The sequence below is a fragment of the Carettochelys insculpta genome, chromosome 6 (genome assembly GCF_033958435.1).
Source record: "Carettochelys insculpta isolate YL-2023 chromosome 6, ASM3395843v1, whole genome shotgun sequence".
Lineage (NCBI taxonomy): Eukaryota > Metazoa > Chordata > Testudines > Carettochelyidae > Carettochelys > Carettochelys insculpta.
In genome coordinates this window covers 120,819,015-121,384,803 of record NC_134142.1, presented here as the reverse complement: position 1 = coordinate 121,384,803, position 565,789 = coordinate 120,819,015, and the positions used below count along the sequence as shown (strand labels likewise).

The window sequence follows — 565,789 nt, the reverse complement described above, 5'->3', positions numbered from 1 at the left end:
GTTGAGGTGGGGGGGCCCCTGAGTGGACTGGGGTTTGGGTGTGGGGGCTGGGCAGCCAGAGGTCTGAGTTTGGGGGGGGCTGGGCAGATGTGGGTTCTGGATGGAGGGGGGGTGTTGAGGCAGGGAGGCTGCTAGGCAGATGGGAGTCTATATGTGGAGGGGTGGGTGAGACAGTGAGCGCTGGGCACACAAGAGCCTGGGTGGGGGGAAGGTGAGATGGGGGGTGCTGAGCGGCAGGGAGGGGTCCAGGTGGAGGAGTGACATGGGGGGGTGCTGGACAGAAGGGGGTCTGAGTGTTGGGTGAGACAGGGGACACTGGGTGGCTGGGGTATGGGGGGGGACACTGGGGGGCGCTGGGTGGCCAGGGAGGGGTCTGGGAGTGGGGGGTGTGACATGGGGAGGCGCTGGGTGTTCGGGGAGGGGTCCAGGTGTGGGGGGGTGACATGGGGGCACTGGGTGGCTGGGAAGGGGTCTGGGAGTGGGGAAGTGACACGGTGGGGTGCTGGGTGGCAGGGGAGGGGTCCAGGTGTGGGGGGTTGACACGGGGGGGGGGCGCTGGGTGGCCGGGAAGGGGTCCGGGAGTGGGGTGGTGATGGGGGGGCGCTGGGTGGCTGGGGAGGGGTCCGGGAGTGGGGGTGTGACACGGGGGGGGGGCGCTGGGCGGCCGGGGAGGGGTCCGGGAGTGGGGGTGTGACACGGGGGGGCGCTGGGCGGCCGGGGAGGGGTCCGGGAGTGGGGGTGTGACACGGGGGGGGGCGCTGGGCGGCCGGGGAGGGGTCCGGGAGTGGGGGTGTGACGCGGAGGGAGCAGCTCCCCACGCTGTGCCCCTCCCGGCGTGGGGGGAGGTCCCGGGCGGGCGGCCCGGCAGCGGCGCCAGGGGAAGAGGAAGTCCCGGGCTCCGCCAGTCCCCGCCCTGCTGCCGCCGCCGCCGCCGCTGCCCGCAGGTAGGAGCCGGGCCGGGCCGGGCGCTGCCGCCCCACGTGCCGCTGCCGCTTCCGGGGCTCCCCTCGTCGGAGCTCCCCGCGGAGCAGCTGGGCCGGAGCCCGGGCCCCGCTTCCCGCCCGCCTGCGGCAGCCCAGGCCACGGCTGTGGCCCACGTGGGGCATCGGGGGCTGCGGGGTCAGGGCCGCGTTGTCCCCTCCTCTCCCCTCCCCTCGCTTGGGCCGCGGGGACCTGCACAGCGCCAGCCCCAGTCGCCTCCTTGCTCTGGACCGCCCCCCCCCCGCCACAGCGAGCCCGGCCAATGGGAGCTGCCGAGTCGGTTCTCGGGGCGGGGCGTGGAGCCCACCCGTGAGCTGGATAGGCTGGGCGGGTCGGGAGCCTGCCTTAGCCCCCCTGTGCCGCCCACCCAACTCCTCGCAGCCTGTTGTAAGCTGCGGGACTGGATCCGGTCGCTGGAGCCTGACCCAGGGCAGGGGGCAGCCCACGTGTTGTGCCCCTGCTTTGGAACAGTCCCTAGGCAGCATGCCTCAGTTTCCCCCAAGGGGTCCCGGTCTGGCTGCCTCCTACCACTGAACCTCTGGGGCTCCAGCTCCCCGGTTCCTGCCCAGCGAGGCTGGCTCCGGTGAGAGAGAGCCTGGGCCGTGCTTCAGGAGCTAATGCGGCTCGGCCAGCGTTGCAGGGCCAGACGCAGCGTTGGTGAGCTAGGCGGGTTTATTAGTCTCCCGTTACCAGCAGACTGAAGTGAAGGTGAAAGCGTTGGTCGGCCAGAGCCCAGCCCAGGGGAGCAAAGGCGGGACCCGCGCACAGCAAGGTGGATGCAAGACGGCCTGTTTTAGAGGGAAGGCCATCTCTCAGCCTGGCCTGAGAGCAAAAAGTCCCATCCTGGCCCCGGGGGTGGCAATGTGAAATATAGGGGAAACTGAGGCACGCGCGGGCTTCATAAAAATACGGCAGCAAATTCCCACTTTGTGGCATACCCTGCTGATGGAGGGGTGGTTCCTAGCTCAGGTCAGAGGACCCTACGCTCCGGCACATGCCTACCAATGGATTACGTCTCCAGCTGCAGAGTAGACATGTCCCCTCGGGGCCAGCACCAGGCTCCTTGACTCCAGCTGGAGCTGGCGCTAGAGAAGCCCGCCCTTGGCTGGGATGCACTAACAACTCCCTTTGTTACCTCTGGGCTAGCAGTGTGTGGCGGCTGGCGCCCCTAGAGGTGGGGGAGATGAGAGACCCCCTGAGTGGGACCCGAGGAAGCCAACGCTGCGGCCAAGTCCCACCTGGGGAACCAGCCTTCCCAAATGCCTCCAACTGGGCGTGGCCCCATTGCAGAGAGATGGGCCCAGTCTGGGGCCTGGCTCACCTCCCTCTGCCCCACAAGCTGCCCAGCAATGGGGTGCGGAGGGCACTTGGGATCCCCGAGCAGCCCCGTTTCTCCCCAGATCGCTGGCCTGGCAGCGGGGACGTCCGGTGCCTCCTCTCTGGGCCACGGGGTCGGCTGTGTGTGCCCCGAGCCTGGGGGCCAGCCTGACTCAGGCGCGGCTGGGGCTGAGCTGGCTGGGGGGAGGAGGGGACGGTTCTACTGGAAACTATTTTGCAATCTCCGAGGTCAGAAAAGCCCCCGGGTGACTCAGCTGAGCGGCTGCCGGGCGTCTCGTGGGCAGAGCTGCGGATCCTTGTCCCCAGGCGGGTCCCTGTCGCTGTGCATCCACAGCAGCCGTGAGGCCGTCTCTGAGGTGAGCCTCTGGCAAGCACGGCACCTGAGGGGCCAGCCAGGCAGCTGGAGTCCGGGGGGAGCTGCCTGGTTATTTGGGGGCGGTTGAGTCTGGGGGTGCAGTCCAGGCTGTGCGGGGGCTGCCTGGGAGTCCAGGGCTGGGGGAATCAGATGGCTGGGGCCTTGTGGGGCTTTCGGGACATCTGGGGCTGGGGGAGGGGGGGAGCCCTCAGGGACCTGGGAGGAGCTGTTGGGCATTAACCAGGCAGGGCCCAATGGGGCACAGGTTGTGGGGGAGCCGTGTAACCCAGAGCCTGAGCCACAATCGCCCCCTCCCGACTGGCGTGAGGGCTCCCGGCCCTGCCCAGAGCTGCTGGCAGTGCGGTTACAAGGGCAGCCCCCCTTCCTTTCCCTGCCACCTGCTCCAGCGCCTGCCCACGGCACAGCTGCTTCTTCTCCTCCCGGGCTGATGAGGTACCCGTCCCCACGCCCCTCAACCTGGTTCCAGGGGCGGCAGGGGGTAAGCTGGGTCTCTGCGCCCCTCTGCCACTCCAGGACTGACTCTCCCACCCCCCCGCAGCGCCATGGGGTCCATGTTCCGCAGCGAGGAGGTGTGCCTGGCCCAGCTCTTCCTGCAGTCGGCCTCGGCCTACGCCTGTGTCAGCGAGCTGGGCGAGCGGGGACTCGTGGAGTTCAGAGACGTACGTGTGCGGAGGTGGCTGTCGGGGTGTCTTGGCTGCTAGAGTGGAGGCCTCTGGGGTCTTGATCGGGGCTGTTGGGGGGCTCGGGGCAGCTGGTTTTCCTGGAGCGTGGGGCGTTGTGGGGAGGGTTGGGGTGGCTGGTCTCTGTGGGGAGGGGCAGGAGGTGTTGGGGTCCTGGGCTGGGGAGAAGTTGGTGGCTGGTCCCCATAGGTGTAGGAATCGGGGTCCCGGGCTGAGGGTCTGAGAGGGTTGCTGGTCCCTGGCTGAAGGAGTTGGGGTCCCTCACTGGGGAGGTGTCCTAGCATCAGGTCTCATTGGGGGCAGGAGTCAGGGTCACTGACCCAGAGGCCGGGGCTGTCGGGGTGGCAGGTCCCCCTGGAGTCAGGGCCCCCGCAGGGTAGGCAGCAGCAGGGCTGTGATGTGCCGTCTTTGCCTCCCCAGCTCAACCCCAACGTCAACGCCTTCCAGCGGCGCTTCGTGGGTGAGGTGCGGCGCTGCGAGGACATGGAGAAGACCTTCAGTGAGTGCTCCGGGGGCAGGGGCTTTCTGTGACGCTGGGGAGCCCATGGGGTGAGGGGAGGGAGGAGAGGCTCTGGGGCGGCTGGGAGCCTGTGGGGTGGTGAGGAAAGGGTGGTGAGGCGGAGGGTCTGTGTGTGGCTGCAGACACCCGGTCAGGCAGGGACGCCTCTCCGGGTAGGAGGCTGGCTCCCTCCTTGAGTGTCAACAAACGCATGGGCAAGGGTGACCCCATGGACATAATGTACCTGGACTTCCAGAGAGGCTCTGACAAGGCTCTTAAACCAACCAACCCGTCCTGTGCTTAAAGGGCTGGCCTTCTCCTGGGTCAAGAGCTGGTTAAAATACAGGAAACAAAGGGTAGGAACAAATGATCAGTTTTCACACAGGACAGAGGTAACTAGTGGTGTCCCCCAGGGGTCTGTACTGAGCCCAGGGCTAGTCAACATACAGGATTCTTAAACGTAAACCGGGAGGCGGCAGAATTTGCAGCAGATGCAAAATTTCTGAGGATAGTTAAATTCAGAGCCGAGCTGCAAAACTATCTCCCCAGACTGTGAGGCTGGGCAACAAAATGGCAGATGAGACTCAGCGTGGAAAAATGCAAAGCAGGGAACACACAGCGCCAACCACGTAGGCAGGGTTATGGGTGGTGAATGAGCCGATACCACACGAGAAAGAGATCTTGGAGTCCTTGGAGAGAGTTCTCTGCAAACAGCTGTTCAATGTGCAGCGGCCATCAACATTAGGGGCCCCAGAGGAAAGGGGTAGATAGGAAGGCAGAAGATACCTCAATGCTACTGCATAAACCTCTGATACACCCACCCCTTGAGTATCGCACCCAGTTCTCCTCACCTCATCTCTAGAAAGAGACGTTAGAAATGAAGAAGGTACAGAGACAGGCCACAATGTGAATAGGGTGTGTAACAGCTTCCAGGTGAGGAGAAATTAAAAGGACTGGGACTGTTCAGCTTAGAAAAGAGATGACAGGCGAGGGGGGGATGGGAGAGGGGCCTGTAAAATGGTGGTGGATGTGGAGAAGGTAAATAAGATAATGTTATTCACTCCTTACCATAACACAGGAAACCGAGTGCCCCCAGTGTCATGAGCCGGCGGCAGGTTTAAAACAAAGGACATATTTTTTCACACAACGCACTGTCAACCAGTGGAACTCTTTGCTGCAGGGATGTAGGGAAGGCCCCAAGTATATGTGGTTCAGAGAAGCCTTGGGGGGCGGGGGTAATCCTGTTATTCTGTAACTTCAGAAACAACGAGAAGTCCTGTGGCACCTTAGAGGCTAACAAATTTATTAAGTCAGGAGCTTTCTTGCCCCAAACCCACTTCGTTAGATCGGGGGGGATGTTGGAAACAAAGTCTGGAGAGGGGGTGTGAAGCAAGCAGGGGGGTTTATTGTGCACAGCTGGCAGAGTGATGAAAAGGAATTATGAAGAGGGATCTTAACAAAAGCCATAATATGCATTGGAAAATTTTACTCTACAGGGGAAATAACAGAATCCAGGGTATATGTAGCAGAAAAAAAAAAGTTCAGAAAACAACAAAAAAAGGAAGAAGAAGGAAGTTAATGACTTATCGTTAGACACTTCTATGCCAGCTTAATTTGCTTCGTTGACTGGTTCTGCTTGGTCCTACTAACGACTTGGTCCTTCCTTTTCCTTCTGTAATGTACAGGAGGTTTGCTGGGTACTGCTAAGAGAACCAAACCTGGGCAAATTGCTTGAAATCAGGCCACTTACAGCCCACACTGGAGTTCCCTCCTATATGAGGCAAACCAAACCAGCCAGAAGTGCACCTCTGCTACCTCTCTGGCCAGCGAGAAGTTACACAAGCAAATCCCACAGGCTGTCCAGCAGCTTCTACGATCCAACCAGTATCCCTCCTTACTTAGATAAGAGGTTGTGAAAATGTCTCACCAAATCCACACAGGTTCTTCCAGTCCCCAAAGGGACCAGCCACATCCCCAGGGTGATATATACTTACATCTTACCCAAAACACCACGTTGGGCTGATCCTTTAGAATAGAAAATCTAAAGGTTTATTAAGAAAGAAAGAAAGAACAGGGTGAGAGAGAGAGAACTTGTCAAAGAGGTTAAATTTCATACATCAATCCAATCTTTTGATGCAGGCTATAGCAGGTGGTAGGGTGCTGTCTTAAAAGTCTCTGGAAATACATCCTTTGAACGATGGTCCCTGGTCCATTGAGGCTTAGTTCATAGCAGAGACGTTCTTGTAAACTGCTCACAAGATGGAGGCTGGAAGCTGAGGCTAAAACGGCCACTTGCCTACATCCTCTGTTTAGACTTGCCATGTGGAGGGAAGTTTCCTGCTCCTGGGCACGTACTCAGTGGTGGATGGCTGGTCACCCTGTCGTTCTCTTTTGGGGGCATTCTGCCATTAGCTGACTCCCCGATAACATATCTGAGCCAAATTCCTGAGATGTGCATTGGAGGCCGTCGGGGCTGTTCCCTTGTTCAGCCTGGCTGGGAGGTGACTGGACCTACATTGTGAAATCCAGCACGAAAACATTTCTAAGACAGGTAAAGAACCAGTATTTGTACCTGATACAGACACATAAGCAGCATAAACAATTTTGGTGAATCACCAGCTTTCATTGGACACCGCATTTGGTCCGTCTGGTACAAGGTTTGGCGCACACTTAATGCAGTGGTTGCAGAAACGGTCCTTGCATTTGTTTTAAAAATTCAGTGATGTCACACGTTCCTTTTCTTTTTTTCTTTCCTGCTACAAATACCGTGGATTCTGCTTTTCCACACCTCTGATGCAGGTTTTGTCCCTGAAGGCTCATGCCATTTGCTTGTCCCTGAGTTGCCCCAAGATGGCTTGTTGTTTTGGGGTCTGAAGAAGAACAAGCTAAGTTCTTGACGGAGGGTAGGTCCAACAATGTGTATGGGCCAGGGTGGTCAAGGGCTCAGCTTCAGGCTCTGGGTGGAGTCATAGAATCATAGAATGTGAGGGCTGGAAGGGACCTCAGGAGGTCATCTAGTCCAGCCCCCTGCTTCAAGCAGGATCAACACCCACTAAGTCATCCCAGCCTGGACCAGCCAGTTCTCTGTAAATAGCTGTTCAATGTGCAGCAGCAATCAACTTTAGGGGCCCATGAGGAAGGGGGTAGATAAGGAGGCAGAAAATCTCACAACGCGACAATACAAATCTCTGATCCACCCACTCCTTGAATATGGCCTCCAGCAGTGGGATCGGGTACCAGGTGATGGATCACTCAGTAGTCACCCGGGTCTGTTTGTTCCCTATGAAGCATCTGCCGTCGACCGCTGTTAGAAGAGGGGACGCTGGGTGAGACGGACCATTGGTCTGACCCAGCGTGTTCTCACGGGGGGGAGGCTGCAGCTTCTGTCCCAGTGTGGGGAGGATGTGCGCAGGCAATGCTGATGAGGCCCCACCTTCTGCCGCGCAGCGTTCCTGCACCAGGAGCTGCGGAAGGCGGGGCTGGTGCTGGGGCCCTGCCCCGAGAGCCCCCAGGCCCCGCTGCCCCGCGATGCCCTGCACATCCAGGAGCAGTCCGAGCAGCTGGCCCAGGAGCTGCAGGAGGTGAGCCGCAACCGGCAGTCGCTGGGCGGGCGCCTGCGGGAGCTGCAGGAGTACGTGCACGTCCTTCGCGAGGGGCAGCGCTTCACCGGCCAGCTGGTGAGTACTGCTGGGGCAAGGCAGGGGCCTGGGGGTGAAGGAAAGGCTTCGGGGGGCTGAGAGGGTGTGACGGGATCCAAGAGGGGGCAGCGGAGCCCTCGGTCCCGCCTGTAACGGGGTGCAGGGGTCCCCACGCTCTGCACCCCGTCCGCTGGCAGGAGCGGCTCACTCAGCAGGAGAAGGGCGGGTTTATTAGCCGACAGGGCGTCGTACAGAGGGGCAGCACAGCAGGCAGAGACAACCAGTCCGAGCCATGCTGGGGAGAGGCCCCTGGAGCTGGGGCCTGGCCCCCTCCTTTGTCTCTCTCTCTCTCTCCCACACTAACTGCTTCCCAACTCCCACTTCCAATTCAAACCCCTCGGGCTCCACCTCCTCCTTTGTCGGCTGTCCAGAGGTGTCACCTGGTGGCCTAGGTTACCTCTGCAGGAGCCCCACCCCCTCTGTGAGCCCCGCACCTATCCCCCACTACCTCACACTGCCAGCCTAGGTTACCTCTCACGCCGTGATGCTGGTACAAAGCTTGCGTGGCTCCAGCACTCACCGGGCTGTGCCCTGGCAGAGACGCACCCAGCTGAGTTACACAAACGCGCCCCCAGCCGCTCCTGAGCCAGCGGTTAATTTATAGCACCCCAGAAACGTTGGGCTGGAAGGGACCTTGGCAGGTCATCTAGTCCAGTCCCCTGCGCTGGGGCAGGAATCAGTCCTAACCGGACTGTTTGTGATGGGCGTTGGTCTAACCTCTTCTTAAAAACACCTCCAGTGATGGCGATTCCACACCCTCCCCAGGCATTGAGTTGGCACCCCCGGCACGGGCGCCAGGAGTGGCACACGAGCCGATATTCTTTGGCATGCAGGCGGGATCTCAGCCCTGCCCCTCCTCCCCCCATGCAGCTCCCCACAGCGGCTCCCAGCCTGGTGCAGGCTTCCGCTCTGCGCCCCTGGCTGTTGGGAATCCCTGCCTGGGGCCGGTGGTGGCTGCCTGCCTAGGGCCAGCGGCAGCTCTGTGCCCCTGGCCTCCGGGGCTCCCCACCCGGGGCCTGCAGGGCTCTCTGCCCAGCCACCGGGTCTGCCTGCCAGACCAACCAAGCCCCCAGCTACCTCTGGCTGGGGTTCCTAGTGTAGCAACAATCATTGTCCCATCCAATCCCGGATGTTGCCGGACCACCAGAGAATCCGGGAGAAGAGAGGCTCAACCTGTGTGAAAATCCCGGACATTTTTAGGTACTTAGAGAGCCCGGCTGGCTGGAGATTGAAAGACCGAGACGATAAAACTCTGCATCTGCATTTATTTGTGAATGAAGCTGTTTTAATTAGGACGATTGGTGACTTTAAAGAGCGTTGCCGACACACAAACCGTACCTGGCACGCTTCGGCGCTCCGCCTCGGAAAGGTTGCTGACCCTTGTGCTAGTGCTCATGTAAGCGGGCGAATGGCCCTGCTATTGAGGGGAGCTTCCCTAGATGCTGCACTATAGTGAAAGGATCTGAGTCCCCACCGCCATGTCCTTTACCCCGAGGCCTCCCTGGCCCTGAGTGCGTGTGACCCCCAACAAGGCTGGGCCCAGAATTCCTGGGGGCACTAACTCCAGCCTTGTGGTCACCTGGGGAAGGGGCTAGGGTGTCCCCCGTTCTGAGATGTTTCCCTCACCCACTGGTGATGACAAACAGTTCAAAGCAAGTTAGGGATGTCAAAACCTGTTTATTCATGAGGCTTCAGCCAGTTAGTCCCTCCATGGGGACAGGATGTGCCCAAGCCTTCGCAAACCAAGCTGCGATTTCCCACTCCCTTCTACCAGAGCACACGGTTTTAGGTCCAACAGAAACCAGCTTCAGTGGCTACAGAAAGGCTCGATTTTAAGTGAGTCTGAGCGGCAGGCGTAGAGCTTGGAAGTTGGTGACTTTGGAGATAAACATAAAAGAAACGCACAGTCACAGTCCTAATGACTAAACGGGATTTTAATCAAGCAGGGTCTCTCCTTGGCAGATGACACAAGCCGGTTGCAGCCCCCCAATACACAGGCTGGCCTCCCTTTCCCAGCCTGGGACCATCCTCCTCAGTTTAAAGTCTTTGTCCTCCAGAGGTTTCTTCCAGGGGTTGAGTTGGGAATAGGGGGACGCTAAGTTAGGGTGTCCCTTCTCCTCTTCAGTAGTGTCTTCCAACTCGGTGCAAAGTCCTTGGGATTGGGCAGTCCCCATTGGTCAAATGGTCCCAACTGCGTATGCGTTCTCTCCGAAAAGTGTCTGCAATGGCCCTTGGGGGGATGGGTCCCCTTTGATGGACCATCACCGCTCTGGCTGGTCCTTGGTTGTTGCAGCTGTAGGATTGGCTGGGGGCATCTCTTGACCTCCCAGTGCATCACAGACTTGCTTCATAACGTCACATGCAGCAGCAGCATGTACGGTCCTTCTGGGGAGTCGCGTTCAATGAAGCAGGCCTGCTGAGCTGGCCCCATGCAAGACACACGATGCGCGAAAGGGGCCCTCCTTGGCAGGCTTGAAGGCGGAAGGGAAGGGAAGCTGGGAGGCGCATGGGTGGAGAGGGGGTGTCCCAGTGGTTGGTGGGCAGGGTGGAGAGGAGCAGAGCCCCCCCCCCCAGGGCTGGGCACTGATGGATGTGGGGACCAAAGGTAGATTCCTGATGGAGGAGGGAGAGGTTTCTGGGGAGGCGGGGGCATCGTGGTACTGGCTGCCTGGGGAACGGAGGAGGAGGTTGAGGGGCTGGTTGCCGGGTAAGTGGGGGCACCACACTGCCAGTTGCCTGGCGGAGGGAGGAGGAGAAGGCCCTTTGAGGCCGGGCGGTTCCCCTGACGGTCTCTTTCCCACAGCAGGCGTCTCTGGGTTCCCCCACCCGGCCCCGCGCCCTCTCAGACCAGGAGCCCCTGCTCAACCCAGCCATGGCGCAGCGCCTTGATGTCAAAATCAAGTGAGTCAGCTCCGGAGCGGGCAGGATGACTCGCAGCCAGGGCAGCTGCTGTGGGGCAGGCATAGGGGTGGGGGGCGGTGCCAGCCCTGCTGTGGTACTTGGGGGGAGGGGGGCTGTTGCACCCTGGGGTGCCAGCCCCCTCTCTTGGGTCTCTCCTCTCCCCCCTCCCCCAGCTTTGTGGCGGGCGTGATACACCCCTGGCGGGTGAGTGCCTTCGAGCGGCTGCTGTGGCGTGCCTGCCGCGGGTACCTCATCGCCAACTTCGTGGAGATGGCCGAGCCCATGGAGGACCCAGCCACGGTGAGGAGCAGGGCCCCGGGGGGCCGTGAGTGGGGTGGGGAGTTTATCTGGGGCGGGGAAGTGGGGGAGGAGGTTGCAGTTGCCCCAGTGGTGTGCTGAGGCTCAGGGGTGACATGCCACCCCCCCCCCACACACAGGGTGAGAGCATCACCTGGGTTATCTTCCTCATCTCCTACTGGGGGGAGCAGATTGGACAGAAGATCCGCAAGATCTCCGACTGGTGAGTGCTGCCAGCCCCATCCCCCTCGCCGCCCGTCCGCCCCTGCCCCAAGCTCCGGCGCTGCGTACCCCCGCTGCTGTGTGAGGGGCCCCGCTGCCATGGCACAGCAGCTCTCGGGGAGCTGGGCTCAGAGAGGAACCCCCCCGGGGGGTTGTGGGGAGCCCCTCACCTCCCCTGCGCCCTGGGGGAAATGGGATCCCTCTCTGGCTGGCTGGCTCCGCCCTCCCCCTTCTGCCCCCCACCCCGGCTGTCTATACTCAGCTCCCCCTCATTCAGCCTTCCCCCCGCTCACCCCCCTCGTCTCTCCCAGCTTCCACTGCCACACGTACCCCTACGCTGACAGGGAGGCCGAACGGATGGAGACACTGAGTGGGCTGCTCACCCAGATAAACGACCTCACCGCGGTGAGATGGGGGGGAGTTACGGGGGGGGTTCCTGGGGATGCCCCCCAATAAACGACCTCACTGCGGTGAAATGGGGAGAGTTATTGGGGGTTCTTGGAATGTCCCCCAATGAACAACCTGACTGCAGTGAGATGGGGGCCTGCAGGGGGTCCTGGGGTTTGCCCCCTGATAAATGACCTCACTGTGGTGAGGGGCCATGGGGGGCTGGGGATGCCCCTGGATCAATGACCTCACTGTGGTGAGATAGGTAGAGTTATGGGGGGGGTTCCTGGGGATGCTCCCCAATAAACGACCTCACCGCGGTGAGATGTGGGGCTGCAAGAGGTCCTGGGGATGCCCCCGATGAACGACTTCACCATAGTGAGCTGGGGGGTCATGGGGGGGGCCTGGGGATGCCCCTGGATAAATGACCTCACTGCGGTGAGACGGGGGGCTGCAAGGGGTCCTTGGGAATGCTCCCCAATAAACGACCTTGTCTCAGTGGGATTGGGGGCTGTGGGGGGTGTGTCCCAGGCACTCTCCCTGATCAATGACCTCCAGCCTTAGGGGTCCCCGGCTGTAAGGGGGCGGATGACACTGGCAGATAGGGAAGGAATACTGGGGTGGGGGCCTTGGGGTGCCAGCTGGGTGGGGCGTTGGGGATTGGTGGCTGCCCCGTGACCCCCCTCGCCTGGCAGGTGCTGGGGGAGACGGAGCAGTACCTGTCCCAGGTGCTGCAGAAGGTGGTGCTGATGCTGCCAGCCTGGCGCGTGAAGGTGCAGAAGATGAAGGCCATCTACCTCATCCTCAACCAGTGCAGCTTCAACGTCATTGAGAAGTGCCTCATCGCCGAGGTCTGGTGCCCCATGCGTGACCTGCCGCAGGTGCAGGAGGCCCTGCGCCAAGGATCGGTAAGTGCTGGCACCCCCCCCACCTGCCCTGGATTGGTACATCCTGTCACCCCCTCCCCTCCCTGTGTTGGTATGTGCTGCCACCCCCCCACCTGCCCTGGATTGGTACATCCTGTCACCCCCTCCCCTCCCTGTGTTGGTATGTGCCGCCACCCCCCCATCACTACATTTCCCCCCCTCATTGGTCCATGCCACAGATCAGTATGTGCCACCCCCACCCCCCGGCTTCCTGCAGTGATATGTGCCACCTCGCCCCCCCGTGCCCTAGCTTGGTACATGCCACCACCACAGTGCCCCTCTCTGTATTGGTACATGCTACCATCCCCTTCTCCGAATACTGCATTTCCCACACCCCCAGATTGGTACATGCCACTGCCCCCCACATCGCATAGATCAGTATGTGCTGCCACCCCCCTCTCCTCCCTGGATTGGTACGTGCCTTTGCCCCCCCTCCATCAGTACATGCCATTGCCTGCCCCCTCTATACCACGGATTGATAAGTGCCCCCCCGCAGACTGGTACGTGCTGCTGTGCCACAATTTGGTACGTGCCTCCCCCCCGGTGGGTCAGTATGTGGCGCCTCCCACCAGGCATGTGTGGAATAAGTTTTGTTCTGTGCACTGAGGCATGGTCTGATGTGCACCACCTATAGACACAGGCTGCTGGCCATGGGCCCTCTGCTCACCAGCTGCGGGCACGTGGCTCTCTCCTGGGAGGCCCTCCCACCCGTTCCTGGCCATAGATCCTGTCCCCTCCGCCTCCGATCAGTATGTGCCTCTGCCCAAGCCCTGCCTCTTGGCTGCATACATGTCCTCCCCGCATGGAGTAGGCTGCATCTCTCCTGCCCTTCCTCCTGTGCTGTGCCTCAGCAGGTGTCTCCTGCTGGTTTAACCCCCCCAGCCTGTACCCTCTCTTCCATGCCACGTGCCTCTGTCCTCCCCCTTGCCAGTGCCCCCCTCCCTCCATGGATCTGCAAAGCTCTCCCCTGCCCACCCCCACACGACAGATTGGTACGTCTCTCCCCTTGTGTCCTTCGCCTCCCCCAACCCCTCCGGCCATGCCTGCCCCCGCCCTGCCATCCTCAGGCTGCATCCCCGGCCCAGCCAGCTCCCCACGGGGCTGGGGGCAATGTATGTGCCAGGGAGAGGGGGACGGGTGTCTCCTTCTGCCTCCCTGGTCCCAGGCCCCCTTTCCTCGCAGCACAAGAGCGGCTCGGGGGTGGAGTCGTTCGTCCACCAGATCCCAAGCTCCGAGAGCCCCCCCACCCTCATCCGCACCAACAAGTTCACCGCCGGCTTCCAGAACATTGTCGATGCCTATGGGGTGGCCAGCTACCAGGAGGTGAACCCAGGTAAGGGACTCCTGGGCCCATGCCCCCCAGCCAGCCAATCCCGGCCCTGGGGGATGGATCGGCCCCTGCAGGGGAAAAACCCCATGTCCCATTCCCCCCGCCCCCGATCCAGCCAGTCCCCCACACGGGATCAGAGCTGGTGCCTCCCCCACATCAGGGCTGTGCCAGGGTGGGTCAGGCCTGCAAGGGGCTGGGAGGGCCCATGTGGGGCAGGAGGGGCTCTGTCTGACTTGCTCCCCACCTCCACAGCACCGTACACCATCATCACCTTCCCCTTCCTGTTTGCCGTCATGTTTGGGGACGTGGGCCATGGGCTTCTGATGTTCCTCTTTGCCCTCTGGATGGTGCTGGCAGAGAACAGCCCCCGACTGAGGGAGCTGCGCAACGAGGTGAGTGGCGGGGGTCCCTGCTGGGGGTGGGGGGCACTGGGGCTGGTACAGAGCCAGGCCTGCATCAGTCTGCCTGTCCCCAGATCTGGGTGACCTTCTTTGAGGGGCGCTACCTGATCCTGCTCATGGGGGCCTTCTCCATCTACACCGGCTTCATCTACAACGAGTGCTTCAGCAAGGCCACCACCATCTTCCCCTCCGCCTGGAGTGTGGCCACCATGGCCAACCGCTCCCACTGGAGGTGGGTACGGCGGGGCCCCTGCCTGCTCCCCTGCTGGGGACCCTGCCCCCATTGCCACGTACCCCCTGCCCGCTCCCCTGCCTGGGACCCTGCCCCCATTGCCACGTACCCCCTGCCTGGGACCCTGCCCCCATTGCCATGTAGCCCTGCCTGCTCTCCCACCTGGCACCCTGCTCCCCTGCCACGTGTCCCCTGCCTGCCTCCCCTACCATGGGACCCTGTCTGGTCTCCTGCTCCCCACAGGGACCCATGCCCAGTACTCTGCCCTCCCTGCAGGAACCCTGTTGGCTTGTCTGCAGGCTACTCCCTGCCCCACGGTGTCCTGCTCCTCACAGCCCAGCCCATCCCCTGTCCCTGGGACCCCCGTCCGGTACCTTGCTCACTACCCTCCATGGGACTGCTGCCTGCTCACCCCACAGGACGCTGCACCCCCACCTGCTGCCCCCCACCAGCTCCCTCTTCTCCTGCCCCCACCTCGTCCCCTGCCCCCTAACCTGCCTGTGGGACTTGTTCCATCCCTGTGATCTCCCTACCTTTTGTCCCAGTCCTGGCTCCTGTCCCCCATGTGCCCTCTTCTTGCCACCTGCTCTGTGTCAGCACTGCCTCCCCACCTACTGCCCGGCCTGGGCCCCCCTCTGCCCAGCCCCCTGTGCGCCCTCGGCACTGACACCCTATTTCCCTCAGCCCGGAATACCTGGCCAGCCACAGCTTCCTCACTCTGGACCCCAACGTCACTGGTGTCTTCAAGGGACCCTACCCCTTTGGGATCGACCCGGTGAGTAGGGAGAGACAGGAGGGCATTTTGGGTGATGCCCCCCCCACCGTAGCCCTGCGCCCCTCCGCCAGGGGCCACGCAGCCAGGCCGGCTCTGACGCCCTGTCTCTCCTGGCCGCAGATCTGGAGCATGGCTAACAACCACCTGAACTTCCTCAACTCCTTCAAGATGAAGATGTCAGTGATTCTGGGCATCGTCCACATGAGCTTCGGGGTCCTGCTCGGTGTCTTTAACCACCTGTGAGCCTGTCCCCCCCGCTTGGGCCTGTCAGTTGTGTCTCAGCCCTGCCACTCCTACAGGAGTGGACCCCAGAGCCTGGCGCACACCCTCCTTTCCCTGGGCCCCGGGATCTGTGTCTGTGGGAGGCCCTGAGAGGAAGCTGTTGGCCAAGGACCAGAGCCTGAGCACGGGGCCTTCACCCCTCCCATCTAACCAGCTGGGCAGCACCTGAATCTCCTGGGCAGCTGATTGCAGGGAACGCTGGTGCAGGGCCCTGGGCACGCAGGGCCAGGGCTGACCCCCATCTTGCTGTACACAGGCACTTCAAGGAGCGGTACAAGGTGGTGTTGGTCTTCCTGCCTGAGGCCGTCTTCCTGCTGGCGCTTTTTGGCTACCTCGTCTTCATGATCTTTTACAAGTGGGTCATGTTCAGCGCCATCAATTCCCTGCTGGCGCCCAGCATCCTCATCCACTTCATCGACATGTTCCTGTTCACCGAGAACCCTGACAACCACCCGCTGTACCCGGGACAGGTAACCCCCGACAACCACCTGCTGTACCTGGTACAGGTAACCCCTGACAACCACCCGCTGTACCCGGGACAGGTAACCCCAACAACCACCATGTATACCTAGGACAGGTAATCCCCAACAACCGTCCACTGCACTCAGGATGGGTAACCCCCGACAACCACTCACTGTACCCGGGACAGGTAATCCCCAACAACTACTGGGATGGATAACTGCCCCATAATTGCTCGCTGTAACTGGGATGTGTAACCACCCCCAACCACATGCTGTAGCCAGAACTGGCAATCCCTGACAACCACCATGCTGTCCCCGGGACAGGTAACTCCTGACAACCACTCAGTGTACCCAGGACAGTGAACCCCGCCCCCACCATCTCTTGCTGTAACCAGGATGTGTAACCCTTGACAACCACCCTGCTGTCCCCCGGGACAGGTAACCCCTGACAACCACCCTGGTGCCCCCTGGGACAGGTAACCCTGACAACTCCCCGTTGTAATGGGGACAGGTAGCCCCTGACAACCATCTGCTGCAACCAGGATCAGGAACCTCCTCCGAGTGCCCACTGCTCCCCAGACGGGCAACACCCACCAGGCTCCCATCTGCTGTCCCTTTGCGCTGCCCACACCCAGGCTGGTTCCCCGCTGCACCCTCCGGTTCAGCCAATGCCCCATCACAACCTGACCCAGCCCGCTCATGGCCAGCCCCCACGCTGGTGTGGTGGGAAGGACCCGATCTCCAGCTCCCAGGTGCTGCTCACCCACTGGGGCTGCGCCGGCCCCCTGGGGAGGGCGCCACATTCCAGCAGAGGGATTGCAACCCAGAGGGGAGCCCCTGGAACAACGGGTTCGGTGCTAGGTGCAGCCATATCCCCAGCCAGTGACAGGACCCAGCCAGCCTCCTGCCAGTCCAGCATCTTCCCCTTGGTGCCAGCAACAGCCCCCTCACCTGGCACCCCCCTCCTCATTGGTGCGGCTCGTGGCGGGGTGGCCTCCCACAACTCCCTGCTCTTGCCCCACTGCAGGTGAAGGTGCAGAATGTGCTGGTCATCCTGGCTCTGGCATCGGTGCCCATCCTGCTCCTGGGCATGCCCGTATACCTGTGGTGCCAGCACCGCCGCCGGGAGCGCCCTCGTGTTGGGGTAAGGGGCTGGGCGGGTGGCCTTGCTCTGCAGGGCCTCGCAGCAGGGGAGCGGCAGATCCCCAGGGATGGCCCGGTGCTGTGAGGGGTGTGGGCTGGGTCTCCCCCGCCCCACGCCACGTCTGACATGTGGGTCTGGGCTGTGCACAGCTGGACTCGCCTGGGAATGCCGGAGATCGCCAGCCGCTGCTGAGCTCGCAGGAGCAAGGGAACTCGGTGAACGTGACGGAGGGCGACGTGGAGCGTGGCGGGCACAGCCCCAAGCCTGAGGTGAGGCCCCCGTGGCCCTGAGAGGGCAGGGGACTGATTTAACACCGGCTGGGGCCAGTGCCGTGGCTGGTCCTGCAGCACTGGGGAGCCCCACAGCAAGGCAGGCCCCAGCCGTGGTGCAGTGGCCCTGGCGTGGAAGGACCCGCTCTCGGCATGTGGACCACGGAGCGTGGCATCTGGGGGAGGGCATGGGGGCAGGAAGGGGCTTGGCTGGGCCACTGCAGAACTAGACCCGTCCAGTGGCAAACCTGGGCTCTGGTGAGCTCCACGGGCCACGTGTCTGCACAGGCCACGGGCAGCGAGAGCTGGTGGGTGGGCCACAGCTCAGCTCAGCGGGCTAAAGCTGGAGGGGAGCAGGTGGGCACCGCGCCCAGTTTCCAATGGGTAGTGCTGCCCCACGGCTGGGCACGGTGCCCTCCTGCTCACATGTGGTGCTGCCCTCTGCCCCGTGACTGGACAGGGCACCCTGCTCCCCACGGCCAAGCGTTGCCCCCGGGTCCCCACGGCCGAGCGCTGCCATTCACCCCGCCTGCCTGCCGCTGTGTCTCCAGCAGTTTGAGTTCTCGGAAGTCTTCATGCACCAGGCCATCCACACCATCGAGTACTGCCTGGGCTGCATCTCCAACACCGCCTCCTACCTGCGCCTGTGGGCGCTCAGCCTGGCCCACGCGCGTGAGTGTGGGGCCTGGCAGTTGCGGGGAGGGGGAAACCTGGGGCAGCCGGCCAGGCAGCGGGGAGGGAGTCGGGGGGGGGGCCAGGCTGGGCAGGGGGAAGGAGGCTGGGGGGGGGCAGCTGGCAGGGGGCCAGGCCAGGTGGGGGAGGGAGGCTGGGGGGGGGGCAGCTGGTGGGGGGACCAGGCCAGGTGGGGGAGGGAGGCTGGGGGGGGGGCAGCTGGTGGGGGGACCAGGCCAGGTGGGGGGAGGGAGGCTGTGGGGGGAAGGGCGGCTGGCGCGGGGGCCAGGCAGAGGGAGGCTGTGGGGGGGGCGGCTGGCAGGGGGGCCAGGCTGGGCGGGGGGGGCCAGGCCAGGCAGGAGGAGGGAGGCTGTGGGGGGGGCGGCTGGCGAGGGGGCCAGGCCGGGCAGGAGGAGGGAGGCTGTGGGGGGGTGGCTGGCAGGGGGACCAGGCTGGGCATGGGGAGGGAGGCTGTGGCGGGGGGGAGGGCGGCTGGCAGGGAGGGCCAGGCCAGGCAGGAGGAGGGAGGCTGTCGGGGGGGTGGCTGGCGGGGGGGCCAGGCCAGGTAGGGGGAGGGAGGCTGTGGGGGGGGGCAGGCTGGGTGGGGGGGCGGCTGGCGGAGGGGGCCAGGCTGGGCGGAGGGTGGGTGCCGAGGCAGGGGGAGGCGGGGGAAGGGCAGCGTGCCCGGCTCTGACCCCGGGCGCCCCGCAGAGCTCTCGGAGGTGCTGTGGACCATGGTGATGCGGAACGGCTTCCTGCTGCGCACCTACGTGGGCGGGGTGCTGCTGGTGCCCGTCTTCGCCTTCTTCGCCGTGCTGACCGTGGCCATCCTGCTGGTGATGGAGGGGCTGTCGGCCTTCCTGCACGCCCTGCGTCTGCACTGGTGCGTCCCCGCCCCCCGTCCCTCCAGCAGCCCCGGTCTGCCTGGCCTTGGAGCCCAGCACCCCCTGGGGGGCTTGTGGGGGGCGGCCGGGCATGCGCTGACCACCCCGTCCCGTGTCGTTTGCAGGGTGGAGTTCCAGAACAAGTTCTACGTGGGTGCCGGGTACAAGCTGACGCCGTTCGCCTTCTCCCCCGACAGCTGGGAGTAGGGCCGCCCCCTCTAATGGCTGCTGCCCTCTCCTGTGCTGGGGCAGGGGCTCCCTTGGGCTTGCACCTTCAACACTGGCCTCCCGCTGCCCCCCTGCACCCAGAGCCCGGTGCTGCCCCCCCCATGCCCCACAGATCTACCTCTCTCCCGTCTTTTGTACGATTAAAGGCTGAAACAGCTCTGGGCCCGGTCGGTGCGGGAGGGGAACCCGCTGGCTCCTGGGTGGCACTCGCGGGGGGGGGTGGGGCATGCCTGGGGGAGCTCCCCACTGCTGCAGCGTGACACTGCCCTGCCCTCTGGCTGAACCTGTCATGGAAGGGGCGCCTCGCGCGGCTGGCGGGGCGCTGCACTTATCCCACCTGGCACCAGGGGTTCTGTCTTCCCCTTGCAAAGCGGGTTCAGCGCCCCGGGCGAGGACCGTGTGCCAGCCAGCTGGGGCCTGGGGTCTGGTGGTGCACCCTGGTCAGCACTGGCTGGGCTAGCGGGTATGCGGAAGGCAGCTCCTGCCGGGGTGGGAGGGGGGCAGCCTCAGCCCAGCTGTGTGCATGGAGCCCTGGGCACCGGCCTACCCTGGGCAGGGGCTGCAGCTGCCGCTCCTCAGAGAGTCTCATGCAACTTTTGGGGGGCTGGGCTCCTCCAGGCTGAGCCACCGGGGAAACGTGTGGCTGGCCAGCCCCCTCCCTGCTCAGCCTGCCTGTGCGTACTGCAGACTGGGGAGTACTGGGCAGGGGGTGTCCTAGGCACCTACCCCTGAAGCTGCTGGGAGCAGGGCCTGGCTGCCTGTCACTGCTGCCCGTAGTTCAGCACCGGGGGGCTGGCGGCGTAGATGTCCAATGGGTGGAGGCTGGCGGGCAGCGGGTACGGTGCTACCCGTGGCTTGGCCCCCACGTACACGCCGTGGTAGGAGAGGGGCTTGTACAGGGGGGCCCCCAGCTCGGCGGGGAGAGGGCGCTGCACAGCCAAGCTGTCCTGGAAGCTGCGGGCTCCTGCCTGGGGCACGAGCAGGGGGTGTTGGAGCTGGATGGCTTCCTGCAGGAGGGTGGGGGGCAGCTCCCTCCGGAGGCGGCGCCGGCCCGGCAGCCCTGGGGAGAGAGCGCAGAGCAAGGGCCCTTAATAGCCACAGAAGGACTACTGTGCCCACGTCCGAGCCCCACCCTCTGCCTCAGCTCCTCCCCTTCCACTGCCAGAGCCCCACCCCCTGCTTCAGCTCCTCCCCTTCCACTGCCAGAGCCCCACCCTCTGCCTCAGCTCCACCCCTTCCACTGCCAGAGCCCCACCCTCTGCCTCAGCTCCTCCCCTTCCACTGCCAGAGCCCCACCCCCTGCTTCAGCTCCTCCCCTTCGACTGCCAGAGCCCCACCCCCTGCTTCAGCTCCTCCCCTTCCTTGCCAGAGCCCCACCCTCTGCCTCAGCTCCTCCCCTTCCACTGCCAGAGCCCCACCCCCTGCTTCAGCTCCTCCCCTTCGACTGCCAGAGCCCCACCCCCTGCTTCAGCTCCTCCCCTTCCTTGCCAGAGCCCCACCCCCTGCCTCAGCTCCTCCCCTTCCACTGCCAGAGCCCCACCCTCTGCCTCAGCTCCTCCCCTTCCTTTGCCAGAGCCCCACCCTCTGCCTCAGCTCCGCCCCTTCCACTGCCAGAGCCCCACCCTCTGCCTCAGCTCCTCCCCTTTCACTGCCAGAGCGCCGCCCCATGCCTCAACTCTGCCCCTTCGACTGCCAGAGCCCCACCCCCTGCTTCAGTTCCTCCCCTTCCACTGCCAGAGCCCCACCCCGTGCCTCAGCTCCGCCCCTTCCACTGCCAGAGCTCCACCCCCTGTCTCAGCCCCGCCCCTTCCGCTGCTAGAGCCCCACACACTCCCACAGCCCCACCCCTGCTCCTGGTAGAGCCCTGGGGGTGGGAGTTACCTTTCTCCTGTGTGTTCTTTAGTTGGGAGGAGGGGCCCGTCCCCCGGACGTGGGCCAAGGTGTCCAGGAGGGGCCCCGATGCCCCAGGCCTGCACGAGAGAAGGGGAAAAGCGGGAGGGGGGCCCAGCTGGGGCGAGACTTTTGCAGGGACAGGCGCATGGGCAGAGGTGTAGTGACAGCTCCCACGTGCAAAGCGTCCTGCATGGTTTGAGTCGGGGGCTGGCTGCGGAGGCTGGGGGGGAGCAGATGCTGGGGTGCATGGCAGGGGGAGGGGAGTCACTGGAGCGCCCAGTGGTTACCAGTTGTCTGGCTCGCAGTCCCGGAAGCCTTTGGCGAAGGGGTTGCTGGCGATTTTCAGCTGTGTGATCTGTGGAGAGGCGGGTGTGTGAGGGAAGCAGCCGTCCCAAACCAGCGCCGGAGCCCCCCTTCCCTGGGGCTGACAGGAGCTCAGAGACCCCCGTCCAGATCAGCCGCTGGCCGAGCACAGCAGAGCAGGAATCTTCAACCCCCCCACATGACATCAGCAAAGGCCAGTCAGCCCTCACCCAGCAGGGGGCGCACCCTACATTGCCTAGCCCCCACCCTCCCGAGCAGGGGGTGCTGTGCCACGGGGGGGCGGACCCTTCACTGCCTAGCCCCACCCTCCCCAGCAGGAGGTGCTGTGACACCACTGAGGGGGCGGAGCCTGCTTTGGCCAGCCTCGCCCTCTCCAGCAGGGGGTGCTGTGGCACCAGTGAGGGGGCGGAGCCTGCTTTGCCCGGCCCCGCACCGCCCCGCCCTCCCCAGCAGGAGGCGCTACGACACCAGTAAGAGGGCGGAGCCTGCACTACTCAGCCCCGCCCTCTCCAGCAGGGGGTGCTGTGGCACCGGTGAGGGGGAGGAGCCTTCACTGCCCACCCCTGCTCCCCCGCACTAGGCTGATGTGTGGGGCGAGACCCGCCGGGCGTAGGGACAGGCTGGAGCAGTGCCCTGGGGGTGGGCAGGCCCCGGGCTGCGTGCGCACCCGGTGGTTCTGGTAGGCCGTCACCGCCATGAACTGGGTCTCGGCGAAGGTGAAGGATTTGAAGTTCTCGTGGGCGAAGCGCTCGCTGTCCCGCCGTGGGTCCACGTAGACCACGTGGAAGCGGGGCTGGTACCGGTGCATGGAGTTCAGGATGATCTGCGGGGCGGGGGAAGAGCCAGGCTGAGCTGGGCCCTGGGCTGGCCATTGCCCATGGCGACAACTCCCCCCCCGGCAAAGTATCTCGTGGCTCTGCACCCCCCGGCCCTCACCAGCCCACAGGGTCCCAGCCTCCTCCCTATAATGGCCACGTCCCACGCGTGGTAGCTCAGCTGCCTGCCGCCCCTGCCCAACGGTGCCACATCCCAGCCCTCCTGAGCCAGGCTGTCCCCTGTCCCACTCTGGAGCTTGAACTGGGTGGCCCTGCGCCCCCTTCCCCACCCTGTGAGCTGAGCTGGGCACTCAGGGCCCCCAGGGCCGGCCCCGGGACGGCCCCCCGCCCAGCTGCACCGGTGCGGCCCGGCAGCTCACGTGGCCGTTGTCGTCCAGCAGGTTGTTGGTGAGTTTGAGCTTGTCGAAGGAGACGATCTGCCTCATCCACTGGTCCCCCTTGGCGGGCGAGTCGGGGTGGAAGTGGATGCGGCCGGGCGCCGCCGGGTCTGCTTTGCCGGCCACCAGCCACGAGGAGCTGTGGAAGGCGTATCTGCGGGGAGGGGCTGGCCCTCAGCACCGGGGTAGTGGGGAGACCAGGTCCTAGGGGCCTTCTCCCTGTGGGGAGGCCTCCTAGTGTTGACTAGGGCTGTCTGGGCCCCAGAGGTCCCTCCCACCCAGCCCCCAGGGCGGGGGGCAGCCATTCCTGTGCTGGGCTCGAGGACATTTCCATGGGGGCTGGGATCCTGCCCAGGGGGAGGGGGCGATGGGGATGGAGGGGTGATGGAGTGGGGTGGTGCAGGAGAGGAGCAGGGGGTCATGGCGGGGGTCCAGGAGGCAGGTGGGTGGGGCGCAGCTGTCAGTTACGGGCACCCCCTCCCCCGCAGGGTGCTCAGCTCAAGGTTCTGATGGGGGGGGCTGGGCGGGAGCTGCCCCCCGTCCCGTGTCCCCCTAACCTGTATCGCTTGTCATCCAGGGGCACGAAGTCCATGAGCAGCACGTAGTCGGCCAGTGGGTCCAGCCCCAAGAGCTTCACCTGGAAGGTGGGGAACATCCTCCTGCGGGAGAGCCGGGGGGGCGTGGGCTGCTGGGGTGCCCCAGAGCATGGGGACAGGGGGGTGGGGCCTGCATGGGGCAGGGGGCGCCGGGGTGACACAGGGAAAGGCTGCTGGACTTTGCCCTATTACATGAGGATGGTGTACTGGCAAACCCCATTGCATGGGGAGGAGGGGCTGGGGGTCTCCCTATCGCACGAGGAAGGAGGCTGGGGAGCCCCACTGCACGAGGAGGAGGGGCTGGGGGTCACCCTATCACACAAGGAAGTGGGCTGGGGAGCCCCATTGCACAGGGAGGAGGGGCTGGGGGTTGCCCTATCACACGAGGACAGGGGCCTGGTAGCCCCATTGCACGGGGAGGAGGGGCTGGGGGTCGCCCTATCGCACGAGGAAGGGGACTGGGGAGCCCCATTGCATGGGGAGGAGGGGCTGGGGGTCGCCCTATCACGCGAGGAAGGGGACTGGGGAGCGCCATTGCATGGGGAGGAGGGGCTGGGGGTCGCCCTATCGCGCGAGGAAGGGGACTGGGGAGCCCCATTGCATGGGGAGGAGGGGCTGGGGGTCGCCCTATCACGCGAGGAAGGGGACTGGGGAGCGCCATTGCATGGGGAGGAGGGGCTGGGGGTCGCCCTATCGCGCGAGGAAGGGGCCTGGGAGTCCCATTGCATGGGGCGGAGGGGCTGGGGGTCGCCCTATCGCACGAGGACAGGGGCCTGGGAGCCCCATTGCACAGGGAGGAGGGGCTGGGGGTTGCCCTATCGCACGAGGACAGGGGCCTGGGAGCCCCATTGCACAGGGAGGAGGGGCTGGGGGTCGCCCTATCACGCGAGGAAGGGGACTGGGGAGCGCCATTGCATGGGGAGGAGGGGCTGGGGGTCGCCCTATCGCGCGAGGAAGGGGCCTGGGAGCCCCATTGCATGGGGCGGAGGGGCTGGGGGTTGCCCTATCGCACGAGGACAGGGGCCTGGGAGCCCCATTGCACAGGGAGGAGGGGCTGGGGGTCGCCCTATCGCGCGAGGAAGGGGCCTGGGAGTCCCATTGCATGGGGCGGAGGGGCTGGGGGTTGCCCTATCGCACGAGGACAGGGGCCTGGGAGCCCCATTGCACAGGGAGGAGGGGCTGGGGGTCGCCCTATCGCACGAGGAAGGGGGCTGGGGAGCCCCATTGCACGGGGAGGAGGGGCTGGGGGTCGCCCTATCGCGCGAGGAAGGGGGCTGGGGAGCCCCATTGCACGGGGAGGAGGCACTAGGGTCCTTGGTCGCACGCAGGGCTGGGGGTTGATCTGTTGCACGAGGGGGTCTGGGGTGGCCTGTCATGGGGGAGGGCTGGAAGGGGTCAGTCACATGGGGCACTGCGTTGCCTGGGCTCGTCTCTGCCCCCTTCCCGTTCAAGGGCCGCACGTGGTGCAGGGTAGGGGGGCAGGACAGGTCCCCATGGCTGGGGGGGGGCTGGTGTTAAGCATCTGGACAGCGCAGATGTGAGTGTGGGGAACATGAGCACAGTGAGGCAGGGCCAGGGGGCAGGGCTGAGCTGGGGGTTGGGGCGAGCCAGTGGCAGGGGTGTGAGTCAGGTTTGGGGGCTAGTTGGGGGGGCACAGGGGTGAGCCGGGGGTAGGGGTGAGCTGGTGGCGGGGGGGGGGGCGAGCTGGTGGCAGGGGCTAGCGGGCGGGTGGGAAGTGGGGGTAGAGTTGCTCCCCCAAACATCACACTGCAGCACTGGCTCGTGAGCCTGTAATGGGGCAGCTGCAGGGTCAGGGAGGAGTGGGGGAAGGGAGCACGCCCCCCCCCACCCCCCACAGCCCCGCTCAATAGGCCCAGCCCACACTGGCACCCGCCTGCCCCCTGGTGCCCAGCACTGAGCCCTGCCCCAGGGCTCGTCCCACCCACGCCCTCCCTACCGCCACGGGTGGCAGGGCCGGCCCCTGCAGGGGGGTCCGGGGCAGCCCTGATGTGGCAGGCGCTCGGTGCAGGGTGAGGGGCTTCTCTGCCCCAGCCTGGGCCAGCTCAGACCCCTGGAGGGCGGGAGCCATCCGGGGATCCCTGGCGTGGAACCGCCCGGGGGACACCAGGCTGGGCCATGGGGCGCAGCCCCTGCCCGGCAGAGCCCACCTACCTCCCGGCCTTGGTGACGATCATCTCGGTGCCCAGGCTGTGGAACTCCTCCCAGAGCCCCCGTGTCTCCAGCTGCACCGCCACGTCCGACACCCGCTGGTTCTTCCTGGCCGGGGGGCCGCCGGCCCCTCGCCCCTCGCTGGCAGGGGCCCCGAACCTACCGCAGGCCGCGGGGGGCCCCAGCAGGCAGGGAGCTGCCCTGGGGCCACCCCACTCAGGGCCAGAGGGAAAGGGGCCCCCGGCCGCCGGCCGGATGCTCAGGCTGGCTGTGAGGAAGGCTGGCAAAGGAGGGGAGAGGATCGGGCCCAGTGCCGGGGGGGGCGGGGGCAGGGACACTGGAAGCACCCCAGCTCCAAGGCGCCTGCGAGCTGGGGAAGGGGCCGTGCCCCGTGACCCCCACTGCCCTTCACGCTTGGCCACCGTCTTCTGCCAGCCCTGGGCTCAGAGCCACAGCCCCCTGCTCCCCCAGCCCAGCCCACAGCCCCCTGCTCCCCCAGCCCCGACCCACAGCCCCCTGCTCCCCCAGCCCAGCCCCGACCCACAGCCCAGCCCACAGCCCCCTGCTCCCCCAGCCCAGCCCGCAGCCCCCTGATCCCCCAGCCCAGCCCACAGCCCCCTGCTCCCCCAGCCCCGACCCACAGCCCCCTGCTCCCCCAGCCCAGCCCGCAGCCCCCTGATCCCCCAGCCCCGACCCACAGCCCCCTGGTCCCCCAGCCCAGCCCGCAGCCCCCTGATCCCCCAGCCCAGCCCCCAGCCCCCTGCTCCCCCAGCCCAGCCCGCAGCCCCCTGGTCCCCAAGCCCAGCCCGCAGCCCCCTGCTCCCCCAGCCCCGACCCACAGCCCCCTGATCCCCCAGCCCCTGCTCCCCCAGCCCCGACCCACAGCCCCCTGCTCCCCCAGCCCCCTGCTCCCCCAGCCCCGACCCACAGCCCCCTGCTCCCCCAGCCCAGCCCGCAGCCCCCTGATCCCCACAGCTCCTGACCCACAGCCCCCTGCTCCCCCAGCCCCGACCCGCAGCCCCCTGCTCCCCCAGCCCAGCCCGCAGCCCCCTGATCCCCAGCCCCGACCCACAGCCCCCTGATCCCCCAGCCCAGCCCGCAGCCCCCTGCTCCCCACAGCCCCTGACCCACAGCCCCCTGCTCCCCCAGCCCAGCCCAGCCCACAGCCCCCTGATCCCCCAGCCCCTGATCCCCCAGCCCAGCCCGCAGCCCCCTGATCCCCCAGCCCCCTGTTCCCCCAGCCCCGACCCACAGCCCCCTGATCCCCCAGCCCAGCCCACAGCCCCCTGATCCCACAGCCCCCTGCTCCCCCAGCCCAGCCCGCAGCCCCCTGATCCCCACAGCTCCTGACCCACAGCCCCCTGCTCCCCCAGCCCAGCCCGCAGCCCCCTGATCCCCACAGCTCCTGACCCACAGCCCCTGACCCACAGCCCCCTGCTCCCCCAGCCCAGCCCGCAGCCCCCTGCTCCCCCAGACCCGACCCACAGCCCCCTGATCCCCCAGCCCAGCCCGCAGCCCCCTGATCCCCACAGCCCCTGATCCCCACAGCCCAGCCCGCAGCCCCCTGATCCCACAGTCCCTGCTCCCCCAGCCCCTGACCCACAGCCCCCTGCTCCCCACAGCCCCGACCCACATCCCCACAGCTCCTGACCCACAGCCCCCTGATCCCCCAGCCTGGCCCGCAGCCCCCTGCTCCCCCAGCGCCTGACCCACAGCCCCCTGCTCCCCCCAGCTCTGACCCACAGCCCCCTGCTCGCCCAGCCCTGGGCTCCCTGCAGTTGTCCGCTGACCCCCACCCCCAGCTCTCTCACATCAAGCCCTTTTCTGTAGCAAAATCCCCGTTTCTGGGACCACTTGCGCCTGCCTGAGACCCCGGCCCGGTCTGTGCCCACCGCGGCGCTCCTGCTCTGCCGCTGTTTGGCCTGGGGCAGCCGGGAGAGGCACTGGCAGGGCTGCTCCCCACAGGGGCTTGGGGCCTCTAGCCCACCCTGGCACCTGGGCCTCCTGCTCCCATCCAGCTGGTACCTGAGCCACCCTTCCACACCTCTCCACCACCCCACTGCTCAGCCAGGCCCGAGGCTGCCAGCTCCCTAAGCAGCTTGGCACCTTCGCGAGGGAAATAGACCCAGGAGTCCTGGCTCCTAGACACCCCCCAACCACTAGACCCTACTGCCACCCCACAATTAGGGCTAGAACCCAGGGGTCCAGGCACCTAGCCCCTCCCCACACTCTAACCACTACTCCTCGCTCCCTTCCTACAGCCAGGGCTAGAACATCTGACCCCCCACCACAGTCTAACCACTAGACATTACTGCCTTCCCACAGAGCCAGGGCGAGCAGCCAGGAGTCCTGGCTCCTAGCCCCTCTCCTCTAACCACTAGACTTTACTGCCTTCCCACAGAGCCAGGGCGAGCAGCCAGGAGTCCTGGCTCCGATCCCCCTCCTGCCCCAACTCACCAGATCCCCCTGGGCAGTGGGGGGCCATGAGGGTAGCCAGGAAGGGTTGGTGCTGGGGCGAGAAACGGGCCTCTGGGCGCTGCCAGTGTGGGGTCCAAAGCCGGGGAGCCCTGGCCCAGCCTTACCTGCCATGGCCACAGCAGGTGTCGCTCCTGGCCAAAGCCCGTCTCCCCACCTGGCGTGGCTGCACCTCGCTTTCTGAAGCCCCCAGCTTGGACCCAGCAATTTTATTCTGCTCCAGGGGGCGGAGATTCACCCGGCGCGGAGCTGAGCAGCTCCTGGGGGCGGGGGCGATAAGCCGAGACCCCCCCGCCCAATCCTCTGGGCCTGGCAGCGGTTCTGCCATCAGCTATTGATCAGCGTGTTGTGAGCAGGGCACTGGGGGCAGCTGCCCTGGAGCGCTAGTTGGGCTGGGCCGAGCTCCCCCGAGCCGGAGGGGCGCTGACCTCCCTGCTGGGGGTGGTGGGGGGATACAGCTTTGCCCCCTCAGGCGCTAATAGATTCTTCCTTCGCGCAGCCCTGGTGCTTGGACACAAACTCAGCCATAAGGGGACCGGCCGGCCGCGGTGGGGGGTGTATAGAGGAGCTGCTTGCTCCCCCCCATGCAGTCAGGGCCCAGGGCAGTACCTGAGCCGGCTTCACTGGGAGAAGCCCTCATCCCGCCCCAGGGCCCCCTGCTAGCCTAGGCCTGGCCTCTGGCTTCCCCAGCTATTCCTGTTCTGCCTCGGTGGGCCGCTGACCCCCCACCCCACCTCTCAGCAGCCCAAGAATGAATTAACCCCCCCCTGGGATATTTGCCCCTTGTTTGTGGAGATTTCCCGAAAAGCCACTTTGCGATCAGCCGTGCTTTGCCCAGGGGGGTAGTTCAGCCGTGTGCCTGGCTGCTGGCAGCCGGCGGGTGGCCTGTTCTGCTGCCCCAGATGGCACCCGGGCAGAGCTCAGGGCCTGAAGCCAATGAAATAACAGGCATAACACTGCCCTGCGGGGCAGCGGCAGTACTGATCGCTGCGACAGGAGAGTCCTGTGTGTTACACCGCAACAAAAGTCCAGGGCAAACACGCCTGTGTGTAACAAAGCAGGAGAGTCCGTTACACCCACAGCCAGGGGCCCCTCTGACTTGTTCTGCCTGGGGCGGAATAAATTTTGTTATGTGCACGAGGCTTGAGCAGTGTGCACCACCCATAGACACGCTGCCAGCTGCGGGTGCTCTGCCAATCAGCTGGGTGGCAGCTGACTCTCTCCTGGAGGGCTGCCCGAGCTCAGTGTTCCCTGTAGCACTGGTCGTGGTCAGTCCCAACCATTAAAATCCCAGGCTGGCCCCCTGGGGGTCACGCACTGTCACTAAGCCTCAGCTGGCCCTGCAGCACCGGTCACCCCCAGAAGCCAAAACCCAGCCCAAGTAACCTGGGGCTGTGAGAGGGCTGTGGCCTAGCGGCCGGAGAACTAGGCAGGGCCCCGTTCCCAGCCGTAGTTGCTTTCCCCATTCTGTGACTCAGTTTCCCCACCTGTAGCAGGAGAAGGATTCTCCCGTCTGCTGCGTCTGCCGTTGCTAGCAGCGGTCGCTCACGGTGAAGCTCAGACTTCTCTGGTGTCACCTACGTACTTGCCCCTGCTTATGCTGAATGCCAATTTAGCCTCCAACGTCACTGCATCAACCCTGACACATGGAGTCCCTCCAGCCCTGGGCTTTGCGTGGTGCTGGAGTATTTAAACCAGGAACTGAGGTCCCCGCTTGGGGCGTGCAACCCCCACCCCCAGCCACGTGAGCCCTGACCGGCGTGCCTTGTCAGCTGAGCGCGGGGGCAGCCACCCAGGAGAGGTACAGGTGCTGCTCGGCAGAACTGCAAAACACCCCCAGCCGGCAGCCTGTGTGTGTGTGTGTTGGTGGTTCACGCTGGTTCCGGCAGGGGTGCTCATGCTGTCGCGCAGACCTGGCCCTAGATGGTAATGAACCCTCCTGAGCTGGGTGCAGCGTGGGTGCGTCCCTAGCAGTGGGGTGGGGAGGGATAGCTCAGCGGTTTGACCGTGGTCCTGCTAACTCCAGGGTTGGGAAGTTAGTCCCTGAAAGGGGCCGGTTAGGGATCGGGGCAAATACATTTAAAAGCAAAAATGGGGGAATGTGCTTGGTCCTGCCAAGAGGGCCTGGGTGACCTCCCCAGGGCCCTTCCCGCTCTGTGAGGTGTGTATCTCCAGGGATCAGCGTAACCAGCGGCCCTCTCGACTTCACCTTCCGGGAAACACGCAGCTGGAGAAGGAACCGGGAAGTAAAACCTGGACGCTGTAAGACCGTCCGGTTCCCGCCTTCTGTTTAGCCCTGTGGCCCAGACCCCCAGGTCTGGTGTGCCGGCGCAGTCGCTCTGTCACTGGGGTGAGCCACTCAGCTCTGCTGCCCCCTGGGACCGAGCCTCCAGCACCACGCCGGGTGCGCCCGCAGCCAAGCCACTGGAGCTGGGCACCCGAGGGAGGTTTGTGCCTCCCCTCGGCTCGGCGGGGGCCGGCGCGCGGCTAGCTGGGTGCAAGCCCCTGGGACCGGCGGGAGAGGCCTTGGTTAGCCCAGGGAAAGCGACGTTACAGCTGGGTCCGGTCTGGCCGGCCAGCGCCCCAGCCACGCGGCGCCTCCCCTCGTCTGAAGTCCCCACTGCTCCTTCCCTTGTTCCCCGGCTGCTCAGCCCCGATTGGCTGCCTCCAGCGCGGTGGGGCCAGCCACGTGCCGTCCTCACTCCGTACCAAATGCTGGGGTGACTGGCTTGGCTATTGCCCTCATGGGTTCTCCAGCGACACGGCCCCCCACCTCCAGCGAGGGGGGGTGTCCGCCACGCCTTTGTCGTCGCTTGTCCGAGAGGCAGCAGCCCCATCTCCACTCACTCCGTGCCAGTGCGGCATGGGGGAAACTGAGGCACATGGCGGTCCTAGAGCATTGGCACCCAACCTTTTCGCGGCAGCAACCCATTTGGACACTTCGCTAAGACGTTGTGACCCAAGGCAATTCAAGAGCCCGGGGGCGGGCGTTCTCCCCGGGAAAAAATCTTTATAAATCTTGATCCCTCCACCCCCACCCCTCAGGCTTAAATCTCTCTCAGAGCCCCAAAAGGCCCCCATACCTACCTCGCGTGAGCACTGCTGCTACCCCACACTGCTCCTTCCCCGGGCCACCACCTCTTCCAGGCAGCTCCCCCCGGCCCTCCTGTTCCCTTCTCCCCCCCCCCGCAGCGCAGGCCATTCCCTGCCCTGCCACACTGAAATGGGACTCAGTTTAATTGGTTTCACAGCCGGATCCCTCCTGCTGGCCATGAAATCAATTAAACTGAGTTTCATTTCAGTGCGGCAGGGCAGGGACTGGGAGCCAGTGGAGTGAGCGATGGATGGAGCTGCAAATGGCTCCTTAAAGAGCCACCTGTGGCTCGGAGCTGCCCAGCTGGTGACCCTTAGAAAATCCAACGGTGACCCGTGTTTGGGTCCTGACCCGTAGGTTGGCAATCCCTGGCCCATAGAATATTTCTAGCTAATTCCCACTCGTCCAGCGCGTGTGGGGCTTGAGCATCCATTGGCTCGATCCTTCAGCAGGGCACTTGGAATGGGGGGGTCAGTTTGGTGCGTTGGAGTCCGAACCTGTTTGCTTTAGGGTAAAACAAGACAAACGCCTCCGCCAGGGAGAGAAACTGGCAAGGAGAGTGAGCAGCAGCAGCCGTCTCTGGCCCCACAGAGCAGCACAGCTGAGCGGCTGCTCCAGACTCTGGCTACATTATACCACCGTGCAGGCATTAGGCTGTTGTTTTTGCTGCCTCTGTGGTCATAGAGTCGGAGCCCTGGTGCAAAAGGAGGCAGTGGCTTGGCTGGAGGCGCCAGAGGTTCACAGGACAGGGCCCAAAGGAGAGCGAGGCCGTCCCCTGCGCGGGGAAGGAAAAGGGGGAGGTGGTAGCAGGACCCCCAGCTCCCATCCTGCGGCTGGTTAGGGTATATCTGGAACCAGCGGAGGTGGCACTGTCCTGTCTGGCCTGGGCTGGGTCTGGTGCCCGACCTTGCAGGAGACGCTGGCTGCTTTCCAGCTGTGCCGCCCAGTACTGAGTGACCCCCAGCCATACCTGGGCGGGTTCTCACCCCACGAACCAGGGCCCAGTGATTGCTGCACAACCAATCCCCCATTGCCAGGCTGCCAGCTCGTTGTCATGACAACCCACGACTGTACCGGCAGGCTGGCAAAGACTGCCGCATGCCACGAGCATCTGGCCCAACTTCCCCCGGCTGCCGGGAGCTCTTGCCCCACAGCGAGGGTCTGCAGCAGCGTCAGGAGGCCTTGCTGGGAGCAGAGCAAGGTGGAGTCTGAGCTGGGGGGGCCGGATGCTGCACGTGATGGGCTGGAGGCAGCGGTACCTGGTCATTACCCAGCTGGGGCGCAGTGTTGAATGCCGAGGGAGCTGCCAGTGAGCTAGCCCGCCCTCCAAGCTGGACAAGCCCCCCCCGGCTGGGCTTAGGGGGAACCTGCCCCACACAGGCCTGGCTGGCACCCACCCAAGCCCCACACCAGCCGTGGGGCCGGGACAGGTCCAAGGCCTGCTGGAGGCTCCCTGGTGCTCCCGTCCCAGCTGAGCCATGGTGGGGCGAGGGGTGTAGCTGCTGCTGCTACAGCCCCATGCCCTGGCAGTAGGACCCCACCTAGTTCCTTGTGCTGTCCCCAAGCTGCCCTGGCCCCCCCCAGGGGTCTGGGCTGCACAGGCTGGGGGATGAGCTGGTAGGTAGCACCAAGAGGTGGCCTGGGGGCACAGTCCATGTGCTGGAGGGGCCCAGGTCCCACTACAGCTCTCCCTTTACCCCTGGCGCCCCATGGGCCAGGCAGCCACCCCTGCCATTTTACACACAGTGCAATGCAGGCGGGGGCCTGGGCACACAGCCGGCCCAGCCGTTGTACACACAGTGCAATGCAGGCGGAGACCTGGGCACACAGCCGGCCCAGCCGTTGTACACACAGTGCAATGCAGGCGGAGACCTGGGCACACAGCCGGCCCAGCCGTTGTACACACAGTGCAATGCAGGCGGGGGCCTGGGCACACAGCCGGCCCAGCCGTTGTACACACAGTGCAATGCAGGCGGGGGCCTGGGCACACAGCCGGCCCAGCCGTTGTACACACAGTGCAATGCAGGCGGAGACCTGGGCACACAGCCGGCCCAGCCGTTGTACACACAGTGCAGTGCAGGCGGGGGCCTGGGCACACAGCCAGCCCAGCCGTTGTACACACAGTGCAATGCAGGCGGAGACCTGGGCACACAGCCGGCCCAGCCGTTGTACACACAGTGCAATGCAGGCGGAGACCTGGGCACACAGCCGGCCCAGCCGTTGTACACACAGTGCAGTGCAGGCGGGGGCCTGGGCACACAGCCAGCCCAGCCGTTGTACACACAGTGCAATGCAGGCGGAGACCTGGGCACACAGCCGGCCCAGCCGTTGTACACACAGTGCAATGCAGGCGGAGACCTGGGCACACAGCCGGCCCAGCCGTTGTACACACAGTGCAGTGCAGGCGGGGGCCTGGGCACACAGCCAGCCCAGCCGTTGTACACACAGTGCAATGCAGGCGGAGACCTGGGCACACAGCCGGCCCAGCCGTTGTACACACAGTGCAATGCAGGCGGAGACCTGGGCACACAGCCGGCCCAGCCGTTGTACACACAGTGCAATGCAGGCGGAGACCTGGGCACACAGCCCCGCCCCCCCAGCTCCATCACTAAGCAGCACCAACAGCCATAATATTCCCCCCACCCCGCCACCTCCGCCAGGCTCAGCCCTCATCCATCTTCCCCTGCCAAGTGGCTGTCAGCGCCATGGCAGCTCCTCTCACACCTGCTCATCTCAGCGCTCGATCGGCGCCAGTGCTGCCGGGCACTGATTGCAGCTGATGACAGAGGGAGATAAATGGGCAGAGGTGGCCGGCGCTGCAGGGGATGGGGGTGGGGGGGGGCGGCTGGCCAGAGAAGCAGGTCAGGCTGGGCTGGGGTGATACCGACCGAGCCCTGTCCCTGGGCAGGAAGCAGCCGGGCAGGGAGCAGGGGAGCTGGGGGTCTCCTGCCTGGCTGGCCTGGTGCACCCTGTGCAGCGCTGCCGAGCAGGGGCTGTGGGCCGTCTCTGAGCCCAGAGAGCTGCTGGGGAAGGGGGATGCAGCTGTGGCACCAGGCTGGGAGGTTTTGGGGTGCACAGCCAGGAGACGTGGCTGTGTCTCAGTGCCACAGGTCTTGGGGGGGGTCCCCTAGAGCAGGGGATGGCTCTGGCTCTGGCCAGTCGAGAACGGGGACTGCAGGGGAGCAGGACAGGTGCAGTCACAGCACAGACGCAGCCAAAGACTGGAGGCCTCCTCTCTAAGGCACCAAGCCAGCCACAAAGCACACTGCTCTGCGAGCAAGGACACGCACAAGCAGTTCCCTTTGACACGCCGGTTCTCTGGTGCCACCACCGGTGCCCCTCCTTGTACGGCTAGTAAGAGAGAGAAAGCCGTGCTAGTCGATATACTACCAGAACCAGCCAGCAGTCCAGGAGCACTTTAAAGACTAACAAAATAATTTAGTAGGCGATGAGCTTGCATGGGACAGACCCACTTCTTCAGCTCATAGAACAGACTCAGTAGTTAAGGCACGGAGACCAAAAACAGTAATCAAGGAGGACAAATCAGAAAAATTATTATCAACCTACATGTTTCTCGCTTCCATCCTGCACGCACAGCTAGATCCATTGTTTACAGTCAAGCCCTGAGGTGCAAGCACATTTGCTCTGATCCTACTGACAGAGACCGAAAACTACAAGATCTTTACCAAATATTCATAAATCTGAATTACCCACCGGGAGAAATAAAAAAACAAATCGACGGGGTCAGACAAATACCCAGAGACCAGCTACTCCAAGATCGGCCCAAAAAAGCCAAGAACAGAACACCGCTGGTCATCACCTACAGCCCCCAACTCAGACCACTGCAATGAATTATTAAAGACCTACAACCTATCCTTAATCAGGAAGCCACACTCCAGAAGGCCCTGGGTGACAGGCCTGTTCTCTCCTACAGACAACCTCCCAACCTCATGAGGATCCTCACCAACAGCCACAGTCTATACCCCAGGAATACCAGTCCTGGAACCTTTCCCTGCAACAAAGCCTGCTGCCAGCTTTGTCCACATATCTATTTTGGCAATACCATCACTGGACCTAACCAGGTTAGTCACAGAATCACGGGCACTTTCTCATGCTCCTCAGCTGACATCACATATGCCATCACGTGCCAGCAATGCCCAGATGCTTTGTACATTGGCCAGACTTCAAACTGTCTTAGACAAAGAGTTAATGGGCGTAAAACAGACATAAAAACACTCCTGACTTGCAAACTGGTCGGTCAGCACTTTAATGGAGTGGGCCATTCTGTTAATGACCTGAAAGTTTGCGTCTTACTGAAGAGGAGTTTTCACACCACTTTGGAAAGAGAGGCGGCTGAACTCTCTTTTATATTCAAATTTGACACATTAACACATGGTTTGAACTGGGATGACAATTTTCTAGCTCATTATAGGGGCTCTTTTACATACTTTTCTTTATCGAATTCTTGACTTCCCCTACTATTTTTCTGCCCTTCTGCTCTCTGCTTTGCTCACCTTGATAACAATTTTTCTGATTTGTCAACCTTGATTACTATGTTTGGTTCTCTGTGCCTTCAATACTGAGTCTGTTCTGGTCTGGCTATGGTCTGAAGAAGAGGGTCTGTCCCACGAAAGCTCATCACCTTAGAAATTATTTTGTTAGTCTTTAAAGTGCTGCTGGACTGCTTTTTCCTTGTAAGGAGGAGAGGTTACGAAACCAATCACACCAAGGCTACGTGTCCACTACAGAGATCTTTCGAAAGAGCTTCTTTTGGAAGAGTGCGTCCACATCCATAAAAGCAGATCAAAAGAGCTATCTGCTCTTTCAAAAGAACAGCCCAGAGATTGAAAATGCGGACTGCGCTTTTGAAAGTTGGGCCCTGTGCAGCGTCTACACACATTTTCTTTCAAAACAAACTTTTGAAAGGGAGTGTTCTTCCTGAAACAGGAAAGAAAGAGTGAATTTGAAAGAAGCACCAAGTTCTTTTGATTTACTTTCAAAGGAACGCTTTTTGTGTGTAGACGCTCCCCATGCTCTTTGGAAAGAGCCTCCTTCTTGCTCGTGTAGATGCAGCCCAGTTGAAAAAGTTCCTCCGTTCCCAAAGAGGCCAGCCACATTCCCAGGTCCATTTATAACTCACACCTTACCCCAAAAGCTCGTTGTTAGCCAGTCCTTTAGAATCTAAAAGTTTATTGAAAGAAAGAAAGAAAGAAAAAGAGCAGACAGACAGACAAGAAAGAAAGAAAGGAAAAGAAAGAAAGCAGACAGACGGACAGAAAGGAAGAAAGAAAGAAGTTAAAGGAATCAAATACATACAAGAATTGCAAAGTTCATGGTGCAGGCCTGTAACAGAGGTGGAATAAAGCATCGGAGGGGTAGCGTGTTAGTCTGGATCTGTGTGATGGAGTGGGGGATACCTGTGTGTGTGTGTGTGGCTCACAGAGGGTGTGGGGCTCCTGCTGAGGGTAACCTTGATGACCAGGTAACACCTTTGTACTGCAGACAAAGGAGGAGGTGGAGCCTGAGGGGTTTGAATTGGAACTGGGAGTTGGAAGCAGTTAGTCTGGGCTGGGAGAGAGAGACAAAGGAGGGGGCCAGGCCCCAGCTCTGGGGGCCCCGTGGGGCCTCCTCTCCCCAACATGGATTGGACTGGCTGTCTCTGCCTGCTGTACTGACTCCTCTGAACGATGCTGTGTCCTGTCGGCTAATAAACCCGCTGTTTTCCTGCTGAGTGAGAGACTCTCCTGCCTGCAGACAGGGTGCAGAGCATTGGGGACCCCAGAACCCCATCACACTGGTGTCAGGAGTGGGATGTTCTGCACCCCGAGGATGGAGCATCCAGCAGTAAGTGACTGGGGCCCCAGAAGAAGTGGGGCCTGCGAGACCCAGGTGTGCTGAAGGGCAGTGAGGTGCAGTCCCCAAGGCGGAGGGGCCTGCGGCCGAACCCAAGCAACTGCGGTTGTTGTCCTCGAGAGGGGGTGTCACACCCGAGGAGGGGTTACTCCTGGGAATCTGTTGGAGTCGGTCCCAGAAGGTGGAGGGGCCGAGAGCCCAACCCCCAGAAACAAGTGACCCACAAGGAAGCTGACGCTGAATGAGTCCTTCCCAAGACAGGGTGCTCATGGTCCTTGAGAGTGGGTGTCACACTGAAGAAGGGGTTCCACTGGGAGTCTGTTGGATTCGGTCCCAGAGGGCGGAGGGGCCTACGGCCTAACCCTGGGCAGCTTGTGACCCGCAAGGAGCCTGGCACACTGAAGGGATTCTTCCAGGAGTCGTGGGGTGCAGAGGGCATCAGCCTGAGAGCCTGCAACCACGCTGAGCAACTCCACTGTGAAGTGGCAGCACCTGGAAACTGAAATCGAGATTAAAGGAGCTGGACAAAGCAGCGTGGATGTGCAGTGGCGGAGCTAAGGGTTAAGGAAAATCCTGCAGAGGTGAGCCCGGATCGGGGCAGGGAACCCTGGACTGCCTGGAGCTCTGAACCGAGTGGCCTGCCACAGCTCAAGGAGGGAAGGAGCGATTCCAACCCATCATCTACTAGTGGCCAAGACAGACCTGCGAAGAGTTTTCCAGGCCTGGGCCGAGGAAGGCGCCTGTGTGTCTGTGCAGGAAAGCAGCTGATCCACTGGGAATGGCAAGTTGTCTGTGAGAGAAGCTGCTTCACCTTCTGTGTGTGTGTGGAGACCAGCCGGGGGGGCTGGGACAAAGGAGAAAGTGTCTCCCATTGTCTGTCTGTGTTAAACAGCAGCAGCCGCAGCCTGGGGAGAGAGCAGAGCCTGCGTTTGGAAAAGGTGCCAATGAGGAAACTAGCCCATTGTCTGAGGAAGATTCCCCAGCCTGGGGTGGCTGGAGAAGGATCCACCAGAAAAGAGCATTCCAGGTGTGTCTCTGAATCCAGCCATGGGGGCTGGAGCAGAGGAAATGGCTTCGGGATGGGCAGTGGTGTCCCTGATAAGGACACTGGTCCTTGGTGCAAGAAAAGTGCTTCTGCTTCTGGGGAAGTGAATCCTTTGCCTGAGCCTGTGGGGGCTCCAGATGGAGCCAAGATCCCAGAGCTGGATCTGAGAGCAGCTGAAGCCCAGATGGGAAGTGGGCCTACCTCTGTGTCTCTCAGGGGGGATGATGCTTTAACTCGGTCTGATCCAGTTAGTATCATCAGGGAACCCCAGAGACCAGATGATTCTGGTACTTGTTCTTTGCCTGATGCTGAGGTGTTACTGGGAGGGGTTGAGAGGACTCTGTCCTACCAGAGTCATCCTCTCGCCAGGACACAAGAACAGACGGGCAATGGAGTTACGCTGACTGATGAAATAAAGGAGCTGGTAGCAGAGGGGAGGAAAGGGATCCTAACCTTCTGTCCGGTGGTACTGGCTGTCTGCCTGGAGGGGGATTACGTGGGAATCTGCCTGATGGGTCAGAAGTGATCCTGGGTGTAGGTGAAACCCAGGAGCTGGTTGTGGCTCAAGGGAGCAGTGCCCCCGTGGAGGCAGACAGGGGTGAGTTATTGTTTGGGGAAGCTCTTAAGGAAGAGAATTTCCCTGAAACTTTTCCTGACCCGTCTGTGGGGACTGCAGAAAATGGGAGTGAGGTGAAGGTGAGTGAACAGGAAAGGTGCTTGTCTGTAAGAGCCAGAGCAGCCCTTTGCCTGGGGAGAAGTTGTTTCAGCTCCTGATGGCCAGGACCTGCCTGAGTGTGAAACCACTGGCTGTGCTCTGGAAGGGTCCAAAGCAGGCAGTGTAAAAGTTTCTCAGGAATTGGAAGTTGGTGCAAGTAAAGTGAAAACTATCAGGGAATGTGAGCAGCCCTGTGAGAACCAAATAAAACAGCTGCACAGTCAGTCTCTGTAGGATGCAGGAGAGCGTCAGCAATTCCCCATCTCCAGATGGTGGAAACACGTATATTCTTATACTGGACTCCACTTCTGATTCCATGGGGAGGCAGTAGTTGGAGGTGGAAGGACAAAGGAGCTTTGGGCCTGGTGGGTCAGTAAGGGATAAACAGGGATTCCTTCATGTGGATTCTGTGTCTGGGACTCACAAAACAACTCTCAGAAAGCAGTTTGGTTTGCAAATTTCCAGGCTGGCTGGGAGGGGGCCGTCTCCCTGAGATCATCAATGGCCCAGCTCTTGTTAGAAGGGAGGGCACACCCAAAGAGATCAGATTTCCACCCCAGGGGGCAAGGGAGAAGATTAGAACTTGATGGTGCTAAGAAAGGCCTCAGCCATTTATCCCCAAAATACCAGATTCTCAAGGGGGTTACACAAAAGTTGTGGTCTACCAAAGAGCAACGTAAATGTACAGTTGCAATGGGTTTGTTCTGTTATTCACGCTGACTGCTGTAACCAAGGGGTGCTGCTACCAAAAGCTGTAGAATTGTACCATGCACTGAATGTTTGAAAAGAGCCATGTGACATGAGGACATTGATGTAGAAGCATGAATTGTATGTTGAAGGAGTCTGTAACTCTGAAATGTCACCATTGTTCCCTGTAACTAGTCTTGCAACCTCTGACATGAAAAGGAACATTCCAAACCTATTGTGTGGCATGGAAGGGGAAACTGAGGCACACAGCCATTTGGGTGGTCTGGCTAAATGCCAAGGGTGGAAGCATTTGTACCTTCCGTTACTGGACTGTAACTGAATTCCAGACATTGGCTGGAGCAGCTGTATGGACTGGTGGTCAGATGGGGCAGGACCCAGACCACAAAAGACCTGTTTGATCTGTTGGTGCTGCAGCATCACTATGGGCTCTGCCCGCCCGACTTGAGAACGTGGCTGACGGACCGGGGCCGAAGCAGCGAGACCAACCAACCCAAGGGAACTAAAGGGACTTGCCCGGCTGCATCACATGAAAAGGGCCAATACCAAGCTCCTGAGTTGGAGCCTCCCCCAGCAGGACTATGATGTGGAGGTGGTGCACATCAAGGGGAGCACTGAGGGTACAGCCGATGCCCTGTCACGAGGGGACAGCCCCGAACTTCCCCAGGTCACCAGTTGAGTGACCCTGCTCAGTTCGGTCTGGAAGGGGGGAGAGATGTGATGGAGTGGGGGATACCTGTGTGTGTGTGTGTGGCTCACAGAGGGTGTGGGGCTCCTACTGAGGGTAACCTTGATGACCAGGTAACACCTTTGTACTGCAGACAAAGGAGGAGGTGGAGCCTGAGGGGTTTGAATTGGAACTGGGAGTTGGAAGCAGTTAGTCTGGGCTGGGAGAGAGAGACAAAGGAGGGGGCCAGGCCCCAGCTCTGGGGGCCCCGTGGGGCCTCCTCTCCCCAACATGGATTGGACTGGCTGTCTCTGCCTGCTGTACTGACTCCTCTGAACGATGCTGTGTCCTGTCGGCTAATAAACCCGCTGTTTTCCTGCTGAGTGAGAGACTCTCCTGCCTGCAGACAGGGTGCAGAGCATTGGGGACCCCAGAACCCCATCACAATCTGTAACAGCAACGAAGGGTCCTGTGGCACCTTATAGACTAACAGGAAAGTTTTGAGCATGAGCTTTCGTGAGCACAGACTCGCTTCATCAGACGCTGGTCTTGGAAATCCCAAGATTTCCAAGACCAGCATCTGATGAAGTGAGTCTGTGCTCACGAAAGCTCATGCTCAAAACTTTCCTGTTAGTCTATAAGGTGCCACAGGACCCTTCGTTGCTGTTAGAGGTGGAATAAGTTGCTGGTTTAAACCAGATCTCTGGAATACATCGGCTGTTTGGATGCATCATCTTCAACCCTTTGTTCCAAGCTTCAGTTCATAGCAAGGATGCTCCAGAGGTGAGAAGCCAGAGAGATGACAAAAATGGCAGCTCCTCCGGGGCCATTTACATGTCCTCGGCCATGTGGAGGGAATCCCGTTGCTCTCACAGGTAAGTACAGGAAACCCTCCATTTAACTGACCCCGACGTAACGGACTGACTGTGGAAACAATGGACACTGTCTGCCAGCGACTTCCGCCCCACCCTGCCTGCAGCGCGAATAAACAATAGAGGCTCACCAGAGCCACCACCGGTGCTGGAGGAGCTGCCAGAGCAGCTGGGGCTGGAGGGGCCAGGGCGGGGGGCTCCAGCAGGGCACAGGAGCTCTCTTCCCCCAGCCCCATGGCTGTGGAGCAGGTTGGCGCTGGGCCGCTGCTGCCTGCCATGGGGCTGAGCATCAGCCATGGTGTCGGAGGCCGCTGCCCGCTGGCAGGCTGGGGATGGCCTCGTTCTACCTTCGCGCAGGTGGCTCGGAGCTGGGGCTGGAGGACCCGAAGCGCTGACAGCTGCAGGAGCTGGAAGGAGCCAGGCCGGCATTTGGCTCCTCTCTGGGTAATTGGGAGGGGGAGATGGAGGTGTGGGGGGAAGGAAGGGGCAGGAGGGGGGAAGTGGGGGGCAGAGGACAGGAGCGAATGACGGGCTGGACGGTCAATGCGTCGTCGCACGGTGCAACCATTCGGCTAGAGCGAGCTTTGGGCACGAATGGACACCCCTTCCCCCGAGGCCGGTCCATCGGGGCTTCCCTGTCTATCCCAAGATGGAGTTTGTCACAGGAGCAAGTCACCGGACCAGGCCTGGCTCCGTTCTCCACGGGGAGGCGCCGCTGCTCCCACGCTGGCCTGAAGGTTCCCAGAAAACCTCCTCAGATGTGGATCGGCACCTCCAAAGGCCCATGGTCCCTCACCTACCGTACCCTCGGCCAGGAGGCCTTTCGCCACAGGCCGGCCGCGTCTCCTGTTGACGCCTCCCGGAGGCAAACATTTGAATTGCAAACGCAGAGCCGAGCTTCATATTTTCACACACAAAAATGATACCGGCTCGCAGCCAGTAACACCCTAACCAGTGAACCGTGAGCATCTCGCCAGGCCCCCTGGGGCCGGGATTTGTTGCAAGCATTTGACAGTGGCTGCAACGTTGTGCTGTGACAGGACGGACTGCAATCCAGTAACGTCACAAGGAGGTAAGTGATCAAAACCAGAAGCCCCCGCAGCCCTCTGCAAGAGGGCGGACGCTGCATCCCACACCACAGAAACTTCCACCCTCCAGAGCTGGGGAATTGAAGTCTCAAGAATTTAAGGCTTAAAAAACATTCGCAATGACCTGTCACACCCCACACAGGCCACTCACTTGCTTCAGCAGGTTTGTGTGGTAACTTAGCGACCGCTTTGCAACTTCGAGGTTAAAAACTAAAAAGCGATAATAATAATGTAGAAACTATTGCAAACCCGGTGGCACAAGGGGTCCACCGTTTGGATTTAGACACCATTTGTCTGCTATTATTTAAACAGTCCTTGCCAAAATGATAATTCTATTACCACACATTGATTCGAAGGCTGATTCTGATGCAGCGACTTTATTGGGGAATTAATTGGCTGGGAAACGCCTCCTTTGCAGACCCTCGTGGTGTAGCTTGAGCAGCATTATGTGTCGGTGATGAGACCTGTTATTGCTCAACTCGTGCTCTGCGCAGCCATATGGGACCGGGAGAAAACTGAAACCCTCTGGGAGCGTAACCTCTCACAGGCAGACTCAGACCTGGGACCTCTGTGCAGGTGCCTCAGCTAGGGTTGGAAAGGAGACGTTTGCTCGCTGTATAAGTGGTTTACACCCCACTTTGTAGGACGGTGACCCACACCTAGCTGGGCCGCGGTGGGGGGAGCGTAGTAGAACTTAGAATTGGTCTTTATACCCCACAGCACCAGCGAAACATCAAAATATCTGCAGCCAAATCAGAGCAACGGCAGCTGTTCCAAAGCTGACCTGTGGCAGGAGCTGGGCCAGAATGTCTCAGGGCTCAGCGGGGTGGAGGGAGCCCATGCACAGACGCCTTGCAGAGAGCAGGGCTCAAATCTGAGCCTCCAGCAGATAGGGTTTGACATGCTCTAAAGGGCAGGAGAGAACTGGCAGCTGGAGCAGGAGGGACCCTCTTGGGTGGGTGGGTGCGAGCGAAGAGGCTGAGAGGCTGCAGTCTCTGACACCCCTGAGCTTCGTTTCAGGCGGCTCAACTGAGACGTACGTCTGCCAGTGTTTGTAAGATGCACAGTAACAAAACCTCTGTGCCCTCAGCCCCTGCTGCGCCCTTCACCTCAGCCCTGACTCCCCTCCTTGCCCTACTCCCCGAACCTCCCCTGTGTGCCCTGCACCCCTACTTCCCTGTGCCCCCCACCCCTCTGGTGCCCTTTCTGCACCCCCTTCGCCCTTAACCCCCACACTCCACAGTCCCTCCTGTGCAGCCCATTTCCCTCAGCCCTGAATTCTCCACCTGAACCCTCAACCCCTCCTGCACCCCCAAACCTTCCCGTGTCCCTGCTCCCCAACCCCTCCTGCATTCACCAACTGCTCAGCTACTCAGCCTGCAGGAAGCCGGCTGCACCAGACCCCTGTACCAGCCGCGGGGCAGAGAGGGGACCCAGGACCCAAATAAACAGCAGGCCTTGGACTCGCCTAGGACTCCAGGGTGCAGTACTGGCAGTGGCCACCTGGTGGCAGCCCAGGCCAGGGGTCCCAAGAGCATTGGTTATTTGCAGCCCTGAAGGCACCTTGCAGAACAGGTCAGTGTGATTCTGTTTGTGCCATACGGGGGGAAACTGAGGCACAAAGCGGTGAAGGGATGTGCCCCAAGTGAGGAAGCCAGTGGCAAAGAATCAGGGCTCTCCCACCTAGTGCCCAATCACTAGGCAACACTGCCCCTTGTATTTCACAGGGAAAGAGCCTCAGCAAATGGAGCTGGTGGAGAAGAACGGGTTGCTGTAACTGTCTCGCCCAGTGATAGGAAATAAGCCCTGAATGCTGCAGCACTGGCCTCTCAGCTCTGGCCCTGGGGCTGGGATCCAGACACAGCTGCAACCAAGTCAAAAGCCACAAGAAAACCCTCTTAGGAAAGGTCCCAGCACTGTCTAAGCCACTCGGGATGCTATCCTAAGGCCTAGATCTTCAGAGGTCGTTAGGCACCTAACTCCCATTCAAAACAATGGGAGCTGGGCACCAACATCCCTTTGAAGCAGTACCTTGCTCTTTCGTTGCTAGGAGCAACTTTGAGCCTTGGAGGTAATTCCCAGCGTGTTTTTTTGCATGTACAAGGCACCCATCAATGTTTCCATGCTGGGTGGGGAAGCTGCAGCACCTGTATTGTGCATAGGCTGGGACAGAGGGAGAGAGGAAACAGGGAACAGCAGTAGGAACCACAACTTGGTTTTGCAATAACTGTCCAGAAAGGAGCGCACTGGCTAAGCTCACCTCACCTAACCCAACTGCAGCTTTGTCCCTAGGGCTCAGGAAGTGCAAGACCACTGCAGGGAAATGGATCCGTCATTGGTAGCGCAAAGCAAGATTAGGTTAAATTTGGGCACTTTCTAGCAGTGGTTGTGATCCATGGCCATCTAACCCTTCTTCGAAAGAAAGCAGGTCTCAGCCAGTGCTGCTTCCACCTGGCTTGAATTCCAGCTTTGTTACCTTTGTTTACCAGTTCCCACACCCTGTTTGGAACTCTCTAAAGTGCACAGAGACATCTAGTGTCTGAATGAAATACTGCAGGTACATCATTAATGGTCTGAAGAAGTGGGTCTGTCCCACGAAAGCTCATCACCTAATAAACTATTTCGCTAGTCTTTAAAGTGCTACTTGACTGCTTTTTGTTTTTATAGTGTATAGACTAGCACGGCTTCCTCTTTGTTACCATTAATGAGTAGGGTCTACTTAAATCAGCGATCAGTGCTGTTAGACGCAAGAGTGTATTGTGGAGCTGATATTGGATCAGATCATCATCTTCTGATGGCATCGCTTCACCTTCACTTAAAAAGAAAAAGAGAAAGACAACCACTCCGGTCCTTCGCAGTTGAAAAGCTGAGAGCTCAGGCCATGGCTGAACAGTACAAGGTCGAACTCAAGAATCCGTTCCAACAAATGCATCGTGAAAATGAACTCGAAGACCAGTGGACGAGGTTCAAACAAGCAGTGACTAAGAGTGCGGAAGAGACGATTGGCCGGAGAAGAGGCACGCAAAGAGAACGCTGGGTACAAGACAGAACCTGGAAACTGATAGATGAGCGTAAATCGTGACACAGCACAGAGACCAGGCAAAATCGCTAAACGAGATAGCAGAGGCTACTGTAAAGTACCAATTGCTGGATCGTCAAGTTAAGAAAAGCTGTTCGGCTGACAAAAGGCAATGGTTGGAACGTAAGGGTGCTGAAGCAGAAGAAGCAGCTATGAAATGTGCCACCAAGACGCTGTATCGTATTGTCCGAGAATTAACAGGTGCAAGATGCAATTCCAACATTCCTATCGAGGATGAGAACGGGAAGATCTTACTTAGTAAAGAAAAGCAAGATGAAGGCTGGGTAGAGCACTTCAAAGAGATATTAAACCAGCCAGCTCCACTCACAACCTACGATTTTAGTAATTCCAATCCTGACGAACTAGAAGTAGACCTAGGCGTGGTCTGAAGAAGTGGGTCTGTCCCACGAAAGCTCATCACCTCATAAACTATTTTGCTAGTCTTTAAAGTGCTACTTGACTGCTTTTTGTTTGGATAGTGTTTTGACTAGCACGGCACCCTCTCTGTTACTATCACATGTTGGCTACGTCTACACGTGCCCCAAACTTCGAAATGGCCATGCAAATGACCATTTCGAAGTTTACTAATGAAGCGCTGAAATGCATATTCAGCGCTTCATTAGCATGCGGGCGGCAGCGGCGCTTCGAAATTGATGCGCCTTGCCACCGCGTGGCGCGTCCAGACGGGGCTCCTTTTCGAAAGGACGCCACCTACTTCGAAGTCCCCTTATTCCCGTGAGCTCATGGGAATAAGGGGACTTCGAAGTAGGTGGGGGTCCTTTCGAAAAGGAGCCCCGTTGGGATGAGCCGCGCGGCCGCGAGGCGCGTCAATTTTGAAGTGCCGCGGCCGCCCGCATGCAAATGAAGCGCTGAATATGTATTTCAGTGCTTCATTGGTAAACTTCGAAATGGCCATTTGCGTGGCCATTTCGAAGTTTGGGGCTAGTGTAGACATAGCCTTTGTGTTGCAGGAAAGAATTTTGCAGGTTTTTAACAGAATGGTCCACTCCACTGACGTGCATCCCCTCCTATCCTATTTGATCTGTCAGTTTTTATTGCAATTTTTTTTGCTTTTTGGTCCTCTATTTATAAATATCAGTCTGTGTTGGAAATGAGATTGAGCTGAAGAAGTGGGTCTGTCCCACAAAAGCTCATCCCCAAATCCATCGTTTTGTTAAAGTGCTACATTTCTGCTGCTTTGTTTTGGTGGAGTACAGGCTAACACGACCACCTCTCTGTTAGGCTGTGTCTACGCTTGCATTCTTCTTTCGAAAGAGGTGTGTAAATGAGGGAAACCAAAAATGCAAATATGGTGCAGATTTGCATATTTGGCACCTCATTTGCATATTATTATTTCAAAATAGGTTCTTGTGAAAGAAGAAAACCAGTGTAGACACTGCTCTTTCGAAAGTAAACCCCATCTTCGGAAGAATACTTCTTCCCTTTTATTATGGGAAGGACTCTTTCAAAGATGGGGTTTACTTTCGAAAGAGCAGTGTCTACACTGGTTTACTTCCTTTGAAAGATGCTATTTTGAAATAAGAATATGCAGAGAGGTGCCAAATATGCAAATCTGCACCATATTTGCATTTTCGATGTCCCTAATTTGCATACCTCTTTCAAAAGAGGAATGCAAGTGTAGACGCAGCCTTACAGTACAGTGCGGTGTTTACACACATGCAAGGATTGCATTGGACGACTGTTATATTTGTACGTTGCCCTCGCTAAGGGGCGTGAGCTACAGTTGAGTGTTTCAAGAACCCCAATACCACGACCTCCTTTCGTCTCTGCTGCTGCTGGCTGTGGTGCTGGCTTTGGAGCAGACACCTGGCCCGCAGCTGCCGCCCTCAGACCACCCAGCACTGAAGGAAGGGCGGTAATATCGCAGCCTGTCTTGCAATAGCCAGATTCCATGGAAGAGACCAGCTTTCGCAGACCCTCATGCGTTTTGCGTGGCTGCAGATTTGGTAGGGCCCAAGTTATAAGGTTATGTCTCGGCGGTGCAGCAACATAATTATTACTGAACCGTGGCAGGAAGAGGCTAAGGGTGGGGTGTAAATAGAGCCTCCTGCTCACGCTGGGGAGGAGCTGGAGGCTGCTACCTGCCTGCCCTTGTTTGCAGCTTGCTCATCTTCACTGCCTCTGCCTGCAGCCCCCCCCAGGCTCCACTGTGCCCTCTGCCACTCAGCCCTTGTGGTCCCCCTTCCAGGGGTTAGGACTGCAGCCTGCCAGTCCAGCTGCTTCTTCACCCTCATCTCAGGGCTGCACCGTGCCAGCTGGGAGCTCCCTTTCATTCCCTGGTCCTTGCCTGCAACTTCTCCATCCACAGAGCCACAGGACTCTGCCCACTAGGGACACACACACAATCCAGACCCTCCCAGCTCCTCCTGCCTCTGCCCCTTCCCCCTCCTTTATGTGAGCCTTCTGCATCCTGATTGGTCCCTCTCCGCAGCCTGACCCTGATTGGCTGCGCCCGACGCGGCCTCTCTAGGCCGCCTGGAGGACTGCTCTCCAATGCTCACGTGCAGGATTTAACCCCCAGTATGTTTTTGGGGGGTAGCCTCCCATCACACACCCTCCCCCTCAAGCCTGCAGTCCATGGGGGTGTGGGCGTTTCCTGCCCTGCAGCTGCCTCAGCTGCATCTGGAAGTCATCCGGTTCTTTCCCTGCCTCCCTCAACGGGAGATGCGCTCTTGGGTCTTGAGCTGCCTGTGAAGGGTTTAATCATAGAAGACACAGAAGGGACCTTGAGAGGTCATCAAGGCCAGTCCCCTGTCCTCATGGCAGGACCAAGCACCGTCCAGATCATCCCTGAGAGGTGTCCATCTAACCTGCTCTTCCTTATCTCCAGCGATGGAGGTTCCACGAAGTCCCCAGGCAATTTATTCCAGTGTTGAACCACCCTGGGTATGTTTACACTAGCCCAAAACTTCGAAATGGAAGATTACTAACGAAGCACCAAAATACATATTCAGCGCCTCATTAGCATGCGGATGGCTGCGGCACTGCGAAATTGACACGGCTCGCCGCCACGCGGCTTGTCCAGACGGGGATCCTTTTCGAAAGGACCCCAGCAACTTCGAAATCCCCTTATTCCTATAGCAGAAAAGGAGCCCTGTCTGGACAAGCCATGCGGCAGTGAGCCGTGGCAATTTCAAAGTGCCGTGGCCACCTGCATGCTAATGAGGCGCTGAATATGTATTTCAGTGCTTCATTAGTAATCTTTTGCGCTAGCATAGACGTAGTCCCTGAGAGTTAGGAAGTTTTTCTTATGTCCAACCTAAATCTGCCTTGCTGCAGTTTAAGCCCATTGCTCCTTATTCTATCCGCAGAGGCCCAGGAGAGCAACTTTTCTCCTTCCTTCTTGTAACTCTCTTTTAGGGCTTGAAAGCTGCAATCCCGTCCCCTTGCCACCTTCTCTTCTCCAAACTAAAACCCACTTCCCTCCGTTTTCCCTCCTAGGACGTGTTCTCTAGACCTTTCAGCCCTTAATTGAGCCCCTGCACGAAGTGGTTACAGACTTCATTCCTTTACTCTCCCTCTTCCCTAGTCCTTCTGGTGAGAAGTAGCAATCCCCGAAGTCGAGACACATACCATTTAAAATTTATGGGCTTTAGCTTCCAGCAAGTGTGAACCTGGTTTTCTTTCCTCCTTGCTGGTCCCCAGCGTATGCGGTAATAGTCTCAGCTGCACCGTAAGCAATCATCTTGAGGGAGTTTATCTAACCAGGCCTAACTCCGCTGTATCTAAACCCTGTTTTATCTAACTCCCTGTGATACCATTATCTAACCAACCACATCCCACGACCTGCAGTGGCTTACAGCCAGCACAATTCCTTATGCAGCGACAGAGACCCCGGCAGATAAACCTTAGAGAAGTGGGGCCATAAAGCGCAAAGCAGAAAGACAGGAGGGTCCCACAACCCCGGCTACGGGGAAGAGGGGCCTACCCAGACAGAAAGCTCTCAGCCTCGGTTTCTGAGGCCCTTCACACGTTGATTGCCTTCCTAACTGACCAAAATCGCCTTGTTTTGGTGTGACTGGCTTGGCATGTGGCCATGTTTCCCAGCTCAGCGCTGTCCCTGCTGCATAGCCAAAAGCCACCGGGGCTGTCCTAGGGGTCCCGGGTCTCCCCCGCAATGCAGTGGGTGGGAGGGCCAAGGGATCAGAGTCTCTGGGAGGCTCAGGGCTTTACTATGGGGGGTGGGTGTGGTGCCAACAACAGGGGTCACCCCTCCCCACTCACCAGCTGGGCTCCCTGGCTGCTGGCAGGTCAGCTGGGGGAGGGGCAGCACTGTCCCCTACCAGTGCCAATGAATGAGGACGGTGCACCCCTGTTCTGCGGGCCAGACCCCGGCTGATCCCCTGAGCCACAGAGCACCAGACGGGGTCAGGGGCGTGGTGAGAAGAAGCCAGGTGGGGTGGAGATAGAGGGTGCGCTATGGATGCCCCTGCCCTCCTCCGGGTTGTATGGGGCTGGAACCATGTGGGGTGGGGAATGGGGACGGTCCCATGGCCAGTGGGCTTCCCCCTGCTGTGCCCTTCTTCACTATTTGCCTCTGCCGCAGGCCCTAGCTCAGGGACGGGCAAGAATTCTTTTGTTGGGTCACTCCAAGGTTTTGGTAAGTGGTCAAGGAGGAGGGGGGCCTGGGATCTGCCTGGACCTGTCTGTGAGGCTCAGAAACCAGCCAATGGGAGCTGGGCAATTATGCTCAACTGCCCAGCCCCTAGCACAATCTCTCAGCTCCCATTGGCCAGTTTCTTGCCTCCCTCCCCCTGCCCATCAAAATCTTCCAACTCCTATTGGCTGTCTGGTTTTAAACCTGTTTTTTTGGTTTGTCCTATGATGATTCATTGACTTTGGCGGCTGGGAATTCCCAGCAGGCCCCCAACCCCGTTCTTCGCCCAGTTCTGCCCAGGATGCAAACGCTGGGTGAAGGAGAGAGCAGAAAATCATCCCACAAGTGAGGCAACAGCGTGAAAAGCTGGCGCACCCTCCGCTGGCAGTTACAGGCTGCGTCTTCCATCATGTCCCGTTCTCAGGCACGCCTGTGGATGCAGCAGGAAATGCTGCCCATGCAAAAGAGGAGGAGAAATGGTTGTGGGTCGCGGGGCTCAGAGGTGGATGGGAGATTCCACCCCCCTCAGGGGGACTTGCTCTGACCTGGTTCTGGGGGCACAGAATGGGGCAGGGGACCTTCCCACTTTAACTGGTGTGAGGTGGAGCATGGATGGCTCAGGGGAAGGGATGTAGGGGGTGCCTGTGCCAGCCTGCCCCCAGATCTGGCTGACTTAGGAGGTCAGTGAATGGGCCTTTCCCAGCCAAGATTCCCATTGCAAGGTGGCCGGTTTTGGGAACCACAAGGACACCTGTGGAAAGGCCATTTAGTGGCTGCTGCCTGAGTGAGGGGCTCTCCGCCTGGGGACAGGGTGCCCATCTTGTAGGAGTTACCCACCCATGGGCCAAGGATCCCTGGAGTCTGAGCTCCCTTGAGATGCCTCTTGCCGGGTAGGAAGTGTGGGAGGTGGGGCACGGCCCTCCCTGTACATGGAGCTGAGACCTCCAGCCACCACTGTCTGAGGAAATGCCCCCACACCCAAGGAGGAGCAAGGCTGGAGTGTACCTGTCCCACAGGCTGTACTTGCAAATGAACGGGAAGGACCAATGCAAGGTGCAGTCGTTCCAGGTGATGAGGCCTGCAAGAGACACGGCCGGGAGCAATCAACCCAGGAGCTAGCCAGCCAGGGGCAGGAAGGAGCCCTGGAACCCCATCAGCGTGGGCGAGCTCAGGTAAGCCTGGGCCAGTATCTCCCTGGTCACAACTAGGGAGGTGAAAGACAGACAGACAGACAGCAGGTGTGTGTGTATGAGGATAGACAGACAGACAGCAGGTGTGTGTGTGGGTGGGGGGAGAGACAGACAGACAGACAGACAGCAGGTGTGTGTGTATGGGGATAGACAGACAGCAGGTGTGTGTGTGTGGGTGTGTGTGTGTGGGGATAGATATAATGCTTTTCTTGTAAAGGAAGAGGAGTCGGTCCCGAGCTGCAAGTCAGAGTTCCCTCTCCCAGCCGCCATGCTGCTGTGGGGCCAGCCAGGGCTTTGGCAGCCCCTTGGCTAGTAGCCGGCTGGGGTGCTGAGCCCCACTGGCAGCCCCAGTCGCAGGACCCCTGGCGAGGAGGTGCCCGTATAAAGTACCGGCGCATACAGCTGCAAAAAAAAGGCCTGGATAGTCAGATAGATGAGGGCTATGGGGAGAGACAGATGTCTGCCCTGCCCCAAGCACAAAGCTCTCACCATTTTGCAGGATCCAGGAACCCAGGTAGTTTTCTCCTGGGAGGCCATCGGGCTGGTCTGGAGGAAACATGTGGAAATCGTATTCGGAACCATTGGTTCACATGAAAGACCCCTCCTTGGGAACGGGAGGTCATTAGGGACCCTGCGCCAGCTGGGAATCAAGCAGCCTCAGGATTGGTCAACTCCCCCTCACAGGGGCTTTGCCAAGCAGAGGACGGGGAAACTGACCACCCTGTTCCAGCTGGGACTCAGGCAACCTTGCATCTAAGTGTGCCCTGAAACGTCATCCCTTCCCCGCGCTGCCCCGCCCGTGGCTCTGCAAAGAGCTGGGGGAGGGAAAATGTATGAAATGCCCATGGCCCACTTTGACAGTCGGTTTGAAAAAAAAAAACCGCGGCTCTGCTCCACAAGAGGAGACGGCCCTCTCCACCCCGCCAGAGATCACCCTGGCGCGCCGCCAGCCACACCTGCCCTCCCGCCAGTTGCTCTGAAGTGGTAATCTGGGTCGCGCCCGACCGGGCGGGGTGGAGGCGGGAGCTACCTTGAAAGTGTCATGGCCGCCGATCCAATAGGCTTTCCCCTCGAGGCGATCCAGCAGCTTGCCCGTCAGATGGAAGACAGAGTCATTTTCCTCTGCCCTGTGGATGGAGGCCAGGTGGGAATTCTGGCGGGTGCGTTGATGGGCCAGCTGAAAAGGCACCGCCAGGAGAGGAAAAAAAAAACCTCACCTGGCTGGGTCAGTGCGCCAGACCCAAAGTGCTTAGAAATTGACGGAAAAACGCCTGCCAGGGATCTAGAGAAGGGGGCGGCCTTGTGGTTGGAGCACGGGGCTGGTGCTGAAGAAAGAAGCAGCAGCACCCAGACTACTAAAGCCAGGATGAAATCGCCCCAGGATAAACCTTAGGGGAGCAGTCTCGGGTGGTGGGGGAGGGTAGCTGTGTCAGTCTGTTTGTTGGACAAAGGATGAACGGACCTAAATCTGACATGAGGGACTGAAACACACGTAAACCCCTAGGGCACTGTTTCGAGTGTGGCTTACGCTACATAATCCCGGGATTCTATTTTCCCACGCCATTCATCCGAGGAAGGGGCTTTCACCCGCAACAGCTCGTGAGTAATGTGTTAATCTCTAAGGTGCCACAAGACTGCTTGTTATTAGGGGCGCAGCTGTGCCTAACTGGCAGTGTAGCGGCAGGCTGCAGAGAGCTATGGGCGTAATGAGCTCATTTGCCCAGAAAATAGATGAGGCCCAGGAGGGAAATGCTGAGAGCAGACGGCCCAGCAAAGATCTGCAGCATGGCCCCCAGCTGGCCCAGGCTGGGCTCAGGCTGTAGGGCTGTGAATTGAAGAGCAAATGCTTGGGTTCCCCAAGGGTGTGTGTGTGGGGAGGGAGATGGTTTCAGAGCCCATCTTTTTCAGTGCACGCGGTAAGATAGGAGCAGAGGCCGAAGGCTGTTATGAAATCCGGAAGGAAGGCTGTGTCTTTATGCCCATTTCACAGATGCCAAAACTGAGGCACAGAACATGGAGGAGGACTTGCCCTACATCTCCCAGCAGTGTTGGCAATAGAATCAGCTCTCCTAAGTCCCATGCTCTTTCCAATAGCCCCTGCGCTCCAACTCGCCTCAGCTTCAGGCCAGGTTGTTGGTTGCATCACAGACTTATAGCAAGCATCTTGATACTGCACCCAGCCTTCATCACAAAAGCCACGGGCACAGAGGCAGTTCTCCTGGGTGCAGGCACCTAGTGGCAAGAGAAGGAGCCAGAGGTGAAATGAGTGTGCAAGAGACTAAAACATCAGGTTTCACGCAATGACCCAAAGGCAGGTAAGTATGGCACCAGGTGCTTGTTGCAGGAGAAATCAGTGCCACAGAATCTAAGTAGTTTCTTAGTGCACTTTGTTTATTTACATTTCTATACCAGTCATGGAACAGAGGTGGTCACAAACAGCACACTTCCGAGCCCCTCTATCTGGGAGCTCAGGCCACAGACCTGTGCCTGGTTTCCAGGGAGCAACAAAACCTGCTGCCACCTGCAACCGTTCCCAACATCCCCCCACCCCCGCCCCGGAAAAAAAAATCACAGTACGAAACTAACACGCACATCTGCTCAGATTGAACAGTGGCTCACATGCCAAGCCTGTGAAGAGATAAGGGAGCTACCGGCTGCCATAATGGTTAATGATTGTCACAGATTGCTTTATGTACGCCACATGGCTGTGCAGGGCCAGGCAAAGCCCTGCCCTTCGCCCCACCCCTTGTGGGGACACTGAGTCAGGCCCCCCTCCTATTTTGCCCTGCAGCCCAGTGGGGAAGGGGCTCAGGTAACGCACCCCCTGTCTGTTGCAGCCGGGCTGCCAGCCCTCCCCTGAGCGGCAATTTAGGCTTTTTGGGGCCGGAGTCCAGCCTCTGCTCCTGAAGCTACTCACTCCCCTGCTGTCTCCAGCTTAGTTACAACTCTGCGTGTGCGTGTGCGTGTGCGTGTGCGTGTGCGTGTGCGTGTGCGTGTGCCAGCTTCTTTCTCCCCTCCTCGCCCTTCTCCCGAAAGGGGAGGACTTTAAAAGGTTTCAGGCTGCCCTGAAGTGGAATCAGCTGATCCTAACTGGGCCAAGGTAGCTTTGTCTCAGATGATCCTAATCTGCCTGGAACAACTCCGCTCCCTCTGACCCTGAGTCAGCTGCAGTGAGCTCCTGCCCTGGTTGCCAGGGAAGTGGGCCGGTTCCCCTTCCAGGATTGCGTTTCCCCATCGGTGGCAGCCCCCTGGCTGGGCTCTGTCGCATCGGGTCGGCTGGGGGAGCTCGGTGCAGGCAGAGGAGCCTGGCCGAGGGCACAGACGGGATGGGGCGATGCAGGAAGCGGCCAGGAGGACGAGGCGAGGGCAGAGAGCTGCCCCACTCTCCCCCCCCCACCATGCTCTGCCTCACCTCCCACCTCTCAGGAGGGCTGGGGCGAGGGGAGCGGTCAGCCGCTTGGACCTTGGGAGCAGCGGGTGCCGAGCTGCCGTGGGAGCATGCGGGGGAGACCTCTTCCGGGACCAGCACCCGCTGCTGATGGCACAAGGCCCTCTCCATCGGGCCGTGGTACCTACAGCCCAGGGAGGGGCTGGGGGCGGTTGGGAAGCCCAAGACCACTCACCCTGGGTGATGAAGAGGAGGGCCAGGCAGAGGGGTATCTTGGGACCTATCTTTGGTGAGGACGGGGCTCCACTAGCAAACCCCAGCAGCCCTGCAGGCCTGTGGTGTCTCTCCCTGGCTTTGCTCCTGGCAGAACCACCAGCAGAAGCAGATGGAGCAGCTCCGGGAAAGGTGCTTGGCACGGCCATGACTGAATCCGGCCAGCCCTCTCCCGGCTTCGCCTCGTGATTCGGTCCCAGCCCGGCTGGTGCCAGCAGCCCCGCTCAACCCTTCCGCTGCGTGAGGGCAGAAGCCTGGCAGCTGTGCCTTGCTGGGGCTTAGGCAAATAAAGGCGTTAGGCTTTGGCCGCTTTAATCTGGCTGCCCTGGGAACCAGGAGAGGCCAGGTTAAGGGGTCTTCCCGCCCATGCAGGGAAAGAGGGGGTGTGGGGGGGGAATGGTGTGGGGGGCGGCAAGTGTCTGGCGCCTGCTTCTGGCGGGGGGGGGGGGGGGGGGGGCGTCCCCAGCTTCTCCCAGGCCCCGGCCTGTGTCGCCCTGGGAGCAGGCAGCGAAAAGCCTGAGGAAAAGCACATCCCTGAACTGCCGTTCCTCCAGCTGGGGGAGAGGGACCTGGCAGCGTTAGAGCAGCTTTCTCCTCCCCTGCCTGCGCCCTGCTGCTGGGGTTTCCGTGCAGAGACGCCCAGGGGATAGAGCAGCGGTGGCCAAAAGGGATGTAACAATTGCCACTGCTTGCTGAGCCAGCTGCCCCCACAAGCCTGCCGCACCCCTCCCCCCGAGCCAGCTGCACCCCCCCAAATCCAGGCATCTCCTGAGCCAGGCACCCCCCAAATCCCCCCTGAGCCAGCTGCACCCCCCAATCCACGCACCCCCCCCCAGCCAGCTGCACCCCCCCAAATCCAGGCACCTCCTGAGCCAGGCACCCCCCAAATCCCCCCTGAGCCAGCTGCACCCCCTCCAATCCATGCACCCCACCCCCCGAGCCAGCTGCACCCCCCCCAAATCCAGGCATCCCCCTGAGACAGCCACACAACCCCCAAATCTACTCACCCCCCTGAGCTAGCTGCACCCCCCAAATCCAGGCACCCCCCCACGAGCCAGCTGCATCCCCCCCAATCCAGGCACCTCCTGAACCAGCTGTACCCTCCAAATCCAGGCACCTCCTGAGCCAGGCACCCCCCAAATCCCCCCCCAAGCCAGCTACACTCCCCCAAATCCAGGCACCTCCTGAGCCAGACACCCCCCAAATCCCCCCTGAGCCAGCTGCACCTCCCCCCAAATCCAGGCATCCCCCTGAGACAGCCACACAACCCCCAAATCTACTCACCCCCCTGAGCCAGCTGCACCCTCCCCCCAAATCCAGGCATCCCCCTGAGACAGCCACACAACCCCCAAATCTACTCACCCCCCCGAGCTAGCTGCACCCCCCAAATCCAGGCACCTCCTGAGCCAGCCGACCCCCAAAATCCAGGGACGCACTGAGCCAGGCACCCCCCCAGAGCCAGCCAGACCCCCACCGAGCCAGTCCTGCTGCTGGAGCGCACCCTGCCCCCCACTGCCGGAGGCCCCACAGCCACTGATGGAGACCACACCACTGCACCAGCCGCCCGCCACCACCAGAGGGCCCCTTGCCACGGGAGCTGTCCCACTGCCGGAACCCCCCACCACCGGAGCCACCCCACCGCCAGAGCCGCTGCTCTGCGAGCTGCCCCACAGCTGGTGTTGCCATTGCACCTGGGGCTATGCCTGCGTCTGCCCCGCAGGAGGCACTGCCTCGCCTGCTGCCTCCACCTGCTCGTCCCGCCCACTGGAGGGGCGTGAGCGCAGAGCGGGAGCTGGGGCTCCATGTTGTAGTCGGTGGCCAGGTGCAGCCCGGTGGCCAGGGCTCCACGTTGTAGTCGGTGGCCAGGTGCAGCCCGGTGGCCAGGGCTCCACGTTGTAGGCGGTGGCCAGGTGCAGCCCGGTGGCCAGGGCTCCACGTTGTAGGCGGGCATATCACTTAGTGATACACATACCCGCATCCTGCTCAGTAACATTGACGCCCTCAATGTAACTAGATCTACCCATGAGCTTGGGGGATAGTGGCGGTACCATCCAAACAACACCATCCATCGTGATGTCATTACAACCCAGTCCTGACCTTGGGCGGGAGTGGACCTGGCGCTCAGCTGTTATCTATGGGGAGTGCCTGGTACCAAGCAGGATGTGTTTGTGTGTACCACTAAGTGCCTGGCACTGGGCGCTTGTAGGTGGTTTTATGAGCTTTTAGGCCCTGTGACTTTTCAGCCCTGTCTCTTGCAGTCCTGTGGGCAGAATCCACCTAGACGTTTTTGCTTTTACCTACTGCTGTCCGGCCTGGAGGCCTTTAGCTTTGCTGTATGGTAACAGAGCATCGCCTGTTGTCCTCGGCCTTTAGCCTTACACCAAGTATCTCACTGCTACACACGTGTGCGGCTCTAACGAGCCCCTTCCCACACGGACCTGCCCCAGCAACCAGGAAACCCTCGATTTAATGGAGCCTGATATAACGCGCTGCCAGCCCCCAGTACATGCTGGAGACTCACCCAAGCTGCTGCCATGGCCAGAGGAGCAGGAGTGGGGCTGCCGTGGGGCACAGGAGCTCTCCTCCCCCAGCCCTGTGTGCAAGGAGCAAGTCAGTGCCGGGCTGCTGCTGCCTGCCATGGGGCTGAGCATCAGCCATGGTGCTGGCAGGCTGGGGGAGGCCACGTTCTACCTTCGCACAGGCAGCTCAGAGCTGGGCCTGGAGGACCCAAAGTGCTGACAGCTGCAGGAGGTGGAAGGAGCCAGGCCGGCATTTGGCTCCTCTCCAGGTAATTGGGAGGGGGAGATGGAGGTGTCGGGGGAAGACAGGGGGAGAATTGGGGGGGGCGGAGGACAGGAGTGAGCAATGAGCTGGACAGTCAGGCTACGTCTACACGTGCAGCCAACATCGAAATAGTCTATTTCGATGAATAACGTCTACACGTCCTCCAGGGCCGGCAACGTCGATGTTAAACTTCAACGTTGCTCAGCCCAACATCGAAATAGGCGCAGCGAGGGAACGTCTACACGTCAAAGTAGCACACATCGAAATAGGGATGTCAGGCACAGCTGCAGACAGGGTCACAGGGCGGACTCAACAGCAAGCCGCTCCCTTAAAGGGCCCCTCCCAGACACAGTTGCACTAAACAACACAAGATACACAGAGCTGACAACTGGTTGCAGACCCTGTGCCTGCAGCATAGATCCCCAGCTGCCGCAGAAGCAGCCAGAAGCCCTGGGCTAAGGGCTGCTGCCCACGGTGACCATAGAGCCCCGCAGGGGCTGGAGAGAGAGCATCTCTCAACCCCCCAGCTGATGGCCGCCATGGAGGACCCAGCAATTTCGACGTTGCGGGACGCGGATCGTCTACACGGTCCCTACTTCGACGTTGAACGTCGAAGTAGGGCGCTATTCCTATCTCCTCATGAGGTTAGCGACTTCTACGTCTCGCCACCTAACGTCGAAGTTAACTTCGAAATAGCGCCCGACGCGTGTAGACGCAACGGGCGCTATTTCGAAGTTGGTGCCGCTACTTCGAAGTAGCGTGCACGTGTAGACACAGCTTACATGCGTCATTGTATGGTGCAACCATTCGGCTAGAACGGGCTTTGGGCATTAACGGACACCCCTTCGCCCGAGGCCGGTCAATCGAGGGTTTACTGCACTGGGCACTGCAGGTTCTGAGGGTCACGTGTCGTCGTCATCAAGCAGGGACTTGGTCGGAAGGCCTAAGCAAATCTCCTCGGACCTGAGCGCAGCCGACGCAGGCCCTGCGGTTCCTTCCGTTGCCCCGTGCGGCGGGCAGAGGGGCGGCACAGGTGGAAGGAAGCGAAAGCGGAAACCCGGCAATGGAACGGTCAGGTCTTCCAGGGAACCGTGCCAAAGAACCTTCCTGCCCGCTGGGACGAGGGCGAGCCGTGCGCAGCGGGAGGACGGCAGCTGAGTAAGACAAGCCACCGCCGCGGCTTCAGGGAGCGCGGGTTACGGTGGAAGCCCTCTGCGTCCTTTGTGGAGAGACGATCGGCCGATGGCGAATCCCTGGATGCTCCAGCCAGGCTGGGGGGGCGGTGGCGAAGGGGTGAGGTTTTGGAAGAGAAGCTCTGACCTTTGCCAACCTGCTGCCCCCGCCCCCTTCCCCCCAGGCAGGTTAAGGAACCGTGTGAAGGGCCAAAAAAGGCCATTTCGGCTGTAAGCACACGCGGCTGCCCAGGGAATACAGGAATCATCATCGTCATCATCTTCATCATCAATAACCGTGGGCTCAGCACCCGTTGGTGTCTGATGCCTCTCTCACTATTTCCTTCCGTCTTTCACTGTCCAGTGCGGAGTGGTTTAGTTTCTGTAGACGAGCTCCGCACCAATCTACTACATCATCTACCCTTTCTCAGTGGGGTCTGCCTCTCCTATTCAAACCGTCCATTATGCCGAATACCAGGGTCTTCATTTTTTGTTCGTCGTTCGTTCTGCAAATATGTCCAATTAGCTGTAGCTTCCGTTGTATAACCTTCTGCAGCAGGTTCTCTTTCGGCTGCATCTTCCTATAGAATTCCTCCTTGGTGACCTTCTGCATCCAGCCTATTCTCAGAATCTCTCCAGACCAACTCCTCTCGGACGCCAATATCCTCCTCTTCGAATCTTTCATTATCACCCGCGTCTCACATCTGTACAACACTCTGCTGAATACACACGTTTTCAAGACGCTCAGCTTCGTTCTTAACCTGTGCAGAAATCCCACACTACAAAAACGACCAAGGGTGGGACTGTGGCCAGAGCCACAGGAAAAGGTGGGGGCGGGTGTCCCAGGCCCCCACGGCAGCTGCCCTACCTGTCCTGAAGACAGGAGGGATGGGGCTTACCTGGGCCAAGGGTCTGGTGCTGCAGCGGGGGGGGGGGTCACCTCCCCTTTTACCACCTGGGCGGCAGGGGCTTGGCAGCCTGCCCTGCTCCATGCCGGCCTCCCAGCCTCCCACTGCAGAGAACAGGGACACAGCAACGGGCCAGGAGGTAGGTGAGGTGGGGCCCTGTAATCCCTTGGGCAGCCAGGCTCAGGGCCAAGGGGGAGTAGGAGCAAAGCAGGGGCGGGGCTGGGAAGGGGATCCCCCCTAGGGGCACTGGGGGGGTGTTGACTCAGGCCCCATCCCCCCTTGGGGTTGGCCGTGTCTGCAGCTTTCACTCCCACTGGTGAGTCGCAGAGAAGGCAAGAGAATGCCTGTGTTGCCACATCCCCTTTCTGTGCCTGTGACCCTGAGGCTGCCCGACCAGCTCAGAGGAGAAGTGGCACATGGGCACATTTAAGGATGTCACCGAAGTTAACTCCCGCCCCGCCATATGCAGCGCTCCAAATCCCAGCCTCGGCTTTGCTTCCCTTGTCCTTCCACCCTGTAGCTTGTGGAGAGTGGGATGGAGTTCGGGAGTCCCCAAGCTCTGCCCCCCGTCCGCAGGCAGGAGTGACTCTCACTCGGCAGCTGGAATGGGGAGTTTATTAGTTGTCAGAGGCACAGCTCAGCACAGAGGTGTCGGTACAGCCGGCAGAGACAGTCGTTCCAACCCATCCTGGGGAGAGCAGCCCGAGGGGTGCCCTATCTGGGGTGTAGCTTCCCCCCTAGCCAGGCTGGCTGCCTTCCAGCTCCCTCTCCCACCCAGCTTCTAACTGCCACCTCCAATTCAAACCTAGCTCGGCTCCTCCCTGCTCTTTGGTCAGGTCAGAGGTGTTACCTGCCGGCCTAGGTTACAGCCCCAGCGGGTCACCCCCAGCTGCTGTGAGCTGCTCTGCCTGACATACACACATCCAGCCTGAGTCTCACATGCACCCCCACCCCCCACTCCATCACAGAGAACCGGGGAAGACCCAGCCTCTGAGTTCTACAAGGGGCTTCTGCAACTGAAAAGCAGAGCGTATGAATAGTCCGTCCAATTGGCCAGGGGCCGGGAGCGCAAGAAACTACCAATAGCTGCTGATGCACCTCAACCGGGGGGGGCTGTGACCCCCGGCACAGGTGCGAAGAGCAGCACATGGGCTGATTTTCATTGGCCCATGAGGCAGGAGTTCACCCCCACCCCGTTCCCGCGTGCAGCTGGGAGCTTGCTCAAAGCCAGGCCGCCTGTGGCTTACCAAGAGACCAGCGAATGCTCCCCCTGACCCCCTACACAGTCTTCACTGCTTCATCAACAAAGCTGTTGCAAGTGGGACTATTAGCGACTTTAAAAAGTACCACCAGCACTCAGATGGCACAGAGAGGTTGAATTTTGGCACGCTGCCTCGGAAAGGTTGCTGACCCTGGCCTAAACTATCAGAGTGATTAGAGGACCATCTACTGTTCTATGGAATCCTTTTTAGTTGTGTCTAACTTCGGGCAGTTTTCACCAAAAGACAAGCCGTTCTGCAGCACCTTAAAGACAAACCATTGGATTTATCAGGGCACGAGCGTTGGTGGGTAAGACCCACTTCCTCGGATGCTGCAGCAAAAATAAGAATCGTGGATTTATATTGTGGGGGAGGGGTGGGACGAAGAAGGGGGAAAAAGAGGGGGGCAGGGAACACGTCCCGTCTCATTCTTCTCTTTTCCAGACTAAACAAACCCATTTCTTTCTTTCGGTCTTCCCTCCCAGGACATGTTTTCTAGCTCTTTAAACTTTTTAATTGCTCTTTGCTGGACTTTTGCCAAGAAGTACCTCCAGCTCGACTAGCATGACTGCATCCTAGACCCTTAAAAAGCCTGGTCTTGAATGAAAACAATTACAAACAGGTGGGCTTTTTTTCCACCCTCACCAGAGCGTGAGCAAATAATGGAGTCTGATCCAGACCATCTGGCAGAATGGGTTGAAGGAGTCGCTCACGAAAGTAGCCGCTGCCGCAGCTGGAAACATTCAGTGGTGATCTCTCCCCGGGATTAAGTTGTAAAACAAAATACATTTCTCTGAATGGGGTTCCCTGAAACGCTGACTGGAAACCTTTTAAACCGGGCTGCAGGCCTGTGCTGTCACAAGGGTTTGGTTGGAAAGAAGCGGGTTAAAAAAAGCTGAAAAAGGCTGAGAATTTGTAACTGGGAAACAGCTGCAAATCCCAGTGATTTCTGAGCTTAGAAACAAAAGAAGCAATTTCAGCCGGGCGTGTGGCTTTTTCCGTTGCTCTGCAGACACTCGGGCAGCCTAGGCCTCTGTGGGACAGCCACAGAAATGACAAGCCTGGAATCAGAGAAGTCCTTTTGGGACAAAGCCTTTGGCCGTGTTTAATGGACTCAGAGACTAGAAAGTAACTAAATGTACAGACCCGTATGCAGGTGCCTTTTTGGTAAATGCGCATGGCAATTTTTTAAATAAGGAGTTCCAAAATCGTCGTGCAACGAGCGTGCACGAAAGAGGTTTAGGAGAAATTTGAGTGGAAACTGTGATCGTTAAAATGGTTTTGTTATAACACACTAAAAATTGTACAGTAATAAAGGTCTTATAGAAATGAGTATTCGGCATAATGGACGGTTTGAATAGGAGAGGCAGACCCCCCCAGAGAATAGGTAGATGATATAGCAGACAGGTGCGGAGCTGGTCTCCAGAAACTAAGCCACTCCGCACTGGACAGGGAAAGATGGAAGGAAATAGTGAGAGAGGCATCGGACACCAACGGGCGCTGAGCCCACGGTTATTGATGATGACGACTGTGGAAACCATCTTGTATAAGAAGCCATTTCACATCCCTTACTTCTGCACGCACACAAGAGCCTCTACCTTCCTTGCCCTGTTTGGGAATGGCAGGGAGGATGAGCTCTATGGAATGCGTTTATGGGCTGTTTGGAGTTAAGTCTCCAGCTCCCCGGTACCTGTTTCTCTTTGCTGATAACGGTTTCTCTTTGAGACGTGATTTACGATTCTCTAACTAATTGCCTCTGACACTGGGCTTTGTTTGTGGAAGGGTATAAAATACCAGAGTTAGCTGCATCAAGCAGCCTTGCTGGACCCGGTTTTACTAGTGTCCAGTTTGGCTCATCTGTTGCCTTATTGAATTCAATAAAGCTGAACGTTAGCCGCCTAAACGCAGAGAAGACTTGGGCTGTAACAATCTGGAGGTTTCACTGAGATCCCAATGCACCACTTGCCCCAACGGAGGGGCCGGCGCCCCACTTCCAAGCCCCACAAGAGCGCTCAGTAGAAGGTAAGGGGGATACCTGTTACAAAATCTCCCAGCAGGGGTGTGATGGGGTTCAGGGGTCCCCCTGCACTGCACCCCGTCCGCTGGCAGGAGTGACTCTCACCCAGCAGGTACAACAGAAGCTTTATTAGGCAACAGATGCCCAGTTTCTCACAGAAGCGACAGTACAGCAGCCAGAGACAGTCCTTCCAACCCGTCCTGGGGAGAAGACCCCGAGGGTGCCCTTATGGGGTGTAGCTTCCCCCTCCTCAGGCTGGTTGCCTTCCAGCTCTCCCTTTTCCTAGCCTCTAACCCCCGCCCCCGATTCAAAACCCAGCTCAGCTCCTCCCTGCTCTTTGTTCAGGCAGAGGTGTCACCTGCCAGTTGTAGCCCCAGGGTCATCCTTAGCCACTGGGAGCTGCTGCTTGCCTCAGACATCCAGCCTGACTCACACAGGCACTCCCCCCACTCCATTACAAGGGGCTTGGGACTGGAGTGCCGGCTGGCCGGCAGGGTAAGGGGGAGCTACGGGTTCCATCTTTGTGGAGCGGCTAAAATTCTGTGTCTGTCTGTCTTTGTCTATTAGGCCTGTCTTGTGTGTCACAGTTCCCAAAGGGCACACCGGTGTCTCTAGTGAGGCAGCCATGCGCCGGACCCTCTGTGTTCAGACGGTAAAAGCTGGTGTGGTACCACTTCTCTCTCTCGGCACACGGAACTATGGGAAGCTTTGTTGCCTCCCTCTGTTTCTGTTCTGAAGTAAGATTAACCTTTAAAGATATCCCTAAGCCCGGGCAGACTTAACTCCCGCCAGGCCGGCTCCAGGCGCCAGGACGCAGGCACCCTGCCGGGCTGGAGCAGGTGCCAGGAACCCCCTTGCGAGCCAGGTGAACTGTAGTTCAATGCCTTGCACCCTATGACCCAGGCAAACTGCAGTTCGATGCCTCACGGGGAGAAAATAAATTATGGGGACAGGTCAGTCTACAGAATTCCAGCACTCTCTAAATGCAGTCCAGCTTTTTTTATGTACAATCATCATGGAGAAAATACTTGCATGTTTAGATAAATGGAATTGGTATACTGGAAATGATCCTTCAAAGCAATTTCCTTGAGAGGGTACATTTTGACTTAAAAAAATTATTTCTCTCTGGAGGACATTAGAATCAAAAGGTAGCAAAAAATTTCTGAAAGACAAGTAAGGAATATCGGAGCAGTTGCATCTGGGCTGTGAGAAACAGCTGTTTGGACAAAAGCCCAGACTATAAGACCTTGAAGAAACTGCCCAACTCTGAAAGCTGTTAATTCAAGTTCTTTTCTTTCAGCTCCTTAACTCTTTGTGGTACAGAGTGTAGTCATGCAAGCATTTATGTTGCGGTATATGTGTATCTGTCATGGAGTTTTGTTTAAATTAATTGTCTTGCTAATATGTGCTTGGGTCAGAATCTGATAACTTGCCCTTGCAGCAACAAAGAACAGTTTTGGTTTTGTACTGCCAAGTTTCTGGCAATTAGAATCTGTATTAATCTGCACTCCTCATCCATTTGTGTTTGGAGCTTCTTTGCTTTTGACCGGTCTGGGTTAGTTTTGTCAGTCTGTTTGTTTGTCTGTCTTGCTGGTGTATCCATAAGGAGGGGACACCTTCCGATGTGGACACCTTGCAATACCAGAGAACAAAAGTTGTGTAAAACCTAAATAAGCTCACAGAGTTAAAACTTTCTCTTCTGTTGTAAAGTTAAGTAAGTTAGAGAGGTAACATAAATATATAGAAATAATGGGTATTTGAAATCTCCTGCTAAGGGTTATGCCCAGCAGGACCACAGGGATCTTCAGGGTCTGGTAAATCAAATATGCAAGTTAGAAGAAGGGTTTAATACCAATCTGCCAATCGCTCTCAGCTTTATAAATCCAAGATTTACTAAAGGAAGGGGTACTCATGAAGACCCAGAGCCCCTGCAGTAGCTCAAATTTGGCCAGTTCTAAAAGAAAAAAGATCAAATTTAAATCTCCATAATTCAGTAAAACTTGCTAAAAGAAGATAAAGGGTTTCTATTGGGATTTAACTGCCCCAAATGTATAAAAGGGAATGTAAACTGTGTACAGCACTGTAAAATCAGTTAGAGGAGTGAAACGGGTGTTTAAAAAAAAAAAGCATGCACTTAACTTGAGTGACCCTGTAATAAAATGCAATGTATATAATTGTCTTTTAATAAAGGGGAGTAATAGAAGTCAAAGGGAAAGTCAGATCCCTGTAATAACACCTTCAAATGGTGAAATCTGAACTACTAAAGTTTTCATTTTTAAGGGAGCAAGCGTGTGATTAAAGGGAGAGAGTAAACCACTAACTCTGAAGAGTCTGAAAAAAAAATTCAAAGTAGCTTGCAGAGGTTAAAAGGAACTAAGCATATTTGTAAATGGAGTATTTTAAGATGTAATCTGTATTTTAAGATGTAATCTGCCACTCCCAAATGGGGCTAGAAAATTGTTCTTTTGTCTTTCAGAAACACAGAAAAACTGGTAGTAACTGAAGAACAACCTAAAACATCGTGAATCTCCTTTCAAAATGAAAAGTGTGGTTTTGTATTTTGTTTGTGCTTGTCTTATTAACAGCATTGTTAAGTTGTCTATACTGGTAAGTAAACAAAAATACACATGGGATCCCAAATTGAAAAAAAAATGGTCCTTATGTTGCTGCCTTATTAAACGCCTTGCAGTTACCATGTGCTGTTGCAGTTACTGAGTGTGCTGCTCATCAGGCTGCTGGTGATGAAGTTACATGTGGAAATGCCTTGGCTAACTCAGCAGCTAAGGCTACAGCCCTTTCCCCTCTCGGCCCACTTCACTATTTCCTATTTTTACAGACTCCCAGTCTCTTCTTGCAACTCTTATGGATACTGCTCTACTCCAAGATCAGGCCCTAAATTTGGAAAAGGCCACCTGCAGACTGGATGGATGCCTTTTGCATCCTGACCACCTTTGGCGCTCCGCGCACGGCCGCCTGGTCGCGCCCAAGGTCCTTCTCCCTTATCTTGCTTGCGTGCACCACAGCATGGCTCACATAAGCAAACGAGGGGGATGATTACTGCTGTTAAAACAAAATTGGTTTGCTCCCAAATTCTCCCAAGTAGCCCAAGGCTACTGTCTGGCTTGCGCTGTCTGCCAAGCCCACAATGTGGGCAAACCTGTCAAGGCAGTTCTGGCAACCTGACCCTGCCTTTAGGAACAATCCTAAATTTGCAGCTGGATTTCATTGAATTGCCTAAATGTAAATGCTTTGAGTATGTGCTGGTTATTGTTTGTTTGTTCTCGGGATGGGTAGAAGCCTATCCATGCAGGAAAGCTGATGCGATCACAGTGGCTAAAAAACTTCTAAGTCACTTTATCCCATCCTGGGGTATTGCCCTTGTGGTCTCCAGTGATAGAGGTACTCACTTCACTGGATAAATCGTTCAGAACATGGCAAAGTACTATTCCATCCGACAGGCGCTGCACTGTCTGCGACACCCTGAGAGCGCGGGAGCAGTGGAAAGACAAAATGGGATTTTAAAGAATAAACTCGCCAAGATATGTGAGGACTCTCGGTTAACTTGGGTAGAAGCTCTCCCGATTGCCCTGAGTATGGGAGCCACTCCTAACCGAAAAACTGGACTCAGTCCTTACGAAATTGTGTGTGGTCGGCCTATGAGGCAGCTGAGCAGCCCGGAGATTGACCAGGCTGACATCACACTTGTCAAAGGAAGCATAGTTAAGCACCGTCAGGAGCTTACGAGGTGTGTGCAGTCCTGTCATTCACAGGTCACGGATGCTTTCCTGGAGGCCCCAGCTGAGCCGTGCCATAAGCTGCAACCAGGAGATTGGGTCGGTGTGAAGATCCACCAGCGAAAGACTGCCTGGAACCAAGGTGGAAGGGGCCCTACCAAGTCGTTTTGACCACCCATACCGCTGTGAAGTGCAAGGGCCTGCCCACTTCGATCCACGCCTCCCACTGCAAACCAGTTCCAGCCCCTATAGAGGTGGGTCCTGAAGAGGAGCACCACAGACCTGGTACCGGCAACCCAGGTCCAGAAGTAGATGAACCTGAGGGACCAAGACTAAGGTACCAACTACGGCCCAGGAAACCTGCCAGCGATAGGTGAAGAAAGCTACGAAGTCCTGAAGAACAGCTAAATGGGGCTGGCCAAACAAACCCTACTGAACTTTTTTTTTTTTGTTTTGTTTTTAATACCTAGTAGCTATAGCCTATATGGCTCAAATACATTTATGCTCTTAATGAACCCAGTTTCCCTAGAATTTAATACTTCAGATTGTTGGATATCAAAACAAAAAGCAGTCAAGTAGCACTTTAAAGACTAGCAAAATAGTTTATTAGGTGAGCTTTCGTGGGACAGACCCACTTCTTCAGACCATAGGTGGCCATAGGGACTGGGATGGGCTTTATGCTTATAAGTGGTTTCAGGGGGTTTATAAAGGTGTAGGAGATGTCGTAAGCCTTCTACACACCTGAGTAGCATGGTGTGGTAAGGTCAGTCTTACTCACTGGTCACAGACCCTGGCTGAGTTCACAATCTCGCAGATAAGCTGGGTCCCACTTGCTTTGAGGTTTGGCTTTCTGGCGTGGCTAGAAGGACGGCGGGGGGGGGGGGGGGTGGTCAGTGCCCCGTGGGCTTTGGGAAGGGGGTGGGGAAGGAAGAGAAGAGACGGTTTAAGTCCAAATGACGTTTTGCTTTGAGATTTTTGGTAACTTCAGACTGAAAACTGCTGACGGGGAAACCAAATGTTGGGACTGACCTAGAACAAAGTGGTTTTTGGTTTTGGAAAAGCCGGGGCTCGGTATAAGCCACTAGTTGATTCTGCTTGAATCAGAGAATCACAGGGCTGGATGGGACCTCAGGAACGGGGATTGGACTCAATGACCTCTTGAGGTCCATTCGGGCCCTACGATTCTACGATGGGCAACGACTTAAGTCCTCAAGCAGCTCAGCGCCCTCCCCCTCTGTTCTCTTTTCATTTAGTCTGAGGGCAGGGGACAAAATATTCCTGCTTATCTCTCCCACCCCCACCCCCGTCTCCCCCAAGCTAGCACCGGCTCTGGCCAAAGGAGCTGAGGTGGCAACTTTCACCCCCGCTGGGGACAGGAAACTTTTTTCACACCTCAAAAATATTCATGGCCCGAGGTCGTCGTGTCCCCCGAGCACCACTAATGATGCTTCGGTCCGCTCCCGGCCGGGGCCAGGAGAACTCACTGACCATCCGCTGAGTTCTCCAGGCCCCTTCGCAGCCAGAGCTTTGACTTCCCTGTTAGGAGGGTTTGTATTCTGAGCTCACCTTCCTGCCCGCCTCCAAAAGCCATCGTGTGACAGACCCCCCCCACCCCTGCCTGGCGGGAGGAGGACTTGACACCTGTTAGTGGGGCGGGGAGCGGGGCAGTGGTAGGAGTTTCTTTGCAACCCCTCTGCCCAGTTTCTATTCCCCCCTCGTAACCCACAAGCGAAAGGAGAAGGGGGCCAGGGTGTGGGATCTGCTTCTCCATTCAAGGGGGCTGTTCCCTTGTTTGCGGAAGGGAACAGGAGCAGCAGAAATTCTCACCGCCCCCCGGCTTCTCCTTACCCCCTGCCCATGGATAAGTCAGTGGCAAGGTGGGCGGGGAGGTGAGCTGGCAGCTCAGGCTGCCAGGGCCCCCATTCAAGCTGCATTCGCTCCACCTGCTGGGACAGCCGCCGAGCGTTGCCCTCCAGGCAGGTCCCTGCTATGTGTGCCTGGGGGTTAAAGCAGATTGAAATGTCCAGGAGCTGGTGAGGCCATTAGCACAGGAGGTGGAGCAGTGGGGGAGCAGGGAAATCCCCCCCACCATTTATTTAAGCCTTGCATTTGCCCTGGCAGATGCCTGCATCTCCCACGCCCCTCGGGGAACCCAGAGATGCTTTCCATGTGAACAGCCTCCAGCACCAGCAGAGCAAGCCAGAGACTTGCCTGGGCCCAGCCTGGGGTGCCCAGGAAAGGAAGAAGCAGCCAGCTGCTCCCATGACGCCCAAGGGGGGCAGGCAGCTGTTTGATAGGAAACAGGCCAGGGCAGCTTCTACCCCCCGCCCCCCGTGCCAGCTCTCGGAAGCTGCAGCCTCTCACCCCCATTAATACCCTCCCTCCCCAGTGCCCTGAGCCCACCCAGCAAGCCCCTTCCCTTCCCCTGTTCCTCTGGTGCCACGGCCCTTCCAGGCTCCCTGTCACCGCAGACACTCTGCATCCTGGCTCTGCTCCAGTCACGCCTTCCCCACCCGCTCGTCCCAGGGCTGAGGGAAGCTGATGGCTCCGGTGCCCACCACAAATAGCAGGGGCTGTGGAGACCGGGGAGGGCGAAGGCGGCAGGGCCTGGTCTAAAGGCAGGGAGGCCGTGTGGTCTACTGCCTTGAAAAGACGCCAACTCCCTCCGAGGATGGCTGGCCGACCAGCATGGGCAAGCTCTCCAGGGACAGAGCCCAGTGGCCATTGCGTACCCTGCCCATGGCGTTGTCCTAGCCGAGCTGGGGGGCTGGCAAATCAAGCCCAAACGAGCACAGGGGGAGCCCCTTGCCTGGCCAGTTTGGCACTTTTAAGTTGACGTGTCTCTGTTTTCTGCCCTCCTCAGCGTAGTGCCTCCTGTTCTGGCCACCCCACCCTGCCAGAGCCGCCCCACCCAGCCCAGTGCTCTGCCCAGCCACAGGAAACAGGTGCTGCTTGGAGAAACCAGCTGCTAACTGCTTTCGCTCATTGTAAAGCAGGCTTCCCTGCAGGGCTCCTGCTAATTTTTTCCATCTAGGCGCAGAATAAATTTTGTCCTTTGCAACGAGGCAGGTGCAGCTGTGCACCACCTATAGAAGCACAGGCTGCCGGCTGGGGGTGCTCTGCTAACCAGCTAGGGGCACCTGAATATTTCCTGGGCGTCCAGCCAGGCTTACAGGGAACACTGCGTCTCCAGGCCCCGTCCAGCCTCAACGGGGGCTGTATCCATCCGGCTTTCCTGGGAGCTTTCCTGCCTTCTTCATGAATCTTTGTGACTGAGCCCTGCAGGGCAGCAGCCCTTGATCACCCTAAAATCAACCCCTTGCCTTTGCTTTTGCTCCCCACCATAGCCAGGATTGAACCTGGCTCAGCAGAGCTAAAAAGAAGGGGCACATCTCCCAAACTGGTGCTGCAAAACTATCAGGCTCTGTGGATTACTCACAGGGCTGGGGCGATTAAAGCATTAATGGAGTGTAGCTTCACAGCTCTCCTGGGAAACCCCTCGCACAGACACCCCAGCTAGAGTTGCATCTTAGCCTGGCTTGCGCGGGCAGCCTGGGGCTGAAATGATTCAAAGCTAGATTCTGGAGTGTCCCCATCCTGGGCACACCCAGGAGCCCAGTGTTCTAGGCTGCTTCTTTCCACGGCGGTCGCTGTGCCTAGAAAGTCAGCTGAGGCCTGGTGGCTTTGCGCAGATTAATTGATCCAGTAAACACCGTCATAGCCGGCAGCCCCGGGACCAGGAGGGTGTTGGATGTGCAAATACGCTGGTTAATAGAGAGCAGCTGGGGGAGGCACAGGCAGTGGTCAGTGCCCTCCCCAATAACAAAGTTCAGCTCCTCCCGCTCCCCAGCACCGGCTCCTGCTCCTGCTCAACCACTGCTCCGTTACCTTGCACGTGGCCACGTGGTGCAGGGAACCGCTCTGGGCGGTGGACACTGGGCAGGAGAACCGGGGAGGCTGGCAGCTGTGCTCACATAAGACGGGGGGATGCAGGATGGGAACTGAGCAGGCCGGCGTGTGGGGGGTGGGGCATTGCTTGTGTGCTCGGTTCTGCTCTCTGAAGTGGGGAGGTGGCGTCATGGCTTAGGATTTCTGCCGGTTATTTGAGCGTTGTGGTTGAGCCAATACCGGGTAAAAACAGAGAATACTGTAGATCCAAACCCACACAGTATGGATACAGAAACACACAGACACACAGCCGACATAGATTGGTAAAGATATAGACACATGCACACATGGTAAAGCTCAAGCTATAGCTGCACACAAACACTGTCTAGATTAGGGCCAGGGCTCCCGAAATGTTCTCCATCCAGGAGCAGAATAAATTTTGTTACATGCACCAAGGCATGTGCGGATGTGTGCCACCAATAGAAACACGCCCCCAGCTGTGGTTGCTCTGCTAATCAGCTGGGTAACATCTGAATCTTTCCTGGGCAGCCACCCACAGGCACAGTTTACAGGGAACTTAAGTCTGTTGATTAATCGCGGTTAACTCACAAAAATTAACCGCAGTTTACTCACAAAAATTAACCACGATTCCTGGCACTGGTAAATAGACTATCAATTGAAACTGCTTACATCGTTTTGAATATTTTCCTGCATTTTCATAGGATTTCCATTACGCCAGAATACAAAGTGTACAGAGCTCACTTTCTATCATTTTTGCTACAAATATCTGCACTGTAAAAACCACAAAAGCCACACAACAACTGTAGCACATTCTCTTTATGTGCAACTTACAAATGAACGTTTGGTTTTGTTACCTAGCTGTCCTCAAAAACAAACAAAACTATGTAAAAAAACTTTAGTGCCTCCAAGTCCATTCAGTCCTATGTCTCGTTCAGCCAATCGCTCAAACAAGTTCGTTTACATTTATGGGACATAATGCTGCCTGCTTCTTATTTATGTCACCTGAAAGCGAGAAGAGGTGTTCGCATGGCCGGCCTTGCAAAGTAGCTTCGTGCGCTAAACATTCTTATGCCCTTTCACGCTTCGGCCATTGCTCGAGAGGACATACTTCAATGCTGATGATGCTCATTGAAAAAAATGCAATAATTAAATTTGTGACTGAAGTCATGCGGGAAGAACTGTTCGTGTTAGAGCCACCTTGGATGATGACCCTGCACGTGTTCATTTTAAGAACGCTTTCATGGCAAAAACGCACAGAAGATACCAAAGGGAGGTTTCTAAAGGTAGCTACAGCACTCAACCCAAAGGTTGAGAATCTGACGGGCCTTCCAAAGTCTTCGAGGGAGGAGTCATGAAGCATGCTCTCAGAAACCTTAAAAGAGCAACACTCCAAAGTGGAAAGTGGGGTTATGGTGGATGAAAGGCTGGATATGAGTCAACAGCGCTCTGGTAGCCAAGAAGGCTAACGGCATATTAGGGTGCATTAGGAGGAGCATTTCCAGCAGGTCCTGAGAAGTGGTTATTCCCCTCTACTCAGCATTGGTGAGACCACATCTGGAGTATTGCATCCAGTTCTGGGCCCCCCCAGGATAGAAAGGATATGGATGCCTTGGAGTGGGTTCAGTGGAAGGCAACAAAAATGATTAAGGGGCTGGAGCACATGACCTAAGAGAAGAGGCTGAGTGATTTGAGCTTATTTAGTTTGCAGAAGAGAAGTCTGAAAGGCGATTTGATAGCAGCCTTCACATTCCTCAAAGTGAGCTCTAAAGAGGATGGAGAGAGGCTGTTCTTAGTGATGACAGATGGCAGGACAAGGAGCAATGGTCTGAAGTTACAGTGCAGGTTGGATATTAGGAAAAACTACTTCACCAGGAGGGTGGTGAAGCACTGGAATGTGTTGGCTAGAGAGTTGGTGGATTCTCCATCCCTAGAGGTTTTTAAGTCCCAGCTTGATAAGGTCCTGGCTGGGATGACTCAGTTGGGGTTGATCCTGCTTGAAGCAGGGGGCTGGACTCGATGACCTTCTGAGGTCCCTTCCAGCCCTGGGATTCTATGAAACTACAGAACCACCTGAAAAGCAGCTTTCTGCTGGTGGCATCTGACTCGGATGGTGAAAATGAACGTGCATTGGTCCACACCACTATGGATTCCAGTATCAGAGGGGGAGCCGTGCTAGTCTGTATCTTCGAGAACAACAAGAAGTCCTGTAGCATCTTATAGACTAACAGATATTTTGGAGCATAACCTTTCGTGGGCAAAGACCCATTTCAACAAATGCATGAGTGGGGTGGGGGGAGTGGTTTCAGAGGGGTATTAACAAACAGAACCCACCATCAGCATGGATGAATGGCGACTGAAGCATGAAGGGATATTTGAATCCTTAGTGCATCTGGCATGTAAATATCTCCAGCAAATGTAAACAGACTTGTTTCACTAAGTGATCAGTTGAACTAGAAGTAGGACAGAGTGGCCTTGTAGCATGTAAAGCTTTACATTGCATTCAAAAATAAAACAAGGGTTTTTTAACATAATCCCACATTTGTGAGTACAACGGTCACGATATATTGCCCCACAGATTGTGCTATTGTAGCGGGGTGGTTGAAAATACACTATTTCTTTCCTGTTTTAACAGTGCAAATATTTGTAATCAAAAATAAATAGAAAGTGTACATAATACACTGTGGCTACCGCCACACTGGCCCAGATCTTTGAAATGGCCATGCAAATAGCCATTTCGAAGATGACTGACGAGGCACTGAAATACATATTCGGCGCCTCATTAGCATGCCGGCGGCCGCAGCACTTCCAAATTGCCACAGTTCGCTGCCGTGCGGCTCGTCCAGACGGGGCTCCTTTTCGAAAGGACCCCTGGCCACTTCAAAATCCCCTTATTCCTATCAGCAGATGGGATTTCGAAGTGGCCAGGGTCCTTTCGAAAAGGAGCCCTGTCTGGACGAGCCGCACGGCAGCGAAGCGCAGCAATTGCGAAGTGCCGTGGCTGCCGGCATGCTAATGAGGCGCTGAATAGGTATTTCAGCAACTCGTTAGTAATCTTCGACATGGCCATTTGCATGGCCACGTCGAAGATTTAGGCTAGTGCAGACAGGGCCTTTGCATTCTGTATTATAATTTAAATCGGTACATTCAAAAATGAAGAACATCCAAACATATGTAAACAAACAGTATTCTATAAGGCTACATCTACGCTACAAGCGTCTGTCTACAGAAGCGACCGTTGGAAGAGATTTTCTGAGAAAACATCTGTCGAGACAGCACATCGGCACATAAAAGCGGGTCGATCTTTCGCTCCGCTCCCTCGCCAAAAGGACTCCCTGGAGCGTCTACGTGGCTGTTATGTCGACAAAACCCATCTGGCGTGTAGCTACCCCGCGAGTCTGGGCGACAAAACCCGCTAATGTAGCTGTAGCCTTATTGTTTAGCGGTACAATTTAGCGCGACTGCCTTCGCGTAGCTCTCGTTGCACGCTCGTGCGATATATAGCCACACACAAACACACACTAGGTGTAGAGACAGCCCCACACACGCTCACGCAGAGCACAGAGCGATGCGGACGCACAGCCCATTGAAATGGGTTATTAACAACAGCTCAGCCCACAGCAAAAAGTTGCTAGTAGCTGCAAGTAGCCGCTGAATGAAAGGCCTGCGCTGAAGGTGGGAGTGAGGGGGCGAGGGGGGCCCACGGCCAGGAGGGAACCTACCACACACATAGGAGCTCTGATGTGGTGCAGTGGGAGGCGGGAAAGGGGTGGCAGGCAGAATATCCAGGACCTCTCCTTGTGCCCTGCCCTGACACTGGGGCTTGTCCATCCCAGGCTGTCCCCAACAAAACTGCCTGTGGCCAGGGCTGTCCAGGGCAGCTGGGCTATGCCAGGCCCGGACCCCTGCTGCCCACAGGGCACAGCACGTAGAGGCCAGGGACCATGCAGCCCCCTGTCTCTGGGTTCAGCATGTCCCAGCCCTGCAGCCTGCCTATGGCCAGGGCTGCGCAGGGAAGCTGGGCTGGGGGTGGAGGGCGGGTTGCTACCTCGCACCCTCTACTGCACATCCATCCCCTTTAGAAACACAACCCTGGGCTCCTCTTCTGCTGAAACTGGCCGGCGAGAGGAAGCGATGAGCTCGGAAAAAGGAAGTAACTCAGCAGATGGGGGGTGTTGTGGCCGGGGATTTATTCCCCTTTGATGCTCTGGAGCAGCGAGATTGAGTGTTAACCTGGGGGCCGGATGCAGGGGGCGTGCGCTGCTCTGCGGGCCGAGGGCCTCCTGGCCAACACTCGTGCCCTGGCTGGGCTCTTCAGAGCCCCCCGCCCAGCGCCTCTGCTGCCCGTCACCCCGGTGAGGCAGGCCAGTGCCCTTCTCCCCGCGGGGAATCGAGAGAGCAGGGACCTGCCGAGGGGTGTGGGGACCGAACCGGGGGTCACGGGGCTGTCACCTTCGGTTACACCTGGGGGCTGGCTAACCCCAGCTGTTATTAGGCTTGTGCATGTCCGCCGGGCTCGCGCCATCTGCTCCCTGGTTGCAGCGCTGATCTCAGCCCTGTGCAGAGGAAAGGCCCTGGGTGTGGTGGGCTCTGCCCTGCTCCCATGGGATGGGCCTGGCGCCTCGCTCCAGGCATGGCAACCTGGTGCATGGGGCCGCTGGGCTGTGGGGAGGGGAGTCAGCCCAGCTGGCCCTCTGCCAGAGTGGCAGGGCGCACGGGCACAGCTGAGCCAGCGGTGTTGAGACACAGCACACAGGATCACAGCACTCCCCGGTCCCGTGAGCTGTGTTGCAATACCCGGAGCCAGGCACCAGGCCCAGCCTGTGGGACCGGAGCAACAGCCGTCAGCGGAGCGGGGCCCATCGCCCACCCAGCATGAAAACCTGCGTCGTGCCCCTACGGCCATCCAGGGCGTGAGAAAGCGCCGCCCCTGCACCAAACAGCCACCCACGGGCTCCCCCGCTGCTCTGCGCGCCGGCCAGCAGGTTCCCGCGGTCTACGTCGGACCGACTGCGAATTCAGCGCCTGGTTCATTGCTCCACAGTCTGTCCCAGCCACCGGCCCTGAGCACCACGGCACCATTCTTAGCTGGGCCTGCTTGGCTGCGTGTCCAGGCCTGCTGCTTCCCTCGGAGGCCATAGCATTTGCTCAGTATCTCTTGGAGGAGAGGGGAGGGGAGATTCCCAAGGGTTGGGGGGCAGCTGGCTTTGGAAGGTACTTGAAGGCAGAGGTCACCACCTCTGTCACGGAGAGAACACAGCCTCTCTTTCCTGCCGTGCTCCCCGGCTCTCCACTGAAGCGAAATTGCAACACAGGCGTTGACTCGCTGGAAGAGAAAACCTGCGTGAGCAAGCTAGAAGTCAGGCTTCTGCTCTGTGCTGATGAGGATCTGCTGGAGGACGGCATCCAGGCCAGGGCGCCGCATTGCAGAAAAGAGTTGGAGAAATTGGAGACGGGCCAGAGAAGAGCAGCAAGAATGATTAAGAGTCTAGAGAACAACAAGAAGTCCTGTGGCACCTTATAGGCTCACAGATATTTAAGGGTCTAGAGAACATGAGTGAGGAGGGAGGACAGAAAAAATTAGATTTGATTCGTTTGGGAAAAGAGAAGGCGGCGAGGGGATGGGATTGCAGCTGTCAAGTACCTAAAACAGGGTGACAAGGAGGAGGGAGAAAAATTATTATCTGGGCCTCTGAGGCCAGGGCAAGGCACAATGGGCTTAAACTGCAGCAAGGGAGGTTTAGGTTAAACATTAGAAAAAATTTCCAGGCAGGGTGGTTAAACACTGGAATAAATTACCTGGGGGGCGGGGGTGGAATCACCATCTCTGGAGATATTTAAGAGCAGGTTAGGTAAATATCTAACAGGGATGGTCTAGACAGTACTTGGTCCTGCCATGAGCGCAGGGAGCTGGACTTGATGGCCTTTCGAGGTCCCTTCCAGTCCTATTGTACTAGGGTTGGATGAACTTTGCAGCCGATTCCTGCACCGACTTGCTGACCATAACCTGCAGGGAGCAGCAGAGATACCGTGGGGCTCAGGAGTCGAATGCGATGGCGGGGCTAGGCCTGGACTCTGGCCAGGAGGTGCTAGGAAGGCGGAGCTGTGGAGAGGGCCGAGGCCATTAAGCGTGGAACAGCGGGGAGTGCGGATGGCAAATCAGGGTTGTGGGCAAAGGCAGAGCTGGGTGTGGGGCGCCCGGGGCTGGGAGGGGAGGGGGGCTGCAGGTCAGGATGGAGCAGCACCCGCCCGGGGGGCTGGGACGGGGATAGAAGCAGCTGCTGCAGCTCAGCAGAGAGGACCGCTGGCTGCGCTGCACTCACGAGCAGCTGGCACTGCAAAAGGCACAGCTCCCGGCTCAGCACCCCGCAGAGCAAGGCTAGGCCTGGTGTGATGGCACAGCGGTGGGAGCAAACGTCCCCCCGAGGGCTCTGTCCCACCCTCACTCCCCCTCCGAGCACTTCTGATCCTCTAGTTCTCCCCCTCTGCCACCCCCATGGCTTGGTCACGTGCCTTCCTCCAGGCAAAGCGCTTCTCCACTGCATTACTTCTGCCAAAACACCTCTCGCCTCGCGCTCCAGTGCCCATCACATCGACATCCTGCAGGCAGCGAAATGCCACCCAGTACAGCACTGCAGAGGTGGGACAAGGACCTTGTCCCTTTGCCCTGAGACACCCGGCAACCCCAGAACGCCCCAGCAGGTGGCCCCGGCCGGGCTGCGTGAGCAAGTTTTTAGGGTCAGGAGACAGGCAGGGGTGTGGAGGTTTAGGGACACCATGCTCTTGACGCAGGGACCTAGGGAAGCAGCGGATCTTGCTGGGTGGGGGGGGCTCCCATTGGGTTCAATTGCTGAGGGGACATTCTCCCAGGGACCCTGGCACTGGGGAGGGCTTCCTGGGAGAAAGGGTTGCTCTATACAGCGTTTATGAAACCCCCCCCACAACCTCCAAGCCTGGGGCTTATGAGTACATAAAACAAGCGACACTCACAGCCGTAGAGTCTGGCTTGCGAGGGCCTCAGCAACTGGGCGTCCCTGGTGTCGGGCTGGTGGGGCTGTTCCGCCCAGGCATGCTTGGGCCACCGGAATGGGCTTTGCTGTATCGCTGGCTGTCCACCTGTGTTCCCTGTCAGCTGAGCCCTTGGGTGGCTGCCCAGGAGCGATTCAGGCACCGCCCAGCCAATGAGCAAACCTTCCCCAGAGGCGGCTGCATCTTGGCCCTGGGGGACGCGCCCACAGCCGACATGTTTCTGTAGGGGTGGTGCACACCTGCACAGGTTTCACTGCACATAAAATTTATCCTGCACACGGGTGGGAAAAAATGAGAGGGGACATTGCCCAGCCCCACCCGCACCATCTGGGTCACCCTGGGATTCACTATCACTTCCCTCTTCCTACACATCAACTGGAGCACAGAAAAGGGGAACTCTCAGACAGCTGGGTTCGGAGCTGCGACGCCACCAGCACATACACACAGCTCCCGTCTCTTTGCTCACAGCTGCTTCTCCCCAGCCATGAGCAAGCTGCTGGGAGCTCTCTTGTCCTGGGGCCTGGTGGTCTGGGTGATGGGCGCAGAGAAACCTCCAGGACCACCAGCGCCTGCGAGGTTTCAGGAGTGTAAGAAAGCCCTGAAGCTCCCGGCGCTGGAGGTGCTGCCTGGCGGGGGCTGGGACAACCTCCGGAACCTGGATATGGGGCGCGTGATCGGCCTAGGCTACACCCAGTGCAAAACCACAGAGGACGGGTCCTACATCATCCCAGACGAGATCTTCACCATCCCCCGCAAGCAGAGCAACCTAGAGATGAACTCGGAGATCATAGAGTCTTGGATGGACTACCAGAGCGCCACCGCTGCCTCGGTCAACGGCGAGGTCTCCCTCTACTCCTCTCTCAACGGCAAGTTCTCCAGCGACTTCCACAAGGTGAAAACCCACCAGGTGAAGGACAAGGCTGTGACCACCCGGGTCCAGGTCCGGAACCTGGTTTACACGGCCAAGTTTGACCCTGCAGCAGCCCTGGCCAAGGGCTTCCGCCAGCAGCTGGTGGCCATTGCTGGGCACCTGGAGAACAACCAGAGCCGGATGGCCGACTACATGGCGGAGATGCTGGTGCTGAACTACGGCACCCACGTCATTACCTCGGTAGACGCTGGGGCCAGCCTGGTGCAAGAGGATCACATCAAATCCACCTTTGTTCAGGACAACGTGTCCACACGGAGCGCCATCACCGCCTCGGCCGGGGTCACCTTCCACGCCATCATCGACTCCACCATCAGTGGGTCCCTGAGCACTCAGAACACCTTCACCAGGCAGTACCTGGACAACCGCACCAACTCCAGGGTGGAGAGCATCGGTGGCGTGTCCTTTTACCCAGGGATCACCCTCAAGGCCTGGCAAGAGGGCACCACCAACCAGCTGGTGGCGATTGACCGCTCCGGCTTGCCGCTGCATTTCTTCATCACCCCCAGCAGCCTGTCGGAGCTACCCAGCCCCACGGTGAAGAAGCTTGCTAGGCGGGTGGAGCTGGCCGCCCGCCGCTACTACGCCTTCAACACCTACCCCGGCTGCACCGACGCCGCCTCGCCCAACTTCAACTTCCACGCCAACACCGACGATGGCTCCTGCAAAGGGGCCGAGACCAACTTCACCTTCGGGGGGGCCTATCAGGAGTGCACCCCCCTGATGGGGCCGGATGCGCCTATCCTCTGCCAGGGGCTGGAGCAGAGGAACCCGCTCACCAAGGCCTTCTCCTGCCCTGCCGGCTACATCCCGGTGCGGCTGAGCACCCAGGAGCGCGAGGAAGGCTACAGCCACCTGGAATGCCGTCACGACTGCGTGCTGGGGATCTTCTGCCGCAGGGTGTGTAAGGACGTGTTCTGGCTGTCCAGGGTCCAATTCAGTGCCTACTGGTGCACGGCGGGAGGCCAGGTCCCGGAGAACTCGGGGTATCTCTTCGGGGGCCTTTTCAGCTCTCGGAGCATCAACCCCATGACCAACGCCCAGTCTTGCCCCTCCGGATTCTTCCAGCTGAGGCTGTTCGACCAGCTGCAGCTCTGCGTCAGCCGGGACTACGAGGTGGGGCTGAGGTACTCTGTGCCCTTTGGGGGGCTCTTCAGCTGCCAGTCTGGGAACCCCCTGGTGGGGGGCCACCGGGGCACCCTGGATGACCCCTACCCAAAGCGCTGCCCCGTGGGATTCAGCCAGCACCTGGCTCTGATCAGCGACAGCTGCCAGGTGGAATATTGCGTCCAGTCCGGGATCTTCTCAGGTGGGGCCCTGCCTCAGGCCCGGCTCCCTCCCTACACCCGCCCCCCTGCCCTGCCCTCGGCGGCCACCGACACCATCCTGGTGACCAGCGCTGATGGAGCACGCTCCTGGGTCAAGGATGCCCAGACCCAGCTGTGGCGGCTCGGGGAGCCGGCAGAGACACGCCGGGCCGCCGGGCTGGTGGGAGGAGGCCTGTCAGGCAAGGAGACGGCCGGCGTCACCGCGGGCATCACCACCGGCCTGGCCCTCCTCATCGCCGCGGCCATCTATGGCTCGCGGCGGTACAAGGCCAGGGGGTACCGCAGGGTGGGGGAGGGGCAGAGCCTGGTCCCGGAGACAGCCCCGTACGGCGCTGCTGCTGAGCTGGGGGAGAGAAGCCCAGCAGACCCAGAGAGCCAGACAGAATAAGCCCCCTCCCACCCACCTCCCACGGCTGGGGAAAGCCCCTTGCACCCGGGCACCTCAACCAGCTTCCTGCTGCACAGATCTGTGAGCTACCCCCCCCAACCCCCTACTGCAGCCCTGCCTGATTCCCTCCCCCCCCGCATGGGTCCCCCCAACCCCTCCCCCCCCGCTGGCCAGAGACACCCACCTGCAGCCCTGCCCACTGCCCTCCCCTGTGCATGGGAACCCCCCAAGCCCCTCCTCCCTGCTGGCCAGAGACACCCCCCCCCGCAGCCCTGCCCGATCCCCTCCCCCTTGCATGGGACCCCCCCCAACCCCACCCCCACCCCCGCTGGCCAGAGACACCCCCCCTGCAGCCCTGCCCACTGCCCTCCCCCCTGCATGGGATCACCCAAGCCCCGCCCCCCCCGCCACAGACACCTCCCCCCCCCCCGCAGCCCTGCCCGCTCCCCTCCCCCCCGCATGGGACCCCCCCAAGCCCCTCCCCCCTGCTGGCCAGACACCAGCTGCCTCGCACCCCCCCATTGCGTTATGAGCTCGAGCTGCTGCACCCCGCTCTGCCCCCTGGAGCCCCACTGCAGGCACGTGGGGTGGAGGGGGGTAACCCTCCATTCCACCTCAGGGAGATGCTGAGGTGGAGGGAGCCAGGGCCTGGCTGTGCTCTGACCCTGGTGATTGGCTGCAGAGGGGCCAAGTCCCTGACCTCCCCCCAGGCCCCTGTGTGGGGGTGGGATTAACTCAGCGGGGTGGCAGGGAAGGAGTCACCAGTGGAGAGGGGGGCGGGTCAGGGCTCCCAGACAGCGCAAGGAGAGGAGGGTGGGACCCAGGTGCGCCACAGTGCTGGGATCTCACTAAACACCCCCCCCCCCAAAACCGGGACCCGCTTAGAGCCGCTCTGCCCCTTCCTGCCCAGGAATCCCCTTCTGCCAGCTCACCCCCAGGAGATCAGCCTGGCAGCCAGCTCCCTTGGGGTGTCACTGGGGACTCCAATCACGAGCCCCTTCCCAGCGCCCAGGCGGTGAGGGGAGAGGGGAACCACGCAGGGCCTCTCTCTACGGCCATCGCCGGCTGGGCCGGGATTCGGCCTACACAGGTGTCTGTCCCAGGGCTGTCCGGGATCTCCAGAGTGGGACCAGCCAGCTCAGCGCCATCTCAGCCAGCAGCCACAACAACACCCCCCTTGTGTGCAGCAAGGCCAGGGACCCTGCACCAAGGGCTGGGTATATACACCCAGTCTGTGTTCCCAAGCTTCCCTCCCTACCCCTTGGGTGCAGCCCCTTTCTCTAATCCCCGGCACACGCTGCTTCACACCCCTCACTTCACCTGTGCCCACAGTGGGTGCAGCATCCGGCCAGTCTTTAGGGTCACCTTTCCACCCGGGGGAACACCAGCCTCTCTGGAAGCTGAGCACTGGGGGCGGCTGCCCAGGAGACATACAGGTATTGCCCAGCTGATTAGCAGAGCGCCCCCCAGCCAGCAGCGTTTCTATGGGTGGTGCACATTGGAACAGGCCTTTGTGCATGTAACAAAATTTATTCCACCCATGGATGGAAAAAATTAGAGGGCGCCCTCGCCTCCCCTTGCCTCACATGCTACAAGCCGCAGCAGCCTCCTCTGCATGGAGCTGGCCGCCACACCATCTGTGTGGACTACAGCAGCAGCCAAGAGGAGGGGAGAAGCTGAAAGCAGGTGGCAGCAGACAGACAGCCTCATTAAAACCCTGGCGGGCAGCACAAACCCCCCACAAAAGCCAAGGAGCGGGGGCAAGAGGAACATAACTTTTCTGCCAGGCCCTGGCCTACTGCACTGTGGGGCCCTGCCAGCTCCTTAAATAGCTCCTTGCTGGCTTGTACCACATCCGCTGCTGATCATCTTCACTTGTGCAACAAACCTAAAACAAGAGTGAGCGGTTCTGTCCATCCCCCCCTCGAGCTCCTGGGGTCATCCAGAAAAACAAGACCAGAACTGCTGGTAGGCTGTATTCTCTCAAAAATACACACTCTCTCTCTCTCTCACATTACCCTCGTCCGGGTGCTTATGGCTGGTTTATACCCCACAAAGGAGGCACAGCCTCCCAGGACTGGGATATGGAAAAGTGACCTGGTATTCTGAGCCCACCACCACCTTCTCCCTGTGAACTCCGGCGGGTTACCAGAATAGAACAGAGAAAGATGCTGCTTCTCTCTTTTATTTCAGCCAGCAGTTAATGGCACAGGCAGCGATGCATTAAAAAAAAAAATTAAAAAAAAGATATCCCTGTATACGGTTGTTGTAGTCTATGAAATGCAGCATGTGTTGGGAAGGGCGAGTGGACAGATTCCTAGGTCAAAAGGATTTTGCATAGAGGGAACCTGCTTTTCTCTAGGGCAACAGCCCCAGGGTTGGATGCTCTCTACAGGTTGAACCTCTCTCGTCCAGCAACCTCCGTAATGTGGGACGATTTGAGTTAGCCAGACAACCGTGTATCGCCGGCGTGCCCAAGTTTCCTGCAATCCCATAAAATTTGTTGCCAGCCACCAGGCCTGGCTCTCAGTGTTCTAGGCTGTTATTTCACAGAATCATAGAAACATAGAATAGAGCTGGAAGAGACCTAAAGAGCCATCAAGTCCAGCCCCCTGCCCAAGGCAGGACCCTTATTTATTATTTAGCTGTAATCATTTCATGTAATTTACCCTGAAATGTCTTCTAACAGCCCAGTAAGCGTTGGTAATGTGCTAGACAATATTATCTCCCGTAAGCTGGCAAATGATATTGTCCGGCACTGGTCAGGTCCCAAGGGTGCTGGATGAGAGAGGTTCAACCTATGCTAGTATTTGCTGGGCCCTGCACGTAAATAGCCAGGAGGATGCACAAAATGGGCTTGGAGGCAGATGGGGCGGGGAGGCACGACGGATTCCTTGAGGTAGAGGGAATTCATCACCCATTTCATGAGGGATCACGACCTGGGAAAGGGGAGGACGGGAGGGCCCGTTCGGACAGACCAACACACAGCACAGTTTCAACTCAACTCACGGGTACGCACGGCTGGTTAGCAGCGTTGTTGATGATCAGCCACACCAGGCGGACGAGGGAATCGCTTACTTCTGCGGCCGAGCGAGCGTCTCTGGAGCTTAGCTAGCTCCGGGGTGGAACCAGACTCCATAACTCCCCCTCAGCCCTGGGTTACCCTCCCGGGGAAGAAGAGGCGCCAGTGCTCCCACAAACAGCTAACAAAAGACACACGGACAGGCCCGGGAGACGCAGATAGCAAATGCCCCTCCAGCCTGGCAGGAGAGCGCTCCATTTATTAAACTGGCACATACAACCCCCCCCCCCAGGCGGACAGTGGCAACACACCAGAGACAGGCACAGCGCACCGTTCACAAACAGAACACGATAAACAGCAAGACTGCCCCTCCCTGGGCTGCCGCCACACCCCGCACCCCACGAGGACACACAAGGACAGGGTCCGCCCTTCCCACGGTCTGGCCGCCGCACCCCACTGGGGTCCTTCCAGAGAAAGTGTCAACTCCTTAGGAATTAAGACTAAAGCAACTTGGAGGGGCAGGGAAAAGACAGGGATTAGTATCCTGCCCCTCCCTGAGAGGAACAGTCAGGGGGCCCATAGGGGACCCCTTCCAACCCTCTGCCTCTAGCCTGGAAGCCACGTTGGACTGGAGGCTGCTCAGTGCTGGCACAGCGGTGGTCAAACGGCGTGAGTGGGACAGTGATTCTAGAGCGCATGTGGCAAGAGATTTCCCTAGGAGCCACACGCCTGAGCTGTGATGACAAAACTTAGGCTGACACCTGAAAGCCACCAAAACTCGCCGGAGGGTGACTTCCTGATAAGGAAGCATGTCCACACTGGCAGCACCATTGATGGTGTGAGCAATGCATGGTGGGTGCGTATCCCATCAGGCAGCGAGGCAGGAGCAGAGCTGCTCCCTGCGCATCTCAGGCTTCCCCTAGAGCTCCCTCCCAACCATCTCAGCTGCTAGGAGCTGCATGGGGAATCTCCATGCTGAGGCACCTCAAAGTGGCGCGGCAGCCCGTCTCCTGTCTGCCTGCTGCTGCGTTCCTAGGGCAGGGCAGAACCGGAGCAGCCCAAGCATTCTTGTGTTCCCCAAAGTCAGCAGGCAGGTACTTCCCCAGCTTTGAAAGGGGAGGGGTGCAGGCCTGGAGCCAGCCATCAGGACAGGCATTGTGGGATACTGGGGGAGCCACAGACAGAGTCTACACCGGCTGGTTGACAATACAGGGAGGAAAAACAGGACAGGTGGTTGTGGGGGTGGAGGGTTGGTTTTGTCACCGGAACCAGATGTTTTTCCCAATCAAACTTTTCGGCAACAGAACTCGGCGGTGTAGACAGGCCCCTACCGGCTTGGAGGAGGAATATGGACCTGGAAGAATAGACTGGACACTGACATACACCAAGAGGAGATGGAATAATGGACTGGAGATGAACTCGGGATGTAAGAGATGGGAGTGCGGGGAACACGGATTCTTTCAGAGTGCGGGAACTCAACAGCAGGGGAAGGGACAGCTCAGTGGTTGAGTATTCCCCTACTAATCCCAGAGTTACGAGACCAGTCCTTGAGGGGGCCATTTAGGGATCATGGGGAAGGGAAAAAAAAAATGGTGCTTAGTCCTGCTAAGAGACCCAGGGAGTGGATCGAATGAGATCCCTTCCAGCTCTATGAGTGGTGTATCTCCACAGACAGATGCGTGTGATTAAACGTGGGTTTCAGGTTGCTTGAGGTTGGGAAAAAAATTAGAAAGCCAAGAATTTGGCAAATCAAGTTTTGAACATAAAAAAAAAATTGCAAAGTGATTAGGAAGCAAAAAAGCCGTTGTTTCACTGGGGGAAAAGGAAACATTTCCTCTTTTTTCTGTTGCCTGAAACCAGCCAGCACAGTGGACAGAAAATGTTTCCGCTGCTGCATTTTGCACTGGAAAATGGTGTGGTTAAAAGTTTCCCCCTGTTCTAAGGTGGAGGGAAGATAACTCCTCCCCCACCCTTGGAATAAGCTTGGGGAACTCAAAGGAGGGGAGCACGAGGCACTTGCACCCCAGGGGGATGAAAGGGGAGGACAATCTCAGCTGCTGGCGGAGGGAGGGGTTGCTGTAGCAATGAAGGGGGTTTCCAGGCTGTCTGGGATTGGAATGGCTCCTCACACAGGGCTGCGAGGGGGCCACTGCGAACGCTCTGGGGCAGCCCGGGCAGGCCTTGCCAAGTCTCTGGGTCTTTCCTCATTCTCCTCTGCCGATTGCACCGGCCACCGCTCCGGCAATCCCCACCCGCAGCCAATTGTAACTCCTACCCCTGCATTCTCACCGCACCTGCCGCCACCTGGGCCCATCGCCTGCCTTCCCCTCCTCTGCCTCCCGCCACAGGGACTTCACAAAGCCTGCGAGGACCAGGAAAGCCCAAGGATCTACAAACCTGAGCCTCAAGCCAGGAGAGGGGCCAGGATCCAGCAGGGAGCCACCTCACACCCCTTCCCCGTCTCCCAACCAGGGCGGGAGCTGGCGCATAGCCCATGGGACCCACCTCCCTCGCTGCAAAGAGGCCACGAGGTGGCAGGACCACAGGGGCTGAGCTGGCTCACGGAGATAAGATTTTACTGGGCCACCATGTTGCCAAGGCCCTCCTGTTGCCGCCGGACCTTGGTAGGGGAGGAAAGAGGAACACGGGCCCCTGGGCACAACACAGGGTTGCCTGATGGGTGTGTGTTTGTGCCCACCGCGTTGCATGTGTGTGTGCGTGTGTGTGTGCGGCAGTCATTTTGAAACACGGCCAACCCTGACTGGGCTCCTCCTTTTCAAACTGGCTGCCTGGCTCGCCTGGCCCCCGGGGAGGGCAAACTCCAGCCAACGTGTCCTCCAGCTCTAACTTCAGTACCGCTTCCTTTTAAGGGTCCGAGCGCCGGCGTCACCTCCCAATGCGAGGAGACAGATACACGTACGGATCTACAACAACCCCACCCCCTGCTCAAACAGGAGGTATATAAATTTAGATCCACGCTGGGGGGACTGCCCTGTACAAACAGTTCCAAGAACCTATTTTGGGGGAGAGGGTGAAATGGGACCTGGCTTTCCCTTGCAGCCTAACACACCTCCCCTGCATGGGGTCGGACCAGACACAGCCTGTACTGGGGCCCGGTTCCTTCACAGGTACAAGGAGATCAGCGCATCCAGGTGTGGCCGAAGGACCACAAGTGACACAGACTTGGGTCTGAGCCTGTACAGAAGGGAGCAGGGATCCCCAGCCGCTGCACTCGCCATGTTCAGATACGGGTCGGGCTGAATCATTAAGGAACTTGTTCTGCTCCAGACTGGTGGCAGCCTGGCCCCGTCTGCAATGCATCCAGCAGCTGGGACATCCATTCCCCCCGGGCTCAGGTCGGGGCAGACGGTAGGCTCGGCTCTGACCAGACATGGAGATGGGACAAGGTGGGAGGGGAGGAAGGGGTCCCAGACCTGCAAACGACACATTTCTAATTCACACCGAGCCCACAACATGAAAGCAGCAGCGACATGACGACACACAACCAGCCTCCTACCCGGGCGAGACAACTGGGACTGGTTTGAATCCTTGGCATTTCCATGGGCCTCGGCAGCAGCTCCCACAAGGCCGTTCAGCTTCACAGGGTTTAGCGGTTCGACCCCCACCCCGACCGTCCCAGCCAAGTGCAACGAGATGAATGCAACCGTGGGTGAGGGGGCAGCCCCACGGATACGCCCGATGGCGAGGCACCAGGGGCCTCCTGCACCACGCCACGCGTCCCAGGGGTGCCACTGGTGCCAAAAAGCTGCACCGCAATGGGAGAAGGTGGGGGAGGGTGCAGGCATCGGGGCAGAAGGGAGGCGGCGAGCGTGGGGCGCCGCCCTATGGCAGAGCTCCTCCTGCCACAGTGGAAGGCCGTCTCCTCCCCACGCCCTCGGCGCTCAGTCCTTCTCCTGGGCCACGCTCTCCTCGGTGATGCCTTGGGCCGCCAGCTCAGCCAGCACATTGTCCAGGTAGTTGGCGTCGGGGTAGCCGTGGCCCGTGAGGTTGGAGCCGAACTCCGTCTTGTGGTGGATTTCGTTCCAGATCACCGTGTCCGACTCGCCGGTGGTGCTGGAGGTACCGATGGCAAAGATCAGGCGCCGGTCCCAGGCCACTAGCAGCAGCTTCAACACCTGGAGGCGTGCAGGAGAGAAAGGGTCAATACCCCTGGAGCGGCACATACAGCCCGATGCAGCGTTAACTCTGAAACCTAATGGTGGCGGAGGAAACGATAACCCCAGAAACTACTTCATGGCTGATCACTCAGCTGATGTGCTTATTCCCAGCACGACCAACCTGGCTCCCCATCCCTAACCTCAAGCTGCCTCTCACGACCGCTCCTGCAAGCCAGTGAGTTTTCCAGACAAAATGCTGCAACACAGTATGACCAGCCGATTCAGAGAGAGCAGGAAAGAAACATCAGTTCATTTTCATGTCAAAACTCAATAAAATCTCTGTGGGGCTTTAACTGGGGGATTAAAAGTTGTCTGGAGCCAACACTGTATTGGCTTCTTGTGCCCAGAGTGCTGCTCAATTGGGTCTCACTTGCTGTGGAGCACAGGGGTTTTACCTGCTCTGATTTCCCATTAGAGCCACCAAGAAGGTGGGCTCTTGCCCCCTTAGGGCTTTTGCCAGTGCATGGAACTGGCACATCCCTAGGCTAAAGCTTGACCCCTAAAAGGAGGCTGAACCAGGCTCAGATCTCACATGAATCCCCATCATCATCCATCGAATCAGACTCCGAGGGCTGGAAGGGAGCTCAGGAGGTCAGCAAGTCCAGCCCCCTGTTTCAAGCAGGATCAACCCCCACTAAGTCATCCCAGCCATGGCTTTGTCAAGCCGGGACTTACAACCCTTTAGGGATGGAGATTCCACCACCTCTCTAGGCAACGCATTCCAGTGCTTCCGCACCCACCCGCGATAGTTTTTCCTAGTATCCAACCTACTCCTCTCCCTCTGTAACTTCAGCCCATCGCTCCTTGTTCTGCCACTGTCACCCCTGAGAACAGCCTCTCTCCATCCTCTGTAGAGCCCCCCGCAGGAAGTTGAAGCCGTCTATCAAATCATCTCTCGCTCTTCTTTCGGCAAACTAAATAAGCCCAGATCCCTTAGCCTCTTCTCGCAGGTCATGTGCAGACTCCTAGGCTCGTCCTCCAGCCATACCCTCTCTGCCCGATTTCCCCCTCTCGTAGGCTCCTTCAGTGGGGAGGTTCTACCAAAGCGCTGTCTCCCAGCCCCACTCTGCCGGGATGCTCTCTCCCCTGTCTGGGGCTGGAGAACACTTCCCATCTGGGGGCTTAGGGTGGCATGGCTCGTCCTCTGGCTGTCGTCCCTCTCTGGAGCAAAGCTCGCTTCCCCCGATGCTGCCCTAAGGAACCAGCGACAGGAGGGAGGGCTGGGTGGTTTGGCCGAGTGTCCTCACCTTTCGGCCCTTCTCGCTGTCCGGGAGGTAACAGTGTCGAGGGAAGCCGCGGGCCGTGAAGCTTTTCCCAGGGCTGGGGTGCTCTGGTCCCTGTGCAGAGGGCAAGAGAGAAATGGTATTCCTGGGCTGTGGAGCGGACGCATAAGCTCCGCGAGTCACTGCAGCTCTCCTGGCCGAAGGGCTACCCAGCCGCAGTATCCTTCCAGCGCCTCCCACTGCCCACTGCTGGATCTACCACGTGCAGAGTGAGGGGGGACCGGAGCCCTGCAGAGACACGCTGCCCCCTCCAACTCCCCACACAGCTGCCCAGTTCTAGGGCTCTAATCGACAGTCCTGCTCATATTTTCCATCTGTGTCGTACCCAGCAGTTCTGAGAGCTCATCTGGGGTGAGTGAAGTCTCTGCTCTACAGCCTCCACTCAAAGCCAGCTGGCCTTTAGCTCATGTGGCAGAGCGCAGGACTTTAAACCCTGTGATTGCAGGTTCTATTCCCAGTGCCGGCAACTCGGGTCTGTCAGTGTCACGTGTGTATGGAGTGAGTTTTTTTATGGGCACCACCAGCAGAAACAGGCTGCTGGCCTTGGTTAATTAGCCAGGCAGCACCTGATTCTCTCCTGGGCGGCCGCCCCAGCACTCAGCGTCCAGGGACCATGGTTCTAACGCATGCGCCCTCACGTGCACAAGAGGGATTGTGCCTTCGGGTACTGGCTCACAACCGCCGACTGCCCTTGGGGTGTGGAGCTATCGCAGGGCTCTCTCGGTGGCCGCACCAGGACAGCTACATGGATCAATGCAGACACCCTCCACACCCACGTGCTGGGCTCCTGGGATCTCAAGAGGCCAATGGCAGAGGGCACAGGGGTGCCCAGGGCTTTATAAGCTTCCCCGCAGTCAGTATCTGGCTAATAATTCACCAAAGGGAGGCACAGGGGGTCGCTACCCAGCGCCTGGAGCCCACCGCTCACCACGATCCCTCTGAATCGCACATACCGACAGGAGGAGCTGGGCCCATACGCTGGGAATTATGTTCTCAGGGTGGGTGAGCAAAGGCAGGTAAACAGGAGGGGACTGCCTCAGACCACTACCTTCCAGGCCAAGCTGAACCTCTCTGCCCAGGCGTGGCCTGTTGGCTTTTCACAATACAGATCTAGGATAGCCAACACACTAACCCCAGCGAGGAAATACACAGGAAGAAACGAAACAGCAGGAAGGGATCCTGTTGACAAGTACCGAAGTCAGACTGACGGGGTAGAGCTGGGTGTGCGGCAGCACCCCGAGGACAACGGCGTGACCTACATCAGAGAAAAAGGCTCCCAGCCAGAATTGGCTGAAAAACCCTGCAAGGGCCTTGCTGGGGGCTTCAGTTGAGTCAGCCTGGCTTTCAGAACCCAGCTTAGGATTGTTACTTTATCAGCACCCTTTGGCTTCCCAAATTTCTCCTTGCTATCAACTGAACCTCTGCGCCTGGACCGGAGCCGGGAAAGGTACAGAAAGAGACAAGAAAGCCACTGAGGGAGATGGAACAGCTTCCGTACAAGGAGAGAGCGCTGTGGCAGGGTGGGGCCAGGAGACGCAAAGACAGGAGTAAAACCAGAGCGGAGAGGGAGCTGACAATGGAAGTGGGAGCGGACGAGGAGCAGGTGGTGCTAACTCAGTTAGGACCAGCTGATCCCACTCGGGACTCCCTTTCTAAGCCCTTCTCCATGCAGGGCAAGGGGAGGGGGATTCAGGAGAGTTTGGGAGGTGAGTGAGGAGAGGGCAGGAGACATAGAGGAACACCAGAGACCACAAAGAGGAGAGAAGCCTCAGTGACCCGGGGGGGCTGGACTGCCCCAATCCAGGGGGGCCCGGAGCTCCACCAGCGACTGTGAGGAACTGCTCAGCCGGAGGAGCCAAACAAGGAGGGGACTTGCTGCCACTAGCAGAAGGAGGTACCGGGGGAATAGTCTGGGGAAGTGGCCCGGGGAGAGGAGCTGCAGGGCGAAGGGAGTCAGCCCTCGCTGGGAGCGGCCATCCAGGGTCCCTGGGCCGGAGTGGGTGGGGGCTGGGTTCCCCCCAGACCGGCTCCTGCCCCAAGCAAGGGTACCGGGGGTCCCATGGTGGGGCCAGAGGACTGAAAGGAGGACCTGGGGCCCAGGAATGAGACTGACCCTGCCACAATACAGTAAACTCCTTCACAGCTGGCAGCCCCGGGTCCAGGAGGTTGACGGATGTTCCCATATGCCTGGGGCGGGGCAAGGAACAGGGATCCGCTCTGGGCAGCTGGTGCCCGGCTGCACCGCGAGTAGCTCTGACAGGGCACTGTGCCATGTGGGGAGCTGCTCTGGGCACCTCACATGTGGCCGTGCCTCGGGCCTTTCTGGGCAGGTGCCGTGCCGCGAAGCGCTCTGGGTGGGAGAGGGGAAAAGCCGCCGGCCGCTCACAGATGCCAGTTAACTGAGAAGTCTGGTTATCTGAACACCGGTTAGAACAGAGTTTACTGTGGGAAGAGAGGACTTTTCACCTTGGTAAAGAGAAGACCGAGAGGACAGAGATCTATAAAATCATGATGGTCATGGGAGAAAGTTATTAAAAACGTTATTTATCCCTTCACGTAACCCAAGAACGAGGGCTCACCAAATGAAACGGATAGGCAGAAGGTTTAAAACAAACAAAATGAAGTATTTCTTCACACAATACGCAGTTAACCTGCGGAACTCCTCGCCAGAGGATGACGTGATGGCCAGAACTTTAACAGGGTTCAACAGAGAGCTAGGTAAGTTCACGAAGGACCCGTCCATCAATGGCTACTGGGCAGGGATGGTGCCCCTAGCCTCCGCTCAGCAGGGCTGGGAATGGGCAACTGGGGTCGAATCAGCTGACGATGCCCTGTTGGGTTCTCTCTCTCTGGGGCACCTGGCATTAGCCTCCGTTGGAAGACAGGACAGGGGGCTAGATGGACCTTTGGTGTGGCCCAATATGGCCGTTTCTACGCCTTGTTACATAAGCCCTGGCCTGTGCTCACACCACTCTTGTCTCAGTGCTGTGAGTTACGCCGAGCCGTGACTGGAGATGACACCGGTGAGCTGGGCCACAGCAGCCAAACTGAATTAAGTGGGTCCTGCCGAGTGGAGGCTGAACGTCCAGGGAGACAGATGCTCAGAGGGCGGGAGTGCGCCTCTCGCTATACCGCTGAGAGACGGGGGAGCAGGGCCTGGAGAGGATTGTGCGCACTACCGGGGCAGGCACAAGCAACGTTCCCTCACACGCAACGCCGGTGGTTGCGAGGTGTCTCCCAACCCCAGGTAACTCCAGGAAGCACCACACACACCCTGGCCTCCTGTAGCACCAGGTTCTCACCTGGACCCCTGGCGGGATGTTGTAGATGATCCGAATGGTTTTACAGTCGGGGTGCCCAGGCAGCGAGTGGGGGATGAGGTGATATTCCATCTTCCCAGGGGGCTGGGTCCCTGTCTTCACCCCATAGATGGTTTTGCAGGTTGGGCACTGCAAGCTGCCGTCCTGAGAGCCAGGAAGGGAAAAAGGAGAGAGAGAGAAACCACGTCAGATCAGGAGAGCTTCACCCTTCGCCTCCACTGTCGTCAGACTGACATTCCTCCAACCCCGCAACGTCACGCGACGGACACTCCCGCACACCGTTACTGGGAAATAATTTGGAAGATTTTTTTTTAAGGGGGGTGGGATTTTTGATTGAGACTGAAACCGTCTTGGTTTCTTTCAAAAACCTTCACAGAATTTGCTCTGTTCTTCTTTTGACAAAACAACCTCTGCCCCTCCTCCTTGCCAGCATTTAAATAAAAACCAAAAGTTTCATTCTGAGTTTCACGCTTCTCCTCCTCGTGCCTTTCCCTCACTTTCTAATCAGTGGAAACAAACCCCAAAAGATCAATACCAAAAGTTGGATTCTTCAGAAAATTTCAGATCAAACTACTGTGCGTGGGGTTGGAAGAGCTACGCTTTTGATGTCCCTCTAGCTCGAATGCATCTTCTTCCAAAACACGCACGGACCAGCAATCAGCTGCGTGAACTGCTTTCAGAAACACAGACCTGCCCCAGCGCCCATTCCTCAGGGCTGGCGTTTCCTCTAATTTCCTCCAGCCAGGGTGGAACAAATTTTGTGACGTGCACCGAGACATGTGCGGATGTGCACCACCCACAGAAACGCAGGCTGCCGGCTGTGGGCACTCAGCTGGGCGGCACTTGACCTGCTCCTGGGCAGCCGCCTCAGCGTTCAGCTGACAGGGTGCCCTGCAGAAGACTGTCCTTACTAAGGTAAGTGCCCCAATGTCTAATCCCTTCACATCAGGTGAGTGTGGGGGTGGTAACGAATTCATGTCTCCCATCTGTATCTCCTTCCCCAGCCATTTGGTGACTCCAGACTGGTGGTGCTCAAATTTCCCTCACTACCCCGTCTCCTTTCAGGAATCTGATTGGTCTTGTGTATCCTCCACCCCCGCCCGAGTGTCCCTTCTCTTAAGAACCACTTGCTTACAAAGTCAGACCTAAGAATACAAAAGTGTCATCGCACGTTAGTCCTTAACTATCGCTGATTTCCTCATTTTTATCATCTTTAGCCGCGTCTACACGTGCCGGCTACTTCGAAGTGGCGGCGCCAACTTCGAAATAGCGCCCGCCACGTCTACAAGCGGCGGGCGCTATTTCGAAGTTGAAATCGACATAAGGCGGCGAGACGTCGAAGTCGCTATCCTCATGAGGGGATGGGAATAGCGCCCTGCTTTGACGCTGAACATCGAAGTAGGGCATGTGTAGCTGATCCGCGTCCCGCAACATCGAAATAGTGGGGTCCGCCATGGCGGCCATCAGCTGAGGGGTTGAGAGATGCTCTCTCCAGCCCCTGCGGGGCTCTATGGTCACCGTGTGCAGCAGCCCTTAGCCCAGGGCTTCTGGCTGCTGCTGCTGCAGCTGGGGATCCATGCTGCATGCACAGGGTCTGCAACCAGTTGTCGGCTCTGTGAATCTTGTGCTGTTTAGTGCAAGTGTGTCTGGGAGGGGCCCTTTAAGGGAGCGGCCTGCTGTTGAGTCCGCCCTGTGACCCTGTCTGCAACTGTTCCTGGCACCCTTATTTCGATGTGGGCCGCTTTGGTGTGTAGACGCTCCCCTGCAGCACCTACTTCGATGTAGTGCTGCCCAATGTCAACGTTGAACGTCGACGTTGCCAGCCCTGGAGGACGTGTAGACGCTATTCATCGAAATAGCTTATTTCGATGTAGTGACATCGAAATAAGCTATTTCGATGTAGCATTCACGTGTAGACGTAGCTTGTGTGTGTCTGTCTGTCGGTCCGTGAGCTAGCTTGTTCCAAAACTCCTCCTAAAAGGTAAGAGCAAGGGCCACCCAATTTGGCACCAGCTTCAAGCCAGGTGAGGGTTTGGTTGTGCCAGGACAATGGGATGTGCCTGGAATCTGACTGTTTCTCATAAAATGGAAAGGGAGGGGCCTGGCAAGAGGGGCAGTACCACTGCAGAATGACCACAAGGGGGCAGCAAGGGGACAAAGACTGGCACATGGACAGTTACAACCCACCCAGCCTGCAATGGGGCAGGGGTGGAGAAAGGGATAACTATCTGCTACACATTCCACAGAGTTTGTTTGTGTGTCTGTCTGTCCTTCAGCTGGAGGGACATGCACCCTGCTGTGCCCACTGCAGTGGTCAGGGACAAGCATGTCTCACCTGGTTCTCAGTGGCTGCATGAGAGAGGACTGGGGTTGTCCTCTTTCCCTTGGACAGCCTGCAAACTGAACCCCTTGTCCCCTGCCCCACCCCAGAGCAACGATGCAAACAGAAAAAAGATAAAACAAAAATAAAAAAAACACTTGGTCTACTGCAGAGAAGACTGAGCGGCCATTTGATAGCAGCTTTCAACTTCCTGAAGGGGAGCTCTAAAAAGGATGGAGAGAAACTGTTCTCAGTGGTGACACATGACAGCACAAGGGGCAATGGTCTGAAGTTACAGAAGGAGAGGAGTAGGTTGGATATTATGAACCCCTACTGCACCAAGAGGGTGGCGAAGCACTGGAATGCATTGCGTGGAGAAGTGGAGCGTTCTCCATCCCTGGAGCTTTTTAAGTCCCAGCTTAACAAGTTCCTGTCTGGGATGACTTAGTTGGGGTTGATCCTGCTTGAAGCAGGGGGCTGGACTCAATGACTTCCTGAGGTCCCTTCCAGCCCTGGGATTCTATTTGAGGTAAGTACCTGAGCAATGCCAGGTAAATCTTCTAGTAGAATTACAAAATAAATCAACTAGAATTGAAAATACTGTACCTGTACATCAATGTCTAACATAAACAAGTCATTGTACGACATTCTAATTTGCGCTGGCTTTGTTAGTGATTTTAATGTTGCCTGTTCATTTTAATTAATGTTTTATTTCTTATTAATTAAATTTAAAAATAACTGATTTGCCCAGGGGCTGATATCTAGATGAGGTGATGTACCCCTGGAAAAATCACCAAGTATTCCCATGCATACGTACCTGCTGGTTGAGAACCAACGCTCCAGACCAGAAACAGAACTTAGGCATTGCCAAAACATTTCATTTGACCCAAACAGAACTTCAGTGAGGCACATTTTTTTTCTGAATTTTCAAATTTGGCTCGACTCAGACAATGGGTTTTTACAGAACCCATCACCAAAGAGACACAAACGTCCATCTCTCATCCAGCTCTACTCACAGCTATGTCCTTTTGTACACAGGGGAACCTGAGGCACACAGCAGGGATGTGACTTGCTAAGGCTTGCAAAAAACACCAGGAAGCCTGGCTCAAAGTTTTCCATCAAAACTAGACGTTCAGTTGTATAAAAGCAAAATATCTGAATTCTGAACTGCTGCTATGGTGCCTGTCTGCAGTTACAGTTCAGCAATTTCGTGCTCCTCACCAGACTGTCTCCCATTAGGCATGGGGCGCATCCACCAGTACAGACAACTGCCTCTGAACCAAGCCAAGGAGACCCCAAAGCACTAAGGGAGTCGTAGTCCAGCCATGGAGCCCGACCTTACAAAGCACTCGCAGAGTAACTCCCACAAGGCACTGCAGTGTACTTTCCAAATGGAAATGTTTTGACTTGTGGTCAAGATATTGCACGTGTATATATATATATATATTTTATAGCTTTGTACTGAAAACTCAAAAGCTCTCCAGCGGAGGAGGTAGGGGAATTTTCCAACCATATCTGCAAAATCAGCACCAATTTTGTGATTCTCCTTCTGTATCTCTAAGTCTTGTCTCCAGCCCAGCACATGACAGGCTGATTATCTTTGCAACACAGAAGAGTGCCTTAATGAAACAGGGTAAAAGCATTAGAGAGCTCTGTAAAAAATCCACTGATGCTTTCTGGGAAGAGACTGGAAGAGGCCTTTTGGGGGCAGAGAAAGGGCCATTCTGAGAATGGTTTCAACTTGACTCGCTGATGTTTACAGAGACCATGCAAAGCCCTCTGACCGGTGTTCCCTGTAAGCCGAGTGCTGGGGTGGCCGCCCAGGAGAGATTCAAATGCAGCCCAGCTGGTCAGTACACGGCCCATAGCGAGTTTGTGTTTTTCCGGGTGGTGCACATCTACCTCTGACTCAGTACACAGAACAAAAAACTCATTGCGCACAGGGATGGAAAAAGAAAAAAAAACATAAGCAGGAACATTGCGCTTGTCCCACATGGCCAATGAGAGACACCGAGGAACTGGAAGTCAGAACACTGGGATCTTACAAGCCTATCAGGAAGGAGGATTTGGTCCCAGGCAAGGAGTCTGATTGGCTGAGCGTCCAACCCCAGGGAACGTTCTGTGCTCGCCAGGGCCCCCTGGTGGCAGCTGGTGGAGCGGCACGCCGCCGGTCCCGGGGCCCCCCACACGGTACCTTGTTGCCGTTGTTGTACATGGCGACCAGGCAGTGGAGGTGGTAGATGTGGCCGCACTTGGACAACTTCCCCACTAGGTCGGGCTTGACGGCGGGCTGGGGCCCCTTGTAGCCTGACGGGGTGGAGAGGCGCTCCATGCAGATGGTGCAGTCCTGCGGAGAGGCGCGAGAGGAGACAATCGAGTCCGATGGAGGGTCCTGGGCCGAAGCCGGGCAGGGACTGAGCAGGCTGGCCAATGTGCACGAGCCATGCTGGGGGAGAGATGAACTGCAGAGGCCTCAGCCCTGGGCTCACCGGGCAGGACCAGCTGCTGTCAGGGACAGATTCAGTGGGGAACGGGAGGTGAGGAGTCCAAGCCCGGTCACCAGGGTAGGGCCAGGGCCCGCCGGCAGTGGGGAAAGAGAAGACGTGAGCTCCAGCGGCATCAGCCTAACGCTACGATCCGCCCCCCCGAAGAGGCGCCGGCAGAGAGCAGAGGCAACGCCCCAAATGCCTCCCCACCACAGGCAAACCCCTCCTCACAGCACGAGCAACCTGTCCCCACTCGTGCCCCAAGAGGGGGGGTTTGCAGGACAAGGTCCCCCAGCTGGCAGCTGCAGCTGGCTGTGCGATCCGATTTCACTGGCAGAGGTCGGCCAGGGGTGGGAAGGGAGCAGGGAGAGAGCGCTGCCTTCGGCCGCCTGCACAGCTCCCCCGGGCGCCTCGCACAGCCTGAGCGCTACGGCAATGCAGACATACGGGTTTTGGGGGGCCGAGCCCAAGCTGGACAGACGGACGCACCCTGCCTCACTCACCTCGTCTGGAGGGTGACGCACCTTCTGCAAGTACTTCTTCAGAACCTCCTCCGGGGTTTTACCTGGGGCAGGGAGCGAGAGTTACGCTGCCCGGAAGGCGGCTGGAGAGACATGAAGCACCGTGGGGAAGGGGGAGGGAGTCCTGGACGGAGGGGAAACTAAGCAGCAAGGTGGGGGTGAATGGCACCACACGGGACAGGGGTCTCCCTGGAGAGTGACAGGGGCTCTCCCCATTGGTGGGTGGGGGGGACACCATGCTCGGAGCCATGGGGTAAGAAGCAGTGTCCCCTGTAAGCCGAGCGCTGGGGTGGCTCCCCACGAGAGTCAGACACCGTCCAGCTGATTAGCAGAGCACTCCCAGCCAGCAGCCTGGGTGTATGTGGGTGGTGCACATCCGCACATACCTGGGCGTGCACAAAATTTATTCCACCCATGGAGGGGGAGAAAAAACTGGCGGGAACCCCGGTCCAGGCTCGCGCTCACCTTTCTTGGCCTGCTTCTTGGTGGTCTTGCGGCAGGTGTTGGCCACGCCCGGGACGGACTTGATCTCGCTCTTGCTGACGGGCGGTGGGTGCAAAACGAGCTTGGGGGGGCGGGTGAGGCAGACTGGCAGCCCTGCCGCGCTCATGAGGATCCCAGTGATCCCTGGAGGAGAGATATGGGGAAAGGCCCTGAAAAGTCAGCTCCAGGGAAACCCCGACAGCCCCCAGTCCGTTCTGGCCAGTGGCCCAAAGCCCCCCGCCCTTCGACAAGGCCCATGGCTGCCCCTTGAACCTCCCTCGCCCCAGCCACTGGTGCCCCCACTAAAACCCAAAGGTGCCACCAGCCCACCACCCTTAGAGCCAACACCCTGACCTCATCCACCCCTACACCACAGCCCACAACTGCCCTCTTGTGCTGCATGGGCCCATCCCGCCCTCGGAGGGTAACCTCCAACCCCCCCAACACCAACAGGGACCCCCACCCCTTACAACAGGGCCACACTCGCTCCGTCCCCATTCCTCTGGGGGACAGACTCCTCCAGACCGGAACGGCCCCCCCGCCCAATCCCCTACTCCCAGCCCACTCCTGACACCCACACCAGACGTCTGCCCCCCACTTCCCCACAGCATCGCTTGCTCAGTCACGCTAGGCTCCCCCCTACCCTGCCTTCCTGGTCAGCTCCCTCACCTGCTAGGGCGGGGTTGACGGGGCTGGAGCCGTTGAGGTTCTTGACGGGGACGGTGGGAACTCTGAGGGGAAGGGGAGGAGGAAGGTCAGAAGTCAGGGTGGGGTCAGCCCCTGCCCCGCTGATTGACCCACCAGTCTCCAGAGGCCCCCCGCCCCATCTGAGGCCACCCGCCCCTGTCCCCAGAGCCCTGGCTGGAGAGCGGGGGGAGAGTGAGGAACCCCCCAAACAGGGAGGGTGCAGGAAGGTGGGTGGACCCCCCCAAGCTGAGGAAGGTTCAGCAGCACATTCACAAGAGACCAACCCACCGCACAGCCGGAGAAAGGGGCTGACTCAGCCAAGGCACATGGGTGACATGTTCCTCCTCTTCCCAGGATGACTTGTGCCCAGCCCTGAGTCGCTGGGCGGCCCAGAGCCACCCCAAGCTGCACCTTGCAGAAGCCGTCATGGTTGAGGGGACCCAACCAGACCAGCAGGTTTTGCAGGCGGCTAACATCCTGCCGTTCCCACGCCACGTGGGACAACCCGGTCCAGGAGGGGCCAGCGTGCAGCCAGGCTGGGCAGGAACACAGGGGAGTCACTCGATCTGGAAATACAACCCCCAGGGACGGCCATAGGCTGAGGGGAGCGAGGGCGAGATGCTGGAACCAATCTCTGGGCCCCACAAGGTCTGGTCCCGAAGAGTTCACGGTCTGGAGGACAAATGCGCTAACCCTCTGTGCCTGGTCTAAAACACCCCTCAGGCTACGGCTCCGCCTACTTCACACGCCTCTGTGGCAGCCCGTCAGCAGCACACAGCTCCAGTTCCGCCCAGAGAGTGCACAGGAAGGTTCCCTCGAAAACGGTCGTTTGCGAGTGGAATAAATTTTGTTTCGTGCACGGAGGGCTGTGCAGATGCGCACCACCCACAGAAACTGTGGGTGCTCTGCGCATCACCTGGGCGGCATTTTAATCTCTCCCAGGTAGCCGCCCCAGCGCTCAGCTTCCTGGGGAATGAAGCTGCACAGCCCTGCTAGCTGTCCTGCAGAAAGCCACGGTGGTGGCAGCTGAGCAAGGCCAGGTGCCGCTGCAGCACGACAGCAAGCGAGGTGACGGGATTTTGATACACACATCACCGAGGCGCCATCCAAGAGCTCGCTGCTAGGGCTGCCCCCACTTCCCCACAGAGGGCAGCGCTGCTCTGGCCCGGATCCCGGCGCTGGGACTCAACCGTGCACGATCTCGGGCTGAACCCAACGACCGCACCGCCCGAGACGGCACTGCAGAGAGGCAGAGGCTGCACCCAGCTGTGGGGAAACGCCCAGGCGGCAAAAACAGCGAGAAGTCCTGTGACGCCTTATAGACGAACAGATACTTTGGAGCATCAGCTTTCGTGGGCAAAGACCCGCTTCGTCCGACTTCTCGTTTTTTTTGCGGACAGGGACCAACCCAGCGACCCCTCCGATACTTGTCACCACGGAAAACCCAGGGGAAGAGCCCTGCTCTACAGCCAACCACGCTGCGCCTGGGAAACGGCAGACCTAGGAGTCAGGGGAGGCTGCGGGCTGGGTGTGTGTTGCCCTCTCACAACGCCCCCATTTCTTACTGGTGTCCGTCTTATTCATTCACACTTTGCCCTCCTTCTCCACCAATATTTGCACCTCTGAGGGCAAAGCGGAGGATGCTGATAGCGAAACAACACCCCCGTATTTTGCACCGGGGGAGGATCCGGCGTCCCATTCAGCAGCCCGGGAAGTGCCAAGCGGCCGGGGAATAGGAGACAGCTCCCGGGTGAGACAAAAGGGGCCAGGGGGCACAACGCCAGGGCCCAGTGTGCCCGGCCAAGCCAGAACGTGCCATTTCCTGGCAGGGCTGGGGTACGGGTGTTGGGGGATGCCGGGAGGATCCATTTCATTCCTGGGGGCAGCACCCCGGCAACAGAGGAGGGCGAGCCAGAACCGGGCACCTTCTGAGCTGGCCAACGGTTGCTGTAGCGACAGACCGAGGCCTAGCTCGCAAATCCTCCCGTCTAGAGACGTGCCCCCTCCCACTCCTTTTCTCTCGGTCTTTAGAAACCCGGCCAGAGTCTGCCAACTATTCACAGTCCCCTTTGTTCCCGTGGCCCTCCCCTCCCCTGCTCCTCCATGGGAAAGTTCCCCCGTGGGGTCACAGGCCCGGGGCGAACGGCGACAGAAGGCCGACGGCGACGCCAGACAAAGGCGAGAACCACGCTAATTAAAGGGCCAAGAAAGGGGATTTCTGGGGAGGGGGCGAGAGGTTTTCCTCCTCGGACAGGAGGGTGAAAAACTTTCTATGGGCCCTTTGATGCAGGCCCCCCTCCCACCGCTGGGCTGGGTGAAAGAATGTCCCAGAGCCTCATTCAGATTCAAAAGGGGGTCGGGGGGCCTCCCCGATTTTACGGTTAAAGAGGTCTCTGGTATTTGTTGAGGGGGGCAGAGAGGGGCCGTAGCGGGGGCTCCAGTCACAAGCGGCTTTATTTCTTCCTGAGGCGCTTTCCTCCCCCCAGAGGTTTGTTCCCTCCAAATCTGTACGGCACAAAACAGCCACCATGAAGATTCTGGGTCCGATCCTCAGCGGGCGTAAGTCAGAAGGTGAAGTCAATGGAGCGAAGGCTGGGGATCCGGCTCAGTGACTCCCCAGGAGCATCAGGCGAGTTACGCCGGTGGGGATCAGGGCCTTGGTGTTTCCTCCATTGTCTGTAGCTAAAACCCCCTGGCCGGTCATGAGTGAAACGCCCAGGTCGTAAGGGCTGGAAGGGTGTGGCTGGCTGCTGGGGTCCGGACCACCCTTAGCTGGTGTAAACGCACCCTGCACCCCTTGGCTGGGACTGACTCACAGGGGAACTGCTAGTTCCACCCAGCTCCGTCTCCTACTTCTGACAGTGGTTGGCATTAGCTGCTGCAAAAGATTCTATGAGCCCCCCCAGGAGCAGGTGAGGAATAATCTCCCCCCCACAAGGCTCCAATCCCTACTAGAGACCGGCTTTATCCCTGCAGCAGAAGGCTTAATATCACCGTTACAACTCTGGCTATTCTTAAGAGCAAGGGAAACGTCCAGTCCCTTTTTGAGCCTTGCTAGGTCGTTGGTCTCAACAACATCCTGCGGCAGTGAGTTCCCCGGAGAATGAAAAAGCGTACGGAAAAGCATTTCCTTCCATCGTTTCTGAACTTCCCCCTCCCACCACCTCACCGACTCTGCCTTGCTCTTAAGTTACGATTCAGGGAGAGGAGCTGATCTCCTGTCTCTAGGCTACCTGGGATTTTACAGAGTCCCCTCATGAACCCTCTCACCCATCTCCTCTCTAAGGCAGCAATCCCGATCTTTTTCAATCTCACCACCCTTCCCCAAAGCCCTCTAATCCTATCACACCCTTCCACAGACCGGGACAACAGGCCCTGCCGGTGGCATCCAGGCGAGGCCACCCCACTGACTGAGGCGCTGTTATTTGACTTCCCTTTCCTCTCCCTCCTAGCGCAGCTGCACAGCGAGCAGAGTCACCAGGGAGCTACCGACCATGACAACCTATTCCTGAGCCGAGGCAGTCACAGCCGCGGCGCCCGAGCAGTTTACGTTTCCGCCGCAATAAAGGCGACGGAATGCGCGTTGAACTTCAGCGATCACGTTGCCCGTTCCCCTGGCTTGTCCAGGTCTCCCTGAAGTTCCTCGGAGCCCTCTCTGGTCCTAACTCACCGTAGTATCTTTACAAACAAAACACACCCGCAAGCAGCCCGGTAGCACCTTCAAGACTCAACTTTGTTTATTAGGGAACGAGCTTTCATGGGAAAGGATCTTCCTCAGTCTTGAAGGTGCTCCGGGACTGCTCAGTTTTCTTTGTGAAGCTACAGACCAACCCGGCTACCCTCCAAAACATCTTTGCGTCTGAGGCACATTGTGCTGTCCACGCCCCTTCCCAGATCCCGGATAAACACATGCAGCCGAGTACAGAAACTCCACCCTTCCATTCGCCTTCTCCCGGGCTGAGGACTGACCACGGGACTCTACTATTTGCTTTGCCTCCGCTGTTTGCTTTCCCCCACCACGCTGCCTCCCATCCCACGGCTGGGTTTGCCAAAGGCCTGCCTTCGAAACAGCAGCAAAGCCAGAAGGAAAGCCAAGGCCCCGGGTGAAATCGACGCAGCGGACGCACGGTTCCAGACAGGCAGCTGCCAGGGACCAACCTGTCCTACTGTGGCAGAAGTACGCCCAGAGACCAGGCCAAGGGCGCAGGGCACCAGAAGCAAACGGCAGGGCCCCTGGGGGAGGCTCCTGTTTCCTGAACACAGCTAAAGGACCAGCTGGGCGGAGCGAGTACTGGAGAGGTCACCCCAGGGCGAGCTTCCCCGTTCAGTGCTGCCAACGGGGCATTTGGCCTCTTAGCCAAGGATCAGTGACATGGGTAATGGAGCCAGTTGGGACAGCAATGGGAGGCGGCGTTTCCTGTCAGCTGAGAGCTGGGGTGGCTGCCCAGGAGACAGTCAGCCCTGCCCAGCTGACTGGCAGAGCGCCTGCAGCCGGCAGCGTGTGTTTATAGGGTGGTACGCATCCGCACACGGCTGGAGCACAAAATTCATTCCGCTGGCGGACGGAAAACATTAGCGGCAGTGCTGACTGGAGGGCTGGCCTCTGGGGACGTGGGCACCCAGGACCTGGAACGACCCCTGCCCCCTTCCCAAACCGATTCGTTAAGAACTCCCCCGGGGGAGCTGATGCAGCCGCTCACTCACCCAGAGGCGATCAGCACACGGGACTGGGCGATGGCCAGGCGCTGCAGGTGGGCGCGGTTCAGGGTGCCGAGGCTGGCGCACGTGGCTTTCCCATTGGCGGCGGGCGGGCTGGCAGCCAAGCTCAGGGCTGGCGTGCTGGCCGCCTGCCTCTGGCTCACCTGGGTGGCCAAGGTCTTCTGCGAGCCACGTGCGGTGGCTGGGGCGTCCAGGGCCTTGAGGCCAGGGGCTGGGACTGGGGGCTTGGAGCTGCTGGGCAGGGAGGGGGCTTTACGCTGCTGCTGCTGCTGCTGCTGGGGGGCCACAGCGCCGGTCCCGCCGGAGGCCCCAGCTGTGACAGCTGCCTTGACGCTCATGACCAGAAGGCACTGGGGGCAGGTGCAAGGAGGAACCTGGGGGGAGCTGGCCAACCCTGGGCTGGCCGGCCACGACTGGGACTTGGGCAGGGTGCCGGTGACCAGTGGGTAGACCAGGTCGAGGCGGCGGCGGATGCGGCGCTTGCGCTGGGTCTGCCGGTTGATCTGGCCCATGGTGCTGAAGTCGATGACGTAGCAGAAGCCAATGGAGGTGAGGTCGATCCAGGGGTGCTGCTTCTCGTAGGCGTGCTGGATGGTGATGCCTACCTCCATGTCGTAGGGCGTCCAGGAGCCGCTGTCGTTCTCCCACTCCCACACCACGCCCTTGCCCGGCGCCGAGGAGGGGTCATAGTAACTGCGCCGCACTGGGCGGATGGTGCCTGTATAGAGCAGGGAGGAACAGAGGTGATCAGAGCCTGTGGGGACCAGGCTGTGCGTATGCCTCCCTCTGCACAGAAGGGGTACAAGGCAAGGGACCCACACTGATATGCCTTCTCATCTTTTCTATCCATGTGCAGAATAAATATTGTTATGTGAGCCCAGGCAGGCACAAATGTGCACCACCCATAGAAACACCAGCTCAGCTATGGGGGCTCTACTAAACATCCGGGCGGCACCGGACTCTCTCCTGAGCGATCGCACAGGTGCACAGCTTACAGGGAACACCGACTCATACCCTCCACGGCACAGGTGGGGGTAGAAGCCGGGAGATGCAAACAACACCAACTCAAAGCAAGATGCCAGAGACTTAGACTGCAGTTGAAACTGATGAGCGTTTAGGAGCATGCGCCAGTGTTCCCTGTAAGCTGTGTGCCTGTGCGGCCGCTCAGGAGAAATTCCAATGCCGCTCCAGGTAGGCTGCGCATTCCTACGGGTGGTGCACATTTAACGCTGCCTTGGTGCACATAAAATCTATTCCGCACGTCAATGGAAATGATGAAGAGAGAACGCGGGCAGAGACCGTTTCTTGCATTATGGAAAACGTCACATCCGCTTAAGGGAAAGGGCTGTTCTTGTATCACTTTACCCATTGGCACACCCGCACCTGTGGCCTCTCATCCATCAGGCCTCATCTACACTAGAGTCCTAGAGTCCAAGGCCCGACAGGTCTGCTGGGAGCTTCTTGTCTGACCTCCCGTCTAACGCCACTCGCCCAGAAACAATTCCCGGAGCAGAGCTTTTGATAAACACATGATGATTTTGAAGATTGGTGCCGCTGGAGAATCCCCCTGCGAGCCTTGCTCAGTGGTTCACTACCCTCCCTGTCAGAAAGGGAAGGGTTCGCTAGTTGAGTTCATACGCACTCATGAACAAAGCAGGTCAAACCAGCCAAAGGACTGGGTTTTGTTTCTTTACCAGTGTAATCTCATCTACTCCGGGGCTTTTACCAGCACAGCTATGCTGCTGAGAGGTGCATGGAGCCAGCCTTAATCCAGCTGGTAGCAGTGTGTCCTTCCATCCACAGATTTGCAAATAAAGTCCACGCCCATGTTGCACTCATACAACTAAACCAATTTAAGTCACACCAACGGGACTTAGAAGTGCGGCCGAGGGGCTCAGGTGGAATGGAGACCTTTGTTGGCTACCAACACTAATTCTGTTAAAACTCTGTAAAAGGCAGAAAATTTACATTCAAGAGTTCCACAAATAGCCTCCACTCTGGCCCCACCTCCTTGGTATCTGCTAGGGCTGCTGATGTGGAGATTATAGATACAGATATCGTGTAGTCAACAGGGTAGAAAACGTAGCCTGATCTTTCTTTCTCCAAACATCACCGTTTCCAAATGATGTTGGCAGCAATGGTATCGGTTGAATCAGACTTGACCGCAGCTTGGCACTGTCTGTACCACCCCGCACCAGGCCAGCTAAGTGAGTCCCAGAAGTAGCTACCTTTTATAGAAGTTAAGCCACAGGTATGCTGAGCATCACTATTTCTGGGCTGTAGGCGGAGGGGTAAAGGGAGGGATGCATGTCTGGTGTTTTGTTTTTTTAAAGAAACATTTCGTACCACTCACACAAAAAATTAGGCTGTCCATTAAGTGTAACTAACTCAACATGAAACATTTTTTACAATTGTGATTAATTTTTGAGTTAATCGCAATTAAATGCGTCTTTAATCACACCGCTAAAATTAAGACTGACTACTGAAATACATTTCAATATTTTTGGATGTTCTACCACATTGTCAAATAAATTGATTTCATTTAATCATTTAAAATGTTCGCCGAGTTTAACAATTTTTAATTACGAATGTTTCATTACTAAACCAAGTAACCTCAACAGCACTGACGACGTTACTTCGTTTAGTAACAGAACGTTTGTAACTAAACATTGTTAAGCTCGGCGAACATTTAAAATGATTAAATGGAACTTCCCGAGCTACCTGTTTTTACTTTTATTTTAAAATTGATTTCAATTACAATATAGTACAAGTTGCACAAAGGGCTCACTTTATATTACAGCTTGAACCTCTCTCCAGTGTGGCACTCTTGGGACCTGACCGGTGCTCAACCAGAGAATTTGCCGAACCACAACAGGTCAATATTGTCTAGCAGCATTACCAACACTTCCACTGAGTATTGGACTCTTAGAAGATATTTAGGGGTAAATTAGAGCTGAATAACGGCACAAAACACAGAGAGCCACGAATGCTACGGGACCATGGGAAATTTGGCCACACCCTAGATAACTGGTTGTCTGGCTAACTAAAATCATGCTGGACCATGGATATGCCAGATTAGACAGGTGCAACCTGTCTTTTTTATTACAAATATTTGCACTGGAAAAATTACAAGCCAACAATGGTATTTTTCCCAGTTCCCCTCAAACACGTACAGTAGTGTAATCTTTATTGTGAAAGCATAACTTGCACGTGTAGATTTCTTTGTTTATTACATAACTACCCCCAAAAACACAACATGAGAATGGCCATTATTGGGTCAGACCAAAGGTCCATCAAGCCCAGCGTCCCGTCTGCTGACAGTGGCCAGTGCCAGGTGCCCCAGAGAGGGGTGGACCAAAGAAAATGATCAAGTGACTTGTCTCCTGCCATCCATCTCCAGCCTCTGACAAACAGAGGCCAGGGACACCATTGCTACCCCCTGGCTAATAGCCTTTTATGGACCTAACCTCCATGAATTTACCTAGCTCTTCTTTGAGCTCTCTTTATAGTCCGAGCCTTCACAGCCTCCTCTGGCGAGGAGTTCCACAGGTTGACTGTGTGCCGTGTGAAAAAGAACTTTCTTTTATCAGTTTTAAGCCTGCTGCCCATTAGTTTCACTTGGTGTCCTCTAGTTCTTATACTATGGGAACAAGTAAATAACTTCTCTTTATTCACCCTCCTCATGATTTTACATACCTCTACCACATCCCACCTTAGTCTCTTTTCTAAAAAGTCCCAGTCTCTTCAACCTCTCCTCATATGTGACCCATTCCAAACCCCTCGTCATTTTAGTCGCCCTTTTCTGAACCTTTTCTAATGCCAAAATATCTTTTTTAACGTGAGGAGATCACATCTGTATGCAGTAGCCAAGATGTGGGCGTACCGTAGTTTTATAAAGCAGCAGTAAAATAGTCTTATTTTCTATCCCTTTTTTAATAATTCCTAACATCTTGTTTGCTTTTCTGAGTGCCGCTGCACGCTGCAGGGATGTTTTTAGAGAACGATCCGTGATAACCCCAGGATCTCTTTGCTGATTAGTCATAGCTAAATTAGCTACAATGCAGGAGCCTATAAATCCACTCAGTCCTACTTCTTGTTCAGATAATCTCCGGGGGAAACAAGAGTTATGGGCGATAGTGCTGTCCTTTGATGGTTTACGACAATGATTAATTGCACAATTAATTGTTTTAATTGCTTGACAGACCTAAAAAAAATTGTTACAGGCAACACAAGCTAGACAGCATGGCTCTGACTACAGACCTTGCAAAGAATCCATTCTAGACAATGGATTATAAAATGACACGGTTCTGATCCAGTATCCTATGGGGGACGTCTGGACATTATTCCTTCCAGTGCTGCCCAGTTCCGTAGTCTATGCAGACTGAAGGATGCCTACTACTACTGCTGCCCAGTTTGTGGGTCTCGCCAGCTCCAACACTACTGTGGTTTAAAACCCTGCTTGGCTTATTCTGAGAGCATGAGATCTCAGGGAGAGACACATCCATGGCACATAATGTCTCCACTGCGTCTCCCCTCTGCCCCCAGTGCTGCTGCTTCTGAAGTCAGCAGCACAAACCATGGACTTTGACACTGCAGGATCGAACCTCTTGCGGAAAAGAAAAAATAACTGTTGTAGCCCTACATGCCAGGCTGCATCCAGTCACTCTTGCACCAAACAAACGGGGAGCTGCCAGATCCAGCTCTGCGTGAGATCTGGGAACCCCCCAAATAAGCTTCTAGAGGCTTAAGAAAAACCCCAGCCATAAACTTCACCAATCAGTTCTAATGACAGATGCTTATTAGAAATCCCATTGCAGCAGGAGAGCCCAGTGGTTAGGGCTCCAGTGTGGGATTTAGGATGCCTTCCCTGCTCCGGCACCGACTTCCTGCATGTTCTTGGGCACGTCCATTATTTCTTTGGGCCTCAACACCGCATCAGTAAATTGGAGAGACACACACGGGTGGGATAAATATGAGAGCCTGTGTGACACCCAGACACTGCAAAAGGGGAAGCAAAATAGAAAACCCTCAATTTTGCAGCTCATCACGTGAGCAAAGAAAGGCTAAACCTGACAACTGGAGATTAATTACCCATCAACCTTCGTAATAATGCAGGTAAGCATGCTGCAAAGCAGGGTGCCCAGAATGGGGGCAGGTCCCCTCGGGGCGGGGCGGGAAATTTCTTAAGGGGGCATGACTGACTATCGGGGTCCCAGACTCACCCACCTCATTACAAATGTTAGACTGTGTTACTGTTTTTATGTCTGTGTATTCCCATTTATGCACCAATTAATAAAGTTTTTACATCTCACAAAACGTATTCTTACACACACCGAAAGGGGGCTTTTTCATAGGAACATAACTGACGTTTCGGTCGGTTCGGTTTACATCAGGTAGAGTGGGGGACCCTGCTAATTTCAGGGACAAAAACCGGGACCCGACATGAAGTCAGAGCTGGTCTGCTTAGCAGTTTGGTTCTGCTGCTATTATTCTGGTGCGATTCCACCCACACACTTAGATCACTACAACCCCTCGCACGGGTTACACATATTGCTACAGCTTTTACCTCTCCTCAAAGAGGAACCGTTACTCCCATATAAAGTGCCATGATTTTGGGGTACAGCCCCCCCCAAATTTTGCCAGCTCCAGCACTTTATTACTCTCCTTGGGAGGTCATGCTAGATTATTAAAGCACCGGAATGTGTTACCAACAGAGCTGGTGGAATCTCCATCCCTGGAGGTTTTTAAGTACCGGTTTGACAATGTCCTGGCTGGGATGATTTAGTTGGGGTTGATCCTGCTTTAGGCAGGGGGCTGGACTGGATGACCTACTCAGGTTCCTTCCAGCTCTCGGATTCTAGGATTCTATTAATGATGCACATTAGCGAGGCAGGACACAGGAGGTTAACTGCTCCCATCAGGACAGAATTCACCAGTCAATTACTCATTTGAGTCTTCAGTATAAAAAAAATAAAGATCAACTGCCCCTCCTGGAGAAAGGCCACACAATGAGCTGGGTGGGGGACAAAAGGGGGGTTTGCTGAGGGAGCTCAGTGTAGGGTGGGGCGAGAAATCAGGCTCCAAACAGTAGAAAGTGGGTTACAAATCCCCAGCTCTGTAATTTATTCTAATCCCCGATGAGCCGGGGAAGGAGCCAGCATTGGCATTCAGCATCTGGCAGGGCCAGCGCCAGAAAGCCCCCATCCTGCCCACCCCCAGCCAGAGCCGGGCGGCTGGCTTTCCCATTCAAGAGGGACAATAGCTATTCAAGACCCAGCTGGGGTCGTGACCCCCCCCACATCAGAGCGCCTTAATGACCCAAAATAACAACATTCAGAGCAAGCCAGCCAGAGGCAGAACAATTCCCCATTCAGCTCTGTGGCCTGGGGGGGGGAAGGAAGGGGGGGCAGCTAGCTGCCCCACCCCTCTCCCAACATCAGAGCCCCTATCTCACCAACACACCCTGCCTGCCCCTCAGACAGAACAGGAAAGAGGGGGTCCCCACTGGGAGCTCCCACCCCCTCCTTTGGAGACCGACTCCCCATCCCTCCAAACTGGGGGTTGGGGAGGCTCTCTGCAGCTCAGGCCTGTACAAAATGATGCTTTCCCGCCCCACCATCACACCAGGGGAGATCTCAGGGCTGGGAGCGGGGTGGGTGTAACTCTGTGCCAGGAGCACCCGCCCCAGTGGCCTCCCTTGCCACTAGGGAAAGGGAGCCACAGATGGGTGCAGTCACCTCCAGGGGCCCCAACCACTGGTGTGTGTGAGAGAGTGAGAGAGACAACCACTGGCACCTGTAGCTTCTCAGTGTGTGTGCGTGTGTGCGTCCCCGTCCGTCCGTCCGTCCAGAAGGGCTGCCCACCCCCTGGGTCACCCGACCCCCAGGTATCCCAGGCACCCCACTTAGGGTCATCCCACCCTCTCCCCCCATCCCCAGCTCACCCTGGCACCCGTCTGGGCAGTGGGCAATGGATCTCTGGCCATTGCACCTGGGGGGAGTGTATTATGGACAGTCCCCACGAGGGTACCTGGCCCAATGAACCTGGACTGACAACGTGGCTGTCTCTACGGCGACCAGCTCACTGAGTGGGTGCATTTCAGAAGACCCCAGCCCAAGCAAGTCCAGCGGGAGGGGTCGGGGAGGGCTGAGCCGCATGCTGCCGGGGGAGAGGTGCCTGCAGCGGGAACAGCCCCAGGCTCTCCTGGGAGCAGCCGGGGAGAGGGGCGTCATGTCCCACCACACACACCCACTGCTACCGATGTCTCTGGCGCTGCCCCACAGCCAGCATCACCCCTTGCGTCGATGGGTCACCAAGCCCAGGGGCTGGCCAAGGAGCCCTCCTGGCCCCACGGCGGCCCCAGCCCCAGTTGTCTGCCCTTCCCCCCACCCACAGCACAGCTTCACCCAAGAGGCAGCCCTTCCCCACTTCATTACAAAGCAGGGAGCTCCAGAGTCTGCCCAGCCCAGCCCAGCCCAGCCCAGCTGGGGTCCTCGCCAGCCCCAACTTGTCCTCCCGCCTAACCCCGTCCTTGTGCCCCTGACACACCCCACGCTGCCACCTCTCCGCCCTCCGGTCCCAGCCCCCTCCGACTCTGGCTCCACCACGCCCTCCCAGGTGCACAGAGAGGTGCCAGGTTGGGCACGGTCGGCCCTCCCCACCTGGCACCCTGGGGGAGCTGCCCCACCTGCAGCCTCTTCCCCGCTCCTCTAGGGATGAGCCGGGGAATCCCCAGCCCGGTGTGAGCTCACAGGCGCCCAGGGATTTCCAGGCAAGCCAGGGTCTGGGCGGTTTTCCTGGGTATTTTCCTGTTCTCGGAAACACCCACGCACCCCGTCCTTCCCATTGCCAGATGTGGGGAGCTCAGGCGCAGCTGGGCTGGGCACACCAGCCTCTCAGTCTACGCCTGAAAGCAACACGGTCACCAGCCTGACACATGTGGGGAACCAGCCCCCCGGCTCTGCCTGTAGCCCTCAATCCCAACCCCCTGCCACCCCAGCCCTACCCATGTCCCCACTCCTCTATCCCAGCCCTGGGTTCCCTCAGCTCTGCATGTGTCCCTCAATCCCAACCCCCAGGCGCTGCTTGCCCAGCCCTCCCAGTGCCTCTCAATCCAGTCGATACAGCGTGATATGGAGCAGGGCCCTACAGGGCAGCAAGAAGACAGAACAACCCGAGACAGGGCAATCCGGGACGGGCTCCCTAGCCCCGGAGCGATCCGATCCAGGCCAGGCTAGGCCAGGCCGGTCCCTTCCCCCTCGCCCCACTCACCGGTGTCCTGGCGGAACTGGTGCATGGAGTGCAGGTCCAGCAGGTAGGGCGCCAGCCGCCGGTCCGCCTGGCCCAGCACCACGCTGCCCGCCCGCGGCCCGGCCCGGATCACCGCCTCGATGTGGTGGCTCACGGCCGGGCTGTAAGGTCTCCAGCGGCCGTGCTCGTTCAGCCATTCCCACACCACCACGGCCGAGGCCAGCAGCATGGCTCCGCCGGCCGGGCTCAGCGCCGCATCGGTCCGCGACCTTTGCAACAAATCGGCGGGGATCTCGGGGCTGCTTTTTTTTGGGGGGGGGGGGGGCGGGGGGAGCTGCTCGCTTTCACTTCCCCCTCCCTGCAACGTGCCCCCCCGGCGTCCCCTTGCAGCACCCGCTCATTGCACACACGGGGCGCTGCTCTGCAATGGGCGCCCGAGACGGGGATTAGCTCGCTCCGGAGGGAAGCTAATGGGGGTTGGGGGGGGCTTAGTTACACCAGTTGCAGCTCCTCCGTCTCCCGCTGCTGCGTCTCTCTGCAACACGCCCTTCTGGAAATTTCATGCTCTAGTTTTTTTTTCCCCTTTTCCCTCCCCCTTTCTCCCCCCTTTGCACGGGATGAGCAGCGGCTCCACCTCCCTGTTGCTCTCCTGTCTCCTTTTAAAGGACTGCGGGTTTCCCCGGACGCAGGCAGGGAAATGCAAGCGGTCACCCAGCGCGACGTCCCCTTTGCAGAGCCTGCGAGCGATGTCCCATTGCACGGCCCGGCTGCTTCCTCCCCTCCTGCCTATTGCACCGTCCCCAGACAACGTCCCTGCGTCGCTCCAGGCTGCAGCCGGGGAGTGCGAGCCGCAGCCGTGCGAGCTCTCGGGAGCGCAGCGTCTCGAGCGCCCTCGCGCCAGCTGCCCCCCTCCCCTCTCTCCCCACATTACCTCATGCCCGGCCCCGGCCCCGCCCCCCGCGCGCCGCGGCGCCACCTACCGGCCACGAGCCGGAACTTGGCAGCAGCTGCACGATTGGAGCGAGCCATCTTACCCCCAAACGGGGAATTTCACCTGGGGGTTAAACCATTGGGGTGGGGGGGGGAGATTCCTACCATACATCTCTCCCCCGCATAGCTGGCATAATACCCTTTCCCTTCCACAGCCCTCTGCACCCCCAGTCCCAACCTTCTGCCCCCGGTATCCCAGCCTTGTACCCCAGCTCTGTCGCACAACCCCAATATCCCTGGCCTGCACACCTCACTCTGTCTTGCAACTCCAACCTCCAGCCCCCCAATCTTCCAGCCCTGCACCCCCACCTCTGCCCCTTGGAGTGTGCTGGTGCCCCTCAATCCCAACCCACAGCCCCCCAACTGTGCTCCACAACCCCAAACTGCAGCCCCCCATGTCCCAGCCATGCACCTCAACTCTGTTCCACAAGCCCAACCTGCAGCCCCTCAGTATCCCAGCCCTGCACCCCCACCTCTGCCCCTTGGAGCCTGCTGGTGCCTCTCACTCCCGACCTGCAGCCCCCCAACTCTGCTCCACAACCCCAAACTGCAGCCCCAAATATTAAAGCCCTGCACCCCCAGCTCTGCCCCCTTGAGCCTGCAGGGGCCCCTCAACCCGTACTGCAGCCCCACAATATCCTAGAGCTTTGCATGCTCATCGCTGCCCTGCAATGTCAACTTGGAGTCCCCTGTAATCTTTAACCCAGCCCCCTGGAGTCTGCTTCTGCCCCTCGGTCCCACCGGCAGCCCCTCCAGTATCCTAGCCCTGCATCCCAGCTGTGCCTCGCAACTCCAGCCTGCTGCTGCCCCCTAATCCCTGCCCCCTGGAGCCAGCTGCTGCCCCCAGTCCCAACCTGCAGCCCCCCCAATAACCCAGCCCTGCACCACCGCTTTACTGGTGCCCCTTGACCCTCACTCGCAGGTCCCAACCCCCGCTATCCCAGCGCAGGCCATCCCTACGTGGCTGTGCCCAGCCCCTTCTGAAGTCAGACCCGGGGCTTTTGCGGCCTTGCCAGATCCTTTCAGAATCTCCCCTGAGGAGCTCTGCAGGCTGGTTGGCCACCTGGCAGCTAGCGCTCCCCTTCCTAATCATCTGGAGGTTTTGTCAACACAATCTGCCTGGTGTTTGCAGACAGAGCGCTGCTGCTATGCAGAACCGGTTTGAACAGCTGCAAACCCCCAGACACAGGCAACTCCTAGCCAGATGTCTGGGGTTTTATGACCCACGCATGGCTGTGGTGCAGAGCCATGCAAAGGAACAGGCTCCCCACAGACAGAGCCCTTTGGATGGGCTTTTACTGAGGCATGACTGGTGTATCAGCCCTGCATGTTATTGAGTCATCCCCTAGGGGCCAGCTTCCAGAAGCTTGGACGCAGGCCCAAAAGGAACAGTCACCATTGCTCACCACTAGCAGTCACCCATTTCTCTCCCCTTTGCCCGTCACGCCCTGTAAGAGCCACACCGCCAGCAAATCTGCTCTGCTCCATGCACTGCAAGGGCAGCCCGGTACTCCTCTGCAGGGACTGAACCCACAGCCCTGTCACCATGAAAGGGATGTGTGTTGGGGGGTGTTATTGTGGTGCTAGTGATAAGCCCCCAAAAGTAGGTGACAGCCGGCTGAGATCTCAGCTTCACCCTTGCTTCACGGTATCAGTGAGCTTGTGAGCCGCACACATTTCTTATTCCTTCCACACTCAGGGACATACACACCTTTTGGCCAATCCGTAGGGCTCAAGGTGTGACCTTGTTAATTTAAACTCCACCCTTACCCAACTCCTAGGGCTCAGGGTGTAATTCCCTGCAGGTCTGCAGGATCTGTGCCACTGAAAAAGCCTTACACAGTAATATTCTTATTCTCTACAGTAATCCACCAACATATGTGAGGGTTGTGTTCCATGCAACCCTCACGTACCCTGAAACTCATGTAAGCCAGGGGCTTGGGCAGTGGGTTGGGGTGTGGGAGGGGGGTGTAGGGGGATTAAACCTGGGGTGGGTTAGGGCTGCAGGAAGGGATGGGGGGGTCGGTTTGAGGGAGTTGGAGCCGGGTCCGCAGGGGTTGGGGCCGTGGCGTGTGGTAGTGGCTGGAGCCAGGGCGTATGGCTGAGGCTGGAGTCAGGACTGCGGCGGAGCCTGGAGCTGGGGCCCCCAGCAGTGGCTGGAGCCCCCCCACTCTACCCTCTGCCGATGGCACTCGGGAAGAGCTGGCCAGCCAGCTCGGTTTCCCTTTGAGAGGGGGATCTCCTCCCCACCCCGCACCTGGGCATATCTGGAGGGTTTACTGTATAAAGTATGAACTGGGGGGTCAGCCGCGTAAGAGCGGGGTCGCGTACTCTGGATTCACGTACTCTGAGACCTTTCTGTATTAATTTACAAGTATCAGGAAAGCAGAATACATGTGAAGCACACAGGGTCATGCTCACCAGTCCTGAGAAGGCAGGCAGACTTCCCACTGGGCCAAAGTCACTCTCTGGATGCTGGTTGCTGCACCTCAGGGTCTTGGGAGTTGAGTCCTTCCTATCCTGCTTGACGTTCTTTCCTTTGCTTTCCTGCTTGATCATCTTTCCTTCCTTCTTTTTCCTTCTTGCACTCAAGTTCAAGTAGTGAAACTTGAGTCCTGCTTAGCTATACCTTGACCAATTATTTTAATATAATTTTACTAACCAATTATAACCTAGTGTAACAGAATTACCTAACCAGTCATAACCCACCACCTTGACTGATTTACACCAAGCAAAATTAACTATACAACAGACAGGAGCAATTACAAAACAGACAGCGATTATACAGAGGAAATCATCATAGAATGGTGATTCCACAACCTCGGCTATTGAGCAGTCACAGCTTGCCAGAGGAAGTGCTCTTAACTAAGTTTTCTTTACCCATCTTGGGATAAAAGACTAACAAAATAATTTATTCGGTGATGAGCTTTTGTGGGACAGACCCACTTCTTCAGATGAAGTGGGTCCCTCCCACGAAAGCTCATCACCGAAAAAATTGTTTTGTTAGTCTTAAAAGTGCTACATTTCTGCTGCTTGGTTTTGTTGGAATACAGACTAACACGGCCATCTCTCCGTTACTATTCATCTTGAGATATCAAAACAAAAAAGCAGTCACGTAGCACTTTAAAGACTAACGAAATAATTTATTAGGCGATAATCGATCAGGTTTATTTTGTTAGTCTTTAAAGTGCTACGTGACTGTTTGTTTGTTTTGATAGAATGCAGACTAACACAGCTACCTCTCTGTCACTGTTCATCTTGAGATATGTTTCTTTATCTGGTAACAGTGGATGGCATTAGGATGTGGTCTACTGCTTAACAGCCTGATCTGACATTATTGTACTGAAATATAGATGGAATGTGAGTATGTGACCTGTAGCATCACAGTTTATGGTGGCTGCTGTTCTTTATTCTGGCTACAGAAGAGCTGTAGGCCTCTCAATATGGCGAGAGAAACCATATCAGTTATACTGTTATGAGTTCAGGCCCCCAAACATGACAAAGCTGTAGTGCTGAGGCATAACAATGGACCTTTTCCATGGGCTTGGGTGGCTCAAGCCAGGATTCATGGATTTGAGGAGTCAGGAAACAGCCCTGGACAGATCCAGGGGACTCCTCGCTGATTAGCAGAACACCCACAGCCGGCAGGTTTTGTGTCTATGGGTGGTGCACATCCACACATGTCTCTGTGCACAGAACAAAATTTGTTCCACCCACAGATGGAAAAAGTTAAGGGAGACACTGGACCTGGGTAGGCAGCTAAATAGTTCTGAAGAGCTGGGCCATAGCAGACTGCAGTGCTGCCACTAGCAGGTCAGGCTCCTGTACCGGATATGAACTGCATCACAGAAAGCATCACTAGAGATGTGTTCCCACTCAGGTGCATTAATACACTGCCCGGTATGGCTGTAATACACTGCAGGAAGGGATAACAAACAGTCTGGTAGCACCTTAAAGACTAACAAATGTATTTATTAGGTATTTATTAGCTTCTGGGAGTAAGATCCACATCCTCAGATTTAGTAGACGATTAGAATCCAGGGTTTATATAGCAGGGAGTGGGGGGAAGGAGGAAGGAAAAAGAGATTTACCTGTCACTAATAAGACCAGAAGATAAAACAAATTAAGTGGGGTGTGTACCATTCCTGCAGTGATCAAAGGTGGGGAAATTGCCCTCGTAATGCATAAGATTATTGAGCTCTCTGTTAAGGCTTCATTTAAAAGGGTCAAATTTGCAGATGAGTTCCAAGTCAGATGTTTCCCTTTGTAATCTTGCAGTAAAATCCAGCGTCCCCTAGAGGCTGAACGTTAGCCCGCGTTTTGCATTCCACTGTACACTTTGTCTACACTACAGCTGTCACCGCTGCCTCCAGCTTCCACGGTGGCGGTACGGGGGTGCATGAGATCGCTCATGCATCCCCTCACATATTGCTCCTGCCCCTGTGCCTGGGGCAGCCAGCAGAGAGGAAAGCAAGGGCAATCGGTGTGAATAAGCAGCGATCCCAGGGTTGTTATGTTTAGTCAAACCCATGAGCTTCCAATGAACACAATCCCATCTCTGTTTGTTCCAGCTGGGCCAGGGGCCAGCAAAGAGTTTCCTACAGAGATAGCAAGGGTACCACTGTGTTCTTCCAGTAAATGAGCCATCAGGAAGGCTGTGCTTAGCCAGCGGCTGCTAGGTCTTTCCAGGCCCAGGCGAAAGGTAACTAAAGGACAGGCCTAAAAAAATCCCACAGTTCCTGCTCTGTTCCTGATTTAAAAATAACTGGGGAGGGGGACAAATGGAGAGTGACTGGCAGAGCTCAGCAAGGCAGGGGCCGCTGGGATGTGGTTTGGAGAGGGTGGAATGAAGTTGCAAAGCTCTGAGAACTCATCACAGATAAGAAGCTGGGCAGCGGTGCCTGGCCCATCACTTTGGACTGACCACAGTGACACGTAGTGCAGCCATGTGCGAGGAAGCCATGGGGCACCCAACAGGCTGTGGCAGAGGCAGAGCAGGGAGCCAGGACAGAGCAGGGAGAGAGTCTGGCTGACCTCAGATTCAGGAGGAGCAACGATTTGGTGTCATGGTTGCACCCGCTGGGCTTAAAACTCAGCGCAAAGATCTTCCATTCCCTGAATGACTCAGGCTCATATAACCCGCAGGCCAGGCCCGCTTCCCCCAGGGCCAAGATGCAGCCACCTCTGGGGAAGAGCATGGCAAACACATGGTACGTAGCAGTGCTTTTTTTCTAGAAAGAAAGGAGCCAGAACTCAAGCCCTACACTGCCCAGAGGCTTAATTCCCCCACAGCCCCAAACCACCTTCCCGCCCTGCAGCTTAACCCCCCCCCACACCCCAAACTGTCCCCAGGCTTAAAACCCGCGCAGCCCCAACACATCCCACCTCCTGCTCCTAGGCAGCTTAACCCCCTGCAGCCCCAGACTGCCCCCCCCAACACAGGATACCCCTGCCCCCCCCAACTCAATGCCCTCCCTCTGCCCTCCTCAGAGCCAGGTGCCCCCAGCCCTCCCCGGTGCCCCCAAGTGAATGCCGGTGACTTACTGACCTGCCGCCGCAGGAGCCACACCAACTGCATCCGGGCTGTCAGAGCCGCACAAGCGCCCCACTGGGCCTCCAGGGCCACGCCAGGGCAGCAGGAGCCGCACGCCTCCCTGGTGGAACTGCCAGAGCCACGTTTCCAGAAGCCACACCAGGATGGAAGGAGAGGCTCCCAGATGGAGCTGCACATGGACGGAGAGGAGGGTGGGGAGCTCACATGCTGCCAGCGCTGGGCCCTCTGCTAATCAGCTGGGCAGCACCTGAATCTCTCCTGGGTGGCCACCTGGCGCTCAGCTTACAGGGAACATTGTCCATCAAGGGTCCTGGCCATTGTGCCAGGGAGCTCCTGGCACCGACCATCATAGCAACACCCAGCATAGCTCTGTGTGTGATCACCAATCACCAGCTGTGAGATCTCCAGCCAGCAAGGAACAGGGAAAATCCAGGGCTGCTGATTGAGTTTTCACTGGCAAAGCCTTTGCATCCAGAGCTCTCCGGGTCTATGACCCCAGCCGGGGGACAGGGGATACCAGGTTAGCAAGACATACGTGCTGTGGAGCATGGCTGTTATACAGCTCCCTCCAGCCGTGTTGCTTGCAAGGCTGACTGAGGATGGAGGGGGTAAGAGCACCATCTACTGAGCTGGCTTAGGCTTCGTCTGCACCAGGCTAAGCCACTCCATGCAGCTACACAATTGTAGCTACGGCAATTGCGTAACTAAAATTGACGTGTCTGTGCTGGGCTAACTTGGCTGTCTATACAGGGGAAGGTCGATGGGAGAGCTTCTGCTGTCAACCTCCCTTACTCCTTGCATCTCATGAGTACAGGGCTCGACTGCGACCCCTGAGAAGTTGCTTTTGTGCGTGTCTACTAGACACGTGAAATCAAACCCCGGAAGATGGAGCCTGAGCGGGTTGATCTTACAGGGGAGCGTAGACCTGCCCTTAAGTACTGCTGGCTGTGTTAGAGCTGAGATATTCAGAGCACAAGGTGAGCCCCCCTGGAGGGTTTTGGGCACTGCAGCTTCTGAGAACCCGCTGCACTTTAGTCCTGTACTGTGATGGGATTTCTGGGCACAGCTTAAAATATATATGTATCAATCCAGAGTATCTTTGCTTAAATCCAGGCCACTTAGAATCCAGGCTGTGATTTCCTTCTCACTAAGGCAATTCAAACCAGCCACAAAAGTACCTCTGCCAGCCCCACTGGCCAGCCAGAGGCAACACAAGCAAACCTATGGATTTTCCAGCTGCTCTTAACACCCAGACCAAGGGTCAGCAACCTGTGGCTCCAGAGCTGCATGCAGCTCTTTAAAGGAGCCACTTGTGGCTCTGGGCACTGCCACCGCCTCTTAGCTGCCATGCTGAAATAATAGAACAAAATTGAATTGGTTTAATGGTCGGTGTTACACCAATTCAATTTAGGTTCCATTATTTCAGCAGGGAACAGTGCAGGGAGTTGCCTGCACTGCAAATGGGGAAAGAGAGCAGGGAGAGGGGTGGTGGAGTCTGCCCCAGCTGGAGCTGCCCAGCTGTGCTAAGGAGGAAGAGGCTGGGGGGAGGCCTCTTGCAACTGCAGCTGCCCTCCCCACAGGGCCAGTGGCTCCTCCTGTGCAGTGCAGAACCTCCCAGCTCCTCCTCACTCCACAGCAGTGGCCAGAGCTGCGTTCACTGGCGCAAAGTCAGCTTCCCCAGGCCCCAGCCCAGCTCCCTGCCCGGCTCTGATGACTCCAGCGCTGGCGCCACTGGGTGGGGAGACGCTGTGAAAGTTGCAGGCACTTTCTGGCCTGAGAAGCTGGGGAGGATGGGGAGACCCAGAGTGCGTGGGGAGGAGAGCACTGGGTGGGCAAGTTAGGGCAGGGTGGCTAAGGAAGGTTAAACCTGGGGATGGGGCGTAGTTTGGTGCTGATAGGGGTTAAGCGTGGGGATGGGGACTGGATTTGGGGGCTGAGGCAGGTAAAACCTGGAGATGAGGGTAACAACTTTCTACCTGGTACAAATCGTTGTGTGTGCACTGTTCTTAAAATAGGGGTTACACAAAGCACAGTTTGACATTATTTGTTAAGAACCGTCTTGTATTCATGTGCATTGTGGCTCTTGAAGTATTTTGTAACTGATTTTGAAAGAAATGGCTCTTTTCACTATAGTGTTTGCAGACCCCTGACCCAGACCGACAGCCCCCTATTCTCAGGTGGCAGTCTATTAAGCCTGTTTCGCCAATTCAACACAGATTCTTCTGGGCCCCCAAAGGTCCAGCCGCAGTCCCAGGTCAATATATACTTGGATCATACCCAAAACAACACGCTGTTGAATCTCAAATCTAAAGGTTTATTAACAAAGAAAGAAAGAATAGGGTAAGAGGAAATGTGTTACAGTGATACATTGCATACATCAGTTACAGTTATTAATGCAGGCCAGTGATGTTACATGCTGATATCTTGAAAGTCTCTGGAAACACCCCCCATGGGTTGGGGGTGATCCCAGGTTACAGTGGCTTAATTAATGGAGACCAGAGAACTGAAGACTGGAACGCTGGCACACTGAAAACAAGATGGGCACTCCAAACAAAGGTCATCTTATAGTTTTTTCCATGTGGAGGGAAAAAGTTCTTTCCTTTTTCCCATAGGCCCTTGAGGGTCAGGATCACCTGATCCAGGTGAGCCGTTGTGGCAAACTGCCATTGGTGGCTGGTTTTGCCAGCATGTCCCAGTCTATTTACATGGCAGGTGGAATGGATGTGTGGGCAGCTGATTTCAATTGCATTGCTCAGCCCAGGTCACCCGATCAGTTGGGCTGGTGTGGATGAAAAGTCCCAAATTCCTGAGATGTGTATTTGACCTCTGAGCCCTTCGTTTAGTCCATCATTGTGGCTGGGGGAGGTGATCACACCTCCTATTGTAACAGAGAGATAGCTGTGCTAGTCTATATAGTATCAAAACAAAAATCCAGTCCAGTAGCACAGAGTCTGTTCTGGTCTGGCTATGGTCTGAAGAAGTGGGTCTGTCCCACAGAAGCTCATCACCTCATAAATTATTTCGTTAGACTTTAAAGTGCTGCTGGACTGCTCTTTTGTTTTGACCTCCTGTTGTGAATCTTTGCTAATACAGCTATAGAGCCAAAATCTATAACTTCACGTATCAACAGGGCACAGACATACAAGTAGCACCAACAGATTCAGTTCATTACCAGCTTTCATTAGACATCTCACTTGGCCCACCTGGTACAAGAACTGGTGCCACTATCTACAATGGTAACATAAATGGCTTCCATGTTCAGTTTAAAAATCCAGTAACATCGCAACTCCTGACTGTGCGTCTCCTCCCCATACACATACAAAATGGGAGAAGTTTCTCCTTGGCTTCATAAAAAAAAAATCAGTGCATCAATGACAGATTTCTTAAAAACATGTCTAAAGATGGACAGGTTGCCCACAGCTATTTGATACATAAGGCATCAACAGGACAGATACGTGGCTAAATGCTGCACATTATCCTCAATACATGTATCAACACGTATACTCCCGATTAAGAACTTTTGAGACAGTCAGATTCAACAGCCTTTTTTTTTTCCTTTATCTGGTGACTAATTTCACCTTAAGGCATTTAAACAAACAAATCACTCATCTAATTTACCTATGACCTTGATGTACTCTCTCTGCTGATCTCAACTTACTCAATGAAGCCAATGAGCCAATTGTGCTTTGAGGTTCCTCCGCAGTAAGGTAAAGCTGCAACCAGGGCTGCGAAAGGGGGAGCAAAGGGGGCAGCTGTCCCAGGGCCTGGCAATTTTAAAGGGCCCAGGGCTACTTGATGGAGCTGCTGCTTCTGCATAGCTCAGTGGTTTGAGCATTGGCCTACTAAACCCAGGGTTGTGAATTCAGTCCTTGAGGGGGCCATTTAGCAATCTGGGATGGTAAAAAAAAAAAAAAAAAAAAGGAGGGGGGGGGAATGATGCTTGGTCCTGCCAAGAGGGCAGGGGAGTGGACTTGATGATCTCCCAAAGTCCCTTCCAGCTCTATGAGATGTGTGTGTAGCAGCAGAGTCCACAGTCCTTGGCCCTTTAAATTGCCATCAGAGCCCTGCTGCACGCAGCCTGGGAGGTGCTACTGGGCTGGTTGGGGAAGGCTAGTCCTCCTGCCCTGTCCCTTCCATCTGAGCCCCCCTCCCACGCACACATTGTCTAGGGTTCTGGCAACTCTGTTGGCCACCGTAGCTGCAAGCTCTGAGTTGCCTGCAGCATAGGGCACCATTTACAGCAAGAACAAAAAGAGTAGGAAACTCCCCCCTTCTCCCACTATCCCTCAGGACTGAGATAGAAAGGAATCTTTTGGGTTAGCCTGAAGAAGGATGTATCATTCTTTGGCCTAGTTTAAGGACAATGTTCCAGTTACAAGTTTGCTTGTTGCTCCCTGTAGATGTTGCATAAGATTTGAACTGGTGCAGAAACTCCCTGTCTACAGACCAGAAGAATCTCTTCCTCAGCCACATGCACAAGAGCCAGATCATTAACATATCAAATTAACTTCAGCTAAGGTAGAACATCAGAGTTACAGAAACCAGAGTTAGGAATTGACCCATCAACCACACACCTCATTTGTTACCTGTAGTATACAATCATGCAGCAGCAGAGAACAAAGGGGCGTCAGAGCAAATGCAGTACAGTACTGTGTTAAACACAAAATACAGGTTGAACATCTCTAGTCAGGTACCCTCAGGACCTGACCGGTGCCAGGTAAGTGAATTTGCTGAACCTCAAGAGGGCAATATAATCCAGAGGCATTACTGACATTTCCACTGCTTACTGGACTCTTTGAAGACATTTAGGGGTAAATGACAGCACAGAACACTGACAGCCAGGACCATTGGCTGTAAATGAACTTTATAGGAACATGGGAAACTCGAGCACATCCATAAATGGTCATTTGGCATCAGGCCAAATTACAGATATTACCAAACGAGAGTTCTGGATTAGAGAGGTTCAACCTGTATTAAAAATGGCAAAACAGCATTTTCAATTCTGCACCCTAACGTTGCAAAGCAGTATTAAGTCAACGGTGTGGTAAAGTTTTGAAAGAACTGTAATATTTTGATCAGAGTTGTGAACATTTCAGAGTTATGACCAATTTCCATTCCAATGGTGTATGTAAGTCTGAGGTTCTACTACACAAGCCATGATCACTTGGGGTTTTGAAGAAAGAACAAACAGCAACAAGGAACAGATTTCCTATAAAACCTGAGTACAGTGGTTGAGCTGGTTCAGAATCCCAGTCCAGCTCAGTTGTGGTTGGATGCTTAAGCAGAGGGCAAAAGGCTCCCATAGTGCACCTGGCCAATGGCATACTGTAACACAAAATTCCTTCTCAAGACCTTGCTACGGGTGATCATTTCATGCCTTGAAGCACAAGAATTGGGACACCTGGATTTTATACATTGTCAGTGAGTGGCCCCATAGCTTGTATTGTCAGGGATAAATTACTAATTACACCGATGATAAAGCAGTGCTAGTGTGGAAACGACATTGATGAAATCTGGGTTATGCCTTTGAGCCAGTGTTCCCTCTTTTTTTTTTTCCATCCAGGACAGAATAAATTTTGTCATGGGCACTGCACTATGTGCAGATGTGCATCCCCAATAGAAACACAGGCTGGTGGCTGTGGGTGTTCCACTAATTAGCTGAGTGGCATCTGAATCTCTCTTGGGCAGCTGCTCACTCAGTTTAGAGAACACTACTCTGAGCATACAGATGAAGTAAAGGATTCCAGATTCCTGTGTAGACACGGAGTCAGGTAAGCACTGGTGCTATTAATAAAAAGTGGGGTGACTCAGCTCTCTGAGTGCTTATTTCCAGTTGAGTTGGAAAATTAAAAGCCATCAGCCAAACGATAGACAAGAGAAAGCAACCTGGAAATCCTCCCTCTTGTCCTTGAGATCCATTCAGTGAGCAACCCAGGCAGAAGGTGAAAGGGTTAAAATACCAGTTATAAAGACTTTAGTTACATGCTTCTTTCATCCCAAAGGATTCCAAACAGCTTCATATAGTGTATAGAGAGGGATCACTTGCCTGTACGAGGAAATGTAATTTAACAGGGACAATACACAGCACAATGTACAGGAACAGATGAGAAGAACTTTGATTGCAATTACAAAGTTTTTACCTTCCCATTTGCTAAGATCAATGATCAAGGACGGATTTTAGTTCAAATAGCAAGGCTAATATTCTTGGTTTTGTTCCCCAAAAAGTGCAGTAAAAATGCAGACAGCTTAATGCTTTGGGTTTTCTCTTACACCTATTTAAATTCAATGGAAGATTGACCTTTCGGATAAAGGAAAATTCAACATTTCTTTTAGCTGAGGACTGTGTTCCTTGTAAGCTGAGCGCTTGGTTGACCTTCCAGGAGATTCAGCTAATTAGCAGAGCACCCACAGCCATCCATAGCTGGCAGCATGTGTTTCTATTGGTGGTGCACATCCACCAAGGCTTGGTGCACATAACATTTATTCCACCCTTCAATGAAAAAAATAATAGAGGGAACACTGTTTGAGGAGTGAGAGCTCACAATGGAACATACCTGAGGGTAGGTCTACACAGAACAGTTATTTCAAAACAACTACACTAGCATCTACATGACACAACTGCTATTTCAAAATAAAATCAAAATAGCATTCATCTCATTTCAAAATTGGTAACCCTCATTCTACAAGGAAGAGTGCCTATTTCCAAATAGCTATTTTGCAATAGGCACTGTTAACACAGGGAATAGGGCTATTTCAAAATAAGCCATAGTGCGCCCAATGGCTCTATTTCAAAATAGCCTCCGTGTGTGTAGAGGCTTTATTTCAAAACAGCGAAGTGTTATTTTGAAATGCAGTTCTGTGTGGAGCAGTGTTATTTCAAAATAAGCTGTTTCGGAATAGCTCTTCCAGAACAGCTTATTTTAGAATAAGGCTGCTGCGTAGACATAACCTGAGACACAGCAGAGATCAAGATGTTCATACAAAAGCCAGAGCTTTCAAGCCATTTTGCCTCTTGGAGACAGTAAACAGCAAAAGCACAATTTTAAAGGTATTTTGCAGCTCATTTTTCAATCTTGGCAGGCCAGATTACATTAACATCATCAGGTAAAGTTCTGATGCTGCTGGACAAGAGTGGTCTCATTCTAATCAAGAAAAACAAAAGCTTCCTCTCTCCCCAAAGCTTCTACTCTGCATGAAACTTATTTGCCACCTGGAACAGTTCTATAAAGACTGATCTGGTTTTGAGGCCTTGTCTATACGAGAAAGTTGCATCAGTCTAAATGAAGATAAGAAATTAAAGTGGGTTGGTTTACTAGTGTGTACTACTCAGTTTGCTTTCACACCTTTAAACTACTACAACTTTTTCATGTAGGCAAAAATAAAACAAAAACTCCGCAGTACAATTCAAACCTTCTCTGATAGGCTATAAAATGGGAGTAAGTCTTCAAAAAGTTTATTTTACAGCATTTAGTTTAAAAATATAGTCATAAAATACGTGGCTAAAATGTAAGAAATCCTACAGTTTTGGATTAAATATCTGGTTTAAAAATGTTCCTCATTAGAAACACTGACCCTGCTGCATCATAGAGAGGCCTCAGAATGAGGTTCTTACTGTTGGAGACAGAATACAGCATTTTAAAAGCTTGCTTAATTTTTACAGCCTGCTAATTACTGGCCCCTCTTGGCAGTGAAGATGCACGTTACACAGCCAAATGATGGAACAGGCTGAATGAGGGTATGGGTCTCTTTTTCCCACCATCACTGCCCAGGGCATAGATGATCACTTATATGGATTAACTAAAGCCAAGTCAGCTGAGTGGTGATTTCTTGGGTGAGTAAGTCCGCCGTTCAATTTTGATGGGAATTGCCAAGCCCAAATAAGTTGAGTGCTAAAGCTTTCAGAACTCAGAGATAAAATTGGAGCAAAAAAACAGGTCACTGGGAGGTGGCATAGGAAAAGCCTTGCAAGGATTCAGGCAGCAGGTCGTGGAAACGGAATTGAATCCCCCACATAGTCATTATTTTCCACATCGCTGTCACTTTCCATTGTCACGTCACTGATCTCTGCACAGGTGGCTCCTTTGCAGTTATCATAGGGAGCCTCTGCAGTGTCCTCAGGGCCACCAGAAGGAGCCTCGGTACCCTCCACACGGTGACCCAGCACAGATTCATACAACCCTGGATTCTTCTTTTTGATATCAGACAAAATGGCCTCCATGGAGTGGCCCCACTCAATAATGCTGTGCTCCTGATTACCACGTCTGTACAAGTAACCAGCCGTGTGCATGGCAATCAGATGACCTGACGCATCAAACACAGGGGAGCCTGAGGAGCCACAGAAGAAGCTGGTGTCATAGGTGACTTTGTGGGGATCGTCAATCACTCCCTCGAAGCTCCGTTGTGTGAACATGTGGATGCAACGGCTGTTTCTGCTCTCAGAGAAGACACCACAACTGGTGCTATTGTGGCTTTCCACCTGCCCTCTTTGGAGGCGTTCAGTGCACGCCCACCCACGCTCCAGAGGGGTTACTATCGAGCAGCCATCTGTGGACTTCTCCTTTCCATCTGGGCGGCCGATGATATAAATCAGGCCTCTACATGGTGGCGAAGCTATATATTTAGCCAACCCATCTGGGAATCCGGTGCTCCTTTCCTTCAGTTCCAAGACTGCGTAATCAAGAGGCTGGTCTAAGACTACCAAACGTGGCTCTATGTAAAACCAATCATCTTCTTTAGGATGTGTGCTTTCATAAGAAAAGGCAACCCTGACAGACTGACTAACTTCTGCCCAGCACTGTACTCCTTTTCCACTGCGCAGTACCTCAACTCCTAATCCTGCTACATCACTCACCACATGACCACAGGTAAGGATGTACCCCTCACATAAAACAAAGCAAGTGGCACAGCCCTCGTTTCCATTGTAGTTCCACTCCACATACCCTATGGCGTTGCTGAGTTTAGCAAGGAGTTTATGCACCCGAACTGGAGTGGAATTCTTCGCCTCCTTACTAAATTTTTTTCTATGCAATTCCAGCACAGCTTTCATGTGCGTGCGTGACTTTTTAACTTCTTGCTCAAAGAATTCTTTGATCAATTCGCTTTGCTCCCGTAATTCAGGATACTGGGCAAGAACAGCTAGTTTAAACCGACAGAATGCGTCTTCCTGCTCTGTCCGAATAGCCCCACCTTGCTGGTCATTCTTTGCTTTAGCAGCATTCTCAGTTTGGATCTCCACTTCAAACGATTGACTGGCTAAGTTATCAACAGAATAGTGAGTATACTGTAATGATTCACTGTTCTCCACTAGATGCCACTCCTTTTCTTTCAAGAGGGGCAGAAACCGCCCATCCTTGCACAGAGCTTCCTTGATGGTTTCTCCTTTTGGAGCAAAGACACATATCTTGCAGCGTTGTTTTGTAAGCTCCTGGCACCACATTATTTTTTGACCCTGTGCCCCACCAGGGCCTTTCTTTCCATTGGGTGCTACATAAAATACAACAAATTCAGTCCCTGTGCTGTCAAGTTGGCGATATCCTTGCTCACCTCCTTCCTGGTCTCTCTTCACTTTATAAAACTTCATTTCAAAGTGGGACTTCTTAGGCAGGCACTTGAGTGGCATTCCCACGTTCACAAAGGCCTTAATTTCTCTCTTCCCCTGAAGATACAGCTCCTTGCCCTTCTGCTTCTTGATGTGCATCTGGATATTTTTTAGAGCCATCAGAGCAGCATAAATGGTGTCCCTACCTTTGCCTTTCACAACGTATTCCCCTCCTGTTTTACCTAAGGAAACAGTGAATTCTCTTTCCTCATTGTCATCCGCTTGAGGGTCTTGGATTTCAGGCTTCTCAGCAGACACTGGGGTATTACCAATATCCTTCACAGCACTGGCTCCAGTACTGGTTCTTCTCCTTTTTGCTGTGGAGGGGTTTGAACCTGACCCATTTTTTTTCTGAACAAGAACAAAAAACACAATGTGACTAAATAACAGTTGCTGTTTCTCTTTTGTAGCTCTGTGTTATGTTAAATGAAGACTCAGTACTGAATTCTTTCATGTCCGGCATTCTATCATCCAGAACTCTCAAATAACCAGCATTTTCACCATGAATAAAGTTTAGTTACATTATCCATAAGTACATATAGTGAAAGCAAATACAAATAAATAGAGCAAATACAGTATAAGTTTACAGTGTACAGTACTACTGTTGTTGTATATAAAGTACTCTGCATACATTTTTGTTTGTTTCTTAATATCTAATCTTGTTTTCTTTAGTGCTCTGCATTGCCAGGTATACCCCTCTATTATCCAGAACATTTGAATATCCAGCAACCTCTTGGTCCCGGGACTGCTGGGTATGAAAAGTGTTTCCTGTGGATCAAGGCAGGCTTCCTTGGTCACATCTGCACCATGTGCATGTTCACCCACCATGCCCATGTTTTGCAAAGTAAGAAAATGTAAAATCTAGCATCGTTCCAGTTAGGAACACCACTGTGATTATCCCAGAATATTGCACTTTTTATTCTTGACACTAACTCAGTTCTCTTTCTAAAAAAAACCAACATTTGAACAGTAATATATTAAGAAAAAAGATGAGCAAACAGCCTTGACCACTCCTTCCAACCATATTGTGGCTGGTAAAATGATCTCTGGTGCTTGCTCATACACAGAATCCCATTAGTTCTTCACATAGGATCATGGGATTGCCTGGGAAGAATGACTAATAAAGCTATGCTGCAAACCCAGTAAATCTGTGTTGCAGCCATTAACTAAACCAGAGATGGGGAACCTACAGCCTGCAGGCTGGCTTGCCTTGATCCAGCCTGTGAGGCTCAGGGTTCCTGCCCCCACAGTGGGGAGCCTAAGCTGGTGCTCCAGCCCCACAGCCCTCCTGGGTGGCTGGAGCATGAGCTTCTTGCTGAGGGTGTTGAGGAAGGAGAGCCCCAGGCCTTGTAGTTCAAATCAAGGCAAGCTAGGGCCAGATCTGGCCAGGGAGATCTGCCTGGGCAGAGGGAGGAAGTGGCTCTGTGCACTGCCATGTCCCCTCCTACATCTGGGGAGAACAGCAGCCTAAGGAAGCACTGGCATGTCCTCCCATTGGCCAGGAATTGTGGCCATCTGGAGTAGTGGAGGTGCAGAGGCACATATGCCCCTGTGGGAGCTGTACAGGTAAGTGCCTCACCCCCATCCCTCTCATGCCCAGCACCCTCAGCCTGCTCCTGCACCCTGCTTGTCACCCAGACCCTATGCTCTCAACCCATCTGCTCCTGCACCCTACCTCTGGCTGAGATCTTGTACCTGCAGCCCACTCTGGCACACTGAACCCCTTCTTTTTAGGGACATCCCAGAGCAGAGAGAGGGGTCCCACAAAATCTACTGACCCTGGGCCCCCAAAAGAGTTAATCCACTCCTGGCTCGTAGCTCTAAGCCTTGGTGTCCCACCCACCCTCTGACCATGGGGCTGGAACAGGAGGGGTTTTTTTTTCCTTTCCTCCCTGCTTCTCAGATTCTCCTGGGTTGGCTGCCCAAGCACTCAGTTTACATGGAACACAGCTCATTGGATTGCCACCCTGATTCGTCCCCACTCTCCCGCCCCCCCTCACTGCAAAAAAAGCAGTTGTGAAGGGAAGGACAAGTCCTACCCAGTGTTCCCTATAAGCTCTGCTCTTGTGTGGCCATTCAGGAGAGATTCTAGTGCTGCCCCACTGATTAGCAGAGCGCTCACAGCTTGGTTTGTGCTTCTCCCAGTGGTGCATATTCACTCATGCCTCAGTGCATATAACAAACTTTATTCCAAACATGGATGGAAAAAATGCACACACAGGTGAAGAAGATTAGAGGGAACATTGGTCCTATCCCTTCACAGCCCAGCTAGAGCTAGGAGCCCCCGACACTTCAGGCACTTGTTGCAGCAAGGAAAGATCAGACCCACCTCCACCAACCTCCTTCACTTGCAGGAACCTCTGGGGCTACTGCCCAGTCCCAGCACATTCTGCAGCAGGGGGAGGCACCCAGAGACGGGTCAGAGCTCCCTCAGGACAAGTTGTGCAGGGGATAAACAAATCATAATGTTCCTCCCTAACTCAGGCCTAGGATCCCCTTGACTGGGGCACTCCTAGCAGCAGGCAAAGGTCAGGTTTCACAAGGTATGGCTTATTTCATTCTCTTAGACCAGTGGTTCCCAACTTTTTCCAGACGGGGACCCATTTTGACAATTCAGGAAGACTTAGTGACCCAAGGCAACTCAAAAATGGGGGTGTGAGGGGGCAGTGCTGTAACTAGCTAATTTTGCAGCTGAGGCAAGAATATAAACTTGTGCCCCCTTGTGTTTATATATTCATAATAGTTATTTCATAGAAAAGGGGAAATACATTAATAAAATAACACTACATTTATTATGGTCAATCAGAGTTGTGGTGGCAGAAAGACACCCATCCCCAAACTGCTCTCCCCAGCTTAAACCATACAATCAGGGGCTAGGGAAGTCAAACCTAGGGGCTAGAGGGGACTAGGGCGAGGCATAGAGACCCCAACCCCCACAGCTGGAAGCCAGCTGGGGTGCAGAGCTCTGGGCTGGCAGCACCAGCTGCAGGAATCCTGGCTGGGTGCGAGGGGGTAACCCAGACTCCTGTGGTCGGAAGCCGGCCAGGGCACGGAGCCCTGGGCTGGCAGCAGCACCAGCTACAAGAACCCCGTCTAGGGGCAGGGAGGACCCCTGACCCCCACAGATGGAAGCCAGCTAGGGCACGGAGCCCTGGGCAGCAACACTAGCCTCAGGAACCCCCGACGACTGCTAGGGAGACCCTCAACCTGTGGAGCCCAGGGCTGGCAGTGCCAGCCAGGGTGCCCCAGCTGGGTGCGGGAGGGATGCCTGGCTGGAAGCCGGTGGGAGCATGGAGTCCTGACTGGCTCTCAGCCCTCAGTCCAAGGCTTAAGCCTGCTAAGCCCCAACCCGGCCTTCCCCTCACCTACTTCACCTAAGTTTGGTGCTGCTCCTTTGGCTCCCTAGTTCTCTGCCCTATACCTTTTTCACATGCAGGTGGGCAGCTCCCTTCCCTGCATGGCTGAAATGGTATTTAATTTAACTGATTGGTTTAACTGCCTGACAGCTGTTAAGCCAATTAAGAAGTTGAGTACCATTTCAAAGTGAGTGGCTTCTTAAGAACTACCTGGGGAGCCGCTCAGCCCAGCTGTGGACCGTTTTCAAATGTAATCCTGACCCATGTGTTGGGAAACCCTCATCATCATCATCATCAACTGTGGGCTCAGCGCCCGTTGGCATCTGATGCCTCTCTCACTATTTCCTTCCATCTTTCCCTGTCCAGTGCGGAGTGGTTTAGTTTCTGTAGACGAGCTCTGCAACAATCTATTATATCATCTATCCATTCTCTGTGGAGTCTGCCTCTCCTATTCGAACCGTCCATTATGCCGAACACTAGGGTCTTGATTTTTCATTCGTCATTCATTCTGCAAATATGTCCAAATGGCTGTAGTTTCCATTTTAGAACCTTCTGCAGCAGGTTCTCTTTCGGCTGTATCTTCCTATAGAATTCCTCATTGGTGACCTTCTGCATCCATCCTATTCTCAGAATCTTTCTGGAACAACCCCTTTCAAATGCCAATATTCTTCTTTTCAAATCTTTCATTATCACCCATGTCTCACATCTGTACAACATGCTGCTGAATACATGTTTTCACGACGCCCATCTTCATTCCTAAGCTAACTGCTTTGCTTTTCCAGATCTTATCCATTGCCTTCAAATTCGTGCTTGCTTTTGCTATTCTAGTCGCTATTTCCTTCTTACAGTCTAGATCATATGTCATGTTGCTCCCCAGATATGTGAACTTCTCTACGTTTTCTAGTTCAATACCATCCACACTGATCTTCCTTCCTATTTCCTTTTCTCCAGATACCATTGTTTTATCGATGTTCATAATCAGTCCGTACCGCTTCCCTTCTTCGTTTAACACCCGCACTGGTTTCACTAGCTTCTCATCTTCCTCAATGATAACTATATCATCCACAAACTTCAAGTTGTTAATTCTTTTCCCATGCACAGATATCCCTCCTACCTCTTCCTTGATCTTGTCCATCGCTCCCTCCAGACGTGCGATGAAGATACTTGGCGATATTGGATCTCCTTGTCTCATATCTCTACTTGTTCTAAACCAACTTCCCAACTCCCCGCATGTTCTCACCGCTGCCTCCGCATTATCATTGATATCCTTCAAACAATCACATCAGTCTGCTATCTACTCCGTACGACTCCAACATTGCCCACGTCACTTTCTGATCTATACTGTCAAATGCCTTTTGAAAAATCGATGAAGCAAGTGTATACGTTCTCATTCTTTCGTCGAGCTTTCTCCGCTATCAGTCTTAGTGCCAATATCTGCTGTATGGTACTTCTATCTTTTCTGAACCCTGCTTGCTTGTCTGCTATATTTTCTTCTACCTGTGATTTTAATCTCTCAGTCAATATCATCATCAGCACCTTACCAAGATGACTCGTTAGGGCAATCGTTCTGTAGTTCTTGCACTCCAATGTACTTCCTTTCTTGGGTATTGTCACTAGCACAGATCTTGTCCATTCCTTAGGCACCTTCCCTTCTTTCCATGCTATATTATGTAGTCGATGTATTTCCTGAATCATGCTTTCTCCGCCGTATTTGATCATCTCTCCTGTGATCTTATCATTTCCACGCTCCTGTTGTTCTTTAGTTGTTTCACTGCTTTTTCTACTTCCTCCTTCAAAATATCAGTCTCAGTCTCGATGCTCGGGGGAGACATCTCTTTCAATTCTTCAATCAGTCTCTCTGAGACACTCACGTCCAACTGTGCTTTGTATAGATCTACGCAATATGTTCTCCATCGCTGCACAGTCTTCTCCCTGCTCATGAGCACTTCTTCATTCTCATCTTTGATCGCCGTCTGCTTCAGTTGCCATTTCCTATTAATATTCCTAATTGTCTTATACACCTCCCTGGTCTCACATTCGCTATAGTACCTGTCAATATCTTCACATTGCTCCTCTAACCATTTTTCCTTATCCTTTCTGTCTGCTTTCCTTACCTCATTGCATTTAATCCTATAATGCTGTTCTGCCATCTCAGAAACATCTCTTCTGATCTTCAATGCTCTCTTCTCTTGAACCAACTTCAGTATCTCCTGGGTAATCCACTTTTCTTCTTCTCGAACAGTCTCCTCAATTGCCTCTTCTATAGCGATGGCTATCCCTGCGACTTTCTTATCTAGGTCTTTCTCTGTGGCAATATTCTTAATCTTCTCTTTGAGTGCTGTTCTGTATGCATTCTCTGTTTCTTCCTCACATAAGCTCAACACATCTCTTCTTTTCTTAAACTGTGTCTTACATTTTCTTTTGAGTTTTATCTTGATGTTTGCAATCACTAGACTGTGATCTGAGTCTGTATCTGCTCCTTGGAAAGTTTGGCACTGCTGTACTGATGTTATCCATCTTCTTATTAAAAATCATATCTATCATGTTCTTGGACTTCCCGTCATTCGATCGCCATGTCCACTTCCTACAGTCCTCCTGTTGGAATCTCATATTGCAGATCACCATCTCATGCTCTCTAGCAAACTCTTAACAGTTTCTCACCTCGTTCGTTTCTTTCTTCATATCCAAACCTTCCCATGACTCTCTCCCAACTTTCTTTATCTGTTCCAACCTTCGAATTCCAATCTCCTCCAAAGATCAACATGTCTTTCTTCAGTATCTCCACCACCGTCTTTGGCAAGTCTTGATAGAATAGCTCAATTTCTTCCTCCGTACTGTCCGACGTGGGTGCGTACACCTGAATGACCGAGATGTTGAATGGTTTTGCTTTGAATCGCGTGACCATCATTCTTGCACTCACCAGTTTGTATCTTAATAATGCTCTTCTAGCTGTTTTGCTAAGAAGGAATCCAAGTCCTGCTTCATGCTTCATTTCGTTTCATGACCAAATGACTTTGCAACCGCATATCTCTCCTGATCCTGTCCAACGCATCTCTGCCAGTCCAAGTATATCACATTGGTATCTCTCCATCTCCTTCCGAAGCAGCTCTAATTTTCCAGTTGCCCACAGTGTTTGGACATTCCATGTTCCAATGGATAGCATATGTGTTAGGTGTAATTTTCTTTCGGTAGTCAACTTATCAACCCAACCCCGATCACTCGATTGGTATTGAGGACCTTGTTTATCCAGGCAACATCCAGGCCAGCATCTTTTAACATTTAGTTGTACTGGCATCAGATTTAATTCATATTGTTGTTTGACAGTCAGTGCATCAACACACATCTGACCAACCCTCCTTCTTCATCCAGGCTTGGGACTGGCATGGAGCCCTCAGTGGCTTCATGGCAGACTTTAGGAAACCCTGTCTTAGACAAATTTGTCATGGCTGTGAAATTGGTAGGGACCTATTTCTCTCTCTTTTTGAGCCTTGTCCACACTATAGATAGATTGTGTTTTGAACAGTAGTCCCCAAACTGTGGGCTGCACCCCATAGGTGGTGCCCAGGAACATTCAGATGAAATGGCAGTACCTGGTCCAGCCCCCACAGGGAGTAGAGAGAGTGCTGCACAACCTTGCCTTGGCCCTATTCCTTCTCAACCCTGACCCCTAGTTCTGCCTTCAGCCTAAGATCCTTTGCGGAGCCAGCTGTGCAGACATGGAAGGTGGCTATAGACAGACTCCATCACTGGTAAGAGAAGAACAACTGGAAAAAAGTAGGCATCACTGGTTTTGAGTCTAAGCCAACCCCACTGCATTCAAGGAGTACTCAAACCTGGCTGGTGGGGCAATAATTTTTGATGGGGAGGTGGGGACTAAGATTTTGGTAAGTGGTCAAGGGCTGCAATTTTCTATAGAGAGCAGGGCAGGGAATGGGATGGAGGTTGGGTGCAGAAGGGAGTTCAGGGCAGGGGGCTGGGATGCAGGAAAATGAGCAGTCTGAGAGAATCTGGCAGAAAGAGGTTGTGACTTGGGGCAGGAGCTTGGGAGGCAGGGTCTGAGCAGCAGTATAGGTGCAGGATTGGATTCTGGCTTGTGAGAGGTATGTTAGAGGAGTTGCAGGGTCTAAGAGGAAGTTTTGAGGTAAGGGAAGGGGGATGCAGAGGGTTTGGTTGGGGACCTAGGTCAAGGAGGGGCTGGGGTGCTAAAGGCAGGCTCTGACCAGAAGGCACTTACCTATGCAGCTCCTGGACAGCATCTCTCTGAAGCAGGCTTCTTGCCTGTGGCAGCCCCAGATCAGTTAAAACTGCTGCCTGCTCCATGTGGCTCTTTGCTGCAGACAGTCAGGGCAGGGGGAGGCTTCGAGCGCTGCTCCTGCCCCCTCCCAACAAAATCTGAGCTCCTGCTGGCTGGAAACCACAAACCCATCAATGGGAGATGAGAGATTTTTGCTGGAGGACAGGAGTAGCATGCGAAGCCTCCCACTCCCTGCAGGGTCCAGAAGAGAGAGCTACATGCACTCAGAAGCTGCTTAAAGTGGCATGGGGTAGCTCCACACTGCTTTAAGAGGCTTCTTGCTCTGTGCCTGAGGGTCCCACCAGGGCAATTTGTGGGTTGGGTACGACAGTTTGGCACGCTGTATCTTGCTCACTCCTGCTGTAGATTCTTGTTTGAGAAGTATTGTTGTGTGAAATATAGAGTCGGGAACCACAGAATCTGCTGAGGCAGGAAAATGGACAAAACAAATAACCACGAAATGGAGCAACATCCACAACTGTTTAAAGAGCTAGTGTTGAATGCAGAAAGGCTCCAGCATTCAATTGCTCATTTCCTGTGTTGCTGGGATTGTCTCACTGCAGTGGAAAATAAATCCATCCCAGTATTTTAGGAACTCATTTTTAACAATGCTCTGCAGAGGCAGTATAGTAAAATTGACTTTTGATTTGCTTCTTTAGGATTCACAAGCCAGCCTGATTAGAAAAATCAACAATGTAAAGTTCAGTCTTTCCTGAAAAAATTACTGAGAATCTTATAGAACCCTCTTCTTTTGTAGTTTCTAGAGATTGGGATTGGATAACTGCTCAAAATAATCCAACATTAATATACCGTAACATAATTCAGGATATTTCCATCGTTGCCGGATTTCCTGCCTTGGGAGAGCTTCTTCCCATCAGATTGCTTCTTGGGTCCCATGTTGACACACAGCAGATGCAACTGAGAACACGGAAAAGGCAGTTTTCAGTGTCTGGGGACAGCCAAGTGACAAGAGGGAGAACACAGATCACATTACCTGTTCTGTATCTCCCCAAGCTCATCTTTTCAAAGCAACAAGTTTTCTCATGTTTTGGCACCTCACACTATTACCATTACTCTTGATATTTGGTGTTGAAAGCATGAAAATATGACCTTTCTGGATTCACAACCCTCAGAAGGAAATAAAAAAGAGGGATTTTATAATGTCTTTATTTCCAAACTAATCTAAATATCTGGGGACCCTATAACTGCTTTCACAATTTTTGGGGATGGCAATATTGCTTAACAAACCAGTTTGTTTTTAAAGTTGACCTGAACGGCTAGATCAGGGTCAGCAGTCTTTCTGAGGTAAAGTGCTGAAATTTGACCTTTTGACCTCTATGTACAGCCTGAGTGCCAGTGATACTTTTTACAGCCACCAATAGTCCTACTTATAACAGCTTTATTAATAAAATAAGATGCAAAGCTTTACAGTTTTGGTGGTGATTGGTAGCATTAGCTGGCCTTTTGTTAATGTACAGGTGGCAAGTCTTTCAGCAAACTCCTGGCTGCATGGGACAGGAGGAAGAGGGATGAGCTCCTGCCTCGTTTGCTGATGAAAATCATCTCGTGTGCCACTCTTGACACCCGTGCTAGGGATTTCTGATCCCCGGGCTACATGATAGGCAAAGAAAAGGCAGGAATGCTGAGGAGGCTTGCACTTGTCATTTATGTATGATTTGAAGAGCTGTGGTTAAGTACAGAAGCTTGTCTCTTTCACTAAGAGCAGCTGGATCCATAAAATATATTATCTCACCCACCTTGCCTATTAAAAACAAAACAAAACAAAAAAACTACACATTCCTCTTATTTCCCTCCTGCACCCGGAGCTGTGAAGGAATTTTCCTTCCAGCTGGGTCTCCTCAGCACTGGGCAGGGGTGGGGGGTCACTCCTGTTACACAGTTGCAGTGCAGAGCCTCCGCCCCAAACCATATGACCAAATGCATGTACCCTCTCTGCACCTCCCAGATGCAGGTAACATGGCCAGGCTCCAGAGTGCAAGTGGGGATTGGCAAAGGCTCCATGAAATCTGCAGTCCCTCTCCACACAGGCTATTTGGCATCATTTTCCTCCCCCCTGCCACACAGGCAATGCTGTTGGCATGAGAAACTGTCAGACGATATAGACCAGGCATGTCCAACCCGCGGCCCGCGGGCTGCATGCGGCCCTGGACAGCTAGTAATGCGGCCCCACAAGATCATAAACTTTTAACATTATTATGTGATTTACATACATTAACTATATCATATATTTTATATGCGTCCCAAGACAATTCTTCTTCACTCAATGCGGCCCAGGCAAGCCAACAGGTTGGACACCCATGATACAGACATTCCCTCATCTTCCCTCTCCCCCTTCAACCCCACAGCTCCTCCCCTCCCCAACCCACTGCTCCCCCCTCCCCCTCCCCCTTCCCCATAACCCCACAGCTCCTCCCCTCCCCAACCCACTGCTCCCCCTCAACTCCTCCCCCTCCCCCTCAACCCCAAAGCTCCTCCCCTCCCCCAACACACAGCTCCTCCCCTCCCCAACCCACTGCTCCCCCTCAACTCCTCCCCCTCCCCCTTCCCCTCAACCCCACAGCTCCTCCCCTCCCCAACCCACTGCTCCCCCCCTTCCCCCTTCCCCTCAACCCCACAGCTCCTCCCCTCCCCAACCCACTGCTCCCCCCTCCCCCTCAACCCCACAGCTCCTCCCCTCCCCAACCCACCGCTCCCCCCTCCCCCTCAACCCCACAGCTCCTCCCCTCCCCAACCCACCGCTCCCCCTTCCCCCTCCCCCTTCCCCTCAACCCCACAGCTCCTCCCCTCCCCAACCCACCGCTCCCCCTCAACTCCTCCCCCTCCCCCTCAACCCCAAAGCTCCTCCCCTCCCCCAACACACAGCTCCTCCCCTCCCAACCCACTGCTCCCCCTCCCCCTCCCCCTCAACTCCACAGCTCCTCCCCTCCCCCAACCCACTGCTCCTCCCCCTCCAGTCCTACTGCTCCTCCCTCTCCCCCTTCAACCCCACAGCTCCTCCTCCTCCTCCCCCCTCCCAATCCAACCCCCAATGGCTCCTTCTCTCTCCCCGCGGCCCGCTCGCCTCGCACTGACGGGGATCGCTCGCTCCGGCTGCCCACCGTCACACTTCCCGCGCTTTCCGCCGCCACGCCCCTTGGTCCCCGACCCGCCAATGGGGGAGCGGGAAGGGGACAGCCGATCCGGTGGGCTCGGGAGCCCCGCTCGCTGCCCGCTGATTGGCTGGTGCCCGGGCGGCGGACGTTCCTGTCGGCGGTGTAGGGGAAGCCGGACGGGAAGAGAGCAAAGGGCGGAGCCAGGAGTGCGTCACGGGAGGGGCGGGGCATAGGCAGGAGGGTAGCGCCTGGGGGTGCTTCGCGGCGGTGCTGGAGTGGACCGTGCAGCGCTGCCCCTGCCCAGCTCTACCCCGCTCAGCTGCGTGCTCCCGCCCACGCCGCCAGCTCCTTGCCGCCCTCACAGCTCTGCCAACGCCCCCGCCCGCTGGGTCCCCCAGAACTGCCACCCCCACCCAGCTGTGTCCCTCCGCCAACCTCTGTGTCCCCACGGCTCTGCCCCCAGCCCCGCTCCGTGACCCCCAGCCCCCCAGCTGTGTCTCCCACACTTCTCCCCGCCAGCCCAGCTGTCTCACAGCTCTGCCAACACCCCCGCCCGCTGGGTCCCCGAAAACTGCCACCCCCCACCCAGCTGTGTCCCTCCGCCAACCTCTGTGTCCCCACGGCTCTGCCCCCAGACCCACTCTGTGACCCCCAGCCCCCCAGCTGTGTCTCCCACACTTCTCCCCGCCAGCCCAGCTGTCTCACAGCTCTGCCAACACCCCCGCCCGCTGGGTCCCCGAAAACTGCCACTCCCCACCCAGCTCTGTCCCTCCGCCAACCTCTGTGTCCCCACGGCTCTGCTCCCTCCCGCCCAGCTCTGTGCACCCCCAGCCCACCAGCTGTGTCTCCCACACCTCTACCCCCCCAGTCCAGCTGTCCCCCAGCTCACAGCTCTGCCAACACCCCTGCCCACTGGGTCCTCCAAAACTGCCACCACCCACCCAGCTCTGTCCCTCTGCCAACCTCTGTGTCCCCACGGCTCTGCCCCCAGACCTGCTCTGTGCACCCCCAGCCCACCAGCTGTGTCTCCCACACCTCTCCCCCCAGCCCAACTGTCCCCCAGCTCACAGCTCTGCCAACCCCCCCACTAGCCTAGCGCTGTGCTCCCCCTCACAGCTCTGCCAGTTCCCCTCAATACTTGCCTTGCAGCCTCCCCCTGCTATCCCAGTTCTGGGCTCTCCACTCCCAACCTCTGCTAGCTCAGACTTAGCTCACAGCCTTTGTTATCCCATCCCAGGGCTCCCAAGATGCTAGTGCCTCTCTCTCAAACCCACAACTTGGGGTTTCCCCCCTCACAGAGCTGCTGGTGCCCCTTGGACCTGACCCACAGCCACTGGTACCCACCCTCTTGCCAGAAACAGGGCCCAGCCCAGACCTCTCCACCCCTGCTCAGTCCTGACCCAGTCCTTGATGTCTCTGCCCTGGGCTCACCTCACATACACTGCTCTGCCAATACCCCTGAAATCCCTCCCTGCACTTCCGCCTCCCTGAAACCATGTAACTAAGCTGGTTTTCCCCGAGGGTGTTTCCTTGTCCTTGTGGCAGATGGATCCTGGCAGAAAGTCGATCACGTGACTTTTTTTCTGATCAGTGCACATAAAATCTCGTCTGATTGCACACCTTAAAGTTATTCTGGGGTAGGGTTGAGTGTTTACGTAAAGCAGAATAACTCTATCTCTAGGGAACAATAAGCCAGGGGTTTCTGTCACCACCATTCCGTCCAGAACAGGCCTATAACGTCCATCACTGTTTTATTTAAGGGTTGCTGGGATCAAAGTCCTCTCCAGAGGAATGGAAACAGCTGTCTGCAGTGCAGTTGCTACTTGTCGTATGCAGATGATGACTAAATCAATGCCAACCATCATAATTTCAATAAAGCAAGAATGCAATGAAGTTCTGCATGCTGATGTCACCCTGTGTGAGAACTCCGATAGCTTGTGAGACTGGGGAAATGAAACTTGTGAAAGCTCCATGCTTCTCTTTAACTATTACACAAAATTGATTAAAGTCATGGAAAAACTCAGCCTAACAGGATGCACTAAAATTTAAAACAATTTGAGAAAGATTCCCTTTTTAAAAACAGTGTTTTCTGCTGTTTTAATTTCTTATTTGTGTATATAGTACACACTTTTCTATGCCAGTCTGGAATATATTCACTTATTTTTGCCATTTTACTATCTTAAGTCAGTGCACACATCTTATTCATGTGATAATTCTTTAGTATGTCTAGATTTTCTGTAGTTTAGTTGAGATGTTCTTCCTGTCTCAAAAAAAGCTGTGCCAAACTACTGTCTTTTTTTTTTGTTTGTTTGGAAACTTTTAACTAAATGAAATGAGTTACATTTGTAAGCATTATTTAAAACTGCCTAAGTGCACCAATAAAATGTTTACAATATTCCTTAAAAACAAATGATAGCAGAAAGGTTCTATCGCTAGAGCTAGCAGTACATAGCACATGTACTTCACCACCTGGCTTCTCCAGCAAAACTAAAGGGAATTTGCACGTCGTCTGCAGAATTTGCCGAACTTTGTCATTTCAGCAGAGAAAAAAGCCAGGGGGTTATATTTGACAAAAGCAAATTCTTTGGAAGCATGAAAATACAAACACACTGATTAATAAATGGGTTGTCCCTTTCAAGAGCAGTCTAAAATTAATCAAATAAATGACCTTTCAAGCTGAGCTTTGTTTTATTTTTTTCACATCTTTTCCACCCTTCTGAGCTCTTTAATTCCTCCATGGGGATTTTTTTCCCATAAAGGTCTTAACATGGACACCAGATGTTCTCCAGTTCCTGATGATATCTTCCAGCTTCTTCTTGTCACTATCTCCCAGTAAAAGCTTTATATGGTATTCTCATTAACTGGGGAGAGCGAGTGATCAAGGAAGGTGTGTGTATGTGTTACTACAAGCTGAACCTCTCTCATCCAGCTCCCTCCTGATCTGACCGGTGCTGAACAAGAGAATTTGTCAGCCCACAGGAGGTCAATATTATTTAGCAGCGTTACCAACACTTCCACGGCTTACTGAGCTCTGAGAAGACATTTAAGGGTAAATTACAGCTACATAGCAGCACAGAACACTGAAAGCCAGGACTGGTGGCTGGAAACAAACTTTATGGGACCGTGGGACACTTGGCCAGACCCATGATAAGTGATCATCCAGCTAACTGAAATCAGGCCCATTATGGATGTTGCCAGACGAGAAAATTACAGAACAGAGAGGTTCCACTGTAGCATCCTCTACTGTTGGGAATCAGGGGCACTCTATTTGTTACATGCCCTGTACTGTTAATAACGAATGGAGATTCTCTCAACACAAGCTGAGCTTCTTTGTCCTCGCTCCATGTGGGGAGGACAGTTTCATCACAGTGAGACTTGGAAGGATTACATTTTTCATCACTAACTGTCAGTAAACATGGACTTCCCCATACTCACAAACCAATGAAAAAGTGTCCATGAGTACTAGCTGAAATTTACAGCTCGGCCAAGCAAGAAAAACGCTGATTCAGCCCTTATTAGAGGCTCTCATGAAACTATGAGGGTGGGAGGGCTCAGTGGTTTGAGCATTGGCCTGCTGAACCTCAGGTTGTGAGCTCAATCCTTGAGAGGGCCAATTAGGGAGTGGGGCAAATAGATATCAGGGATGGTGCTCTCTCCTGCTTAGAGAGCAGGGGGACTGGATTAGATGATTTCCTGGAGTCCCTTGCAGCTCTAGGAGATGTGTATCTCCATATGTGTGTATATGGTCTTGACACCAGCACAATTGCCTCAAAAATAAAAAGTGCTTAAAATAAGCATCAATGTTATCCACCGATAATAGAAAATCATTTCAGACCAGCCTAATTGCAACATATGATATGTTAACAATGACCCCCCTGCCTTTCCAATCTGGACCTGTAGGTGGCACTTGTAGTCATTGCATTCTGGATCACCCATTATTGAAGGTCAGGTCTTTAGACTCTGCCATGTGGATGGGCTCAGGAGCTTCACCAGCTGCAGAGGACTCAGACATCTTGTGCTGCAGCCACTGCCATGCAGACTGAGCGCCATGAATCGGTCAGTTGGGGTTGGACCCAGTTTACTCACCCCCTCCCTTCAACTTCTTTCTGCTGCATCCAACATGGGTGGCTCTTCTAGGGTGAGGATGCCCCACCAGGACTGGGCTGGGTGGGAGGTTTGCAGGGTGTGATCTTGTCTGCTCTGGTCCCAGGTCGCTGTGGAAAAGACAGTTTCCTGAGCAGAGGCTTCACTGAAAGCAGCTGGTTGCAAGGCAGCATGGGTTGCTTTAGGGCTCGCTCCTTGGGCTGCGGAAGAGAGCAGGTTGGCTGCGGAAGGATGGAGGAACACCAGCAGAGGCTGGGCTAGCAGGACTGTGGGTAGGGAGCCCACGGCTGCACTAGTGGGGGTCTGAGGGCCTGGATTAGTGGATACCAGCAAAGCAGGAGGTGGGAGTTCAGGGCTGGTGTAGCAAAGGGCTGGAGGTTGGAATTAGGGGTTATCAGCAGAGCGGTAGGGAAAGCCCAGAAGTGGCGTGGCTGAAAGTAGAGGAGGGACCGGCTGAGCTGGGGGCGTGGGCATCTCAGGACTGGCAGAGCCAGAAAGAGCCCAATCCTGGATCCTAAGAGCAGGGTGAGCTCTGCAGCCCCATGGATGATTGGAAGTGACTCAGTTACCTCTTACTGGTGAATCAAGGTCTCTGCCACTAGCCATCTGCTCCTGTGGAGCATAGGAGAGGCTGTTAGCCACAGCGTTCAGACCCCAAAGCAGCGGTAACTTTCCTCTTTCTCTCCCGGAGGTGTCAGGAATAAATTAACGGGGGCAGGGGGTGCACAGCTTTTCTGTCTGATGAACCATCGGCACAAGGACTTCTCTCACTTCAACCGATGTAACACACACACACAAGCTGAGGCAATAGGTTTAGAGTGTTTTAACCACTTCACATTGTTTTCAAAGCCTCAAACGGGCTTGAAGACTCAGTTGCCGGGAGTCTAGGGGCTCCCTCCTGCTGTGGGGTGGCTGGGATCGGGGGAACAGCAAGGAAACGTGAGATGATTCTGTTTCAGACCGAGCACACAACTCGGGATTGCCCTTCAGAGCCTACCAACTGCCCCAGCAACAGCCAATAGCTCTTTCTTCTGATCAGCCAAGCGGTTTTAGTCATCACAATAAGAAAACTCACGTGTCAGAAGCACTTCAAAGTCGAGCGGCCGAACTTTCCCCCCCTACCGCCTCCCGGTTTTATGGACCTGTCCCAACTTCCCACTCTGAGAGCAAACCTGCCCATGGGTGGCTCCGGGGCCTGCCTCTGGGGGTTGGAAATGTTCCCAGCTGGGCGATGTTTGCTTTTCAGGCGGCAGTGGCTGTCTGCACACCAGGGCTGGCTGCAGCACCGTCAGATTCTGGGGCACAGGCAGAAATGTCAAGTTCAGGACTAGCACCACGAGCACCAGCTCATGCCGCTTGCGCCCACCGCCCCAGCGACCCTCTGCATTGCTTTCTCTCCTCCTGGCCCAGGCCCTCTCGCCCACAGCCCTGTGCAAGGCACCAGGGCACAGCCCAGGGCCTCAGGTCCAGGCTTTGATCCTCTGCCAGCTGCTGGAGAGGAGGAAGGGCGCATGGACAGGGGCATGGGGCTCCCTCTGGACAGCCAGGGGAGACATGACCGAGCAGGGGGGCTGCTCCCCAGTCTGGCCTCTGTGAGCCCTGCTCAGTGCAGGAGCAGCATTTCGCTCACCAGGCCCCAGCCGGGCCCCCCTGTGGGGTAACCCCATCCCAGGCAGCCCCCAGGATGCACTGGGCACCAGGCGGGAGCCAGGGGCACTGGCCTGGAGGCAGCTCAGAGCCAGGTGCCGCCTGCTGGTCTCTCAGGGAATTGGCTCTTCTGCAGCGCCCTCTTCTGGCCGGTGTCTCACTCGTGGTTACCAGTCCTCTACCGCTTCACTCAGTGCCTGCGCCCGCCCCCAGACCACGGCGCCCTCCCCTCAGCATCCTGCCCAGCCGCAGGGCCCCATGCTCCAGGCTCCTCCCCTCCCCAGGAACCCCGAGCCCCTACAGCCACCTCAGTGACCCCCTGCCAGTTATCAGCCAGCCCCTTGCCTCAGGGGTAAAGTACAGTCTGGCAAGGGGGCAGACCTGCTGCCCTGGCACCCGCAAGCCTTGGCTCAGGCCCTGCAGCCTGGGTCTTGCCTGGCCAGAGATCCCCAGCCCTGTGTTAAGATGCCCCTGTGGCTGTTCCCCTGGCAGCCAGGCCCCTCCTGCACCCCAGCTAGAATATTCTCCCTCCTCCTCTCCAGGCACCCACTTTTATACAGCCTCACTGGGCCCCAATTTGCTGTTATATGCCGCAGCTGCTTCCTCTTCAGCCCCAGCCCTCCCTGGGGCCAGTGCCCGGAAGACACTCCCTCACACAGCCCCACAGGGGCTTCTGTCTCCTCCTCCGCAGTTCCAGGGCTTCCCTTGCCCTGGCTGCTCACCCTGGGCCACCTTTTCCACTTTGCTCAGCACCGAGCCTCTTCAGCCTAGGGAAATTCCTCAGCTGCAAGAGCCCAGGCAGGCTGAGGTTGCAGCCGGGGAGGGAGCGGGGTGTTGCTCAGCCTGAGAGGGCGGCTGGAAATTCCCCAGGCTGGCTCCAGTTTGCATTGGCACTCCAGGGGGTGGTTCCCCGGGGAACTCCCCGAAAGCATCTGTGGTGGGGCTCGTGAGGGGGACCGTGCGTGGGTGTGCTGGGGGTGCAGCTGTAATTGTATTTTGTCTGGGGAAATTTTCCCCAGCCTGTTTCTCTTCCTCTTTTTGTGGGGAGGGTGAGGCAGATGATAAGGTTGGTGACTGAGCTTAGAGCACTCCCAGGAAGGCCATTGGCCGATCTAAGATTTCCTCTTTGTGTGTGTGTGATTTATCTGCACATTTAAAAATCAGAGTCTTCCTGCAAAAGGAACCTCGCTGGGGGACAAGTCACGCCAGCATTTGGGAGAGAGAGGAGCTGGGAGCGGAGACAGGAGCAGCGTCCCGCTGATGGGAGCTCAGGTCCCGGACAGCACAGCCATGGCGCCTTGGCTCTGGGCTCTGCTGCTGGCCGCCGGAGCGGGCGCTTTTGAACCTGGCTTCCAGGCATGCAAGAGGGCCCTGAACGTGAGTGTGCTGGAGGTGCTGCCGGGCGGGGGCTGGGACAACCTGCGCAATGTGGAGGTGGGGCGCGTCCTGAGCCTCAACTACTCGCAGTGCCGCACCACTGAGGATGGCGAGTACCTGCTGCCAGATGAGGTGGAGGTGGTGCCGTTGCGGCAGAGCCAGGTGGAGGTGCACGCTGAACTGATTGAGGACTGGCTGTCTTACACCGACGCCTTCGCCCGCTCCATCAACGCCGAGGTCTCCTTCCTGAGCGTCCTCAATGGGAAGTTCTCATCTGGAAGCCAGGAGACCAAGACTCACAACATCTATGACCAGACAGTCACCACCCGGGTACAAGTGCGGCACCACATCTACTCGGTCAAGGCCCAGCCAGCCTTCACCCTCCACCCCAGCTTCCGGCACCAGCTCCTGGCCATCGGCAACCAGCTGGAGAACAACCAGAGCCGGGCAGCCACGTACCTAGCTGAGCTGCTGGTGCTGAACTATGGCACCCACGTCCTGACCAGTCTGGAGGCTGGAGCCAGCCTCATCCAGGAGGACCAGGTCAAGCGGACCTTCCTGCTGGACAAGGTGGCCGAGAAGGCAGGCATCACCGCCTCGGCCTCCGCCACCTTCTTTGGCAAAGTCAACTTAGGGCTCGGCACCACAGCGCAGGCGCAGGATGAACTGACCAAGAGCTACGTGGAGAACACGGTGTCCTCACGCATCGAGAGCCGGGGCAGCGTTCCCTTCTACCCGGGCATCACGCTCCAGAAGTGGCAGGAAGGGATCCCCAACCACCTGGTGGCCATTGGCAAAGCCGGTCTGCCCTTGCCCTTCTTCATCAGCCCGGAGGCCCTGCCAGAGCTGCCGGCGCCCACAGTCAAGCGGGTGGCTGCCCTGGTGGACAAGGCCATCCACCTTTACTATGCCATCAACACCCACCCGGGCTGCGTCAAGGCCGACGCCAGCAACTTTAACTTCCAGGCCAACGTGGACGACGGCTCGTGCCTGGGGGCCAACACCAACTTCACCTTCGGGGGCGTCTTCCAGGAGTGCCACACTGTGTCGGGCACAGACGGGGAGGAGATGTGCCAGCCCTACCGCACCCAGAACCCACTGACGGGCGACTTCTCCTGCCCGGCTGGCTTCGCGCCCGTCGCGCTGCATGGTGAGGAGCGGACGGCCAGCAAGCCCCTTGTCGAGTGCCACAGGCGGTGCCATTCCTGCTGGGTCGTCTTCTCCTGCTGCCGTAAGGAGTGCGGCGTCCAGTACTATCCCACCACGGTGCACTTCACGGCCTACTGGTGTGCTGCCGCCGGCCCTGTGCCCCAGGGCACCGGCTTCCTCTTTGGGGGGCTCTACAGTGCCGGGGAGGAGAACCCCCTCACCGGGGCCAGCGCCTGCCCGGCCTACTTCTACCCCCTCTCGCTCTTCGAGGGGCTGAAGGTGTGCGTGAGTGACGACTATGAGATGGGCGCCCGCTTCGGCCTGCCCTTCGGCGGCTTCTTCAGCTGCCAGGCCGGCAACCCCTTGGCTGGGCCCCTGAAGGGACAGAGCCCCGGGTTGCTCCTGGATTTCTTCTACCGGGATTCGGCCACCGACTACCCCATGAAGTGCCCCCAGGGCTACAGCCAGCACAAGGCCTATCTGAGTGATGGCTGCCAGGTCCTCTACTGCCTGCAGGCAGGGACCCTCTTTGCCCAGCAGCTGGCTCCCCTCAAGCTCCCGCCATTCCTCCGCCAGCCGGCCGCCAACGCCAGCGTGCCCGAAACCGTCCTGGTACAGGAGGAGGGCAGCTGGGCCTGGGTGAAGGTGCAGGGCGATGGGCACTGGCGGCTAGCCAACATCACGGACGAGAGAGAGATGGCCTGGCTCTTCCAGGCTCGGCCCAGTGGGGGGCCCACAGGGGGTGCTGTGGCCGGCATCTCCGTGGCCATGACGCTGGTCCTGGCGGCGGCTATCGCGGGGGTTGTCTATGGCACCCGGCGGTACAAGAGCCGGGGGTATCAGGAGGTGCAGCCCAGCTGTCTAGTGCAGCAGCAAGGGAGCTACGGAGCTACCACAGCATCTCCTGGGACTGGCTCAGCCTGACGGCCCGTGAACGATGCCACGGCCCCTGCACCCCGGGGGTGAGCGGGACAGAGCGTGGCCAGGCTGGGGGAACCGGCAGCTTTAATCGGTTCATGCCTGGGTGTTGCAGGCTGCACTCAGGCATTGCTCTGATCCACCCGGGGAAGGCAGCAGCACCCCAAGAGGAGCCCCATGTGGCTGGACAGCCGTGGAACCCCCTGGGCCTTGGAAGGGAGTTCCGAGGGTTGGCCACCGGGGGGCACTGTTCCATCCCCGGACGGGGACAAAGGGATGCAGCTGTCTGGGGCGGGAATAAGCTGCTAGCTCGTAAAGGGCAGGGGCCCATGCATATGTGTGACCCCACGGCTGCCACACCCTGGGTTCAAAAATTGTGAGATTGATTCAAATATATGATTTAAGGGCTCAGTGTTTGTTTTATCATCCCGGGTGTGGCGGGGTCACGGCTCTGTGTATCCCCCCAGCCCCCAGGACTGGCAGCTTTCGGAACCTGAGGCTCTCGGGGACTGTCATAACTTCGTGAGCTAGGACTGGACGGTACCAAACAGCGCAATTAAACCAGGCAGCATCGGTCACACTGGGATCCTGTGTCCCCACCCCGATGCCCTGAGCAGCCTCTAGGGGATTCTGAGCCTGGCCAGAGACCTTCACCCAACGTGAAACATCCCTGTCTCTCTTGGGGCTGCCCTTCTGCCCCACTGCCCCGCACAAGCCGCTGCTGGGGGGCAGAGCTGAGCCATCAGCGCTGTTACTGACCTTCCCGGGGGCGGGGGGGGGAAACGGGTTGGATCAGGGGGACTGTGCTGCAGGTGGGGTAGGGACCAGGGTTACTTCCCCCTTTGCAGGAGGGGCTAAGCAGTAGGGGCAGGCAGAGGGGGCAGGGGCTGTGTTGGAGGTTGGTTTTAGTGGGTGGCAGTGAATGAGGTAGTGGGAGGTCCGTGGATTTCAGTGGCTTGCTGATACACCAGAAAGTGGGGTGGGGGCAGGTCACAGAGAAGCCATCTCTTAAGGGTAGTGGTGGGGAAATGGAAGTGGCAGGGGCAAAGACAGGCTGATGGGGGGCCTGGCCCTGGGGTGGGCAGGGTTAGCCCAGGCTGCAGCGCTGTAAGGGTTACCATGCGAGGCACACCCCGCCCAGATGCTTCAGGGCTTTGGCTTCAGTTCCTGTGCGTGGGTGGTTGGGACAAACCCCAGGTAAGCTGGGGCGGGGTGGAGGACGATCAGCTCAAAGCCAACTACCTCACTCTACAGCTGCCCTTATACCTCTGCCCTAACAGAGCAGAGCCGGGGCATGTCTGTCTCAAACCCATGCTGGGGTCTGGCCCACTTGGGCTTTTGCTAACCTCAGACAGGGCCTGCACTGGTGGGTCTGTCCCTCTAAATGCCTTCTCCCCAGCCACTAAGGAAGAGTCTGACTGAGGCACCCCTCCCAAGCAGGCAGCACAGGTCCTAGACTCTGACCTTGGCAGCTGAGCGCTAGGGTGGCTGCCCAGGAGAAATGCAGGTGCCGCCCAGCTGGTGAGCAGAGCGCCCCCAGCCAGCAGCAGGTGGTTTGGGGAGTGGTGCACATCCACCCATGCCTTGTGCACAGAACAAAATTTATTCCACCCTGGATGGGAAAAAATGAGGGGCAACATTGGTCCTAGGCCCCTGCCACACCCTATCCGGGAGGCAGCCCAGGGTACCGGTTAGTATTGAGAGCTGGGAAGCTGAAGTCTGCTGCTGGGCCCAGCTCCGACTTTCTCAGCAGCTTCGATGCCCAACGTCCATGCCTCAGTTTCCCCTATTATCCTGGGATGATATTCAGACAGGGCTAGGATGGAGATTCACTCCCTGGCTTAGTGAAGCATTGGGACAGATTGCGCTGCAGAAATACTGACTCTCTTCTCTTGCACCCACTGGGGAGCAATCGTTGAGGGCAACCCCTGGGAACACAGTGGTCCTTTGCCCTCCTTGTCCCTGGTCTACCCAGGGGCACACAGGCATGGTAATGAGACCCTGCTCACCTTCCTGTGCCCAAAGCCCCAAAGTTTTGTTCGCTACAGTCCACGTTTATTTGCTTAGTATCAAAGAGCCGAAAGCCCTGAGCTCCCCGACCGACCCAACATTTCAACTCCCACTGCATCCAAAATATCGTGTATCCAGCCCCACCAAACCAAAAAAGTCCCTAATGAAAGCCAATAAAGCAATTGTTTGGGGCGGGGGGAGGAGGTGAAAAAAGGTTAAATTTCTGTCTGAAGCTGTTAGGTGGAAAAAAACTAAGAAAACCTTCCATGGGCCCAAGGAAATGACCCAAAGGCCTCGTCTGCGCCAGGCATCAAAGTTGATCCCAGATATGCAATTCTAGCCATCCTATTAGCACAGCTTGAATCGACGTGCAAGAATAGACTGTTCCCTAGTGTATAAGTGGGGGTCTTCGGGCTTGCGCCAACATCACTTGCTCCACGTGGCAGCCTGGACTACCAGGCTCGATGGCTGAGCCCAGAAAGATTGATCGTGGCACATCAACCCTTCCCCTTCGTAAGTACAGAGATACCCTCAATCCCCTCTGTGAGGAGCAGAGAGGGTGAAATAAGTTTGTCAAACCTCAAGTTTCTGTGGTCACTATTAAAATAAGTCCAGTTGTTTGCCCGGTGACACAGTGATTAAATTACGCACCTTCCATTTTTTCAAAAGCAAAAAGCCCCAAACCAGTCTGGGCCCAACCATTCCACCTGTGTCAAAATACACGATAGAACAGTTGAACCACATAGTGTAAAACCAGCCCTGGTAGAGGGATGGTCTTTAAAGGTGAGAAGAGACAGAGAGAGAACATGTGTTTGCATGCGGTCTGTTGTGCTTCTTTATAAACCACAATGGAGGGAGCAACCATTTAGGCCCCAAAGGGCTATTTTTGCCATATAAAGAAACCAAAAGTTTATTTTTCTGCTTGAGATTTACTCTCAACATATCGAATTCAAAGTTGTGGGACAGGTTCTGCAGCACAGCTAAGCTGCGTCTACACGTGCACGCTACTTCGAAGTAGCGGCAGTAACTTCGAAATAGCGCCCGTCGCGGCTACACGTGTTGGGCGCTATTTCGAAGTTGAAATCGACGTTAGGCGGCGAGACGTCGAAGTCGCTAACCCCATGAGGGGATGGGAATAGCGCCCTACTTCGACGTTCAACATCGAAGTAGGGACGTGTAGACGATCCGCGTCCCGCAACATCGAAATAGCGGGGTCCTCCATGGCGGCCATCAGCCGGGGGGTTGAGAGATACTCTCTCTCCAGCCCTTGCAGGGCTCTGTGGTCACCGTGTGCAGCAGCCCTTAGCCCAGGGCTTCTGGCTGCTGCTGCTGCAGCTGGGGGTCCGTGCTGCATATACAGGGTCTGCAACTAGTTGTTGGCTCTGGGTATCTTGCACTGTTTAATGAAAGTGTGTCTGGGAGGGGCCCTTTAAGGGAGCGACTTGCTGTTGAGTCCGCCCCGTGACCCTGTCTGCAGCTGTGCCTGGCTCCCTTATTTCGATGTGTGCTACTTTGGCGTGTAGACGTTCCCTCGCTGCGCCTATTTCGATGTTGGGCTGAGCAACGTCGAAGTTGAACATCGACGTTGCCGGCCCTGGAGGACGTGTAGACGTTATTCATCGAAATAGGCTATTTCGATGTCGCTACTTCGAAATTAGCTATTTCGATGTAGCGTGCACGTGTAGACGTAGCCCTAGACAGAAGGCCCAGGTTTGGACTCCCAGCTCAATTTATTTTTTCTTCCCCTCCCCTTTGCAAAGTGCTGAAGTTAAAGGCATGCTTCAAAGACACAGAACAAAAAGCCCCTCACTCTCCCTTCCTTTCCTGCCTAATCTGGGTGTCTCACACCAGATCAGAGCCCTATTCTGCAGCTGTTCAAGGAAGCAACCAGGACAACCAGTGCGACCAAAACAGAACACGCTTCTCCAGCCTGGGGGATGCTGCTCTCACCAGGCCTCTGGGGCAGCTGCAGGAAGAGGGGTACCTGTGTGGGGGAGGGGCGGGGGGAATGCTGGGGCATTAGAGGTTGAGAATACTTCCTGGGACCATCAATAGAATTCACCGAGGGCAGCCCAGAACAGACACTGCAGGGCTAAGCAGGCAGTACTCCTCCCTGTTCAGAGTTACTGGTAGGAGCATCTGACCCACAGGTCAGTTCTATGGTGGGGGCAAGGCTGAGGTGTCTGTGCCCAGTGCCCTGCCTGTCTTACCACCCGGACAATGGGGGAGGAAGGTCTGGGAAGGGCTTAGGGTCCCAGGCAAAAGGTTCTCCAGGCCCAGCAAGCCAGCTCCTCCAGCCACCCGCCCTGCACTGTCTCACCTTTCCCCGCTTCCCTCAGCCCCCAGCCCTCTGCAGAGCCAAAGTAGAGGAGAGGTGGGAGGAGACGGCACCTCAGGGATTTGACCACTCTGCCATCCAGGCCATAGCAACCCATTAGCCCTTAGGCGTTGGCCAGGAACCAGTGGTGCATACCCCTCTCCCACAAGAGCCAGTGTGGGGGGCTAGGAACAGGGTCCTACTCTAGGCCTGCTGGGGGCCACGGCTGAGGCTCTCCCATGACCCAGCCTAGACCAGTAGGGTCCAGTACGCGTGATGAGGGGCATGCACGGAGCTAAGGAACCACATTTGGCCACACTGCCACACCCCCTGGAATGGACGACGAGCACATGACACCGCGGGCCTAGCCCTTGGGTAGCAGAGCACCCTCCTGCCTCACTCCTGTGTTTCCTAATGGTGGGGAGGCCTTGGCTGCGCTGGGGGCAGACAGACTCAGTCCATTGGGGCCCGGGGCCCATGGGTGGCGCCTGAGCCCGGGCTGTGCCCAGCAACCTGGTGCAGATCTCGCACAGAGCGCACCGTCCAGTGAGCCAGCTCCTGCAGCACCTTCAGCCCCCGCAGTTTCATCTCCAACAAGCTGCGAGAGCCCCTGGGCTCAGGGCCAGCCACCTCCTGGACCAGTCCGCCATGCCCCAGCAGCGCCAGCAGCTCCTCCAGCTGGTAGGCTAGGGCCTCCACCTGCCGCAGGACGGAGAGGATGGAGGCATGGAAGTCTGTGTCCGGGGGGGTCAGGTGAGCTGTCTGTGCCTCCAGGACTTCACACAACAGCACCCGGAAGGCCCGGTAGGCCTGCAAGTTGGCGCCCAACTGCTCTGCTGCTGTCAGCTCGTCCCCTTGCTCCACAGCCGCTCTCGGCACACCGTCCACAGACTCGAGGCTGATGGTCTCGTCCAGCCCCTGCCTCTCCACCTGATGGGGGAGGTTTATTTACAGGAAGATCAGCCCAACCCGCTCCCCTGCCTCCACCCCCACTGCCTCCCCTGTTATAATAATAATAAAGAGCAGGTTAGATAAACATCTGTTAAGTATGGTCTAGGTCGTGCTTGGTCCTGCCATTAAGTCCAGAAGCCTGCACAATCTCCTGAAGTCCCTTCCAGTTCTAGTATTCTATATCTCCTCCCCCTCGGTCCCCCTTCTTTCACCCCATCACGCCCATGCCCTGCACTCCACTCTACTAGATAAGCATATCGCTTCCCCTCCCACCTGCTCGCTCCCCTCCTGATAACTAGTATCCATGTCAGGGTCAAGGGAAATCCCAGTCACTGACCTACTGTACTCCATGGTTTTCATAAGACTCTGGTCAATTTTGTACATGCCTTGGGAGGTAGTGCTGGAAAACTCAGCCTGCTGAACATTAGTGTCTGGGTAAAGTGAGGCCACGTTTCAGGTGAAGTTAGAAGATTCACTGAGGTTCCTGAGTTAGAAAGGCAGGGCAGGGCCAACCCTGTTTCTCCAGTGACAAAGACGTACTGGTGTCCGGGGCAGGTGTCAGTACAAATCAATTGGATCATCATCTGGTTAAATCATCATTCTGTGGCAGGAAGAAGCATGAGAGAGAGAACTTTTTGTACAACAGGACAGACAGGAGCTGCCATGTAAACAGAATGCATCTTGCCTGAGGAGAGGCAGAGGCAATCCTTGAAGAAGGGAGAGGGGAATAAAACAGGGAAAGACCAATTATTGGGTGTCCCCTGCCCTCTCTGCTCATGTCAGCTGTAGAGCTTGAAAGAGAAAGGAAACCTCTTTGAACTGAGGGATGGGTTCCGGCTGGAGGGTTTTCAGCTCTAAGCTTAGAGGGAGAAGCATCTGAAATTCACTTGGCTTTTTAAATAAGGTATGAGCTCATATTGTCTGTTTTCTTTGTAACCAGTTCTGAATTTTGTGCCTCATTACTCATAATCACCAAAAATCAGCCACTGCAGCTAATAAACTTGATATATGGAAGCCAGTGTTTGAGAACCACCACTTGAGAGAACAAGGTCTGTGCCTGTCATTTTCCATTGATGAAACAATTTCCAGGAGCTTGTATCATGCAGTGGGTGCTCGGCAGTCCAAGACATCCATTTATGAGAAATGTTGGGGACCAACAATTTGATGGCGCTGTTCTGTATGACGTTCATGAGTGACAGCCTAGAGAACTCGTGTTATATAGCTGGAGGTGATTTTGCACACTAGAGGACGGGTGTGAATAGACTCAGAGCAACAGGTCTCAACACAGCAGTGTAAAAACACCCCCATGTGGCACATTGAAGGGACATCTGTCCAGCAGGTCAGGGCATGTCACCCATCTTTCATGCAGAGTCAGACCATGCTAGGGCCAAGGAAAGAAGGGGGAAGTTTTTTCTTTTTGTATGAACTAGATAGAACCTGGCTGCTACTGTCACAGCCCTGGGCATTGGCTGCTCCGCATTGGAGAATTGAGACAAGAACAGAGAAATGCGTAAGACGACGACAAGTGTTTGCTAAAGTATTGCTGGCTCAGGTCTGGGACGAGACAGGGTAGCTTGACCCTTGCTTCTGCTCTCTTGAGTTAGCTTCATTGCTGCGTCCCCCGGTCTCTGAGCCACAGAGAATATAGGTCTCCTATAGTTTCCACCTACAGAGGTTGGTTCTTTAGCTCGAGATGTAGCAGGTTATGCTTTTAACGCTCAAAGTCCCTCATTAAAGCCCTGGTCTGCCAAAATAGTAGCCAACCTCTTGGTGCTGTCCATTGTTCTACTGGCCGTACATACAGGACCAGGTCCTCTGAAAAACATTTTGGAGTGGTGCTGAATATGACCTAAGGCTGATGCTGTGTCCAGAAGAGGTAATGGTCATTGGAGGATACCCAAATGGGAATCTGAGAGGTTATTTTCTCTCTTTTTGACACTGGTAGAATCACTGCTGGGACACGGGGTCTGGAAACCTCAACTCCAGAAGGATGCTGATAAATTGGAGAAGGAGTCAGAGAAGAGCCACAAGAATGATTAAGGGATTGGAAAATCTGCCTTGGGGTGACAGGCTTCAGGAGCAGAATCTATTTAGCATAGGATAAGGGCTGACTTGATTTTGAATCACAAGCACCTGGATGGGGAGCAGCTACTAATTAATGGATTCGATGCTAGCAGCAAAAAGGTCTAATCCCTTACAACAGCTGGAAATAAGGTATACATTTCTACCCGTGCATGTTGAATAGTAAGAGAGAAAGCCATGCTAGTCTATATACTATCAAAACAAAAAAGCAGTCAAGTAGCACTTTAAAGACTAACAAAATAATTTATTAGGTGAGCTTTTGTGGGACGGACCCACTTCTTCAGATAATAGCCATCCTAGCCATGGTATGCTGGTATGGCTATGGTCTGAAGAAGTGGGTCCGTCCCAGGAAAGCTCACCTAATAAATTATTTTGTTAGTCTTTAAAGTGCTACTTGACTGCTTTTTTGTTTTGATTTCTACCCCTGAAAGCATTTCAGCATTGGAATCAGGGGTGTGATGGATTCTCTGGCCTTGCAGATGGTTTTTCCTCAAAGCTCTGCTCTAGGAATGGTTTCGGGCATAGGTCTCTGGCCTGTGTTTTGCAGGAGTCAGAACAGAGGATCACAGTGGTTCCTTCCAGAGTTGGAAACTATGAACTGAAGGGTGACTCCTCACTTAAGCAAGCATCAAACCAATGCAAAAGCAAAATAGCAAAGACCCTGCAAGAGTTGCCTTCTAGAGCTGACTAGAAAAATCCCTCCTGGAAAATTTCTGATGAAGAGTCAGGAGCATTCACTGAAGGTGTGAAGATTGGGGAAAATTTACATCAGGGCTTTTCCAGAGTTCAGCACCCAGTTCTCCCTGGGCTCCAGTGTCAGCACCAGTCCACATCACCAATGCAGTCATGGGAAGTGACTGAGTCCATGAACCATCAGCAATGTTTCTCTCTAGCAGAATACACAAGGTGGCACCATACAGGAGGCACCTGGAATATTAACACAGCTTCCCAACCAAGCTCTGTTGAGACAAAGCTCAGGTCCTTCCCAGCTCCCCCCAGAAACTTTAACCCATGCCCTGCCTGAACTTCCGCAAAGTCAACACCAGCCCGTGGACGTAGGTTCACTCCCAGCATGGCTCAGTTGGAGACAGATTCAAATGCAGATCAAGGGGAGCCTGTCACATGTCCACTCTGTCTCTGACTCTCAGATTATAAGGGTGGAGGTGAGAGCAGAGCAATCTTTAGCCAAGTTCAGTCCCTTGAAGGGTGCTCTTGACACATGCTCTTAAGCAGCAGTCCTGTTCTACCTTAGAGGCAGCTGCATTTCTGCTTCAAGTTGATAGACTGCAACCTGCACTAATGAAGTAGGATGAAGGAGAAGAACTCGAATCATGTGAAATAGGTGGAGGAGAAAAGCACAAGAAGAATTCAGCCTACACCCTACCTCCCAGAGGCTGCACGAGGACCCTTTTACTCACCCCCCCGTTGCATCCACTGGCTGAGCCCACTGGCCAAATTCCCCCCACACCCCTGGCTCATTGTGTATTTGTACCCAGCATGCATCCATGTCCAGAATGGGAGGATGCACCCAAAGCCCAGGTAGGGAAGTGAACCTAGAGCCACCCCTTCGCTTTAAAAGGGAACACTGCTGCCAGAGCAAGATGCCACCTTGCTTGCCTGCCAGGTAAAATGTTACAGCTGAAAGATTGGCACAAGAAGGTGAGACTCACATAGGACTCCAGGAGTCTAGCCACATCTGAGTGGATCTTCCTGGCCAGGAGGATGGTGCGGCTGCAGAGGCGGTAGCGTTGGGTGGTCCCAGGGTGTTGCTCGGCTGAAGCCATAATGTCGGCCAGCTGTCCTGGATGCGGAGGGCAGCTGAGCTGGAGGGATCACATTGGGCGGTTTGCGGCACGGTCAAACCAGAAAAATCCCTTGTTCAGCTTTCACATTCCAGCTCTCCAGAGCTTTAAGCACTCACATGCTTCTCTCTCCACCCTCTCCTGCCCCCACAGCCCAGGAAGAGACTGAACATGTCTGCCTTGGAGATCAACAAAGACACATTTCTCTCCTCTTAGCACATCCCTCCCCCATATTCCGTCAAGGTGCCTGGCCCAGAATCAGTGCCCCACTCATTCCACCCTTCCTCCCACACAGCTCTAGTCCACACCTCTGCATCTGTGTGTGTACTGCCCAACTCATTTACCAGGAGAGTGTCAGCTTTTGCCAAGGTCCAAAATTCTTGGTCAAGTTACAGTCAAGGTCCAGACTCCAGAGAAGACAAAAATAATAGTAAGTAAATAAGATTTTGAGAGGTGTTCAACAGTATCTGACAGTCTGGATTCAGCCTGTTGTCCGTCCATTCACTAACTCTCTAGTATATTGTTGCCAAAAGGATTTTCTGCTAATCCTACACTGATTAGACACAAAGCCCATTATCCCCGTCCTGCCTGCAAAGTTCTCGCTCTTCCCCGTTATGCTGATTCATATACGGCACCCAGAACCCTCTCCCCAGACCTGGAGATATTTCTAGCTAATGTTAATCAAAGACTAGTCACAGCCAGGTAAGTGAATGTAAGAAAATAAGAATGCATTCCCCACTTGATATTCTTGTCAGCAAAAAACGGTTTGATCAACAACCAGACTGCAAACCTTTAACACAGAGGCCAAGGCTTTCAAAAACAGGTATCTAAAAATAAGGGACTTATTTTCCAAAATGCCGAGAACTCTGGAGCTCCCCTACTGTGGTCCACACGACATAGTAGCTGCTCACAGGTTTTGAAAAAAATTAAGACCCCTCCTTGTTGGGTGTTTTTAAAATCTTAATAAAGGCTCCCTGCTAGGTTCTTCTCCTGATCCTGTAATTGCCAGGAGGCAACAGATGTTTTCTGTCACCGTAGGCTGCTTCTCTCCCTTTCCCACTTATGCTGGGGACTGGAGAGTCCAGCACTCATTATGGGAGCTCAGGTGTGGAGCTCACTGCTGAAGGTTCATCTCATTTCCAGGTACTCTAGACCAGGGATTCCCAGCCTATGGGTTTGGACCCAAATATGGGTTGCGATTAGATTTAAGAGTCACCAGCAGCTGGGAGCTGCACGTGGCTCTTAAAGAAACCATTAGCCACTCTATCAATAAGGAAGCAGTTAAGCATTACAAAGACAGCTTCTTCACCTTTGCTATTTGCTATCATCCCAGGCAAGCCACTTAAGACTCTTGCAGTAATTTCTGCCCCCCTTTTATGTAGCTGATTTGTCAGTTTATGTTTTTGCTTGTATCTCCCCCGCCAGCCCCTGAGCGTGACTCAGCCAGACCCTCCAGCTTCTGTGACATTTAACCTGGGGGAGCAGTTTGGGGATGAGGGTCTTTCCCCCACCACAGTAACAGACAACTATAATAACTGTAGTGTTATTAGTTTATTAATGTAATTTTCTATGAAATTACTACTATGAATATATAAACATGAGGGGGTGCAACTTTATATTCTTGCCTCAGGTGCAAAATTAGCTAGTTATGGCACTGCTTCCCCCCCACCCTCATTTTTGAATGGTCTTGGGTCACCAAGTCTTCCTGAATTATCAAAATTGGTTCCTGTCTGGAAAAGATTGGGAACTGCCGTTCTAGGCCATTGGTCAAACTGGGGATACCACGGGGAAAAGCCTCAGCCAGCTTTTCACATATCCCCAATCCCTGGAAATGTCAGCAGGTATTCACTCTGCTCAAATGTAACTGAAAATAGCTCCCATGCTGCTTAGGTGAAAACCACGCCCTACTCATGGCCCCAGCATAATCCACCACAACCACTGCAAATGAGCTACATGCACCAAGACAAACAACTTTTATTGCGTTTTCCTTTATACATTTATTTTGGTTATGTCTTACCCAGACGAAAACGAGTTGAAAAGCCAAGAATCCCTTTATTACATTTTACATAACCCTTTCCCCAAGCCCAACTTGGGTTCAGGTAGCTACCTGGGCTCCCCCTCTGGCTGTGGGACAAGACTCCTACCAATCAAAGGTTTGTCAGCTTATGCATGTCCTTCTCCCCAGCTTTTGTTCCACACTAGAGGGATGTGTCAATGCAACAACTGTGTTGCCACCTGGTGGCTACTGCAGGTAGTGCTGCTAAGCAGTATAAAGCTTAACCTCCCCCTCCCCCCAGTGGCAGGTTTCATACTAATCCGGGTTGTGTCCCCTGCCCCCGGTCCTAGGAGCTGAAGGGTGCCCAGCCAGCTCTTTCAGAAAGCATCAATGCCACAGTGAGTGGAGCAGTGACAAACAAGCAGGTGGGCCAATGCCCCATGCACAAAGGAACAGCTCCCTCTGCAATATTCCATAATCTGCCCTGAAGGTCGAGCTTGATGGAAGAGGTAACTCCAACTGTGGAGGATGCACCTGCAATGCGAATAGCCCCACCGAACATTAATAAGAAGAGGGGAGGCAGAAGGATGTTAAGCCAGTCACCACAAACCAGCCTACATGAAAGGGGAAGAGAGCACCCTAAGCCCAACTCCTCAATGTGCTCCCACCGCCAGAGGAAAAAAATAAATACATAGAAAAAAATACAAAAATGTTTATTGCAAACTACTACAATAATTTATTGAAGCAAACTGCATGCGAGTGGTGGGAGAAGCGGAGGGGGAGAAGCAGCAGGAAGGCATTGAGTGTCAGTTTTAGTTTTTTGAAGCAGGGGCTGGATGGTACACAGGTCTCCCCTGCCCTGGAGGTTAGAAGGCTGTGTTTATGGACAAACAATTGGAGGAGACCAAAGGGGGGAGGATAAAACCAGAAAAGCAGATGGGACAACTACAGGGGAATGACAGGGACATGAAGGACCTCAGAGCCAAATTACCTACTCACTGCTGCCTCCTGGAAACGTGGGAAATTTAACCCCCCTGATTCTTGCTTCCCATGCTAAGTGAGTGGGCTGCATCACTCTGCAGGTAAACTGTGGGGCAGTCTCCAGAGCAGGTGCACCACCTGTTGCGCCACCCCCGAGTGAGCTTTCCACCAACAGAGCATTTTGTGCCATCCTTCGAAGTAAAAGGAAATTGATAAGGCTAAGTTCTCCTTTTAGTATTCCACGGAAGGCCTGGGCTACACCAGACTTCAACCAAGCGATGGAGGGTTTCACACACAGCTTCTGCTGAAGTCTAGCTGGCCAGCCAGCCAAAGCTAACTCAAACCAAATTGGAATTTAACTTGTGCCAGTTCGGAACCTCAAAAGAGTTTTACACACACACACATGGGTTCAGCCACAGCTCTCCTGACCAGCAAAACATGTCAAAGGCTCATTGAAAGCTTATCATAAAAAAACTGAGTTTGAGAAAAAAAATTATTTCATTTTCTGCAGAAAATTTTAAGTTCCTTCAAAAAAGCCAAAATCTTCAATTTGGAAGTGTTCATATAAATTGATTTTTTTGACAAACAAAATATTTCAACCCTCTTAATGAAATAGTTAGTTTTACATCATTTTAACATTACCTTAACGTTAACACCTTTCTGAGCTGCCACTGCAGTGCTTTATGGGAGTTGCAGCTCTGATGTCTTAAAGTCCCTGTTTATTCTCCACAGCTTATGCTCCCAATGGACTACCTCTCCCATAATAAATCACAGCCATATGACTTGATGACACACAAACAGACAGAAAGGAAAACATGGTGCATCAAGAGAGATGCAGTTTGACCAGAGAACTTAACACGTTACCTGAGCTGCTGCAAATCACCCAAACACAATTTAATGTTGAACTGCCCAGAATGAAGTGACATGTTTCACAATGTTTGACAAACATTTTAATGTAGGTTGACTTGACTGGCAACAACAAGTTTTGCTGTGATTTTCCCAAAAGTTTTTGGTTGTCGGCCTGTTTTCAGATTTTAGACAAAGTCAAAATGTTCTGTGGTAAATTGCCAATGAAAATAAAATGTTTCTAGTTTGTCAAAATTTTCTGCAGAAAAATTCCATTTTCCAATCAGCGCTACAGGAAACAAGTTTTGCTGGCTCAGTGTTCAGACAGTATCGCAGCTTTCTTCTAAGCCCCACGGACATGACCAAACATATTCCACACTTTTTCCAAAAAACAAAACAGCTGCAAGGTCACTGGGTCACTGCATGATGTTTCTGACAATGGAGAGAGCAAAGATTTCACATTCAATACTAAAGACAGGTTGTCCTAAAACTTTGAGGGACTAATGCTGTCAATTACTAGGCTACACACACCCATCTCTCGCTCTTAGGCAAAACGGAACCATCATGTTTCACAGAAACGAGGAATATTTTGTGTCCAGGTGAATAAGCTGGCCTCGTAAGGTGCCTTTGTATGGGGAACCCAACGCAGGCGCCATATCCCAGGGTTGTTCCCAGGGAGAGAAGGTGCCATTTCCATAACAAGATGGCAATCTGTCTCTATTCAAATCAAGCGCAAGGCTATTATGCCTAGTCTCTTCTCCAGAGCTGTTCTTCAGGAACAGAGGCAGAATTGCATGGGAAATGTGATACCCTGCACCCTGTAGTCACATATCTGTCACACAACTGGAACAAGTTCCTTGGCTAACGGTGCTAACCCTTACAGTGGCAAGGAGCGAGGATGAGTCAGCGAGAAAGGAAAGGGGGGAAAGAAAGGTCAACACAAGGAGCTTGGAATAAATTGGAGAGGCCGAGAGACCACAATACGTTGTTTCTGCAGTTCAGAGCCCTGTCCTAAGCTACTCACCCCCCACACTGCCTACCCTACTGACCCCACAGCAAACAATTGCTCCAAAACTCCACAATGTAAACGGAGCCCCTCCCATGGGGTCTGTCACACTCCCCTGTGAACTCCCTCAACTTCCTTAGTGCTTTCTACACCCTGATTCTCTGTGCTGGGGTCAAGCCCAGCAGCTGCTGCTCCAGCACGGCTTACCCCATGAGTTCCACTGATGTTAAGGAGCCCACCTTGGAACAGGCCAATTCCCCCCGAATGCAATTAAAAATACCAGATCTTCTGATCGATCAATAAATAAGGACTTTCGTTACCGCCACACAAAAACGAAATATGTTCAAAGTGCAAATGACTGTCGCCAATTGGAGACTTCTCACTGCCTCTCCCACACGAGGCTCTTGTCCAGAGCCAAGCCCCAGCATCTCAGCAAGCCAGCACCATCTGAGTGCCAGGGTGTTCCCTCGGCATCCCAGAAGAGACAGAGGGGAGGGGTACAAGAGGGGGGACAGGTGCTGTTTTACAGCTCACCCAGCTGAGGGGGCCCTAAAGTGCCAAGCCAAACTCCCAGCCCCAGGAGGAAGAAGACAAGACTGCAAGGATCAGAATGCAGCAATGCATAGAAGGTGGGTAGAGGGAGCCCTAAGAACGAGAAGCTGGTCCGAGCCCAAACTCCTTCAAGTTTGAAACAGGAATTTGTTGAGGAGCAGGGAAGGCGCCTGGGTTTGGGGTGAGCACGGGGCTCTGACTGCTTCCCTTCACTCAGAGAATTCCTTTGCTCTGTCTTGCTTCAATAATGGAGGCAGCCCCTTTCTGAAAAGGGACGGAGACAGAGAAGGGCTCAGGCAGAGGGGTGCTGTGATCACGCTGGAGGAGAGCAGGCCCTTCGCTTATTTACTAGTATTTTAAATTTAACTTCTTTAACAAGTTTCTCCATCTTTTTTCTTTTAAATACGAAGTCAGAGCTGAGCTGTCCCAACCGCCATGTGCTTCCCGCCTGCTAAGGTCCAGCAGAGTCGGAATCTTCAATCAGAACCTCCGTGGTGGCTCCCAGAATCTCTGTGTTCATGACCAGCCCTTCTGTGCTCCCGCTGCTCCCACTGCCGACGAAGAGCTTGCCGTCAGCCATCAGGCTCATGCGCTCAGCCCCACTGCAGTAGGCTTTTGGCATCCCATCGGGGTTCAGCAGTAGGCATTCACTAGGGGCAGTGCTTCCCAGCGGATCAGGAAGGAGAGGCAGGCCCTGGCCGTCGGTAGATGGGGCAATGGGCTCTGGATTAGTGCCTAAGATGTCGGTACTGGTGATTAGGGCACCCGCATTGGCAGCTAGTGCTTCTGCAATAAGCACCTCTGGATGGCTCTTGGCCTTATGTGCTACCACGCTGTCCTTCTTCTCAAACTTCTTGCCGCAAATGTTGCAGGAAAACTGGTAGAAAGAGTCTGCATCATGCTTTTTCATGTGCCAGTTCAGGGAGGCCTTCTGCCGGCAGGTGAAGCCGCAGATCTCACACCTGGGGAGCGGGACAGGCGAGGAGAAGAGGTTTGTGTGAGAATATGGATGCACGAGAACATGTAACAGAGAATGCAGGCATACAAAGCCCAGACAAGGGAGAGACACCTGCAGCATCTCAGACAGAAGCAACAGGTGGAGACAGCCGTGGTCACTAACTGGTTGATTCCAATCAGCTGGTTGACCCTGGGGAATCTCCCAGTTGACGGATCTCTCTGATGATCGAACGGGGCACTATTAAATCTTGCCCTACTGCCATGCTGCTGGCCTTCTGCAGGCCCTATGTGTGGGGAAGTGGGGTGAGAAAGACGAGCCTCAATGCTTGCCTACAAGCACTGCATTCCACAGGGCCAGGAACAGGAAACTACAGCTAATGGGAGGTAAGAAGGTACCTCAGGGCTAGAGAGGCGTGCTGGTCTTTTCTGGAAGTGATGTGGGACCAGGGAGATTGCCTCAACCTCACTTCGCCACGGACCGGGAGCTGCTTGTGATAAGTGCTGCCCAGCAGGAAGCTGCGCTCCAACCTTCGGCCCTCCCCCAGTAGCCAGCATCCCATACAGCTTCCTGTACTCCAAACCCCTGCCTGAGCCCAGAGGCCCCTCCCAGAGCCAGAATTTCATACCTCCTCCAGCTTGGGAGCAGTACTGAGCCCCCTGTATTAGCACTCTAACCCCCATCTTTTGCCCTGAAACTTCCCTGCACTTCAGCTTTCCTGCCCCACCCCTTACCCCACTCTCAGACCGAGCACCCCCTCCTGCTTCCAGGAGAGGAGAGTGTGAGCGGGGCAGGGCAGATCTTGGATTGCCCTTAAATTGAGAGAGGGATCTTGTGTGTAAAAAGGCTGGAGACCACCAAGTTGGGAGCACACTTCAAAAAGGCGAGGTAAGACGATGCAGGAGTACTCACTGTAAAGGCTTCTCGCCTGTGTGGATCATCCGGTGCACTGCCAAGTTGTGGGAACTCTTAAATGCCCGGGCACAGTATTCACAGATATAATCCCTTTGATCTGTAAAGCAGCATACATCTCAGTTTAACACATGCAACTGGATCAGAACCACATTTCTGGGTTGAGACTCCACTCATCTGAAAACTGCCCCACACCCCCACTTTAAATTTTGAAGGTTCTCGGGTGAAGCTACATGAAAGCGAGGCAGCAATTTAAGCGTTAACAACTGTCTGCTTTCATCAGACCTAGTGAATGGAGAAGTATCTGATGGTGTTCAGTGGCAAGCCTGGTGGACCACTTAAAGGTAAAGCTGATTGGCTCAGAAGGAAAGTACTGACCAGTCCCAAATGTTTGACAAGGTGAAGCCCAACAAGAGCATTATATATGTGGAGCAAGGATCAGAAAGCCCTAGAACGGGTGCCAAGAGTGGCACGTGAGCCGATTTTCACTGGCACGCGAGGAAGGAGTTCAGCCCTGTTCCTCCTCCTGCATGCAGCCGGGAGCTTGCTCAAAGCCATGCCACACCTGGACCGTACATAGGGGTCAAAAGGTTAAATTCTGGCAATCCGCCTCAGAGGTTGCTGACCCCGATGTAGAGAAAACAGCCTGGTACTGCTGCAAAAGGCAACCTATATGCCAAACAAAAAAAAAAAAATCTACAGTACAGAGATTTATTTCCACCTCCTTGAATGGTGGAATGGGTGTGTGCGCGCCATCTGACAGCAGTCCCAGCAGGAAGGGAAGACGTTTCAGTCACCTACAGTATCTGGGTTACACTCTTTCTTGCCTCGGGAGAGCTGGGTGTTTCCTCTTCCCCAACCACCCACAGGACAATGGGTTTGATTCATGTCTCCCCACTTCCCCCAGTACCTGTGTGGTGTTTGGCATGCCGCAGCAGCTGCTTCTGCAGCCGGAACAGCCGTCCACAGGAGGGATGGGGACACACGTATTTCTTCTTCAGCAGATGCTGGTATTTGATGTGATGCTAGGACAGAGAACAAAAAGGTTGCAAACCTTCACCCCAGCTGACTACTGGAACTGCTGAAAAACCAGATGCCAAGTGACAAGACAATGTGATGGACTCAGGACTACAATCAAACTCCTGTGCATGGCAGGAGAGCTAATAGGATGCAAGTACACCAGGCTCTGCGAGCTGATGAAATGCAGAAATACAGGTGAAGAGACACATAGGGTAAAGTTACAACAAGGCTGGGCTCAGCTTCATTTCTTGTTACAAGCTAGTACTACCACCTGGTTCTTCTGGCTTTTCATCAGTAGAGCCAAAAGTACTTTACAAAAGGAGAGCAGCATTAGCCCCCTTCTACAGATGGGAAACTGAGGCACAGGGAGGGAAAATGACTTGCTCAAGATCACCCAGCAGTCCTCTGCTAGAGCTGGGAACAGAACGCCAAACTCCCAAGCTCCTGTGCACCCTATCACACACACTAAACCAGCATCTCCCTTGCCACACAGCATTAAAAAGGAACACTGCAGTGAAAGGCGAAAGAGCAGCAGCCTCCTGGCCCCAGACAAACGAGTGGAACAGCCTGACTGACCTGCAAATAACGAGGGTGGGCGAGGACTGTGCCACAACCTTCCATCTCACAGCGCACATACTGTATCGGAGGCTTCTTCCTGAGAAGTACATGGGAAAGGAATGCACAGGGAGGTTAGCTGGAAAGCATGAAGTAAATACATTAGATATATTTAATAATAAAGCCAGTTCAGCTCACCAGAAGTGGCTTGTGACTGTCTTGGGACTCAGCTCATTTGAAGTTGTGCTCCCTCCTGAAGCTCTGCACCCTGAGGACGGCTTGTTGATTTCTAGTCACGTGCCCATCACCCAAGAGGTGACAGTGACAAAGTACATGCAGCCTTATAACTGGCTTCATGCCACCAGGAACTCAAAATGTACTCAGGCCATTTTCAAGAGTTCACAGCAAGTCTTAGGGTGGTTTTAGAGTGAGCCACAGTTATTTCTAAACTAGGCCCAATAAAAAACAGGTATGAAATAGGTGGTTCTGAGAGGTTTACCTCTTTACACGCAAGAAACAGAAAGGGCAAAACTACACTAAGGAAGTCACTCACCTTCTCTTAGGTAACCGGGGGCTCTTGTCATCTTTTCTCCTCCTTCCCCTTCTGTGACAGAATTACAGACATAGGATTAAAAAATATGCTCCTTTGAGGCACAAGGATACAGCTAGGATGGACTAGAGAAACCTTCTGCACATGAATAATCCAGAGCACGGCTCTGCGTGATGGGAGAACTCCACCACTTCAAAGCTAGCTGGGGAACGGCAGAAAATAGCTTCTGCAGAAAATAGTTTCCACTATGATATAAAGCCCACAGAAAGCAGTCAATGAGAGATTTTCCATTTACTTCCATGGCCTTTAGATCAGGGCCATACAGAGTACATGACAAACCAAAAACCCTACAAACCTTATGGTACAGGTTGCAGTCCCCAGGACACCAGCTAGATGATTGCCAAATGACAGCATTTTTTCCCTCAGTGGCCAGGTACCACTCACATAGGGATGTTCTCTCCCAAAGAGCTATGAACGAGAACTTCAATTTTTGTAACCTTATGCCACAAGAGGGTGCCAAACCCACCAATCCAGCCACATGTTGTCTGTGTGTAGCTAGTCTCTGCACCCAGTGTTTTGGATCTGATGCAGAATGGGGACTGAAAGATCAAAAAGTCCTCAGGAAACTGCTTTTTCCATCTATTGTTTTTCCCTACAGCCAAGTATTTTGAGTCACGCAGATCAATTATTTGGTGCACAGCACCCAGAAGATGTTGGATATTGCACCAGCACATACAAAAGACTGTCTTTACCAAAGAACTTGCAGAGCATATTTAAAACATATACTTATCAGTCATCACAAAACATTTGCTGAGTGAAAAAAATAAAAGCTGTTAACACACAGGCCCTGCAGAAATCAAAGCCTACACCGACTGTGGGACATGGCACAGAAGAGCTAATAGAGTTTGCTCTCATTTATGAATCTCCAATGGGACAGTTAAGGTTCTCAATGACAGTTTACAGGAGGGATATTTTCCTAGCCAGAAAACAAGCTGGGATCTAAAAATTAAGTTCCATTTGGCTCATATATAAGCAGAAGAGCTTCAGTGCTCAGTGTTTATCATCAAGCTTATAGAGAAGGCAGCTCATTCCACCACTATCTGCTTTGTGCAGCTAACACGCATGAAAAATAGCAAAGTCCTCTTGTGTCAGAAAAACAATCAGGTGTAACTTGGACACAAAGGGTGTGTCTACATGAGCCCTCTCCTTTCGGAAGGGGCGGGCATGTTAATGAGAGAGTTTGGAAGATGCTAATGAGGCACTGCGATGAATATGCAGCACCTCATCAACACAATGGCAGTCACAGTGAATTGGAAGTGCTGCTTTTGAAAGGCGTGCCACCCGTGTAGCCAGGGGCCTTTCGAAACAACCCCCATGACTTCGAAAGCGCCTTCTCCCTATTTGTTTTGGGAAGAAGGAGCTTTTGAAGTCCTGGGACTTGTTTCGAAAGGCCCCTGGCTACACAGGCAGCACGCCATTTGAAAAAGTGACACTTCTGAATTGCCGCAGCTGCCATTATGCTAATGAGATGCTGCATATTCATAGCAGCGCCTCATTGGCACCTTCCAAAATTCTCTCATTAACATGCTCCTCCTGAAAGGAGGGGGCTCGTGTAGACACACCCAAGGAGGCTTAGAGTAAGACAGCTCTTTAAAAAGATCTATTAAAAGGTTGGTGTGGTGTATTGTCATAAGAATCGTTTTCAGCTCTGATTTTTTGTGGCTTTTCTCTCAGCACTCTCTGGTTTGCAATATCAAGCACTCAAGGATTGAATGCTGTAGCCCATGTGATCTTCCAACACATTGAATTACACAAAGCTTTCTGCATGGTTCTGCTCTGAAGAACAATCCTATAAAAATGACACCACTTTGTGCAACAGACATGTCTCAACTAACTTGTTACTTCTGTTAACAATGCAGCTCAAACACATTAACAGCCAAGACGGCGCGGGGGGGTGGGTGGGGGGCGGGCGTATTTCCTGGTTAACATTCCGCTTGCTGACTCTTCGTGGTTGGTGATATATGAGGCAGCAACAATCCACAATGGGCTCACAGGACTGGTATAATTAATTCCTCAAACTGAGTATGTTTGATCTGGAGTGATTGAATATATCGGGAAACCTCATAAAGCCAAGGTTCAGAAAAGTTACTTTTCTAAGTATTACTGCACTGTAATATTAGAGTTGCAGAAACAATCGCTCACAGCTTAAGAACAGATACCACTGTTGTGGACTGAACTTCAAATAGTTGATGTTTTGCCAGCGCAGTCAAATAGAGGGAGACTTGCTCTTCTCCATCTCACGTCCACAAGTTCTCTCAAGAGTAAAATGCTCTTCTTTACATCAGATAGATATGAGGCCCTGACTTAGATCTGTGGCTCCCAAATTTTAGTGGTTCATGTATTATATTCTGGGAAGTAAACTGATGGAAACTAAGCTCACATTCCTCCAGAGGCACGCGTACCCCCAGTTTGGAAACCCTTGAACCTAGATTGGTGTTTTTTCAACTTTTGGGTTGCTGACTCTGCATGGTCTTCACACTATATCTGGATCTATGCTATAGAGTTCTGTTGACAAAACTAGAGGGTGTCCGCATTAGAAATACGTTCTGTCGAGAATCTGTCGACACAGCGCAGCAGTTTTCCGGGCAGAGTCCCATCTTTATCATACGAGGCACAGTGCCTCTGTCAACAAAAAACAGTGTAGACGCTCCCAGGGAGCTTCTGTCAACGGAGGGCTTCTGGTTCCCCAGGCTGCCCTGTCTGCAGAGCTTCCAGTTGGCTGTTCTGTCGACAGAGGGCTGGGCAGTCTGGCCACTCTCTGTTGAGAGACAGCCTTGACACGGAGAGCCTGTATTAGGGGTGGACAAGTTCTGCAGATAGAGGTTCTGTCAGGAAATCTCTCTCGACAGTGACTCCTGTCAGCAGAACTCTTAATGCAGACACAGCTTACACATACGATTTCCACAGGGCTCTGCACTTTGACTCAATTTTAGGGGTCTGCAAATGAAAAAAGGTTGAAAACACTGTTTTAGTTGCATCCCAGGTGACTTCTCATCTGCTAAAGAGAAGAGCTTCTTAATGTTTAGCTCAAGAAGTTGCAGGGCAATAAAAAAACAATTCTTGAAGCTTCGGAGGTTCCACAGCATTTGTAAGTCGCTTTTATGTTTGCTCCCCTCCCGCAAGCCTCAGCGCCACAGAATCTTGTTTGCTTGTTACAAACTTTCATTTGCCTGAAAACAATTTGGGAAAGTCTAGACAAAGAGTGAGGTATAAATCAATAGTGTAGCAGCCTTCTGACAGCGAACTGCCATGAAGATACAGGTGCCACATTCTAAAAGTTCCCCAGTGCACTCTGATTTACTGCATTTTTATTCTGGAATTGAAGAACGCTAGAACTATTAATGCACTGCAGCACCGTCTGCACAGCCAGTTGGCATGCAGCAGGCTAGTGCAAAAGAGATTTATGGCCTAGCTTGCTGCAAACTGTTCATCTAGTGTTTTTCTAACCCTTCTTCATTTGCACATCTGTTTGGAAATCTTAACTGTCGTGCCCAGGGACCACAGGCTGAACACCAAAGGTCAAGACAAGCCCTTGCTGGATCCACAATGTTCATTTATCAGTGCTGATAAATGCAAAGTAATGCACACTGGAAAACAATGGCAACAATACATGCAGAATAAAAGTCTAAATTGGCTGCTGCCCCACAAGTAAGATCCTAGAAGTCATTGTGGACAATTCTCTGAAAATATCTAATCAATATGTAGCAGCAGTCCAAAAAATTAACAAATGTTAGGAACCATAAAGAATGGGACAGATGAAACAGTAAACATGCCTCTGTATAAATCCAATGCATGACCAGACCATGAATACTACACGCAGTTCTGGTTGCTCCAACATGAAAAGAGATATTAGCAATGAAAAAGACAGAGAAGGGCAACAATGACAAACTGCAGACATGGAGTAGCTTATATGAAGAGAATTTAAAAAGCCTGGGACTATCCAACAAAGATAGAGGCCTGGAGAAAGTGAATATGGAAGTGCAATTTACTCCCTCACATAAACACAAGAACCAATGAAATTCACAGACAGCAGGAATAAACAAAAGGCTGTACTTCACACAATGCAGAGTTGACCCGTGGAACTCATTGCCAGGGTATGTTGTGAAAGCCAAGACACTTTTTTGAATTCAGTTATAATTAGGTAAGTTCATGGAGGCAAGTAGCCACAATGGTTGGTGATGCAAGTGTATGCTCTTAGCGTCCCCAAGCCTCTGACTGTCATAAGAACATATAAGACCATAAGAACAGCCATACTGGGTCAGACCAAAGGTCCATCTAGCCCAGTATCCTGTCTGCCGACAGTAGCCAATGCCAGGTACCCCAGAGGAGGTGAACCGAAGACAATGATCAAGCCATTTATCTCCTGCCATCCATCTCCCACCTTGGACAAAAGGCTAGGCAGCATACCTTACCCCTTGCTAATAGCCGTCTATGGACCTAACCTCCAAATATTTATCAAGCTCTTTTTTAAACTCTGTTAGAGTCCTGGCCTTCACAGCATCCTCTGGTAAGGAGTTCCATAGGTTGACTGTGCGCTGTGTGAAGAAAAACTTTCTTTTATTAGTTTTGAACCTGCTACCCATTAATTTCATTTGGTCTCCTCTAGTTCTTATATTATGGGAACAAGTAAATAACTTTTCTGTATTCACTTTCTCCACGCCATTCATGATTTTATATACCTCTATCATATCGCCCCTCAGTCTCCTCTTTTCTAGACTGAAAAGTCCCAGTCTCTCCAGCCTCTGCTCACATGGGATCCATTCCAAACCTTTAATCATTTTAGTTGCCCTTTTCTGAACCTTTTCTAATACCAACATAACTTTTTTTGAAGTGAGGAGACCACATCTGCACACAGTACTCAAGTTTTATATAGTTTTATATTGGGGCAAGTAAGATATAAAATGCTGGGACTGGAAGACAGGCATGGATCACTTGATCTCTGAAGCATCTGGCTTTGGCCACTGCTGGAAGACAGTATTCTGGGCTACATAGACCGTTGGTCTGACCCAGTATGATCATCCTCATGTTCTCTATTTTCCTACTGCTAAGCATGCCTGGCTCACATCCGAAAGAGGGGAAACCTCTCCTGTGGCAACGTGTGAACAATACTCACATCTGGGTGGATGCACAGATGTTACAGAGGCAGATCGACCTCTTTCAGACTAGTTTCTTTAAGAAGCCTCTTCTGCACTGGGATTAAAAAAACTAAGCAGCCACATCAAACAAAGCTGCTCCATCTAACAAAGCATCTAGTATACTTCAGATCAGTGTTTCCCAAGCTTAAAACACTTGCGTACCCCTTCCAGGACTTCGGCTTTATTGGCATATCTCCTCTTTCAGTGTTGTCCCATTGCTTATTTCCTGATTTTTAGTAGCTTATTTTCTGCTGTGTACCCTTTGAAATCCTTCCACTTACCACTGGTGGTACTTGTACCACGCTTTGGGAAACACTTGGTTAGATGACCAGCATAAGTCAACAGAAATGCGTTGAAAAAACGTACAGCTTAAAAAAAAAAAAGCCATCTTTCATACTATGCTGCTTCATCCAGCTGGCCACATCATATTACAGGACAATTTATCCTGAACCATACTGACATAACGTTCTTTAATATCGCCTTGACCAGCACAGACATGACCGTAGGAAAGATGACCTGGATCCATGGTAAGAAATTGTGATCCCTTCACCTAATTGATTTCAATCACTTTCCAGGGGAAGAGAAAGAACCACTCCTGCCACCCACACAACTGAGGGGAAATCATAAAACACTGGACAGAATGCCCATGCAAAACCAAACATGAACTACTGCAATTCCTGGAATCTTTTACTCACTTCCTCGGTGGTTCCTCATCTTCCCGAAACTCACTTTCTTCTTTCACCTCCACCTCCACTTTAATCTCCTTCTGTTTCTCTTTTTCTTCCTTCCCCTTGCCTGCTTTCCTCCTGGGCTTTGGAGCGTCCCTTATAGATACAAATGAGATACACTCTAGTGCTCAGCAAGTATAGTGCTGTCATAAGGCCCTATGCATCTACACTGCAACACCACTGCTTTCCCCACTTCCTCACAGGAACAACCCCTGGGAACTGCACAACTCTAGGAACCATCCCCAACATCTCCCGTTATATTCCTTCTGACCTATGTTTTTAATTAAGGATGATGAGGGTTTGGAGTTAAACAGGCAGCTTTGGACTTGTGTACAAACATGTAGTACGCCTCCCTGCAGAGGCAGGGCTATCCTCACAGCAAACCAACTTTCAGGGAGAAGCTAGTAGTCAGTGGCACTCAAGCCCAAGTCACCTGATCTATTTAGATTAGATAATTTTTCTGTTAACTCTAAGCAGCGAAGACATTGACACAGCTTATGGAACTCTCCAAGCTGCACTGAAAGAGAACCACTTTCTTTCTAAAACAGATGCTGTGGCTCAGACAATGTTCTAGGTGTGATGTAGATATGAGGGAGTGAGGTCCTTTGGCCTGTTTTGGCAAGAGGCCAGATTAGATGATCACAGCAGTCCCTTCTAGTCTTGCATGTGTATCCAGTATACCTTTCTAAGTGGGGTTTGTAGGTTTCATCTCGTGGGTCATCTTTGAAGGGAATCTCTTCCTCACTGATCAGCATCTCCTCTTCTTCATCAGTGCTACGATGGAGAAGGCAAAACAGAAGAGGTAGTAGAACTGCTTATACATACATTAAATAAGTCATAGCATGACACTCCTTGGAAAGATGGAAGATATCCTTCAGTCAAGACAGTTTAGGGAAAACAAACAGCCCATATAAGATAAAGAAAGCAACACGTGACAGGTATGATGATTTCCTCCTGGACAAACCTTACTGGGTTAAGTGTAAATATTGTAGAAGTTCATTGTGTTGAAAATAAACCTGTTTCTATATTATGATTTGTAGGAATGTATCAAGGCAGAATCCGGACTCTCTCAAAATCTGGGAGGGGTTCTGAGCTTCAAAGGGCTATCTGAAACAATGAACTTTTCAAAGTGAGTTTTCCCGGAAGTGTCTAGGGGAAGGCATGTGTAACTGTAAATTCCTCTGGGGATATACTAAATTCAGCTTTTGAAATTTCCTGAGGAAGAAAATATCTTCTGTTGGCTGACCACTTGTTAAATGGGAACAGATAAAAGGCCCACAGTGTATAAAAGAATGAGCCCTACAGTCACATGAGTGCTTGTTCTGGCTGGGTCAATGTGGTTATGAACTTGTAACCACAGGGAAAAAAGTCCTTGGCTGTGGTTGTTCACCTGCCAGAGCCCTTGGCAGCATGCATGTAGGTTCTCCTACTGTTTTTAATGTTCTAGAAAATGCTTTCACTCGGAGAATGTATGCGGCTGCTCTGAAAGAGTGGTGTGATAGTTTAACTGCATCAATGACATGCTTACAGCCTCTAAAGAGAAGCCCAAGCAGGCTTGCTAAAGATGTCTGCTTTTTGGGGAATTCAGTGTAGGCAGGAAGCTTGCAATACTGCTGAATTAGGAGGGAGGGAGATGCAGGTCACTGGAATCAGAGAGTGGGCACATTTGCTGGACCACTGAGGGGACTGCAGATGCAGTTGTCTTGAACAGTGATAGTGTATAAGCTAGGGATGCGGAACTTACAGCCAGCCTACTGCTTGTCTGGATCTGCAAATTGCGGTCAATGGAAGAGGAGGTGGAGTGTGTGTGTGTGGGGGGGGGGGGGGGGGGGAGGGGGGGGAGGAGGAGGAGGAGGAGGAGGAACAGGAGAGAGAATTTCCCTGCACAATATGGAGCCGCGTGCAGCACCTTCCCCAGCTGCACCAGGTATGTGACTGTGCCAGGCAAATGAGTGCCCCGTTCTTGCCCATACTCTGCCCCCTCCCCCCGACCTCCCAGTGTGCTCCTGTACCCCCTCCTTTCCAGCCCCTACATCTGCAAACCCCTCCTACAACCTTCCTCCCACCCTGTCCCCCTGCTCCTGCACTTCCCCTTCCAGGCTCCATCCCCAACCCCCATTCCTGTAGCCCCCTTCTATACTCCTCAACCCCAGCCTATTCCTGCACCTTCCTTCCCACCCAGACCCCCCTACCTCAAGCTCACTCCTACACCTTACCTCCTGCCACTTGCATGGGGTCCCCAACCCAAAAAAGGTTCCCCACTCTGGTTTAAGCAGAGCAGCCTCTGCCTAATAGCCAGATGGGAACATGACCCTAATTTACCTTTTCAATATTTACTGCACTTTGACAATAACAGGCCACCAAGCAACATGATTACATAGCAGTGGGGCTCCTCCAGTAACTCCTGTAATCTGACTCAATAAAATCCATCCTGTACTATTTATGCTTCCAGATTATCGCCTTGTCTGTTATAAGACATCAACTCCAACCCAGGGTGGGGAGGCAAGAACCAAAACTTAATGAAAACTGAACTGGTCTTTCCATGGCAAGTTCAAGATCCTTTCAGTTGAAGAGTTAACTTGGGAACCATTCAAACCGATCCCATCTTTTTCCATGGCACTACCCAAAAAACAAAGGCCCTACCCAGCGCTTACTACCTGATTCCAGTTGGAGACTGATGCTCTTCCGTGACCTCTGAAAAGAAAAGCCACAGTTAAGTTTTTTTAATCAGTTAACTAAGGACAAAGGCCAGTCTGCAATGTGTAAGTCTTTCTGGAGGTATTTTTGCCACAGTTGAGCACCAAGATGTGCTCCAACTAAGGAGAACACACTCAAGATAGTGAGGCACCATGCTCTTTGGAACACTGGTGCCAAAACACAATCAATCTCCCACAAGCAAAGCATTAGCTACAAATGGTCCTGCTTGCATTGGAGCATAACCCACCTCCTCAGATGCACGAAGTGGGTCTTTGCCCACAAAAACTTATGCTCCAATAAATCTGTTTCTCCACAAGGTGCCACAGGACTTCTCATTGCTTCTGCTTACATTGTTTACACTTTTATCCCAACATTTCCCATTGCCCTAAGTGCTACATACCATACTCAAGCTGATCTGTGTTGGGTTCTGACTTGCAGATGAGCTGCAGGGATCCAGTCTTGGACCTGGAGCTGCGCGAATTTTCTGTGTCACGTTGGCGAGTAGCAGCAGCTGTCCTGCTGCTGCGCCAGCCTCGACTGGGCCTGGCTGTACTGACAGGAGATCCTTGAGTGGAAACGTCTTCCTCCTCCCTCTCTTCTTTGGGATCTATGAAGGAAGAGCCCAAAGCAATTCATAGCTTAACACCACACACAAACTCAGCTCTACACTTTGCTGGCCATAGCTCCACCAGTTTATTGTTTATCCAGTAGTGGAGATGTTCCACTACATACAAAGAAGGGGCGAGGATGGGGGATATGGCTCTGGATTTTAAAACTGAAATGTGATACAGATAGATTATAAACCAGATCATCTACCTCTCAGAGGTAGACACTCAGTACAGCATATAAACAGAGCTGCTCACAGTCTTATCACACTCTTCTATGCATATACACTGGAAGGCACACCGGCTCCTGTAACTCAAAGAAAAGATAAGGCTCAAGAACATGAAAAGTGCCCTAATGAGCCATAAGGGCAGGGGACTGGACTCAACCTCTGGAAATCCCCTACAGTTCTAGCATTATAACTAGCCCAGAAGCCTGTCTGACCATACCAGTGTTTCAAATTGAATGTACAGAACAGGGTAATTTTGGAGAACTCTGTCTTCCACTCCCACCTTTTGGCAGTCAGATTTTACATAGCAAAGGGTTGGCTATCTAAACATCTTGGATAACAGCCATCAATGCACCTATTCTCCATGAACTTAACTAGTTTAAAATCCAGTTATACTTTTGGTAATGAGTTCCACAGGTTAATTGTGCAGTTTATGAAAAGTGACTCCTCCTGTTTGTATTAAAACTGCTGTCTAGTCATTTCAGCAGGTGAACTGTTTTTTACTGAAAGAATAACCAACACCTCTCTAGTTACTTTTTCCAAACAACCATGACATTAGAAATGTCTATCATATGCACCCTTAGTTGCGTCTTTTCTAATCTAAGATTTTAGCATCTCCTTGAATGGAAGCCATTCCATACCTTTCATCATCATGGCTGCCCTTTATCCCCAACCAACCTTCACTCACCAATAAAAGAACTGAAATAAAGATTCAAGTTCTACGAAAGATCTGTGAAAGTTTGGCCCACACTGAAATCTTGTTCATAGACTCCCCAAACACTGATTTACAATGAACGTATATACTGCAACAATTCTGAAGAATCTGAGCTGAGACTTTCTATGTAAGAAAAAGCAATATCCAAATAATCCTTAATTTTAACAAGTCCTCGCATTCTTTACCAGTATTTTCACTCCTTTATAACCACTACAAGTTGTTCCTTTTGGGTTGATGCATTTCAGATTGATCTCCACTTGTAAAGATTTGGAAAATCTACAAAACTGTTTGAAAGAGTTGTGGGAGCACCCTTCAGAAAAAAAGCCCAGAATATTCCTTTTATACTCCAGTTGCTTCAAGATTCTTTTTTTTCCATTTTCCACTTGCTATCAGATAAGTCCAAATGAAGCCAAGAGTTTCTGAATCCTGGCATTCAGAATAAATGAACTGCTGGTTACACTTAGGTATTTTGTTACTGCTTTAGAACAAAGCACAGCTCTCCCAAGAGACCTGCATTCAAAACTGAGCACCCATCCTTTTCCTTTTCAACTGTCCCTTTCACTTCATTTGTCAATATACTGTCTTTTCTAGCCAAGTTTGGCGAAGTGTGTAAATAACCTAGCCAAGTAAGCAATTTAGTTATCCAACTGCAAATAAATATAAGAGTTTTCCATTTGGACCTGCAGAAGAGGCAGTTCTAGTTTTATAAGGACAGGTTGAGATAGGCTACACAGTGCATCTCTCCCCGACAGTCAGTCTCTGTTAATATCCAGGCTGAATTCTAACAGGAAAACAGCAGCCCAAATGCACGTGGTGTGAAAACCATCCAAAGCACCATTATGACGCCTTAATTCAGAGTCCCAGAATCAATAAAGTTTGATGGGCAAAGGGAACCAACTCTCATATCATGATCCCTCCCCGACCATCATAGATTTTCAATATACAGTAAACTCTTTCATACCCAGCAGCCCCAGGACTGGGAGGCTGCCAGATAGTCAATTATTCTGGATAATAGAGAGGTATACCTAGCAATGCAGAACACTAAGGAAAAACAAGATTACATAGTAAGAATCAGACAAAAATATATGCAGAGTACTTTATTTGCCAACAACAGTAGTATTGTGCACTGTAAACTTATACTGGTACTTGCTGAATTTACTTTCACTATACAGTACTTATGGCAACCACAATTAAAATGTACTTATGGTTAAAATTTCAGATGACAGAATGCCAGATAAGATAGAGTTTATTGTAGTCATGTTCTTCTGTGCTGCTACTGATTGGCCCACTAATTCAGGAGCCAAGTCTCCTGTGAGAAACCTTGTTCAATCAGCACCAGCTGGGATTTCTACCAGGATGTTGTCCTCTGCAGCTCCTATGTGAGGTCCATCTGTTGTGTTGGCCTCTGTCTAAGAGCTGTCTGATAAAACTTGAAGCTCTACTCCTCTCTATCTACTGGAAAAAGGCACTTATTGATTACTCCTATTCCAGGGCCTTCTGCTTGCTGCAGAGGTGGTCTGTGGAAGTACTGCTCTACTCTACTAATCTTCCAGTCTCTGTTTTGGAATCCTCCACAGTTCATAGCTCAAATGCTTGCCTCCACTGCTACCCAAAGCTTTCTTGGCAACTGAAGTTACTGTGAAATTGATGCCATTCTTGACTGTTTCACTACTGCCCCCAAGCAGGGAATAGCAACTGTGAAACAGACAAAGATTTGGCATTTTTGCTCTCTGGATGTCAACATTTTAGCAGCAATACAATGGTTCCCTATGCAGCTTAGAATACAGCACCACAGAATGCCACATTCAGAAGTCCCCACCCACCCAAACACATGGATATGAAACACATTTTCTTCTAAAATGAGGAAACTTGGATTCTGCAGAGATCTTTGCTTCGTGCTCCCACCAGTGACCCAGCAGTTTTGCTTTATCTCTGACAAGTTGATAGTTCAAGCCCTGAACTATCTGCAGTTAAAGTAATCAACAACTGCGGCTCCCACCTTGTAGTGAGCATAGTCTGTATGAAGTACTCCAAACTTACTGTGGAACTGCAAAACTATGGTTTTACATGTGTTGAACAAACTTTAATTTCAGAAAAGGACCTATCACATCATCTGCTGGCCAAGTTATGTTAAGACCTCTAACCCTATTCTGCTCTTCCTCGGTCAATTTAAACTTCCCTCATTTTCATAGATTTACAGATCAGTCCATTCATTTGGAATACTTGACAGGGAAATATCCAGCTATTCCACACAGTGCCACCTCTCTCTCACATATATATTATTAATCCATTTATCCCTGATCTTGAAGAATGTTTAACCATTTTGGAGATTGGACATACATCCTACACATTAACTTGGATGGCAGGTGAACAAAACCTAGTATTTTAAGGTTTAATTCAGTGAGTCCTGTTGAAACAGTTCCCACGTATAAAGTACACCCAAAATAATTGGCAATTTCGTGGCACTTGTTTGAAGTAAACATGTTTAATAAGCCATTTCCCGATTTATGATTGCTACACTTTCATCTGCTTTAGTATTGCTATGTCTAGCAAACTCATTGCTCTTTGCATGTTAAGCTGGCTTCTGTGCAGCAAAGATATAAATATTTGATTAATACTGAAAAATGTCAAATATTCTGTTTTACACTAAAAACTGTTGCGAATGAATGTACATTAGTTTAACTTTAAAACAATTTCAAACCCCACAATTCGCTACCTTGGGCACGTATAAAGCTATGTGTGTGAATGCAACAAACATTCAGCCTTACTAATGAGTGACCTCAAAACTGATATGCATTGCCATTCATCAGTCCTAACCAGATACCAGTGAACCGCTATAGGATAAAGTCTTTTCTCTTCACAGTGCCATTTCTGTAGACTAGAAGCATGGCTCTTTTGAAGAAGCCAACCTTCCAATCCAGTATTCATGTGTCCCTAATGATTACAACTCTGCAACCTTTGTCTATAAATCCGGCTACTCAAGAAAAAAGCAGCACTTTTTCCCCCCACTGTTGTATTCTTGTGTAGCACATATTACCAAACATTAGAGATAGCTATTACCTTTTCTGTGGAGATGTTGCAAACATAGTACACCTCCACCTAGTACACCTTCTCTTTTTTGAGATTCACCTACCCTAGACTACAGTATCCTGTGTATCAACCATGCTTACTAAGCAAGTCTGAAGAGTTTGGCATCCATGGTTCTTACCTTCCAGAGTCTGACCAGTGGCGTATAGTGACCAAAGTGACTTTTTAAAAACCAAAGGTTTATTTTAAAACAATTGAAACAAAGCAGTTTTAAAATCCTTTTTCTTTACAAAACAGCCTACACTACTCATTTATCTTACCCAAAGGTTTCCCATCTCCTGCAGCTCATCTGAGCGTGCAGCGACCTCCTTCAGATACCCCTGCCAATGCCCGTGTCTTACTTTGATTTTGCTAGAACGGTGTTTCCGAAAGTGTGGTACACTTACCACTGGTGCTATGCAAAAAGATTTCAAGGGGTATGCAGCAGAAAATAAATTACTTAAAAAAAAAAAAAAAAATCAGGAGATAAGCACTGGAGCAGGGGCAATGCCAATAAGGCCGAAGCCCAGAAAAGGGTATGCAAATGTTTTAAGTTTGGGAAACACTGTTCTAGACAACTACCCCAAAAACATATCCTTGCTTCCCGACACACTGTAAATTCTATCTCTGTTCTTTTGATCTCCTGGTTCCCAAGTCTTTCCTCACCCTGGCATTGTTTAACTGTTTGCTCAGAAGCAGCTGCCATCCCGAGTCATTCTTCTTTCCACCTGTTTATCCTTACAGCCTCCAATACAAACAAACACACAGTAAACATCCCAATAACCAGGTCAACATTCTGCATTTGTAATTTACAGAGCAACTCCACTTCAATCACAATAAAAATTAAACCGCTTTAAATATAACCACAAGAAAAGAAAATTCCATCCAGCAAAAAGGAGGGAATTAGCGGCACAGATTTGGTATGAATTTTTATTGTTCCATGCAAGACTAACAAAGGGGTCAGAACTCTGAACATTGAGGGTTTCACTTCTCTCAACTGAATGTTCTCACGTAACCCTTCATACTCAATACAACATCCGCTTGGCATCACAAGCTCCAACTCTAGATGCACAAAGTAAACAGTTTTCTTCACTGCAAGATCTGCTTTTGCAGCATTTTGCGCAGAGATAAGGAAGTCCTTTCTCCTTCAAACCTCAGATCACAGAGTTATTCAATTTAAGTGCAAGTAAAGGCAGCTGAAGATGCCATTTAGTGAAAGAACTAAATGCTGAAGTCTTCTAGCAGCTCCAAACTCCATGACTCTTTCAGACCAACTTTCTCCTTCTCAATCTCACCTTTCTGCAGCAAGGCAAAAAACAAAACAAAACTCAGTTCCACAGCTCTCCTAACAATTCATTGGAAGGCAACATTGAGATTTCCATATGTAGTACTCTCTCCTTATTGATCAGTAGCATACCATTGCCTCATAACAGCTTTTTCCTTGAGAGGTTTTCCAGGAGCTTTATCTACATTATTGTTCTTTGTCACATATGAGTGCACATGTACTTTAGAATGCTGGCTGACCAAAGTTTCAGCAGAAGACACATGCACTCACTCCACAGACAAGCTCCCCCTTTAAGTGAATGCTCCAGAACCCTGGAGGAAGAGGAAAGTGAAATCCAGGAGAGGTATCAAATACTGCAAAGACACAGTTTACCATAAAAAGCAGAAATGGGTCAAAATTTTTATTATGCTTCTTGTTTCCCAAAAAGCTAATGTACCTTGCTCCATTGTTAAGAACAACTGCCTGTGGAATCTGCAACTGACTTGACTTCCAAGTGCACCAGCAGCGCATCACTGCTGAAATCTTTCAGCTGCTGTTATAACCAGTGACAATAAGCAGGGTCAGTGAATCATGTGACGTGTCTAAAACTACCTTACAAATGACTGTTTCAAGGGACAGCTGTACCTTAGAACTGGCTGAGCACAATGAACATTCAAAGTCGCATTTTGCATAGCTTGATAGGCTATTTTAACAGTGGCACCCTCACATACCGACTTTCAAGAGCCCCAGCTCAGATTCCACTATGAAAACCAAAAATTCCAATCCTTCTCTTAAACAGAAGGATAATGGGAGTAGTGGAGGGATGCGTGTTAAAGCTATAGGCCACAGGGAAGCAGTGGGACAGTGAAGAGAGAGGAAATGAAGAAAGTGGGTTTAAAGTTGCTCCTTTCCCTCAGTAAGGCATGACACCTCTTCAGCAGTAGTTTGTGGACGCTTTCAACCACTATCACTGTAAGAACTGAAACTGCAATTGTTTAATTTGCCATAGTTTTAAGTGCTACTTTTCAATCCTGGATTGCAGTTTTCACTTGCAGGACTTCCAATTACAAACCCATTTTCAGGTGTTCATGAACTTTTGTGATTTCCAGTTCGGAAATACACATTTTATGCTCCACCCTCAGCCCAAAGGTTATGATTGCAAATATACCAATTACCTATTAATTTCCTACTTGCTCAGGTACAAAGAGCCCAAACCAAGTAAACCTGGTTCTTAAATGCAGCGCTAAACTTTTGTCTTTTATATTACAAATGTTTCAGAGTGGCATTCTAAGCACACGGTAGACAGAAATTAACTGTGCACAAATAAGTGCAAATGAAAATGACTCACTATTTTATGTGAGCTACTAATCTGAAGACAAAACTGTACTCAGATAACCTAGGTTTCCAAGACGTACGTGTAGATTTTTAACTAGTACAAACGCCTGATCCACTATAAAAGTGTCATTGCATGAAATACGACTTCACTGTTCTGCTCTGGCGCAGCTTGGAACGAGGCTGAGTATGAGTGAAATGCACACCCTTATTTCCTCTGATTTGCAACTGTCTCAAACACTTCAGAAACTTTACTTATTTGGATGCAACTGAGTGCATTTTGGGGACGTTCAAGAATGAGAGCTTGGCTATCATTCAAGACTAACTTTCTCAGGCTTAACTCAGTTTAAATTTCCGTTTTCAATTAGGAGTTAGTCATCAAACAGGACCAGTCAATTTCCAGCTTTAAAAATGCGAAGTTATAAATATGTGAATACTCAATTTATATGAATATTAATTATCTGCTCGGACTGTCTTGTCACTGGAGACAATGCTGGGTACTAACAGGGTCAAAAGGTTCAATACCCTCACCAACAGCATGCAATGGATTGAACTATGCTTCTTGATGCACCACAGAAACTCACTTGGACACGTGCATACAGATCACACTCATTTAACTTTCTATAGCCACGTACTGTAAAGGTGCCCAGGGACACTTCCTTCCAGCATTTTCTGTAAGATAAGTGCTTGGACAGCCCCCCAGGAGAGATTCAAATGCCACTCAGGTGATTAGCAAAGTGCCCAGAGCTAGCAGTGTGTGTTTTTGTACTGGTCCTGTGTATCTGCACATGGCTTGGTGTGCATAAGGAAATTTATTTAGCAAATTTATGAAAAAAATAGCGGTAACATTGCTTCCCACCTGGTCTACGTTCATCTTAGTGTTCAGAGTCTGACAGTGTAACAATCCCACAAGTCAGACTGTGTATTAGTACACATATGACTAAGTGCTTAACCTTTCTACCCAAACTTGCTAAATCTTCCACACAAGCATTTATACCTCACTTCTGACAAGTCAAACCAACAAGCACATACTTCACTTATTTCCTTTTTGATTGAAAATCCAAGGAATTCCCGTTAATGTATCGGCTCTCAGCCCAGGGGCCACGTTTGGCCTCTGTGACCTCTCCAGGCCAGTACAGGCAGTTTACATATTGCTTGGAGGCAGTCCACATAATAGAGAGCTGCATATGTGACCCACAATAATAAATAGTTTGAGATCCATTTCATTAATGCAATGAAAAGCTGCACCGTTAAACACAAGAAATATGAAATGCAGAAATTACGCACAACCATAAAAGTGACCTCCAAAGGAAATAAAGCATTCTGACGCTCCTTTTTACTTCTTTTGTTAATGTCTAAAGACTCAAAAAGATTGCCAAAAAGGGTTTACAGTTTTCTTCAGTTAGAAATTTAAGTCTTGTCCAGATGTGAAAACCATGCTAACAGAAGAACTATCACATTACACAAGAACTGAGATAGGTACAGATTTTTACTCACATTGGTTTAAAATTTATGTTCTCTTTAACTCCAATATGTAATGAACAGTTGGGCGAAAAGATGCATTTGTTCTAAGATTTGTGCTCCTTTCATGCTAGTAAACGAGTGTCATTAATACTAAATCTTGGTCTCTGTCCCCATCACTTAAGTCTTAAAGACATAATATATCTGAGATCCATCAGCAAAAACAGAGACCAGACTTGACATTTCTACTAATCTGAAGGTTTAAAAAAAAATTAATAATAATAAGACACCTTTTCTTTAAAGCCTTCATTATACATCAGAAAAAAAGGACAAACCCACTATTTAAAAAAATATCCTAGAGGTCACTTTTACGATTTATTCTTGTTTATAGCATTATAATGCTGTGCTTTGTAGTCCTACTCTATTTCTCAAAACAGAACAAGTCCTCTCTTTGCAAATTTAGAAACACAGATATAGCAAGTTGTAGTACCATGTACTGTAGTTACAGAATTAGGAACTATCTGGCACAAAATAACTATGCTGCCACACATTACTATTTAACCACATTAAATAAGAACATTAAATGCAAAACAATAATGCAAAGTTGCAAGATCTCAACACTCAAGTCACACTTGGAAAAGTTAACTGCCGTGTTAAGCATCTTTTATATGTCATGGTATGCCTTAAGGCGATCTTTAGGGGGTGGCAATGAAAAACAGAAAATAGAAAACAGAACTGTGTTGAACATTTGTACATTTAACAGTGGCAGAACAATTTAGTGTTGGATATTTTGTGACTTGAATGTCTGACCTTCCAAACCTAATATTGCATGAATAACAGTTTCATTTGGAAAAAGAAAAAAGTAGTTTCCTTGTGCAGTTTACAAATACTAATGACTGAAGGCAAAGCATATGTATTTGTGAGAGGAACCGTGGCATCCAGAGATGCGTAAGTGAGGGGACTGTCTCCTTCTGCTTCTCACTTGATGGCTTTTTTTTTTGTGTGCTTCTCTCTCGTATGTGGTGCCCTCAACTGATTTTTCTGTGGGTCAGTGGCCCTGACCCCAACAAGGTTCCTTTACCCCGTTCTAGTCGGCAAAAGGATTTTACTTAAATTCTTCAAACACTCAAGTTTCTGGCAGATACCAATGACGTAAAACTATAGCTAAAAATATATTAATGAGTAATGTCAGATAAATGGAGGGATGGTGGTTAGAAAGAAAGCAGCTTTGTAACATAAATGGGTTACTACCAGCATGGCTCATAAACTGAACTTGTGAAGTTAACTTCCAATTCAGAGATGGCAGAAAAGCAAGATTCAAATTTTAACTATGAATCCTACAACCCAGTAATTCCCAACACTGTGGTTCTTACTAAAATGCTAAAGTGTTAACATTTTCATGAGATCATCTAAACTCATGAGAAATGGCACAGAAGCTCTGGTACTAAGAGTAACTATATGGAGATTAGGATGTCTGAACACTCTCAGAATTAAACAGCTATATAAAAACGACTTATTAATTATACAAAAAAATTTAATACAACTAGAAGGAGTTCTTCTACAAGAACTTCTCCAAATACAATCATCCTATAACAGTGTTTCCCAATCTTTTGTACTGGTGACCCCTTGCAGCAAGTTTGAGTGTGATCTCCCTCCATAAGTATTAAATTAAAAATCACTGGAGTGCTGATGGGAATTGCAGTGGGGTTTGGGATGGAGGTTAACAACTGAGAATCCGCCCATGTAATAATGCCACAATCTTCGGAGTTCAGTTCGAGAACACTTGTTATAAAATATATTCAGATACTACAGACTGAACTCTCTCGTCTGGCACTCTCTCATTCAGCACTCTTTCATCCAGCAATATCTGTAATCTGGCATGATTCTATAGTTTGCTGGATAGCCACTTATCAGGGGTGCGACCAAATTTCCTGGGGTCCCATAAAATTTGTTTACAGCCACCTGTCCTGGCTCTCAGCATTCTGTGCTCTGAAGTTCTAAGTTACCCCTAAATGTTTTCTAAGAGCCCAGTATGCAGGGGAAGCATTGGTAATGCTGCTAGACATTACTGACCTCCTGTGGTTCAGCGCTGGACTACAGACTTCAACTTGTTATACCCTAATACTCTGTAAACTCAAGTCCAGGACTTAATTTGTATACAGCCTAACTAGGGCGACCATATCTCCCTGTCCCAAATACAGGACAGTGAGCTATGGGAGGGTAGGGTGCAGCTCCTCCAACCCCTGGGGATCCGTGAAGGAGGCAGAAGCTGCCCACCCTCCCTGAGCCCTGGCAGCCCCCAGCTCTCCTGGGAGCCCCAAGGAAGCGGAAGGGATAGGGCAGCCATGGCACTCTGCTCCACCCCGCCCCCCAAGGAAACAGCAGGGACCAGGCAGCCACAGCACTTCTCCCCAGCATTCCCCAAGCCTGAGGGAAGCAGCAGCTGCTCATGCTCCCCCTGCTTCTGCAAGCCCTGGGGAATGAGAAAGTAGGCTAACCTGTGCAGCTGCTGGCAGAGAATATGGGACAATTATTCCCTCTTCTGAAATAAGTAGGGATGCCTTTTTGGCATCCCAAATATGGGACAGTCCCACCAAAAACTGGATGGATGGTCACCCTAACCCTAACACAACAGGACCCGAATCTTGAGTGGAGCCTTGGGGCACTATTACAATATTCAATTCCAAACAAACATGATATGTTCTCTTAAATTAGAAGATGCATCAGATGGAAGCCCCCCCACTTCTCCAATATTACATATCAATCATACACAACATAACTGAATGAAAGAGACACTCAAATCTTACCTTTACCAGTTCCTTTGTGTGTATAACTGAAAGAAATATAAAAGTAAATGTAAGTGACAAATTTATGCTGCCACACTTTATTACTATTTAACCCCATTAAACAAGAACATGAGCTCAATTTGCAAACCAGTGGGCAGCTGCTGCAAAAGAAATGTTCCCTTGTCTTGAAATGCTGGTTTATAACCACTTTCAAGTTAAACCTGCAGTTTTGCCATGGGATCCCTTCCTCGCTGAATAAAATCTATAGTTTTCTTACATTGAAATAGAAATGCTTCGTGAGATGCCTACTAACAGGAGAATTCTTAGAGCTATAAAGATTTATCTACAGGAGAAAGTTGTACAGATTTTACGCAAGTCACGAACAAAACTCAACCAATGCCAAGTATATCATGTATAACAGGCATAAAAATCTACATGAACCTTACAACCCTCCCAGCACTACTCAGGTAGCTGCCAAATTATAATATTGCTCATTCAATCTCTTTAACTTCAGCTTTTGCATAAGGGACAAAGTCGCACTCTCCTCAAAAGAAAACCCTCTTGTACTGAGTGCAAATCTGAACACTGAAAAGCGAAGAACACATGGATTCTGAGAACCTTACTTCTGCCCCCATCCTCACTGTGTCTCTATTTTTTCATCCAAGGGGACTCCCAGCCTCCAATGTGGGGAGGGAGCTGTGTGGACAGACCCAGAGTCCCACCCACTAGTGTGAGTGGGAGAGTCGCTGGGAGGGTGGACCCAGAGCCCCACCCCCACAAGTGTGGGGGGGGGGGGGCTGCGCGCGTGGACCCAAAGTCCCGTCACCCCAGTGCATGTGTGCGTGGGGCTCTGTGGGCACACCCAGAATCCCACCCCTAGTGTGTGTGGGGGGGAGGGGAGGCCAAAGTCTCCGCACTCGCCCCTATCAGTCTGAGGGGACCGCTGTCCCGGTACTCACGCGGGACGCGGGCTCCCCTTCTTGCCCCCGCTTCCAGGCTGGGCGGCAGCTGCCGGCGGCGGCTCGGGCTCCTGGGGCGGATGGGCGCCGGGGCTGCTCCTCCGGCGGCGGGGGTACTCAGACTTCCGGCGGCGGGATGCGGCGGCGGCGGCGGCGCCCCCCACCGAGCCCCCGGCGGCGGCGGCTCGGCCCCGCTCCCGGCCTCCCCTCAGCACCCGGCTGCTCCCCGACTCCTCCCCCTGCTCCGCGACAGGGGGCCGGCGGCGGCCAGCAGCGGCAGCGGGCGGCCCCTGAGTCTCCGCCTGCTCCGCAGCGCCCCCCGGCAGCTCGGTCCCCCCCGGCATCGGGGCGGCGAGCGGAGGGGGCCGCGGCGGTTGCTCCTCCTCGCTCCTCCCCCGACGGCGCGCGGCGCGGCGCAACACACCGCCCACCCCCGCCCTACGCAGCCGCGCCCGCTCAACCGCAGCCAATTAGGATCCGGCGTCGGCTTCAGACCGGGCGCGAGGCTCTCCCCGCCTCCCGACCAATCAAGCAGCAAGAGCCACGACGCGAGGCGACACGCCCCCGGCCCCAAACTAGCCAATCGGCAACCGCACCTCGCAGAGTCCGCGCGCCGCGCCGCTCGCCAATGGGCGAGCGCAGCTCCCCGGGCGCGCGCGCTCTCGGGATTCCCAACCGTGGCGCGCGCGCCGCCTGTCCTCCCCCCTCCCGCGCCGACTAACAGTCGCGTCTCGCGCCTAGCTCGGTGACCTTTCCACCCGCCTCAGCCCAGGAGTCCCCGCCGCGCAGGGGTTGGGGGGGGAGGGGGGTAAAGCGCGCGCTCCGCGCAGGCGCAATAGCTTTGCCTCCCTGCTGTTGTTGCGATCGTGGTGCCTACCGCCCCCGCCGCATCCTGGGCCCCTCTGGTCCCCCCGAGTCCCTGGTCCGTGCGCGAGGCCGCGGGAAAGCCGGTAGTCCCCGCGACCCTCCCCTCTCTGGCTCCCGCACCGTCCCCGGCGCTCGCAGAGCCGGAGCGGGGGGGGATGTTTTTTTTGGCTGTCGCTTCTCCTTTAAGAAAAAAAAAAAGCCCCGTCGGGCGGCGGGTGAAAGTCGGTGACAAAATGGCGTCCGGCGTAGAGGGGGCGGGGCTTGTGGAACGTTCGCCCACTTCCGCTCCCGAGTGCCCGCCCATGCGCCCTGGCGCCAAAGGCCTTGTGGGAATTGTAGTCTTAACGTGGAAACCGGAAGTGGGCCTGACGGCGTCGGGGTTCCTCCTTCAGGAAGGCCTGTGCCTGGCTTTGGGGGCGGGGGCAGTGGCAGTTTCCCGCCTGCGCCTGGCTTAGGGTTACCAGAGTTTTGGAAAGCATGCAGGACAGGCAGCCCCAGCTGGGATTCCGTGAGCAGGGGAGCCTGGTGGGGCATGGAGCCCTGGCTGACAGCCCCAGCTGCAGCGTCCTTGACTGGGGCGGCGGAGGGGCCCCGCAGCTGGTAGGTGGCTGGAGCCTGAGCCCATGCTGGCAGTCCCAGCTGTAGGCTGGGCTCACCTGGACAAGTTTCGCATCCCCCGTTGTGCAAAAATGTCCAGTGGGACGGGGGACTTGTCAAGGAAACTCTGCACGTTGCAGGACATCTGGCAGCCCTGCTTCCTGCCCCTGCCCCACAGGTGGGAGAGGCAGCCAGGGCACCCAACTTTCTAATGGCACAAAGCTGAGCAGCTGTGCCCTGTCCCGGCCCTTCCTTGAGTCCCCACCCTCTGCCTGCACCATCTCTCACACCCCCGTCCTCACTTGCTTTCACCATGGGAAGTGGGGGTTATGAGTGCTCCATTTGGGGGTTGAGGACGAGGGGGTTGGTGTTCAGAAGGGGGCTGCGGGCTGTGGCAGGGTCTTGGGGTGCAAGGTCTGGCAGTGCTCACCATGGTTCCGGGGAAATGGCTGCCAGGTTCCTATGGCCCCTAGATGCAGGAAGGCTCTGCATGCTGCTTGCAAGCATGGCCCTTGCAGCTCCCGTTGTTTGTGGTTAATGACCAGTGGGAGCTGCAGAGCCAGCATGTGGTAGTGCAGTAGTCTGCTGAGCATCCATGCCCCTTGAGGCCTCGGGGACTTGGTGGCCACTTCTGGGAGCTGTCCTGAGCCAGGGTAGGTAGAGCCTACCCTGTTTCTAGGCCTCTGCTGTGCCATGGACTAGGTATTTACCAGCGTAGTCAGTGGTGCTGACCAGAGATGCTAGTGTTCCCTTTCAATTGAGTATTCTACTTGAAAACCAGATGCCTGGCAACCCTTAAGTCTGTTTCCCTGGACAGTGCTTGTGTGAGAGGAAAAGTCCCTGATGGATGAACATGATCACTGCAGTCTAACCTTGAGGATGGGTTAAGTGAGAGGGCATTACTTCCCTCAAAACAATGTCAGGTGAAAGGAGGAGCAAGTCAATTGCCTTCAGACCTCTTTCTGCTGAAGACTCCACTCCAGGGAGCTTCATGCCAAAAATCTCTACTAGCTTCCTTTTGTGTAGGTTCAGTAAGTCCATCCTTAGTGCTAGTGTGGCCCTACACAGTACAGTATTACTAATTTGCTGTAGAGCAGAGACTTCCCTCTCCCTTGTCAGTGGTCTTAGTGCCTCTGGGGGTTACACATGTAAGGAATGTGCCAGCAGGAACTCAATAGTGCTGAAGGCTGGGAGGAACGTATCTCCCAGAGATCATTTACATGAGAATGCAAAGGTGTGCATATGTAGTACCTTGCTGAAGGCTGTGAATGGCTGGCTAAATACAAAAGCAGCTTCCCCTCCCTTGGTGTTCACACCTCCAGATCAACTGCTGGTAGTAAGCCTCACCCTTGCTGACTGAGCTAACCTTGTTATCCCCACCCTTGCTCTGGCTTATTTATACCTGGCTCTGCAGATTTCCAAGACCAGCATCTGATGAAGTGAGTCTGTGCTCATGAAATCTCATGCTCAAAATTTTTCTGTTAGTCTATAAGGTGCCACAGGACCCTTCGTTGCTGGGAGGAATGTGTCTCCCAGAGATCATTTGCATGAGAATGCAAAGGTGTGCATATGTGATACCTTGCAAACAAAGCCTGATGGGTAGCAAGAAAGGAATGAGGTTTTTGTCTATTGTAAACACGTTGTTGTAAAATCACAATTTATGCTAACACTCAGTATAAGAATTGTGACATCTCACCAGTGCTCCAAGTCATTGGGGGGACAGCGCAGGTGATCATAACTGCATAGGACATGGATTACACAGGGCTCCCCTGGTTTAAAGCCTTGTAAAGCAGAAGGGGAGGGATATGGGTTGAGCTAGCTAGTGTAGTGGTGCTGCTTAAGCTTTGGCTACATAGGTATAAGCCTGGTTTGACTAGCTCTCTTCACCTGTTAGAAGGTAGAGCTGGATGCTGATGTTTTTTATGAAACTCAACTGTGGTAGGTATTAAGAGCTGAAAGCACAGGGTTTTACCTCAGGCCAATCCCCTGGTGAATGAACAGGTAGTATGGCTGGTAGGAGGAGCAGTGGACTCATGGTGGGGAGGAGAAGCCGCAGATGGTGCAACTGGTGGGCAGCTGGTAGGAGCAGCAGTGGACAGATAGACAGCGCAACTGGTGGATGGTTGGCAGGAGGAGCTGCAGCTGGACAGCGCGACGGGTGGACGGCTGGTAGGAGCAAGCAGAACGCCAGACCAGCATGAAAGTGGCATTGTCTCAGGTTCCATGAGGGAATACATCAGCGTGAGGTGTCAGTGCCTGCACGGACTGGGCCAAGTTGTAAGTGGGGCATTTGAATTGGGGGTGTGGAGAAAGTTGGGTGTGTGGATTGGCTGTTTACAGTATTGGACTGGGGAGCCTGAGAGGCCAAGGACATTGCTCAATGGCTTTGAGCTGGGACAGTTACTTGAGGATTGGTTATGAACTCTGGGTGTGGTATTTTCCCAAGCTTATGCTAATTGACCTTTCTGCCTCTTTTATTAACAGTTCTTTTCTACACGCAGACTCTGTGCTTGCGAGTAGGGAAGCATTGCCTCTCCGAGGCGCCCAGGGGTGTGTGAATTTCCCAGGCTACTGGGTGGGGGCTCGAGCCGGTTCTGTGTGAGATGGATGAAAAGGAACCCCTAGATGTTGAACCTGGCCCTGGTTGCTGCCAGCTCCTTCCGGCAGAAGGGTTACACACAGCACAGCCTCCCCTTCCCAGAGACATCAGAAACCACAGGGAAATGGAAGAATTCCAGAATATTTAGCCACCTAACCAGGTTCAGTAACCTGTCAGGAGCTTTGTTTAGGGACAGTAGTCTTGATAGTTTTTTATTCCCAAAGACTCTGGTCTCGTTGGAAGCGTAGGCCCTGATTATTGTTTGGTGAAGCGACATGGTCAGATTTTCAAAAATCCTCCATTTTTCCTCCTTTAATGTATGTTCTGTGTAAACTGGGCAGTTGGGCAGCCACCCAGGAGAGATTTAGGTGTCACCTAGCTGATTAGCAGAGTGCCCACAGCCAAGCAGAGTGGGCAGCCTCTGTTTCTGTTGGTGGTGCACATCCACATATGGGTTGGTGCACATAACAAAATTCATTCCACCCCTGGATGGCAAAACATAGAGGGAAGCTTTTTTGTAAGTGATCTGCAAAGCTTTCCTTGGTTTGTTCACATTTTCTGCTTGAGATCCACTTTTGTATGCACTTTTTGTCATGCCTTTTTAAATTCAATTTTTTTCTCCCTCTCAAAAGAAAATCTTAAGGGAGAAGCACTTAAGATAGTTATCTGTGGCATCACTGCTCTTTTCCAAGCAGAGGCAAGTAACATGGCTTTCTCTAAAGACTTGTAAGAGAAATTGACCAGTATAGCTATTTTAAAATAATTACTTTTCTATAGCTAATCTGGAATACCTTCCCCGTGCAAATACTCTCTCTACCAAAATAAGTGACTTTTGGAATAATTGTTCAGGTTGCAAAATAATTATTCCAAAATATAACGTTAATTCTGACAAGTGTCTATGAAAGGGTGTTATTCCACAATTGCTAAATTAGACTGGACTAGTTAGGCTGATCATTTTCCCCTAGGTAGACAAGATCTGGGAACATCCTTTCCAGTTAATCACAGCTGCATTGTCTTGGTTAAAAGTGTTACAATGCTTCCTTTCAGCTGCTTGTGGGAAGAAAAAAGATTCCAACTGTGTTTCACCCATTCACTTGTCCGTAGCGTCTGTGGTGGCTTTCTTTTGCAGTAAAGCAAATTGAATGAGCTGTTGAGGATGAAAGAGAGTATCAAAAGGCAAACTTCAAGCAACAGTAAGACTTTTTGCCTTATTTTTAATTTATTAGGACTTTAATGCTGGCTAATGTATGGGAGTCTGAAACATTCCAAAGAGCATTTGTATCAAATTAAAAACACCTATGCATGGTATTTATAGATGCCAGCAGTATCTTATCTACACTACAGCTCCTGATATTTCTAACATCAGTGAATTTTTTTTGAAAAAAAAAGCCCTATTTGTATTAGTATTTGTAAACCTCTGTAGTCTGGAGACCTTAGCACCTGACCAGTGCCAAATGAGAGAATTTGCTGAATCACGGGAGATCAATATTGTCTAGCAGCATTACCAACACTTCCACTGCTTACTGGGCTCTGAGAAGACATTTAGGGGGAAAGTACAGCTAAATAACAGCACAGAACACTGAGAGCCAGAACTGGTGGCTGGAAACAAACTTAATGGGATGATGGGAAACTTGGTCACACCCATGAGAAGTGGGATTGCAGATATTGGTATGTAACCCTTCTGTTAACGCCAGATGCCTGCCAGAAGGGCCGGGTTCAACTTTTGTGGGGTTTTCCTATTAAGGATACAACCAACCGGCTCGAGCCCCCACCCAGTGGCCTGGGACAATTTCACCCCTGTGCTGGGTGCCTGTAAGGCGGTTCTCCCCCACCCCTCGCAAGCACAGAGTCTGAGATAGAAATGGCTTGTTTAATGACCGTAACCTACCCCAAGGTTACAGCGACAGATGCAGTATATCTCAGCACAGAAGAGACAAAACCCTTTTACCCAGATACCATCCCCATATGCAGTAGAACTCAGTCTCTTGCTGGGGCTCTTGGCCCTTGTCCACACACACACAGTTACAGGGTGTACCCTTTGCGGTGCAGTCCCAAACTCAAAGCCCACAGATACATCACCAGGGCAATACTAGCTGTCCACTTGTCTGTAGCCTCCCCTTGCTGTCACCAGCCGCCCGCCGGTCACCGTTGTCCGCCGCCGCTCCTACCGGCCACCTGCCGGTCACCGTCATCTGCCGCCACTGCCGCTCCTACCGGCTGCCAGTCGCCGTCGTCTACCACTGCTGCCGCTCCTACCGGCCGCCGTCGTCTACCACCGCTCTTACCGGCCGCCCGCTGGTTCTGCTGTTGTTTGCCGGTCCTAACCCCACTGCTTGGGACTGCCCTAAGGCAGAACCCAGTGATTTCAGCTCTGTGTGGCCTCAGCTACCACTCTGTGATTTCAGCTCTTGGTATCTCTAATGTGGGGTTTCACAAACACCCTAGTATCCAGCTCTATCTTTTAACAGGTGGGGAGGGTTAGTCAAGCCAGGCTTATAGCTATATGGCCAAGGCACTCAGCAAGCTGGCTCAACCAGTACCCCGCCCCCTGTCCTCACAATGCTTTAAACCAGGGAGCCCTGTGTAATCACTGTCTTACACAGCTAAGGCGACTGCCCTGTCCCCCACAACAACCCAGAGCATTGGTGAGATCTCACAACTCCTGCATTAAGTGTCAGCTTAAATTGTGATTTTACAACTACATGTTTACAATAGACCAAATCTTATGGCTTACTTGCTACCCATTAGGCTTTGCCTGAAAAGGTATCACACGTGCACACCTTTTGCATTCTTATGCAGATGACCTCTGGGAGACTCATTTCTCCCAGCCTTCAGCAGCACTGCATTCCTTCTTCTACATTCCCTACAGGTAGATGAGAGAGTTCTGGATTACTGAGGTTCAATCCATACTTACGTATTGGGATGCTTCTGAACCAATGGACATGTCTTCAGATTCATGGTAGGAAAACCACAATTTTTCATGTCTGGTGTTTTGGACAGTGGTTGGCAGTAGTTTATAGCCTGTCTACTCAGAGGGGCTATGCATGTGTTGTTCTGTTTAGACATCTGGCTGATCAAGGTCACTACTTTGGAAAGAATTGAAAGAGAAAACCATGTCACCTCTGTTAGAGACACTGGATAATTTAACACAAACCAATAACAGGAACTTACCCAAAATCTTCCCACCCCAAGACTGAATCTAAGATAATACAGTAAACTCCTTCATATCTGGCATTCCATTATCCAGAACTCACAAATAACTAAAATTTGCTTATGGTTAAAATGCAGGTTATGTTTTCCATAAGTACAGTATAGTGAAAGTAAATACAAGCAAATACAGTATAAGTTTACAGTGTACAAAACTAGTGCTGTTGATACATAAAGTACCCTGCATACATTTTTGTTTGTTTCTTAATATCAAATATTGGGTTTATTTTAGCATTATGCATTGCTAGGTGTACCTCTCTATTATCCAGAATATTTGAATATCCAGCAATCTCCTGATCCCAAGGCTGCCGGATATGAAAGTTTAAACATGCAAGAGCTGGTGTTGAGCCAGTCAACAAACTTAGAGCTTGTGGGTGTTATGGTGTTTGCAGTGCCCATGGTATCTCTCCATGCAGGACCACTCCAGTGGACTCTGGGATCCCAGTAGAACATGGACTTTCATGTCACATCCAAGTGATGGACTGTCTCCAGGCCTCTTCTGGCCTGATGGAGGTCTAGGTCCAATCCTTAATTAGGAATGGACTTTCAAACTCCTGTTATTCAAACTGCAGTGACCATGTCTGCATCAAAGCTAAGAGGCGGAACCTGTGCCCACCCAGAAAACTCACTCTCTGTTGTAATAAGGTCTACCTGTCAGTGTTTGGGAGCTAGGCAATCAGGGCTCTGATATGTCAAAAGGTGAGGCCAGTTTATATAGTTAATGGCTGAACTGTGCCTTAATGATATAATCATACTGCCATTCTCCCCATTCCTTTAAACCCATCCCAGCCAGGTTCTTCCTCACGTACCAGCTCTATAAAGCGCCTTTGGAGGACAGATTGTTCTCAGCCCAGCACATCCTTCTCACTTGGAAGACAATGACCAACTGCATTTAGCACTCTGTGATCTGGCTTAAAGTTAGAGGGTCACATCACGCAGTTAGAGGGTCACACCATTTTTTCCCAGGACAGTCCATTAGTTAAGCTGTTTCACAGGCGCCCCAACTTTTTTAAGAAAATGGGCAAATTCTCCCATATTTTGTGGGGCTCCTGTTCCCTAGCACCTGGTGTCTTGAGGCAGCAGCCCCTGCTGTCAGGGGGAGCCCCTCCACTGTGAGGCTGCCCCATTCCCTGACGCCCCACAGAGGCAGCTCCCACTGCCTGCGAGCTCTGCCATGGGGCAGCTGCCTCGTTCCCTGGCACACCCCTGCTGTGTCCCCATCCTCCACTTCCCCTCACCAGGAGGCTGTGGAGCCCCCATCCCTGGTGCCACACTGGGGGGCAGCTGCCCCATCGTTGAGGAGTGGTGGCATGGAACAGCAGCCCCCCATCCCTGGAGGCCAGTGTCCCGTATTTGCCATAGGGCAACGTGGTTGCCCCACTCAAATACAATTCAGAAGTAGGTGTATCCAAGGCAGCTCCCCTCCCCAGGCCTCATTTCATATGTGCACAAAGCACCTCTGTTTGGATTTGGCCTCTTGTGGGAATTTGCACACGGTCCTGTACTTCCTTCAGAAGTGGGTTGCAAAACAGGGCAGCCCCAATTATCCTGCCCTCTAGTGTCCTTTGTTCTTTGAGTGCGTCTGCTGGCCCCGTGCTGTGTGCAATAACCTGAAACTCACCTCCCTTACTGACTTAAGCTCCAGGCTTAATATAAAATGACGAGATAAATTTGAGAGACGTGTGTGATGTTTGAGATGTATTCATTGGCTGCAGGGCGGTATTTGAATACATGAGTCATGAATTTAACATTTTCTCACACCCTTTTCTTAAGCACTGGGGCAACGTCTACACCAGAGAGTTTTTTGTTGACAAAACTGGGGATTTGTCCACAAAATTCACGGCACATCTACATGCAAAATGTGTTTTGTTGACAGTCTGTCGACAAAAGTCGGCTCTTCTGCTGACAGCATCCTGCCTCTCTGTGAGCAGGAGCAATGCCTTTGTTGATGGTTTCTGTGCTCTGGGGTGGGCTCTACATTGACAGACAGGGCTTCCTGTTCACCCCTGTGTGCTGAGCTTCGAGATGGCTGTTCTGTCTGGAGTGGCTGGGCAGTCTGGCTGCTCTCTGTTGACAGAGCAGATTGCTGTTTTGATCCACTTTTGTGTGTGGACATACACATCTCGTAGAGCTGGAAGGGACCTCAGGAGGTCATCAACTCCAGTTCCCTGCCCTCTTGACAGGGCCAAGTACCCTCCCCCCCTTTTTTTAAAATCTGTTTGCCCTAGATCCTTAAATGACCCCCTCAGGGATTAAACTCACAATGGTGAGTTAAGCAGGGCAGTGCTCAAACCACTGAGCTATCCCTCCATGATTTATTGTAGAAGTTTTGCTGGAAGATCTCTTCTGACAGCCACTTCTCTGGACAGATCGCTTTGTAGTGTAGTTGTAGCTAGTTTTAGTGCTTTATCTCTCAGAAAGCATTTTTCTGAGCTTCTAGTACCTCCTGTGGTACTACCCTGACACCCAGTGGGTAGTTTAGGTAATGCAAAGTGCCTTCTCTAAATGCAATAAACAAAATACATCACATGTTCACCTCCTCCTATTGACTAGAAACACTAAAGTGAAGCATCGCTTAGGAGAAGGGAGGTAAATTGTTCTTGTTAACCCCTGTGGATAGTACAAGAAGCAGTGGGCTTAAACTGAAGCAAGGGTTAGATAGATGTCTATCAGGGATGGTTTAGACAGTACTTGGTCCTGCCATTGGGGCAGGGGGCTGGACTTGATGGCCTCTTGAGGTCCCTTCCAGTTCTAGTGTTCTATGATTCTAAGGGTGTTTAAAATTGGATATTAGAAAAGATGTCTGAATTGTCAGGCTAATTATACCTTGAAATAAATTGCCAAGGGTGGGGGCGAGCAAACTGCAGGGGAGGGGATGAGCCCCCTTTGGGGGGTGGGGAGTGTGAGATTTCATAAAGAGGAGCACAGCATGATGCTATGTCTCATACTCATCCATCTAATTAACGATCTCATGAAATATGTTACTGTTTAAATGTCTGTGTGTTCACATTTATATACTGCTTAATAAAGTTTTAACGTTCTACAGACTTATTTTCTTACAGGTCTCGAAAGGTATTTTTCATATGAACATACCTGAAATTTCTATGGGTTGGGATCACATTAGACAGGTGCGTGGGCGGCGGGGGGGGTGCGGCTCTGCTGATTGCAGAAATGAAAAGGGGGGCCCTTGCTCACCCCAGGCCTAGGGAGGTTGTAAAATCTTTGTCACGGGAGATTTTTAAGAGCAGTTGAGACAAATACATGTCAAGGATGGTCTAGATGATAGATAGTCCTGGCAAGAATTTGACATTTATAGATAGGCAAGCGTAGTGCTCATCTATAAAAATGGGAAATAAGGACTACGTCTACACTAGGCCCAAACTTCGAAATGGCCACACAAATGGCCATTTCGAAGTTTACTAATGAAGCACTGAAATGCATATTCAGCACTTCATTAGCATGCGGGCGGCCGTGGCACTTTGAAATTGAGGCGTCTCGCCACCGCACGGCTCGTCCCAACAGGGCTCTTTTTCGAAAGGATCCCGCCAACTTCAAAGTCCCCTTATTCCCATCAGCTCATGGGAATAAGGGGACTTCGAAGTAGGCGGGCTCCTTTCGAAAAGGAGCCCCGTCGGGACGAGACGCACGGCAGCGAGGCGTGTCAATTTCAAAGTGCTGCGGCCGCCCGCATGCTAATGAAGCGCTGAATATGCATTTCAGCGCTTCATTAGTAAACTTCGAAATGGCCATTTGCGTGGCCATTTCGAAGTTTGGGGCTAGTGTAGACACGGCCAAGGACAGCCCAGACCTGTCAGTTTAACTTCTGTACGGGGAAAGATATTGAAGCAAATAATTAAGAAAACAATTTGCAAATATGAGCAAGACACGAAGGTGATAAGTAACAGTCAGCATGAATTTCAAAAGAACAGATGATGTCAAACCAACCAGCTAGCTTGCTTTGACAGGACAACTAGCCTTGTGGATAAGGGGGAAGCAGTAGATGTAGACTTTAGTAAGGCATTTAATATAGTGTCACTTGACCATCTCATTAATGAACTAGGTGAATATAACCTAAATAAAGCTATAAAGCAGATGCATATCTGGTTGGAAAACCATTCCTAGAGAGTAATTATCAATGGTTTACAGTCATGTTGGAAGGGCATAATGACTGTGGTTTCTCAGGGATTGGTTTTGGATCAATTGTCTTAAGTATCTTCATCAGAGATTTAGATAATGGCATTTGGAGTACACTTAACATTTTGTGGATGGGACGGGTTGCAAATGCTTTGGAAGATAGGGTGGTAATTCAAAATGATTTAGATAAACTGGAGAAATGGTCTGAGGGAAATAGTGTGAAATTCAGTAAGGACAAATGCAAAGTACTTCACTTAGAATGGACTAATCAGTTGCAAACACACAAAATATGAAATCACTGCCTAGGAAGGAGTATTGTGGAAAGGGATCTAGGGTCATAGTGGATCACGAGCTAAATATAAGTCCACAGCGTGACCCTGTTGGGAGAAGAAAGAAAGCTAACATCATCCTGGGATGTATTAACGGGAGTGTTGTAAGCAAGACACAAGAAGAAGTAATTCTTCTTCTTCGAGTGTCCCCGTGGGTGCTCCACAATAGGTGACGGCTTGGCCGGCGCCGCAGATCGGATCTTCCAAGCAGTTTCTGCCGGACCGCGCATGCGCCGGCGCGCGCCGCTCCCTGGCGCGCTCCTGGCCATGTGCGCGATCCGGTCCCCGCCAGTTCCTCTCAACCGCCGTCTGCTGCAGACGGAATCCGACTAGGCTAAAGCCACATAGCGTATTCAACGACTTTAATTGTTTTCTCTTTAAAGTTTTCAGTTATTTAGGCTACGAGAAGTAGCCGGTTGTTATTTTGTGAAAAAAAAAACAAAAAAAACAAACAAGCTACGGAGGGACAGCTCAAGCCAGTCCCAGTAACAAGCGCCGGAGGCCGGGAGCTAGGGCCATCAGCCCTCCTGCTGAGGCAGGCCATCGGACGGGGAAACAGCACAAAGAGGGTGCTAAGTACCCATAAACAAACTCAAAGACTCACCAACAATGTCCTCCTCAGGCTTTAAAAAATGTGAGTCCTGCCGAGAGGCGATGCCAGTGTCCGATGGGCACAGTCTCTGCATAAGGTGCCTGGGGGAGTCCCATGTGGCACAAAAATGCACCTTCTGTGCAAAATTAACAACAAGAGCACGGAGAGACAGGGAGATGAGGATTAAACTGCTGCTTCTTGACAAGGCCCTCCAGCCAGACGTGCCGGAGCGGCCGCAGCAGGAGGGACCCTCCGGGGGCCTTAGAAGAAAAGCTGCCTCCCTCACTCCATCAGCGCAAAAACGGAGGAGAGTTTCTCCAACCCGATCCCTGCCGGCAGCAACGGTGAGCGGGACGGGAGGAGCAAGCAGCCCCCAGCCGCAGCAACAGCTGATCGGCGGCAGCACGGAGAGCCACGTGGAAGCGGCTCAGCCTCCGATGATCAGCCAGCCGCCCCGCACCGCAGGCAGGGCGGCGGCTAAGCAAGCGCCGGTACCGGCGGCACCGCAGGCAGCGGCACCGACCCCCAGGGAACCGGCGGTGCAGAGCGCGCAGGCACGTAGCCTGCAGGCACAGAAGCACTCCGCACGTGCAGCACCGCCTTCGAGCGTGCCTAGCACGGTGCCGACGGGGCCGGGATCCCCCGCCCATCAGGGGGCGGAGTTACCTCCCTTAGGGAGGGGAAAGGCTGCACACAAGAGGAGGCACTGCAGCCCCTCTCCAGACAGGGCTGTGGAGCTCTTTTCTCACAGCCCTCCGCTCATGTTGCAGACTCCAACCAGAAGGCAGGGGTCCCCCCTAGCCTACCCGGAGCCCCCTTCTCCTTTTCTGCAATCAGCCTCCCCATGGCTGGCACCACCCTCACCCTTCCTGGGATTTGAAACGCTGGACTATTATGCAAAATCGCTCTCTCCAGTGTCTCGACGATCCCCCTCTCCCAGACACAGAGGGTACGTGCAAAGGGAATGGTCAAGGTCACCTTCCCAGGAACAGTGCCTATACTGCCATGGTCGTCCCTACCACGCAGGGCATGGACACCATCGGCAATCTACCAGGGAAAGATCCCCACATACTACCTCGTACCCCCGAGGGCAATCGCGATCGGGGACAGAGACTCAAATGTCCCAGGGGGGACTGGCCGTAGACCCACGAGATTTTTCCCTCGCATACCTCCAGCGAGAGGGCGCACCATCACCATCAAGAACCGGAAGGGTCCAAAGAAATGTACCCCAGCGGTTCCTCGTTTTCCTCCCCGGATGAGGCCACGGCCTTAGGGGACGTCCATCCTAAGGACGATTTCAAACAGTTTCAGGAGCTGTTTAAGAGGGTAGCTTTCACGCAAGGCATCCAGACAGCACAAGTGCAAGAGAAACATCATAAGCTCCTTAAAAATTTGAGCTCCCCGGCCTCCTCCAGAGTAGCAATACCGCTTGATGAAGCGATCTTGGAGTCCGCCACTACCATATGGCAGACCCCTGCAACTATTCCGCCTGTTCAAAAGAGAGCGGATAAGAAATACTTCGTGCCGGCGAAGGGCATGGAGTTCTTGTTTAGCCACCCCCAGCCAAACTCCTTGGTGGTGGAGTCCTCGCAACAAAGACTAAAAACATCTCAATTTAAAACAGGGGGAACGGACAGAGATGCCAAGAAGCTAGAGCTGTTCGGCAGAAAGGTCTACTCCTCCTCCACCTTAACGTTGCGCATGGCAAATTACGCAGCGCACTTGGCGAACCATAATTTCGACAACTATGCCAGATTAACTTCCCTCATGGACTCGCTTCCAGAGGACAAAAAGCCGGTCCTCAAGGCCATAGTGCAAGAGGGGTACGCGGCTGCGAGGATGGAAGTTCAGATTGCTTTGGACGTTGCGGACACGGCAGCACGTTCCACAGCAACTGCAGTGGTGATGCGATGGGAGTCCTGGCTCCAGACCTCGGGTATACCGAGAGATCTGCAAGCGAAGATAGTCGACCTTCCCTTCGACTTGCAGAAGCTGTTTGCTGAATCAACTGACTCGGTCCTTCATTCCAGTAAAGATTCAAGAGCCACACTCAGGACCCTGGGGATTTACACCCCTCCATACTCAAAGAAAAGGTACTACACACAGCAAAGGCGGTACCAGTACCAGCAACAGCGCCCCCAGTATCACAGGGGTTACGAGCAAGGGCGGCATCAGCAGCACCAGCAGTACAGAACCCCCAGGTGACGCTCACAACAGGGCCGTCCGTCCTCGGGGCGGGGCCAAAGGCCACAAGTTTGACATACAGATCCAGGGCTGCGCCATCACCACCATTGCACAAGATCATCCGAAACGGCTTTTTCACCATCGCCTCCGACCATTCTACGACCAGTGGCAAAGGATCACCACAGACAAATGGGTGCTGGAGATCATAGCCACGGGGTACGCCATCCCCTTCCAGTCACTCCCGCCGCCGCGACCCCCGCCCAAGCCCCACCCTCAGGAGGCCTCCCATGTAGCCAGGCTCAGGCAGGAGGTGGCCCACCTCGAGTTCTTAGGGGCGGTGGAGAAGGTGCTGGAGCAACTGCAAGGGAAAGGGTTCTACTCTCGGTATTTCCTGACGGAGAAAAAGACAGGAGGCTGGAGGCCCATCTTAGACCTTCGTGGCCTCAACAGGTATCTACGCAAGCAACGTTTTCGGATGATCACGATTGCCTCCATCCTTACAGCACTGGACGATGGAGACTGGTTCGCAGCCCTCGATCTACAAGACGCATACTTCCACATAACCATCCATCCGGCTCACCGGCGTTTTCTCCGGTTCATGGTGGGCAACGAACACTTCCAATACAAGGTCCTACCGTTTGGCCTTTCCTCGGCCCCCAGAGTCTTCACCAAGACCCTGGCAGTGGTGTCAGCCTACCTGCACAGACAGGGGGTGTTTATCTTCCCGTATCTGGGGGACTGCCTGCTCAAAGGGACCTCGAAAAGGGAGGTCCTCCGCATGATACGCGTCACAGCAAACACGTTCTCCTCACTTGGCCTGGTTATCAATCTGGCAAAATCAAAGATAGACCCCTCACAGGACATAGAGTTCATAGGGGCTCGCATAAACTCGGTCTCGGCGAGAGTATACCTACCAGAGGCTCGCTTTCGAGCCATCGGTTCCCTCGTGCAGGTCATCACCTTCAGCCCTACAGTGCCGGTCTTGACGTGCTTGCAGCTGCTGGGCCACATGGCAGCGGCGACGTTTGTGGTACAGAACGCCAGGTTGCACATGCGCAGCATGCAACACTGGCTGGCAAGTGTATACAAGCCGGCAGTACACACCGTTCACAGGGTGGTGTCGCCCTCACCTGGGGTGCGCGAATCCCTGCAATGGTGGGTAAACCCCGGGAACTTGCTAACAGGGGTACCCTTCCATCAGCCGCAAATATCGGTTTTCCTCACTACGGATGCCTCCCTCATAGGGTGGGGAGCGCACATGGGCGAAGAGGTGGCTCAAGGACTGTGGTCACCCACGGAACAGTCTCTACATATCAATGTTCTAGAGCTCAGAGCAGTGTTCAACGCCTGCAAACACTTTCGAGACCGTATACGAGGCAAAGTCGTCGGGATCAGTACGGACAATACCTCCACCATGTTTTACATAAACAGGCAAGGAGGAGCTCGATCCCGTACCTTATGCGCGGAAGCAATCCGCCTATGGAACTGGTGCATCGCCCACGATATAATCCTGAGAGCCTCATACTTGCCGGGCGCGCACAACGTGAAGGCAGACCAGTTGAGTAGGCGTTTTGCGCTCACCCACGAGTGGCAGATCCGTCCCGATCTACTACGGCCGATTTTCCACGCATGGGGGTTTCCCCAAATAGATCTGTTTGCCACTCAGCACAACAAACAGTGCCCACGATTCTCCTCCAGAGCAGGGCTGGGCCGGGGGTCCCTGGGGGACGCGTTTGCGATCCCGTGGGGGGGCCCCCTGCTTTACGCGTTTCCCCCCGCAGTGCTGATCCACAAGGTTCTGCAAAAAGCCAGGAGAGAAAAGGCTCGGATGATCCTGATAGTCCCAACGTGGGATCGCCAACAATGGTTCCCCCTACTCCTGCGCATGTCGGACCGCCCACTGATGCCTCTTCCGGCGGCGCCGGATCTGCTCACGCAAGCCCAGGGGTCCATAGTGCATCCGCACCCCCAAAGCCTGCGACTGCAAGCGTGGCTAATCCATGGCTCAGCTCCCTAGAGAGCACGTGCACAGTGGAAGTACAGCAAGTCCTAGAAAGTAGCAGGAGGACTTCCACCAGGAAGACCTACAAGCAAAAATGGACTCGCTTCATGGCTTGGTGTTCTACCAAGCAGCTGGCCCCCCTTTCGGTGCCTATACCTACAATTCTAGAGTATTTACTGGACCTCAAGAGAGCAGGACTCTCGCTATCCTCGTTAAAGGTCCACCTTGCCGCCATCTCGGCGTTCAGACATGAGGATGGGGGGCACACGGTGTTCGCCCACCCTATGGTTACCAGGTTCCTCAAAGGGTTGGTAAACCTCTACCCCCCTCGGAAACCGATTCCACCCTCGTGGAGCTTGGACCTGGTGCTTACCACACTCATGGGACCACCGTTCGAGCCCTTGGCCACGGTTCCCCTTCGCCTCCTTACAATAAAGACGACCTTTCTTCTTGCAATTACGTCGGCTCGTCGGGTGAGCGAGCTTGCGGCAGTCATGGCAACGCCACCCTGCACTGTCTTTTCCAAGGAGGCGGTAACCATACGGCTGCATCCAGCCTTTGTTCCCAAAGTTTCTTCCGAGTTTCACATCAATGAACCTATTGTTCTACCCTCGTTTTATCCAAAGCCTCATACCTCCAGCGAAGAGGCGCGCCTACACCTCCTGGACGTGAGGAGGGTGCTAGCCTTCTACGTAGACAGGACCAAGTCCTTCCGGAAAACGGATAGACTCCTAGTCTCCCTCGCTCCCAAATCAAAAGGAGAAGGTCTCTCATCGCAGAGAATTTCAAAGCACATTGTATCCTGCATAAAAATGTGCTACGAGCTCAAAAAGACTCCTTTGTCGGCCACTCCCAGGGCTCATTCCACCAGGGCGGTGGCAGCATCAACAGCCTTTTTCAAGGGCGTTGCATTGAAAGACATTTGCAGAGCGGCGACCTGGTCATCCTACGACACCTTCGCCAAACATTACGCCCTTCACAGGGTATTCCAAGAGGATACCCGTCTCTCCGCAGCGGTCCTCTCGGGGACCAGCTGCACTTAATCCGATTACCCACCACCTATCTTGGGTTACTGCTGGGTAGTCACCTATTGTGGAGCACCCACGGGGACACTCGAAGAAGAAAGAGAAGTTACTCACCGTAGTAACGGTGGTTCTTCGAGATGTGTCCCCGTGGGTGCTCCACTTCCCGCCCATCCTCCCCGCTTCGGATCTCTGTTAGTGTTTTGCAGGGGCACCCGAGGCGGTTGGTCGAGGAACTGGCGGGGACCGGATCGCGCACATGGCCAGGAGCGTGCCAGGGAGCGGTGCGCGCCGGCGCATGCGCGGTCCGGCAGAAACTGCTTGGAAGATCCGATCTGCGGCGCCGGCCAAGCCGTCACCTATTGTGGAGCACCCACGGGGACACATCTCGAAGAACCACCGTTACTACGGTGAGTAACTTCTCTTTTTGCTCTACTCTGCATTGATTAGGCCTCAGCTAATCCAGTTCTGGCTACCACATTTCAGGAAAGATGTGGACAGATTGGAGAAGGCCCAGAGAAGAGCAACAAAATGATTAAAGCGACCAATGAGAGAAGATTGAAAGAACTGGTTTTTTTTTTTTTTTTTAGTCTGGAAAATTGAAGAGTGAGAGGGGACATGGTAACAGCTTTCAAATATATAAAAATCGTTACGAGGAGGAAGGAGAAAAATTATTCTTCTTAACCTCTGATGCTAAGACAAGAAGCAACAGGGTTAAATTGCAGCAGGAAAGGTTAAGGTTGGACATTTGGAGAAACTTCCTAGTTGTCAGGGTTGTTCAGTATTGGATTTACTTTTCTAGGGAGGTTGGGGAATCTCCATCATTGGAGATTTTTTAGAGCAGGTTGAACAGACACTTGTCAGGGATGATCTAGCGGGTACTTGGTCCTGCCTTGGGCATGAGGGACTGGACTGATGATCTCCTGAGGTGTCTTTCAGCCGTGTGATTCTGTGAGTGTGGGGGACTGAATTAGACGACCCGTTGGGATCCCTTCTGGTCCTAGGTTCTGGGGCAGGTTAGATTAAAAAAAAATATCTGTAAGGGATGGTGATAGGTCCTGCCACGAGGGCAGGGGACTAGACTCGATGACTTCTCAAGGTCCCTTCCAGTTCTATGAGAAATGTATGATATATGTGTGATTCTAACGTCAGCAGGGTCTGAATGAACTCCCCCTGGACAGCTAGTTGGAGAAGGTCCACATAAACACACACACACCACCCAGCAATCCAGCAGACAGTCAACGTGGTCAGCTTTGGCTGATGTTAGGTTACAAATCAGTACTGAACACGGGCAGTAGTGAAACACTGTTATCAATGTTTCTGTTTTTATTGTAAAGGGGAGCAGAACTGTGCTTAGTTTGTCCAAATAGACGGGATCGTACTCCACTGAAATGAACTCGCTAAGCTAGAGGCTCAAATGCCAGACCCTGTGAAGGTAAGAAAGGGTGTGGACCAATGTCCTTGCCAAGAGGTGTGGGTTGTATCTCAGAGCCACAGGCCAAGTTTAGCCTGGCCCTCCCCTCTGTTCAAATTAAGGCTGCATGAGGAGTCTGTTGTTTTGTAAAGTGATTATTAGAGCTGAAATTACTAATTGTGGGACAGTATTTCTGCCCAGCCTGGTTCAGCAAGACATTTCTCCCACTACGAGCTGACAATCATTAGGAGCTGGGTGAAACCTCAGAAAACTGACCAGCGGAGGTCACAGTAGAGAAGTGGCAGCAGAAGGTGATAAGGAACAGTCAGCATGAATTTGAAAAGAACAGATCATGTCAAGCCAACCAGCTGACTCTCTTAGATGGGATAACTAGCTTTGTGGATAAGGGGGAAGCAGTAGATGTAGTAGATGCATGGAGTGGCCAGCAGGGTGGCTGGCAAAGTCACCGGTGGAGCAGTGAGCAACTGGTGGGGTATCAAAGGAGAGCAGCAAGAGGCTGGTGGCGAGGTGGCCAGTGGAGCAAAATGGCAGCTGGCAAGAGGGCCAACCAGCGCATGTTTAGATGGCAGAGGGAGCAAAATGCTTCCTTCCTCTTCCACTCTGCCACTTGGGGTGGGGGGCAGGGTGAGCTCACAGAGATTCATCTCTGAATGCTGGGTCCTTATTGAACTAGGACAACCATGTGAGTGGGGTACAGTGAGTTAGCAGAGGAATGGAATGTTGCCACAGTAAAGGAATGTTTGACTGTAGAACTCAAGAACACAAGGCAGAAGACACTGCCCAACATAGCCCGGGATTGGTGTTTCGTTTGCAGTTTTCTGCTTATGAATTCTGCTTGTGGCATTTGCCCTAATTAATATTGGATTGCTTCCCTCTCTTCTTTAAAAACATTGCTTCCTAGAGGTGCCATGTGGTATTTAATTTTCCCAGGTTACTGGGTGGGGACTCAAGTTGGTTCTGTGCTGATTGTTTCTCAGGAACCAGTAGAAATTGAACCTGGCCTTGGTTGCTGCTGACTCCATCTGATCCTACTAATGACTGGTAACTTCTTTTGTATTTTGCTGCTCTGTCCACCCTGGATTCTGTACTTTCCGCTTCAGCTCATCAGAGGAAGTGGGTTTAACTCATGAAAGTGCCTGACCTAATAAATGTGTTAGTCTGTAAAGGGCCACAGGACTGCTTGTTCTCTTTTATATGGAACTCAAAAGGAAGCCTAATTCCAAGTAACCTCCACTGGACTAACCAAATGTTTTGACCACAGCCAAACCAAACCTGAACTTAACCATGAACCCTTCCTAGAATTTCTACTTACCTGTAAAACGTGACTCCTAATAGGAAATTGACAGCTATAGGCACCCAGCCCAAAGTCAGCAATCCACACTCCTTCCCATTCTCATGAATCTGTGTAGTTGGATAGATTGACAGTATTTCTGGGTGAGTTCCTGAAGATACAATACCCACTTAAGGAAATGAAGAAACAGATTGACAGAGCCAGATGTGTACCCAGAACCTCCTGCTACAAGACAGGTCCAACAAGCAAAACAATAGAACACCACTGGCCATCACATACAGCCCCCAGCTAAAGCCTCTCCGGTGCACCATCAGTGATCTACAACCCATTCTGGACAATGATCCTTCACTCTCACAGACCTTGGGAGACCAGCCTGTCCTCATGTACAGACAGCCTGTCAACCTTAAACAAATTCTCACCAGCAACTACAGACAACACTACAGTAACTCTAAACCTGAAACCAATCTCTGCAACAAACCTCGGTGCCAACTCTACTCACATATCTACACCAGTGATATCATCACAGGACCTAACCACATCAACCACACCATCAGAGGCTCTTTCACCTGCACATCTACTAATATAATATATGCCAAACTCCGCCATGAAGCCTCTATGAGCACCATGCCAGTCCCAAGCCTGGAGGAAGGAGGAGGGTTGGTCAGATGTGTGTCGATGCACTGACCGTCAAACAACAATACGAATGAAATCTGATGCCAGTAATGATTGAAGAACCGAAAGAGATCTTTCCACCGGGCATCAAGAGCGAGACCGATATTTTGAAGGAGGAAGTAGAAGAAGCAGTCAAACGACGAAAGAACAACAAGAGCCCTGGAAATAAGATCATGGGAGAGATGATCAAATACGGCGGAGAAAGCATGATCCAGGAAATACACCGACTACGTAATATAGCATGGAAAGAAGGGAAGGGACCTAAGGAATGGACAAGATCTGTGTTTGTGACAATACCCAAGAAAGGAAGTGCACTGGGGTGCAAGAACTACAGACGATTGCCCTAACTTGTCATCTAGGCAAGGTGCTGATGATGATATTGTCGGAGAGATGGAAATCGCAGATAGAAGAACATATAGCAGACGAGCAAGCAGGGTTCAGAAAAGATAGAAGTACCGTACAGCAGATATTGGCACTCAGACTGATAGCGGAGAAGGCTCGACGAAAGAATGAGAACGTATACACTTGCTTCGTCGATATTTTTTTTTTTTTCAAAAGGCATTTGACAGTATAGATCAGAAAGTGACATGGGCGATGTTGGAGTCATACGGAGTAGATAGCAGACTGACATGGTTGTTTGAAGGATATCAATGATAATGCAGAGGCAGCGGTGAGAACATGCGAGGGGTTGGGAAGTTGGTTTAAAACAAGTAGAGAGATGAGACAAGGAGATCCAATATCGCCAAGTATCTTCATCGCACATCTGGAGAGAGCCATGGATAAGATCAAGGAAGGGGTAGGAGGGATATCTGTGCACAGGAAAAGAATTACCAACTTGAGGTTCGTGAATGATATATCATTGAGGAAGATAAGGAGAAGCTAGCGAAAACTGTGCGGGTGTTAAACGAAGAAGGGAAGTGGTATGGACTGATTATGAACATTGATAAAACAAAAACAATGGTATCTGGAGATAAGGAAATAGGAAGGCAGATCAGTGTAGATGGTATTGAACTAGGAAATGTAGAGAAGCTCACATATCTGGGGAGCAACATGATGTATGATCTAGACTGTAAGAAGGAAATAGCGACTAGAATAGTGACAGCAAGAGCGAGTTTGAAGGCAATGGATAAGATCTGGAAAACCAAAGCAATTAGCTTGAGAATGAAGCTGGGCATCTTGAAAATGTGTGTATTCAGCAGCATGTTGTATGGATGTGAGATGTGGGCGAGAGTGAAAGATTTGAAAAGAAGAATATTGGCATTCGAAAGAAGTTCTTATAGAAAGATTCTGAGAATAGGATGGATGCAGCAGGTCACCAATGAGGAATTATATAGAAAGATACAGCCGAAAGAGAACCTGCTGCACAAGGTTATAAAACAGAAGCTACGACTATTTGGGCCTATTTGCAGAATGAATGATGAATGAAAAATCAAGTCCCTGGTATTCGGCATAATGGACGGTTCGAATAGGAGAGTCAGACCCCACAGAGAATGGATAGATGATATAATAGATTAGCGCGGAGCTTGTCTACAGAAACTAAGCCACTCTGCACTGGATAGGGAAAGATGGAAGGAAGTAGTGAGAGAGGCATTAGACACTAACGCGCGCTAAGCCCCTGCTTATTGATGATGATGATCGTATGCCAGCAATGCCCCTCTGCCATATACATTGGCCAAACTGGAAAGTTTCTATGTAAAAGAATAAATGGACCCAAATCAGACACCAGGAATGGTAATATACAGAAGCCTGTAGGAGAACACTTCAGTCTCCCTGGACATTCAGTAACAGATTTAAAAGTAGCAGTCCTACAACAAACAAAAACTTCAAAACCAGACTTCAAAGAGAAACTGCAGAGCTGCAATTCATTTGCAAATTTGACACCATCAACCAAAAATTGAACAGAGCCTGAGAGTGGTAGGCCAATTATAAAAGCGGTTTCTCCACGTTAGCTACTGATAATGGGTCACATCTTCTGAGACTGAATTGACCTGATTTCTCTTCTCTTGATGTTCACAGCTCCACATTAACTGCTGATAATGAGCCACACCTGCTGTGACTGCACTGACATGGTCAACTCTGGCCCTTCTCTTGACTACAGCGCCCTCCTTTTCATAAGCCCACATATTTTAAACCCCCCACTCATGAATCTGACGGAGCAGGTCTTTGCCCACAAAAGCGGATGCTCCATAATATCTATTTGTCCACGAGGTGCCACAGGACTCCTTGTTGTTTTTGAAGAGACAGACTAACTCGGCTACTCCTCTGATATTTCGTAGCAATGCTGTATCTCAAGTTGTCTTCCTTCCATGGAGTCTCCTGCTTCCGTCTTACAGTGGCTAAATGCACAAAATGGCCGTGGGTTATGGCAGGTCCAGGTTATGGGAATTCCCCTTCTCCAGTATCAGCATGAACGTCTCTTCCTGGACTCTCCCAGCATCAATAAATCAGCAGCTGATCATCCGTGTTCAAAATCTGAACCAAAGTGATGTCTTTCAGGAAGCTTTGGCTCTGGCATGCCTCCACCGGGTAAGCATTCTGTAACAAGCGATCCTCCAGTGCAAATGCTCTGCCTCCGGTTTCCAAAAGTGCACACCGAGATGCTCTGTGCAAAAGCATTTCCTCTCCTTTGGGTTTGTAGGGTGCCATGGGAGTGCTGCAGCCTCTTCTTTGGGAGGCCGGAGAGGGTCCTGATGGTGGATGAATAGCTGCCTGATGCTGCCAGAAAGGATCAGAGATTCATCCACCCCTGCTGCATCCCACAGGCTTGTCAACAACACATGTTGCTGAATGGTACCAAAGGACGATGGTAGATTCTGAACACTAACGAGTTGAACAGATCACACCTGGATTTGTTCGCAGAAACAGATGGAGGAAGTCGTTGACATTCACTGAGCAGAGGTGTGAAATGCTCATGGGTAAACTTACTCTATTGAGAAAGAGGTTTGCTCCTGCTACAACTTCTGCGTGGCTTTGAAGAGTAGCCCTAAATAAAGCACAATACAGCACTCTAACCCAATGTGACAAAAGCCTTGTACAGCTGTGGAGAAATTTGCATTCTTAAGGAAAGGCTGCATCTTTCCTCTGCTTTGCGCTGATTAGGCCTCAGTTGGAATACTGTGTCCAGTTCTGGGCACCACGTTTCATGAAAGATGTGGAAAAATTGTCGAAGGTACAGAGAAGAGCAACAAGAATGATTAAAGGTCTAGAGAACATGAGCTCTGAGGGAAGACTGAAAGAATTGGGCTTGTTTTGTTTAGAGATGACTGGGAGGGGACATGATAGTGGTTTACAAGTACCTGAAAGAGGATTACTTGGATGTGGGAGAAAAATAGTTCTCCTTGGCCTCTGAGAATAGGACAAGAAACAGTGGACTTAGACTGCAGCAAGGGAGGTTTAGGCTGGACATTAGGAAAAACTTCCTAATTACCGGGGTGGTTAAACATTGGAATAAATTGTGTAGGGAGGTTGTGGAATCTCCACTACTGGAGATATTTAAGAGGAGGTTAGTTAGACATTTATCAGGGGTGGTGTACCAGGAGTTTCCAGCCTATGGGTCGGGATCCAAACATGGGTCACCATTAGATTTTCTAGGTGTCACCAGATGGGCAGCTCCGAGCCACATGTGACTTTTTAAGGAGCCATTTGCAGCTCCTGCCACTGCAAAATTCACTCCACAGCTCCCAGTCTCTGCTTAGCCATGCTGAAATGGAACTCAATTTAATTGGTTTAATGGGTGGCAGGAGGGATCCAGCCATTAAACCAATTAAATTGAGTTCCATTTCAGTGCCACAGTGCAGGGAACTGCCCGTGTTGCAGGTGGGGGAAGGGAGTAGGAGGGCTTGATGGGAGCCACGTGGAGGAAGTGGCGATGACCCAATGCAGGAGCAGCAAGAGGCTGTCTCGGCGCTTGTGTGAGGTAGCAGGGACATTTTGGGACTGAGCGGGGTTTAAGCCTGGGGAAGATGGTGAGGCATGAATCAAGTTTTATAAAAACAAATTTTCCTCCCCACCCAACAGTTTTGAGTGGCCTTGGGTCACAAAAATCTTAGTGAATCATCAAAATGGGTCGCCGTCTCAAAAAGGCTGGGATCCGCTGGGAGGGCAAGGGGCTGGACTTGCTGACCTCTTAAGGACCCTTCCAGTTCTGGTGTTCTATGATTCTTGGATTATATCTTTGAACTATATGAAGGCGAAGTCACTGGTACCTGAGAATCCAAGGGCAGACTGGTGGTCAAAAATTAGTTCTTTGAACTTGAAGACCTCCTTGGGCAGGTAGATGCTGATGGATGGAGCAGGGCGATCCTTGTCAGTTTCTGTAGTTGCTAACCAGCATTTTCACCTTTCCCAAATGACTGCCCCTCCACTTGTTTGCATCCAACCTCTCGGTCAACTTGGTTGCAAAGCCTTGCCTTCGTAAGGCACTGGGAATGAAAGGAAACTGCAAGGAGCCCTGGAGAAGAGCATACTGAAGTCGTCGCATCCCTAAATATCTCCGTATCCTTGGGCACACTGGAATAGAAAGGGCATCAGAAAGGACCCTGTAGACCTCACGTGACAGGGCTGAACAGAAAGCTGCCTGAAGCTCCTGAAAAGCATCCTGTGGCCCGTCCATTCCTTCTAGATCCCACGAGCTTGTTGGCAATGCCTCAGGCTGAAACATGGCTTGTGGCCATAGTCCATCTCCAGAAGGAGCTCATTTCTGAAGGATGCTGATGCTGCCACTGTACTGTAAGTAGGCTGGAGTCTAGTATGAAGGAGATTCCTCCTGCTTCCTGGATTCTATCAAGCTGCACCTGCCGTCCCATGACCTCCGTTGTGAACTTCCCCAGAAAGGGCAGGTCTGGGACAAAATGAAAGCAGATAAAGATGCCAGAATGACAGGGTGGTTTCACGTGCAATTAACAGTCCCTATGTGGATCTTTGCTGGCTTTTGGGCCCCTTGGGTTCCTCACTCATTAACTCCCACCGGAATGAGCTTGGAGAGAGCCTCAGAGCGCACCACTGCTTTCATGGAGGCTGGGTCAGCCGAGGGCTCTAAGCACCTAGACCGTCTTTGGTGTAGGGTCTGTAAGACTCAACCCAGGCCGGTCTTCCTTGCTTTCCATTCTCAGTGACTTGAACACATCATGCTCATTTGAAACATGTGACCCACAAAAAAAAAAAAAAAAGTCCCCAGCCTCTAAAGAGAGGAAGTGCCGGTGGTGAGAGGAACTGAAAGAATCCGCACAAGCCTCTCGCTGCCTTGCTCATTTCCCCTCTGATCCTGCCACCCAGCACGTCTTGGCTCTCCTCTTTGGAGCAAAGGGGAGAGGGGGCTCTGCACCATGGATGACTTGGGTAAGTGAATCTCCCTTCCAGTGGGAGAGGAAGGAGAGGGCGCTTGAGTGAGGTCCCCAGATTGGCTTGGGTGCTGACACTGCAGCGGCTAGGCTACTGGGAGGGCAGGGATATTTCTATATTTCATTGTCTCTCCTCCTCCTTGTCCTCCCACACCCCCTATGCTACTGCTTACTTAGAAGACAAAAAGCAGAAGTGGTTCTGACTCTAATGGACCCTTTGCAGCACAATTCCTCTCTTCCCCGTTAAAGCGCTGCCTGGAGGCACAGGTGCAGACTTGGTGGGTGCTGGGGGACTGAAGCACTCGTGCAAAACAATAGTGATGCTCAGCACCCAGCAGTCTGAGTACTGTGTATTGTGAGGAGCTCTGTGCTGCCAGCAGCTTCTGCCCCTGGGAGTTTGTGTGTCAACGAAGGGAGGGTGATTCATATAACAAAAGGCTTGGCTTTAAATTAAATTAAGGATCATTAGGTGGTCCTGAATCGCTCCTGGGCACTCCAGTTAAAAGATGGGAAATAAAGCGTAGGAAAAAATGGCCCGTTTTCAGAAGAGAGAGGAGTAAATAGGAGTGTCCCTGGAGCGGCTTGTGCTGACTTGGGATCAGTCCTGTACAACATATTTATAACTGACCTGCAGAAAGGGGTAAACAGTGAGGTGGCAAAGTTCGCAGAAGACACGCTTCTTAAGACAGTTAAGGTCAAAATAGACTGCAAAGAGCTACAAACAGGGTTGTTCTTAGGATTTATGGGCCTGTATGCAGTACTATTAAAGTGATGCCCCTATGCCAAATGGCAGATTTGGGTGGGAGGTGACAAATTTTTAGAGATGCTATCTTATACTCTTCAGCAACACATGAAATATTTTAAAGCAAGTTTTAAACTAAGGTCCTGTAGCCTGACATAGTAAGTTCAGAAACTGACGCCGTGTACCGGGCATTGACAAATTCTTGTTAAACAGCTTCATTGCCGCTCAGATGACTTTTTTACATCTGATGAAGCAGATCTTTGCCCATGAAAGCTTATGCTCCAAAATATCTGTCTATAAGGTGCCACAGAACTTCTTTTTGTTTTTGAAGATACAGACTAACTCAGCGACCTCTCTGATACTTTTACAGGTTTGATGTTCTGCTAAGAGCTGTGTGAGGCTTTTCACTTTTAAGTTAACTGGACTTGCTCCAGAGAAAGCAGAGCTGCAGAACAGGGAGAGGGAAGAGGCATGTGGGTGGACATTCAGACCCAGGGATGCCCCAGATTTTTGGGTGCCCTACGCATCTATATATGCTGCCTATCAGTAAGGGCAGCTCTGGTTACAAAGAGATGTGACAAAACTGAGCGATTGGCAATAAAATGGCAGACGAAAAATTGCCAAGTAGTGCACGTGACAAAATATAACCCCAACTATGCACCTAAAATCACTGTTACCCCCATCAGAAAGGACATCTTGCAGTTCGCTATAAGCACTATGTTTCTGCCATACTGCAAATTCACACAAATCCTTCTCACTGCCTGTGGCAGCTTGACCTGTGGAATTCTCATTCTCCTGCTTCAGAAGGAAAAATATGATCCCCAGTCATCAACGGGAGAGATGCAACTGAGTAAACATAGCTGTCCTTAACGTGCATCAAAATAATATCAGGGAATGCAGATGTAACTAAGATTGCTGACAGTTTCATGTCCATGAATAAATAAGACACAATGTCTTTAACCTGGGACGTGACTGAAGACAGCTTGTAGGTGACTGCAATGATTTTAATGCACTGTAATTCATAAGGTAATTATGTAGTTCATAACAATTGAATTATTATGAAAAGAGTGAAGGTACACAGTAGATACAGTCAATAAGTAGAAAGAGCGTATAAGTAGGCTGAAAATAGCCTACCGACAAAAGTGGTAGAGCACCACTCCAAACGCACATACCTCTTTGAAAGCACCTGCCAGCAAAAACAAGTGTCAGTGCCTATGCCTGGAGGGTGGCGAGAATGAGGTTGTGCGGTACCTAAGTGGCATTGGCATGGAGGGCAGTGGCTCCAGAGCTGGAACTAAGTTTCTACCCTGTCTCCAAAAATGCAGCGTTAGTAAGGCTAGTTGAAGATGGAGGTGTGATGCTGCAACAAGCTGTGTGATTGCTGGCAAGGAGATGTCTGATAAAGATGTGAGCAAAAGAATATGATAATGAGATACAGTGACCCATATGTAGGGTTGTTAACCCCAGTAAGGGATGGTGATCGCACGGAGGTCGGAAGGAGGAGGGAGGAGGGGGAGATGATACAACCGTTCTCTTAGGTGGTGTTTTGGTTGCCCTGACTCATAATGAGAGGACAAGGGGATGGTGAATGAAATTAAAAGGTGGCAAGTTCAAAATGGTTAAAACAAAATCTTTTCTCACGCAGACTGTGGATCTTACCGGGTAAGGTGAAAAAGGACACACACTGCCCCTTTGGTCCAAGTGTTTAGCCCACGGGTGGCCAACCTTTTGCATTGGGGGCCACATGGCAATTGTTTACATGTTCCAGGGGCCAAACACAAAATGGCCCCCCAACCCCCCCACCTGTAGCCAAAAATGCGAAACTGTTTCCTTGCTCAAAAATCCATGTGTGAATTTCCAGTGAGTGCTCCGAACAGGCTGTATCCTTGGTCTTCCTCCCCAGGCCGTGCTCGTGACTGCTTCTCTGTGTCTTTCACACACACAGCATGCCAAATAAGCCAGGGGAGCTTTGGGTTTTCAGTCAGTTCCACAGAAACCGTACCCTTTCTCCCAGGCTTAGCTCTGGCTCGAGCCTTTTGCTGCAGTCTTGGATGGTGGCTTGTAGAGTATCCAACTGTCACTACATAAGAAGGACACAACCCGCTCCTTCAGTTTAGCCCAAATTAAGGGTGGTGAATCATAAAATCACAAAACACCAGAACGGGAAGGCACCTTGAGAGGTCATGAAGTCCAGGCCCCTGTCCTTACAGCAGGACCAAGCACCATCTAGACCAGCGATCCCAACCTTTTTGAGCTGGTGACTCATTCTGACGACTCAGTCAGACTTTGTGACCCCAAGGCCACTCAAAACCGGGGGGCAGGGAGGTGGAGAGATTCTCCCCTGGGGGAAAAAAAATGTATATATCTTCATCCCCCTCCCCCCGCCACCAGACAAACACTTCACAGCCCTAAAATGCCCCCCTCCAGTCCCCAGGCTTAAACCCCTCGCAGCCCCAAAGCACCCCCCCCACACCTACCTCACGAGCATCGCTGCTGCCCGTCCCGCTCCTTTACCAGGCTGCCATTTCCTCTGTGCAGCTCCCCACAGCGTCTACTCCTTGCCCCACCTGCAGTGCAGACAGTTCCCTGCCCTGCCATGCTGAAAGGGGACTCAATTTAATTGGTTTAAGAGCCTGAGCTCCATTTCAATGCTGCAGGGCAGGGACTGGGAGCCAGAGGACCTTCTCCAATTTCTCCACCTCTTTCCTGAAATGTGGCACCTAGAACTGGATGCAATACTCCTGCTGAAGCCTACTCAGTGCAAATGAGAGTGGAAGAACTACTTCCCAAGGGCTTACGACACCTCTGTTAATGCGTCCCAGAATGGTGATTCCTCTTTTTTTGCAATAGTATCACGTTATTGACTCATACTTAGCTTCTGGTCTACTATGACCACTAGATCCCTTTCTGCAGAACTTCCTAAGCAGTCACTTCTCAATGAACTCAGTCATAACCCTCAACCAGATCAATGATTTAGGGCTGCTGTTGACACAACATAGCATAACACATACATGGGGACAGGAAAGGGAGGCAGTGAAATACTAGCAATGTGGCATGCACATATCTATAGTGAGATCATTTAGTTGATGATCTGCATTGATACATCAGTAATATCTGCTTTCTCGAGCTGCCCCTCAGCCTAGGTGTTTTAGGCTGATTTCCAAAGGCTTCTACGGGGGTTGAGTGTCAGACTCTCATTCACTTTTGGTGGTAACCGGGTGCCTCTCATCCTTAGGCTCTCTGGCAAACACCAGCCTAAATGATGGCTGAGCTTTATGGGTGTTGAGGCAGATGCAGCCCAAGAAGAGAGCTATATGAATGAGATGAGGTCTGCAAAAACCTTACAATGACAGACTTGAGACGCTCAGTCATGTGAGCATCTCGAAGAGAAAGTTAGGAGAAGACTTGACCATGGTCTACACCAGCGGTCAGCAACCTCCCGCACAGGTGCCAAGAGCGGCACATGAGCCAATTTTCATTGGCTCCCGAGGTGGATGCTCAGCCCCCTCCCCCCATGCAGCCGGGAGCTTGCTCAAAGCCAGACAGCCTGTGGATTAACAAAAGACCAAGCTAATGCTACCACCCACCCCTTAAGTGGTAAAGTTCTGCACCTTAATTTATTTATTAAGGAGGCTGTCGTAAGTAGGACTGTTAGTGACTTTAAAAAGTATCTCCAGCACTTAGAGGTCCATACAGAGAGGTCAAAAAGTAAAATTTTGAAATGCCACCTCGGAAAGGTTGCTGAACCCTGGTAGGTATCTACATGGAGCAGAGATGTTTAGTAGCAGAGTGCTCTTTAATCTAGCAGACAATGGCAGAACAAGATCCAGAGGTCTGAAACAAATTTAGGTTTCAGCTGATGTGTACATCTTTAATCGTGAAGGAAATGAGCGATTGGACCCATTTATTGAAGGACAGGGTGGACTTTTCCATCCCTTGGCCTGTTTAAATCAAGACTGTATCTTTCTCCGAAGATACCATGGAGCTCACTCAAAAATTCTGGGTCTCAACACATGGTTCAGGAAGGGACATTTTCTGGCCTGTGTGATGCAGGAGGTCAGAGGAGAGAGGTCCTTCTGGCCGTCAAATAGATGGTGTGGGTCCCGAGAGAATATTTGTAGCAGGAGAAGGCAGTGGCTTTATGGGGCTATTCAGGGATGGCGTGGGGTGTATTAAAGACAGCCGGGCGGTTCACAGGAAGAAGGCAGAAGCAAAAAAGCAAAGCCAGTGGTGCATGTCTGCGTGGCAACCAGAGGGTGTGACGGCAACACACACAGATGCACGCGAGCTACCTCCCTCTAAGTTAGATCAAAGCTAGCTAGAGTAAAAAGAGCAGGAAGCCACCACAGCACAGGCAGCTGTGCAGGCCAGCCCTGCCCTGCCCGCCGAGGGCATGCACAGCTCAGACCTGTCTACACGTGCCTCGGGCCCACTTTCTGACCGGCGTGAGCTGAGAGACGAATGGAGAAGTAGGGAGGTGGAACTGTGAGGATGAGGACCCTCAACCTGAGAAGAAGGAGAGGACCAGCGGAGGAGCTGGAGGGGGAAAGAATGATGTGACAGAGCTGACTAGCGATGGAAACAGGCGTAACGTTTTGCGTGGCTGGAGGGGGGCAAGCGGGGGTGTCGGAGAAGGGTGCTGTGCCATGGACAGATCTTGAGCTCCAGCATTCGGAAGGAAAAGTTTGGCCTGGTTGCAGGGATAGAATGGAGGAGAGACCAGGGAGATCTGGAGCGTGTAGGATGACGTCCACCTTCCAGGCCTACGTGGTGGCTTTGTGTGTGCTGCCCCAGCTCCATGTGATTTACCAGCCTGAGGGGAAAAGGGGATGGAGGCCATCTGTCCGGTGAGAGCAGGACTAAAGAAGAGACAGGGAGGGGAGGGTCACTGGGCGAGAGGCAGACCGGCTAGTAGTGGCTGCAATACGAGTCACATCAAGCATGGCCATGGAAGAGAGGTTTCTTACCGGGGGCATGGAGGGCTTCCTCTGAGTTGCGTCCTGGGAGCTGGCTGGCGTGGGGGCGACGGGGATGAAGTGTTATGTGTCCCGTGCGGAGGGTGCAGAGACCAGTTTATATTGTCCCTCCCTGGTTTTCTCGTCCAGATGCTTTGCTGGCAGAACTGGAACAAAGCTCCACCGACCCCGGAGGGGACTACAGCCTTCTAACCCACAGCTCTGGTGAGGGGGGGCCAGCTGCAGCAACGCCCCAGGCTGGCGTTGCCCAGAACCAGGAGCAGCTCACCACAGGGACTCGTAAGGTATTCCTCTCAGTGCTCGGGTGATCACGTTGCCCTGTGGCAAATACAGGACACCAGCCTCTGGGGATGTGGGGCTGTTCCATGTCAGGGGTCCTCAGCGATGGGGGCAGCTGCCCCACAGTGAGGTACCAGGGATGGGGGCTCCACAGCCTCCTCATGAAGGGGAGTGGAGGAAGGGGGCTCCGCAACCTCCCAGAATGGGGGGTGCCAGGGAATGAGGCAGCCGCCATGTGGCACAGCTCACCGGCAGTGGGAGATACCTCTGAAGGGTGTCCAGGAATGGGGCAGCTGCCCAGCAGAGTAGCTCCCTGGCAGTGGGGGCTGCTGTGTCAAGACACTGGGTGCCAGGGAACAGGACCCCTGCAAAATACAGGAAAATTTTGCCATTTTCTTAAAAAAGGTGAGACGCCTGTGAGCCAGCTTAAGTAAGGGGCTGCCCCAGGAAAAAACGGGACAGATGGTCACTGGCCTCAGAGCCTACAGGGGCTACCTACACACAAGGGACCCACTAGAAATCCATCCTCTACAACAGAGAAGCTGAGACCCTGCAGAACTCAACACACAAAAAAGCCTCTCCTAGGCAGACAGTTGCCTCTGTGCCTGGAGAAGTTGCCCATCAAGCCCTTTTGGAGAATGTCTAGGGGGAGGAGGGATTTACAGATGATCCGTTAATGACTAATTTCCCCTAATCAGCCACGTTCGCAGTGAGGCAGGATCTGGAAATACAGTATAACTGGACTGGGTGTAGGGAGATGGGCAGCTTTCTTTGTAGACCCCTTGCTCTCTGTGTTTCCAGGTACAGCCTGCGTTAAGTACTCAGCCCCAAAAATCAAAGGACAAAAATGTCTACAGGTAAGTACTGACAGAAAGCTGTTTTATCGATGCTTCCTACTCGTGTATTGGTTCTCAACCTGGGGTCCATGGACCCTGGGGGTCTGTCAGGATGCTGCAGGGGGCCATGAAAAAAATGAAATATAAATAAAAATGATCATAGAAAATAAGGTTTAAATGAATTCAAAAGTTGCTATGATTATTTTGAAATTAAATATCTTCCACTACAGTTCTGAATTGCTCTCTGAAAACCTGTGTTAGGGTTTCCTTTTTCATTTAACACAGTGTACATAGTGGCTCAGATGGGCTTTGATGGGGGTCTGCGAATGGTTTGTGGGGTGGTTGGGGGTCCACGAATGATCTGGGGGATAATTGGGGGTCCTCACTAGTGAAAAAGCTGGGAACCACTGGAGTAATGCCTTCTCCCATGGTGCTTAAAGAATCATTAACCTATTCCGATGCCCCGCTGTGGTCAGACAGAGCTGGGGTGAGGTGTCACTGCCCATACCAGCCCCCCTCTGGTGGCCTCGTCAGTTTCGACAGGCTGTAAGCATGGGCCGGAAAGAAGTTTCCAACCCTTCTGTTTGTGCCCATCTCAGTCTGAACCTGACCTGATCCACGGCTGAGTCTGCGGTCAGGAAGGGTGGAACACCAAATAAATCAGAAGGGGCAGAAAGGCCCAAATGCGGTAGATCCAGCTGCGCAGAGGAGGGGTTTGGAGAGACAGCCCTACACAGGAGTTACCAATGGATCTACCATTATACAAATGCACAGGCCTCCCTGCAGGCGGTGGAGAGACTCTACAACCTCTGCTGAAAACCAGCTTATTGGTAGTTGTGACCACAGAGCCCGAAAGCTACACCAAAAGCCACCAGGCAGTGCCTGCGTGGCTTAGCCTGCTGGGCCCCCTGCCAACGTTCCCTCCAATCTCTTCCAGCCAAGTGCATATTTTCTCCCTCCTATTGTAGAATGCATGTTTGAGCGCAGGGAGGCATATGTGGATGTGCATCACCGGTAAAATAAAGAAACCCAGCTCTGGGCAGTCTGCTAATCAGCTGGGTGGCCTTTGAGTGTCTCTGGAACTGTGGCACAAGTGCTCGGCTTACAGGGAACACCAGTCTCTGCCCTGTGTGAAGTGTGCCACAGGCTGGGCCGGGAGAGAGGCACGTTACTGGTGTCTTGGGTAACAGAGGCTTCAGTCAGGATTGCCCCCTTGTGCTAATGGCTGCACACAACGCACAACAGCCTCTAGCCTGAAGGCCTTCCAGTTTTTGATTAAAACTGTTGAGTTGGGAACTTAATAATGATTTAAATGTCATTACTGAGCATTGCACAAGGAATATCCTGCTACCTGGAGGTCTGTGGGCGGTACTGGGGCATGAGAGGGGCTTGGATAGGCAGGCGGTGGCTGGGGAGTCAATAGGCCAGGCTGGGTATCTGCCCTGTTCCGTAAGTGGTACATGAGTGGGCGTGGCTTGGCTATGGGGGAGGTGCTTGGGGTGTGGGCGTGGCTTACAGGAGGGGTTGCAGTGTGTGTAGGTGTGGCTGGGCTGAACAGGTGACACCTGGAGGTGTGGGTGTGGCTTGGCTATGGGGGAGGTGCTTGGGGTGTGGGCGTGGCTTACAGGAGGGGTTGCAGTGTGTGTGGGTGTGGCTGGGCTGAACAAGTGATGAGTGGGGGTGTGGGCATGGCTTGGCTATGAGGGGGGTTTGGGGTGTGGGCATGGCTCATGGGTGGGTGTGTGGGTGTGACTGGGCTGAACAAGTGGTACGTGGGGGTGTGGGCGTGGCTTGGCTATGAGGGAGGGGCTTGGGGTGTGGGTGTGGCTTATGGGGGCTGCACTGTGCATAGGGGCGTGGCTTGATTGGGCAAGTGTTACCTGGGTGTGTGGGCGTGGCTTGGCTAAGGGGATGGCCCATGGGCAGAATACCCCCCACAGCTCCCCACTGACCCCCTCCTCAGTTACCAATCCTTTCCCTCTCCTTCCACAAGTTGCTGGTTTTACTCCTCGCTCTCCAATCAGCTGGCTCTGACTCCACTCCTCCCTCCTGCCACTAGTTTGGGCCCTCGCTCACTGCCTGGGTGTTGAGGGAAACTGCCCCTAAACTCCACAGTTCCCACTTCCAGCACATCCCCCCGCCCTTTCCCCCACCCACCAGCCCCTGACGGCATTTGTTGCCTGTCTACATGGGAAAAACTCAGGAAAGTTAATCCAAATGGCCTTTGAAACTGGATTTGTTAAACTGCATTAAGCCCCCTGTGTGGGCGCTCCCACTTGGAATGGGAGCACCCTTAATTCAGTTCATCTTCACTCACTTCCTGAACAGGACACTCCACCGTCTCGCTGGGGGCCAGACAATGGCTGATGGTGGGGAGATGTGTTTATTTCCCTTCGTGTCCCTTGCACCCTGCTCCGCTTCCATTCCCACTGGGGCAGGCCTCATGCTTCTAGCAAAGCCTCTGATGTCCCTGGGGAGGGTTGTCAGGGAAAGTGGAGTGCCTGGGACCTGGGTAAAGGAGGCTCTTGGTGGCTTTGGAGTTGTCACTTGCTCTCCTCTTTGATGCGGATGTCTCTCTTCCCCCGGCAGTGAGGTTCCAGCTCCACAGCTGTCACTTCCTTCTCCTTCTCCTCCCCCGACGGCGTCTCAGCAGCTGGATGACCTCTTAGCCCATTTGGGCCAGATGCAGTCCAAGGTGAGTCCTGGCCATGCGGTCCCCTTCTCCGGACAAACCAGGGCAGTACTTCCGAGAGCCTCGGTGGAGCTGCCAGCCCAGGGGTTCTTCCTCTAGAATGGTCCCTGCCCTGGGCCAGATTAACCTTTTGTAACCCTGCGCTGTTGGGCTACGGCTCCACCCTCCTGCTCTGTGCTCTGCCCTGAGGCCATATCCTCGGTCAGCCACTTCCCCTGAGGACCCACCGGCCGCTTGTATGGGGGAGAGGGGACAGAGCGGGGGTAAGAGGTGGACGGGGCTATGAGGGCGCTGAGCAGGGATGGGGCCTTGAGATGGAATGTGGGCAGAACAAGGGAGCTGGGCCATGGTCTGGGCACCTGGGCCCTTCTGAGTGTGCGCCTGCCCCCATGGTGCCATTGCAAACTTAGTACTGCCTTGCCCCAGCTTTCAGCCAGCAGTGGCACAGCCTGCTGCATCTCTCCAGTGGTAGGGCCCCACGGGCAATAGAAACAGCTCCCCAGGTGAGGGGGAAAGAGGAGGAGCTGGAGCTGGGCGGAACGTTCACGGGGCTGAATGTTCTCTCTGCCCCGACTCCTCCTTTGTGGCAGATCTCAGCCATTGGTGCTGCCCCGGAGCAGGAACGTGCTGGGGGGCCCTCAGCGGTGGGGCCAAACCCCGGCAGCACTCTCGAGAGCATGCTGGGGGAGCTGACGCAAGATCTGCAAGACCTCGGCATCACTGCCTTGCCCAAGGGCAGCTGTGCTTCCTGCTGCAAACCCATCGCTGGAAAGGTGAGAGGGGAGGGGACGGACGTGTCGGTCTAGCCGCGTGTCCCCCTGTCCTGCTGGGGATGGCTCCTGCCCCTCTTGATTGCTCAGATTGATGAGGTCTCCGTTTCTCAAGGTCTCTCCTTTCCCCTCAAGAAGCTCTGTTGACAGCGGAGTCTCCTGCTGTCTTGGCCACCGTCTCTAGGACCATGCTGTGGCGTGGTGGAATCACAGACGTCCCTGTGGGATTGTCCCTGGTGTGCTGATTGTGCCCCTGACACCTGCCTTCTTGCCCTCTGTGACTCCCCACCACCCTGTCCTGCTTGGCCAGGTCCTCTGGTCTGCCCCAGACAAGGCACAGAGCTGGGATCACTGCCCCCAGCAGAGTAATGCAGACACAACCACTTCAGCTCTGGGAGGACTCTGTTCTAAGGGCTGAGCACCTCTGGAAATCAATCCCCTATGGCTCTTTGAGGACTTCTTTTTGGCTCCCAGTGCCATAAGGGCAAAGTAAAACAAACAAACAAACAAAAAGAAACAACCCCCCCCAAAAAACCTCCTGATTCGTTTCAATAAAGGGTGAACCTCTAAAAGCCCCAAAATGAACAACTCCTGTCTAAACAGCAATTGATATGTGATCTCAGAACGTTGATAACTTCCCCCCCAGCATGCTCCAGAGAGAGAGAAGGTTGGGGAGTGAAGGTCAGGAACACTGGGGCACAAACGCACACATAAAATGTGAGGCTATAGACGAAGTTAAGAAGTTTGTGAACATCCTGCTGTGATCGTGTATGGCATTAAAAATCATTGCGCGTGCGCTGTTTTTAAAACAGGGGCTCCGAAAAGCATGGTTGGACATTATTTATTAAGAACTGTTTTGTATTCACATCCATTGCAGCCCTCGAACTCATTTTTCTACCAAATTGGAAAAAAAGGGCTCTTTCTGCTATTTTACTTGCCGACCCAGCTCTAAGGGAACCAACTCCTTGGCAAATCCTTCTTGCCTGATGTGAAAGTTTTAATTAGGGACAGCTCATAAATTAAGCCCACTTTACCAGTGAAAGTGAGAGATGCACAGTGATTGTCCCTCCACCTTGGTAATGTTTATTTTTACTGGGCTTGGTAGTAAACAAAAGTGTTTTTAGTAAGTATACAGAGCAGGGTGTAAGTGGTGGCAAGTGGCAACAGTGGGATCAAAGTCAGTTACTACATTAAAATGAACAAAAGTGCTTAGCTAGCACTAATCCACTGAGAAACTTGTAATGCAAATTCTTACCCTAAACAGCTGTTCTCAGAGGAACTTCCAGTCAGAGTTGATTTTACTCTAACTTGGGCCTGCAGCTTCTTTGAAGTTCTTTGCCTCCTCTCAGGGCGGGCCAGGCAGTTTCACAGGCTAGCTGAAAACAAAAGCAGATTGCTTCCCATAGTTTAAACAAAGGGCAGGAACGCTTTGTTTGGCATCTCCCATTCCGGTGGAAAAATATCAGATTGAAAATGGATTCTAGTACTGGGGTATGGTCACATCTCTTTCTAGGGCCCACCCCTGTTTGAGCTTGCAGGACAAATAAGGCCATTCGTGGGTCGTTGAGTTGATCACTGAGTCATTAAGATTCCAGGGTATCAATAATGACCTTCATTAGCACATTTAGAATTATAAACAGATTCACACATCATATTTCTATCACCATGTACAAGAATGAGACGTGCGCAAAACCAGGATATACAGATCCAGCAGATTGTAGCTATAAAATTGATATGTTACATGACCTATTTTGCACAAAGCCTTTTAGAGTAATACATATTCATAAGACAATTTTCAAAAGGCTTCCCCCCCCCCCCCCCCGTTCCAGTGGTCTCAGAGACAGAGGATCTGTGGGCAAAGACTTCCTGGGTTTTGTCCCATCTCTAGATGATCACCGCTCTGGGGAAGACGTGGCATCCAGAGCATTTCACCTGCACCCAGTGTGAACAGGAGCTGGGCTCTAGCCCTTTCTATGAGCGAGACGGCCTAGCCTACTGCCAACAAGATTATCACCACCTCTTCTCCCCCCGCTGTGCCTACTGTGCGGCACCCATCCTGGAGGTAAAAGGAGCTGACCCTGCCCTCCTGGTTCTTTCCCCCGCCTGGGATGGTTCCTAGTGGGATTAGCCAGGAGGCTGGTCGTCCTCTGCCCTGGCAGCTCTCTATTGCTGGCCCATGGCTCGCTCACTTCCTTCTCTCTCTGCAGAAAGTCCTGACGGCCATGGACAAGACATGGCACCCAGAGCACTTCTTCTGCACTCACTGTGGGAAAGTGTTCGGCAAGGATGGTGCGTCCCCTGCTCTTCTGCCATCCATGGGAAGTCGGGATGCTCCAGGGATCTAGGCCTCTGCCTTGATCCACAGCCCCATGCTGTCCCAGCCCTGGGCTCCTCTGACCTCTCTTTTCCCCTCAATCCTCACTTGGGTTCCTCACCCTCCCACCTCCTGCTCGTCCACCCCGGGCCCCCTGTGATTGTAGGAGGAACGTGTATCTGGGGCAGTTCTGGAAGGGAGCTGGGTACTCACTGCTACAGTGCTAAGTGATACAAATAGGTGCCCTTCTTTGGAGGCCCTAGGGGAGGCCGGCTGTAGGCCAGAGCTCCGGCTGTCAGCACCAGTTTGAGTCCGGCTTCCGGTGTCCCATGGGTGTCACACAAAGTTTCCCTGTGCTGTGGTTAGCTGAACCTCATGACCACCTGCTCAGAGCCTGGTCAGTGGTGTGAAATCCCTCCAGGGCCAGTGATTGTCTCTCCCTGCATTTTATCATTGGTTCCCCTTACAGGCTCCATCTCTCTCCCTGCACAGTGCATGTGTGTTAATTGCTTGCTGGCTGGGCCGCCTGTGGAAGGTTCTCGTTAATTTCCTCAGGTGGCCCCAGCAAAAACACTCTGTCTCTGCTAGGCGGGCTCAGAGTGGCCATGGTCCCACCTGCCCTGCTCAGTAATTGGCACCGGAGGGAGAGCTGGTGCCCAGGGCCTGGCTCATTCCCGCGCTGCTAATTACAGCAGTGTTGCGGAAAGTTGAGCCGATGAGTTCAGGCCCCAGCTCCTCTTGGGACCAATTCTTTTCTGTCCCCTCCTGAGTCTGGCCTCTGTCCTCAGGGCTCCTCTCTCCCCATCCCAGTGACTTCTGCTCAGGGTGAAGTTTGGACCGTTTGGCTGGCAGTAGGTGGCTGATTCAGCAGAGCAGGGGCCGGGCACGGTTTCATACAAGGCCTTGTACAATGGGACTGTGTGATCCTAACGTGGGCCTCTTCCATGATCTCAGTACAGTCCCTGGCACAGCGAGCTTGCCTTCTCCCAGCTCTATCCTTGTAGGCGGCAGCCACTTCTGTATGCACACATCCCCTTGCTGGGAGACTGCCTCACTCAGCACCGTGGCTGAGGGGGCTGAGTCTGAACTGAGGCTTGCAGGGATCTCTGGTGTGTTCTAGGAATCTACCTTCTGCTTTTCCTGTGCTTTATTATTGTAACAGCCAGAGGGGCTGTGGCTGAGATCATGACCCCATTGTTCTGGGCATGGCACTGAGACTCAGTGAAACAGACAGAACCATCCCTAGGAGGCCAGGAGGATCTGGGGCCACCCAGGTGTAGGGCCCCTGCCCCAGTCCCCATCTCGTCCTGCCTCTCCGCCACCCTTCCTATCCCCGTTGCACCCTTCCCCAAAGCCCCCTCCTCCGAGAGATGCAATTTACAGGCATGGGATTCAGGCCCTCTCATGTTCACTGTGCAGCCTGTTTCTCTCCACCTCCATCTCCTGGCCAGGCTATTCCATGGCGGGAAGAAGAGTAGACCCCAATCCCCTGAGCTCTGCTTTCCTGGGCTGTGGTCCCCCCAGGTAATATCCAGGCCACCCAAGGACCTGGTGACGAACATCAGTATGGGGGCCTGTCCTATCCTTATGGAAAGGATGGCTCCGGAGACAGTCCTGGCCCTTAACAGCTTCTCGGCTAATAGATAAGACAAAAGTTGGGAGAACGGAAGGATCTTAATCTTCATAGGAGGGGAACTCAGGCCTGCGGGGAGCTGGATTGTCAAGGTCACACAAGGAGTCTGGGATAGAGCAGGGGCACTGGACTCAAATCTGAGGGCCCAGCACAGGGCCGTGACTATGAACGCAGCCTTCCTCTGTCAGGAGTGTTGGCCTGGGGAATTCTCAGCAAAGACTGGGAAACTCGTAAACTGACACCCCAGGGCTTGGATTTTTAAAGGAGTTTCAGGCATTGCTGTGCGTAGTTTTGCAATGCCTGGCTGATTTAGGACTCTAAAAGGCATTTAGGCCCTTTCTGTGATTTAGGTGCCTAAGTCCATTAGGCACCACAGCTCCGAGGACAGCCACGTCTAAGGGTATGTCTTTCCTACCCAGAGGATAGACTCGCTCAGGGTCGCTCTTCCGGGGCTCAATTCTGCGCCCTTAGTGGGTATGTGTGAAATCGAACTACCAGGAGTCGACAGGCAACCCATGTACCCCTCCGTCTCATGAGAAGTAAGGGAGGACAGCCAGGGAAGTCGATTGTAGATAAGTCGATTCCAGCTACACAATTGCCATAGCTGGAATTGCACATCTACCATCGACGTGAAGGCCTAGTGCACACCTGGCCTGTAGCAGGCTGGGACCTAATGAGACTCTCTCCCAGGAATTCCCAAGTTTGGCCACCAGGGGTGCAACATGGAATGAGCAGGAAAGCCTGAGGAGTCTGGCTGTGAGAAATTCACCTCTTAAAGGGGAGTGTGCAGGGGAGATACACACACCTCACAACTGCAAGGGACCTCAGGAAATCATCTAGTCCAGTCCCCTGTCCTCTTGGCAGGACTAAGCATAATGTCAACATCTATTTGCTCCAATCCCTAAATGGCCTCCTCCAAGATTGAGCTCACAACCCAGGGTTTAGCAGGCCAATGCTCAAACCACTGAGCTATCCCTCCTCCGGAGTAGCTGTACTTTTACTCAAGTAAACTTTTGGGTGCTTTCTACACCTCTGGTCCTAGTAGCGCCTACTATTGCCAGGTAAAGCAACAGCTCTCCAGCTGGATAAAGAAAATGTGGTGTGATAAGATTCATTGAGCAGAAAACTCCTTATCCATAGAAGGGGTTGTGGAAGCTGCTTATCGCCCAGGACTGGCAGGAAGGAGAGTGAGAAGGTGTAACTTGGCACGTTCCCCAGCTCCCATCTCTGCATCCGCCTGTTGGCTTTAGGTGCATTTCTCCCTAAGCACTTGCCTTCGCAGGTTTCCACGAGAGGAACGGGAAGCCGTACTGCCGGAAGGACTTCCTGGCCATGTTCTCGCCTAAATGCAAAGCCTGCGAGCGGCCCGTGATGGATAACTACCTGTCTGCGCTCCAGGGGGTCTGGCACCCTGAGTGTTTTGTGTGTGGGGTGAGTGTGTGGCGGCCCATCCCAGGGGCTTGAAGGGCATCAGGGCTTTCGTCTTCAGGAAGGTGGTGCAGGGTGTGGCCAGCTGAGGGTCAGGACATTCTCCCTGTGGAGCGCTAAGAGCCGCTTTCAGCTGTTGGGTATCATCCCTGCTGCTATGGGTGGGTGAAACCCCCAGGGCAGAGGGGTCAAGGGCTGGATGGCTGAGGGTGCCAGGCAATGTTCCCTCACATTTTTTCCATCCACGTTTAGAATAAATTTTGTCCTGTGCACTGAGGCATGTGCGGATGTGCACCACCTGTGGAAACACAGGCTGGCAGCTGTGGGCGTTCTGCTAATCAGCTGGGTGGTATTTAAATTTGCCCTGGGCGGCCGAAGTGCTCAGCTGAGCGGGAACACTGGTCCTGGGTCCCATCTGAGGGCTGGCTGGGTGAGGTTGATGGTCTCAATGCTCCCCCTTCCTCCCTCAGGACTGTTGCAGCAGCTTCACCACCGGCTCCTTCTTTGAGCTGGACGGCCGCCCCTACTGCGAGCTTCACTTCCACCAGCGCCAGGGCTCGCTTTGCCACGGCTGTGGGAAGCCCATCGCCGGGCGCTGCATCAGCGCCATGGGGCACCGGTTCCACCCCGAGCACTTCGTGTGCGCCTTCTGCCTGAGCCAGCTGCAGAAGGGCACCTTCCGGGAACAGGGTGACAAAGCCTACTGCCACGCCTGCCACAGCAAGCTCTTCCTGTGATGGCCGCCTGGCTGGTGGGAGGGGGCAGCGGGCTGTACCTGGCTGGATGGCAAAATCCCCTCTGGCCTTCTTAACCTGGGGGTGAAGTACAAGGAGAGGGACCATGGGCCCAGGTCAGCCAAGAGCAGCTCCTTCCAATGTGCCCGAACCACTGATGGTTTAAACCAGTGTTTCCCAATTTTATTTGGCCACAGAACCCTTTCAAACTCAAAAGAGTTTTGCAGAAACCTATTCCCAGGCTTCACCCCCTCAGTCCCCAAACCTGTCCCCCAACCCCAAATTTTACCCCCCATCCCACAAACTTGTCCACCCATCTCCAGGCTTAACCCCTCTTAACCCCAAACCGCACCCCCAGCCCCTGGATGAACCTGCCTCCCACCCAAACTGGCCCCTGGGACTAACCCCTCCATGGCGCTGGCTGGGGAGCCTACGCAGGCAGCCACGTGTGCCTGTTGTAAGGAAGGCTGGCGTGGAAGCATTCCACTGGTGGGGGCGAGCTGAGCCATGCCCACTGGAGAGATATGTCCACTCAGGTAGCGGGGTGGGCGAGGGGCTCTCTGCGACTCCCTGCCCTGCTGCTGCTGAAATAATGGAACTACATTCAGTTGGTTTAACGGCTGGATCCCTCCTGCCAGCCATTAAACCAATTAAATTTAGTTCCGCTGTTTCCGTGGCGGCAGGGCAGGGAGTCGTAGAGGAGTCAGCTGTTGTAATGGGGTTTTCTCGCAGAACCCGTATTTCACTTTGCGGAACCCCAGGGTTCCTTCCGCAGAACACCGTTTGGGAACCACTGGTTTAAATCAACACAGCTCCATTAACGTCAGTGTAAATCACCTGATGGTCTGGTCCAATAGCTTTGCAGCAAGGGTGGAGAGTCCCTCCCCAGTGATAGTCTGTGGTCTCCTTCCCCATAACCTGCCCCTTGGTCATCTCTGTTTGGCCATTCTGCTCCTTCGGGCTGTGGTCTGCTTCTCTCCCCTCCCTAGCCTGGCTTCACTGGCTCCTCTGTCTGCACCTTTGAGCTAAACTCATCCTTTGTCTAAGTGGATAAGGGAGTGTCCCTGAAATAAACATCTTGGCCTTTTCCGTGGTTTGTCCTGCATGTGGGCTTGGACTGAAGTGTTGGGGGAAGGGGCTGATTCTGAGACTTCCGAAGCTGCACCCCTGGATTTCACCTCAGAGGGGAACGGTAAGGAATAAAGAATGACTACAGTGGGTTCCAAAGGTGGGTTAGAACCGTTTGGTTCCAGGGAGCAGGTTAACACAGAACATGTTCATGGCTCCATGGAATGATCATGTCCATCCACCAGCTTCCTGTCCCTTTCACTGACAAAACCCTTCTTTATTTTCTGCCCTCCGTGACATCGCAGCCAGGTTTCCATTTTGGGCTGGAAGGTTCCTTCCCTAGGAATGGTCCCACCTGGTGCAAGACTCCCACACCCATCTCGCCCAGTCTCCTGTCCCTGACACGGGCAGCAGTAGATGCCACAAAGGAAGGTGTAAGAACCTGCAGTAGAAGATGTAGGCTAATCTGTCCCTTGCATTGTTTTTCATGCTGGTGGCTCTAAGAAATCGTCTTAAACCAATGGGTTCCACAATATGCTTGTAATCACAGACTCATCTAACTCTGGATGCTGGCAGTCCTGTAAGCAGCTATGCCGTGCTTGAGTCTTGGAACACTCTTGGTATCAGTGACTTCCTGTGGCAGTAATTTCCATGGTCACATTCTGCATTGCATGAAAAAGTATTCCCTGTTGATTGTCTCTCTTTTCTGTTTCTCTGAGTGCTGCCTTGTTCTTGAGTTAGGAGTCAGGGACAACTACTTTCCCCAAACTGTTCATTATTGCATAGCGTCCCGTCCAGTCCCTTCTCACCTGGCTCCTCAATAAGGTAACAGTCCCCATCTTTTCAATCACCTATCACAAGAGGTTTTGCCCAGGACCATGATCATTCTTATCACCCTTCTCTGAATCCCTCTCATTCTGCAACATCCTTCTGGGGATGCAGGCTTATGGACCCACCCCAGCGCTTTATAGAATGGTGCTATAATGTTCTCCATCCAGGGGAAAACAGTAAGAAGTCCTGTGGCACCTTAGAGACTAACAGATATTTTGGAGCATCAGCTTTTGTGGGCAAAGACCCGCTTCATCAGATGCATGAGGGGTGGGGGTTTCCAGAGGAGGGTTTAAAGAGGGAGTCTCAGTCAAGGGGAGGGCCAGAGTTGACAAGTTCTGTTCAGCCGTGGAGGATGTGGCCCATGATCAGTAGCTAATGTGGAAGAGTGAATGTCAAGATCGGAGAAATTGCTTTTGTAATGGGCCAACCACTCCCAGTCTGTTCAATTCTTGTTAGATGGAGTCAACTTCACAAATGAATTGCAGCTCTGAAATTTCTCTTTGTGCTTTATTTTGGAAGCTTTTTTGTTGTAGGACTGCTGCTTTTAAATCTGCTCCTGAGTGTCCAGAGAGATTGAAGTGTTCTCCTGCAGCTTTTTGTATGTTACTGTTCCTGATGTCTGATTTATGTCCATTTATTCTTTTATGTAGAGACTGTCCCATTTGGCCAATGTAAATTACAGTGGGGCATTGCTGGCACATGATGGCATATGTTATATTAATAGGTGTGCAGGTGAAAGAGCCCCTGATGGTGTGGTTGATGTTAGGTCCTGTGCTGGTATCGCTGGTGTAGACATGTGAGCAGAGTTAGCACCAAAGAACCTGGAACCAATCCCTGCAATGAATCTCGGTGCCAATTCTGCTCACTTATCACATAAGGCACTGCAGTGGATTTTCAGAATTGAATTAAGATGGGGGATAGGAGACTTTTGGACAAAAAATATATTCTGAGGTGGGGGGAATATTGCCTTGAAAACCCTTTTTTTTTAATTTTTGCCAACCCCCCTGAATGTTGATGGAAAATTTCCACCGTTGGTAACTGCCCTGGGTATCAGAGTTCTGTGTAACTGTGTCTTCCTGGCATGCAGTGAGCTGATGAGAAGCCTTCCCACAGAACGATGCTGCTCATGTAAACAGGAAATGCCTTGGTGGGTACGAAGTGGCGGGTGCTTGCTGAACCAAAACACAGCGGTCTGCCTCCTCCCTTGCTGCTAGCCACTTTGCACGCCTCCGAACGACTGTTGTAACCAGCTGCTCTCCTAGAAGATGCTGTTTGTGGTCTGCCGTGACTAATCCATCCTGGCCGATGCAAATGCAATCAACTGTGAAAGAGGCAGACCCTGGACAACGTGAAGGAGATCTACTGAGATTGGAGGACAACAACTCGTACCCCTGGGGTCAGCTAGATGCTTTGCCCTGAGACAGGGTGAAGTGGAGGAGATTTGTAGATGACCTGTGATTCACCTGGGGCACGAGGGTTTAAAGGAGAAGAAGAAGAACCACCAGGTGTGAGAGCAGATTGCAGCCACAGTTGCTGAGCAGGGCTCTCCACTCATCATGGCCCCCTGCGTAAGCATTTAGGCATCAGATGGGAGTTAGGCACCTAAATGCCTTTGAGGATCTGGGCCTCATCTGACTTGGCTCCCATTCAGCTCTGGTGGCTTCTCACCCCTCCTTTGCAGAAGGCCCCAGGACAGTGGCAAATCAGCCCAGATCTAGACTTGCCGAGTTGGACTAACCGTGCATTGAAGAAAGAAGGTGAGTCGGTCCAGTGTCCCTGAACATAAGATGGTAATGGCTAGGGTCCCATACTCGTACAGCTGATCGTACAGCTTCTCAGCACCAGGGTCCCGTATTTTCTGAGAGTGAGGACCACTCGTACGGCTTAGTCTGCAGAAGAACCTCCGGTGGGGAACAGGGCAGTGTCCCTGGGAGAGGAGCAGTTCCATCACAACAGGAATGGTTCAGGTTTGGGCAGGTGGAGAGGGAGGGAGTGCTTGTGATGGGGCTGGTGGGCATAGAACCCGACGCACCATGGCAGAGCCTGGGAGCCAAAGCTGGTGGCCCCCATGGCTGGGTGAACCGCTCCTGTCGGATCTACAGCGAGAGCCTATACATCTACATCCCGGTTCATTTGCAGGCCCCTAGGCAGGAGTTTCTGTGTGCGCCATTTTTGTAAATGTGGGCTGCAATGTTTTTAAAATAGAAAGGAGTTCGAAAGAGATGTGCAGTGAGTGTGCATAAGACAGGTTAATGAAACATTTGAGTGGAAACAGTGATTGGGAAAACGGTTTTGTTATAACCTAGTAAAAACGATACAGTAATAAAGGTTTTATTGATGGCACCATCTGGGATCTGGCTGTAAATCGTAAGTGAAAAAACAATATTGCAAAATATTTCAGTCTTCTGAGGATCCCAGGTAAGACTATACGTAGACTAGGGGTAAGGAAATAGGTTTTAGGTAACAGGAAACTTTTCTTCATGACTAAGTTCACATCAGTGTTCATAGTTTCTATATTTATGCAGCGTTTCTCCCTTGTCCCCCGTCCCTTTTCTGTTGCTAGTGGCCAAGGGCATGCTGGGATATGTAGTCCCTTCCCTGTTCCATGGCAAGCTCTCTAGGCAGAGAACTGGCCAAGGAACTACAACACCCAGGGTGCCTTGGGTTTCCCCATCCTGCCATACGGGCTCCCCCTGCGCAAAGCAGCAGGGAGGAAGGGAGAGAAACGGGACATGGCGGGGGCCGGGTGCTTTGGCAAGCTTTGCACCCCCTCTCCCAGCAATCAGCACTGGGACCTCAGCCCATGGGTGTAACTTGCCTTTTACCAGCTTAGCCGCCTTGCAGCAGTAGCAAGTCCCTGCTCCAGCCTCTCAGGGCCCAGCCGCACAGCTCTGCAGCTGCCCACAGTTAGCGCACAAGTGAGCCTGCCTCAGGCCGGGTTCCTGCTGGCTGCACCGAGCTTCTGTGGGTTTGAGGTTTGCCTTCCTATAAATAGAGATGGATGTAAGTGGGCGGATGGGACAGCAGAGGAGAGACCTGAGTTTTAATCCTGCTCTGCTGCTGAACTTCTGGGGTGACCATGGGCAAGTCACTACATCATCCCTTGCCTCAGTTTCCCTTTTTCCTGTTTAAATTGCAGGCTGTTCGGGGCAGGGAGAACCTCCCACTAGGGGTATGACTAGACTGTGTGGAACAGTGACCCGGTCACAGTCCATCTTCTGGAGTTTGATTTTGTGTGCCTGTTAGAGGTCAATGGGAGAGTTTCTCCTGTTGATCTCCCTCTGTGAAGACAGTTGATACTAGTGATGCATAATTCCCGTAGCTAGAATTGCTTATCTGCAATTGACTTACCAGCCTAGGGTAGACCAAGCCCAGATGGCTGCTCAGTGCCCAGCGCAATGGGGGTCTGGGTGGTGCCTGATATAATGAGGCCCCTGCTTGGGTCTGTGCAGCCCCTGGCACAAAGAGGCCCCCACCTTGGTGGGATCATCATAGCTCGTGGCTCAGTGGATCTGGATCAAACAGCAAGAGCCGTTAGTTCACCCCACGGAGGGCTGCTGAGAAGTTGGAGCTGGGCTCTGATGGCCCTGGCTCAGCCAGCCGGACTGCATGAGTGCAGTGAACCCAGGACTGTGTCAAAGATCATCCGGCGGGAAGAGCCCCTATGTGTCTCACTTCCTGATCTCTTTCGCCACAGACTCATCTGCGTCTGCCCCCAGCTCAGGCAAAACAGCTGGTGGAAGCTGCAGCAGAGGGTGTGGGTGTGACGTGCATCACAACTGCTCTGCAATGCTGAACCTCCCCACCCCATGCAGGGACAGTCACAACCTTTCTCTGACTGGCCGCCTACACAGGAAGACGGATCTTTTGAAAATGCGATATTTTTCCCCTAAGGAGCCCCATCGGCATGGCCGTTTTTATTCCACAAACAGCACTTCTGGAAACCTGATCACATGAGAGTATGCAAACGAGGCACAAGATATGCAAATCTGTACCTCATTTGCATTTTCGATTGGCCGCATGTGCATGCCCCTTCAGAAAGGGAAGGGCAGCATAGCCGCAGCCTTTCAGAATTCTTATATCGAAATAGCCCCTATACCCTGTCTACACAGTCCCTACTCTGAAATATCCATTGTGCAGTATATCAGAGAGATAGCTATGTTAGTCTGTATCTTTGAGAACAACAAGAAGTCCTGTGGCACCTTGTAGACTAACAGATATTTTGGAGCAGCAGCTTTCATGGGCAAAGACCCGCATTGTCAGATGCGTGAGTTCGGGGGGTGGCTTCAGAGGGGTATTTAAAGAGTGGGGTCCCAGTAAAAGAGAGGGCCAGAGCTGACAAGGTCTGTTCAGTCAGGGGGAAAAGGCCCTTTATCAGTAGTATGTATGAAGAGAGTTAAAAACAGGTCAGATAAGATGGGGGGACACGGGGTGTCAGGTTACGGCCCATTCTGAGTCTAATGTGGAGATGTTAACACCTAGGGCAGAGAAGCTCCTTTTGTAAGGTGCCAGCCACTCCCAGTCTCTGTTTAATCCTTGGTTAATGGAGTCAAATTTGCAAATAAGTTGCAGCTCAGAGATTTCTCTCTCCATGTGATTTTTGAAATTTCTTTGTTTCAGGACTGCCACCCTTGAATCTGTTACTGAGTGTCCAGGGAGATGGAAGTGTTCCCCCACAGGCTTCTGTACATCACCGTTCCTGATGTCTGATTTATGTCCTTTTATTCTTTTATGGAGAGACTGTCCAGTTTGGCCAATGTAAATTGCAGTGGGGCATTGCTGGCACGTGATGGCATATATTATATTAGTAGATGTGCAGGTAAAGGAGCTCCTGACGGTATGATTGGTGTTAGGTGCTGTGAAGATGTCGCTGGTGTAGATATGTGAGCACAGTTGACAGCGGGGTTTATTGCAGGGATTGGTTCCAGGCTTAGAGTCACTGGTGTGTGATTTGCAGTGGCTGGTGAGGATTTGTTTAAGGTTGGCAGGCTGTCTGTAGGCGAGGACAGACCTGCCTCCCAAGGTCTGTGAGTGTGAAGGATCATTGTCCAGGATGGGTTGCAGATCACTGATGATGCTTTGGAGAGGCCTACTTTGCAATAGGCGCTATTCGTCATAGAATGAGGTTTACAGAATTCGAAATAAGCCGTCTGCAGTTTTGAAATACGTCGGCTGTGGCCACGCCAGCCCCCGCCTCTCAAAAGGGGGATGCTAATGAGCCACTTCGACAGATGCTAATGAGGTGCTGCCATGAACATGGAGCACCTCATTAGCCTAAGGGCAGTCACGCGCCTTTCGAAAGTGCCGCTTTCGTAACTCACGCCACCTGTGTAGATGGGGGCCTTTTGAAAGGACCCCCTGGATTTTAAAAGCCCTTTCTTCCCAAAACCAAATGGGAAGAAGGGGCTTTCGAAGTCCAGGGTGTCCTTTTGAAAGGCCCCTGTCTACACGAGCAGCATGAATTTCAAAAGCGACAGTTTCGAAATGCGCGCAGCCATCATTATGCTAATGAGGCACTGCATATTCATGAAGGTGCCTCATTAGCATCTGCCGAAGTGGCTCATTAGCATCCCCCTTTTGAAAGGCGGGGTCTGGCGTAGCCACGGCCATAGTGGTTTTGCTGTGTAGATGTGCACAATTATTGTAGACGAATGGCCATTATTCGGAAATAACTCTGCTGTGTAGATGCACCCTTAGTTCAGCTCCCCCTTTATAACTGGGGCTCATGAGCCTTCCATTGTGAGGTGTTCAGGGAAGGGATTGTCTCTGGCTCTGGGCAGGCCGAGAATCCCATGAGATGGCAGATGACCAACTGGAGAGGGCATCAATCTAGATTGTCCCCCAAGCTGCTCGAGTTCACTGGGGGCCCAGAGCAGAGCAGGGGCAGCAGTGTGGGCTGGGCCTGGGCAGCAGATGTGAGATGCCAGGGGAGGCCAAGCCTCACCACAGGGTCGGCTTGCTGCCTTTGGAGCGGCCCCCAGGAGGCATGCCCCCCATGGTTCATCCTGATGCCCTGCTACCGCTCATCCTGTTCTCTCCCTCCAGGGCGCCCCGCCCTTTCTGCCTCTTTCTGGCCCTGCTCCGCCCACATGGGGGCCTCATGGGAGGGGCCAAAGGGGTGGGAGCAGTGGGTGGGGGGGGTGAGGAATGAGGCCAACCAGAGGCTGGTCTTGGGGCAGGGCCATGGCTGGGGCATGCCCAAACTCCTCAGATGGAGGAGTCACACAACACCCATGGAGCCGGGCACGCTCGTCTGGACCCCTGAGTAATGACTCCTGGGACAAGCCCATTGCTGGGGTGACTCTGTGTAGAGCAGACTGATGACCTGTTGTCCCACCTGATTGGTTCAATCACTAATACATCACCCCTGTTGCACAACTGGCACTAAGTACGTTATGTCAGGCAGCGGTTCTCAGCTAGGGGCCTCTGGTCCCCTGCGGGTCCATGAACCTTTTCAAAGGGACCATGGGGTCCTACAGCTGAAACCCAGAGCCCAAGCCACAGCGCCCCCTGTGGGGCTGATGCCAGGAGGTGTGGAACCGGAGCCCCAAGCCCCAGTGCCCCCATGGGGCTGAAGCTGGGAGGTGTGGGGCTGGAGACCTACTTCCTGGTGTTTCCAATGGGTCTGAAGCTGAGAGGCATGGGGCTGGAGATCCATGGGGCTGAAGCTGGGAGGTGTGGGGCTGGAGGTCTGAGCCCTGGTGCCTCCCATGGGACCAAAGCCATGAGGCTCTGTGGATGAATCCTCAAGCCTTGGTGCTCCCTGTAGGGCAGATGCCCTGAGCTTGTGAGCAGAATTGGGACATGGGCGGTGTTGTTCCCCCCCAAAACCTGCAGCTTCTAAACAATTTTCAAGGGTTTGTTTTATGTTGCTTCTGTCTTTTGCTCTGCTGTTTGATTCTGAGGGTTTTGCTACCTGCATAGCTGTGGCTAAGGTACAATATCTCTGTAGTCATAGCAGCCAGGAAAGATTTCTATCTGTTAACCCAATTGCCACCTATTTTTATGTTTTGCATTCCCTAAATCCTCGTTTTCAGCCAAGGTACGTGGTGGTCTTATAAAACATCCAGTATGGGCCCCCTTGAGTACTCTGGTGGAAATGTGCTCTTCCATTAACCACATTTTTCAGAACTAAAAAGTAGGGATGCATCAAACATACCCTGTCAGAGTTGTCGTTGACAAGCATCAGCGGGTTGGCCACATTAGTCTGCAGCCGCTAAAACAACCAGACATCTTAAAGACTAACAGATTTATTTGCCCATAAGCTTTTGCGGGCAAAGGCCCACTTCATCGGATGTGTGGAGTGGAAATCACACATGGTTTTTAAAAAACAAAAGGCAGTCAAGTAGCACTTTAAAGACTAGCAAAATAATTTATTAGGTGATGAGCTTTCGTGGGACAGACCCACTTCTTCAGACCATAGCCAGACCAGAACAGACTCAATAGGTAAGGCACAGAGAACCAAAAACTGTAATCAAGGAGGACAAATCAGAAGAAAATGATCAAGGTGAGCAAATCAGAGAGTGGAGGGTTGTGGGGGGAAGGTCAAGAATTAGATTAAACCAAGTATGCAAACAAGTTAATTTTCTGAGTCCCCCACACCCCGATGCTCCCCAACCCCCTGCCTTGAAGCCTCTACAACCATTCCACACTTATATTTCTTACATGTATATGGTATCACAACTGCTTGCCCCCACCAACCACCTGCCGCGGGGGCCCCTCTCCAGGGACGGGGGTTGTGATAAGACAGTACCTGTACGCAGTGTATGTTACTTTCACTCCTGCCCCTCGACCTCTGCCCACTCATTGGAAGCACCCGGCCTTCTGATTGGCAGAAGATGCTAAGAGGCATGTTCTTAACCTTGGCGCGGTCATGGCTGTCCAGCTGTTCAAAGCATTGCAGGCCCACAGCTGTGTTCCCGGTCCTGCTTCCTCGTTTCCTCCAGGATCCGTGTTTCTATTCATGCTTCTGCTGTTACCACAGCTCCACCCCCTGCTCCTGGTTGCTGGCTCTGCTCCAGCTCACTCCCTGGGCTTGATAACATGCCTTTTGATTTGGGCTCTGATCACCTCTTCTCCAGCCACTAGGCCAGCCTCTTGCCTGGCCATTATGCAAAACCGCCCATGGCTTGGTTCTTAACATAGGCTAAAGAAGCTAAGTGCCTACAATAGCTACTGGGGGAAGTGATGCAACAGAGTGACAGAGCCAGGCAGGTACCAAGAAGTCACCTGCTACAGCACAGACCCAGCAACGAAAGCAGCAGAACACCAGTAGTCATCACCTGCAGCCCCAGCTAAAACCTCCCCAGAATATCATCAGGGACCTACAGCCTATCTTAGATGATGTTCCCTTGCTCTCCCAGACCTCGGGGGGGCAGGCAAGTCCTGGATGACAGACAGGCTCTCAGCATGAAACAAATACTCACCACCAACCACACATCCCACAAAAGAAACACTAACCCAGGAACCAGTCCCTTCAACAAACCCGTTGCTAACTCTGTGTACAAATCAACCCTATTGACACCATCACAGGACATAACCGCACCAGCCATACCATCAAAGACTCATTCATCTGCACTTCTACTAAGCCACCACGGGCCAGCAATGCCCTTCTGCCACATACATTGGACAGTCTCTGCACAACAGAATAACTGGACACAAACCAGACACCAAGAACAGTAACATACAAAAATCAGTGGGAGAACATTTTAACCTCCCTGGATTTGCAGTTAGAGAGTTGAAAGTTGCCATTCTCAAGCAAAAAAAAAAAATTTAAAAACCAGATTGCAGTGGGAAACTCCTGGGCTGGAATTCGGATACAAATTTGCCGCCATCAGAATGGGTCTGAATAGAGATTGGGAATGGTTCTCTTACTACAGTAAGTCATTTTCTCCTTTAGGTATTCTCACCTTCTTAAATGGGCCACATCTACCCTGGCTGAATTAGCTCTGATGTAACATTCCCCTCCCAGGCTCCCTACCATCTGTTACTTTAAAAGTGAGTTGCAACTCACAAAAAATTACGCTGTAATAAAGTGGTTAGTTTTGAAGGTGCCACCAGACTCCTTGTTTTCGCTGAAACGGACTAACACGGCTACTCTCTGAAACAAGTGCCTTGAGTTGACTCTCTTACGTCAGCCTGTCTACCAAGTCAAGATAAACCCACTACACTGGAACCATGTTTTATGGCTTATCAAGATGGGGCCTCAAGAGACCAGGTGGACAACTCAACCTAGTGTGTATCGGACCCTTAAGCCCGCTCGCTCTTCAAGAGGCTCTGGTCAACCGGGAGGAAGATTGTCATGGTGGTGTTTTGGCACAGCTGCGTATGTGGGCCAAGGGCAGGATGAGAGGTAGCCGAGGATGAACCGGCAGAGCTAGGAGAGTCAGAGAACTGGACTTGCAGGAGGGTGGCAGGCAGGTAGCTGTCACTGTGCTTGTTATCGGATGGCACAAGCAGCAGGTCCTGTTAGCAGATGGAGGCGCCTCCTGAGAGCTGCATGTGGGGCGTTGGCCCTGAACGCAGGGGAGTTACTTCCCTCTGGCTCCACGCCTTATCCATGCTTCTGTCATGTTGCCGTGTTTGTGTGTCTCTGCTCAGACTTGTTGTTTCTCCCTAATGAACTTCTGGCCACCTAAACCATTTCCCAGCAGCAAAGGGAACATTCGCGATGGAGCTCAGAGGGATTCATTCAAACGAGCCCAGTGGTAGATGGTGGGGAAGCAACAATGAGCTTCCACAAGAGAAAAGCCAAAGTGACCATCCCAGAGCAACCCACCTCCCACCTTTCTCTGGGAACCCCCCAACCCCAGGCTCTTCAGGTTTGCACGGGAGCCCCAGGGCTCCCCTGGATTCCCCCCCAGAGGTGACATCCCCTTCTCTCGGTCCTTTTACTTCTCTTCATTGTGTGTGTGTGATGGTTCTGCCTCATAGCTGAGTTGGGGATCAGATGTAGCCATGGCTGGGGGAAGGGCTTGCTCCGGAGACGGACACAGGATCTCATGCGTGCTCCGTCACTGGGTTTACCCTGGCCTGAGTTGGGGTGGGGGGATCTGTTGTTTCTCACCCCCCATTATTATTTGTGTTCTCCTCTTGCCCAAGAACCCTGGAGACAGAGCAGGCCTCCACTGGGCCAGGGCTGCACACAGCCAGAGGAAAGACAGCCCCTGCCCGAAGATTTTCTGTCCCACCACACTCACAGGCGAACGAGGGGCTGGCGCAGAGGGGAAGGGCAGGGGGAGCCTTTCACTGCTGGGGCCTCAGTGCCATGTCAGAGGGATGAGCTCTGGGCTTTGGAAACGACTCCAGCCAAAGGACGGGCTGCCAAGGCTGTGATGTCCCAGGGCGTCAAGCCGGAGAGTGGGGAGAGCTGTTGGCGTGAGGCAGGACTTAGTTCAGCCCATGGGCCCTCTTCCCCAGCCTCTTGAAACTGGAGTGACAGACAGGCCTTCCCAGAGTCTGCCTGAGCCGCGTGGGAGGTAGAGCAAGTCTGGCACAGGCCTCACGCCAGGGGCCGAGACCAGGTGAGCTCTAGATGCCCCAACCCTCTCCTGTTCTCAGCCCTGCTCTTCCTGCCCGCTCAGAGGGGAGGAGCCCTTGGTCTTGGCTGGGAGACAAATACCCTTCCAGATTGGGCAGCTCCACGAAGCCTCACAAACTCCACTGATCGAGTATCCTGAGCCTGGGCTGTTCTCCCCAACGCCCCTCCCATCTGCGCAAGCCACAGGCTCAGGAGAACTTCCGCTCTGGGGAAGGCAGGTACCTTTGCAGTCCTGCTGTGCAGGTTTCACCCCTCTGGCCTGCCAGGCTCTGTTCCCCAGATGCTGGGAAGGTTCTGCAGGAGGTCAGTGGAAGATCCCCCCCTCACTCTTCGTTTTTGCAAACTAAATAAGCCCAAATCCCTCAGACTCTTCTCACAGGCCATCTGCTCCGTAGGGTTTAGGGTTACATTAAAAGCTAGACTAAGACAGTTGCTAACGCGTCCACATCCTTTCTATACTGGGGAAGCCCAGAACTGGATGCAATACTCCAGATGTGGCCTCAGCAGTGCCTAATACCTAGACGTCACTAGTGCAGCTGTGAACAGCAGACATTGTGGAGGGGAGCAATAGACCAGTGTGTCTTAAATTTTTTGAGAACAGGAGCACCAAACAATAATATTTTTCACGTGGAACCCCCATGAAAATTTTCTTTAAAAAATTATTGTCAGACGAAACAAACAGCAACATGTACAGCAAAACCAAAACAAAGTCATTTAATCAGGTCTCATAGTCATGAAGAAGTAACATTGCACCTGGTTTTTATAACAGGAAATATAGACCATCCACATATTTTTCCAAATGCTCGTGGCACCCCTGCGGGGTGTTCACGGAATCCCAGTGTTCTGCAGAACACAGTTGAAGCAACCACGATCTAGCCCATTCCCTGCCCATCTTTTGCCACCTGTTGTGATTCTATCAGCTGTATAATGACGTTTGGTGCTTTCCTGACAGCCCACCGCTGCGGGAATCCGTTGGTCCCTAATATTTTTCGTTGAAGTGAGTTTCTCCCTCTGCTTGCGGATGTGGGGAAAAGCTTTAAAATGCGACTGAAGCAAGGTCATCCACCGGGCTCTGAAATGAGTAGGAAATTAAAAAGGACCTAAATGTACTATTGACAAAATCTCATTATTTTTAAGACAATCTCATGATTTTGGGGGGTTCCAGCACAAGAGTTTCACACCTCCGACCCTCACTTGGCAACGTGGTGATTTTGTCACTAGCTCTGGAGATTGGCTGTTTTCCCTAACGACATAAACGCATCCAAGTGACCAGTGAGCAATCCACGGGCTTTCACTGCCAGCTACAGAGATATTCAGAGAAAGAAGTCACCAATTTTTATAGTCAAGGAATCGTCCACAAGCAGCTCAGTAGGATTCATAAAATCCATTCCCCGCTCTTCTTACTGCATTCTGCGGCCCATCAAGTCAATGTCATTCCATCTCACTTGGGTGTGTCCTCAGAAGGAAGCTCTTGGCTTGGAGGCTGTGAATGAGGGGAAAGTTTGACTACAGAACAGGAGAACAGCCTTGCTGGGTCAGACCAAAGGCCTATCTAGCTCAGTGTCCTGTCTTCTGATGGTGGCCAGTGCCAGATGCCCCAGAAGGAGTGACCAGAACAGTGATCCTCCTTCCTATCTTCTGGCAAACAGAACTTAGACGCACCTCCCTTGTCTATATGTTAAGTAGGAAAGGTCACAGTATGGACCTCTTGGGGCACCACTTTTCTCCTTTCTAAAAACTAGTCGTTTATACGTACCCTTTGTTTCCTATATTTTAACCAGTTAACGATCCAGGAGAGGTCCTTCCCTCTGACCCCAGGATAGAACTCCTGGTGGCAAAATAAATAGCAGGTAAGGAGCTCCACCTCCATTCTTTGATGGTGGGTAGAGAGGTGCAAAGGCAGATTTAATGGGGCAGGGAGGCTGGAAGAGGGGTGGTTTCAACTGCCCTTTTGGGGAGAGGAGTCAGGATCTTCTGCTAGTAGAATGTGGTAGCACCCAAGGCAGGTGTCACCCCCAGGCGAGGGCAGTGCAGGAAAAAAAACCCTTTGTCAACAGATCATTGAGCCGTTGGCCACTGAAATGTGAGGTGATCCAAAACCCCCTCTCCAGGGTGGGACACCACCTGGCTAGCGGTGAAGTGCCTTGGGACTCTGACTGAGCCGCCCCGTTCCCAGCTTTTGTGCTCCCCTGCCGGGGCTACCAGAGAGCAGCAGAAACACTGGGTACTTCCTCTCCAGTTCAATTGTCCTCGGCAGCTGAGTTTGTTGCCCCTGGCCAGTCTGTGGGTCTCTCCATGGGCAGGGGGCTGGCTCTGTTGGCTATATGGGGCAGGGCTACGGTCTCCCTACTTCTTAACCTGGCATTTGGTTGCCCCTTCAGCTGTCCCTTGGGGCTCTGCTCTCCTGGGGGGGGGGTGCAGCCCAGATTCCTTAGCTCTGGGGAAGGAAATGAGCTGTCCTGGGCCAAGCAGACTTGCCTCCTCCAGAGCAGAGATTGCCTTGAGAAAAGGTTCTGGTGAAGCAGGCTCAGCACTGTTTGGTCTCTCCAGCCAAGGAACAGGCAATTCTTTGTGCTGATCAAATCCCGCCTTAAGTTCACTCCTCCCTTAAATCCTACAGCTCAGTTCCCAACTAGCCACCGTCGCTGGGCTCCCCCAGGGCTTTGCTGCAACTGTTGGCTCTGGGTTCTCTGAACTTCCCAACAATCCTCTCCATTAGTTGTCTGGGGAGGAAGGAGGTTGTGGGGCATGGATGGAACAAGGATCTGTGCATTTCAAGAGGAGTGCCGTAGGGCTCGGTTCTGAGGCAGGTGTTATTCAACATCTTTATTAATGACTTGGATGAGGGACTGGATTGCATCCTCAGCAAGTTTGCGGATGACACAAAACGAGGGGGAGAGGTAGATACATTGGAGGGTAAAGAGAGAGTCCAGAGTGACCTGGATAAATAGGAGGACTGGGCCAAAAGAAATCTGATGTGGTTCAACATGGAGAAGTGTAGAGTCCTGCACCTGGGGCGGAAGAATCCCAAGCATTGTTACAGGCTGGGGACCGACTGGCTCAGCAGCAGTACGATGGAAAGAGACCTAGGAGTTATGGTGGATGAAAGGCTGGATATGAGTAAACAGTGCGCCCTTGTAGCCAAGAAGGCTAACGGCATACTGGGGTGCATTAGGAGGAGCATTTCAAGCAGATCTAGAGAAGTAATTATTCCTCTTTATTTGGCACTGGTGAGGCCACATCTGGAATATTGTGTTCAGTTTTGGGCCCCCCAGTATAAAAAGGATGTGGATTTGCTGGAACAGGTTCAGTGAAGGGCAACAAAAATGATGAAGGGGCTGGAGCACAAGACCTATGAGGAGAGGCTGAGGCATTTAGGCTTGTTTAGTTTACAGAAAAGAAGACTTAGGGGTGATTTGATAGCAGCCTTCAACTCCCTGAAGGGGAGCTCTAAAGAGGAGGGTGAGAAACTGTTCTCAGTGGTGTCAGATGGCAGAACAAGGAGTAATGGTCTGAAGTTGAAGAGGGAGAGGTGTAGGTTAGATATTATGAAAAACTACTTCACCAGCAGGGTGGTGAAGCACTGGAACGTGTTGCCTAGAGAGGTGGTGGATTCTCCATCCCTTGAGGTTTTTAAGTCCCATCTGGACAAGGTCCTGGCTGGGATGACTTAGTGGGGGTTGATCCTGCTTGAAGCAGGGGGCTGGACTTGATGACCTCCTGATGTCCCTTCCAGCCCTATGATGCTGTGATTCTGTGATTTCTAGAAAACTCTGCTGACAACTGTCTGGTAGCAAGCACCCAGAGGAGACAGATGCAAAGGGGCTTTGCTTCTGCATGAGAGGCATTCACAGGGAAACTGGAGAAAGGGAATAAGCCCTTCTCATAAAGGAGTGGTGGGATTGAAAACAATGAAATGGAGAAATTTAAGAATTGGGGGAAGAATAAACAGGATGGCAATAAATAAAATAAAAAGGAGAGGAACAGAGCAGATTGTGGGGCAGATCACGGAAATGGGGACCCTGAAAAGTCCCCCAACCCTCTTTTGTCTTCTCATGTAACCAGGACCAGGAACGCCTTGCCAACTCCCTCTCAGTGGAGAGATATCAGTAGATTAGGGTTATGTCTTCATGACATGGAAGATTGACCTGGTCAGGGCTGATCTTCTCTGGTTCAGTTTCATTCACCCAGTGAGGATGTGCAAAATTGAACTGTCTGGGGTTGGCCGTTGACCCCTGTACGCCTCAGTCTGTTGCTTTCTGTGCAGCATCTGGGAGCATCCTCTTGCCCAGGAAGGTATCTCAAAACTCCTCTGAATTCTATGGAAATTTTGCTTAAGAATATAAGAACGGCCATTACTGGGTCAGACCAAAGGTCCATCTAGCCCAGCATCCCGTCTGCAGACAGTGGCCGGTGCCAAGTGCCCCAGAGGGGGTGGACTGAAGACAATGATCAAGCGACTTGTCTCCTGACATCCATATCCAGCCTCTGACAAACAGAGGCCAGGGACACCATTGCTACCCCCTGGCTGATAGCCTTTTATGGGCCTAACCTCCATGAATTTGTCTAGCTCCTCTTTGAGCTCTCTTATAGGCTGAGCCGTCACAGCCTCCTGTGGCGAGGAGTTCCACAGGTTGACTGTGCGCTGTCTGAAAAAGAACTGTCTTTTATTAGTTTTAAACCTGGTACCCATTAGTTTCATTTGGTGTCCTCTAGTTCTTATATTAAAGGAACAAGTAAATAACTTCTCTTTATTCACCCTCCCCACACTGCTCACGATTTTATATACCTCGACCATATCCCCCCTCAGTCTCCTCTTTTCTAAACTGAAAAGCCCCAATCTCGTTAACCTCTCCTCATATGGGACCTGTTCCAAACCTCTAAGTATTTTAGTAGCCCTTTTATGAACCTTTTCTAATGCCAAAATATCTGTTGTGAAGCTAGGAGACCACATCTGTATGCAGTACTCAAAATGTGGGCAGACCATAGTCTTATAAGGTGGCAGTAAAATATTCTTTGTCTTATTTTCTATCCCTTTTTTAATAAACCTTTTTGATGCTTTTTGATGCCTAAATAGCGACATCTAGTGAAAAAGGCGACTTCCTGCTGTGTATAATGGTTGCAAATGGTTTTGTGCTGCCCCAGCTGCTGGTGTTAATCGGATTCTACTGCTGCTCTCTCCAGTCTGAAAAACTGACTCTTCCTACCCTTTGTTCGCTATCTTGGGTCAGCAGAATATTCCCTTTCAGGAGTGCACCTTGGCACCTATTTAACTGTAAGCCAAGGTGCAATTTCCAATGGGGTCCCTGGGCAATGCATGCTTCCCCTTTTTAAACAGCTGCCGCAGAGCGCACGTGTCCTCTGATCCCATGAGGTCACCCAGGTGGAAGAGGAGAGCTGGGATCCAGGCAGGGAGGAGAGATTGGAGAAGCAAAGAGGGAGAGGAGAAGGACTGGATGCCTTGAAGAAGCTGGTCCTGTAGGTGGCATCTTAGCCATCTTGCGATGACTCTTATTGTCTCCCTGCTGAGCAGGAGACAGAGAGACCAATGCCCAGAGGGGACCGCATGGTGGTGACGGAGTTTGTGTTCCTGGCCTTTTCCATCCAGCCAGATCTTCAGGCCCTGAGCTTTGTGGGCACCTTCCTGATCTTTGCGGCCACGGGTGACCAAGAACCTGCTTATCCTGGTGGCGATCCGGAGGGATGCCTGTCTGTACACCCCCATGTTCTTCTTCCTGGAGAGCCTCTCCCTCATCGAGCTCTGCAGAAGAGGAAGAGGACCAGCTTTGGAGGCTGTGGGGCCCAGATGTTCTTCTTCATTGGTCTGGGCGGCACAGATTGCTATCTGGTGATCGGAAGAAGGGCTTTCGAAGACTGGGGGGGTCCTTTCAGAAGGTCTGGTCTCCACGGGCGGCGCGCAATTCGAAAAGCCGCACTTTCGAAATGTCACGGCCGCCATTATGCTAATGAGGCGCTGCATATTCATTGCAGCACCTCATTAGCATCTTTCGAACCTGTTCATTAACATGCCCCTTTCGAAAGGAAGGGGCACGTGTAAACCCAGCCTGTGTTGGCAGCATCATCTTCATCATCAACGACCATGGGCTCAGAGCCCGTCAGCGTCCGATGCCCCTCTCACTATTTCCTTCCCTTTTCCTGTCCAGTGCAGAGCGGCTTAGTTTCTGTGGACCAGCTCCGCACCAATCTACCATATCATCTATCCATTCTCTGTGGGGTCTGCTTCTCCTATTCCAACCGTCCATTATGCCAAATACCAGGGTCTTAACTTTTCACTCATTCAGCAGTTATGCCTGAATAGCTGTAACTTCCATTGTATAACCTTCCGTAGCTGGTTCTTTTTCAGCTGTATCTTCCTACGTAATTCCTCATTGGTGATCTTCTGCATCCATCCTTTTCTTAGGATCTTTCTACAACAACTCCTCTATTCTTTTCTTCAAATCTTTCATGATCACCCATGTCTCACATCCGTATACGCTGCTGAATACACACGTTTTCAAGATGCTCAGCTTCATTCCGAAACTAATTGCTTTGCTTTTCCAGATCTTACCCATGTTGGCATACCTGGGATTTATAGAGGCAAAGTGATATGTTTGGTCTTATTGACCCTTTTCCTAATAAGTCCCAATATTCTGTTAGGTGGGCTTTTCTCATTGTCAGTAGACATGCTGCAGCTCTTTTCAGACAAGCTATCCACACTGACTCCAAGAGCTCTTTTTGGTGGGTTCAGGTAATGAAGACCCCATTGTTTCGTATTTATATTTGGGATTATATTTTGCTGTGTTCGTTGCTCTGCATTTATCACCATTGAGTTTCATCTGCCATTATGTTGCCTAATCCCACACTTTTGTGACCTCCCTTTGTAACTCTTTCCAATCAGCTTTGGATTTAACTGTCCTGAATAAATTATGTATAATCCTCACATTTCGCCAGTTCACTGGTTAACCTTTTCCCAAGATCATTTATGAATCTGTAGACCAGCAGTGCTCCCATGTAACGGAGCCATCCGCCTGTGAGAGCCCCTGTGCAGCAAGAAGTGCTGCTCAAGGACGTTGTCTGATCATCTCCAAGGCTCTGAGGCTAGGATCTGACAAGCCCTGAACACAGGGCAGTCAGTTCTTGGCTTAGGCTTGTGGCCAGTCTTTGGCAACTGAGCCTGAGCCTTGCCCAGGCTCAGTTCAGCTTGCACTAAGAGATGTCCAAAACGCTGCTGGTCTCCCAGACACAGTAGAGATGTGCCTGAATCCAGCTCCTGAGAGGAACCGCCAGGCCTTCGCCCAGCAGCTTCTTTAATACTGGCCTGCTGGGTCCTGGTTGGCTGCCAAAGAGACAGCCGTTCTGTCCCTCCTAGAGGACCTCTTTTCTGCTCTTCTCACATCTGTCCATGTGACTGGCCACATCCTCAGCTGGTATAAATTGAACTGACTCCTTTGGTTTCAATGAAACTACCTGTGACCCAGGTAGAATGTGCGTTTTCTTTCCATTACCTTTCCTTGCTGTCCATCCACTGTTCAATAAAGAGGCAGTGGTTTTAACCCAAAACATAGCTAAGTGTTGTAAGTTAAGCAGGGGGGTGATCTGATGTGGAGCTGGCAAGCTGTGGTGTACTCGTTCTTTAGAATTAGAGATACTTTGAATATGCTCCATCACCAGTGAAGCAGGGGCTGGACACTCTGCAGGACTTGGAGATTGGAGTGCGTCTGTTGTTAATCTGTAGAGAGTTTACTTATGTAGGGTTAAAGGGGAGTATTTGAGTTGTCTGTGGCCGCGGGAGTTTGGTAACTTAGCCCTGGTTAGCACAGACAGACGTCACGTGAAGGACAGCAGGAGACAATGAGGTACACACGGGAAGCACCAAACCAGCTAAAGATCTCGCTTTATGTATTTACCAAGTTTTAAAAATATTTATTTTTGATCAAACCAAGTGCCTTCATCCCTCACCCGAGCCTCTAATCATTGTCATGAATCATATCAAGGTCTGCAGAATTAACATGTGATACTGTCCGCTCAGGCATGTCCGCAACACAGATTTCTGCCAGAATAGCTTATTCTGGAGTTATTATTCCAAAACGGGCTTTTTGGGAATGACGCATAAACACTGCAGGGAAACTCCAAACTAAGACAAACTTATTCCAAAATGGAGTGTCCACACACAATAGAGTCTATTTCGGATTAGAGCCCCTGGAAGCACTCAGGGGCAGTGTCTACACAGAAAAGTTATTTCAGAATAAGCTGTTAAATAACTTCTTTCAAAATGGCCCCATTCCCTTTCTAGAAAGCCCCTCTTCCAAAATTTTGAAAGAGGTGCTATTCCTCATAGAAAGAGGTTTACAGAATTTGGAATAAGCCGTCTGCTATTTTTAAATGACTTTGAAATAGAAGTTTTGCTGTGCAGATGCTCACCAAGTTATCTTGGAATAGCGATGTTTGCTGACACTGGACTCAAAGAATGTCAGCGCTGTCAGCAATCACAGCCCTCATTCCAAGTTTACAGAAAGACAAGTGGTGAGAAAAGTGGAGTTACCATGCAAAATCAGTTAATCAAAGGGTGAAAATAAAGAGGAAGCCTTTCCTTTTGTCCATCAGTTTCTGTTGGTTAATGACAATTAGTTGGTGAATTGTTTTCATTTAAAACTCCAACACTTTTTAGATATGACTTTCTTCAGGGCGTCCTTCACCTCTTTGTTCCGCAGGCTGTAGATCAGGGGGTTCAACATGGGGATCACCACCGTGTAGAAGATGGAGGCTACTTTGTCTGTGTCCAGTGAGAGGTTGGTGCTGGGTTGTAAATACATAAAGATCTGAGTCCCATAGAAGATGGTGACAGTTGTCAGGTGGGAGGTGCAGGTGGAGAAAGCTTTGCACTTCCCTTCCGTGGAGCGGATCCTCAGGATGGTGAAAAAGATAAAGAGGTAGGAGATCAGGACGATGAGGGAGGTGGTTATCACGTCAAAACCAGCAAAGGCAAAGATCAATACCTGCTTGGTGTGGGTACTAGAGCAGGAGAGGGCCATCAAGGGCATGTCATCGCAGTAGAAATGGTTGATCTTGTTGGAGGAACAGAAGGATAATTGAAAAGTAAGGATGGTTTGGAGCAGGGCAACGCAGAAGCTGTACATGTAAGGAACAGCTACCAGGTGCACACAGACCTTGTGGGACATGATGACCTGGTAGAACAGTGGGTTACAGATGGCCACGTAACGATCATAGGCCATCCCAGCCAGGAGGAAACACTCTGTGATCATGAATGTTAGGAAACAGCCCAGCTGTGCAGCACAGGCATAATAAGAAATGGTTTTACTCTGCGCTAAGAAGTTCACCAGCATTTGAGGGGTGATGGTTGAGGAATAGCAGAGATCCACAAAAGCCAAATGGCTGAGGAAAAAGTACATGGGAGTGTGAAGTCGACAGTCAACTCTGATTAACACGATCATCCCAAGATTGCCTACCAGGGTGATAGCATAGATCACTAGGAACAACAGGAAAAACGGGACTTGGAGCTCGGGACGATCTGTGATTCCCAGAAGAATGAACTCAGTCACCACGGTGAGATTTGTATTAGCCATTTATTGTCTCTTTTTAATCTTTTGGGGCTGGAAGGCTGAAAACTCCAATTGGACACGAGGTTACAGATGAAAAAGGCTTTTCTCCCAGCTTCACTGTAAAGAATCAATAGAATGTCATTGGTTTCGTTGGTACAGTCATCAATTTCATACTACATAACTGGATTAATTCACCCTTCAGAAGGTCATTTTGAGGTGCTGCGGGTTATGACATCTCTCAGGGATGGTCTAGATGGTGCTTGGTGCTGAGGTGAGGGCAAAGGATGAAGTTGATGACCTCTCGAGCTGTCTTCCACTTCCAGTGTTCTATGATTCTGTTATATTTGGAACTTCTTTCCTGGGGCAAACACCATGATGCTGCTTCATTACTTTTGACATCTGAAATGTGAATACAGAAATCTTACAGCCTTGCAAAACAGAGATCATTTTATAAGTCAGTAACGGGTTCCTTCACTTGTACGTGGGACAGAGATGGCTTTGTGGTCAAGTCAGTCATTTCTGTATACCAGAATTATAAATACTGCCAAAACTATTTGCCCTTTGTTCCAAGAAGTTTTCTTACTTCTACAGCTTCAAAACAAGCAATAACACACTTCCAGGGATACTAGTTAATATTTGTGCACCTGGAGTATTCAGCCAAACACATGACTGTAACCTATAACTACTCGAGATTGTGTCAGTAACCTGATGAAAGGAATTAGATTGCTCCTGCCTCCCTAGATTTATATAATGCCTCATAAAGACATATTTATGGATTGCACCTGGGTTAAATCTTTCATTTTTTCCTTTCTTTGTTTTAATTATTATTCTGAAGCAGTGACTGGAATCCTTCATGGTCTCGTGTTTTATCCTTTCCTTCTGTGATGGAGTGGGGTGTGTGAGGATTTTATTCCCAGGGTTAGGTTGCATTTGTTTCCTATTGTCCTGTAGCAACCCAAGGGCGTGCCTCAGTTTCCCAAGGACCAGCATCAGTGCATGGTGGTAATGGGAGTTTCGTTGCTTCCACTTTCTGTGCTGAGAAGTCTATTCTACGCAGTGTCCTTGTCACCTCATAAACCTTCTGTTCCCGCTGCTGAATGGGACGAACATCTGACTGCAGATGTGGGTGCAGGGCCCAGAGACCCCACACTCCGTCACCACCTCCTTTTTCCAAAAACTATTAAATTCTCATCTTTTTCACTTTGTTTTGGGCCCTAGTGTCAAATCATGAACATGCCAGCCTGGGCTAAGTGGAGATAAACAGTGACCGTTACTTACAATGGTGATCACAATCACCTTATTGTTTCCTTCTGTTCTTCCCATTCGTTCACCAGTTGTCTGTCACCTTATAGTTACACTGGAAGATTTACCCAGCATTGATCAGGTCCTTAACTCTGTTCATTTTTGGTTATTTTGGAACATGACATGAAAATGTCCAGGCTTCATTTAAATCATTGCTTGGGGGTGGGGCTGGGGAGGAAGGGTTTAGTTTGCAGCTGCCCCAGGGACAGAGGAGTTCCCCAGCCCTCTCAATCCACAGCAGCTTGTAGCCAGGTAAGAAGCACCTCTCCATGGCTGCTGCAGCTCTCGCAGGCACAGCCAAGGAAGGGCTGCATGTCCTCCAGCTGGAGATAGCCCAGCTTCATCTGCCCCCTGCGTTCTCCAACCAGAGTGAGCAATGCAACACTCTGTGTATTTCCCCTCCTTCCCTGGCAAATGGGAGACAGCCAGCAACATCCCTATATTAACTGGGGGAGCTCCCCCATCCTCCCTAAAGGGCACACGACTGGTGGGAGGCTGAGGGATGGGATTGTACCAAACAGCAACTGGGTGAATGCTCCACCAGCACCTTTCTCTCATCTGGTGAATCTGTCTCTTTTCTGCATGAGGTTAGGAAATGCAGTCCCATTCCAGGCACATCCCAGTTTCCTGGCACAAGGAAGCCATAACTTGGTTTTGAAGTACGATAAGAGCAAGCTGTAACCTGAATGTGGCGGTGCTAGCTCTTACCGTTTAGGAGGAGATCTTAAGCAAGCAGACACATATACAGACAAAAACTTTCCAATATATAATAGACTCTGAAATGGTTGGGTCCGAGATGATCTCTTTGTGTCTGCTTCTCCAATGACTTGCACCATGGCACTGTGATCCGTGAAAGGGAATATTTATGCCAAAATACTCAGAGAGGGAATGAAGAGGGAGAAAAGGATGGTTGACTTCTGAGAGGCAAAGGCGCTTGGAATAGTCTTTCTCGCTGCAACTTCTAATAACTTCTACAATGAACTACTGTGAAACACAACCAATCTATTAAGCCTGTGTTCCACAAATTAAATATAAACTTGAGTGCAAAGTATTATTATTATCTAAATGAAGTACAGGCTGAACCTCTCTCATCCAGCACCCTTGCAACCTGACCGGCGTGGGATGAGATAATATGATGGACTACAGGAGGTCAATATTGTGTAGCAGCATTACCAACACTTTCATGACTAACTGGGCTCTTAGAAGACATTTAGGGGTAAATTACAATTAAATAACAGCACAGAACAATGCGAGTCAGACTGGTGGTTTTAAACAAGCTTTTTGGGACCACGAGAAATTTGGCCACACCCATGGTAAGTGGACAGCTGGCTGTAATCATGAGAGATTACAGATACTGCCAGAGAAGAGAGTTGTTGGTTAGAAAGCTTCAACCTGTATCTCTAAATATCAGAAAAGAATTTTTTTTTTCCCCAGAGCCTGTAGTTAGAACTCCCTTTAGGTTTGTTTTGTTGTAGATTTTTTACAGTGAACTGTGTTAATTTTTTAATGGGATGGGAAATCTCCAGAATCAATCCCTAGTCGTTGCAGCAAGAGCTGATGGTATTAAAGAAGGGAGAACTCTGGCTGGGGTGGGTGGGATATTAAATCCAAGATCAAACATTTTGGATTAGTTGCAAATGAGATCAGCAATTCAGAGAGGACTGTTGGAGGAAGGTGAGCAGTGCCCATTGGTTTGTTAAATGCTAAGACAATAGACCTGGCTCTGAACAGAGTTAGATGAGATCTAAAACATCAACCACTGGCCCCCATCCCTGCCACAGCTCAAATTAACATCACAAACAGGACAGGTTGGAATTGTAAATAGGTCGAGTTCAGGAGTCAGACTTGTGGCAGCTGGCCTTGTATTAACTTCAGCATCCCCCCACAGGAGACTAGCCATAGATATGGGAAACCCCAACCCCAAAGTCTTCCGCCTACCTGTGCAAATGAAGCCACTTCCCTCTTTCATGGCAAAGGACTGAAGTTTGGCTGGTTCCAGAAGGTTTATTTGGTGCCTTAACCCTTTGAGAACTTGTCCCTGAAGCACCTCACAGCTCAGCACCTGCTCCAGTCCCCAGATGGGCCATAAACACCCAGCTCCATGGGGGAACCAAGCAAAAAACTTCAACAGTGTTTCAAATGATTCAGTTGCAGGGCCCCCGGTGAGTGAAAATACAAAATTCTGTCCTTGAAGTTGCTGGCAATTGACATGTTTGTAATATCTGAAGGCTGAACACCAAAACGTGGAAGACGAGTGCCTGCAAGAGCTATGCAAAGTGACTATCTCTGATCTTTACTGCCCAAACTTTCTATCTATGTCTGTGTGACAATTTGCTCAAAGAGTCTCTTCCATCCTCGTGCTTGCTCACCTCTGCCTCTTTGTCCACCTTTAAGGATCAATAGACTGTCCTTGGATTTTTCATACAAAGAAGCATCAATTTCATGCTATGTGAATGGATGATTGACCCTATAGATGGCCATTTCTAGGTGCTATAGAGCAGTGTTTCTCAACCTTTTTTTTATAAAGTACCCCCTTTTCAAAAAATGTTATATGTACCACCAGACTTCTCTTGCAAACGCTCATTCTACATGTACCACTGGCTGAGAAATATGGTTCTAAGGTAATCTAGGTGTTGAAACAGTGTCCTTTTGAACCTGTAGAGGTTACTGTACCCTTCTCAGAAGTGAGCTTTGTTTTGTGAACTAAGAACTTATATCTCATTTAAAAACAGTTTACAAAAACATGCAAAAATATCACGGAAGACTACTTGTGAAAACTTGCTGCCTTTCTGCCACCTTATTATCAAATAAATGAATTTGAATGAAAATATTGTACTGACATTTCAGCATCAGGCTACTGAAGAATTAGAAGAAATCATTGTCTGAATGAACTTTTACATTCTAATGATTTTGCTAGTTTTTATATGTAGCTTGTTATAAAACTAGGCAAATATCTAGATGAGTTGATGTACTCTCTGGAAAATCTCGGTGTGCTCCCAAGGGTATACATACCCCTGGGTGAGAAACACTGGTATAGTTTTTGAGAATGTAGACCAATCTCCTGGCTACATAATGTTCTTACATCACTTCTGGCATCAGAAATGTGAATGAAGAAGCCTTATATCCTTGCAAATCATAGATCATTTTGCAAATACATAACAGGCTCTTTCACTTTTACATCTAACATAGGTGGCTTAATGGTCACTCATTTATATTCCATAATTATAACTACTATTTAAACCCTTGTCCTTTTCTCCCTAGAAAGTTTTTCTTCTCTGCAGCTGCAAAACAAGCAGTAATGCACTACTAGGGCTACTGATCTATATTGATATAGCTGGAATATGAACAGAAATGTACTGCCATAACGTACAACTACTCAATTCTGGCTTGCTGAAAAGCATTAGATTTCACCTGTCTATCTTGTATTACAGTCGAATACTTGGCAAAGACATCTTTATGGATTGTTACCTGCTTAGGAGGAATTCACTGTCCATCTTCTTATTTCTTTTTGTCTTCTACTTCCTTCTTCAGAAGGAATTCAGAATTCTCATCTTCTCTGTTTTTGTGAACATCTTATTGTTTCCTTCTGTTGTCCATGTTTCTCTCTCTGTACCCACAGATTGTGGCTCATCTTGAAGTTACTTTATAAAATCTGGGTCTGAGATGAGCTTTCTTTTGTCTGTTTGTACAGTAACTTGTACAAGGGCACCGTGACTGGGAACCGGACACGCTTATGAAGTAGGCAGGGCCTTCCGGGTATATATAAAGGTTTGACATAATTCTGGGTCTCATGAAAAGGAAGCAGAGACATGACAGAGGTCAAGGTATAAGCTAACCTCTCACTAGTGGGATTTTGTAAGTAACTTCCCCTGTGGGAAGGATTATACCACAAAGACGACTTTGGGCATTGAGCCCCAGGGCAAGGTGTGGGGTGGCTCCACACCCAGAAGGGGTGGGGCCAAGACAGGAAAGGGTGGAGCCAAGGGCAGAATAGCACCACCCATATTGCAGCACTGCACCCCCCTTCCCTGAGAGCCACAGGCAGACGGATAAGCGCGGCCCTGGTGCTTCAAAGGGACTCGGAACTCCAGCCGCCACCATTGCCAATGCTGCATCTGGGGGTATTATGAAAATTCCTTAGTTCCTAGAAAGATCTGGGAGTGGAATCGGAGTTGCATGGAGCAGCGACTAGAGCTGATTATGGAGAGATGCTGGACTCTTCCGGAGTTAAGCCTTCCTGTAATGGTGCTGTAGCTCACTCCAGCTGGCAGATGGTCACAAGGAAGCTTGTAGAAGTTTGGCTAATGAGAGGGAGGAGGAGTCAGCCAATCAGAGGAAGGCTGGACCCCATACCAGGCCACAGAGCTGTGAGATGATCACTCTTCCCCAAGCAGCAAGGGAGAAGGAGCTGGGTGCAAGCAGGGGAGGGAACCAGCAGCACCTTGGACAGAGCAATGCTGGGAAGGCTCAGGGCAGCCTGAGGGACGCTCCAGCCTGATACGTCCCGGGCTGTGGGCCTTGATAGAAGGGCGGAGAAGGTGCAAGAGCCACCCTGAAGTGGCCCAGGGACCACTGAGAAGGAAGGGAAGAGAAGAAAGACAAGAGATGGCTGCCACCAGAGACCATCTGGACTGGAACCCAGAGTAGCGGGCAGGCCTAGATCCTGCCCCTACTCTCGCCACTCCCCTGCACCCCACCTTGCCACACTAGAGTGAGGCCAATCTAGACTGTGGCTTGACCCTGAGGAGAGGGGCCAGACCATGACTGCAGCTGCCCATAGAGTCAGAGGCCAGGAGTTAGGATTTTTGGTACCCCCCGAAAGTGGGGTGTGTGTGTGTGTGAAAGAGTGCGGTAGAGACTGATACAGATATAGTGCAACCTACCTTGTATTAATGTACTATATATACTATAACACATTAATACAAGATGAGATGGTAGATACAGATACCGATACACTCCCTCTCGTGGGTGGGGGTTGTTGTTTTTTGAAAGTTCACACATGGAAACCATACTAATTAGGACGCTGAAGTCCAGAGCGCGGGATGGTTCCAGATCCTAATGGTGGAAACAGGAGAGTGGAGAACAGTAAATGGCTGAGGCACCAACTAGAGTCCAAAATGTTTGTTTCTAGTTTTTCTCTGAGCTTATTTATTTTTGTTTGTATTCAGCAGATTATAAGAGAAGTTATTGGGTTTGTCAAAAAGAAAGGTTGTTGAGTTTTTGCTTTTGGATGAAAAGTTGAAAAGGTCCTGCAGAAAAAAACAAAGAGAAAACCCCATCTTTTCCCTGCCAACTCTAGTGAATAGCTTTCCCTCCCAGAAATGTAGGCCCCTGTTATCTGTGAGACAGAGTTTGTATCAAATGGATTCTCATTTGGATAACTTGTGGAGACACCTATCCATGTGACTGGCCACATCCTCAGCTGGTCTAAATTGACTGGCTCCTTTGGTTTCAATGAAACGACCTGTGACCCAGGTAGAATGTGCATTTTGTTTCCATTACCTTTCCTTGCTGTCCATCCACTGTTCAATAAAGAGGCAGTGGTTTTAACCCAAAACATATCTCAGTGTTGCAAGTTAGGCAAGACGGTGATCTGATGTGGAGCCGGCGAGCTGTGGTGTACGAGTCCTTTAGCAGTGAAACTTTGAATAAGATCAATCACCAGTGAAGCAGGGGCTGGACACTCTGGAAGACTTGGCTATTGGAGTGTGTCTGCTGTTAATCTATAGAGAGATTACTTCTGTAGTCTTAAAGGGGAGTATTTGAATTGTCTGTGGCCTTGGGAATTTGGTAACTTAGCCCTGGTTAGCACAGACAGACGTCACGTGAGGGACAACAGGAGACAATGAGGTACACACAGGAAGCCCCAAACCAGCTAAAGATCTCGCTTTATGTGTTTACCAAGTTTTAAAAATATTTATTTTTGATCAAACCAAGTGCCTTCACCCCTCACCCGAGCCTCTAATCATTCTCTTGAATCATATCAAGGTCTGCAGAATAAACATGTGATGCTGTCCACTCAGACATGTCTGCACTCCAAAGTTCTTTGAGAATAGCTTATTCTGGAGTTATTATTCCAAAACAAGCTTTTTGGGAATGATGCGTGAACACTACAGGGAAACCTAAAATAAGAAAAACTTATTCCAAAATAATGCGCCCATACACAATAGATCCTATTTCGGATTCGAGCCCCTGGAAGCGCTCAAGGGCCATGTCTACACAGTAAAGTTATTTGAGACTAAGCTATTCCAGAAGAGCTTCTTTCAAAATGGCCACTCTTCCCTTTCTAGAAAGCCCTTCTTCCAAACTTTTGAAATGAGCTCAATTACTCATGGCAAGAGGTTTACAGAATTCGAAATAAGCCTCCTCCTATTTTTAAATAACTTTGAAATAGCAGTTTTGCTGTGTAGATGCTCACCAAGTTATTTTGGAATAGTGGTGTTTCCTGACACTGGACTCAAAGAATGTCAGTGCTGTCAGCAATCACAGCCCTCATTCCATGTTTGCAGAAAGTCAAGTGGTGAGAAAAGTGGAGTTACCATGCAAAGTCAGTTAATCTAAGGGTGAAAATAAAAAGGAAGAATTTCCTTTTGTCCATCAGTCTCTGTGGGTTACTGACAATTAGTTGGTGAATTGCTTTCAGTTAAAACTCCAACGCTTTTTAGATATGACTTTCTTCAGGGCGTCCTTCACCTCCTTGTTCCGAAGGCTGTAGATCAGGGGGTTCAACATAGGGATCACCACCGTGTAGAAGACGGAGGCCACTTTGTCTGTGTCCAGTGAGAGGTTGGTGCTGGGTTGTAAATACATAAAGATCTGAGTCCCGTAGAAGATGGTGACAGTCGTGAGGTGGGAGGCGCAGGTGGAGAAAGCTTTGCACTTGCCTTCTGTGGAGTGGATCCTCAGGATGGTGGAGAAGATAAAGAGGTAGGAGATCAGGATGATGAGGGAGGTGGTTATCACGTCAAAACCAGCAAAGGCAAAGACCAGTAACTGTTTGGTGTGGGTACTAGAGCAGGAGAGGGCCATCAAGGGCATGTCATCGCAGTAGAAATGGTTGATCTTGTTGGAGGAACAGAAGGATAATTGAAAAGTAAGGATGGTTTGGAGCAGGGCAACGCAGAAGCTGTACATGTAAGGAACAGCTACCAGGTGCACACAGACCTTGTGGGACATGATGACCTGGTAAAGCAGTGGGTTACAGATGGCCACATAACGATCATAGGCCATCCCAGCCAGGAGGAAAGACTCTGTGATCATGAACATTAGGAAACAGCCCAGCTGTGCAGCGCAGGCGTAATAAGAAATGGTTTTACTCTGCGCTAAGAAGTTCACCAGCATTTGAGGGGTGATGGTTGAGGAATAACAGAGATCCACAAAAGCCAAATGGCTGAGGAAAAAGTACATGGGAGTGTGAAGTCGACGGTCAACTCTGATTAACATGGTCATCCCAAGATTGCCCACCAGGGTGACACCATAGATAAGTAGGAACAACAGGAAAAACGGGACTTGGAGCTCTGGACGATCTGTGATTCCCAGAAGGATGAACTCAGTCACCACAGTGAGATTTTTGTGAGCCATTTATTGCCCCTTTTTAACGTTTTGGGGTTGGAAGGCTGAACACTCCAATTGGACATGAGGTTACAGATCAAAAAAGCTGTTCTCCTAACTTCATTGCAAAGAATCTATAAAATGTCATTGGTTTCGTTGGTACTGTCATCAATTTTGTACTACATAACTGGGTATTTAACCCTTCAGAAGGCCATTTTGAGGTGCTGTGGGTTATGACATCTCTCAGGGATGGTCTAGACGGTGCTTGGTGCTGATGTGAGGGCAAAGGACTGGAGTCGATGACCTCTCGAGCTCTCTTCCACTTCCAGTGTTCTATGATTCTGTTATATTTGGAACTTCTTTCCTGGGGCAAACACCATGATGCTGCTTCATTACTTTTGACATCTGAAATGTGAATACAGAAATCTTACAGCCTTGCAAAACTGAGATCATTTTATAAGTCAGTAACGGGTTCCTTCACTTGTACGTGGGACAGAGATGGCTTTGTGGTCAAGTCAGTCATTTCTGTATTCCAGAATTATAAATACTGCCAAAACTATTTGCCTTTGTTCCAAGAAGTTTTCTTGCTTCTACAGCTTCAAAACAAGCAATAACACACTTCCAGGGATACTAGTTAATATTTGTGCACCTGGAATATTCAGCCAAACACATGACTGTAACCTATAACTACTCGAGATTGTGTCAGTAACCTGATGAAAGGAATTAGATTGCTCCTGCCTCCCTAGATTTATATAATGCCTCATAAAGGCATATTTGTGGATTGCACCTGGGTTAAATCTTTCATTTTTTCCTTTCTTTGTTTTAATTATTATTCTGAAGCAGCGACTGGAATCCTTCATGGTCTCGTGTTTTGTCCTTTCCTTCTGTGATGGAGTGGGGTGTGTGAGGATTTTATTCCCAGGGTTAGGTTGCATGTGTTTCCTATTATCCTGTAGCAACCCAAGGGTGTGCCTCAGTTTCCCTAGGACCAGCATCAGTGCATGGTGGTAATGGGAGTTTCGTAGTGTTGACTTATCCCCAATACATCATGGGCCTCCCTTGCTATTTGTAACCCAGGCAACCAGGTGACTTCTTTCTTTTCTGGAGAATGGGACAAAGGAGGGAGAAGGGGCCTGGCTGGTTTGACCTGGGACTGGGCTATTGAGTTGGGTAATCTTGGCTGACTTGAGAAGGAGAAAACAGAGCCAGGACCCCAGCTTGGGGATCCCCTGTGGGCTCCCTCCCTCCAAGATGGATTGTACTGTCTGCTTCCACTTTCTGTGATGACAAGTGTGTTCAATGCAGTGTCCTTGTCACCTCATAAACCTTCTGTTGCCCTCCTGAATGGGACGCACATCTGGCTGCGGATGTGGGTGCAGAGCCCAGAGACCCCACAGTCCGTCACCACTTCCTTTTTCCAAAATCTATTAAATTCTCATCTTTTTCTCTTTGTTTTGGGCCCTGGTGTCAAATCATGAACATGCCAACCTGGGCTAAGTGGAGATAAACAGTGACCGTTACTGACAATGGTGATCAAATCACCTTATTGTTTCCTTTTGTTCTTCCTATTTGTTCACCAGTTGTCTGTCATCTTATAGTTACACTGGAAGATTTACCCAGCATTGATCAGGTCCTTAACTCTGTTCATTTTTGGTTATTTTGGAACATGACATGAAAATGTCCAGGCTTCATTTAAATCATTGCTCGGGGGTGGGGCTGGGGAGGAAGGGTTCAGTTTGCAGCTGCCCCAGGGACAGAGGAGTTCCCCAGGCCTCTCAATCCACAGCAGCTTGTAGCCAGGTAAGAAGCACCTCTCCATGGCTGCTGCAGGTCTAGCAGGCACAGCCAAGGAAGGGTTGCATGTCCTCCAGCTGGAGGTAGCACAGCTTCATCTGCCCCCTGTGTTCTCCAACCAGAGTGAGGAATGCCACACTCTGTGCATTTTCCCTCCTTCCCTGGCAAATGGGAAACAGCCAGCAACATCCCTGTATTAACTGGGGGAGCTCCCCCATCCTCCCTAAAGGGCACACGACTGGTGGGAGGCTGAGGGATGGGGTTGTCCCTAACAGCAGCTGGGTGAACGCTCCACCAGCACCTTTCACCATCTGTTAAATCTGTCTCTTTTCTACATGAGGTTAGGAAATGCAGTCCCATTCTAGGCACATCCCAGTTTCCTGGCAGAAGGAAGCCATAACTTGGTTTTGAAATACGATAAGAGCAAGCTGTATCCTGAATGTGGCGGTGCTAGCTCTTACCATTTAGGAGGAGATCTTAAGCAAGCAGACACACATACAGACAAACACTTTCCAATATATAATAGACTCTGAAATGGTTGGGTCCGAGATGATCTCTTTGTGTCTGCTTCTCCAATGACTTGCACAATGGCACTGTGATCCGTGAAAGGGAATACTTATGCCAAAATACTCAGAGAGGGAATGAAGAGGGAGAAAAGGATGGCTGACTTTTGAGAGGCAAAGGCGCTTGGAATTGTCTTTCTCGCTGCACCTTCTAATAACTTCTACAATTAACTACTGTGAAACACAGCCAATCTATTAAGCCTGTGTTCCACACATTAAATATAAACTTGAGTGCAAAGTATTATTATTATCTAAATGAAGTACAGGCTGAAACTCTCACATCCAGCACCCTTGCAACCTGACTGGCATGGGATGAGATAATATGATGGACTACAGGAGGTCAATATTGTGTAGCAGCATTACCAACACTTTCATGACTAACTGGGCTTTTAGAAGACGTTTAGGGGTAAATTACAATTAAATAACAGCACAGAACAATGAGAGCCAGACTGATGGTTTTAAACAAGCTTTTTGGGACCACGAGAAATTTGGCCACACCCATGGTAAGTGGACATGTGGCTGTAATCATGACAGATTGCAGGTATTGCCAGAGGTGAGAGTTCTTGGTTAGAAAGCTTCAACCTGTATATCTAAATATTAGAAAAGAAAATTTCTTTTGCCCAGAGCTCAGAGTTATAACTCCCTTTAGGTTTGTTTTGCTTTAGATTTTTTAACAGTGAACTGTGTTCAATTTTTAGTGGGATGGGAAATCTCCAGAATCAATCCCTAGTCATTGCGGCAAGAGCTGATGGTATTAAAGAAGGGAACGTGGTTCTGTTTGCATTAGTGCTAAATGAATCTGCCAGCATACAGCTGAGTTGCTGAGAACTCTGGCTGGGGGGGGTGGGATATTAAATCCAAGATCAAACCTTTTGGATTAGTTAACAAATGAGATCAGCAATGCACAGAGGACTGTTGGAGGAAGGTGAGCAGTACCCATTGGTTTGTTAAATTCTAAGACAATAGACCTGGCTCTGAATAGAGTTAGATGAGATCTAAAACATCAACCACTGGCCCCCATCCCTGCCACAGCTCAAATTAACATCACAAACAGGACAGGTTGGAATTGTAAATAGGTCGAGTTCAGGAGTCAGACTTGTGGCCGCTGGCCTTGTATTAACTTCAGCATCCCCCAACAGGAGACTAGCCATAGATATGGGAAACCCCAACCCCAAAGTCTTCCGCCTACCTGTGCAAATGAAGCCACTTCCCTCTTTCATGGCAAAGGACTGAAGTTTGGCTGGTTCCAGAAGGTTTATTTGGTGCCTTAACCCTTTGAGAACTTGTCCCTGAAGCACCTCACAGCTCAGCACCTGCTCCAGTCCCCAGATGGGCCATTAACACCCAGCTCCATGGGGGAACCAAGCAAAAAACTTCAACAATGTTTCAAATGATTCAGTTGCAGGGCCCCCGGTGAGTGAAAATACAAAATTCTGTCCTTGAAGTTGCTGGCAGTTGACATGTTTGTAATATGTGAAGGCTGAACACCAAAACGTGGAAGACGAGTGCCTGCAAGAGCTATGCAAAGTGACTATCTCTGATCTTTACTGCCCAAACTTTCTATCTATGTCTGTGTGACAATTTGCTCAATGAGTCTCCTTGTGCTTGCTCACCTCTGCCTCTTTGTCCAGCTTTAAGGATCAATAGAATGTCCTTGGATTTTTCATACAAAGAAGCATCAATTTCATGCTATTTGAACGGATGATTGACCCTATAGATGGCCATTTCTAGGTGCTATGGAGCAGTGTTTCTCAACCTTTTTTTTTATAACGTACCCCCTTTTAAAAAAAATTACAAGTACCCCCAGACTTCTCTTGCAAACGCTCATTCTATGTGTACCACCGGTTGAGATATATTGTCCTAAGGTAATTGAAGTGTTGAAACAGCGTCCATTCAACCTGTAGAGGTTACTGTACCCTTCTCAGGATTGAGCTTTGTATTGTGAACTAAGAACTTACATCTCATTTAAAAACAGTTTACAAAAACATGCAAAAATAGCACAGAAGACTACTTCTGAAAACTTGCTGCCTTTCTGCCACCTTATTATCAAATAAATGAATTTGAATGAAAATATTGTTCTGACATTTCAGCATCAGGCTACTGAAGAATTAGAACAAATCATTGTCTGAATGAACTTTTAGATTCAAATGATTGAGCTATAGTTTTATATGTAGCTCGCTCTAAAACTAGGCAAATATCTAGATGAGTTGATGTACTCTCTGCAAAATCTCGTTGTACTCCCAAGGGTACACATACCCCTGGGTGAGAAACACTGGTATAGTTTATGAGAATGTAGACCAATCTCCTGGATACATGTTGCTCTTACATTACTTCTGGCATCAGAAATGTGAATGAAGAAGCCTTATATCCTTGCAAATCATAGATCATTTTGCAAATACATAACAGGCTCTTTCACTTTTACATCTCACATAGGTGGCTTAATGGTCACTCATTTATATTCCATAATTATAACTACTATTTAAACCCTTGTCCTTTTCTCCCTAGAAAGTTTTTCATCTCTGCAGCTGCAAAACAAGCAGTAATATACTGCTAGGGCTACTGGTCTATGTTGATATAGCTGGAATATGAACAGGAACGAACTGCCATAATGTACAACTACTGAAGTCTGGCTTGCTGAAAAGCATTAGATTTCACCTGTCTATCTAGTATTACAGTCGAATACTTGGCAAAGACATCTTTATGGATTGTTACCTGCTTAGGAGGAACTCACTGTCCATCTTCTTATTTCTTTTTGTCTTCTACTTCCTTCTTCAGAAGGAATTCAGAATTCTCATCTTCGCTGTTTTTGTGAACATCTTATTGTTTCCTTCTGTTGTCCATGTTTCTCTGTGTGTACCCAAAGATTGTGGCTCATCTTGAAGTTACTTTATAAAATCTGGGTCTGAGATGAGCTTTCTTTTGTCTGTTTGTACAGTAACTTGTACAAGGGCACCGTGATTGGGAACCGGACACGCTTATGAAGTAGGCAGGGCCTTCCGGGTATATATAAAGGTTTGACATAATTCTGGGTCTGATGAAAAGGAAGCAGAGACATGACGTAGTACAGGGTATAAGCTAACCTCTCACTAGTGGGATTTTGTAAGTAATTTACCCTGTGGGTAGGATTATACCACAGAGAAGACTTCAGGCAGTGAGCCCCAGGGCAAGGTGTGGGGTGGCTCCACACCCAGAAGGGGTGGGGCCAAGACAGGAAAGGGTGGAGCCAAGGGCAGAATAGCATCGCCCATATTGCAGCACTGCACCCCCCTTCCCTGAGAGCCACAGGCAGCCGGATCAGCAAGGTCCTGGTGCTTCAAAGGGACTCAGAGCTCCAGCTGCCACCATTGCCAATGCTGCATCTGGGGGTATTATGAAAATTCCTTAGTTGCTAGAAAGATCTGGGAGTGGAATCGGAGTTGCATGGAGCAGTGACTAGGGCTGATTATGGAGAGATGCTGGTCTCTTCCTGAGTTAAGCCTTCCTGTAATGGTGCTGTAGCTCACTCCAGCTGGCAGATGGTCACAAGGAAGCTTGTAGAAGCTTGGCTAATGAGAGGGAGGAGGAGTCAGCCAATCAGAGGAAGGCTGGGCCCCATACCAGGCCACAGAGCTGTGGGATGATCACTCTTCCCCAAGCAGCAAGGGAGAAGGAGCTGGGTGCAAGCAGGGGAGGGAACCAGCAGCACCTTGGACAGAGCAATGCTGGGAAGGCTCAGGGCAGCCTGAGGGACGCTCCAGCCTGATACGTCCCGGGCTGTGGGCCTTGACAAAAGGTCGGAGAAGGTTCAAGAGCCACCCTGAAGTGGCCCAGGGACCACTGAGAAGGAAGAGAAGAGAAGAAAAGCTAGAGATGGCTGCCACCAGAGACCATCTGGACTGGGACCCAGAGTCACGGGGGGGCCTAGAGCCTGCCCCTACTCTCGCCACTCCCCTGCACCCCACCTTGCCACACTAGAGTGAGGCCAATCTAGACCATGGCTTGACCCTGAGGAGAGGGGCTAGACCTTGACTGCAGCTGCCGATAGAATCAGGGGCCAGGAGTTAGGATTTTTGGTACCCCCCGAAAGTGGTGTGTGTGTGTGTGAAAGACTGGTTGGGTAGAGACTGATACAGATATATTGCAACCTACCTTGTATTAATGTACTATATATAGTATAACACATTAATACAAGATGCGATGGTAGATACAGATACCGATACACTCCCTCTCGGGGGTGGGGGTTGTTGTTTTTTGAAAGTTCACACATGGAAATCATACTAATTAGGACGCTGAAGTCCAGAGCGTGGGATGGTTCCAGATCCTAATGGTGGAAACAGGAAAGCGGAGAACAGTCAATGGCCGAGGCACCAACTAGAGTCCAAAATATTTGTTTCTAATTTTATGCTGAGCTTATTTATTTTTTGTTTGTATTCAGCAGATTACAACAGAAATTTTTGGGATTGTCAAAAAAGAAATGTTATTGAGTTTTTGCTTTTGGATGGAAATTTGAAAAGATTCTGCAGAAAAAAACAAAAAGAAAACCCCATCTTTTCCCTGCCAACTCTAGTGAATAGCTTTCCCTCCCAGAAATGTTGGCCCCTGTTATCTGTGAGACAGAGTTTGTATCAAATGGATTCTCATTTGGATAACTTGTGGAGACACCTATCCATGTGACTGGCCACATCCTCAGCTGGTCTAAATTGATCTGGCTCCTTTGGTTTCAATGAAACGACCTGTGACCCAGGTAGAATGTGCATTTTGTTTCCATTGCCTTTCCTTGCTGTCCATCCACTGTTCAATAAAGAGGCAGTGGTTTTAACCCCAAACGTATCTAAGTGTTGTAAGTTAAGTAGGGGTGTGATCTGATGTGGAGCCGGCGAGCTGTGGTGTACTAGTCCTTTAGCAGTGAAACTTTGAATAAGCTCAATCACCAGTGAAGCAGGGGCTGGACACTCTGGAAGACTTGGCTATTGGAGTGTGTCTGCTGTTAATCTATAGAGAGATTACTTCTGTAGACTTAAAGGGGAATATTTGAGTTGTCTGTGGCCTTGGGAATTTGGTAACTTAGCCCTGGTTAGCACAGACAGACTTCACGTGAAGGGCAGCAGGAGACAATGAGGTACACACCGGAAGCACCAAACCAGCTAAAGATCTCGCTTTATGTGTTTATCAAGTTTTAAAAATATTTATTTTTGATCAAACCAAGTGCCTTCACCCCTCACCCGAGCCTCTAATCATTCTCTTGAATCATATCAAGGTCTGCAGAATAAACATGTGATGCTGTCCGCTCAGACATGTCTGCACTCCAAAGTTCTTTGAGAATAGCTTATTCTGGAGTTATTATTCCAAAAAAAGCTTTTTGGGAATAATGCGTGAACACTACAGGGAAACCTAAAATAGGAAAAACTTATTCCAAAATAATGCGCCCATACACAATAGATCCTATTTCGGATTTGAGCCCCTGGAAGCGCTCAAGGGCCATGTCTACACAGTAAAGTTATTTGAGACTAAGCTGTTCCAGAAAAGCTTCTTTCAAAATGGCCACTCTTCCCTTTCTAGAAAGCCCTTCTTCCAAACTTTTGAAATGAGCTCAATTACTCATGGCAAGAGGTTTACAGAATTCGGAATAAGCCTCCTGCTATTTTTAAATGACTTTGAAATAGAAGTTTTGCTGTGTAGATGCTCACCAAGTTATTTTGGAATAGCGGTGTTTCCTGACACTGGACTCAAAGAATGTCAGTGCTGTCAGCAATCACAGCCCTCATTCCATGTTTGCAGAAAGTCAAGTGGTGAGAAAAGTGGAGTTACCATGCAAAATCAGTTAATCCAAGGGTGAAAATAAAGAGGAAGCCTTTCCTTTTGTCCATCAGTCTCTGTGGGTTACTGACAATTTGGTGGTGAATTGAGTTCATTTAAAACTCCAACGCTTTTTAGATATGACTTTCTTCAGGGCGTCCTTCACCTCCTTGTTCCGAAGGCTGTAGATCAGGGGGTTCAACATAGGGATCACCACCGTGTAGAAGACGGAGGCCACTTTGTCTGTGTCCAGTGAGAGGTTGGTGCTGGGTTGTAAATACATAAAGATGAGAGTCCCGTAGAAGATGGTGACAGTCGTGAGGTGGGAGGTGCAGGTGGAGAAAGCTTTTCGCTTGCCTTCTGTGGAGCGGATCCTCAGGATGGTGGAAAAGATAAAGAGGTAGGAGATCAGGACGATGAGGGAGGTGGTTATCACGTCAAAACCAGCAAAGGCAAAGATCAGTAACTGTTTGGTGTGGGTACTAGAGCAGGAGAGGGCCATCAAGGGCATGTCATCACAGTAGAAATGGTTGATCTTGTTGGAGGAACAGAAGGATAATTGAAAAGTAAGGATGGTTTGGAGCAGGGCAACGCAGAAGCTGTACATGTAAGGAACAGCTACCAGGTGCACACAGACCTTGTGGGACATGATGACCTGGTAAAGCAGTGGGTTACAGATGGCCACATAACGATCATAGGCCATCCCAGCCAGGAGGAAAGACTCCATGATCATGAACATTAGGAAACAGCCCAGCTGTGCAGCGCAGGCGTAATAAGAAATGGTTTTACTCTGCGCTACGAAGTTCACCAGCATTTGAGGGGTGATGGTTGAGGAATAACAGAGATCCACAAAAGCCAAATGGCTGAGGAAAAAGTACATGGGAGTGTGAAGTCGACGGTCAACTCTGATTAACACGATCATCCCAAGATTGGCTACCAGGGTGACAGCATAGATCAGTAGGAACAACATGAAAAACGGGAGTTGGAGCTCAGGACGATCTGTGATTCCCAGAAGGATGAACTCAGTCACCACAGTGAGATTTTTGTGAGCCATTTATTGCCCCTTTTTAACGTTTTGGGGTTGGAAGGCTGAACACTCCAATTGGACATGAGGTTACAGATCAAAAAAGCTGTTCTCCTAACTTCATTGAAAAGAATCTATAGAATGTCATTGGTTTCGTTGGTACTGTCATCAGTTTCGTACTACATAACTGGGTATTTAACCCTTCAGAAGGCCATTTTGAGGTGCTGCGGGTTATGACATCTCTCAGGGATGGTCTAGACGGTGCTTGGTGCTGACGTGAGGGCAAAGGACTGGAGTCGATGACCTGTCGAGCTCTCTTCCCCTTCCAGTGTTCTATGATTCTACTACATTTGGAACTTCTTTCCTGGGGCAAACACCATGATGCTGCTTCATTACTTTTGACATCTGAAATGTGAATACAGAAATCTTACAGCCTTGCAAAACAGAGATAATTTTATAAGTCAGTAACGGGTTCCTTCACTTGTACGTGGGACAGAGGTGGCTTTGTGGTCAAGTCAGTCATTTCTGTATTCCAGAATTATAAATACTGCCAAAACTATTTGCCTTTGTTCCAAGAAGTTTTCTTACTTCTACATCTTCAAAACAAGCAATAACACACTTCTAGGGATGCTAGTTAATATCTGTGCCCCTTTAATAGTCAGCCAAACACATGACTGTAACCTATAACTACTCGAGATTGTGTCAGTAACCTGATGAAAGGAATTAGTTTGCTCCTGTCTCTCTAGTTTTATATCATGCCTCATAAAGGCATATTTATGGATTGCACCTGGGTTAAATCTTTCATTTTTTCCTTTCTTTGTTTTAATTATTATTCTGAGGCAGTGACTGGAATCCTTCATGGTCTTGTGTTTTGTCCTTTCCTTTTGTGATGGAGTGGGGTGTGTGAGGATTTTATTCCCAGGGTGAGGTTGCATGTGTTTCCTATTATCCTGTAGCAACCCAAGGGAGTGCCTCAGTTTTTCTAGGACCAGCATCAGTGCATGGTGGTAATGGGAGTTTCGTTGTGTTGACTTATCCCCAATACATCATGGGCCTCCTTTGCTATTTGTAACCCAGGCAACTTCTTTCTTTTCTGGAGAATGGGACAAAGGAAGGAGAAGTGGCCTGGCTGGTTTGATCTGGGACTGGGCTATTGAGTTGGGTAATCTTGGCTGACTTGAGAAGGAGAAAGCGGAGCCAGAGCCCCAGCTTGGGGATGCCCTGTGGGCTCCCTTCCTCCAAGATGGATTGTACTGTCTGCTTCCACTTTCTGTGCTGAGAAGTCTGTTCTACGCTGGGTCCTTGTCATCTCATAAACCTTCTGTTCCCCCTGCTGAATGGGATGTACATCTGACTGCGGATGTGGGTGCAGGGCCCAGTGACCCCCACACTCCATTACCCCTTCCTTTTTCTGAAAACTATTAAATTCTCATCTTCTTCACTTTGTTTTGGGCCCTGGTGTCAAATCATGAACATGCCAACCTGGGCTAAGTGGAGATAAACAGTGACCATTACTTACAATGGTGATCAAATCACCTTATTGTTTCCTTCTGTTCTTCCCATTCGTTCACCAGTTGTCTGTCATCTTATAGTTACACAGGAAGATTTACCCAGCATGGATCAGGTCCTTAACTCTGTTCATTTGTGGTTATTTTGGAACATGACATGAAAATGTCCAGGCTTCATTTAAATCATTGCTTGGGGGTGGGGCTGAGGAGGAAGGGTTCAGTTTGCATCTGCCCCAGGGACAGAGGAGTTCCCCAGGCCTCTCAATCCACAGCAGCTTGTAGCCAGGTAAGAAGCAGCTCTCCATGGCTGCTGCAGGTCTATCAGGCACAGCCCAGGAAGGGCTGCATGTCCGCCAGCTGGAGATAGCCCAGCTTCATCTGCCCCCTGCGTTCTCCAACCAGAGTGAGCAATGCAACACTCTGTGCATTTCCCCTCCTTCCCTGGCAAATGGGAAACAGCCAGCAACATCCCTGTATTAACTGGGGGGGGGCTCCCCCAACCTCCCTAAAGGGCACACGACTGGTGGGAGGCTCAGGTGTGGGGTTGTCCCAAACAGCAACTGGGTGAATGCTCCACCAGCACCTTTCTCTCATCTGGTGAATCTGTCTCTTTTGTGCATGAGGTTAGGAAATGCAGTCCCATTCCAGGCACATCCCATTGTCCTGGCACAACGAAGCCATAACTTGGTTTTGAAGTACGATAAGAGCAAGCTGTATCCTGAATGTGGCAGTGCTAGCTCTTACCGTTTAGGAGGAGATCTTAAGCAAGCAGACACATATACAGACAAACGCTTTCCAATATATAATAGACTCTGAAATGGTTGGGTCCGAGATGATCTCTTTGTGTCTGCTTCTACAATGACTTGCACAATGGCACTGTGATCCGTGAAAGGGAATACTTATGCCAAAATGCTCAGAGAGGGAACGAAGAGAGAGAAAAGGATGGCTGACTTTTGAGAGGCAAAGGCGCTTGGAATAATCTTTCTGACTGCAACTTCTAATAACTTCTACAATTAACTACTGTGAAACACAACCAATCTATTAAGCCTGTGTTCCACACATTAAATATAAACTTGAGTGCAAAGTATTATTATTATCTAAATGAAGTACAGGCTGAACCTCTCTCATCCAGCACCCTTGCAACCTGACCGGCGTGGGATGAGATAATATGATGGACTACAGGAGGTCAATATTGTGTAGCAGCATTACCAACACTTTCATGACTAACTGGGCTCTTAGAAGACATTTAGGGGTAAATTACAATTAAATAACAGCACAGAACAATGAGAGCCAGACTGATGGTTTTAAACAAGCTTTTTGGGACAACGAGAAATTTGGCTACACCCATGGTAAGTGGACATCCGGCTGTAATCATGACAGATTACAGATGTTGCCAGAGGAGAGAGTTCGTGGTTAGAAAGCTTCAACCTGTATATCTAAATATTAGAAAAGAAATTTTTTTTTGCCCAGAGCCCAGAGTTATAACTCCTTTTAGGTTTGTTTTGTTTTAGATTTTTTACAGTGAACTGTGTTAATTTTTTAGTGGGATGGGAAATCTCCAGAATCAATCCCTAGTCGTTGCGGGAAGAGCTGATGGTATTAAAGAAGGGAACGTGGTTCTCTTTGTTTTAGTGCAAAATCAATCTGCCAGCATACAGCTGAGTTGCTGAGAACTCTGGCTGGGATGGGTGGGATATTAAATCCAAGATCAAACCTTTTGGAGTAGTTACAAATGAGATCAGCAATGCACAGAGGACTGTTGGAGGAAGGTGAGCAGTGCCCATTGGTTTGTTAAATTCTAAGACAATAGACCTGGCTCTGAACAGAATTAGATGAGATCTAAAACATCAACCACTGGCCCCCATCCCTGCCACAGCTCAAATTAACATCACAAACAGGACAGGTTGGAATTGTAAATAGGTCGAGTTCAGGAGTCAGACTTGTGGCCGCTGGCGTTGTATTAACTTCAGCATCCCCCCACAGGAGACTAGCCACAGATATGGGAAACCCCAACCCCAAAGTCTTCCGCCTACCTGTCCAAATGAAGCCACTTCCCTCTTTCATGGCAAAGGACTGAAGTTTGGCTGGTTCCAGAAGGTTTATTTGGTGCCTTAACCCTTTGAGAACTTGTCCCTGAAGCACCTCACAGCTCAGCACCTGCTCCAGTCCCCAGATGGGCCATTAACACCAGCTCCATGGGGGAACCAAGCAAAAAACTTCAACAGTGTTTCAAATGATTCAGTTGCAGGGCCCCCGGTGAGTGAAAATACACAATTCTGTCCTTGAAATTGCTGGCAATTGACATGTTTGTAATATCTGAAGGCTGAACACCAAAACGTGGAAGACGAGTGCCTGCAAGAGCTATGCAAAGTGACTATCTCTGATCTTTACTGCCCAAACTTTCTATCTATGTCTGTGTGACAATTTGCTCAATGAGTCTCCTTGTGCTTGCTCACCTCTGCCTCTTTGTCCAGCTTTAAGGATCAATAGAATGTCCTTGGATTTTTCATACAAAGAAGCATCAATTTCATGCTATGTGAATGGATGATTGACCCTATAGATGGCCATTTCTAGGTGCTATAGAGCAGTGTTTCTCAACCTGTTTTTTTTATAAAGTACACCCTTTACAAAAAATGTTATATGTACCACCAGACTTCTCTTGCAAACGCTCATTCTACGTGTACCACCGGTTGAGATATATGGTCCTTAGGTAATTGAGGTGTTGAAACAGCGTCCTTTTGAACCTGTAGAGGTTACTGTATCCCTTCTCAGGAGTGAGCTTTGTTTTGTGAACTCAGAACTTACATCTCATTTAAAAACAGTTTACAAAAACATGCAAAAATAGCACAGAAGACTACTTCTGCAAAATTTGCTGCCTTTCTGCCACCTTATTATCAAATAAATGAATTTGAATGAAAATATTGTACTGACATTTCAGCATCAGGCTACTGAAGAATTAGAACAAATCATTGTCTGAATGAACTTTTAGATTCAAATGATTGAGCTGTAGTTTTATATGTAGCTCGCTATAAAACTAGGCAAATATCTAGATGAGTTGATATACTCTCTGGAAAATCTCGGTGTACTCCCAAGGGTATACATACCCCTGGGTGAGAAACACTGGTATAGTTTATGAGAATGTAGACCAATCTCCTGGCTACATGATGCTCGTACATTATTTGTGGCATCAGAAATGTAAATGAAGAAGCCTTGTATCCTTGCAAATCATAGATCATTTTGCAAATACATAACAGACTCTTTCACTTTTACATCTAACATAGGTGGCTTAATGGTCACTCTTTTATATTCCATAATTATAACTACTGTTCAAACCCTTGTCCTTTTCTCCCTAGAAAGTTTTTCTTCTCTGCAGCTGCAAAAGAAGCAGTAATATACTACTAGGGCTACTGGTCCATATTGGTATAGCTGGAATATGAACAGAAATGTATTGCCATAATGTACAACTACTCAAGTCTGGCTTGCTTAAAAGCATTAGATTTCACCTGTCTATCTAGTATTACAGTCGAACACTTGGCAAAGACATCTTTATGGATTGTTACCTGCTTAGGAGGAATTCACTGTCCATCTCATTTCTTATTGTCTTCTACTTCCTTCTTCAGAAGGAATTCAGAATTCTCATCTTCACTGTTTCTGTGACCATCTTATTGTTTCCTTCTGTTGTCCATGTTTCTCTGTGTGTACCCAAAGATTGTGGCTCATCTTGAAGTTACTTTAAAAAATCTTTGGGTCTGAGATGAGCTTTCTTTTGTCTGTTTGTACAATGACTTGTACAAGGGCACCATGATTGGGAACCGGACACACTTATGAAGCAAGCAGGGCCTTCCGGGTATATATAAAGGCTTGACATAATTCTGGGTCTCATGAAAAGGAAGCAGAGGCATGACAGAGGTCAAGGTATAAGCTAACCACTCACTAGTGGGATTTTGCAAGTAACTTCCCCTGTGGGTAGGATTATACCACAGAGACGACTTTAGGCAGGGAGTCCCAGGGCAAGGTTTCGGGGTGGCTCCACACCCCGAAGGGGTGGGGCCAAGACAGGAAAGGGTGGAGCCAAGGGCAGAATGGCACCACCCATATTGCAGCACTGCACCCCTATTCCCTAAGAGCCACAGGCAGCCGGATCAGCGCGGTCCTGGTGCTTCAAAGGGACTCGGAACTCCAGCCGCCACCATTGCCAATGCTGCATCTGGGGGTATTATGAAAATTCCTTAGTTCCTAGAAAGATCTGGGAGTGGAATCGGAGTTGCATGGAGCAGTGACTAAAGCTGATTATGGAGAGATGCTGGTCTCTTCCGGAGTTAAGCCTTCCTGTAACGGTGCCGTAGCTCACTCCAGCTGGCAGATGGTCACAAGGAAGCTTGTGCAAGCTTGGCCAATCAGAGCGAGGAGGAGTCAGCCAGTCAGGCGCACGCTGGGCCCCATACCAGGCCACAGAGCTGTGGGGTGATCACTCTTGCCCCAAGGAGCAAGAGAGAAGGAGCTGGGTGGAAGCAGGGGAGGGAACCAGCAGCAGCTTGTACAGAGCAATGCTGGGAAGGCTCAGGGCAGCCTGAGGGAAGCTCCAGCCTGATACGTCCTGGGCTGTGGGCCTGGATAGAAGGGCGGAGAAGATGCAAGAGCCACCCTGAAGTGACCAGGGAACACTGAGGAGGAAGGGAAGAGAAGAAAAGCTAGAGATGGCTGCCACCAGAGACCATCTGGACTGGGGCCCAGAGTAGCGGGGAGGCCTAGAGCCTGCCCCTACTCCCACCACTCCCCTGCACCCCACCTTGCCACACTAGAGTGAGGCCAATGTAGACCGTGGCTTGACCCTGAGGAGAGGGGCCAGACCTTGACTGCAGCTGCCCATAGAATCAGGGGCCAGGAGTTAGGATTTTTGGTACTCCCCGAAAGTGGTGTGTGTGAAAGACCAGTAGGTTAGAGACTGATACAGATATATTGCAACTTACCTTGTATTAATGTACTATATATACTATAACACGTTAATACAAGATGCGATGGTAGATACAGATACCGATACACTCCCTCTCGGGGGTGGGGGTTGTTGTTTTTTGAAAGTTCACACATGGAAACCATAGTAAATGGGACGCTGAGGTCCAGAGGGTGAGATGGTTCCAGATCCTAATGGTGGAAACAGGAGAGTGGAGAACAGTCAATGGCTGAGGCACTGTTAGCCAGTGGCCGGGTAATGTGCCGTAAGGTACCAACTATGCCCTTATTACCATCCGAGTCTTTAACTGCTAGAGTGCAGGGCTCCTTCACGGCGGGCAGCCTGGGCAAGGCTGACGGATGCCCCAGGGTCCTAAACACCCGAGTCTTTTAGTGCTAGAGCAGGGAGCTCCTAGCACTCTCACATATGGCCAGGCTGTGGTAACCAAACGGTTAAAATTCTTTTTATTGTGCTGGCTGTGTTGGAGTGACAGAGAGTAACAGCAGTCAGATTTAGATCTTAACTAGTTACAAGTTTATTAAGCTACAGTTATAAGCGTGCGGTTACAAAAGTCTATTTTCTACTTCTTATATGCTAGCAGAGTACAGGTGTCAACAGGTTACATTACAATTCAATACCACGATGTCTTAATGCAACAGCATTCTATCTATAAAGGTCTAATTCTTTAACTGTGCGCACCAAAAGGAGACATTAATGTGGGTACATTTTACTCTCCTTAATATGGGTATATCTTACCCTCCTTGCGTCTCTCGATACCAGAGTAGCCAAGCCAGGATAGGTCACTCAATTCTGCGGAAAGACGGGTATGAGGTTGGGCGTCCCCAGTTGCGGACCTCGGGAGGCAATCACCTGACTGACCAGCAGGTAGTCGGTGAAGATGCACTCAGAGTCAGAGTGCTGCTGGGCCCATCTTTATACCCCCTGGGTTACGTATTCTCTTTCTTATCTATGGTGCCAGATCGTACTGGTCTGTCTTTTGTGATGCCAGTTTTTCACAAGGGCAATTCTTACGTAATTTGCACTTGTAAGGCAGGAGATAAGCAATTTTGGGAGTACAGGACATTCTTTTACAAGGGTGGAGATTTCTCTTCTGGGATGGCTGTGTGGACGCATCAAATCCATCAATGCCAGCTGGGGTAATTTCCTGAGGCCCCCTTATTGACAGTTGGCCTGTTAGCCTTTTATCTGTACTTTCTGTTTCTCTGGGTCACGATGAGCTATCACATCTGGGCCTCTGTGGGATACATGAAAGACTGTGCTGTTTAACTGCTGTTCAGTGCCCTGTGTGCTCTGAGGCACCTTAGAGGGGAGGCAAAATCTGGTCTGTAGTGGGGAGATTTTGTCTGGCTACAGGCACCAACTAGAGTCCAAAATATTTGTTTCTAGTTTTTCTCTGAGCTTATTTATTTTTTGTTTGTATTCAGCAGATTATGACAGAAATTACTGGGTTTTTGAGTTTTTGATTTTGGATGAAAATTTGAAAAGGTCCTGCAGAAAAAAAACAAAAAGAAAACCCCATCTTTTCCCAGCCAACTCTAGTGAATAGCTTTCCCTCCCAGAAATGTAGGCCCCTGTTATCTGTGAGACAGAGTTTGTATCAAATGGATTCTCATTTGGATAACTTGTGGAGACACCTATCCATGTGACTGGCCACATCCTCAGCTGGTCTAAATTGATCTGGCTCCTTTGGTTTCAATGAAACGACCTGTGACCCAGGTAGAATCTGCATTTTGTTTCCATTACCTTTCCTTGCTGTCCATCCACTGTTCAATAAAGAGGCAGTGGTTTTAACCCAAAACATATCTGAGTGTTCTAAGTAAAGCCGGGGGTGGGGGGCGTGTGGATCTGATGTGGAGCCGGCGAGCTGTGGTGTACTAGTTCTTCAGAAGCAGTGGAACTTTGAATATGCTCAATCACCAGTGAAGCAGGGGCTGGGTGATCCGGAGGACTTGGCCATTGGAGTGTGTCTCTTGTTAATCTATAGAGGGATTGTGTATGTAGCTTTAGAGGGGAATAGTTGAGTTGCCTGTGTCCATAGGAGGTTGGTAATTAAGTCTTGATTAGCACAGACAGACTTCATGTACAGGGCAGCAGGAGACAATGAGGTACACACAGGAGGTACTAAACCAGCTAGACATCTAGCTTTATGTCTTTACATGGTTTTGAAGGTTTTTATTTTTGGTCGGACCAAGTGCCTTCATCCCTCACCTGGGCCTGTAATTGTTCTCATGAATCATATCATGGGCTGTGGAATTAGCATGTGATACTGTCCGCTCAGGCATGTCTGCACTGCAGAGTTCTTCCAGAATAGCTTATTCTGGAGTTATTATTCCAAAATAAGCTTTTTCAGAATAACACGTAAACACTGAGGCTGGGTCTACACAAGCCCCTTCCTTTCAAAAGGGGTGTGTTAATGAACGGGTGTGAAAGATGCTAATGAGGCACTTGTGAGCCGATGCCCAGGTGCCAGCTAAAGGTCCGGTGGGGCAAAGGGGGTGATGCCGCACCAGCAGCTACGCTAAGCAGCCAGGGCAGGGTGGGTTCTTTGGTTTGCGTTTAGTTCGGGTACAGCAGCAAGAGGAAAATTACACTTATTAGAGGCTTTAACAATTACCTTTTATTTATACAAAGATAGATTAAGAAAAGTTTTAGACAAACTAGCTAGCTTAAACTAATACAAGTTATGTGTACACAAGAAAGGCACATTGCAGGTGTGATTTTCACCCCTGCCTCTTAGAGCTGGTGGAACCAGAGTCTTTCCCTCAATTCCTATAGGAAAGAAGTGTAATACAGGTGTAATTCTTACCCCTCCCTCATAGATCCGGTGTGACCCAGAATCTTTCTCTTAATCCCTCAGGAAGAAGTAGATACGAACCAGGCGTCCCCAGTCTGGGGAGTCAATACCAGACCTGGCCAGCAGGTGTAGGTGATTGGAGCTCAAAGGGGGTGGGCTGCCAAACCCCTCTTTATACCCCTTTGGTCACGTAGGTTTCTTGCTGGTCTCAAGTGGCCAGTCGGGGAGAAATGTATTTGAACCCCAGGTTTCCCAGGGAAGGTGCAAGCCTCAATTTGCACCTGTGAATTGTGGACAATTGGGCACCTTTGGAGGTGATGGGCGGACGTTCCCCGTTCTTCCTGGGGCAGTGATCAGGAGTGTCAATTACTGATATCAGCCAAAAGGGTGGCCATTAGCTAGCCCATTCACTGTCTGGTTTCTGTGTACGGTAGAGAGGCTGGGTGAGACAGCACACCTGCGTTCCCAGGGCATCAAAGGCTGCCTGTCTCCCTCTCTGTCTCTCCCAGTGAGGGGGAGAAGAAGAAAAGGCCAAATGGGGGGTTCATGTCTGGCTACAGCACTGCAATGAATATGCAGTGCCTTATTAGCATAATGGCGGCCGCGGCGATTCCGAAGTGCGGCTTTTCGAATCATGCGCCGCCTGTGGAGACAGGACCTTCTGAAAGGACCCCCCTCCAGTTTTCAAAAGCCCTTCTTTTGAGGAGGGCTTTAAACTAGGTTTGCCGGGGACAGGGGAGCAAAGCCCGCAGGTAAGTGGAGTACATGGAAACCTGGGAGATGGGTCGGAAGTAGGAGGGAGCATGGGCAACAATGTCAGAGTAAAAAGAGGGCCAGGAAAAAACTGGGGGTAAAGTTCAAATCAATATCTGAGATGCCTATATACCAATGCAAGAAGTATGGGTAATAAGCAGGAAGAACTGGAAGTGCTAATAAATAAATACAACTATGATATCGTTGGCATCACAGAAACTTGGTGGGATAATACACATGAGTGGAATGTTGGTATTGAAGGCTACAGCCTGGTTAGGAAAGATAGACAGGGAACAAAGGGGGGAGGTGTTGCCTTACATATAAAAAATGTGCACACTTGGACTGAGGTGGAGATGGACATAGGAGATGGACGTGTTGAGAGTCTGTGGGTTAGTTTAAGAGGGGTAAAAAACAAGGGTGATGTCCTGTTAGGAGTCTACTACAGGCCACCTAACCAGGTGGAAGAGGTGGATGATGCTTTTTTTAAACAACTAACAAAATCATCCAGAGCCCAGGATTTGGTGGTGATGGGGGCACAACTTTAAACAACTTTAACTATCCAGATATATGCTGGGACACTAATACAGCGGGGCACAGACTATCCAATAAGTTCTTAGACTGCATTGGAGACAATTTTTTATTCCAAAAAGTTGAAAAAGCCACCAGGGGAGAAACTGTTCTGGATTTGATTTTAACAAATAAGGAGGACTTGGTTGAGAATTTGAATGTGGGAGGCTGCTTGGGTGAAAGTGATCATGAAATCATAGAATTCACAATTCTAAGGACTGGTAGGAGGGAAAATAGCAAAATAGAGATGGTGGATTTCAGGAAGGCAGATTTTGGTAAACTCAGAGAGCTGGTAGGTAAGATCCCATGGGAGGAAGAACTGAGGGGAAAAACAACTGAGGAGAGTTGGCAGTTTTTCAAAGAGACATTATTAAGGGCCCAAAACAAGCTATTCCCCTATGTAGGAAAGATGGTAAATATGGGCAAAGACTGCCTTGGCTTAACAAGGAGATCCTGCATGATCTCAAACTAAAAAAGGAATCCTATAAAAAATGGAAACTAGGACAAATTACAAAGAATGAACATAGGCAAATAACACAGGAATGCAGGAGTAAAATTAGAAAGGCTAAGGCACAAAATGAGCTCCAACTAGCTACAGGCATAAAAGGTAACAAGAAGGCCTTTTACAAATGTATTAGAAACAAGAGGAAGACCAAGGACAGGGTAGGGCCATTGCTCAGTGAGGAGGGAGAAACAGTAACGGGGAACTGGGAAATGGCAGAGATGCTTAATGACTTCTTTGTTTCGGTCTTCACAGAGAAGTCTGAAGGAATGCCTGACATAGTGAATGCTGGTGGAAAATGGGTAGAGTTAGTTTTTGAAATAAAAAAAGAACAAGTTAAAAACCATTTGGAACAATCAGATGTCTGCACGTCACCAGGGCCTGATGAAATGCATCCTAGAATCCTCAAGGAGCAGATAGAAGAGGTAGCTGAGCCGTTAGCTCTCATTTTTGGAAAGTCATGGGAGACAGGAGAGATTCCAGAAGACTGGAAGAGGGCAAATATAGTGCCCATCTACAAAAAGGGGAATAAGAACAACCCAGGAAATTACAGGCCAGTCAGCTTAACTTCTGTGCCAGGAAAGGTAATGGAGCAGGTAGTTAAGGAAGTCATCTGCAAGCAATTGGAAGGTAGTAAAGTGATAGGGAACAGCCAGCATGGTTTTGTAAAAAACAAATCATGTCAAACCAACCTGATAGCTTTTTTTGACATGATAACGAGACTCGTAGATAAGGGAGAAGGAGTGGATGTGGTATACCTAGACTTTAGTAAAGCATTTGATACAGTCTCGCATAATACTCTTATTGACAAACTAGGCAAGTCCAACTTAAATGGGGCTGTAATAAGGTGGGTGCATAACTGGCTGGCTAATCGTACCCAGAGAGTAGTTGTTAATGGTGCTCAATCCTGCTGGAAAAGCATTACAAGTGGGGTTCTGCAGGGGTCTGTTTTGGGACCAGTTCTGTTCAATATCTTCATTAATGATTTGGATATTGGCATAGAAAGTATGCTTATTAAGTTTGCAGATGATACCAAGCTGGGAGGGGCTGCAACTACCTTGGAGGATAGGGTCAAAATTCAGAATGATCTAGATAAATTGGAGAAATGGTCTGAAGTAAACAGGATGAAGTTTAATGAAGGTAAATGTAAGGTGCTGCACTTAGGAAGGAATAATCTGTTTCACACATACAGAATGGGAAAAGACTGTCTAGGAAGGAGTACAGCAGAAAGGGATCTAGGGGTTCTAGTAGATCACAAGTTAAATATGAGTCAACAGTTGATGCTGTTGCAAAAAAAGCAAACATGATTCTGGGATGCATTAGCAGGTGTGTTGTGAACAAGACACAAGAAATCATTCTACTGCTCTACTCTGCGCTGGTTAGGCCTCAGCTGGAATATTGTGTCCAGTTCTGGGCACCCCAATTCAAGAAAGATGTGGAGAAATTAGAGAAGGTCCAGAGAAGAGCAACTAGAATGATAAAAGGTCTGGAGAACATGACTTATGAAGAAAGGCTGAAAGAATTGGGCTTGTTTAGCTTGGAAAAAAGAAGACTGAGGGGGGACATGATAGCGGTTTTCAGATATCTTAAAGGGTGTCATAAGGAGGAGGGAGAAAACTTGTTCGTCTTGGCCTCTGAGGAGAGAACAAGAGGCAATGGACTTAAGCTGCAGCAAGGGAAGTTTAGGTTGGACATTAGGAAAAAGTTCCTAACTGTCAGGGTGGTCAAATACTGGAATAAGTTGCCAAGGGAGGTTGTGGAATCTGCCTCGCTGGAGATATTTAAGAACAGATTAGATAGATGTCTATCAGAGATGGTATAGATAGTGGTCGGTCCTGCCGTCGGGGCAGGGGACTAGACTCAATGGCCTCTTGAGGCCCCTTCCAGTTCTCGTGTTCTATGATTCTATGATTCTAGGATTCTTCCTAATACCAGAAAGTGGTTTAAAGAACTCGGAATAAGCTGCCTTGTATTTTTAAATGACTTTGAAATAGCAGTTTTGCTGTGCAGACTCTCACAATTATTTTGGAATAGCAGTGTTTCCTGGCACTGGCCTCAAAAAATGCCAGTGCTGTCAGCAATCACAGTTCTTATTCAAAGAAAGACAAGAGGTAAGAAAAGAGGAGTTACTGTGTACAATCAGTTAATCCAAGGGTGAAAATAAAGAGGAAGCCTTTCCTTTTGTCCATCAGTCTCTGTTGGTTACTGACAATTAGTTGGTGAATTGCTTTAATTTAAAACTCCAACGCTTTTTAGATATGACGTTCTTCAGGGCGTCCTTCACCTCCTTGTTCCGAAGGCTGTAGATCAGGGGGTTCAACATAGGGATGACCACTGTGTAGAAGATGGAGGCCACTTTGTCTGTGTCCAGTGAGTGGTTGGTGCTGGGCTGTAAATACATAAAGAGTTGAGTCCCATAAAAGACAGTGACAGTCGTGAGGTGGGAGGTGCAGGTGGAGAAAGCTTTGCGCTTGCCTTCCGTGGAGCGGATCCTCAGGATGGTGGAGAAGATAAAGAGGTAGGAGATCAGGATGATGAGGGAGGTTGTAATCATGTCAAAGCCAGCAAAGGCGAAGATCAATACCTGTTTGGTGTGGGTACTAGAGCAGGAGAGGGCCAGCAAGGGCATGTCATCACAGTAGAAATGATTGATCTTGTTGGAGGAACAGAAGGATAAATTAAAAGTAAGGGTGGTGTGGAACAGGGCAACACAGACACTGTACATGTAAGGAGCAGCTACCAACCACACACAGACCTTGTGGGACATGATGACCTGGTAGAGTAGTGGGTTACAGATGGCCACGTAACGATCAAAGGCCATCCCAGCCAGAAGAAAACACTCCGTGGCCATGAACGTTAGGAAACAGCCCAGCTGTGCAGCACAGGCATAATAAGAAATGGTTTTACTCTGCACTAAGAAGTTCACCAGCATTTGAGGGGTGATGGCTGAGGAATAGCAGAGATCCACAAAAGCCAAATGGCTGAGGAAAAAGTACATGGGAGTGTGAAGTCGATGATCCACTCTGATTAACACGATCATCCCAAGATTGCCTACCAAGGTGATAGCATAGATCACTAGGAACAACAGGAAAAACGGGACTTGGAGCTCTGGACGATCTGTGATTCCCAGAAGAATGAACTCGGTCACCACGGTGAGATTTTCATTAGCCATTTATTGTCCTTTTTTAAGATTTTTGGGGTTACAAGGCTGAAAACTGTAATTGGAGATGAGATTACAGTTCAAAAAGGCTTTTCTCCCAACTTCACTAAAAAGAATTAATAGAACATCATTGGTTTCATTGGTACAGGCATCAGCTTCATACAACATAACTGGTTAATTAAGCCTTCAGAAGGCCATTTTGATTTGCTGTGGGTTCTGATATCTCTCAGGGATGGTCTAGACGGTGCTTGGTGCTGACGTGAGGGTAAAGGACTGGAGTCGATGACCTCTCGAGCTCTCTTCCTCTTCTAGTGTTCTATGATTCTATTATATTTGGAACTTCTCTCTAGGGCAGACACCGTGATGCTGCTTCATTACTTTTGACATCTGAAATGCGAATACAGAAATCTTACAGCCATGCAAAACAGATAATTTTATAAGACAGTAATGGGTTCCTGCACTTGTACGTGGGACAGAGATGGCTTTGTGGTCAAGTCAGTCATTTATGTATACCAGAATTATAAATACTATCTGAAGTATTTTCCCTTTGTTCCTAGAAATTCTCCTAGCACAACCAAATCCGTACTTGGTTTTATATTATGATAAGAGCAAGCAGTATGCGGACTCTGGGGGTGCTAGCTCTTACCATTTAAGAGGAGTTATTAAGCAAACAGACATATACATAGACCGTCACTCTCAAATACATAATAGATTATGAAATCATTGCGTCTGTGATGATCTTTTTATGTCTGCTTCTAGAATGGCTTGCACAATGGCACTGTGATCTGTGTAAGGGAATACTCATGCTAAAAATACTCAGAGAGGGAATGAATAGAGAGAAAAGGATGACTGTCTTTTGAGAGGCAAAATTTTTTGGTTTGGTGTTTGTAACTGCAACTTCTAATAATCTCTATAATTCGCTACGGTGAAACACCAACAGTCTATTAAGCCAGTGTTCCCCAAGTTAAATATAAACTTGAGTGGAAAGTATTAACATTATCTCAACGAGGTACAGGTTGAACCTCTCTCATCCAGAACCCTTGGAACCTAATTGGTGCCAGATGAGATCGTTTGACTAGCAGCATTATGAACACTTTCACAGATAACTGGGCTCTTAGAAGACATTTAAGGATAAATTTCAATTAAATAACAGCACAGTACACTGAAAGCCAGGCCTGGTGGCTGGAAACAAACTTTATGGGCCCACAAGAAACTTGGCCACACCCATGATGAGTGGACATCTGGCTGTCATCATGACGGATTACTGATGTTGTTGCAGGAGAGAGTTCTTGTTTAGAAAGATTCAACTTGTACATCGAACAGAGAGGGAGCCGTGCTAGGCTCTATACTATCAAAACAAAAAAGCAGTCAAGTAGCACTTTGAAGACTAACAAAATAATTTATTAGGTGAGCTTTCGTGGGACAGACCCACTTCTTCAGACCATAGCCAGACCAGACCAGACTCAATATTTAAGGCACAGAGAACCAAAAACAGTAATCAAAGTTGACAGATCAGAAAAAAATTATCAAGGTGAGCAAATCAGAGAGCAGAGGGGCGGTGGGAGGGGAAGTCAAGAGTTAGATAAAGCCAAGTTTGCCAAAGAGCCCCTATAAGCTGCGTCTACACGTGCACGCTACTTCGAAGTAGCAGCACCAACTTCGAAATAGCGCCCGTCACGTCTACACGCGTCGGGCGCTATTTCAAAGTTAACTTCGACGTTAGGCGGCGAGACGTCGAAGTCGCTAACCTCATGAGGAGATAGGAATAGTGCCCTACTTCGACGTTCAACGTCGAAGTAGGGACCGTGTAGACGATCCGCGTCCCGCAACGTCGAAATTGCTGGGTCCTCCATGGCGGCCATCAGCTGGGGGGTTGAGAGATGCTCTCTCTCCAGCCCCTGCGGGGCTCTATGGTCACCGTGGGCAGCAACACTTAGCCCAGGGCTTCTGGCTGCTTCTGCGGCAGCTGGGGATCTATGCTGCAGGCACAGGGTCTGCAACCAGTTGTCAGCTCTGTGTATCTTGTGTTGTTTAGTGCAACTGTGTCTGGGAGGGGCCCTTTAAGGGAGCGGCTGGCTGTTGAGTCCGCCCTGTGACCCTGTCTGCAGCTGTGCCTGGCATCCCTATTTCGATGTGTGCTACTTTGACGTGTAGACGTTCCCTCGCTGCGCCTATTTCGATGTTGGGCTGAGCAACGTCGAAGTTGAACATCGACGTTGCCGGCCCTGGAGGACGTGTAGACGTTATTCATCGAAATAGACTATTTCGATGTCGCAACATCGAAATAAGCTATTTCAATGTTGGCTGCACGTGTAGACGTAGCCATAATGTCCCAGAAAGTTCGCATCCTGGTTCAAGCCACATGTTAATGTGTCAAATTTGAATATGAAAATTCAAATTTGACACATTATTCAATTCATATTCAAATTCGACACATTAACACGTGGTTTGAACCTGGATGCAAATTTTCTGGAACATTAAAGGGGCTCTTTGGCATACTTGACTTAATGTAATTCTTGACTCCCCCACCTCCCCAGCCCCTCTGCTCTCTGATTTGCTCACCTTGATAATTTTTTCCTGATTTGTCAACTTTGATTACTGTTTTTGGTTCTCTGTGCCTTGAATATTGAGTCTGGTCTGGTATGGCTACGGTCTGAAGCAGTGGGTCTGTCCCACGAAAGCTCACATAATAAATAATTTTTTTAAAGTGCTACTTTGCTGTACATCTAAATGTTAGAAAAGAAAATTTCTTTTGCCCAAAGCCTTTAGTTAAAACTCCCTTTGGGTTTGGTTTATTTTAGATTTTTTACAGTAAACTGTGTTTGTTTTTCAGTGGGGTGGGAAATCTCCAGAATCAATCCCTAGTCATTGCAGCAAGTGTTGTTAAACTGATATTAAAGAAGGGATCAAGTTTCTGTTTGTATTAGTGCTAAATCAATCTGCCAGCACATGGCTGAGTTGCTGAAAATTCTGGCCTTGGGGGAGATGTGAAATCCAAGACCAGACCTTTTGCAGTAGTTACAAATGACATCAACAATGCATGAAGGACTATTGAAGGAACGCAGGCAGTTCCAATTGGTTTGTTAACTGCTAAGACAATGGAACTGGCTCTGAACAGAATTAGATGAGATCTAAAACATTAACCACTGGCCCCCATCCCTGCCAAAGCTCAAATTAACATCACAAACAGGACAGGTTGGAATTGTAAATAGGTCGAGTTCAGGAGTCAGATTTGTGGCAGCTGGCCTTGTATTAACTTCAGCATCCCCCCACAGGAGACTAGCCATAGATATGGGAAACCCAAACCCCACATTCATCCACCTACCTGTGCAAATGAAGCCACTTCCCTCTCTTATGGCAAAGGACTGAAGCTTGGCTGGTGCCAGAGGGTTTATTTGGTGTCTTATCCCTTTGAGAACTTGTCCCTGAAGCATTTGACAGCTCAGAACCTGCCCTCGTCCCCAGACGGGCCATTAACTCACAGCTCCACGGGGGAACCAAGGAAGAAACATTAACAGTGTTTCAAATGATTCATATTCATTGCCCCCAGTGAGTGACAATACACAATTCCATGAAATTGCCGGCAATCAAGATGTTTGTAATGTCGGAAGGTTTAACACCAAAGCGTGGAAGACGAGTGCCTGCAAGAGCAATGCAAAATGACAATCTCTGATCTTTGCTGCCCAAACTTCCTATCTATGTCTCTGTGACGCTTCGCTTGATGAGTCTCTTCCATCCCCCTGCTTGGTCACCTCTGCCTCTTTGTCCAGCTTTAAGGATTGATAGAACATCCTTGGATTTATCATACAAACAGGCATCAATGTCATGCTATATGAATGGATGATTGACCCTATAGATGGCCATTTCTAGGTGCTATAGACCAATGTTTCTCAACCTTTTTTTATAAAGTGCCCCTTTTTCAAAAAAAAATGATAAGTACCCCCAGACTTCTCTTGCAAGCCCTCATTCTGTGTGTACCATGGGTTGAGAAATATGGTCCTTAGGTAATCTGAGGCCTTGAAACAAGTGCCATTCAACCTTTGCAGGTTACTGTATGCTTTTCAGGAGTTCGATTTGTTTTGCATACCAAGAAGTTACATCTCACTTGAAAACAGTTTACTAAAACATGCAAAAATAACACAGAAGACTACTTCTGAAAACTTTCTGCCCTTCTGCCATCTTGTTTTCAAATAAATAAATTTGAATGGAAATATTGTACTGACATTTCAGCATCAGGCTAATGAAGAATTAGAACAAATCATTGTCTGAATGAACTTTTAGATTCAACCAACTTTGCTAGTGTTTTATATGTAGCTTGTTATATAACTAGGCAAATATCTAGATGAGTTGATGTACTCTCTGGAAAATTCTCGGTATACCCCCAAGGGTACATGTACTCATGGGTGAGAAACACTGCAATAGAGTAAGAGATTGTAGACCACTCTCCTGGCCACATACTATGATGCTCTTACATTACTTCTGCCATCTGAAATGTGAATGAGGAAGCCTTATATCCTTGCAAATCATAGATCATCTTGCAAATATGTAACAGGCTCTTTCAATTTTCATCCAACATAGGTGGCTTAATGATCACTCATTTATATTCCAGAATTATAACTACTATGTAAACCCTTGTCCTTTTCTCCCTATAAAATTGCTTATTACTGCAGCTGCAAAACAAGCAATAATATACAACTAGGGCAACTGGTCTATATTGATATAGCTGGAATATGAACAGAAACATATTGCCATAACGTACAAGTACTCAAGTCTGGCTTGATGAAAGGCATTAGATTTCACCTGTCTATCTAGTATTACAATCTCATCCCTTGCAAAGACATACTTATGGATTGTTACCTGCTTTGGAGGAATTCACTGTATATCTTCTGATTTTTTTTTTGTCTTCTGCTTTCTTCTTCAGAAAGAGTTCAGAATTCTCATCTTCACTGTTTTTGTGACCATCTTATTGTTTCCCTCTGTCGTTCACGTTTCTCTGTCTGTACCCACCGATTGTGGCTCAACTTGAAGTTGCTTTATAAAATCTTTGGGCCTGAGAGGAGCTTTCTTTTGTCTGTTTGTACAATAACTTGTATAATGGCACTGTGATCGGGAACGGGACACACTTATGAAGTAAGCAGGGCCTTCTGGGTATATATAAAGGTTTGACATCATTCTGGGTCTCATGAAACAGAAGCAGAGACATGACATAGTACAGGCTATAAGCTAACCTCTCACTAATGGGTATTTGGAAGTAACTTCCTCTATGGGTAGGATGATACCAGTGAGGCCTATTTCAGGCAGTGAGCCCCAGGGCAAGGTGCGGGGTGGCTCTACACCCAGAAGGGGTGGGGCCAAGACAGGATGGGGCGGGGCCAAAGGCAGTCAACCCTCAGCACCGCCTAGACTGCAGCACTGCATGTCCCTTCCCTGAGAGCCGCGGGCAGCCGGATCAGCACAGCCCTGGTGTTTCAAAGAGGCTTGGAGCTCTGGCCGCCACCACTACCAAGGCCACGTCCAGGGGTGTCACGACAATTCCTTTGTTCCTAGAAACGTTTGGGAGTGGAATTGGAGTTGTATGGTGCAGTGACTAGAGCTGATTATGGAGAGATGCTGGACTCTTCCGTAGCTAAATCTTCCTGTAACAGTGCCGTAGCTCACTCCAGCAGAGACACGGTCATGAGGAAGCTTGTGCAAGCTTGGCCAATCAGGACAAGGAGCAGTCAGCCAATCAGGGCCAGGCTGGGCCCTATAGCAGGCCACAGAGCTGGGTGTGGGGCTGCCCTGCACCTTGCCCTGGGGCTCACTGCCTGAGGTAGATCACTCGTAACCTGAAGCAGCCAGAGAGAAGGAGCTGGGTCCCAGCAGGGGAGGGAACCAGCAGCACCTTGGACAGAGCCGTGCTGGGAAGGCTCTGGGCAGGCTGAGGAAATCTCCAGCCTGATACCTCCCAGGCTGTGGGCCTTGCTACAAGGGCAGAGAAGGTGCAAGATCCACTGCAAAGTGGCCCAGGGAACACTGAGAAGGAAGGGAAGAGAAGAGAGGCACAAGATGGCTGCCACCGGAGGCTAGCTGGACTGGGACCCAGCGTAGTGGGCAGGCCTGGAGCCTGCCACTTCCCCCCGGAACCCCACCTTGCCACACTGGAGTGAGGCCAGAATAGACCATGGCTTCACCCTGAGGTGAAGGGCCAGACCTTGACTGTGGCTGGCCATAGAGTCAGGTGCCAGGACTGAGGATTCTTGGTAACCAAGGAAGTGGGCAGTGGGAAAGACTGGTGGGGTAGAGACTGATACAGACACGTTGCAGCTTATCTTGTGTTAATGTAAGACATGTACTATAACACACTAATACAAAGTGAGATGGGAGACGCTGATACAGAGACACTCCCTCTCGGGGGGCGGAGGGTCCTGTTTTTTGAAAGTTCAAATACGGAAAAGCTACTGAAGAGGACTCTGAGGTCCAGAGAGTGAGATGAGTCCAAATCCACATGGTGGAGACAGGAGAGCGGAGAACAGTTAACAAGTGAAGCGCTGATCAGAATCCACAATATTTATTTCTAGTTTTTGTCTGAACTTATTTAGTTTTAGTTTGTCTTCAGCAGATTTTCACAGAAAACGTTGGGTGGGTGAAAAAAAAAAGGGGAAGAAATGTTTCTGGGTTTTTGTTTTTGGATGAAAAGTAGAAAAGGTCCGGCACAAAAAACAAAGAGAAAACCCCATCTTGTCCCAGCCAACTCTGGTGAGCAACTTTCCCTCTGAGAAAAGTAGGCCCCTGTTCTCAGTTGGATAACTTGTGGAGACATCTATCCATGTGACTGGCCGCACCCTCAGCTGGTCTACACTGGTCTGGCTCCTTTGGTTTCAATGAAACTACCTGTGACCCAGGTAGAATGTGCATTTTGTTTCCATTACCTTTCCTTGCTGTCCATCCACTGTTCAATAAAGAGGCAGTGGTTTTAACCCCAAACATATCTCAGTGTTGCAAGTTAGGCAAGACGGTGATCTGATGTGGAGCCGGCGAGCTGTGGTGTACTAGTCCTTTAGCAGTGAAACTTTGAATAAGCTCAATCACCAGTGAAGCAGGGGCTGGACACTCCGGAAGACTTGGCTATTGGAGTGTGTCTGTTGTTAATCTGTAGAGAGATTACTTCTGTAGACTTAAAGGGGAATATTTAAGTTATCTGTGGCCTTGGGAATTTGGTAACTTAGCCCTGGTTAGCACAGACAGACTTCACGTGGAGGACAACAGGAGACAATGAGGTACACAGAGGAAGCATTAAACCAGCTAAAGATCTCGCTTTATGTATTTACCAGGTTTTGAATATTTTTATTATTGGTCAGACCATGTGCCTTCATCCCTGACCTGAGCCTGAAATTATTCTCATGAATCATATCAAGGTCTGCAGTATTAACATGTGATACTGTCTGCTCCGGCATGTTTACAATACAGAGTTCTTCCAGAATAGCTTATTCTGGAGTTATTATTCAAAACCACAAGCTTTTTGGGAATGACGTGTAAACACTATATGGAAACTCCAAAATAAGACAAACTTACTCCGAAATAGAGTGTCCACACAAAATAGAGCCTATTTCAGATTAGAGCCCCTGGAAGCACTCGGGGGCTGAGTCTACACAGTAAAGTTATTTGAGACTAACTTATTCCAGAAGAGCTTCTTTCAAAATGGCCACTATTCCCTTTCTAGAAAGCCCCTCTTCCAAACAATTGAAAGAAGCCCTATTACTCATGGAAAGAGGCTTACAGAATTTGGAATAAGCCTCCTGCTATTTTTAAATGACTTTGAAATAGCAGTTTTGCTGTGTAGATGCTCACAAAGTTGTTCTGGAATAGCGGTGTTTCCTGACACTGAACTCAAAGAATGTCAGCGCTATCAGCAATCACAGCCCTCATTCCATGTTTGCAGAAAGACAAGTGGTGAGAAAAGTGGAGTTACTATGCAAAATCAGTTAATCCAAGGGTGAAAATAAAGAAGAAGAATTTCCTTTTGTCCATCAGTCTCTGTTGGTTACTGACAATTAGTTGGTGAATTGCTTTCATTTAAAACTCCAACGCTTTATTGACATGACATTCCTTAAAGCATTTTTCACATCCTTGTTTCGGAGGCTGTAGATCAGGGGGTTCAACATGGGGATCACCACCGTGTAGAAGACAGAGGCCACTTTATCTGTGTCCAGTGAGTGGTTGGTGCTTGGCTGCAAATACATGAAGATAAGAGTCCCGTAGAAGATGGTGACAGTTGTGAGGTGGGAGGTGCATGTGGAGAAAGCTTTGCGCTTGCCCTCCGTGGAGCGGATCCTCAGGATGGTGGAGAAGATAAAGAGGTAGGAGATCAGAACGATGAGGGAGGATGTTATCATGTCAAAACCAGCAAAGGCGAAGATCAATACCTGTTTGGTGTGGGTATTAGAACAGGTGAGGGCCAGCAAGGGCATGTCATCGCAGTAGAAATGGTTGATCTTGTTGGAGGAACAGAAGGATAATTGAAAAGTAAGGATGGTGTGGAACAGGGCAACAGAGACGCTGTACATGTAAGGAGCAGCTACCAACCGCACACAGACCTTGTGGGACATGACAACATGGTAAAGCAGTGGGTTACAGATGGCCACGTAACGATCATAGGCCATCCCAGCCAGAAGGAAACACTCCGTGGCCATGAACGTTAGGAAACAGCCCAGCTGTGCAGCACAGGCATAATAAGAAATGGTTTTACTCTGCACTAAGAAGTTCACCAGCATTTGAGGGGTGATGGTTGAGGAATAACAGAGATCCACAAAAGCCAAATGGCTGAGGAAAAAGTACATGGGAGTGTGAAGTCGATGATCCACTCTGATTAACACGATCATCCCAAGATTGCCTACCAGGGTGATAGCATAGATCACTAGGAACAACAGGAAAAACGGGACTTGGAGCTCTGGACGATCTGTGATTCCCAGAAGAATGAACTCAGTCACCACGGTGAGATTTTCATTAGCCATTTATTGTCTCTTTTTAAGCTTTTGGGGTAAGAAACCTGAAAACTCTAATTGGACATGAGGTTATGGATCAAAAGGCTGTTCTCCCAACTTCATCTTAAAGAATTAATAGAACGTCATTGGTTTCATTGGTACAGTCATCAATTTCATACTACGTAGCTGGATAATTCACCCTTCAGAAGGCCAGTTTGAGGTGCTGCAGGTTATGACATCTGCCAGGGATGGTCTAGACAGTGCTTGGTCCTGCTGTGAGGGCGAAGGACTGGAGTCGATGACCTCTCGAGTTCTCTTCCACTTCCAGTGTTCTATGATTCTGTTATATTTGGAACTTCCCTCCGAAGCAAACACTGTGATGCTGCTTCATTGCTTTTGACATCTGAAATGTGAATACAGAAATCTTACAGCCTTGCAAAATAGAGATAATTTTATAACTCAGTAACAGGTTCCTTCACTTTTACATGAGACAGAGATGGCTTTGTGGTCAGATCAGTCATTTATGTACACTAGAATTATAAATACTATATGAACTATTTGCTGTTTGTTCCTTGAAATTTTCCTGCACCACCAAACTGTTACTTGGTTTTAAGGTATGATAAGAGTCAGCTGTATCTGGAATCTGGCGGTGCTAGCTCTTACCATTTAGGAGGAGTTCTTAAGCAAAACAGACATATACACAGACCATTGCTCTCAAATATATAATAGATTAAAAAATCATTGGGTCTGAGATGATCTTTTTCTGTCTGCTTCTACGATGGCTTGCACAATGGCACTATGATCGTTGAAAGGGAATACTTATGCAAAAAATGCTCAGAAAGAGAATGAAGAGAGAGAAAAGGATGACTGTCTTTTGAGAGGCAAAGACGTTTGGGTCAGTCTTTGTAACTGCAACTTCTAATAAACTCTACAATTAACTACTGTGAAACACAACCAATCTATTAAGCCTGTGTTCCACAAGTTAAATATAAATTTGAGTGCAAAATATTACCATTATCTAAATGAAGTACAGTCTGAACCTCTCTCATCCAGCACTCTTGGAACCTGACTGGTACCAGATGAGATAATTTGTCTAGCAGCATCACAAACACTTTCACAGATAACTGGGCTCTTCGGAGACATTTGGGGTAAATTACAATTAAATAACTGCACAGAACAATGACAGCCAGGCCGGTGGCTGGAAAAAAACTTTAAGGACCACAAGAAACTGGGCCACACACATGATAAGTGGGCATCTGGCTGTAATCATGACGGATTACAGATGTTGCCGCAGGAGAGAGTTCTTGGTTAGAAGAATTCAACCTGCACATCTAAATGTTAGAAAAGAATATTTCCTTTGCCCAGAGCCTGTAGTTATAACTCCCTTTAAGTTTGGTTTATTTTAGATTTTTTACAGTAAACTGTGTTCATTTTTTAGTGGGATGGGAAATCTCCAGAATCAATCCCTAGTCATTGCAGCAAGAGCTGATGGTATTGAAGAAGGGAACAAGGTTCTGTTTATATTAGTGCTAAATCAATCTGCCAGCACATGGCTGAGTTGCTGAGCATTCTGGCTCGGCTGTGGCGGGGGGGCGGGGGGATGTGAAATCCAAGACCAGACCTTTTGCAGTAGTTACTAATGACATCAGCAATGCACGGAGGACTATAGAAGGAAGGTGAGCAGTGCCCATTGGTTTGTTAGCTGCTACAACAATGGAACTGGCTCTGAACAGAATTAAATGAGATCTAAAACATCAACCACTGGCCCCCATCCCTGCCACAGCTGATATTAACACCAGAAACAGGACATGGTGGAATTGTTCATTGGTCAAGTTCAAGCGTCAGATTCGTGGCAGCTGGCCTTGTACACACATCCCTCACTATACGAGCACATTTGGTTCCTAACTTTTTGCTCATAGGTGAAAACTCCTAAAAGAGACACTAAATTTCTACTCAAATACTTGTGAAAGTCTCTGATTGGTTCCAAGTGCTCAGAGTGGCAGCAGATGGTGCTGGTTTTGAGAGGTGAGCCTGGGGTTGTGGGGGGTTAAAGGCTGGGGGCAGTTTGGGGACATGAGTGGGAGGGAGGGTTTAAACAGGGGTGAGGGTGGGGTTCAGACTGCTGCAGTTTGGGTCTGTGGGGCCGGCACAGGGCTTAAGGCTGCGGTGGTTCGGGTGCATGGAGCTGGTGGGGGGTTTAAGTTTCACCGGTTCAGGTGCACAGGAGTGGCGGGAGGTTAAATTTCGGTGGTTCGGGGTGCTTGGGGCTGGCATTGGGTTTGAATTTCGGTGGTTCGAGGTGCGCGGGGCCAGTGGGGGGTTTAAATTTTAGCAGTTCTGGTGTGCAGGTCCAGCGGGGGGGTTTAAGTTTCAACAGTTTGGGTGCGCAGGGCCCATCGGGGGGTTCAGGTTTCGGTGGTTTGGTGTCTGCGGGCCCGGCAGGGGCATCAGGCTGAAGTGGGCTGGAGCTGCAGGGATGGACTAAGTCTCGTATTAGCAGGGGGAATTCTCTCGTTGCGTGAACGAGGGGCGGTATGTGTGTCCCTCGTTTAAGCGAGTACTCGTAAATAACGTACTCGTTTAAGGAGGGATGAGTGTATTAACTTCAGAATCCCCCCACAGGAGACTAGCCATAGGTGTGGGAAACCCTAACCCCAAATTCTTCCACCTACCTGGGCAAATGAAGCCACTTCCCTCTCTCATGGCAAAGGACTGAAGCTTGGCTGGTTCCAGAGGGTTTATCTGGTGCCTTATCCCTTTGAGAACTTGTCCCTGAAGCATTTCACAGCTGAGCACCTGCTCTAGTCCCCAGACAGGCCATTAACTCCCACCTCCATGGGGGAACCAAGGAAGAAACTTTAATAGTGTTTCAGATAATTCTGTTGCAGGGCCCCCAGTGAGTGAAAATACACAATTCTCCCCATGAAATTACAGGCAACTGAGATGTTTGTAATGTCTGAAGGTTGAACACCAAAACATGGAAGACAGGTGCCTTCTAGAGCAATGCAAAATGACAAACTCTGATCGTTGCTGCCCAAACTTCCTATCTATTTCTCGGTGACAATTTGCTTGATGAGTCTCTTCCAACCTCCTGCTTGCTCACCTCTGCCTCTTTGTCCAGCTTTAAGAATCAATAGAACATCCTTGTTTTTTTCCTACAAACAAACATCAATTTTGTACTATGTAAATGGATGATTAACCCTTTAGATGGCCATTTCTAGGTGCTATAGAGCAGTGTTTCTCAACCTTTATTTTTTATAAAGTACCCCCTTTTTCCAAAAAAAAATTTAGGTATGCCTAGACTTGCAAACCCTCATTGTACGTGTACCTCCGGTTGAGAAATATGGTCCCAAGGTAATCTGAGGTCTTGCAACATATGTCGTTCAACTTGTGCAGGTTGCTGTATCCTTTTCAGGAGTCAGACTTGTTTTGCATACCAACAAATTACACCTCACTTAAAAACTGTTTATAAAAACATGCAAAAAGGTCACAGAAGACTAGGACTGAAAACTTGCTGCCTTTCCACCATCTTGTTATCAAATAAATCAACTGGAATGGAAATATTATACTGACATTTTAGCATAAGGCTTATGATGTATTCGAAGTCATTGTCTGAATGAACATTTCATTCTCCTGACTTTGCTCGTGTTTTATATGTAGCTTGTTGTAAAACTAGGCAAATGTCTAGATGAGTTGATGTCCTCCCTAGAAGATCTCGGTGTACCCCCAAGTGTACAAGTACCCCTGGTTGAGAAACACTGTTATAGGTTATGAGATTGGGGACCAATCTTCTGGCCACATACCATGATGCTGTTACATTACTTCTGGCATCTGAAATGTGAATAAAGAAGCATTATAAGTTTGCAAATCATAGATCATTGTGCAAATAGATAACAGGCTCTTTCACTTTTAAATCTAACATAGATAGCTTTACGGTCACTCATTTATATTCCAGAATTATAACTACTGTTTAAGCCCTTGTCCTTTTCTCCCTACAAAGTTTCTCCTCTCTGCACCTGCAAAGTAGTAGCATCCTTCAGTCTACATAGACTATGGATCACGCCCTTAGTGGTTCCATTTGGGATCATCATTTGCAGTGTCGACTGTGACTGTGAAGGCCCACATGAGAGTGACAGTCCTTGCTGCATCTGTTGCATGTGTAAAGGGTGTCTGGCAGGTCCTTGCTGTGCTTTCTGTGGGCTCGCTTCTCCTCTGCTAGCTGTCTGATCCTCATCTCACCCTTCTGAAAGCCCTTGTGTAGTTCCTGCCTCCATCTGCTGCGATTGTCTGCCAGCTCCTCCCAACTGTCCGGCTCGATGTCTACCTCCCTGAGGTCCCTCTTGCAAACATCTTTGTAGCGCAACTGGGGGTGTCCGGGAGGTCTTTTGCCAGAGGCTAGCTAGCCATACAGAATGTCTTTTGGGATCCTTCCATCATTCATCCTGTGGATGTGGCCAAGCCAGCGGAGCCGCTGCTGCAAAACAAGCAATAATATACTATTAGGGCTATTGGTAAATATTTATACCCTGAAACATGAACAGAAAGGTGTTCCAATAAGATACAACTGCTCAAGAATGGTTTGATGTAAGGCATTAGATTTCACCTGTCTATCTAGTATTACAATCTCATCCCTTGCAAAGACATCTTTATGGATTGTTACCTGGTTATGAAGTATTCCCTGTACATCTTCATATTCCTTTTTTGTCTTCTGCTTCCTTTTTAGAAAGAATTCAGAATTCTCATCTTCACTGCTTTTGTGAACATCTTATTGTTTCCTTCTGTTCTCCACGTTTGTCTGTCTGTACCCACTGATTGTGGCTCATCTTGAACTTACTTTATAAAATCTTTGGGTCTGAGATGAGCTTTCTTTTGTCTGTTTGTACAATAACTTGTACAAGGCACCATGACTGGGAACCAGACACACTTATGAAGTAAGCAGGGCCTTCCAGTTATACATAAAGGTTTGACATATTCTGGGTCTCATGAAAAGGAAGCAGAGACATGACGTAGTACAGGGTATAAGCTAACCTCTCATTAATGGGTTTTTGGAAGTAACTTCCCCTGTGGGTAGGATTATACCACTGAGACCTACATCAGGCAGGGAGCCCCAGGGCAAGGTGCGGGGTGACTTCACACCTGGTAGGGGTGGTGTCAAGACAGAAAGGGGTGGAGCCAAGGGCAGTCAACCCTGAGCACTGCACCACCCTTCCCTGACAGCCACGGGCAGCTGGATCAGCACGGCCCTGGTGTTTCAAAGGGACTCGGAGCTCCAGCCACCACCACTTCCAATGCTGGGTCTGGGGGGATTATGAAAATTTCTTAGTTGCTAGAAACATCTGGGAATGGAATCGGAGTTGCATGGAGCAGCGACTAGAGCTGGTTATGGAGAGATGCTGGACTCTTCTGGAGTTAAACCTTCCTGCAATGGTGCTGTAGCTCACTCCAGCTGGCAGAGGGTCACAAGGAAGCTTGTGCAAGCTTGGCCAATCAGTGGGAGGAACAGTCAGCCAATCAGGGCCAGCATAGGTCCTATAGAAGGCTGCAGAGCTGTGAGGTGATCACTCTTACCCGAAGCAGCAACGGAGAAGGAGCTGGGTCCAAGTAGGGGAGGGAACCAGCAGCACCTTGGACAGAACTGTGCAGGGAAGTCTCAGGGCAGCCTGAGGGAAGCGCCAGCCTGATACCTCCCAGGCTGTGGGCCTTGATAGAAGGGCAGAAAAGGCGCAAGATACACCCTGAAGTGGCCCAGGGACCACTGAGAAGCAAAGGAAGAGAAGAAAGGCAAGAGATGGCTGCCACCAGAGGCTAGCTGGACTGGAGAGCAGAGTAGTGGGCAGGCCTGGAGCCTGCTCCTTCTCCCCCACTCCCCTGCACACCATCTTGCCACACTGGAGTGAGGCCAATATAGACCATGGTTTGACCTTGAGGAGAGGGTCCAGACCTTGACTGCTGCTGGCCACAGAGTTAGGTGCCAGGAATCAGGATTTTTGTAACCCCCAGAAAGTCAGGGGAGGAATGAAAGAACGGTGGGGTAGAGTCTGATACAGATGTATTGCAACTTAGCGGGTGTGTCTACACTAACTGGCTACTTTGAAGTAGCCCGCACAACGTCAAATTCGCTATTCCTATCTGAAGATGGGAATAGCGCTCTACTTCGATGGTGAACATCGAAGTTGTGTGTGTGTAGACCATCCACGTCCCACTGCTTCAAAATAGCAGGGTCCTCCATGGCGGCCATCAGCCGAGAGGTTGAGATGTGCTGTCTAGCCGCTGTGGGGCTCTATGATCACCGCGTGCAGCAGCCCTTAAAGCACCATGTACCCAGATTTTCTGTGGCAGGAAGCTGAGAGCATGCAGGCAGCAGCATACGCATGTGCCAGCCGTGCACACCTTCTACGGACTCTGACCCAACCACCCAGTGCCATGGCATTGAGCCAGCCACCTGAGCACCCACAGGGCTCCCCCTCCCAAGAGGACCCAGGGACCCCGGCAGCTGAATGGGAGTCCAAAAAGTGGCAGGGCCCCTACCAGTTGGAGGCCAAGCTCCGAGGCCTGCTGGGCCTCTGTGATGAGGAGGAGGTGCTCCACGTGATGGGGAGCAAGTGGTGGAATGCAGAAGCATTTGCCCAACTGGTCAAGGGCCTGGCTGCCCAGGATCATCCTGCCCACACTCCAGATCACTTCTGTAGCAAGGTGAAGGAGTTGCGGCAGAGTTACACCCTGGCCCGGGACTCGGCCAGCCTGTCTGGGGCCGCCCCTTCAGCTTGCCCCTATGTCAGGGAGCTCAGGGACATCCTGGGCCCCTGGGACACCTCCTCCCCTCAGGCCACATTGGACACCACAGCTGAGGAGTCCCAGCAGGACTTGTAGCTGGAGTCTGGCCTGGAGGCCAGCCCTGCACCCAGGGCCCACCCAAGAAGCCATCCCTCGGGACAGCTGAGGAGGGGTCCAGCACTGAGGGGGGATCTCTTCATAGACCTCCCCTCCCGGAGCACCAGCCGGGCATCTGCCCACAGGGGTTCCCCCAACCGTGGCAGTGGATGGTCAGGTATATATTGCACAGGGCTCACACCACCAGACCATGGGTCAGGGGCACCAGACACTACCAGGGCCCCCACACACTCCCAGCATACCCCGACCTGCAAGTCCCTAACCACAGCATGTTCCCAGGACAGCAGAATGGCCATCAGTGCCCATCAGCACCCACACCCATGGACAGCACTGTGCCCTAACCCTGGGGGCAGGGGGACCATGCAATGGGGCCACCCAACAGGGCCACCACACCCACCGATGGGGGACGGAGACCCAGCACTCACGGTCTGACAGCCGAGATATCCGCTGGCCCCCATTTGTATATAGTTGTCCCCCTTTGTATATTGGTTCCAGTTTTTGTTGTGCCCATAAGACAATTTACCAGTATTCAATAATCCACAGTTTTATTTTCCAAAGAACATGAGACGTGTGCTCACGGTGGGCCTGGAGACTGGATGTGGTGGCTGGCTGGGATGAACCTGTGCCGGCATCGACTGCCCACCCCTGGACAAAGCCTCCCTCTTGCTCCCAACAATGTTGTGGAGCGTGCAGCGTGTGCCCACAACCTGGGCGGTGTTCTGGAGGCTGACGTCCAGGTGGGCAAGGAGGCACCGCCACCAGGCCTTCAGGCAGCAGAAAGTCCTCTCCACCAGCTAGCGGGCATGGTTCAGTGGGGCGTTGCAGCGCTCCTGGCTGGCGGTGAGGTGGCTGATGTACGGGTGCATGAGCCAGGGCTGGAGGGGGTAGGCCACGTCTGCCAGGAGGCAGAGGGGCACGGTGGTGCCCCCAGAAGGATCTCCGTCTGGGGGATGTAGGTCCCTGCCTCCAGCTGGCGGCACAGGCCCAAGTTCCTAAAAATGCGGGCATCTTGCGTACTGCCGGGCCAACCCACGTAGGCATCCTGGAAGTGGCCCCGGCTGTCCACGATGACCTGTAGGACCACAGAGTGGTAGCCCCTCCGGTTGACATATCTTCCCGTGCTGTGGTCCGGGGCACAGATGGGGAAGTAGGTCCCGTCTACGGCCCCAAAGCTGTTTGGGAACTCCATGGCAGCAAATCCGGTGATGGCTGTGTCTAAGTCCCTGACTCAGACAACCCGCTGAAGCAGCAAGGCATTGAACACATGGACCACCTGTGAGGAGGGGATACAAGTGTCCATGAGGGTGTGCAGGGTGCCCAAGGCCCCTTCCCCCAGGCACCCCTCCCGGGCACCTCCCCAGGCACCCCCCTACCCCCCTCCCTCCCTGGCACCCTTCACTCCCTGGCCACACACTCAGTTCCCTCCTCTCCAGCCCCACACACCCCCCGCTCCCTCCCCAGCCCCACAGCTGGGCCTCACTCTATGGCCTCCCGCCCACCCAGTAGGTGCAGGCCCAGGTCTCCTTGACGACAGCCCCGACCATGGCCTTTCCTACTCCAAACTGCTGTCCCACAGAGAGGGAGCTGTCTGGAGTGGCCAGCTTCCAGACAGGTATTGCAACCCTCTTCTCGATGGGGCAGGCGTGCCGCATACCGGTGTCCTGGTGCCTGAGTGCGGGGGTGAGCCACTGGTAGAGCTCCAGGAAGGTCTGCTGGTGCATGCGGAAGTTCCGCAGCCACATGTCGTGGTCCACTCCCAGCTGGTGGGGTAGCTCCAGAGGTGCTGGAGCACCCAGTAGGGGAGGAACACGGGAGCCTGGTGGTCAGGGGCGTCCCCGTCTACCTATGGGAAGGGGTACCCCGCCAGGAGCTGCTGGGTGGCCTCCCATGCAACACCTAGCAGGGTGCTTGCTCCCTGGGTGACAACCTGGAAGGCTTCCAGGTGCTGTTGCTCCTGGGGCTGGGGGTCCATAGCTGCTGTGCATCGGTCTGCTAGAGTGTGACTAGCGCTCTTCAGCCCTCGTGCTGTGCAGGCCGGGTGTGTCTGGGAGGGGCCCTTTAAAGGAGTAGCTTGCTGTTGCCCTGGAAGGGATACTCCAGCCTGTGACCCTGTCCGTGGGCTTTCCTGGCCCCGTATTTCGACAGGGAGCCCTTGTGTGTGTGAACGCTCCGCGTTTCCCTCTAGGGCGGCTCCTTTCGATGTTCCCTGTCACTACTTTGGCGTTGATCGTCGATGTCACCAGCCCCGGAGGATGTGTGGAGGATACTCATCAAAGTAGCATATTTTGATATTGTTACTTCGAAATAGTCTACAACGTAGTGTCCTAGTGCAGATGTAGCCACCTTGTATTAGTGTTCTATATATACTATGACATATTAATACAATGTGAGATGGTAGATGCTGATACAGATACACTCCCTCTCAGGGGCGTACGGGTGCTGTTTTTTGAAAGTTCAGACATGGAAACCCTACTAAAGAGGATGCTGAGAGTGAGCTGGGTCCAGATCCTAATGGTGGAGACAGGAGAGCGGAGAACAGTCAATGGGCGAGGCACCGACAAGAGTCCAAAATATTTGTTTCTAGTTTTTCTCTGAGCTTATTTATTTTGTGTTTGTATTCAGCAGATTTTGACAGAAATTATTGGATTTGTCAAAAAAGAAATATTTTTGAATTTTTGTTTTTTGATGAAAAGTTGAAAAGGTCCTGCAGAAAAAAACAAAAAGAAAACCCCATCTTTTCCCAGCCAACTCTAGTGAACAGCTCCTCCCCGCACCCCGAAGTGTAGGCTCCTGTTATCTGTGAGACAGAGTTTGTGTCAAATAGATTCTCACTTGGATAACTTTTGGAGACATCTGTCTCTGGGTGCATCTACACTTGCATTCCTCTTTTGAAAGATGTATGCAAATAAGGGAAATCGAAAATGCAAATGAGGTGAATGTTTGCATATCTGGCACCTCATTTGCATATTCTTATTTTGAAAGAGCTTCTTTCAAAAGACGAAACCCAGTTAGACGGTGCTCTTTTGAAAGTAAACGCCATCTTCGAAAGAATCCTTCTTCCCATTAAATAAAGGGAAGGATTTTTTTCAAAGATGGTGCTTATTTTTGAAAGAGCAGCATCTACATAGGTTTTCTTCTTTCGAAAGAAGCGCTTTCAAAATAAGAATATGCAAATGAGGTGTCAGATATGCAAACATGCACCGTATTTGCATTTTTGATTTCCCTCATTTGCATACCTCTTTCGAAAGAGGAGTGCAGATGTAAGCCAACCCACTGACATGGGGTATGGCAAAGCCTCTGATCTCCTGTAGGGGGCATTGGGGCTTAGTCCACCCCATCACATCCCTGAACAGATCCCTGAACAGCTCTCTTTGTGGGGCAGGATAGCTCAGTGGTTAGAGCAGTGGCCTTGTAAACCCGGCATTGTGAGCTCAGCCCTTGAAGGGCTTTCCGAGTGTTCAGGGAAGGTTAGTTTAAAAAAAAATTGCAAGGGATAGTGGCAGGTCCTGCTGTGAGTGCAGGGGTCTGGGACTCAATGACCTCTCAGGGTCCCTTCCTGCTCTATGAGAAGGGCGTATAGCTCCATGTTTCACTATATACTTCTCTCCATTCTCACCATTTATTCCCACCCTCTCTTTTAACTGGAGTGCCAGGCGGCGTTTTTGGGCTCGTTTAATGAGCTTATGTTTACTTTAGTGATACACCTTTTGTTATCTTAATCACTCTGACTCTGTTGATAAAGACAGGCACTGGGACCAGGGCTGTGCTGCTCCCAACTTCTGACTTCATCACATATCACACTCAGGCTGCACTGCAGTGAAGACCTCTCTTTGGGGCTAGGTTGAGGAAGTAGACTTGTGGTTCAAAAGGCATGGGAGGTGGGCTACAGCACTTGCTCATCTCCCCCTACATGGCTTCCCTGCAGCCTTCCCTCTCCTCAAGGCCTTCACCATAGCTCTCTTAAAGTCCCTGTTCCTCAGGGTATAGATGATGGGATTCAGCAGTGGGATGATTATGGCATAGAAGACTGACACCACCTTGTCCATGTCAGAGGCCTGGCTGGATCCTGGGCGAATGTACATGAACATGACTGTGCCATAGAAGATGGTGACAACGGTGAGGTGGCTCGCACATGTGGAGAAAGCTTTGCGTCTCCCCGTGGCTGATGGGATACAGCAGATGGTGGAGACAATCAGGGTGTAGGAGGTGAGGGTGAGGAGGAAGGAGCTGAGCACCACCACCACTGAGACCAGGAAGACCAAGATGGCGGCCACCTGGGTGTCCCCAGTTGACAGCTTCAGCAGGGGACCTGTGTCACAGAAGAAATGGTTGATCTGATTGGGGCCGGAGAAGGGCAGCTGAGAGATGAAGGCTGTGGGCAGGATGGGGGTAAGGAAGCCACTCACCCAGGAGCCAAGGGCCAGCCGGGCACAGGCCTGGCTATTCATGAGCACTGGGTAGTGCAGTGGGTGGCAGATGGCCAGGTACCGGTCATAGGCCATGGTAGCCAAGAGGAAGAACTCAGTGGAGCCAAAGAAGAAGAAAAAGTACATCTGGGTGATGCAGGCGTGGAAGGAGATGGCGCGGCAGCCATGCTGGAAATCACTCAGCAGCCGGGGCACCGTGACCGAGGTGTAGCACATCTCGAGAAGGGAGAAGTTGCTGAGGAAGAAGTACATGGGAGTGCGCAGGCCAGCTTCCAACTGGGAGAGGACGACGATCACCGCGTTGCCAAACAGTGTGACGAGGTAGATGGCCAGGAGGATGGCAAAGGAGAAGAAACGAAGCTCCCACGGGAGAGCAAAGCCCAACAAGATGAATTCAGTGGCCGACGTTTGGTTCTCCATGCTTGCGCTGGCCAAGAGTTTTATCCTCAGACGAAGACAAAGGCGTAAAAGTTACAGCTTAGGGCCTCACAATATGAGAGCCTTTAAAAAGGACAAAACTGATTCCATTTCACATTTCATGAAATAAAGTAATAAAGGAGCTATGGGGAAAAGAATATTATAAATATGGATATTTTCAATCAAATGCAACAAAAATATACACAAATATCCCTGTTTTACCTTTTCCCATCGCTAATTTTTCTTTATTGTCAGGCAGGAGGCCAGGGGCAAGAAAAATACCTGATAATTGCAATTGTAAAATTAGTATTTTTATGGAAGAGTCTGCTATCAGTCTCCCAACGCACCTCTGTGAGGGCCAACTGCTACTGGTAAAATTCTGACTGTGCCTTTATGACTCATTTAAATAAATAAATAATCTTACTGCTGATAAAATTGGGAAGAATGTGAGGCTGGAGAAGGCAGTGGCAGGAAGCAATCCTGTCAAGCTCATACTCATGCAGGACTTGCCCTAGGAGTGACGTCCCATGCAGAGTTCTCCTGAGCTGGTCATAGCGAGCAGACCGCCATCTTATCTTTATGGTCCAGCCTGCTCAGCCACAAAGTGCCTTTGCTCCTGTTTTGCTTTGTTTTCTTAAACGTCAATGTGTTCTTTCTCCTTCTGGTCTGTACCTGTATGGAATGGTGTACTTTTCGGCAGAGGCTGCTTTCTGCTTCATGTGCTGTCCATGCTTCAGATGACTGAATATGCAGAAGACGATGTGATGGTCTTGGGTCAAGTGGAGCTTGAGGGGGAGAATTTTGTATTCGCTTGCCCACATCTGTTTGGGAACCTGTGCTGTATTTTTGTAGTAAGGCAAAAGGAAAATCCCAACAATTAATGGTTTTGTAACGACAATTAAATTGCAATAAACATTATATACACAGTCGGGATAAATTTTATAGCTTCTTAACCAAATTAATCAAATATTTTTTCCTTTATTCTTAAGATAAGAAAGATACTTTTCTTTAGTCATGGTGTAAAAATATTATATATCTTCTCTAGTTTTCCTGTGAGAACCAGAAAGCTTTCATGTTTATATATTCAATGCTCTTTCTGTGAAAATAAAATATTATTTTGATCCAATTGACATTGAAATCAAGAGAAGAAAGTGGGGATGGATAGGCCACACTTTTAGAAAACCGTTATCCAGCATAGTTCATCAAGCTCTCACATGGAAACCGAGAAGAAAACACAAAAGAGGAGGACGTCGGACAACATGGAGAAGGTCTACTGAGATCCAAGGACAATAACTGAGGTACTCCTGGAGCCAGCTAGAAGTTTTGTCCCAAGACAGAGTGAAGTGGAGGAGACATAGATAACCTCTGCACTACGCTAAGTACAAGGGTTAAGTAGTAGTAGTAGTATGGTATGGGACATTTTATTCTTGACATATCTTAAGATGCTCAATTTAATTGCTTTAATGGCCAGATCCTTCCTGCCAGCCATTAAAACAATTAAACTGAGTCTCATTTCAGCGTGGCAGGGCAGGGACTGGGAGTTGAGAAGGGAGTGGTGGTAGCGGTGGGAGCCACAAATGACTCCTTAAAGAGCCACACGCAGATTGCAACTGCCCAGCAAGCGACCCTCAGAAAATTCTAATGGTGACCCAAGTTTGGGTCCTGACTCATAGGCTGGGAATCCCTAGCTTAGATCCAGCTGAGATGCACAAGGTGCTGGGTGATAAGTAGCCATGTCAGGGGGAGGTAGCTATGTAAGGCTTGATTGTATCAGGGTATAAAGATGTATCTCCAAGGGCGTAGATTTGTCCAGCTGAGAAAGTCTTGCCATTCACTGATCTGTGGCCATTGTCACAGGCTTACTGAGACTCATAGCCATGTTTCGGTATCCTCAGAGTCTGTCAGGTGCTATTACCAGCCTTCGTCCACAATAAACCTGGCCTGATGCTTCTATACATTCACAGACCTCGTGGCCATTGGGCAGTTCACTCAAGACCTGCAATGCTAGAAGGGGCTGCCCTCAGGGACAGCACAGTGCAGCTCACAGGGCTCGGGCTACAGGGCTGTTTCATGGCAGTCCAGGTGAGGTGAACAGCATGTGATTAAAATGTTTTCATTGAGCCAGCACGAACAAGGTGCTGGGTGATAAGGAGCCACGTCACGGGGTGGTAGCAATGTAAGACTTCTTTGTGTCCGTTGCAAGCTCTAGTGGGATCGCAGACTCTAGCACCCTATGGCTACGTCTACACGTGCAGCCAACATCGAAATCGCTTATTTCGATGTTGCGACATCGAAATAGTCTATTTCGATGAATAACATCTACACGTCCTCCAGGGCCGGCAACGTCGATGTTCAACTTCGACGTTGCTCAGCCCAACATCGAAATAGGCGCAGCGAGGGAACGTCTACACGTCAAAGTAGCACACATCGAAATAGGGATGCCAGGCACAGCTGCAGACAGGGTCACAGGGCGGACTCAACAGCAAGCCGCTCCCTTAAAGGGCCCCTCCAGACACAGTTGCACTAAACAACACAAGATACACAGAGCTGACAACTGGTTGCAGACCCTGTGCCTGCAGCATAGATCCCCAGCTGCCGCAGAAGCAGCCAGAAGCCCTGGGCTAAGGGCTGCTGCCCACGGTGACCATAGAGCCCCGCAGGGGCTGGAGAGAGAGCATCTCTCAACCCCCCAGCTGATGGCCGCCATGGAGGACCCAGCAATTTCGACGTTGCGGGATGCGGATTGTCTACACGGTCCCTACTTCGACGTTGAACGTCGAAGTAGGGCGCTATTCCTATCTCCTCATGAGGTTAGCAACTTCGACGTCTCGCCTCCTAACGTCGAAGTTAACTTCAAAATAGCGCCCGACGCATGTAGACGCGACGGGTGCTATTTCGAAGTTGGTGCCGCTACTTCGAAGTAGCGTGCACGTGTAGACGCAGCTTATGTGAGCAAAGGGTTCCTGAGCTCCGGCTACAGCTGGAGTCCAAAGGCCGAGATCACAATGAAACAGACTTTTAGCCTGAGCCGGGTGAGCCTGACTCGGGAACAGGCCAGCCCCAGATAGCCACATGCCACTGACCCTGGGAGATGGAGTGGGCTGGAGGGGACCTACCAGTTTTTTCATGTGTAATTTCTATGAGGAGCCAAGAGTTACTAAAGCACATTTGCTCCAGCAGTAGCAAAAACAACCAGACACTCTCAGGGGAAACGTCTCCCCAAGCTCTAGAGAGAGACGAGGCACTCAGATATCTGAGCCCCCTGGCCAGCCTCAAGTACTGGGTTGGAGGATGAAGAATGCACACAGGAGTTGCTTACATGCCTAGCTCCTTCTGCTGCCTCCACCCTCTGCTGAGCGATAAACTCGGAGGCCATGTTTACACTGGAGGCATCTGTTGACAGAAGCTACTGTCGGAAAAGGCCTTCCGACAAAAAGTCTGTCGACAGATTGCAGCAAGGCCACAAAGCAGATTGAAAGAATGAGCTGTTCTGTCAGCAGAGAGGAGCCAAACTGCCCCGACGCTCTCTCAACAAAACAGCCCACTGGAAGCCCAGCAGACAGGGCTGCCCAGTGTCCTGGAAGCCCTGTCTGATCATAGAAGGCCCTCAGAATGGCTAGACTGGCTTTCGGTTGGTAGATCTCTGTCAACAGAGGCACTCTGCCTCATGGGAGAGCAGCAGAACGCTGTCGACAAAAGTGCCACATTCTATCTATTTACTATCTACAGAATGCCTTGAGAATGTGGACACTCTGTGAGTTTTGATGACAAGATGCCTGTTTTGTTGACAACACACTCTAGCGTAGACACAGCCAGAGTATTCGATCTATTTGTCGGGGATGACCTAGATGGCGCTCGGTCCTGCCATGGACTAGATGACCTCTCGAGGTCCCTTCCAGTTGTAGTATTCTATGATTTAGTGTAACAAAGAGAAGCATGAAGAATGACTTGATTACAATCTGTAGGAATCTACCTGGGGACTGAACACTTGGTAATGATCTCTTCAGTTCAGCAGACAAAGCTAATGTTCAATGGTTAGAATTTGAAGCTAGACAAATTCATATCTGACAATTAAGGCATAACAGTTTAACAATGTGGGTGATTAACCATTGGAACAATTTACCAAGGGTTGTAATGGATTCTCCATCACTGGCACGTTTAGAGGCAAGATTGGATAGTTTTCTAGACAATATCCTCTAACTCAGACAGAATTTATTCTGGGGAATATTTATGACCTGTGTTGGACAGAGGTCAGAGTAGATGACCAGACTGGTGCCTTATAGCCTTAGAATCTATAAATTTTAAGATATTAAAGCTTCCCTGTTGCTTACAGCAGGGACTGGGCCCAATCCTGTGAGGTGCTGCGAATTCTTAAAACCTTCAGCAGACAACGAGAGTTGAAGGCACTCAGCACCATGTAGCTACCTGCGTGGAACTGGGGGAGAGAGACGGCTAGGTGCAGAGGGAAGGGTATGGAGGAGACATAAGGAAATTATTGTGTGTGCATGTAGCTAGAATGTTAGCTGACGTTGCGGCATCTCTGTAAACGTTCTCTGAATAAAGAGCTGGGTTAATTTTAATAATGGGAAATCCTCTCATATTGTTACCCAGCTAACCAATAGGACTGTACAAAAGAATAATCAAAGGTTAGAGCTGCTTAAAGAGAAGGGGAACGGAACAGGGAAATGACATAGGATATACAGAAACGACAAGAAGCCCTGTGGCACTTTATAGACTAACAGATATTTTGGAGCATCAGCTTTCGTGGGCAAAGACCCACTTTGTGATAACCAAAGATCTAGAGGAGGTTGATCAGGCATTTCTATTCATCTCCTAACACAATAGCTCCGCTTACATGAATGATGTTTAGATGGTGCTGAAACTTGGAGTCTTTACTAAGATCTTACTGTCTAAACTTCAGAAGTTTCCATGAGCAGCTGTTTAGGAAAATATCGGCTGGCCAGAAATGCTCACAAACCAAGAACGATGGAGGAGGACAAGACAGAAGCTGATTGGACAGGAGATTATGAAATGAATTCGGAGATGGATAAAGTATACACAGAGGAAAGACTTGAATCATATACTAGCAGGCCTGAGACTGGAAACGCCAGGGCAAGAGGTGACCAGGCATAGCAGCAACAACATGGAAATGAGAACATTAAAAACGGCCACACTGGATCAGACCATAGGCCCATCAAGCCCAGTATCCTGTCTTCTGACAGTGGCCAATGCCAGGAGCCCCAGAGGGAATGAACAGAACAGGGAATCATCAAGTGATCAATTTCCTGATGCCTATTTCCAGCCTCTGGCAAACAGAGGCTAGGGATACCCTTCATGCCCATCCTGGCTAACAGCCTTTGATGGACTTATCCCCTGTGAATTTGTCTTGTTCTTTTTTAAACTCTACTATAGCCTTGGCCTTCACAAGGAGTTCCGCATGTTAACTGTGCGTTGTGTGAAAAAATATTTCCCATTGTTTGTTTTAAACCTGCTGCCTATTAATTTCATTTGGTGACCCCTAGTTCTTCTGTTGTGAGAAGGAGTAAATAACAACTCCTTGTTTCTTTTCTCCACACCAGTCATGATTTTATATACCTCTATCCTACCCCCCTTAATCATCTTTTTTCCAAGCTAAAAAGTCCCAATCTTATTAATCTCTCCTCATAATGAGGCAGAATTGAAAGCTATCTAAATGGCTTGGTTTAGAGGCTAAGACTGCAGCAGGAAAGCGTCAAAGAGAGAAAGATGTGATGAGGGCCGTGTGAGGAGCGCGTGAGTGAGTGGAGTTCCATTAATTTCTGTCAGCTGAGAAATTCATGAGAGAATTTTATGCAGATTTTCAAAGCGCCTCAGTTCCCAATGACTTCATCTGCTCTCAACAGGATGGAGAGCCAGGTTCCCGGTGGTATTTCAGCTACTAACGATGCACTTAAGTGCCCAAGACTATTTGCAAAAATGCCTAAGCAGGTTAGGTACCAAATTTTCACTCTTGGATCTCACACAGGGAAACTTGCAAATAAATGTCTTAAGAAGATCAAAAGTTAGGGTGCGAAGGGGGTGGGCAGCAAGACGGCAGCTGATTTTCAATGGATTTCTGTGCTCAGCTTTAACAATAGAATCACTGGTGTAGCGGCCCCCATGCATATGCAAATCTCCGTAATAAAGTGAGGAAGTATAATTATCCCCAATTTCACACCTAACTGCAAGACCATCACTCTCACATGGAGACGCAACCACTGCAGATACAGACAGTCCATACTACACCTGACAAGCTTCCAACAGTTCACTAAGAAAGGGATCACTCCAAAATCATGTGTCTCAGCAGGTCTTGGTCTTGCGGAGGAAGGAAAGAGACTCAGGGATGTCTGGTTTTGCTAGAGTCACCAGCTAGATGCTTAGGAGGAAACCAGACCTACCGAAGGTCCTAGCTGCAGTCAACGCACCAGGTGAACAGAAGGAGACAGCAGCAGCTCCATTAAATTATTTGTTAGGCGCTGCTCTGCCTTTAACTCCATTCAGGGACCCTGGGGACCCTTGTTTTGCTGTCTGTGTGACTGAGTCCCAAAACAATTGGCTTCTTGCTGGCTAATTGGAAAGCAGCGCTTGTTCTGTCCTATCAAGGGATTATTTTACAGGCTGGGCCTGGAGGTTTGGGAGTCAGTGTGATTTGGGGAGACCAGAAGTAAAATTACTTTCCTTTCAGAAATATTTTCATCCCTTAAAATATTTGTTCATGCAGTAAAAGACTTCTGGGCTGTGTCTACACGTGCCCCAAACTTTGAAATGGCCACGCAAATGGCCATTTCGAAGTTTACTAATGAAGCCCTGAAATGCATATTCAGCGCTTCATTAGCATGCGGGTGGCCGTGGCACTTTGAAATTGACACGGCTCGCCGCTGCGCGTCTTGTCCAGACAGGGCTCCTTTTCGAAAGCTCCTATGAGGTCATGGGAATAAGGGGACTTCGAAGTAGGCGGGGTCCTTTCGAAAGGGAGCCCCATCTGGATGAGACGCGCGGCGGTGAGCCGTGTCAATTTCGAAGTGCCGCGACCGCCCGCATGCTAATGAAGCGCTGAATATGCATTTCAGCACATCATTAGTAAACTTCGAAATGGCCATTTGCGTGGCCATTTCGAAGTTTGGGGCACGTGTAGATGTAGCCCTGGGCTACGTCTACACATGAACGCTACATCGAAATAGGTTATTTCGATGTAGGGACATCAAAATAAGCTATTTCGATGAATAACGTCTACACGTCCTCCAGGGCTGGTGCTGTCGATGTTCAACGTCGACGTTGGGCAGCACCACATCGAAATAAGCGCTGTGAGGGAACGTCTACATGCCAAAGTAGCACACATCGAAATAAGGGTGCCAGGAACAGCTGCAGACAGGGTCGCAGGGCGGACTAGCGCTTCCGGGGCAACAACTAGCCGCTCCCTTAAAGGGCCCCTCCCAGACACACGCAGCCTGCACAGCACGCGGTCTGCAGAGCCATAGGCACACACCTCGAGCGACGCAGTCATGGACCCCCAGCAGCAGCAGCAGCAGCCGCAGCAGCCAGAGGTCCACCCAGCCGCCCCTGTAGGAGCAGTGCTCGCCCTGCTCCATGCCATGCAGGAGGCAGCTGAGCACATCCTTGCTACAGAGGAGGAGCTGCCCGCAGGGGAGGAGGACGCAACCCCCAACCCTGCAGCACCCCGCCCCCCGCCCGCCTCATACACTGCCAGCTGTGGAGCTACCCCACCAGCACCGACTGGTGGGAGCGGCTGGTGCTCGGAGAGTGGGACGGTGACCGCTGGCTCCAGAACTTTCGCATGAGCCGGCAGACATTTCTGGAGCTATGCCAGTGGCTCACCCCCGCACTGAGGCACCAGGACACCGCCATGCGGCGTGCCCTCAGTGTGGAGAAACCGGTCAGCATCACTGTCTGGAAGCTGGCCACTCCAGACAGCTACCAATCTGTGGGCCAGGAGTTTGGCGTCGGCAAGGCCACCGTCGGGGCTGTCCTCATGGAGGTAAGAGGACCCACGGGGGGAGGGGGAGGCAGCCCTGGCAGGGGAGGGGAGGGGAGGAGAGCCCTGGCAGGGGAGGGCCACACACACCCTGCACACTCCTTATTGGTGCTCTCCCATGTGCTTCCGCTGCAGGTCATCCGCACCATCAACGCCCTGCTCCTCCACAGGCTCGTGCGGCTTAGGAACCCGGAAGCCGCCATCGCGGGCTTTGCCACCCTGGGCTTCCCCAGTTGCTTCGGGGCTCTGGATGGGACCCACATCCCCATCTGCACCCCAGAGCACAGTGGAGGACGCTACTTAAACAGGAAGGGCTACCATTCTGTGGTCCTCCAGGCCTTGGTGGACAGCCAGGGCTGCTTCCTGGACATATATGTGGGCTGGCCTGGCAGCACCCATGACGCCCGGGCATTCCGGAACTCGGGCCTGTGCCGCTGGCTGGAGGCGGGGACCTACATCCCCCAGCGGGAGATCCCTGTGGGGGACACCACCATGCCCCTCTGCGTCATCGCAGATGCGGCGTACCCCCTCCGGCCCTGGCTCATGCACCCGTACACGGGCCACCTGTCAGCCAGCCAGGAGCGCTTCAACATGAGCCTGAACCACGCGTGCCAGGTGGTGGAGCGCACATTTGGCCGCCTCAAAGGGTGCTGGAGGTGTCTCTTCACCTGCCTTGATGCGGGCCCCACCAACATCCCCCAGATTGTGGGCGCATGCAGCGCCCTCCACAACCTCGTCGAGAGCAAGAGGGAGGCTTTCTTTCAGGGCTGGGCTGTGGAGGCTGGCAGGGCCGATGTGCAGCCACCCGCTGCCCCTAGTCGCCAGGTAGACCCCGAAGGGACCCGGGTCCAGGAGGCCCTGCGGGCCCATTTCGATGAGGCCACGGGGTGAACACTGGCAGAGCCCCCACTGCACCCCCCCATCCTCCGCAACACTCCCTGCCCCTACGCCCACACCACAGAGCACCCAAGAGCACACCCCCACTTTTCTTGTAAATAAAAGCAGACATTTGTTCGTCAAACCAGATATATGTTGAACTCTCATTATTATTTTCTTAACTAACTATTTACAGGTCAAATAAATATTATATATATATATATATATAAGTCAGATAAGATGAAAGAAAAAAGGGGAAGACAAGGAAGGGGAGAACTATGTACATGGGGGGGCAGGTATCAGCATAACAACATAACAACAGGGGTCTAATAGAAACTATTTACAAAAGAAGATAAAACTGAAGGGGATATATACAAAGGGGGAGGGGGGGGCACATCCTGGGCCCCACACCCCCAATGTCCAGCGCTGGGGGTGGGCGGCCACGACCCACGCCTCGGCCTCAGCCCTGGCCGGGGCTGGCTGGGGGCTGGGCAGACTTGGAGATAAGGCCGGCGGGTGTCAGCTGGCCCCAGGTCCCCCTCGGCGGAAGGGCCCTCGGTGGTTGGTGGCGGTGTGACGGCAGATGGAGCAGCGGGTGGACCAGGCAGGGTGGGCACAGCGGTGGCCAGCACGGCAATGGGGGGCCAGGTAGTCCGCGATATGCTCGAATGTGCGCATAAAGGCCCCCCATGCCTCCTGGCACCAGGCCAGCGCCCGCTCCTGAATTTGAAGGCTCCGCTCCTCCACCGGCAGGTGCTGCTCGGTGGCCTCCAGCTGCCTACGGTGGATCTCCAGCAGCTGGGGGTCCGTCGCCGTCCAGGAGTGGGGCTGGCTCCGCCATCGTCCCTGCTGTGGGGCTGGTTGGTGCTCCGCCGAGGGGCTGGCCTGGAGTGATGGCCCCGGTGGGCTCTCCGGGACCACTGACACCTTGCCGGCGCCCTCCGGTCCTTCTGATGGTGCAGCTGCAGAACACGGGGGGAAGAAGAGTGGAGACAGCTGTTAGTGTGGGCCCCGAGCCGTGGCCCTTGTCCCCCCACCCCTCTGCTGCAGGTTCCCCATCCCCGGGAGATGCTGCTGCTGCTGCTGATGGGTGTCCCACCCCCTCCCCCCGGGGGACCCTAGGTTCCGCTCCCCCCATCCCCAGGGATGGGGCATGGCACTGTCGCGCTGGGGGGGCAGGGGCTGGTGCACTCCTGTGAGGGACATGCCACTGCTGTCCTTGGGGCCATGGTCATCTGGGCATGTGGCAGGCCCTGGTCATATCTATTACCCCCGCCCCTCAACCCCAGGGGTGTGCGCCGGGAGGGTATATACCTGATGGTCCACTCCCATGGTCGGGGGACACCCGGTGGGCGGACGCCCTCCTGGAGCTCCGGGACGGGATGTGGATCCAGAGCCCTGCGTCACTGGAGGAGGATCCCCCCTCCTCCTCCTCCTCCGCCGGTGCCCCAGGGGTGGGCTCCTGGGGGGGCCCCCGGGGTGCGGGGCTTACCTCCAGGGTGGACTCCGCCTCCAGGGCCTGCTGGGGCTCCTCGGCCGAGGTATCAAGAGTGGCCAGAGGGGAGGAGGTGTGCCGGGGGCCCAGGATGGCCCTGAGCTCCCTGTAAAAGGGGCAAGTGAGGGAGGCGGCCCCAGATCGGCCGGCCGCATCCCGGGCCTGGGCGTAACCCTGCCGCAGCTCCTTCACTTTACTGCGGACATGATCCGGAGTGCGGGCAGGGTGACCCTGGGTGGCCAGGCCATCGGCCAGCCGAGTGAACACATCCGTGTTCTGCCTCTTGCTCCCCATTACCTGGAGCACCTCCTCCTCGCTCCAGAGCCCCAGCAGGTCCCAAAACTTGGCCTCCATCCAGGAGGGGCCCCGCTGCCGCTTCCCAGCCTGGCTGCCGGTCTGGGAGCCCTGGCTCCCCTTGGGGTGGGTGCTCTGGGGGTGCTTAGGGGGCTGGGAGGTGGCCATCGCAGCGCTGGAGGGTTCTGGTGGCTGCAGAGGAGCGTGCAGGCTGTCCGCGTGGCTGGGCTGCCGCCTGCACGCGCTCTCAGCTTCCTGCACGGGAAGGCAGGGGGCGGGGACCTTTAAGGGGCCGCTGCATGCGGCGACCATCAAGCTCCGGGGCTGGAGAGAGTGTCTCTCAACTCCTCAGCTGATGGCTGCCATGGCGGACCCCGCTATTTCGATGTTGCGGGACGCGCAACGACTACACGTTCCCTACTTCGTCATTGAACGTCGAAGTAGGGCGCTATTCCCATCTCCTGATGGGGATAGCAACTTCGATGTCTCGCCGCCTAATGTCGATGTCAACTTCAAATAGCGCCCGCCACGTGTAGCTGTGATGGGCACTATTTCGAAGTTGGCGCCGCTACTTTGAAGTAGCTGGCAGGTGTAGACGCGGCCCTGGAAATGCATAACTGCCTGAAGGAAATCTCAGTCCAACCACTGAAATGTTTCCACAGGTTTTCTTCTCCCATTTCCCCACTGTTGAACCTTTGGTTCAGCTACTGGATCTGGCATTTAAAGCCAAATGTCATCCTGCATTTCACCCCATTGCACCTTCTGGGGCTTCCCTGGGACATAGGTCAGAGCAGAACCTGGCACTTATATTAATCGATCTGAGCGAGGCATCTTTCTGCCCATCAGCACAGTGTCTGTGTGCCAGCCATGTAAAATTAACAGAAAGAGGGAAGTCCCTGATGGACTTCATGAAGTCGCTGGTACTTCTTCTTTGCTAGGATTAAAAACCCAGCCCAGGATAGGATTTTTGCTCTTGACTATGCCCTGAGGAGGATGTCAGGATTACTTGTGCTTGAGTTCTTGGTTACTCGTGTGGCCCATATCACCACAGCGTCTGAGCACTTCGCGAACTTCTACATGGTTATCCTCACAACAGCCCTGTCAGGTAGGGCAATGACTTCTTCCCCATTGTATGGCAGTGGGGGGCGGGGGGAGGGTCCGAGGCACACAGAGACACTGAAGCCCAGCTTATGAATGGTATTCAGACACCTATTTCAAGGGGAGTTAGGTGCCTAAATACCTTTGATGACCTAGGCCCATGTGACTTGCCAAAGGTTCTCACAGGATGTCAGTGAATTGAACCTGGATCTTCCAGCTCCTTGTTAGGATGGAATCTGATGGCTGTCTGTAATGGAGTCCAGTAATGGGGCAGCTCTCACCTCTTATGAGCACCCCATCTGGACAAATGTGCACGTCAGCGCGGATGCAGTCCCAGAGTCTACTGGATAACTTAGACCCCAGGCTGAGTCAGGCAGGTACACAGCAACCCTTCTGGGGTAGCTGTTTATTAGGGACCCATCACGATGCTCTCCCCCAGTGCCCAACCACAGTCTGCTCCCCGCTTGAGCAGGGACTGGTGCTTCCAGGGCTTCCCCTCCTGGAGAAGGGGCCCTCACATGGAGATTTGGGCTCTACCATCAGTCCACCAACACTTAACAAAGGTGGTATAGGCTCTCACCACCTCTTGGCAGGGAGCTCTCCGAGGTGCTGCCAGTCCTCTCTCCTGGAGAAGTCCCAATGCACTGAGCTGGCTCTGGTCCTGTGGCACTTCATACAGGGCCTTGGATGTTCTCCTGGCCTCTATAGAGAGGAAACGACTGGCTAGTGGGAGTCTAAGATGAGCGTATCAGAGAGGTCGCTGAGTTAGTTGGTATCTTCCAAAACAAGAGCAAATCCTGGGGCACCTTATAGCATGAGCTTCCGTGAGCAAAGACTGGCTTTGCCCATGAAAGCTGATGCTCCAAAATATGTGTTAGTCTATAAGGTGCCACAGGACTTAAGATGAGAGCATGACGGGGCAGGCTGGGCCCTGAAGTCCCCAGCTGGAGGCTTGTGGCCTTGCCATGCCCCATCCCAGTAGCCACAGAGAAGACCTCCAAGGGAGGCTAGAGTGTTGGCCAGAGGGAACAGCCAATCAGGGCAACCAAACCCTATCACTGGTCTTGCTGCTGCAAAGAGATAAAGGCAGGCTGCAGGTACATGAAAAGAATAGTTCCATAGGATATGGAAACCAAAGTGATGTGGGGGGTACCGGTGGAGAAGGCTTTGCATCTGCCCTCGGCAGAGCAGTTGTGTAGGATCGTGACCAAGACATAGGAGTAGGAGACAAGTATGGTGAGTCTGGAGCAGCCAGAAATGAATAAGGTGGCTGCAAACATCACCTTCTCCTTGAGATGGGTCTCAGAGCAGGAGAGGTTTATCACTGCAGAGATGTCACAGAAGGGCTACGTCTACACGTGAAGCCAACATCGAAATAGGCTATTTCGATGAATAACGTCTACACGTCCTCCAGGGCTGGCAACGTCGATGTTCAACTTCGACGTTGCGCGGCACCACATCGAAATAGGCGCTGCGAGGGTACGTCTACACGCCAAAGTAGCACACATCGAAATAAGGGTGCCAGGCACAGCTGCAGACAGGGTCACAGGGTGGACTTAACAGCAAGCCGCTCCCTTAAAGGGCCCCTCCCAGACACAGTTGCACTAAACAACACAAGATCCACAGAGCCGACAACTGGTTGCAGACCCTGTGCATGCAGCATGGATCCCCAGCTGCGGCAGCAGCAGCCAGAAGCCTGGGCTAAGGGCTGCTGCCCACGGTGACCATAAAGCCCCGCAGGGGCTGGAGAGAGAACATCTCTCAACCCCCCAGCTGATGGCCGCCATGGAGGACCCGGCAATTTCGACGTTGCGGGACGCGGATCATCTACACGGTCCCTACTTCGACGTTGAACGTCGAAGTAGGGCGCTATTCCGATCCCCTCATGAGGTTAGCGACTTTGACGTCTCACCGCCTAACGTCGAAGTTAACTTCGAAATAGCGCCCAACGCATGTAGCTGCGACGGCCGCTATTTCGAAGTTAGTGCCGCTACTTCGAAGTAGCGTGCACGTGTAGACACAGCTAAGAAGTGGTAGATCTTGTTGGGCCCACAGAAAGGTGGAGTTTAGGTGAAACCCGTTTGTACGGCAGAACCCACAAAGCCTCCCATGAAGGAAGTTAATACCAGCAGCACCAGACCCTCTGGGACATGACAACCTGGTAGAGCAGCGGGTTACAGATGGCCACTGTGACCAAGTCAGTCCTATTCCTCAGCCTCTGGCCTCTATTCAGGCCATTGAGCCCACTCAAGGGCCCAGTTGCCCTCACTGGGGCGAGGAGTGATCTCGGGGGAACCCAGCCCCCTCCCACTCGTGCTGGGTTCCAGCCCAGGGACCCTATGCAGCTGCTAGTGGGAAGGGCTGACTCCCTCAACCCTTGGTGCAGCAGCTGTTCTCTGTGGGCCACTTCCCCAGACAATTCCCCCTGGCACCTTCTCCAGGCTGCAGCTGTAACCAGTCCCTCTCTCAATCTGCTGCAGCTCCTCACTCTCCCTCTGTGGTTCCTGTTCCTTTCTTCTGCTCCTCTCCAACTTGCTTTCTCCCACTGCTTCTGGTCTCCTTGCCTCTCTCCACTCACCTCTCACACTCTCCCCCTACCCTTCCTCCTGTCAAGGGTTTTTAAAGGCCTGTTATTAGCCCAGTCATTGGGGCCAGCTGGCCCCAGTTAGGCTCAGCCATCTCCCACCCAGCTGCCTGTGATTGTCCTGCAGGCCCTTTTGTTTGCTTGGGCTCCCTCTGCGGGGCCCTCTGCCCTGGCCCTGCCACACCACATAGGGGTCATATGCCATCACTGCCAGGAGGAAGCACTCGGTAGGTGCTAAGGAGCCAAAGAAGAACATTTGTGCTGCACAACCGTGGTGGGAAATGGTCTTGCTCTCGGCCAGTGTTCTGCTGCATCTTGGGAAATATGACTGGAGAGTAAGAGATGTCTAAGGAGGACAGGCTGGCCAAGAAGAAATACATAGGGATATGAAGATGGGAATCAAAGCTGATCAAAAGCAATAGACTGAGATTCCCGGTCATGGCTGTAATGTGCGGCTAGAAACATCCTGAAGAGGGGCACCTGCAGTTCGGGCCGATCTGCTAACCCTGCGAGGATGAACTTGGTGATGTGGGTGTGATTCCCTTCTGCCATTTATTTCATGGCCCAATGCATGGATTGCAAGGGTGGCGGGAAGAAGTGGTGCAGGAAAAAATGCTCTCCTGATGGTGTCCAATGGGAACAGTCACATCTGGCAACGAAAACAACAGCAGTGAGGTTGATCAAACACATCAAGAAGTATAAACCACACCACGTAAGTTAAGGCCTGAGCTAAATCATCAATACAGCCAGTGTTGTTTTCAGGGTTTAATGTAGCCCAGGGGTCAGCAACCCTGGCATGGGTGCCAAGAGCAAGCATGTGAGCTGATTTTCACAGGAATGTGAGGCAGGAGCTCAGTCCCACCCCATCTCCGCCATGCGGCCAGGAGCTTGCTCAAAGCCATGCAGCGTGTGTATTAACAAAAGACCAGCTAATGCTACCAACCACCACCTAACCGGGCAAGCTCTGCACCTTTATTTATTCATTAATGAAACTGTTGTAAGTAGGACTGTTTCAGTGCACTATGATTCTATGATTCCCTAGGCAATTTATTCCACCCTGAGAGTTAGAAAGCTTTTCCCAATGTCCAACCCAAGCCTCCCTTACTGCAATTTACCTCCATTGCTTCTTGTCCTACCATCAGGAGTTAATGAGAATAATTGTTCTCCCTCTTCCTTGTAACAACCTGTTAGGTACTTGAAAACTATTATCATGGTCCCTCTCAGTCTTGTCTTTTCCAGACCAAACAAACACAGTTCTTTCAATCTTTCATCATGGGTCATATTTTCTAGATCTTTCCTCGTTTATATTGCTCTTCTCTATACTTTTTCAAATTTGTTCTCATCTTTCCTGAAATATGGTGTCCAAAACTGGACACATTACTCCAGTTGAGGCCTAATCAGTGTGGAGTAGAGTAGAAGAATTACTTCTCATGTCTTGCTTGCAACACTCCTGCTAATGCATCCCAGAATGGCTGCTTTTTTTTTTTTTTTTTTTGCAAATGTTACACTATTTACTAATATTTAGCTTGAGCTCCAATCTGACCTCTAGATTCCTTTTCGCAGCACTCCTTCCTAGGCAGCCAATCCCTGTTCTGTATGAGTGAAACTGATTATTCTTCCCTAAATGGAGTATTTGCATCGTCCTTGTTGAACTACATCCTACTTACCTCAGATCATTTCTCCAGTTTGTCCAGATCATTCTGAATTATAAACCTACCCTCCAAAGGACTTTCCATCCCTCTCAGCTTAGTATCAGCCACAGACTTTGTGGTTCTCTATGCCATTATCTAAATCTTTGATGAAGATATTGAACAGAACCAGTCCCAGAACTGATCCGTGCAGAACCCCACTAATTATGCCCTCCCAGCATAGCCGTGAATCATTGATAACTACTCTCTGAAAATGGTTATCTGACCAATTATGCATCCACTCTATATAGCAGTTCCATCAATGTTGTGTTTCCCCAGTTCATTTATATGGTCACGTGAAACTGTACCAAATGCTTTACTAAAGTCTAGGTGTACCACATCTACCGCTTCCCCCTTATCAACAAGGCTTGTTAGCCTATCAAGGAAAGCAATCAGGTTGGCCTGACATGATTAGTTCTTGACAAATCCATGCTGACTGTCACTTATCACCGTGTTATCTTCGAGATGTTGGCTGAAGGATTCTTTCATTATTTGCTCCTTTGTCTTTCCAGGCACAGAAGTTAAGCTGACAGAAATGAATACTCATGGCTATAGCTGAGAAATCCAGATTGTTGTCCCCTTGCGGCTCATTTATGGACATTCCTTAAGAGACATAGACAACCTCCCTAGGTTGCACCTCCCTAGTTCTGCGCCCTTGGGAGGTTCAGCATGAGGGATTTGGCAGGACCAGGGGAGTTTAATTCCCTCCAGTCCCTAGCTACCTCCACTGGTCTGCCACAACTTTCTGGTTCTGCTGATGCAGCTCACTACCACAGCAGGCATCCCTCCCTGCCCCCAGCTCCACGAGGCTGCTGGGGAGGGTGCTATCACCCTAGTTCTGGCCCCAGCACAGGCTCTGTGCAGCTGCCAGGGGATGCCAGCTCCCCAACCTTGGCTCCAGCTCCATGCAGTTGCCGGGGGACACCAACTCTCCAGCCCCAGCCCCTGCAGGGCTGCTGGGAACACCAGCGTCCTGGCACTGGCTCTATGCAGCTGCTGGGGGATAGTGAACCCTAGCTCTGGCCCCCCACGGAGCTGCTGGGGGGTGCCACCTCCAGCCCTGGCCCTGCTGCCCCCCACAGAGCTGCCAGGAGGCCAGCTTGGTTTGCCCACCTACTTGGGCCCTCTGGTCCAGGAGAATCCCCCATCCTGCCGGCGCAGAGAATGCCAGTTTTAGGAGGTGCATCTTGCACGGTGTATTATGCTGTGTTCCATGCGGCAGAGCAATCGGGCATTGCAGCGGAAGAGATGGGAGGGGATTTCAGGCTGTTGGGTTGGTGACCAAAATGAAAACGTTTCAAAACCAGGTAAATACGTAAAGCTAGACCTTTAGTTAGTTTAGACAGGGGCAGTATGGTGCTTCTTGTGTATACCTCACTGTCACCCCTCCCGTGTATGTGACGTCTGTCTGTGCTAACCAGGGCTTAGTTACCAAACTCCCGTGGCCACGAACAACTCAAATATTCCCCTCTAAGCCTACATACGTCATCCCTCTACAGATTAACAACACAGGCACTCCAACGGCCAAGTCCTCCAGAGCGTCCAGCCCCTGCTCCACTGGTGATTGAGCATATTCAGAGTTTCACTAACAAACTAGTACACCACAGCTCGCCAGCTCCACATCAGATCACCCCGCTGCTTAACTTACAACACTGAGATATGTTTTGGGTGAAAACCACTGCTTCTTTATTGAACAGTGTATAGATAGCAAGGAAAGGTACTGGAAAGAAATGATCGCATGGAAAATCGTAACACACATTCTACCTGGGTCACAGGTAAAACAAAACACCAGTCCTGTAGCACTTTAAAGGCTGACAGAATGATGTATTGGGCAATGAGCTTTCGTGGGACAGATCCACTTCTGCCGATCAATCGCGTTTCCAGTCCAGACTGACACTGATGTAGTGCAGAGGTCCAAAAAATTATACTTGATTTGTCAGTTTTTATTGCATTTTTTGCACCTTTGTACTATGTAAGTGTCAGTCTGTACTGGAAATGCTATTGATTGGCAGAAGTGGGTCTGTCCCACGAAAGCTCATCGCCTAATACATCATTTTGTTAGCCTTTAAAGTGTTACAGGACTGGTGGTTTCTTTTGTTAGAAAACAGACTAACACAGCTATCTCTCTGTTACTGGGTGACAGGTAGTTTCTTTGAAGCCAGGGGAGATAGATCAATTTACACCAGCTGAAGATGTGGCCAGTCACATGGATAGAAGTCTCCAAAAGTTATCAAATCAATCATCCTTTTGATACAAACTGTATGTCACTGTTTGCATACTTGGCTTAATCTAATTCTTGACTCCCCCACCCCACTTCTGCCCCTCTACTCTCTGATTTGCTCACCTTGATAATTTTTTTTCTGATTTGTCCACCTTGATTACTATTTTTGGTTCTCTGTGCCTTAAATATTGAGTCTGTTCTGGTCTGGCTACAGTCTGAAGAAGTGGGTCTGTCCCACGAAAGCTCATCACCTAATAAATTATTTTGTTAGTCTTTAAAGTGCTACTTGACTGCTTTTTTGTTTTGATTGTATGTCACTAGGTGGTGCTATCTCACAGGTAACAAAGGGCCCTACATTTCTGGGAGGGAATGGTGTTTACTAGAGTTGGCTGGAAAATGATGGGATTTCTTTTGTTTTTTGGGGGGCCAGACATTTTCAACTTTTCATCCAAAAACAAAAGGTCAAAAAACGTTTCTTTTCTCTTTCACAAACCAAAAGTTTTCTGTCAAAATCTGCTGAAGACAAACAAAAAATAGAATAAGTTCAGACAAAAACTAGAAACAAGTATTTAAGACGCTGGTCGGTTCCTCGCCTGTTGATTACTCTCCTGTCTTCACCACCTGGATTTGGACCCATCTCGCTCTCTGGACCACAGGGTCCTCTTGAGTAGGTTACCATATTTGAACTTTCAAAAAAAGAGGACATCCCTGAGAGGGAGTGTGTCTGCAGCAGTATCTACCAACTCACGTTGTATTGTGTTGTAGTCTCTATAGCACATTAATACAAGGTAAGTCGCAATGTATCTGTATCTACCCCACTGTTCTTTCACCCCCCCTACTTTCTGGGGGTAACAACAATCCTCAGTCCTGGCACCTGACTCTGTGACCAACTGCACCCAAGGTATAGCCCTTCACCTTAGAGGCAAGCCATGGTCTATATTGGCCTCACTCCAATATGGCAAGGTGTGGTACAAGGGAATGGGCGGGGTGCAGGCCTGACTGCTACTCTGGGTCCTAGTCCAGGGAACCTCTGGTGGCAGCCATTTCTTGCCCTTCTGCTCTTCCCTCATCTCTCATAGTTCCCTGGGCCACTTCTTAGTGGCTCTTGTACCTTGTATCAAGGCCCACAGCCTGGGTGGTATCAGGCTGGAACTTCCCTCAGGATCCCCTGAGCCTGCCCAGCATGGCTTTGTCCAAGATGCTGCTGGTTCCCTCCCCTACTTGGACCCAGCTCCTTCTCCCTTGCTACATGGGGCAACAGCGATCACCCCACAGCTCTGCAGCCTTTTATAGGGCCCAGCCCCTGGCCCTGATTGGCTGAGTGCTTCTTGCCCTGATTGGCCAAGCTTGCACAAGCTTCCTCATGACCGCCTCCCTCCTGGAGTGAGCTACACCAGCATTACAGGAAGGTTTAACTATGGAAGAGTCCAGCATCTCTCCATAATCAGCTCTAGTTGCTGCTCCATGCAACTCCAATTCCACTCCCAGATGTTTCTAGGAACAAAGGAATTGTTGTGACACCCACGGGCCTGGCACTGGCAGTGGTGGCAGCCAGAGCGCCGAGCCCCTTTGAAACACCAGGGCTGTGCTGATCCGGCTGTCCGTGGCTCTCAGGGAAGTATGAGACAACACTGCAATGTGAGTGGAGCTGAGGGTTGATTGCCCTTGTCCCCGCCTCCTCCTGTCTTGGCCCCACTCCTGCTGGGTGTGGAGTCACCCTGCACCTTGCCCTGGGGCTCACTGCCTGATGTAGATATCAGTGACATAAGCCTACTCACAGGGGATGTTTCTTCCAAAAAACATTATTGAGAGGTTGGTTTATGCCCTGACTTGTGTCATATCTCTGCTTCGTTTTCATGAGACCCAGAATTATGTCAAAACTTTATATATATACATATATATATATATATATAAGTTGCAGGGTTACCACATTTGAACTTTCAAAAGAGAGGACTCCCCTGAGAGGGAGTGTATCTGTATCAGTCTCTCCCAGCTCATGTTGTAATTATAAGATGAGCCACCATCAGGGGGTGCAGACACATAAATGTGGAGAACACAAGGAAACAATAAGACGTTCACAAAAACAGTGAAAATGAGAATACTGAATTCCTTCTGAAGAAGGAAGCAGAAGCCTAAAAAGGAATATGAAGAGGTATGGTGCATACTTCATAGCCCAGTGACACGTCATAAAGATGCCTTTGTAAGGGATGAGATAGCAAAACTAGACAGACGGATGCAATCAAATGCCTTTCATGAAGCCAGTCTTATAGAATCATAGAACACTGGAACTGGAAGGGACCTCAAGAGGTCATCAAGCCCAGTCTCCTGCCCTTCTGGCAGGACCAAACATCATCTAAATCATCCTCGACAGGTGTCTATCTAACCTGCTGTTAAATATCTCCAGCAATGGAGATTCCACAACCTTCCTAGGTAACTTATTCCGATCTTTAACCACCCTGACAGGAATTTTTTCCTAATGTCTAATCTAAACCTCTCTTGCTGCAGTTTAAGCTTTTTGCTCCTTGTCCTTATTCTCAGAGGCCAAGGAGAACAATTTTTCTCCCTCCTCCTTGTAACCCTCTTTGAAGTACTTGAAAACCGCTATAATGTCCCCTCTCCGTCTTCTCTTTTCTAAACGAAACAAGCCCAGTTCTTTCAGTCTTCCCTCATAGCTCGTGTTCTCTAGACCTTTAATCACTCTTGCTGCTCGTCTCTGGACCTCCTCCAATTTCTCCACATCTTTCTTGAAATGTGGTGCCCAGAACTGGACACGATACTCCAACTGAGGCCTAATGTGTGCTGAGCAGAGCGGAAGAATGACTTTTTGTGTCTTGCTCGCAACACTCCTGTTCATGCATCCCAGAATCATGTTCGCTTTTTTTTGCAACAGCATCACACTATTGACTTATATTTAGCTTGTGGTCCACTATGACCCCTAAATCCCTTTCCGCAGTACTCCTTCCTAGACTGTTGCTTCCCCATTTTATATGTATGAAGGAGTTTACGTCTTCCTAAGTGGAGCACTTTGCATTTGTCCTTATTAAACTTCATCCTATTTATCTCAGACCATTTCTCCAGTTTGTCCAGATCATTTTGAATTATGAGCCTATCCTTCAAAGCAATTACAACTCCTCCCAGCTTGGTATCATCTGCAAACTTAATAAACTTACTCTGTATGGCAATATCTAAATCATTGGTGAAGATATTGAATAGAACGAGTCCCAAAACAGACCATGCCGAACCTCATTTGTTACGCCCTTCCAGCGTGACTGTAAACCATTAATAACTACTCTCTGAAAATGGTTATTCAGCCAGTTATGCACTCACCTTATAGTGGCCCCATCTAAGTTGTATTTGCTTAGTTTATTGATAAGAAGATCATGTGAGACCATGTCAAATGCCTCACTAAAGTCTAGGTAAACCACATCAGCTGCTTCTCCATTATCCACAAGACTTGTTATCCTGTCAAAAAAAGGTATGAGATTGGTCTGGCATGATTTGTTCTTTACAAATCCATGCTGGCTGTCACCTATCACCTTATTTTCTTCCTGATGAATTCCTTACTTGTTTGCTCCATTATATTTCCTGGTACAGAAGTTAAAATGACTGGTCTGTAGTTTCCAGGGTTGTTCTTTTATTTCCTTTTTATAGACAGGCACCATATTTGCCCTTTTCCAGTCTTCTAGAATCTCTCCCAGCTTCCAGAACTTTTCAAAGATGATAGCTAAAGGCGCAGAAACTTCCTCTATCAGCTCCTTAAGTATTCTAGGATGCATTTCATCAGGCCCTGGCAACTTGAAGACATCTAATTTTTCTAAGCAATTTTTAACTTGTTCTTTGTGTATTTTATCCTCTAAACCTACACCCCTTCCCACTAGCATGCATTATGTTAGGCATTTCTGCATAAGCCTTCCTGGTGAAGACCAAAACAAAGAAGTCATTAAGCACCTCTGTCATTTCCAAGTTTCCCGACATTGTTTCTCCCGCCTCACTGAGTAGTGCGCCTACCCTGTCCTAGGTCTTCCTCTTGCTTCTAATACATTTATAGAATGACTTCTTGTTACCCTTTATGTCTCTGGCTAGTTGGAGCTCGTTCTGTGCCTTGGCCTTTCTAACCTTGCCCCGCATATGTGTATTATTTGCTTATGTACTTCTTTTGTGATTTCTCCTAATTTCCACTTTTTATATGACACCTTTTTGATTTTGAGATCATGCAAGATCTCCTGGATAAGCCCAGGTGGTCTTTTACCAAACTTTATATCTTTCCTGTGCAGCAGCATTGCTTGCTTTTGGGACCTTAATAAAGTCTCTTTGCAAAACTGCCAGCTCTCTTCAGTTGTTCTTATTCTTAATCTTGTTTCCCATGGGACCTTCCCACCAGCTCTCTGAGTTTGCCAAAATTCGCTTTCCTAAAATCCATTGTCTCTATTTTGCTGTTCTCCCTTTCAGTATTTCTTAGAATTGTGAGGAATTGTACATTATGGCAACATGTTTTTGTTCATATTCCAGCTATTTAAATACACTCGTCCCTCGAGTTATGTGAGGGTTGCGTTCCCACACACCCTGGCATAACTCGAATTTCATGTAAGTTGCGGGGGGAGGCTTTTTTCCCTGGCGGAACACATGTTCTGCAGCTGGGAAAGCAGCAGGAGCACCTGGAGCTCCTTTTGAAAGGTAAGTCCAGGGGTGGTAGGGAGGGAAGCTGGGAAGGGTTAAGCCTGGCAGTAGGTTGGGGCCAGGGGTGGGAGGCAGAGGAGTTAAGCCTGGGGTGGGTTAGGGCTCCGTGGGGGTGGGGAGGGGAGTGGAGATGACCTGAAGCCACATGCAGGAGGGGATGATCTGGAGCCATGCGAGGGGGGTTTGAACTGGGCCGGGGGTTAAGCCAGAATCATAAGAACATAAGAACATAAGAACGGCCATACTGGGTCAGACCAAAGGTCCATCTAGCCCAGTATCCTGTCCGCCGACAGTAGCCAGTGCCAGGTGCCCCAGAGGAGGTGAACCGAAAACAATGGTCAAGTGATTTGTCTCCTGCCACCCATCTCCCCCTTTTGACAAAAGGCTAGGCAGCATACCTTACCCCTTGCTAATAGCCATCTATGGACCTAACCTCCAAATATTTATTGAGCTCTTTTTTAAACTCTGTTAGAGTCCTGGCCTTCACAGTGTCCTCTGGCAAGGAGTTCCACAGGTTGACTGTGCGCTGTGTGAAGAAAAACTTTCTTTTATTAGTTTTGAACCTGCTACCCATTAATTTCATGCGTGGCGGTGGTCAGCCGGAGCCATGCTTGGGTGATAAGCCAGGCCACAGGGGGTTGAACCAGGGTGGGGGAGCTGAGCTGGAGCTGAGCACAGGGTGGGGGTGGGGTTGAGCTGGAGCCACATGCAGGTGATTGAACTAGGGCGGGGGACGGGTGTTGAGCCAAACCATGTGCCGGGGTGTTGACCCAGGCTGTAGGTGGGGGTTGAACTGGGGCTGCCCAGAACTGGGGAGGGGGATTTTGAGTTGCACTTAACTCACATTAATGAGAGTGAAGCACAATTTGAAATCACGCATAGACCAGTAGCCCTATATTGCAGCTTGTTTTGCAGCTGCAGAGGTAAGAAACTTTCTAGGGAGGAAAGGACAAGGGTTTAAATAGTACTTATAATTCTGGAGTATAAATGAGTGACCACTAAGCCATCTATGTTACATGTAAAAGTGAAAGAACTTGTCATCTGTTTGTAAAATTATCTATGATTTACAAGGCCACAATGCTGCTTTATTCACATTGCAGATGCCAAAAGTAATGCAGCAGCATCATGGTGTGTGGTCAGGAGATTGGTCCCCAGTCTCATAATCTATAGGAGTGTTTCTCTTCCAGGAGTACGTGTACCTTTTGGAGTACACCGAGGTCTTCCAGGAGGTACAGCTACTCATCTAGGTATTTGCCTAGTTTTAAAACAAGCTACATGGAAAACACTAGCAAAGTGAGTAGAATCTAAAAGTTCATTCTGACAATGTCTTGTTTCTACTGCTTCATAAGCCTTACCCTGAAATGTCAGGACAATATTTCTATTCTGATTCATGTATTTGCTAATAAGATGGTAGAAGGTCAGCAAGTTTTCAGTTGTAGTCTTCTATGCTATTTTTGCATGTTTTTGTAAACAGTTTTTAAATGAGGCGTAACTGGTTGGTATGCAAAAAAATCTGACTCCTGAAAAGGGTACAGTAACCTGGACAGGTTGAATGGCACCTGTTTCAAGACCTCAGATTACCTTAGGACCATATTTCTCAACTGGTGGTACACACAGAATGAGGGTTTGCAAGAGAAGTCTGGGGGTATTCATAATTTTTTTCGAAAAAGGGGTACTTTATAAAAAAAGGCTGAGAAACACTGCTCTATAGCACCTAGAAAGGGCTATCTATAGGGTCAAACATCCATTCACGTAGCATGAAATTGATGCTTGTTTGTATGAAAAATCCAAGGACGTTCTATCGATTTTTAAAGCTGGGCAAAGAGACAGAGGTGAGCAAGCAGGAGGCTGGAACAGACTCATCAAGGCAAGTGTCACAGAGGGCATAGGTAAGAAGTTTGGACAGCAAAGATCAGTGTTTGTCATTTTCCATAGCTCTTACAGGCAATCGTCTTCCATGTTTTGGTGTTCAACCTTTAGACATTACAAACATCTTGATTGCCTGCAATTTCATGGGCAGAATTGTGTATTTTCACTCACTGCGGGTCCTGCAACTTAATTATTTGAAATGCTATTAAAGTTTTTTCCTTGGTTCCCTCATGGAGCTGGTAGTTAATAGCCCGCCTGGGGACTAGGGCAGGTGCTGAGTTGTGAGATGCTTCAGGGACGAGTTCTCAAAGGGATAAGGCACCGAATAAACCCTCTGGCACCAGCCAAGCTTCAGTCCTTCTCCATGAGAGAGGGAAGTGGCTTCATTTGCACAGGTAGGTGGAAGAATTTTCAATGAGGGTTTGGGTTTTCCACTCCTATGACAACTCTCCTATGGGGGGATGGTGAAGTTAATACACAGCCAGCTGCCACAAATCTGCCCTGGGGCTGTGCCTACAGCAACCATCAGAGGTTCCTGAACTTGACGTATTTACAATTCTATCCTGTCTTGCATCTGGTCTTAATATGATCTGTGGCAGGGTTGGGGGCCAGTGGTTGATGTTTTAGATCTCCTCTAATTCTGTTCAGAGCCAGTTCTCTTGCCTTAGCAGTAAACAAACCAATGGGCACTGCTCACCTTTCTTCAATTGCTAATGTCATTTGTAACAACTGCAAACTGTCTGGTCTTGGATTTCACATTTGCCTGGCCAGCATTCTCTGCAACTCAGCTGGCAGATTGATATAGCACTAATACATGGAGAGCCTTGTTCCTTTCTTTAATACCAGGAGCACTTGCTGCAATGACTAGGGATTGATTCTGGAGACTTCCCATCCCACTAAAAATGAACACTGTTTAATGTAAAAAGTCTAAAATAAACCAGACCTAAAGATAATTATAACTACAGGCTCTGGGCAAAGGAAATTTGCTCTTCTCACCAAGAACTGTCTTCTGCAGCAACATCTGTAGTAGTAGGCATCCTTCAGTCTGCACAGACTATGGATCGCGCCCTTTAAAGTTTCAATTTAAGACTTCATTTACAGCGTCTATTGTGACTATAAAGACCCACAGTCCTTGCTGCATCTCTTGCAGATGTAGTGGGTATCTGGCAAGTCCTTATTGTGCTTTCTGTGCGCTCGCTTCTCCTCTGCTAGCTGTCTGATCTTCAACTCGCCCTTCTGAAGGCCCTTGTGTAACCCCTGCCTCCATCTGCCGCGGTCGTCTGCTAGTTCTTCCCAATTGTCCAGCTCGATGTCTACCTCTCTGAGGTCTCTCTTGCAGACATCTTTGTAACGCAACTGGGGGCGTCCGGGAGGTCTTTTGCCAGAGGCTAGCTCACCATACATGATGTCTTTTGGAATCCTTCCATCGTTCATCCTGTGGACGTGGCCAAGCCAGTGGAGCCGACGCTGCCTGAGGAGGGTGTGCATGGTTGGGATTCCAGCTTGCTCGAGGATGGCGGTGTTGGTCACTCTGTCCTTCCATGATATTCCAAGGATGCGCCTGAGGCAGCGCAAGTGGAAGACGTTCAGCCTCTTTTCCTGGTGGGCATACAGGGTCCAAGTCTCGCTGCCATAAAGGAAGGTGCTGAGGATGCAGGCTCTGTAGACTTGCATTTTGGTGTGTGTATACAGCTTGTTGTTATTCCACACTCTCTTGCTGAGTCTGGACAGAGTTGTGGCCGCTTTTCCGATCCTCCTATTTAGCTCAGTCTCCAAGGACAGGGTGTCAGTGATGGTGGACCCGAGGTAAACGGACTCGTGGATGACATCTAACGTATAGTTGTCAATGCTGATTGATGGGGATTCAGCAACATCTTGACCAAGTACATTTGTCTTCTTTAGGCTGATGGTAAGCCCAAAGTCCTTGCACGCTTTGGAGAACCGATCCAGCAGTTTTTGAAGCTGGTCTTCTGTGTGAGACACTTGTCAAAGTTTGACTCAGACTCACAATTTATCAGACCACTCTGTTTTATTAGCAAAGCCGCTCTGCTAATACATTTAGAAGTGAGCCCCCCGAGTGGGGCTTGTGTCTCTTAATTTATACAGTTTTTTGGAGAACAAGTTACAGACAAAAGAAGAAAAAGATTTTAGTCACCACCCTTCGAGATCCCTGAGACCAGTCACGTATCTTCAATTACCTGCCACCCTTAACAATCTCCTTTAACAGCTTCCAGTTAACTTAACTAATTGCCCTTCACATCTTCCATTCTGATGCCTGCTTCTTAGACGTGCTGGCTCCATCTTAATTGCTTCTCCATTCAAAAGCTAACTGTCCCTACGTGTGCTCCCTCAGATACTTTGTAACATGTTTTGGCATGCCCTCTCATATACAATGTATCCAGCATGTCCCCTTATACAACGTTATACTTATACAATGTTATACTTCCACACACTACAGCAGCATCGTCTGCGAACAGCATGTCTCTGATGAGGACTTCTCGCACCTTAGTCTTAGCTCTCAGCCTTGCAAGGTTAAACAGTTTCCCATCAGATCTTGTGTGCAGGAAGATGCCCTCTGTTGAAGATCCAAAGGCGTGCTTCAGGAGGAGTGCGAAGAAGATCCCGAACAATGTCGGAGCAAGCACGCATCCTTGTTTGACGCCGCTCCTGATTCTGAAAGCATCCGATAATGCGCCGTCATATTGGATGGTTCCTCTCATGTTTTCGTGGAACGACTGGATCATCTTGAGTAACCGTGGAGGACAGCCTATCTTGTGGAGCAGTTTGAACAGACCATCCCTGCTGACCAAGTCAAAAGCCTTGGTCAGGTCGATCAAGGCTATGTAGAGTGGCTTTCTCTGCTCCCTACACTTCTCCTGCAGCTGCCTTAGAGAGAAGACCATGTCAACGGTAGACCTCTCTGCACGGAATCCGCACTGCGATTCGGGGTACACCCTCTCAGCAATCTTCTGGAGTCTGCCAAGGATGACGCGAGCGAACAGTTTACCAGTGACGCTTAGGAGGGAGATTCCACAGTAGTTGTTGCAGTCGCTTCTGTCTCCTTTGTTCTTATACAACGTTACAATGTTAGCGTCGCGCATATCCTGTGGAACCTCACCCTCTTTCCAGCACAGGCACAGCAGCTCATGCAGGGGTTCCAGGAGTGTGTCCGCGGCACACTTGATTACCTCTGGTGGTATACCATCCTGACCAGCGGCCTTTCCTGCTGCAATGCTGTCGATGGCTGTCTTCAGTTCATCCACAGTCCAGCATGATTTCAGCCACATATCCCCTTATCATGGTTGTGGCCAAGTTTCTTATGGTCCCATAAAGTTTGTTTCCACCACCAGGCCTGGCTCTCATTGTTCTGTGCTGTTATTTAATTGTAATTTACCCCAAATGTCTCCAAGGAGGCCAGTTATCTGTGAAAATGTTGGTAGTGCTTTGAGACAATACTGACCTCCTGTGGTCCAGCAACTTATCTCTTCTGGCACTGGTCAGGTTGCAAGGGTGTTGGACGAGAGAGGTTCAACCTGTACCTCATTTAGATAATGATAATACTTTGTACTCAAATTTATATCTAAGTTGTGGAACACAGGCTTAATAGACTGGTTGTGTTTCACAGTAGATAATTGTCGCGTTTATTAGAAATTGCAGTTACAAAGACTAATCCAAACACCTTTGCCTCTGAAAAGACTGTCATCCTTTTCTCTTTCTTCATTCCCTCTCTCAGTATTTTTTGCATAAATATTCCTTTTCATGGATCACAGTGCCATTGTGCAAGTCATTGTAGAAGCAGACATAAAAAGATCATCTTGGACCCAATGATTTCTTAATCCACTATATATTTGAGAGCGACAGTCTGTGTATACAATATGTCTATTTTGCTTAAGAACTGCTCCTAAATGGTAAGAGCTAGCACCACCAGATTCAGGATACAGCTTGGTCTGACCACACCTTAAAACCAAATAACCGTTTGGCTGTGCCAGGAAAATTTCTAGGACCAAAGGGCGTATAGTTTAGATAGTATTTATAATTCTAGTATACATAAATGACTGATCTGACCACTAAGCCATCTCTGTCCCATGTAAAAGTGAAGGAACCTGTTAGTGACTTGTAAAATTATCTCTATTTTGCAAGGCTGTAAGATTTCTGTATTCACATTTCAGATGTCAAAAGCAATGAAGCAGCATCACGGTGTTTGCCCCAGAGAGAAATTCCAAATATAATAGAATCATAGAACAATAGAAATGGAAGAGAGCTCAAGAGGTCATTGACTCCAGTCCTTTGCCCTACCAGTAGGACCAAGCACCATCTACACCATCCCTGATAGATGTCATAACCCGCAGCACCTCAAAATGGCCTTCTGAAGGGTTAATTAACCAGTTATGTAGTATGAAATTGATAATTGTACCAATGAAACCAATGGTATTCTATTGATTCTTTACAGTGAAGTTGGGAGAAAAGCCTTTTTGATTCATAATCTTGTCTCCAATTAGAGTTTTTAGCCTTGTAACCCCAAAAAGCTTTAAATGGCGAATGAAAATCTCACTGTAGTGACTGAGTTCATTATTTGGGGAATCACAGATTGTCCAGAGCTCCAAGTCCCATTTTTCCTGTTGTTCCTAGTGATCTATGCTATCACCCTCGTAGGCAATCTTGGGATGATCGTGTTAATCAGAGTTGACCGTCGCCTTCGCACTCCCATGTACTTTTTCCTCAGCCATTTGGCTTTTGTGGATCTCTGTTATTCCTCAACCATCACCCCTCAAATGCTGGTGAACTTCTTAGATCAGAGTAAAACCATTTCTTATTATGCCTGTGCTGCACAGCTGGGCTGTTTCCTAACGTTCATGGCCATGGAGTGTTTCCTTCTGGCTGGGATGGCCTATGATCGTTACGTGGCCATCTGTAACCCACTGCTCTACCATGTCATCATGTCCCACAAGGTCTGTGTGCACCTGGTAATTGTTCCTCACATATACAGCTTCTGCATTGCCCTGCTCCAAACCATCCTTACTTTTCAATTATCCTTCTGTTCCTCCAACAAGATCAACCATTTCTACTGCGATGACATGCCCTTGCTGGCCCTCTCCTGCTCTAGTACCCACATCAAACAGGTATTGATCTTCACCTTTGCTGGCTTTGGCACGATTACAACCTCCCTCATCGTCCTGATCTCCTACCTCTTTATCTTCACCACCATCCTGAGGATCCGCTCCAAAGAAGGCAAGCGCAAAGCTTTCTCCACCTGCAGCTCCCACCTGACTTCTGTCACCATCTTCTATGGGACTCAGATCTTTATGTATTTACAACCCAGCACCAACCACTCACTGGACACAGACAAAGTGGCTTCCATCTTCTACACGGTGGTGATCCCCATGTTGAACCCCCTGATATACAGCCTGCGGAACAAGGAGGTGAAGGACGCCCTGAAGAACGTCATATCTAAAAAGAGTTGGAGTTTTAAATGAAAACAATTCACCAACTAATTGTCATTAAACAACAGAGACTGATGGACAAAAAGAAAGGCTTCCTCTTTATTTTCACCCTTTGATTAACTGATTTTCAATGGTAACTCCTCTTTTCTCACCACTTGTCTTTCTGTAATCTTGGAATGAGGGCTGTGATTGCTGACAGCGCTGACATTCTTTGATTCCAGTGTCAGGAAACACCGCTATTCCAGAATAACTTGGTGAGCATCTACACAGCAAAACTGCTGTTTCAAAATCATTTAAAAATAGCAGGAGGCTTATTCTGAATTCTGTAAACCTCTTTCTATGAGGAATAGCTCCTATTTCAAAATTTTGGAAGAGGGGCTTTCCAGAAAGGGAATAGGGGCCATTTTGGAATAAGCTATTCTGGAATAGCTTATTTTGAATAAACTTTACTGTGTAGATACGGCCCCAGAGTGGTTCTAGGGGCTCTAATCCAAAATAGGTTCTAATGTTTGTGGACACTCTATTTCGGAATAAGCTTGTCTGATTATGGAGTTGCCCTGTAGTGTTTATGCGTCGTTCCCAAAAAGCTCGTTTTGGAATAATAACTCCAGAATAAGCTATTCTGGAAGCACTCTGTGTTGCAGACATGGCTGAGTGGACAGTGTGACATGTTCATTCTGCATTCCGTGATATGATTCACGAGAACGATTACAGGCTTGGGTCAGGGATGAAGGCACTTGGTCTGACCAAAAATAAAAGAGTTCAGAACCATGTAAAGACATAAAGCTAGATGTCTAGCTGGTTTGGTTCTTCCTGAGTGTACATCATTGTCTCCTGCTGTACTTTATGTGAGGTCTGTGTGTGCTAATCAAGACTTAATTACTAACCTCCTTTGGCCACAGGCAACTCAAATATTCCCCTCTAAGACTACATACATAATCCCTCTACAGATGAACAACAGACACACTCCAATGGCCAAGTTGTCCAGTGTGTTCAGCCCCTCCTTCACTGGTGATTGAGCGGATTCAAAGTATCTCTTCTTTTAAAGACCTCGTACACCACAGCTTGCCAGCTCCACATCAGATCACCCCCCCTGCTTAATTTACAACACTTAGATATGTTTTGGGTTAAAACCACTGCCTCTTTATTGAACAGTGGATGGACAGCAAGTAAAGGTAATGGAAAGAAAATGCAGATTCTACCCGGGTCACAGGTAGTTTCATTGAAACCAAAGGAGCCAGGTCAATTTAGACCAGCGGAGGATGTGGCCAGTCACATGGATAGATGTCTCCAGAAGTTATCCAACTGAGAATCCATTTGATACAAACTCTGTCTGACAGGTAACAGGGATCTACTTTTCCGGGAGGGAACGCTGCTCACTAGGGTTGGCAGGGACAAGAGGGGTTATTATTTTTCTTTTTTGTGCCGGACCTTTTCAACTTTTTATCCAAAAACAAAAACTCAGAAACATTTCTTTCCCATTTTTTTAAACAAACCCAACATTTTCTGTCAAAATCTGTTGAAGACAAACAAAAAATAAATAAGTTCTGACAAAAACTAGAAACAAATATTTTGGACTCTGGTCAGCGCCTCACCCGTTGACTGCTCCTCCGCTCTCCTGTCACCACCATTTGGATCTGAACCCATTGCACTGTCTGGACCTCAGTGTCCTCCTTAGCAGAGTTTTCATATTTGAACTTTCAAAAAACAGGAACCCCCACCCCCAAGTGGGAGTGTCTCTGTATCAGCATCTCCCATCTCACCTTGTATTAATGTGTTATAGTATATATACTACATTAATATAAGATAAGCTGTAATGTGTCTGTATCAGTCTCTACCCCACTGTTCTTTTACCCACACCTCCCACTTTCTGGGGGTACCAACAATCCTCAGTCCTGGCATCTGACTCTGGCCAGACACAGTCAACGTCTGGCCCCTCTCCTCAGGGTGAAACCATGGTCTATCTTGGCTTCACTCCAGTGTGGCAAGGTGGGGTGCAGGGGAGAAGTGGCAGGCTCCAGGCCTGCCCACTACTCTGGGTCCCAATCCAGCTAGCCTCCGGTGGCAGCCATCTTGTGCCTCTCTTCTCTTCCCTTCCTTCTCACTGTTCCCTGGTCCACTTTGTGGTGGATCTTGCACCTTCTTCGCCCTTCTATCAAGGCCCACAGCCTTGGTGGTATCAGGCTGGAGTTTTCCTCAGGCTGCCTGAGCCTTCCCAGCACGGCTCTGTCCAAGGTGCTGCTGGTTCCCTCCCCTGCTTGGACCCAGCTCCTTCTCCCTTGCTGCTTGGGGTAAGAGTGATCACCCGACAGCCCTGTGGCCTGGTATAGGGCCCAGCCCCTGGCCCTGATTCACTGAGTGCTCCTCACCATGATTGGTCAAGCTTGCACAAGCTTCCTCGTGACCGTCTCCCTCCTGGAGTGAGCTATGGCTCCGTTACAGGAAGGTTGAGCTATGGAAGCGTCCAGCATCTCTCCATAATCAGCTCTAGTTGCTGCTCCATGCAACTCCGCTTCCAATCCCAGATGTTTCTAGGAACAAAGGAATTGTCGTGACACCCACAGGCCTGGCATTGGGAGTGGTGGCAGCCAGAGCGCCGAGCCCCTTTGAAACACCAGAGCTGTGCTGATCCGGCTGCCCGCGGCTCTCAGGGAAGTGGGAGACGACACTGCAATATGGGGGGTGCTGAGGGTTCACTGCCCTTGGCTCCATCCCTTCCTGTCTTGGCCCCACCCCTTCTGGGTGTGGAGCCACCCTCCACTGTGCCCTGGGGCTCCTTGCCTGAAATAGGCCTCAATGTTATTATCCGACCCACAGGGGAAGATTCTTCCAAAATCCCATTAGTTAGAGGTTAGCCTCTACCCTGAACTACGTCATGTCTCTGCTTCCTTTTCATGAGACCCAGAATTATGTCAAATCTTTAAATACACCTGGAATGCCATGCTTACTTCATAAGTATGTCCAGTTCCTGATGACGGTGCCATTGTACAAGCCATTATCCAAACAGACAAAAGAAAGCTCCTTTCAGACCCAAAGATTTTGTAAACTAACTTCAAGATGAACCACAACCGGTGGGTACAGACAGAGAAACGTGGAGAAATCTAGGAAATAATAAGACGTTCACAAATACAGTGAAGAGGAGAATACTGAATTCCTTCTGAAGAAGGAAGCAGAACACAAAAATGGAATCTGAAGATGTGCAGCAAATACTTCATAACTGGGTAACAATCCATAAAGATATGTGTGCAAGGGATGAGATTGTAATACCAGATAGACGGGTGGAATCTAATGTCTTCCATCAGTTGTACATTATGGCAATATTTTTCCGTTCCTATTCCAGCAATTTCAATATAAAGCAGGAATCCTAGTACGATATTACTGCTTGTTCAAGCTGCAGAGATGATGAAATTTCTAGGGTTAAAAGGACAAGGGTTTAAATAGTAGTTATAATTCTGGAATATAAATGGGTGACCACCTATCCATCTCTATAAGACGTAAAAGTGAAATATCCTGTTATATATTTGCAAAATGATCGATGATTTGCAAGGATATAATGCTGCTTCACTCACATTTCAGATGCCAGAAGTAAAGTAATAGCATCATTAAATGGGGCCAGGAGATTGGTCCCCAGTTTCATAATCTGTAGCAGAGTTTCTCAACCAGGGGTTAGTGTACCCTTGTGGGTACACTGAGATTTTAAAGGGCGTACATGAACTCATCTCGGTATTTCTCCAGTTTTATATCAAGCTACATGTAAAACACTAGCAAAGTCAGTAGAATCAAAAAGTTCATTCAGACAATGGCTTGTTTCTACTGCTTCATAAGCCTTACGCTGAAACGTCAATATAATATTTCTGAATAGGTGGTACACGCAGAATGAGGGTTTGCAAACAAAGTCTGAGGGTAGTTTATAAAAAAGAGTTTGAGAACACTGCTCTATAGCAACTAGAAAGGGTCATCCATAGGGAAAAACATCCATTCACATAGCATGAAATTGATGCTTGTTTGTATCAAAAATCCAAGGACGTTCTATCGATCGTTAAAGTTGGCCAAAGAGGCAGACGTGAGCAAGCAGGAGGGTGGAAGTGACTCATTAAGTGAAGTGTGACAGAGACATAGATAGGAAGTTTGGGCAGCAGAGATCAGCGATTGTCATTTTGCATCACACTTGGAGGCACTCGTCCTCCATGTTTTGGTGTTCATCCTTCAGACATTTCAGGCATCTTTGTTACCTGCAATTTCAGGGACAGAATTGTGTATTTTCACTCACTGGGGGCCATGCTACTGAATCACTTGAAACATTATTGAAGTTTCTTCCTTGGTTCCCCTGTGGAGCTGGGAGTTAATGGCTCCTCTGGGGACTAGGGCAGGTGCTGAGCTGTGAGATGCTTCAGGGACAAGTTCTCAAAGGGATAAGGCACCAAATAAACCCTCCAGCACCAGCCAAGCTTCAGTCCTTTGCCAAGAGTGAGGGAAGTGGCTTCATTTGCCCAGGTAGGTGGAAGAAATTGGGGTTGGGGTTTCCCACACCTATGGCTAGTCTCCTGTGGGGGGATGGTGAAGCTAATACAAGGCCAGCTGCCACAAGTCTGACTCCTGAACTCAACCTATGCACAATTCCACCCTGTCCTGCTTCTGTTTTTATTATGAGCTATGGCAGGGATGGGGGCCAGTGGTTGATGATTTAGATCTCATTTGATTCTGTTCAGAGCCAGTTCCATTGCTGTAGCAGTTAACAAACCAATGGGCACTGCTCACCTTCCTTCTATAGTCCTCCGTGTGTTGCTGATGGCATTTGTAACTACTGCAAATGGTCTGGTCTTGGATTTCACATCCCACCTACCCCCGCAGCCAGCATTCTCGGCATCTCAGCCCTATGCTTGCAGATTGATTTAGCATGAATATAAACAGAACCTTGTTCCCTTCTTTAATACCATCAGCACTTTCTGCAATGACTAGGCATTAATTCTGGAGACTTCCCATTCGACTAAAAAATGAACGCAGTTTGCTGTAAAAAGTCTAAAGTAAACCACACATAAAGGGAGCTATAACTGCAGGCCCTGGGCAAAGGAAATTTTCTTTTCTAATATTTACAGAGTCACAGAATCCCAGGTCTGGAAGGTCATCTAGTCCAGCCCCTTGCTTCAAGCAGAATCAACCCCCACTAAGTCATGCCAGCCAGGACATTGTCCAGCCGGGACTGAAAAACCTCAAGGGAGGGAGAATCCACCACCTCTGTAGGCAACGCATTCCAATACTTTACCACCCGCCTGGTGAAGTAGTTTTTCCTCATATCTAACCTACGCCTCTTCCTCTTCAACTTCAGACCATTACTCCTTGTTCTGCCATCTGACACCTCTGAGAACATTTTCTCATCCTCGTTTTTAGAGCTCTCCTTCAGGAAGTTTAAGGCTGCTATTAAATCACCTCTAAGTCTTCTCTTCTGGAAACTAAACAAGCCCAAATCCCTCAGCCTATCCTCATAGGTCTTGTGCTCCAGACCCTTAATGATTTTTGTTGCATTCGCTGAACGTGTTCCAGCAAATCCACATCCTTTTTATACTGGGGGGGGGCCCAAAACTGGACACAATATTCCAGACTTGGCCTCACCAGTGCTGAATAAAGAGGAATAATTACTTCTCTAGATCTGATGGAAATGCTCCTCCTAATGCACCCTAGTATGCCATTAGCCTTCTTGGGTACAAGGGCGCACTGTTTACTCATACCCAGCCTTTCATCCACCATAACCCCTAGGTCCCTTTCCATTGTCCTGCTGCTGAGCCAGTTGGTCCCCAGCCTGTAACAATTCTTGGGATTCTTGCACCACAGGTGCAGGACTCTACACTTCTCCTTATTGAACCGCATCAGATTTCTTTTGACCCAGTCCTCCAATTTATCCACGTCCCTCTGGATTCTCTCTCTACCCTCCAACGAATCTACCTCTCCCCCAAGTTTTGTGTCGTCTGCAGACTTGCTGAGGGTGCAATCCAGTCCCTCATCCAGGTCATTAATAAAGGTGTTGAATAACACAGTCCCCACAACCGAGCCTTGCGGCACTCTTCATGAAACAGACCGCCATCCAGATACTGAGCCATTGACCACTACCCGTTGGGCCCGACCATCAAGCCAGCTTTCTATGCATCTTATAGTCCACGGATCCAATCCATATTTCCTTAACTTATGGACAAGAATGTTGTGGGAGACCGAATCAAAAGCCTTGCTGAAGTCAAGGTATATCACATCCACTTACTTCCTCATGTTCACAGAGCTTGTTACCTCATCATAGAAGCTAATCAGATTAGTCAGGCAGGACTTGCCCCTGGTGAATCCATGTTGGCTACTTTTGATCACTTTCCCATCTTCCAAGTGCTCCATAACAGATTCCTTGAGGATTCCCACCATTATTTTCCCAGGGACTGACGTAAGGCTGACGGGTCAATAGTTCTCTGGATTGTCCTCTTCTTTTTTAAAGATGGGCACTACGTTTGCCTTCTTTCAGTCATCCAGTATCTCCCCTGATCTCCAAGAGTCTTCAAAGATAACGGCCAAAGGTTCAGCAATGACCTCTGCCAATTTCTTCAGTACCCTCGGGTCCTTTAAATGCAGACCCATGGACTTGTGCACATCTAGTTTTTCTAGATAGCTCAGAACTTGTTCCTTCCCCACAGATGGCTGCCTCCACCATCCCATACTGCATTGTCTCGGACCCTCATGGGGAAGTTGACTTTGTCCGTGAAGACTGTGGCAAAACAAGCATTGAGTACTTCAGCTTTTCCTGCATCATCTGTCACAAGGTTATCTCCCTCATTCGGTAATGGCCCCACACCTTCTCTGATAACCTCTTTATTGTTCACATGCCTGTAGAAACTCTTCTTGTTACTCTTCACATTCCTTCCCTGCTGCAGTTGCAATTGTGCTTTCGCTTTCCTGATTACTGCCCAGCATTCTCCAGCCGTGTGTTTATACTCCTCCTTAGTCAACAGTCCACGTTTCCATTTCTTGTATGCATCCTTTTTGAAGTTAAGATGACTAAGGATTTCCCTCTTAAGCCAAGCTGGTTGCCAACCATGTTTGCATTTCTTACTACACAGTGGGATTGTTTGTTCCTGTTCCTTCACGAAGACTTCTTTAAAAGACTGCCATTTCCCTTCAACTCTTTTTAGACGTACAGATTCAATCTTTCTAACCCAGAACTCTCTCCTCCGGCAACATCTGTAATAGCTCATGATTAGAGCCAGATGCCTCCTTATCATGGGTGTGGCCAAGTTTCTCATTGTCCCATAAAGCTTGTTTAAAGCCACCACTCCTGGCTCTTGTTGTTCTGTGTTGTCATTTAATTGTAATTTACCCCTAAATTTCTTCTAAGAGCCCAGTTAGTAGTGAAAGTGTTGGTAATGCTGTTACACAATATTGACCTCCCGTAGCACATCAAATTATCTCATCCGGCACTGGTCAGGTTGCAAGGGTGTTGGATGAGAGAGGTTGAACCTGTACTTCATTTCGATAATGATAATACTTTGCACTCAAGTTTATATTTAACTTGTGGAACACAGGCTTAATGGATTAGTTGTGTTTCACAGTAGCTAATTGTCCAGTTTATTAAAACTTGCAGTCAGAAAGACTATTCCAAATGCCTTTGCCTCTCAAAAGACAGTCATCTTTTTCTCTCTCTTCATTCGCTTTCTGAATATTTTGGCATAAGTATTCCCTTTCACAGATCACAGTGCCATTGTGGAAGCCATTGCAGAAGCAGACAAAAAGAGATCATCTCCGACCCAACCATTCCATTATCTATGATATATTTGAGAGCGTTTGTCTGTGTGTATATCTGCTTGCTTAAGAACGCGTCCTAAATGGTTAGAGCTAGCACCGCCAGATTCAGGAGACAGTTTGGTGTTACCATACCTTAAAACCAAGTAATGGCTTCATTGTGCCAGGAAAATGGGATGTGCCTGTAATGGGACTGCATTTCCTAACCTCATGCAGAAAAGAGACAGAATCACCAGATGGTGAAACGTGCTGGTGGAACGTTCACCCAGCTGTTTTTTTGGACAACCACAGATCTGAGACTCCCACCAGTCATGTGCCGTTTAGGGAGGATGGGGGAGCCCCCCCCCAGTTAATACAGGGATGTTTCTGGCTGTTTCCCATTTGCCAGGGAATTAGGGGAAATGCACAGTGTGTTGCATTCCTCACTCTGGTTGGAGAACGCAGGGGGCAGATGAAGCTGGGATATCTCCAGCTGGAAGACATGCAGCCCTTCCTCGGCTGTGCCTGCTAGAGCTGCAGCAGCCATGGAGAGGTGCTTCTTACCTGGCTACAGGCTGCTGTGGAATGAAAGGGCTGGGGTAGTCCTTTCTCCCTGGGGCAGCTGCAAACTGAACCCTTCCTCCCCAGCCCCACCCCCAAGCAATGATTTAAATGAAGCCTGGACATTTTCATGCTATTTTCCAAAATAAGAAAAAATGAACTGAGTTAAGGACCTGGTCAATGCTGGGTAAATCTTGTAGTGTAACTATAAGATGAGAGACAACTGGTGGACAAATGGGAAGAACAGAAGGAAACAACAAGGTGATTATGCTCACCATTGTAAGTAACGGTCACTGTTTATCTCCACTTAGCCTAGGTTGGCATGTTCATGATTTGACACAAGAGCCCAAACCAAAGTGAAGAAGATGAGAATTTAATAGTTTTCTGAAAAAGGAAGCAGCGAGGGAATGTGGGGGTCACCAGGCCCTGCACCCCCATCCGCACTCAGATGTGCGTCCCATTGAAGAGGGGGAACAGAAGTTTTATTAGGTGACAGGGACACAGTGTAGAACAGACTTGTCAGCACAGAAAGCAGAAGCAGACAGTACAATGCATTTTGGGGAGAGGTTGACCACAGGGGTTCCCCAAGCTGGGGTCCTGGCTCCGCTTTCTCCTTCTCAAGTCAGTACCCAAATCAACAGCCTAGTCTCAAGTCAAACCAGCCAGGCCTCTTCTCCCCGGTTGAATCACCTGGTTGCCTAGGTTACAAATGGCAAAGGAGGCCCACGATCTACAGGGAATAAGTCAACACAACGAAACTCCCATTACCACCATGTACTGATGCTGGTCCTGGCGAAACTGGGCACTCCCTTGAGTTGCTACAGGACAATAGGAAACACATGGAACCTAACCCTTCGAATAAAATCCTCACACCCCTCACTCCATCACAGAAGGAAAGGACAAAACACGAGACCATGAAGGATCACAGTCACTGCTTCAGAATAATAATTAAAAAAAAGAAAAAATGAAAGATATATCCCAGGTACAATCCTTAAATATGCCTTTATGAGGGACGATATAAAACTAGGGAGGGGGGAACAATCCAATTCCTTTCATCAGGTTTCTGAGAGAATCTCGACTAGTCATAGGTTACATTCATGTTTTTGGCTGAATATTCCAGGTGCACAAATATTGACTAGTATCTCAGGAAGTGTATTATTGCTTGTTTTTCAGCTGCAGAAGTCAGAAAACTTCTAGGAACAAAGGGCAAATAGTTTAGATAGTATTTATAATTCTGGTATGCAGAAATGACTGACCTGGCCCCTGAGCCATCTCTGTCCCACCTACAAGTGAATGAACCCGTTACTGACTTACAGCATTATCTCTATTTTGGAAGACTGTAAGATTTCTGCATTCACCTTTCAGATGTCAAAAGTAATGAAGCAGCATCACGGTGTTTGCCCCAGAGAGAAGTTCCAAATATATCGGAATCATGGAACACTGGAAGTGGAAGACAGCTCGAGAGGTCATTGACTCCAGTCCTTTGCCCTCACAGCAGCACCAAGCACCATCTGGACCATCTCTGGGAGATGTCATAACCCACAGCACCTCAAAATGGACTTCTGAAGGCTTAAATATTCACTTATGTAGTATGAAATTGATGACTGTACCAATGAAACCAATGAAGTTGTGTTGCTTGTTCATAGTGAATTTGGGAGAATAGCGTGTTTGATCCGTAATATTGTGTCTAATTAGAGTTTTCAGCCTTCCAACTCAAAAAGGTTCAAAAGGGACAATAAATGGCTCATAAAAATCTCACCGTGGTGACCGAGTTCATTCTTCTGGGAATCACAGATCGTCCAGAGCTCCAAGTCCCATTTTTCCTGTTGTTTCTAGTGATCTATGCTATCACTCTGGTAGGCAATCTTGGGATGATCGTGTTAATCAGAGTTGACCGTCGACTTCACACTCCCATGTACTTTTTCCTCAGCCATTTGGCTTTTGTGGATCTCTTTTATTCCTCAACCATCACCCCTCAAATGCTGGTGAACTTCTTAGATCAAAGTAAAACCATTTCTTATTACGCCTGCTCTGCACAGTTGTGCTGTTTCCTAACATTCATGGCCATGGAGTCTTTCCTCCTGGCTGGGATGGCCTATGATCATTACGTGGCCATCTGTAACCCACTGCTCTACCATGTCATCATGTCCCACAAGGTCTGTGTGCACCTGGTAGTTGTTCCTTACATGTACAGCGTCTGCGGTGCCCTGCTCCACACCATCCTTACTTTTAGTTTATCCTTCTGTTCCTCCAACAAGATCAACCATTTCTACTGCGATGACATGCCCTTGCTGGCCCTCTCCTGCTCTAGTACCCACACCAAACAGGTATTGATCTTTGCCATTGGAGGCTTTGGAATGATTGTAACCTCCCTCATCATCCTGATCTCCTACCTCTTTATTTTCATCACCATCCTGAGGATCCGCTCCATGGAAGGCAAGCGCAAAGCTTTCTCCACCTGCACCTCCCACGTGACTTCTGTGACCATCTTGTACGGGACTCAGATGTTTATGTATTTACAGCCCCGCACCAACCACTCACTGGACACAGACAAAGTGGCCTCCGTCTTCTACACAGTGGTGATCCCTTTGTTGAACCCCCTGATCTACAGTCTGCGAAACAAGGAAGTGAAGGCCGCCCTGAAGAGCATCATGTCTAAAAAGAATTGGAGTTTTAAATGAAAGCAATTCACCAACTAGTTGTGATTAACCAACAGAGACTGAAGAACAAAAGGAAAGGCTTCTTCTTTATTTCTCCCTTTGATTAACTGATTTTCAATGGTAACTCCTCTTTTCTCCCCACTTTTCTTTCTGCAAACATGGAAAGAGGGCTGTGATTGATAATCGCTCTGACGTTTTTTGAGTCCAGTGTCAGGAAATACCGCGATTCCAAAACAACTTGATGAGCATGTACGCAGCAAAACTGCTCTGTCAAAGTCATTTAAAAATAGCAGGAGGCTTATTCTGAATTCTTTAAACCTCTTTCTATGGGGACTAGCGCCTCTTTCAAAATTTTGGAAGAGGGGCTTTCTAGAAAGGGAAAAGGGGCCATTTTGAAAGAAGCAATTCTAGAATACCTTATTCTGAAACAACTATACTGTGTAGACACGGCCCCAGAGTGCTTCCAGGGGCTCAAATCCAAAATAGGCTCTAATGTTTGTGGACACTCTATTTCGGAATAAGCTTGTCTGATTATGGAGTTGCCCTGTAGTGTTTATGCGTCATTCCCTAAAAGCTTGTTTTGGAATAATAACTCCAGAATAAGCTATTCTGGAAGAACTCTGTGTTGCAGACATGGCTGAGTGGACAGTGTGACATGTTCATTCTGCAGACCATGATATGATTCATGAGAACGATTACAGGCTCTGGTCAGGGATGAAGGCACTTGGTCTGACCAAAAATAAAAAAGTTCAAAACCATGTAAAGACATAAAGCTAGATGTCTAGCTGGTTTGGTTCTTCCTGTGTGTACCTCATTGCCTCCTGCTGTACTTTATGTGAGGTCTGTGTGTGCTAATCAAGACTTAATTACTAACCTCCTTTGGCCACAGGCAGCTCAAATATTCCCCTTTAAGCCTACAGACATAATCACTCCACAGATTAACAACAGACACACTCCAATGGCCAAGTCCTCTGGGGAGTCCAGCCCATGCTTCACTGGTGATTGAGCATATTCAAAGTATCACTTCTTTTAAAGACCTCGTACACCACAGCTTGCCAGTTCCACATCAGATCACCCCCCTGCTTAATTTACAACACATAGATATGTTTTGGGTTAAAACTACTGCTTCTTTATTGAACAGTGGATGGACAGCAAGTAAAGGTAATGGAAAGAAAATGCAGATTCTACCCGGGTCACAGGTAGTTTCATTGAAACCAAAGGAGCCAGATGAATTTAGACCAGCGGAGGATGTGGCCAGTCACATGGATAGATGTCTCCAGAAGTTATCCAACTGAGAATCCATTTGATACAAACTCTGTCTGACAGGTAACAGGGGCCTACATTTCGGGGAGGGAACGCTGTTCACTAGGGTTGGCAGGGAAAAGATGGGTTTCTCTCTTTGTTTTTTGTGCCGGACCTTTTCAACTTTTGATCCAAAAACAAAAACTCAGAAACATTTCTTCCCCATTTCTTTTAAACAAACCCAACGTTTTCTATCAAAATCTGTTGAAGACAAACAAAAAATAAATAAGTTCTGACAAAAACTAGAAACAAAAGTTTTGGACTCTGGTCAGCGCCTCTCCCATTGACTGCTCCTCTGCTCTCCTGTCACCACCATTTGGATCTGAACCCATTGCACTGTCTGGACCTCAGTGTCCTCCTTAGCAGGGTTTTCATATTTGAACTGTCAAAAAACAGGAACCCCTGCCCCCGAGTGGGAGTGTATCTGTATCAGCGTCTCCCATCTCACCTTGTATTAATGTGTTATAGTACATGTATTACATTAACACAAGATAAGCTGCAATATGTCTGTATCAGTCTCTACCCCACTGTTCTTTTACCCTCCCTCCCACTTTCTGGGGGTACCGACAATCCTCAGTCGTGGCATCTGACTCTGGCCAGCCAAAGTCAAGGTCTGGCCCCTCTCTTCAGGGTGACGCCATGGTGCATATTGGCCTCACTCCAGTGTGGCAAGGTGGGGTGCAGGGGAGAAGTGGCAGGCTCCAGGCCTGCCCACTACTCTGGGTCCCAATCCAGCTAGCCTCCGGTGGCAGCCATCTTGTGCCTCTCTTCTCTTCCCTTCCTTCTCATTGTTCCCTGGGCCACTTTGAGGTGGATCTTGCACCTTCTTCCACCTTCTATCAAGGCCCACAGCCTTGGCGATATCAGGCTAGAGCTTTCCTCATGCTGTCCTGGGCCTTCCCAGCACGGCTCTGTCCAAGGTGCTGCTGGTTCCCTCCCCTGCTTGCACCCAGCTCCTTCTCCCTTGCTGCTTGGGGTAAGAGTGATCACCCCACAGCTCTGTGGCCTGGTATAGGGCCCAGTCCCTAGCCCTGATTCACTGAGTGCTCCTCACCATGATTGGTCAAGCTTGCACAAGCTTCCTCATGACCGTCTCCCTCCTGGAGTGAGCTACGGCTCCATTACAGGAAGGTTGAGCTATGGAAGAGTCCAGCATCTCTCCATAATCAGCCCTAGTTGCTGCTCCATGCAACTCCGCTTCCAATCCCAGATGTTTCTAGGAACAAAGGAATTGTTGTGACACCCACAGGCCTGGCATTGGCAGTGGTGGAAGCCAGACCACGGAGTCCCTTTGAAACACCAGGGCTGTGCTGATCCTGCTGCGAGCGGCTCTCAGGGAAGTGGGAGACAACAGTGCAATATGGGGGGTGCTGAGGGTTGACTGCCCTTGGCTCTGCCCCTTCCTGTCTTGGCCCCAACCCTTGTGGGCATGGAGACACCCTCCACCGTGCGCTGGGGCTCCTTGCCTGAAATCGGCCTCAATGTTATAATCCTACACACAGGGGAAGATACTTCCAAAATCCCATTAGTCAGAGGTTAGCCTCTACCCTGGACTACGTCATGTCTCTGCTTCCTTTTCATGAGACCCAGAATTATGTCAAACCTTTACATATACCTGCAATGCCCTTCATAAGTGTGTCCAGTTCTCGATCATGGTGCCATTGTACAAGCCATTATCCAAACAGACAAAAGAAAGCTCCTCTCAGACCCAAGGTTTTTGTAAACTAACTTCAAGATGAACCACAATCGGTGGGTACAGACAGAGAAAAGTGGAGAACTCTTGGAAATAATAAGACATTCACAAATACAGTGAAGATGAGAATACTGAATTCCTTCTGAAGAAGGAAGCAGAAGACAAAAAGGGAATATGAAGATGTGCAGCGAATACTTCATAACTGGGTAACAATCCATAAAGATATGTGTGCAAGGGATGAGATTGTAATACTAGGCAGACAGGTGGAATCTAATGTCTTCCATCACGCCAGTCTTGAGCAGTTGTACATTATGGCAATATTTTTCCATTCATATTCCAGCAATATCAATATAAAGCAGTAGCTGTAGTAGTACACTACTGCTTGTTGCAGCTGCAGAGATGATAAAATTTCTTGGGATAAAAAGACAAGGGTTTAAAAAGTACTTATAATTCTGGAATATAAACGGGTTACCACTAATCTATCTCTGTTTGATGTAAAAGTGAAAAATCCTGGTATATATTTGCAAAATGATCGATGGTTTGCAAGGATATAATGCTGCTTCACTCACATTTCAGGTGCCAGAAGTAAAGTAATAGCATCACTGAACGGAGCAAGGAGATTGGTACCCAGTTTCATAATCTATAGCAGAGTTTCTCAACCAGGGGTTTGTTTACCCTTGTGGGTATACCGAGATTTTAAAGGGCGCACATCAACTCATCTCGGTATTTGTTCAGTTTTATAACAAGCTACATGTAAAACACTAGCAAAGTCAGTAGAATCAAAAAGTTCATTCAGACATTGACTTGTTTCTACTGCTTCATAAACCTTACCCTGAAACGTCAATATAATATTTCTATTCTGATTCATGTATTTGCTAATAAAATAGTAGAAAGTCAGCAAGTTTTCAGTCATAGTCTTCTATGCTATTTTTGCATGTTTTTGTGAAAAGTTTTTAAATGAGGTGAAACTTGGTGGTTTGCAAAACAAATGTGACTCCAGAATAGGGTACAGTAACCTGCACAGGTTGAATGGCACCTCTTTCAAGACCTCAGATTACTTTAAGACTCTATTTCCCAACCGGTGGCACATGTAGAATGAGGGTTTGCAAAAGAAGTCTGGGGGTAGTTTATAAAAAAAGTTTGAGAAACACTGGTCTATGGCACCTTGAAATGGTCATCTATAGGGTCAAACATCCATTCACATAGCATGAAATTGATGCTTGTTTTTATGAAAAATCCAAGGACATTCTATCGATTCTTAAAGTTGACCAAAGAGGCAGAGGTGAGCAAGCAGGAGGGTGGAAGAGACTCATCAAGTGATTGTCACAGACACATAGATAGGAAATTTGGGTAGCAAAGATCAGAGATTGTCATTTTGCATCACACTCAGAGGCACTCGTCCTCCATGTTTTGGTGTTCAGCCTTCAGACATTTCAGGCATCTTGATTACCTGCAATTTCAGGGACAGAATTGTGTATTTTCACTCACTGGGGGCCATGCGACTGAATCACTTGAAACATTATTGAAGTTTCTTTCTTGGTTCCCATGTGGAGCTGGGAGTTCATGGCTCCTCTGGGGACTAGGGCAGGTGCTGAGCTGTGAGATGCTTCAGGGACAAGTTCTCAAAGGGATAAGGCACCAAATAAACCCTCCAGCACCAGCCAAGCTTCAGTCCTTTGCCAAGAGAGAGGGAAGTGGCTTCATTTGCCCAGGTAGGTGGAAGAAATTGGGGTTGGGGTTTCCCACACCTATGGCTAGTCTCCTGTGGGGGGATGGTGAAGTTAATACAAGGCCAGCTGCCACAAGTCTGACTCCTGAGCTCAACCTATGCACAATTCCACCCTGTCCTGCTTCTGTTTTTATTATGAGCTGTGGCAGGGATGGGGGCCAGTGACTGATGTTTTAGATCTCATTTAATTCTGTTCAGAGCCAGTTCCGTTGCTTTAGCAGTTAACAAACCAATGGGTACTGCTCACCTTCCTTCTATAGTCCTCCGTGTGTTGCTGATGGCATTTGTAACTACTGCAAATGGTCTGGTCTTGGATTTCACATCCCACCTACCCCCGCAGCCAGCATTCTCGGCATCTCAGCCCTATGCTTGCAGATTGATTTAGCATGAATACAAACAGAACCTTGTTCCCTTCTTTAATACCATCAGCACTTTCTGTAATGACTAGGCATTAATTCTGGAGATTTCCCATTCGACTAAAAATGAACACAGTTTCCTGTAAAATCTCTAAAATAAACCACACATAAAGGGAGCTATAACTACAGGTTCTGGGCAAAGGAAATTTTCTTTTCTAATATTTACAGAGTTACAGAATCCCAGGTCTGGAAGGGACCTCACGAGGTCATCTAGTCCAGCCCCTTGCTTCAAGCAGGATCAACCCCCACTAAGTCATCCCATCCAGGACCTTGTCCAGCCGGGACTGAAAAACCTCAAGGGATGGAGAATCCACCATCTCTCTAGGCAACGCATTCCAGTGCTTCACCTCCTGCCTGTGAAGTAGTTTTTCCTCATATCTAACCTACACCTCTTCCTCTTCAACTTCAGACCATTACTCCTTGTTCTGCCATCTGACACCTCTGAGAACAGTTTCTCACCCTCGTATTTAGAGCTCCCCTTCAGGAAGTTGAAGGATGCCATTAAATCACCTCTAAGTCTTCTCTTCTGGAAACTAAACAAGCCCAAATCCCTCAGCCTATCCTCATAGGTCTTGTGCTCCAGATCCTTAATCATTATTGTTGCCCTTTTCTGAACCAGCTCCAGCAAATCCACATCCTTTTTATACTGGGGGGCCCAAAACTGGACACAATATTCCAGATGTGGCCTCACCAGTGCTGAATAAAGAGGAATAATTGCTTCTCTAGATCTGATGGAAATGCTCGTCCTAATGCACCCTAGTATGCCGTTAGCCTTCTTGGCTATAAGGGTACACTGTTTACTCGTATCCAGCCTTTCATCCACCATAACCCCAGGTCCCTTTCGATCATATTGCTGCTGAGCCAGTGAGTCCCCAGCCTGTAACAATGCTTGGGATTCTACCGCCCCAAGTGTAGGACTCTACACTTCTTCTTATTGATCGACATCAGATTTCTTTTGACCCTGTCCTCTAATTTATCCAGGTCCCTCTGGATTCTCTCTCTACCCTCCAACGAATCTACCTCTCCGCCTGTTTTGTGTCATCCGCGTCTTGCTGAGGATGCAATCCAGTCCCTCATCCAGGTCATTAATAAAGATGTTGAATAACACAGTCCCCACAACCGAGCCTTTTGGCACTCTTCATGAAACAGACTGCCATCCAGATATTGAGCCATTGACCACTACCCATTGGGCCCGACCATCAAGCCAGCTTTCTATCCATCTTATAGTCCATGGATCCAATCCATATTTCCTTAATTTATGGACAAGAATGTTGTGGGAGACCGTATCAAAAGCCTTGTTGAAGTCAAGGTATATCACATCCACTCACTTCCCCATGTCCACAGAGCTTGTTATCTCATCATAGAAGCTAATCAGATTAGTCAGACAGGACTTGCCCCTGGTGAATCCTTGTTGGCTACTTCTGATCACTTTCCCATCTTCCAAGTGCTCCATAACAGATTTCTTGTGGATTCCCACCATTATTTTCCCAGGGATTGAGGTAAGGCTGATGGGTCCATAGTTCTCTGGATTGTCCTTCCCTTCTTTTTTAAAGATGGGCACTACATTTGCCTTCTTCCAGTCATCCAGTATCTCCCCTGATCTCCAAGAGTCTTCATGGATAATGGTCAAAGGTTCAGCAATGACCTCTGCCAATTTCCTCAGTACCCTCGGGTCCATTAAATGCAGACCCATGGACTTGTGCACATCTAGTTTTTCTAGATAGCTCAGAACTTGTTCCTTTCCCACAGATGCCTGTCCTCCACCATCCCATAGTGCATTGTCTAGGACCCTCCTAGGGAAGTTGACTTTGTCCGTGAAGACTGTGGCAAAGAAAGCATTGAGTACTTCAGCTTTTCCTGCATCATCTGTCACTGCATTATCTCCCTCATTCGGTAATGGCCCCACACCTTCTCTGATAACCTCTTTATTGTTCACATGCCTGTAGAAACTCTTCTTGTTACTCTTCACATCCCTTGCCAGCTGCAGTTCCAATTGTGCTTTCGCTTTCCTCATTACTGCCCGGCATTCTCCAGCCGTATGTTTATACTCCTTCTTAATCAACTGTCCTCATTTCCATTTCTTGCATGCATCCTTTTTGAATTTAAGATGACTAAGGATTTCCCTGTTAAGCTAAGCTGGTTGCCTACCATGTTTGCAATTCTTACTTAATTTCAAACAGCAGGATTGTTTGTTCCTGTGCCTTCAGTAAGACTTCTTTAAAATACTGCAAGTTCTCTTCAACTCTTTTTAGATGTACAGATTCAATCTTTCGAACCCAGAACTCTCTCCTCTGGCAACATCTGTCATCTGTGAACATCAGAGCCAGATGCCTCCTTGTCATGGGTGTGGCCAAGTTTCTCATTGTCCCATAAAGCTTGTTTAAAGCCACCACTCCTGGCTCTTGTTGTTCTGTGTTGTTATTTAATTTTAATTTACCCCTAAATTTCTTCTAAGAGCCCAGTTAGTAGTGAAAGTGTTGGTAATGCTGCTACACAATATTGACCTCCCGTAGCACATCAAATTATCTCATCCGGCGCTGGTCAGGTTGCAAGGATGTTGGACGAGAGAGGTTGAAACTGTACTTCATTTTGATAATGATAATACTTTGCACTTAAGGTTATATTTAACTTGTGGAACACAGGCTTAATGGATTGGTTGTGTTTCACAGTAGCTAATTGTCCAGTTTATTAAAAGTTGCAGTCAGAAAGACTATTCCAAATGCCTTTGCCTCTCAAAAGACAGTCATCTTCTTCTCTCTCTTCATTCGCTCTCTGAGTATTTTGGCATAAGTATTCCCTTTCACAGATCACAGTGCCATTGTGGAAGCCATTGCAGAAGCAGACAAAAAGAGATCATCTCCAACCCAACCATTCCATTATCTATGATATATTTGAGAGCATTTGTCTGTGTGTATATCTGCTGGCTTAAGAATTCCTCCTAAATGGTAAGAACTAGCACCGCCAGATTCAGGAGACAGCTTGCTGTTACCATACCTTAAAACCAAGTAATGGCTTCATTGTGCCAGGAAAATGGGATGTGCCTGTAATGGGACTGCATTTCCTAACCTCATGCAGAAAAGAGACAGAATCACCAGATGGTGAAAGGTGCTGGTGGAGCGTTCACCCAGCTGCTGTTTGGGAGAACCCCAGCTCTGAGACTCCCACCAGTCATGTGCCCTTTAGGGAGCATGGGGGAGCCCCCCCAGTTAATACAGGGATGTTGCTGGCTGTTTCCCATTTGCCAGGGAAGGAGGGGAAATGCACAGTGTGTTGCATTCCTCACTCTGGTTGGAGAACGCAGGGGGCAGATGAAGCTGGAGTACCTCCAGCTGGAGGACATGCAACCCTTCCTCGGCTGTGCCTGCTAGAGCTCCAGCAGCCATGGAGAGGTGTTTCTTACCTGTCTACAAGCTGCTGTGGAGTGAAAGGGCTGGGGTAGTCCTCTCTCTCTGGGGCAGCTGCAAACTGAACTCTTCCTCCCCAGCCCCACCCCCGACCAATGATTTAAATGAAGCCTGGACATTTTCATGTTATTTTCCAAAATAAGCAAAAATGGACAGAGTTAAGGACCTGATCAATGCTGGGTAAATCTTCTAGTGTAACTATAAGATGAGAGACAACTGGTGGATGAATGGGAAGAACACAAGGAAACAATAAGGTGATTATGATCACCATTGTAAGTAACGGTCACTGTTTATCTCCACTTCGCCCAGGTTGGCATGTTCATGATTTGACAGAAGAGCCGAAAACAAAGTGAAGAAGATGAGAATTTAATAGTTTTCTGAAAAAGGAAGCAGTGAGGGAATGTGTGGTTCACGGGGCCCTGCATCCCCATCCACAGTCAGATGTGCGTCCCATTCAGGAGGGGGAAGAGAAGGTTTATTAGGTGACAGGGACAAAGTGTAGAACAGACTTGTCAGCACAGAAAGCAGAAGCAGACGGTACAATGCGTTTTGGGGAGAGATTGACCACAGGGTTGATCCCTAAGTTTAGGACCTGGCTCCTCTTTCCCTTTCTCGAGTCAGCCAAGATTTCCCATCTCAATAGCCCAGCCCCAGGTCAAACCAGCCAGGCCCCTTCTCTCTCCTTTGTCCCATTCTCCAGCAGAGAAAGAAGTCACCTGGTTGCCTAGGTTTCAAATGGCAAAGGAGGCCCACGATGTACTGGGGATATGTCAACACAAGGAAACTCCCTTTACCACTATGCACTCATGCTGGTCCTTGGGAAACTGAGGCACTCCCTTGGGTTACTACAGGAGAATAGGAAACACATGCAACCTTACCCTGGGGATAAAATCCTCACACCCCCCCACTCCGTCACAGAAGGAAAGGACAAAACACGAGACCATGAAAGGTAACAGTCACTGCTTTAGAGTAATAAAAAAAAAGAAAGAAAAAATGAAAGATTTATCCCAGGTACAATCCATAAATATGCCTTTATGAGGGATGATATAAAAGTAGGGAGGCGGGAGCAATCCAATGACTTTCATCAGGTTACTGAGACAATCTCGAGTAGTTATAGGTTACAGTCATGTGTTTGGCTGAATATTCCAGGTGCACAAATATTGACCAGTATCCCTGGAAGTGTGTCATTGCTTGTTTTGCCCCTGCAGAGGTAAGAACATTTCTAGGAACAAAAAGCAAATAGTTTAGATAGTATTTATAATTCAGGTTTACAGAAATGACTGACTTGACCACAAAGCCATCTATGTCCCACGTAAAAGTGAATTCACTTATAAAATTATCTCTATTTTGCAAGGCTGTAAGATTTCTGTATTCACATTTCAGATGTCAAAATAATGAAGCAGCATCGTAGTGTTTGCCCCAGGAAAAAAGTTCCAAATGTAACAGAATCATAGAACACTGGGAGTGGAAGAGAGCTCGAGAGGTCATCGACTCCAGTCCTTTGCCCTCGCAGCAGGACTAAGCACCACCTGGACCATCCCTGGGAGATGTAATAACCCACAGCACCTCAAAATGGCCTTCTGAAGGGTTAATTATTCACTTATGTAACATGAAATTCATGAGTGTACCAAAGAAACCAATGAAGTTGTTTTGCTTCTTTATAGTGAAGTTGGGAGAATAGATATTTGATCTGAAATATCGTGTCTAATTAGAGTTTTCAGCCTTCCAACCCAAAAAGGTTAAAAAGGGACAATAAATGGGTAATAGAAATCTCACCGTGGTGACTGAGTTCATTCTTCTGGGAATCACAGATCGTCCAGAGCTCCAAGTCCCATTTTTCCTGTTGTTCCTAGTGATCTATTCTATCACCCTGGTAGGCAATCTTGGGATGATCGTGTTAATCAGAGTTGACCGTCGCCTTCACACTCCCATGTACTTTTTCCTCAGCCATTTGGCTTTTGTGGATCTCTGCTATTCCTCCACCATCACCCCCAAAATGCTGGTGAACTTCTTAGATCGGAGTAAAACCATTTCTTATCATGCCTGTGCTGCACAGCTGGGCTCTTTCCTAACATTCATGGCCATGGAGACTCTCCTCCTGACTGGGATGGCCTTTGATCGTTACGTGGCCATCTGTAACCCACTGCTCTACCAGGTCATCATGTCCCACAAGGTCTGTGTGTGGTTGGTAGCTGTTCCTTACATGTACAGTGTCTGTGTTGCCCTGTTCCACACCACCCTTACTTTTAATTTATCCTTCTGTTCCTCCAACAAGATCAACCATTTCTACTGTGATGACATGCCCTTGCTGGCCCTCTCCTGCTCTAGTACCCACACCAAACAGGTATTGATCTTCGCCTTTGCTGGCTTTGGCATGATTACAACCTCCCTCATCGTCCTGATCTCCTACCTCTTTATCTTCATCACCATCCTGAGGATCCGCTCAATGGAAGGCAAGCTCAAAGCTTTCTCCACCTGCACCTCCCACCTGACAACTGTCACCATCTTCTATGGGACTCAGATGTTTATGTATTTACAGCCCCGCACCAACCACTCACTGGACACAGACAAAGTGGCCTCTGTCTTCTACACTGTGGTGATTCCAATGTTGAACCCCCTGATCTACAGTCTGCGAAATGAGGAAGTGAAGGCTGCCCTGAAGAGCATCATGCCTAAAAAGTGTTGGAGTTTTACATGAAAGCAATTCACCAACTAATTGTGATTAACCAACAGAGACTGAAGAACAAAAGGAAAGGCTTCCTCTTTATTTTCACCCCTTGATTAACTGATTTTCAATGGTAACTCCTCTTTTCTCACCACTTTTCTTTCTGCAAACATGGAAAGAGGGCTGTGATTGCTCATAGCTCTGATGATTTTTGAGTCCAGTGTCAGGAAACACCGTGATTCCAAAACAGCAGGACACTTATTCTGAATTCTTTAAACCTCTTTCTATGAGGAATAGTGCCTCTTTCAAAATTTTGGAAGAGGGGCTTTCTAGATAGGGAAAAGGGGCCATTTTGAAAGAAGCAATTCTAGAATACCTTATTCTGAAACAACTTTACTCTGTAGACACGGCCCCAGAGTGCTTCTAGGGGCTCTAATCCGAAATAGGCTCTAATGTTTGTGGACACTCTATTTCGGAATAAGCTTGTCTGATTATGGAGTTGCCCTGTAGTGTTTACGCGTCATTGCCAAAAAGCTCGTTTTGGAATCATAATTCCAGAATAAGCTATTCTGGAAGAACTCTGTGTTGCGGACATGGCTGAGTGGACAGTGTGACATATTCATTCTGCATTCCGTGATATGATTCATGAGGACTATTACAGGCTCTGGTCAGGGATGAAGGCACTTGGTTTGACCAAAAATAAAAAAGTTCAAAACCATGTAAAGACATAAAGCTAGATGTCTAGCTGGTTTGGTTCTTCCTGTGTGTACCTCATTGCCTCCTTCTGTACTTTATGTGAGGTCTGTGTGTGCTAATCAAGACTTAATTACTAACCTCCTTTGGCCACAGGCAACTCAAATATTCCCCTTTAAGCCTACAGACATAATCCCTCCACAAATTAACAACAGACACACTCCAATGGCCAAGTCCTCTGGGGAGTCCAGCCCATGCTTCACTGGTGATTGAGCATATTCAAAGTATCTCTTCTTTTAAAGACCTCGTACACCACAGCTTGCCAGCTCCACATCAGATCACTCCCCCCCGCCCGGCTTAACTTACAACACTTAGACATGTTTTGGGTTAAAACCTACTGCCTCTTTATTGAACAGTGGATGGACAGCAAGTAAAGGTAATGGAAAGAAAATACAGATTCTACCTGGGTCACAGGTAGTTTAATTGAAACCAAAGGAGCCAGATCAATTTAGACCAGCGGAGGATGTGGCCAGTCACCTGGATAGATGTCTCCAGAAGTTATCCAACTGAGAATCCATTTGATACAAATTCCATCTGACAGGTAACAGGGGCCTACATTTCGGGGAGGGAACGCTGTTCACTAGGGTTGGCAGGGAAAAGATGGGGTTTTCTTTTTGTTTTTTGTGCCGGACCCTTTCAACTTTTGATCCAAAAACAAAAACTCAGAAACATTTCTTTCCCATTTCTTTTAAACAAACCCAACGTTTTCTGTCAAAATCTTTTGAAGACAAACAAAAAATAAATAATTTCTGACAAAAACTAGAAACAAATATTTTGGACTCTGGTCAGCGCCTCTCCCATTGACTGCTCCTCCGCTCTCCTGTCACCACCATTTGGATCTGAACCCATCACACTCTGTGGACCTCAGCGTCCTCCTTAGCAGGGTTTTCATATTTGAACTTTCAAAAAACAGGAACCCCCTCCCCCGAGTGGGAGTGTATCTGTATCAGCATCTCCCATCTCACCTTGTATTAATGTGTTATAGTACATGTATTACATTAACACAAGATAAGCTGTAATGTGTCTGTATCAGTCTCTACCCCACTGTTCTTTTACCCTCCCTCCCACTTTCTGGGGGTACCAACAATCCTCAGTTCTGGCATCTGACTCTGGCCAGACACAGTCAACGTCTGGCCCCTCTCCTCAGGGTGAAACCATGGTCTATCTTGGCTTCACTCCAGTGTGGCAAGGTGGGGTGCAGGGGAGAAGTGGCAGGCTCCAGGCCTGCCCACTACTCTGGGTCCCAACCCAGCTAGCCTCCGGTGGCAGCCATCTTGTGCCTCTCTTCTCTTCCCTTCCTTCTCACTGTTCCCTGGGCCACTTTGAGGTGGATCTTGCACCTTCTCCGCCCTTCTATTAAGGCCCACAGCCTTGGTGGTATCAGGCTGGAGCTTTCCTCAGCCTGCCCAGAGCCTTCCCAGCACAGCTCTGTCCAAGGTGCTGCTGGTTCCCTCCCCTGCTTGGACCCAGCTCCTTCTCCCTTGCTGCTTGGGGTAAGAGTGATCACCCGACAGCCCTGTGGCCTGGTATAGGGCCCAGCCCCTGGCCCTGATTCACTGAGTGCTCGTCACCATGATTGGTCAAGCTTGCACAAGCTTCCTCGTGACCGTCTCCCTCCTGGAGTGAGCTATGGCTCCGTTACAGGAAGGTTGAGCTATGGAAGAGTCCAGCATCTCTCCATAATCAGCTCTAGTCGCTGCTCCATGCAACTCCGCTTCCAATCCCAGATGTTTCTAGGAAGAGAGGAATTGTCATGAAACCCACAGGCCTGGCATTGGCAGTGGTGGCAGCCAGAGCGCCGAGCCCCTTTGAAACACCAGGGCTGTGCTGATCCGGCTGCCCGCGGTTCTCAGGGAAGTGGGAGACAACACTGCAATATGGGGGGTGCTGAGGGTTGACTTCCCTTGGCTCCGCCCCTTCCTGTCTTGGCCCCACCCCTTCTGGGTGTGGATCCACCCTGCACCTGCCTTGGGGCTCCTTGCCTGAAATAAGCCTCAGTGCTTTAATCGTACCCACAGGGGAAGTTACTTCCAAAATCCCATTAGTGAGAGGTTAGCCTCTACCCTGAACTACGTCATGTCTCTGCTTCCTTTTCATGAGACCCAGAATTATGTCAAACCTTTACATATACCTTGAAGGCCCTTCATAACTGTGTCCAGTTCCTGATCATTGTGCCATTCTATAGGCCATTATCCAAACAGACAAAAGAAAGCTCCTCTCAGACCCAAAGACTTTGTAAAGTAACTTTAAGATGAGCCACAATCGGTGGGTACAGGCAGTGAAACGTGGAGAAATCTTGGAAACAATAAGACATTCAAAAATACAGTGAAGACGAGAATACTGAATTCCTTCTGAAGAAGGAAGCAAAAGACGAAAAAGGAATCTGAAGATGTGCAGTGAATACTTCATAACTGGGTTACAATCCATAAGGATATGTGTGCAAGGGTGGAGATTGTAATGCTAGATAGAAAGGTGGAATCTAATGTCTTCCATCATGCCGGTCTTGAGCAGTTGTACATTATGGCAATATTTTTCCATTCATATTCCAGCAATATCAATATAAAGCAGTAGCCGTAGTAGTACACTACCGCTTGTTGCAGCTGCAGAGATGATAAAATTTCTAGGGAGAAAAGGACAAGGGTTTAAATAGTAGTTATAATCGTGGAACATAAATGAGTGACCACTAATCCATCTCTATTAGATGTAAAAGTGAAAGATCCTGTTATATATTTGCAAAATGATCGATGATTTGCAAGGATATAATGCTGCTTCACTCACATTTCAGATGCCAGAAGGAACGTAATAGCAGCATTGAATGGGGCCAGGAGAGTGGTCCCATTTTCATAATCTATAGCAGAGTTTCTTAACCAGGGGTTCGTTTACCCTTGTGGGTACACCGAGATTTTAAAGGGCATACATCAACTCATCTCGGTATTTGTCCAGTTTTATATCAAGCTACATGTAAAACATTAGCAAAGTCAGTAGAATCAAAAACTTTATTCAGACATTGACTTGTTTCTACTGCTTCATAAGCCTGACCCTGGAACGTCAATATAATATTTCTATTCTGATTCATGTATTTACTAATAAAATGGTAGAAAGTCAGCAAGCTCTCAGTCATAATCTTATATGCTATTTTTGCAAGTTTTTGTGAAAAGTTTTTAAATGAGGTGAAACTTGCTGGTTTGCAAAACAAATGTGACTCTAGAAAAGGGTACAGTAACCTGGACAGGTTGAACAGCACTTGTTTCAAGACCTCAGATTACTTTAAGACCATATTTGTCAACCGGTGGTACACGTAGAATGAGGGTTTGCAAAAGAAGTCTGGGGGTAATTTATTAAAAAAGTTTGAGAAATACTGCTCTATAGCATCTAGAAAGGGTCATCTATAGGGTCAAACATCCACTCACATAGCATGAAATTGATGCTTGTTTGTATCAAAAATCCAAGGACGTTCTATCGATTCTTAACGTTGGCCAAAGAGGCAGAGGTGAGCAAGCAGGAGGGTGGAAGAGACTCATCAAGTGAAGTGTCACAGAGACATAGACAGGACGTTTGGGCGGAAAAGATCAGAGATTGTCGTTTTGCATCACACTCGGAGGCACTCGTCCTCCATGTTTTGGTGTTCAGCCTTCAAACATTTCAGGTATCTTGATTACGTGCAATTTCAGGGACAGAATTGTGTATTTTCACTCACTGGGGGCCATGCAACTGAATCATTAGAAGCATTATTGAAGTTTCTTTCTTGGTTCCCCTGTGGAGCTGGGAGTTCATGGCTCCTCTGGGGACTAGGGCAGGGGCTGAGCTGTGAGATGCTTCAGGGACAAGTTCTCAAAGGGGTAAGGCACCAAATAAACCCTCCAGCACCAGCCAAGCTTCAGTCCTTTGCCGAGAGAGGGAAGTGACTTCATTTGCCCAGGTAGGTGGAAGAAATTGAGGTTGGGGTTTCCCACACCTATGACTAGTCTCCTGTGGGGGGATGCTGAAGTTAATACAAGGCCAGCTGCCACAAGTCTGACTCCTGAACTCAACCTATGTACAATTCCACCCTGTCCTGCTTCTGTTTTTATTATGAGCTGTGGCAGGGATGGGGGCCAGTGGTTGATATTTTAGATCTCATCTAACTCTGTTCAGAGCCAGTTCCGTTGTTTTAGCAGTTAACAAACCAATGGGCACTGCTCACCTTCCTTCTATAGTCCTCTGTGTGTTGCTGATGGCATTTGTAACTACTGCAAATGGTCTGGTCTTGGGTTTCACATCCCACCTACGCCCCCAGCCAGCATTCTCAGGATCTCAGCCCTATGCTTGCAGATTGATATAGCGCTAATAGAAACAGAACCTTTTTCCCTTCTTTAATGCCATCAGCACTTTCTGCCATGACTAGGCACTGATTCTGGAGATTTCCCATTTGACTAAAAAATGAACACAGTTTCCTGTAAAAACGCTAAAATAAACCACACATAAAGGGAGCTTTAACTACAGGCTCTGGGCAAGGAAATTTTCTTTTCTAATATTTACAGAATCACAGAATCCCAGGTCTGGAAGGGACCTCACGAGGTCATCTTGTCCAGCCCCCTGCTTCAAGCAGGTTCAACCCCCACTAAGTCATCCCAGCCAGGACCTTGTCCAGCCGCGACTGAAAAACCTCAAGGGATGGAGAATCCACCACCTCTCTAGGCAACGCATTCCTGTGTTTCACCACCTGCCTGTGAAGTAGTTTATCCTCATATCTAACCTACACCTCTTCCTCTTCAACTTCAGACCATTACTCCTTGTTCTGCCATCTTACACCTCTGAGAACAGTTTCTCACCCTCGTATTTAGAGCTCCCCTTCAGGAAGTTGAAGGCTGCTATTAAATCACCTGTAAGTCTTCTCTTCTGGAAACGAAACAAGCCCAAATCCCTCAGCCTCTCCTCATAGGTCTTGTGCTCCAGACCCTTAATCATTTTTGTTGCCCTTTTCTGAACCTGCTCCAGCAAATCCACATCCTTTTTATACTGGGGGGCCCAAAACTGGACACAATATTCCAGATGTGGCCTCACCAGTGCTGAATAAAGAAGAATAATTACTTCTCTAGATCTGCTCGAAATGCTCCTCCTAATGCACCCTAGTATGCCGTTAGCCTTCTTGGCTACAAGGGCACACTGTGTACTCGTATCCAGCCTTTCATCCACCATAAACCCTAGGTCCCTTTCCATCGTACAGCTGCTAAGCCAGTCGGTCCCCAGCCTGTAACAATTCTTAGGATTCTTGCACCCCAGGTGCAGGACTCTACACTTCTCCTTATTGAACCGCATCAGATTTCTTTTGACCCATTCCTCCAATTTATCCACGTCCCTCTGGATTCTCTCTCTACCCTCCAACGAATCTACCTCTCCCCCTAGTTTTGTGTCATCTGCAGACTTGCTGAGGGTGCAATCCAGTCCCTCATCCAGGTCATTAATAAAGGTGTTGAATAACACAGTCCCCACAACCGAGCCTTGCGGCACTCTTCATGAAACAGACTGCCATCCAGATATTGAGCCATTGACCACTACCCGTTGGGCCCGACCATCAAGCCAGCTTTCTATCCCTCTTATAGTCCAAGGATCCAATCCATATTTCCTTAACTTATGGACAAGAATGTTGTGGGAGACCGTATCAAAAGCCTTGCTGAAGTCAAGGTATATCACATCCACTCACTTCCCCGTCTCCACAGAGCTTGTTATCTCATCATAGAAGCTAATCAGATTGCTGAGGCAGGACTTGCCCCTGGTGAATCCATGTTGGCTACTTTTGATCACTTTCCCATCTTCCAAGTGCTCCATAACAGATTCCTTGAGGATTCCCACCATTATTTTCCCAGGGACTGACGTAAGGCTGAGGGATCAATAGTTCTCTGGATTGTCCTTCTCTTCTTTTTTAAAGATGGGCTCTACCTTTGCCTTCTTCCAGTCATCCGGTATCTCCCCTGATCTCCAAGATTCTTCAAGGATCATGGCCAAAGATTCAGCAATGACCTCTGCCAATTTCCTCAGTACCCTCGGGTCCATTAAATGCAGACCCATGGACTTTTGCACATCTAGTTTTTCTAGATAGCTCAGAACTTGTTCCTTCCCCACAGATGGCTGCATCCACCATCCCATATTGCATTGTCTCGGACCCTCATGGGGAAGTTGACTTTGTCCGTGAAGACTGTGGCAAAAAAAGCATTGAGTACTTCAGCTTTTCCTGCATCATCTGTCACTCCATTATCTCCCTCATTCGGTAATGGCCCCACACCTTCTCTGATAACCTCTTTATTGTTCACATGCCTGTAGAAACCCTTCTTGTTACTCTTCACATTCCTTGCCTGCTGCAGTTGCAATTGTGCTTTCGCTTTCCTGATTACTGCCCGACATTCTCCAGCCGTATGTTTATACTCCTCCTTAGTCAACAGTCCACCTTTCCATTTCTTGTATGCATCCTTTTTGAAGTTAAGATGACTAAGGTTTTCCCTGTTAAGCCAAGCTGGTTGCCAACCATGTTTGCATTTCTTACTACACAGCGGGATTGTTTGTTCCTGTTCCTTCAGGAAGACTTCTTTAAAAGACTGCCATTTCCCTTCAACTCTTTTTAGATGTACAAATTCAAACTTTCTAACCCAGAACTCTCTCCTCCGGCAACATCTGTAACCTCTCATGATTAGAGCCAGATTCCTCCTTAGCATGGGTGTGGCCAAGTTTCTCTTTGTCCCATAAAGGTTGTTTAAAGCCACCACTCCCGGCTCTTGTTGTTCTGTGTTGTTATTTAATTGTAATTTACCCCTAAATTTCTTCTAAGAGCCCAGTTAGTAGTGAAAGTGTTGGTAATGCTGCTACACAATATTGACCTCCTGTAGCACATCAAATATCTCATCCGCAGCTGGTCAGGTTGCAAGGATGTTGGATGAATGAGGTTGAACCTGTAGTTCATTTAGATAATGATAATACTTTGCACTCAAGTTTATATTTAACTTGTGGAACACAGGCTTAATGGATTGGTTGTGTTTCACAGTAGCTAATTGTCCAGTTTATTAAAAGTTGCAGTCAGAAAGACTATTCCAAATGCCTTTGCCTCTCAAAAGACAGTCATCTTTTTCTCTCTCTTCATTCGCTCTCTGAGTATTTTGGCATAAGTGTTCCTTTTCACAGATCACAGTGTCATTGTAGAAGCCATTGCAGAAGCAGACAAAAAGAGATCATCTCCAACCCAACCATTCTATTATCTATGATATATTTGAGAGCGTTTGTCTCTGTTTATATCTGCTTGCTTAAGAACTCCTCCTAAATGGTAAGAACTAGCACCGCCAGATTCAGGAGACAGCTTGCTGTTACCATTCCTTAAAACCAAGTAATGGCTTCATTGTGGCAGGAAAATTGGAAGTGCCTGTAATGGGACTGCATTTCCTAACCTCATGCAGAAAAGAGACAGACACACCAGATAGTGAAAGGTGCTGGTGGAGCGTTCACCCAGCTGCTTTTTTGGACAACCACAGATCTGAGACTCCCACCAGTCCTGTTCCCTTGAGGGAGCATGGGTGAGCCCCCCCAGTTAATACAGGGATGTTTCTGGCTGTTTCCCATTTGCCAGGGAATTAGGGGAAATGCACAGTGTGTTGCATTCCTCACTCTGGTTGGAGAACGCAGGGGGCAGATAAAGCTGTGCTACCTCCAGCTGGAGGACATGCAACCCTTCCTCGGCTGTGCCTGCTATAGCTGCAGCAGCCATGGAGAGGTGCTTCTTACCTGGCTACAAGCTGCTGTGGAGTGAAAGGGCTGGGGTAGTCCTCCCTCCCTGGGGCAGCTGCAAACTGAACCCTTCCTCCCCACCCCCACCCCCGAGCAATGATTTGAATGAAGCCTGGACATTTTCGTGTTTTTTTCCAAAACAAGTAAAAATGAACTGACTTAAGGACCTGATAAATGCTGGGTAAATCTTCTTGCGTAACTATAAGATAAGAGACAACTGGTGGATGAATGGGAAGAACACAAGGAAACAATAAGGTGATTATCTTCACCATTTTAAGTAACGGTCACTGTTTATCTCCACTTAGCCTAGTTTGGCATGATCATGATCTGACACAAGAGCCCAAACCAAAGTGAAGAAGATGAGAAGTTAATAGTTTTCTGAAAAAGGAAGCAGTGAAGGAATGTGGGGGTCACCAGGCCCTGCACCCCCATCCGCACTCAGATGTGCGTCCCATTGAGGAGGGGGAACAGAAGTTTTATTAGGTGACAGGGACACAGTGTAGAACAGACTTGTCAGCACAGAAAGCAGAAGCAGACAGTACAATGCATTTTGGGGAGACACTGATCACAGGGGTTCCCCAAGCTGGGGTCCTGGCTCCGCTTTCTCCTTCTCAAGTCAGTACCCAAATCAACAGCCTAGTCTCAAGTCAAACCAGCCAGGCCTCTTCTCCCCGGTTGAATCACCTGGTTGCCTAGGTTACAAATGGTAAAGGAGGCCCACGATCTACAGGGAATAAGTCAACACAACGAAACTCCCATTACCACCATGTACTGATGCTGGTCCTGGCGAAACTGGGCACTCCCTTGAGTTGCTACAGGACAATAGGAAACACATGGAACCTAACCCTTCGAATAAAATCCTCACACCCCTCACTCCATCACAGAAGGAAAGGACAAAACACGAGACCATGAAGGATCACAGTCACTGCTTCAGAATAATAATTAAAAAAAAGGAAAAATGAAAGATATATCCCAGGTACAATCCTTAAATATGCCTTTATGAGGGATGATATAAAACTAGGGAGGTGGGAGCAATGCAATTCCTTTCATCAGGTTGCTGAGAAAATCTCGAGTAATTATAGGTTACAGTCATGTTTTTGACTGAATATTCCAGGTGCACAAATATTGACTAATATCACAGGAAGTGTATTATTGCTTGGTTTGAGCTACAGAAGTAAGAAAACTTCTAGGAACGAAGGGCAAATAGTTTAGGTAGTATTTATAATTCTGGTATACAGAAATGATGGACCTGGCCTCCGAGCCACCTCTGTCCCACCTACAAGCGAAGGAACCTGTTACTGACTTACAGCATTATCTCTATTTTGGAAGACTGTAAGATTTCTGTATTCACCTTTCAGATGTCAAAAGTAATGAAGCAGCATCATAGTGTTTGCCCGAGAGAGAAGTTCCAAATATAACAGAATCATAGAACACAAGAAGTGGAAGACAGCTCGAGAGGTCATCGACTCCAGTCCTTTGCCATCACAGCAGCACCAAGCACCATCTAGACCATGCCTGGGAGATGTCGTAACCCGCAGCACCTCAACATGGCCTTCTAAAAGGTTAAATATTCACTTATGTAGTATGAAATTGATGACTGTACCAATGAAACCAATGAAGTTGTGTTGCTTCTTTATAGTGAAGTTGGGAGAATAGCGTATTTGATCCGTAATGTCATGTCTAATTAGAGTTTTCAGCCTTCCAACCCGAAAAGGTTAAAAAGAGACAATAAATGGCTAATACAAATCTCACCGTGGTGACCGAGTTCATTCTTCTGGGAATCACAGATCGTCCAGAGCTCCAAGTCCCATTTTTCCTGTTGTTCCTAGTGATCTATGCTATGACCTTGGTAGGCAATCTTGGGATGATCGTGTTAATCAGAGTTGACTGTCGACTTCACACTCCCATGTACTTTTTCCTCAGCCATTTGGCTTTTGTGGATCTCTGTTATTCCTCAACCATCACCCCTCAAATGCTGGTGAACTTCGTAGATCAGAGTAAAACCATTTCTTATTACGCCTGCTCTGCACAGTTGTGCTGTTTCCTAACATTCATGGCCATGGAGTCTTTCCTCCTGGCTGGGATGGCCTATGATCGTTACGTGGCCATCTGTAACCCACTACTCTACCATGTCATCATGTCCCACAAGGTCTGTGTGCACCTGGTAGTTGTTCCTTACATGTACAGCGTCTGCGGTGCCCTACTCCACACCATTATTACTTTTAGTTTATCCTTCTGTTCCTCCAACAAGATCAACCATTTCTACTGCGATGACATGCCCTTGATGGCCCTCGCTTGCTCTAGTACCCACACCAAACAGGTACTGATCTTCGCCTTTGCTGGCTTTGACATGATTACAACCTCCCTCATCGTCCTGATCTCCTACCTCTTTATCTTCACCACCATCCTGAGGATCCGCTCCATGGAAGGCAAGCGCAAAGCTTTCTCCACCTGCACCTCCCACCTGACGACTGTCACCATCTTGTACGGGACTCAGATCTTTATGTATTTACAACCCAGCACCAACCACTCACTGGACACAGACAAAGTGGCCTCCGTCTTCTACACGGTGGTGATCCCCATGTTGAACCCTCTGATCTACAGCCTGCGGAACAAGGAGGTGAAGGATGCCCTGAAGAACGTCATATCTAAAAAGCGTTGGAGTTTTAAATGAAAACTATTCACCAACTAATTGTGATTAACCAACAGAGACTGAAGAACAAAAGGAAAGGCTTCCTCTTTATCTTCCCCGTTGGATTAACTGGTTTTACATCGTAACTCCTTTTTTCTCACCACTTTTCTTTCTGCAAACATGGAATGAGGGCTGTGATTGCTGACTGCGCTGACATACTTTGTGTCCAGTGTCGGGAAACACCCCTATTCCAAAATAACTTGGTGAGCATTGTTACCGAAATTTCGGTCCACCCAGCTGAGAGCCAATAACAACCAGACAGGGATAAGGAAGTTTTCCTTATTTCTGCAGAAAGAAAGGAGAGCCAAGTACCTTGGTACAAAGACTCTGCCTGGATAGAGAGCTGAAGGTCTTTTTATAAAAACATCGAGATAAACTACAGCCAAGCTAACATCTCATTGGTGTTTACTCCAAGTTCTCATAACAACGTTTCTCTACACAAGCAAGTTCAAGTACAGGAATAAACTGGTTATGGGCTAGTTTCAGCTGCTTCTGTGAGTACTGGGGGGTGTATTTCAGAAGTTTAAGGTGCTGTGTACATGACTTGCCCGCTCTTATACAATGGTAGCTATTTGGAGATAGCTGCAAGCTACCCAGACCGAACTTTTCTGTGAAAGCATCTGCACAGCAAAACTGCTCTGTCAAAGTCATTTGAAAATAGCAGGAGGCTTATTCTGATTTCTTTAAACCTCTTTCTATGAGGAATAGCACCTCTTTCAAAATTTTGTAAGAGGGGCTTTCTAGAAAGGGAATAGGGGCCGTTTTGAAAGAAGCTCTTCTGGAATAGCTTATTCTGAAATAACTTTTCTGTGTAGACACGGCCCCAGAATGGTTCCAGGGGCTCTAATCCGAAATAGGTGCTAATGTGTGTGGACGCTCTATTTTGGAATAAGCTTGTCTGATTATGGAGTTGCCCTGTTGTGTTTATGTGTCATTCCCAAAAAGCCTGTTTTGGAATAATAACTCCAGAATAAGCCATTCTGGAAGCACTCTGTGTTGCAGATATGGCTGAGCGGACAGTGTGACATGTTCATTCTGCAGACCGTGATATGGTTCATGAGAACGATTACAGGCTTGGGTCAGGGATCAAGGCATGTGGTTTGACCAAAAATAAAAATGTTCAAAACCATGTAAAGACATAAAGCTAGATGTCTAGCTGGTTTGGTTCTTCCTGTGTGTACCTCATTGCCTCCTGATGCCCTTTATGTGCAGTCTGTGGCTACGTCTACACGTGCAGCCAACATCGAAATAGGCTATTTCGATTAATAACGTCTACACGTCCTCCAGGGCTGGCAACGTCGATGTTCAACTTCGACGTTGCTCAGCCCAACATCGAAATAGGCACAGCGAGGGAACGTCTACACGGCAAAGTAGCACACATCGAAATAAGGGAGCCAGGCACAGCTGCAGACAGGGTCACGGGGCGGACTCAACAGCAAGTCGCTCCCTTAAAGGGCCCCTCCCAGACACACTTTCATTAAACAGTGCAAGATACACAGAGCCAACAACTAGTTGCAGACCCTGTATATGCAGCACGGACCCCCAGCTGCAGCAGCAGCAGCCAGAAGCCCTGGGCTAAGGGCTGCTGCCCACGGTGACCACAGAGCCCCGCAAGGGCTGGAGAGAGAGTATCTCTCAACCCCCCAGCTGATGGCCGCCATGGAGGACCCCGCTATTTCGATGTTGCGGGACGCGGATCGTCTACACGTCCCTACTTCGATGTTGAACGTCGAAGTAGGGCGCTATTCCCATCCCCTCATGGGGTTAGCGACTTCGACGTCTCGCCGCCTAACGTCGATTTCAACTTCGAAATAGCGCCCAACACGTGTAGACGTCACGGGCGCTATTTCGAAGTTACTGCCGCTACTTCGAAGTAGCGTGCACGTGTAGACGCAGCCTGTGTGTGCTAATCAAGATTTAATTATTAACCTCCTTTGGCCACAGGCAACTCAAATATTCCCTTCTAAGCCTACATATGTAATCCTTCCACAGATTCACAACAGACACACTCCAATGGCCAAGTCCTCCAGAGAGTTCAGCCCCTCCTTCACTGGTGATCGAGCGGATTCAAAGTATCTCTTCTTTTAAAGACCTCGTACACCACAGCTTGCCAGCTCCACATCAGATCACCCCCCTGCTTAATTTACAACACTTAGATATGTTTTGGGTTAAAACCACTGCCTCTTTATTGAACAGTGGATGGACAGCAAGTAAAGGCAATGGAAAGAAAATGCAGATTCTACCCGGGTCACAGGTAGTTTCATTGAAACCAAAGGAGCCAGATCAATTTAGACCAGCGGAGGATGTGGCCAGTCACATGGATAGATGTCTCCAGAAGTTATCCAACTGAGAATCCATTTGATACAAACTCCGTCTGACAGGTAACAGGGGTCTGCATTTCGGGGAGGGAACGCTGTTCACTTGGGTTGGCAGGGAAAAGATGGGGTTTTCTTTTTGTTTTTTGTGCTGGACCTTTTCAACTTTTTATCTAAAAACAAAAACTCAGAAACATTTCTTCCCCATTTTTTTTAAAACAAACCCAACATTTTCTGTCAAAATCTGTTGAAGACAAACAAAAAATAAATAAGTTCTGACAAAAACTAGAAACAAATATTTTGGACTCTGGTCAGCGCCTCTCCCATTGACTACTCCTCCGTTCTCCTGTCACCACCATTTGGGTCTGAACCCATCACACTCTCTGGACCTCAGCGTCCTCCTCAGCAGGGTTTTCATATTTGAACTTTCAAAATACAGGAAACCCTGCCCCCGAGTGGGAGTGTATCTGTATCAGCGTCTCCCATCTCACCTTGTATTAATGTGTTATAGTACATGTATCACATTTACACAAGATAAGCTGCAATGTGTCTGTATCAGTCTCTACTCCACTGTTCTTTTACCCTCCCTCCCACTTTCTGGGGGTACCGACAATCCTCAGTCCTGGCATCTGACTCTGGCCAGCCACAGTCAAGGTCTGGACCCTCTCCTCAGGGTGAAGCCATGGTGTATATTGGCCTCACTCCAGTGTGGCAAGGTGGGGTGCAGGGGAGAAGTGGCAGGCTCCAGGCCTGCCCACTACTCTGGGTCCCAGTCCAGCTAGCCTCTGGTGGCAGCCATCATTTGCCTTTCTTCTCTTCCCTTCCTTCTCAGTGTTCCCTGGGCCACTTTGAGGTGGATCTTGCACCTTCTCTGCCCTTCTATTAAGGCCCACAGCCTTGGCGGTATCAGGCTGGAGCTTTCCTCAGCCTGCCCAGAGCCTTCCCAGCACGGCTCTGTCCAAGGTGCTGCTGGTTCCCTCTCCTGCTTGGACCCAGCTCCTTCTCCCTGGCTGCTTGGGGTAAGAGTGATCACCCGACAGCCCTGTGGCCTGGTATAGGGCCCAGCCCCTGGCCCTGATTCACTGAGTGCTCCTCACCATGATTGGTCAAGCTTGCACAAGCTTCCTCATGACCGTCTCCCTCCTGGAGTGAGCTACGGCTCCGTTACAGGAAGGTTGAGCTATGGAAGAGTCCAGCATCTCTCCATAATCAGCTCTAGTCACTGCTCCATGCAACTCCGCTTCCAATCCCAGATGTTTCTAGGAACAAAGGAATTGTTGTGACACCCACGGGCCTGGCATTGGCAGTGGTGGCAGCCAGAGCTCGGAGCCCCTTTGAAACACCAGAGCTGTGCTGATCCAGCTGCCCGTGGCTCTCAGGGAAGTGGGAGACAACACTGCAATATGGGAGGTGCTGAGGGTTGACTTCCCTTGGCCCCGCCCCTTCCTGTCTTGGCCCCACCCGTTCTGGGCGTGGATCCACCCTGCACCGTGCCCTGGGGCTCCTTGCCTGAAATAGGCCTCAGTGCTTTAATCCTACCCACAGGGGAAGTTACTTCCAAAATCCCATTAGTGAGAGGTTAGCCTCTACTCTGAACCATGTCATGTCTCTGCTTCCTTTTCATGAGACCCAGAATTATGTCAAACCTTTACATATACCTGGAATGCCATGCTTACTTCATAAGTTTGTCCAGTTCCCGATCATGGTGCCATTGTACAAGCCATTATCCAAACAGACAAAAGAAAGCTCCCCTCAGACCCAGAGTTTTTGTAAACTAACTTCAAGGGCCGCGTCTACACATGCACGCTACTTCGAAGCAGCGGCGCCAACTTCGAAATAGTGCCCGTCACAGCTACACGTTTTGGGCGCTAGTTCGAAGTTGAAATCGACGTTAGGCGGAGAGACGTCGAAGTCACTAACCCCATGAGGGGATGGGAATAGCGCCCTACTTCGAAGTTGAACGTTGAAGTAGGGCACGTGTAGACGATCCGCGTCCCGCAACATCGAAATAGCGGGGTCCGCCATGGCGGCCATCAGCTGAGGGGTTGAGAGACGCTCTCTCTCCAGCCCCTGTGGGGCTCTATGGTCACCGTGTGCAGCAGCCCTTAGCCCAAGGCTTCTGGCTGCTGCTGCCGCAGCTGTGGATCCATGCTGCATGCACAGGGTCTGCAACCAATTGTCAGCTGTGTGGATCTTGTGTTGTTTAGTGCAACAGTGTCTGGGAGGGGCCCTTTAAGGGAGCGGCTTGCTGTTGAGTCCGCCCTGTGACCCTGTCTGCAGCTGTTTCTGGCACCCTTATTTCGATGTGTGCTACTTTGGCGTGTAGATGTTCCCTCGCAGCGCCTATTTCGATGTGGTGCTGCCCAACGTCGAAGTTGAACATCGACGTTGCCAGCCCTGGAGGACGTGTAGACGTTATTCATCAAAATAGACTATTTCAATGTCGCTACATCGAAATAAGCTATTTCAATTTAGTGTGCACGTGTAGATGTAGCCAAGATGAACCACAATCGGTGGGTACAGACAGAGAAAAGTGGAGAACTCTTGGAAATAATAAGGCATTCGCAAATACAGTGAAGACGAGAATACTGAATTCCTTCTGAAGAAGGAAGCAGAAGACAAAAAGGGAATATGAAGATGTGCAGCGTATACTTCATAACTGGGTAACAATCCATAAAGATATGTGTGCAAGGGATGAGATTGTATTACTAGATAGACAGGTGGAATCGAATGTCTTCCATCACGCGAGTCTTGAGCAGTTGTACATTATGACAATATTTTTCCATTCATATTCCAGCAATATCAATATAAAGCAGTAGCCGTAGTAGTACACTACTACTTGTTGCAGCTGCAGAGATGAAAAAATTTCTAGGGAGAAACGGAAAAGGGTTTAAATAGTAGTTATAGTTCTGGAATATAAATGGGTTACCACTAATCCACCTCTATTAGATGTAAAAGTGAAAGATCTTGTTATATATTTGCAAAATGATCAGTGATTTGCAAGGATATAATGCTGCTTCACTCACATTTCAGATGCCAGAAGTAAAGTAATAGCATCACTGAACGGGGCCAGGAGATTGGTCCCCAGTTTCATAATCTGTAGCAGAGTTTCTCAACCAGGGGTTCGTTTACCCTTGTGGGTATACCGAGATTTTAAAGGGCGTACATCAACTCATCTCGGTAATTGTCCAGTTTTATAACAAGCTACATGTAAAACATTAGCAAAGTCAGTAGAATCAAAAAGTTCATTCAGACGTTGACTTATTTCTACTGCTTCATAAGCCTTACCCTGAAACATCAATATAATATTTTGATTCTGATTCATGTATTTGCTAATAAAATGGTAGAAAGTCAGCAAGTTTTCAGTCATAGTCTTCTATGCTATTTTTGCATGTTTTTGTGAAAAGTTTTTAAATGAGGTGAAGCTTGGTGGTTTGCAAAACAAATGTGACTCCAGAAAAGGGTACAGTAACCTGGACAGGTTGAACGGCACTTGTTTCAAGACCTCAGATTACTTTGGGACTGTATTTCTCAACCGGCGGTACATGTAGAATGAGGGTTTCCAAAAGAAGTCTAGGGATAGTTTATAAAAAAAGTTTGAGAAACACTGGTCTATGGCACCTCGAAATGGTCATCTATAGGGTCAAACATCCATTCACATAGCATGAAATTGATGCTTGTTTTTATGAAAAATCCAAGGACGTTCTATCGATTCTTAAAGTTGACCAAAGAGGCAGAGGTGAGCAAGCAGGAGGGTGGAAGAGACTCATCAAGGCTACGTCTACACGTGAAGCCTACATCGAAGTAGCCTATTTCGATGTGGCGACATCGAAATAGGCTATTTCGATGAATAACGTCTACACGTCCTCCAGGGCTGCCAACGTCGATGTTCAACATCGACGTTGTGCAGCACCACATCGAAATAGGCGCAGCGAGGGAACGTCTACACGCCACAGTAGCACACATCGAAATAAGGGTGCCAGGCACAGCTGCAGACAGGGTCACAGGGCGGACTCAACAGCCAGCCGCTCCCTTAAAGGGCCCCTCCCAGACACACTTGCACTAAACAGCACAAGATACACAGAGCCGACAACGAGTTGCAGACCCTGTGCATGCAGCATGAACCCCCGCTGCAGCAGCAGCAGCCAGAAGCCCTGGGCTAAGGGCTGCTGCACACGGTGACCATAGAGCCCCACACGGGCTGGAGAGACAGCGTCTCTCAACCCCCCAGCTGATGGCTGCCATGGAGGACCCTACAATTTCGACGTTGCGGGACGCGGATCGTCTACATGGTCCCTACTTCGACGTTGAACGTCGAAGTAGGGCGCTATTCCGATCCCCTCATGAGGTTAGCGACTTCGACGTCTCACCGCCTAACGTCGAAGTTAACTTCGAAATAGCGCCTGACGAGTGTAGCCGCGACGGGCGCTATTTCGAAGTTAGTGCCGCTACTTCGAAGTAGCGTGCACGTGTAGACACAGCTCAAGTGAATAGTCACAGAGACATAGATAGGAAATTTGGCTAGCAAAGATCAGAGATTGTCATTTTGCATCACACTCGGAGGCACTCGTCCTCCCTGTTTTGGTGTTCAGCCTTCAGACATTTCAGGCATCTTGATTACCTGCAATTTCAGGGACAGAATTGTGTATTTTCAGTTACAGGGGGCCATGCAACTGAATCACTTGAAACATTATTGAAGTTTCTTTCTTGGTTCCCCTGTGGAGCTGGGAGTTAATGGCTCCTCTGGGGACTAGGGCAGGTGCTGAGCTGTGAGATGCTTCAGGGACAAGTTCTCAAAGGGATAAGGCACCAAATAAACCCTCCAGCACCAGCCAAGCTTCAGTCCTTTGCCAAGAGAGAGGGAAGTGGCTTCATTTGCCCAGGTAGGGGGAAGAAATTGGGGTTGGGGTTTCCCACACCTATGGCTAGTCTTCTGTGGGGGCATGCTGAAGTTAATACAAGGCCAGCTGCCACAAGTCTGACTCCTGAATTCAACCTATGCACAATTCCACCCTGTCCTGCTTCTGTTTTTAATATGAGCTATGGCAGGGATGGGGGCCAGTGGTTGATATTTTAGATCTCATTTAATTCTGTTCAGAGCCAGTTCCATTGCTGTAGCAGTTAACAAACCAATGGGTACTGCTCACCTTCCTTCTATAGTCCTCCGTGTATTGCTGTTGGCGTTTGTAACTACTGCAAATGGTCTGGTCTTGGATTTCACATCCCACCTACCCCCGCAGCCAGCATTCTCGGCATCTCAGCCCTATGCTTGCAGATTGATTTAGCATGAATACAAACAGAACCTTGTTCCCTTCTTTAATACCATCCGCACTTTCTGCAATGACTGGGCATTAATTCTGGAGATTTCCCATTCGACTAAAAAATGAACACAGTTTACTGTAAAAACTCTAAAATAAACCACACATAAAGGGAGCTATAACTACAGACTCTGGGCAAGGAAATTTTCTTTTCTAATATTTACAGAGTTACAGAATCCCAGGTCTGGAAGGGACCTCACGAGGTCATCTAGTCCACCCCCTTGCTTCAAGCAGGATCAACCCCCACTAAGTCATCCCAGCCAGGACCTTGTCCAGCCGCGACTGAAAAACCTCAAGGGATGGAGAATCCACCACCTCTCTAGGCAACGCATTCCAATGCTTCACCTCCTGCCTGTGAAGTAGTTTTTCCTCATATCTAACCTACACCTCTTCCTCTTCAACTTCAGACCATTACTCCTTGTTCTGCCATCTGACACCTCTGAGAACAGTTTCTCACCTCATTTTTAGAGCTCCCCTTCAGGAAGTTGAAGGATGCTATTAAATCACCTCTAAGTCTTCTCTTCTGGAAACTAAACAAGCCCAAATCCCTCAGCCTATCCTCATAGGTCTTGTGCTCCAGACCCTTAATCATTTTTGTTGCCCTTCGCTGAACCTGCTCCAGCAAATCCACATCCTTTTTATACTGGGGGGCCCAAAACTGGACACAATATTCCAGAAGTGGCCCCACCAGTGCTGAATAAAGAGGAATAATTACTTCTCTAGATCTGATGGAAATGCTCGTCCTAATGCACCCTAGTATGCCGTTAGCCTTCTTGGCTACAAGGGCACACTGTTTACTCATATCCAGCCTTTCATCCACTATAACCCCAGGTCCCTTTCCATCATATTGCTGCTGAGCCAGTCAGTCCCCAGCCTGTAACAATGCTTGGGATTCTACCGCCCCAGGTGCAGGACTCTGCACTTCTTCTTATTGAACCACATCAGATTTCTTTTGGCCCAGTCCCCCAATTTATTCAGGTCCCTCTGGATTCTCTCTCTACCCTCCAACGAATCTACCTCTCCCCCTAGTTTTGTGTCATCCGCATCTTGCTGAGGATGCAATCCAGTCCCTCATCCAGGTCATTAATAAAGGTGTTGAATAACACAGTCCCCACAACCGAGCCTTGCGGCACTCTTCATGAAACAGACCGCCATCCAGAATTTGAGCCATTGACCACTACCCATTGGGCCCGACCATCAGGCCAGCTTTCTATCCATTTTATAGTCCAAGGATCCAATCCATATTTCCTTAACTTATGGACAAGAATGTTGTGGGAGACCGTATCAAAAGCCTTGCTGAAGTCAAGGTATATCACATCCACTCACTTCCCCATGTCCACAGAGCTTATTACCTCATCATAGAAGCTAATCAGATTACTCAGGCAGGACTTGCCCCTAGTGAATCCTTGCTGGCTACTTTTGATCACTTTCCCATCTTCCAAGTGCTCCAGAACAGATTCCTTGAGGATTCCCACCATTATTTTCCCAGGGATTGAGGTAAGGCTGATGGGTCAATAGTTCTCTGGATTGTCATCCTCATCTTTTTTAAGATGGACACTATGTTTGCCTTCTTCCAGTCATCCAGTATCTCCCCTGATCTCCAAGAGTCTTCAAGGATAATGGCCAAAGGTTCAGCAATGACCTCTGCCAATTTCCTCAGTACCCTCGGGTCCATTAAATGCAGACCCGTGGACTTGTGCACATCTAGTTTTTCTAGATAGCTCAGAACTTGTTCCTTCCCCACAGATGGCTGTCCTCCACCATCCCATACTCCATTGTCTAGGACCCTTATGGGGAAGTTGACTTTGTCCGTGAAGACTGTGGCAAAAAAAGCATTGAGTACTTCAGCTTTTCCTGCATCATCTGCCACAAGGTTATCTCCCTCATTCGGTAATGGCCCTACACCTTCTCTGATAACCTCGTTAGTGTTCACATGCCTGTAGAAACTCTTCTTGTTACTTTTCACATTCCTTGCCAGCTGCAGTTTCAATTGTGCTTTCGCTTTCCTGATTACTGCCCAGCATTCTCCAGCTGTATGTGTATACTCCTCCTTAGTCAACTGTCCACGTTTCCATTTCTTGTACGCATCCTTTTTGAATTTAAGATGACTAAGGATTTCCCTGTTTAGCCAAGCATTTCTTACTGCACAGCGGGATTTTTTGTTCCTGTGCCTTCAGTAAGACTTGTTTAAAATTCTGCCAGTTCTCTTCAACTCTTTTTAGATGTACAGATTCAAACTTTCTAACCCAGAACTCTCTCCTCTGGCAACATCTGTAATACTTCATGATTAGAGCCAGATGCCTCCTTATCATGGGTGTGGCCAAGTTTCTCTTTGTCCCATAAAGCTTGTTTAAAGCCACCACTCCTGGCTGTTATTGTTCTGTGTTCTTATTTAATTGTAATTTACCCCTAAATTTCTTCTAAGAGCCCAGTTAGTAGTGAAAGTGTTGGTAATGCTGCTAAACAATATTGACCTCGTGTAGCACATCTAATTATCTCATCCGGCGCTGGTCAGGTTGCAAGGGTGTTGGAGGAGAGAGGTTGAACTTGAACTTCATTTAGATAATGATAACACTTTGCACTCAAGTTTGTATTTAACTTGTGGAACACAGGCTTAATGGATTGGTTGTGTTTCACAGTAGCTAATTGTCGAGTTTATTAAAAGTTGCAATCAGAAAGACTATTCCAAATGCCTTTGCCTCTCAAAAGACAGTCATCTTCTTCTCTCTCTTCATTCGCTCTCTGAGTATTTTGGCATAAGTATTCCCTTTCACAGATCACAGTGCCATTGTGGAAGCCATTGCAGAAGCAGACAAAAAGAGATCATCTCCAACCCAACCATTCCATTATCTATGATATTTTTGAGAGCGTTTGTCTCTGTGTATATCTGCTTGCTTAAGAACTCCTCCTAAATGGTGAGAACTAGCACCGCCAGATTCAGGAGACAGCTTGCTGTTACCATTCCTTAAACCAAGTAATGGCTTCATTGTGGCAGGAAAATTGGAAGTGCCTGTAATGGGACTGCATTTCCTAACCTCATGCAGAAAAGAGAGAGAATCACCAGATGGTGAAAGGTGCTGGTGGAGCGTTCACCCAGCTGCTGTTTGGGACAGCCCCACATCTGAGACTCCCACCAGTCATGTGTCCTTTAGGGAACATGGGATAGCCCACCCCATTTAATACAGGGATGTTGCTGGGTGTTTCCCGTTTGCCAGGGAAGAAGGAGAAATGCACAGTGTGTTGCATTCCTCACTTGGTTGGAGAACGCAGGGGGCAGATGAAGCTGGGCTACCTCCAGCTGGAGGACATGCAACCCTTCCTCGGCTGTGCCTGCTAGAGCTGCAGCAGCCATGGACAGGTGCTTCTTACCTGGCTACAAGCTGCTGTGGAATGAAAGGGCTGGGGTAGTCCTCTCTCCCTGGGGCAGCTGCAAACTGAACCCTTCCTCCCCAGCCCCACCCCCAAGCAATGATTTAAATGAAGCCTGGATATTTTCATGTTATTTTCCAAAATAAGCAAAAATCAACTGAGTTAAGGACCTGATCAATGCTGGGTAAATTCTCTAGTGTAACTATAAGTTGAGAGACAACTGGTGGATGAATGGGAAGAACACAAGGAAACAATAAGGTGATTATGTTCACCATTGTAAGTAACGGTCACTGTTTATCTCCACTTAGCCTAGGTTGGCATGTTCATGATTTGACACAAGAGCCCAAAACAAGGTGAAGAAGATGAGAATTTAATAATTTTCTGAGAAAGGAAGCAGTGATGGAATATGGGGCTCACCGGACCCTATGCCCCCATCTGCAGTCAGATGTGCGTCCCATTGAGGAGGGGGAACAGAAGGTTTATTAGGTGACAGGGACAAAGTGTAGAACAGACTTGTCAGCACAGAAAGCAGAAGCAGACAGTATAATGCATTTTGGGGAGAGGTTGACCACAGGGGATCCCCAAGCTGGGGCCCTGGCTCCGCTTTCTCTTTCTCAAGTCAGCCAAGATTGCCCAACTCAATAGCCGAGCCCCAGGTCAAACCAGCCAGGCCCCTTCTCTCTCCTTTGTCCCATTCTCCAGAAAAGAAAGAAATCACCTGGTTTCCTAAGTTTCAAATGGCAAAGGAGGCCCAAGATTTATTGGGGATAAGTCAAAACAAGGAAACTCCCTTTACTACTATGAACTGATGCTGGTCCTTGGGAAACTGAGGCACTCCCTTGGGTTGCTACAGGATAATAGGAAACACATGCAAGGTAACCCTGGGAATAAAATCCTCATACTCCCCACTCCGTCACAGAAGGAAAGGACAAAACACAAGACCATGAAGGGTAACAGTCACTGCTTCACAATAACAATAAGAAAAAAAAGAAAAAAATGTAAGATTTAACCCAGGTACAATCTATAAATATGCCTTTATGAAGAGCGATATAAAACTAGGGAGGTGGGAGCAAACCAATTCATCAGGTTACTGAGACAATCTTGAGTAGTTATAGGTTACAGTCATGTGTTTGGCTGAATATTCCAGGTGCACAAATATTGACTAGTATCTCTGGAAGTGTGTCATTGCTTGTTTTGCCCCTGCAGAGGTAAGAACATTTCTAGGAACAAAAAGCAAATAGTTTAGATAGTATTTATAATTCTGGTATACAGAAATGACTGACTTGACCACAAAGCCATCTCTGTCCCATGTAAAAGTGAATTCACTTATAAAATTATCTCTATTTTGCAAGGCTGTAAGATTTCTGTATTCACATTTCAGATGTCAAAGGTAATGAAGCAGCATCATAGTGTTTGCCCCAGGAAAGAAGTTCCAAATATAACAGAATCATAGAACACTGGAAGTGGAAGACAGCTCGAGAGGTCATCGACTTCAGTCCTTTGCCCTCGCAGCAGGACCAAGCACCATCTGGACCATCCCTGGGAGATGTCATAACCCACAGCACCTCAAAATGGCCTTCTGAAGGGTTAATTATTCACTTATGTAGTATGAAATTGATGACTGTACCAATGAAACCAATGAAGTTGTATTGCTCCTTTATAGTGAAGTTGGGAGAATAGCGTATTTGATTTGAAACGTTGTGTCTAATCAGAGTTTTCAGCCTTCCAACCCAAAAAGGTTAAAAAGGGACAATAAATGGCTAATTCAAATCTCACTGTGGTGACCGAGTTCATTCTTCTGGGAATCACAGATCGTCCAGAGCTCCAAGTCCCATTTTTCCTGTTGTTCCTAGTGATCTATGCTATCACCTTGGTTGGTAATCTTGGGATGATCGTGTTAATCAGAGTTGACTGTCGCCTTCACACTCCCATGTACTTCTTCCTCAGCCATTTGGCTTTTTTGGATCTCTGCTATTCCTCAACCATCACCCCTCAAATGCTGGTGAACTTCTTAGATCAGAGTAAAACCATTTCTTATTATGCCTGTGCTGCACAGCTGGGCTGTTTCCTAACATTCATGGCCATGGAGTCTCTCCTCCTGACTGGGATGGCCTATGATCGTTACGTGGCCATCTGTAACCCACTGCTCTACCAGGTCATCATGTCCCACAAGGTCTGTGTGCACCTGGTAACTGTTCCTTACTTATACAGCTTCTGCGTTGCCCTGCTCCACACCATCCTTACTTTTAGTTTATCCTTCTGTTCCTCCAACAAAATCAACCATTTCTTCTGCGATGACATGCCCTTGCTGGCTCTCTCCTGCTCTAGTACCCACACCAAACAGGTATTGATCTTCGCCTTTGCTGGCTTTGGCATGATTGTAACCTCCCTCATCGTCCTGATCTCCTACCTCTTTATTTTCATCACCATCCTGAGGATCCGCTCAATGGAAGGCAAGCTCAAAGCTTTCTCCACCTGCACCTCCCACCTGACTTCTGTCACCATCTTCTATGGGACTCTGATGTTCATGTATTTACAGCCCCGCACCAACCACTCGCTGGACACAGACAAAGTGGCCTCCCTCTTCTACACCGTGGTGATCCCCATGTTGAACCCCCTGATCTACAACCTGCGGAACAAGGAAGTAAAGGCTGCCCTGAAGAGCATCATGTCTAAAAATTGTTGGAGTTTTACATGAAAGCAATTCACCAACTAATTGTGATTAACCAACAGAGACTGAAGAACAAAAGGAAAGGCTTCCTCTTTATCTTCACCCTTGGATTAACTGATTTTCAATGGTAACTCCTCTTTTCTCCCCGCTTGTCTTTCTGCAAACATGGAAAGAGGGCTGTGACTGCTAATTGCTCTGACAGTTTTTGAGTCCAGTGTCAGGAAACACCGCGATTCCAAAACAACTGGGTGAGCATCTATGCAGCAAAACTGCTCTGTCAAAGTCATTTAAAAATAGCAGGAGGCTTATTCTGAATTCTTTATACCTTTCGATGAGGAATACTGTCGCTTTCAAAATTTTGGAAGAGGGGCTTTCTAGAAAGGGAAAAGGGGCCATTTTGAAAGAAGCAGTTCTAGAATACCTTATTCTGAAACAACTTTACAGTGTAGACATGGCCCCAGAGTGCTTTCAGGGGCTCTAATCCAAAATAGGTCTCATGTTTGTGGACACTCTATTTCGGAATAAGCTTGTCTGATTATGGAGTTGCCCTGTAGCATTTACGCGTCATTGCCAAAAAGCTTGTTTTGGAATAATAACTCCAGAATAAGCCATTCTGGAAGAACTGTGTGTTGCAGACATGGCTGAGTGGACAGTGTGACATATTCATTCTGCAGACCGTGATATGATTCATGAGAACAATTACAGGCTCCGGTGAGGGATGAAGGCACTTGGTCTGACCAAAAATAAAAAAGTTCAAAACCATGTAAAGACATAAAGCTAGATGTCTAGCTGGTTTGGTTCTTCCTGTGTGTACCTCATTGCCTCCTGCTGTACTTTATGTGAGGTCTGTGTGCGCTAATCAAGACTTAATTACTAACCTCCTTTGGCCACAGGCAACTCCAATATTCCCCTTTAAGCCTACAGACATAATCACTCCACAGATTAACAACAGACACACTCCAATGGCCAAGTCCTCTGGGGAGTCCAGCCCATGCTTCACTGGTGATTGAGCATATTCAAAGTATGTCTTCTTTTAAAGAGCTCATACACCACAGCTTGCCAGTTCCACAACAGATCACTCCCTCCCCCCGCTTAACTTACAACACTTAGATATGTTTTGCTTTAAAACCACTGCTTCTTTATTGAACAGTGGATGGACAGCAAGTAAAGGTAATGGAAAGAAAATGCAGATTCTACCTGGGTCACAGGTAGTTTAATTGAAACCAAAGGAGCCAGATCAATTTATACCAGCGGAGGATGTGGCCAGTCACATGGATAGATGTCTCCAGAAGTTATCCAACTTGTCAGGGATTTTTATCTCTCGGGCATTATCGTCCCCGTGAGTCAGGGGAAACAAGCTTTTGGCCATTTAACATCAATACAGGTACAGGCAGAATCTCAAAGATACATAGGCGGTCATTTAGCAGCCCCCTGCAATGGTCTCTCTGTGTCAGTTGGTTTCCCCGGTAACCTTAACTCATAAATAATTCATGATCATGGGTTTGAATTCCGGGCACCTGATTGGACACAGGTGGGCAGTTTCTAGAAACTTCCCAGCCCGGAGGACCTGTTTGAAAACAGGTGTTCAGAACTTTCAGTATGGTAATCAGGTCCTGAATATTTATGAATCTGTTCTATAAATTCAGGAGCCACCCACCATTCGGTGGCCCTGGGAGCAAGCTGTCATAACAGCTGCTGCCACATAGGGGAGCGTTGGTTGCCATGGCAACGTCTGCTGACCCTTAGGCCAGCTCAAGAGAGCGAAGAGGAGCTAAAATCACAGCGGCGACTGCCCTTTAGGGGGTGCCGCCCAGAGCTGAAAAATCACTGCGGCACCTGCCCTCAGGTGGTGCCAGAGCTGAAATCACTATAGCGCGCCTGCCCTTTAGGTGGTGCTAACTGGGAGCTGAGGGACACCGGAGCCCCAGGTCACCTAAGGAGCCTATCGTGGCAGAAGGGGCACCAACGCCCCAGCGTGCCTCAGCGCACCCGAGCTGCGCATTGCATCGGGGAACGGCAAGCGGGCCCCTTAGCCAAGTCACCGGGTGGCGAACTGGCCCCCACTTTGGTGTGGGTACTGCGTACCCAGTGAAGCAATTAGGGGCCCGCCACCACTACCATGAGCGCTCCCCGGCATCGGTGCCTGGATCTACATATACACCGGACATGACTACTACCGGACTGGACCTCAACTCACCTGACTGGACTCACATACCGGACAAGATACGTAATCTTACCCTCACACACACATATACGTCTTAATATACTTCCACCTGGGACATCGGGACCCCCAGTGGGGGAGTAGGGGTCGCACCCCTACTGTGGGCTTCCCCGGTGGGGGAGGCACAGTACCCGAGGGCTTGACCCCCAGGGCCGGGCCTAAAAGCCCAAGCTGGTTTTTCCACTTGTACAAACGAAAGCACATTTAATTAATAATTAGTGTTCATTAGTTAAGCATAGTGGATTTTAGTTGTTATAATTGTTTTAGTAAGAAGGTGAAGGTTTAACCTCCCTTACCCTCTTGCCCATCCTTTTATATATATTGCAGGTGCAGGTGCAGCCTCCCTGCCTCCCCATTGTTGTGTACCTCACGTGGCCTGTGGTAGAGCAAGCTGCCTCCCAGGACCCTATTTAGTTGGGCCTATTGGGAGTAGCGGGGGGGCGTCCCAAAAGAGGAACAGCCTCAACCGCCTCCTAGGCTCCAACCCTTTTGGGGCAGGTTACCACACTGCCCCCGGTAGGAGGTGAGGCCGAGCAACCTCACCCCTCCTCTTAAAGGAAGCAACGGGGATTTCAATACCTATTCCTAAACACACTCACCTATATTTATTAACCTAACCCATTTTGCCTTCCGGAATAATAAAATTTTAAGACACCAGCCAAGGAACAACATGGAGACAATGTTAATTGTAAGTTGAAGTTACTGATAGGATTTGGTAATAGCTAGCTTTTAAGTGTTGATACTTTTAAATCTAATTTGTGTTACCCAATAAAGGTATTAGTTACTTTGTTTTTTAAACGTGACCCTTGTCCCGGTCTCAGTGTCTCTGCCAGCCACTTCTTTCCAGGAGGCCTTGGGGGGGACCAGACCGTGCCGGGGTGGCACTCTCCTGTCTTGGGGTTGCAGCAGGGTTCTGGTTCAGGTCCTGGGATCCGCGCACAGGGGATTCACGTACCTCCTTGTTCAGGGACTCATTTAAATATTTAAATACCTGTCCATCAAGAGAGCCCCGACACAAATGAGAATCCATTTGATACAAACTCTGTCTGACAGGTAACAGGGGTCTACTTTTCCGGGAGGGAACGCTGTTCACTAGGGTTGGCAGGGAAAAGATGGGGTTTTCTTTTTGTTTTTTGGCCGGACCTTTTCAACTTTTTATCTAAAAACAAAAACTCAAAAACATTTCTTCCCCATTTTTTTTAAACAAACCCAAAGTTTTCTGTCAAAATCTGTTGAAGACAAACAAAACATAAATAAGTTCTGACAAAAACTAGAAACAAATATTTTGGACTCTGGTCAGTGCCTCACCCATTGACTGCTCCTCCGCTCTGCTGTCACCACCATTTGGATCTGAACCCATCTCACTCTCTGGACCTCAGCGTCCTCCTTAGCAGGGTTTTCATATTTGAACTTTCAAAAAACAGGAACCCCTGCCCCCGAGTGGGAGTGTATCTGTATCAGCATCTCCCATCTCACCTTGTATTAATGTGTTATAGTACATGTATTACATTAACACAAGATAATCTGCAATATGTCTGTATCAGTCTCTACCCCACTGTTCTTTTACCCCCCCTCCCACTTTCTGGGGGTACCGACAATCCTCAGTCCTGGCATCTGACTCTGGCCAGCCACAGTCAAGGTCTGGACCCTCTCCTCAGGGTGAAGCCATGGTGCATATTGGCCTCACTCCAGTGTGGCAAGGTGGGGTGCAGGGAAGAAGTGGCAGGCTCCAGGCCTGCCCACTACTCTGGGTCCCAATCCAGCTAGCCTCCGGTGGCAGCCATCTTGTGCCTCTCTTCTCTTCCCTTCCTTCTCACTGTTCCCTGGTCCACTTTGTGGTGGATCTTGCACCTTCTCTGCCCTTCTATCAAGGCCCACAGCCTTGGCGGTATCAGGCTGGAGATTTCCTCAGCCTGCCCAGAGCCTTCCCAGCACGGCTCTGTCCAAGGTGCTGCTGGTTCCCTCCCCTGCTTGGACCCAGCTCCTTCTCCCTTGCTGCTTGGGGTAAGAGTGATCACCCGACAGCCCTGTGGCCTGGTATAGGGCCCAGCCCCTGGCCCTGATTCACTGAGTGCTCCTCACCATGATTGGTCAAGCTTGCACAAGCTTCCTCATGACCGTCTCCCTCCTGGAGTGAGCTATGGCTCCGTTACAGGAAGGTTGAGCTATGGAAGAGTCCAGCATCTCTCCATAATCAGCTCTAGTCGCTGCTCCATGCAACTCCGCTTCCAATCCCAGATGTTTCTAGGAACAAAGGAATTGTTGTGACACCCACGGGCCTGGCATTGGCAGTGGTGGCAGCCAGAGCTCGGAGCCCCTTTGAAACACCAGAGCTGTGCTGATCCAGCTGCCCGTGGCTCTCAGGGAAGTGGGAGACAACACTGCAATATGGGAGGTGCTGAGGGTTGACTTCCCTTGGCCCCGCCCCTTCCTGTCTTGGCCCCACCCGTTCTGGGCGTGGATCCACCCTGCACCGTGCCCTGGGGCTCCTTGCCTGAAATAGGCCTCAGTGCTTTAATCCTACCCACAGGGGAAGTTACTTCCAAAATCCCATTAGTGAGAGGTTAGCCTCTACCCTGAACCATGTCATGTCTCTGCTTCCTTTTCATGAGACCCAGAATTATGTCAAACCTTTACATATACCTGGAATGCCATGCTTACTTCATAAGTTTGTCCAGTTCCCGATCATGGTGCCATTGTACAAGCCATTATCCAAACAGACAAAAGAAAGCTCCCCTCAGACCCAGAGTTTTTGTAAACTAACTTCAAGGGCCGCGTCTACACATGCACGCTACTTCGAAGCAGCGGCGCCAACTTCGAAATAGTGCCCGTCACAGCTACACGTTTTGGGCGCTAGTTCGAAGTTCAAATCGACGTTAGGCGGAGAGACGTCGAAGTCACTAACCCCATGAGGGGATGGGAATAGCGCCCTACTTCGAAGTTGAACGTTGAAGTAGGGCACGTGTAGACGATCCGCGTCCCGCAACATCGAAATAGCGGGGTCCGCCATGGCGGCCATCAGCTGAGGGGTTGAGAGACGCTCTCTCTCCAGCCCCTGTGGGGCTCTATGGTCACCGTGTGCAGCAGCCCTTAGCCCAAGGCTTCTGGCTGCTGCTGCCGCAGCTGTGGATCCATGCTGCATGCACAGGGTCTGCAACCAATTGTCAGCTGTGTGGATCTTGTGTTGTTTAGTGCAACAGTGTCTGGGAGGGGCCCTTTAAGGGAGCGGCTTGCTGTTGAGTCCGCCCTGTGACCCTGTCTGCAGCTGTTTCTGGCACCCTTATTTCGATGTGTGCTACTTTGGCGTGTAGATGTTCCCTCGCAGCGCCTATTTCGATGTGGTGCTGCCCAACGTCGAAGTTGAACATCGACGTTGCCAGCCCTGGAGGACGTGTAGACGTTATTCATCAAAATAGACTATTTCAATGTCGCTACATCGAAATAAGCTATTTCAATTTAGTGTGCACGTGTAGATGTAGCCAAGATGAACCACAATCGGTGGGTACAGACAGAGAAAAGTGGAGAACTCTTGGAAATAATAAGGCATTCGCAAATACAGTGAAGACGAGAATACTGAATTCCTTCTGAAGAAGGAAGCAGAAGACAAAAAGGGAATATGAAGATGTGCAGCGTATACTTCATAACTGGGTAACAATCCATAAAGATATGTGTGCAAGGGATGAGACTGTATTACTAGATAGACAGGTGGAATCGAATGTCTTCCATCACGCGAGTCTTGAGCAGTTGTACATTATGACAATATTTTTCCATTCATATTCCAGCAATATCAATATAAAGCAGTAGCCGTAGTAGTACACTACTACTTGTTGCAGCTGCAGAGATGAAAAAATTTCTAGGGAGAAACGGAAAAGGGTTTAAATAGTAGTTATAGTTCTGGAATATAAATGGGTTACCACTAATCCACCTCTATTAGATGTAAAAGTGAAAGATCCTGTTATATATTTGCAAAATGATCAGTGATTTGCAAGGATATAATGCTGCTTCACTCACATTTCAGATGCCAGAAGTAAAGTAATAGCATCACTGAACGGGGCCAGGAGATTGGTCCCCAGTTTCATAATCTGTAGCAGAGTTTCTCAACCAGGGGTTCGTTTACCCTTGTGGGTATACCGAGATTTTAAAGGGCGTACATCAACTCATCTCGGTATTTGTCCAGTTTTATAACAAGCTACATGTAAAACACTAGCAAAGTCAGTAGAATCAAAAAGTTCATTCAGGCATTGACTTATTTCTACTGCTTCATAAGCCTTACCCTGAAACATCAATATAATATTTTGATTCTGATTCACGTATTTGCTAATAAAATGGTAGAAAGTCAGCAAGTTTTCAGTCATAGTCTTCTATGCTATTTTTGAATGTTTTTGTGAAAAGTTTTTAAATGAGGTGAAACTTGGTGGCTTGCAAAACAAATGTGACTCCAGAAAAGGGTACAGTAACCTGGACAGGTTGAACGGCACTTGTTTCAAGACCTCAGATTACTTTGGGACTGTATTTCTCAACCAGTGGTACATGTAGAATGAGGGTTTGCAAAAGAAGTCTGGGGATAGTTTATAAAAAAAGTTTGAGAAACACTGGTCTATGGCACCTCGAAATGGTCATCTATAGGGTCAAACATCCATTCACATAGCATGAAATTGATGCTTGTTTGTATCAAAAATGCAAGGACGTTCTATCGATTCTTAAAGTTGACCAAAGAGGCAGAGGTGAGCAAGCAGGAGGGTGGAAGAGACTCATCAAGTGAATAGTCACAGAGACATAGATAGGAAATTTGGCTAGCAAAGATCAGAGATTGTCATTTTGCATCACACTCGGAGGCACTCATCCTCCATGTTTTGGTGTTCAGCCTTCAGACATTTTGGGCATCTTGATTACCTGCAATTTCAGGGACAGAATTGTGTATTTTCAGTTACAGGGGGCCATGCGACTGAATCACTTGAAACATTATTGAAGTTTCTTTCTTGGTTCCCCTGTGGAGCTGGGAGTTAATGGCTCCTCTGGGGACTAGGGCAGGTGCTGAGCTGTGAGATGCTTCAGGGACAAGTTCTCAAAGGGATAAGGCACCAAATAAACCCTCCAGCACCAGCCAAGCTTCAGTCCTTTGCCAAGAGAGAGGGAAGTGGCTTCATTTGCCCAGGTAGGGGGAAGAAATTGGGGTTGGGGTTTCCCACACCTATGGCTAGTCTTCTGTGGGGGGATGCTGAAGTTAATACAAGGCCAGCTGCCACAAGTCTGACTCCTGAATTCAATCTATGCACAATTCCACCCTGTCCTGCTTCTGTTTTTAATATGAGCTGTGGCAGGGATGGGGGCCAGTGGTTGATATTTTAGATCTCATTTAATTCTGTTCAGAGCCAGTTCCATTGCTGTAGCAGTTAACAAACCAATGGGCACTGCTCACCTTCCTTCTATAGTCCTCCGTGTATTGCTGTTGGCGTTTGTAACTACTGCAAATGGTCTGGTCTTGGATTTCACATCCCACCTACCCCCGCAGCCAGCATTCTCGGCATGTCAGCCATATGCTTGCAGATTTATTTAGCATGAATACAAACAGAACCTTATTCCCTTCTTTAATACCATCCGCACTTTCTGCAATGACTGGGCATTAATTCTGGAGATTTCCCATTCGACTAAAAAATGAACACAGTTTACTGTAAAAACTGTAAAATAAACCACACATAAAGGGAGCTATAACTACAGACTCTGGGCAAGGAAATTTTCTTTTCTAATATTTACAGAGTTACAGAATCCCAGGTCTGGAAGGGACCTCACGAGGTCATCTAGTCCACCCCCTTGCTTCAAGCAGGATCAACCCCCACTAAGTCATCCCAGCCAGGACCTTGTCCAGCCGGGACTGAAAAACCTCAAGGGATGGAAAATCCACCACCTCTCTAGGCAACGCATTCCAATGCTTCACCTCCTGCCTGTGAAGTAGTTTTTCCTCATATCTAACCTACACCTCTTCCTCTTCAACTTCAGACCATTACTCCTTGTTCTGCCATCTGACACCTCTGAGAACAGTTTCTCACCTCATTTTTAGAGCTCCCCTTCAGGAAGTTGAAGGCTGCTATTAAATCACCTCTAAGTCTTCTCTTCTGGAAACTAAACAAGCCCAAATCCCTCAGCCTGTCCTCATAGGTCTTGTGCTCCAGACCCTTAATCATTTTTGCTGCCCTTCGCTGAACCTGCTCCAGCAAATCCACATCCTTTTTATACTGGGGGGCCCAAAACTGGACACAATATTCCAGAAGTGGCCCCACCAGTGCTGAATAAAGAGGAATAATTACTTCTCTAGATCTGATGGAAATGCTCGTCCTAATGCACCCTAGTATGCCGTTAGCCTTCTTGGCTACAAGGGCACACTGTTTACTCATATCCAGCCTTTCATCCACTATAACCCCAGGTCCCTTTCCATCATATTGCTGCTGAGCCAGTCAGTCCCCAGCCTGTAACAATGCTTGGGATTCTACCGCCCCAGGTTCAGGACTCTACACTTCTTCTTATTGAACCACATCAGATTTCTTTTGGCCCAGTCCCCCAATTTATTCAGGTCCCTCTGGATTCTCTCTCTACCCTCCAATGAATCTACCTCTCCCCCTAGTTTTGTGTCATCCGCATCTTTCTGAGGATGCAATCCAGTCCCTCATCCACGTCATTAATAAAGGTGTTGAATAACACAGTCTCCATAACCGAGCCTTGCGGCACTCTTCATGAAACAGACCGCCATCCAGAATTTGAGCCATTGACCACTACCCATTGGGCCCAACCATCAGGCCAGCTTTCTATCCATCTTATAGTCCAAGGATCCAACCCATATTTCCTTAACTTATGGACAAGAATGTTGTGGGAGACCGTATCAAAAGCCTTGCTGAAGTCAAGGTATATCACATCCACTGACATCCCCATGTCCACAGAGCTTATTACCTCATCATAGAAGCTAATCAGATTACTCAGGCAGGACTTGCCCCTAGTGAATCCATGTTGGCTACTTTTGATCACTTTCCCATCTTCCAAGTGCTCCAGAACAGATTCCTTGAGGATTCCCACCATTATTTTCCCAGGGATTGAGGTAAGGCTGATGGGTCCATAGTTCTCTGGATTGTCATCCTCATCTTTTTTAAGATGGACACTACGTTTGCCTTCTTCCAGTCATCCAGTATCTCCCCTGATCTCCAAGAGTCTTCAAGGATAATGGCCAAAGGTTCAGCAATGACCTCTGCCAATTTCCTCCGTACCCTTGGGTCCATTAAATGCAGACCCATGGACTAGTGCACATCTAGTTTTTCTAGATAGCTCAGAACTTGTTCCTTCCCCACAGATGGCTGTCCTCCACCATCCCATACTGCATTGTCTAGGACCCTTATGGGGAAGTTGACTTTGTCCGTGAAGACTGTGGCAAAAAAAGCATTGAGTACTTCAGCTTTTCCTGCATCATCTGCCACAAGGTTATCTCCCTCATTCGGTAATGGCCCTACACCTTCTCTGATAACCTCATTAGTGTTCACATGCCTGTAGAAACTCTTCTTGTTACTCTTCACATTTCTTGCCAGCTGCAGTTTCAATTGTGCTTTCGCTTTCCTGATTACTGCCCAGCATTCTCCAGCTGTATGTTTATACTCCTCCTTAGTCAACTGTCCATGTTTCCATTTCTTGTACGCATCCTTTTTGAATTTAAGATGACTAAGGATTTCCCTGTTTAGCCAAACTGGTTGCCTACCATGTTTGCATTTCTTACTGCACAGCGGGATTGTTTGTTCCTGTTCCTTCACGAAGACTTTTTTAAAAGACTGCCATTTCCCTTCAACTCTTTTTAGATGTACAGATTCAAACTTTCTAACCCAGAACTCTCTCCTCTGGCAACATCTGTCATAGTTCATGATTAGAGCCAGATGCCTCCTTATCATGGGTGTGGCCAAGTTTCTCATTGTCCCATAAAGCTTGTTTAAAGCCACCACTCCTGGCTGTTGTTGTTCTGTGTTGTTATTTAATTGTAATTTACCCCTAAATTTCTTCTAAGAGCCCAGTTAGTAGTGAAAGTGTTGGTAATGCTGCTGCACAATATTGACCTCCCGTAGCACATCAAATATCTCATCCGCAGCTGGTCAGGTTGCAAGGGTGTTGGAGGAGAGAGGTTGAACTTGAACTTCATTTAGATAATGATAATACTTTGCACTCAAGTTTGTATTTAACTTGTGGAACACAGGCTTAATGGATTAGTTGTGTTTCACAGTAGCTGATTGTCGAGTTTATTAAAAGTTGCAGTCAGAAAGACTATTCCAAATGCCTTTGCCTCTCAAAAGACAGTCATCTTTTTCTCTCTCTTCATTCACTCTCTGGGTATTTTGGCATAAGTGCTCCCTTTCACAGATCACAGTGGCATTGTGGAAGCTATTGCAGAAGCAGACAAAAAGAGATCATCTCCGACCCAACCATTCCATTATCTATGATATTTTTGAGAGCGTTTGTCTCTGTGTATATCTGCTTGCTTAAGAACTCCTCCTAAAGGGTAAGAACTAGCACCGCCAGATTCAGGAGACAGCTTGCTGTTACCATACCTTAAAACCAAGTAATGGCTTCATTGTGACAGGAAAATTGGAAGTGCCTGTAATGGGACTGCATTTCCTAACCTCATGCAGAAAAGAGACAGAATCACCAGATGGTGAAAGGTGCTGGTGGAGCATTCACCCAGCTGCTGTTTGGGACAACCCCAGCTCTGAGACTCCCACCAGTCCTGTGCCCTTTAGGGAACATGGTAGAGCCCCCCCCCATTTAATACAGGGATGTTGCTGGGTGTTTCCCGTTTGCCAGGGAAGAAGGGGAAATGCACAGTGTGTTGCATTCCTCACTCTGGTTGGAGAACGCAGGGGGCAGATGAAGCTGGAGTACCTCCAGCTGGAGGACATGCAACCCTTCCTCGGCTGTGCCTGCTATAGCTGCAGCAGCCATGGAGAGGTGCTTCTTACCTGGCTACAAGCTGCTGTGGAATGAAAGGGCTGGGGTAGTCCTCTCTCCCTGGGGCCACTGCAAACTGAACCCTTCCTCCCCAGCCCCACCCCCAAGCAATGATTTAAATGAAGCCTGGATATTTTCATGTTATTTTCCAAAATAAGCAAAAATGAACTGAGTTAAGGACCTGATCAATGCTGGGTAAATCTTCTAGTGTAACTATAAGATGAGAGACAACTGGTGGATGAATGGGAAGAACAGAAGGAAACAATAAGGTGATTATGCTCACCATTGTAAGTAACGGTCGCTGTTTATCTCCACTTAGCCTAGGTTGGCATGTTCATGATTTGACACAAGAGCCCAAAACAAGGTGAAGAAGATGAGAATTTAATAATTTTCTGAAAAAGGAAGCAGTGATGGAATATGGGGCTCACCGGACCCTATGCCCCCATCTGCAGTCAGATGTGTGTCCCATTCAGAAGGGGGAACAGAAGGTTTATTAGGTGACAGGGACAAAGTGTAGAACAGACTTGTCAGCACAGAAAGCAGAAGCAGACAGTACAATGCATTTTGGGGAGAGGTTGACCACAGGGGATCCCCAAGCCGAGGCCCTGGCTCCGCTTTCTCTTTCTCAAGTCAGCCAAGATTTCCCAACTCAATAGCCGAGCCCCAGGTCAAACCAGCCAGGCCCCTTCTCTCCTTTGTCCCATTCTCCAGAAAAGAAAGAAGTCACCTGGTTTCCTAAGTTTCAAATGGCAAAGGAGGCCCACGATTTATTGCGGATAAGTCAAAACAAGGAAACTCCCTTTACTACTATGAACTTATGCTGGTCCTTGGGAAACTGAGGCACTCCCTTGGGTTGCTACAGGAGAATAGGAAACACATGCAAGGTAACCCTGGGAATAAAATCCTCATACTCCCCACTCCGTCACAGAAGGAAAGGACAAAACACAACACCATGAAGGGTAACAGTCACTGCTTCACAATAACAATACGAAAAAAAAGAAAAAAATGAAAGATTTAACCCAGGTACAATCCATAAATATGCCTATATGAAGAGCGATATAAAACTAGGGAGGTGGGAGCAAACCAATTCATCAGGTTACTGAGACAATCTTGAGTAGTTATAGGTTACAGTCATGTGTTTGGCTGAATATTCCAGGTGCACAGATATTGACTAGTATCTCTGGAAGTGTGTTATTGCTTGTTTTGCCCCTGAAGAGGTAAGAACATTTCTAGGAACAAAAAGCAAATAGTTTAGATAGTATTTATAATTCTGGTATATAGAAATGACTGACTTGACCACAAAGCCATCTCTGTCCCATGTAAAAGTGAATTGACTTATAAAATTATCTCTATTTTGCAAGGCTGTAAGATTTCTGTATTCACATTTCAGATGTCAAAAGTAATGAAGCAGCATCGTAGTGTTTGCCCCAGGAAAGAAGTTCCAAATATAACAGAATCATAGAACACTGGAAGTGGAAGAGAGCTTGAGAGGTCATCGACTTCAGTCCTTTGCCCTCGCAGCAGGACCAAGCACCATCTGGACCATCCCTGGGAGATGTCATAACCCACAGCACCTCAAAATGGCCTTCTGAAGGGTTAATTATTCACTTATGTAACATGAAATTGATGACTGTACCAATGAAACCAATGAAGTTGTATTGCTTCTTTATAGTGAAGTTGGGAGAATAGCGTATTTGATTTGAAACGTTGTGTCTAATCAGAGTTTTCAGCCTTCCAACCCAAAAAGGTTAAAAAGGGACAATAAATGGCTAATTCAAATCTCACTGTGGTGACCGAGTTCATTCTTCTGGGAATCACAGATCGTCCAGAGCTCCAAGTCCCATTTTTCCTGTTGTTCCTAGTGATCTATGCTATCACCGTGGTAGGCAATCTTGGGATGATCGTGTTAATCAGAGTTGACTGTCGCCTTCACATTCCCATGTACTTCTTCCTCAGCCATTTGGCTTTTTTGGATCTCTGCTATTCCTCAACCATCACCCCTCAAATGCTGGTGAACTTCTTAGATCAGAGTAAAACCATTTCTTATTATGCCTGTGCTGCACAGCTGGGCTGTTTCCTAACATTCATGGCCATGGAGTCTCTCCTCCTGACTGGGATGGCCTATGATCGTTACGTGGCCATCTGTAACCCACTGCTCTACAAGGTCATCATGTCCCACAAGGTCTGTGTGCACCTGGTAGTTGTTCCTTACTTATACAGCTTCTGCGTTGCCCTGCTCCACACCATCCTTACTTTTAGTTTATCCTTCTGTTCCTCCAACAAAATCAACCATTTCTACTGCGATGACATGCCCTTGCTGGCCCTCTCCTGCTCTAGTACCCACACCAAACAGGTACTGATATTTGCCTTTGGAGGCTTTGGCATGATTTTAACCTCCCTCATCGTCCTGATCTCCTACCTCTTTATTTTCATCACCATCCTGAGGATCCGCTCAATGGAAGGCAAGCTCAAAGCTTTCTCCACCTGCACCTCCCACCTGACTTCTGTTACCATCTTCTTTGGGACTCAGATGTTTATGTATTTACAGCCCCGCACCAACCACTCACTGGACACAGACAAAGTGGCCTCCGTCTTCTACACGGTGGTGATCCCCATGTTGAACCCCCTGATCTACAACCTGCGGAACAAGGAAGTAAAGGCCGCCCTGAAGAGCATCATGTCTAAAAATTGTTGGAGTTTGAAATGAAAGCAATTCACCAACTAATTGTGATTAACCAACAGAGACTGAAGAACAAAAGGAAAGGCTTCCTCTTTATTTTCACCCTTGGATTAACTGATTTTCAATGGTAACTCCTCTTTTCTCACCACTTTTCTTTCTGCAAACATGGAAAGAGGGCTGTGATTGCTAATAGCTCTGACAGTTTTTGAGTCCAGTGTCAGGAAACACCGCGATTCCAAAACAACTTGGTGAGCATCTACGCAGCAAAACTGCTTTGTCAAAGTCATTTAAAAATAGCAGGAGGCTTATTCTGAATTCTTTACACCTCTTTCTATGAGGAATAATGCCTCTTCAAACTTTTGGAAGAGGGGCTTTCTAGAAAGGGAATAGGCGCCATTTTAAAGAAGCTCTTCTGGAATAGCTTATTCTGAAATAACTTTTCTGTGTAGACACTGCCCCAGAGCGGTTCCAAGGGCTCTAATCCGAAATAGGTTCCCCTGTTTGTGGACACTCTATTTTGGAATAGGTTTGTCTGATTATGGAGTGCCTAGTAGTGTTTACGCGTCGTTGCCAGAAAGCTCATTTTGGAATAATAACTCCAGAATAAGCTATTCTGGAAGCACTCTGTGTTGCAGACATGGCTGAGCAGACAGTGTGACATGTTAATTCTGCAGACCGTGATAGGATTCATGAGAACGATTACAGACTCGGGTCAGGTATGAAGGCACTTGGTTTGACCAAAAATAAAAACATTCCAGACCATGTAAAGACATAAAGCTAGATGTCTAGCTGGTTTGGTTCTTCCTGTGTGTACCTCATTGCCTCCTGATTCCCTTTATGTGAGGTCTGTGTGTGCTAATCAAGACTTAATTACTAACCTCCTTTGGTCACAGGCAACTCAAATATTCCCCTCTAAGCCTACAGACGTAATCCTTCCACAGATTAACAACAGACACACTCCAATGGCCAATTCGTTTGGAGCGTCCAGCCCCTGCTTCACCAGTGATTGAGCATATTCAGAGTATCTCTACTTCTAAAGAAATAGTACACCATAGGTTGTCAGGTCCACATCAGATCACCCCCCTCCTTTACTTACAACACTTAGATATGTTTTGGGTTAAAACCACTGCCTCTTTATTGAACAGTGGATGGACAGCAAGGAAAGGTAATGGAAACAAAATGCACATTCTACCTGGGTCACAGGTAGTTTCATTGAAACCAAAGGAGGCAGATCAATTTATACCAGAGGAGGATGTGGCCAGTCACATGGATAGGTGTCTACACAAGTTATCCAGTTGAGAATCCATTTGATATAAACTCCGTCTCACAGATAACGGGGCCTACATTCCTGGGAGGGAAAGCTGTTCACTAGAGTTGGCTAGGAAAAGATGGGGTTTCTTTTTGTTTTTTTCAGCAGGACCTTTTCAATTTTTCATCCAAAATCAAAAACCCCAGAACATTTCTTTTTTTACAAACCCAAAAATTTCTGTCATAATCTGCTGAATACAAACACAAAATAAGTCAGCTCAGAGAAAAATAGAAACAAACATTTTGGACTCTGGTCAGTGCCTCAGCCATTGGCTGCTCCTCCACTCTGCTGTCTCCATCCTTTGGATCTGGACCCATCTCACTCTCTGGACCTCAGTGTCCTCTTTAGTAGGGTTTCCATGTGTGAACTTTCAAAAACAGGGCCCATACACCCCCGAGAAGGAGTGTGTCTGTATCAGTATCTACCATGTCACATTGTATTAGTGTGTTATCGTGTATATAGTACATTAATACAAGGTAAGTTGCAATATGTCTGTATCAGTCTCTGCCCAACCAGACTTTTACCCCACCACTTTCAGGGGGTACCAAAAATCCTGACTCCTGGCCCCTGCCTCTATGGGCAGCAGCAGTCATGGTCTGGCCCCCCTCCTCAGGGTCAAGCCACAGTCTATATTGGCCTTACTCCAGTGTGGCAAGGTGGGGTGCAGGGAAGTGGTGGGAGTAGGGGCAGGCTCCAGGCCTGCCTGCTACTCTGGGTCCCAGTCCAGCTAGCCTCTGGTGGCAGCCATCTCTTGCCTTTCTTCTCTTCCCTTCTTTCTCAGTGTTCCCTGAGCCACTTCAGGGTGATCTTGCACCTTCTCCACCCTTCTATCAAGGCCCTCTGCATGGATGGTATCAGGCTGGAGCTTCCCTCAGACTACCCTGAGCTTTCCAAGCACGGCTGTGTCCAAGGTGCTGCTGGTTCCCTGCCCAACTTGGACCCACCTCCTTCTCCCTTGCTGCTTGGGGCAAGAGTGATCACCCAACAGCTCTGCAGCCTTCTATAGTCCTGATTGGCTGAGCGCTCCTCACTCTGATTGGCCAAGCTTGTACAAGCTTCCTCATGACCGTCTTACAGCTGGAGTGAGCTACAGCACCATTACAGGAAGGTTTAACTACGGACGAGTCCAGCATCTCTTCATAATCAGCTCTAGTCGCTGCTCCATGCAACTCCAATTCCACTCCCTGATGTTTCTAGCAGCTAATGAATTTTTATAATACCCCTGAGACCCAGCATTGGCAGTGGTGGCAGCTGGAGCTCCAAGCCCCCTTGAAGCACCAGGGCCGTGTTCATCTGGCTGCCCGCGCCTCTCAGGGAAGGGGGGTGCAGTGCTGCACTATGGGCAGTGCTGAGGGCTGACTGCCCTTGGCTCCATCCCTTCCTGTTTTGGCCCAACCCATTCTGGGTGTGAAGCCACCCCGCACCTTGCCCTGGGGCTCACTGCCTGAAATAGGCCTCAGTGGTATAATCCTTCCCACAGGGGAAATTACTTCCAAAATCCCATTAGTGAGAGGTTAGCTTATACCCTGTACTACATCATGTCTCTGCTTCCTTTTCATGAGACCCAGAATTATGTCAAAACTTTATATATACCCGGAAGGCCCTGCTTACTTCATAAGTGTGTCCGGTTCCCGATCACGGTGCCATTGTACAAGCCATTGTACAAACAGACAAAAGAAAGCTCCTCTCAGACCCAAATATTTTATAAAGTAACATCAAGATGAGCCGCAATCTGTGGGCACAGACAGAGAAACGTGGAGAACACAAAGAAACAATAAGATGCTCGCAAAAATAGTGAAGACGAGTGTTCTGAATTTTTTCTGAAGAAGGAAGCAGAAGACAAAAAAGGAATATGAAGATGAACAGGGAATACTTCATAAGCAGGTAGCAATCCATATGGATGTCTTTGCAAGGGATGAGATTGTAATACTAGATACAGGTGAAATCTAATGCCTTTCATCAAGCCAGTCTTGAGTAGTTGTGTATTATGGCAATACGTTTCTGTTCATGTTTCAGCTGTATAACTATAGATCAGTAGCCCAAGTAATATATTTCTGCTTGTTTTGCAGCTGTGGAGGTAACAAAATTGCTAGGGAGAAAAGGACAAGGATTTAAATAATAGTTATAATCTGGAATATAAATGAGTGACCACTAAGCCATCTATGTTAGATGTAAAAGTAAAAGAACCTGTTATGTATTTGCAAAATGATCTATGATTTGCAAGGATATAATGCTGCTTCATACACGTTTCAGACCCCAGAAGAATGTAAGAGCATCATGGTGTGCAGCCAGGAGATTGGTACCCAATCTCATCATCTATAGCAGTATTTGTCACCCAGGGATATGTGTACCATTGGGGGTACACCAAGATCTTCTAGGGAGGACATCAGCTCATCTAGACATTTGCCTTGTTTTATAACAAGCTACATATAAAACACTAGCGAAGTCAGTAGAATCTAAAAGTTCATTCAGACAATGACTTCTTCCGATGCATCATAAATCTTAGACTGAAATATCAGTACAATATTTCCATTCCAGTTGATTTATTTGATAACAAGATGGTAGAAAGGCAGCAAGTTTTCAGTCATAGTCTTCTGTGATCTTTCTGCATGTTTTTGTAAACAGTTTTTAAGTGAGGTGTAATTTGTTGGTATGCAAAACAAATCTGACTCCCGAAAAGGATACAGCAACCTGCACAAGTTGAACGGCATATGTTGCAAGACCTCTGATTACCTTAGGACCATATTTCTCAACCAGCGGTACATGTAGAATGAGAGTTTGCAAGAGAAGTCTGGGGGTACTTATAATTTTTTTTAAAAGGGTTTCGTTATTAAAAAAAGGTGAGAAATACTATCTATGGCACCTAGAAATGGCCATCTAAAGGGCTAATCATTCACTTATATAGTACAAAATAGATGTTTGCTCATAGTTAAAAAAAACAAGGATGTTCTATTGATTCTTAAAGCTGGACAAAGAGACAGAGGTGAGCAAGCAGGGGGTTGGAAGAGACTCATCAAACAAAGTGTCACTGGGAGATAGAAACAGAGAGGAAGCCGTGCTAGTCTATACACTGTCAAAACAAAAAGCAGTAAAGTAGCACTTTAAAAACTAGCAAAATAGTTTATTAGGTGAGCTTTCGTGGGACAGACCCACTTTTTCAGACCATAGCCAGACCAGAACAGACTCAATATTTAAGACACAGAGAACCAAAAACAGTAAGCAAGGAGGACAAATCAGAAAAAGATAATCAAGGTGAGCAAATCAGAGAGTGGAGGGGTGCGGGGGAAGGTCAAGAATTGGATTGAGCCAAGTACGCAGACGAGCCCCTATAGTGACTCAGAAAGTTCCCATCACAATTTAAACCATGTGTTAACGTGCCGAATTTGAATTGGACAGGAAAGATCAGAGTTTGTCATCTTGCATTGCTTTTCCAGGAACTCGTCTTCTACGTTTTGGTGTTCAACCTTTAGACAATACAAACATCTCGATTGCCTGTAATTTCATGGAGAGAATTGTGTATTTTCACTCACTGGAGGCTCGGCAACTGAATCATTTGCAACACTACCACAGTTTCTTCCTTGGTTCCCCCATGGAGCTGGGAGTTAATGGCCTGCCTGGGGACTGGGGCAGGTGCTGAGCTTTGAAATACTTCAGGGACAAGTTCTCAAAGGGATAGGGCACCGAATAAACCCTCTGGCACCAGCCAAGGTTCAGTCCTTTGTCATGAGAGAGGGAAGTGTCTTCATTTGCACAGGTAAGTGGAAGAATTTAGGGTTAGGGTTTTTCGCTCCTATGGCTATTCTCCAATGTGGGGGATGCTGAATTTAATACAAGGCCATCTGACACAAATCTGCCCTGGAGCTGTGCCTACGGCAACTGCCAGAGGTTCCTGAACTTGACTTATTTACAATTCCGACGTGTCCTGCTTCTGGTTTTAATATGAAATGTGGCAGGGTTAGGGGCCAGTGGTTGATGTTTTAGATCTCATCTAATTCTGTTCAGAGCCAGATCTCTTGTCTTAGCATTTAACAAACCAATGGGCACTGCTCACTTTCCTTCAAGTGTTGCTGACGTCAGTTGTAACAACTGCAAACGGTCTTGATTTCACATCCCTCCGACCAGCATTCTTGGCAACTCAGCCATATGCTGGCAGATTGATTTAGCACTAATACAAAGAGAACCTTGTTCCCTTCTTTAATACCAGCAGCACTTGCTGCAAGGACTAGGGTTTGATTTTGGAGATTTCCCATCCCGCTAAAAAATGAACACAGCTTAATGTAAAAAGTCCATAATAAACCAAACCTAAATGGAGTTTTAACTAAACACTTTCAGTAAAGGAAATTTTCTTTTCCAACATTCAGATGTACAGGTTGAATATTTCCAACCAAGAACCCTCTTCTGCGGCAACATCTGTAATCCATCTGTAATCTGTAATCCATCTGTAATCTGTAATCCACCATGATTACAGCCAGATGTCCACTTATCATGCATGTGGCCCAGCTTCTTGTGGTCCCTTAAAGTTTGTATCCAGCCACCAGGCCTGGCTGTCAGTGTTCTGTGCAGTTATTTAATTGTAATTTACCCCTAACTGTCTTCTAACAGCCCAATTATTTGTGAAAGTGTTTGTGATGCTGCTAGACATATGATCTCATCTGGCACTGGTCAGGTTGCAAGGGTGCTGGATGAGAGAGGTTCAGCCTGTACCTCATTTCAATAATGATAATACTTTGCACTCAAGTTTATATTTAACTTGTGGAACACAGACTTAATAGATTGGTTGTGTTTCACAGTAGCTAATTGTAGAGTTTATTAGACGTTGCAGTTGCAAATGCCTCTCAAAAGACAGTCACCCTTTTCTCTCTCCTCATTCCCTCCCTTAGTACATTTTGCATAAGTATTCCCTTTCATGGATCACAATGCCATTGTGCAAGCCATTGTAGAAGCAGACATAAAAAGACCATCTCGGGCACAATGATTTCTTAATCTATTGTATATTTGAGAGCAACGGTCTGTGTATATCTCTGTTTTGCTTAAGAGCTCCTCCTAAATGGTAACAGCAAATGGTAGCACCACCAGATTCCAGATACAGGTGGCTCTTATCATACCTAAAAACCAAGTAACAGTTTGGCTGTACAGGAAAATTTCAAGGAACAAACAGCAAATTATTTAGACAGTATTTATAATTCTAGTGTACATAAATGACTGATCTGACCACAAAGCCATCTCTGTCTCATGTAAAAGTGAAGGAACCTGTTACTGAGTTATAAAATTATCTCTATTTTGCAAGGCTGTAAGATTTCTGTATTCACATTTCAGATGTCAAAAGCAATGAAGCAGCATCATGGTGTTTGCTCTGGACAGAAGTGCCAAATATAACAGAATCATAGAACACTAGAAGTGGAAGAGAGCTCGAGAGGTCCTCAAGTCCAGTCCTTTGCCCTCACAGCAGGCCCGATCACTGTCTAGACCATCCCTGAGAGATGTCATAACCCGCAGCATCTCAAACTGGCCTTCTGAAGGGTGAATTATCCAGCTATGTAGTATGAAATTAATGACTGTACCAATGAAACCGATGACGTTCTATTGATTATTTACGGTGAAGTTGGGAGAACAGATTTTTTATCTGTAACCTCATGTCCAATTAGAGTTTTCAACCTGGTAACCCCAAAAAGGTTAAAGAGGGACAATAAATGGCTAATACTAATCTCACCGTGGTGACCGAGTTCATTCTTCTAGGAATCACAGATCGTTCAGAGCTCCAAGTCCCATTTTTCCTGTTGTTCCTAGTGATCTACGCTATCACCTTGGTAGGCAATCTTGGGATGATCGTGTTAATCAGAGTTGACCGTCGCCTTCACACTCCCATGTACTTCTTCCTCAGCCATTTGGCTTTTTTGGATCTCTGTTATTCCTCAACCATCACCCCCAAAATGCTGGTGAACTTCTTAGATCAGAGTAAAACCATTTCTTATTATGCCTGTGCTGCACAGCTGGGCTGTTTCCTAATGTTCATGGCCACGGAGTGTTTCCTCCTGGCTGGGATGGCCTATGATCGTTACGTGGCCATCTGTAACCCACTGCTTTACCATGTTGTCATGTCCCACAAGGTCTGTGTGCATCTGGTAGCTGTTCCTTACGTGTACAGTGTCTGCATTGCCCTGTTCCAAACCATCCTTACTTTTCGTTTATCCTTCTGTTCCTCCAACAAGATCAACCATTTCTTCTGCGATGACATGCCCTTGCTGGCCCTCTCCTGCTCTAGTACCCACACCAAACAGGTATTGATCTTTGCCTTTGGAGGCTTTGGCATGATAACGTCCTCCCTCATTGTTCTGATCTCCTACCTCTTTATCTTCTCCACCATCCTGAGGATCCGCTCCACAGAAGGCAAGCTCAAAGCTTTCTCCACCTGCACCTCCCACCTGACAACTGTCACCATCTTCTACGGGACTCTCATCTTCATGTATTTGCAACCAAGCACCAACCATTCACTGGACACAGACAAAGTGGCCTCTGTCTTCTACACGGTGGCGATCCCCATGTTGAACCCCCTGATCTACAGCCTTCGGAACAAGGAGGTGAAAAACGCTTTAAGGAATGTCATGTCTAAAAAGCGTTGGAATTTTAAATGAAAGCAATTCACCAACTAACTGTCATTAACCAACAGAGACTGATGGACAAAAGAAAAGGCTTCCTCTTTATTTTCACCCTTGGATTAACTGATTTTGCATGGTAACTCCTCTTGTCTCTCCACTTGTCTTTCTGAAAACTTGGAATGAGGGCTGTAATTGCTAAAAGTGCCAGCATTCTTTGAGGCCTGTGTCAGCAAACACCACTATTCCAAAATAACTTTGTGAGCATCTACTCAGCAAAACCGGTATTTCAATGTCATTTAGAAAGAGCAGGTGGCTTATTCCGAATTCTGTAAACCTCATTCAATGAGGATTAGCGCCTAGTTCAAAATTTTGGAAGAGGAGCTTTCTGAAAAGGGAAAAGGGGCCATTTTGAAATAAACTATTCTGGAATACCTTATTCTGAAATAACATTACTGTGTAGACACAGCCCCAGAGTGCTTCCAGGGGCTGTAATCTGAAATAGGCTCTATTGTGTGTGGACACTCTATTTCGGAATAAGTTTGTCTTATTTTGGAGTTTCCATGTAGTGTTTACGCATCATTCCCAAAAAGCTTGTGGCTTGGAATAATAACTCCAGAATAAGCTATTCTGGAAGAACTCTGTATTGTAAATATGCCGGAGCAGACAGTATCACGTTAGTACTGCAGACCTTGATATGATTCATGAGAATAATTTAGGCTCAGGTCAGGGATGAAGGCACATGGTCTGACCAATAATAAAAATATTCAAAACCTGGTAAATACATAAAGCGAGATCTTTAGCTGGTTTGGTGCTTCCTGTGTGTACCTCATTGTCTCCTGCTGCCCTTTACGTGAAGTCTGTCTGTGCTAACTAGGGCTTAGTTACCAAACTCCCATGGCCACAGAGAACTCAGATATTCTCCTTTAAGCCTACATATGTTATCCCTCTACAGATTAACAACAAACAGACGACAATCTCCAAGGCTTCCAGAGTGTCTAGCCCCTGCTCCACTGGTGATTGAGCATATTCTAAATTTCACTACTTCTAAAGAAATAGTAACCACAGCTTGCCAGCTCCACATCAGATCACTCCCCTACTCCCCACCCTCTGCTTAATTTAGAACACTTTGATATGTTTTGGGTTAAAACCACTGCTTCTTTATTGAACAGTGGATGGACAGCAAGGAAAGGTAGTGGAAAGAAAACACACATTCTACCTGGGTCACAGTTAGTTTAATTGAAACCGAAGGAGCCAGATCAATTTACACCAGCGGAGGATGTGGCCAGTCACATGGATGGAAGTCTCTAAATGTTATCCAACTGAGATTCCATTTGATGCAACCTCTGTCTCACAGGTAACAGGGGGTTACATTTCAGAGGTGGAAAGATAGTCACTGGAGATGGCTGGGAAAAGATGGGGTTTTCTTTTTGTTTTTTTCTGCAGGACCTTTTCAACTTTTCATCTAAAATCAAAAACTCAAAAACATTTTTTGATAAACCCAACATTTTCTGTCATAATCTGCTGAATACAAACAAAAAATAAATAACCTCAGACAAAAACTAGAAATAAATATTTTGGACTCTGGTCAGTGCCTCGCCCGTTGACTGTTCTTCGCTCTCCTGTCTTCACCATTTGGATCTGGACCCATCTCCTTCACTGGACCTCAGCGTCCTCTTCAGTGGGGTTTCCTTTTTTGAACTTTGAAAAAAACAGCATCTGTACACCCCCGAGAGGGAGTGTATCTGTATCAGTATCTACCATGTCATGTTGTATTAATGTGTTATAGTATATATAGTACAGTAATACAAGATAACTTGCAATATATCTGTGTCAGTCTTTACCCCACTGGTCTTACGCCCCCCCGACCCACTCTGTGGGGGTTCCAACAATCCTCAGTCCTGGCATCTGACTCTCTGGCCAGCTTCAGTCAAGGTCAGGCCCCTCTCCTCAGTGGCAAGCCATGGTCTATATTGGCCTCACTCCAGTGTGGCAAGGTGGGGTGCAGGAAAGAAGTGGCAGGCTCCAGGCCTGCCCACTACTCTGGGTCCCAATCCAGCTAGCCTCTGGTGGCAGCCATATTTTGCCTTTCTTCTCTTCCTTTGCTCCTCAGTGTTCCCTGGGCCACTTTGTGGTGGATCTTGCACCTTCTTCGCCCTTCTATCAAGGCCCACAGCCTACCCAGCATGGCTCTGTCCAAGGTTCTTCTGGTTCCCGATCATGGTGCCATTGTACAAACCATTATCCAAACAGACAAAAGAAAGCTCCTCTGAGACCCAAAGATTTTATGAAGTAACATCCAGATTAGCCAGAATTGGCAGTACAGACAGAGAAACGTGGAGAACACAAAGGAACAATAAGATGTTCACAAAAGTAGTGAAGACGAGAACTCTGAATTCTTTCTGAAGAAGGAAGCAGAAGACAAAAAAGGAATATGAAGATGAACAGGGAATACTTCATAAGCAGGTAACAATCCATAAGGATGTCTTTGCAAAGGGATGAGATTATAATACTAGATACAGGTGAAATCTAATGCCTTTCATCAAGCCAGTCTTGAGTAGTTGTATATTATGGCAACACATTTCTGTTCATATTTCAGCTGTATAACTATAGACCACTGGCCCTATTTGTATATTACAGCTTGTTTTGCAGCTGCGGAGATGAGAAAATTTCTAGGGACAAAAGGACAAGGGTTTAAATAGTAGTTATAATTCTGGAATATAAATGAGTGACCATTAAGCCATCTATGTTAGATGTAAAATTGAAAGAGCCTGTTATCTACTTGCAAAATGATTTATGATTTGCAAGGATATAAGGCTTCTTCATTCATATTTCAGATGCCAGAAGTAATGCAAGAGCATCATGGTATGTGGCCAGGAGATCAGTCCCCAATCTCATAATCTACAGCTGTGTTTCTCACCTACGGGTACATGTACCCTTGGGGGTACACTGAGATTTTGCAGGGAGTATATCAACTCATCTAAATATTTGCCTAGTTTTATAGCAAGCCACATATAAAACACTAGCAAAGTCAGAAGAATCAAAAAATTCGTTCAGACAATGACTTCTTATAATTTGTCATAACCCTTATGCTGAAATGTCAGTACAATATTTCCATTCCAGTTGATTTATTTGATAATAAGATGGCAGAAAGGCAGTACGTTTTCAGTTGTAGTCTTCTGTGATCTTTTTGCAAGTTTTTGTGAACAGTTTTTAAATATGGTGTATCTTGTGGGTATGCAAACCAAATTTAACTTCTGAGAAGCATACAGTAACCTGCACAGGTTGAATGACACTTGTTTCAAGATCTCAAATTACCTTAGGACCATATTTCTCAATCCGTGGTACACATAGAATGAGGGTTTGCAAGAGAAGTCTGGGGGTACCTATTTTTTTTTTTTTGGAGAAGGGGTACTTTGTAAAAAAAGTTTGAGAAACACTGGTCTATAGAACCTAGAAAGGCCCTTCTAAAGGGTCAATCATCCCTTCTCATAGCATGAAATTGATGTTTGTTTTTATGAATAATCCAAGGACGTTCTATTGATTCTTAAAGCTGGACAAAGAGGCAGAGGTGAGCAAGCAGGGGGCTGGAAGAGGCTCATCAAGTGAAGTGTCACAGAGACATAGATAGGAAGTTTGGGCAGCAAAGATCAGAGATTGTCGTTTTGCATCGCACTCGCAGGCACTCATCCTCCATGTTTTGGTGTTCAGCCTTCAGACATTTCAGGCATCTTGATTACCTGCAATTTCAGGGACAGAATTGTGTATTTTCACTTACTGGGGGCCATGCAACTGAATCATTTGAAACGCTATTGAAGTTTCTTGCTTGGTTCCCCCTTGGAGCTGGGAGTTAATGGCCCATCTGGGGACTAGGGCAGGTGCTGAGCTGTCAGAGGTTTCAGGGATAAGATCTCAAAGGGATAAGGCACCAAATAAACCCTCCAGCACCAGCCAAGCTTCAGTCCATTACCCTGAGAGAGGGAAGTGGCTTCATTTGCCCAGGTAGGTGGAAGAAATTGGGTTTGGGGTTTCCCATACCTATGGCTAGTCTTCTGTGGGGGGATGCTGAAGTTAATACAAGGCCAGCTGCCACAGATCTGACTCCTTAGCTCAACCTACATACAATTCCACCCTGTCCTGCTTCTGTTTTTAATATGAGCTGTGGCAGGGATGGGGGCCAGTGGTTGATGTTTTAGATCTCATCTAATTCTGTTCAGAGCCAGTTCTGTTGTCTTAGCATTTAACAAACCAATGGGCACTTCTCACCTTCCTTCAATAGTCCTCCGTGCATTGCTGATGTCATTAGTAACTACTGCAAAAGGTTTGGTCTTGGGTTTCACATCCCAGCCCCCCAGCCAGCATTCTCAGCAACTCAGCCATATGCTGGCAGTTTGATTTAGCACTAATACAAACAGAACCTTGTTCCCTTCTTTAATACCAGCAGCACTTTCTGCAATGACTAGGGATTGATTCTGGAGATTTCATATTTGACTAAAAAAATCAACTTAGTTTACTGTAAAAAAATCTAAAATAAACCACACGTAAAGGGAGTTATAACTACAGGCTCTGAGCAAAGGAAATTTTCTTTCCTAATATTTAGATGCACAGGTTCAATCTTTCTACCCAAGAGCTCTCTTCTCTGGCAACATTTGTAATCTCTCATGATTACAGCCAGATGCCCACTTATCATGGGTGTGGCCAAATTTCTTATGGTCCCGTAAAGCTTGTTTAAAGCCACCAGTCCTGCCTCTCATTGTTCTGTGCTGTTATTTAATTGTAATTTACCCCTAAATTTCTTCTAAGAGCCCGGTTAGTAGTGAAAGTGTTGGTAGTGCTGCTACACAATATTGACCTCTCGTAGCACATCAAATTATCTCATCCGGTGCTGGTCAGATTGCAAGTGGGTTGGATGAGAGAGGTTCAACCTGTTCCTTATTTAGATAATGAGAATACTTTGCACTCAAGTTTATATTTAATGTGTGGAACACAGGCTTAAGAGATTGGTTGTGTTTCACAGTAGCTAATTGTAGAGGTTATTAAAAGTTGCAGTCAGAAAAACTATTCCAAACGCTTTTGCCTCTCAAAAGACAGTCATCTTTTTCTCTCTCTTCATTCCCTCTCTGAGTATTTTGGCATAAGTATTCCCTTTCACAGATCATGGTGCCATTGTGCAAGCCATTGTAGAAGCAGACAAAAAGAGCTCATCTCGGACCCAACCATTTAATTATCTATTATGTATTTGAGAGCGTTTGTCTCTGTGCATATCTTCTTGCTTAAGAACTCCTCCGAAATGGTAAGAGCTAGCACCGCCAGATTCAGGAGACAGCTTGCTCTTATTGTACATTAGAACCACGCAATGGCTTCGTTGGGCCAGGAAAATGGGATGTGCCTGGAATGGGATTGCATTTCCTAACCTTAAGCAGAAAAGAGACAGAATCACCAGATGGTGAAAGGTGCTGGTGGAGCGTTCACCCAGATGATTTCTTGGACAATGCCAGCCCTGAGCCTTTCACCAACCGTGTGCCCTTTAGGGAGGATGGGGGAGATGAAGCCCCCCCGCCAGTTAATACAGGGATGTTGCTGGCTGTTTCCCATTTGTCCGGGAAGGAGGGGAAATGCACAGTGTGTTGCATTCCTCACTCTGGTTGGAGAACGCAGGGGGCAGATGAAGCTGGAGTACCTCCAGCTGGAGGACATGCAACCCTTCCTCGGCTGTGCCTGCTAGAGCTGCAACAGCCTTGGAGAGGTGTTTCTTACCTGGCTACAAGCTGCTGTGGAATGAAAGGGCTGGGGTAGTCCTCTCTCCCTGGGGCAGCTGCAAACTGAACCCTTCCTCCCCAGCCCCACCCCCAAGCAATGATTTAAATGAAGCCTGGATATTTTCATGTTATTTTCCAAAATAAGCAAAAATGAACAGAGTTAAGGACCTGATCAATGCTGGGTAAATCTTCTAGTGTAACTATAAGATGAGAGACAACTGGTGAACAAATAGGAAGAACAAAAGGAAACAATAAGGTGATTTGATCACCATTGTAAGTAATGGTCACTGTTTATCTCCACGTAGCCCAGGTTGGCATGTCCATGATTTGACACCAGGGCCCAAAACAAAGTGAAGAAGATGAGAATTTAAAAGTTATCTGAAAAAGGAAGCAGTGACGGAGTGTGGGGGTCACTGGGCCCTGCACCCACATCCGCAGTCAGATGTGCGTCCGATTCAGGAGGGGGAACAGAAGGTTTATGAGGTGACAAGGACACAGCGCAGAACAGACTTGTCAGCACAGAAAGTGGAAGCAGACAGTACAATCCATCTTGGGGGGAGGGAGCCCACAGGGCATCCCCAAGCTGGGGCCCTGGCTCCGCTTTCTCCTTCTCAAGTCAGGCAAGATTACCCAACTCAATAGCCCAGTCCCAGGTCAAACCAGCCAGGCTCCTTCTCCCTCCTTTGTCCCATTCTCCAGAAAAGAAAGAAGTCACCTGGTTGCCTGGGTTACAAATGGCAAAGGAGGCCCACGATGCACAGAGAATAAGTCAACACAACGAAACTCCCTTTACCACGATGGACTGATGCTGGTCCTAGGGAAACTGAGGCACTCCCTTTGGTTGCTACAGGACAATAGGAAACACATGCAACCTAATCCTGGGAATAAAATCCTCACACCGCCCACTCCATCACAAAAGGAAAGGACAAAACATGAGACGATGAAGGATTACAGTCACTGCTTCAGAATAATAACTAAAAAAAGAAAGAAAAAAATGAAAGATTTAATCCAGGTACAATCCATAAATATGAGGGACGATATAAAACTAGGGAGGTGGGAGCAATCCAATTCCTTTCCTCACGTTATTGAGACAATCTCGAGTAGTTACAGGGTTACAGTCATGTGTTTGGCTGAATATTCCAGGTGCACAATTATTGACTAGTATCTCTGGAAGTGTGTTATTGCTTGTTTTGCAGCTGCAGAAGTAAGAAACCTTCTAGGAACTAAGGGGAAATAGTTTAGTCAGTATTTATGATTCTGGAATTCAGAAATGACTGACATGACCACTGAGCCATCTCTGTCCCACGTACAAGTGAAGGAACCCTTTACTGACTTATAGCATTATCTCTATTTTGGAAGACTAAGATTTCTGTTTCCATATTTCAGATGTCAAAAGTAATGAAGCAGCATCACGGTGTTTGCCCCAGAGAGAAGTTGCAAATATAACAGAATCATAGAACACTAGAAGTGGAAGAGAGCTCGAGATGTCATCGACTCCAGTCCTTTGCCCTCACACCAGGACCAAGCACCGTCTAGACCATCCCTGAGAGATGTTATGATCTGCAGCACCTCAAAATGGCCTTCTGAAGGGTGAATTATCCAGTTATGTCGTATGAAATTGATGACTGTACCAACGAAACCAATAACGTTCTATTGATTCTTTAAGATGAAGTTGGGAGAACAGCCTTTTGATCCGTAACCTTGCATCCAATTAGAGTTTTCAGTCTTGTAACTCCAAAAGATTAAAAAGAGACAATAAATGGCTAACAAAAATCTCACCGTGGTGACTGAGTTCATTCTTCTGGGAATCACAGATCATCCAGAGCTCCAAGTCCCGTTTTTCCTGTTGTTCCTACTGATCTATGCTATCACGCTGGTAGGCAATGTTGGGATGATTGTGTTAATCAGAGTTGACCGTCGCCTTCACACACCCATGTATTTTTTCCTCAGCCATTTGGCTTTTTTGGATCTCTGTTATTCCTCAACCATCACCCCCAAAATGCTGGTGAACTTCTTAGCGCAGAGTAAAACCATTTCTTATTACGCTTGTGCTGCACAGCTGGGCTGTTTCCTAACGTTCATGATCACAGAGTGTTTCCTCCTGGCTGGGATGGCCTATGATCGTTACGTGGCCATCTGTAACCCACTGCTTTACCAGGTCATCATGTCCCACAAGGTCTGTGTGCACCTGGTAGCTGTTCCTTACATATACAGCTTCTGCGTTGCCCTGTTCCACACCATCCTTACTTTTCAATTATCCTTCTGTTCCTCCAACAAGATCAACCATTTCTACTGCGATGACATGCCCTTGCTGGCCCTCTCCTTCTCTAGTACCTACACCAAACAGGTACTGATCTTCGCCTTTGCTGGCTTTGACATGATTGCCTCCTCCCTCATCGTCCTGATCTCCTACCTCTTTATCTTCTCCACCATCCTGAGGATCCGCTCCACAGAAGGCAAGCACAAAGCTTTCTCCACCTGCACCTCCCACCTGACAACTGTCACCATCTTCTATGGGACTCTCATCTTTATGTATTTACAACCCAGCACCAACCACTCACTGGACACAGACAAAGTGGCCTCTGTCTTCTACACGGTGGTGATCCCCATGTTGAACCCCCTGATCTACAGCCTGCGGAACAAGGAGGTGAAGGATGCACTGAAGAAGGTCATATCTAAAAAGCGTTGGAATTTTAAATGAAAGCAATTCCCCAACTAATTGTGATTAACCAACACTGACTGATGGACATAAGGAAAAGCTTCCTCTTTATTTTCACCCTTTGATTAACTGATTTTGCATTACCAGAGGGGAAGCCGAGTTAGTCTGTATCTTCAAAAACAAGAAGTTTTGTGGCTCCGTATAGATTAAAAGATATTTTGGAGCATCATCTTTCATGGGCAAAGACCTGCTTCGTCATGCGTGTGATGAAGCAGGTCTTTGCCCACGAAAGTTGATTCCCCAAAATATCTGTTCACCTATAAGGTGCCGCAGGACTTCTTGTGATTTTGCACAGTGGTTCATTTTTTCTCACTTCTTCTCTTTCTATAAACTTGGAACAGGGCTCTGATGGCTGTCGGAGCTGGTGTTGTCAGGGAACTCTGCTATTCCAAAATAACTTTGCAAGTGCCTATGCAGCAAAACTGCTGTTTTCATATAATTTTATTGGAACTCATTTCGAATTCTGTAATTCTCATTCTACATGGAAGAGTGCCTATTTTGAAATAGATATTTTGGAACAGGAGCTGTACAGACAGGCTTTATCCACACTTGCATTCCTCTTTCAAAAGAGGAGTGCAAATACGGGAAATTGAACATGTAAGTGAGGCATGGATTTACATATCTTGCACTTCAGTTGCATAATCTCTTTTCAGAAGAGATTCTTTCGAGAGAAAAAGCAGTGTAGATGGGGAGCTTTCAAAAATAAACCCCCCATGTTTGAAAGGACCCTTCTTCCTATTTTGTTTCAGCCCCATCTACACTGCTTTTTTCTTTCTTTTGAAAGAATCTCTTCCAAAAGGAGGTTATGCAAATAAATGTCAAGATATGTAAATCTGTGCCTCATCTGCATTTTTGATGGTCCTCATTTGCATTCCTCTTTCAAAAGTGGAATGCAAGTGTAGATGAAGGCACAGGAAAAAGGGGCTGTTTTGAAAGAAGCTATTCCGGAATAGATTATTCTGAAATAACTTTACTGTGTAGACACAGCCCCAGAGGGCTGCCACGGGCTCTAATCCAAAATAGGCCCTGTTGTGTGTGGTATACTATTTTGGAAGAAGTTTTGCTTATTATGGGGCTTCCCAGTAGTATGGACACATTATTCTGGAGTAGCTTATTTTGGAATAACTCCGGAATAAGTTAGTCCAGAATAACTCTGTAGAGTAGATATGCCCGAGCGGACAGGGCCACATGTTAATTCAGCAGACCTTGTATGATTCAGAAGCAAGACCATCGGCTTGGGTCGGGGTGAAGGCACTTGGCCTGGTTTATTGACGACAAAGCTCGGCACTAGTGCTCCACAGAAACCATGGACACACTAAGACATACGCCCCTGCTGTTAGCAGCTCAGTCCGCTCACCAGGGTGCTGTCCCCTTGACTGGATACAGATACGACTCCTGGGTCTTCCCCTCTGTTACATTGATACAAACAAGCCACATAGGACGCTCCAGACATTCCCTAGTGCCGTGGTTTTCAACTGGTGCCCCCCCAGCACACTGGTGTGCTCTGAGGACTGTCCAAGCGTGCTACGCAGTTCTTTCAATTTCTTCTTGTGGTGGCTCTTTGCAGAGCCACCACGAGGGGAAATACTGACCATTCAGGACCCTGTTCATGCTGGGGGACAACTGAAATGCTTCATCCCTGCCCACAAGAGCTGCCTGGGAGCCCATTCCCCTGCTCCCTCCTGTGGCAAGGAGGAGGGCAGGTGCCTGATGGAGACTGAACACGGTTTAAATGTCACATCCTAGCTCCAACGGGCTGGCAGGGAGGGGTGCCTACTCTCGGGACCTGCCTCCTCTCCCCCGACCCTACCGCAAGGAAACGAGAAACTACTGAGACTTTAAGCAATTACTCAACATCCCTTGCGCGGCGTTGAGCAGGTTTTGAAAATGTGCCTGTGCTCGCTGTCTCAGATGGTGTATTCGTGGTGGATCTGAAACATTAATGCATTTGATCCTTGTTTAGCTTGTTGTACACACCACCATGTTGCAAACCTCTCTGGCAAGACCGTTAACCATTGTAAATGTAAGTAAATGTGATGTTTCGGAGCCATTGATTCAGCTGAAAGAAGTCAGCGTGCCATGGAATTGTTTGTCTCATTGAAATGTGCAGCATGACTGAAAAGGCTGGGAACCACTGATCCATTACCACCCATAGCCTTGTCGCCTCCAGTTCTAACAAAACCTCCTTATCCATTCTCCTGTCTCCCCAGCCTGATCAGCGTGTTCGCGAACTATCTCCTGGCTGTTTGTTTGCATGACTACTAGAGAGACCTGAGTGGTTTTGTACCATCCCCTCTTGTCACGAATATGCTTACCTGGTGTTAGTTTGTATCTAGGCTGTTGTTATTTTGCCAAAGCCAGGTCTACTCTGGGTCACAGCCTTCGGTTCACACCAATTTTCCTTCTGATATTTTTTTCCATTCATAGAATCATAGAATCCTAGGGCTGGAAGGGACCTCAGGAGGTCATCTAGTCCAGACCCCAGCTTCAAGCAGGATCAACCCCAACTAAGTCATCCCAGCCCAGGACCTTGTCAAGCTGGGACTTAAAAAACTCTAGGGATGGAGATTCCACCAGCTTTCTAGGCAACACATTCCAATGCTTCATCACCCTCCTGGTGAAGTAGTTTTTCCTAATATCCAACCTACACCTCTCCCTCTTCAACTTCAGACCATTGCTCCTTGTTCTCCCATATGTCACCACTAAGCAGGATACATTGTGTTAAGTGCACCAAGGCATGTGTGGATGTGCCCCACTGGTAGAAGCACAGGCTGACGACTGTGTGTCCTGCTAATCATCAGGGCAGCACCTGAATCTCTCCTGGGAGGCCACCCCATCACTCAGCTTACAGGGAACATTAGTTCACACTCTTAGTTATGCCTCGGGCTCTCGTGAGGCCTCCACAGGGTGTGATGGTTTGAGGACCCTAAATGCAGTTTATGGGTATGTCTACACAGCAAAGTTCTTCTGGGATAATTTATTCTAGAGTTATTATTCCAAAATAAACTCTTTCAGAATAATGTGCTTACACCACAGAGAAGCCCCAGAATAAGCAAACTTATTCCAAAATAGTGTGTCGATACTCAATAGAACCTATTTTGAAACAGAGCCATCGCATACACTATGGCTTGTTTCAAAACAGGTCTAGTCCCAGTCAACGGAGTCCCTATTTTGAAATAAGCACCATGCCTCATACAATGAGGTTTGCCTATTTCAACATAAGGCATCTGCTATTTCAAAATTATTTCAAAATAGTGGTTGCATTGTATGGACAATGGCAAGGCTATTTCAAAATACTGTCAGTTATTTCAAAATAATTTCGCTGTGTAGACCTACCCTGTGAATTTTGAAAACAAAAAAGCAGTCTAATAGCACTTTAAAGACTAAAAAAATAATTTATTAGGTGATGAGCTCTCATGGGACAGACCCTTTTCTTCAGACCATAGCCATACCAGAACAGACTCAATATTTAAGGCACAGAGAACCAAAAATAGTAACCAAGGTTGACAAATCAGAAAAATATTATCAAGGTGAGCAAATCAGAGAGCAGAGGGCAGACGGTGGATGGGGGGAGTCAAGAATTAGATAAAGCCAAGTGTGCATAAGAGCCCCTATAATGACCTAGAAAATTACCATCCCGGTTCAAACTCTGTGTTAGTGTGTCGAATTTGAACATAAAAGAGAGCTCAGCAGCCTCTCTTTCCAAACAGCTGTGAAAATTCCTCTTCAGTAAAATGCAAACTTTCAGGTCATTAACAGAACGGCCCACTCCAAGAAAGTGTTGACAGACAGGTTTGTGGATCAGGAGTGTTTTTATGTATGTTTTATGCCCATCAATTCTTTGTCTAAGCAAGTTTGAAGTCTGTCCAATATACAAAGCATCTGGGCATTGTTGGCACATGATGGCATATATGATGTTAGTTGAGCAACATGAGAATGTGCCCGTGATTCTGTGAATAACCTGGTTAGGTCCAGTGATGGTATCTCCAGAATAGACATGTGGACAAAGCTGGCAGCGGGCTTTGTTGCAAGGAAAAGTTCCAGGACTGGGGTTCCTGCAGTATAGACTGTGGTTGTGGGTAAGAATCCTCATAAGGTTGGGAAGTTGTCTGTGAATTTTGGTTGATCTTGTGAAGTTACTATGATGAAAATTGCTGCAGCTTGACTCTGTCCACTGCTCCTGCAAGGCATTAAGCGTGTCCCTCACAGAGCAGGGGCACTCACTGGTCCTTAGAACTCAACGCTCATATCTTCAGGTTGGTTACTTTGCTTCAGTTAAAGCAGATTGTAAGTATGAATGACTAACAGCTCGGGAAAGAGCAGGGCTGACTCAGACTGTAGTTGGAAATCCTGCTGGAGCTGGGGAGGCCTGGCTGGAAAGAGATGAGTGCGAGACTCCCTGGGGGCAGGGAAATGGAGAAGACCTTATCTCCTCTTGCTTCAAGGGAGGGGGCAGTGGAGAGTGAGAACTTCTCCAAGCAGGACAAAGAGTCAGAGCTGAGCAAACAGAAGGTTGAAAAGGACCCACTGGAGGATGCATCACAGAGAGACACCCTGGAAGTTTGGGCAGGAAAGGAGACGGGAAGGAGACAGATTGGCCAAGGTCAGAGCAGACAAGCTGGGGCAGATGGACCTCTCTTTGGGAATCCAAGCCAGGCACTATACCAGAAAAAAGTCTAGATGACCATGGAGGACCCGGCCTCAGCCCAAAGGTTTGGGATAGTGAGGCAAATGGGAGAGGGGAATGTGTGTAGGGGTTATTAGATTCATACAGAGCTGTGTATTGCTCATGCTAGTGAAGAAAGAGCAACTTGGGCGAAGCAGCTGGTGTGTGTGATAGGCTGCCCCTAAGCCATGTGGAAGGAGGAGAGAAAGCAAAGGACTCGGCGTGGCAGCTGGAGTTCTGGGAAAGGTTCAGAGATGACCACTGGAGGAGGCTGAGTCAATGGTTTCTAACCCATCAGAGAGATCTAATAAAATCTGCCCTGCTGTCAGGTCGCTTCACCCCAGTGGGGCTGGGCCAGACAATTTGTTCATTTGGACTTCAGAAATCACAGACAGGGCACCTACACTGTAGGGACCGTAACATAGTGGGGCAGGGCCAGCCTCACTCTGGGGCCACAGCCCCTTGTTCTGCTCACTGTTCTGCAGGTAATCTGGGTGCTGTGGTCTGGGCCCCATGTGTTCTAGCTGCAATTTGGGCTTATGTCTCTTGGCTGAATGGGGCAGGGGGAGGAGGCCCCTGGTCTGCCTGGGTTGGGTAAGCCACCGTCCCCAGCCTATGGCTGACCCTAGTGGTCACCTGTGGGGAGGGGAGCCCAAACGTTCCCTGTGGGAACTCTTCACCTCCCCGCTGTCTCTGACATTGCTCATGGTCTTCTTCCCAGCTCTCCAACTCTCTCACCTTCTCTGTTGTCCCCTCCTCACCTCACTCCAACTTTCTCTTCTGCTCTCCTCCCCTTCTCCCGGCAGGGGAGGCTTTTTAAACCATCCAGGGGCACCCTTAAGTGAGCTCAATTGGCTCTAACTCATTGATAGCAGCCCCTCCTTGGCTTTTTCCCCAGGTCAGCTGCTCCTCGTTGCCCAGAAGTATGCCTCTGCTAATTAGTCAGGCCATCTTATTTAGTGTTGACTCTTTCCCCTTCTAAGCCATCCGTCTGTCTTGGCTCTGTCCCAATAGATAGTGAAATACCAAAACCCAGAAGCATAAAAGACTAATTAAAAAGAGGATCTCTGATGGCCTGTCACTACAAATGCTCCTTTCTGTGTCTTCGTCCTTCTGAGAAGCACACCCTCCACCCTTCCTGGAAATCCTATCCCACAAGGCCGGTCATGACGTTGCAATATTTGATGATCGCTCTCCAATGTCATGAGATACGCAGTCTCATCTCCTTTGTGTCACCTGAAATCTCTTTGGTCCTAACATTGGGTCTGAGTGAGTGGGTCAGAATGCCCATTCCTGCATTATTATCTCGGCCACTTCATGCTAAAGGTTCCCACCTGCTCCATGGAACAAGAGATTTGTAAGTGCTTGGCCTATAAAGAACCTTCAGTTACCTTCAGGCAACACCTAACTCTCACACTCACATATCCAACGACCCAGCTGCCCTGCTGCAGACTGAAACTCTTCAGCCAATAATCAGCTGGACCTTCCATTATACTTACAATTATGTATACTCTGCACCTTCTCTGTGTTGTATTATTAAAACCATGCCCGTTCCTGCTGTGCTCCTAGCAGCTAGATCTGCCGCAGCTTCCCTGCAAGGGAAGGTGAAGAAATGACTTGAAAAAAAACCTCTACCTAGACCAATGAATGAAGATTGTCTCCAACGCCAATGGTTCCCTTAATTAGCAGGCAGAGAAATAACAGGATCCAACAGATTGCAGTGAAGCTAGAGAAATTCAGACTTGAAAGGAAGGACAAATTAGGAGCAGTGAGAAAAAATTACCATTGAAAAACCTTCCAGAAAGAAACAAAACAGCAGAAGTGTGGCGCTTTAAAGACTAACACAATGATTTATTCGGTGATGAGCTTTCATGGGAGAAACCCGCTTCATCAGATCTGAAGAAGTGGGTCTGTCCCACGAAAGCTCGTCACCGAATAAATCATTGTGTTAGTCTTTAAAATACTACACTTCTGCTGCTTTGTTTTGTGGGAGCATAGACTAACACGGCGACCCCTGTGTTACTATTCACCTTCCAGAAGGAGGTCACAACTACATCTTAGGGAATCCTGATGGGATGCGTTTAGGAGTTAAATTCCAGCTGAACTGCAGGTTTTGGGGCTTGAAGCCAGAACCACTTGCATCCCGACTTCTGCAGAAAAGGAGACTACTACTACTAGACTACTACTAAAAGATGATCCTACTGCTCCCTAACATCCCTAATTCATGGAAGTAATTGCCCATCATAACAGGACACTTCAGCTGCAGCTGATTGAGAGGAACCAGCTGTAGCTGTGGTATCTTGTTAATCTTTAGGGTCATTTCCACGACAGACCCGACCCCACTGGTCTGCAGCTCTCTGGTCTGGTAACTGGACTGCAGACATTGCTGGACCAGAAAGCCCCAGCAGCTAGGAGCCAGTGCAGGCTGGAAGTCCAGCAGCAGTGTGACTGGCATCTGGGAGAAGAGCTGAGCTGGTGGCAGGGACCAGGAGTGCAGCCAGGGCTGGGACTGGAAATGTGGCTGGGGCTAGAGTGGGGGGCACGGCTGGGAGCAGAGGTGGAAGCTTTGCACAGCTGGGGAGGGAGCTGGAAGCACGGTCAGGAAGGGAGCTCAGCAGCTGGGAGGTTGGTGCCCCATTGGGAGAATTTTTTGGGGTTCATCAGAGACTCACAGTGGCACTTCCACTGCCCTGGGTCTTTCTGGAGGCCAGGGTCTCCATTTACTGAGCTGTTCTTATCCTAGGCAAATCACAAGGGGGGAGCGAACCCCCACCAGAGGTGTGAGTGCTCTTGCCCTTCCACTAGGAAGGCTCTCTGTGGGAACAGCTGGGAGAGCCCAGGCCTGCCCACTACGCTGGGCGTTGGCCCAGACACCCTACAAAGAAGGCAACTGAATGGGCTTTTCCCCTACTCCAAACACAGCAGCTTTTCCCTGGGCCACTTCCCCACACCACTTCCCTCTTGCACCTTCTCCCCTGTACCTGATCACTTCTCACATCCAAAACCTCAGTCCTCCAGCCTCTCTTCCTGGGCTGCTCCTCATCTCCTTCCCCCCACCCCCTCTACTTTTATAGCAAGCCAGAAGGTGTCTGATTAGTCTTTTTGTGGCAGACTGATTCTTAACAAGTCCCAGCTACTTGCCTTGGATTCTGGGCTGCACTCTAGCCGCATCTACACGAGCCAGCTATTTCGAAGTAGCCATGCCAACTTTGAAATAGCTCCCGCCGCGTCTACACACGCCGAGCGCTATTTTGAAGTTGAACTCAACGTAAGGCGGCAAGACATCGAAGTTTCTATCCTCATCAGGAGATGGGAATAGCGCCCTACTTCGACGTTGAACGTCGAAATAGGGCCCGTGTAGATGATCTGCGTCCCGCAACATCGAAATAGCGGGGTCCTCCATGGTGGCCATCAGCTGAGGGGTTGAGAGATGCTCTCTCCAGCCCCTGAGCTCTATGGTTGCCGTGTGCAGCAGCCCCTTAAAGCTCCCCGCCCCCTTATTTCCTGTGCAGGAAGCTGAGAGCTCATGGAGGCAGCAGCACTGCCACGTGCCCAGCCTGCACGTCCCTCTGCAGCCCCAAGCCAGCACCCTGAACCCCATGGCAGCCAGCCAGCCCCCAAGCGCCCACAGGGCACCCCCCCCAAGGGGACCCAGGGCTCCCAGCCTGCCAGACAGCCAGGGAAGAGGCAGCGGGGCCCCTCCTGGACAGAGGCTGAGATCCGGGACCTGCTGGGGCTCTGGGATGAGGAGGAGGAGGTGCTCCAGATAATGGGGAGCAAGAGGCGGAACGTGGATACATTTGCTCGGCTGGCCGAGGGCCTGGTTGCCCGGGGTCACCCTGCCCGCACTCCTGACCATGTCAGGAGTAAGGTAAAGGAGTTGCAGCAGGGTTACACCCGGGCCCGGGACACGGCCAGCTGATCTGGGGCTGCCCCCGCTGCTTGCTCCTTTTACAAGGAGCTCAGGGAAATCCTGGGCCCCCGGTACACCTCCTCCCCCACGGCCACCCTTGACACATCGGCCGACGAGCCCCAGCAGGCCCCGGAGACAGAGTCTGCCCTCGAGGCAAGCCCTGCACCCCAGGGGCCCCCCCAGGAGCCCACCCCTGGGACACTGGAGGAGGAGGAGGGGGCCTCCAGCGATGGGGGGCTCCAGATCGCCCTCCCCTCCTGCAGCTCCAGCACGGTGTCCTATGAAATCACTGCAGAAATGGCTAGTAGCGGGAAGGGTTTCTTCTGAGGTCTCTCACCTGTGAGCCTTTGGTGGCCTATATGAGTGGCTGGAAGAAGCTGGTGGTGGTCTTAAGACAGGAAAGAACAGCTTAACAAGAACCACGGACTAGAAATTGGAAACAGACAGAGCATTGAAATAAAAGTTTGAACTTAGAAGCAGAGCCATCTCTTGTGGGTGGGGGTTGGGGGACACACCTCCCCACACATCAACTCAGCACCTCCCCCCACCTCTTCCTGTCCCTGCTCTGCTCCCAGCTTGCTGCCACTCCACCACTTCCCCTCAAGCCAGAGTGACTCAGCTCAGGGCACTAGTGGGCAGTAAGGGGTAGACCCTGTCCCACACTCGCCAGCAACAGCAGTGGGAAATGGAGTGACCCGGACCAGCCCGCTCTGCTTCCCCACCTCCCAGACATGTTGATCCTCTTCCCAATGTTCCTGGGGAGTGCAAAGACAGGCCTGACCCCCGTTGCCAGCGCCAGGTCCCTCACAAACCTCCAAGCTGCCCTCCAGCCCCACCAAAGTATAGGGCCTGGAGCAGTTGTCCCAAACCTTCCAATGGATGGGATGGCTCAGCTTTTAACAAGGAGGGGGGATGGATAATCTGAACAAACTACCATGAGAAGTGGTGGGTTCTCCGTCTTGTGAGAGCCACAGTTCAGGATTCAATGGCCTTTTGGAAAAGACATTTTCATCCAGTACTATCAAATATGAATGACTGGGCTCAATCCAGGACCGACTGGATGAAATTCTATGGCCTGTATGATACAGGACACTAAACTAGGTGATCCACTAGTCCTGTTCTACTCTTAAAAGCTACAAAACTACCAAAAAAAGAGTCAGGCACAGCAGAGCTCAAGTGTTCTGAAAAATGAATGACATAATTTGAAAAGTCAGGTCACTGCTTTGAAAATATTACTCCTAGAGAAAACGTCCTGTGACCAAAACATTTGCTACTAGCAATTAGTTTGCTAACCTTAGACTACGTAATTGCAATGTTGTCTTTGGGGCTAGATCCCTCTGGCATTTGAAAGTCATTATAAAGTCTGAGACTCAGCCTAGCAGCTTTGGAACAGGGCAGGAATATCTATTTCCTCCACATCATCTTTACCTGTTAACTCAGTGCGCAGGTAAAGAAGCTTGAAGCACCAAATGTCTATGAGCATTTACTTCTTGTCTAGAATTATCAGAATTTTCTTCTTCTTGCTCTCATCTTTGGTGTCAGTTTTCCGATTTCAGGTCTGATTACATTTATTCTTTGATCAGGTTGACCAGGTACAGGAAAACAATTGAACTTCCTCTTCCTTCTGAACCATGTGTGTAAGAATGTCTTTGTCATGCAAACATTTCTGCATTTTATTCTGTAGTTAGAAGAACTATGCACAGGTGGAACCTCTCTAAGTTGAGACTCTCTCGTCCAGCAACATCTGTAATCCAGCATGATTTTAGTTAGCTGGAGGACCACTTATCACTGGCATGGCCAAGTTTCCTTTGGTCCCATAAAGTTGGTTACCAGACAAGATTCCTCTGTGTTTTGTGCTGTTATTTAGCTCTAATTTACCCCTAAAGGTTGTCTGACAGCCAGTCAACAGTGGAAGTGTTGGTAACGCTGCTAGACAATATTGACCTCCCAGGGTCTTGCAAATTCATCTGGCACCCATCAGGTCCCGAGGGTGCTGGATGAGAGAGGTTCCACCTGAAGTTTTAATGTGTTTTTATCACTAATGACAGTTTTACCATGATAAGAGGTGTTTCCAACATTGCTGCAGGATCTCTCAGCCTCGATCATTGAACTTCCTTGCTTCTCCATTTTCTCATCCATGAAATAGAGATGATGATGCTCATCAGTGTTCTGTGGAAACTGGGCACTTGGACAGCCACTCAGGAGAAATTCACATGCTGTCCTGCTGATTAGCAGAGCGTCCGTAACTAGGTTTTGTGTTTCTATTGGTGGTGCACGTTCGCATATGCATATGCTCTACATCCCTTGAGGTTTTCAAGTCCCAGCTGGACAAGGTCCTGGCTGGGATGACTTAGTAGGGGTTGATCCTACTTGAAGCAGGGGTCTGGACTAGATGACCTCCTGAGGTCTCTTCCAGTGCTATGATTCTGTGATTCTGTGATTGGTGCACATAAAAATGTATTCTGTGCATGGATGGAAAAGACTAGAGCAAACATTGGACCAACCGTCTTTGTAAAATCTTTTGAAATGTACAAACAAGAAGCACTCTGACACCCATCATTTGTAACAACGCTCTGTCAGGGCAGGATTTTCAAACAAGCCCGAGTGATTTTGGTGAGGCTTCTCAGCTCAATAGAACTCGTGCTTCTACGTCGTGTACTCCCAGATTTTAAAAGATATACAGGCAGTTGAAGGAATTTTAGCCTGTCTCACCTAAATCCATTAGAAAACAAGAATTAAGATCCTAAATTGGGTAAGCAGCAGAGCGGTTAAAAGGCAGAGTGGAGCTGCACATTAGGACTTTTAATAATCAAGGCATCAGGCATTTTGGGGGGAAAAAAACCTAAAACAAGAGCAGGTCTTCCTGTGAGGACATGTCTCTTAAAGATGGGAGTAGGTAGAGAAAACTGGAAAAAAATGTTTTGTAAAAGAACAGGACTTTTAGGTCCATTTCCGTTTGCCAGAAGTTGGTACTGGATGACAGAGGATGGATCGCTTAATGAGTACCTCTTCTTTTCATTCCCTGTCAGACACCTGCCATTGACCTCTGGTGAAAGACAAGATACTGGGCTCCATGGACCTTTGGTCTGAGACTTTGTGGTAGTTTTATGGTCATATGTTCTAAATGACGCTGTTATATGCCTGTGTAAGAGTCAATGGTGTAGCAGACAGAAAAATCAAAGGTAAAATCAACGGAATAAACCTGTGTGACCAGGGCTTAGACATGCTCCCACAATACATATCTACTTTATATTTGAGCGAGTTTGTCTGTCTGTCTGTCCATTCGTCTGTCTGTGTACCACCAGATTCGGTACACAGCCTCCTTTTATGATAACATAAAGCAACGTAAAGGTTTGGTTGTGCCAGGAAAATAGGATGTGCTTGGAATAGGATTGCTTTTCTGAACACCATACAGAAAAGAGACAGAATCACTAGGCAGGTGAAGGGTCTGGCTGGGGGTAACCTTTAGGGAAGATGGGGGTGATTTGAAGCTCTCCCAGCCGACTGGCTGCACTGGCTGCACAGTTGGCTGCATTCCTCATTCTGGCTGGAGACCACAGGGGGCAGATGAACCTGGACCTGCTCCAGCTGGAAGGACATGAACCCCTTCCCCAGCTGCGACTGCTGGAGCTGTAGCAGCCAGAAAGAGGTGCTTCACACCTGGCCGCAACCTGCTGCCATGACAGAGGGCTGGGATAGTCCTCTCTCCCCAGGACAGCCTGCCTACCGAACCCCTCGTCCCCAGCCCCACCCCAGAGCGATGATTTAAAGGAAGCCTGGACATTTTCATTTTCCAAAGAAACCAAAAATGAACTGAGTTAAGGGTTTGAGCAATGCCTGGTAAATCTTCTTGTTATGAATAATAATAAAGTTGGCAGTGCTGTACCTCTTGCAATTGTAAGAGAGGATACAGCCTTTAGAGCTTTCAAATTGCTCTTTTCCATTGTGGCAATTGCCCACACCATTTTTTAAGAAACAAGGGGAAAAACTGGGCTTCTGACATAACGCAGATGGACGTAAACGAGGAGTGGTAGTAAACGCCTTGCAGCTGCACCTTGACGCAACCGGTGTAAGCGAAGACTCAATCAAATCTGCCAGGAGAAAACTTTCACTGTCAGTGTTTCCACGCCACTGCTCAGCTCTCTGCCTGTTGTAGAGACATGGGTGCTCTGTCTGCATAGAATCACAGAGCACTAGAACTGGAATGGAGCTTGAGGGGTCAATGAATTCAGTCACCTGCCCTCACAGGAGGACCCAGCACCATCTAGACTATCCCTGGGAGATGTCTATCTAACCTGCTGTTAAATATCTCCAGCAAGGGAGATTCCACAACCCCACCCCCCAGGTAATTTATTCCAGTGTTTAACCTCCCCAACAGTTAGGCAGTTTTTCCTAATGTCCAACCTAAACCCACCTTGTGGCAGTTTAAGCCCATTGCTCCTTGTCCTATCCTCACAGGCCAAGGAGAACAATTTTTCTCCCTCCTCCTTGTAACATTCGTTTAGGTACTTGTGAACTGCTAACATGCGCCCTCTCAGCCTTCACTTTGCTAAACTAAACAAGCCCAGTTCTTTCAGTCTCCCCTCCTAACTCATGCTCTGTAGATCATTAATCATTCTTCTTGCTCTTCTCTGGACCTTCTCCAATTTCTCCACCTCTTTCTTGAAATGTGGTGCCCAGAACTGGACATGATATTCCAACTGAGGCCTAATCAGTACAGAGTAGAGCAGAAGAACGACTTCTTGTGTCTTGTTCACAACGCTTCTGTTAATGCATCCCGGAATCACGTTTGCTTTCTTTTGCAGCGGCAGCATCACGCTGTTGACTGGTATTTAGCTTGTGGTCCACTGTGACCCCCTAGATCCCTTTCTGCCATTCTCCTTGCTAGACAGTCACTTCCCATTTGTGTGTGTGAAACTGTTTTGTTCTTTCCTAAGTGGAGTGCTTTGCCCTTGTCCTTTTTAAACTTCACCCTACTTACTGCAAGTCCACTTCTCCAGTGTGTGTAGTGTTATGGTCATGGTGTACCACATTATGCGCTGGCCGCTGCCTCACAGTGTGAAGTGCAGTTGTCTTTCTTTGCTGACGGTACATTTGAAATGAGTTTGATCCTTTTCCTTCTCTGGGCAGATAAAAACTGGTTGAAAATGGAGCAGGAAAACCAAAGCTTCGTGACTGAATTTGTATTCATAGGTCTGTCCAGTGAGCCAAGGGTGCAGACCTGTCTCTTTGCAGTGTTCCTGGTGTTCTATCTGCTCTCGGTGGTCGGGAACATCCTCATCATTGCGGTGATCAGAGCCGACCCTCGGCTCCACATGCCCATGTACTTTTTCCTCAGCCACTTGTCCTTTTTAGACATCTGCTACATCACCACCAACGTCCCCCAGCTGCTGGTGAACCTCTCCACCAAGAGCAGGACCATCTCTTTCCGTGCTTGTGCCACTCAGATGTATTTCTCCCTGGCCTGTGGCATGAATGAGTGTTTCCTCCTCGGTGTCATGGCCTACGACCGGTACGTGGCAATCTGCCACCCTCTGCGCTACACCGTCATCATGAACAGGAAGCTCTGTACTCAGATGGTGGCTGTTTGCTGGAGCTGCAGTCTGTTGAGCTGCCTGGTTGTCAGCGCTCTGACCCTCCGCTTGCCATTCTGTGGGCCCAACACCTTGAACCACTACTTCTGTGAGGTGCCTGCTATGCTGGCCTTGGCCTGCGCCGACACCTCCCTCACCGAAAAGGTGGTCTTCATCTTCAGCATCCTCATTGTCTTCCTCCCCTTCGTCCTGATTGTCCTCTCCTACGGCCGCATCCTCTCGGCCATCGTGTGGATGAAATATGACAGCAGCAGAGCCAAGGCTTTCTCCACTTGTGGGTCCCACCTGGCCGTGGTAGCCCTTTTCTACGGGACAGCCACCATCATGTACACGAGGCCCCAGGTGAAGTCTTCACAGGACAGGAACAAAATAATCGCGCTATTTTATACCATTATAACGCCTATGCTCAACCCAATGATCTACAGCCTGAGGAACAAAGACGTGAAGGGCGCACTGAAGAGAGCAGTTGGTGGATGAAGACTCTCAAAGGGGATGTGAAAGCTGCAGGGTTGGGGGGTGGCCATGTGAGGGGGTTGCTTGAGTGGGCATTGCTGAGTTCAGCAGATGGTGAACGGTGACCCTGCTCTTTGTGTGGAGAGGCCTGGTAGATCCTCTGCCTACTAGCTTTCTGCAAACAATAAAGAAGGCTGCTTGTATCATCCCATTGCGTTGACATGTCCCTTTAGAGGCTCGGGGAGGGCAAACGGAACATGGACTCTGTCCCTGTCACATCTCACCCGGCCCCAGGTTTGGAATAAAAGGAAGAGATGGGTGGACCAGCTTCTGAGCAGGTTTGCATGTAGTGCTGAGCATCAGGGCTCAGTTGCCTTGGGGAGCTCTGCTCTGTCACATTCAGAGTTCATCATTTCTTATGTTTCAGGGCTACCTTGATACTAGCGCCGAGGAAACCCACAGGGCGCCAGTCCTTTATGGTCCTCTGTTAACCCTATGGACTGGGTTAGGACCTACTTCTTTTCGTTGGTCTAGGCCAGTGTTTCTTAAATTATGCAGAGCACTGGTGTTCTGTGAACAACTCGCAGGTGTGCTGCGAGCGTTTGGAAAAATAAGTCAACGTTTTACAATAAATAACCATTTTACGCTGACCACACAAAAGGAAAATACTGAAGCAATTTTATGTCTGCATCTTGCAAGAGAGGTCTGGCGGTAGTCTGGCGACGCAGCGAGGTTGATTAAGATTGTGCTAGCCTCCACCCTCCTCTAATCTCCTTCTCCTACCTTTATGGTGGTGTAGCAACTAGCAATGAGGTGCGGCACAGGCGCAGTGCCAGCGTGGTGGCTACGCTGTCAGTCAGCTGCTTGTTGTCCACCAACACACGCATGTGGTGTGTGACTATTTATTGAATTGATTATTTCCACGGATAGGAACGGTGTCCCTGGCCTCTGATTGCCAGAGGCTGGAGGTGGACGGTAGGAAACAAATCACTTGACCATCATCTTCGGTCCACCCCCTCTGGGGCACCTGGCATTGGCCACTGTTGACAGACAGGCCACTGGGCTGGATGGACCTTTGGTCTGACCCAGTATGGCCGTTCTTATGAGTAAACAGAGTAAATTACAAGTCTTTTTTAAAAAGCCAGAAGTGAGTGAAAATACTACTGCTGAGGAACCATCAATGAGTGAAGTAAGCATTTCCATTTCTCAAAAATGTAGCACATCATAGGGGTTCCCCATAAACCCCATGCTGGTAGTAGGCCTCACCCTCCCTGACTGAGTTAACCTCATTATCTCCAGCCTGGCTCTGGCCTGCCTATTTATACCTGCCTCTGCAAATTTCCACTGCCTGCATCTGACAAAGTGGGTCTTTGCCCACGAAAGCTTATGCTCATACATTTCTGTTATCTATAAGGTGCCACAGGACCCCTCGTTGCTTTTCCATTAAAAATATGATTTTTTAGTGTTCTGTGGTCTCAAAATGTTTGAGAAACGCTGGTCTAAGCCATCATGATGAAGGTATTGGCATTAGTTCATTTCTTCCCTGCTAAGTAAGTCATCCTCTGCCTGCTTCCCAAAACTTCTCAGTGTTCATTGGGAACTTGGCAAGAGCCAATGCATCTCTCATGCTAGTTCTCAGTCTGTGTTATGAAGCGCAGACTTTTACCAGATAATGGGGAAAGAATGGTGCACCCAGTGCTGCCATGTGATGGGGCCAGTTACAACAGCACTGTTCACATAACTCCACCCATACCTGCAGCCAACTAACCTTGGAGAGATCTTCTCACACAAGTAACAAACATGGAATGTTTGCCTGCCCTCAGAAATTTAGTGCAGATGACAGGTGCACATATACTCCACTGTTTCAAGGAAAAATTCTAGCAACCGTTACATTTTGGAAGAGCTAAAAATGATGGCTGAGGAACAAAGCACTTTCAGGAAGGCTGGGTTTTCCTAATAGCCCCAAAGAAAATCTGCATGGGACTCTTCTCTTTTGTCTTTCAGCCCTGATGGACTAGGTTGCTTCAGACTGCAGTGTTACACTGGTTCCGGTGTTCTGAAGAGGGCTGGTGGCCATCAAGTTACCAAGGAATTGTAGACAAGCTTTTATAGAGAAGGTGCTAAGGTGCTACTGCTTGATCTGGCCATTAACTCAAGCCGCTGGCTTCAGATCATCCAACTTTCCACTATAAAAACCCCTGCGCTGTTCATTCTTAGAGGTCTAAGCGGCCACCATCCCAGGAAGATAGTGCTCACAGCACATCACTTCTACCTATCTTCAGTGTTGGTAAGATCTCTGTGGTATCTGAGCAATTCAAACTCTGGTATGTTAGCCCCTACACCATCCTTAGGAGCTGGCCAAGTACTTGCATCCCTACTTTTTATGCCTGGGAAAGGAGCAACTAATGAGCTTGTGGAATGTCACCCAGGAAGCCTGGCATAGAGCAGAGAAATTAACGTGGGTCGCATCACCCAAGGCCTGGCCTGGTGCCCTGACTGTGGGAATGCTCTCCCTCTTATGGGCTGGATGATCTCTGCTTCATTTGATATGAGCCACCTACTCAATTTAAACACTGATTAGCGTAAAATGCTGATCAGAAAACAATCCAGATGTACAGCTGGGAGAAGTCTGGGTGGAAAGAAATTCCTCTGAATGAGTGGGTCTCTGCAGGAAAGTGGATACGCACCCTCCAATTTGCGTCGCTCACAAAGAAAACGTTTACCCATTGCTGTACTGGCGACATTTAACCCCAGTTGCAAGCCATCATATGTTTGCTCCCTGGCAGGTGGTTGTGGGGAAAGGGGAACGCTGCTCCATGTGGTGGTTGTGTTCAAGATGTAGATGGTTTGGGGGAAATACCTAAAGACAAACCAGTCATTTTTATTGTGATTCCTTAACCTGCAAACAACCCTCCTGCACTCCAGACAACCTTGAATTTGTACCAGACATTGGCAGCCAATAGGCTAATTTGTGACAAAGTTAAGAGATTCACTGACCTATGCTGCTAGTGGAGGGTGAAAATATGGTCCTGAAAATGAGGAACTCATTGATGGTCCTTTTTATTCCCATGCAACCTGGGCAGGACAAAGGGATCTGTGCATCAGGGATAAGAGACCATCACTGCTGCATCCTCCCATTCACTTGGTCTGGTGGACCCATCCCAGCTTTGAGTCCTGTAGCTTCTCTGCTTTGTGAGACATTTCAACCTCAAGGAGTCCCAATGCTCCTGCAGCTCTCCAGGACTTTTGCAACGTAACAAAGGGCTGGGATGAGGGGAACGCAGAGCCTAGCTCAGTTGTAAAAGCACCATGCTTTGCACAACTGCAAGGCCAGTTCTTCAAGCCATTTAGTTGAACCTAAACTGAAGTTACGTAATTTAGATTTGTTTGGCTTTAATTTCCGCTGGCCGTTCTTATGATGCCATTCTCTGAGGGTGTGTCTACACAACAAAATTATTTCAGACTAATGGCCACTATTCTGACATAACTTTGTGAGCATCTATACCACGCAACCACGATTTTCAAAATGATTTTGAAACGGCAGATAGCTAACTTTGAATTTGGTAAACATTCTGGCTGTTTCTACACAGACCACTTCCTTCGGAAGTGGCATGCTAATACAGGGAGTGAAAGATGCTAATGAGGCACAGATGCAAATTCCCCGCACCTCATTAGCATAACGTCACGTGATTTGGAGTCCGGAAGACCGTTCTTCCAGACTCCAAAATGCCATGTAGAAGTGCAGCCATGGGGGAGGCTTCCAGAAGGAAGTCCTTCTTCCAGAGGCCCCTTCTTCCTGAAAATTTTTGGGAAGAAGGGCCCTCCAGAAGGAGGACTTCCTTCTGGAAGCCCCACCCAGGGCCGCACTTCTACATGGCATTTTGGAGTCCGGAAGAACGGTCTTCCAGACTCCAAATCACGTGACGTTATGCTAATGAGGCGCAGGGAATTTGCCTCTGTGCCTCATTAGCGTCTTTCGCTTCCTGTATTAGCATGCCACTTCCAGGAAGTGGCCTGTGTAGAAATGGCCTGATGGATTAAAGATACTTTTACTGTCTGGTGTTTTCTCCCAGAGAAATTATTTATGCATCGTAATCTACTTAGTTCTGAATTTTCTTCTTTTATGAAACTAGACAGTCTGAGGTCTTTAAGCTGCTCATTGTCAGGTATTTTCCCCAGCCCTGAAATAATTTTTTTGAGGGGGAATCACCTCTGCACCATCGCCAATTTTTTAAAACCCGCTTAAAAAGGTGGCCATCAGAACTGTATATAGTATGCTAAAATCTGTCTGACCAGTACTGCGTACCAAGATAAAATTACTGCTCTATAGCTACTAACTCCTCCTGTCTTTGTACCTCCCTGGATAGCTACAGCCGTTTTTGCTGCAGAATTGCACCAGGAACCATGTGTGCGGTTGTTTGTCCCCTCTGGCTTCCAATATTATTTTCAGTCCCTGTTTTCCAGGATATACTCCCACAAGTGTAGCGTCTTGCATTGGGCTGTAGTAAGCCACATTTTGGTTGAATGGGCCCAGCTTCCTCAAAGCCTCCCTGATCTGCACAGAAGCCTTTTGAGCTCTTCTGACAGCTCCAGTGTCTGGCTGCTTAAACTCGACAGCCAAGCGCTGTGCCTCCATGCTCCACCCCAGGCAAACACCGTGGAGACAGAGCTGGAAGCAGCATGCAGGGTGCAGGCAGAGCAAATGGGCTGCTGTGCTCCTGGTGGTGGGTCTGAGTGGGGCTGCTCTGAGGCCCACACACTTTAACACACAACACAGAGCACACCAAGGAGCCTCAGGCCAGCACTCCCGTAGCTGTGTATGAAATCCCAAGGCTTCTCCTATGGTGAATAACCTCACACTAGGCTAGTGAACAGAAGGGGCTACATGCTGATCAACCTGCAGGGGGATGTGGCATCTGCTACCTCCTGACACGTCCTTCATTGCCTCAGCCTCAGGGATGGCTGCGATCACTGACCCCTGCTGCTAGGACCCAGCCTCTCTTGGTGTGGCTTGGTCCGACCCACTGGCTCTGAGTAAGCCCTGTGTCAGATCAGTTGGAGCTTCTGGGCTTGCCTCCAGGGGAACATGCCAGCCACCCTACGGCGGTGTGCGTCGACAGACACGTGACCCCTGCCTCTGGTCGTGTGGCTGCTCCCTGGTGTTTGGTATTTCCGGCCGGTCTAAAGGCGATGGCGTGAGCTCCTTTCTCAGGCAGCAGGGAAAGGAGGAACTGCCACCCCAGCTCGGCGTGTGCCAGGCTGCCGTGTCGACGAGGGACAGCCCTGCTGGGATGCTGCAGTGCCTTGTCTTGCGGTCTCTCCGTAGGAGGCAGCACCACTTCCTTCCCCAAACGGGGCTGTCCAGCTGCCCGGACAGCCCAGAAACAGGGAGCGTTGGTCATGTCTAACCTTGATCCATGTCAGGCGCATGGGCCCAGGAAATTCAATTCAGCCTCGCTGACTTGATTTTCCAACCTGCCCAGGGCCTGCAGCACCTCCCTGCTCAAAGGCATTTTGCAATACTAACTGCTGCAGCAAAGGATGCCTTCAGGAGCTCTGTTGCCACAAGCAAAGGCCAGTCCTCCCCTGCGGGGAGCAGTGTGGGGTATTAATCCTGCCCCCTTCTAATCAGACAAGAAGCTGTACAGACAGAAGCAAAGAGCAAGCAGCGTGGGTTTAGTTCTCTTTTCACGGTTGCCTATTCTAATGCGAGAGCCAGCAAGTGGCAACGGCAGCGTCCCTGTGACCAGTGAGGCGCCCAGGACAGACAGACGGTGCATACAGAGGGGGAGGTGGCTCAGATACAGCCCTGCCAGCAGAGAGGGACGAGCAGGGCATTTGCATAGTGGCCAAACGCTTCAAAGGGGCCCAGAGCTCCTGCCCAATGCTACGGCAGCGGCATTGGCCAGAGCCCTGGGCCCCTTTGAAAGGCCATGGAAGTGCCTCTGTGTGGCTCTGAGGGATGGAAGGGGGGGGCCCAACACTGTGCTCGGGATGGTGCTAAAGGCTGGGTGTTCTTGGCCCCACCCCTCAGTTCCAGCCCCAGCCCTACCCTTTCCAGGGACACCCATCTAGCACTGCAGCCCTGACCCTGCTGCTCATATGATTTGTACAGTGGGGGTCTGAGAGAGGAGGGGCAGCTGTACTTTACCCTGTGGGTTGGGACCCCATTTTAACGGGCTCCCGGGCCTGAAATAGAAGCCCTCCCACCTGATGGTCAAAGCCAAAGGGTTCCACCTGGGCAGCAGGGCTCAGTTTACAAGCCTCTGCCTGTAGATTTTGGCTTTGTCCCCCCCCTCTGCCAGGAGTAGTGGTAGTGGCATTGGTATCCCATACCCCCAGTGGCAGGGCTTGGCTGGGCTCAGTCTTTGGTTCCTCCCTTCTGGGGGGCGCAGTGATTTTTGTTGTCAGAATGCAAAGTCTGAGAACCTAAGCTCAGGGAGACGTAGATACATTGGAGGGTCGGGATAGGGTTCAGAGTGACCGAGACAAATGGGAGGATTGGGCCAAAAGAAATTGGATGAGGTTCGACAAGGATAAGTGCAGAGTCCTGCACTGGGGAAGGAAGAATCCCAGGTATTGTTACAGGCTGGGGGGATCGACTGGCTAAGTAGCAGTGCAGCAGAAAAGGATCTGGGGATTATCGTGGATGGGAGGCTGGATATGAGTCAGCAGTGTGCCCTTGGAGCAGAGAAAGCTAACAGCATATTGGGGTGCATTAGGAGAAACATTTCAAGCAGATCTAGAAAAGTTATTATTCCCCGCTACTCAGCACTGGTGAGGCCACATCTGGAGTATTGCACCTAGTTCTGGGCCCCGCACTATGGAAAGGATGTGGATGCATTGGAGAGGGTTCAGCAGAGAGCAACCAAAATGACTAAGGGGCTGGAGCACATGACCTGTGAGGAGAGGCTGAGGGATCTGGGCTTATTTAGTTCGCAGAAGAGAAACCTGAGGGGCAATTTGACAGCAGCCTTCAACTTCCTGAAAGGAAGCTCTAAAGAGGATGGAGAGAAACTGTTCTCAATGGTGACAATGGCAGAACAAGGAGCAATAGTCTGAAGTTACAGAGGGAGAGGTGTAGGTTGAATATTAGGAAAAACTATTTCCCCAGGAGGGTGGTGAAGCACTGGAATGTGTTACCGAGAGAGGTGGTGGAACCCCCATCCTTGGATGTTTTCAAGTCCTGGCTTGACAAAGCCCTGGCTGGGATGATTTAGTTGGGGTTAGTCCTGCTTTGGGCAGGGGCTGGACGAGATGACCTCCTGATGTCCCGTCCAGCCCCAGATTCTATGACTCTATGAACCTTGCTTTGTACAAACTGTCTGCCACTGGGCAGGGGCTGCTGCCCTTCAGGCGGACTGATGGAGAAAGGTTTTGCATAACCATGCAGATCTCCTAGGAGGACAGTAACCACTCAACACACTGGTGTCCTGAATTCCAGGCACTGTCAGCTAAGAGGTTAACACCCCTGGCACCACAGCTGACACCCTCCTAATTAATTTGGCCTTTCCTTCCCAAGTCAGGAGCCCCAAGCTGCGGCCCTTGTGGACGTGCAGCCTAACAAGCCACGATGGGCATTGTTAAGAAAGTCTCTCAATGATCCTGGAGATGTTGCAGTAGAGAGCTTGCGGGTGGCTGTCCTCATCCCTTGGGAACAAGCACACAGTGGGGCTAATTAGGAGACGAACAAGGAGGAAACTTTTCCATTGCTGCTGCTAATGAACTACTGCTCAAGCCATGTTGATCTGTCTCGGCTTCTTCTTGGCCTGACATTGGTGTCTGCAGAGTCTGGGGTCAGCGTCTTGGTGCACAGCTGAAGGGCGCTGGTGAGTTCATGGGATGCTCCCGGCTCTCTCTTTACCTGAGACTGTTCCCCCGATGCATTGGTGGTAAAGAAATAAAGTCTCCAAGCTTCAAAGGCCACAAAGCTGAGCTCACTCTCCTGCCAGCCCAGAGAGAAGCAGCGACCTGAGAACTGCCGAGTATCTTCTGGGAGCTGCTGAAAGCCCTCAGCTGGTGCTGAGCACCTTGCAGGATCAAGGCCTTTGCAGGGCAGTGGGTTGGAAAGCAAGGGCACTAGATGACGCCCTAATGCCAATGCCTCACAATCCTGCCCTGCAGCTCCTCTGGCCACTCCAGTCCTAGGCCCTCCAAACATCCTCAGCCAGCATATATCACTCCTGAGCTGCTGACCCCTTTGGTACTGTGGGCCTGGACCCACAGTGCTCAGTCCTGCTCTTCAGCCTGCCTTGCTCTTCCCGTATGGATCCTCCATATCTGCACCCCAAATCCTGCCTTGGGGAAACAGCCTTTTGTTTCTCCAGTGGAGGGCCAGCTGGCCACCCTAGTCGTACGTCAGCGTCCTGGATCTCACATCCTCTGCCCCATGGCCTCCCAGTAATTGACAAGGTCGCTTAGCATTGTGTAACTGTGAGCAGACTCAAACCTGGGACCTCTGGAGCTTAGCGCAGGAGCCTCTAAAGTTGGAGCTAAAAGCCCGCGGGCTCTCAGCTCAGGCTGTAGGAACTCATTCTCTCTCTCTCGGTGTAAGCGGCGTAAATGCCACTAACTGGGTCAGTGAAGCACACCTACATGTGTAGGTTACACCCACATTGCCCATCTGTGAAATAGGGATAATGATACTGACCAGCTGTGTAAAGCACATTGAGCTTTTCACTATCAAGCAGTGAAGTGGCATTAGCCCCATTGCACAGATGGGGAAAACTGAGGCACTAAGATCTTCTGAAACAAATGAGTTGCAGAGGTCACTTCAGAGGTCAGTAGCATGTAGATTAGAACCTCTGTGTTCCAGTTTCTTCCTATCTCTGTGCCACTTCCCTGAATTAAGTCTTTGCCAGCCCCATCCAACAGCCAGCTGTTGCAACTGCAGCTAAAAATAAATGTGAGATTTTACAGGTTGGATTTTTTCTGTAAATTTACTGCAGAGCAGCTGGTAAAGGGAGCAGGAGTCAAGTTCATGACGCTCCTCATAGTGGTTGGTAAATCTTAGCTCAATAAGCTCTCCCCATGAACCTCGACCCTGACCTGCAGCCCCGTGACTGTCCCCGGTCTTGGGCCTGCTCATGTGTCTCAGCCTACCCATCCTGGTGCTGGTCTGCTGGGCCTCATGCTGGTCAGACAGTGCTTCTCGGCAGAGAGCTGTGAGCCTGCTACTGACACTGTCCTGTTAACGAGCAGCTTGCAGACTGTCATTGCTGCTCAAGCCCTGGCGCCCCACGCGGGTTGGCAATTGCTTGTGTGACACTATCCTGGCTGGTGGCCTTCCTGACCCACTCCAGGGACCTTGGCTAGCAGTGCACAGACTTTCTCTAAAGCACTGTGTTTATAGCTCAGTGGTTTGAGCGTTGGCCTGCTAAACCTGCGGTTGTGAGCTCAATCCTTGAGGAGGCCATTTACGGACTGGGGCAAATACATGCCAGGGATGGTGCTTGCCCTGCCGAGAGGGCAGGGGAGTGGACTAGAGGACCTCCCAAGGTGCCTTCCTGCTCTAGGAGATGTGTTAGTGCCAATTATAAATAAAAATTACAGTTTCTCTGCAAGTGCCCAGAGCATCACCCTCAGCTGTGATGCCCCCTCCTGGCCAAGTCTGGAAATTGCACCTTTCATTGGCCAGTGCATCACTGTCCTCAGTGTGGACCTCAACAGGTCTCTTGTGTACACGTCCTGCACCTGAGGGTTTTGCCTTCCTTACTATTCCACAGGGGCAGGGACTGGGGGCATGGGGCAGCAGGAACTGTGGGGTGTGGGGAGGCCAGCATAGCGCTCACCAGGCGGAGTGTAGTGGCATCAGACAGGTTGACACTCGGCCCCTTGTGCAGGGAGATGTAGGATGGACCTTGTGTCCTTTCCCTGCTGGCAGAGCAGAGGCCTGTCCTGTCTCATCCCACCGCTGGGTGGAGGAGTGCCGGGAGAGCCCTGCGCAGGTATCTATGCAGGGCTCAGCAAAAGGAGCCCCACTGAGGCACCATAGTACTGGGTCAAGCCCCAAAGTGGGGTAGGGGCTGATATTTTGGGGCAGAGATTTCTGACACCCTTAAGAAATGATTTGGCAGTAGGGTGGGCAAAGACAGATGCCCCCCCGTCCACCCCGTAGTGAAAAGGGTGATCGCCGTGGGCTGTGCTCTGCACAAGCAAAGTGATAGTCAGAATCCTTCAGCTGCAATCTGCAGCCCAGGTACCGGGCAGTAATGCCTCTGGTTTGTTTCTTCTGACATCTTGGCTGTGTGTACACTAGAGGAAAACTTCGATGGAACATGGTTAAGTAGGTGTCGGGAGATTATTAATGAAGTGCTGTGGTGCATACGCAGCATTGCATTAAGCTAATCTTCGGCCCTGTCAACTTTGAAGTGCCAGCTCGCTTGTAGCCATGGGTAACCCACCAGTACTTCAAAGTGCCTGGACAACTTCAAAGTCCCTTTACTCCTCAAAGTACCAGCAGGTTAGCCACGGCGACACACGAGCCAGCACTTCAAAGATGACAGGGCGGAAGATTAGCTTAATGAAATGCTGCGTACGCACCACAGAACTTCAGTAACAATCTCCCAACACACCATGCTCCCTTCAAAGTAGGGAGCTGGTGTAGACACACCCGTCACATTGAGCCCTCTTCCATTTCTACAAGTCGGTATCACACAATTGTCCCTCTGAGCTGGTCAGTTCATCATGGTGTAATATGGGGTGGAGGCAGCCTTTTTCAGGTCAGAGGCCACTAACTGGCTGCAGGGCCACACACACCGGAAGCCCGTAGAGCTACACCTATCTTATAGAAGTGGAAGGGAACCTTCAGGCTCACAGCAGGTCATCACTGGTAGATTTTTTTTAACCTATTTGCCCCAGATCCCTAAATGACCTCCTGAAGGACTGAGCGCCCAACCTTGGGTTGGGCAGGTCAATGCTCAAACCACTGAGCTATCCCTCTCACACTGCTGTTGTCCTTGACTGTAGGGGGGTCAGGGCTAGGGGCAGGGCTGGGAGGCAGGGTGTAGGAGCATGCTGGAGACAGGTGATCCGAGCAGGAGTGGGGTGCTGGAGTGGGCTGAAGATGAGGGGTCTGGGTGGCAGCGGGTACAGGAGTAGGCTGCGGGTGGAGGATCAGGTGGGAAGGGGGTGTAGGCACACTAAAATTTAAAGGACGCCAGGAAATTTTAGAGCATGTCAGGAGGATCTACTCGGGTCTCACAGTGCGCATCAAGACAAATTAGTACTCATTAAAATTCACAAGCCACCGATGAACAACTGTGTAGACACCTCCTGGGTATCTCAACCATGCCCTGAAGTGACAAGTTCTCAGAATGAGAAATTACTTCATTCTCCTTGGCCAATTACATCTCTCACCTCCTTTTAGAGACAGCAAAGGCAGGTGCTAATTGCTGCGGTGTCTGCAACAACTCGTGTTATGTCTCATATGACTGTCTGTTCCCCATCCCAGACTTGTTAGGTGGTGGCTTTAATGTTTGCTATTTAGAACAACAACGTCCCATAATACCCTGGGGAGGAGCATGATTCTTTCCAGTCTTGGGATTAAGGTATTAAGAGATAAGAAAGTTGGAACCCATTAAAAATGGCTCGAAGTTGAACTTTAATGAAAATGCATGCAGTGAAATAAATTGATCTGGGTTTCATCCAATGAAATAAAGTCTCATTCTATAGTCGAGTGGGCACAAGAGGGCAAATATCGCATGAGTCATTTCTCAGGTGGTATCGCTATTTAGGCTTTTCTACAAGGGCTCAGAGTATAACTTTAGAAATCGGAGGGAGGCTGCTGAAAGGCAATCTCAGAACACCCCTTTACATGTGTGATTGACTACTGAACAATTTTGAATTCCCCCAACCACAGAGGAAGGAAAGCCAGTGCAAACAGGTCCCGCTTAGGCAAAAAATAACCCAGTTGCACCATGATTTATTTGCATCGCAGCACACAAGCTGCAGCAGGAAGGTGTTATTTACCAGCTCCGGTAGCTGAGTGCGCAGGACCTTGGTTTGACTAAAAATAGAAGTGTAGCTTGGTTACCAGAGGCAGCAGGTAGTCATCTCAGCTATGAACTGCTGCAAGACCTAGGTATTATCCAGGAAGCTAGTCTACTCATCCACCCTCCCCTGTCTATTTTTAGACTGCTCTACTTTTCTCTGAGACATTAAAGAGCCTTTTAATGCCTGACATCGTCTCTTCAGGAAGGCACTTAGATACTCCAATGAAGCCACCTCTCAGCCTCCTTCTGTAGAGCTAAGCAGACTGGGCTCCTTTCAGTAGCTCACAAAAAAACATTTTTCTTTCACGCTCCAAACATTGGACTTTCTTCAACATCATTTTAAAATGTGGCTTCAGGACCCAATCTCAGTCTTACTGATGCACACCGCCTCCCCGCCCTACTCCTTCCTCTGCCTGTGTGTCCAACGATGGAGAGCACCGGATGGGGACGGTTGGGTTCATCCCAGTCAGTCACCTCCATCCCTGTGTGAAAGAGATGTACAGGAGTGTGTGTGTGACCTCTCCCTGTGCAAGCCTTACCGATAAGAAGATTAATACAAGACTCCAGGGATCTGCATAGTTCTGATTGGTCACCATTGAACTCACTTGAGTGCCAGTAATTTTATAAGGTGTTCCATATTCAGCCTGGGGAAACAAGGTCACCCTACCTCAGCTCCCCCTTCCAGAAGCTGCCATACAGAATGAACCTGCTTGCCCAGCACAGCCATTACCATGGCCCAGGGAGAATTTGCACATGTAACTCTAGAAAGATTCTCCATTTAAAGCACCCAAGAGCCATACCAGTGTTGTCAGGAAGATTTACTTCCATGGTGTCTTCACAGAACTCCACCATGAAGCCTCTATGAGCTCCATGCCAGTCCCGAGGCTGGATGAAGGAGGAGGGTTGGTCAGATGTGTGTCGATGCACTGACTGTCAAACAACAATATGAATGAAATCTGATGCCAGTACAACTAAATGATAAAAGATGCCGGCTGGGACGTCGCCTGGATACATGAGGTCCACGATACCAATCGAGCGATCAGGGTTGGGTCAATAAGTTGGCTACTGAAAGAAAATTACAACTAACACATATGCTATCCATTGGAACATGGAACGTCCAAACACTGTGGGCAACTGGAAAATTAGAGCTGCTTCAGAAGGAGATGGAGAGAAACCGATGCAATATACTTGGACTCACAGTGATGCATTGGACGGGATCAGGAGAGATATGCCATTGCAAAGTCATTTGGTCATGAAACGAAACGAAGCATGAAGCAGCAGTTGGATTCCTTCTTAGCAAAACAGTTAGAAGAGCATTATTAGGATACAAACTGGTGAGTGCAAGAGTGATGGTAGCGAGATTTGAAGCAAAACCATTCAACATCTCAGTCATTCAGGTGTATGCACCCACGTCGGACAGTACGGAGGAAGAGATTGGACTGTTCTATAAAGACTTGAGGAAGATGGTGGGGGAGATACTGAAGAAAGATGTGTTGATCATTGGAGGAGATTGGAATGCGAAGGTTGGAACAGATAACGAAGGTTGGGAGAGAGTCATGGGAAGGTTTGGATATGGAGAAAGAAACGAACGAGGTGAGAAACTGCTAGAGTTTGTTACAGAGCATGAGATGGAGATCTGCAACTTGAGCTTCCAACAAGAGGACTGTACGAAGTGGATGTGGTGATCAAATGACAGGAAGTCCAAGAACATGATAAATATGATTTTGATAAGAAGATGGATAACATCAGTACAGCAGTGCCAAACTTTCCAAGGAGTGGATATAGACTCAGACCACAGTCTAGTGATTGCAAACATCAAGATAAAACTCCAAAGAAAATGTAAGACAGTTTAAGAAAAGAAGAGATGTGGCGAAGCTATGTGAGGAAGAAACAGGGAATGCATACAGAGCAGCGCTCGAAGAGAAGATTAAGAATATTGCCATAGAGAAAGACCTAGATAAGAGAGTTGCAGGGACAGGCATCGCTGTACAAGAGACAATTGAGCAGACTGTTCCAGAAGAAGAAAAGATCAATGAGAAGTATATTACCCAGGAGACACTGAAGTTGGTTCAAGAGAAGAGAGCGTTGAAGATCAGAAGAGATGTCTCTGAGATGGTAGAACAGCAATATAGGGTGAAATGCAATGAGGTAGGGAAAGCAGCCAGAAAGGATAAGGAGAAATGGTTAGAGGAACAATGTGAAGATATAGAGAGGTATTACAGTGAGTGTAAGACCAGGGAGGTGTATAAAACAATTAGGAATATTAATAGGAAATGGCAACCGAAGCAGATGGCGATCAAAGATGAAAACGAAGAAGTGCTCATGAACAGGGAGAAGATTGTGCAGCGATAGATGAGATATTGCACTGATCTATACAAAGCACAGTTGGACCCGAGTGTCTCAGAGAGACTTGAAGAGCTGAAAGAGATATCTCCACTGAGCATCAAGATCGACACCAATATTTCAAAGGAGGAAGTAGAAAAAGCAGTGAAACAACTAAAGAACAACAAGAGCCCTGGAAATGATAAGATCACAGGAGAGATGATCAAATACGGTGGAGAAGACATGACTCAGGAAATACACTGATTATGTAACATAGCATGAAAAGAAGGGAAGGTGCCTGAGGAATGGACAAGATCTGTGCTAGTGACAATACCCAAGAAAGGAAGTACATTGGAGTGCAAGAACTACAGAACAATTGCCCTAACGAGTCATCTGGGCAAAGTGCTGACGTTGATACTGATATGCAGGGAGTTGGGAAGTTGGTTTAAAACAAGTAGACAAGGAGATCCAATATTGCCAAGTATCTTCATCGCACATCTGGAGAGAGTAATGGACAAGATCAAGGAAGAGGTAGAAGGGATATCTGTGCATGGGAAAAGAATTAACAACTTGAGGTTCATGGATGATGTAGTCATCATTGAGGAAGATGAGAAGCTAGTGAAAATGGTGCAAGTGTTAAATGAAGAAGGGAAGCGGCATGGACTGATTATGAACATCTATAAAACAAAAACAATGGTATCTGGAGAAAAGGAACTAGGAAGGCAGATTAGTGTTGATGGTATTGAACAAGCAAATGTAGAGAAGTTCACATACCTGGGGTGCAACATAACGCATGATCTAGACCATAAGAAGAAAATAACGACTAGAATAGCGAAAGCAAGAACCACTTTGAAGGCAATAGATAAGATCAGGAAAAGCAAAGCAATTAGCTTAAGAATGAAGCTGAGCATCTTGAAAATGTGTGTATTCAGCAGCATGTTGTATGGATGCGAGACATTGGTGATAATGAAAGATTCAAAGAGAAGAATATTGGCATTCGAAAGGAGTGTTATAAAAAGATTCTGAGAATAGGATGGATGCAGAAGGTCACCAGTGAGGAACTATATAGAAAGATACAGTTGAAAGAGAACCTGCTGTAGAAGGTTATAAAATGGAAGCTACAACTATTTGGGCATATTTGCAGAATTAACGACGAATGAAAAATCAAGACCCTGGTATTCGGCTTAGTGGACGGTTTGAATAGGAGAGGCAGACCCCACAGAGAGTGGACAGATGATATAGCAGACTGGTGTGGAGCTCATCTACAGAAACTAAACCACTCTGCACTGGACAGGGAAAGATGGAAGGAAATAGTGAGAGGGGCATCAGAAGCCAATGGGCACTGAGCTCACGGTTATTGATGATGATGATGATGATGATGTCCTCACAGGTCTCTGGCTCCGATGATGATGATGAGCAGCAGGCTGCTTGTGCGTGGGCTCAATGGCGCGGGCCCAATGACCACAGCAGACCCTGAGAGGGCTCCCAAAGACCACAGACCAGATTAGGATCAAAGGTAACAGGTTGGGTTTATTGTTGAGTACAATAACAGTCATCAGGAGACTTGACTGAACCACTGCACATGTGAGCTTGCCACAATGGAATGACTTAGTCAATGGGAAACTTCCACTGCTCCCGAGGTCATACAAAGACAGTCCCCCCAAGACACCACTTTTTATATAGATACAAACCAATTGCACCACACTGCTGATGTATCAGGTTGCCACCTTCTGATCTTGTCAAGTCACCACCCATCAGCCGGTACCTCTTGATTTGATTAGATCATCTCTATCCATCATGCTGTTATTTTAGACTCATTCATGAACCTGGCTCTGTAACTTTGAGGAGTGGGTACCAAGGTCTTTTTAACGAGCTGGTGGCACCTTGTGATTTCATTTTATGACTGGCACCAATTATTGTTCTACACCTGGGCCAATTACCAATTAGTGTTTGCACTCTCCACCCTGTTTGTGCCAACTTCTCTTGGCATGGGCCTGCCTCTCTCTCATGGCTTAGCTTTGCTTTACGTTAGTTATGTTTTGTCCACTGTTCGGTCGGCCTCAGGCCTCAGACCAGGTCTGTGCTCCATGGGCTTATGTTTTAGGCCTTCATGCTACTACAACCAGTACTCAGGTAGGAATCCTCATGACGGCGAAATGCCTGCACGCTCAGTGGGACAAGTAGCAATGTATTTGAAAGACCGGGGAGGCTGGGATTGGTGTGTCTTGGCTCCGTGGGGGGAGTGGAAAGAGGTAGAGGGAAGGTTACCAAAGGGGTGGAACCTCAGGGGTGGAAGGGGAAGGGCTAGGGCTTGCCTTCTCTAGCTGCAGTTGCACCTGGGTTCACTCAGTACACACCGCTAAATCTAGGCACGCAAACGCTGTTAGTGAAACTGCCCTGTCCCAGGAGACCGTCTTGGTTATGACAATCTTGAGGCCTACTGAGATGAAAGAGGACTTCTCCTGTGGCCTAGGCTGTCCATTACAGCCGTAACCCATTCTTGAAGATGGTTCCTGAATGGCAGAACTTGTTTGGGATCCATCCCTTTGTTAAAAATTTGCCTGATTCCAAAGGCTGCTCTGCTCTGACCTCACACCCCTCAGTCTGCCTCACGCCCTGGCCTCAGGACATGTCATGCAGAGTCACTGGTGCTAGTGTGGGGGTTGGCCTTTTACTTCGGTGTCTCATTCCCTGAATTGCACACATGAACAGAGTTTGGCTCTCGTCTCCCATTGGATTTACAAGACTCCGTGTCCACTTACCCCAAGGGAAAACTCCTGATTTGCGCAGCTGGTTGGGGGAGATGAATCGAGCCCTCAGATGCTCATTGTGTCTCAAAGCCAACATGGCAGAGCAGTGGTCAAGTACGTGAGAATTACGACTTTCCGCTTCCTGCTCCAACCACCCCTTTCTCCCCCATTTCCACAGGGATTCCCAGAACTCCCTGCATAGATCCAGCTCCTATTCTGCACACTACTTCTGTTAACCCCCAGCTCCTGGGGCCGCAGAAAGGTTTGAATATGGGATCTCAACCGCTAATAGTCCGAACCTCAACCCTGTCATCTAAGGGCGTGCCTGGTGGGTTGCAGCAAGTAAAAGAATGAAATGTCTATCAAGTCCCATCAGTAGTTATTTTAGAGCTAGCGTGTGTGTCTGTACATTCTTATTTTGGACTAACAATGCCCAGACACATGCCTGCATCAAAGTAACTGATGGTGGGAATCACAACCCATTTGTTTATTTCACCTGCAGCTACCATGCGTGGAGAACCACAGGAGTTGGAATGATGGGTGTGGGGTGGGGGGGGCAGGAGGAGGCATAGCAGCGGCTCCCTGCTTGAACTGGTTTCCATTATAAACAGGAGTAACAGTTTGGTTCATTGTCTCTCAGCACCCCCATTGTTTCAGCTCCCTGTGTTGCTCAAGGGGTGGATTCTTCATACCCTGGAGTGACAGAGTTATGCCGAGGTAGATCTGCAGGGTGGAGCTGAGCTACCTCTTCCTTCTCACATTCATTAGGCTCCCTCCAATAGGCCCCTTCTTCTCCGCTCCAGATGAGATTGTCCTGGGGCTCTTTGCTTGGCATTACCCCTAACAAGGCTGCCTACTGCCTCCCATAATATATGAACATAGCATGCACCGATTCCCTTTGGAGACCCATTCATGGGTTGGGTTCACATAACCCTGAAGGGCTCTGGCACTCCTTTACCCAAGATAGCTCTGTCTTCCCTATGTCCCACTATAGCGGTCAGGGTCACCTGGGTTGCCCTTTGGCTCCTGGAGTTTCGTTCCCCAGCATACAGGTCTGGCCATTCTGAAGGTGGCCCCTACTTGGTGGAGTCTCTCTTTTTCATGCACTGCCAGAATCCCCTAGTGGTGACCTCTAAGGCACAAGGAAAGGTACATGTTTGCGGTCCGGCCTGAATAATTATGGGAGACCTTTACAAGTATGCTTATTTTTAAATTACTTGACATTGCTAACTAAGGGACAGCTATTTCACCAAGTGTGATGGCACTTAGCTACCTCAGTGTTGGTTTCAGAGTAAAAATAACCAGCTGTCAAACATCTGATTCTCCGACCCTGTCCCACACTGTCTCCAGAGCCCCATTGCACAGTGGGGTGTAAACAGGCCTCTTGGGAACTTTGTGATCCACACACTAAGGCAAGCCCAGGCTCAGACACTCAGGTGCAGAGGGAAGGAACAATTAAATGTATCCTCTGCTCTCTTCAGCTATGGCTGCACAGACTGGTTTAACTGAATAAAAATATTAAATATGTGGAGATACACACCTCCTAGAACTGGAAGGGACCTTGGGAGGTCATCTAGTCCAGTCCCCCGCCTTCCTGGCAGGACCAAGCACCATCCCTGGCATCTATTTGCCCCTGATCCCTACATAGCCTCCTCAAGCAGCTGCACTGCTCTAAACCGACTGGAAGGCCCCGCGTCGATGCCAGAAAGACGGTTAACTCAGAGAGAGCTGAAAAGTTCAGAGCGACCCTGGAGGAGAATCTGTGCAGCAACCCTGGGGGTGCTGATGTGACATCCAGATGGCAGCATCTGAGGGATACAATGTACAACATGGCCTTGTTGGTGTTTGGAAGAAGAGCTAGAAACACAAATGACTGGTTCGAAGCTAACTCCGATGACATGATTCCAGCCATCAAAAAAAGCGCGCTGCGCTCCTGGAGTACAAACGTTTGCCAAGCCAGAATACCCTGCAAGCGCTCAGAGCAGCCAGAAAAACAGTACACCAGACGGCCAGGCGCTGTGCCAACAACTACTGGCTTGAGCTATGCAGCAGCATCCAGACCAGTGCCGACTTTGGTAACCTCAGGGGAATGTACGAGGGCATCAGGAAGGCATTAGGACCCACCCAGAACAAGATGGTACCTCTGAAATCCAAATCTGGTGAAGGGATCACTGACAAAGCCAAACAGATGGAGCGCTGGGTCGAGCACTACCCTGAGCTGTACTCATGCGAGAACGTTGTGGTTGACTCAGCCCTCGATGCTGTCGAACTCTTACCAGTAATGGACGAACTGGACCAGGAACCAACTGTGGATGAAGTGAAGAAAGCCATTGACAACATTGCAGTAGGAAAGGTCCCAGGCCAGGATGGTATACCACCAGAGGTAATCAAGTGCGCTACGGACACCCTCCTGGAACCCCTACATGAGCTACTGTGCCTCTGCTGGAGAGAGGGAGACGTTCCACAAGACATGCGCGATGCTAACATCATAACCTTGTATAAGAACAGAGGAGACAGAAGCGACTGCAACAATTACCGTGGAATCTCCCTCCTAAGCATCACTGGTAAACTGTTCGCTCGCGTCATCCTCGGCAGACTCCAGAAGATTGCTGAGAAGGTGTATCCTGAATCACAGTGCGGATTCCATGAAGAGAGATCTACCGTTGACATGGTCTTCTCTCTGAGGAAGCTGCAGGAGAAATGCAGGGAGCAGAGGAAGCCACTCTATATTGCCTTCATCGACCTAACCAAGGCCTTCGACTTGGTCAGCAGAGATGGACTGTTCAAACTGCTCCACAAGATAGGATGTCCGCCACGGTTACTCAAGATGATCCAGTCTTTCCAGGAAGACATGAGAGGAACCGTCCAACATGATGGCGCATTATCAGATGCTTTCAGCATCAGGAGCGGCATCAAACAAGGATGCGTGCTTGCTCCGACACTGTTCGGGATCTTTGCACTCCTCCTTAAACACGCCTTTGGATCTTCAACAGAGGGCATCTTTTTGCACACAAGATCTGACAGGAAACTGTTTAATCTTGCAAGGCTGAGAGCTAAATCTAAGGTGTGGGAAGTCCTCATCAGAGAGATGCTGTTTGCAGATGACGCTGCTGTCGTGTCACACACAGAAGACCAGCTTCAGAAGCTGCTGGATTGGTTCTCCAAAGCGTGCAAGGACTTTGGGCTCTCCATCAGCCTAAAGAAGATGAACGTACTCGGTCAGGATGTTGCTGAATCCCCATCAATCAGCATTGACAACTATATGTTAGAGGTCGTCCACGAGTTCGTTTACCTCGGGTCCACCATCACTGACACCCTGTCCTTGGAGACTGAGCTAAATAGGAGGATCCGTAAAGTAGCTACAACTCTGTCCAGACTCAATGAGAGAGTGTGGAATAACAACAAGCTGTACACACACACCAAAATGCAAGTCTACAGAGCCTGCATCCTCAGCACCCTCCTTTACGGCAGTGAGACTTGGACCCTGTACACCCGCTAGGAAAAGAGGCTGAATGTCTTCCACTTACGCTGCCTCAGGCGCATCCTTGGAATATCGTGGAAGGACGGAGTGTCCAACACTACCGTCCTTGAGCAAGCTGGAATCCCAACTATGCACACCCTCCTCAGGCAGCGGCGGCTCCGCTGGCTTTGCCATGTCCACAGGATGAATGATGGAAGGATCCCAAAAGACATCCTGTATGGCGAGCTAGCCTCTGGCAAAAGACCTCCCGGACGCCCCCAGCTGTGCTTCAAAGATGTTTGCAAGAGAGACCTCAGGGAAATAGACATCAAGCCAGACAGCTGGGAGGAGCTGGCAGATGATCGCAGCAGATGGAGGCAGGAACTATACAAGGGCCTTCAGAAGGGTGAGTTGAGGATCAGACAGCTAGCAAAGGAGAAGCGAGCCCACAGAAAGCACAGCAAGGCCCTGCCAGACACCCATTACATATGCAACAGATGCAGCAAGGACTGTCACTCTCGTGTGGGTCTTCACAGTCACAGCCGATGCTGCAAATGAGGATGCCAAACGGAACTACGAAGGGCGCAATCCATAGTCTACGTAGACTGAAGGATGCTACTACTATACTGGTCCTGCTTTAGGCAGCAGGCTGGATTCAATGACCTCCTGAGGTCCCTTCCAGACCTCGGATTCTATGATTCTATGGTTAAATTACAGCTGAATAACAGCACAAAACACTGACAGCCAGGACTTGTAGCTGGAAACAAACTTTACAGGATTACGGGAAAATTTAGCCACAGCCATGATAAGTGGTTGTCTGCCTAATTAAAATCATGCCAGATTATGGATGTTGCTGGACAAGTTCTGGATGAGAGAGGTTCAAGCTGTAGTTGAAAATACAGACCAAATTTATAAGCTTGTGGAAAGGTTTTCAATGCCCAGCCGGCGGTCTCTTTTGACGAACACCCTCTAGGAGAATGAACTAAAGCTTGATAGATATAGATGATGGCCCTGGGGTTAGGCAGCTTGCTTAGGACTTAGAGAACCGCACTTCAACTCTTTCCTCCACCATCAACTATGCGCATAAGCATGGACAAGTCACTGAGGGTTTGTCGCGAGATCACATGGACACAACGTCCCTTCCATCTATCCCGAAATCAGTCGGACTTGTATCAGCAAGAACTCAGGGACCTGGGCAGGCTTCCCTTTAATTTCTTCTATCCATGGAAGCAATACATTTTGTTATGTGCACTAAATCATAAGGGGATGTGCACCACCAATGGACACGCATGCTGCCAGCTGGGGGCGCTCTGCTAATCAGCTGGGCAGCACCTGAATCTCTCCTGGGTGGCCGCCCAAATGCTCAGCTTAGAGGGAACACTGGACCTGGGCCCTGCCTGAGGGGTGACTCGGAGCCTGCCACGACTTGGGTCAGAGGATGGTTATCTTTGCCGTGTAGACGCAGCTCAAGCCTCAGCCCTGGGGCAGAAGGTCTGTGCGGTGTTGTCATGGCTCCTTCCCTGCTCTAGCAAGATAAATGCAGAAGTGGGGGCCAGCAAAAGTACCTCCAAAACCTTATCTGCCAGGTGTTGGTATAAACTCCCCTCCCAAAATCCTAAAAACCCTTAGAATTTGGGGATAAAATTTGCTGCCACCACCCAAGTAATAATAAGGAAAACAGGGAGAGATTACCTGGGCAATCTCAGCCCCAAAAGTAAAAACCAGGACACAAACATTAACCGATACCAGGTTAATAAAAAGAAAAAGAGAGAATTTTTATTATTACAACAATATTCGTGTTGCAAACCCCATGACTAGCTGGAAGAGTCACAAAGTAAAACACGTGGGGAGTCTCCACCATGGGCCTAGAACTTAGTTACAAGGAGAGTAAAAGAACATTTCTAAAAAGTGCCCAGACACCAGATCCCACTTCCCACACCATAAAACAACAAAGCCTAATGGATCTATCTCAACTTTACCCTATTTACAGAAGATGGGGGGGTCTGTTCTTGGAGGGAGATATTCTGTGTCTCTCTCCCTCATGGCTGGAAAGAAGGGGAAAAAAAACCAGAGAACAGAGGAAGGAGGAGCCAAAATTCAATTCTTACCTACATTTCTATAGGCCAACCCCACCTGGCTAAGGAGGTTAACCCTTTTACTCCCAGGCTGCTGGCTAACCCTGACGATCATGACAGGTGTGGTATGGACATGCTTGTACTGCTGTGAGACCCAAGTCCGCCATTCGTAAGCCTGGCCTGAGATGTGCCTGTCATGGGTGGTTGGGGGTTTACACAGGCCTGCCTCAGTGTTGGGGGGAGCTGACAGAACAGCCAAGCCCCAGGACTGGAGGTGGGGGGTAGCTCTTTGCTCCCACAAGGTGTGGGGCCTCGGGTGAATGGGCTAGGACAGGGACTCAGCACTACCCAGACAGTGCTGTGCCAGCCCTTAGCGCCACCCAGGGCTCCAGCAGCAATTTCGAAGACTCAGGGCCCCCGACCACCGTTGCGACCACAGTAACAGCAGCCAGGAGCCCTGGGCCCCAGAGCAGTTGCCTCCTGCCAGGGGTTCTATTTGGAGGCCTCCCTTTTGAGTTTGCTATGAGTCTGTGACAAGTAAGGGGATGATCCTGCTTTGGGCAGGGGGCTGGACTTCTGAGGTGCCTCCCAGCTATAGGCTTCTATGATTCTATAATGAACTAATTATGTCTCCCTGCCCCACACTGGGTATATTCACTCAGCTGCCTCCTTCCCCTCACCTTCATCCCCACATCTGTCCCTTGCCCTCCTCTCCCCTCTGCTCCTTCTGAAGCTCTGAGGGGTTGTACAGAGCCAGAGCGTTTCCAGAGCCCGGGCTGCAGCGGAGAGAGGCTGGAACTGCCATGAACGGTTTGCCCCGTCTCTTCTTCCTCTCTGCAAAGGATCAGCTGTTCCCTCTCCTTCTTCCTTTCCGAAGACCAGAGACGTTTGTGGGGAGGGAGAGGATAGGATGTGACAGCGCAGCTACACAGACCTCTGATTGGCTGCTCTTCCCCAGGAGGTGTGGCCAGGAGGGAAGCCAGCCAGTCACAGGGTGGGGAAGCCTGAACTTCTTGCAAGGCAGGGACCATCCTCTGTCATGCTGAGATTGGCTGCAGCAGAGGCTAAAATTGCGAGCGCTGGCAACACTCAAAGAACAATTCCAAACAACTGTCCTGTGACCCAGATCCCACCACCTCTGATGCCTATAAAATGTCAGACAAGGTCACAGGCCACTCTAGGGTCTCCTGCCATTCTGTGGGTGAGGGACCAAAAATGTTTGAGAGCCTGGTCTTGGAAGACTTCCCTCTGAAAGAGGCCATGTGAAGGTAACGCAAACTGGCCATAACGAAAGGGCATCATTACAGAGGTGGCTGTGCCATGGTTCTTTCGGGATAACAGCCGCTCAGAGACTGGAAGCAGACTCAATGTGTAGCGACAATTTTTTCTTAAGAGCGCAATTCAACTACAGGGACAGGAGTGTCCAGAGAGCATTAGTGAGCCCTTTCCACTCACTTCCAGCTCCCCTGCACCCATAGCAAATGATTGCACGGTGTGGCAGAGTCACACCAGAGGGCCACAGGAGAGTAGAAGACGGGAAGTATAATAGCCTCAGATTAACAGGCCCCTGTTCCCAGGGCAAACTAACAAAGTCTAATCTGGAACTAGTTGAACTGGGAATTGAGGCAGGTGTTCTGACTCTTCATTGGTTGAGAAGGACATGGCAAAGGGAAGAAAATATACAGATAGAAACTAAAAAAGGATCCATCAAAATGCCACCCTCCCACCCACCCACATCTTCACATCCTGCTGCACCGTGGCAGTTCGGCCCAGCCAGCGCAGTCGCAGCTTGCAGAAGGCCATGAGAGCAGAGCACGGTGCTGTCTGAGGGAGCTGGCTTTGTCTCCGCCTTCTGTGCCACCCTTTCTCTGCTGAAAAAGACATCCGAGCCATAACCCAAAAATTTGTCAGGATATTTGCAGGCCAGGCATACCCTTTTCAGCTGATTCCAGGGCAGCTCTGGAGCTGGAATGTGACGTTTGTGACTCCAAACAGCTCTCTGCTCAGGCTGTGGGAATAATTGGTTCACCCAGTAAACCAAGAAATTATGGGAAACGTTCCATCCCCTTCTGAAAATGAGCTGAACTTCTCGGCAAATTAGAGAAGTCTGTTTCAGAGACTCAAAGGTTGTATGGTCCTTTAGTTTGATTATTTTGTCTATGGATGACCTGAGGTTTGCATTCCACCTCCAGAGTGAGAACTTAAGATCAGGGTTTCTGCCTCTCTGGTGAATGCTCTACCAGCCAGGCTAGAGATCATTCTTGGGTGAACTGCTCCTTGTCTCCTGTTAGGCTTTGGGCCAAAAGTGGAAAGCACTGGGGCCAGTCTCCAGCCGGCTGATTAAGTTGCTCCCCTGAGTGTTAAACATGGATTTAAGCCCTCTGAATCAGGCACATTTTTCATCCTGGTGTTTCTTCCCCCCCAAGAAAGTTTCAACCAAAACATTCTGGCCAGCAATCTCCTTTTAGATGCTGTGGCAGACCAGAAGCAGCAGCTGGCAAATGTCTGATGGAGGGTGAGCATTTTGGGTGCTGGAGGAATGCCTTTTTGGTCCCCTCCTAAGTTCCCAGAGGGTGCAGACCTGCAGGCTGGATAGGCAGCTGCGGCTCGTCAGAAGTCAGCTTGCAATCAAGCAGCAGCTACCAGTTAAGTCCTCCAGGCTCCCTGTAAAAGGTTTTCCCCAGGCCTCAGTGCCCAGAGAGAAGGAGTCTGGAAGGCTGGGAGAAGGACGGAATAGGACAGGCTGAGTCAAGCCAAGGGATACCAGCCCTCAGGTACCAGAGGGAAGTGGTGGGTGCAGAGGCCCAGGGAAAGGCTGCTGCTGTGAGGCAGGGGTGAAAGCCCTGCTAGCTCCCTTCCTTCCTAGGGTCCCTGGGTCAGAGTCCAGGGCAGTGGGTGGGACTGGACTCCCCTGACCCTTCCCCTGCAGGGGTACCCAACCAGGGGAACCCGAGTCTGGTGGAGTGGAACATACCCCACCCTCACTGAAGACTGATGGCTTGGTAAAGGGAGATCTTTGCCCCGGGAAGCTCCAGGGCAACCAAAGGGCCTCTCTGAGCCTCTGAGGCACACGAGGAGCCACCTGGAAGCACCCTTTGCATTTTATATACTTTGTGCCAATGTGGTCTGGTGCCAAGATAAATGGAGCACACATACCTTTTGCCCTGCTGCAGTTAGGAAACCGCATCACAGCAAACTCATTCACTATGCTCTGCACATTTCCCAGAGTCACTGTTTGTCATAGCAGAAGGATATTGATTGCTTTGGCGACCTGGATTACAGCAGCCCCTTACTGTAGATTTGCCTCTCTAAATTGATTGCCCACTGACGGGTGGCCGTCTGGCATTGCAAGTTTCCACAGAGCCATCGCCGCTCACTTCTAAACTGTCAGATCAAATCTCATTTTGGTATTAACTTCATGTGTCAGTGTCACTCTCGTGTGGGTCTTCATAGTCACAGTAGACGCTGTAAATGAAATCCTAAATTGAAACTATAAAGGGCGCGATCCATAGTCCACGTAGACTGAAGGATGCCTACTGCTCATGTGTCAGTGTGGACGGGAACCCTCGACTTTACAAAATTAGGTGCTACACAATCAACCTTAACAAACTCAGGCTAATTACTTAGCGTAGACATGCCCATTGAACCGCCGCTTATTTGTAGTGTTAAGGTGGTAACCGAGTTTGCCATGAGAAAATTTTGAATGAAATGCAAGTTTTCATTTTCCTTGACATTTTTCTCAGAAGTTTTGCTTTTTTGGGGGGGAAAAAAAGCATTTCTGTATGTTTCATATTATTTGAAATAAAACGTTTTGGTTTTAGAAACTGGATGAAATTTTGGGAATTGATATTTTTTTATAAAAAAACTAAATATTTTTGGATTTTCAGGAAAACTACGTCTTGACTGTTGAAAGTATGTATTGGCTTCCATGCTTTTCTCCTTGCTGACTCCTTTCTGACTCCTTTCTCCTCTCCCCCTTTTTACAGACAAAAAAGGAAGGCAGAAAGAAAAAGGAGAGAGAAGGTTGGAAAGAAACCAAAACTATTGATTTTTTTTTAAATTATCTAACAGCAAAACTTTTTTTTAAAATTTCGGGGGAAAAGCAATTTTTGAAATTTTTCAAATGAAACAAGTTTTCTGACAAAATTTTCACGTGTTACAAAATGCCATTGTGGACCATAGATTTGCACAAGCCCTACCTGATAGCTTTAGGGTTTTAACATAACGTATCGTTCAGTATGGTCAATTAATACAATATTATCCTGAATATCATAATAATCTGTTTTTTTTAATTTTAGCCCCACATTTCTGTAGTCATATTATTTTACAGTAATCTCACTTCCAGTTAAAAATAAATGCATTTCTAGCTCTTATGTTTTCAGACCCTCCCCACCCCATCCGTCAAAATATAAACTTGAAACCTTTAAAAACCAGATGGTAAATAACAAGAGCCCAACATTTATAATTTTTCCATCACTCATTATTTTCAGGGACCTGGCTCCTGATTGTTTAATGCTTGTGACTGTTCATGCTCTATCTAATTGAATAAGGGCACTGCAGACCTGGAGAGCCAGACCAGGGTGATAAATGAAGCCCCAGCCTGGTTCTGGCAGGGTCAGGGTGGAAAAAATGCTTTTTTTTTCTATTGTCTTGCCTGCCATGCTGGGGGGGAAGCCCCAAGACACCAGCCCCCACCCACAAGTTCCTGCCCTTTTCCTGCTTGGCTGAGAAGCAGCTGGCTTTGCTGTATTGAGATGCAGGGCATGGCTGTATGCAGCATCTAGCATCTTGGCAGGAGAGACTCCAGACTGCATAGACGGATCAAAGAAGGAGCAGTCTTCAGCCTGCTTCAGGGTCTGGCTTCTGTGTCATAGAATATTGGAACAAAACTGAGCTGATTATTAAATTTTCTCAAGCTTCTATTCAAAGAATACTGCAGCTTGCATGGTGTGGGCTAGTCGTCACTACGTTCCTGCCTGCAGAGTGTAGATGTGGTCAGAACAATTAGGGGGTGGTAGGTGGCCGTGGGCCCTTTTTTTTCCCCTTTTGGCAAAAATTTCAGGCAATTCCAAAATAGTATATTCTTAAGATGTGCTGTGGTGCATCCTGGGAATTGTAGTTCTGATGCCGCATGCTCACTTATGCCAATGAGGTTGGCGTGCTGGGCTGAGTACATCTCCTGCAAGGGAGCAAAGGGAGAGCTGAAGGCAGCAGACCCTTGCTATATCCTGCCCCAAACATCCTGCAGGGGTTGAAGAACCAGCAATGCAACCTAGCTGACTGACTCCTGGGCATCAACTTGTGGCCTAGGGTCATGCTACAGGCAGTCCACCTCCTTCTTGGTTAGCTCCAGTAAAACTTCCCTTCAAGCTTTTTCATGGTCAAAAATACCTCTCAGTGGGGACTAAATTTATCAGTATAAAGGAGGCTGCAAATAAAGCCCAAATCCCCAAACACAAGATGTTCACCTGCCTATACCATGTGAGGTTTTTCTTCCTTCTCCCAGGCTTTCCAACCTAGCCACTTTGCAGTCTCTGTCCTGCTTCGAAAGAGCCTCTTCAGGGCTCTGTATTGGGGGCATCTCTGCTGGTATCGGAGCTGGAGAGAGCCAACAGCGGGGAGATGTCACAGAAGAACAGGTCAGTGACATTGGAGCCACAGAAGGATAATTTTAACGTGGTAATAGTTTGGATCATTCCATTCACAAACCCAGCAAGGAACAACCCAGCCACCAGCTGGACATAGAGCCTCAGAGACATGACTGCTGTATAAAGGAGCGGGTTACAGATGGCCATGTACCGATTGTATGCCATCACAGCCAAGAGGAAAGATTCCGTCACCCCAAAGAAACTGGTAAGGCTGTATTGCCAGACACACCCTGCGTACGATATGGCTTTTCTCTCTGTGACCTGGTCTGCTAAGAACTTGGGAGTGATGAAGGTGGAGTACCAGAAATCTACGAAAGCCAAATTACTGAGGAAAAAGTACATAGGCGTCTGCAGCTGGGAATCGAGCCGGATAAGCAAGACCAACCCAACATTCCCCAGCAGCGTTACGATGTAGACCGCTAGGAAGAGCACGAAAAGAGTGATCTGAAATGCTGGAGGGTCGGTGAATCCCGAGAGAATGAACTCCATGGCTTCAGTGCAATTTGACCAGGTCATTTCTGCAGTGCACGGCCCCTGTATGCAGAACACAGCTGAAAAGGGTCAATTAACTGCTGTGATTTGCTCGCGGTTGACACACCACACCCTCAGATGCGAGACACTGTTCTGCCTTTCACCATCTCCAGACCAGCAGGCCCCTGGTGTTATTTGGCCCCACAGAAGCCAAGTAAACCATTCTGTGCAACCTCCCACTCCCAGAGGATTTGCTGGCCCCAGGCAGAGGCAGCAAAGGAGAGATCAGCCCCACTGATGGGGGGCAAAGAGGACAGTTGCCCCTGGGCATGGCATTTCAAAGGGATCTGGAACTCCAGCAGTGACCGGAGCTCCAGACCCCTGTGAAGAGCCATAAAGCACTGAGCCACCACTCTGAGGGAGAGCAGGCGGAGCCTCAGGGCTGATTGCCCTAAGCTCCGCCCCTGGCTCCGCCCCCAGAGCAGGGAGCAGGGCCCTCCCCTCGCCCCAGGCCCTTGGTAGCTGTTGGAGCTGCTGGGGGGCAGGCACAGAATAGCTCAAGCAACAGAGTAGGTGGGCAAAGGGACAGAGGCAGAGGAGCCAAGACAGAGCGTGAGATGAAACAATCAGGCCGTCGGATAAATATTTCACCTCTTCTTCTGTCCGCTGACATCACAACCCTGTTTAGAAGAAAGAACTGTTGGCAAAAGCAGCCAGACTGCCAGAGTGAGCGGAGGGCACAGAACCACAGAGGCAAAATAAACTAAAAGGGGGAGCAAGTGTGTTGTTAAGAAAACACCGGCTGAAAGTGGCAGCGGGAAGAGCATGGTGTGTGCAGAGCGCTCTCTTGAGGGCCCGTGTCACATAGAATCTTGGGACTGGAAGGGACCTCTGGAAGTCATCAAGTCCAGCTGCCTGCTCAAAGCAGGATCAACCCCAACTAAGTCATCCCAGCCAGGGCTTTGTCAAGCTGGGACTTAAAACTCTAGGGATGGAGATTCCACCACCTCTCTAGGTAAAGCAAAAGTGTCAAAACCCATCCAAAATGTACATGAACACCGGATTGCCTGGTTTTGGTTTGAGTCAATGTTAATTTTGTTTTCTACCAGCCCTACAACTTCTGTTTGGTCAAATACCCAATTCATTAAAAAATTGCTTCTGCACACTGAGAAATCAGCAAATCGGGAGGTGGGTCAAAGCGTATTTTCATTAAGAATATAGACCTGACAGCTCCGTATTCTGGCTTCACCCCAGAGTCATACCACTGACCTCATAGAAGCATGGAACAATAGATCTGGAAGAGACCTAAAAAAGCCATTGAGTCCAGCCCCCTGCTCTAAGCAGGACCAAACCCATCAGATCAGCCCAGCCAGGGCTTTGTCGAGGCAAGACTTAAACACCTCCAGGGATGGAGATTCCACTACTTCCCTGGGTAGAACATTCCAGTGCTTCACCACCCGCCTAGTGAAAAAGTTTTTCCTAATGTTCAACCTGGACCTTTCCAACCGCAACTTGAGACCATTGTTCCGTGTTCTGCCACCCGTGACCACTGTGAACGGCCTCTCTCCAGCCTCTTTGCAGCCTCCCTTCAGTAAGTTGAAGGCTGTTATCAAGTCCCCTCAGTCTTCTCTTCTGCAGACTAAACAGGTCCATGTAAATGGCCTGAAGTTCTCAGTACTAGACACCCAAACTTGCGGAGTACTCAGCCCCACCTCAGGCCTAGCCATTAAGGTTTCCAGACCTTACTGCTATTGCAGGTGATGTGATGTTCTCTGGCCCAGCTAGGCAAGACTGGTAAAAACTGAAAACAGGCTCCAGAGATTAAGCTTCTGCATAGATTGCCTGACTTAAGGGGGCAATGACCACACAGCACCAGGGTCAGGGTGTGGAGGAGTGAGGCCTCGTGGTTCAGAGCTGGAGTCCATGTATGGAAATCAGAGCCCATGGTCAGAACTAGAGTCAGAGGCCAGAACCAGGGTCCAGAGCCAAACGCAGGGATTGGAGAGACAGATCAGAACTGGGTTACATGGAGTTAGGCACAGCAGGAACAGGCATTGTTTAAAAAGTGGATGTTAAATCCCAGTGCAGAAAATAGGAAGGTGCATAAACTCTAGCAGGTTAAGTGTACAAACATAATAAGAAAAGCCAAAAAGGAGTTTGAAGAACTAGCCAAAGAATAACAGCAAAATGCTTTTAAGTACATCAGAAGCAAGAAGCCTGCTGAACAACCAGCGGGGCCACTAGATGATCCAGATGCAGGGGAGCACTCGGAGACAATAAGGCTATTGCAGAGAAACTAAATGCATTCTTTGCTTCAGTCTTCATGGCTGAGGATGTTAGGTAGATTCCCAGACCTGAGCCATTCTTTTTAGGTGACACATCTGAGGAAATTGTCCGAGATTTGAGGTGTCTTTAGAGGAGGTTTTGGAACAAATTGATAAACTTAAGAGTAACAAGTTAGTGGGAACAGATGGCATTCACCCAAGAGTTCTGAAAAAACTCAAATGTGAAATTGTGGAACTGTTAATAGTGGTTTGTAATTTATCCTTTAAATCAGCTTCTGCACCTAATGACTGGAAGATAGATAATGTGATGCCAATATTTAAAAAGGGCTCTAGCGGTGATCCTGGCAATTACAGACTGGTAACTCAGTGCAGAGCAAATTAGTTGAAACTACAGTAAAGAATAAAAGTGTCAGACATATAGATGAACATAATTTGTTGGGGGAAAGTCAGCATGGTTTCTGTAAAGGGAAATCGTGTCTTACTGATCTACTAGAGTTTCTTCTGAGGTGGTTACTAAGCAAGTAGACCAGATCCAGTGTATATAGTGTGCTTAGATTTCCAGACAGGCTTTTAATTAAAATAAGCTATCACGGAATAAGAAAGAAGGTCCTTTCATGGACTGAAAACTGGTTAAAAGACAGGAAACAAAGGGTAGGAATAAATGGTAAGTTTTCAGAATGGAAAGAAGTTACTAGTGGTGTCACCCAAGGTTTTGTACTGGAACCAGTCCTTTGCAACCCATATGTAAATTATCTTAAGAAAGGAGTAAACAGTGAAATGGCAAAATTTGCTGATGATACTAAACTACTCAAGATAGTTAAGAACAAAGCAGACTATGAAGAGCTTCCAAAATAGCTCACAAAACTAAGCGATTGGGCAACAAAATGTCAAATGGACCGTAATGTTGATAAATGTAAAGTGATGCACATTGGAAAACTTATCCCAACTATACATACAAAATGATGGGGACTAATTTAGCTGTCATAGAATTATAATATGCTAGGACTGGAAGGGACATTGAGAGGTCATGGAGTCCAGCCCCCTGCCCTCATGGCAGGACCAAGTATTGTCTAGACCATCCCCTGATAGACATTTATCTAACCTGTTCTTAAATATCTCCAGAGATGGAGATTCCACAACCTCTCTAGGCAACTTATTCCAGTGTTTGACCACCCTGACAGTTAGGAACTTTTTCCCGATATCCAACCTAAACCTCCCTTGCTGCAGTTTAAGCCCATTGCTTCTTGTTCTACCCTCAGAGGCCAAGAAGAACAACTTTTCTCCCTGCTCCTTATGACACCCTTTTAGATACCTAAAAACCGCTATCATGTCTGCTATAACCACTTGAGAGAGATCTTGGAGTCGTTATGGATAGTTCTCTGAAAACATGCACTCAATGTACAGCAGCAGTCAAAAAAGCATCCAGAATGCTAGGAATCATTTTGAAAGGGACAGAGAATAAGAAGGAGAATATTTTATTGCCTCTGTATTAACCCATGGTACACCACATTTTGAACACTGAACATAAGAAAGGCCATACTGGGTCAGACCAAAGGTCCATCTAGCCCAGTATCCTGTTTGCTGACAGTAGCCAATGCCAGGTGCCCCAGAATAGGTGAACCAAAGACAATGATCAAGCGATTTGTCTCCTGCCATCCATCTCCTGCCTTCGATAAAAGGCTAGTCACCATACCTTACCCCTTGCTAATAGCCATCTATGGACCTAACCTCCAAACATTTATCGAGCTCTTTTTTAAACTCTGTTAGAGTCCTGGCCTTCTCAGCATCCTCTGGCAAGGAGTTCCACAGGTTGACTGTGTGCTGTGTGAAGAAAAACTTTCTTTTATTAGTTTTGAACCTGCTACCCATTAATCTCATTTGGTGTCCTCTAGTTCTTGTATTATGGGCACAAGTAAATAACTTCTCCTTATTCACCCTCTCCACACCTGTCATAATTTTATATACCTCTGTCATGTCCCCCCTCAGTCTCCTCTTTTTTAAACTGAAAAGTCCCTATCTTTTTAGCCTCTCCTCATACAGGACCTGTTCCAAGCCCTTAATCATTTTAGTTGCTCTTTTCTGAACCTTTTCCAGTGCCAGGATATTTTTTTGGGTGAGGAGACCACACCTGTACACAGTATTCAAGATGTGGGCGTACCATAGATTTATATAGGGGCAGCAAAACTAAATGTATTTTCAGTAACGACTCGTTAAACACTACAGAATCTGGGTGGAAATCCAAGGGCTGGGAGGGGGCCTTTGGCCTTCTTGCTAACCAGTGTGATGAGACAGAAGTTTACTTCTGTTACTGGCTGGGTGTATCTTAAGACTATGCCAACGGTCACTCTAATGAGAATAAGCACCAGTTTGGGGTGAGTCTAGCTTATTTTTTACCAATTTGTCCTGAATTTGGCTCTCTCACCTGTGCCCCACTGTGGCACAGGGACAGAAAGGGAAAACTCTTATTTTGGAGAAGTTCTATCAGAACCACTTTCCCACGCTGTACTAGAACAATACGGAAGTTGAACACAAAGCAAATGAATGACAGTTTCTACTCACACTGGCCAAAATTTGGAGCGTAGGGCACCTAGCTGCCTAGGCCTCAATTGAAGACTCAAGATCAAATCAGTTCTGTGTGAGATTTGAAGCTGTCTGCACCCAAGTTGTCCCAGCAGGTGCTGCTTATTAGGATTTTCACATCTGTTTGTGACTATCCTTGATGGTCAGAATTGACTGGAAAACCCATGAGGAATGGATTAAATCAGGGGTCAGCAACCCCTCGCACATCATGCCAAGAGCAGCACGTGAGTTAATTTTCATTGGCATGTGAGATGGGAGGTCAGCCCTGCTGCTCCTTCCCCATGCAGCCAGGAGCTTGCTCAAAGCCAGGCCACCTGTGGATTAACAAAAGACCAGCTAATGCTGCCAACCACCACCTACATGGTAAAGCTCTATATCCTAATTTATTTATTAATGAAGTTATTGTAAGTAGGACTGTTAGTGACTTTAAAAAGTATCACCGGCACTCAGACTGTATGTAGAGGTCAAATTTTGGCAGTCCGCCTCGGAAAGGTTGCTGACCCCTGTTCTAGATCTTTAATCATTTTAGTTGCTCTTCTCTGGACATGCTGTTTTATATGTGTTTATGATGCTTCTTGAGCTTTGGACTTCACCTTCAGAACTCTGTTTCTGCGCAACATCTGCTACATCCTGCTGGGTTGGAGAACTGATGGTCTCATCACACCAACAATCCTGAGAGCTGCGTTAAGGAACAATGCCTGCTTATGGGCATCTCCAGTTGCTCCTGAATCCCCCCTCAAATCAAACCTTTGTCTCTAGTTTCTGTGCTGTTAATTTCCATTTCCAAAGTCTGCAAAGATAATTGTAATTGCTGCCTCTTTGTGCACCTGAGGCCGGAGATGCCTCTGGGATCTCCGAAGGGTCCCAAGGGTCACAGACTCTCCGTATAAATCCTTGCAGTGTCTATGCAGCACCACAATCAATACAGAACCTGTTGCTGCACTGCACAGGCAGGCTGCAGGATCCTGAAGCTCAGCAGGGTCAGAATAATCCTATTTGCTGAGGTTTGGGGAGACATGAGAGCACCCAGGCACTGCAGCGAGGAGTTCCATGGATGTGCCTAGGTCTTGAAATAGGGAAGGAAGGAAAAGGCATTTAATGCAGAAACCAGGTCTTGAGGCTCCAGACCGGGAGCTTCTTATGATATGTCTTCAACTAAGTGAAAGTGGGAAAAGCAAAGGAGACGTCAAGTTGGGAGGTAGCTGGTAAGTGCAAGAGCCTATATTCTATATTCTATTTCCTTGATATTACAGAGAGAGAAGATCCAATGCATCAGCCTTAAAAAATAACCTCTGCCATCCTCACAGTTCTTTCCAGCTGCCTTGACACTTGGCGCTGTGCCATATGCATAAAGGGGATTCAGGATCAACATGAAGGAATGGCCAAATGCACAGGACAGGACTGGCTCTTTCCCACCATTCCAATGACACTATGCAGACATGCTGGTTTTTCTGGCCATTTCAACAAGGTTTATGGTGGGTTTGAGCGGCCAGATCTGGGCAAGCGAGCCAGCATGTACAGTAAGCCTCAGAGTTAAGAACACCCAAGGTATGAATTGCTTGGCCAACCGCAAACCTCGTTTGGAACCAGAAATACGCAATCAGGTGGCAGAAGACATACACACATTGTCTGCAAATACACTGCAGTATTGTGTTAAATGTAAACCGCTAAAAAAATAAACAAAAGCACCATTTGTTTCTTCTTCATGGTAAAGTTTCCAAGATGTACTAAGTCAATGTTCAGTTGTAAATTTTTGAAAGACCCACCAGAACATTTTGTACAAACATTTCAACATTACACACAGCCTCCATTCCTGATGTTTTTGTAACACTGAAGTTCCACTCTTCTGGTGAATTTGGGACAAAATGAATGAGTGAGGGCAACCAAAATGATCAAGGGGATGGAACATATGACCTATGAGGAAAGGCTGAGGGATTTGGGCTTATTTAGTTTGCAGAAGAGAAGACGGAGGGGTGATTTAATAGCAGCCTTCAACTTCCTGAAGGGGGGCTGTAAAGAGGATGGAGAGAAACTGTTCTCAGTGGTAACAGATGGCAGAACAAGGAGCAATGGGCTGAAGTTACTGAAGTTACAGAGGGAGAGATGTAGGTTGGATATTAGGAAAAACTATTTCACTAAGAGGGTGGTGAAGCCCTGGAATATGTTATCTAGAAAGGTGGTGGAATCTCCATTCCCTGGAGGTTTTTAAATCCTTGCTTGGCAAATTCCTGGCTAGGATGATTTAGTTGGGGTTGATCCTGCTTTGGGCAGGGGGCTGGACTCAATGACCTCCTGAGGTCTCTTCCAGCCCTAGGATTCTATGATTGGGTCAAATCCTGGTGTTAAAAAATGGTACGCAGCAAAAGGATTTTGATCAAGGTGTTCTTCACCTGACAGCTCTCAAAACCTTTGTGACAGAAGGCTTGTAGGAGAGTACTAAATAGAGAACATTATCTATTTGTTAACCAATACAGCCAAACAGAGATACCATGGAGGACATTCTTGTATTGCAATAAAGCATACATTCAAGAATTAGACATTAGAAAGACACACTAGAATAAAAGTTTTCTAAGTTGGACTTCTCACAGAGAGACAGAGCCTTGAGAGTGGCAGGGAGACTTAAACCCAATGGTCATAAGCCACCTAGAAATGGCTTTACACCACACAGGAGTATAAGGATATTTGCTGATAAAACAGCCAGTCCTGAGGCATTCTAAGTAGCCTTGGCTTTGATCCTCTGTCTGAGGAGATCAGTAGAAGGAATTCCATTGACTTCAATAGACTTGCAGCAGTATCCTAGAGAGGATGGTAGAACAGGAAGGACAGAACTCCATGGGCCCACTGCTCTTTTCACACCAGTGCAACATCACGAACTGCAGGGGAACGGTGCCTGATTTACACTGGTGGCTGCCAGATCTCGGTCAGTCTTTGGACACGTGGAAGGAGGCGATTCTGTTCTACTGCCCTTCTCAGCAGTATCTGAGCACCTTCCCCTCATACACGGAACAACGTGAGGACCCTCTGTCCCATGGGTTTGGTACCATTTGGGAGCCTTTGAGCAGGAGTGAATAGAGTGACCAGGTGGCCTCCTTAACCCAAAGCATGGTTTAATTTTAAGAGCAGGGACAATACGTAACATAAGAAAAAAAGGGATCTGAAAAACAACAGAAGTTGTTGGCATTGTCTATCCTACTGTGAGTTCTGACATCTTTTGGGGAAGCCTCTGGCATGCCTCCCTTCCCCATTCTCTACTCTGTGGGTCTCAGCCTGGTCCCTTATCAATCTCTTCCTGGTAGTTACCTGCACTCTACAAAGAGCACCACTTTTTATCCAACCAGATGCCCTTTGTCTTCTAAGGTTCCTGGGATTTGGCCATAGTGGTCCAATCCAGTTTGGTGGACTCAGGAAAAGGTTGAGCCAGCTCCTCCCAAAATCAGTGGAGGTCCCATTGTCTTCTAATGACCCCCAAGTGTGTGTTGAGGGGTGTCTTATCTTGAAACCTTGGTTTGACCTCCAAGTGTTTGTTGAGGGATGTCTTATCTTGAAACCTTGGTTTGATTCGCTGTTTGGTTCCCAGTCAACTTTATGAGTTAATCCTGTGTACTCAGACAGCAACTGTATTAGTAACAAGGTTAACATTAGACCTCAGGAGGAAATGTTTTCCTACTCTGTGAAGTTTATTGAGATTTCAAAAATCTTTCCCATCCCTGCTCAGGATAAATAGTTAAAATTTTGAAAAGTTTCATGATTTGGCTTCATGAGAACATTTCATTTTGATATGTTTAAAATGTCTTATTTAGATTTTGACTACATTTGTAAATTTTTTGCTACAGTTAACTCACCGTCAAAAAGAAAAGCAATTTCAATCCAGAAAACTTGATTCTTTTGCATAGAAAATGTCAAAAATGACACTTTGAAAAATTTAAAACCTGTATTTTTCAATAGTGTTTTGAGTCAAGAGAGTTGTCAAAGCCAGCCCTTTTCCCACAAAACAAGTCAGTTTTGGAAAGTTCACATTTTACAGAAAAAAAAAGGAAGTGTTGATTGAAAAACTCCAAACCAGCCCTAATCAACACACCAGACCTGATATACTTCTACACAGTATTTCTAGGTCATTCTTCCTGTTTTTAAAAATAATGGTGCTCCAAAGTTGAATCCCAAGCTCTCAGCAAGTTGAGGCTTTTTGAGAATTCATAGGTGGTTTGAGTGTGAGAGCTGAGGATAATGTAGCTATATTTCTCATTACTAAGATTCTGTCTTTCCCCAACCAGACACCGTCTGCTGCAGAAATGGCTGGATGGAATCAAACCACAGTAACTGAATTTATCCTCTTGGGATTCACAGATGATGCACTGACCCAACTTGCTCTCTTTGTGGTGTTTCTATGTATCTACCTCGTCACCCTTGTTGGGAACCTTGGCATGATTGCCTTGATTCAGTTTGACTCCCGCCTTCACACCCCCATGTACTTTTTCCTCAGTAACCTGTCCTTCTCAGACCTCTGCTACTCCACTGTTGTGGTCCCCAAGACACTGGCAAACTTTGTGGCTGAGAAGAAAGCCATTTCGTTCATTGGCTGTGCCACCCAGTTTTATTTCTATGCTGTGTTTGCCACGGTGGAGTGCCTCCTACTGGCCGCCATGGCATACGACCGTTATGTGGCCATCTGTAACCCTCTTCTCTACCCAGTCGTCATGTCCCAAAAGGTCTGCATATGGCTGGTGGTGGCTTCCTACCTAGTGGGTTGCGCCAATGGTCTGATACACACCAACACCACCTTCCGCCTCCCCTTCTGCACTTCCAACATCATTGACCACTTCTTCTGTGATGTGCCCTTGATACTGAAGCTCTCCTGCTCTGACACCCTCATCAATCAAATCCTGCTGTTCGTCATCTCCTCCTTGATTGGCCTTTTCTCCTTCATCACCATCTTTGTCTCCTACATGTACATCCTGGTCAACATCCTGCGGATCCACTCCGCTGAGGGCAGACACAAGGCCTTCTCCACCTGTGCCTCCCACCTGATGGCCGTGACTCTGTTCTACACCACCATCCTCTTCATCTATCTAAGGCCCAGCTCCAGCTACGCGGATGGGCAAGATCGAGTGGCTGCTGTCTTCTACACAGTGGTGATCCCCATGATGAACCCCTTGATCTACAGCCTGAGGAACAAGGAGGTGAAGGAGGCCTTAAGAAGGACAGTACAGAAGAAGGGAGCCTCAACAGGGTCATAAGCAACATCTCTGATAACAACCCCTCACTTCTCCCTGTAGGGAATAAGGGCTTGTCTACACTTCTGGGAAGATCGACTTGGTCAGGGTTGATCTTCCGGAGTTTGATTTCGTGCCTCTGGTAAAGACACACAGATTCAGTTTGTCTGCATTGGCAGATCCTCCCCCACGATAGCAAGGAGCAAGGGAGGTTGATGGGAGAAACGCTCCTGCCGACCTCCCTCAGTGAGGACGGTCACGTAAGTCGATTGTTGATACGTCCATTCTAGGTACACAACTGCTGTAGGTAGAATTGCATCTCTGCAATTGACTTTCAGGTCTGGTGTAGACCTGGCATAACTGGGTTTATTGGAGACTTTGATCTTCCCGTCACAAAGAGGGAACAACCCAGGGTGATCCTGGGGGACAGGGGAACGTAGGATGGGTGTGAGTCTCCCTGCACTTAGGGGTCTGCCTACCAGAGCCATCTCCTCTTAGGGGGAAAAAATGCCTTTGAACTGTTCTGCTATCCGTTTGTGATGGTGTGACAGGGTTCTGCCTTGTCCTACTCAGGTCTTACATCTCTCCTTTGGCTGGAGGGCTGAGGCACCCCTACCTCTGTTGTTCTGGCCGGGTGGTCTGTCTTTTTCCCTCCCCTAGTCACAGCCAGGGCTGTCAGCCTTGCTGCGGGAGGGGAGCCCACGTACTTTTCCCTCCCCAGCTATCTTTACAAACTCTCCCTGCACTCCTCATAAGAATGGCTATACTGGGTCAGACCAAAGTTCCATCCAGCCCAGTAGCCTGTTTCCTGACAGTGGCCAAGGCTAGGTGCCCCAGAGGGAACGGACTGAACAGGTAACAATCAAGTGGGTCTGTCCCATGAAAGCTCATAACCCATTAAATCGTTTTGTTAAAGTGCTACATTTCTGCAGCTGTGATGTCTCTCTCGTCATCCATCTCCAGCTTCTGACAGACAGAGGCTAGGGACACCGTTCCATACCCATCCTGGCTAACAGCCATTAATGGACCTAACCTCCATGAATTCATCTAACTCCTTTTTAAACCCTGTTGTAGTCCGAGCCTTCACAACCTCCTCTGGCGAGGAGTTCCACAGGTTGACTGTGCGCTGAGTGAAGAAGAACTTCCTTTTATTTATTTTAAACCAGCTGCCCATTAATTTCATTTGGTGTCCTCTAGTTCTGATATTACGGGAACAAGTAAATAATTTTTCCTTATTCGCTTTCTCCGCACCACTCATAATTGTATATACCTCTATCATATCATCCCATAGTCTCCTCTTTTCTAAGATGAAAGGCCCTGATCTCTTTAATCTCTCTTCATATGGGACCCGTTCCGAACCCCTAATCATTTTCATTGCCCTTTTTTGAATCTTTCCTAATGCCAATATATCTTTTTTGAGATGAGGACACCACATCTGTACACAGTATTCAAGATGTGGGCGTACCAGGGTTTAATACAAGGGTAATAAGATCTTCTCCGTTCTCCCTTTTTTAATGATTCCTAACATCCTGTTTGCTTTGTTGATTACCGTTGCACGCTGCGTGGATGTTTTCAGAGAATTGTCTACGATGACTCCAAGAGCTCTCTCCTGATGAGTTGTAGTTAAATTAGCCTCCATCATACTGTATGTATAGTTGGGGTTATTTTCTCCAATGTGCATTACTTTACATTTATCCACATTAAATTTCATTTACCATTTCGTTGCCCAGCCACTCAGTTTTGTGAGATCATCTTGAAGTTCTTCACAGTCTGTTTTGGTCTTAACTATATTGAGCAGTGTAGTGTTGTCTGGAAGTCTGTCGTCCATCTAGTCCTCTCCTTACCTCCACCTCCACCTTCACCCTCACTCTTCCTGCACTGCTTGCTTCAGTGGGAGGATTTGTAACCCTTGCCAGCACACCGGCAGTCGGATCAACTGGCTCCCATGGCTTGATGGCAGTGCTTTCATCTCAGTTGCAGCTTCCTTAGCTCAGACTGTCAGCCTGAGGGGCTTTTCCCTGGTTCCTAGCACGGTTTGCCTGCCTGACCCCGTTACAGATGGTCACTGTCTTGCTCAATGCAACCAGGACAGATGCAGCTACCTGCAAAGCCAAAAGCATGCACAGCTAATGCTTGGGGCCAGAAGGGGGTCTGGACGTGCAAACTCACCAGTGGGTTTCACCCGCTTGTCCTCCTCCACATTGAGCCGAGAGTGGCAAATGTGTTGGTTTTTAATAAAGCACCGCTATTTTCTTATTTCTTCCTGTCTCTGTGTTTTAGGGCGTGAAGGGAGGGTTGCTGTGTTTGTCTTACAGAGGGTGGGACTCTGGGATGGAACCGCTGAATGGTTTTAGAGCATCACATGTCCATTCTGTCTGAAGCACCTGGCTTTGATGACGGTTGGGAGACAGGAAATAGGGGCTAGATGGACAATGGGCCTGATGGAACATAGCATGGTGTGTTCTTATCACAGACCCGTTATCTCAACCAACCCAACACTCTTACCTACCAATTTTCTTTACAGCCAGGGTGTTCCCTTAGCCCCCTCATCTCTTCTTGTGCCTTCCCAGAGACAAACCTGCTTTGATCTCTTCTCTGCTTAAAATGACACGCTCACCCCTTGCATCTGCAGATATTACCCCATCTCCCATCTTCCCTTTCCCACTCACCCACTCAAGCTGCCATCTGTTGTTATCCCCTCAAGTTCCCTCCTGCCGTCAGCATTACGGAGCTCTTAGAGCAGTCGCTGCGGGGATGTTATGTGATTGTCACCATGGAGGTGGGGAGTTGAGTGAGCGGGGGAATGGTCTGTCTGGTTGTGAAGAGAACAGGCAGAGGCCAGTGTTCTCTGTCAGCTGAGTGCTTGGGCAGCTGCCCGGCAGAGATTCAGGTGCCGCCCAGCTGATGAGCAGAGCACCCACAGCCAGCAGTGCGTGTGTCTATGGGTGCTGCACATCTGTACATGCCTCGGTGCACAGAACAAAATTTATTCTGCCCCAGATGGAAAAAATTAGAGGGATCCCTGGTGACAACTGGGTGATCTCACAGGGAAGGGGAGGCATTCACCAGACAGCGTGTCTCGAAAAAAGTAGCTTGTAAAATATGGACCCTCTGAAAAGTACTTTAATAGGCAGAAGAAGGTGCTCAGAAGTACAACCTACAAAGGGACCAGGTGTATATGAATAGCCTGGGCTTATTTAGTTTTTGGGCTTACTTAGTTTGCAGAAGAGAAGATTGATGGGTGATTTAATAGCAGCCTTCAACTTCCTGAAGGGGGACCTCTAAAAAGGATGGAGAGAAACAGTGCTCAGTGGTCACAGATGGCAGAACAAGGGGCAATGGTCTGAAGTTACAGAAGGAGAGGATCAGGTTGGATATTAGGAAAAACTACTTCACCAGGAGGGTGGTGAAGCACTGGAATTTGTTGCCTATGGGGGTGGTGGAATCTCCATCCCTGGAGGCTTTTTAGTCCCAGCTTGACATAGTCATGGCTGGGACAACTTAGTTGGGGTTGATCCTGCTTTAGACAGGGGGCTGGACTCAATGACCTCCTGAGGTCCCTTCCAGCTCTATGATTCTACAGAGCATATCTGCTAGGGGTAAACACACACACACACAATCAGCCATACAGAAGCCAGATGCACAAAGAAGCCATGTGACTGGGCCACTCTTTGCAGAACACCCAGAACTATAGATCTGTCTTACCCCTCTGCCTCAGCAAGAGTTTTGTTGCTGCCAAACTATGCGATGATTCCCTGATGGGCCAGACTGCTTGACTTACCAACAAATTCTTCAGGACTCTGCCTATCCCAACCTGGGCTTGCAGTGCACCCATGTTCCTGAGTTCCCTTCAGAGACATTGCTATGCCCTGTCCAGTCCTTCTCACCGTGACACTGTGACCCCAGCAGCCCCTCATGCTAAAGCACAAGGCACCTGGTAGTGAATTTCAGATGGTATAACCCGTTCAAGGTACTCCAAATTCCTCATGTTATAATTGTATCTGTTATATGCCATGTAAGGTATCTATGGGAAACTACAAACACACTGATTATCCATATTCTTGTATGGTGTCTGTTCAGTGAACACAGTGGGGACCATATAAACATAAAGGAAATGTGTAACTACAATGTGTTTACCAGACAAGTTTGGGGGCTGGGTAAAGAGATTTTGCAGACGCCTCCATCCAGCTGCCATCAGAGTGATTGGTTATCATGGGGTCTCTGAGGCACAGTGCCAAAATGTGACCACTATGTACGGTCTGTGTGCCGGTGATACTTTTTAAAGTCACTAATAGACCTACTTACAACAGCTTCATTAATCAATAAATTAAGATTCAGAGCTTCACCGGTTAGGTGCTGGTGATGGTTATCTGATCTTTTATCAATCCACAGGCAGCCTGGCTTTGAGCAAGCTCCAGGCTGCATGGGGGAAGAGGGGAAGGGCTGAGCTCCTGCCTTGCGAGCCAATGAAGATCGGCATGTGTGGTGCTCTTGGCACCTGCGCTGCTGGTTGTCGACCTCTGGGCTATCACATGAAAAGTGGCCATCCACTTGCACTGGAGAGGACAAGAGCAGATCGGTTTGCATTACAGCAAACATCAGCATGGAAAGAAACCAGCACGGAGGTCCCTTCCTCACCAGACTTCGTTTCTTCATCACAGCTTACGCGAACATTGTTTGGGTGAGGTAACCTTCAGAAGAATCAATGCCCAAGGTCCCCTGGACTGTAAAACAGAAGGAAAAAGACTCTGAGTTATCTTTCACCTAGAAAGATGAGAGGAACCAGCTCTCTGTATGTCTATATAAGGGCGTGACTGGACTATCAGCCATGCTGGACGAAGACTGATTGTAGAGATAAAGCGCCTTAAACAAAGACAGTGCCTTGCTAGACTCAGTTTAAACATTTAGAGGTGTGTTTTCCGCTTTGATTTGCTGAGGCAGACCCCACAGAGAATGGATAGATGATGTAGTAGATTGGTGCAGAGCTCGTCTATAGAAACTAAACCACTCTGCACTGGACAGGGAAAGATGGAAGGAAATAGTGAGAGAGGCATCAGACGCCAAAGGGTGCTGAGCCCACGGTTACTGATGATGATGAAGTCTACCATCTTCTCTTTTACTTGGCATCACCTACCTCATGGCTCATTGTTAATAAACTCATTCTAAGTTCAGTCTAAACCAACCCAGTGCTGTGTTTGAATCAATTTGATATTTAACTCCAGTTAATGGCTACGCCTACACTAGCACACTACCTCGAAGTAGCCTATTTTGAAGTAAGAACATCGAAATCTGCTACTTTGTTGCTTATCGTCTACACGTCCTCCAGGGCTGGTGCCGTCGATGTTCAAAGTCGAAGTAGCGACAGAGAACGTCAAAAGGAGCCGCCCTGGAAGGAAATGCGGAGCGTCCACACACACAAGTGCTCCCCATCGAAATAAGGGGCCAGCAAAGCCCCAAGCTGCTCCCTTAAAGGGCCCCTCCCAGACACACTCGGCCTGCACAGAACAAGATCCACAGAGCCGACAACCGGCTGCAGACCCTGTGCATGCAGCGTTGACCCTCAGCTGCAGCAGCAGCAGCAGCTGCCAGAAGCCCTGGGCTAAGGGCTGCTGCACACAGTGACCATAGAGCCCCGCAGGAGCTGGACAGAGCGTCTCTCAACCCCTCAGCTGATGGCCGCCATGGAGGACCCCGCTATTTTGAAGTAGCAGGACGTGGATTATCTACACACACCCGACTTCGACATTGAACGTTGAAGTAGGGCGCTGTTCCCATCTTCGAATGGGAATAGCGATTTCGACGTCTCGCCGCCTAATGTCGATTTCAACGTCGAAATAGCACACGGCACGTGTAAATGTGACACGTGTTATTTCAATGTTGTGCTGGCTACTTTGAAGTAGCCAGCTAGTGTAGACGCACCCAATGAGGCAGCCTGCTGGGTACGGACTCTTTAAAAGAGCAAATGAACCCTGTTATCCCTGTGAATGATGCAGAAAAGGGCTGGACATCGCAGGCCTGGGAGTGTGGTGGAGTCACTTGGCCAAGAGTGAGTGGATGGTGGGTGGATACCAGAGCATGGTTGGGGTGTAACAAGCAGGGTGCTGGAATCAGAGTTGCTGAACCAGAGCTGAGGAACATACAAGAGTCATGAGGTTCATGCTCATCTGCTGGCTGTTGTTTCCGGGCAGTGGGACGCATCAGCAAAGCAGTGACAGAGAGAGCCGTGTTAGTCTGTATTCTATCAAAACAAAAAAGCAATCAAGTAGCCCTTTAAAGACAAACAAAATCACCTAATAAATTATTTTGTTTGTCTTTAAAGTCCTACTTGAATGGTTTTTTGTTCTGCCCAGCAGAGCAGTTAGGGTCACTGGCTGAGGGGGTTACACACGCTTCTCTGGTCTCAGTTGCGCCCCAGAACACAACAGACACATGCAGAAAGTTAGATAGTCCATGGGCACTGTGCATGCATCAACCACTTAGGTTTTCTGACAACTCGCACTTAACTTCAATGTAACGGCATTGAGATGGATTTTGAAAGGAGGGTTGAAGGGAGTAAAGAAGTTGGTTGTGATCATATTCCAGGATTGCCTCTGATGGCCAGGGACTGGACTCAATGATCCTAGAGGTCCCTTCCTGTCCTGGTCCCTAGGTGTAATGCTAATAGGCCTGGGGTGCTGGCACCAGGGATAGAACTTGCAAACATAGGGGCTAAAACCCTGCACACTACCACGTGAGCTGAAGGCCAGCTGGTTCTCAGCTGACGTAATAGAGCAGAGACTTCACTCACCCCAGCTGAGGTCTCAGTGCATCTGGGTACTACATAGGGAAGGGGATAAGCTTAGTCTCAGCTCTGGTCATTTCAAATGAAAACACTTCCAAGTATTATTAATTTCCATCTCTGTCAGCAGGAAGATAATCGCCCGCTCCTTACTGCATGCTGGAGCTCTCAGAAATCCATGGGTGCAACTCCCAAAAGTCCCACACTGACAGCATGAAATCTTTTCTCCCTGGGTGCAGGCTTGGAGAGTGCTAGGAAATGTCAACAGGTCACATGGAGGATACCAGGAGTCAACAGAGCCCTGGGAAATGCCTTCTTTTACCCACCCCGTCCATGGGAAATTGATCTAATTACAAGGAGAAATAGAAAAGATTTGGTGCCGTCAGCCATCCAGTTTGGACCAGTGGACATCAACTGCATATCTCACAAAATAAAGCGGAAGAGGAGACAGGTTAAAAAAAACAAACAACAAGCTGCCAAATTATCGGAAAATTTGGCAAATTAACAAGCATTTTTGAACTGATTGATTGGATTGGATTTTATTCTTGTTTACAGCCAACAAAGGGAGAGACTTCATTGTCCTGAAACGAGACATCCTAACTTTGTTTCTTCTGATTATAAAACGATTTATTCAAGCAGTCCACCAGGGCGCCACCAGACTGCCAGCAAAATGAAAGAGTGCTTCGTGACTGATTATGCAGTGAGAGCTGCGTTTTCATTCTAAGACTGATTTTTCACCCAGTCCTTTAGAAAAGAAACCATCGGGGGAGTGTCCTCAGATCTGGTGCGTTCGCTGTGGATCCAGGGCAGAATTTTTCTGGGGAAAAGAATGAAACAAATCACGAAAAGGATGTTTGAGTTCAAACAGCTTAGGCTTTTTGATACTGTAGCAAAGGAAGGTATCAAACCAGAGCGGACCAGCGTTCCCCATAAGCTGAGTGCTTGGGCAGCCAACCAGGAGAGAGTCAGGTGCTGCCCAGCTGCTTCGAAGAACACCCCCAGCCAGCAGCCTGTGTGTCTATGGGTGGTGCACGTTTGGACGTACCTTGGTGCACAGAAAAAAATTATTCCACCCATGGGTAGAAAAAAACTCGTTAGAGCACTGGAGGGGATGAGCTAAGATGAACTTTAGCAAACTCCCCTAGCTAAAATCTGGTGCCCAGCACCCAAATATAGCTCGTTAGTGTGAAGTTACAGGAAGTGTCTTTTCTAAGGGAACATCAGCTCCAGCGAGCTCCCTGTAAAGGGGTCAGCAGAGTGCTGGCTAACTGAGAGCACGTTCTGAAAAGAAGCACAGCTCTGGCTCTTTTCTTTGCAGCTATGGCGCTGGGTGAGGACCTTCCCATCAGGAGACTGGTCAGTGGGGAAATCGAAGACTTTTTTCCCATGCAAATGGCTTTGCACAGGGTGGCTGAGACTTGTGAGAGGCTGGGCAGACAAGGGGGAGAGGCCCGTCTCGAAGATGGTTTCTGTCTGTCTGACCTCCCTGCAGGGCACAACTATGGTTTGCGCAGATGGGATTTCCTTCTGATAAATCACAGGAGGGTTGTCCGTAAAGAGCTGTCAGGCTATGTCGACAGTGGCTCCCGCCTTTTGAAAGAGGGATGCTAATGAGACACTTCAGGATATGCTAATGAGGCGCTGCGATGAATATGCAGTGCCTTATTAGCATAATGGTGGCTGGGGCACTTCAAAAGTGTCGCTTTCAATTGTGCACAGCTCGTCTACCCGGGTCCTTTTCGAAAGGACCCTGCACACTTCGAAATCCCCTTATTCCTACTTGCTTATATTTCGAAGTGTGTGGGGGTCCTTTCATTATGCTAATGAGGGGCTGCAATGAATATGCTAATGAGACACTATGAGATGATGCTAATGAGGTGCTGCATATTCATTAGCATATTCCAGAGTGTCTCATTAGCATCCCCTGTTTGAAAGTGGGGGGGTAGTGTAGGCATAGCCTTTGTACTTCCCTTAGCGCTTTCCCTTCCAGGCCCCCAGAGCTACTCCTGGACACCTGACTGCCCTCCTAGGAAGAGACGTATAGGGGGATCCCATGGCCAGTCACCCCCACTTTATTGTACTAAACTTCCTGCCTGTGCAATGCCCTTCCCTCTCTACATACCACCAACACGCATTGCACCCATTCTCCTTCCAAGGTCATTCTTCCCCCATCGGTGCCTGGCAGCTGCATTCCCAGTGTCTGACTCCTCCCCTCCTCCTGTGAAGGAACAGGCCCTGTAGAGACAACCAAGATGGCTCCTTCTTTTTCCCCAACTACTCTAACTAGCCTCTGAGCTCTTCCTGGCAGGGAATAGCTGTGACGGTTCAAAGCGGAAGAAGGAGGGGAAGCCATCATGACACCAGGCAGATCACCAAGCTCCCGGCTACATGGGAGACGTGGGGTGGGGCTGAGCTCCCACCTTCTGTGCCGATGAAAATCAGTATGCACGCCAATGAAAATAGGCATACATGCCATTCTTGACACCCATGCTGGGAGTTGCCGACCACTGAATCTCTTTCCTAGGGGTTCCCAACATGCTGTTTGCTTTTTTAACGCTCCCTGCACACTGGGCAGATGTTTCCAAAGAGCTATTCAGAATGATTCCAAAATCTCTTTCCTAAATTATAACAATTCATTTAGACCCCATTATTTTATATGTATAGTTGGGATTATGTTTTCCGAACATGCATTCCTTTGCATTTATCAACACCAAACTTCATCTGCCCTTTTGTTGCCCGGTCACCCAGTTTTGTGCAATCTCTTTGTAACTCTTCACAGTCTGCTGTGAACTTAAATATCTTAAGTAGTTTTGGATCATCTGCAAACTTTGCCACCTGACTGCTTATTGCTTTCCTCAGATCATTTATTAATTTGTTGAGCATTGTTCCTAGTACAGATCTCTGGCGGATTGTGCTGTTTAACTCATTCCACTGTGAAACTGACCATTTGTCATTAACCTTTCGTTTCTTTTCTTTTAACCAGTTTCTGATCCATCAGAGGACTTTCCCTCTTACCCTCTGACTGCCTATTTTGCTTAAGAGCCTTTTGTGAGGGACCTTGGCTTAGCATTCTGAAAGCCAATATGCATTATATCCACTGGATCACCCTTGTCCACACACTTTTTGATACCCTTGAAGAATTCTAATAGATTGGTGAGGCATGATTTCCCTTTGCAGAAGCCAAGTTGACTTTCCCCAACCACACATGTTCATAGATGTGTCTGGTAATTCTGTTACTTTACTGCAATTTCAGTCAAATTTCCTGGCACTGAAATTATCTTGTTGGCCTATAATTGCCAGTACTACCTCTGGAGAATTATTAAAAATCTGCCTAACATTAGCTATCTGCCAGTCACCTGATAGAGAGGAGAATTTAAGCAGTAGGTTCCATACCACTGTTAGTGATTCTGAAATTTCATATTCGAGTTCCTTCAGAACTTTTGGGTGATTTCCATCTGGCCCTGGCAACTGATTGCTGTTTAATTCATCAATTTCTTCCAAAATCTCCTCTCGTGATGCCTCAGTTTGAGATAGGCTCCCAAATCTGTCACCTAAAAAGAATGTTTCTTGGGTTTCCTGCTTCTGATTGCCTTAAAAAATCCTGTTAGTTTTTCTGTCTTTTGCTAGTTGCTGCGCAAATTCTTTCTTTTTCTTTTTCTTTTTTTTTGGCCTGCCTAATTAAACTGTTACACTTGACTTTCCAGAATTTATGTTGCTTTCTAATCTCCTCAGTAGGATTTGACTTCCAATATTTAAAACATACCTGTTCATCCCTAATTGCTTCTTGTACTCTCTTGCTTAACCATGGTGACATTTTCTGATCCTCTGAGTTTGGTCTGGAGAACATTGTATATACTATATGAGTCACTATTAAAGGTGTTTTAAATGTTTCCATGAAGCTTCCAGGCATTTACTCTTGTGACTATACCCTTTAATTTTAAGTCAATTTACAAAAGTGAACCAGCTTTGAGCAAAGTGGTGGGGTTACCCAGTGTTTTGAGAACCCACAGCAGTGTCAGGAGTAAATCAATTGGGAACACAGCAATTCTGTCTGATAAAAGATTAATGCAAATAAACTTACCCTATCGAAAACTGCAATTGGTTAGATTTAAGCATACATGGGCAAAAGCAATAGTGTTAGAACATCCCAAATAGTGACTTAAAATCTGGAATCAGAGGAGTAATTAACAGTGAGTAGTGGCCAGTTGTTTGGCTGCTGGAGAGACAGTGTCAGGAAAAGCCTCCCTGAAAATGACATCAGAAGATTTCTCCAACATACACTATATTAGCTAATCTTTTAGAACCAATTTCTACAAAATTCATAGATTATAGTGACCCCTACTAAATCACCACTTTTCCCAGCTTTCAGTAAATTACTTATCAATAAACATTTGCAACAATCTTAATGAAAATACTATTTCTTTATCAACCTGCTTTGCCTCACTCTGGTTTTGTTTCTTGCATGGTAAGGTTCTGGGTTTTAAGATCCCCTCCATGATAAGCAATGTGTTTGATGGGGTAAGTTACTTAGTTTGACACAAGTAGCTGGCAAACAAGGGGACCTTTTGCCAAGGGGCAGGCCCGCCGATAGGGCAATTGCCCCATTGCCTGGGAATTCAAAGGGGCCACTGGCTGCCACTGATGGATCCTCTAAATCACTGCTGGAGAGATGCAGCTGGGGGGATGTGTTACGGTCGGGTCAGTACTGAGGGCTAGCTGTCCTGGCCCCACCCCTTTTGCCTGAGGCCCCGCCCCTTCTGAGAACACAGGGCCAAGCCCTCCCTCCCTCTTCCCCCATGCCTTGCTCAGTGGCCCAACCCAGCTATTGGCTCCCCTGCCATGGCTCTTTTGTGTCACAAATATCTTCTAGCACGACTCAGTAGAATTTCCCCAAAACTTGGGATTTCTTTCAACGAATTCCCACGTAACAACTACTCAACACATTTAATTTTAAATGAAAACTGTGTCCATCGTGTCCAACGATGACATCTTAAACTTGCACAGGCTCATCAGTTGTGGACTCGCATGTGGCTGAGGAGTCCAAGCTTTGAACAGCATGCGCGTTCACAGTGGGGGCAAGGGAATTGTCCTGGCTCTGTTGGCGCAGCTGCCGCTGTTGCTTTCTTCCTCTCACAAGCATCAATGAGGCGTACGTGTTGCTGCTCTTCAAAGTTGTCATACGCGTTCCATAGGAGAGCACGCCAGCCTGTTTGGTCTTTTGCATGCTGCTCGAGCTGATCTGGTTTTAAACCAGCATGAGCAATGTTGGCCTTCACACAGTCTTTATGCCTCTTGCAAGGCCTGCCTTGATTCCTTTTGCCCTGGGAAAGTTCACCGTAGAGGAGTTGCTTAGGGATTCTTGACTCCTCCATTCATATGACATGCCCTGTCTAGTGAAGCTGGGATTTCAGAATCATGGCTTCAATGCTCATGGTTCCTGCTCCGTCCAGGACTTCCAGGTTTGTAACTCTGTCCTGCCATTGAATGTATTGACCTCAGGCTGCATGTGTGGAAGCGCTCCAGCAGTTTTATATGTTTTCTGTCCAAGGATGCCACAATCATCTCGCTCTCCAAGAACTAGGGCAACAAAGCTGACTGTGGAAATTACTGGGGCATCTCCCTCCTCTGTACTGCTGGGAAGATCTTGGCTCGAGTCATCCTCAACCATCTGATCACCAGCATCTCAGAGGAGAACCTACCAGAGGCACAGTGTAGTTTTTGCCCAGGCTGCAGCACCATTGACATGATCTAAATGAAAACATATGCATGCATTTAACACATGGCTAGGAAAAGTATTAACATGCTCGGTAATTGCTTTTTCTGTGCAAACATCATTCTCTGTGGTGTGAGACACTGCAGGGCCCAGATCCCCAAGTCACCTATAAACTCCCATGTGATACAACACTGACATCTCTTGGCTCCTCAGCTATTTGGGCTAAGAGCAGGATGGAGAGGACCTGATAGGAACCAGTTCAACCTCAGCTCATCCCTAGCTTGATTCATGAATTAAGAAGCCAGGTTCAGGTTCAACCTCTCTAATGCAGAACTCTCTCAACCGGCAATATCCATAATCCGGCATGAGTTTAGTTACCCAGGCAACCACTTATCATGGGTGTGGCCAAGTTTCCCACGGTCCCATAAAGTTTGTTTACAGCCACCAGTCCTGGGTCTCAGTGTTCTGTGCCATTATTTAGCTGTAATTTACCCTTAAATGTCTTCTAAGAGCCCAGTAAGCAGTGGAAGTGCTGGTAATCTTGCTAGACAATATTGACCTCCAATGGTCAGGAAAATTCTCTCGTCTGGCACCCATCACATCCTGGGGGTGCCATTTGAGAGAGGCTCAACCTGTACCATGGTGCTGGGCAATGGAGTAAGACCTTAGATTGAAGGAAGCAATTTGAATACTCCAAGAGCGCATTCTGGATTAGAGAGGTTCAACCTGTATCACTTCCAGGCAGGGGGTGCTGCTGAATCCCCTGCACCTCAAATTCCAATGCTGGGGCGCTCCCAAAGATGGGTTCCTGGCTGCTGCTCATCCAACGGGCCAACAGGTGGCAGCAGAGCACCACCCATGGTGGAGGCCACTGATTTCAATGCTGATAGCAATGCAGGCTGGGAGCCTCCCCTGCAGCTCCTGGGCTTCTGGCTGAGAGAGAGAGAGAGAGAGAGAGAGAGAGAGAGAGAGAGAGAGAGAGAGAGAGAGAGAGAGAGAGAGAGAGTGTGTGGCAGCAGGGACAATTCCTGCAGCGGCCAGCCATGGTCAGTGAGGACGTCACATTTGCAAAACCACCCCGACTGTACAGGAGACCCTCCCTTTTGAAACCCCAGGGGCTCCCCCGGCATCTCTTCAGCCTGATTGCTTTCTTACTCTCCCAGTTCTCCCCAGGACCTGACAACTGCTGTTTAGCAGCCAGGGAGCTGGCTCCTGCTGCCTGACTGCTTCTCCCAGGTCTCTGCAGAGAAGCAGTCAAGCGGTGGGGCAGAGGACAGGTCACCGTGCTCAGAGCATCTGCTTTGGGAAGCGTGGTCTGGTAACACAGGATGGTCTCCTCTAAACCAAGAGAACGAGCAGCTCTGGGGGCAAGATTGGGGAACCCCTGGGGTTCCTTTAAGGGGCTGGAGGGGGGGCGATCTAACAAGATCCTTTCAGTCCTACATTTCAGGCCTTGCTTAGGGACAGTGGTGGATTAGCCAACAGCCCCCAGGCAATTACGGGATCCTGTGCCCCACCCCTAGTAGGCAAGCACCAGGATGGCAGTCAGAGCAAGACCCCGTCCCCAGTCCCACTCTGCCCCACTAGCCACGGTGCCCTTCTGGGGGTCTCAGCTGTCCTTGTTCAGGGCACCCACCAATGTGACCAGCTGCAGCCGCTATCTTTTCCCGCACCTCAGGGACAAGCCACAGTCCATATTGGTCACAGCTGATGAGGCTAGGTGCGGTGCATGTGGGGGAGGGAATTTTGCAGAATTTCTCATGGAATGGGAAATCTGTTTCCCGCCCAGCTCCACAAATGCTCTCACCAGTGAGCAATGGTTCTAACCCATCCTTGTTCCAGTGCAGAGTCTGGCATTAGGGCTACAGTGGAAAGGGACCTACGGGCTATGGTGTATGAAAGGCTGGATATGAGGAAACAGCAGGCCCTTGTAGCCAAGAAGGCTAACGGCATATTGGGGTGCATTAGGAGGAGCATTTCGAGCAGATCCAGAGAGGCTGTCGTTCCCCTCTATTCGGCAGTGGTGAGGCCACATCTGGAATGTTGTGTCCAGTTTTGGCCCCCCCAGTATAAAAAGGATGTGGATTTGCTGGAGCAGGTTCAGCCGAGGGCAACAAAAATGATGAAAGGGCTGGAGCACAAGACCTATGAGGAGAGGCTGAGGGATTTGGGCTTATTTAGTTTACAGAAGAGAAGACTGAGGGGTGATTTAATAGCAGCCTTCAACTTCCTGCAGGGGGCTCTAAAGAGGAGGGTGAGAAGCTGTTCTCGGTGGTGTCAGATGGCAGAACAAGAAGCAATGGTCTGACGTTAGAGAGGGAGAGGCGTAGGTTGGATATTAGGAAGAACTACTTCACCAGGAGGGTGGTGAAGCACTGGAATGCGTTACGTAGAGAGCTGATAAGAACATAAGAACGGCCATGCTGGGTCAGACCAAAGGTTCATCCAGCCCAGTATCCCGTCTGCCGACAGTCGCCAATGCCAGGTGCCCCAGAGAAGGAGAACAGAAGACAATGATCAAGTGATTTATCTCCTGCCATCCATCTCCTGCCCTTGTTCTGAAGGCTAGGGCACCATACTTTACCCCTGGCTAATAGCCATTTATGGACCTAACCTGCAAAAATGTATCGAGCTCTTTTTTAAACCCTAATAGAGTCCTGGCCTTCACAGCCTCCTCCGGCAAGGAGTTCCACAGGTTGACTGTGCGCTGTGTGGAGAAAAATTTCCTTTTATTAGTTTTGGACATACTGCCCATCAATTTCATTTGGTGTCCCCTAGTTCTTGTATTATGGGAAAAGGTAAATAATTTTTCTATATTCACTTTCTCCACACCATTCATGATTTTATATACCTCTATCATATCGCCCCTCAATCGCCTCTTTTCCAGACTGAAAAGTCCCAGTCTCTCTAGCCTCTCCCCACATGGGACCCGTTCCAAACCCCTAATCATCTTAGTTGCCCTTTTCTGAACCTTTTCTAATGCCGATATATCTTTTTTGAGGTGAGGAGACCACATCTGCACACAGTACTCAAGATGTGGGCGTACCATAGTTTTATACAGGGGAAGTATGATATCTTTTGTCTTATTATCTAGCCCTTTTTTAATAATTCCGAACATCCTATTTGCCTTACTAACTGCCGCTGCACACTGCGTGGATGTCTTCAGAGAACTATCCACTATAACTCCAAGATCCCTTTCCTGATCTGTCGTAGCTAAATTTGACCCCATCATGTTGTACGTGTAATCTGGGTTATTTTTTCCAATGTGCATTACCTTACACTTACCCACATTGGTTTTTAAGTCCCGGCTTGACAAGGTCCTGGCTGGGATGACTTAGATGGGGTTGATCCTGCTTGAAGCAGGGGGCTGGACTCAATGACCTTCTGCAGTCTCTTCCAGCCCTATGATTCTATGGTTATAACTTGCAGCTGCCAATTTGCCCTAAACTGTACCACAATGGCCACTATGAGTTTTGCAGCAGATGGGCAACAACAAGGGCTTAGGAACCTCCCATTGTAGCCACACCTCTCTGTGGGAGCATGAGCACCTGGTGGCCAGGCCTCACTCGCAGGGCAGAATGACCATACACTCCATCTTGGAAGGCTATCATACAACGGCAGGACGGTCTGAAGCCAGGCCAGGAGAAAGAAATCAGAAAGTTGACAAGTAGTTGGAGAGTCCCCAAAGAGAACATCCTGACAAGCAGATAGTAAGTCCCCAAAGAGAACAGCGGGGGCGAGTAGCTGGAAGCCCCCCAAAGAGAACATCTTGGTTGTGCAACATCAGAGGGTCCTGGAGGGGAGGTTCGGAAAATGACCGAGGACAGAGGAAATCTTGTAACATGTTTTGACAGGCCGGGAGGATAGAAAGCCCAAATTAGGTAACAAACGCATTAATTGGCCACGTATTGAACCCCCAAGTAAGAAACAGTATAAAAGGTGATTTAGCAGGAATAAGGGGGTGGGCTCCTGGACACGAGGCGGAGGCCAGCAACTTCCAGTCCAGACAGCAGACCCCGGCCTGATCACCCGGACGTCACCACCATGAAAGGTCCCAACCAAGCCGTATCTCTGATTTGAAGGGCTGCTGTAACGTAGTTGTTGGTGAGAAGTGGGAGCATTGGATGTTATTGGTAAGTCACATGTAATTATATACAGCTATATGTAACCTAGTGTTTAGCCTATGCCAAATAAATAAATATACGACAAGTGTTAAGTAATTGTAGTTACGAATAAATGAATCAATCACTATCGGTAAATACCACTAGCTGGACTAGCGGGAGCTGCATAGAGAATTATTGGGACTGAGAACAGCCACAGGACATTGTGGTGTTCACAGTCGGAGTGTTTTTGTTCCTGGTACTCATAATACTGTGGAAACCCAGGTTTTAAGGTAGATACACTGAATCACATATTGCTGCTACACTATATAAGGCTGCTATAAAGGTGGGGTGGTTGGTCCCGGGCCACCCGACTCCCCCCGCTGTATCAAATCCCACACACACTCACGGGACCTGGAGTAGGTCGGCACATCGTCACTCTCCAGCTAAGCCGCACCTCCACTCTTCCACTTCATTCACCCCAGCACAACTTCTGTATCAGGAGCTCTTGCCAGAAGATGGTTGGCTGCATGTGTCAGAGAAGTCCCACGCCAGGATGTTCTGCCACTAAACTTTTTAAATTTTTGTTTTTTTTCAAGAGTGGAGAGATTAGTTGGGATGAAACGGACCTGGTGTCCTTTGATCCCTTGAATTGTGGTTTCACACCTGGCTGTGATACTGTCAGACTCCTGATCTCCTTGGTCAGAGACAAGGACCAAGTGTCCATGGTGGCTTTCAGTTGGCTGTCTTGGATAAAACTGTTGACCTGGTTGTGGACGGTAAGTCTTAGTCCTCCTGTTCTTTGGGCTCTGACAGGCCCCCGGGGGTAATATTGGGTGACTCATCTTCTGCTTGGAGGATATGCCTTATGACTCTACTCCAAATTGAAGAAGTGGGTCTTCCCCACAAAAGCCCACTACCTAATAAATAAATCTGTTAGTCTCTAAGGTGCTACAGGACCACTTGTTCTTTGTGAAGCTACAGCCTGAGACGCCATATGCATATAATATCACTCGTTCTGTTTTCCCAGACCCACTAAGTGTACATGGCAGGCCACTGTGGGTGATCATGAGGTTGGGGCTGGCTGGAAAACAAGGACTTCCACTCCACAAACCACTTCAACGTTTTGGAACTCATAACGGGCAGGGGACCCACGGCCTTTCCAATGGTGTGGTGAAAAAAATACAAGAGGAACATATCCCAGAATAACCCCACCCAGACTGTGGGAGACCCATGACCAAATCCCAGTTCCAAATCAGGGATTGTAACCTGGATCTCCTCACTGGAATATAGCATTCCAGGCCTATGGTTTTTTTTTTTTTAAAGACTGTAGGTGTATTCTTACCACTTTACGAATTACAAGATGTAGAAAATAAAGAATCAGAATCACAATCTATCTGTATATGATAGTCTAAGGCCTTGGTCTTAAGCTAAGGTTTTTGGCGAAGCAGATGGGGCAGCCATAAACTGAGCCTTGGTCTATACTAGGCAGATACACAAAGTTGATTGCAGATACACAAATCTAACTATGACATTGGCATAGCTAGAATTGACTTATCTGCCGTCAACTCACCTGGCCATCCACACAGATGGAGGTTGATGGGAGAAACTCCCCCATCAATCTCCCTTACTCCTTGCGATATCGAGGAAGACAGAGATAGACCACCAACCACTGGCACTTTAATTTCACGTGTTTCTGCCAGACGGGTGAACTCAAACTCCAGAAGATCGATCCTGAAGGGATCGATCTTCCCCATAGTATAGACAAGCCCTGAGAAACATACCATCACATCCTGACAAACTTCAAACCCGTCGTATTGAAATAAGGCCCTTTGGGGCTGTTAGAAAGGCGATCCAATGTAGCACCTCCAGATAAAGGGAAGAGCCCTCAAGCTTCTAAGAAAATGTAATTTGACAGCTTTCTGTCTGGCAAGGGCCCACTTATCAAGAGCTGGGGGTTGTGAAATCATCTCTGTATTGTCAGTGGGCTCCCCACCTCTCTCTTTAGCTGTATGACCTCTATCTGGTTCTTCTATTGTTTCCATCTTCTGTTGTTTCTTAAAGTGTGTTCCACAGAACACTGGTGTTCCATGACAACTCTCAGATGTGCCCCAAGAGTTTGGAAAAATAATTCAAAGTTTTGTAATAAATAACCATTTTATGATCACAGTAATGGCAAATACTCAAACGATTTTATTTCTAGAACAACAAGAAGTCCTGTGGCACCTTATAGACTAACAGATATTTTGGAGCATCAGCTTTTGTGGGCCAAGACCTGCTTTGTCAGATGCTTCATCATTATTTCTGCATCTCGGAAGAGCGTGGTAATAGTCCAGCAACGCAGCTAAGCTGAGCAACATAGTGCTAACCGCCCCTCTCACCCAGACTTTTTCTCCTATTTATACGGCAGCATAGCAACAGCAACGACATGCTGCGCGTGCGCCATGCCGGCATAGCAGCTAAGCCATCAGTCAGACGCTTGTTGTCAGCCGACGCACGTGTGGCATGTTCAAGGTGTTCTGCACGAAAAAATGTTATTGTTTGGTGTTCCATGATCACAAAAAGTTTAAGAAACACTGGGTTAGATAATCACATTGAAATATGTTAGGATTGTTTCACACATACAGAATGGGAAGTGACTGTCTAGGAATGACTACAGCAGAAAGGGAGCTAGAGGTTATAGCGGACCACAAGCTAAATATGAGTCAACAGTGTGATGCTGTTGCAAAAAAAAGCAAACATGATTGTGGGATGCATGAACAGGTGTGTTGTGAGCAAGACACAAGAAGTCATTCTTCCGCTCTACTCTGTGCTGGTTTGGCCTCAGTTGGGCTATTGTGTCCAGTTCTGGGAGCCGCATTTGAAGAAAGATGTGGAGAAATTGGAAAGGGTCCAGAAAAGAGCAACAAGAATGATCAAAGGTCTAGAGAACATGACCTATGAAGAAAGGCTGAAAGAATTGGGCTAGTTCAGTTTGAAGAAAAGAAGATTGAGAGAGGACATGATAGCGGTTTTCGGATATCTGAAAGGGTGTCATAAGGAGGAGGGAGAAAACTTGTTCTTCTTGGCCTCTGAGGGTAGAACAAGAGGCAAGGGGCTTAAACTGCAGCAAGGGAGGTTTAGGTTGGACATTAGGAAAAAGTTCCTAACTGTCAGGGTGGTCAAGCACTGGAATAAATTGCCTGGGGAGGTTGTGGAATCTCCATCGCTGGAGATATTTAAGAACAGATTAGATAAATGTCTATCAGGGATGGTCTAGACAGTACTTGGTCCTGCCATTAGGGCAGGGGGCTGGACTCGATGGCCTGTCAAGGTCCCTTCCAGTCCCAGCATTCTATGATTCTATGATTCAATTTCAGCAGAATGACTGGGTAAGGCAGTGTTTCCCAGAAAAAAAAAAAGTTTGCGTATCCCTTTCAGCTCTTCGGCCTTAACGGTGAACCCCCCTTCCAGTGTTTATCTCCTGATTTTTAGTCATTTATTTTCTGCCACGTACCCCTTGAAATCCTTTCACGTACTCCCAGTGGTGCACATACCACGCTTCGGGAAACACTGGGTTAAGGGATACCTGAAAATATTACTATACACATTGGGGCAAAGTGGACGTAAAGGGGAAACACAAAAGAGCAAGGGAAAGGAGGAAAGGAAACTGATTTCCTGATTGCTGGTAGCCATCCCCAAGAATCATTGAATTGTTTGCCTCTGCAGACTTCGGGCATTGCTGTGCTCTAGTTACGTGAGAAGGATCAGGGAAGTCATCTATTGTAGCTATGCAATTCTAGCTATGACGATTGTGTAGCTAGAATCGACTTATCTGCAATTGACTTACCTGGCTGTCCTCACAGAGGCATACGGGGTTGACTGCCTACCTCCGATAGACTCTACCAGCTGCGTGAGATTGAACTCTGGAAGATTGACCCTGACGGGGTTGATCTTCTGCACTCTAGACATACCCAGAGTATATGATTTGTTAGCTGTTGTTTTGCCACTGGGTGAACTCTAGTCCTGTTCCTGTCATACAGAAAAGGCTTCTATGTGGCTTCTCAACACGGTGGTGGACTGTCCCATGCCAGGTGGCCTTCAAAAAGCTTCCTCGCCTGTCAGGAATCACACGCAGGGTCAGTTGCCGTTTTCTTTACGGCCAACTTGTAAGTTTAACAAAATGAATGTTGCAGAAAGCATCTTTTTTCCTCCAACACTCCTCATTGCTTTGAAGAGGGGGTCACAGGCCACCTCCTCAACCTCGCACTGGAGGAGCTGCCCCTCGAGCGGGACAGAAGGTGGCACAAAGTAGGCAGAGACTGTGCAAACGAGGGCGAATCATGACAGCCGCAGAGCTGGTGCGTGTGAAGCCGCTGATGCTGAGTTTCCTCCCTAGCGAATGAGAGTTCGCTGGGATGACTGCCTGCACGCCACCCACCCTCCAGAGCTTCCCCTGAAGCCTGGTGGGATCTGAAAAGCAAATAAAGCCCAATTAATGCCTACCATAGGGAGAGCGTCACACACAAAACCACCTGGCCTCCAGGGGACTTGCGCTGTCTGCCTGGCAGCCGGATGCCAGCCACTGAGCAGGGGGAAAGGAGAGGATGAGACACCCCGGGAGGGCGCCAAACTCACACCGAGAAGGCAGAACGGCCTGGAGATGCCTGGGGAATAACTGGCCCAGGTGCCCCAGGAGGCAGCCGTAGGCCATCGGGGGAGGGGAAGGTTGCGAGGGCAACGCCAACGTGGTTTGCAGGGGAGGGTGGGAGGCTAGAACTGAGTTGGCTGGAGAGGATAATAGCCCTGCTTAGGCTGGCTTTGTGGCCATGCCCACCCCCTGCCCACCCATCCTGTGTGGGTTCCTAGCCCCAGTTGTTCAAGCCACAGTCCCCCCACCTCCATCCTCCTGGCAGCATCTTCTGCCCCGGCCCTTCTTTATTCCTTTTCCCCTTTGCTTTTTCCATCTCTCCCCTTCTCGCTCCATGGCCTCTGTCTCCACATCCCTGTTCGCATCTCCTCCCTCTGCCTCAGTGCTCCCTCCGCTCTCTGCCTTCCCCACCCCTGCCTGCCTGCCTGCTGCCCCCCAACCCCGGGTGTGTGGCTGCCCTCGGTCCCTGTGCCCTTAGGGTCCCGGGGGTGGCGTCGATTCCCTGCCGTCTGCTTCTTCCTTTTTAGCCCTCTCTCTGCTCAGTGGGGTCTGCAGCCAGCTCCCCTGTTGCTCAGAGATGCGGAGGCAGTTGCTAAGAGACGGCACCACGTCAGTACCTGGCCCTCGAGGAAAAAAAAAAAAAAGAAGATTGAGAGAGAAAGAAGGAGGAGGAGGTGGGGAAAGACCTGGTTGAATTAACAGACTCAGCAGCAGCGTCGGCTGCTGCAATTCAAGGAGAGACACGGCCATTCCCTCCGCTCGCTGCACACCCACGCTTCCAAAGAGAGGGACAGATGGAGGTATGGAGAGACAAGGGAAAAGGGGGCGGATAGCCAGAGGCCAGAAGCCACTGAGGAGAGGAGAAGGATGCCTGCTGGGCTGAAGGACATGGGGATGCCTAAGAAAAGGGGAGACCCGTTGCATCACAGCTCCTTTACATCTCTCCTTGGGCCGGCGTGAGTAGCAGGTTGGGTGCGGCCTACAGGGGGTTGTTTGGCCCCAGGGTCGGTGCTTTGAGGGCAGGATGTGGGTGGTGGAGAACCGTGGCTGGGGCCCTGCCTGCCTGAGAGGCAGGGGGTGCTGGAGGCTGGGCCGGCATAGGCTGAATGGGGCCGGGCTGGGTGGAGGTGCTGTGTAGCGAGAGTGGAAGAGGAGGCCAGGTGGGAGCACAGGAGGGCGTGTCCCTGGAAGAGAGATGGAGAGAAGGAAAGATGGCCAGGCAGGGGGAGCGAGACAGAAAGGGCAGGAGGCTGACGCTGGGAGAAGGAGAACAGAACAGCAGAGGCTTCTTCAGGTCACCGATGGGCCTCAGCAGTGGTGGGAAAGGGCCCAGGGCAGGAGGAACCAGGGGTGCCAGCGGGTGGGCGCCAGGGGGTTTTGCAGGGGAGGACCCAGTGGCATTGGCAGAGCTGTGGGTGGAGGCCCCAGAGCAGCAGAGCAAGGGACTGAGGCAGAGCAGGGAGGGGCCTGGCGAGGCGGTGGGGCATCTGCCGGAGTTGCTGGGTGTGACCGAAGGCTCAGAAGGGTTGGCAGCTGCTTCCTCTCGCTGTTTGGCTCTTCCTTTGCCGGGGCAGGTCCTGCAGCTTGAGGGGGTTCCTGCCAAGCTCAGAGCAGGTGGGGCCGCATGTCTCTCTCTCTCTTACCCCAAAACCCAGGCCTGGGCTTCAGCAGAGCTGCCTGGGCCCGGGGCTGCGAGAGCACCGGCGGGCTGCACGTCAGGGCTGAGGCACATCAGAAGGGACCTTGGGGCCGAGATACCAGAGCTGCAGGTGGGGGTGGAGGGGCAAGTCACAGCTCTGGTGTGAAGGCCGGGGGAGCAGGTCAGACGGGAAGGGCGCTGTGCAGCTGGCTGGGGCCAAGGGCTGAAAGAAAGGGGGATCGTAGACAAGGACCAGAGGGAGACAGGGTTAACTGGGGGGAGGGATGGAGAGGGATGCTGACGCCGTGGTGCTGATTAGTAAGTTGGGGTGAGTGTAAGGCAATTCCCAGCCCTTCCTTCATCTCCTCCCGCAGCTGGAAGCCGGAAGGAGACAAATTCCGCCTGGGAATTAAGTGTGTGGTTTTAGCAGGTAGAGCGATTCGGCACTGGGCCAATTTGCCCTGGATCGTGGTGGCTTCTCCATCAGTGGGACTTTTTCTAAGGAGATGGGCTGTTTCTCTGAAAGCTCTGTGCTAGGAGGCACTCAGGGGCCCTTACCTGGCCCTGGCTCAGGAAGAGCTCAGGCGAGGTGATCCTAAGGGTCCCGTCAATGGCCTTGTTGCTGAGTCTTTGATTCTTCTCTATTCCCTTGGCAGGGCGAGCAGCGGGAGCCCTGTCGCTGCCAACCAGGAGGGAGCCTCGCAGGGAAAGACAAACTAGCAGCTGACCCCCTGGACTGCAAGCCTCTCTCGTTCCTCCTGGATCCCCCTAGAGGTCCCAGTCCTCTTGGCCTGGCCCCTCCCGTGCTGCAGAAATCACAGCCTCAGAACAGGCTGATTTCCAGCCTTAATTCCTTCTGATCATCTCAAGAGCATTTATCCCAGGCACAGAACACTCCAGGGGTCGAGATTGATGCTGAAGCATCCAGAATGGTGGCCATCCATGTGGTGCACCTATTATCTGGATTTCAAATGCCCTTGCTCTGCACCGGCGTTGAAGAGAACGACGTGTCTCCAGGAGGAGGCTGGTCTCTCTTGCTGCGTTGAAGCTGGCTTTGCTTTACAACTAAAATGCACCTTTGGTTTCTGTGGTGCTAAATCCTTCGGCCTGGCCTCATCTTGGCTTCAGGGACGCCTGGTTCCCAGCAGACAAACCCGTGAAAGGGAACAAGGAAGTTTCAAGGCATTGTCCCTAGGGCGTTAATGAACTGGAATTAAAATTCCCAGGTCTGAGTGGCTTTCCTCCCTGCTTTGGTCTCCTGAAGGAGCAGCAGAGGGTGTAGACGGATGGATAGCGCTACATTTCTTTCTGCTCACCACTTCCCACTCTTGACAGGGTGGCGGTAAGCAGGCCTCTGAACGGTCGACTAAACTGCGTGCAAGGACCCCTGTCGTTCCTGGCCCACCCCTCATGGGGCGTTACTGACGGTGTCCCTGGAGCATGACGGACTATGGTTCTAACCCCCGCTTTCCGCCTGCAGCCGGCGTGTAGCCGCCTTTGCACATGAGTGACTCCCACCGCCTCCGGACGCCATGTTGCTCCTGGCTGACTAAAATGGGCACGAGCTGCCCCTGTCTGTGGGGAGAGGGGCCCCGGTCCCAGTGTGTCTCTGCCATGCTCCTGACCCCCTTCCTGGTGGTGGTGGCCATGGCCTTCTCGGGGGCCAGCGCCGGCTGCCCCGTCCTCTGCAGCTGCCGCAACCAGGTGGTGGACTGCAGTGGGCAGCGGCTTTTCTCGGTGCCTCCCGACCTGCCCCTGGACACTCGGAACCTGAGCCTGGCGCACAACCGCATAGCCACCATCCCCCCGGGCTACCTCACCTGCTACACCGAACTGCAGGTGCTGGACTTGCGGAACAACTCCTTGGTGGAGCTGCCCGCCGGGCTCTTCCTGACCGCCAAGCGGCTGGTCCACCTGGACCTGAGCTACAACAACTTCAGCCACGTGGCCGCCAACATGTTCCTCGAGGCCCACGGCCTGGTGAGGATCGACCTGAGCCACAACCCCTGGCTGCGGAAGGTGCATCCCCAGGCTTTCCGGGGGCTGGCCCAGCTACGGGACCTAGATCTCAGCTATGGGGGGTTGTCCTTCCTCAGCCTGGAAGCCCTGGAGGGTCTACCGGGGCTGGTGACCCTGCAGATCGGAGGCAACCCGTGGATGTGTGGCTGCACCATGGAGCCGCTCCTGAAGTGGCTGAGGAACCGCATCCAGCGCTGCACCTCAGGTAGGTGGCCCAGGACAGGAAGGGAAAGGCCTCTGTCCCCTCCCAAGGCCAGCCAGGGGGTAGCAGGGGTGGATTGGGAGAATTACCTTCAAGGGGACCTCGCAGGCAGAGGTTCTCCTAGAAGGGCAGTTGGACAGGAACTGAGGGACGCTGGTGGAGCTGTGTGCAGTCCGCCAGATGTCACAGAGTTTGGGGGGACCCCCGGGACCTGCCCCCCACCTCCCCATCTGCAGTCAGATGTGACTCTCATTTGGCAGGGAGAATAGAAGGTTATTAGGCAACAGGGACGCAGGGTGGAAGAAGCTTGTTAGGGCAGAATCCAGAAGCAATTCGTACGATCCATCTTGGGGAGAGGAGCCCAAAAGGGGTCCCCAATCCAGGACCCTGCCCCCTTTGTTCCTCTCCAGCCGGACGAGATTGTCCCACTTCCCATTCAAACCAGCCAGCCCCTCCTCCTTCCTTTGTCCTGTTTCCCAGGGAAGAAAGGTGTCACCTGATTGCCTAGGTTACATAGGGCCTGGAGGACCATTGCCTACATGTGAGAAGTCATCACACTGAAACTCCCATCACCCCTATGCCCTGATGCTGTGTCTAGGGAAACTGAGTCACCCACCTTAGATTACACACACATCTCCTAGAGCTGGAAGGGACCTCGGGAGGTTATCTAGTCCAGTCCCCTGCCCTCTTGGAAGGACTGAGCACCACCCCGACATCTATTTGCCCCAATCCCTAAATGGCCCCCTCAAGGACTGAGCTCACAATCCCCTGGGTTTAGCAGGCCAATGCTCAAACCACTGAGCTCTCCTTGCCCCTGTTATGGGCCAGTAGGAAACACACACAACCTCACCAGGGGAACGAAACCCTCACACACACCCACTTCAGACGCTGGAACCAAGGGGCACCCCGAGCACCGCATGAGTGGGATGGAATGGAAGAACACCGGGACAGCTGTTGGTGGAGCCAGGCATGAAATAGCAGGACAGGCTGAAGGACTAGACTGTTGTGTGGGAGGGCGTTGGCAGCTCTGTGTGCGTCAGGAGCCCCGGACTGGAATTCCTAATGGGTTTCTGGAGCAGGTAGGGCAGAGGGATGGAGAACGGAGAGCCACGGGGCAGGACAAAGGCACACCGAACCAGGTGGGAGTGGGAGTGGGAGCAGTTTGAACCCACCGGCCTTGTCAGGGGTGGCTTTGCCTAGCTCGGTCGTGGCAAAGGAGCAATGGGACTCCATCCGCCTGCATTTCCTCCCCGCTTCCTTGCCCTCTTTTGAGGCTTCTGTTATTAATTTCTTCCTGCCCTTGCTGCTGCTGCTGACACAAGCTGCCTCCTGCAGGAGCTCAGGAGGGAGGGGGACTTCTTCCCAGAGTTCCTGAAGCTGCAGTAGATCCTCACTGTCAGTGTAAGCATGCTCAGAGCTGGGTGCCGCTCATAATGCTGGTCCTCAGCCCGTTCTCCAAGGGGGGACTCGTTGATTCATTAACAGCAATGATTGCCACATCGGGATGGCTCCTCTCCTACCTGCCATGGGGTTCCCCCACCTGGAGAACACCACCCAAGTCTGATCTGGTGACCTTGTCTCTTGGAATCATGATGTTTCTCGGAGGCTGGTGATGGCCACCCCTTGTGCGAAGGGGACCTACCGTTGTGATAGTGTGGTGTAGAGATGTTCTAGCTAATTTATCTGTCCACCCATATGTTTCACACCCATCTGCCTGGCATCAGGGCGCCAGGGGCACATATTGTTGCCAAACCCCTACAGTCTTGGAGGAACTCCAGTTTTGGGGGCCCGGTTTGTGTCTGATTTTCAGAGGCGGTTGGACACTCCCGCTCTGGTGGAATTCAACCAGGGATGGAAATAGAAAACCAGGCCTTGGGTGTTGCCAGCTGAGCCCCCAGACACTGGAAACACCAACACTGAATAGACACGTGGGACAGCTCCGCGTCCTGGTGCAGTCACCCTGGAGCTGTATCATGGTGGTGGGGTCAGCTTCCATGACCTCGTATCGGATGGGGCTTGGCAAAGGTCTCAGCTTTCCAGGCTGCCCTGTGCTGACGTTACACTGCAACCAAAGTGACACGACTGGGGCTACTGACGTTGCACTGGAGGGATATTATTGGCAGTGTGATGCTGTGGGGCAGTGAATGGCGGCACAGCTACCTCTGACTACCTCAGAGGGCCAGAGTGCAATGGGGGATCATCGTTACCACCCAGAAACTCCAGTGAAAGCAACCAGCCAGGGTCAGATTTTGTTGACTTCTGTTCAAAGATCTCCAAGCCCTTTGCAGCAGGAGGAGAAGCTGATCGGCCTCCTTGTGCAAGCGGTGAAACTGAAGCAAGACGGGCTATGCGGCTTGCCCAGGTTCACCCGTGGAGCTCGCATCAGAGCTGGGAAGAGATACTGGACCTGCTAGAGCCAACCTGGCCCGTGTGGAGGAGGGGAATAATTTCCCTTCAGTACCAGAAGTTCTCCTTGCTCTCATCTACCTCTTTCTCATTGCAGACTCCCAGCTGGCCGAGTGCCGGGCCCCACCAGAGGTGGAGGGCGCCCCCTTGTTCTCGCTGACCGAGGAGAGTTTCAAGGCCTGCCACTTGACCTTGACGCTGGACGATTATCTCTTCATTGCCTTCGTGGGCTTCGTGGTCTCCATTGCCTCCGTGGCCACCAACTTCCTGCTGGGCATCACCGCCAACTGCTGTCACCGCTGGAGCAAGGCCAGCGAGGATGAGGAGATATAGCCTGCAGTGCCCCTCCCCCAGGGACTGGGGAGACCCCCTTGAGACCTGGGGCTGCCTGGCTGGGGGTAGGGGTGGGGGTGGATGACTGTGCTCCACTGCGATTCATGCCCCGTCCGCCTCGCAACAGCACCACTGCCGTCACAAGCTGCTCTATCATCTAACCCCAGTGGCAACCGTCTGGGGACACCAGCCCATCTCTGCTCCCATTCCCTCTGGAGCCCTGGCCACGGTGCCTGGGTTGGGAAGAGCTGGGAAGCAGGGAGCTCTAGCTGTGCCTTCTATTAGCCCCTTCACGCTACCGGCAGCACTGGACGAGCCCAGGCCTGACGCCATTCGAAACATGGAGGGGCTGCCACAACCCACACCGGTCACCTGTTGTCCTCTTCTTCATGTCCTGCACCCTCACGGGCAACAGACGCCCTCCCACCCGCCCGTCCCCCTTCCACGCTAGCTCCTGCACCGTATCACCACAACCCACCGAAAAGGAGAATTCCGGGGAAGGGGGATATCTGTGTCGGGCGTCGGGTGGATTTTCAACAGCCGAAGCTCTCCAGGGTCGGACAGAGACAGTCTGTCAGTGCGACTTGTGGGTCTAATGCCGATGGAGACGGACACTGGGGTATCCAGGGTGGTAGTCTGAGTAAGAGTCCTGAGGCACAGTATCTCTGAGGGCCACAGAGGCAGGTTCAACGTCCAGGAACAGCCCCACCCCTGAGGGACGCACCGGGGTGCGGGTGGAGAAGAAACCAGAGCAGGGGCCTGCTGTTTTCTGGCTGCTCCTTGGCTGGGTGGCCGGCGGTGTTGAGGAAAAACGGCTCCTGCTCCGTTCTCTGGCTGCAGAGTCGAGAAGCGAACAGCCAATGGCCACTCCAGCGCTTGAACGTGGTCCACAGCTCCAGAGCACGGGGCCGGGCAGGGGTGAGGCGACTGAGAAACCTGAGGGGGATGCGTGAGGTGCAGTGACAGGGAGGCTGTGGGTTAGGACGGAAAGGGATTGGCAGAACTGGAGAGAGGATCCAGAATGAGGACAGCGGGAGGGTCGGGGCTGGGACTCAGGCGCGTTAACCAGAGCTGGGGATGAGATACCGCTGGAGCTGTGGCTGGGGGAAGCCCAGCACTGGAACTGCAGCCGGGACTGATGGGTGTTGGCAGAGTTAGAAGGGAGATGAGACGGGAGGGCGGGGAGTGAGGGGGCAGTGGAGTGCGCCCGAGCAGCACCCTGCAAGGCCTAGGCTCTGCTAGAGACCTGTGCCTTGGGGAGGTTTACGATGCAGCCCCAGGGGAGAACAGCACGTGGGGCTGTGGGTCAGGCTATTAAGTGCTATGACAGCATGAAGGTGCACAAAAGAGGCTGCTTCCTACTGGTGCTACCGCCACAAGGCCCCCCCGCTGGTGAGGGCGCTCTGCTTGTCCTCTTCGCGGACGTTGAAACAGCGGCTTCTGAAACAAACAAACAAGAAAGGGAGGAACTTTCTGCTCTAGCGGCGGCTGCGCCGAGCACGTCCACTTCCAGATGACTTGAGCATCTGCCCTTAGCTCCCCGACCCACCTCTCATCCGGCGGCGATCAGCCTCCTGTTCCAGCTGGGGAAACTGAGGCACCGAGCACTTGGCATGACTTCCTTGAGGCCACATGGGTGTAGCCAGGGGTAGAACCCACAGCCCCCAGCTCCTGCCAGGCTAAAACCTGGCACACGCTGCTATGAATTAAAACGGATCCCAATAACTTATCCAAGAACCAGATCTGGGGACGACGGCTTGTTTTCGGAACTGGCTCCACCCGTCAGCTGCCGCTGGCGAAGTCGGACGTCACCTTTCTCTGGGCAGGATTCGGACGTGCCACTGGCCTTTTGGCGGCTGACACAAATAAAGAACCCTATAGCCAATGGCCTCAGCGGAAGAGTGGCCTTTTCAGGCTATGGCCTACTCCGCTGTGTGCTCTGATGTATAACTCATGTATCTTGAGACTTGTCTATTTTTTATTTTTGCATAGATCTAGGCCCAAACAAGATGCCAAATGCCGCCCAGGCTTTCCAGATGATGTCCTGAAATCTCACCAGTGCCAGAAAGTTAGGAGGCAAAAATCTCTCTGCGTGGGCACAAATCCCTTTAAGGAGTTGGTTTCTACGGGGCTGGCAGAAAGCTCTGCCGCTCATCCAAACAGGGCTACGAAATGAGAAGCCTTTCATCACAGGGTAGAGTTACAATCCGTTCTTGTTCACCCACCTAGACCCAGGGTCTGTCGTCCAGCTGTCGAGCGCCTGAAAGAGCACATGGGTGATGTAGCAACTGCCTGATCACAATGAGTTCCCCTCCCCCCCAGCCTTAAGTCCCCTTGGTGGATTTCCTACGAGTCTTAAAAACTGCACGTCTACTCTGGAAAATAATGCCGCTGACCCGTCCCTCTGGTGCATCAAAGCAGCCAACTTACGTTGCTCACCTGAGCGCTGGCTGTTTATTCCATTCCTGTCCATGCAGATCCCACGGCCGGCAGAAAATGTTTCTACTGGTGAAGCACATCTCTACATGCCTCGGTGCACAGAAACCAATTTATCCTGCCCATGGATTGGGAAAAAATAGAGGGAAAATTGGTCACGAGCTTTTGTGGGCAAAACTGACTTCCTCGGTGGGTTTTACCCTCACAAACTCATGACCTAATAAATTTGCTTATCGCTAAGCTGCCGCAGGACTGCTTGTTGCCATCAAGGGCCTCAGCTCCTCCTGAGCAGGCATTCCTTACACTTCGCTCTGTTTCAGTACTTATCTGCCTCCTGTTACTGTAGTACCTGAGCACCTCACCGTCTTTCCTGGACTTCACCACGTCGCGGTGAAGCTAAGAGGTGTGATGCATGGGAAACTACGGCACCAGGAGCTTACGTTATTTGCCTGACCTGAAAGAGAAATTGGCCCCATGGTTAGTAAAGCTCTTGTTGGCAATGGGGCGGCACAGAGGTCATTGAGAGTCCCCCATGGTTCACAGGATCCTCCCCACTTCCGGGAGACAGGAAGAAGCCAATCCATGTGGAACCTCCTCGTGGACCAAGCATGGCTCCAGGTGAAGAGGAGACAGGTCCCACAAAACAGAAGCCAACAAGTCATGCAGGACAGGTGAGAGGTGTGAAGATGAGAGGGGGCTGAGCTGGACAATGAAAGAGCTCCAGAGCAGAACCGGAGAGCAGAGAACCCTTGAGAACGCCCATTGACCCAAGATGAAGTTGAGGGTTTAAGATGAGGTTGAGGGGGCCCAGTGGATGAATTCTGGAGCGAGGGCAAAGCAAACGAAAGGAGCCCCACTTGGCTCTTAGATCTTAGAGGTTCTGAGCTGCAGTGGGAAGAGCTGATAAACAGCCAATGCCACACAGCTTCAACCTGCGATGATAAATAGGGACCTGCCCATACACAGAGACACTTTCCAGAGTAGACCTGCACCTTGAGTTTAATTTTTTCTCCTGTGTGTTCGGTGCACAAAGGTGCAGCACGTGTGTGTGGGTGTGTGTGGTTTAACACGTGCCATGCTCTGAGAACCAGCCCCTCGACATGGAAAGGAGCAGCCCCAGCCCCACGTGCGCCTATGGCTCTTCGCCACTTGCTGCTGTGGCTGAGGGCTCCCCCAGGCCGAATGCACAATCAGAAGAGGCAGAACGCAAGGGGTATTTTTTCATACCTCTTGAATTCTGAATGGGCTTAAGTCCCAGTGGCAAGGGGAGGCGTTGATGTCTTTGCTGCATGACAGCACTAGAACAGTGGTGTCCAAAAGAAATTGAATGGATCATTACACGCCCTGCCCCTACAGCCAGGCACTGCCCTCCCCAGGCCAGGTGCGCCCCCCACCTCCCCTAGATCACTCTCTGGAGCTGCCCTGTAGCTGATGTCACCATGATGGGACGCATGCCCAGAGCAGCCGGGGGGCGGTGGGGTGCCACATGTGTATGGCTCTCCTAAGCCGCGTTTCACCACACCCCACTGCCCCACTCACCACAAGTGACAAACAGGGAGCTTATTGGACCCCACAGCACTGGAGTGTCAAGACACTCCCCACTGAGGCACTTGCTGGCATAACTTTGGGACAATCCTTTTCTTTTTAACAAACCCCTTCCAGCCGCAAAATGCCCTTTGCTTCAAAAGGAAAGAGTCGTTAGTTTAATTTGTTAATTTCTTCTTCTTCTTCTTCTTCTAGTCATCAAACCTGGCAAAAAAAAATTTCCCCTTTTTTTCCTTCTTTCTCCTCAATTTTTCAGTGGCAAAAATCAAAATAGGGGAAGGGGGAGAAAAAAAAAGTGAAAACCCACACAGCAAAGAACTGAAAATTTTCAAACCCCTACGTTGTCTCTTAAAATTTTAAAGGAATATATATATATATAATTCAGAATTTCCTTTTCTTTTCAAAGAAACCCAATGATAGGTTTCTTTTATTTTTTCCCTTCTTTTGTCCTTCTTGCTTCCTTCTTCCTCCTTTTTTTCCGCGGGAAGAGGAGGAAAAACAAGTGGAAAAGTTCTCTTTTTTTTTTTTCGTTTTGTTTTTAAAGGAAAGAAATCGAAACTGAAAACATTTCTTAGAGCCAAACATTGGCTACTAATAATGTACTTGAGTTCTTTCAAAATTTTGCATTGTCCTCAAAAACCCCAGTTCATGTTGAACTTCTCTCATCTGGCACCCTCTGGATTTGACCAGCATTGGAGAAAAGAATTTGCCAGACCACAAAAGGTCAATATTGTCTAACAGCATTGACAAAATTTCCGCTGCTTACTGGGCTCTTAGAAGACATTTAGGGGTAAATTAAAGCTAAATAACCGCACAGAACACTGGGAACCAGAACTGGTGGCTGGAAACAAACTTTATAGGATGATGGGAAACTTGGCCACAGCCATGAGAAGTGGTGGCCCAGGTAACTAAAACATGCTGGATTTTGGATGTTGCCGGACGAGAGAGTTCCGGATTAACGAGGTTCAACCTGTCGTTGAATATCTAATTTCCCCCCTTTTTATCCCTCCCCTGCTCCTCTTTTCCTTCCCCAGTGGGAAAAGAGCAAAGAAAATGAGGGTGGGTGGAAAAAGAAGCAAAACCACCAAAGATTTTTTAAAAACAAACATTTTAGACTGAAAAAAAAAAAAATAGCTCCAAAATGGGAAGCCCCTGGGATGAAAATGAAATTGAAACATTTAATTCCCCCTTCATAAAAATGTTGATGGATTTTGATGGATCTTTCCTGCCACTGTGGTCATGGGAACCCCAGCCAGACCTACACTACAATATTTTGCCAGCATAATTGTGTTGGCTAGGAGTGTACGTTGCTGGGGGCAGAGAGGGAATCATAGCCCTGGCTGATATACTTATGCCTGTAAATTCCTCACCCTGCTCCTGTATCACCTCAGCCAAAGAGAGTGTTTGCTAGTGTTGCTTGCATGTTCAGGGAGGTGATACAGCTACATCAGCCCAAGTCCTGTTACCAGCAGGTTACAGCTATACCGTAAGCCGTCATTCCACTGTTGACCAGTGTTTCTTATACTTTTTGTCTGTCTACCCAGCAGAGTTATTTTGAAATAAGTGCTGCTATTCTGGAATAACGTTGTGAGTGTCTTCACAACACAACTGCTATTTCAAAGTAAGTATTTCGGAATAAGCATCAGAGAGGGAGACGCGTTAGTCTGTAGCTTCGAGAACAACAAGAAGTCTTGTGGCACCTTATAGACTAACAGATATTTTGTAGCATAAACTTTCGTGGGCAAAGACCCACTTCATGCATCTGATGAAGCAGGTCTTTGCCCATGAAAGCTTATGCTCCAAAATATCTGTTAGTCTATAAGGTGCCAGAAGACGTCCTGTTTATTTTGGAATAGGAGCTGTGTAGACAGGGCATAGGGACTATCTTGAAATAAGCTATTGAAAGCAGTGCTTCCAAGGACTCCAATTCGAAATAGGCTCTATCCTGTGTAGACACACTATTTTGGAATCAGTTTTGCTTATTCTGGGACTGCCCTGACATCTACGCTACAGCGATCTGTCAACAGAAGTGACGGTCAGAAGAGATGTTCTGGAGAAACGTCCATTAGCAGATCACGTCCACACGCAAAAACGGATCGAAAGAGCAATCTACTCTGCTGACAGAGAGAGGCCAGACTGCCCGGCTGCTCTGTCAACAGAACGGCCAACTGGAAGCTCAGCAATGCAAACATATGAACTGGAAACCCTGTCTGTCAACAGAGGGCCTCCCCCCCGAACATCTACACGGCTTTTGTGTCAACAAAAAACTGTCGACAAAGGCATTATTCCTCAACGCGGAGAAGCACAAACACTGCCAGCGGGTGCATCAGGTTTTGTCAACTGTCTGTCGACAAAGCGCATTTTGCATGCAGATGCTTTACAGGTGTTTTCAACAAAAGCCCAATTTCATCGGCAAAACCCTCTCATGTAGTATAGACGCGGTATTCTGGAATATCTTATTTTCGCATAATAACTCCAGAATAAGCTATTCCGGCATAACTCTGCAATGTAGACACACCTGAGAGACCCCGGAATGCCAAACAATAATATTTTTACATGAAACGCCTGTGAAAATTTTCTTCACAAAAATTGTTGTTGGACCAAAACAAAAAAACAAAAAAAACCCCAACAAACAAACAAACAAACAAACAAAGCAACAAGTACATCAAAAACAAAAATGAAGTAATTTCATCAGGTCTCACAGCCATGAAGAAGTAACATTGTACCTGGTCTTATTATAAGAAAATAAAGACCACCGGTGTATTTTTCCACACACTTGTGGCACAGCTGCGAGTTGTTCACAGACCACCAGTGTTCTGCAGAACTTGGTTGAAGAAACACTGGTTGCTAGACCTTCACCCGGCTTCTGGTTGTGAGGTGGATGAGGGACCGCTGGGTTATCCTAGCACAGCTGCCGGCGTCTTCCAACAGACACGAGGGGGAAGCGGTGGGCGGCGCTGAAGAAAGGAGGCCTTTGAGAAAGGTGGTGAGCTGGACTGGGGTACTCTGCTTAGCTCTAACTCTCTTCCTTTTAGTTGTCTCTCCCCCAAGAGCTGTCCTGTGCCGTGCTGAGTGTCTATAGGGGGTGGGGGGACAAACATCTTTCTACTGAGATTTTATAGATGTGAACTTTTGTAACTGTGAGAATTTTTTCATACATGTCCTATTACTAATAAAGAGTGAACAGTTTAACCAAGGAAAGAAAATGATATATTGGGGTGCATTAGGAGGAGCATTTTGAGCAGATCAAGAGAAGTGATTATTCCCCTCTACTTGGCACTGGTGAGGCCACATCTGGAGTGTTGCGTCCAGTTGTGGGGCCCCCAGTGTGGAAAGGACGTGGATGTGCTGGAGCAGGTTCAGCGGAGAGCTACCAAAATGATTAAGGGGCTGAAGCACATGACCTACTAGGAGGGGCTGAGGGATTTGGGCTTATTTAGTCTGCAGAAGAGAAGACTGAGGGGTGATTTAATAGCAGCCTTCAACTTCCTGAAGGGGGCTCTAAAAAGGATGGAGAGAAACTGTTCTCAGTGGTGACAGGCGGCAGAACAAGGAGCAATGGTCTGAAGTTATGGAGGGAGAGGTGTAGGTTGGATATTAGGAAGAAACTACCTCACCAGGAGGGTGGTGAAGCACTGGAATGTGTTACTGAGAGAGCTGGTGGAATCTCCATCCCTGGAGGTTTTTAAGTCCCAGCTTGACATAGTCATGGCTGGGATGATTTAGTTGGGGTTGATCCTGCTCGGGGCAGGGGACTGGACTCAATGACCTCCTGAGGTCCCTTCCAACCCTGTGATTCTATGATAGGCCTGAGCACGAGCTCAGGAGGGAATGGAAGAGGGGAACAGAGCACAGGGTGAGAAAGAGAGGAGAAGGGCGTGGAGGGCTATGCGTGTATGTGCATGAGGAGAGAGGTTGTGGGGTGGAACAGTGGCTCATCTCCAATTTTGCCTCTGGCCTCGTGTGTCTTCATAACCAAGTGACCCCCCCCCACCTTGCTTGTGCCTCAGTTTCCCCCTTGCAAAATGGAGATAATACTGACCTCCTTGGTAAAGCACTATGAGACCTACTGATGAAAATGCCATGGACGAGCTAGGGCAGGGGTCAGCAACCCCCAGCACGGGCGCCAAGAGTGGCACGCGAGCTGGTTTTCATCGGCACACAAAGAGGGAGCTCAACCCCGTCCCTCCTCCCCCATGCAGCCGGGAGCTTGCTCGAAGCCAGGCTGACTGTGGATTAACAAAAGTCCAGCTAATGCTACCAACCACCTTCTACACTGTAAAGCTCTGCACCTTAATTTACTTATTAATGAAGCTGTTGTAAGTCGGACCACTAGTGACTTTAAAAAGTATCACTGGCTCTCGACCGTACATAGAGGTCAAAAGGTCAAATTGTGAAACTCTGATGGGTGACCATCCGTCCCGTTTTCCCCAGGACAGTCCTGGATTTTGCTGTCTCAGCGTTAAGAACATCGGTTAATTGTCCTGTATTTTGTGGGGCTCCTGTTCCCTGGCACCCTGTGCCTTGGGGTGGCCACCTGTCCTGCCAGGGAGCTCCTCTAATGAGAAAGCTCTCCTGTTCCTGCCACCAGGGAGGCCCTCCATGCTCGGCTGCCTCATTCCTCGGCCTCCCACGCCTCAGGGAGGCAGCTCCTGCTTCATTCCCTGTGTCTCCTCCATGCTTGCTGGGAGACTTTTGAACTCCCCCCCCACACCTGGCCAACCACCAGGAGGTTCTGGAGCCCCCATTTTCCACTCCCCTTCATCCCTGGCTCTTCCCCATTGGAGGGTGCAGAGCCCCCATCCCTGGTGCCTGGAGCAGCAGGCTGCATCTCCAAAGAGCCCTAAAATGGGACCGCAGCCCCCCCACCCCCCCTGCATCCCCAGAGGCCAGTGTCCTGTATGTGCCATAGGGCAGTGGGGTCAACTTAGCACTATGGCTCAGACAGCTTGCTGGCCCCTGAATGAGGGGCTCCTTTTGTGAGTGTGGGTCTGCTAGGGGGAGACACAGAGCAATGGGGAGGTGGCAGCTACGTGCCTGTCCGGTGACAGGCATGGAAATGTGTGTGTGTGTGTGGGCATGGGTCCACGGGGGGGGTGTTTGTGTCCATTGCCCAGGGTGTGGGTGAGCTGAGCTTGGGGTGCACAAGCGTGAGGGTGCGTTTGCTTGCAACAAAGCCTCTGTCCCGAGCACGCGTGATTCTGTGCGCGTGCCTGCGGGGCCAGAGCAAAGGTGCAGCAGTGAGGCGGCGCCCGGGTGGGCGGCTGAGCCTCCATTCAAGACCAGATGTAGTTCCCCGGGAAAGAGTCTTCGTGTTTCACGAGCAGGCGCACGCACACCCCTGTGCAACGGTGGGGCGTGTGCACCAGGGGATGCGTTGCCTGGGCTCCCCGTGCGTGGACACAGGCACACTCAGCTCTGCGGGCAACAGGGCGCACCAGAAAGCCCCTGCTGCTCTGTGAGTGCACCCGACTGTGTGCCTCCAAGACAAAGGAGTGACTTTGCCTTCCAGCCTAGGTCCCTTCCTGCCCGCACGCTCTCGCAGGAAGGGACAGCCCTTTGGCGGGGGAGGGAAGCAAAGCCTGCAGAAGACATTAAGCGTGTTTGCTCTAGTCTTTCTTCCTAGCGTGACTTCCTGTTATTCCTATGGCAGTGACTCCTGGCCCCAGCCGGCCTGGAGGGACCTGGTCTGCGGAGACAGACGCTGGCCCAGCAGGGAAATGTGATAATGGTTCATTGTCATGTGAATGGGGGGGAGGCAGCCCAACATGGGGCAAAACGCAGCTTCCCTCCACTCACCGCAGGAACCGGTGGCTGTTCTGGGGCCCCTGCTCCTTGGGAGCAGGAGAGAGCACCCAGAAATCGAAATATAGGGACAATGGGGAAAAGAAGAGGCAGTCGGATTAGTGAAAGAGGGGCAGGTGGGGAGAGGCTGTGATGGAACCCGATGAGGGGCTTCAGGTCTATGTTAGGGGTCAGCAACCCCGGGCACGAGTGCCAAGAGTGGCAAGCAAGCTGATTTTCATTGGCATGCTGGGCAGGAGCCCAGCCCCGCTCCTCCTGCCCCATGCAGCTGGAAGCTTGCTCAAAGCCAGGCTGCCTGCAGATTAACAAAAGACCAACTAATGCTACCAAGAACCATCTGCAGGGTGAAGCTCTGCAGCTTAATTTACTTGTTAATGAAATTGTTGTAAGTAGGACTACCAGTGACTTTAAAAAGTGTCACTGGTGCTCGGAGTGTACATAGTAAAGGTCAAATTTCAGCACTCCGCCTGGGAAAGGCTGACGACCTCTGGCCTGTTATGAGCGCTGCTGAACCGCATTCATTCCCAGCTGGACAAGCTGCCCTAAGGGATGGAAAGAGAAATGAAGGAGAAACGCAGATAAAAGGATTTTTATTTTTTTAAAACAACATAATTAACCTGTGGAACTCTTGGCCGCAGGATATTACAACAGCAAAGGAGTCAGGACGATGCTGAGGTGGAAATAAGAAGGGGCAGTGTGCAGAGAAACATCCATGGTTATGATAGATCAATTAAAAATGTATCAGGGATCTAGGCCTCCATGCTTTGAGATATAAACCAGTCATTTACTGAGTGAGGCTAGGAATAATCGTCACATGGGTATGTTACCCCAGCAAGGCTCTTTCACCTTTTTCTGGAGGAGCAGGAGCTGGTTGGAAAATTGATTTCCCACGCAGCCAAAATATTTGAGTTTCTTCAGCCCCAAGAGGGAGGAAAAGTCAACATTTGTGACTTTTTGGCACAAAATGAAATGCTGGGGAAGGCCTAATATGGGGCTGAGTCGAACGTGCCATTCTGATACAATCAAAACCTGTTTCAATGTTGATCCCCTTGAATTTTTATATGTAAAACAAAGTCAGTTTCTATACAAGAACATAGACGCTTCGGACTCCAAAACCGGGACTTTCTAAACATTTTTCTAACCTCCCCTGCAGTTTCCCTTCCGGAGCCAAAAGCTATCAAATATTGCACAAGAAGCCTGTGTGGCTGAAACAGTGTTTCCCAAAGGATTAATGGGACACATTTCCATTCGCTCTGTCCCAGGCTAGACGGATGACTGTTGTAATCTGCCCCCAGACAGCCGATGGCCAGCAGGGATTAGGGCTGGCCTGGTTCAGCAGGAAAGCCGTAAAAGGGCATTGGGTGGCTGAAGGCAGGGAGGGAGGAAGAGCGGCTGGCTGCTATTTTAAAGTTGTTTTTCCCACTGTGAACTCAACCCGGCTTCCGAAGGCGATGAGGGGGGTCGGAGGTCACCACCAATATTGTGTGTTTGGACATGAAGAAGACGGGAGGTCAAACAGCAGCTGGGAGTCATCTCCTGCTGGGGCTAGGGGGGGAGCTTTTCACACAGTACCCACATGCACACCAGATCCTTCCCAGCACCATGGGGACCAATGGTGACATCTGCCATGTGAGACCCCCACAGCCCTGCCACGGATTCCAGTCAGGAGTTTGCTGGTTCCAGAGGGGGTGCTGGCACTGGTGCCAGGCACGGAGGGGAGCAACAGACAGCCACTAAATTGCATTCACCCCAGCCTGCGGTCCCTGCCGGCCTCAGCCCTGCCCCTCTCCACATCCCCACGGTCCCATTAACATGCCCTGATGGGGCCACGCAGACCTCCAGCTATTCCGTTCGGCTCTGCCCACGTGCATGGCACTCAGCTAATGCCCTTCCTTGTGCCCAGCTTCCCTGTGCCACGCAGCAAGCCTGTGCCCTTGTACGGCCACATCCACACCCCGCCAACCAGACCCGCAGCACCAGTTCTAGTCTAAGCCTGGCCATGCGCCCCCTCACCAGTGTTCCCTGTAAGATGAGCTCTGGGGTGGTGCCCCAAGAGGGATTCAGGTGCTGCCCAGCTGATTAGCAGAGCGCCCACAGCCCCACTGTGTGTTTCTAGTGGTGATCGTAGAATCATAGAATCCGAGGGCTGGAAGGGACCTCAGGAGGTCATCTGGTCCAGCCCCCTGCTTCAAGCAGGATCAACCCCAACTAAATCACCCCAGCCAAGACTTTGTCAAGCCGGGACTGAAAAACCTCCAGAAATGGAGAATCCACCACCTCTGCAGGCAACGCATTTCAGTGCTTTACCACCCTCCTGGTGAAGTAGTTTTTCCAAATATCCAACCTACTTCTCTGCTTCTGTAACTACAGACCATTGCTCCTTGTTCTGCCATCTGTCACCACTGAGAACAATCTCTCTCCATCCTCTTTAGAGGTTCCCTTCAGGAAGTTGAAGGCTGCTATTAAATCACCCCTCAGTCTTCTCTTCTGTAAACTAAATAAGACCAAATCCCTCAGCCTGTCCTTATAGGTCATGTGCTCCAGCCCCTTCATCATTTTTGTTGCCCTCTGCTGAACCTGCTCCAGCAAATCCACATCCTTTGTAATACTGGGAGGTCCCAAAACTGGACACAGTATTCCAGATGTGACCTCACCAGTGCTGAATAGAGGGGAACAACCACTTGTCTAGATCCGTTCACAATGTTCCTCTTAATGCACCATAATATGCCGTTAGCCTTCTCGGCTACAAGGGAACACTGTTTACTCATATCCAGCCTTTCATCCACCATAACCCCTAGGTCCCTTTCCACTGTACTGCTGCTTAGCCAGTTGGTCCCCAGCCTGTAACAATGCCTGGGATTCTTCCATCCCAAGTGCAGGACTCTACACTTCTCCTTGTTGAACCGCATCAGATTTCTTTTGGCCCAATCCTCCAGTTTATCCAGGTCACTCTGAATCCTGTCTCTACCCTCCAACGAATCTACCTCTCCCACTAGCTTAGTGGGGCACATCCCCATGTGCCTTGGTGCACATAAAACCATTTATTCCACACAGGGAGTGAAATAATTAGAGAGCCACTGCCCCTCATCCACATGTACCAACAGGGACACCCCTCAGTTGTGATTTGCTGAGCTTCCAAACCCAGGGCATCCCATTGCCATGCACGCGCTACAGCCGCATGGGATTCACTTTTCCCGTCTCATACAAAAGTTTCAGAATTTCCACAAGGTTCCCCTTCTGCATCAGCCTGAACCTGAGCTCTCAGTAAATGTTTTCATTCAAGAACAAGGAGGAAAAAAAAACTCATCCCAGAATGACCCTAGCCTAGGCACTTAGCTCAGGGAAGGGACAAATGCAGGGTCGAGTCCTTTCTCCAATGGTCTTTACATAATAGGGAACATTGTCAACAGGAGCGACCCACTGCAGAATCGCCATGGGACTGGGAGGTTCATGGGGACGCAGCTGACGTCCCTAGCGTGAATAAAGCAAAAATCAGATTTCCATGTCCCAAGCATGCGCCCTGCCCAGCGGGCATTCAGGGTGGGGCGGTTTGCCCTCTCTCTGGTTTTGCCCTGCCATTTTGTCCTGGCTCCAGAGCCCTTTCCCGCTGAAAATCTCACTACCACCACCAAATGTTTTAGTTCTGACAAATGTGTTCCCCACAAACACAACTTTCAGGCCAAAAAAAAATCTAACTAACTCTGCCCAGCAGCCCTGCTGGCGCCTCTCTGTTCTGATTTACAGCCCTGGGACCCCACACAGATCTGGTGAGGCCCCTCACACCTGACCTCGGCCCCTTGCTGTTCCTGCTCTGAACCCCTTCCCACCCCTTCTCACACACCTCAGCCAATTAGCCATCCTAGGGGAAACTTCAGTCGGACAGTCGTAGCTTTTTCCTGTTGCCCTATCCTGCTGCTGGCCTCTCCGTTATTTCTCTTTCCTGTTTGTTCATGTCACCCGTTTGACAAATCAGCTGTCAGTAGCCCCATCTCCTGCAAGGCTGGCAGGCACATACTGCAAAAGTTCCCCAGCCCCTGTGAGAAATAAAAAAAGAACTGAGGACAGGCGGTTATGGAAGGTTCCTGCTCAGACTGTGGTGAAGACACCTCTACCAAGATCTCCTACTCCTGCTAGGCTCTGTGAACAGTCGGCATTTGGTGGATCTAATTAGGGATCTCGATGGCCTGTCACTGGACCGCCTGCATGGAGCAAAAGGGGATGTTTGCCCGTGACAGAGCCCGCAGACTGAGTGGCATTACAGCCTGGCACACAGGGTCACTGTGCCACCCAGGTTTGGCTCAGCTGGTGGTAGGCTTCCACGGGCCAGGTTACACCTCCCAGAGGAGAGAGTTGGGTTTAGATCGGCAGTAGACAAGTGGCTGCTGTGGGAGGGTGAGTATGGGGTGTATTCATAGAATCATACAACGCTAGGATTGGAAGGGACCTTGACACGTCATCGAGTCCAGCCCCCTGCCCTCATGGCAGGACCAAGTACTGTCTAGACCTCCCTGATAGACATCTATCCTGTTCTTAACTATTTCCAGCGATGGAGATTCCACAACCTCCCCAGGCAATTTATTCCAGTGTTTGACCACCCCGACAGTTAGGAACTTTTTCCTAATGTCCAACCTAAACCTCCCTTGCTGCAGTTTAAGCCCCTTGCCTCTTGTTCTATCCTCAGAGGCAAAGAAGAACAACTTTTCTCCCTTCTCCTTATGACACCCCTTTAGATACCTGAAAACTGCTATCATGACCCCCCTCAATCTTCTCTTTTCCAAACTAAACGAGCCCAATTCTTTCAGCCTTTCTTCACAGGTCACGTTCTCTAGACCTTTGATCATTCTTATTGCTCTTTTCTGGACCCTTTCCAATTTCTCCACATCTTTCTTCAAATGCGGTGCCCAGAACTGGACACAATACTCCAGCTGAGGCCTAACCAACGCAGAGCAGAGTGGAAGAATGACTTCTCGTGTCTTGCTCACAACACACCTGTTAATGCATCCTAGAATCATGTTTGCTTTCTTTTGCAACAGCATCACACTGTTGACTCATATTTATCTTGTGGTCCGCTGTAACCCCTAGATCCCTTTCTGCCATACTCCTTCCTAAGCAGTTGCTTCCTATTCTGTATGTGTGAAACTGATGGTTCCTTCCTAAGTGGAGCACTTTGTATTTGTCTTTATTAAACTTCATCCTGTTTACTTCTCTCATCTTCCATCTCTCAAAGGCCTCCCCTCAGGGGTAATTTCCTTGGAAGTTCTGGGAGGGTCTCAATTTCAGACTTTGCCTGGGCCCTGGGTGCAGCCCTGGCCTGTAGTACAGGTTGAACCTCTCTAATTTGGGACCCTTGGGACCCAACTGGTGCTGGATGGGAGAATTCGCCAGACCGCAGGAGGTCAATATTGTCTAACACATTACCAACACTTCCACTGCTTACAGGACCCTTAGAAGACATTGAGGGGTAAATTAAAGCTAAATAAGAGCCCAGAACACTGAAAGCCAGGACCAGTGGCTGCAAACAAACTTCATGGGACTGCAGGAAACTTGGTCACACCCTTGATATGTGTTCACCCGGCTAACTAAAATCATGCCAGATTAACGATGTTGCTGGACGAGAGAGTTCCGGATTAGAGAGGTTCCAGATTAGAGAGGTTCCACCAGATGAGCAGAGCCCCTCACAGTCATTGGTGAGCTTGTCCTCCTAAGCTTTCCCATCAGTGAGGGAAGCAGCTTTCCAGCTGAATGAAGGGGACCTGGGAAAGAGCATGGAGTACGAGAGGAAGGGTGTTGCTTACCCTGGTTTCTTGTCTGTCAGCCCAGCGCTCAACTAACGGGAAAAACCTTCTAACCAGTGTTCCTTGTGTGCTTGTCGGCCCGCTCAGGAGTGATTCCAATACCACCCAGCAGATTAGCAAAAGGCCCACAGCTTGGCTGCTTGCACTTACTGGTGGTGTACGTTTGCACCTGCCTTGGTGCATGCATGAAAAATTTATTCCACGTACCGATGGAAAAGATGACTGGGAACGCTGCTTCCAACCCTTGTCAATTGACGCCTGTCCCAGTGAAAGGGTTGGGGGTCCACCAGAGCTTTTGAGGTATTGGCCTCTCCCTCTGAGGGTTTTATGTGGCTACCTGGTACTCCTGTATCTGAACACCTTCCGTGTAAGTTTAATAGCGATAACCAAGGGCCTAATGGACTTCATGGAGTTCTGGGCACATCTCTCTTTTTGGAGTAGCTGAAGGATTAAGTGACAGGAGCAATTAAGCCCCTTTATGGGGTGACAGCTGGAAAGAAGAGAAGCCACTGCCCAAAGCCAGTAGGCCAGATGGCAAGGCCTGGCCAGGAGCGAAGCAGCGTGTACGAAAGGTTTCCTGATTACAGACAAGGGGGTTAAGCTGTGCGTGAAAGAGAGAGAGAAAAGGCAGCAGACAGAGGGCAGAACCATTGGGGCACAGACGTGCCTGGAGGGGCCGACTTGGGAATGGAGAGCGAGAGAATCTGCCTGCCCTTTGGGCTCAGGGAGCCAGGCCCGTGCGTCCATCCCCGGCAAAGAAACAGGACTGCACCACAGAATGGCTAGATGGTTCTCCTCCTCGCAGACACGAGGCTGCGCCGGCTGCCTCACCACTCGCGGCAAAGTGGCAGCAATACAGTCTAGAGGTAAATGCAGGTGTTGCACTGAGCACTATGCTCAGGCCTCCTAGCGGGACCAAATCCCGAGACCTGATTTTTTTCCTGTCCTTGGGGTTGGGCAACCGTGAGAAAACGGCCTTTGCAGCAAGGTCTGGACACAGGCCAGCTGGGGCTTCTTGTCTCCTCCAACTGCACGTTCTATCAGAGAGGCCAGATCTACACTAGACCTTAAAGTGGATCGTAGATACACAATTCCGGCTATGGCAACTACGTAGCTGGAAATCGACTTATCTGCAATCGATTTACCTGGCTGTCCACACTCTCCCCTCGCCCTCACGAGATTGGGGAGGAGAGGGCTGAACAGCTGACACCATATCGTTCGGTTTCACGCCTCCCCACTAGGTGCGTGAAGTCAAAACCCGTGAGATCAACCCTGACCGGGCTGATCTACCAGATAGTGTGGGTGCACCCTGAGAAACCGTTCTGGTGAATGCTCTGGCCGCTCAGCCCCTCTTTTGCTTTCTTACCCACTGTGATGGGGTTCAGGGGTCCCCATGCACTGCACCCCATCCGCAGGCAGGAGTGACTTTTACCTAGCAGGTAGAACAGGAAGTTTATTAGGCGACAGAGGCCCAGTTTGTTACAGAAGCGTCAGTGCAGCAGTTAGAGACAGTGATTCCAACCCGTTCCGGGGGGAGCAGCCCGAGGGGTGCCCCTCTGGGTGTAGCTTCCCCACTTGCCAGGCTGGCTGCCTTCCAGCTCCCTTTCCCCTCCAGCTTCTAACTGCTGCCCCAGAATTAAACCCAGCTCGGCTCCTCCCTCCTCTTTGTTCAGGGCAGAGGTGTTACCTGCCAGCCTAGGTTATAGCCCCAGGGTCATCCTTAGCCACTGGGAGCTGCTCTGCTTGTTTTACACACATCCAGCCCGAGTCTCACACATGCACTCCCCCCACTCCATCACACCCACCATTTCCTTGCATGTCTGGGAAGGCTCAAATCTGAGCATACTACCTCTGTTGTCAAAACCAATAGGCCATGGATCAGACCCACCTGGCTCTCTGGGGCAGGCCTTTCAGCTGCTGATATGCCTGAAACAGAATCTGAAAAGGATACAGCTGCGGTGGCTCCTACATTCCTCGTCCGGTACCAGAGGGGTTGCTGTGTTTGTCTATAGCTGCGAAAACAACGAGAAGTTCTGTGGCACCTTATAGACCAACAGATTAATTGGAACCAATAAGCAGGCCAGTAGCACTTTAAAGACTAACAAAGTAATTTATTAGGTGATGAGCTTTCATGGGACAGACCCGCTTGAAGCGGGTCTGTCCCACAAAAGCTCATCACCTAATAAATTATTTTGTTAGTCTTTGAAGTGCTACTGGCCTGCTTTTTTGTTTCGACAGTATATAGACTAGCACAGCTGTCTCTCTGTTACTAGATTAATTGGAGAGTGACAGAGACGCAGCCATGTTACTCTTTACTCCAACAAAACAAAGCAGCAGAAATGTAGCATTTATTGGAGTATAAACTTTCCTGGGTGAAGACCCAGTTGGTCGGACGCACGGAGACCAAGTGCGTCTCTGCCCACGAAAGCTTATGCTCCAATAAATCTGTTATTGTATAAGTTGCCACAGGACTTCTCGTTTTTACTTCCTGCTCCAGATTCTTTTGAATGTTACCCCCTGCCAACCCAGCCATCTCAATGGTGACAGAACTAGATATTCTTTGAGATTCTTAACTCTGATCGGTGGGACGTAAAAGGCTGCCCCCACGCCAGCGGGCTTGTCCTCATCAAATCTGTCAGTACGTATTCATCAATGGTGACTCCCTTTACCAAACAGATACTCAGATTTGATCTGGCCTATGGAATGACTTTTTCTCCCTTTGTTGCATTGCGTGATTCTAAATCCACACCTTTTTGTTTTCCAGGTGTAATTTACTTCTCCGTAACTGTTGCCTTTGATCTCTTCTACCCTCCTTTTTCACTTCTTCCTTTTATTGGCATTTGAATTTGAAGAGTACAAGGGCACATACTAGGGGGCTTCCATTCATCCCGCTTTTCCAACATTCCTCGAGCATTGGTGCTGAATTCTTATCTGCGCCATCTTCCCTTAGGTTTGACAGCCTGGCCTGAAGTACACATTTTCATTCTGATGTGTACAGGCCCTTCCCAGGAGGTGGGGGAATTACACAGTGGCCTCATAAAAAATGACATCCCCCCGGGCGATTCCCATCACACCACTGGAGTGTGAATGGACTAACGTTTTAAGCTCTGATCTGGAAGCAGAACTAAAAGCTTGATGGTCACAATCGATGATTTATCTTGCTAACACGCTGTACGCAAGGGGAGTGGGTAATGGAGTCAAAGGAAGGTTTTTGGGAAGGCAGAACCTGGGTGGCCCTGCCCACCACACTCCAGCTGGCTGGGAGGGCAGTTCAGCTGCCCAGCTGCTCTTGGGACCGGAGCTGGAGCCAGGACCAGGACAGCGTGGCTGTGTGGTTGTTCCCATGGGGGCAGGAAGCTAGGGCTGCCCAGTGCTGGGAGGACATTATGGGACTAAGTAGCCATAACAGGGGCAGGGCTCTGTTGGACGTGGAAGGGGCCGAGTCTGGGCTTGCCTCCCCATTCCTGGCTTTTCTCCCACCACCCGTGGGTACTGCTCCCCAGTTAATGGCAGCAATACTTTGAAATAGATTAACCATCCCTTTTCTATTTGTTTGTGATCCTTTCGATGCAGCCCTTCCAGCTAAGTTTAGTGTCACACGCTACTGCCAAAAATGTAAACACTTCATGACATGCAGGGGTTGTCCACCAAGGTACAAATAACCCCCCTGTAGTGAAGACCCTTCGCTTTATTTTAGCCATCAGCAGTTTCAGCCCACAAACATCTCCCCAGGGGGTGACCCTGGTCAGTGCTTCTTTGAGTTTCTCTCATGTCCCTGTCACTCTCCTGTCTTTAACCCCTAAAGCAGTGGTTCTCAGCCTGGGCTACATGTCCATTTGGGGATACACCGAGATCTTCCAGGGGAACATTGACTCATAGATATTTGCCTTGTTTTACAACAGGCTACATAAAAAACCACTAATAAAGTCAGTACACTCGTCCCTCGTTATATGAGCACAGTTGGTTCCCAACTTTCTGTTCGTAGGCGAAAACTTGTAAGAGGGACACAATTACCATTAAAATACATGTAAAAGTCTCTGAGTGGTTCCCAGTGCTCCTAACTGGGGGAAAGAGCGGTAGCATGCAGCTTGAAAGGTAAGTTAACCTGGGAGCGGGGGGTGTTGGAAAAGGTGCAGTACTGGGGGGGCGCGGTGGGTTGGGGGGTTCTGGGCCGTGGTGGGTGTTGGGAGCAGGCCGGGCAGGGCTGCAGGTTTCCCCATGCCCTGACCAGGGACACCATGGCTGGTTCAGATCCAGCCGAGGGGCTGCAGGTCTCCTCACACCCATCCACGGACCCCACTGCTAGCTCATATAAGCAGGGGAAGTTCACTCTTTTAGTGATCAAAGGTGTGTATTTATGGCCCTCATTTTAGTGAGTACTTCTAGGTCAAGTACTTGTTAAACGAGGGATGAGCGTTCAGTCTAAAAGTTTATTCAGTGACGTGTTTCTACTGCTTCGTAAGCCTAACGCTGAAACGTCAGTACCGTATTTCTCTTCCAACTCACTGATTTGCTAATATGATGGTAGAAGGTCAGCAGGCTTTCAGTAGCAGTCTACAGTGACTGTTTTGCACGTTTCTGTAAGTAAGCAGTTTTTAAGAGAAGCGTAACTTGGCCTGCAGAAGAAATCTGACTTCTGCAAAGGGTGCAGTAATCTGGGCTGGTTGAGTGGTACTTGTTTCAAGACCGCAGGTTACCTTAAGACCATTTTTCTCAGTGTTAAGCAAGGTGGGGCTGAAACTACTCCCCTACAGAACACCCTTTAGATTAGGGGTGTGCAAAGCAGGGGGCAGACCCCCCCCGGGGGGGAGGAATTTTGTAAGGGGGCGCAGCACAGTGGGCTGCAAGATCTCAGCCTCATCTCGCTCATTAAAAATGCTGGACTATGTTACTGGTTTTATGTCTGTGTATTCCCATTTACACACCAATCATAAAGTTTTTACATTCTACATATTTTTTTACACATGCCAAAAGGTGGTGGTTTTGTTCACATGAACATAACCAAAATTTCCATCTGTTTGAATTACATTAGAAGGGGGAGAGTTGGGGTGTGTTTGCTCATCGCAGGGATGAAAACTGGAGACCAGCATAAAAAGATTGCTTACCCTTGCCATGCAAGACTTTCTCTGCTGTAACCTGTCTGGCCTGCTCACTCAAAAGTCTATTATCCAACAAAACATTCAGTCTTTTATGCTTATCAGAGCCAACTAGCATAATGAATCCTCTCTCCAGAACATAGCCTCTGCTTTTCCAGTGTCCACAGAAACAGCTACCAGACCCATTGCGCCTTGCACTATTTTTGGATTTCTGTTTCTAATCTTTCAATTGGCTCAAACTCCCCCCCTCCTAAAGACATTTTGCATATTATTCAGGGTTTCATTTTTCCAAGTCCTCATCTAGCTTCTTGTTCAAACTCCTTTCATGTAAGTATTAAATCATTTTATATATACAGGTTAAACCTCTCTCTTCCTGCAAACTTGGGACTTGATTGGTGCCAGACGAGAGAATTTTCCAAACCACAGGAGGCGAATATTGTTCAGCAGCATTACCAACACTCCCACTGTGTACTGGGCTCTTAGAAGACATTTAGGGGTAAATTACAGCTAACTAACAGCACAGAACACTGTGAGCCACGCCTGGTGGCTATAAACTTCATGAGACCACGGGAAACTTGCCCACACCTATCATATGTGTCATCTGGCTAAATTAAAATCATGCTGGATTACAGATGTTGCTGGAGGAGGGAGTTCCAGATTAGAGGGGTTCAACCTATAGTCTCTTTACCTGAGGCTGCCATTTTGTATTTAACTCTACCTTTTTGGAGCTCCTGGATACTGAAATTTTTCATCCAGTGTATTTTCATCCTTTTCCCAGCTGTTTGGGGATCTTCAGTGGAATTCCTTCCCTTCCTACTCCCATCCCAGCAGGAAAAACCAGGACTTTGGAATCTCCTTACTAACTTTCCAGAACACTTTTGCTCAGATTTCTGTTTTGCCTTTGGTCTGGACTGATAACTTTATTCTCTTCCGTAAGACCAGGGATAAAATGAGTTTCACTTCATGTGCTTATTCATTCCCCTACCTGGCTCTGAGGCCTTGGGATCTAAATGGATTGCCTCACCGCATTTCTTCCAACTTGCTTTTCTAATCCTCTAAATAACTTTTGGGCCATTGCCTGGCTACTTTTGTATTTCATCAGGTCCTCACTGTGTGTCATGATTTTAGCTTTTCTATATGCTTCTCTCTCTCTCCTTCTCTCTCTCTCTCTCTTTAATTGCAGTCTCAGAATGAACCTGGTTTCTCGTTTTAGGGAAATTCGGTATCTTAGGAAAAGCTGCTTTGGCTGCTGCTGTAATTCTTTATTACAATGATGATTAAGTTCTTATTATCCCTTGCACGATTGTTGCTCAAACATTGATCCCAAAAGAACCCCTCCCAAACAGCCCTTTTAATATCCCAAACATGAGCTCCTCCAGCATCTTCAGCGATCCCTCTTTCCTTGCTACATAAATAGTAGGTGGAAATGATTATTTCTCATTCCCTCAACCTTGTCAGTTTCCCTACTACATTTACTACTGTATTGCCTGTTGCAATTCCCAGATCCAAACAGGAAAGGGAGCCAGCACCGGAGTTAAATTTAGTGTCACCAGATAATGCTCCTCAGCAAACTGCTCAAAACATTTGCTCCTGCTGTCAGATGTCTCACTTCCTGGTTACATAGTAACAGAGGTAGCTGTGTTAGAATAGAAACTAACAAAACAGTAGAAATGTAGCACTTTGAAGACTAACAAAATCATAAATTATTTTGTTAGTCTTTAAAGAGCTACATTTCTGCTGTTTTGTTTTCCTGGTTACTGCTCTTCAAATCTCCCCAGATAACACATGGGCCCTTTTAATTCTGAGCTCTCCTAATCTTTATAGGGGTTGTAAAGATCCTAGATACATAAAAAAGTGCTTTTTTTCAACATTGGAATCTCAATAGCACACTCAAAAATTCAGTGTGTTTACATTCATTTTAATCTCTTTGATTCTCCTTTATAAATGTCCACAGAGCACCTCCTCTTCAGAATTCTCTATCATCTTTGCACTGTAGCACAGACTTTAAACGGCAGCTTTTCTGGTCGTTCCACTACTCATATACAAGTATTAGAGAGGTAGCTGAGTTAGGCTGTAGCTTCAAAACCAACAAGAAGCCCTGTGTCACCTTAGAGACTAACGGGTATTTTGGAGCATCAGCTTCCATGGGCAAAGACCCACTTTGTCAGACAAAGCAAGTTTTTGCCCACGAAAGCGTATGTGCCAAAATATCTGTTAGCCTATAAGGTGCCACAGGACTTCTCGTTGTAGTTGTATACAGGCATCTTCAGGTCTGTCCTCCATTTCAAAATTCACCACTGCACCTGGACTATTAGGGTTCCTGCGTTCAAATAAATTGCTTTTCTGGGCCATATTTGTTACACCACTATGCGGTCCTTACTCAAAATTGCATGAATGCAGTCTGCTGCCAAACTACCCACGTGCAAATCTGTTTCTTCTGCTTTCATTACAATCTTTGGTCGCATCCATTTTCTTTCCTTCTTGGGAAGTGCAACGTATTACTATAAATGCTACAAATTCCTCTTTTGGTACAGATAAAATGTTTTCCCCTAGTTCTCTTATCTCGTGCACCACTAGATGGACCAGCATCTGATGAAGTGAGTCTGTGCTCACAAAAGCTCATGCTCAAAACTTTTCTGTTAGTCTATAAGGAGCCACAGGACCCTTCGTTGCTGTCACTAGACCTTTTGTGACACTATATTGTAGCCAGGGTTTCCTCCTCCTATCCCGCCTGTCATTCTGAAGGCTTTTGAGCAGCTTCTGCAGAACGTATGGTGTCCTAGGCATCTCCCTACCCGGTTTAGCTACCCACTATCCTCCACAGCTGTTAGCTTTGCAGCTGCAGTTTTCAGCTGACGGCTCCCCTCCCCATCTACCCCCTTTGCATTTCCTCCCCATACATTTGACACAAGTCCAAACCTGCAGCACCGATAACCACCTTTGAGAGGTTTAGTCCAAACCATAGGAGATCCCGGCTTTACACTGGCCAGTTGAATCACAGCTTCAAAATTCTACTTGCAAAGCTGTGGATGGCCTATTCTCTCCCACTCATGGATCACTAACTGACTTATCCCTGTGACCCATTGCCCACCTGTAACTGTTCTAATGTCCTCCTAAGTCATTTCCCAAGGGATCCCCTGTATTATTCCTCTTCTTCTGATCATAAACCCAGGTGGCTGGCAATCTGCTTTGATTGCCTCAAGACTCTTGGCCTCCAGTCATTTTTCAGTCTAGTCTTCACTGGTATAGTGCACCTGCAGAATCTCAGCTCTGTAATCTGCTCATTCAGCAGCTCTCCAATAGCTTTCTTAATCCATTTGCTATTTTCCAGGGATTACTGGCTCCTAGCTTTACTCGTTTACACAGCTGTTTAACCATTTTCCATCCCCACCCTGCCTTGGGGTCCCTTTCTGCTGCAGAAAGTTCTGTTTTTGTTTTCTCTGGTTTGCACCGTCTTTGCTCCTGGCTTTTTCACCTCCTAGCCTCTGGGCTATACATGCTACTTTCTTCTCCCTAGCACCACTAACCAGCCTTCTCCTCTTCCCTCCTCACTAGGACCAGGCTTCTTCTGTGGGTTTTGGCCTTTTCTCTCTCCAGACCTCTTCTTGATTGGGTCACCTAACCCAGTGAGCACAGGATTTTTCACTCTCCCCAGCTGGAGATGTGAGTGAACCTTACCACAGGTAGAATGCAGGGCTCTCTTTCCTTAAAGGGCCAGCCTGCTAGGACACACAGCACATTCTCACAAGGGCACAGATGCAGCCTTCTGGCTTGCAGGAAGCAAAGATTGCCGCCACCACTGGTTAAAGGTTAATAATCCCTAGAGCTCTGCTGTCACTGTCATCGGGCAGACGAGGTCTAATGTGCTGTTTAGTTATGGTCCATAGATATGGGAACAAACACGACAAACTGTCCACAAGGCACAGAAGACGCCAAGTGAGGTGAGGACTGAGGGCCAGGAGAGAATGCATTCATCATGCAACCCACCAGCCACTGAGCTATTTAGTATTGGTTCTGTGTTTTCATAGCACACGGGTTGTTCAGGCCATATCTATGTTTACATATTAGATCCACCAAGCTCCGTCGCTCAGGGCTGCGAGGAACTTTTGCACCCCCCGGTGTAGATGCACGAGAAGGCATTTCTTCCATCATCCCAAGGGACTGACTCTTGGAGAGGTGGATTAACCACATCAAAGGAAAAAGCCCTTCCTTGCGTGGAGACATCAGCCACATTGCAACACTCCAGCTGCAGCACCGTGGCTGTGTCACTAGTCTAGGAGGGGCTTTCATGAGAAAATCTGATCCTTTTTATGGCTTCACCTGTTCTCCTCCTTCACTGGCTGCATGTCATAGAGACCGCAGATTGAGTAAACAGCATGCCCTTGTAGCCAAGAAGGCTAATGGCATATTAGGGTGCATTAGGAGGATCATTGTGAGCAGATCCAGAGAAGTGGTTGTTCCCCTCTATTTGGCACTGGTGAGGCCATACCTGGAACATCCAATTTTTGGGGCCCCCAGTAGAGAAAGGATGTGGATGTGCTGGAGCAGGTTCAGCAGAGGGCAACAAAAATGATTAAGTATCAGAGAAGTAGCCATGTTGGTCTGTATCTTCGAGAACAACAAGAAGTCCTGTGGCACCTTATAGACTAACAGATATTTTGGAGCATCAGCTTTCATGGGCAAAGTCCTGCTTCGTCAGACGCATCTAATGAAGCAGGTCTTTGCCCATGAAAGCTGATGCTCCAAAATATCCGTTAGTCTATAAGGTGCCACAGGACTTCTCGTTGTTCTCAAAAATGGTTAAGGGGCTGGAGCACATGACCTATGAGAAGAAGCTGAGGGATTTGGGCTTATTTAGTTTACAGAAGAGAAGTCTGAGGGGTGATTTCATCGCAACCTTCAACTTCCTGAAGGGGGGCTCTAAAGGGGATGGAGAGAAATTGTTCTCAGTGGTGACAGATGGGAGAACAAGGAGCAATGGTCTGAAGTTGAAGAGGGAGAGGTGTAGGTTGGATATTAGGAAAAACCGCTTCACCAGGAGGATGGAGAAACACTGGAATGTGTTGCCTGGAGAGCTGGTGGATTCTCCATCCCTAGAGGTTTTTAAGTCCCGGCTTGACAAGGTCCTGGTTGGGATGACTTAGTTGGGGTTGATCCTGCTTTGGGCAGGGGGCTGGTTTAGATGACCTTCTGACGTCCCTTCCAGTCCTATGAGTCTATGATTCTATGAATCTCTTTAATCTGGCACCCTGGGGACCTGCCCCATGCCAACCAAGAGAATCTGCCAGACTACTACTACTGCTAGTAGTACTTAACCCAGGTCTTCTCCACTTCATTCTGGCTTGGGACAAAACTTCTAGCTGTTTCCAGGGGTACCCCAGTTGTTGTCCTTCAGCCTCAGTAGACCTTCACCACGTTGTCCGAGGTCTTCATATTTGGCGTTTTCCTTGTGGGTTCCACGTGAGAGCTTGACAGAAACTCTGCTGGATGATGGTTTTCTGAGAGCGTGGCCCAGCCATCCCCTCTTTCTTCTCTTGATTTCAATGTCAAGTGGTTCTTGTCCTGCTCTGTTTCAAAGCTCCTCATTTGTGAGCAAGTCTTGCCATTTGATGTGAAGGACATACCTCAGGCATCTGTTTACGAATGTCTGTAGCTTGTGATTTGAAGACTTTTTACTACATGACATCCATACCAAAGCTCACTTTTCACATTTGTGTTGAAGAGCCGCAGTTTCATCTTCGCAGATACTTGTGAACACCATATGGGAACAGAGAGTCTTGAATGCAGCTGTTGCTTTCCCTATCCCGGCACTCATATCCTTATCTGTTCCTCCATCTACACCTCTAACACTCCCCAAGTAGGTGCCGGGCAACAGGAGGTCAATATTGTCAAGCACATGACCAACACTTCCACGGCTGACTGGGCTTTCAGAAGACATTTAGGGGTAAATTAGAGTCACAGAGCAACCCAAAACACGGAGAGCCAGGACTGCTGGCTGCAAACAAACTTTATGGGACCATGGGAAACATGGCCATACCCATGAGAAGTGGGTCGTCCACTGACAGTGGTTGTCAGATTGCAGATGTTATGGGAGGAGGGAGTGCTGGATGAGAGAGGTTCCACCTGCACTCGGACTGGAAGGGACCTTGAGAGGCCATCAGCTCCTGTCCCTTGCGTGTTGGGCGAGGCCAAGCACCTGCCCTGCTTTTAACCCTGCATTGTGTTTCCTGGAGCAACTCTGAGTTCCAAACCTGTGCATGTCACTTCCCCCCTCCAGTTCCACCCGCTACCACCGGCCGTTGGCTAAGTAGGTAATGAAACCACATGGTCACCATCACCCTGCCGGAGAGCGAGAGCTTCACTCAGATTGAAAAGGGACATGGGGGCTCCTTCCTCTTAGTCGTTATTTCAGGCTCCCCGTATGAGATTTAGATGAGCTGCTGCGTACAGCACCCCCAAGTTCTCTGGCAAAGCTGACCTATGCCAGATGGGGCCCCAGCTTTGTAGACAGAAGAATTCTTCCACAGCTGAGGCACTGTAGCCAGAGCCGTCCTGTGCCTAGGGTGAACTGGGGTGGTTGCACCTCAGTTCCCGTGCTTTTGGGGGCCCTGCAGTGGCCACCCCAATTGCCCGGGTTACTCAGGGCCGAGGGTCAGGTGCAGCAGAGCGGCAGGGATTGCCTCTCCTCCTTCTTCCCAACGGTCAGCAGGCAAGTGGCCAGAGTAGCACCAGCAGCCTGCTCCGCCCTGCTGAGTGCCTCAGTCCCATTTCACTTAATCCAGCTGCAAAGGCAGCATGGCCTAGTGGATGCAGCCTATGCCAGTGACCTGGGTTATAGCCCTGGTTCTGTCACTAGCTGGCTGGGTGGCCTTGAGTTAGACACGTCCATGTTCAGTGCCTCAGTTTCCCCATGTACCCCACGCCACCAGCTCACCCTGCTGCGTCCAACTTCTCCGCAGCTGGGGGGGAAAGTGGAGCGCCCCTCCGGTTCCTGCCACCTGCAGAGAAGTGAGGCTTGGGGTGGCGGGGAGGCGGGACGTCGGTGCAGTCTGACGCTCCCACATGGTGAGGGAGGGGAGAGAAGATGACCCCCCCCAACACACACCTCCACTGTGCCTGGCCCTTGGCCCCAAGTAATCCCTGGGCCCCCATTGCCTGGGGGAGGGAGTGAAAGGACAGGGCAGGAGCAGCATGGGGGGGGCAGGGTCACTGGCACGGGGGGGGGGCAGGGTCACTGGCACAGGAGAGGGGCAGGGCTGGCAGTGAGGTGGGGGTTGTCTGGGGCCCCCATCTACGGTACTGGGGGTGGTTGTCCTGGCACCCAGCCCTCCCCTAGGATGGCCCTGACCGTGGCCCTGCCGTGGCCCAGACAAGCCCTTGAGGGCAACCAAAGGAGACCTTTTAGCTCTCGTCTGTGTTATTTACCCTGCTGGCGGGAGGGCTGGGTTTTACTGTCTTTGTCCTCCCTGTTTGCATACGCTGCAGGCCTGGCCCCAGTGCTGGGGGCCTTTCCTGCTCCCCTTTGTAGTCCCTGCGGGTGGGCGGGCGGGCGGGCAGGCTGGGGCGGATGCCAGCACACAGTGCGTGTGGGGCCATTTGCTGAGGGGAGGAAAGTGTGAACGGAGCTGGGGTCTTTTCCTGCCTCTTTGGAGGCCTGGGGCGGGGGGTGAACAAGGAGCCACTTCAAAGCAAGGTCGGCCTCCTGGGAGGGAACGTCCCAGCCCTGGCTTCCCAGCCTGTGGCGTCATTGACCAGCGAGAGAACTGACACCCAGGTGTTGTCTGGCTGCAGAATCCCAGGCCCGGGCCAGACCCTTCGTGGTTACCCTGAGGCAGCTAGATGAAGTCAGCCTTACCTCCGCTCCTCCAGCTGAGCCCATGGCAAACACAGCTCCTTGTCTCCACCAGGCCCTCGGCCACCGGTGGTGGTGGTCCGGACTAGCCAGTCCCCCCTCATTCCAGGTGTGGCCCCCTCTGACTCCAGACAAACTTGTCTCACCAGAAGCTCTCAAAGTGAGGAGAGTGGCAGCAAGCTCCCCATGGGGGGAAACTGAGGCATGGAGCAGGTGAGGCTAGTGACAAAGCCAGGAAGATAACCCAGGTCTCGGGCACATGCTGTATCCACTAGGCCACGCTGCCTTGGCAAGCAAATTAATTCAAGGTGCTCAGAATCCTGAATGAGCAGCCCCTGTGTAACTGCCCCCAGACAGACTCAAACCTGGGACCTCTGCAGGGCAGTACAGGCACCTGTAAGTCTTGAGCTAAAGGCCATTTGCCTCTCAGCGTAGGCTGTAGTGGATGCTTATTCCTCCTCTGTAAAGTGGCCTAGACACCACGACACGGCACAATTAACCACACAGAGGTCTGTGGGTTACACCCACCTAGGCTGTTATTCCATAACAGTGGGGGTTTAAATTCACCGCCCCCCACTTCATCTGAGTTAAATTGCATGAGTAGGCAATTTCAGAGACCATCATCATGCCGTTAGTTCTCCCATGGTAAAAAATCGCACCTTTTTGTCAGCCAAGACAGCCTGAGAAGCGCAGCCGACATGGATGAAAGCCAGTGTCCCCGATGCTCCCATTTTATGGTGGATCTCGTGATATTCAATGTTGACAGCTCTCAGACTAAGGCAATGAGTCGTGTTCCCTGTAAGCTGAGCGCTGAGTCAGCTGCCCAGGAGATATTCAGGTGCTGCCCAGCTGATCAGCAAAACGCCCCCAGCCAGCAGCCTGTTGGACCGGTCACGTGGTTCGGATGCACTGTTGAGGCCACATCTGGAGCGTTGCGTGCAGTTCTGGGGCCCCCAGTAGAAAAGGGATGTGGACGTGCTGGAGCAGGTTCAGCGGAAGGCAACAAAAATGATCAGGGGGCTGGAGCACCTGACCTATGAGGAGAGGCTGAGGGAGTTGGGCTTGTTTTGTTTGCAGAAGAGAAGCCTGAGGGGTGATTTGATAGCAGCCTTCAACTCCCTAAAGGGGAGCTCTAAAAAGGATGGGGGAGAAACTGTTCTCAGTGGTGTCAGATGGCAGAACAAGGAGCAATGGTCTGTAGTTACAGAGGGAGAGGAGTAGGTTGGATATTAGGAAAAACTACTTCCCCAGGAGTAGCTGGAATGTGCTACTGACAGAGGTGGTGGAATCTCCATCCCTGGAGGTTTTTAAGTCCCGCCTTGACATTGCCCTGCCTGGGATGATTTAGTTGGGATTGATCCTGCTTGGGACAGGGGGCTGGACTCGATGACCTCCTGAGGTCCCTTCCAGCTCTGGGATTCTCTGATTCTATGATCAGCGCCTCCCAAATCAGGGTCTGTTGTCTGAGCTGGAGGAAGGACAGAGGAGCGTTGGGGGCCAGCAGAAGCGATACAAGGACATGCTCAGCACACGCATGAAAAAGTGCAGTGGTGGCAGTGGCACTTGGGAGAACCGTGCCCGAGACCATCCCCGGTGGAGAGCAGTAATCCGTGAGGACTGGAGCAATTAGAGAGGTCCCCCTGCAGCACAGACCAGAAGAGGCGGAGAAGGAGGAAAGAGCTTCAGAAACTGCCCCACTGAGGGGCTGGTGGGGAAAGGGCATCTTCCTTGCCCTCTTGAACTTTGGGGTGAGGGGAGCGCCCCTCATTTGAGGGTGAGATGTTGGCTGGGTGTTTACCTGTCCTCCCCCACCCCCATGGCTTCTTCCTTCCATCTCCACCCTCGCCCTCCCTGGGTCTCTTCCTCTTCTCCCCACCCTTCAGCCAGGCCTCAGGAAGGTGACCCTTCCCTTATCTCCTTCCGACAGCTGGTGTACTCCAGTCATCTCCTGCTCTACGCCATATTCCACTCCTTCCTCCCACCTCGCCTTAGGAGAAAGCCTGTTTTTCCTGAAGCATCACTCTACTCCCCTCCAGAGACTCCTAAGCCCTGTTCTTCCCTCCTCCGGGGGAAATGGAAATCAAACACAGAGGGAAAGTCACTGGTAAACAACCTCATGTGGCCCAGACGCCTGGGAGGAAGCTACTGACTGAACCTCCAGCCCCTCACACAGACCTCTGATTTCTTCAGCTCGTGGCCTGCTAGTTTACAAAGCCTGCTACAGGTTGGCCCTCTCTCATCCAGCACTCTCAGGACCTGACCGGTGCCGGACAAGAGAATTTGCAAGACCACGGCAGGTCACTATTGTCCAGCAGTATGACCAGCCTGTCCACTGCTTACGAGGCTCTTAGAAGACATTTAGGGGTAAATTACAGCTGAAGAACAGCACAGAACTCTGAGAGCCAGTCCTAGTGGCTGGAAACTAACTAACTAACATCATGCCAGACTACGGTATTTGCTGGCTGAGAGAATTCCGGATTAGAGAGGTTCTGCCTGTTGTTTAATTAGCATTTATGGTTTTACACATTTGATTAATCTAATAGAGCTGGGGCACTTACACATATTGTACACTGAGGAAGGGGGCCTTCTATTCCTTGCTTAGCCTACGCCAAAGGGCAATTGTCCTGTTTCGCTAGTTCTGTTCTATTCTGTTTTTACTTTGTCCTATTTAGCAGTAAAGCAAGGGGGCTACAGAGTTCACACTCTGTAACAGGCGAGCTCTAGCTGTGTAGGGCTACGTCTACACTAGGGGAAAACTTCGAAATGGCCGTGCAAATCGCCTCATTAGCCTGCTGTGCCGCGTTTCGCTCATGTGCGGCTCGTCTACATGGAGGTCCTGTTCAAAAGGACCCTGCAAACATCGAAATCCTATCTGCTGAATAAGAGGATTTCGACGTTTGCAGGGTTCTTTCGGAAAGGGCCCTGTGTAGCCCAGCCGCGCGAGAGAGAAATGCGGCATTATTGCCAGCAACATGCTAATGAGGTGCTGAATATTCATTTCAGTGCCTCATTAGGATTTGCCACTTGGTCATTAGCATGGCCACGGCAAAGTTTTCTCCTAGTGTAGATGTAGCTTACGTGTTCATCTTAGATATAAATGTTTATGAATATCTATCCAAATAAGAACAGGTTGAATCTCTCTAATCCAGAACTGTCTCATCTGGCAATATCCGTTTTCTGGCATGATTTTAGTTAGCCACACAACCACCCATCATCGGTGTGGCCACATTTCCCATGTTCCCATAAAGTTTGTTTCCAGCTGCCGGTCCTGGCTCTCAGTGTTCTGTGCTGTTATTTAGCTGTAATTTACCCCTAAATGTCTTCTCAGAGCCCGGTAAGCAGTGGAAGGGTTGTTAATGCTGCTAGAGAATATTGATTTCTTGTGGTCCAGCAAATTCTCTCATCCGGCACCGGTCAGGTTCCGAGGCTGCTGGAAGCGAGAGGTTCAACCTGTGTATAAATATCCTGTAATGTCCTGTATCTGCTGTTCCAGCCTCATTTTCTAACCCCACACTGATGCAAGGGGACAGTTATCTTGTGGAGCACCAGGTGCCAAACCACATCATGGCCCAGGTGCATCAGTCACCCTGTTGGCCTGAGAGTATATATAGGCATAGGTCATCTCGTGGTATTTTTTAGTGTTCTATTGCTGGTGTCTATCCTTCGAATTTGCGGGTTGCAACATTCCACCTCATGCATATTCAGAGCAGTGTCTTAGTTTAATTCCACCAATCAAACATGTGTGCCCCTAAAAATCCTAGGGTACGGATGCCTCATTTGGTATTGGGAAGGCCAAGCCAAAGTGATGTAAGGAGGCCTATAACAAGTGGGAAAAGGGAGAGCTCTCCAAGAACTTTCTAGAGATTCTCTAAAATTTCTTCTTTTTCCTACTAGTCATATTCCCTTTCATCTTTAATGTTTCCTCTGTGACTATCTCACCTCCCCTTCTCACCATCTGCAGGGCGGAATTGGTTCTCAACTCCTCGGGTTTTCAGGAGGGAGCGTGAGTCTGCTGTTTTACTAGACATGGAGCATAGATGCAAACCCTAAATGTAATCAGATATGCAAGCTGCGTTAATGTAATCAATCACAGTCATCCAGCCCTCTATGCAAATCCTAACTCATTTGTTTAATTGCATCATTTCAATAAAATTGTGCTGCTAAAATCCTGTGTGTGCGATCACTGAAAATTCCAAGAACTACCTTGCGTCAACAAGTATCAGAGAGGGAGCCGTGTTAGTCTGTAGCTTTGAGAACAAGAAGTCTTGTGGCACCTTATAGATTAACATGCATGCATCTGGATGAAGCGGGCCTTTGCCCACGAAAGTTTATGCTCCAGAATATCTGTCTATAAGGTGCCACAAGACTTCTTGTTGTTCTTGGGTCAACAGTTCATTTAGCTCTTGTTGACTGTTGTGTCCCGGATGGAGGTTGAACCTTAAATTCTTAGGACAGATTGGCGAGCCCTGACCCAAATTAATACTTCTATCTGAATATCCTTAAAACCCCTGTCAACAAAGGAGAGATTTTGTTCGCTGTTTAAAAATACTTGCAAGCACCTGGAAGGTGCTAAAATCCAAGGACCTGGCAGGATTGGAGCTATCTTACCTTGGCATGTTGACTCTGTTTTTTCCTGATTTCACTGGAGCACTTACTGGAGGGGTTCGGGACGTAGCCCATCCGACCATGCAAAATCTGAAAGGGTTGAATTTTTCACAAGGATGTTATTTCTCCTAAGTGTTTCTCAGGCCTTTGAGCTGATTATGTGTTTGAAAAGCACAGTGGGGCAAGCAGTTTCAGTAAACAGCTCTACCCCGTTAGCCAATCAGAACACAAGAACTGGGTCAGACCAAAGGTCCATCTAGCCAAGTATCCCATCCCATCTTCCAACAGGAGGCCAATGCCAGACACCCCAGAGGGAGTGCACAGAACAGGGAATCATCAAAGTGATCCCTCCCTGTCATCCCTTTCCAGCCTCTGACAGACAGAGGCTAGGGACACCATTCCCACCCACCCATCCTGGCCAATAGCCATTAAAGGCCCTAAACTCCATGAGTTCTTTTTTGAACTCTGTTAAAGTCCTGGCCTTCAACAGTCTCCCCCAGCAGGCAGGGAGTTCCACAGGCCAGCCATGTGCTGGGGGAAGAAATCCTTCCACCTGCTGCCTATTCATTTCATTTGCAGACCCCCTCATTCTTACCTTATGGGAACATGAGCTTTCTAGGTTTCACATCTCCAGTAGCTCTGACAGCATCAGCCTACCAGTTCTCCAGCCTCCCCCTGGTTGGTGCTAGGCAGTGGATACACACATAACAAGCACATGTCTGCCTCAAAGAGCATAGCGCAACTGGAGGCAGCTTGCAGCTCACAGGAGTGCTATGGGTGTGTAACTGCCCTGAGGCAGGCTCAAACCCATGACCTCTGGAGCATAGTGCAGGTGCTTCTACAGCGTGAGCTAAAGGCCAGATGGCTCTCAGCTTAGGCTGGAGAGGACACTTATTCTTTCTATGTGACATGGTCTGGGTAACACTACATGGGACTGTTAACCACTCCCAGGTGTGTGAGTTACATGTGGCCCATGAGATATTTTGTTTACCGTTGTCCATGCGCAGGGGTGCCAGGTTCCACTGGTTTCCATTTGCAGAGTGGTTTTTCTACCAGTATTACTAGAGCGATGCACGCATAAAGCAAGGGCAGACGAAGTGAGCTGCCTGCTGATTGCACACAACATCAACCATAAGAGCTGTGCGCTCCCTCTGCAGCCAATCAAAGCGCTGATACCATTCAGTCGGCGCAGCCCACAAATGCTAGGCAGGCCAGCACAGTTCGTAAAATCATCCTATCCTGGGAGACCGTCTTGGTTCAATAGAATCAGAGAATCTCAGTGCTGGAGGGGACCTCAGAAGGTCATTGAGTCCAGCTCCCTGCCCAAAGGAAAACCAGCCCTAAAAAGCAGCTGTTTGAAAGATGCAGGCAGTCCGACTGGCTACAGCCATCTTGCAGCCTACTGAGATGAAGGAAGGCACTCTGACAGCCCACTTACTAACCCAGATTGCCCATTGCTGGTGCAGACAAAATATAAAAGACAGGCAATGTTTGAGAGAAAGTCAGCGTTATTTATGGGGTCTGCCTAACAGACCTCATGAGGTCCCTTCCCGCGGCACGTTTCTATGATTATCCTCCGTTTTAAAGATGGGGAAACTGAGGCACGGGGAAGGTTTGGGGTTTCTTTTTTTAAACTTTTTAAAGGGTTTGGTCTATCATTGCTGTGAAATGTTTGTGATCTTCTAAACCATGGCCAGAAGCGTGCAACGTGGTTCGCACTAGTGAAAGTTGTAAAACAAAGAGGGGCCATCACTCTCCATCACCTCAGATCTTGCTGGGCCCTTTACCCCCATGTGGAAAATGCCCTTTGCTCAGAACGGGGAGGTCAGTGACCACACTTTTAATGAATTGGACCTAGACTGAGGCACCCAAGGTCGTACAGTTTGTCTGGGCGCAGTGTCAGGAACCTTTCCCGAGAAACCTTTCTCTTATTTTAACATTGCCCTGTAACAAACATGCCTTATTTTAAGGCAACAGGCCAAATTCATCCCCATGGATTTATGACTTTTTCTCATTTAGTCAAAAAGATTAGGGCCTGCTAATTAGGAAATTTACAAAAGATAATCTAAAGAAACTAAACAAAGGGAACCTTAATAAGGATGAATAATCAGCCTGCATCCTTTCCAAGCCTGAACAAAGGCCAGGGGAACGGATACGGCACTTTATGCATATTGAGGATGTAAATAACAGAGCTCATTTGGGTGGAACTTGAGGAAACGGCTAGGAGGTCTGGGATGAAAATAAGAAACAGATGATATCAGAGGAGCATAAAAAACCTGCTTGGTCCTGAAATATGGAACTCAATTGTTCCCTTTAATCATGTCCTTGAGGGAAAGTTCACAGCTCTCTGGACGGGGATTTTAATAAGAAGAAAACAAGAATCAGGCCAATTTCTGTTCCACTAGGACCAAGAGGTCTCAAGTGAGATCAGGGCCTTGTCATGGTAGGCCCTATACAAACAGAAGGTCAGGGACAGTCCTTGCCTCACATGAATTTACAGCCTATAAGGGCAAGGCCGGCAGAGGCTGGGAAGGGAAACTGAGGCACAGAGTGGGGCAGTGACTTGCCCAGGTCAGTACCAGAATTGGAAACAGAATTTAAATCTTCTCTAGAGTCTCTCTGAAGTGGCCCATGTGACGATGATGATGATGATGATGAGTGATTTATTAATGAATTAACACTTACGTGCGACGCCGAAGGCATGTGCTGCATCTTACTGCAGGCTCTAAAACCAAACTCATTGTCCCATGTCAGTTTCAATTGCCCAGTGCAATTCGAGGGGGAAAAGTACATCCTTCTAATACACACCTCATCGTGCACATCAAAAGGGCAGGTCACCCAACTATTTCTGGCACTAATCAATCTTACGGGCTCATATCGTTCCCATCAAACAGAAAACATTGGCCTTGTCTACACTACACATATTGTGGTTCTAATAATGTTACCTGGGAGAGTGATTTTTTTAATTACCATCATCTGTATACGCCCAGCCCTAGTGCAGACAATGACGCTAGCAAGAAAACTCTTTTGCCAGTAGAGCTTCTTCCATCCTGGGAAGTGGTACAAGCTCTACCAGGAAAAAGACTTTTTTGCCAGTATAAACTGCCTCCCTGCTAAGAGGATTTGCAAGTATAGCTACCCAGGTAAATCTCCTCTACTATGGCCCTGACTGCGCTCAATGACGGACATGCAAATAACCTTAACTCTGCCCCTGCAACAAAAGATGGTAAGTACACAAAGTCTAAACCATCCAAATGACCTAATGATCACATAGTTCTCCTCGGGACTGTGCATAAAAACGTAAATGCTTTCCTTCCTTTAAGTCACACAGAGGTTATAAAAAGTTAGGCCTTTCATGGAACAAAACACCCGCTACAAAATCAAACACACTTCAGCCATTCCAGATTATCTAGAGCCATGTCCATACAGCTCTCTGTCTCTGCGTGCTCCCCAATGTTCCCGCTAATTTTCCCATCCATGTGCAGAATAAATGTTGTCACATGCACCAACACATGTTCAGATGTGCACCACCCATAGAAACACAGGCTGTTGGCCATGGGTGCTCTGCTAATCATCTGGGAGGCATTTGAATCTCTCCTGGGTGGCTGCCCAAGCAGTCAGTGTCCAGGAAACACTGGTGGTCACAAGTTATTACAAGATCCTAAATGTCATTGTTTCATCCTTTAAATGCCACAGCACCTTACCACGAATGTCAGTATCATTTTCCCTTATCACAAATGGGGAAACTGAGGCACAAGCAACTAAGCTATTTGTCTGTGGGCACACAGCCAGCCAGCAGTAGAACCAGCAACAGAACTTAAGTCTCCTGAATCCCCACTCAATGTGCTATCCGGTAGGCCACACTGCCTCTCAGATAACCACATCAAAACAGCAGTCTTTGCTTCCTAGGACTAATAGGGCGCATACTCCTAATTGGACCTCTAGCATTAGAGGCAAAGCTAATTACAGAACATAAACTGCATTCCGACGCCAGACCGATCACAACAGCACATTCATTATGCTGAGCCAGAGACAAACTTCGTCATAACAAAACAGAAAACTAGATAGCGCAGGATAGATAATGCAGACCAATTGCTCGGTTATCTGAATATTGTGTTGATAAAGTATAGGAGGGTTTGGTCTAGTTCCCATTAAAATGAAAGGAGAAGGTAGTCTGGGAGAGAGCTGGTGACCTTTTCCCTCAAAACGTTTTTCTTTTCTTTTATGAAAACGAAGGACTCTGACTAAATGGAAATTACGTTGAAAAAATTTGTTTTTATCTCCCCTTCTAGTCTATCCCTTCGTCCCATGCAAAAAAATTGGGGTTTTGTCCAGTTCTTTCAGTTTGCAAGGAGGTTTTTAGAGCAAAACCTGAAATTTTGTCAGCAGCTTTGGGGAGGACTACCTCAATAGCCAAGCCAACGGCCTTGTAACTCCAGGGCTGTGAATTCAATCCCTACCAGGGCCTTCCAAGGAGCAGCACAGATTTAAACTTAAAAAAAAAAATCTGGCAGGGATGGTGATAGGTAAATGCAGGTGACTGGACTTCTTGAAGTCCCTCCCAGCTCTATGAGATGTGTATCTCCATATTTCCCAACCCCCTTCTGTACCTGCTGGGAATTCCCTTCTACCCCAGGCTCAGCCAATGCATGTGCAGCAGTCGAGAAGATTTAATTGTGACAATCCCTGCAGGATTTTGCATTTGCAGACCACAAAGGATGCTAATAAAAAGCACATCTCATGGACTCTCCAGGGATTCTCTGCAATTAGATGCCAGGAGAACATGTGACCCTTGCAACCAAACTCCAAGGGGAAAAAACCCAGCCCTAAATAGATGCAGTTTATTCCCTCATTTACTTTATTTGTCAAAATCTGTCATCTGCTGCAGACCTGCTCTCCGGGTGTGGGCACCTACAAGTGACTTTGCGTGTGATGCATCTCTCTAGGTATTTTGGCCAAAGACCGGAACAAAATAAAAAAGGGTTTGAAAAGTTGCTGGCCCCTAGTGTAAACCCAGGTGCTGGTCTTGCAATAAACTATTTATTAACAGCAGCTTCCAAAGGTCTCCCTCCCCCAGCCAATTCAATCACCTGGGCAACCCCTGCCTAACTGGGATGTTTTGCTGAGCCTCAGAAGACACCTACACACACACACCCTTCCCTGCATGGACACGCGGATGGACGGACGGACACACACACCTTCTCTCCCTTTAAATGAGCAAACTGGTTTCGAAAGCAAACAGTTGTGCAGATGGAAGTACAAACCCTCCAGGAACACAAACATTACCCAAATTCACTTCCCCCCAGCCTGCAACACACCTGACTAGTGAGGGCCCTTAACTTTTGCATTGCCTGTGGTGTTGCTGTTTCAACAGCCGTAATTATGCATTCACACAGAGGTTCCACTGCCTGCAGTTCATACACCAGTGCTTTGTGATTAAAATGCACTTAACTCCAGCGCCACAGGGCCTGTAAGAGTTACCAGCTGTTTTGTGTGTGTGGATTTGAGCGAAAGAGGAAGGACCTAGCAAAGAATGAGAGGAGGACTCTGTCTGTAAGTCCCTGCAAAAGGGAGAAGGTGGGTATTCCAGCAAACAGAAGCACAAGGAGCTCCAATAGCTGCAAGTTTCAGCTGGGGCTATTCGGACTGGAAATAAGGTGCCTGTGTTCTGAAGGGGAGGGAAGGGTTGACCGTTGTAAAATCATGGTGGAGGAGGGGGCAGATTTGCCCTTGTCTGAAGACTTTGAATCATAGAACTGGGCAAGCCCCGCACAGCTCTGTGCCTTGGTCTCCCAGCCTGAGAAATGGAGATGTAGCACTGGAAGGAACCTCAGGAGGTCATCTGGTCCAGCCACCACTCAGCAGGAGGACCACAGACCACCAAGGATAACTTTTAGTTTTTCCCAGTGGGTGCCTCACCCCCACACTCCACCCCAAGGCCCCGTCCTGCAACTCTCTCTCACCCTCTTTCCACCCTTCCTCCTGGCTCACCTTGATCCACCTTTTCAGGTCCCTGCTCTGCCCTCCCCCATGCAGGCCTCAAGTCAACCACTAACCTCTCATCCAGCTCTCCCTTGCTGCAGATTAAACCCATTACTTCTCACCTGCCTTCGGTGGCAACGGAGAGCAATCGATCTCCAGCGGCTTTAGGGCCCCCTTTTATGTAAGAACAGCCCCATCAGATGTCCATCTGTCCTGAAGTGCGGGAGGGTTCCCTGCACACCCTCAGTGGTCAGGTGTGTCTCTCAGTCAGAACAGAAGGTGTTTTGAGTCAACAGGGATACAGGGTGTTGAAACCATAGGCAGTCAGTACAATCTACCTTGGGGAGAGGAGCCCAGAGGGGGTCTCCAATCCAGGGCTCTGGCCCTTCTTTGTCCCTCTCCAGCCAGATGAGATTGTCCCCCTTCCCAGCCCAGTTCTAATTCAAACCAGCCAGGCCCCTCCTCCCTCCCTTGTCCTGTCTCCCCTGGGGAGAAAGGTGTCACCTGGCTGCCTAGTACGGAGAGCCTGGAGTGTCTTGGTCTATGTTACTGTTACCGCTAAGCACTGATGCCATGCCTAGGGAAACTGAGGCAGCCCCCTCCGGTTACTACAGGGCATCAGGACACACATACAGCCTAACCAGGGGGAAAAAATCCTCACGCACCCCACATCGTCACACCTGCTAGGCCAGCACCCTGTCTTCCACCAGGGGCCAATGCCAGGTGCCCCAGAGGGGGTGAACAGACCAGGGACTCATCAAGTGATCCAACCCCAGTCGTCTTTCCCCAGGCCTGAAAAAACAGAGGCTCGGGGCACCACCTGTGCCCACCCTGGCTATTAGCCATCGAGAGGACTTGTCCTCCATGAATGTATCTAGTTCCTTGTTGAACCTCAGTATGGGCTTGGCCTTCACAACATCCTCCAGGGGGGAGTTCCACAGGTTAACTCAGTGAGTGTGTATGGGTGGGTGGGTGTTTCCTCTTTTGTTTGCGTTATATCTGCTGCCTGTTGATTTCATTTGGGGGGCCCTAGTACTTGTGTTGCATTACACACGGGATGTCCCTCCAAACAACACACACACACACACACACAAACAAGACATAATTCAGCCACCAAATCTGGGCGTGAGCCGGGAACCTGGAGGGGAGGTTCTCCGGCCCGTGCGGACAAGAGGACTATGGTAGTCCCTGCCGGCCTTTGGCAGCTCTGAATCTTCCATAACAATACAGCCAATGGCTGTTGGGTGGACGAGCGCTGCCTCTGCATCCGGTTTGCTTTTCCACCCGCATCTGTGCCCGACTCCCCTCGAGGATGCTGCAGGAAAAGGGAAGCGGGGAGTGGGGAGGAGGCATTATTTTGGGTGAAAATGTGTCATTTCTAGGGAGCCTCCAAGGTATTTAGGCGCCTGGCGCCCCTTCCTTTCAGTGGCAATTAGGCACCTTGGAGGACCTCAGCTGAAGTAATTATATGCCTCCGACAACCCCAGTGGCTGGCTGAGAGGTTCTCCTGCCCTCACCCCTTCATGTGGCCTTGGCCACTGTCGGAAGTTGGGACACTGGGGTAGGTGGACCTCCGTCTGAGCCAGTCTGGCCGTTCTTATGTTCACGAGGTGGTTCTAAGGCAGGGAGGGGCAGCACAGGAGCTGCCTTCAGCCCTCCTGGGCATTTTGGGGGCAGGAGAGGGAAGTCACCGGGGAGTTTCTTGCTTCCTGCAGGTGGATCCATGCTCAGAGGCCAGTTGGCTGCTGTGCTGTCAGCAGGGAGCTGGGACTCCCGCCGGGGGCAGGAGGTTCTACCAGTGGGGAGCAATGCAAGACAGGAGCCTGGGTGACAGCCTGGCTTGGAGCCGGTACACAGCAGCAGCCTGGCTGGGGAGGGTGGAGCTGGTTCGCTCCCTGCGCCACTTGGGACGGCCCTGGACACAGCGATAAGCAGAGCTAAGAATGTCACCTTCAGATAGACTCCTCATAGGGCGACCATATCTCCCAGTACAAATATGGGACAGGGAGATATGGGGAGAGGGGTGGCTTCTCCTGGCTGCACCAGGCCCCGGGGAGCTGACACCCTCCCCACCCCAGAGCCATGGGGAAGCGGCAGCTCAGCAGTAGATGTGAAGCTGATTGGAATTAACTCTGCAGTGGAGACTCGCGCTCGGGGCATGTCTCCATGGGCGTTGGCTGTCCAGCTCAAGTCAGAAAAACCCACGCTAGCTTTGGTCAAACTAACACGCTAAAAATGGCAGCGTCGCCGTGGTGACCAAAAAATAGCAACGATTTGCATGGCCCAGATCGACTGATTTGGCCTGAAAACAGCCGTGTAGATAGGCTCAGCCGTGTAGATGGGCCAGTGAGGGGCATGGGTCTTAGCCAAGAAGCTAGCCTGTATGGGAAGCTCTACGGGGTACTTGTGTAAGGAATGTGGGTGGGGGGCTCGAGCCGGTTCTGTGTGAGATGGAGGAAAAGGAACCATGAGGTGTTGAACCCGGCCCTGTACCCTCACAGAACTTCAAGCGTTGTTGAGACTCCACATTTCTTACACTGGGTGATAGCATCAGTGGTGGCTTTACAACAGCACATTGTTTGCAATAGACAAAAGGTCATTGCTTTGCCGGCTCCCATCAGGCTTTGTTTACAAGGCATTACATATGCGCACCTTTCCATTTTCATGCAAACGATCTCTGAAGGACACGTTCCCCAACGCCTTCAGCAGTACTGAGCTCCTGCTGGGATGTTCCTTATGCTCGTAGTGTGAGCCTTACCATGTGACTCAAGCACTGAGCCTTGCTGCAGTTGGGGGGTGGATGCGGGGGGGTGAAACGCATTCACGGCCCCCGTGTGCAGCCCCTCCTGCCACCTGTGGCAACATGGCGCATGCTCGCATGACCAAAGCTGGGCTGGGGATGGCCACTGGTCATTGCAGCTCCAGACTGACTTTCTCAGTTCCCAGGGAGCAGCTACTCCACCCATGGCCCTACCCAAGGGTGGGGCCTCACCCAACTGTGGCTCCACCCAAGGCCCCACCCCCACTGCACCCTTCCCTTAAGGCCCAACCCCACCCCACCTTTTCCCACTCTACCCAACGCCCCACGCCTACTCCGCTCCATCCCCACCTCCCCACCCCCGCACTGCCACATGGGCTCCCACCCCATCTCTTCCTGCCCCCACCCCCTGTGCTTCCTGCACCACTGAACACTTGAGCATGGTGGGGAGGTGCTGGGAGTTGGTCAATCAGTGGGGCTTGCTGGTGGGTGGGAGAATCTGGGGGAGGAGGAGGAGGCACTGACCCATAGGGCTGCCAGCAGGTGCTGAGCCCCTACTATTTCTTTGCTACAGGTGCTCAATCCCTCGGATGCTCATGGAGTCAGGTGTGCCCCTCCTCAGAGTAAGTAACAGGTACCAGGGCCACATGCGTGCAGGGAAAACATCAGACGCCCCTGCACTATCTCTTCTGTGGCTACACAGAGCTGTCCAAGTGAAGAGGGCTCAGTCCCTCCTGGGCCACCTCCCACCCTAGCTGGCCTTTGCCAGTGCCCCGTTCCAACTTCGGCTACGTCTACAGTAGGCAAAGAAAGTCATAAAAACGGCCTTACTGGGTCAGACCAAAGGTCCATCCAGCCCAGTAGCCTGTCTGCCGACAGTGGCCAGTGCCAGATGCCCCAGAGGGTGTGGACCGAAGACAATGATCAAGCGATTTGTCTCCTACCATCCCTCTCCAGCCTCTGACAATCAGAGGCCAGGAACACCATTCCTACCCTTAGCTAACAGCCTTCTATGTACCTAACCTCCATGAATTTATCTAGCTCTTTCTTAAATTCTGTTATAGTCTGAGGCTTCGCAGTCTCCTCTGGCGAGGAGTTCCACAGGTTAACTAGGCGCTGAGTGAAGAAGAACTTTCTTTTATTTGTTTTAAACCTTCTACCCATTAATTTCACTTGATGTCTTCTAGTTCTTGTATTATGGGCACAAGTAAATAACTTCTTCTTATTCACCTTCTCCACACCTGTCATAATTTTACATACCTCTGTCATGTCCCCCCTCAGTCTCCACTTTTCTAAACTGAAAAGTCCCAGTCTTTTTAGCCTTTCCTCATATGGGACCTGTTCCAACCCCCCTAATCATTTTAGTTGCCCTTTTCTGAATCCCACAAGTCGATCCCAGTGATGCAACTCTAGCTATGGCAATTGTGTAGTTAAAACTTGACATAGCTGCGCTTGGCTAACGTGGCTGTCTATACAGAGGAAGGTCACTGGGAGACTTTCTCCTGTCGACCTCCCTTTCTTCTCGCTTCTCCCAAAGAGTACAGGGGTCAACTGCAACCCTTGAGAGGTCGATTTCGCGTGTCCAAAGTCGGTCTTCCGGGATAGTGTAGACGTAGCCCTACCGTCCTTCCTTTCCTGCCTCGGATTTCAGTCCTGGCTCTCCTGGCCTTATTAGGCTGCTCACCAGCACCCCAAGGACACATTTTCCCTTCCCACCGCTATCTTTAGCCGGTTCCCACAAACACTTTGCAGCCCTTGTTTTTCAGCTCAGCCGCCTATAAATAAAAAGAGCTGGAATTAGCCCAGCACGTCCCCAGTCAGCAACACTGAGTAGCTGACAAAAACAAAATAGAAACCCCGCCTCGATCCTGGCTTCCTCACGCAGTCACCACCTGCCTCGTTCCACCTGCAGGCACCAGGTGAGGCCAGCAGAGACTCTCCCCTGGGGAGCTGGGCCAGGGGAGCCGGTTCTGTTCTGCCCTCTGCAAGCGGGTGTGACTTACTTCAGCAAAGGGCGAGAGCCAATCAGAAGGGATGGATGGCCCACGGGTTGGGGGGCTGGCTGGGAGTTAGGACAGCAATGGGGAACTGAGGATATGAACAAGGGCACCAGATCTGGAGGGCAGAGGGGGCAGCAGCCGCGTGTACCGAGATGCCACTTCCTCTTAGAATCACAGAACACTAGAACTGGAAGGGACCTCAAGAGGCCATCAAATCCAGTTCCCTGCCCTCACGGCAGAGCCAGGCACCATCTATATCAGCCCCATTTCGTATTTATCCAGCCTGTTCTTAAATACCCCCAATGATGGAGCTTCCACAAGTGCCCTCAGTTTATTCCAACGCTTAGCCACCCCGGCGGGAAATTTTTCCTAATGTCCAACCCAAACCCTTTCCCGCTGCTGCTTGTCTTCTTCCCATCTGATAGTCAGGGAGCGAGGGGAAAGTACATGACCTATGAATTACTCCCCGGCCCCTTCCTCTCACCGGCGAGGAGCGAGAGGCTTGTCCACGAGGTGTGTACTTCCCCTCACTCCCTGACGGAGGAACAGGAAGAAGAGCAAGCGGCGTGTGGGTACATGCATCTGCTGCCCGCCCCCCGGCCCTCGGTTACGAGTGGACCACACGAGGGGCCCTTCCTCATCTCAGTGGGCCACAAGATGGTCGTAACCAAGACGATCTCCCAAGAGAGGGGAGTTTTGCTAAGCTCACTTGCCTGCCTAGGGGTTGCAGGATGTGCTGAGTGAACCAAAGGAGCTAGCCTATTATCTCCCCATCTCCATTGGGGATTTGTCAGCCTTCTTCTCTCACTGTCGGTGTGGCGTGCAATCAGCTGACACCTCACTTCCCGTGCCCTGGCTTCGCGTGTGTGTCACTTTCATCACACCCGTAAGACCAAAAAAAAAAAAACCAAAAACCACCCACTAAGCAGACGGAAACCAGTGGAGTCCGGCAGTGCTGAATGTGGGCAGCCTGAAACAAAACATCTTGTGGGCTGCACATCAAACCTGCTGCTTCTTAATTTCACTCAGTGACCCCCAGGTCCCCGTGTTCTGGGAAGGGGTAAACAGGGCGTGTAACCTCACCGTGGTTCATTGTAAAACCTGGCTCTGGCAGGCCAGCCTCCAGGGTGCATTAAACATAGGGCAGGAGTGGTATGCCAAAGCTTCCTTCAATCCATCACAACAGCACCGTCACAGCACCTTTAGTAAAGTCACAGGTTCGGAGGTTTTTTTAATCCAAAATAAACTGAGGCAACTGAGATTCAACTCCACCTCTTCTCAGTCCCAGGGCGGCACCTTCTCCACTGTGGCGCCACGGGGATGCCTGGGCCCTGTCTGAGATTCAGACAGGACCGTGGTGATCATCTGCTCTGATTTTCTGCACGTCACAGGGCACAGAACACCCTCTCCCCATGGCCACACCAGTCACAGACCTGCAGCCTCTGGCTCAATTACTGACAGCCTCAAATCGACTTTAAGTGAGGAGCAGCCACCCTTTACCCCAGTATAAACCTGCAAGTAAGCATGCCCCAAGCTGCAGAGGAAGGTGAAAAAACCCCAGGGTCCCTGCCAAGCTGACCCTGTGGGGGAATTCCTTCCTGCTTCAAACCTGGCCACCAGTGAGACCCTGAGCACAGGGCTGAGGCACACCGGGCAGGCCCAGGGAAAGAATTCTCTGTTGTGGCTGAGACACCCGCCTCCTCCCACCTTGCAGGGTAACCAGCAGGCCTGTAGGTTGGGGTGGTGGTGGTAAGAGGTGCCTACAGAAAACAGAGCCCTGAATATTGGGACTGTCTGTCCTTATAAACACAGGACGTCTGGTCACCTGGCAAACTGCACGCCTGGAATGGAGAGCTGAGCCCAGCCCCAGGGACTCAGGGGCTGCTCCTAAAGTGGGCTGTGGGGCAGGTGCGCTCTCCATCACCCCCCTGCCAGGATCTCCCCTCCACACCGGACCATTGGGGCCCCCTCGAGCTCCCCACATGGGGATCCCAAGCAGAGAAGTCACAGTACCTGGGTGAAAACAATGGGAAGTCCTGCGGCATCTTATAGACTAAGAGGGGGTTTTTGGCACATAAGCTTTCGCAGGCAAAGACCCACTTGCTCAGATGCAGGTGCCCTCATCCCTTGCTGTACGAGCACCACTGGCTCCCAGCTTTCTGCTCATCAGCCAAAACTCCTAAGAGGGACACTACATTCCCCTTAAAATGTACGTAAAAGTCTCTGATTGGTTCCTAGGGGTCCTAACTTGGGGAAGAAGCAGCAGCAGGTGAGCTGATTTTGAAAGGTGAGCGGACCTTGGGTTTGGGGGCGGCTGGGGAGGGCTAAAGGCTGGGGGCAGTTTGGGGCCAGGAGTGGGAAGGAGGGTTGGATCCATGGGGGGTGGGGTAGCCAGACAGGCTGCGGCGGTTTGGGGTCTGGGGGGGTGGGATCTGGCTGTGGGGCTGCAGGGGGTCAGGCTGCTGCAGTTTGGGGCTGTGGGGCTGGCAGGGGTGGGGTCTGGCTGCAGGGCTGTGGGGGGTCAGGCTGTGGCAGTTTGGGGTCTGGAGGCTGTAGGGGGTGGGGTCTGGCTGTGGGGCTGCAGGGGGTCAGGCTGCTGTGGTTTGGGGCCGTGGGGCTGGCGGGCGTGGGGTCTGGCTGTGGGGCTGCAGGGGGTCAGGCTGCTGCAGTTTGGGGCTGGCAGTGGTGGGGTCTGGCTGCAGGGCTGTGGGGGGGTCAGGCTGCGGCGGTTTGGGGTCTGGGGGCTGTGGGGGGTGGGGTCTGGCTGTGGGGCTGCAGGCGGTCAGGCTGCTGCAGGTTGGGGCTGGTGGGGTGGGGTCTGGCTGCAGGGCTGTGGGGGGGTCAGGCTGCGGCGGTTTGGGGTCTGGGGGCTGTGGGGGGTGGGGTCTGGCTGTCACGGTTTGGGGCCGTGGGGCCGGCAGCAGGGTCAGACTGTGGCGGGTTGGAGCTGCAGGGAGGGGGTTAGGCTCACATTAGCACGGGGGGCGGGGTTCACTCAGCGAGTGAACTAAGGTGGGTTTACGTGTCCCTCGCTTTAGCGAGCACTCGTAAGTGAAGTACTCGTTTAACGAGGGCTGAGTGCGCCTGGGTGGGATCTCTACATGCATGCGCACCCCAGGCCAGGCCTGCAGCCCCCGTTACAAAGCTGAGGAGAGAGCGGGTCCCTGAGTAACAGGGGGACGGAGGTCACGTTACTCCTGGGTACATCACAGAGACCGACATAGGGAGTGTGCTGGTCTGGCAAGAGAGTCACGTGCTGAGTCTGACAGCTGCCGCTGACTGGTTGGAAGCCAAGGCAGCCTCTGGCCCCAGGAGTGAACGTCCTGCTGGTGGCATCAGCTCAGCGCCAGCCAGGTTGGAGATACACCTCCCGGTCTGCACAGCCAGGCAGCAAGCGGAGGGGCTGCTGCCGTCTGACCCTGTTCCGGCTGACTCATGTGAGTTGAAGCGATTGAGGGTTTTGTGGTATCTGCAGGACTGGGAAAGAGTTGTGTTTTCCCACGGAGTCCTTACCGTTGTGACCTCGGCGAGCCAGAAGCCAGGCAGGGGACTCCCAGCAGCAGGACTGGCAAGAACAGCTGGAAGTGGACATGAGTTTGCTCTCCGGGCATCTCCTGTCCCACCTGCAGCAGGTCTGCCCCGGTCGGATCTCAGGCCCTTTGTGCTGCCTCAGTTTCCCTTCCCCCTTCCCTCAGACAGAGCGCAGTTGTTGTTTTGACCCCAGCTGGCTGGGGTTTCTATCAGCTAGTGTAACAGGACGGGGTTTCCGGACACAGCTAGAGCAATCAACCCAGGGTTCCTTTGCTTGAAATCCAGGCCACTTACAGCCCCAGCCTGGGATTTCCTTCTCACTAAGGCAAATCCTCCCAGCTGCAACAGCACCTCTGCCAGCCCCTCTGGCCAGCCAGAAGCCACACAAGCAAACCCCCAGACTTCTAAGCTGCTGTACCAGCCCAGACCTACAACCCCCAAATTTAGGTGAGAGGCTTTTTAAGCCTGTTTCACCAAACACCACACAGCTTCTTCCAGACCCCAAAGGGCCCACCCCCAGCCCCAGCCCCTGGGCAATATATACTTGGATCTTACCCAAACAACCACGCAAAAGCCAGGTCCTTAGATCTATTATCTAAGGGTTTAGTAATACAAAAGAAGGAGCGGGGTAGAGAGAAGAATTGTTAAAGCAATACTTTATATGCGTCAATCATAACTACTGAAACAGGCCGGCGATGTCATTTGCTGAGCCTTGAGCACCTCTGAAAGTTCGTTTCCGGTCACATAGGTTCAGTCGTTGGAGCATTGTATATCCAGCCCACTGGGGTCCTCATGCTGGGACATGGACCTTTGGAGGCCACAAGACAAAAGACCCAAGATGGCCACTGCTAAATCCACATCATCCCTCCAGACAGACTTAACTCATGAGGCCTGAAGAACAAAGAACGTATCTGCCAGGGCCCATCTTACAGCTTCTCATATGCGGAGGGAAAATTCCATTCTTCTCCAGAGACCTTGGCCCACCACCTGACCTGGTGGGCCTCCATGCTGAGTTCCCATTCATTGCAGTCCCAGTAGGAAAACCCCACCTCACAAAATGGGTGTTGGCCATCTGGGCCTTTGCTCAGCCTATTGTCCTGGCTGGGGTGGAGTCCTACTTGCCTTTGTGAACCTCAGCACTGATCTGAAGAAGTGGGTCTGTCCCACAAAAGCTCATCCACTAATAAATTATCTTGTTAGTCTTTAAAGTGCTACACGACAGCTGTTTTACAATTTTACCTTTCGTTTGACCCCTCACATGGCACCCCTAGCACAATATTTAGGGCCAATAGCCACACTGGGCATTAAAACGGTTTCTAGACCCAATATAAAAGTCCGGCCATGTGATATCTAATTACACTGCAACCTTCCAGCTCTTGTCAGTTAGCCCCATCTGTACAGGTCTCCCTCAACCAGCTTCTGAAGAGACCGTCTGTCCACCCCCTGGCTGCTCTTATATTCCCCCCCCGAGCCTGCTTTCTAGCCACGTGCTCCTGTCATGTGACCCCCAGACTGATTCTCTCCACCTGCCGAGACTGGCTAAGCCCTGTGAGCTGAGGGTGGAGCTGGTTGGATAACTGTCATCGACGCGTTTCCCCACCGCTCCCAGGAAAAGGTCGTTTTCGCTGAACGCCGGACTTCCGGAGAAGGGGGCCGTTGCTGCAGAAATTTTCACATGCACAAAAATGGTGCAAAATGAAAACGTTTTCCCTTCCGAATTTCCCAACCAAATTCCCCGCATCTGAAATGAAATCCCCGCAGTTTCCAGAACAAAAAAAGGGCACAGGGAGGCTCCCCTGAGGCAGGCAGCGCGAGCCCACGGGACGGAGGACTCGTCAGGAGCAGGGGGCAGCCATGTGGTCGGTTGCTCCCCGTTCTGTCCCCCACAAGCAGCCACCCACCCATGGCAGCTCCAGAAGATCGACCAGCCCTGCCTGAGCCATCTCCAAGGGGGTGAGCCTGCAGCCCATGCCCTCAGCAAAGTTCCTGCACCCGGCTCCGGCTCCGGCTGCCTGGCTGGTAAGTGGGCTGGAGGGAAGGTGGAGGGAGGTAATCCCAGCTACCACTGTGCCACCCCCCCTAATCCCCCAGGCCATGATGCTCAGGAGAGGGGCTGGGGGAAGAATGAGGGCAGAGCAGGGGTGGGGCTTGGGGAAGAGGTGAGGAGCAGGACCTGCACCATGTGGGGGGCTGCTCCGGCAGGGACAGGCACTGCATCCCCCCTCAGGACAGCTTGAGGGACAGGAAGAGGGGGGGCGACCTACCGGAGACATGGGATCAAGGGCAGGGAGGGGGGCGCCCAGCCCTGGAAAAACAGCCCCCTGCCCCAGGGGCCAGGCGGCAGCTGGGCTAGAGAGGGTTGGGCATTGTCCTCTCTCTGGAGCATCCTTTGGTCAGGTGGGGGCAGCTGCTGGCTGCGCCTCCTCAGACCTCCAGCCCACAACCGCCTGGGGAGTGGTGACCAGGTGCAGCCCATGGGGGGCCGGCTGGGGGTGGGGAGGCCACAGCACGGAAACACAGCCTGCAGCTGCCTCGGTCACCACGAAATGTGGGGCAAGAGAGCGTCCCAAATTGCTTGGGGCCCTACGCAGCCGCCTGCTCCGTGTCTCCGTGGGGATGGCCCAGTGTTGTACCCTCAGCTCCCAGCTGCAGCTAGTCTCATTGTCTCCTAGGCACGGGGGCATCTGGAGGCCTGGAAGAACCCAGCGCTGTTGGCAGAGGTTCCATGCATGAGGGATCCCTGCACTGGAACTGAAGGCAGAGATATCGGCAGAGCTGGTGTAACCTGGTCAAACCTGGGACCGCTGGAGCTTCGTGCAGGTGCCGCTACAGTTTGAGCTGATGCCCACACACCTGTGCATAGAAGCCTGGGTTTAACATGCATGTACACCAACATACATGTATGCCGACATGCATGGCCAGACACACGCAGAGAAGACACCAATGCATGTGTCTCAACAGACGTGCATGGAGACAGGCAGAAGGAGGCACTGGCATCTCTGTACGCCGACCTCATGCACACGCAGAAGCAGACACCCACACATGGACACAGCAGGAACAAACACGGACACACACACATGGACACACACAGAGTGATGTCCATGTGCCCACAACTACCTCATTTACCCCACCCCACCCCTTCCGACTGGCTCTGTCCCATCCCACCAAGAGGGAAAGCCGCCTCTTCCACCCAAGGCATCTCCAGCGGTCAGTAAAACTGCCTGGGGTCTGGCTCCTGGGAGCACCCCAGTGACTGCCCCAATGCCCTGCCAGCCTGCACCCCTGGCTGCCTGCTCCCTGCTCAGACCCTGACCAGCTCAGGGTCACTTCAACCCACACTTGTCTGGGGGCATCTGCTCCACTTTCCCTCCCCCCGCCTGCCCAGCCCGCCACCCAGCCTCCACAGCTGGCTTTCATTGAGCAGCCCCACCCAACGGCAGCTCCCGAACAGCTGTTCGCTCCGCTGGTAAATTCCTGGAGCCGTCTGGCTTTGCAGGGATGTGGCAGGAGAGATTAAACAACGGTGGCAGTGTCACACGCACACCCCCACCCCAGCTGTCACCCTCCCTGGGGCTCTCCTCCCCGCCTTTCTTTTTCCCACTCCAAGTCCTCCGTCTTCACCACCGGCATTCCCTCATCTCCGCCCGTGCCCCCATCTCGTCCCCCTCCACCATCTCTGCCTCCCACTTGCCTCTGGTCTCTTCCCCACCTCCCTTAACACCTCCCCCAGTTCTGCCCCTTCTCCCAGCTCCCCCCAGGCTTACGTCCCACGCACCTAACCAGGATCTCCCGCGACTTTCCTCCAGGGCAGTGATTGAGCCCACCCGACACAAGTTAGTCAAGGCCCCTTTATTCGTTATACACAACAATAGCGCCAGGGTGAGAGAGGCGGCCCACAACACAGTCCAAGCTGGTGACCCCACTGTTCAGAGTTCTGACAGGGCAGCCCACGCAGGGGTCAGCGTCCCAGACACAAACACCCCCTCCATGCTGGGAGGCTGCGCCCAGGTCAGCTCAGAACAACATTTGGCCAGGGCACCTTGTCATGGGGGTCATGGCCTTTCTTCTGCCACCAGATGTCCAGCTGGAAACACACGGCCTTGGGGTCTTGCTGGCCAGGCCAGGGAGGCCACATGCCCATGGCTCTGGGGATGGGCTCTGCTTTTTCCCAGGAGCCAGTCCAAAGGGAGTGGCCCAGCCTTCCTGGGACACATTCTCCAGCCTCCAGGTGTCCCCAGCAAGCAGTGGTGCTTCACCATGGGGCTGCTCTTACTTCCCAGGGCTCTGGCCTCCAGAGCCTTCTTCATGAGGAGTGATGTGGCCACAGCACATCAACCCCAGGCCTGACGCTCGCCTGGTCCTCCGAAGCAGGATGGCTGGGTAAGGAGGCCACGCACCCACAGCACCCCAGCTGTTCCGCCTCCGGCTCCTCCGCAGTCAATGGTCACTGGCCGACCTGGCCCATCCCTCCTTTTCCCTGACCCTCCAGCCCCTGGCCGGAACCCATGCGGAGAGACACAGGCCAGTGGCTCACCAGACCCTCCCCTGCCACACCCCAGTCTGAATAGCCAAGCTGCCTGCCATTTACACCCCACAATGCCCTTCTCCACAGCTTCTCGCAGAGCCTGTAGGAGTCAGGGACTGAGCAGCCCACTAAGCAGCTCCTGGGGATGCTCGCAGCCTGGTTTCTTTTCCTGCTTCTGGCCCATTGGGTGAGCCCGGGCAAGTCACGGCCTTGTGCCGTGCCTCAGTTTCCCCACCCTACTTTGGGAAGCACTTGGAGAACTGCCGGGGTGATGGGCCAAGTATCATCATCCAGGATTGGTTAATAAGCAAGAGGAATATATCTCCATCTAGTGTCCCCCGCCCCTGAAATTAAACCCAACAGCCCCTCCCTCCAGGAGACAGGCCAGGGATGGGGAGAGACAGTTCTTTGCATGCTCATCCAGTGAGCTGCTCTGGAGCTAAGGCAATCTAAGCAGTGGGAAATCCTGGGGTGGGGGGATATGCAGAGGGAGGGTCAGGCCTGGAGATGGCAGCTGTTGGTAAAGGGAATGTCTAGGGGGTCCCTTGGCCGACAGCTCCCTAAGCCCCACTGGCCTGGGGTTGAATGGGGTCCAACACTTTGCTGGGCTGGGTATTGCCCAAGGCCAGGTGCAATGAGAAGGGGGAGGGGTCAGACTTTTCCTCCTCCCCCTCCCCCTCCCGCACGCCCCAGGACCCCCCAGAGTAATGTGACCTCCCAGGGGGACGGCAGCCGTTGTCTCAGGAGAGGCAGCTGCTTCCAGCCAGCCAGAAGTGCCTATGCAGATGACCACGCCTGATTCCAGGGCAGGAAGGAGAACCTTGGGGGAATCTTCCAGCCTCCCCGCCCCTCACCCCACCAAATTAACACCCCACCCCCACAGCCCAGCCAGTGACCAGGGCTGGTCCCTGCCAACCCCGGGAGTGACGGACAGGAATGCAGAAATCTCTCATGCCTGGGGCTGTCTGAGCCCTCTCGGCCATGCCTACACTGCAGCTGGGGAGACAGGTGTGCTCTGTCTGCCAGAACTAACAGCACTTGCAGGCAGCAGCCTGGTCTAGCCTGTCCGAGGCCTTGCATCCCTCCTCGGGTGACGAGGGCTGGGACATGGGTGGCTACTGCCAGTGCAGGGTAGACATAGCCCTTACCAAACCACCCCATGCCAAAGGCTCCCATGGAGGTTCTCCTGCGTAGCTGGTCCTAGACCTTGGGAATGCCTCACAAGGGGCGACGTGAAGGGAGGAGGAAATCCAAGACGGGAGAGAAGATGATGGACGAACGAGGGAGGTGGTGACAGGGAGAGGAAAGAAGAAAGGAAAGAAGCAATGAAAGACAGGGGCAGCAGAGCAGCGCTCTGTCTACCTGATGTCCCTAGGGATGGGTCTGGGCCACCCCCTAGTCCTAGCCACGCAGCAAAGTTTCCTGCGTGACTGGACCCAGTTTCTCCGGCTGCAGCTCCCCACCCTTCCCCTGCAGGTTCTGGCTGTGGCCAGAGGAGTAGCTGGCTGACTTATCCTTGCTGGACCCGGGCCAGGACCCCCTGCTGCAGCACAGGACGGTGGTACAAGCCTGCCGGAAGCGAGGGTCAAAGAAGGCGTAGAGGAAGGGGTTGAGGCAGCTGTTGATGTAGGCCACGCACGTGCAGTAAGGGTGCAAGTTGCTGAGGAAAGTGTGGAAGTCACAGGACCAGGGCATCACCTCCAGGTCCATCAGCACGTAGATGGTCTTCACCAGGTGGTAGGGCAGCCAACAGAGGGCGAAGGTGGCCACCAGCACAATGATGATGGTCAGGAGCCGCTTCCTCTTCCTCATCTCCTCGCCACGCTCCTTCCGGAAGTGGTCCGCAATGGTGCGGGCGATGAAGAAGTAGCAGGTCAACATGACGATGAAGGGGATCACGAAGCCCAGCAGGGTGGAAGAGAGGCCCAGACCCGCCTCCCAGGCCCCGTCGGTCCCATTGGCCACCAAGGCAGAGTAGTCCATGTAGCAGGTCACCTTGCTTTCCTCCGGTAGCACCGATGCCTGCCGGAGGATCATGGCGGGCAAAGCCAAAATGGCCGCCAAGACCCACAGGGTGATGGTAGCCACCAACCCGCTGGCCCTCCACCTCAGCTTGGCATTAGCCATGGGCCGCACGATGGCCAAGTAGCGGTCAATGCTGAGGCCCATCAGGCAGAAGACACTGGCGTACATGTTGACAAAGACCAGGTAACTGCTGAGCTTACAGGCGAAGGAGCCGAAGGGCCAGTGGTAGCCCAGCCAGGTGTAGGCAGCCCAAAGCGGCAGGGTGGCTACGAAGGTCAGGTCCGCCATGGCCAGGTTGGCAATGAAGGTGTCAGCTGAACGCCGCTTCTCTTTCCCTCCTCGGAAGATGGTCCACAGCACCAAGCCGTTGCCTGTGGTGCCGAGCAGGAAGACCAGCAGGTAGATGGTGGGGATGAGCACCCGGGATGGCCTCCACTCCTCATACTCACAATCGCTGGTTTGGTTCTCCCCATAGACCTCCCATTCCTGTAGGTACTCCATGGCTGCGATCCCACTCCGGGGTGGAGGAGGATGCTAGGAGCCGGGAGTTTCTCCTGGCCCCAAAGGTCTCTGAGGTGCTGGGGCCTGATGCTACCCGGCCAAAGCTTTGAGTCCCTCTGACTTCCCAGCCGGCTCCTTGCCCTCAGTGCCGGGCAGACAGCCTGACTCCTCGCCTCTGCTCAGCTCATTTCTCTTATCTTCTCCTTCCTTCTTTAAGCCCCAGACAGATGTGGTCTGAGACTCACTCGCAGCCTCACACACAGGCAGCTGTTCCTTCCTCCTGCCCCCAGTCCCTCAGCCTGGTGTCTAATTAGAATCGTTAAGTTACAGCCCCTTTCCCCTCCTCCCCACCCCCTCCCCTTCCCTCTGCCTCTCACTCAACATCCTCATGGCCAGCAGAGGATGGCCTCTGAGGTGCTGGGCAGGGCAGCTCGGGCTGCTTTTACATCCCAGGAGCTCACGCTGCCTGCCTCTCCGTCCCCACCTCCCTGGGTCCCCAGAGCCAGGGCTGGAATGTGGATTGGAGCCAGCTGGCGCTGCTGTGGGCAGCGGTGGGGGCGCTGTGTGAAATCTCACAGATGCATTTAGCAACCCCACTAAAGGGATCAGCCCTGTCTGCCTGTCCCCTGCTGGTTTCTGTTTCCTTACTGTAGTTTTACCCGAGGGGTAGCTAGTTTCTGCATTTCCTTACTGTAGTTCTACCAGAGGGGTAGCCAGCTTCGTCTGCAGCTTCACAAAAAACAAGCAGTTCTGTAGCCGCTTAATGACTTAACAATTTGCTTTTTTAGATAATGAGCTTCCTTGGGGGAAAATCCACTTCCTCAGATTTATCTTAAAGTCTAATAACTTTGTTTATTAATAGAGAAGCCCCTCTCAGATTTATCTGATGAAGTGGGTCTTACCCACGAGAGCTGATTAATAAATAAAATTGTTACTCTGTAAGGTGCTACAGGACTGCTTGTTTTTCGTGAAGCCAGAGACTAACACAGCTGCCCCCGAGACATTTATTTATTAGGCCGGGGTAAGCAAAGTGGGGGCGGGCCCCCCTCAGGGGGGGTTGAAATTTCCTAAGGGGAGGGCACTGCAAAATCCACCGCTGGGTCTCAGGCTCATCCATCTCATTAAAAATGCGGCAATATGTTACATTCTTATGTCAGTGTATTCCCGCTTATAGACCGTTGAATAACATTTTACATCCTACAGACTTATTTTCTTCCCCCTGCCAAAGGTTTGTGTTCTTTTTCATACGAACCTCACCGAAATGTCCGTGGGTTTGTATGACGTTAGACAAGTTGCAGAGGAGGGCAGCTAATGGCAGGGATGAAAAGTGGGGCCCGACTTAAAAAGTTTTCTCCCCTCTGCATTAGGTCATGAGCTTCCACGGGTAAGAGCCCCTTCCTCAGAGTTCTAGGGCTGCCAGATGTTTGGAAATGTTATGTGATGCAGGCGGCGCCACCTGCAGGATCCCCAGCCAGGGCTGCTTGTCCCTCATAACATTCCCGAAAGATGGAGTCGGAGGGGGACCCGCAGCCCTGCAGCTGGGAGCTGGCAGGGATGTGGAGCCCCCCAGCACACCAGCCAGGAGATCCCTGCCTAGGGGGAATGGGGGTCCTGCAGCCATATGGCTGGGGCACCGAGCCCCGGCAGCTGCACCTGCCGTAGGATCACTGGCCAGAGGAGCGAGAGAGGCCTGCAGCTCTGCCGTTGGGAGCTGGCTTGGCGCTGAGCCCGGTTGGAGAGGCAGGGGTCCCTGCAGCACAGCCCAGTGTCTGGAGCGGCTGTTTGCCAACCACCCTCAGCAGCCGCCGCTGCAGGAACCCCAGTCAGGGGGTGATTTTCACGACAATTCCCACGTCTCCCATTACGGCCAAAATGTCCACAGGGATGTGGGACTTGTGCTGGGAATGCGGGACTGTCCCGCACATTGAGAGACGTCTGGCAACCCTAGATTTAGCTGAAGAAGTGGGTCTGTCCCATGAAAGCTGGTGACCTAGTAAATAAACATGTTAGTCTTTAAGAGGCTTCAGAACGGCTTGTTTTTCAAGTAGCTTTTTAGCGGTGTGGGGAGGGGGCCTTGCCACAGCAAGTACATCAGCCCCTTTGGTCCCACCTGCGCTGCAGCACCAAAGCCCCAGCTGTAACACGGTGGCCCTTGATTCCTTTTGAATCAACCGGGGGGCCCCATTCTAACTCCAGAGCACACACCTCCAGGGCCTGCAGCACACACAGCAGCGAACTGTGTCTTTACCACGCTGAGCTTACAGGCAAAGGAGCCGACAGGCCTGTGGTAGCCCAGCCACACTCCTGAACATGCAAACTGCATGGCTGCAGCAGAGCCCATGTAGTGTAGAGTTGGTCTGCTGAGGTCTATGAAACAAGAGCGCGCGCGCACGCGTGCACACACACACACACACACACACACACACACACACACGGAGGTGCCCAGCTTGTAACTAGGCCTTGTTGCCTGGATGAGTCGACCACAGAGGTGGGCTAGTTAGGAGCAGCCGCCCTAGAGGTTGAGCATGTGGTGCTCCAAACAAGCTAATGCTGGTTCAGATCCCAGCCTAAGCAGGAGCTAAGCATGTTGCAAGACACACAGGCCTTGTCTAGACAGGCAAATCACGCCAGGTGGGATTAGAACATTAGCACAGGCCGTGCATAAGGGGAACACTGCTGGGCTTTCGCTGCCTTTAGTCCCCAGACTGTACGCAACAGCCTCGTACACTTTGCCCACAAAAGCTGATGCTCCAAAATATCTGTTAGTCTATAAGGTGCCACAGGACTTTTCCTTGTTCTCAAAGATACAGACTAACACGGCTCCCTCTCTGATACATGGTACATCACTGGCCTTCTGTGTCCCATGCTGGTGCCCACACTTTGAGATGGACACTGAAAAATGTGGGAGACAGGGCAGGATCCCCGCTAATTTTTTCCATGCATGGGTGGAATAAATTTTATTCTGTGCACCGCCCCTAGAAACACATGCTGCCGGCTGTGGGTGCTCTGCTAACCAGCCCTTTAACACGCAGCTGACAGAGAACCCTGTGAGGGCGGCTAGTTACCATTTCTGTTAGCAAGCCAGAAGGAAAGGGAAAATCGTTCTTGCTGCATGAGACGAGCAAAGGGGACAGGCCGTTGGCGCAGAGCGATCAGGAAGGGTTGGTAAACTGGCCGTAGAAATAGCGTAGACAGGCCGCAGTGCGTGGCTAGCAAACTGGTGGGCTCCATGTGGAAACTCAGCCCTGTGGGCGACACCCCACAATTTAAGCCTGTGCGAGGCATGGTTAGTGGTAGGTAACTTTCAGTTCAGTCCCCAGTTCAGTGGGGCTGCGCAGGGATTCTGGGAACGCACCTGCCGCCTCTTTCCTTGTTCCCAGGCTCAGCCAAGTTTTGCTCCCTGGCTCTCTCCTGGAAGAACCTTCTGTTTGGCGAGATCTCCAGCTGGTGGAAATTGGCCACGCTTCAATGGAGCGGCACCAATTTACCCCAGATTGGGATCGGATCCATTAAAACCAATAGAACAACCGCTTGTTTATACTAGGTGGGGATCTGGTCCATTCAGGCCAACAGAGCGGTGCTGATATGTGCCAGCTGGAGTCTGGTCCATGGATGCCATAGGAGCAATATCTGATTTATGCCAGCTGCAGATCTGGTCCCACTGACTCCCAACAAGTTATATCTGATTTATACCCACTTGGGATCTGGCCCCGTTTACTTCAAACAAGCCATATCTGATTTACACCAACTGGTGACCTGGCCCGATTGGCTCCAAATGAGATGTATCCGATTTACACCAGGTGGGGATCTGGCCCCATTGGCTCCAAACAAGCTCTAGCTGATTTACACCAAGCAGGGATCTGGCCCCACTGACTCCAAACAAGCTATTCTGGTTTACACCAGCCGGGGATCTGGCCCCACTGACTTCAAACAAGCTATTTGTAATTTACACCAACTAGGAATCTGGCCCCACTGACTCCAAACAAGCTATTTTGGTTTACACCACCCAGGCATCTGGCCCCATTGACTTCAAACAAGCTATTTCTGATTTACACCAACTAGAGATCTGGCCCCAGTGACTCCAAGCAAAGTGTTCCTGATTTACACCAACCACGGATCTGGCCCCACTGACTCCAAACAAGCTATTCTGGTTTACACCAGCCGGGGATCTGGCCCCACTGATTCCAAACAAGCTCCAGCTGATTTACACCAAGCAGGGGTCTGGCCCCACTGACTTCAAACAAGCTATTTCTCGTTTACACCAAGTAGGGATCTGGCCCCACTGACTTCAAACAAGCTATTTGTAATTTACACCAACTAGGGATCTGGCCCCACTGACTCCAAACAAGCTATTCTGGTTTACACCACCCGGGGATCTGGCCCCATTGACTTCAAACAAGCTATTTCTGATTTACACCAACTAGGGGTCTGGCCCCAGTGACTCCAAGCAAAGTGTTCCTGATTTACACCAACCACGGATCTGGCCCCATTGTTTCGAATCGTCCAAGGAAGCCTCCGATGGTTTGCTGGGTGAAGTGGCAGCTCCTTCATTTTCTCCTGGTTTGTTGCTTCAGATAATCAGGCCAAGCCCCAGTCAGCGTCTCTCCGGGGGCCCTGAGTGTCAGGTTCGACGTCGCCAGTGGGATCTCCCCACTCGCCTGGTTTTCCCGGATCTCACAGCAGGAAACAAATGGCTCCCAGCCCAAGATGTCCCTTGGGGCATTGTCAGCGTATTTATTTCCCTGTATAGAAAAGGAAGCAAGGAAGGATCCCGCCCTTGCTAGTGCTGAGCTATACAAACCATGCACCCTGCCCAGGACAGAGTCAGCCTCTTTCAACTCAGGCCAGGGCTAAATTAGACATAGTGATACTGCTCGGCGGGGGGCGGAATCTGCAGCCCAAGGCAACACAGTCAAACTGACCCAGGCTCAGGGTGGACAGCTGAAATCAAGGGGGGAACCCCTCCTGCGGACGCAGGCAGCATACTCAAGGCGCTGCTGTCAGCATGGAGAGAGCCAAATGCCCCCCAGCTGGTTAGCGGAATGCCCATAGCTGGCTTTTTTCTTTCTGCTGGTGGTGCACATTGGCACGGCCCCAGAGCATAGAACAAAATTTATTCAGGACATGGCTGGAAAAGGTGAGAGGGAATTGACAGTGACGTCAGTGAGCAGGAGGTGGCTCCTAGACTTCCCCCCTCTTCCCATGCCTGCGGACAAGGTCAGTCCACTCAGGTGATTTGAGACCAGGTGAACACCTTGCAGGGAGCCGTCTCCCTCGCTCTGGTAATGGTAACACTACCAGACTCTTACTTAACCTCATCTAGGCCCAGGTCTCCAAGCACTTCATAAAGGAGGGCGCTAGCATTTTGCAGCTGGGGAGACTGAGGCACGTGGCAAGACGTGACTTGGCTGAGGTCCCCCAGCAGGCCAGTGACCGAGACAAGGCTAGACCACAGGTCATCAGAGGGTACGTCTGTACGTACCGGGCATTCGATGCAGCCCGATCAATCTTATGGAGGTCGAGATTGCCATGTGTTTGAAGACGTGGCAAAATCGCTGTCTCTGGGCTCGGCCGTTGACCCTGGAGTAAGGGATGTGGGCATGAGCCCGAAAAGCCCCGATCTACACTAGGGCAGAAAGTTGAGTCTGATACGTCAATTTGAGCTACGCTTATGGCATAGCTTGTTCCACAGTGGGGACCAGGCCTGAGTCACACTTCATGGCACTAGTCAGTAGCCAGCTGGGTCTCACCCTGTCACACTTAGCAGAGAGGGAGCCGTGTTAGTCTGTGTCTTCGAGAACGACAAGAAGTCCTGTGGCACCTTATAGACTAACAGATATTTTGGAGCAGCAGCTTTCGTGGGCAAAGACCCGCTTCATCAGATGTCTCATACATCTGACAAAACAGGTCCTTGCCCACGAAAGCGGCTGCCCCAGAATATCTGCCACAGGACCCTTCGCTGCTGCTCCAGAATATCTGTTAGTCTATAAGGTGCTGCAGGACTTCTTCTTGTTGACCCTGTAGCACTGTCCATCCTTACGCAGAGGTCATCCGCCACCATGACCCACTGCAGGGTGACTCAGCAGCCACTGATAGCGATCTCCCTGAGGTTTTGATCTTCCCTTCTCAGTACCCTCTGTGCTGTGTGTGGTTTGCACATCTGGGGGGGGACCCAGAACAAGCCTCTTATCTGGTTTTTTATCTGATCTTCCCAGTAAACTCTCTCTCCTGTGTGCGTGTTTTGCAGGGGTGCATGATAACCAACGGTGTCTGTTCCCACGACTTCCCTCCTGCCTTTGGAGATGAATCTTTGTGTGTACAATAGATCAGGGGTGCACAAAGATGGGGACAGGATCCCCCAGGAGAGGGCATGATATTTTGCAAGGAGATGCAGCACGATCGGCTGCTGGGTCTCAGGCTCATCATCTCTTTAAAAATGTTGAACTGCACTACTGGTTTTATGTCTGTGCATTTGCATTTATACACCGATTAATAAAGTTTTTACATTCTACAAACTTATTTTCTTACACAGGCCGAAAGGGTTTGTTTTTTTTTTTCACATGAACATAATCATAATTTCCATCGGTTTGGATTCCATTAGACAGGTTGGGAAGCAGGGGCTGCTAATTGCAGGGAGAAAAAGTGAGATCCAACATAAAAAGTTTGCTCACCCTTGCGATAGATCCCAGGATGCAGCATCCTGACTTCAGAAATGGGCCAGGGGAGTCCAATTCTCATAAGCTGATGGAGCCTCCATTCCCAGGTGTTCAATAACCACATAAGCTCCTAAGTCACAGAGGTGGCTGTGTTAGTCTGTATCTGCACAACACAGAAAAGCAGTCCTCTTGCATTTTACAGCATGGTTTCCCAAAGTGGGGCGTGCCCCCTGGGCAGCGTGAAGCCCCTGCCCTGTCATTCCCCCCATGCAAAGAAAAAGCCAAGCTTTGCTTCCAGCTCTCGGCCCCGCCCATCTTCCATGGGGAACCCAGCGCAGCAGCTACCAAAAGCAGGCAGCCGGCAAGGACCCACATGGAGCTAGCTGCCTCCTGCAAAGGGGAGTGAGTGTGGGTTGGGGAGGGGAGGGAGAGGGGGAGAAGGATGGGGTTAGATGGGGGTTGGGGGGTGCCTGGCTTGCGGGAGGGGAGAGGCTCGGGGATAGGAGCTCGTGAGGCTCGGGTGGCCAGCGTTGCAGAGCTCAGGCTGGCGGGCGGGTGTCTGGCCCTGGGAGTGCGGGGCTTGGACAGGTGGCTCTGGCAGCAAAGGGCTCAGGCAGGCAGGCAGCTGGCAGAGGCAGCTCTGGTGGCTGGCATGGTGCTCGGCAGCTGGCCAGCTGGGGCTGCACCTGGCACCTGCAAGAGGCCAAGAAAAACTATTTGGACTTATTTTTAATTTCAAATCATATTTTTACAGCAAGATTTTGTGTTTATTTTAAATTGCAAATTGAATTTTTTGTTAAAAGGGAGTTGGATGAATGTAAAGAAGAGGTTGGGGAGGGTCGTGAGGGTTTCTCAAAAATTAAAAGGGGGACGTGATGCTGAAAAGTTTGAGAACCTCTGCTTTAAAGACTAACAAAATAATTTATCCAGAATTTCCAGATCTGAAGAAGTGGGTCTGCCCCACGAAAGCTGATCACCTAATAAATTATTTCATTGGTCTTTAAAGGGCTACGTAAGCTCCTAAGTCACTTGGGCCCACATCCTTGAAGGTGCCTATCAGAATTAGATTCTTTAAGTACCTTTCTTGGCTCGGGGCTGCAGAGCTTTTATGGCTTTAACTTGGCTTCCGCTGTGGGACCTTTTTATCCATCAGTCACAAATGGGAAAAGTGACTTGCCCAAGAGCCCCTGGGAAGCCAGTGGTAACAGTAAGAGTTGGACACGCAGCTTCCTGAAGGCCAGGTAGGTTCTCCACGGGCCACGCCCTCCACCATCCCTGTGTAAAGGGCCATGTGCTCCCTGAACTGAAAATTTCCAGGCACAGCCTTAGTCATCCTAATTATCTCCCCAGAGGCCCCACTGCCTGGGATATACTCAGCAACAGATCCAGGCCTGTCCTGGGATGGGAGAGGCAGGCTGGGCGGGTGACAAGGGTCATAGCCTGAAGTTGAGGGTGCCTCAGCCATCTCAGGAGTGAGGGCCTGGACTGGGTAATGCTCACCCTAGCCAGGTCTGGCACATTAGGAGGGAGACAGGAGACTCTCACTGGATCTTCTGTGGTGAGGAAGAAGAGCAGCCCCCCACCCTGGGGGCCTTTGGAAGAGATTTGTCCAGCTCTAGGTCACCGGTTTGAATCCACCTCCAGGACTCGGGATGGTGCAAGGGCTGCTCACCTTTGGAGGTGGCTGATTCAAGCCCAGCTGGGGGGAGCAGATCCTGGAAGCTGTTACGGGGGAGCCTGAGTGCAGTGAGCTCTACAGGGCTGGGGGTGGGGAGTTGTCCACTTTGCAAACACCTGGGTCCCTTGGTGGGAGAAGCCAAAGGCTGCAGAGTCCCTCTCTGAAGGGGGCATCCCGCCAGGGCAAGGGGAAGGAGGCTGCTGGCAGAGGTGGGAAGCCTACCCGGGTGATGCCCATGGGCCGTGGAGCAATGGAGGCCATCAGGCTGCCAACCCAGCACTGAATTCTCAGTGCAGAATAGAATTCTCATGGCTTTGCCTGGGAATGGGACATGGTGGGCTGCCCCCTGGGACAACCCCAGCCCCCTGCTGCCAGCATAAAGTACTTGGGGTCCCTACAGGCCCTGTTTCCATGCCCCTGCCTGTCTCTGCAGGGCTGGGGTGTTGTCTGAAGCAGCCGGCCATCCCTGGGGCAGGAAAGAGAGAGAGGACAGGAAGAGGAAACCAGAGAAGTGGGCCCAGGGCCCAACTGGCACTCAGCAAATTCCCAGCCAGTGTTAAATATAAACCTCCACTTGGCAGCCTCCTGCAGCACAAGGATGATCTGCTGAACAATGAGAGGATGCACGCACCAGGGAATCCCTGCCCAGAGAAAAGATGCTGCCTGGGAAGGGGCCTGTAGTCTCAGCCAGAGGATGCTGGAATCCACATTTATGTCTCTTCCTTCTCAGGGCCTGCCTGCAGGGTGGGGGTGGGGGATCGGCAAGGATCTGGGGCTAGTTCTGGTATTTCTCCAGGATCTTCACTGGACTTTGCTCTCTTTCTCTCTTGCAGGCTGCATCCTTCTAGGTCAAGGCATGTCGAATGCTGCCTGGGTCCCTGCGTACTTGGCTGCAGCTGGCCCTGTGCCACAATGATTTCACTGTGATCGTTGATGTTTTCTTTAAAGGCCCAGCTCCCGGAGTCAGGTGATCACTGTGGGCCCTCAGCATGCTGTGATGGGGTTCAGGGGTCCCCAAGCTCTGCCCCTCATATGCAGGCAGGAGTGACTCTCACTCAGCAGGAGAACAGCGGATTTATTAGCCAACAGGGACGCAGCATCATACAGGAGTGTCAGTGCGGCAGGCAGAGACAGCCAGTCCAATCCATGTTGGGGAAAGGAGGCCTCAAGGGGCCCCCCAAGCTGGGGCTTTTCCCCCACCTTTGTCTGTCTCTCTCTTTCCCAGACTAATGACTTTCCAACTCCCAGTTCCAATTCAAACCCCTCAGGCGCCACCTCCTCCTTTGTCTGCAGTCCAGAGGTGTCACCTGGTCGCTTCGGTTACCCGCAGCAGGAGCCCCACCCCCTCTGTGTGGGCCCCCCCAACACACACACACACCTGTCCCCCCACATCATATATGCATTGTCAAAAAAGAAAAAAAGACCAACAATAAACAAGCAGTCCTGCAGCACCTTGCAGACTAACAATTTTATTTATTAGGCAATGAGCTGGCATAGGTAAGACCCACTTCCCCAGATTCATCAGCTCTGATGAAATGGGTCTTTCCCACAAAAGCTCATTACCTAATAAATAAAATTGTTGGTCTTTAAGGTGCTACGGGACCGTTTGTTTTTCATGAAGTGGCAGACTGACACAGCTACCCCTCTGAAATTAAAAAAAAAAAAAAGAATCACAGAATCCCAGGGCTGGAAGGGACCTCAGGAGGTCGTCTAGTCCAGCCGCCTGCTTCAAGCAGGATCAACTGCCACTAAGTCATCACAGCCAGGACCTTGTCCAGCCAGGACTTAAAAACCCCGAGGGATGGAGAATCCACCACTTCTCTAGGCAACGCATTCCAGTGCTTCACCACCCGCTTGGTGAAGTAGTTTTTCCTAATATCTAACCTACACCTCTCCCTCTTCCACTTCAGACCATTACTCCTTGTTCTGCCATCTGACACCAATGAGAACAATTTCTCACCCTCCTCTTTAGAGCCCATTTCAGGAAGTTGAAGGCTGCTATTAAATCACCCCTAGGTCTTCTCTTCCGTAAACTAAACAAGCCCAAATCCCTCAGCCTGTCCCCATAGGTCTTGTGCTCCAGCCCCTTAATCATTTTTGTTGCCCTCTGCTGAACCTGCTCCAGCAAATCCACATCCTTTTTATACTGGGGGGCCCAAAATGGGACACAATATTCAAGATGTGGCCTCACCAGTGCCAAATAGAGGGGAATAACCACTTCTCTAGATCTGCTCGAAATGCTCCTCCTAACGCACCCTAGTATGCCGTTAGCCTTCTTGGCTACAAGGGCACACTGTTTACTCATATCCAGCCTTTCATCCACCATAACCCCTTCCATCGTACTGCTGCTGAGCCACTCGCTCCCCAGCATGTAACAATGGTTGGGATTCTTCCGCCCCAGGTGCAGAACTCTACACTTCTCCTTGTTGAACCGCATCAGATTTCTTTTGGACCAGTCCTCCAATTTATCCACTTCCCTCTGGATTCTCTCTCTACCCTCCAACGTATCTACCTCTCCCCCTAGTTTTGTGTCATCCGCAAACTTGCTGAGGTGCAATCCAGTCCCTCATCCAGGTCACTAATAAAGATGTTGAAACAACAACGAAAGAAAGAAAGTTCCCTAGCTGTCATTACAAGTGCAGAGAGAAGCTTGAAAACATGAAGCCGAGTGTGACCCTTCAGGCTCAGAAACCAGGAGGTAAAGAAAAGAGCCCCTGTATGTTTCAGTGCATAATTTGCAAGCCACTCTCATGAAAACTTGAAGCCTGTGTTCTAAAACAAAGAGGCTACGTGTACACGTGCAGCCAACATCGAAATAGTCTATTTCGATGAATAACATCTACACGTCCTCCAGGGCCAGCAACGTCGATGTTCAACTTCGACGTTGCTCAGCCCAACATCGAAATAGGCGCAGCGAGGGAACGTCTACACGTCAAAGTAGCACACATCGAAATAGGGATGCCAAGCACAGCTGCAGACAGGGTCACAGGGCGGACTCAACAGCAAGTCGCTCCCTTAAAGGGCCCCTCCCAGACACAGTTGCACTAAACAACACAAGATCCACAGAGCCGACAACTGGTTGCAGACCCTGTGCCTGCAGCATAGATCCCCAGCTGCCGCAGAAGCAGCCAGAAGCCCTGGGCTAAGGGCTGCTGCCCACGGTGACCATAGAGCCCCGCAGGGGCTGGAGAGAGAGCATCTCTCAACCCCCCAGCTGATGGCCGCCATGGAGGACCCAGCAATTTCGACGTTGCGGGACGCGGATCGTCTACACGGTCCCTACTTCGACGTTGAACGTCGAAGTAGGGCGCTATTCCTATCTCCTCATGAGGTTAGCGACTTCAACGTCTCACCGCCTAACGTCGAAGTTAACTTCGAAATAGCGCCCGACGCGTGTAGACGCGACGGGCGCTATTTCAAAGTTGGTGCCGCTACTTCGAAGTAGCGTGCACGTGTAGACGCAGCTAGAGAGTTTAACACCAGATTGCAAAAGGAGACATCTGATTGGAGTTCATTCTCAAATTCAGTACTTCCCACCTCGGTCTCAACAGAGACAGCAATTACCTTGCACATTACAAGGACAAAACAGCAGTCCAGTAGCACTTTAAAGACTAACAAAATAATTTATTGGGTGATGAGCTTTCGTGGGACAGACCCACTTCTTCAGACCAGAGCCAGACCAGAACAGATACAATATTTAAGGCACAGAGAACCAAAAGTAGTAATCGAAGTTGACAAATACTTTTTTTTCTGATTTGTCAACCTTGATTACTATTTTTGGTTCTCTGTGCCTTAAATATCGAGTGTGGAGTGTGGAAGTGTGGAAGAATTAGGGTGACCATCTGTCCTGCGGAACTGCCCCTCTCCTCTGTATCTCCCTGTCCCATATTTGGTACGGTCACCCTATGAAGAATGGAAGCAGGCAGCCATCGGCTGTGTCCCTGAAAGGTGGGGTCTCGGAGGAGGGGTTTAAGAAGCTATCCACTGTCACTGACCCAGGTATGTCAGGTCATTTCTTTGTATTGCCCCAGTTTGTTGGGTAATATCTTGGAACCAATAGGGTCACAACAGCTCTGCACATGGCTTTTTCTGAGTGTAAATACGACGTGCCTCGGTGCAGCACACGACCAGGAGGCATCACTGAGTGTGGGCCATTAGCTTCTTCAGCCTAGGCTAGGTGTGGACAGGGCATGCAATGGGAACGCCGACCCATGCGGTGATGAAGTGGGGATTTTATTCCCCTTGTTAGACTGCATGTGTCTCCTATTATCCTATGTTCTTCCCCTTGTTGCGTCATGTGTGTGTTTACCACTGTCCAGGAGTACCTCTGTATGATGCCTCCTTTTCCCTAGACACGGCATCAGTCCACAGATGGTGACGGACGTTTCAGTGTAATGACATCTCTCATGTACACAGTGGCCTTCCGTGGCTATTGTAACCTAGACGAGCAGGTAACACTTTCCCCCACCCAGGACATTGGGCAGAGATGAGAGGAGAGGCCTGGCTGGTATGAATTTGAACTGGGCAATGGAGCAGTCTGATCTGGCTGGAGAGGGAGAAAGCGGGACAGGGTCCTGGCTTAGAGATCCCCTCTGCACCTTGTCTCCCCAAGATTAATTGTACCAACTGCTTCCGTGCTACACCGTGTCCCTGTCACCTAACAAACCTTCCAGTTAAAAGTCATGTCTGACTGCGGGTGGGGTGCAGGGTCTGGTGACCCCCGCAATCCGACACATTCCCTCCCTCCGCTTCCTGCTGATCCGGCATTTCCCAATGGACTGTTCCCCCATCTGAAAATGCCCATGTGAAAAAACCAAAATCATAACGGTGTGTGGAGATGCGTCCATTCCCGGCCAATATTTTTGGAGGAAAACGGAGTCTTGAATGTTGCAATTTTGTCCTTTATTGCAATGGTGCATTTCGGTTTTTTGGTTGTTGTTTTTTTTTTTGTTTCAAAACAGCTTTTTCTTTCAAAATATCATTTATTTTCTAAAGTCTTCTGGTTTTCCCAAAAAAGAACATTAAAAAAGAAAGGGTTAAAAGTGAGGATGGACTGTTTCATTTTTTTCATCTCAGAACAGATGCTGACGGATCTGAAGAATTTTGGATTGGGAATTTTGGTGCAGAAGGAATTTCTCTTTTTGTCCTTCTTCTTGTTTCATTTCAGAAGGGGAGGGGGAAAAAATGAAAGGTGACATTTCCCGGGAAGTGGAAACTCAGCAGGCAGGGCAGAGTAATGCTGAAGGGTGACGGGGCAGGTAATGCTGGAGCACAGCTGGGCTTGGTAATACACTCTAGGCTTGCAGAGCTCTCTGGACAGGTCAGAGCCACTTGGTTTGGGTACCTAGAACAGTGGCTTCTATGCAGGCCCACCAGTTGCTCAGGTGCCAGGCAATGTAGAAGGGTTTTTGGTATATTCCGGGCAGGTTCCAGGGCTGGGTTACTGAGCCCTGACTCCTGCCTGGGACATACCCAATCAAGAGATGTTACTGTGGATCTCCCCAGAGCAGGGAGGACCAGTTCGGGGAAGTGGGGGCAGGCTGGGGCTCTCCAGTCCAGGGCTCCTCGGGGAGCAGGAGGACATTTGGGGCTGTCTGGGCAGAAGCGACCTTGCAGCCTTGGCTGTGGGAGGTGGCAGTGAGCCCACTGATTCCTGCCTGGGCTCAGATTCCTGTCACTGGCCCTGCTCCTGGGGGCTGTTGCAAGGATGAAAAACCATTAGCGCCTTCTGCCTACTCCCACCTCCCTGCCCTAAGGGATGTTGCCCAGGGCTGGAGGGGGGCCAGGGCAGCCTTCCCTTAGCTTTTCACCTGTCCAGCTTAGCTCAGTAACGGAGAAAAGTCAACAGACGTGTGGCCGCAAAGCAAAGTGCGCTGCCCAGGGAATTATCCCCATTGCACAAATGGGCAAACTGAGGCACAAAGCTGGCCTTGCTCAGGGTCACCCAGCAGGGCAGCAACAAAGCTGGGACCACTGCCTCCATTTGCCAGCCTAACAGCACTGGGCTCTTGCCACTAGGCCACACTGCTTCCTGTTCCACGGCCCCGCGGCAGAGGGCAGAACCCTCCTTTTCCTGCAAGCGAGTCCCTGGGAAAAACAAAAGCTGGCCTGTCTTGTTGACGGCTCAGGCACGGCTGACACTCTCCCACGCCCTGGCATGGACTCCTGGGTAATGCAGGCACCAGAGCAGCTCCCCCGCCCCACCTCCACCCTGACGTGCCTCCTAGAGCAGAGCTCGGAGGATAACGTCCAGTGTGGTCGTCAGTGAGCCCTTAGCGTTCGCTTGGTTGAGCTCGAGCGCCCGCACTGCCATGGCTTTGCAGTGCTGGGCCCGTGTCCCAGCGCCAGGCCATCGTGTCCGGCCGGCACGTCGCAGACCTTCTGATCCAGGTCTCCAAGTCCACGGCTGAATCCCTGCCCATCCCCTTCCCCCACAAGGCCTGTCCCACAGCCACGCTGGAAGCCAGAGCAGGACTGGAGAGCCCCTAGTCCTTGACCTGTCTGTGGTGGGAGGGCCAGAGAGCAGCTCCCAGACCATGTCTCCAGCCCTTGGACCCGCCCCGCCCAGGCCTCCTCCCCAGAGCAGCCTGGGCTCCCTAGCCAGGTTCATTTGCTGCCCTGGCTGCAGAGCAGGGTCTCAGGAGGAGAACAGGGGTAGGAGCCAGGCCTGGGGTGAAAAGTGAATGGGCCAGGTCTGTCCACTTGCAAAACATGGGCGGGGTGTAGCTCCCGCCTCTCCCCCCTACTGTACCCCACTGTACCCCACTCTCAGTTTAAGCTGCATCCACACTGTGACATGTCAGGCTTGGGACCCCTGTCACAGCAGCTGGTGTGACCCCCCAAGCGTGGTACTAGGGCCCAGGCCCTGGGTCAGACCGGTTTGTGTGTGGACAGAAGGAGCCGTTGGATTCGAATCTTAGTCTAAGCTCAGGCTTTCTGTCAAGGTGTCCAGCCAGAGCCTGGCTGCCGGCAGGAGCCCATGTCTCAGACCTCCAGAGCAACTCCCCCTCTCCCGCCACTCTGCTTGGCTCCTGCTCCCATCCCTGAGCTCACAGCAGCACCTGGTGGTGGCTTCCATGCCCGCAGCTTCTCATTTCACTCCCATGTGCATCTGTCTCCAGTTCTTTCCTGCCTGTGTTTTCCACCTCTCCGGGTGTTATTTCCCTTTTCTCACCGGTGCTGTGGGCCCTGACCACGCAGGATCCTATGTGAACCCCTCTCGGGAGCCCTTTGCCCCCTCTCCCAGCTCATTCCAAATGCCAGAAAGCCAGAAAGGGCCCAAATCTGGGGTGCCAGCCCATAAAAGGCTACTTGCCACCCTGTGGCCATAGGGCGCCAGGACTTGCCAAGCTGAATGAGATCACACCCAAACCATTACCCTGACACCCTACAGCACCAGCTGGTCTCTGACACCTGGCAGGGAGCAGTCATTGGCTATTCCGCTCCTTCTTCCCACACCCACACCCCAGAGAGAGGGCAGCTCATGCTCTGAAGCATGAGATCTTATAGCCCTAATAAAGCTCCTGGTATCTTGACCTTCTGGCCACAGATGAGAGAGTCTCTCAGTCATAGAATTATAGAATCCTAGAATCCTAGATCTGGAAGGGACCTCAGGAAGTCATCCAGCCTTCCGCCCTGCCTAAAGCAGGACCAACACTAACTAAGGCTATGTCTACACTTACCAGGAGTGTTGACAGCTGCCATGCAATTTTAGGTAGAAGAGAGGGGCAGAGTTGGGCTGTCTTTTAAAAAAATGCCCTGTGATGGATCCCCAGCCATGCTTTATGAAAATTGGCTTATGAATATAAATACGCATAACTCAGGATTGCTTTGGACACAATACCTCACGTAAGCTATCAATATTAATAAAACAATAAAGCAGTGCAGTAGCCCTTTAAAAACTAGCAAAATAATTTATTAGGCGATGAGCTTTCGTGGGACGACCCACTTCTTCAGACCATAGCCAGACCAGAATAGACTCAATATTTAAGGCACAGAGAACCAAAAATAGTAATCAAGGTTGAGAAATCAGAAAAATATTATCAAGATGAGCAAATCAGAGAGTAGAGGGACAGAAGGGGGGGTTCAAGAATTAGATTAAGCCAAGAATGCAAAACAGCCCCTATAATGACCTAGAAAATTCCCATCACAGTTCAAACCACATGTTAATGTGTCGAATTTGAATATAAAAGAGAGTTCAGCGGCCTCTCTTTCCAAAGTGTTGTGAAAATTCCTCTCCAGTAAGATGCAAACCTTCAAGTCATTTACAGAATGGCCCACTCCTTTAAAGTGCTCACTGACCAGTTTGTGAATCAGGAGTGTTTTTATGTTTGTTTTATGCCCCTTAATTCTTTGCAAAGAGAGTATGAAGTCTGTCCAATATACAAAGCATCTGGGCATTGTTGGAACATGATGGCACATATGATGTTAGTTAAGGAACATAAAAAAGTGCCCATGATTCTGAGAATAACCAGGTCGAGTGACGGTATCTCCAGAATAGATATGTGGACGAAGTTGCAACAGGCTTTGTTGCAAGGAAAAGTTCCAGGACTGGTTTTCCTATGATATAGACTGTGGCTGTTGGTGAGAATCCTCATAAAGTTGGGAGGTTGTCTGTAGGAGAGAACAGGTCTGTCACCTAGGGCCTTCTGGAGTGTGGCATCCTGATTAAGGACAGGTTGTAGGTCTTTAATAATGCATTGCACTGGGTTGAGTTGGAGGCTGTAGGTAATGATTATTTTGTTAGTCTTCAAAGTGCTACTAGACTGCTTTTTTGTTTTGATAGTGTATAGACTAGCACGGCTTTCTCTCTGTTACTATCAACATTAATGTTATAATCTGCTGAATCTCTATATCCTATTTTTGTGCACGTATCATTATTGTATGTGAAATTAAAAATATGAGTGTGCGTCTGTTTATAGTCTTAAAAGTGCTAATGACAGTCCCTCTCTCTCCACCTTCTCAGACCCTAATGACTGGGTGGTGACCTTAATGACTTGTTAATACTCTTGTTCTGTTCTGTATATCTAGAAGATGGTTGGTGCAGGAAGGATATGTGGCCAAACCACCTGGTCCTGAAAGCCATCTTGATCTAGTGTTTCTCCTTGGGAAGTAGGTAACTGGGAAGTGCACAATGGGAAACTCTATTTAAGCAATGGGAATCTATTGGGTCTTTGTCTTCAGTCTGCTTTGGAATCTGCCTGACACACCCTAGGAGGAAACAAAGGACTATGAGAGGCTGTTGACCCAAATCAGAGGAAAAGAATAGGTCTGGTTTGAAGATTTTACATGACATTTGAACAGCTGTATAGGGTAAGAATCTGTATGCAATAAGTCTTTCAGTGAAGTTAGAACTAGCTATGCATTATCTTTTCGTTTCAGCTTGGTACCTGCTTTGATCTGTCTGTTTTCATTGGTAACCTCATACCCACGTGTTGCCTACCCAGTACGTCTACAGACCTAAAACAAGGAGCCAGGCAAAGAGTTCCTTATCATTATGCAGAACCATGGCTTTGCCAGCTCCTTCTGCTTTTGTTTTTGCCTTGACTTGACCACTGAATGTTTCCAATTTCTGGCCTTCAGTGTGAGAAAAAAAATGACCTGAGTAGCAGAAAGCTGCCGCTGGCTTCAAAAATCACTCAGTGTAATTTCATCTTTCTCTAGAGTGATGAGCAAGTAGTTTGTAATATCAGTGGTGGCAACAATGCCTGAATTTTAACACACTAGGCCGTCTTGAGGGCTATCGTGCACAAAATGCTCAGTGAGGCCAGTACCTCACGCTGCCTTCTTGAGCTATCATGACCGTTCTGTCTGCACACCTCCAGAGTCAAGCCTTGATAAGTCTTGTATTCCACACGGTCAACTGTCTACAGTCAGCCTCTGCTGGATAATGGTGACACAGACAGTCTTGTAGGCTTTGTTGTACATCTGCTCTGTACAA

At 50.5% G+C, this 565,789-nt stretch overlaps 29 protein-coding genes across 38 annotated transcripts; 15 read left to right on the top strand and 14 right to left on the bottom strand.

The window, feature by feature from the left end:
* Window positions 1-2,545: 2,545 nt before the first annotated feature.
* On the top strand, window positions 2,546-19,134 carry TCIRG1 (T cell immune regulator 1, ATPase H+ transporting V0 subunit a3). Of its 5 annotated transcripts, none has more exons than XM_074998130.1 (20): window positions 2,546-2,675; window positions 3,234-3,354; window positions 3,796-3,874; window positions 7,322-7,551; window positions 10,379-10,473; window positions 10,647-10,773; window positions 10,911-10,993; window positions 11,304-11,397; window positions 12,075-12,287; window positions 13,488-13,638; window positions 13,888-14,027; window positions 14,111-14,268; window positions 14,953-15,043; window positions 15,164-15,282; window positions 15,582-15,795; window positions 16,814-16,930; window positions 17,080-17,199; window positions 17,751-17,871; window positions 18,583-18,754; window positions 18,881-19,134. In XM_074998130.1, exons 2-20 carry the CDS (start codon window positions 3,238-3,240, stop codon window positions 18,960-18,962), a joined length of 2,523 nt encoding a protein of 840 aa, XP_074854231.1. In that variant the 5' UTR covers window positions 2,546-2,675; window positions 3,234-3,237; the 3' UTR covers window positions 18,963-19,134. The 5 variants fall into 5 exon arrangements, with proteins under 5 accessions (XP_074854231.1, XP_074854232.1, XP_074854230.1 ...); XM_074998131.1 differs by having other exon boundaries at window positions 10,376-10,473; window positions 17,754-17,871; XM_074998129.1 differs by having other exon boundaries at window positions 10,376-10,473.
* A 2,025-nt stretch (window positions 19,135-21,159) lies between these two features.
* Window positions 21,160-27,767, bottom strand: TBX10 (T-box transcription factor 10). Its single transcript, XM_074998589.1, has 6 exons — window positions 27,761-27,767; window positions 25,182-25,458; window positions 22,971-23,072; window positions 22,396-22,567; window positions 21,868-22,023; window positions 21,160-21,231 (listed from the first exon to the last, which is right to left on the bottom strand). Exons 1-6 carry the CDS (start codon window positions 27,765-27,767, stop codon window positions 21,160-21,162), a joined length of 786 nt encoding a protein of 261 aa, XP_074854690.1.
* Window positions 27,768-47,446: 19,679 nt separating this feature from the next.
* LOC142015172 (lithostathine-like) lies at window positions 47,447-56,191 on the bottom strand. Its single transcript, XM_074998588.1, is given in 7 exon segments — window positions 47,447-47,480; window positions 50,395-50,467; window positions 51,069-51,183; window positions 51,610-51,756; window positions 52,693-52,811; window positions 54,203-54,327; window positions 55,989-56,191. Coding segments are annotated over 7 exon segments (816 nt in total).
* A 21,342-nt stretch (window positions 56,192-77,533) lies between these two features.
* MPEG1 (macrophage expressed 1) lies at window positions 77,534-79,807 on the top strand. Its single transcript, XM_074996071.1, has one exon. The coding sequence runs from the start codon at window positions 77,534-77,536 to the stop codon at window positions 79,691-79,693; it is 2,160 nt and encodes a 719-aa protein (XP_074852172.1). The 3' UTR covers window positions 79,694-79,807.
* Window positions 79,808-80,545: 738 nt separating this feature from the next.
* Window positions 80,546-111,771, bottom strand: DTX4 (deltex E3 ubiquitin ligase 4). Its single transcript, XM_074998128.1, has 9 exons — window positions 110,984-111,771; window positions 102,698-103,430; window positions 97,976-98,037; window positions 97,289-97,450; window positions 96,806-96,867; window positions 96,011-96,163; window positions 91,479-91,640; window positions 88,141-88,230; window positions 80,546-86,851 (listed from the first exon to the last, which is right to left on the bottom strand). The coding sequence occupies exons 1-9, from the start codon at window positions 111,189-111,191 to the stop codon at window positions 86,618-86,620; spliced, it is 1,866 nt and encodes a 621-aa protein (XP_074854229.1). The 5' UTR covers window positions 111,192-111,771; the 3' UTR covers window positions 80,546-86,617.
* Window positions 111,772-119,805: 8,034 nt separating this feature from the next.
* Window positions 119,806-138,114, bottom strand: FAM111A (FAM111 trypsin like peptidase A). Of its 4 annotated transcripts, none has more exons than XM_074998124.1 (3): window positions 137,874-138,114; window positions 135,565-135,672; window positions 119,806-127,455 (listed from the first exon to the last, which is right to left on the bottom strand). In XM_074998124.1, exons 1-3 carry the CDS (start codon window positions 138,096-138,098, stop codon window positions 125,479-125,481), a joined length of 2,310 nt encoding a protein of 769 aa, XP_074854225.1. In that variant the 5' UTR covers window positions 138,099-138,114; the 3' UTR covers window positions 119,806-125,478. The 4 variants fall into 4 exon arrangements, with proteins under 4 accessions (XP_074854225.1, XP_074854227.1, XP_074854228.1 ...); XM_074998126.1 differs by having other exon boundaries at window positions 137,848-137,992; XM_074998127.1 differs by lacking the exon at window positions 137,874-138,114 and adding an exon at window positions 136,986-137,075.
* A 3,801-nt stretch (window positions 138,115-141,915) lies between these two features.
* Window positions 141,916-147,473, top strand: LOC142015171 (macrophage-expressed gene 1 protein-like). The gene is given in 3 exon segments (XM_074998587.1): window positions 141,916-141,923; window positions 144,714-144,844; window positions 144,847-147,473. Coding segments are annotated over 3 exon segments (2,361 nt in total). The 3' UTR covers window positions 147,069-147,473.
* Window positions 147,474-150,333: 2,860 nt separating this feature from the next.
* Window positions 150,334-156,213, bottom strand: CNTF (ciliary neurotrophic factor). Its single transcript, XM_074996070.1, has 2 exons — window positions 156,093-156,213; window positions 150,334-152,319 (listed from the first exon to the last, which is right to left on the bottom strand). The coding sequence occupies exons 1-2, from the start codon at window positions 156,204-156,206 to the stop codon at window positions 151,843-151,845; spliced, it is 591 nt and encodes a 196-aa protein (XP_074852171.1). The 5' UTR covers window positions 156,207-156,213; the 3' UTR covers window positions 150,334-151,842.
* Window positions 156,214-158,917: 2,704 nt separating this feature from the next.
* ZFP91 (ZFP91 zinc finger protein, atypical E3 ubiquitin ligase) lies at window positions 158,918-187,730 on the bottom strand. Its single transcript, XM_074998123.1, has 11 exons — window positions 186,633-187,730; window positions 185,695-185,720; window positions 174,618-174,824; window positions 174,178-174,214; window positions 172,202-172,294; window positions 171,488-171,616; window positions 165,601-165,651; window positions 165,069-165,147; window positions 164,383-164,497; window positions 163,473-163,572; window positions 158,918-162,567 (listed from the first exon to the last, which is right to left on the bottom strand). The coding sequence occupies exons 1-11, from the start codon at window positions 186,974-186,976 to the stop codon at window positions 162,057-162,059; spliced, it is 1,692 nt and encodes a 563-aa protein (XP_074854224.1). The 5' UTR covers window positions 186,977-187,730; the 3' UTR covers window positions 158,918-162,056.
* A 155-nt stretch (window positions 187,731-187,885) lies between these two features.
* LPXN (leupaxin) lies at window positions 187,886-344,226 on the top strand. 3 transcript variants are annotated; one of them, XR_012646067.1, is made up of 11 exons: window positions 187,886-188,103; window positions 193,569-193,654; window positions 218,750-218,904; window positions 219,701-219,756; window positions 222,325-222,430; window positions 223,018-223,200; window positions 225,086-225,259; window positions 225,405-225,486; window positions 228,427-228,575; window positions 229,043-232,962; window positions 344,198-344,226. XR_012646067.1 is itself a non-coding variant. In XM_074998118.1 (10 exons), exons 2-10 carry the CDS (start codon window positions 193,618-193,620, stop codon window positions 229,307-229,309), a joined length of 1,209 nt encoding a protein of 402 aa, XP_074854219.1. In that variant the 5' UTR covers window positions 187,886-188,103; window positions 193,569-193,617; the 3' UTR covers window positions 229,310-233,533. The 3 variants fall into 3 exon arrangements, 1 of the variants encoding a protein (XP_074854219.1); XR_012646066.1 differs by lacking the exon at window positions 344,198-344,226 and having other exon boundaries at window positions 229,043-231,803; window positions 232,293-233,533; XM_074998118.1 differs by lacking the exon at window positions 344,198-344,226 and having other exon boundaries at window positions 229,043-233,533.
* Window positions 250,388-251,329, bottom strand: LOC142014057 (olfactory receptor 8U3-like). The gene has a single exon (XM_074996069.1). The coding sequence runs from the start codon at window positions 251,327-251,329 to the stop codon at window positions 250,388-250,390; it is 942 nt and encodes a 313-aa protein (XP_074852170.1).
* Window positions 259,247-262,758, bottom strand: LOC142014056 (olfactory receptor 8U3-like). Its single transcript, XM_074996068.1, has 3 exons — window positions 262,728-262,758; window positions 260,419-260,429; window positions 259,247-260,197 (listed from the first exon to the last, which is right to left on the bottom strand). The coding sequence occupies exon 3, from the start codon at window positions 260,186-260,188 to the stop codon at window positions 259,247-259,249; it is 942 nt and encodes a 313-aa protein (XP_074852169.1). The 5' UTR covers window positions 260,189-260,197; window positions 260,419-260,429; window positions 262,728-262,758.
* LOC142015170 (olfactory receptor 8U3-like) lies at window positions 268,403-271,911 on the bottom strand. Its single transcript, XM_074998586.1, has 3 exons — window positions 271,881-271,911; window positions 269,575-269,585; window positions 268,403-269,353 (listed from the first exon to the last, which is right to left on the bottom strand). Exon 3 carries the CDS (start codon window positions 269,342-269,344, stop codon window positions 268,403-268,405), a length of 942 nt encoding a protein of 313 aa, XP_074854687.1. The 5' UTR covers window positions 269,345-269,353; window positions 269,575-269,585; window positions 271,881-271,911.
* On the bottom strand, window positions 278,528-283,671 carry LOC142015169 (olfactory receptor 8U3-like). Its single transcript, XM_074998585.1, has 2 exons — window positions 282,674-283,671; window positions 278,528-278,563 (listed from the first exon to the last, which is right to left on the bottom strand). Exons 1-2 carry the CDS (start codon window positions 283,580-283,582, stop codon window positions 278,528-278,530), a joined length of 945 nt encoding a protein of 314 aa, XP_074854686.1. The 5' UTR covers window positions 283,583-283,671.
* LOC142015168 (olfactory receptor 8U3-like) lies at window positions 291,622-292,563 on the bottom strand. Its single transcript, XM_074998582.1, has one exon. The coding sequence runs from the start codon at window positions 292,561-292,563 to the stop codon at window positions 291,622-291,624; it is 942 nt and encodes a 313-aa protein (XP_074854683.1).
* On the bottom strand, window positions 302,749-304,271 carry LOC142015167 (olfactory receptor 10A7-like). The gene is made up of 2 exons (XM_074998581.1): window positions 303,359-304,271; window positions 302,749-302,852 (listed from the first exon to the last, which is right to left on the bottom strand). The coding sequence occupies exons 1-2, from the start codon at window positions 304,269-304,271 to the stop codon at window positions 302,749-302,751; spliced, it is 1,017 nt and encodes a 338-aa protein (XP_074854682.1).
* Window positions 317,098-455,182, bottom strand: LOC142015166 (olfactory receptor 5G9-like). The gene is made up of 2 exons (XM_074998580.1): window positions 454,653-455,182; window positions 317,098-317,359 (listed from the first exon to the last, which is right to left on the bottom strand). Exons 1-2 carry the CDS (start codon window positions 455,180-455,182, stop codon window positions 317,098-317,100), a joined length of 792 nt encoding a protein of 263 aa, XP_074854681.1.
* LOC142014524 (olfactory receptor 8U3-like) lies at window positions 333,614-334,555 on the top strand. The gene has a single exon (XM_074997190.1). The coding sequence runs from the start codon at window positions 333,614-333,616 to the stop codon at window positions 334,553-334,555; it is 942 nt and encodes a 313-aa protein (XP_074853291.1).
* LOC142014522 (olfactory receptor 8U3-like) lies at window positions 344,572-345,513 on the top strand. Its single transcript, XM_074997187.1, has one exon. It carries the CDS (start codon window positions 344,572-344,574, stop codon window positions 345,511-345,513), a length of 942 nt encoding a protein of 313 aa, XP_074853288.1.
* Window positions 355,793-356,734, top strand: LOC142014521 (olfactory receptor 8U3-like). Its single transcript, XM_074997186.1, has one exon. It carries the CDS (start codon window positions 355,793-355,795, stop codon window positions 356,732-356,734), a length of 942 nt encoding a protein of 313 aa, XP_074853287.1.
* Window positions 366,936-367,877, top strand: LOC142014520 (olfactory receptor 8U3-like). The gene has a single exon (XM_074997185.1). The coding sequence runs from the start codon at window positions 366,936-366,938 to the stop codon at window positions 367,875-367,877; it is 942 nt and encodes a 313-aa protein (XP_074853286.1).
* Window positions 380,654-381,595, top strand: LOC142014517 (olfactory receptor 8U3-like). The gene has a single exon (XM_074997182.1). The coding sequence runs from the start codon at window positions 380,654-380,656 to the stop codon at window positions 381,593-381,595; it is 942 nt and encodes a 313-aa protein (XP_074853283.1).
* On the top strand, window positions 394,525-395,466 carry LOC142014886 (olfactory receptor 8U3-like). Its single transcript, XM_074998120.1, has one exon. It carries the CDS (start codon window positions 394,525-394,527, stop codon window positions 395,464-395,466), a length of 942 nt encoding a protein of 313 aa, XP_074854221.1.
* Window positions 402,439-403,380, top strand: LOC142014887 (olfactory receptor 8U3-like). Its single transcript, XM_074998122.1, has one exon. It carries the CDS (start codon window positions 402,439-402,441, stop codon window positions 403,378-403,380), a length of 942 nt encoding a protein of 313 aa, XP_074854223.1.
* On the top strand, window positions 410,860-411,801 carry LOC142014885 (olfactory receptor 8U3-like). Its single transcript, XM_074998119.1, has one exon. It carries the CDS (start codon window positions 410,860-410,862, stop codon window positions 411,799-411,801), a length of 942 nt encoding a protein of 313 aa, XP_074854220.1.
* Window positions 425,546-429,800, top strand: LOC142014516 (olfactory receptor 2G3-like). Its single transcript, XM_074997181.1, has 3 exons — window positions 425,546-426,450; window positions 429,581-429,603; window positions 429,769-429,800. Exons 1-3 carry the CDS (start codon window positions 425,546-425,548, stop codon window positions 429,798-429,800), a joined length of 960 nt encoding a protein of 319 aa, XP_074853282.1.
* A 9,136-nt stretch (window positions 455,183-464,318) lies between the features above and the next one.
* Window positions 464,319-465,263, top strand: LOC142014055 (olfactory receptor 5G9-like). Its single transcript, XM_074996067.1, has one exon. The coding sequence runs from the start codon at window positions 464,319-464,321 to the stop codon at window positions 465,261-465,263; it is 945 nt and encodes a 314-aa protein (XP_074852168.1).
* Window positions 465,264-489,653: 24,390 nt separating this feature from the next.
* On the top strand, window positions 489,654-493,059 carry LRRC55 (leucine rich repeat containing 55). Its single transcript, XM_074996066.1, has 2 exons — window positions 489,654-490,323; window positions 492,824-493,059. The coding sequence occupies exons 1-2, from the start codon at window positions 489,654-489,656 to the stop codon at window positions 493,057-493,059; spliced, it is 906 nt and encodes a 301-aa protein (XP_074852167.1).
* A 52,821-nt stretch (window positions 493,060-545,880) lies between these two features.
* APLNR (apelin receptor) lies at window positions 545,881-547,818 on the bottom strand. The gene has a single exon (XM_074996065.1). It carries the CDS (start codon window positions 547,513-547,515, stop codon window positions 546,391-546,393), a length of 1,125 nt encoding a protein of 374 aa, XP_074852166.1. The 5' UTR covers window positions 547,516-547,818; the 3' UTR covers window positions 545,881-546,390.
* Between the last annotated feature and the right edge of the window lie 17,971 nt (window positions 547,819-565,789).

Bases quoted from the DNA above. Each gene is read 5' to 3' on its own strand.
- TCIRG1 (XM_074998129.1), top strand. From the start codon at position 3,238: ATGGGGTCCATGTTCCGCAGCGAGGAGGTGTGCCTGGCCCAGCTCTTC. The intron at 3,875-7,321 runs GTGAGTGCTCCG...TCTGCCGCGCAG, and splicing joins GGACATGGAGAAGACCTTCA to CGTTCCTGCACCAGGAGCTG. The intron at 7,552-10,375 runs GTGAGTACTGCT...TCTTTCCCACAG, and splicing joins AGCGCTTCACCGGCCAGCTG to CAGGCGTCTCTGGGTTCCCC.
- TBX10 (XM_074998589.1), bottom strand. The intron at 22,568-22,970 runs GTTAGGGGGACA...CCCTCCCCGCAG, and splicing joins CTGGATGACAAGCGATACAG to ATACGCCTTCCACAGCTCCT. The intron at 22,024-22,395 runs GTGAGCTGCCGG...CCCGCCCCGCAG, and splicing joins TGCTGGACGACAACGGCCAC to ATCATCCTGAACTCCATGCA.
- MPEG1 (XM_074996071.1), top strand. From the start codon at position 77,534: ATGAGCAAGCTGCTGGGAGCTCTCTTGTCCTGGGGCCTGGTGGTCTGG.
- DTX4 (XM_074998128.1), bottom strand. From the start codon at position 111,191: ATGCTGCTGGCCTCGGCCGTGGTGGTGTGGGAATGGCTGAACGAGCAC. The intron at 96,164-96,805 runs GTGAGTGAGGCA...GCCTCTCCGCAG, and splicing joins TGCGTCACCCTCCAGACGAG to GACTGCACCATCTGCATGGA. The intron at 86,852-88,140 runs GTGAGGACACTC...GCACGCCTCCAG, and splicing joins ACAGCGAGAAGGGCCGAAAG to GTGTTGAAGCTGCTGCTAGT.
- FAM111A (XM_074998124.1), bottom strand. From the start codon at position 138,098: ATGCCCCGCCCCTCCCGTGACGCACTCCTGGCTCCGCCCTTTGCTCTC. The intron at 135,673-137,873 runs GTGGGCAGCCGG...CCGTGTTCTCAG, and splicing joins AAAGCGCGGGAAGTGTGACG to TTGCATCTGCTGTGTGTCAA. The intron at 127,456-135,564 runs GTATATTAATGT...GTTCTTGTTCAG, and splicing joins ATATCCTGAATTATGTTACG to AAAAAAAATGGGTCAGGTTC.
- CNTF (XM_074996070.1), bottom strand. From the start codon at position 156,206: ATGGCTTCAGCCGAGCAACACCCTGGGACCACCCAACGCTACCGCCTC. The intron at 152,320-156,092 runs GTGAGTCTCACC...CTCCCCCATCAG, and splicing joins CTAGACTCCTGGAGTCCTAT to GTGGAGAGGCAGGGGCTGGA.
- ZFP91 (XM_074998123.1), bottom strand. From the start codon at position 186,976: ATGCCGGGGGGGACCGAGCTGCCGGGGGGCGCTGCGGAGCAGGCGGAG. The intron at 164,498-165,068 runs GTCAGTCAGGCT...TCTCTGTCCTAG, and splicing joins CCCACCCTCGTTATTTGCAG to CATCACATCAAATACCAGCA. The intron at 162,568-163,472 runs GTGAGTACTCCT...CCCGCTCCCCAG, and splicing joins ACAGGCGAGAAGCCTTTACA to GTGTGAGATCTGCGGCTTCA.
- LPXN (XM_074998118.1), top strand. From the start codon at position 193,618: ATGCTTCTGAACCAATGGACATGTCTTCAGATTCATG. The intron at 193,655-218,749 runs GTAGGAAAACCA...TTTCTCGTCCAG, and splicing joins GACATGTCTTCAGATTCATG to ATGCTTTGCTGGCAGAACTG. The intron at 225,487-228,426 runs GTGCGTCCCCTG...TTGCCTTCGCAG, and splicing joins GAAAGTGTTCGGCAAGGATG to GTTTCCACGAGAGGAACGGG.
- LOC142014057 (XM_074996069.1), bottom strand. From the start codon at position 251,329: ATGGCTAATACAAATCTCACCGTGGTGACTGAGTTCATTCTTCTGGGA.
- LOC142014056 (XM_074996068.1), bottom strand. From the start codon at position 260,188: ATGGCTCACAAAAATCTCACTGTGGTGACTGAGTTCATCCTTCTGGGA.
- LOC142015170 (XM_074998586.1), bottom strand. From the start codon at position 269,344: ATGGCTCACAAAAATCTCACTGTGGTGACTGAGTTCATCCTTCTGGGA.
- LOC142015169 (XM_074998585.1), bottom strand. From the start codon at position 283,582: ATGGCTAATGAAAATCTCACCGTGGTGACCGAGTTCATTCTTCTGGGA. The intron at 278,564-282,673 runs GTCATATCTAAA...TCTTTCCTATAG, and splicing joins TGAAGGACGCCCTGAAGAAC to GAATTGAGGGAAAGACTCTG.
- LOC142015168 (XM_074998582.1), bottom strand. From the start codon at position 292,563: ATGGCTAATGAAAATCTCACCGTGGTGACTGAGTTCATTCTTCTGGGA.
- LOC142015167 (XM_074998581.1), bottom strand. From the start codon at position 304,271: ATGGAGAACCAAACGTCGGCCACTGAATTCATCTTGTTGGGCTTTGCT. The intron at 302,853-303,358 runs GAGGGAAGGCTG...AAGGGCTGAGCT, and splicing joins TATGGTGAAGGCCTTGAGGA to CACAATGCCGGGTTTACAAG.
- LOC142014524 (XM_074997190.1), top strand. From the start codon at position 333,614: ATGGCGAATGAAAATCTCACTGTAGTGACTGAGTTCATTATTTGGGGA.
- LOC142014522 (XM_074997187.1), top strand. From the start codon at position 344,572: ATGGCTCATAAAAATCTCACCGTGGTGACCGAGTTCATTCTTCTGGGA.
- LOC142014521 (XM_074997186.1), top strand. From the start codon at position 355,793: ATGGGTAATAGAAATCTCACCGTGGTGACTGAGTTCATTCTTCTGGGA.
- LOC142014520 (XM_074997185.1), top strand. From the start codon at position 366,936: ATGGCTAATACAAATCTCACCGTGGTGACCGAGTTCATTCTTCTGGGA.
- LOC142014517 (XM_074997182.1), top strand. From the start codon at position 380,654: ATGGCTAATTCAAATCTCACTGTGGTGACCGAGTTCATTCTTCTGGGA.
- LOC142014886 (XM_074998120.1), top strand. From the start codon at position 394,525: ATGGCTAATTCAAATCTCACTGTGGTGACCGAGTTCATTCTTCTGGGA.
- LOC142014887 (XM_074998122.1), top strand. From the start codon at position 402,439: ATGGCTAATACTAATCTCACCGTGGTGACCGAGTTCATTCTTCTAGGA.
- LOC142014885 (XM_074998119.1), top strand. From the start codon at position 410,860: ATGGCTAACAAAAATCTCACCGTGGTGACTGAGTTCATTCTTCTGGGA.
- LOC142014516 (XM_074997181.1), top strand. From the start codon at position 425,546: ATGGAGCAGGAAAACCAAAGCTTCGTGACTGAATTTGTATTCATAGGT. The intron at 426,451-429,580 runs GAGAGCAGTTGG...GCTGCATCCTCC, and splicing joins GACGTGAAGGGCGCACTGAA to CATTCACTTGGTCTGGTGGA. The intron at 429,604-429,768 runs ATCCCAGCTTTG...GCTTTGCACAAC, and splicing joins TCACTTGGTCTGGTGGACCC to TGCAAGGCCAGTTCTTCAAG.
- LOC142015166 (XM_074998580.1), bottom strand. From the start codon at position 455,182: ATGGAGTTCATTCTCTCGGGATTCACCGACCCTCCAGCATTTCAGATC. The intron at 317,360-454,652 runs TCTCTCCAGCTC...TGCAGTGATAAA, and splicing joins GACATCTCCCCGCTGTTGGC to CCTCTCCTGCTCTGAGACCC.
- LOC142014055 (XM_074996067.1), top strand. From the start codon at position 464,319: ATGGCTGGATGGAATCAAACCACAGTAACTGAATTTATCCTCTTGGGA.
- LRRC55 (XM_074996066.1), top strand. From the start codon at position 489,654: ATGGGCACGAGCTGCCCCTGTCTGTGGGGAGAGGGGCCCCGGTCCCAG. The intron at 490,324-492,823 runs GTAGGTGGCCCA...TTCTCATTGCAG, and splicing joins CATCCAGCGCTGCACCTCAG to ACTCCCAGCTGGCCGAGTGC.
- APLNR (XM_074996065.1), bottom strand. From the start codon at position 547,515: ATGGAGTACCTACAGGAATGGGAGGTCTATGGGGAGAACCAAACCAGC.